General features: G+C 39.4%; 14 protein-coding genes and 1 long non-coding RNA gene across 22 annotated transcripts in view; 6 read left to right on the top strand and 9 right to left on the bottom strand.

Moving 5' to 3' along the window:
* Positions 1-19,341: 19,341 nt before the first annotated feature.
* Positions 19,342-102,327, bottom strand: LOC109041033 (uncharacterized). 2 transcript variants are annotated; one of them, XM_019057190.2, is made up of 9 exons: positions 101,890-102,327; positions 49,357-49,425; positions 29,893-30,025; positions 27,233-27,360; positions 26,097-26,206; positions 25,068-25,216; positions 23,587-23,788; positions 22,014-22,130; positions 19,342-19,999 (listed from the first exon to the last, which is right to left on the bottom strand). In XM_019057190.2, the coding sequence occupies exons 2-9, from the start codon at positions 49,417-49,419 to the stop codon at positions 19,870-19,872; spliced, it is 1,032 nt and encodes a 343-aa protein (XP_018912735.2). In that variant the 5' UTR covers positions 49,420-49,425; positions 101,890-102,327; the 3' UTR covers positions 19,342-19,869. The 2 variants fall into 2 exon arrangements, with proteins under 2 accessions (XP_018912735.2, XP_018912736.2); XM_019057191.2 differs by having other exon boundaries at positions 27,233-27,355; positions 101,890-102,316.
* Positions 102,328-113,145: 10,818 nt separating this feature from the next.
* On the bottom strand, positions 113,146-121,488 carry mip40 (Myb-interacting protein 40). Of its 2 annotated transcripts, none has more exons than XM_072298015.1 (7): positions 121,350-121,488; positions 120,175-120,292; positions 118,775-118,931; positions 117,867-118,034; positions 115,298-115,517; positions 113,875-114,023; positions 113,146-113,416 (listed from the first exon to the last, which is right to left on the bottom strand). In XM_072298015.1, exons 1-7 carry the CDS (start codon positions 121,365-121,367, stop codon positions 113,395-113,397), a joined length of 852 nt encoding a protein of 283 aa, XP_072154116.1. In that variant the 5' UTR covers positions 121,368-121,488; the 3' UTR covers positions 113,146-113,394. The 2 variants fall into 2 exon arrangements, with proteins under 2 accessions (XP_072154116.1, XP_018913115.2); XM_019057570.2 differs by lacking the exon at positions 121,350-121,488 and adding an exon at positions 121,002-121,241.
* A 133-nt stretch (positions 121,489-121,621) lies between these two features.
* Positions 121,622-130,286, top strand: LOC109041280 (pleckstrin homology domain-containing family A member 8). The gene is made up of 5 exons (XM_019057571.2): positions 121,622-121,798; positions 122,426-122,481; positions 123,048-123,166; positions 124,137-124,284; positions 125,202-130,286. The coding sequence occupies exons 1-5, from the start codon at positions 121,657-121,659 to the stop codon at positions 125,373-125,375; spliced, it is 639 nt and encodes a 212-aa protein (XP_018913116.1). The 5' UTR covers positions 121,622-121,656; the 3' UTR covers positions 125,376-130,286.
* A 2,453-nt stretch (positions 130,287-132,739) lies between these two features.
* On the bottom strand, positions 132,740-154,042 carry LOC109041278 (T-box transcription factor TBX6). Its single transcript, XM_019057569.2, has 6 exons — positions 153,875-154,042; positions 149,711-149,865; positions 137,227-137,500; positions 136,456-136,593; positions 135,358-135,475; positions 132,740-133,694 (listed from the first exon to the last, which is right to left on the bottom strand). Exons 2-6 carry the CDS (start codon positions 149,860-149,862, stop codon positions 133,201-133,203), a joined length of 1,176 nt encoding a protein of 391 aa, XP_018913114.1. The 5' UTR covers positions 149,863-149,865; positions 153,875-154,042; the 3' UTR covers positions 132,740-133,200.
* Positions 154,043-169,783: 15,741 nt separating this feature from the next.
* On the bottom strand, positions 169,784-170,808 carry LOC140224224 (uncharacterized). The gene is made up of 2 exons (XR_011899498.1): positions 170,276-170,808; positions 169,784-169,944 (listed from the first exon to the last, which is right to left on the bottom strand). It is a non-coding gene; the product is annotated as an uncharacterized lncRNA (long non-coding RNA).
* A 3,854-nt stretch (positions 170,809-174,662) lies between these two features.
* On the top strand, positions 174,663-181,963 carry LOC109041183 (uncharacterized). The gene is made up of 6 exons (XM_019057418.2): positions 174,663-177,353; positions 177,679-177,790; positions 178,613-178,693; positions 179,622-179,750; positions 180,603-180,716; positions 181,776-181,963. Exons 1-6 carry the CDS (start codon positions 174,891-174,893, stop codon positions 181,961-181,963), a joined length of 3,087 nt encoding a protein of 1,028 aa, XP_018912963.2. The 5' UTR covers positions 174,663-174,890.
* Positions 181,764-194,658, bottom strand: LOC109041188 (intraflagellar transport protein 22 homolog). Of its 2 annotated transcripts, none has more exons than XM_019057424.2 (5): positions 192,988-194,658; positions 190,469-190,632; positions 187,214-187,392; positions 186,208-186,351; positions 181,764-184,237 (listed from the first exon to the last, which is right to left on the bottom strand). In XM_019057424.2, the coding sequence occupies exons 1-4, from the start codon at positions 193,027-193,029 to the stop codon at positions 186,227-186,229; spliced, it is 510 nt and encodes a 169-aa protein (XP_018912969.1). In that variant the 5' UTR covers positions 193,030-194,658; the 3' UTR covers positions 181,764-184,237; positions 186,208-186,226. The 2 variants fall into 2 exon arrangements, with proteins under 2 accessions (XP_018912969.1, XP_072154103.1); XM_072298002.1 differs by lacking the exon at positions 181,764-184,237 and having other exon boundaries at positions 184,568-186,351; positions 192,988-193,132; positions 193,810-194,658.
* Positions 194,659-194,927: 269 nt separating this feature from the next.
* Positions 194,928-199,509, top strand: LOC109041186 (cyclopropane-fatty-acyl-phospholipid synthase). The gene is made up of 2 exons (XM_072297983.1): positions 194,928-195,082; positions 196,986-199,509. Exon 2 carries the CDS (start codon positions 197,018-197,020, stop codon positions 198,221-198,223), a length of 1,206 nt encoding a protein of 401 aa, XP_072154084.1. The 5' UTR covers positions 194,928-195,082; positions 196,986-197,017; the 3' UTR covers positions 198,224-199,509.
* Positions 199,510-199,641: 132 nt separating this feature from the next.
* On the top strand, positions 199,642-202,008 carry LOC109041187 (uncharacterized). The gene is made up of 2 exons (XM_019057423.2): positions 199,642-199,797; positions 201,002-202,008. Exons 1-2 carry the CDS (start codon positions 199,750-199,752, stop codon positions 201,764-201,766), a joined length of 813 nt encoding a protein of 270 aa, XP_018912968.2. The 5' UTR covers positions 199,642-199,749; the 3' UTR covers positions 201,767-202,008.
* A 4,376-nt stretch (positions 202,009-206,384) lies between these two features.
* Positions 206,385-230,694, top strand: LOC109041185 (pancreatic triacylglycerol lipase). The gene is made up of 12 exons (XM_019057421.2): positions 206,385-207,129; positions 217,844-218,167; positions 219,336-219,474; positions 220,353-220,518; positions 221,752-221,855; positions 223,377-223,504; positions 224,370-224,513; positions 224,733-224,846; positions 225,330-225,465; positions 226,032-226,183; positions 226,795-226,933; positions 227,394-230,694. Exons 2-12 carry the CDS (start codon positions 217,993-217,995, stop codon positions 227,446-227,448), a joined length of 1,452 nt encoding a protein of 483 aa, XP_018912966.2. The 5' UTR covers positions 206,385-207,129; positions 217,844-217,992; the 3' UTR covers positions 227,449-230,694.
* Positions 230,437-296,587, bottom strand: LOC109041184 (ATP-binding cassette sub-family G member 4). Its single transcript, XM_019057420.2, has 11 exons — positions 296,041-296,587; positions 263,141-263,264; positions 244,189-244,378; positions 243,099-243,244; positions 241,972-242,210; positions 238,266-238,436; positions 237,152-237,417; positions 236,162-236,330; positions 235,274-235,374; positions 234,181-234,336; positions 230,437-232,493 (listed from the first exon to the last, which is right to left on the bottom strand). Exons 1-11 carry the CDS (start codon positions 296,096-296,098, stop codon positions 232,149-232,151), a joined length of 1,965 nt encoding a protein of 654 aa, XP_018912965.2. The 5' UTR covers positions 296,099-296,587; the 3' UTR covers positions 230,437-232,148.
* A 12,302-nt stretch (positions 296,588-308,889) lies between these two features.
* On the top strand, positions 308,890-319,557 carry LOC109041202 (uncharacterized). Its single transcript, XM_019057456.2, has 3 exons — positions 308,890-309,265; positions 310,003-310,198; positions 318,014-319,557. The coding sequence occupies exons 1-3, from the start codon at positions 309,093-309,095 to the stop codon at positions 318,209-318,211; spliced, it is 567 nt and encodes a 188-aa protein (XP_018913001.1). The 5' UTR covers positions 308,890-309,092; the 3' UTR covers positions 318,212-319,557.
* On the bottom strand, positions 311,999-313,504 carry Cmpk (cytidine/uridine monophosphate kinase Dak1). Its single transcript, XM_019057454.2, has one exon. It carries the CDS (start codon positions 313,369-313,371, stop codon positions 312,736-312,738), a length of 636 nt encoding a protein of 211 aa, XP_018912999.2. The 5' UTR covers positions 313,372-313,504; the 3' UTR covers positions 311,999-312,735.
* A 295-nt stretch (positions 319,558-319,852) lies between the features above and the next one.
* On the bottom strand, positions 319,853-337,114 carry LOC109041200 (uncharacterized). 2 transcript variants are annotated; one of them, XM_019057452.2, is made up of 15 exons: positions 336,921-337,114; positions 335,453-335,822; positions 335,012-335,062; positions 334,027-334,139; positions 332,909-333,061; positions 332,610-332,708; positions 331,505-331,626; positions 330,058-330,166; positions 328,766-329,016; positions 327,717-327,894; positions 326,524-326,691; positions 325,709-325,767; positions 324,532-324,703; positions 323,371-323,658; positions 319,853-322,048 (listed from the first exon to the last, which is right to left on the bottom strand). In XM_019057452.2, exons 2-15 carry the CDS (start codon positions 335,802-335,804, stop codon positions 321,968-321,970), a joined length of 2,196 nt encoding a protein of 731 aa, XP_018912997.2. In that variant the 5' UTR covers positions 335,805-335,822; positions 336,921-337,114; the 3' UTR covers positions 319,853-321,967. The 2 variants fall into 2 exon arrangements, with proteins under 2 accessions (XP_018912997.2, XP_018912998.2); XM_019057453.2 differs by having other exon boundaries at positions 335,453-335,818.
* Positions 337,115-340,461: 3,347 nt separating this feature from the next.
* The window catches only part of LOC140224221 (sal-like protein 3), a 207,660-nt gene continuing 48,515 nt past the window's right edge, over positions 340,462-499,606 (bottom strand). The window contains exons 1-9 of one of the 4 annotated variants that reach the window (XM_072297953.1): positions 398,727-399,299; positions 359,885-361,834; positions 359,006-359,182; positions 354,700-354,833; positions 349,260-349,596; positions 347,431-347,576; positions 346,324-346,491; positions 345,612-345,762; positions 340,462-344,495 (exon numbers count right to left, since the gene is read on the bottom strand). In XM_072297953.1, the coding sequence (XP_072154054.1) occupies positions 344,353-344,495; positions 345,612-345,762; positions 346,324-346,491; positions 347,431-347,576; positions 349,260-349,596; positions 354,700-354,833; positions 359,006-359,182; positions 359,885-361,834; positions 398,727-398,811 (3,291 nt within the window). In that variant the 5' untranslated portion in view covers positions 398,812-399,299 and the 3' untranslated portion in view covers positions 340,462-344,352. Of the gene's footprint in view, positions 344,496-345,611; positions 345,763-346,323; positions 346,492-347,430; positions 347,577-349,259; positions 349,597-354,699; positions 354,834-359,005; positions 359,183-359,884; positions 361,835-398,726; positions 399,300-499,606 lie in introns of those variants that run through there. The other 3 variants (XM_072297951.1, XM_072297955.1, XM_072297958.1) reach the window with 3 other exon arrangements.

The raw sequence follows: 499,606 nt of genomic DNA, 5'->3' as shown, positions 1-499,606 counted from the left end.
GAATGAATAAACAAGAATCACATACAAAAAATAGAAAGGAGGCGTGAAGAGGATCGTGATTAAGTGCTTATCAAGCATCAGAATTTTTTCATCACTCTGATTATAAGTTTCCGAGTAAATCTTTTTACACCCACTGTGTGCCGTAATGTTGCGTGTGGCATATTTTCATTCCCTCAAATAATTGATTGTAACAGCTTCGAGTACATTGAAAGGCCTTGAGATCTCGGGCTTTTCTTCGGCGTGATTTGCCCGTGCATCGCATATTTTGATCTAAAAACATAAGCATTGATGCAGTTTTTAAGTTGATCTCTCTTTTTTTTATTTTGTAGAATTAAATCAATGAGCGACATGAACACGCTTTGTGTTTTACAGATCCTGGAAACGCAAATGGTTGTTGTAATTTACATGTGATAAGTTTGGTGTGAAAATTATTTCGCACTTACATGCATCTAAGGCATATCCTCATCATGTTGATTCATGCATCAATGTACCATAAGGATAACTCTGATCGACTCAAAAAATGAGGATTTAAACACATGCAAAATATTTCATATTTCCGACTTTTTTTCAGCATTATTTATATATATTATATATTTTTTTATTTATTTTTTTTTTTGTATAAATTGAATCGAAAATCGAATAGTGTTTTTGAGATACTATGCATGCTGTCATCGAGAAATTGCGTATTTTTTTCTTTTCCATTTTCATTTCACGTAATTACTAGTTTACATATGCATTTTGATGCACATCAGCATGTCAATGTCTCTTATATTCAAACATAATTTTGCACATGTGCATGAGCTCTAACTATTTTCCAAAAAAGAAATTGGAATATCAAGACACAAAGTAATGGTCTCTAGGTCGGTTTAAGAAACTCATGTATTGAGAAAAAAAACTTAGGTCCCTAAAAGTAGGAATAAGGGCGTAATGTCCCAGCATTTAAAATGAAAAGTAGATCACATCCAAGCCAATAATAATAAACAGAGGCTCGACTTTTTGGATACCTCTTATTATAAGATTTTTCTAATCTAAAATTTTTACCAATTGGAGCGCAATAGTGTGAAACGTGAAATGAACCTATTGCAAGGATAAAAGACAAAATGTTAGCTGTTTTTTTAAGAAGCCTAATAATGATTAACCTATCCAGGAAATCTAGAAGCCAGTATATCTGATCTATATTTCCGCCAGTGTTGACCATACATCTGGTTACTTTAATCCAGTCACGTGACAGGCAATGTCATAAATGTGTTAAGTATACTGATCAGAAAAGCATTGATTATGCTAGAAGAATCCTACATAACCAAGAATCTAGTGACCTCTGAAATTATTATTTTCCTGTGTGTACAGGTTGGCAGCATTGCTCATGCTGTATTCCTCAATTAATTCTCGTTGATAATGGTTCATTTATCCTGAAATCCAATCCGAAAGAAAACAAGGTCCGAGACAAAATTAAGAGCTCTTGACGGTTTCGGCTGGAGCATTCATCTTCCATCAGCGCCAACATGCCGACGGTATGCCGCTTGTCAAAGCAATGTTCGGAACGGATTGCCCAGAAAACTTGTTTTGAAACCGGAGTGGTCAAACATTCTTTTATTTTTACCTTCACTCTCGCATCGTATGGTCGGTACCCATACGCGTCAATGTAACAATGCCTAAAAGAAGATTCATAGTAGAATTGAAGAGAATGGAGGATAAAAAATAAGTAAATTATTTCGATAGGCATTCATACTTCAGAAATAGTAGATTAATTACTAATTACTTTGTGAAGTTAGGAGCGAATTTCAGTTTTTCTCATGCACTTTTCGTGATGTTTGAGCCATTTTCTATAAGAAACAACTCTTTCTTTTTGCTCTAGCTGAAGTTTCCAACAGACCCATTCGCTAATATTTTTCAGGGAGCCGAAGTAAACGCTAATTCTCTCACAAAATACTACATGGAAACGTGGGAACTGACCAAGAAGAGTTCCCAATATCCACCTGTGGATATTCCCAGGACGGTTGCAGCCGATACGTGAGCGGAACTGGAAGATGAGAAACGGAAGACAGTCAGCCATGATCTTGACTGTGGTGCCTTTTGCCTCCTCTCTCCCTCGATGCCTACTCAAAGACCTCCATAAAGTGCTCTGGAATGACTTTATTGTCTTTACACGTCTCTACTCTATTGGCTTAGGCTTATGCTGTGAGGAAGAAAGCAAACACTTCCAGCAAAGCTGCCGTGCCACATTGCTCACTTTATACTCCATGCATAATCACGTTGAATACCTTACAATCTATGTTATTGAATAAGATCATGGAAATTAGCGACGAGAACAATTTGAATGTAGATGGACCAATTGGACTTCATTTTGCAATTAGGAACTATAAATTCTGGCTTATCCGAAAAAACACGTATGTGCATAAAGAAACTAATAGTTCATACGTTGTTTTTACACTGAGTCAGAATTTATAGTTCCTAATTGCAAAATGTAGTCCAATTCATGGTCTCTAACTACGAGACGTCTCCTAAAAAAATTCAAAAATTGTAATTCTGTAGTATAAAACATGAACCTGTAGTGTGAGTTTGCAAAATGAAAGTAGACCATGCATTAGATACCGCAATAGTCACAGATAACTGCGGAAGTACAACTTCTATGAATAACGAAAAGCAACCGAAAAATTCTCACACCGCGTATCTTAATCGCAATACTGGTGAATTTTTCTCCTATTAAATTATTTTAACAGACAACGAATGAACAAGAATTGAAATGTTTGCAGGGGTTTCTTCACATAAAAAAGAAAAATCTAGAAAAATGCCTGCAAAAAGCGATGTTTCCCACTGAAAATAGAGTACAAAAGGAAATCTGTGACACCTCAAACCGAGATAAATGGTGTAAGAATTTACTCAAAAATTCACTGTTGACATTGAAATTTCATACAATTGCAATTTCTACCTGAGGCCGAAACTCTTGGAATCTTTGAATGGGGCCCAAATCATACATTTTCCTGGTGTGCGACAAAATAACTTAAAATGTCGATGATTTTTGGGGAAGATATCTCAAAATTTGGAAATTCTTAAGTGATGAATCGACCATCGAATTGTTCTCGTCATTACTGAGATTGCCTTTAACATTGCCTCGTTGACTCTTATTGTATCGGTATGTTTTTTAAAGAAAACCATTCAAAAAAACTTACAAACCGGCAACTTAACTTTGAAGATGCAGGCACTACTCATAAATATGATGCAAACCCAGATGCACAAACTTGCATACCCCTCCTTGCGTGTGTTCCTATCTATGAGCACAGGAAAGTTGAACGGTTTTAATATCTCACTCAACACGCATGAAGGAATGACATTACATGAAACACAAAAAAGCATGCCTCCTACCCTTCTTTTAATCCTTGAGCCATAAAACAATTAACATTAGATGTCGCATGCTGCGTGTAGAATGGGGCGAGAAGCCATACCGCTACACTGTTTTATTTATTGACGACACTCGTATGTCTGTCAACCGTATGAGTAGCAACAACCTTCTATGAATTTGACTTTAGAAAGTTTACCTCGATTCAAATTACAAGGCTATACGTTTTCTTTTGAGTTATTTTCCTTCTTTTTTGCAGAATTTATTTAAAATATATCAAAAAATAAATTTTAATTTTTAATTTCAGAATTGAAGAACTAAAAAAGCTCGGTAAAATGCACAACTTAGGAAATTGTCTTTAAAGTGTAAAGTAATCTTGTTTTAACAAAAAGTTGTGGAAACAAACATGCTTCAAAATGGTGTTTAATGCTAAAAATCACTTATATCAATTCCATAAATACAATAAAAACTCTGAGATATGGAATTTGCAAAACTAAAAATTATACGTGAAATGTAAGTTACAATTTATCAAAATAAAGTCATTAAAAACGTGTAAAAGCGCAAGGGGGCATTTCAAGCTTTTTCCCGTGTTTTTTTTTTTAACATAAGAGGAGTCTGCGCTATAGTGTCTGCATTATGGTAGAGCCATAAGCCTAGGCTTGCTTACCCCTCTCGGCGGTGCTCCAGGATCCGAACCACCAACTCCCTAATCCGGGTGGGGTGGGGGGGGGGGGGGGTTTACGAAAAAAGAAAGAGACGGTTTTCTAATTCGGATATTTCGACAGTTATTAAAAGTTTTCCTTTTTAAAATTCAGACTCAAGAAGATGCTGTGCTTTTATCGTATGAGAGTCGGTAAATTTTTCCGTAATCTCATGGATTCATATAATATGAGGAAGATCACTGTGAATTTGGTGCGACTTGTAGGCAACGCTGCCATACCAATGAAGAACGCCATAAGCGCCTTCAGGTGTTGTCAAATTTCCTTTGATAAAACACGAATTTCCTTGTAACCTTATGAATATCTCTCTTCCGAGTTTTCACATTTTTTTTGCGCGCAATTCCATCGATTCGTCCTGAAAATTTCAGTGGAAAATATTAATAACTTTCCTCAAAAATGAACATTTCAGCGAAGGAAATTTGGTGACTCTCGAATGTGTATGTGGTGTTCTTCCTTAGGACGGCAGCACGCGGGACCCGAATGGTCGCCCAGCCGCGACCGGGAAGGACAGGATGACTGATGAAGGGAGAGGAGCGCCAGGAATATTGATGCAACGCCGCTGCACTGCCGAGCGCAGTATCAATGACGTGCATTTCCGGTCCCGATGCCTCGGGGCGGGGGGCCCCCGGCCCTCCCCTAACCGTGACCCCTGGCGGGATGCTCAGCCCCAGGCCCTAGGCCCTACCCCCAGCCTCCAACTTCGTGGCTTGGTCATTGAGCACGTTTCGAGGACCGCTTAAGCATCTTCACTCGGAAAGTAAACATTCGTCGCTGTGTTGTCGGGTGGACAATCGCAAAAACTATGTTCCACCTTAAGGGTTCTGATCTTTTTGAATTTCTTCGATTTTTCTAGCCCCCCCCCCCCCCCCTCCCGTCAAAAAATAGTAAATTTATAGCAGCAAAAAATCTGTCAACCCAAAATTAAATCGCTAGATCAGTTTTAAGGATGCACGATGCGATTTGTGAGGGTTCATCAAAATGTTACGTCTCTTGGCTTAGGAGCTTTTCCAAATGCTTAAAACTGCCACAGTTTTTTGAGAGTCCATTTTTGTTGGACTGTTGTAATTGCGGCAGCTGCCTCAAATCAGTCAAAATCGATTTAACTATAACTTTTGTGCATTATTTGTATCTTTGTGGGACTAATAGAAATTCACTTTATTGCACATAAGAGATGATTGTGAATGATAATTCACAACTTTTATGTGCATGAAGATTCCATCAAGAGCCAAAGGGAGAAAGTCTGAAAGTTAAATTTATTTAAGTATTTTAACGTCTTGAAACAGCAAATTGAGCGACCATCTTAAATTGTGAAAAACTAAAAGTTTCATCCAAGGAATTACAACAATTTTTGGTATGTGGCTCAAAACAAGAATGAAAAAAAAAAATATCAACGAAAAATTATAAAAATGTTACTATGCTTCTGCAATTGATCGCATTTGGTGCTATACTCGTACTTCGGTTGCAGAGATGCAGCGCGCAGCGGGTCAGTCTCACCTGTCGCAAAAACAATAAGATTTTATAGATAGAATATTTACAGTCATACACTGAAGTATTTGAAGCTGAGGAGCATTATCTTTTTAGATTTTGTCTTTTTCTTTCTTTCTCTGTCGCCCTCAGCGAGGAGGACTTAGTGCACCACAGATCCAAGTATCACATTAGCGTCTATGAGTGATAGCTCACGCGTGCGCCAAATGTCCATTCTTTGCTGACCCGCGCGACTGGACACGGTGAAATTGCATTGTTGCGAAATTTCGGGGAATGAGCCGTTCGGCCTGCGCCAAAATGATTCGAAGAGAGGACATATTTTCCACGATCTGGTAACGCGGCATGGGTGACAATAATTACTTTTGTCGTGATAAATATATCGACACGACCGGCCATTGTTCAAGCGCAATATTATTTCGGAGTTTACGGGGGCCGAGGTATTATCCGCGTGCAAAATTGAGTCACTTGCGAATTATCGGCCGTATTAAACGTGATTTGTAGAAAAACTCCAGGTGACCCTGGCCACTGCAGCGAGGAAAGAGGGAGATAGAATAAGGAGCTGCTTGATTGCCATATTTCCTATAGACTCCGACCATGAAAAGAAAGTGAAATTCCTTTGAATAAATCAATGAGTCGGGGGGTTACCCGCGTTTTATTATATTGCATTTTCATGGATAAGTCATTCTTGTTAATGAAAATTCATGTAAAGAGTCAAAAATCCAAGTTTCGACGACCAATCTAAGGAGCTTTAAACAACTCAAAGGACGTTTTCAACCACGTTTGTGCATACCGTAATATCTTTTTAGAGTATAAGGACGCTCTTTATCCATTAATTGACATACTACTAAATTAGAAGGAGCTATTTTTATACAATAGGGGCGACGTATCTGTTTATTTTGATTTTAAGGAATTTTCACTTGTAAACTTCAGTATCATACGACGGGAAAGTTCTTACCTCACAGCTTTAAAACTCCACTCGTAAAGAAATCACTTGCACTACTGACGGATCCCTTTATTGTTGCCTCCTAAAAATGCAGGGGCATATATTATTCCAGCCGTATCCCTGGATAAGATACACACATTTTTGGAATGAGGCAAAACTATATCGAATGGACAAAAAACTTTGAAAAAAATCTCTTAACATTTATCTACTACAGACTACTTGAATATTCTGTAATATCCTAAATTTGACCAAAATTTACCATTAGCCTTTCTTAACTGGTACAATGATTTCGTCTGGAGCACCAATATTTCGGTCCAGAGGTAATTGAAGCTTTTGAACTTAGGATCCAAAATTTGGTTCACGTAGCCAAAATTTTTGCTAGTCAAGCTATGGTTTGTTTATTTATCGCGAATTCGGTGATCCGAACCGAATCTCGTATTCTGCGAAGGAAGTTCTCGGTCGCACAGACCGGAAAATTTAGTGTTCCATATGAACCGAGGTTTGGTCCCTCTCATAGAGCTTTTTTTCATCGTCCTTCTGTCAAACTGAGGAATAGAGGAGGAAAGAATAAGGTATTTTTCAATCCCGCACCTTGTTTTTGATCAGGAAATACGAATATCAAATATGTAGCCGAACCTTGATACTCATTAATATTCTAATGGTAAGATATCGATCAGCCAGACGCGTAGGAGAAGTTCGTGAGGAGGGGGGGGGGGGGGGGGGTTCGGACAAGTCGGTGGCCGCACAGTCTGAGCTCTGTCTAGTGGATGATTGATGCGGAGGTCGCGGGCCGTGTTCTGACCGGCCTCAACCAACAGGAAGCTGTGTGCAACCAGGAGTACCCGAGGAAGCGGTCGAAGAATCAACGATGACGGACGATGACGTCTCAGTCCGTGAGTCCGCTTGACTGCTGGACGTTGGGGCTACTCAAGCGTGGATAACGTTCTCTCCATTGCACGAATGCAACTTTGGTTGATGTTGACGCGACTGCGGCAACCCTGCACGGCTCGTGCGAATCGGTCGTTGACGCTTTTTGCATATCAACGGTGAAATTCTCAAACCACGTATCTCGGTTGGCGGCGTTGCATACTTAATCAGTTTTGTGAAGAACTTAAGAAAAACTTGAGTACAGTAGAGTCTCGCTTATCCGCGATAATTGGGACCGGAGATAGCGCGGATAATCGCAAATCGCGGATAATCGAAATCGTGGATAATCGAAAATCGCGGATAATCGAAAGTCCCGGATAATCGAAAATCGCGGATATCAAAAATCGCGGATAATCGAAGATCGCGGATAATCGAAAATCGCGGATAATCCGAATCTATACGCAAGACGGCCGGAAAAAGTCATCGGAAAGACTGTATTTTAAAGGAATCAGTAAAGACAATTTAAACTTCATTTCTTGAAGAAGGTAACAATGGAGGCCTGCACGTGCGCGTACAAATGGAAAGATGGTTTTTCCAAAGAGGAGAGGAATGACCCCGAATCTCTCCGTTCGGTCCCGGTCGCTTTCAAAAGAAATAGAAAAAGTAAAAAAACAGTCCGCTCCACAGACCGCGGATAATCCGAATCGCGGATAACCGAGGCGCGGATAATCGAGACTCTACTGTATTTAGAAATTTGTCTCTTGGAAACTTCCGTGGATTACCTTTTCCTTGCGGAGAGTATTCCGTAAAAATTTTAATTAATAATGTTGATTCGCCTCCTACTAAAAAATGAAACTATGGAGAGGAAATTATGAAAGACTGTAACCGAAATTCGTGGTCCGGAAATTATAAACATCAATTAAATATATCGTCGCGCCTAACACAAAAGACTGTAACTATACATTTTAAAAAGTTGCGAAAGTTTCACTTGAGGATTTGCGCCAGTGCACTGCTGTATAAGCATTTACGTATAACTGAAAATTTTACTGATTTCTCTTCCCCGTACATGCCAAAATGCGAAAAATTTTGGAATTACACAGTTATATCCCCATGAAAAATTAAATTGCTTGTGCCCACTTTGCAACTATACTGTAGAGTAGGAGTTACGTTCCTACTAATGGTAAACGACAATGTATGAAAAATTATCCTTCTCTTGAATGTTCCTGTCGATCAACACTGACTAAATTGGTGTGAAAATAATCGCTTAAAAAACTGATAAACCATAACGATTCTTAAGAATAGTCCAGTGGTTGCATTAATTGTTTAATTACAAAATTTTTCCTCGAAAAAGATTTATGTCTTAACACAGATTCTAACTCAATGATTTAAGATAAACAGTGATGAAATTGGTCACTTTATATGTGCAATCCATCAGTCTTGATACACTTTAAGTCCCTCGGATTCGAATAACAGAATCCTTGGGCACAAACGGCATCCTAGTACAGGAAACGCTAAGATCTCGCACATACGAGCTCGTGTCACTATTCTGTCGGAAAGTACTTTCCGAAGTAATTTTAGGATCATCCTACCCTTGACTCTGAGCTGAATAGCACGATTTCACGTTTGACTCGTTTGACTCAGACATATCGATTTTCAACAATAATATCCTTTTTTAGATGCATTAGTGTCGGGAAGTGGGGACGGGGTAGTTTAAAAGAATCTAAAAATAGAGTACCTTTCAACAACCCTATCGGGTGATTTTTTTCCCGACTCATCCATGGAGGGTCTTGATCTTGAGACAGTGAATTTTATTAGTGTATAGCTGCTTTGGGACCTATACCATCTTCGGATATAACGGAGGATGGGCTGATAATTTTACCAAAAAATTATATTTTTTTGAGCTCTAAATTGGAACTTATAAATAGAAAGATGTTAATGTATTTTGAAAGCCTCGCACTGGCTTCAAGAAATGCATTTTGGTGGATTCACCCGGTCCCGCAGTACTATTTGCCTAGTAAATATCACTTTTGAGTAATTTTTCAAGTTCGTTCCTCATCTTCAATGGGGTGTGCTTGTCAAACAGATTGATCATCTCACTACTATGCAGAACTTATGGTGATCCTTGAATCCCCAACGAGAAACTTGGCTGTTTGTTAGGGGTATTTGGAAAATATGTTGTCTTTGGTAATTACGTTGCGTCGTGTAACCGAAACTCCCGGATATCTGCGGGATTCGAAATTGATTAGCAGTTTGTTTAGGGTGGTTGGCCCACCCCTCGAAACCCGGGAAGGGCGTTGGGGCGAGTCTGTCTGATTCCCATCATCGTGGAGTCTGTTGCCTGTTGCATGTTCGTGTTTCCTGGAGGAATTTCGGTGACAGGCGAGAAGAGGCACCCCTTGACCTTCTCAGGGTGCGAGCTGCGAAAACACGTGCCGAGCTGACATTTTTGAAGAGCCACCGCCTAGTTCCGCTCCACGCACCCCCGCAAGAACCAGCTGCGTTTTACCGGAATTATTTTCAAACCCATCGTTCTAACTTTATGCCACTGTTTTAGGAAAAAAACGCGGTACGCTCAATCGAACGCTGCCGGTGTGTATTCTGATAAAATATGAATTTCTGAAAAACTTTTAAATATTTACTTGAAATTTGTTAGAGAATTCCATTTAAAAATTTATCTGATGTGTCGGGAATTTCAAAGAAAAACGTTGATACCTTCTTTCAAGAATAAATATGTTCAATTAAAATCTACCCGTAATTTATCCCCATGCATGTGACATCAAGAGGGTCTATAATGCGACCAACTATGTGATGGATTCACCTTGGAGCTCCCCTAACTTACAGTCAGCTCAGGAACAAAATGAAAAATCAGGTGTGACATTCGGATTGCGTCACTTCTCTCACGGGTCCTTCCGTGATCTTTATCCGTTAACTCAAATCCACCGAAAATCAGTTTCTCATGTGTAACATCCTCTAGTTAACCTGAAAAAATGCTCACAACGAATTTCCTACCTCGAGAGAAACAGCGTCTCCGACTGTGCTCTTCATTTCCCGATATCCGGGCGCTGTGTTGGTGTTTCCGGTGAGAAGTACCGTCGCTAGAAAATGTAGTGCGCTGTTAGATTCTTGCGTATCAGATCCTGCACTCAAGATCAAACTTATTTTCACTACAGTAACTTAATCTCTACCGCAGTTGTCACGGTGATTGAAGTAGAAGACTGAGAGGTCATTGATGATGCAATGCAGTCTGTGCTCTGTCAATGAGCATTCCAATGCCTCGGCAATTTTGAAAAAAAAGGAACTTGGAAGCTCTAATGGACTGATTCAATGGCTACCTCATTATCGCACTAGCTTGGTACATCGCTGTCTGATGGTTACTTTCCGAACAAAACCCTTAACCTCAGATCCAATTCTGTGTTGAATATTCCAGATGACCCACTAAACACGGAAAATCTCGACTGCGGGTAAACGCATATCAACCTACAATCGCATAATGCCTGTAAATCGACGGTGTATGTATGAATATACGTATGTCCTTTGCTTTCCAAAATGTCTGCTCCCTCTATATTTTTTAAAAGAGTTTTACCTGGTATTTTTGCAAGAAATTCAGGGCGAATAATCTTCAAGGAGCGAGAATAAATCACACCGAACTTTATCCGTTACGATGCTCCTTTATCCTTCAAAACTGAGATTATGTATATGCATGCAGTCTGCAACATTGCAAGGTGAGATACGTGGTTTTGCAGTTTCACCATCGAAGTGCGATGAATTTGTGTTTCTGTTTACATTTGAACCGTCGAGCAGCGATTTCAGTAAAATAGCCGCTAAATCAGTCCATAAGGGGTATTGGTCTCCCCTCCTATCTTAAAAGACTCTTTTTAACCAGTTTTTTACCATGCAGGAAATCACTGTTTTGCCTCTAGTCAGCCAATCAGAGGGAAGCCGCGATAGCAGAGAGAGAGCATCTAATCTAATGGATTCGGGAACCAGTTCACTTTACTCTGAAACAAGACACTTGAGATAGTTCTATCCTATGACATCGATTCTCTGAACAATGATTCGAATCCTATCGTGGGCTCCGTGGGCGTTGGGTTGGGGCAGATTGTGGGGTGAGGGGTGTAGAGCGCATTCAAAGTCCGAAAAGGGCTCAGACTGTGAATAATGATCTTAACTGCATTCTTTAACTTATCTCTTGACCTCTGGTTCACAGTTGCCCGCGGTTGCCTCGTTAGATTGTTTTTTATATTCGAGATGCTCCAGTACAGAAGTTTTCAGGTTCAGATGACAAACCTTAATTTTTAAAATCCTACGTACTATCAAATACTACTTCGAAAACAAATGATTTGGTTTCATGGGCTGATTATTTATTTGAACTGTATTGGTATTTTTTTGATTTTGGTACCTAGCACTACGTATTTGAGCCAAACTAAAGGTTTCATATATATTGATAATTATATTTATTGGCAGTTGAGTATATTTTTAATTCTAATAAAACTAATTTATATACCTCTTTGTATTGAAATTTATGATAAATCCGACCTTTTAAATGATATTACATCAGGGCCGGATTCACCTACTTGCCGCCCATGGGCCGCCTATATTTTGCCGCCCCCTCCTAATTCGTTTTGAAACTCGATAAAAACCATCAAATGAACGTGCCAGCGGGGAAGGGGTGCATAAGACGCATTTACTCGTGTTGAACACATTTTTTGGGAAAGCCCTGTCAACACTACTAGCAAAAGTTCACGAAACTTTGCGCGAAAGTTAAGTTCCGTAAACCTATCTCTGTGTGGACAAAGCCTTCCATTCATAAGAAATGAACGAAAAAATTATGAAAGAACAAACATAAATGTGGATCAATGATTTTAACTTCCGCCGCCGCGCCGCGCAGACCACACCGTGTTTGGCGCAATGCGTGAAGTATTCATGCATTCTTGTAGGCGCTATCCGTTTCACGCTGACCGCAATGACCGCACTGTGTTTGATGCAATGCGTGAAGTATTCGTGCAGTCTTGTAGGCGCTAATATGTGTTACATGCCGATCGCCGCGCCGAGGGCTTCTCCTTTTCATCTCAAGTCCTCGTCATCGTTTCTCTCTAAGTCGCGCCGTTCCAGGCCAAATTGCGTGTTTGGTCTCTCTCTTAACTCGACTTGTTGAAGGTGCTGTCTCTTGTATCACTAAGAGACGACAAAATTAGAAATTACTATACTCTCAGGAAATGAGAGATTTTGTCGCCTTTTCTCGTTTGTAATTTTGTTTTTATAAATCCATTTTTTTTATACCTACACTTTAAAAAATTGCAAATTTTTGCCGCCCCTTAGATTTGCCGCCATGGGCCGCGGCCCATGTGGCCACCCCTTTAATCTGGCCGTATATTACATCATTTATCTTCAACTATTCTCTCCTAAAATACACATATTTCTCACTTCAAAATCCAAATATCCACCTAATATCCGTTTCAAATATCCATCTCCCTGATCATATTTGAAGTCAATTCATTAACCTCACCACACCAATTTATGAAAGCCATACAAAAGTAAGCTTACGATCCATCTTGCGGAGGTACAACCATTTAAGTAACTGAGGTCTACCATTGCCCAGTTTTAAATTTGCAGGCGAGCTAATAAAGCAATACAATCACATCTTCGCCGTCTGTGCGTGCTCTAAGTGAGCATAAAATTTACGGTGATACCATACTATTCGACCACGTGAAAGCTCGTGTTGCCTCCAAAAAATATTGTAGGCGAGCTGCCAATGCGTCAGAATCCCCTTCATGTATTTGGTGTGCGTAAGCGTGACATTTACAGTGATACCACTATTCAACCACGTGGGAGCTTATGTTGCCTACTCTGAAAGTCGAAGGCGAACTGAAATGACGGTAAAATCATATTTTCCTGTTTGGTGAAAATCTTTTTTTTTTTTTTTTTTTTTGTCCAAAAGCCTGCCATTTCACAATGATACCACTATTTGAGAACGGGGGCGCGAAGACCGAAAACAATTGTACGACTCACATCAAAAGACGAGTAAAAATCTAAAATCCATCACTCTGTATTAGTTAAAACCTAATATACTTTTTTCTTCTTTTTTTTTCATTTAAAGCAACCCTCAAACAGTTTATCAAGAAAAAGGTCGTGTGAATTAAAATATGTCAAGAGGTATGAAATTAGTGCGAAAGGAAGAATATTTTTTCTCGAAAAGAGAGAGGGGGAGGGGAGGGAGGGGAGAGGGAGAGAGAGGGGGAGAGAGAGAGAAAACACTGCCCATCAAAATTTGCAAAGAAGAAGCCTTTGTAGACGTATCATCTTACATCAATCACCTCTATTCAATGGTCTGAATGATCCACTCAGAGTTCAGACGCATGATACAACAATATTGCCTTTAATGGGTTCTTTAATTTTACGAGCGGACACAATGGGTTTATAATTTTCTGACTCAATTGCCAAAACGTGCGTGAAAATTTGCCTCTCTCGCGACCCGCGGATGATTTTTTCTCTCTAGAACGGCAGTCATTGACAATGGTGTCAATACTTGATGTGTTCCTCGAAGCTTCAATACCGAACATGGTACACGATAGGGGAACAACACGTACGGGAAAGAGGGGGCGGGGGGTTGATAATACTAATTGCAATAGCAAAAGAGCTCACCCACGGAGTGATTTTAAACTGAGTGATTTATATCTTAATTTTGATTCGGGACGTTTCAAAATTAATGAGTGTTCACGCAGTGACTAAATATTCCCCGAAGATTCGTTACAGCATCCCAGAGCCGCGGGCCACGGGCCGCTGAGCGCCACGCAAGGTTGCCAAATTGTAAGACGAAATTTGTTAAGTTTGAATATAATTATAATGGGAAAACTGGTGGTGTTCAAGCTCAGTTTAGCAGCCATGGCGTCGCGTTTCGCAACCGAGGGCAGAGGGCGGAGGGCCAACCTGTCCGAATTGTCAATCAGGCCGACGCGCGTATGATCCGAATTCATCCTTGCCTCCATCGCTGATCCAGAAATAATCGAACCTCGCTCTGATTCAGATGACGACAACTTTTCGATTTTCGGCAGTGCCCCGGGGTCACCCAACGGAAATTCTTACGCAATCCTCTCTCCGTGCAATTAACCAGAATCGAAGAATTGCGTGATGTGCAGTATCCATTAAGTCAGAAAAATGGAAATCATAGAGCTGCAAGGTAATAAGATAAACTGCAAGATATGCACTTCCGGCGAGGTGTTAAGAGTAATTAATCGGTTGAAATTAAATCGTCGCGCGTAATTGGTGATTAGCAAGAAAATATAATATCGTGGATTAGAGAGGATGTCTCGGTATCCGAATTTTCGTTTGTCGGGGTCAGATGGAATGGCTTATTGCGAAACGATGGCACGTGCTGGTCGATGGCGATTCTCATAAGTTGGCATCACTGGGTCCTGCCCGTTTATCGTTTTTAAATTAAAATTAATATTTGATGAGTGGAGATTCAGGGACCTGGTTAGCGCCATCAGATTTTGCTGTGATTGTAGTGTGAGTGCTCCTCGCGTTCAATGCTTTGCGTGCCTTGAGAGTATATTGAAAAATCGAGTCCATAGTTTTCATCGAGCAGATAATACTCTATATTCATCATTCATGAGACGAAAGTAGGAAGGAAACTATGAACTGTACTAATGCGGTAAATGACGCAACCATTGCGTTTCTCGGGGATGGTATTTTGACGTGATTCGAACGTCGCACGGTGAATCGAGTCGATCAGAGAGGTCGGACATAAAATGTTTGACTAGAACTGCAAATTTTTTTGTTATTTCGCCACATTTTAAATTCTAAGAGGCGCTTCTAGAAGAAAATTTCACGAGGAAACCAATAAAACCCCTTATAGAACCTCAAAATTTTGTATAAACGGAATTGCAAATATATACTTTTAAAGTTTCCAAATTTTAACTGACCTCTCTCATTGACTCGATCCACTGTGCGTCGGGAAAGTAGGACTATTAATTTAAATTTGAATTTAATGGTGAGTAATTTTGGTCCATTTTGATCAGCTTAGCGGACTTTTTTTAAAATTTACAGAGCTCAACTATCTCCTTCTAAGAAAATATTGGCTCGACACTACAACTCATTCCTCCTTTTTACCCTAAAATCAACTGAATTGACGCCTCTGGAAAAACTCGATTTTCGTATAGCTGTCATTGCTATTTGCTAATTTGTGAGATTCGATGATCAAAACACGACATATGCCCCACGCAATTGACCCGCTCGAAGCGTTAAACCGTACGACTGTCTTCATGAGTAACATAGAACGATAATCAATGTGCAACAGGAGCCGTCAAAAACGGCCGAAATGTGGAGTGACGAGACTGTGGACATAGACGCAATGACAGATATACCTAAATTTGTTGATCTTATGATATGAGGGCTTAACCGAATCTGAACGTGAGCCCTGCAAAGCATAGTGATACAAGGACAGTAGGGCTCTTATCAATGTGCACTTACGCCTTTGTGTTCAAGAGAGCGACGAATTGTGCCATACGTGGGATTGCGCAAAACGGGGCAGTAGAGTTGTCGCGCCTAGCTCGGGCAAACTCCCGAACGGTGGAGTGGGGAAGGGGACGACGCCACTCTTAAAGTGAAAAACCGCGTATCTGGTCTAGGGATCTATCGGAGACGTACGCGATTCTTGCTGGGCGGGGTGGGTCGAGTGTCACACCTGCGCGAGCGTGTCAAAAGTGAAACATTAGTCGAATGGAAGCACCGGTTACCTAATTTCCCACGCACTGCCCGCTGGAGTGCCGCTGGACCTGGGGCGGAGCGGATGGAAATAGGCGAAAAAAGTGGAGTTGACGCAAGGTCGGGTGTGTGGTGCTCTGCCCAGTGACAAATAGAAGTCCGCTATTGAAACTTGGTGACAGGTGGAAACTTTTAAATTCGAGGATTCAACATTTTCTCTCGGACCGTATCAGAAGAGCAAGAGCCATGTCACCTTCTTGATGGCTATCTTTGACTGCAATCGAAAAACGCTTATCTCCATTGTGGCGTTTTGGATCTTTCCAATTATTTTTTTATTTCTGTTACATACAATACTACTGACTACAATAATCCTTGAAAATTGCCGGGCATGTCTTTCATAAATGAAGAAAAGTCACAGAAAATGTCAGTATACGCTGTTGGTTCACAATCTTCCAAAAAATAGAGAATTTAAGCAGAGATTTAGAACATCACAATCTGAGGTGTGCAGCTTTTTACTTCAGCCACAGCTACTAAGTTTTTTGAAATGAGCAGAGCATTCAGTATATTTACCGATCATCGATTTGGTTGCTAAGTAGATTGCTCAATACGTTACAAATAACAATTAAACAAGAAAGTACATCATCTGTTGAATGATGGATCCCCAAATATAAAGGTCTCCACTATTGCCGAGATATCAGCGGAGGATCTCTATTTGTAAGTATAGTTCTGCAACTGCTATTGAGGATTCCACCTCAGAGAATTGATAGTTCATTAAATTTCAGTTAGAACAGTCTTTTTAAAACAAGTTAGGTTTTCGGTTCCGTGAACTACAAAAAACTTCGGCAAATATGGAACAATACGGAGCACGTTCCGTAAGATAAAGTGTCATTGTTAATTTATTGGCCCCTTCGATTCGTAGAACCAAACCCCCAGTTCACTGCATTGAAGTTCGGTTTATCATAGAGGAAGTTGGTTTGCAAGACTATATGCACCATCCTCTGAGCCGAAAAATATCTTCCTACCGAACTTGTTGGATCTCATAACCCACGTCCGACGCCGTGCTTAACTTTCCTTTTGAAAAATAAACTGAGGTCAAAGATGTGGAAACTTTCCAAAACAAATGATCATTTTGACTTTAATCCACGAGGAGTCTACTTTTCTGAAAGCTCGATTTAATTCGGCAGGAGTGCATAGCGCGGATTGTGTGGGTGCGCAGGCGTGGAGTGTACGGATCGGATCCGAGGCATTATTCATTGTGAACCGAATGCCACAGCATCGCCGGCCACGGCCCTTCAACTCGAATCAACAGATCAAGAGGCCACCGGTCTGCGCCACCGACCGCCAATCATGAGTGTCACAGTCACACAATCGACCAAACATCGAGCCCACACGGACACTATGTCACCGCCATCGTGTCGCACTGGTTGGCGCAGCGTTGACTGTTTGGCTGTAGCAAACACATTAAAAAAATTCAGCCATCAAAGTCACAGTGTCCCAGAGGCGAAGGTATAGAAGCGAAAAATATAATCTCCACTTTCGTTAACTTTTGGAAAACCGCAAAAAACTGACATTCCCCAAAGCCCATCAGAGATTCGACCCGCCCCTCATTTCGTCTGAGAACCCTTGTCGCCATCCCTCACTGTACGTTTCCTCTCAGGAGGAGCCAAGTCAAGTTTCCTCTTGGGCAACCTTTCTTCAGAGGCTTTTTTTGACTCGAAATTTAAGGGAAGCGGATTTGACACGAATAGGGGACGATAGTTACGAAATTTCCTATTTCGCCTTCAATTTTGGAGATGGGCCACAAAACATTCAGCGTGAGGTTAGTTATAATTTATTCAAGCGTGCACGCGCACATGCCCAGTGGTGTTCAAGAATCTTGTCTCGTGTATAGTTAGGACATATCGCGTTAAATTCTATGCTTGCGATTGACTAACTTTGTTTTTGATTCAAGCTCTCTGTGGCGATAAATGTCAAATATGAAACCTATACTCTAAAATTTCTTTATGGAAGTATGGTGCTTCCCTTGCGCATATGCCCTGGAAACTCTGCTGCCTTTCTTACATCACACTATTATCATGTCGTTACCAGACGAGCTGTAAATCTGAAGATAACAGGATACTATAGAGATTCATTACATATGATAACAAACGGTAAACTGAAACCATAGGTCAGCTGCCGTCATGAGCGCTAGCTTTATTCACGGAGGTTTCGGTGAAGTTCTGATGAATTTTCGGGATTGAAGATCATTCTATATTCTCCCATCTGTGTAGGTGTAGGTACCTTTATATTTTACTTCTGGCAGCGATGCTTGGTGGCGTGTCTCCTGAGGTCGCGACCTCCCTCTCCGCCGAAACAATTAATTTTTTCGGACGGTGACCACAACAGGCCTAATGCGAGTCTGTCACCTATTCATGCGTGTTTATTCCGTTCCGTTTGCTTTCTGTTAGTTCCGCGAGAGACCAAGACGTTCTTCAATGACTTCCTGCGCAGCCGATCGTGGAGGTTTCGGGTCTTGTCAACGTTGAATGCAATCGGCAGCGAGCGCATGCATAGTGGTGATTCAGTGTGATTTACAAAGAAAAATTTCACTCAATGTGCTGAATAATTCTTCACAAAATTACAAGCACCATGCACCAGTAGAAGCATGATCTTTGGAATATAGCTCTTGCCCCTAGCACCGCAATGAGAAAATTTTCCTGCTAATAGTTCCGCGATGAGAATTCTCGTTGACTCAGACAGGGCATTTCTACAGAGTGACGGTGTGGCTCTGAAAAATAACTGAAATAACGTTTGAAACGAGATTCCTTCCAGGCTCAACGAGAATTCTCGCCCAGGAATTAATTATTGGACTTTCTATTGATTAACAAAAAGGTTTCGCACTGTAAGACAATTTTAATATAAAACGACTCCCAACTCATTTATTTTCTAAAATATGACTCAGTGCGCTTTTGTTAAACTTGTTTCGAGAATATTTAGACTTTTATATACGAGATAAATTGTAAAATTTATCAAAGAAAAGTTAATTTTTCCTCCGAAATGTGAAATTTACAGGAGAAATAATATCCGAAAGTCGTTGAGAATTTCTCAAGCGGTGAAAACTATCTATAGAATTGAACAACAGTGTTGCTTTTTCCTCATTAAAATGCATCTTTTGCATAAAATGCATGACTGCCTCAGACTGATGGACAATTAATTAGAGAAAAGCCATCTCCTTTGTAAAAAGATACATGTAGCAAATTCTGTTTAAATGAATGTATACTATAGAGTTCACAATAAAAAATAACACATTTGAATTTCAATTAACTTTATCACAAACTTGTATTAAAACAAAGGAAACATTTTATTTGATCAATTTTTTATGTGTTTGTAATGTTCTCAAAGAATTTTTAGAGTTGCATTCCATACGATACTAAATTATTTGACAAGTTTTGCGCACAACAATTTAAAAGAAAAGTGAGGTGAACGAGCCAAAATGTTTAAGAATCAAAGTTTCATGTAATGTCATTGAGTTTGAACTATATTAAGAGGTATTATGTTACACTGCTTTCCAAGTTTTTTCCGTCCATTTTAAAATTTTGAAGTTCTTCCTACAGAAAAAAATATCGTCAAGTTGACCTTAGATACTAAAACTCATCCAAAATTTTAAAAACTTGATTTTATCAGTCGATCTCAGGGATAATAATGTATTAATAAAAGTCAGTTCAAAAAATGATTTTGAGAGAATCTTGGTCAAGTCGACAATATTTTCTATGCACTGATTTTCATTCGTATTTTTTCTATCGAGATTTTGCATCACGCGAAGTGGTGGTACTCCTTTAATTTGGATTGTAGTAACAGTAACACCTGTCATGCGGACACTCTGATCCGTAAACGAGACATTTGTCTTGGCAATACTCGTCAGCACCTGCCCTCCCTTCATATTCTCCGATGGCAGTGCATTCGTTCCTAGAAAAAAAAATGAATAAATTCGATTAAAATTTGCCAGGTGATCACTGCGTGAAAAAGGGAAAGAATAATATATTTAACAACAAAAAGTGAGGGAAAATGAGACTGATAACTGAATAATATTGTTAAGTACATAATTCTAGTGAAAATGAATCATAAGACAGGGTAAGAAATTTAGCATAACAGCACATGTCATCCCTTCATAATTTCTCACAAAACACGTGAAACATATATCGAGAACTTCTGAAAGTAACTCATAAGTGTTAAACGCAGTTTATATTTGAAACGGAAAATTCAAACTTCTCGCTCACGAAGAACACAGATCCTTACTTCTTCTGACACATTGTACTTTTAATTTTGTCTCAAAGTTATTTGCGCAGAAACATCCCTTCAAAGTTAATTACACAGAAATATTGGTTCAGACTTCAAGTTTTACTCGAGTTATGTGACTCGCCTTGAAGTGTTAGAAGCGCCTTCAAACTTGCATGATACAAAATATCATACAAATACCATGTGACATGTATTTACTCATCCCAGCATTATAATAATTATTTTATTGTGTAATAAGGAACCACTATTTCTGGCTCATTTTAGAAACAGTGTATGTGTCATTAGTTTCCCTACGTAGTCAGCTGTTTTTATGGATGACTCTGGAATAGTAGTTCCTTGACAGAAAATGTAGTCCAATTGATAAACAGTTGGTCCAATTCAACTATGAAGCACGTCAATTGATGCAATATAAAAAGTATGTAATCATTGAGGTTTAAGGAAAGCCTGAAGATTTTGCAAATAAATTATGACTCTGCATTCTCTTGATGTTTCTGTTGAATCAAATTGGCGAAAAAACAGCTCAATTTCATTTTTCAGTTTGTTATGATGCGTATAATAAATCGTCAGTCATCAGAGATTTCAAAAGTTATTCACTTACTTATATTCTTCTTTTTATATTTGATTAATTTTCTCCCGAATATGTCACTCTGGATGTCATATGAGTTTAAGAAAGATAACAAAGAAAAATAAAAGTGTGAATGAATGCATCACTTGCCATCTACCGTCGTAAATATTTAATACTCGTGGGTGCATGCATAATAATTTTCACCAAAGAATTGAGCTCGTTTTAGTAATTTTATTCAATAGCACCATCAAGAAAACACATGCAGTCATCAAATAGTCCAAAAATATGTAAAACACCTTGGATCTCAATGTTTACATACTCTTGAAAGTACATCAATGGACGTGTTTCATAGTTGGAAACAAAATTATTCAAATGAGTGCTGGCCAGAGGGAATAAGTATTATGACATCGCATGTGTATCATATTTTGTATCATACAAGTTTGAAGGCGTTTTTTCATATTGAATTGTATGGTTACTTTTCTCCGTCAAAATGATTAGATTTGTAGAGCTTCGTAAACTATCCTCGCTTAAAACTTTTAGCTTAATATATGTTCAGATTTCGTTGACGTATCACGACTGAGCCTAAAGTTTTCTGACATAGAAAGAAGAGGAAAAATGCAAAGATTTTTAAAGTCACGAGAGTTTTGAAATATCTCTGCACATGCACCTCAAATCATAGATTTTGCCCCTAATTTTCTGTCGGTGAAAATCTGCGCAAATCGCCGTTAGTCGACTTACGTAGTAAAGTTTGTATTGGCTATGGTGCACGATCAGGAGAAAAAAATGAATAATCAGTCATGGTACAGCAGATGTAAGGATGATTATTAATCGCTTCAAAAAAACTTATGTTCGTGCTAACAATAGTTACTTTTCAACACGATGGGCACTCCCTCTTCCCTTTCGAGGGAAAACTGATCGTAATCATCCTAACCACATTTCGTGTTGCGTAATTTTTCCTTTCATAATTTATTTTTTACCAAAAAACTAAGCAACGTGATACCTCGGTCAGGTTCGACTCTTACTTCAGGTTCCAATTTATTTTTTTTATTTTATCGTGACACCGTGTTATTTGTGACTCTTTTTGGAATTCATGTATTAAGATATAAAAAGCGAACTCACGGGCAATGGCATATTTGTTCAGGACAGTTCGTTGGGTATCTAAGGCAGTTTTCTGTACACCATTTGTCTACGCCAGGCACAGCTCTGTACAGTCTATTTCCTATACAGAACTGATTCCTAAAAGCAAAATAAATCAAAAAGAAAGAAAATGAGAAACACACGAGAACAATATTTAAGATGCGGTATTGAATACGTTTTAAATTTGAAGCGGTTGTTAGAACTAGAGTAAAGTGTGGAAAAGCTTCGGTAATAACTATGAAATTTCGACAGACTTTACTCAGTGAACGTTCAGTTAGGACTATTTTATGAATAAAATAAAAAAATGAAACGGAAAAGAATGTAGATTGAAATAATGGCCGTGCCAAGAGGTTTTCCGGTTTTTTAACCCAAGTTCAGGTAAAAATTACCCATTAACTTGTGATAAAACTTATTTTAAAAGTCAGGACTGGCATTTTTCTGAGGCCTACCCTAAAGCAAAATTTGAATTGATAGATTAAAATACATGTTTCATTTTATTGAGCCCACTCTTTGTTACGTAATAGATATTTTCCGTCCCACTTCTACGGCTTTTTACTTAAATTTTACATATTCATCGCGGTTCATATACCCTCTAAGGATGCAGATTTTCTTGTAGAATTTTGGTAACAGGTATGGAATGATAGTTTCATCTATGCTGAATTTGAGCTCAGAAAAATAAACTTTATTGCCAGGGAGATTTTTTGCCACGCAAAAAATTAGTAAACACAAATCAAACAATTGCGTCATAGTCAGGAACATGTCTTTACAGTTACGCATTCGCCATCACAACTGAAGCGTTAAAATAGGTGAAATGAGTGAATTCCTCGAGGCAAGAAGTATACTTTCCTCAGCGCAACAAATAATCCCATACATACTGTTTCCTTCCGATGAATAATGGACCACTAGACAAGGTACGAATTTCAGCATTCTGATACGTGTTTCTTAACCAAAATTTCACGTAGAACACGATGCGCACAACAAAAATTACCGAAATTAACTCCGTACAAAGATATTTAATGATTCTTGATGCGTGAATTCAAACCACCCGCTCATGAAAACTCAATGCTCTACGTAATTCACATCGCGCGCTAAACATTATCATGACAGTCTTTGCGATATAAAAATCTGGCAACCTCAATCTTGACACTTTGGCTCAGCTGTAGCAAATTGCTTATAGTTTGAACAACACATGGTGGGAAATGAACATTGCTCGATTGAAAAGCTTGCTGAAACCGTTGTAGTGCGCGATTTGACTCACGTAGAGCTTTGAGTTTCTTGTGAGCGGGCAGTTCAAATTCCTCGTAACCAATGTGAAATAAAAACGTTAATATCTTCGTTAGGAGTTGGTTTCAGTGATTTTCGTTGTGCAAATCGTGTTCTACGTAAAATTTTGGTCAAGAAACATGTATCAGAATGCTTAAAGTCGTACCTTGTCTAGTAGTCCATTGGATTTTTCCCATATAAACCCAATATTGAAATATTGAAACTTGAAAATTTCTTTGAATTTTGGTTATCTAATATAATGATCCTATCCATAATTTCAATTCCTAGCTACCTGACAACCAAAGGATAAGATAGTTCAGGTGCTTTGAAATCCCGGAGGTAGACGGCGAAAGGATTCTGGAATTGGCTGACGAATTGCGGGGGCAGACCCGATGTTCCTGTCACAATCCTCACGTCCGCACAGTTCCTAAACGTCTCGGCTTTTCCGCATCCTACCGCCTCTGTTCCGTTCGGACATCGACCCCACATGTTACCTGAAAACATAATATTTGTCTCATTATATTGTATTGAAAACGTGTAGAAGGAACTGGTCAAGATCAAAATTGAAATTGTAATCTTCCTCCCTAGCAGGGCCGGGTTAAGGGGGTGGCCATATGGGCCGCGGCCCATGGCGGCAAATTCAGGGGGCGGCAAATTTTGCAATTTTTTTGAATGTAGGTATACAAAAAATCGGATTCAGAAAAAAAATTACCAATGAGAAAAGGGGACAAAATCTCTCTTTCCTGAGAGTATAGTAATTTCGAATTGTTTAGTTTTTCGGTGATACAAGAGACAGCATCTTTAATTAGTCGAGTTAAGAGAGGAACTGAACACGCAATTTGGCCTGGAGCCCTGCGTAGAAAGGATTGATGACGAGGACTTGAAACGAAAAGGACAAGCTCTCGGCGCGGCACGGTGGTCGGTATGTAACACATATTAGCGCCTACAAGACTGCATGAATACTTCACCCATTGCGTCAAACACAGTGCGGTCAGGAGCGGTTGGCGTGAAACGCATAGCGCCTACAAGACTGCAGGAATACTTCACACATTGCGCCAAACACAGTTCTATCAGCGCGGCAAGGCGGCGGAATAAGTTAAAATTATTCAACCACATTTATGTTTGTTTTTTCATAATTTTTTGGTTCATTTCTTGTAAATGGAGGACCTTGTCCACACAGAGATAGGTTTACGGAACTTAACTTTCGCGCAAAGTTCCGTGAAATTTTACTAATAGTGTTGACACTACTGTGTGTGACACTAACTGTGTTGTGTGCCTTTCGCAAAAAATGTATCCAACATGAGTAGGTAAACGCGTCTTATGCACCCCTCCCCCTCCGGCATGTTTACTTGATGGTTTTTATTGATGTTTCAAAACGAATGAGAAGGGGGCGGCAAAATACAGGCGGCCCATGGGCGGCAAGTAGGTAAATCCGACCCTGCTCCCTAATCAAGATTCTTTTCTTATGTTTGGGTAACAAAACTCATCGGCCAAAATATGTTTTTGGCCGCATTAACCACACTCTAAACCAGCCTTGATTTAATGTTGCCTAATTTTCTCTCAAGTTTTATTGTCTACAGATATCTAGACTCAAAATTAGTTCCTGATGCGTAATATACGGTCAAATCAAATGTGTGACCTGGTACAATGTTCTGTTTGAAGATAGCGCAATTTTCGAGTTTTCGAAAACCATATAGGACTTCTCAGAGATAAACGTATAGAATTATGAGCTCCAAACGAGGGAAATTTTTTAGTTTCAATGAGAGACATTACCCGTATAGTAAGTCCATTGCAGCACGCACTGAGAGCATGTAACGTACGGTGGTAACCGAACTTTATAGTGGAAGATGTCCTTCTTTTTAGCGTCCGTCGGTATCAGATACCGATTTTCCCTCCTCGTTCCTGATAGAAAGAGAGGAAACCTGACAAATAATACAGAAGAGATTATGAGAAATCAAAGAGACTATCAACTTTTGCTGATTAAAAAAAAAATTAATGAAAATTATTATTTTAAATTCGTTTTACTCATCCTCTTTTTACAACTAGAATACATTACCATCGGTTTTATAGTGAGGGAATATGTTACAATCAGTTGCGAGGCGTGACTGATCGATTATCGACATTTTCCTATTTGAAACTATGGTAAAGAATCGATTGTTGAGGTGTCCGTTGCGAACACCCTGTTTATCGACACTTTTCCATACGTTAAAATGACAGATCAATCGATCGATCGCAAAGGACGCCACGCCACTGGTTACAGTGGTACACGCCCACATTTCACGTCTTAATTTTTTCCCTCAGTATCGCTTTAAGAGATTACAGCTTGAATGTATGTCTTAATATGAGTCTTGCCTTCCTGTTAAGCGGCGGCTCATGCATTGTGTGGTTTTTAATTTTTAATTTTTTGTTTTGTTTTATCGGCGGTAGAAAAAGGGCATGTTAATTCTGGAATATTCTGTCAAATTGTTTTTATTCACGGCCTGTACCCCGTTTTAGTGATTTTATTTCATATGAATAGAGCGAAAAATACTGTCTTGTTGAGGATAAACGTTGGGTGAGCATTCGAATGCTTCATAATATCCCTAGATAATCTTCTTCATTTTCGCGGATAGCTATTGATATTCATTCCCGATATTTTTAGACCCTTTGGACTGAATTGTAAATAAAGTGCTTTGAAAAATTCAAAAAGGAACCATCATAGGTTTCCAAGAAAATTCGTAATTCATCGGTGGAAATTTGGCAACAATCGGATGCTGGGATGCTTATTAACACAGCAGAAAAGCTCTTAAAACCAATACTCACCTATCGAAGCAAGCTTGCGTCGCCTCGTAGCGCGGGTTGTTGTTCGGGCACAAGGCCATCTCAAAACGACCCCAGTGATTTGATGTTAGCTCTACTTCCACATCAATTTCCTATAAATTCAAATTGAACAATGATTCAGTATGAACTAAAGTCATCTAAAAAGTTATAAAAATGATGATTCGGTCGAAACAATGGTATGTAAAAATACAATGTATGCACCAAAGAAAAAAACAAAATGGTGTGCTGCGCTGCAGGCGCTGCACCAACAACGACTGATCTTGAACCATTGTAAATTCTAAATATCGTGGTGGTGACTGAAGCACCGAGTTCAGTCGATTGTATGACAATTAATGTGCCGTTTGGTACAAAAATGATATTGGTGCACATCAACACATGGGCAGTTGTATTGGCAAGCATAAATTCTTCGTATTTTCTTTTTATTCTTTTCTTTTCTTTTTGGTAGACTTTGAAGATTAAGGGAGATTATCATAAAATCATTTTTCCAGAATTGAAGATTTTTTTAACGCGGAAAAACTTGATCATTTTAAGGTCATATCGATCTTCAAAATACTGTTATTGATATTTAAAATTTTAGTTGCTGTCATTTTCTAGAATGTAGTCTAGAATATTGTAATAAACTTATTAAGTTTTCGCTTTCTGGTCTCTCAAACATGCCTGGGTGTGTAGCTTCAATGTAGAAATGCATCACTCCTTGCGTCCGTTCAAATTGAAGGGGCAAAATCTGTTCGGCTATTTGATATTATTTTTCAGCAACTAGACGACGCACTGACGCCTTGAATCGAATTGCTTGCGAGGCATCGCCACGTTGCTTTAGTTTGACTTATATACTTACTCCCGTCCGTGCGACAGGCTGTTAATATGTATTTGGAAATATTTGAAGAACTTGTTCGCTCATTTAGATTTAAAAAAAAGAAGAAGAAAAAGAAAAAAGAGAATGTCTTTTTGCCATTTTTTGAGAATTTTTATGAAAAAAAAACCTACTCGCAGAAATGCCAAGGTATGAACTCTAGAAAGTGAGGGAAATAAGTAACTACAAGTCTAAATGGTACGTATGACAATTAAAATAGAGCATGACTTAACATTGCTTAAAAGTAATACAACTTTAGTTTTAGTACCTGTCCAGCAGTATAAGTGCGACCAATAATTCCTTTGGCATAGATCCCTCCTGCTTCATGTGCTCTGATCTGGGAGTTGTACGCGTCCCCGCAAACTCCGCACTTGCCCCCATTTTGCTCCCACTGTACTGCAACATAACAAAATATTTTCACAGTGCCTGATACTAAATACATTATGAACCTCGTTCGTTTGGTCAAAATGTTTTATAACAAAATTAAACATGTACAAGTTGCAACAATTAACAGTTGGGGTCCGTTGCCCTCCAAGGGGGCCCCCTGAAAATTTTAGGGGGCCAAAAAGTAGCTCCCTTTGACCTTGGAACATCCCCCAAGTTTCAAATCTTTAGCTCAATTAGGTAAAAAATTAGAGGGGGTGGAAGGGACTTTTGGATCACCCTGTATCTCCGTTTGACTGTCATATCTCAGCTGATATTTTTGCAATTTGGCGATATTCTGAAAAGACAATTCAGTACCGTTCAATCGCGCTAAAATCAAAGAAAGATCCCGACGAGAGGAGGAACGAATTGCGATTAGACATTGACAAATGGGCAGTGAGAGTTTTTTTTTGTTCAGATTCACCAAAGTCCCACGGCTGAAATTCACAACCAATTTCGGAAGGTTTCTGATCATTTGGAGAGAAAAATTGCTCGAGGAAAGAACGAGGTTTTCACCGAAAATTCAGCAAAAAAAAATCAGAAAGAATTGCTTTAAAATTATTTACGACTTGTATTAATTTCCCTTATTTGTGGCTGGCTGCTGAATCCGGATAGCACTGGTACGAGAAATACTACGAGTTCCCACACGTTGCCGTTTAGAACGCAAACAAGAAAATTTTCGAAAAGTAGAATTTGATTCGTATTGATGGAATCATGGTCTTCGTTCCTCCATGTTTGGCAATTTCATAATTGGCTCGTTCGAGTTAGGTATTGTAGCAGATTATTTTTTATACTCACTTTTGGAGAATGAATTTCCCTTAAAGCCTTCGGAATAAGGCTTAAGAAATATTTTGGGGAATAAATACACATAGTTGAAAGCGACTCACATAATAGTTGGGGAAAAGTTGGTGTGATTAAATCTGCGGACTATTTTTTCTATAGGTGATTGCTTCTTTGGCCATAATACATTATCTCACAATACCTTCATTGGTAGCGTAAGAACAATCTCACTCATGTGTCATTGCGAGCACATATACATTTTGAGGGTTAATTTTGCAATTACAAACCAACCATAATATTAAAAAAAAATTAAAGAAAATAAGTATTTTCTCATGTAAAAGAATTCAACAACTATGAAAAAATGCAATCTCTGAAAGCCTTAATTCTGGACTGTGCAAACACTCATACCCATACAAATTTGCTGGAATCCAGAAGGCGCGCATCGGTCAATGAACCCTTATCAGTCAAAACTACTGCTCCTAAACCCGTACTAACGGCCTCTGAGCCCGGAACGGCTGACAAGTTAACATAGCCCATAAGTGTAACTGTCAGCCCCGAGGATTCTTGAATACGTACACGCTAATTAAAGTCAGAGAAAAAAATGATAGAAGGACTTCAAAAAAGTCAGTTTGACTAGACTTTGCCGTGAGAAACCGATATTCCTAACTCATGCGCCCAATTAGTCCCCCAATGCAAATATATGTTTTTATGGATAATCCAAAATTAGTGGTCCCATATCACAAAATGTGGTCCAATTTTCCTAAGGCAAATGCCATCTCAAACTTTCGTCGCGCTTTCACGGTTTGTTGACATAATTAAGCGGACGGGTAATAAAACGCGCCTCGGCGCGCAGTTTTATGGGCGATTACGGATCTTTAGCACGAGAAGGTGATTTACAAGGTTCCAAAGAAATCGAGTCTCGTCCGAAGAAAGACGTTACCGAGCAGCAGAATTCTCGACGGCGGTTTTTTTGACGGTCTTGCCGCCGCCGCGCCATCAGCACAGCAAAAAAAGCGGATTTACGTAAGGTTTGCGTGGCAGTTAAGCTGTTTTTGCTCAGCGAGGCAGAACTCTAATGAGACGGACACCGCCTCACAGCCTCGACGATCCGATCAAATTGAGCAGACGCGGGCACATGTGAATACTACGTGATCTTCTTGTCGGGCGACTTCGGGCGAAAAGGGGGGCGGAGGGCGACAGGCTGGAGGAGGGGAGGGGGATGGTCTTTAAACGAAATAAAAACGTCGCGTGAATTTGCTTTGTCAGATTAATATGGGGTTTTTGGTCATTAGAAACTAAACTGGATCGTCCAAAGAGATAAAGGCCATTGAAGAGCCCTCCGCCACACATTTCAGGCCCGAAGGTTCCTTGTGTTTTTCGCAGTCTTCGAATTCAGAAATGTCACCTCAATTCCCTCTTAAAATTTTACCCAGGATTTAAATTGAATTTCTCATATTGATCCATATTCATTTGTTAATTTACTGTTAGCAACTCAGTTGCTTAATCTTGAGAACGCTGCAAGCTTTTAAGTGGTCATTGCAAAATTCAATCGATGATATTAGATATTTCGAGCACTGCTGAACAATCGCACGCTAGGAAGTAGAATATGTATCTAATTTCTTGCTTTACATAAAACAATGCATACTGATGTTCTGCGATTCGCTCTAAAAACTTTCAGTCAAACAGAGAACTACAGATTCCAGAAAAACAGGAAGAATATCTCACCAGCGTATCCTCCGCAATACAGCTCATTGTCGTTATAGTTGACAGGATTTGGAAAGCCGAACCTCCACATAGAATTTCGGGCGGGCGGGTCCATCAGCCTTCCGTGTGCATCGACCCCAGCCTCCCGAAGCAACTGAAACACAGGATTTATAACCTATAATTGCATGCATAGTGTACATGTTTGTAAGAGATATATAGACAGCGGTGGCAAAGCGAGAATGATCGATTATTGATAATCCCCATTTGGAGCTATAGTAAAGAATCGGTTATTAAGGTGTTCGTTGCAAACATCCTGTTCATCGATCCTTTTCCATAGTTTAAATGGTAGACCAATCGATATATCGCAAAACTCGCCACGCCACTGATATTGACGAGCACAGATAAAACACTAGAGAAAAAACACTATAATACGGCCCGAGCACTATAAGGTAATGGGGTGGGATGAGAATAGTGCTGGATCTATACTATTTTGAGGGAAAAAGCAAAGCCAGAGAACCCAAAAATTAGTATTAGAGTTAAATTGAAGTATAATAAGTTTAAATGTAAGGCTGAGCTTATTGAGTGATTTTAATTTTTTGCTTTTCTAAACTTCAATTCCTTTTGGATAATAGTGTGAATGTGACCACTACACTACTCTACGAGCCATTGATACTTAAATGTGATATGCGATGGAAGCCATAAAAAACGGACTTTAGGGCGAATGAAAGTACTCGAAGTAACACAGCTTATGTACAATTTTGCACATTCGACCTAGAAACACTCATTCAAACATCCAAAAATTCCAGGAGCATTTTTAGGTTGCAGAACGATAATCGCGAATTCCACACAAACGTAATCAAAGTTGGCGTTGTTTTCAACTCTGGAAATGTAGTTTATTCCAGAGACTTCAATATAATCAACAATGCAAATTATGATCCAAAGGAAGTGTGTTTGTCGATTGATCCGAATTAAGGCATCATATGCTCGAGGTCAAGATCTCCTGACTTAAATGAGAAACAGCGGGTTGTCCGCCTTCATTTCATCGGGTAGGCAAAAACAGATCCTACAAGTTAGCACAGTCGCATCATTAGAGATTGTTCCACACGCCTGAAAGACTTGAAATTTTGAATGGATGACTATCGTCTCCCGTGTAAAAGGTGAGAGAACCTTTCATGCATGATTTTGTAGATGTAAGAAAGTTTCCTCTCTTCCCTGAACAACTTTGAAGTATTTGAAAACAAGAGGGACTAACCATTGAAACGCTGCGCCATGTGGTTGACTAAATGAGTTTCTCGGTAAAAAGCAACAAAAGCCATCAGGAGACATTAAGCATTATATTTTTAAGTTGAACTGGCATGAAATAATCAAAACTGAGCTATCAAGTATGTAGTTGTAAAACTGGCTAACCTCTTTTAATGGTCCTTTGATTTCAACATTTGCTCATGAATCAAATGCCACTTGCTCTCCATTATCTTTTTTCCGGGACGTTTAAATCCTGGTTCTGCATCATCAGCAGAGGAGCAAACGATGAAAATCATCTATCTTAACGAAACGAGCGGAAAATCGAGGAAAAATTCCGAAATGTCAACAAGAGTTAGAACCATGAACTCGCACAGTCGACAAATTTCCGGTTAACGGGTATGAAAATATAGAGCTCTCAGGAAATTTAATGTCCAAAAGGCAAGCACACCCTCCTATATCCAGTCGCAGAATTTCGGAAATTTATCAGCGGACCATAAAGCAGCCAAAAATATCGTTTTACGAGCAGCGGATCTCAGTAAGTGCCTAGTCTAGTTATGCAGTCGCCATTTTTTTGGGGAGAGGCATTTTTATTACTTGTGCCAATGCACAGCGGCTGATACGCGGAGAAATGTCAAGCAAGAGGAGCCAACAGGTTCAATATTCCAAAAAATGATTCCGGAACCATCGCTCAATATATGTTGAAAATTGGAGCCCAATTTTGTGCGACGAGAGAGACGTATTCTGTTAATGCGGCGTTCGATGATCAACATATCTAATTGTTTCTCAGAAAACAAAGATTCTTGTGCATATAGATTATATAGAAGTGCGTCTAACAATAAGATATTGGACTCAATGACCATCGCTCGATGTTTATACTTTTTTAATTGAGCATAAAATGCAATGACTGATTTGAGGAGTCACACTGATTTTACTTTTATTTTTGTTCTAAATCATGATAGAAAACAGCCTGATCCACTCATTTTATCAATTGATCTAATATGACCCGACATCACGTGGGCTTACGTATGCCTTTATAAAAATATATTTATTTTTTGCCTAGTTTTGAACCAAGTTACCCTGACTTAAACCTTATTTCCTAACCTTTCTACCGTTGTCACAAGACAATTCGTTCTTGTCTGCACGGTGAAAGTAACCAATATTTTACACTAATATAGGAAGTAAACCGTAAAGTAACCACAAACAATGCCATTTTTGACGGTGTGTAGTATGCAAATCCACACTCATAGTTTGGTAATTCAACCTTGTAAAAACAATCCCGAAATTATGCTTCTTCACTCGCAATTACTACGAATTTCACAACCATGAGCGATATTACCAATGAGTTGACTTCGCAGTAAAATTACCTGAACCGACATGTTACCAGCTTTGTCAATGTGCTGCTCCAAAATTTCTCCGAATCTTCATGGTGACGGATGCTGTGTTTGCTGAATTTCATCTGTTCACAAGAAACCGAATCGTATTCACGAAAAAAGGCAATTAAAATACTTGTTGCCAAAATGTCAGAGTTGAGAGCCGTAAAATCTTCAAGTTTGAATTGGCAACCGCCATTGACCTATCGTAATTATTGACCATTAAAATAACTCGACGGCTTTTGAGACTCTTTTCGGCTGTGGTGAATTCAGCTTAAACTTTTTGGGTGGAGCTTGAATGTATTTTTTTTTTTATTTTCGCACGTTCAGAGATTGACGAAAAAAAAGGGAAGAGTCTCGAACTAGGCCTGGGTGAATGAAGTAGAGGAAAATGGCAAGCTTGACTTCACTCAAATTGGGAGCTTCATGCGTTATGCAAGATGTAAGGCGGTGCCAATTGTCTAATAAAATTCAACCAATGACATTCCAAACTGAATTATATAGCCCTCTTTTTCCATCTCTGATGTTTTGCAAACATTTTACCACAAAAAAACTTCGGAAATGTTAAAAGAAAGCGGTGTTTTGTTGAAATAAAATCTGTTGCTCAAAAAGTGTAGAGTTTTGAATTGAAGGCTTCTTCGATGGTCTTATGGGGCTCAAAGTTTTCTAACTGAAATGTAACTCTCTCTGGCCTAATTTTCACCGCCTAAAAATATTGTGTAAAATTGGTGGTCAATATCGACTGCAAGACAAAGTTTTATTTCTTTCTTTATTTTAGGAAATTTAATTTTCATCTCGTTTTTTTCTGTTGTTTAAACAGACACGAATCCGAAAGTTATTGCTCTAAGTAAACATGAGGAAAAGAGAAAAATATCTGAAATTGTAGTTACAGGAAGTGAAAAATTGCCGTCCGAGGAAAAAAGCGACGAAATTGGAGACTTGAAATAACAAATGGGTCACGAGAAATCGTGCGTACTTAAGCAACCATTTCCCTCAATTTTTCCCGGTAAATACTTGTTTTGCCCACGCAAAGTCGGCTGAGTGAAATCGAGAGTAAATGAAGTTCCGAACTTGATCTTTGTCGGTTCATATTGTGACAGACGGCGTGCATTTTGTGACACTTGCGACAAGTTGACAGCAGTGACATTTTGTTGCAGGAACCCTCCAGACGATTTATGTCAGCACTGCTGGATCCAGCCCCTCCTTGGGTGATATCTCTTCATTGGCGGTTCAGTTCTACTGATCGTGACTGCGCTCCTCTAAGTGACGCTTTTTTGTCATCATTTTCCGTAATCGCATCACTCACGGGTGTTGATCGGTATGGACAATCTTAACAGCACAGGAATGCACGTGATTTTTGGATTACGGACCTGCTCACCTTCACTAAACTTTGGAAATTGCTTAAAAATCAGTGGCGTGGAGTGCTCTGCGATTTATCGATTGATCTGTCTTTTAAACCTGTGAAAAAGAATTGATTAACAGGGTGTTCGCAGCAAATCCATAATAATCGATACTTTACGATGGTTTCAAATGGGGAAATACCGATAATCGATCATTCACGCCTCGCCACTAAAAATAATGTATAACTCTACAATAACAGGGGTGGAGGGTGTGGCTGTTACCCCAATATAGATCCGCCCCCATATAAGTCTTAAAATTTGAATTCTTTAGACCATTTTTCTCAATACTTGAATATTGGACGTTCAATACGAGTGCCGTAGGTTACCTTGCATTCTACGACAGTAAAGTCAATGAATGCAAAAATCTGTATACAATTAACACGGGTGTATTCTATCTTAAAAACTTTAAATGACGCTTAAAAACAATTGATTGAGTGTGACTTTCCGCTCCCCTTTGATGATTTTCCCTTTTTTTTTATTTTTACCGAACTTTCCTTTAAATAAAATTCACTTGCCTGATGTTGCCCTACCGGTGTGCTTCTGTCATACCCGAATTAATATAGAGAATAATTAATAATAAAAAAAAAAGTCGAGCAGCCAATACTTGAAAAGAAGCCGGGCTCTATAAATCTATTTACATTTTTTCAGCAATGTTCAATTGTGCTCCATAAATACTCTAATGAATGGCCCTTTTTTAACCGAGTCCAGTGGAATAAAGTAAATCCTTCACAAAATTAATTTATAAAGGCCACCCTGTGTGGCTTTTTTAATTTTTTTTTTCGTTAATGTAAGATCTACAAAAAATTGTAGTGTTCGAACTTTAAATTAAGCATTTATATTGACTATGGAAAACAAAATCTTCAATTATTTTGTTCTGTTAAGACTTAATCCGACATGGTTTCTTTCTACTGAAGTAAGGCCATTTGGCTCCTATGGTGCATTAGATACGTTGGAGTTTTTGCAATATATTACATAACTTCCATTTATGAGAAACGAGCAATCGGAAATGTCGTTTGAGGGATTTTTTATTTACTCAGTCAATAAAATCTGATTTTTTTCTAAATTAAGTGTTTCATTCTGCTCTTTTGATCACGTTCTTGCAATGAACCATCAAAAATAAAACGTTTGTAGACAATGAACAATTTAAAGCATTGCAGTCTGCAGTCACCCTCTTTCTTAAGTGTAGGTACATTTACCCACTTATTCCTCGGCATTTCAACATCGATCATTTTCTGCTTCATTCAACTATTTCAGTGATGTTAATGGACATTACTCGAAAAATTTTCCCCTTTACTCGAAAACAAATTCAATTACTCTCTTGTTTTTTCAAGTCGTGAGCGTTAAAAATACACACCCGTTTTAGCCCAGGAACCGCGTCTGGGGATAAACTATTTTAGTCATCACTGATGCGATAAAAGCACAACTGCCAATAATTATACATGCAGGAGCTCCATTTAAGTGCATCAAACAAACTCGTTTAGCGATCAGTGTTCACACGTAAAGTCCGAACTTATTTATTTCAAAGCGGGAGAGAAAAGACATGAATTGGGTTAAACCATTGTAAAAACATATTCTTACAATGCGTTTTTTGGGAAGTTAAGACAGGAATAAATACTTTCATGGTAAGGATATATATTTTCAAGGTAGACATATCATCATGCATTTAAATTTTTAATTTCCTCACTAAGTACCATTAAAGAAAGTCAACATGGTTTTAATGAAATGTTTTCAAAAATATTACCCAACAGGTTCAGTCATTGGACTATCGAAAACATTTCTCAGAAAATTGAATTTCAGCAGAAAATTAGCGGTATGTAAAGTTCCGTTAAAGATTTAACCTCAACTCTTCTTGAATTGAAAAGATGATGCACAAGCTAAACCGCAGAACATACAACCTGTTAATTTTTAGGTTGATTTTGATAATCATCTTGTGATTTCTAAACACAAATGATGTAGGTATGTTAAAATGCATTTCATTGTATTTTTAAAAACGCAAAGGCTAGATTCATTGATAGTTAATACGATAATTGTCTCTGAAAAATTTCATTGAAGAAATGACCCCATTCAAGTTAAAAAATACCTCTATCATTCGAAAAATTCAAAAGGCGATTACTGTGCACCTCAAAGTACGCCCATGTCAAAATTGTGCGTTTCCTCAACAGGCAACGTCAAGTTCTGCAACTTGGAGTGCGGCTTCTTGATCACGGAAGGATTCCGATTTATATTTAGCCAAAAACGCATTCTGAAAAATAAACGACCGCTTGAAGCACTTCTAATTACTCTTAAATCGGATTCTCATATGATCTGAATGCAAATCAAATCAGAGATTGCCAAATCGCACCGATAACAACGATTATTTAAAGTCTTTCGAAGGAGCTGAGGATGCATTTCAATGCAGTTTGCTCTCAGTGCACTGTTTAATCTCTCTGCTTGTGGAATCGTCCGGCGCAATAAATTGTATACTTTTGCCCTCTTTTTCTGTAACAAAAACGTCAATTAGGGATACTGCGGTGACAGCGAGTCTGAAAAAGGGCGTGGATCAGGGAAGATAAAAAATATATTTGAAAGAATGGAGGAAAAAACGCGCGGTTTGCACTCTGATTGCTCGGGAGTGAGCCAATCCAGTAATGTAACTAAAGTCGCTACCAGTTTTCGTCTGCTGGCGAATAGCAAGGACTCACAACCAATAGCGATTTGATAGAAAAATATATCATCATATCGATGGTGAAACTACCAAACCACGTATCTCGGTTTGCGACGTCGCAGACTTCCTGTCATACTTTATTTTTTAAATGAAAAACTACTTAATGTCCAGTCTTGAGAATTTCTGTGAATTTTCCTCTTTGTGCGAAGAAAATTCTGTGAAAATTTCAAGGAATGATATTGATTTGGTCTATTTCAAAAAAATAAAATGTGAGCGTAGATTTTTAAACACCGCAAACGAGATACGTGATTTGGTAATTTCACCGTCGATATGTGAAGTAAACTTAGCTTTTTGAGAATATTGCTAAATTGATTAAAATATGGCTCTTATTGAAAAAAATCAAAAATCATTTCTCGGAGTTAAAGTGCAAGTTTTAAAAAGATGTGAGCCAAAATCAGAGAGAGAGAGAAAGCATTTTAGATACCTAAATCATCTTATTTCTCTCGTTTCCCGACATCGTGTCGCAAAAATGGCAGGATTACTTTAGATTCAGCTTTTTGTAATCCTCTTCAATGTGAGGCAATAAAATCTTTAGACTGGAACTGATTGTGATGTGCAATATCCTTCCTCAGTTGTTTTTTTATTTTTTATTTTCAACCCTCATGTACTGCCGTGCAACGAAAAAACAACGTTGAGGCCATTTTAATTTTTTTGGAAAAATGTATCGTAGCATAAAAACTTATGTACTTTGAGACAATGTTTTTAAAGAATTCTTTCTCAAAAACTATCAAGAATTTCACATTAAAATTTGAGGTGCATAGGTAAAACAGTATTTATTTTATAAAGTGCTAAGTTCCAAAAAACGCGGGAAAATCTTAATGGAACTACCGCGTTTTTGCTTAGCTTGGCAGTGTAGGGCTCAGCACTACTGCCTTCAGGTAGTGCTATTTACCTAATGTGTCAGGGCTCAGCGCTAAGTTGTTCTTTTCGTGTCGTGAAGAGAAAAAATAAAATATCTTCATTCTTTTTTTTATACTTATTTAATTCATTATGTATGCTTTTATAGACTTCCGGTATCTATAGACGAGATGATCTATCTAATACAAATTGGCGCTACGCTTCTAATCCAATGCATTCCGTCCCCAAAAGAGGGATACGATTTCGGACTTTCTGGATTGAAAAGACGTCAACGTCTTCTGTGATCACACTCACTAGAGAAAGTAGTCACTATAGAAATTTGAGGGTTGAGGGCGTTGTCACCAATTTTGGAACCTTCGATAAACCTAGATTTCATGCATAGGGCTCCCTGCTTTGATTGCAAAATCATGTTACCCAACGTACTCAGACAAAAAAGGAAGCCTTTTTAAACCACCGTGCGAAAAATTTGAGTCAGTCTCGACGAGTTATTACAGTTCGAGGTATTTTTGACAAGATTATGCAGCGGTACAACCTCTCTCTGAGAACCTAATTTGTCCCAAAGCGAAGTAGAGAGCTGTGAGAGAAGTAAAAAAATTGGTAGGTGACACTTACTGAAATCATTCGGAACAAGTTAAGCGCCGCGCCGGCGCTGCTGCAAAGAGTCTGACGCGTTGGAAAGGAGGGGAGAGGTATGTGGGGGGAGATAAAAAGGCAGAGGAAGGAGGGACCGGACCTTTTTGAAAAATTGACCGATTTCAAGAAACCAATGTCCAAGCAGGACACCTTAAGCGTCACTGTTTGGCCCGAATGCAAATTCCATCGAATCAATTTCATCTTAATACGTGCGGGACTTGTGTGGAAAAAAATCCCGCTACTTTCACGACTACTTGTTTTGGGCACATCCTGATTATGCTGGAGACAAATTATGGGATTCCCGCGGGAATATCATATTCTGCTAGACTATCTTGGAAACTTCAGTAAAAATTTCCCCTACGAACACTGCGAATATCTGACGAAAGTCTAACATTTAAGACGAGACCCAGGTCAGCTAATCCTAGGTCCCGAGGCCCCCAAATTTCGTCGCTTGATGTCCCTTCAGCTCTTCAGCTGTCCTGGAAGTTAAACGGGAAATGAAGTCGAGCAAGGTTTCCACTCAAAGTTTGAAAATTGGATTCATTGAGGTCAATTCTGTATTCAACCCTTCTTTTGAAAAAGTCTCCTCGAGAAAAAGTCTTTCAACTCCTATCAGAACAAAAAGACAAACAAAGGCGATGGAAAGATAATGATTAGATCTTTTCCTCGAATTCAACACTTGAACGGGTGATTTGCATGCAACAATGTTATCAGTGTCAGTTATAAGTTGATAATGTTGTCACATCTCAGGTGTTCCTCACAAGTTTCACGTATCATGAGCTCTTTGCGGACTACCTTACAAAACAGTTCAAAATTTTCAAATGTAGGTTTTCTGCACCTTTTCATTAATGAATTTAAGCTGATACTTTTGGCAGCGTGAATTATGAGCAGCAAATACCTCTAATTAAAAATTAAACATTAAATGCTTGCAAAATGAAGGTTTAAAAGTGTAGCCTTTGCAAATGTGAAGTACGACTCACGCACTTCACGTCGTGCGTAAACGTCCTTATCCGAAAATACAAAATAGCAACTGCGAACAGACTTTTCAACCGATTGGTTGGTAAGTTCATAAATGACAAACTCAGAAGTTTATGTCGTTAATCTCTGTCGGTACTTTTTGCAGTTTCTCGAAAGGCTTTACTTAATTTCAAAGAAAATTTCAAATATTACTACACTGAAAAAAAATTATCGGCGTTTTTACCAAGGTCCGTTGGTACCTTTACCATCTCACTTTTTTTTCAAATTATTGGTAATTTTACCAAGACAGACTAGTAAGCTTACCTAAAAACCGGTATTTTTACTATTTTTTCTGGTAAGAATACCACTTTTATTGATAATCAAATCCCGGTAACTTTGCTATTTTATCTCGGTAATTCTACCACAGTCGGTAAAAAATATTGGCGTTTTTACCAAGGTCCAGTAAAATTACCGAGAAAGTTCAATAATTTTACCGAGATTTCACGGTAAAATTACCAATTCCGTAAATGGTAATTTTACCAAGAAAAACCTGGGATCAAATAGAACCCTGAATTCTTGGTAATTTTACCCTTTTCTTAGTAAATACACCGATATTTTTTTTTCAGTGTATAACCGCGTCACAGATAAAATGTCCTTCATCAATAATTTTTTGGGTTTCATAAACGTATCATCATCCTCTTTTTGTGCTCAATCTCAAAACTTACGGCAACACTGAAACGGCTACGCCTCTTTCCTGAATCGAGGCAATAAAATTTCGTCGAGGCACGCGAGTGCACTTTTTATGAGCTTGTTGAGATGCAGGTTGCATAAGGCCGGGTTCGTAAACGGTGCGAAAATTACGGATCTGCTCGAGTTCCCCCTTCCGATCCACCGCCACTCTTGCATACCTCCTACGTTCGAACAAGAATATCAATTAAGCGAGAAAAAAACGCTAATCCAGAAACAACCTGGATTCCGTTCATTGTCCGCGCAGGTAAGTTCTTTTTCATTCAACGTCAATCAACCGCGACGCTCCATTGCACTTAAACCTAAACGGCAGAAAAAATTGAGGGAAAGAGACAAAGGCAAAGCAAAATAAATAAAAAAAAAACCAGCGAAAGTGTGAAGTCATATTTAAAAAGGCATCGAATGATTACAGCTAATTCTGATTTTTTGGGCAAAATCAACTGCAATGGAAATTACGCACTTAACGCAATTCGTGTAACGATGAGAAGCATTGTCGAGCAAAACAAGTGTTCTGAGAGCATATTAGACACAAAGACACAACCACAACCAAGGGCGAAAGAGCAGAACATAATTTAATTTTCAATGATATATTAACCATACTTAATTTTTCTAATGTTTCACCATTACACTTAGAGAATAATATACGTATATCTGGGATTGTACGTTAGATTTCCTGTCGCACTTCATTTTTGAAGACAAATGGTCATCCTTCTCGTTCCAAATTCCGGGTGATCTATCATGATTGCTCTCTTAAAATTTTGCACTTAAACGTCAAAATTATTTTTCCGAAAGGAAGGAAAACAAACAAAAAAATCCAAGCAATATACTATTCCTTTAAGTATAGGTTTAAAGAAACTCTACTTCGCGCTAATACCTTTTTTTTTTTTTTTTTTTTTTTTTTTTTTTTTTTTTTTTTTTTTTTTTTTTTTTTTTTGCAATTTCGAGAGCCGGTAACGTCGCAATAGATTTTAAAGATGAATTTCTCAAAAAATTGACAACTTAGTGATAAAAATCAGTAAAAATCTTATTATATATCTGATAATCCGGCTGCCCGAGGCGTTTGTCGTGATGGATATCACCGTGGATGATGGATTTACTGCGGAAGCTTACTTAAAAATTTAATGTACATTAAAGTACATTCACACAATTTGATTAGTGTAGGGTTTTGTTTTTCTTGTGACCGGCCAATTCAAAGTTCCTGTAACCAATGGACAATAAAAACGTTAATAGCTTTGCTAGAAAATGATTACAGTAGTTTTCGTTGCGAGAATCTTGTTCTACGTGAAATTTTGGTGAAGAATCATGTATCAGATTGATCCAATTCGTACTCATGGAATAGTCCATTCAATTTAAAAAAGCGAGTACAGAGAACTTTCCTAACTTTTCTCAGGAAAAATGTTTTATCGGGAGAAACGCGGCAACGTTGGACTGCTCATACGGCGTGGCGTCGAAACACAACATGGGCCTTTTAAGCCCCATTATTCAATGCCGCGAATATCCTAACGCGAGCTTGAATAATCGCGCCAAACACGGTGCGGTCGGCGTCCAACTCACATCAACGCCTGCAAGGCTGCAGGGATACTTCATGCATTGCGCAAAGTAGTGCGGTCGGCGTCGAGCGCATGTTAGCGCCTACAAGACTGCATGAATACTTCTCGCATTACACCAAACGCAATGCGAGAGTTATTTGCGATGACTATTCGACTACGTGTACAGGCACATTGCCGCTAGCTGGATTGAAGGCGCATCACACTTTGAAGATGACTCAACACTCGATCGTGCTCATTCATGGCAGGCGTAACGAGATGGGCGCTGTAGGGTATTCATATTATGATCAGGGGAGATGCGTTACGCGTTACCCATACCATTACACATTATTGAGTAGGCTAGAGTATGATCTAAAAAAAATCTTCACAGTTAGTGCTTTCTAGATTCATTATTCAACAAAGAAAAAAGCTATTCGTCGAAGAAAATAAGCTACATCACAACATTTCTGCGTGGGAGAAAATCTACTTCCAGGTCCGAAAATAATAAATGACCGGCAAGTTTATATCGGTTTTTACTTGAGCATTACACTTCACAAGCCATCGTCAGAGTTGTTTCGCATTATTTAAGGAATTTTTCTGCACATTTTTATCAAGCTTGAAAAATTGAATTTCGGTATGCGGTACGACGCAAACGCAACGAGTGTCAAAAATTATTCGCGGCAAAACCTGTTGTGGAACTTTGGACAAATCCAGTTAGGTGCAATTCATCAAAAAGATAGTGTTACTCGCTTGATTCGGAAGATTCATCGCTGAGAATTTGCTTTGATTTGCGTACAAATTAATTTTTACCGAAAATTTTAACCGTACGTTATGGACAGTCTGTGGCACACATCCTCGTCAGTCACTGATGCTTGCGGAGTGTCACTGCGTGGTGCCTTTCTACCAGAAAAACTGGAAAGGAGTTCCACGGTAGAAAAAGTCTTTCGGAAACACATAAACTCATATTCTTTATTGCATTTTGCGACAGCAGAACAAGAATAGTTGTCAAATTTAGCCAAGGATTTCATCGATTAATCGACCTGTATACAAGGTTTAATGACATCGGTTTTTTTTCTTTTGCAATTTATGAGGTTTTGAGTATCAAAACAAAATTCCGCGGCACGCGCAACTTGTGTTAGCTGTGGTGTTACTGTGCGGTCTGATCGGTTTCCATCATGTGCAACATTTTGAACAAAATAAATGAAAAAAACCGGGATGTTTAGGAAAATTCGTGAGGAAAAATAATATATTTCTTTTTTGAACGTTGTGCGGAACGAGAAGCGAGTTTTTTGCGTTACCTCTAAGGTAAATTAAGATTATTTTTGCAAAATTCAAGTAATCTTGAATGACTATATATATCTTTCGCAGTGTGGACGCTCGATAAATTCCGTAAAAAAAACTGGCGAGCATCAAAATACAATGCTTTTGAAAGTGCGTATGAAAACTGTATGAAATGTGAAATACATGTAGAAAAGTACGAATTTAAGTATATGTCAGACAGATGCGAACCTGAAATATTTTTTCAAATACTCACTAGGAGGTGCCCCTTCTGACCATTTTGAGGTCGAATTCTCCATGATGTTTCGCGCCTCAATGTCGCGCCCTTAACATACCGACAAGAATTTAAATTGTTAACAATCTGATTGATTCTTTTACTTGAATAAGGAAATACCTCGATAGGATTATACAGAGGAATCAAGCCATCGCACCATACCGATTCAAAGTTTTGAATCGACTAGAGACTGCATGCAGTTGTTGCACTACCTTAATTATTTCTGGATCAGTAGATTTCCTGAAATCGGTGGCATACCTTTACTACCCACGTGCCCTAAACCCTCCTCTGAACTATTGAACTTTATTGATCTCTTGAAAGACATTTCTGACCTGCTTTTAAAGAATTCCTTTAAAAAGGCAAATTCTTCTGCGGATTTTTACCTCGAATTAAATGGGATTATCTTTTCTTATTGCTTTTGTAGCCTTTAAGGCAAAGAGACTCTTTCTAATTTTCCGGCCTCTCAGCTAGGAAGTTTTCGATCTTACCTCTGGCACACTATCAGACCAGTTGGACACTTTTCTAGAGTAGATGGTTACATATTGGTCAAAAAGACTACATAACTGCGCGATAATAAAATAAATTAATTAACTTTGGACTAAAAAGAAAAATATTTAAAGATATATATCAGTTCAAAAGTTAAAATACTCAAGTAATAAATATGTGTTTTACAGGTACAACTCAATGAGCGCATTTTTTGAACGTGCCATTGCAATTTTTTGTTCAGGAAACATGTTTAGCAACAAGCCGATCACTAGTAATCATTGCGTGAAATTGTGTAGTGGCAATTACGAGTAAACTTTTCTATCATAAGACAGTAAGGGATCTTAAAAATACTTTGCCTTCAGTGGCTTCCCCACATACGTCCGAGCTAAAAAACGTGTTCGATATTCAGTTATATTTTCCCGCTTTGATAAGTATATTCTTGATTTTAACATTTCAAACTATTTGAAGTCGGAATTCTAGGCACTACAGAGAGAGCCTTCGTTGTGCATTCATAGCGTTGACACAATTAATAATTTTAGCAGTCTGTTCCTTTGAATGAGGCGCTGTTGCCAAATCATGCTGCGTCCAACCATTTTTAGTAAAAATCAAATACTTGTACAGGGTTTCTAATCAGAGGTACGTCGTTCTTTCCTAGGCCGACCGGCAGTATAGATGAAGAAATAAATGCGAGTTGTGCTTGAGGAGTGGAGGCCTCGGTATGTCGCTCAAATTAATCATTCGCCCATTTCAGAACGGATAAGGATTACGGTCTCGATTCAGTCGAAAGCTGAACAACACCTCTTAGAATGTCAAAATATACCTATTTGGAGAGAGGAACGGAACGAATCAATGTCCCAATATTTGCCGCTCCCTTGAATATTTTGAGCCTGACTTTGTCTCATACTATCATCGAAAAGCATAAATTGAGAAAGAGCGTGAGTATCAATCTGATACATCAAACAATGCGAAATGCAGACTCACTTTTTAACAGTCAACGCCTGTTTGAAACATTAATGAGTAGAATAAAAGATGTCTCTAGAGGTAAAAGCTCAGGCCTCACGATGAAGGAATGAGAAAATTTTAAATAATACTTACTCCAATGCTTTGCATGAAACTATCACTAGTCTATCGCGCCGCTCTCTTTGAATGTTTTCACAAGCTTTAGCGGATGATTGGAAGAAAATGGGCGAATTGTGCTTCAAATATAACATTTTCATGATTTTCAAGGTTTTCGTATACTCTCTTGTTCCATCTCTGGAAGATTTTTCATTAAACTTTTTTCAGTTCAAACTTTAACGTATATATTTACGCAAAGAAAGAACAAGCAGCACTTCAGGATTCTTTAGAAACAAGGACACAATTAAATGTATTTACTATTTATTCATGGAGTGAGAAAGAAAAGAAAAAAGAGCATCTCTGGTTACATAAGTTGACACCAACCCTCGGCACGCCTTTTTCGAAGGCGGACTGAATCCACTTGCCTCAGGAAAGTTTTGATTTTAAAAATAAAACACCTATTTGGAGGCATTTTTCTTCATCACGTTTCGTGACTGAAGTCATTTTGTGTGACAAAAAATAAAAAAACTTATTCTTGTTTCTTTTCAAGAAAAGAAAAAGAAAATCACATAGGAGGATCATTGGTTCTTTTGAGACTGTTGTTTCAACAGAACCTGCGAAAGGAAAATGCGGGTTTTTCTGTGATGACGTAGAGATTGGCTCATTGAATATTAAATGCTTTAAAATCTTGAAAATTTTCCGGAGGAAACACTCTCAAACCCTCTTTTCGCCCCCTTCGTTTGAAGTGTCTGGGTCCGCCTATGCTTTCTCGTAACTCCCTGTTTCCTCCTTTTAAAATTAGGACGAATTTCTCTATTTTTTAAGAACCAGTCGGTTAAATTGGTGGTTTTTTTATCGAGTTGGTTGTTGAACTTACTTTTTCCTTTGTTTTCCCGATTTTCCGAGAACCAATCAGTTCACCTGCATTAGATCAGTCATAATAGGAACTTGATTTAAAACATATCGGTTGTATTACTGTTTGCGCTCTATAATGACTCAGCAGCATTGATGTACCCAGTTATTAGCTTTCGGCTCTGTTTTGTCAATTTTGCGGCAAGGGGTACCTGATCTAGAGGGCCAATCAGATTAAAGCAGCGAGGAAATCTCCCCTTGATTCGCTCCCTGGGAGATCGGCATAGGTGAGCCCATTCGAATCACCGCGTTTTTGCCCTAATTTGAATCCAAATGTGCGAAATTAAGAGCCCAGGTGCCGAATTCGCTCCGCCCACTCTCATCCAACTTTGAGGAAAACGATGAGCAAATGCCATCGGCATAATTATGTGTCCGCGAATTATTTGGGCTCCTTTGATTAGTTATCAGAACCTGCACCGCAGCAAAAAGAGTCACTCGTTTTCTTTTAGAAAAAATGACCAAGGCACATATTTTCGTGCCAAAAAATTCGAAATATTTCACGTCGATCAGCATAAGTATAGGATTGTCGTCACGTGGAAGTTTGCTCCGTTTTTTCACCGTCAAGTATTTTAAAGAGGCAAATTTCTGCTTGTAAACTACGGTTGTTACGATAATCGTCCATTGTGTGCATATTTAATTGTGCGGGACGATTAAGGTCGGCTGAGAACTGTACTTTGTAGAGCTTATGTTTTTTAAAGGTTGGAATCATGACTTTTATATCAATACGATCAATGGTATTAGAACGATCTAAAGCAATGCCATATGTACAAAATTGGCATAGAGAGACTGAGAGCAAAAATTTAATGTAACTATCCTTTAAATTTGACATTTACAGTAGCAATTAAAATTAATTGAAAATTGTGCGTTATGGAGCTAATTTTGCCTTCACGATTATCTCTTGTTGCAGATATTTCCCCGCACAAACTCTGGTTTCATTGGAGTAAAAACATTTCAGAAGTTCAGCACTATTTATGACGGGTTTTCCAAGTATAAACTATTTTTTAAAGGAGTTTATGATAGTTTTAATTAAGTTAAGATAGATGGGGTAACCATTTTTTTTTTCTAGAAAAAAGCATGAGGTCGGTCTAAGTTTCTAAGCGCTCAATGGAGCATTCAAAAATCACCGCATCGTCGAGGGAAAAAATCGCTAATACGATGTTGAAATATTTCACAGATACAATGGTTTTGACGGATGATGTAATACATTCTTCTTGGGAAACATTTTCATCAAAGTGATATTCACAGAGAAATCATCAAACAAAATATTTCCCAAATAACACAAATTGAAGTTAAAATCTGGGACCAAATTATGAAAGATTTGATCGTCATGGAGATTTTTTAACTTTGAATGAAGCTAGCAAAATTGTCCACAGGATAGAAATGGCGAGAAATTTTGTAAAAATACTCAATCGAACTATAGTATAAAAATCAGCTTGCTCCTCATTTTTGTTGCATAACATTATCAATACCCTATTGGTCTATTGCACTTAATATGGTGGATATTCTTGTATGCTGATTGAGGTGTATGAGAGTAAAATTTGAGTATGATTAAACAATTTTATGACATTGACTCATGGATTCTATGCATATGTAATAGGAGGCTTATGAGTATCGCGTCGTCAGCATCAAACTGTCGCGAAAGAACCTTATTCTTTTATAGGAAAAAAAATAGTAGCAAAAAAAACTTTCATCAGTGAGTGCATCCTGTTTTGACGTGATTGATTCCTTGCTCACGATTTGCGCAACGTTCACGCGTCGAAGAGACTAATCGCCTCGGCGGCTGAATTTCAGTTCAGCACACACAAATTGGCGCGGCAACACGACTGGTTGCTCGGCACTGAACTTGCGACTGTCGATATTGATAAATGGCGATCGATTTTACCTCATTATTGGATATCGAGTCCATTCCGGTGGCCATTTCGCCGCTGTAAAAACTCTGATATCGAGGGTGTGGTTTCGATCCAACCGCCAGTAGTGTAACAAGAAAAATGTTCCGCGTTACTTTTTTATCGAATCGTTGCGCGACAGGTGGTGAAAATAAACTCGTAAATTCTTCAGCTTATTTTTTCCGTTGTTGAAGCGGATGTCTAGGAGTTTGATGTAGATGTGTGCCTCGTGCAAGTGTTAGCTAGGAGACCGGTGCAATAAAAAGATAGGATTTTAAAATCATATTGATACTTTTAAATGACACATTTTGCTCTTTGAATGGCGCCACTGCAGATGGATGGATATGAGGATGCATAAAAACAACCTGATCATCAATGAAATGTTATGTTATTTTATCCCTGTGAAAGAAAAGTCTTAAAATGCTTATTCATCTATTCATAAACTAGGGAAAATGCCCCCTGGTCGCAGCGAGGCCCAAACCTCAGAAAACCCTTCGTGAATTGTTCTAAATAGAGCGGGTTCATCTAGGGACTATCTCCTATCGATAGCCACAAGAATCATAAAAATCGATCCAGTAGATCTTCTGGAGACAATTAATGTCTGACGACAGCGGCAAAATTCATGGAGAGCAGCCTATTAGAATGGTAGAACGGACTATGACAAAATACGAGATTCAGGTGGTCAGAGAGCTCATTATAAATGAGAAAATGAGATTATTTCATAAGGTAAAAATGCATTTTTCAGCTACTGACTTTCTTTGGTCAAGTTGATAACCGTAATCATGAAGCAAGATTAATATGTGTACGACTTGATCAATTAATTTACTTTAATTTGTTATATTTTAGTATTATAATTTTGCTTTTATATATCAGCTATTTTCTTGCCCGAGCGTTTAACTCTCCATAAATTTTCACTCCTTTTTCCTGACCTAAGCTACACTACTCTTCTACAGTAAGTTAATTCTTGAATCGTTGATTAGCATTAATAGTACCGGGGATTTTTGTAGGGGCACTTCATCAAAGTAGTTTGGAGGTCAAAGAAAAGCACCCCAACGAGGGGGTTTTGGGGGCACAATTCAAGCTTTGAGAGGGATCTGGGGGGCCTAAGAAAATTGAGACGCCTCCGAGAAAAATGGAGATTTTCTCACCGGTAAATCTAGTTAAATATAATTGCCAAGATGATAGGAAATGCAACGCTTTTTTAAAAAAAAAAATAAGTGGCTATTTAGAATCATGGGGTTAAGCTCCCCCTCCAGCTACACCCTAGCTCTGCTCGTGAGGATATTTCTGTTACACCCAAAGATTTACTCTTCTCTCATTATATGAGAACTCATTCACGCAATACGTTCAGTCACACTTTATATTAGGTCAAAAATTCGAATCGTATTACATGGCGATCAAGACTGATTAATCAGGTGGCAAACGTGCGACTCCCTGCTGTGAACCTGACCTTTTTCCTCTTGGATATAATTCCATATTTCGTCCACTTGTTCCGCGATTGACGCAAGTTTTTGAAGTAATACACGTGCACGGCAAAATATCGCTAAATATTCGGTAATTGGATTATTACAAATTCTTGATCGATTTGAGTCCTTTAACGTCAAATCACGTCGATTCGGCTCTCGCTCTTTTGATGCTCAGAACTGAAACAAAAGTAATTTGTTAACACGACGATTTACGTCGTTGTAAGTTTGTACAAGGCCGAGGGACTCATCTTGCCCTCGGTTATGATGGTATTGTTTTTCTGAACAAAAGTGTAATTTATCATTTTCCTGCGAGAAAAAAAATCATGGACGGCACCATTGGACTAAACTATCTTTAATGAATTGTTTGGCATTTTCAAACTTAAACATTTTTTTGTTTTGTTCGGCAGCAAAAAAAAATTATCGATTAATAATTGATTTAAGCAACTTCTACAATGCATCCTTTGGTTACCTTAATTCGCCATATTTTGGTCAACAAATTAGCATCAATGAAACATATGATTACCGTGTTATCTCTTTGGCCTATCTGATCCTTTACTGAATTTTGTAGTTTGAATACAGTATGAAAAACAAGTGTTCATACACTTAGAGCATCCTGTATGGGTAACGAAAAAAATAAAACAAAAACAAAAAACAAGAGGCTTAGAGTAGAGTACACATGCAGTAGCATACCTGAATATATAGGATCCATAAACATGTTATAGACGACTTAATCCACTTATCACAGATAATCATTTTGAACTGAAACAGAAAGAAGAACGTTGATGTTAGAAACTTACATATTAGTAAATTGAGCAACTTGGAAGATTCAGCACGATGCAAACTTTATTTCATCTTAAGAACACTAAATTTAGCTAGGTCGTAATTGATTGAAAATGAATAAACTTCCATTTTCCGACAAATGGGAAATTCGAATTCTACCGATCACGAAAACGCTGATTTCTCATTATTTTGTGACTTGAGTTTTGAGTTGTGACTTTTGTTGACTGATCATTTTTCAATTATTATGTTCTAAGGGGAAATTTTTTTGTGGAGATATATCGATGGCCATGGTGCGAAACTACGTATCTCCGTTGCAGACTTCCTGTCTTACTTTATTTTTCCTTCGGAAAACTAGGCGAAGTAATTTCTTGAAAACTCCCTTGATTTTTCCTCCATCAGCAGAATATATTCCATACACATTTCAGGCCATAAAGTTGGCTTCAACCTCTTCAAAAAAAAAAAAAAAAATAAAACAGGAACGGAAATGTTGTGACATCGCAATGGAGATACGTGTTTTCGCACTTTGGCCATCGTTATGTTACGGTGTTTAGTTCCGTATCCTGTTTGACTGTCGGTTCTGTTTTATTGATAAGTTGAGAGAGACATGGAGATAGAAAACTAAAAGACGACAAAAAACAATTCAAATCTGTTAGGAATCAGCCATGTCTTGTCACCTCAACTAATCCCTTAATGGGACTTGTTCTTAACGAGGATTTTCGGGGAAGTTCTCCCAGCTCCAGTAAGTGCTCGTGCGGAAAATCAGCGAATTATTTACAGCAGCCTGATTATACATTTTGAATTCGGTTGACGGAACAAGCTAGGAAAAACGCCGTATACAAATTTGGACTTTGCCAAATTTAATCCGATAAAATACTAATTTCTGGGACATCCGTGAATATTTGTCTTTAATTATTTCAGGGAATTTTATTCGCTCATCAATTAATCGTACCTCAAAATTTCAAGGAAATTTATCCCAATCTTTTCTCAAAATAAATAAATAATCGGAAGAAATTTTTGATGATTCAAATTTTGAAACGGCATTTTTCTTCAGCGTGATGGAGTGGTTGCCTGTTCAAGAAAATAAATGTTGCGTTTTCGCATTTTTTTTTTTTTATTTTTTTTTTTTTTTTTTTTTTTTATTTTTTTTTTTTTTATGGAAAGAAACTTCATAATTCCATCAGCTGTCCATTCTCGACTTTAAGTGCTCTCTTTGTCAATTTGATTTTTTTTCTAATAAATTTAAAAAAAAAAAATATTAATTCGGTAATACCTACTGTATAGAGAAATAGTTATTTTGTCAGTGTGCATATCAAACTACTGTAACAGTGCACAATGGCAAAAAAAAAAAAAAAACCAAAAACTTCATGCATTAATTGTTGGGTTTTTCTAGTCAGTCCTTACCTATAGCCGTTCCCAAGAGTCGGTGACATGAGATTCTCTTCTACTTTCAAAAGCCTCTAATAAAATATTCTGAACAATGTTCATAAAGGCAGAGAGTTGTACTGAAGGAGATAAGCTGAGTTCAATTGCGTTTGGCCAACATAGTATTACTGTTATTCTTTCAAACAGATGTCGATCATATCGAATCGAATCGGATCCAAAAATGACGTTGATGTACCCTTTTTAAAGGACTTTAATGGGAATATATCGATATTAATATCTTTAAAAATGATTGATATCTGTCTCCGTCTGCCCGGGGAGACAGAAAAGCACAGTGGACGGATAGAAAAAGAAGACATTAATTATAGCTAAATCAATTCAAAAGAACTCCCACCAAAACAGGTCACCACCAACCTCCCGCTAGCGTAGCTGATCGCGCTTTAGCAAAAAATTATCATAGATCAATAGACGAATCTGAGGAAGAGGAGGGACTTCTTTATAAATATGTCAGGCGTAACCCAATATTGAATCTCAAACTAGTTAACTTGTTCCGAGATTTGGCACTGTAAAGTATCAGTGAACTCATTTGCAAGCCGGTTTACGGACACAGGTGAAATAATAGGACAGAATTAAAAATAAATCAATAATTCCTTCAAAAATTTGATTACAGTTTTGCGAATCGCCGAGATCTATGAGATTTTTATGCACCTCTTTGAACTGTACCGAAACTTTTTGAAAAATATAAATCCCGGACCTAATGGTAAAAACCCGCGCTCTGAATATATCTCGTCGTTTAATATTTTTTGTGGAAATGAAGTCAATGCTTCGTTTGATGTTTCAAAAATATTTTTCACAAATGCCAAAGGAGAAGCTATAAAAAAATCTTCAAACTACATTCCTGTAATGCTTTACGTTAAATTTTGTGAGAAAAAATTAACACTAAGAACTGACTCTATAGCTGTGCTTGAAGAAATTCAATATCTACGATCTTTTTTAGTGAGGAGCTATAAAAAATTATAGCTTTGCTCATTTTGCAATAAAAAGCGGAATGTAAGTTTTTCCCACGTAATCCAATACAATACTGGGTGAGCGCATGAAATGTACGCAAAATGCATTTTGCTTGAAATTCATTGTTTTTAATACAGTAACGGAGCTGCGTTTATTGATACGTCGCGACCAATTCCAAAGCATTTAGCAGAATTTGAAAAATCTGAATGCTAGCGGTTCCGTGGCGCTTAAGTATGCAAAATATGCAAAAAAGGGGAGGAGAGAGGGATCGTAAAGTGCCAGATTCAGTGTGACAGGCGGGTTGATTTCAGCGGGCAATCTTGACGAGCAAGGCAATTAACACAGCATGGCGCAGGCACAGGACCTTGTGAGGTCACGACCGCAGACAAAAGCATTTGGGGAAGTCGATTTCATCAATATGCGGAACCATATGAAAATAAACCGTCACGATCAAGAAACTAGTGGAACATGTACCTCAGTTTGCGACGTTGCAGATTCACCGTGCACAATTTTACCCGAATAAGACGCGCGCATGATCGGGGTACTTTCAAGTGTTCGTAACGACGGTGTAAGTCGGTAATCACATAACAGATACAAATTTTTATAGAGCTGCCCGATACAATGGTAACAGTAAAAAAACAAGAGGAGAAAACGGGAAAGAAGGCTAAAATACACAATGAAAAGAAACCGAGACGTTTCGACTCAAAACTGAGATCATTTTCAGTCGGAAATTACAATAAAAATTTCAATCAATCAGAATCAATTATCAATTTTCTCAGATCCCGGCCACCACCATGTGGGGCTCAGGTTTTTCATCGTTTTTTTTAAATATTTATTGTAATTTCCAACCGAAAATGACTCAGTTTAAAGTCGAAAACTACAAAAAATGTTTATAATTACAAAACGGAGAAGTTCAAAAGTGGCTCCATTGAGTATCTCGTAAGGCCTCTTTAAGAACACTCCTTGCAATTAATTATGTGACAAAAGGAACAACAAAATTTGTAGTTTGAGTTGATATTTCAAATCCGACTCCTCTCAAGACTCATTCAACTGCCTGTCGATGTCACATGTCCAACTTAAGCTTCCATGTAGAGGTATCTTCAGTTTAAAACCAGTGTTTTTGGGTTTGATATAATATTTGATTGGATCGCGCCAGCATCCTATCCCCGGCATGCCGCCAAGATAGATTATAGCTTCGATTGACTTCCGTATTTGGTCAAAAACGTTTGGCTTGTCCAATTCCCCCTTTTATCAAAAAATATGCGGCTGGGTTCTTAGATGCGCGGTTCTCCGAAAGGTGACAGTTCCGCGGTGTTCCACCTGCCCGCAAATTAGCTTTCTGGACGTGAAATGGCTTAAATTATTTATTAAGTCCGAAAAATGCTGTAATCTGAGATTAATGCCCATATTTATGTCCACAGACGACAATGACACCGGAGCCTGAAGCTCTCTCGGCCTTCTTTTGCGCCGAGGGACCCAATTATGTTTAAAGTATTATAAATTTTCCCAACACAATTTCCCACGGAGAGTCCTAACCTTAATATTTATTTACGCTTCTTTAACAGCTCATAAACATATTGGGATGTTACACTATCATTTTGAAGAGGATTGATCGGTAATTCTGAAAGATGTATGGGTCAAATTCAACAGAGATGAATGGACACATCACAAATTGGATCGGACGAAAAAAAAAGTAAGGTTTTATTCCTTTCTCAGATTTATTGCATTAAATAAACTTCAACCCCTAATTCTAACATACTAAATATTACCATTTGACTTTGAATTTTTGACGCGAAAAAAAAATTCGACTGGTTGAGCTCAAAACTTATTCTACAGTTCAATTTTTGCGCTCAGATTTCTTACGTAAATTATAGTTGCTATGATTGCGTATGTTCTCTCTGAAAAAATACAATATTGAGTTAAAGTAAATTAGAGAAAACGTTTTGCTATACTTTCTTAATTACAGATCCTATCATGTATAAACACAGAAGGCAATCTGCGGACCTAACAAGACGAAACCTCTCACTATTGCGCGTATATATATGTCGAACTATCACTAGAATAGGGTTATTGATCCTTCGAGTTAGTTCAGAATTCACATTAAAAAGAATTACCGACGCTTTTTAATATAAGGTCATAATTTGACTTGATATTATTAGAAGATGGGCTTTTAAAGAAATTTCCAATTTACATAGTATCACAACGTATCTACACCTTTTTAATGAGAATTGATAAATGTCACGATTAAGAAGCAGGTTAGTGTGGGCTCAAGTGGACACTTAGTCTCCCGGCTGGCAAAAGAGCGTATCTACACCGAGAGATGGGCCCGGGAAATCATTGAGTTATATGGGCGACAGGGTTCATTGCAGAATGTTGTTACGCCCCTATGTCAGGAGGGCAACGACTTCAAGAAAAATTCCTCTCTCTTGCAATGATCATTAGCGTCAGAAGTATGGTTTTCGATTTGAAAAAATGCAAATAGTTGGGATCAATCTTTGCAATCCGTGTTGTCAAATGTTTGAAATAATCAATGTCGCAAAACGAAGACCCAGAATGCAAGAAAATTGCAATGCTAATTCTGGTTGCAACTCAATCACTCATTTACTTTTTTTACGTGCGGAACCGGACATTAATATACCTGTGCAGTTTTTATTCAGTTTCATTGTCGAAATCGTTCGTGATGTCATAAAAAAATGAAAAACTTTGACGCGCGGTGGCATGACAATGTTGCTGCCATTATTTTATATACAAAAAATTAAAGCGTCAAAAGTGTTCTGATGATGCCATCGAAAAACGTGACCAATCGTGACCTTGTATAGGGATATCATAATTTCCTTATTTTTCAATTTTACGTATTATACTTTTCACTATACGTTTACGTTTACAGCTATTAGAGGAAGAAATTATGATTTAAACCACCATTTTCGTTGATTTTGGTGCTGACTAGGAATTATGGTCGTATTGCCTGCTTGTCTGATGCAGCCTGCTTTGAGCCATTCGTTTCTGAAAATTGATGGATTCAACTTCATTTTTAGTTGGTTCTAAATTCAGCTGAATAAATTATTTTAATATTAAAAGTTTTCTGAAAGGAAAGTATTTTAGACCTTTTCTCTCCAGATGTCTCACCTCTGGAACTTACCTACACGTGATTTAAATCCCCAATAAGACTCTAGGAGACACGTGGAACTTATGATATTCATCCGTTGCTTCTTAGCACAATCTCACAACTGAGAGATTCCAAATTTGGCGATGGCACTTTCATACGGTTCGGAAAAACACACTGGTACCATGGTCAATGCCACCTTGTAAATGAGACGAGTTTTTCGATACTGACGTAAATAGCAACAGCTCTCCCAATCAGCCGACAGATTATTTATTGGTGACAAAAGCGGGACATAGTTGCCAATCGATGATTTTTCATCGGTCAACAGCCCACGACTCTCTGTCTAATGGTTTTTATCTATCTAATTATGTTTATCAAATATATTCAGCCGCTAGGCATGGGTGGATTTTCTCACAGATATCTTGAGAAAACCGAACGGCCTACTGTTTTTATGTCCTCTCTTCCGATTAAATTTCTCGCTGACTTCAAAAAATTTGTCGAAACTTGCTGAAATTCTGATACGATTTTTAATTCAAAGAGATTTATTTTGTGCATAAGCTAGAATACTGAATCTTAAAAGTCAAAATGAAAAGGCCCTCTCTTTATCAAAAGTAATCTCGCTCGAGAAAGAAAAAAAATTCTATTTTAACCGCTCTTTTAATGGTGAGATTTCCATTCTCACTTTACAAAATATTTCTCAAAATTCAGGCAGGTGTGATGTTCTTTCAAATAATAAAAAAAAGTATTGATTTACAGTCTTTATTTATTTCCATTTCTTTTTTATTTAGGAGTTACTCGCACTGTAAAAAGGTGTTGAAAATGGGGCCTAACGGTCAGACTTCAGAATGAAAATTATGCTTACATTCAATTTCATACTTCTTTGATTTCCTAGGGGAATAATTTCGTTCTCGGGCACTGGGAACTGCGAATGAATTACAGCTCTCTTGATAATTTTGTCCACAAGTGTTTACTTTAGACGTTCAATAATTTTTATGGGTGAGAAAATATAGAAATATCTATGATTTTGTTGGGAATACAGCTTTTCAAGGCCGGATTAAGGGGGTGGCCACATTGGCCGCGGCCCATGGCGGCAAATCTAAGGGGCGGCAAAAATTTGCAATTTTTTAAAGTGTAGATATAAAAAAATCGGATTCATAAAAACAAAATTACAAACGAGAAAAGGCGACAACATCTGTCATTTCCTTAGGGTGTAGTAATTTCTAATTTTGTCGTCTCTTAGTGATACAAGAGACAGCACCCTCAATAAGTCGAGTTACGAGAGAAATCAAACACGCAATTTGGCCTAGAACGGCGCGACTTAGAGAGAAATGATAACGAGGACTTGAGATGAAAAGGAGAAGCCCTCGGCGCGGCGATCGGCATGTAACACATATTAGCGCCTACAAGACTGCACGAATACTTCACGCATTGCGCCAAACACAGTGCGGTAAGCGTGAAACGCATAGCGCCTACAAGACTGCGTGAATACTTCACGCGTTGCGTCAAACACGTGCGTTCAGCAGCGGTCGTCGGCGTGAAACTCATAGCGCCTACAAAACTGTCGGAATACTTCACGCATTGCGCCAAACACGGTGCGGTCGGCGCGGCTTGGCGGCGGAAGTTAAAATCATTGAACCACATTTATGTTTGTTCTTTCATAATTTTTTCGATAAATTCTTATGAATGGAAGGCCTTGTCCACACAGAGATAGGTTTACGGAACTTAACTTTCGCGCAAAGTTCCGTGAACTTTTGCTAGTAGTGTTGACAGGGCTTTCCCAAAAAATATGTTCAACACGAATAAATGCGTCTTATGCACCCCTCACCCGCAAGCGCGTTCATTTGATGGTTTTTATCGAGTTTCAAAACGAATGAGAAGGGGGCGGCAAAATATAGGCGGCCCATGGGCGGCAAGAAGGTGAATCTGGCCCTGCAGCTTTTAAAAATATTTCAGCAATATAGTAAAATTTGTTTGATATCTCTAATTTTTGGGGTGAAACTTAAATTCGTTAACTTTAAAGTGGTCGGCAGGTCGAATTGAACTTAGTTCATGTTTTAAAATTACAATTTTTAATTAATAATTTTCATAATGAATACTATAAAGGTATATAAAAACAGGTGAGTTTTTTCATTTTTTTTTTTTTTAAGACTCAATTGTAATTGCTTTCATCAATTATTTTAATAGGGCCTATAATATAGGGTTACAAAAACATGAGTTTTCGTTTGTTCTTTTCTGTGAGATAAAAACAACTTCCACTTAATTCAACTGGGCGGCAGACTGACTGAGCCTTATCTAGCTTTCCTGAGTCCTTTGGTTCAGTGAAAAGTCTAGTCATTGACAAATAAACCGTTTGGATGAAAGGTAGATCGAGAACGCAAAGAAAAACGTATCACGAAAATTCTTGTACGTGGTTAAATAGAAAACTGGATCGGCTCGAGTGGACAGGAAATTTTAAGAAGCAAACTAGACAACGGACCGTAAAAATGTAATTCACGCCTGAGATAAAACAGCTAGCAGGTCTTTTTGAAAGAAACAATATCCGTCTTCATCCACTGATCATTGAACACTAGGGAAATTGAAAGAGCATTCCTTTTATCAAATTCCATGCCTGGTTTTTGATTTGCCATTTTTTCTCTTTTTTATTTCCCGTCTTGATCGTTAGGGGCTTCATCTATCTGATTATGCAAATTTGTGTGGATATAGGAGAGATGATTAATAGAGGAATCTGCTTTCAACACCGATGATTTAATTTTCTCTCTTGCCGGCATTCATAAGATAAGTCCATGCTTGACCAGGTTGGTTCCGAAATCTGTCATCTTTTTTTTTTTAGACATGCTCCTATTAGCCTTACAAATTATTATGTCACTCACGGAAAGAATTGGAAATAGTGCTATAGGCTCATACTGTGACTGTGGCATTATTAGAAGACAAGCCTATTTTTACATTGCGTTTGCGTGGACTTTTGAAAGTCTAAATAATTCTTCAGTTCGTTAAGTTATTGTCGTACTCACAAAAATGACTCGTGGTCCTATTAAAACCATTGTATGACACAAAATTTGCCTAGAAATAAACCGAATTTGAAAAGTGAACACTTTGAACTGGCGCGATGAGCTCGATCGCTCATAATTAGCGTAAGTTACCATGCTTCTAAATGTCTCATTTAAGAAACAATTTTGTGAAGGAATACCTTTTAGTGGTACATTTTATCATACAAGAAGTTTCACGCAATTGGATTAACATGGTAATGATAGACAAAAATGTAGATTGAGCCACTCTAAACTCGTAATGAGTGATTGATAATGTGTCACCCAGCTATTACGTAAATTCTGAATCTTAATGATAATGCATATTGAAAGTTGGTCTCCTGAAAATTTTCGTATGAGGGACACGACCCTTATTACGTGGGTCAAATCTGATCCAAAACTCAAACAAAGGATCGAATGAATTTGCATGGCATGCCAAAAATAAAAAAAGTAAACGGCACTGATTATAAATGATTGATTATTTTTTAAAATATAAAGCAGCATTTGATTATGCTCAAATTTTAAAATAAAAACTCGCGGGTGTAAAATTGGTTCACACCGTGCACAGCTTGATATCCGATTGAAGAAGCCCCAATGAGGACTTGATTAAGGACCCTGCAAAAACTTTAATTTAATATAACAGCTTGGTGTCGGGAATGACGGAAATTCGTGTCAATTAATTTATTTTTTACTGTCAAAACGAGTGTTCAACATTTTGTCGGACATTCCGCCGGGCACTATGTTGGGCTGCTGGGCCGATGCGATGGGCCCTCTGCCCTCTGGTTATTTTTTGCCGCCGTTTCGCGCCGCAAGCCGACTCCTCTACGCTCCTCTGTCACGTGGAGTCAATGCTGCCGGATTCTCCATCTTAATATTGATTTTTTTTTTTTTTTTTTTAAAAAAATAATGAATAGAAACACTCAAATGAAATGAAAGTTCATAACACTGAAACGTAGTAGATGGATCAAGACAAACGTATCGCTTAATACAGGAGAACTTAATACGTACAGTAGAGCGGAGGGGGATCCACACCCCCTGGAAACCCTTCATGATGGGAAAATTTTACCCCCCCCCCCCCAAAAAAAAAAAAAAACATTTTTTTCTTTATTTGCAGGAATTGCTTACATCTGGACCCTTCCATAAGAAACGCCTGCCAGTAGAAGCACCTCTCTTCTCCCGATGGAACATTTCCGACTGTACGTTACCGTACAAGTGCACACCGACAAATATTAAATTATTATTACACGAGAGCCTTATTTTTTCTGGTCATCGTTGTGCCCAGAAAAGTGCTTATTGCATCAAACAACACGTGCACTACACTGGGTAAAATTGAAGTTCTGACTACTTTACATCCCGCGTCTCTATGCAATTTTTCTGGTTGTGGTGAATTTTTTTTGCTTTCATCGTGCATTTTCACTTCGATAAAGAACAGTTTTCATGAAGGTAATCTCAGTTTATTTTTCGGAACCTTGAGAGTTTTCAAGTAACATCGCTAGATTATGTAAAATCAGTCTAGACACAACTTCCAATATCTGGGATGTCAGAAATATTCATAGAGAAAAAGGGTTTTAAAGCTTCACACACTTATAGCCTCCGGTTTCTTTATTCCCAGCTCGATTCTCTTTCACGCATATCACATTTGTCTAAAGAGACGATACACTGATCTGGGACGCGGAGCTAATAATATGGGCTGTAGAACGCATGCTCTCCTCGTACCGGGTTTAGTCTCCGGATCTCACAGTTTTAAATCGAGAACTTCGGCGGCGTCTAAACCCGGAGCTCTTGTTAATCATAGTGCTGATAAGTTAATTTCGTACAAGATTTTTCAGACATGGTTGATAATTAAGGATGATTTATTATGGAACAAATTATTACGAAAAAACACATCCTAAAAATAATTATGTTATATTTATTAATCTGAAATTTTAACGGCCCTATGACCGCCTGAATCGAGCGTTTCTCAGTTGGTCGATTTTGTCCGCGTTTTGGCAACTCTGAATAGCTTGCCAAAATTCAGTCATTACTTTCCTTGTCGCGACATTGTCATCCGTCTGGACAGCGTTAAACCACGACCTCACCTCTTCAACGTAGAAAAAACGGATGTGCTAGTTTTCGTTGACTTGTCGTAGTCCTGCTCTGACCCTCCGCAGACATTTGGGTAGACCCGTTCATGGTGAAACTCAAATACGAGCTTTTAACCCAAACCGTTACGCTCATATCAATTATACTAACTCTGATCGAGAATCTCCGGTCACAGATAAATGACACCTATTAGCGCTCACATTAAAAACAGTGGCACGATGATCTCGTTTAAATGGCTTTTTAAGCCCATCGGTCGCTACTCAACATAGTTTCCCTCGCGGTTTCTGTGTAACTGTTTTCCTCGTAGCGAGTAGATGTCCCCACAGATTTATTCTTCACCCTAAATCGGACTTTTCCTTCGCCTTGACGTGAAAGAAAGAAACCGTTAAAACAAATACACGTGAAAATACGTTAAGAATCGCGTATTTCCGTGATCTTTACACACAGAGGGTCATCGGAATTGACGGTTGCGGGTTGCATAACCACGCAGGAACAAGAGTTATATATTGGCCGCTGATCTAATTCTTCATGACGCAGAGGTAGATTGTTCTTGAAAAAGGAAATGACCGATAAGTGCGCGACACATGAAAATAACTAAATGAGAAATGGTAGAGGGTGGGGAAAAAAGAAATAGAAGAGGCAAGAGATAGAGGATAAAAGAAAGTTAATTCACTAATTCTATCCCGATTTATAGGCTAAATGATTATATAAAAGTACTTAGCACTCAAACTTGTCGTTACCTTTACTCAGAGCTTAAAACTATGAGTCTTGCGGGCTATTAAGCCGGTTGACGGCTCATTTTTAATTTTTTTTTTCTTACTTAACTTCAGCAAAGTTATAAGGTTACGCTAGTCAGCTCGTACATAATGATTCAGGAAAAAGAAAAAGGCACGAAAAAAAATTACACTACAAAACCCTAGGACTCAAATCCACGTAAGTCACTTCCCAGAATATTTTCTCCAGAAAAAGCAAATAATCATGAAGAAGTTCCGGGAGTTAATGCACCTAACTATCATCAAAATCCACGTTCAACACCTTCAAGATTCTCATCTCTCGAGAAGAAAAGGGAAGCATCTTAGAAGAGGTTCAAAATAAACCTCTGTTTGTCCTAAGTTGGTTTTGGTTTGACCAGGCAACTAAGCTAGCTGCGAAACAAAGCGTAATGTATCAACTCAAACTGTAGGATTTTCACGCTGAAATTTTGTTTTTCCAATAACAACCAGAATTTCAAAGATTAATGACATAATACTATGAAAGAGCTAAATTATTCAACTCAACCTGGCCGTCTAGTGGAATTCAACCATTATCTGCGCTTTTTCGGATGATAACCCTCAGCAATGTTTTCATTTAATAAAGTGCAATGGCCCTCCTCCTCGTTATTCATTTAAGATCATAATTATCGATATTCGGTTTGAACTCCGGGCAGGGTTACGAACGCTTGCCCATTCATTTACTCACGGAGAGTTGTGACACTCCGATTCTGGGGCCCTGCCAAACGTCAGCTGCCAAACAACGCGCCACTGTAAAGTTGACACCTGAACTCGAATTCCCATCATATTAATCAGGCAAATAAATCATTCTATTCACTCACCGAATTTCATTACCCACGACTGAGAGACGTCACTCTCAAAATGGGGGATTCCTCAAGCCCATGACTTTAAAGAACAAATGGACGGAGTTAAACAGAAAGAAACCAAGCCACATCGGGATCGAACCGAGAAAAAGAGGTTTAAAGTTTAGCTCCTGCATAAGACTCAATGTAAAAGATAAACTTCAAGTTCAATTTCTGCAAAATTTGTTCCGACAAAAACTTTGAATTTTTGGCGATAGATAGTAGAGCAGTGGTTGAGTTCAAAACCACTCCTAGCTCAATTTTTTCCAAAATGTGGGTTGGTTCCTTTCTGCTTAACTCAGTCCAAATATGAGTTACAATAATTTTAGGATCAAGCATGACATTTGTACACTATGGCCAATGAGCAATAATCACTCGTTTTAAAACCTATTTCTGGAGGATAAATTTGAATGAATAGGTAAAAACTGTGTGATTTGTATTGAGATCAAGTCATCTTTATGGAAGTAAACTTTTGTGAACCACTGCATGTGTATGAGGAAGATCTGCACGCCATGTTTTCATACACCTTTGTCCCATAAATTACGTCCGTGGTGGAATTGGGCTTGATGCATCTTTGATTGACGAATCTGAGGTAGGAAACATTGAGGCAATCATCACTGCCGCGCGCGACGTCAATAACCTTCGTGTATTTTGAGGGGTGGTATATTTCATCTGCCTGTATCGGGTCTGTAACTATTGCACAGGGACCCATCAAAAGTTATAAAGTTCAAAACCATAGCTATTTAATTTTGGATGTTTTTGCCTCAAGATACGTCTTGTACATTTGCGTCATTGACTAACTCAATATCTTAACAGTAAACTAAAAAATAGTTTTACGCGAAAGCTAACACGGAAATTATAGGCATCAAAACATCAAAAACTTATATATTTTTACTCTGACATGTTTAAAAACTGACCGAGCAGTGAAATTTGAATTCCCGTGACGCGCAATGGAGTGAAGCTACAGTCATCCGCCTCTATAATACTTTTTCAATCTGGTTTTCTTTTTAATCACAAATTATAGGCTCTGAAAGTGTATATGTATCCATGTTTCAATTAAAATGAAATGTACTGTAATTCCAACCATAGGTTAAAGATATAATCAGCCTCAATCCGGAGAAATGTCTGCCATTTTTTAAAAGTTATTTCAGTATTTAATTTGTTTCTACTTTTTCTTTGAAGAGATATAGTGAAAGATAAAAGAGTAAAATCGACGTGAAATTTGATTCTTTGATTTATCACAGGTTTTTGTGCATGAATCTGTGGCGCTTCCGTAGATTGCAAAAAATGAACATTATAATACAATTAAATATTCAGCATAAGAGACTGATACAGGTATTTGGCAGCCTATCATTCGCTTCTTATGGATTTATAGATTCAATTAACGAATCAGCTGTTCATTCACCTTAGTGCCTCTATATTGCCACGATGCCACTGAAAATTGAAACACCTCGACATTTTATAGCTTTTTTTCTGTCACCTCGCGATACGGTTGCTAATCTGCTCTTTCAAAAACAGCGCGGTCGAGAGCACAAGTTGATGTTGAGCCGCAAAACATTTTTTGGAGCAATAAACCCGTTGTTTTGGCTTCCATTTTTGAAATTTACGAGCGGAGCCCCTGTTTTGAGCATGATCACTTTTACGTGTTCAGTTTGGACCTCCGAGTAAAATCGTGATAGCATTATATTCAGACTTTCTGGTCGCTTATAACGGGGTTCCGATATCATCATTGCTTTTGAAATTTACGACCTGTGTCTCGGGATTACCTCGGCAAATTTCAAATAAACTCAATTCTTTTGGACGGCACGCTTTGCCGAACATCCAGTTTTTTCAAACATGTCTGAAGGTTTGCAGATTTTTCTTCCGCAGCCTCCCTTGTTATCACGATCCGAAGGATCGTCGAAAATCTCCATTTATTTTTGAATTAACGAGTGAGTATTGACCTCAAAATTTCATCGAATTTTTAGATTCTTTTGAGCTGACATGACCTAATCCAAGGACCTCTTCAATTATGAAACGCTAAATTTGAGAGTTGTTTTTTTTACAGCCCTTCCCCTCCCCTCATGACGCTCCTTACACCAATGTGCCGAATTTTGTATCCTAAAAAATCCCCCCCCCCCCCAAAAAAAAAAACAAACTTACAGAAACCGCTCTTATACAATAGAATAGATCATTTGATGAGGCAAAATCAAATATTGCGAATAATTCAAAGTCTACGGATTAGTCAAGGTTTTTTCACTTAAGATTGTCCCCGTTTCTACTTTACAAATATTATCATTAATTATTTTATGAAATTTTAGTCTCAGCGATCAGTTCTCGAATAAAGAGTAGTTTGAATTTGAGCGTTTATTCACGTCAATAGTATCAAATATGACCATGGAACTGACTCTAATTTAACATTTAGCTTGTATTTTACTCTTCAATCATCCTCGCCTACACACTCTTTAAACGTATAAATGTCATTGTTTTACTAGGATGGAAGCAGCATGAGCTAAAATGTCATCAGTGAATAAAAAATGAATTACATTTAAAGACCGTTACCTGACATTACGGATTACGTGCATATACGCATGCTAACATTTCTTTCTTCGGGTTGCTCTCTAAAAATGGAACATGTTGCAGATGCTTGGAGCAAGGCGGAGAAAATATGCTTAAGGGACGGCAATATTAATGAGTATTGTCCATTTTTCGAAACCGTTTTAATTTATCACGGATAAATGTCAAAAAAGTCAAATTGCATCGTAGCCCATAAACGAACTCTTGAAACGCGAAAAATGTATGATTTCTGACGCAATTTAGCAACCTAGCACTTAGTGTATTAATTTGTCCCGTGCTGCGCCGGGGATTAAAGTTTTGGGCGTAGAATATTGGCTTCTACACTGTGCGGAAATGGCGTATCTGCTGAGGGTATTCGTATCTGGAAACGAGGTTCTTCGTTACTAAAATCGTTTTGATCTCAGACTACATTAAAAATTTCATACGAATCCGACCTGTGCTGATCAGTACATTACGAACGACTGATGCAAACTTGACAAAGCTGTTACAAAGTCTCAAAGAAAACCGCAGATCCTGCGGCTCGAGGAATTTTCGTTTGGAAATTATTCGGGATCTCAATTTTAATTTTATTGCCATTCTACATGTTCCTTAAAGAAAAGGAGCTAATTTTACTGAATGGGAAAGAGGCATCTGATAAAAAACAACCTTATGAAACTTGTCTCGACTTAAAAGCACTTCTATCCATTTGAAAGAAAAAAGATTTGCAATTGTTCGTCTAAAAAAGACAGAGCTACACGTTGATGTGATAAAATGTTGGCAGATCTTATATTAATTTGAAGAAATTGTGCCTAATTCTTCATCACATCATTTTCAGAGAGTTTTCTAGATAGAGAAAAAAGTACAAAATATTGGTCACATTTAGAAAAAGTTCCTAATTCATGATCGTATACATGGTACCTCAGCATCAAGAAGAACGCAAAATTGATAGATAAAGTGTTTCACGAACATTCTCGAATAAATCTGCTGAAAACTAAAACCAAACCAGAATTAGAACAGTCTGAATACTTTCGTTTCAGAAAGTTTGGTTTCAAAAAAAAAAAAAAAAAAAAAAAAAAAAAAAAAAAAAAAAGATTCAGAATTTTCATGTACCATATTACGGTTATCAATTCGCCAAATTGTATGAAACGTCTCCATCTTCCACATGGCCGGATTTACCTAATTGCCGCCCTGGCCGCCTTGATTTTGCGTCTCTTTCATTCATTTTGAAAACATCACAATAAAAAAAGTCAAGTGAATTTGCCGGAGGAGAAATGGGGGGGTGCATAGAGCGTTTTTTACCGTCTCGTGTTGGATACATTTTTTGCGAAAGCCTGTCAACACTACTGCAAAATTTCACGGAATTGAAGCGAAAGTTAATTTCATAAACCTATTATCCTGTGTGGACAAGGTCCTCATTTGTAAGAAATGAACCAAAAATATTATGAAAGAAAGCATAAATGTGGTTTAATATTTTAACTGCAGGCACTGCCAAAAGTTAACGGAACTTCGCGCGAAAGTTCAGTTCCGTAATCTGCGGGGACACGGGCTTTCATTTGTACGAAATGAACTATAATGTTAAGAAAGAAAAAATATAAATGTGGTTTAATAATTTTAACTTCCGGCCGCGGTGCGCGCTGACCAACTGTGTTTGGCACAATGCGTGAAGTATTCAAGTAGTCTTGTAGGGCACTGTTCGTTTTTTCGCCGCGCCGTCCGTGTTGACCGTTTACTGGTTGACGAATGCGTGAAGTATTATGCAGTCTCGTAGGCGAACTATTATGATGTTCATGCGGCACGCCGCGTCGAGGGTCTTCCTTTTCATCTCAAGTCCTCGTCATCATTTCTTTTGCGCCGCGCGCTCCAGGCCAAAATACGGTGTTTGGTTTCTCTCTTAACTCAACTAATTAATGGTGCGCAGTCTTCTTGTAATCACCGAATTCGACCAAAATTAGAAATCAATGAACTCTAGGAAATGAGAGATTTTTGCACTTTTCTGTTTGTAATTTTAGTCTGAATCCGATTCTTTTGTACCTGCATTAAAAAAATTGCAAATTTGCCCGCCCCTAATTTGCCGTAATGGGCCGCGGCCCATGTGGCCACCCCCTTAATCCGGCCATGATCTTCCATAGGAACATAATTGAACTAAACCATTCGCAACTTTATATTATTTACCGAAATTTCAAAATGCGATTCCTTGACCCAATGTCGAACAAAAAAAAATTGCTCCGCAGGAAATTTTCCCTCCGAAGATAAAGGTATTCTCCCAATATTAAAGGAAACGTGCAACTCTCAGTTAGTTTTTAAAATACTTCTGATTAGACGTGCATTGAATAATTCGGAAATTTCGTCGAAGGACCCTGTTCCAGAGTGCCGGAAAGAACCAAAATCAACACCTGTTAGACTTGAACTTTGGTCAGGCGTGACAAGATGAGTCTTTCGACAGGTGCCGATTTTTGGGATGTGATATCTCAGGTCAGGTCAGCCACCCGCCGGAACGCGCCGCGCGCGCTGAAGCTCATCGATAGCGTTGCGTCATGACCAGTGGTGTGGCGTGAATTGCGATGTATCGATTTTTCTGTCATTTAAACCTATGGTAAAAAATAGATCATTAAGGTGTTCGCTGCGAACACCCTGTTTATCGATCCTTTTTCATAGGTTTAAATGGCATAACAATCGATATATCGCAAACCACTCCACGCCATTGGTCGTGACTCGTGGTGCAGCGGCAATTTGCAAGTTGGCAACACTGTTTCCCTCCATTTAAATCCATTGAAAATATCGATTTTATGCGAGGCAAGCTGCGTCGATTATCGTCGATCGATTGTTTTACATACATCTAAAAAGAGAAAAATCAATGTTGCCAACTTTCAAGAATCGCCACTGACGTCGTGCCGTTCAGCCATACTTTACGATCAAAATGAGCCGATTAAGACAAGACATCGATGCGACTGTTAAGAGGTTTCGAGCGGCACGAATCTCAAACATACTACCGGATAAATGTCTTTTGGTACTCAGTTGGTGATTTATGTTGATCCAAGAGTAGAGGAGCCTCTTAATTAGGACGGACAACACTCAACAGTTGTATTGTTGTCCCATTTAGATCGGCTCATTTTGATTGAGGAAACATAGCTTATCAATAATCAGAAACTCGGATGGCGTTCTATCGGAACATTCATTAATGCCAGAACCGAACCGTATAAAGAGTTTGGTAGCATGGATCAAACTGTGAAAGCAGTTTCGTTGCAGAAGCCTTGGGAAGAGTTCACGTCAAATAAGTTCACGCACTTTTAGACTGCGACAGAAGATCCGTCATCTTGCTTCTTGCATTTACTTTACATGTGAAAGCGATGTCAGACGATCTTCTGTCGCAGTCTAAAAGTGCGTGAACTCATCTGGCGAAGACTCTATACGGTTATTATGATAGTAAGTAGGATTGTAGGAACCAAATGTTACGATCTTTGTGATGCTACTACGGTCTTTGTGATGGATATTTTTTCTTAGTGTACCATGACTAATTTTCTCTTAATTAAAATCAATCAGTTTTTTTATTTTTTTTTTAAAAAAAAAAAAAAAAAAAAAAAAAAAAAACCTTTTAGGTCTGCCAAGGAGATTGCCGCACGCCTATGGTTAGAACTTTAACCCCCTTTTCGCCTCTACTTAACAATCAGTCCCAGAAGAAGTTTGTTTGGGACGATCAAACGCTAGCCTGGTCGGGAATCGAACCCGGGGCCTCCTGGTGATGGAGGTAACGCTACGATCACTGCCCCACAGGAGGCAGGATGTGAGAAAAAATGCGGGGGAAAACCCCGTAAAGTGTATCTTCTCTTATACCTGTTCATTTGTATATTTATTTTCACCTCACCTGATTAAAATATGCAATAATGCCGCAAAATTTTCTGAGATTTTAGCGGTAGAGGACCAAAATTTTAATCAAAGAATTGCTGGTATAATTTGACGGCTGTGAGAAAAAAAAATCGTGCTGACTTCGTCCAAGAAACAAAAGATGAGCTTCCAAGAATCGTTTCAATAAGAGTGGATTAATTACCAACGTTGTATGCAAAAACGACCAATTCACCAGTTGTTCGTTTGATGGTTAGGTGGTTTTAGCTTAGCAGGCCGGGTTAGAAGAGATTTTCAATAGCCACTGAAGCGAGTGCTAAGATTCCTCGTATAGATGTCACTGCGCCGCGCCGGTCCTCGACTTGGGGACTTGCTCTGCCGTACTGTGTAAAAACACTATATATGCATTCGAATGTTGCCAAATTTCTTCTTGGATTCTTTTTTTATTTTTTATTTTTTTTTAAGAAAGTTATGAATGTTTTTCCTGAAAACTTTCAGACTTTTTAGATCCAATTACGAACGGAATCCTGTCAAAAATCGGAGGAGAAATTTTAACAAATTTTTCTGAAAATCCGCAATTTTTCGAGGGAAACTTGGCAACGTTCGATAGCTCATACGCCGTTCTTACTGAACACAGCAGAGCTGGGGGGTGCCCGTGTCCACCTTTTCGACACGCAGCGTTTGAATTCACTAAGATCGCGAGTCTGTCTATTTTAGATTTCGGAGGTGTATCTATTTTTTATGGATCAATAAACTACAATTTTGACAAACACAATCCGAGCGTCCCGCAATTTTATCGCGGGCAGTGTTCTTTGCTCGTCACAAAAGGAATTCGAAATTTCGCGTCCAGCCTGCTTATGGTTCACAGTTAAGGAGGTAGCTCACAATTAATATTCATAGAATAGTTGTTCCTCTTTTTGTTTTGATTGGATTTTGTTATTTTTGATAGGTTTACGATAGCATGTGTGGCGAATTTCAATAGTTTTCTCATCTTCCACGACTAAGACGAACGAAACTGAATATATTATTCAAGGTAGAAAAAAAGGAATCTCAGCGCATATTGTAGAGTATACAGGTTATTGGTAGGTTAGCTATTCTTTTGGAGAAAAGATAAATCATCTCGAGACATTTCGTAAAGTTCAAATGCTGTGGTATTCTTACAGCTTTAAAGACCATGCGAAGAACTATTGATTGTGAATGTTTCACACATTCAATTCAGTGTTAAAGCGAAGTAATTAGGGCTCATAAAATTGCAGATAACATTTTCTTCCTTGTATACCAAAAATCTCAATTTATTTGGGGAAAAAATCGTTCAACCATCAGAACCACAATCTTTGATAAAAATATAGCAATGACTATGTAGTTTCATGTAGATTTTGTTAGGATACCATTCAAAGTAATGATTACATACTTATGCAGCAAATAGCTTATAGGTACCGCTAATCTATGGTGCACGAAATTTTACAACAATAGACTATGCTTAACACGGTAGGATACTTTGGCCTCAGGGTAAACTGCTATGAAGAACTTCTACTGTTATTAAAGAATCGATAGTCAAGTCACCCCTCGAAGCGAGATTATAAAATATCTAAAGACAGTTCCTCCCTTCCGCTCAACAGTTTTACTCACTCGACCATTCAGCTATCACTTTTGAACATTTTTGGATTTATGACAATTTTAATTCGTTTCAACATTGCCTTTTTCCGTCGAAAAGTCAATTAACAAATTTATGCGCGTTGAACTACTAATTTACCTCAAGTTTTTTTTTTTTTTTTTTTTTTTTTTTCAAAATTGATTTTCCGCACCTGTTTACAAAATGTTTCAAGGGTGTGCGTAGGTGATTAATCACTTACAAGTGGTTTTATGTAGTCCATGAGCAAGTTTTGATTGTTTTTATCTTCATCCTCTCGCAATGATATGGGACATTCTAGTCATTTTCAATGGCAGATACCATCGTGACTACTGATGGTCATAATTTATCCCCTTTTTATATGATGAACTTTCCAACCTGATTTGCATATATTTCGAATTATCCAGAACGTGCAGGTAAATTTAGGTGTTGAAGGTACAAAAATACTTCAAAGCGAGGATTTATGGGGTTTGAAAGTAGTGTATAAAATGTTGGCTCGCGTGTCGTTTCTGGGCCAGTCACCTTACGGTGCCCGTTCCTTACACCGTTACTACCACGTGAAAATATTCCAAAATTTTTAAATGTTCGTTGAATGTAAATACAGGATTTTCGATCATCGTGAATAGTGTCAAATATTTTATTGATCCAGGATTAATGACCGATAAGATTTCAAAAGAAACACGTTTCATGTGGTGTTAATTCGATTTTATTCATGCCCTCTCTTTCCCTCTTTTCCCCCTCCTACCTCCTCCTTCTTTTTTTCTTCATTTTTTAACGAGAATCAAGCTTATATATTTCAAATGAATTCAATTGATAAGTTAAATATTTAAAATGTGTCCGGAAGATACGTACCGAAGATGAAATGCTTTATTGCACACTTCTTCATTCTCCTTGGGGACTTAAACGCTCGTTTAGAAAAGACAAATATATGTTTTTGGTACATTCAAATTTTGCCGCTTACAAGCTTTATTCATTCTCAACATTAAAAGTTTGCAGAAAATCTAGATGATAAATCCCTAGAGACTTAAACGCATGTTCAGAAAAGTAGCCGTTATTTCCAAGTTTTGCCCGTTTTGAGCTTTATTCATTGAAAGAAGTGAAAGAAGGATTTCCTATAGCTGAAATAGGACATTTATATAAAGGTCCTGTTTCCGTTGCAGTGAAGAACCTACTTTATTTAAAGGTCCTATTTCTGCTTTAGAAGTCCTAAAGTGAGGAAGTGAACGGAGACAAAAAGTGAGGGACCCAATGGTTTCTTGTAGCAATTCCAACCGAAATTTTTGTGAACTTTATTTGTTGCAACTCAAGTGTAGACTTAGCAAGAGACCACATCATGTGAAACATGACAAATGTGTTTCCATATATGTATAAATTGGTTCTGACGAACGTGCAAATGTTATAACTCTAAGTTTATTTTTAAACAATTTCTAAATACATTTATTATATCGAGGGACCTGTTGCAGTCCTATTCCGGATGTTATGCCTGCATGATTGTATAATATACTCTTCGAGACTACTAACTTTACTACTCGTAAATTATTCCAAAGGAGTAAATAGTGCCCATTTGCGTTCCTTCATATTGCAGATAAACTATTTATGATATCTTGAATTAAGTGAGGATAGACATAGTGTTCAAAAATAAGCTAAAACTGTCGTGAAACTCATCCCATTGGGTATTAGGCAAGGAGGAAAAAATGAATTTCATAAAATGCTGATGCCTTTCATCTTTAATTGAGTATTCTTATTTCACATGAGTTCAATTTCAAAAAAAGAAATAGCGTATTTCTTTAAACATTTCTAACTGACGCCAACCGAACATTCTTTGATCTTTTTCTTTTTGCCTAATTTTTCTTTTCACACAAACGGTATTACATTTCTCGGCGACATTAGCATAAAATGATGAATGTGAGTAATTTCAATAATTTTGAATGATGAATAACAATAAATTCTTATATCAACCTTTGAAATCTAAAGATTTGCACTTACAAAAAATCTCGAGAATGTTGACTGTACACGATTCACCTTGCGTGAAGCTACTCGGGAGAAAAGTGCGGGAAAGTAATAAAGCCAACTTTTGAGTGAATTTAAAAGCGGATTTACAACACTTCGGTACAATCCAAGTTTGGTCTTCAGATGTTTTTTATATATTTTTTTATTTTTCTTCTTGCTGAGGCGTCACTACTTAATGTTACGTAATTTTAGGACACATGATTGACTATACGGGGTGATTAACTTCTGACTGCAGGGAAACACCCGATTGTTTGACATCAAATATTCGTTGATGAATTATTGTTACTACTGCACAAATAAAAACTAAAAATTTAGAATATCTATAAAAATTTTGAATACAAGTAAACATATTTAAATTTAGATGCGTCAGAAATATCCATTTCAATTTCGATTCTATTTCATTATCGATTCAAGAGGTATTCCATCTAATTACAGCCACTAGGTAGTAATTTTCAGGATAAAATTAATTAATTGAAGGGAAATAAACACAACGATAAACCATCGCATTCGCCTTCTTCCATTTAGTGGTTTGTTTTAACTGCACAAATCTGTTCCTACACCTGAAATGCCGATTGTATTGACGGGAAAAGTTGAAATTCAACTGAAATTAAAACCTTTTTCCTTTCACTCTCTATGCTATGGATATCAGTCCGCGTGGTTATTTTGACCATTGAACCGACACCCTGTGTATAATATCATGCAGAAGATGAAGTTGAAGAAAAGAAATAAAAGAGGCGAAATATTGGTGAGAGAGAGGAAACGCTGTAACCAGAGAAAAGTCGATAGTAAGATCCAGCGGGCGGAACGAGTTTTCTGAAGAATTTTCTATACATGGAAGAGCCTGGATGTTATCTTGAATGGTTTTCCAGGCATTTTCTTGTCTCATTCAACTCGTCTGATGCTCTTTGCCTTGGAGATTTTTTACGCGATTGCCTCTTTTCGGGGTGGAAACCTTCAGATTCCGAGACGCTGGACAATGTTACCAAGACTACGATGGGCATGGGAATGAAATCTTCGGAGTCTTTTTCAATGTTGTCAATTGGATATATCACTCAGTTCTATTTCTCCACTTTAGGAATGGAAACTTCCGTTATCTATTCTGGAGGCTTTTGAAGACCATATGGATCTGCCGTTACTAAAATACCGATATCCAAGAGGATTAAAAGGAACTGGTTCAAAGACTGAATGCATAAAATTGACGCAAGTCTGATTGATTGAGTGACCCCGATGTATGAACCCGGAGCGTAGTTCAATTATATTGACATTTTGTCGCACCTCTGATGTAAGGACATATTTTAATTTCCACGTAAGCCCTGTTTTACATACAAATCCGTGCTTTTTGGGGCTCATGCAAAAACTAAGAAACGCTCTTATGCCAGAGGAGCGCCGATTTATCAGATACTGTTTTTGTCGGCTTTGCCGGTTGAGTTCTAGCTAAAAAAAATTAAGCATTTACATCTGTAATTGAATTATTGTTTCTTCACTTTAAATAATTTACCATGTGGGTCAACATCTGCACCGAAAACAATTTATCGGAGTTCCTTCATAACCACCCTTTTATATTTTCCTTGCAGAGGCGGATCCAGCAATTTGGCAACACCGGATTTCCCCCCCCCCCAGTTAAACCTATGTTAAATAATCGATTCTCTTCAAAGCTCTGGCCCCTCTAATAATCAATATACTTCCATCGGTTTAAATGGAGAAAAACAACGTTGTCAATTTGCTGTATCCGCCAATGTTTCCTTGTAGAAATGATTTTCAAGAAATTATTTTTAAGACAACCAGAATGCGTTGTCCCAGTGAGATTTTGGTTGTCGTGGTATGAATCCCATGAGGTCAACGGGCATTCCGGTAGGCTCAAAAATAATTCCGGATAGTAAAATTTTAACAGGCCGTCCGGGGGAAACCCTCAGAAGTTTTTCTCCGTGTGATGTTTCCGTTTCACGCTCATGGCTCCCTCGCTTAGAGCGTTACTTAGTAAAAGCTGTCTCGCCTCTAAAGTGTGAAACAAGTTTTTCAAAACATTCTAACGTTACACAATGCCGGCAATTCATAGCAGCTCTAATCAAATTCCCTCCGGTAGGAAGGACTGACTCTTGACTAAATGCATTCAAAGCATTTTCATACGTGAAAACCCTCGCCAGCACATTTTTCCCTCAATGCGTCAAATTTCCGGAGACACGTAAAGGTTTTCTTTTAATCCCTCTAATGGCATTTTTTTGCTTTACTTTCTCGACCTCTTTTTACTGTTCACAGCTGCCAAGTTTAAGTACGTAATTTGTCCTAATGTTTAACATTCGGTTTTAAAAGTTTAATGGGGTTTTACCCCAAAATCTGGCAATCCGTCACGACTTCTCAACGTGACCATCTACTTTGATTGAAAGGTAAACAAATATAACTGGACACTTTATTGTCCTGATATGTTAATTTTTATGACAGCAGGAGATATAAGTGACTTGAATGACAAAGTGAGGGGAAAAAATCCTGCCAATGCATCTGCGGTGCAGCAAAGTTTCGAGTTTGATATTGTATTTACAATTTAGATTGAAACTGTACCTAGATGAGTGAGGGAATATAAAACGAAATTTCCAAAATGTTGCCTTTCCTTTGGCGTTATAACAATTAGATATACTTTCTCAGCATATATCAAGGCAATTTATTTGGAGACGTGGGTTGAAATACCTCTGCATCTGAAAGTCGGATTTTTTTCCAGATAAATGAGAGCTTAAAGTTAGGTTCTCTTTAAAATAAGATTATAAATTTTAATCATAGATGATTTTTAAATTATTTGTAGATTAATATACCGAAAAGTAATTTGAAATTTTTGAGACAAATTATGAGAGATATGGATCTCGAGCCATTATATTATTTTTCGCGATGGACTTCGCTCCTGGTGAGGTAATGAAAGTTGTAAGAAAATCTATAACATGATGTTGTCATGTTGATGACAAATCGTTGAAAAAGTAGAAGAATGTATTCCATCGTCGATGATTTTTCCATGCGGTAGTACACCGATACTATATTTTACACATCTGTTCTCTTAGTTTAAAGGGATAATAGGGAAATATTAAACTCAGGACGTATATTAAAACTGGGCCTGCTACTAGGTAAAATGTATAAAACTACTAAAAAAGATTGATAATCGGCTTAGCTCCGGCAATATTTAGTGCAATTTCGCATCATTTTATGGCCGGTTTTGTTTTACGACTTTTTAATCGCTGAGTAATTCTTGCGCCACATGGTTACCAGACTGCAGCAAATTTTCAGCATTTATTTATCAGGCTCTTAGTCCTTTGCCCTCTAATAGCTAAAAAAAAAGCGCGAAAAAGCTAATGCAGGTTTTCTGAAACTTAAATTTCGAGAATATATGCAAACGATGGTTGTAAATCACTAGATCCATTTAGTAAAACTTAATTTATTTTATGACAATCATAGAATACTCCACGGACAAATCTCACTTAATCTATCTCACTTATATTCTATCTCACTTATTCTATGTATCAGCATCACGAGTCTTTTACTTTCACCCAATTTGGCGTTAATGTGGCAACGCTGTGGCTCATCCTTCGCCTACACCGTTGTAACAGGAAGGTAGTTAAAGCATCATTTAGGGTGCTTTAATCTATTACGTGTAATAAAATCATTCACTTGCTGTGCAGTCAGATTTGAAGTCGTGGAATTCCGGAACTTTAAAAAAACCTTACTAATTTTAATGGATCACATCCGAACCACGTGTTTGCTTTTTCTGAGCGCCAGATAGGAACTTTTTTAAGTAGGTGATAAATCATAATGAAGCAGGGTGGTTCGCCATTAATAAATTTTATTTGTGGAGAAGACTTGCTCGGTTATTGAACCATAAAAACATTGTTAGTAGTAACCAACGCAGATACTCAAGAGCAGTACATATGCACAGGAGACGATAAAATATTCCACAAATCTGGCACAGAGGAGAAAAATTCACAGACCTCTCGTAGGCTATCCGGACAATGTAAATAGGTTATGCCGTAAGTTGTTATCGGGAATTCAACATTTTTCTGCAGTACACTTATTATCGACTGATATTGACAGACGGCGAGCAACATTCCAATGAAGTTTGTCAAACTTGGTTCTGTTTGTTTACATCTGTTAAATAACTCTGAATGGAACCCTTACAAGACTGAAAAGGTTGTTGATCCTTTATGGTAATGTTCTTGAGAAATTTCGCGCGAGACTTCTGAAGTGGGTTCATTTCTTCAGCTCTAGACCAATGTACTTAAGATAATGCAATATTTGTCAACTATCTAATTTTAATAACTTTAGAATAACAGCTAATGATTGTCAGGGTTACACTCTTAGCTTCTTGTGCTCCGATTGATGTACTATGTTTTGATTTGCTCTGAGAATTGGACTGCTTCAACGTGAACACTCCAAGAAAACTCTAGGAAAAAAGTATTCTCCACGTAACCAATTTGCGAAGAGCATTCATGATGAGGGCTTTGCGTCTTAATGGGCGTTGCACCAACCTAACAACGATCCAATTTCAGCAAGCAAAATCATATTTAATTCCACCATTAATAATTTTTGTAGACAGTGCCAGTTTTTAGCAGTGGAGAAATATGAATACATCTGTTTCAAAACGTAAGTCGTTGTAGATTAACAGTTAAACTGCAGAAGAGTGTATCATGGTTTGCGGCGCAGTGATCTTGTTATGCTTTATTTTTTCAATGAAAAATTACTCGACGTCAGTTCTTGGAAACTCTGATGCTTTTTCCTCTCTGTATGAAGAATATTCTATGCAAATCTCCAGCAATGACGTAAGTGCGGTCTCCTCTTAAAAAATAAAGTAAAAGCGGAGATTTTACAACCGCGATCAAGATATGCGATTGTGCAGTTCTCCGTTGAGGTGCATGTGCTTTAGACAAATGCCGGCTACACACAGAATAGGTCAACGATAAGAGTGAGTATTATTTTTTAATAAACAATTTACCTTTAATGATGATAATGCACCGATAGTTTGTGACCTTTATTTCATCCAAAAAAACGACACCGACTCATGGCGGTGGTGGTTCCCTCGGCGGGCTGATTATTGAAATTGATAGACGAAGCGATAAATAAAGATGACAAAGGGAAAATTGAGCGATCTTCTTACGTGAAAAGGGTGATTCTTATTGACTAAAAGGGAAAGATGATGCACTAACTAAAGGGTTGGGCTGATTGTTGAAATTGGTAGACAAAGCAATAGACAAACTGGACAAAAAGGATACAGAGGGATCCTATTGGGTGGAAACGCGAAAAATGGACAACAAGGCCACAATGGCAACAGGAAGTAGGTAGGTAATAGACTAACTAACGGCAGCCTACGAGATAACCTATAATCAGTCCATCATTTTCTCCCGTAGTCTATAAAAACCTCTCATTTCAGCCAATAGGATCGCTTTATACTCCTTATGTCTTCTTTGTCTATAGCTTTGTCTATAAATTTCAACAATCAGAACTCTGCGTGAATTACCGTTCGTTAGTCTATGTTACTCAACTCCTTTGTCTATTGCAACCACTCGTTTCCACCAATAAGATTGCCATACTTTATCTTTGTCCTCGCTGTCTATAGCTTTCTCAATCAATGTTAAAGATCAGCCCGCTAGCCTGGTGACCCCGTCTCACCCGAGACGAAAAAATGCAGCTTGACGTGACCGCTTATGCAGGCATGTGACCCGAATAAGTTTCCGGCCTCCTCCTCCACAACCAAGCGCCAGGCCGCGTTAAAAAAGGACGCTACTTCCGAAATATATATGCAGCACATGACTCCGAGATCCAATGCGGTGCCTCACGCAATTGATTTAACGGAGTTTACGCCCCAGAATTCAATCCGTTCGATTTATGCCGCACAGTGTGACAAGTCGATATAAGAAGTTGGACACAATTTGAAATTTTTAAAGGCTTATATCTTCGTTACTGTGAAACGTAGAACTTTAAAATTGGCCTTTTCTTAAATTTCCTATACGGGGCTTTCCTTAAACTTTGACGGAATAAACATCAAAATTTCCCGTTTTAGTCAAGACTTTTATATCCGACCTCTTCAAATGGCTTTTTTCACTGTGTGCCGCTCGAGTCTTTCGCGCCTCCTTGAATAACACCGCAGTTCTTTGCCCTCTTGACATAAAGACGTACCCGCGCTCTGCAATGAGACCTGTCGTCCGTATAATTCAATGTTTTACGAGGCTCATCTCTATGGGTATTTACGGCTTTTTGTCAGCAGAGAGACGAGTTGACAATATCATCGTGAAAGGAATATTTTGAAGACTCTCCTGATGAGCTTTGAGGAGAGTTGAAGCAATACAGGGAGGAATACCGTCACTTCTTTGCAACAATAATCATTATCTACGAATTTACGTGAAATACCGAGCCATTATGTGTGGCCGTGTGGCTGGCGGCATAAATACTGAATAATATGACATCGCATTTGTAAGAATCAAGTGAAAATCAGAGAAGTAAAGGTTACCGTTTTACTCGGTGTTTGGAGGGGAAAAATTAAATGTCATCACTTCCTTATTCAATGCGATTTCCGACGAAAATTCCATTACGTCTCAAATTATTTCTTCAGAACCTTAGAAAACACTAAAAACTGAACATTTCTATTTGGTCATGGTTAAAATACAGTTATATGTTTTTCAGCAAAAATTTTCTAGAATGAAAAGAAAAATGCATTTATACCTATAGTGCCTCATGAATGGTTAATTTGGTATTGTCGCACGGATCAAGTGAATTTTAAGTTAAATCAGTGCAAGATTGGTCTTAGGCAACTTCCATAAATGTAACCTGCTCTTTAGGAGTTTGTCTGACGTTATTTTGCGTCAAATTCATGAGCTGAACTTACAGTATTGCTGTAACAAATGCACTTACTCGGAAATCGAGCTTGGAAATTCATGTGGGGATTACACTAAATTCACTCAGTGATGATGCGCTCAGAGACTGTGTTTGGAATCTGTATAGGCATGCAAACGCCAGACCGTTGCTAAACATATCAATGGAAAAAAATTGCAGTTAGGGTAATATTTCATCACCTGTCGAGTCGGATGTCTCCAGATTTTGATGGATAAGAAGCCTCGATCCGTCTCAATTAGCGACTTACTGTCACAAAAATCGACTGGCTGTGGCGTTGCCGAATATCAATGATAAGTTTTTTCTTCCTCCAAAACATCAGTTCTATGTCTTTATATTTTCCTCGGTGATGAGCACGATATGAGTTGAAAAAAAATCAAATGCGGTAGCTCCCTTATTTCTGATGGAAAAAAAAAAAAAAATTGTAGCCTTGCTTGATGTACCATCCTTTTTACCTTTGAATCCTGAACAGATCTTTTATTAGTCTCCATTTTTGTTTTTTATAAAATTTTCTGAGCTGTAAACAAAACGTTCATTTTGAACTTTCGTCTATGGATTATGATTATCTTAAAATCGTAGATCGAAGAAATCAGAAAACAAACAAATACAGATTACCTTAAGATAAAAAATGAGGTACATTTTTCCCTCCAGCCATCTCTTGTCGTTTGTCAAACTTTGGAAAAAAGGATTTGGAATATGAAGAAAGAGGGGGGAAAAAACAAGACAAAAAATGGGAAAAATAAAGATACACTTATTCTACTGTAAAAATGTGCGAGGATCCTTTCAGGTTATAATGCATGGTTGGACCCCAAAATGAAAATCCAACGGTAGGGTTAGTCATGAACGAGGGTTTAAACTTCTAAGAAAATTTGATATTACAAAGAAGAGTGCAAGACTGTTTTTTTGTGGAAATAATGAAGACAAAACTTCAAGGTGAAATAACTACGCTTCGACTTCAGTTTCATGTGCACTTCGGTTTGAGGCTATGAAAATACCTGGAAAAGCGTCTGTCTGAAAGTACTTATGTTGGTGCCAAAATGTGAAATTATTTAATTCATTACCAGTTGCAAAACAATGAGCGAAAGGTGGCATTCGAATTTTAAAATAACTTTTCTTCGAAGAAGAGAAATAATTTATATGCGTAAGTTAGCCCTTAAAAAAATTGAAACAAATAAGTAAAATATTTATGGTTCTAACGCGAGTTGAAATTTTTTCTTTTCCATCTTCAGTCTTTCATAATGGCGTAATAATATTTTAGTGAATTGGAATCTAAAGCAGAAAAATTAGTGGTACTTTTGGGTGGATCTTTTTTTTAAATATACAGGAATAAATCAGAATTATATTAAAAATTGCTGACTTCTAATTTTAGACTCCGTTCTACCCAGGGAATACCAAGTTAGCCCGCAGAGCACTTGACAGGACGATGATTTGTAACGAATTTTAGAACCGGAAGGAGAGGAAATAAATCAAAGTCAAAAATATATTTGCTCAGAGTGGCAGAGTCATGAATATTGCGATCAAGTTCGAACGACTTTCGCGCCGTCCTTGACCTGAAATATTGGCTTAAGAGGATCACCCCGGAGGAGGACTATCCAGACACCGAAATTCACCTTAAATTTGTTGTATCTATTGTCTCACGTGACTCAACATTTTTACCTCAAGGGCATGGATGGCTCAGTGATGATTTGTGTTGTATTGCTAAGATTTCACGCCCTAAAATATCATCGAAAAAATAAAATTTTAAGAACAAACCGAAGAAGAAATAAACTCTTAATTGTACTGGAACACATTCGGTTGAAAAGTATTTCTAAGTTATTTTCATTTCATTTCTTATGTAAGCATGCGTCAACACTTATATTGACTTCAACATGGGAACAACCAATCAGATTACTATTTTATCGATAGAGTAACGACGACCTTTTTTGAGTTAGGCAACATTGACTTAGTCATTGGCATGATCCATTCAATTCATAGATCTACAATTTAAAATTGGATTCTGCCGCAACTCAAATTATATCGTCCTCTACGAGATTCAGGGCTCAGATGAAATCTTGTGACGTGAAGTGAGAGTGCTAGAATATAGCTACGACTTGCCCACATCTTGCGGGTGATGCATACACGTGCACTGTATAAATGTTTAGTAAAACCATCTGTACATTGTAGCTTAATAACATTTGTATTCTTTGGTTTACTTTTCTATCTCTGCGTTTAAGTCTCTGAACGTTTTCACATGCACTTGCTAAATTGGCACACGGTGCCATCGCGATTAATTTTTACACGTGAAGTAAACTTGCCGTTATAGGTGTTTTTTGTGACTACTTTCACAGAAAGGTAGGACCACAAAAAGGTAAAAATGCCTCATACAGGAGTTGTGAGGAGTCGAGAATGAATTTTTAAATTTTGAGTTTAAAATGGAGAGATTTCATGGCATTTTCAAACAGGAAAGTACGCATTCCAAAAATCATTTTGTTGTTAAGAGTGTGCAAATCCGTGCGTAAAAGTGTCGTCCTGCTCAAACAATTTCGGGAGGCATCTTTCCATTCTATGAAAACTCCGAATAAAATAATTATTTTATGAAACTAGAATCGCCCTCCTGCTGTGTCAGTTTCATCTTCTTAAAAAAGAGAGCGCTCATTGAGAGCGCAATTTTGTTGAAAATAGCTACCGTCACGCTGCAAAGTATCCTTCAACAATGAAGACGTTTCTTACTCATCGAATCTCTGTATAATGCAAAGAATGATCTGAAGCGACCGCATTACTCGCTAATCTACGCTAGCACAGTGTTGATTGGGTTTTTAAATGATACAACTATTCGGCCTCCACGGCCATGCTAGGAAGTATCATTTCCTAATGAAGGCGTTTTTAATACGTCGACACGTTTTATCAACGAATTATCTGGAGAAACCGCATTACTCACTAATCTACGCTGCTACGTTGTCGATTACATTTTCAAATGATACAACTATTCGGCATTTGCGGCCATGCTTGAAAGTATCATTTCCTAGTGAAGGCGTTTTTAAGCTTTGAAACGCCTCATCAACGCATTATCTGAAGCAACCTACTCATAAACCTACGCTGCCACGCTGTTGAATGGATTTTTAAATGATGCAACGATTCGGCCTTCGCGGCCACGCTGGGAAGTGTCTGTTCACGAAGCAGGCGTTTCTTACACATCGCCACTCTTCATCAAAATATGATGTGAAGCAACAAAATTTTGTGATGTGAATTGAAGATAAACATCTGATTATTATGTTATAACTTAATAATAATATTGGTATTCTTTGCTTTACTTTCCTGTCTCCGCGTTTAAGTCGCTGAGCGTTTTCGCAGAAACATTTTATTGGCACACGATAGTGGTGTCACGAGAGATTTATATGCACTTACAATTAGATTAAACTCGTCTTTGGGTGTCTTTTGTGTCTCAGTCCACAGAAAGATCGACTTTCCTCCGGAGGGGAGGGGTAGGGGGTTTTCAACCGGGAAATTTTGGGATTTTATGTTCAAAATAATGAGATTTTCAAACAGAACATTATGCATCTGTCACTTTATTTTGTCATCTCTCCACGATCAAAAATAACTAGAGCCTGCAAATTCTGATTAATAGCCCTCGCGAGTAGGTATTTATTTCTCCCGGGGGAAACAGCTAGCATTTGGCGTGGTCATTTGGTGGATACGATGGACAACGCTGAGAAAAGAGAAATAAATTATGCAATCAATGGAGCATTGAAGATAATAGAACACCGAAAAGCAAGAGCAGACAGTTATGAAATATGAACGTGAAAACGGGACTCAATTTTAAAGTGATATTTCACACCAAAGGTTGTGATGAAGGCTCGACTGCCATGCCCTGCCTCAATATCCGACCGCTGATTAGTCGTATGGGCGTCGGTCACTTCTATCCTTCCAAAACTCGAGGAAAAAAACTATTTGTCCGGCAGACTGCCCATCGGATTATGTTTAGTTTCGCAGCCTTAGTGGGAGTGATAACTTTTAGAAAAGGAAAATAACTAGTCATTTCTAACCGCTGCCTAGACTCATTTAAACAAGGACATGACATGTCTTGCGACGTTGCGTCACGTTCTTTTAAATTTTATTTTTTTAAAACGAAAACGGACAAATATTAATTTTTTTTCTCTTTGACTATCGAAACTTTGTGAGATAATTTCTTTCAAACTTCTCTGAAAAAATATTTGATTTTCCACCTCTAAACTAGCCATCAAATGTAAAGTATATGTGTATGTACTTAAATGAGAAGCGTTGACATTGTAGGGTAATGTAAAAAGGTGTAGTGTACTTTTACACATGTATTTTTTTAAAAAAATGTGCACAAATACAATAAACGAAGGAAGCGACTTGCACCGCACATAAGTTACTTCTCGGTCCCTTTTGAATTTTACTATAATTCTTCTTTGCTTTCACAATTTCAATCAAATGACGCATTGGTGACGATTTTTTGCTCTTTTTACAGCGCCAGCGCTCAAATTAATTTGATGATTTGATGATCCGGACTAAATCCAAGGACTAGTGGTGATAGTTGGATGATAAATTAACGCCAACAAATTTAGACAACCGCCATCTATAATATCATCATTTCCACATTAATACTATCCACTCTCACAACGAGAAACACTCGATTGCCACATTTCGATATAAAACTAAAATATTCACAATCAGATTGTTGAGATTTGAACTAGACTAAAAGATTCACAATAGGTCTGAACGCCTAAAAACGCCAACCATTGTCTCCAAGTTTATTGGGCCTTTTTTTAAGAATTATTTTCGCTAAACAAGATGTATGTTTATTCAAGGAATTTTCTTCCTTCCTATGAGAGATACATTTCATGGAATGTTTTATGACATAAACCCAGTTGCAGCTAATGGAGATTTTCTCCCCACGCTATAAGTACGCAAAGTTCAAATTTCTCGCCATAAGAAATCGACGAGCATCACAGATAATAACGAAAGTTTCAGCGAAACGAGTAAAGCATTACGGCATTAGTGGAAAATTATTCTTTTCTTCCCACCCAAGACGAAAAAAGAAGAACACAGATAATAAGATAGAGAAGCTTAGTGTCCTTCTCTGTCTTAGAATCAGACGCAAGTTTCAGGACTTGAAATTTAAAAATACTCGCTCTTCCTTGTGACATTACCACCCGATGGCCTTGTGAAATCCAGGGTGTTACCTGTTACAGACTAGCATAGAACCGAGTGGGATAAACTCGCATTGACTAAATCTTAAGAAGAGTCCAAGAGGAGAATTCGCGTTTGAGAGATTAGCCTTGTGTCTGTAAACATCTGAATAATTTTAATTACCACATTGGACGTAAGGGCTAGGATTGGCGTGGTGATTGAAAGGGCTTAAGTATGGTTGGGTCGAAAGACGCAAATGAGGAGGAATTTTTGGTCTCAGCCCGGGTGACGATGCGAACTTTGTGAGGATTAAATGACATACCTTACACCCTTCCATTTGTCATATTCGATGGGAGTTTTAAAATTTAGCTTTACGTAATCATCATCAGCCATATTATTGAAAATAAATGGATACTTAATTCAGGGTGTACAAATTGTGTTCCTCTTTGGAGGTGGAGGGACTTTTTTCGTCCCATGGGAGTTGAATGCGTGGGAGTGAAAAGGAGGCTTGGATAATGTTTGTGAAAAAATATACCTCCGGAAAAGAGTGCTAGTGTTACGTAATACATTTAGAGAGGGGGAAGAGTTGAATGAATACTACACCCACACGGTGCAATTCAAGGGGGAAAGGTGGCATTCATCATGATCTTAATTTCGAAAACAACCCGCATTTTAAGTGGAAAAAGTATTCCTGCATTGCATTTTCATTAGACACTGAGATAAATAGGGACTTTCTGGGAATTTAATTTATTAAATAAGAGTCAAGCGATCGTTAGTAGAAGTAAGGGGGCGGAGGGGAAGAGGGGTAAAAGCGATAACAAATTGCTATCGAATTTTTATGTACTTCAAATAATCGCGATGTAAGTCTTACGATAAGTGAATGTGTTACGTTAGGCAGTGCGGCGATTCATACATTTGACGTCACAATAAGTTCATTGCCTCTGGAGTGTTTGAAACAATCAATATCTATTTTATGTTATAACAGTGTTTCCAACATTCAAAAATGGCCACTGTTTTGGGGATCGTTTCATGTATTGCGTGGAAAACTTTCTCCAATCTTTACATCAACCCCCCCCCCCATCTCGAGGTCCCTAATAACGCAATGTTTCATGTATCTATACAATTGAAAATGAGTGTTCCTGACGGGGGCGTTCCATGTAAGATTCTGGCAGGGCGTCGACGAAGAATTTACGATGTCAGTTTCCCAATAACATCGCGGAACGATTGACATATGTGGCGTTTGGGTGTCGCAAAGCGTCAGAGTGCGCGATATGGGCAACCTTTTTGTAAACACCCTCCTAGAGACAAATTATGACCTAGAGACGCATGAAATTATGACCTAACAGCTTGTCTGGTATGGTCATGTTCAACGAATGGCAGATGATAGGTTGCCTAAGAAGGTACTAGATTGGGTTCCTCCTGGGAGAAGACGTAGGGGACGTCCGGCAAAATCGTGGATAGGTGGCATTCAAGATGAAATCACATGATGCCATTTACCAGATGACCTCTGGATCGATAGGCAAGGATGGCGATTAGGTGTCGCAGAGCGCCCGGGCGCGCTTTAAACTGACTCGAATGTATGTGCTCCTTGAGACCTCCCTAATTTTTAGAGGCGTTACGTAACACTCGAATGACCCGGTTTCCCAACAGAGTAAGATTAAGCGCGGATTCCCGCGAACTTCGATGAGCAACGCGGGATTTCCGTGCCCCGCGGATCTCCCTCCATTTCCGGCGTTAGTCGGAGGCATCCGAAAGACGATCGAATTCGGCGGTTTCGAAACTCGGGCACGAGCTCGCGGTGGAGTGGGCGCGACGGAGCGAAAGACCCGCGGATCCAAGGATCAGCGCGCGGTCAATGCCACCGATGCCGTGAGTCGGGCGCCTCCGTGATGAGCGATGAATGTTGAGTGTTGACTGTCGATGACGCGAATCAACCACTTTCTCGACGGCAGTTTTCGCGGTCAATGTCGGCGCTACGCCCCCTACGCCCCCGGCCCCCCGGCTGCTCCCCCTCCGTCGCCCATATTATGACCCCCTCCCCCGCCGCTGCATTGTTTGCCGCCCGTCCTGATGTAATGTCGCGCCAATTACATCTGTCTCACTTTTTTACCGTTCCCTCGAGTGCAGACGAAAGTGCTACGTTTCGTTATGACTTAATGCGGAGATGCGACCCACAGGGTGTTCCCAACGTCATCGGCGAGGATCGTAACAGAAATATCCGAATCGACTTGTTGCGTGAGTTGGAGCAAGTATAAAACGTTTCAAAATAGCCACGGACGGCTCGTTTTTGCGAGGATGAGTTTGCAAGGATTAGTCTATAGAAATTTTGCTGAATTTACTTGATTGAAAGGGAACACAGGGTCATTTGAACTAGCCACAGAATCCCCTACCAAAAGATAATCGCATCTGTCCAAGCATTAATTTTCCACGTCAAATAGTAACGAAGATGTCGCCCCTCAAAGATCATGGCGTATGACGTAATTAACTGAGTCGCGTTAGTGGTGCATACCGTTGTTTTTTTGATTAGTCTAATGGGAAAGAAACCATGGAATGTACCAATTCCATGGATGACGTCGTATGCTGTATTTTTCGATGGGCGATACCTCAGTCAATATTGTACGTAAAAACTACGCGTTTAAACAGATTTTATGACGTTCCACTGATTTTAAGTTCAATTTATCAAGATAGGACTCTGTGACTCACGAAACTGACCCTTTCTCTATTCATCCCCAGAAAATTTTCCGAGTTCATTCAATGACTATCCTCATCATTTACAGGTGTGCGATTTAAACCCACAACTGGAATAATCCCCTTTTTCCTCCTCCCCCCCCCCCCACAAAAAAGTCCATTTAGCAAATTTTGTCTATGAAATTTTTCATTCCGCTCATTACAAAATAAGTTAAAAGTTGCAGAATCCTAGCAGCACTGAAAAACTCATTCGACCGCGTTCGAGGACCATTTTCACTAGTCATCGGCACTCAGGTTTGCCTAAAGAGGAATGTAAGAAAACCTGATGTAAGAACACCTAACCTGAATAGGTACACGAACAATCTCGCAAACTCTTTTCGATCTGTCTTACATAAATTCAATCATTTTCATTTCCATTCATTTGCTCGAAACGGACGAAAAAAAATCGTAGCTGCAGTTTGCAAGATTTTTTGTTGATTTAAACAACATTTTTGTACATTCCTGTTTGAGCAAAGAGTGTTCACCGACGCGGCAGATCCTCCGTTCTCATAGGAGGTATTTTATTTTACAGGCACCGTGTATTGCCAAAATTTCAAGTGGCGACGAGACCTGTCCACGTTTATTAGCGCTTAATCATCGATAAAGAGTCACGCGCCTCCTCACGTCAAAAAGTTCAATATCGGAGTTACGGGTGGCCACTGAACGGTTGAGCATCGCAACGGGACCTGAGAATGGGCACGATTGACTTTGGTCACAATTCGACAAATCGATTCAAAAATATATGGAGCTACTGTCAACTGGACTACATTTTGCAATTTGGAACCACACTATCTGGCTCAGTTTAGAAACGACGTATGTACTATAAGCTTTCCTTCACACAAGAGTGTTTTACGGATGGGCCAGAAATTGTAGTTCTGCATTGCAAATTGCAGTCCAACTATGTCGTGTTTTTGTGATTTGACCGCCTTGACTTTTTTGAAGCCAGTTCAACAGTCTGTTACCTATTTGGATTCCATGGCCGGATTAAGGGGGTGGCCACATGGGCCGCGGCCCGTGGCGGCAAAATGTAGGGGGCGGCAAAATTTGCAATCTTTTTGAAAGTAGGTATCAAAAAAAGAAAAGAAAAAATCGGATTTAGAAAATAAATTACAAGCGAGAAAATGCGACAATATCTCTCATTTCCTGAGAGTAAAAGTATATTAAACATCTAATGTTGTCGTCTTTCGGTGATACCAAAGACAACACCTTTAATTAGTCGAGTTAAGAGAGAAACCAAACACGCAACTCGACCTTGAGCGAAGCGGCGCAGAGAGCAATGATGACGAGGACTGAGATGAAAAGGAGAAGCCTTCGGCGCGGCGGTCGGCATGAAACGCATAGCGCCTACAAGACTGTATGGATACTTCATGCATTGCGTCAAACACACTGCGGTCAACAGCAGTCGCTCGGCGTGAAACGCATAGCGCCTACAAGACTTCATGAATACTTCACGCATTGCGCCAAACACAGGGCGGTCGGCGTGGCCCAGCGGCAGGAGTTAAAATTATTAAACCACATTTATGTTTGTTCTTTCATAATTTTTTCGTTCGTTTGTTATGAATGGAAGGCCTTGTCCAAACAGGGGTGGGTTTACGGAACTTAACTTTCGGGTAAAGTTCCGTGAACTTTCGTTAGTGTTGACAGGGCTTTTACAAAAAATGTGCCCAACACGAGTGAACACGTCTCATACACCTCTCCTCTACCGGCACGTTCACTTAACGAATTAGAAGGGGGCGGAGAATTACAAGCGGCCCATGGGCGGCAAGTAGGTAAATCCGGCCCTGTTGGATTCATTTATAATATCGAAGCTATGAGCGAAAAAATTGAATCAAAATGAACTATATACAGAGCGTTCTCCTCATTTTCTTTTTTTGATGGAGGAGGGGGGGTATACACTATCAATAATGTGTAAGTTCCAGTATGTTTAGGAAATACAAAATAATGTCATAATTTGCACTCCATCATAGACGGCATTAACCAGAATTAGACTAACTACATCAGATGTTGCCCAATTTCATCTTGAGATCTATGTAACACGCAGACTAGAAATAATTTTTTCGTTTATGAGTTTATTCCTTATAATTTAAAAAAAATCACAGAGAGTTATGTTGCATATGTATTTTAAGGCTTACTTTTCCTGTATATAAATAACATACGAGAGGAAATCTTAGGGATGGGAAATTGCAATTGGCTGATTCTGATTGAATGAGTCCATCTATTAAATGGTTTAACACGTCTGAATTTTACGGAGTCGATTTGACGGTTTAAAAGGAAAATTATTCTGATTGAATCCACTGCATTGAAATTCAATAATTATCATCAGGAGGGGCACAGTCCTATTAAGTCTGCGTTTGAAGTTGAACATAGTTGACAAATCAGATAATAAAGATGTGTTTTTTTTCACCTAAAATAATTCGTGAATTACTGTTGAAGGGAATACTTGTTAAAGCCGTCAGAAATTTTCACTCTGATAATACCAAAGTCAAACGAAGTCTGTCTAATTTTACTTGTCCTCTGCTTGTAAATTCTTCGTTTCAATAAAAAATATTTTATGTTCAAGAATTTTTTACAGATTTCAAAATATAGGTACCTATTCAATCTATTTTTCGTCTTCCGATACTCACACTAATTTGAATGTAACGTCAATGAAATATTATAATCTTCGAAGGAAACAGTCCTGGCAACATGGTGATGTGCAAAACACCAGAGCATCAATTAAATATCCATTAGTGCCAGAGGTGACGCGCACACTTCACAGACGCACAGTTGCTAAATTTTTCATGAATAAACAAATTTCGAAAGAACCAGTCCGAAGGGAACCAAAAAACTATCGTCTCAGATCAGGATGAAGTGAGTATATATTGATGCCAAAATTAAACAGGCCATGAAAATGTTTAACCCGAAATTAGTATTTTATCAGGAAAAATTCGGCAATGTTCGTTCTTCCTTAGCACAAGCACTCCCCCGGTCAGTCTGGGATTTACAACCTTGAATGAAGTCTGCTCTACTTAGTCGCAATGATAAGACTACCCAAATTTAAAATTAATTCTCAGAATTCCGGATCTAAGAGCATGCAAAATTGGTAATTTCCATATCAACGTGGCAACGACGAATATCCCTGTCACCGACGTCACTTTTGCGAGCAATTCGACCCACACATCAGAGTGCAAAATAAAATAGAAACAAGATCAATCATCGCATGAACTTGAATTTCCTCGCAAGGGGTCCGATAATCTCTTTCTTCCTCTTCTTCTTCGATCAATTTTCGTTTGAAAGAAATAACACAGCCAGACAGTCATAGAACTACCACTTCAGTGGAAGAAAAACATTCGAGGAAGCCTTTGACGATTATAAATCGAAAAGGAAATGAGAAGCAATGGCCTACAAAATAAAATGCAAAACTAAAAATGTGATGATTGCCCAATGCCATGCATCCTTTAGCAACTTATCGCGAAAAAATTCCTCCAAAGCTCTTCTGACAATTTTCGAAAGTCTGATACCAAACAACCTAACTGAAAAGTTAATCAGGATGTTTGAAATATTTTACCTTCCACTTCTTTTTCTCTTCCTCTGTCCGAATTCAAAATATGATTTTACGATAATTGACTCGTCACAATTTAAGGTATTCACATCTGACTTTACTGTACATTGTGAAAGTGGTAACAATATTTACTGGAATGTTCATCTTGCGGTTTTCTTTTTCGTTATATACAGCCGTGCGAAAGAGGGACACCGTGTAAGCTTCCGAAAGTTGCCGAATCCTCTTTGATAAAATGCAAATTTTCTAGGAAATTTGTGGATATTTTTCCTTTAATTTTTCGGATGCTTTCATTTATAAAGGATCTAAAAAATTCGAGAAAAAATATTCATAACTTTTGTGTGCGGTAAATATTGCATCAGGACAAATTTGACAGCATTCAAATGTTCATACGGCGTTTTTTCTTAGCTCGATAGTACGTCAGAATGCCTTATGAGATGCATTCTCTGCGAATCTGGCAGGTCTCGTGCGCTGGATTCTTCAGTTTCACTTGTCACGGGCGCAGTCCGAATAGGCTGTTTACCGCACGTTTGCCCCGGTGAACACGTTTAAACTCATCATCCGAGAGCTATGTCATTAAGGATCGAAAAAATCAATCGGATCTCACCACCACCGCAACCAGTAGATGCAAATCAGTACTAGTATTTAGGGAAAACTTGTTTGGATTGGAATTCAACGGAATGCAAAAATCTTTCGCTGAGCGCTTGTTTTTATACCTCAGCGTTCAAGTCTCTGTCATTGCACATCTGTCCCGTAAGTTTCAGGTCGTATTTTTGAACTTTCAAGCTACATTATGTCGAATTACTAAACTCTTGGAAAGAATTTGAAAATAATTGACTCGAATAAGGCAAAAGTATTCTTAATTTATAAGTTTTAATGTACATTCTTTGAGGAGATTCATAGTAAGTTGAGCTAGATTAAATGTATCACTTCCTTCCTAACTTCACGCTGTGATAAAAATTCTAAACTAATTAGGAAAATTGTGATATTTTTTTGTTAAATTCCCTTCAACTTACAGATAATGGTTGCAAAAGATACATGAACATTTTACGGCAAGTGCTCACAATTTTTTCCGTTCTGTGGTAAAAGAATTATTACGTAACACTGCTTAGAAAAGTTTATTAGAGTTAATATGTATTGTGGAATGGCAATTCTCCTTGAGACTCTAATTTTTATTCTTTTACAGAATCCTCGCAAAAGTTGAGGAATTCCGGGCACATGTTTGACCCTCACTCTCGTAGGGTCAACGGATTCTTAACGTCCAATATGAGTACTACGGTATAACGCTTTGAATGGCAATACTTTGAATGGCTGGAAAAATTGCAAAGTCTCTAGCAGCTAGATTTCCCGTTCCCTGTTCTCAGAAGAAATTATCGCGTGCCTGTTGAATGAGACAGGCTGTGTTTTACGCACTTACAACCTGTCAAAAGGTCTAACATCTTAACGAGGAGCTCTGAAAATGTCAGATTTGAATACCTTCCTTATACCTCTGACAACTGGGGTATGCAATGCAAGTACTCGCTTGAAGACATGATGAAACTTTATGCCGTGAAGTCGATATATTCAACAGCCCATCACTTCCAGGAGAACAGGGTTGCAAGATGAGAGTTTTCCATGGATTTAGAATTTTTAGAAAAACATTCTCTCCTCGCCACTTTTGTTGAATGGTGGAATTTGAAGAGGGATGACTTATCAATGCCTGACTATAGCGGCAAAAAATCACTTGAGTCTTGTTTACCAAGACATCACCATTCCTTACGGTTAAATATGATTTACATTTTTCCCTAACTCTTTAAAACGTCCTCTTTAATAAGATCAGCCTTTTTCTCGAATGTTTACAATTAATGATCATCTTAAAGCAACCAAAAATCAGTTTTTGGTGGTCGAAGTGTTTTCTTTCTTTTCGAAAATTTTATTTTTTTCCAAGCGTATTTTAGGTCAATAGTAAAAAAAAGGTTCAGTTTTTTAAAAATTAGAACTCTTTCCAAAGGCCACAGAGATTCAAATGCATGCATGTCAATGATTTGACCTTACAGCGGGTTTAGTGGTCAGTCACCTCTCTCGCTGTCACGATTCTGCAAAGTTTGCTACTGATTTATATTTGAAGCTCAACTTTAAGAACTACCTCTAATCTTGTGAGAGACTTTGGGAAGAATTCAGCGTATTCATCGCAATACTCATGTAAAAGGAGCGAATTCAATCGTTGTTCTAGGAATGGTGAAGAATGAAATAGGAATAAAAAAATATAATCATAAACCGAGCAAATAAATAAAATTTGAGTTCCCCATCGCAGACTTTTTTTCTAGATCACAAAAAAATAGTTGCCCATATCATAAATAAGTCCTGGATCTCATTCTGGAGAAAAAAACTCAAATGGTTGTTCGGCCTTTACCGGAATTTCTTTGAGCAATCGCACGAGTTTCATTGCTGCCCTGTCCTATTAGAATATTTAGAATACTGTGATATTTTTCAAACTCACACCAAGTCTAATTCATTACCAAGCTGTCCAGCTACTTGCCATCAGGCCAAAACGCTTATAAAAAATTTAACTCTGAGCCAATGAATACATCTGGAGACAATTTCAAGCTTGCGTCGCCGCGAAGCGGGTGTGCTATAGGTATGATGTGTCGGTTTTAAAGAATGTCAACAGAATGGCTTGGATAGAGCTGTTCGTAGAGCAATAGAGAAACTATTCACCTCTCACAATAGTAACAAAATACCGTGTCGAATCAGAAGCTGCCAGCATAATTTACAAATATATATAGGTATTAAGTCAGCTAAAAACACATGCTTGCGTTTTGTGTGAAATATATGCTTAGCTGTTTTTATGTTTTCAATTAAATGGAGTAGATGGATAAAATTAATTTCTATCATTACTTGGATTGTCCGAGTTTTTTTTTTTTTTTTTTTTTTTTTTTTCATGAAACCTAGAATCCGACGCTGAAGAAGTATAGCTAGAACTGTCGCTGGTTCGTTTAAAGAGACGTGATGTCTCTAAACATAATGGCATAGTGTTCAGACTGAACAAATAATTCACGTTATTCATTAATCTCCCCTCACCCCTCCTCTTTTTTCTTAAAGGTGATGCAGTGCTTTTCTGCCATAATGGTCAGCTGTATTTTTTAGTTTAAAAAAAGAAACTGCCTGTAACTTATTCATCTAAGCTACTTTTCCTTCTAGGAAAAAAATAATTTTATTCTGCTTAAAAAGGAAGCAACTGAGCCAGTTCCGAGTTTATCAGTAAAGACTGATCTCTTCGTATAAGCTTCCTTGATAAATGCCGAGATGTATACGTATTTCTAAATTCGTGCATTTTCAGGTGCTTTTTACCTCAGTTGTATCAGGCGGTTTTTTTTGGGGAAGGGGGGGGGGCATCAAAATGATAAAGCAGCAGTTTTGTGAAATAGGGACGGTTCATGGTCATGGTTCAATTCTCTCGCGTGGCAGCTAAAATGCGCAACTGTCAATTAGATCAGGGGCTGATTCGATTGAGATGCTAACAGAAAACCAGTAGCCTCGGCGTTCAAATCAGGCCTGTTGTAACCTTCTGGCAAACCACTCAATCTCTTCATTGATATTCGATAATTTTTCGACTGCGCCCTTCTTCTCAGCTATATGTGTATCAGGTTGCCTCGTGTATTTTTGTTAGAATTTGAAGGTTAAACGAACTGGTTCGATTGGACTATAATTGTAGGTTTGGCTCCCGATTCATTTAAGAAGTAATATCCTAATTTTGACTTATGCGTATATTTTGATTTAAATTCGCACCTCGATCCACGTAATGGAAAGTTTGGAATTCAACTCCTAAGTGAGGTATGAACATGTATATACAACTGTCGATAAAATGGAACGCAAATTGGGTCATTTACGTTTTTGTTATTTAAATGACTAATTATGATTAAAAAGATTATATTCAAAACCTAGTAAGCGCCATCAGGTTTTTCTAAGACTATGCATGATAATTCTCTTTGGATAAGAACCTAAATACCCTTCGCTCAGTAATTTATTTATTGGAAAACTAGGGGAAAACTCTTGGCCGCCACGTCGCCATATGGCCACGTTTGCGCCAGTGGCGCATCCTCTAAGACCCGTTTACAAACCCCTATAAATTAATCTTAAGGAAGTTAGCCTAGGAACGATCTATCAACAGCTGCAAAAATGACGAAAATCGACTCAGTAGATCTTCATAGTGAACTCTCACAAAAAAAAATGAACATTTATATTGTTTAGATGAGGTCATTTGCAACTTGTTGACTTAATATACAACAACCTGGATTACATTTTTAAAATCTGAATGGAGTGGGCTCACTCAGGGTCTATCACCTACGTCAATAGTCGCAAAAGTCGTGGAAACTGTCCCGGTAGAACGGATAGTGACCGAAAATTAAATTTAGGGGGTCAGAGAGCTTACTGTGGTGATTAATGCTCTAAATTTTGATCTTTCTTTTTTTGACAAGAATGTCATTCTTGGGCCACTAGATTCCTATTAAATGAGAGAAAAAGTTGCACACACAATTAATGATGGTGTTTTCCACGTATTGATTTTTCACTCTTCAATAATTAGAAATACTTGTATGTTTTTTCCAGGAGTTGACTCTTAAAAGTTTTATAAAAAATATTCCACGTAAAATTTTGAAATGAAAGCGTACAATAAAAAGCTTCAGTTCGTATATTGTCTACTTATTCTGCCAACAACTTTAACAACGAGTAGATCTTTTCAATCTCAGATGAAAGTTGGTTTTCCTGCCTGCTATACTCAAATCATTGTCGTTTGCTTTTACTGACTTGAGCTACGACGAGGTGGGTGACATCCAGGACCGATTGAAATGCAAATGATCAGTATTTACACATTATCACGCTGCTTGGAGTGGTCAAAACGACCAAGAGGACCTGTTCGAGTCAAGAAGGACGTAGGACTTGTCGCAAATCTCATTCGAGATGAACCAATTCTTTAAGGAAAACATGAGTGCAACCGACAAATTATCAACGTCACCTGCTTTCGGATCAGAAAATTTTTACTTACCCATGTTTTTGATGTTCATTTATAGATTTGTTTTCAAAGTTTAAAAAATTGTATTTATTGACACAATGATGTAATATTAATTAACCTTCAATACTACACTTCATTTGTGTTTTAAGCAGAATTTTTAACTCACAAGATGACACCTTTGTTTAAGAAATCTATTCACTGAACGAGTAAATTACTCTTATAACACAAAAAAGGTAAAACAGAAGTGTATCATCTCTATTCGACTATTTGTTATGAAATTTTCTATGACGTTTCATTCAGTTTACTACCATTTGCATACCGAGTGAATTCAAAAATATCTGTGTTTTACTAGTATCAGGACCAAAAATTCATGACATTTTTGGGAAAGTTTGTCTGACAGTATATGGGCAACAAATCAACAATTTTCATACTGCCAATTTTCAAAAAATGCAATTGATGAGAATGTATAAAATCGACTGAAATAAAAATACAATCTGGCTTTTCTATGGACTAAGGAGTAGGGGGATATAAAAATAGTGAAAATCAGGATTGATTTCTTGAACTTTTACTGATTAAACGTCAATAATAGACTATCTAGACCATTTTCAATGTCCTCTAATCTGAGTCTGCCCGCACGATCGAAAAATGAACCCATATACACTTAGCCACTTCAAGCGGAGAAACCTCATTTTTTCGCACATAAAGAGTAGAGGCAGATAAGAATTAGAATGAAAAATGAGGGTTTTTTCCTAACCGGAGGATTCTCATAAGATTTTCTTTGACACACGTCAAACTGACCAGTCGTGGCGATTTTATATATTCATCCGAAAAACGTAAACAAAGCACGAGCGCACATCTGGAAATGGGGGAAAATGTAGGAATGGAGGAAATTCTTCGCAGTAAAAACATCAGAAAATCTTGCGAGCTATTCAACTGATCCTGATTAGTCCGTGACTTCAGGAAACCAGTCGACTCCAGGCCAGGAATAGTCATCTGCATGACGTCTGCCAACACATTACCCCTGATTACCGTCTGTTTGGGGAGATCTCCGTACCTGCCTTTTTCACGGCGGAGGAATCCGAATCATTTCAATTTGTCGATTGTCATCTCGGACTGGTTAACAATGCAATGGGCGGCCAAGTGCAACAGCTAGTCACGCGACTCGTCACTTAATCTTCACGCTGCCGTGCTAAAGAATAACGCCGTATGAACCTTCAAGCGTTGCCAAATTTCCATTTATAAACAACGAATTTTCTGGTATATAACTTGTGAATATTTTTCTTCCAATTTTTCAGATAATTTTGTTTGCAATTTCACCTTGAATTCCTGAGAATTTCAAGGAAAAATATTCGTAACTTTCCTGAAAAATAAACATTTTATTGAAGAAAATTTGGCAACTCCTCAATGTTCATACGGCGTTCTTCCTTGGCACGGCAGAGTTCACCACTGTCATCGGTTCATCATGGATGATACACGACAGGGATTAGTTATCCAGAGCATCTGAGATGGATTTGTTTTGGAATCCACCCGCAGAAGGAATATTGGGAAAACGCGTATCCTCTCGAGTTTTATATAGAACAAAAAATACGTCGTTTTTTTTTAAAATGATCTCTCTTTATAGGTAACAAATATAAATAACACCAGAAAAGGGGCATGATTGCTTATGACTGAACCTTATTATTGTATGTCCGGAAACTTAATTAGCATCATTTTTTATTCTAGCCTCCGTTCTTGCGCCCAATCCGTATTTTTTTAACAAAAGGGCCGGATAGGGCTAAATGAGTTGAATTTAATAGGAGTTGGACGCAAAAAAAATCTGATAAAAACAATCTATGTCATTTTTGGACACAGCTACCCAAAATAAAAAAAAAAAAACTCATCGATTAGATCTGAAAGAGATCGCGTCCCTGTTTCAACAGCAGGGATGCCAACTGGAGACGGATTAAGGAGTTAATTGCTTTTACCTCCAGCATTTAGAATGTGCCCTCCTTTGGAGCAATGCCACAGAGTTGATAGACCTTTTGATGCTTTGCCCCTTGAATTCAGCCGAAATGTCATGCTTATCGAACAGATCTTAATTGTTTAAACTGCAAGAATCATTTTCAAAAAGAATTACCTATCTTACAGGGGAATTGAGTTTCCTCGGGGTGTCAGACTATTTGAAAGACAGAATTTTCCAAACAAGTCAGGTATTATACATTTAGTTTGGCAGCACTTCAGACACGATTTCGACGAAAATAAAAATTGAAAAATTGAAAAGCTCGTATTAGCCCGATAGGGTCATTTTAAATTAAAGCATTTGTCTCTCTGTGTGTCCCTGATATCACATTTCCTAATCACGATGGAGGATAAACTCAGGCAAAAAACTTTTTGCAGCTTTTCACTTACCCGGAAATTATACTAAACTCTAAATTGCGAGAAAACTTATTGAATCCATCAGAATGCAAAGAAAACCGAGTGCTTAAATTTTCCATTTTCTTGATCTCTGTGTCTGGAATTTAGAAACGGTTTCTATTGTCGACGGATACCATACCTATCGACTCATCGGATGGAGAGCGCTTGGATTTATTTCGCACACCGGCACACCGCGCATATCTCCGGATTGTTTTCTTAATTGGAACTGGGGCCTTTATCCCCCCTTTTGTAATGGCCGCTCTCATGTTATTGTCCGATTTGTGTGTGCTTTATCGCGATCATAAACATTTCCCAGCGTCTAGGAATCTATTAAAGTAGCATGTAGTCGCCACCCGGTATTTTTATTTATCTACCTTTTCCGATGAAAAATAAAGAAAGAAAAACAGCAACTACAAGAAACGCACCCTCAGACGAAACAATGAGCTCTTAAAAACTGCAAGCACCAAAATCAGAGTAATGTATGCACTTTTCACTTACGACAGGACAACCTTGCAAAAGGACATACTACATCTCGGATCTTCTTGGTGGTTTTATTTATCGACTAGAGTCGAGAGAGTCAACAACGCTGAAGAGCACTCCCAAGAACCAAGGAATAAATGCATTTCCCAATCTGCGATGCATTCTTCGGAACTCTGTTTTTTTTTCAAATGGGTGGCCAAGTTTAAAAACTTATTCAGAATATTATGATTTTCATTTCAGTAGAATTTAATATGCTAAGGCTGTAAAATACATTAAAGTGCACGAAAAATCTAGATAGTTGCTTAGTTCATGTCAAAAAAATAAATAGTAAGAGGATACGAAACAACGCGTAATGCAGTTTAGTAGTGCTTTCCCAAGATATATGCAAAAAAATTATGGGTAAAGTTGAAAGATACGTATCTACAAGCGGAGCATTGCGAATCTCCGCTTAGGATTTTTTTTTATTATTTATTTATCCATATATCTATCAATCTATTAATTTATCTATCTGTTTATTTATTTATCTATCTGTTAATTTACTTTTTTTTTACTTTTTTTTAAAAAGAAATACTCGAGAGAGTGTATTGACGTTCTCTGTGACAGTGGCGAGACGTAAATGATCGATTAAGTCGATATTTTCCCATTTGGAAGCTATGGTAAAAAATTGACCATTTAAGATGTTCGTTTCGAACACTCCGTTTATCCTTTATCCACTCCGATCCTTTTCCATAGGTTTAAATGGCAGATCAGTCGATGCATCGCAAAAAACGTTACGCCACGCACGCCGCTATCTGTTAATCTTTCCAATCATCCAAGAAAGAAAATGTAATTGGATAAAAGTTTGCGATAGGGATAAATTTTTCGACTTTGACCATGCATATGCCACTGAAAAAACACAATTTCGAGGTTTAAAGTCATCCAAATAGATGTTGACAGAAAGGGCACGTGTCATGTGAGCAAATCTCCCGAGGGAGAAAAAGAGAGAGTAAGAACTTTCGGGCGAGGGCCATATACACGTTAGGAGGACGGCAACGCGACAATGGGAGCTAGCGGTATGGTGCCATGCTAAGGAAGAACGCCGTAAGAGTAGTTGGATGATGCCAGATATTCCCCATGAAGTTTTCAACATTATGAAAAAATAAAGAATATTCTCCCTTAAAAATTTCAGGAAAACATCATTAAGTTGTGAGTATGATATTTTAAATTTTTTTTAAAAAATTCTTTAGTTTCCCGAAAAAATCGTGCTGTAGCAGAGGAAATTCGGCAACTTGCGGGTGTTCATACTGTGTTTCCTCAGCACGGCGGTATGGCAGTACAGATTTGAAACAATGAAATCGAACTGATATGCGATTCAATTTGCATCCATTGAGAGCGGAACCGAGTGTGCCCGACTGCGGCTACCGAAAAGACCTACTAACGCACTTGATTTCGGCCCGGCCGTCCCCCGGGGGTCAAGGCCCCGCGTGTGCATGCTCCTCATGATTAAACCGCTGCATTGACCGTCGTCCATCAGGAACTCGTATTGGCGGGTGATTTTATTTGAGCGGGAAAATCAGTGGTGTTTTATGCATACGCCAGGAAGGCACGGCTGCTCGCTAAAAACCAGCGGGCTGATTATTGAAATTGATAGACAAAGCGATAGACAAAGAAGACATCTTGAACATAGAGCGATCCTATCGGTTGAAACGAATGGTTGTTACAGACGAAGGGGGAAATTAATGGACTAACTGTAGAGTTTCTCGTGGGTTGCCGTTAGTGTGTCTATTACTTACCTCCTTTGTCCATTGCAACCATCCGCTTTTACCAATAAGATCCCTCCATATTTCTTTCGTCTTCTTTGTCTATAGCTTCGTCTATCAATTCCAATAATCGGCACCCAGGACGTCGTTTCGGGCACCAAGATGTGTGGATAACGCAAGATATAAGTCTTTTTGTACGTGCTGTATGGAGGATGTTTTTTAGCCCACCTCAAGAATTGAAGGCTAAAAAACAATATACGTTGCCACTTGCCACCATTCCCTTCTTCAATCGATTCTGTTTCCTCTGAATTTTCCATGCAAAAACGCCCCTGGCGGAAAGTAGGTGAGTTTTTAATGAGGAAAAAGTGGTTCGTCAAATTCCTCAGAGTCAAAGGGCAATTGATCAATTTTGGCATAAAGAAAGATTCAAAATCAATTTAAAATGAGGAGCAGTTACTGCTCAGAGAAATTGCTGGTGGTGAAGACGTGATGATAATAAAACAGATGCACTAAAAAATCTGAACAGTTAGATGAAATTTTGCCAACATGAAACTTTGAAACTCCCTTCGATTTGACAGTCATAATCTTTTACTTTGCCCATTTGGAGTACTTAGATTCTGTTGAAACGATTAGTTTTTACGGCACCCAAGCGCAGGGTTCCAACGCTCCTTTCTTAAGAAATTGGCGATAAATATATGAAAAAAAGCCCTCATTCCTAAACTTATATCAAGATTAAATACGAAATTTCTGAAATTAACCAGAAAATTCGATTCTTTTGAAGAACAAAATACTTTGTTACCGAGCGTTAAAGTCCCCGTAAGAATAAAAAAGCAAGGTTCGCGATCAGAACGAGCTTCAATTCGCACTGTTACAAGGACCGATTGGTGATCGATTAATGCCTTTAATCCATTTTATTGGCCAACATTTAAAGAAACAAAAGCAAAAATAAATAAATCGAGAGATTAGAGAGAGATCCGAGAGAGAGAATGCCTTGGTGACGGCGAAGTCGTCAAAATAAAGGCAAGAAAAATGCCGCAGGATGGAAAGTTTTTGAGCCATTAAATGTAACTGCATTCTGGTGATTAAGGTACTAAAAGTAAAGGCGGGGTTCGAAGATAGCTCCAAAAAAAACCAAGGGCAGGAGGAGAGCAATGTCTAAATATTTGAAATTTTGGGACTCATGATCTTCCGAAGTATTGTACTTATTTATTAATTTTTGACGGCTTAGAGTTAACATATTTTAGAAGTGAGTTCTAAATTAGGCATCGGGGGAACATTACATATTTTTTTCAATTTATTAAAAAACGGCGAGAAGCATTTTATCGCAAGTGTATGTTTTCTTTAAAAGTTGATATTGCATGTCGGAGCCATTTCACTCATTACTGAAGACTTAAAAATGGTCATAATATAGAGGCTGAAATTGCGAAACAAGGATTCCATCCTGGACTCTCATACTAAAAAATTGCTTAAAGACCAAGTTTTACGCAAACCAACTTATTGTCTTGCAAGGTCATAAGCGAGGAAAGGGGTGCTGGGTCCATCAGGCTCACGTAAAGCTCCCCATTAAAAATAAATAATATTTGCCAGAAGAAATAATTTGTTCCTGGAATTTTCCAAGGTTTCCTACGATATTTTTTGGAGAAATTTGGTGAGGAGAGAAGGGAGAAGGGCCAAGCAAGGCTTCAAAGGGAAGGGGTGAGAAGTTGGCTATTACAGGTGGGCGAGAGGGTAAACAAGACGACTAAAATGGCTTACGTAATACTTGACCGGTCCCTTACGGTTACGTTTTCAAAAACTTTTTCTCAACTGACGATGAATATTAGCAGCGTAATTCACTCATTTAACCACACGCGCCAATGATGGGGCAGAATTGAGAGAAAATCTCATGGCAAATCTTATTTCCTGAAATTTCAAGAGATGATATGCACAAAATGTCCGTTTTGAGGAAATTAAGGGGAGTCATTCAGTTATGTAAAGTAAAAAATAACAACTGCGACCAAAGAAATCTCCTTACTTTAATGTCTGCGAACCGTCAAAGTTGCAAAATGTTTTTATTTATTGTTATTTATTCATTCATATTGGTCTTAAGAAGAAACAATCACAGTTTTCATCACATTTTGTTCCTCTTGTGGGAGAAGAGGCTAAATTTCATTATTGTTTTAATCTCCCTTGCAACAGCAATATGTAAGAAATGATTGAGGACCTACCAATATTTTAAAAATATTGTTGGTACTAATCGGATTGATTGAGTCTCCATTTACTCTTGCGTAATCAATATCCGTTGAAATAAAGCACAAAACCGGGGGGAAAATAGAACAAAAATCGATGAAATAAAAAAGAAAATTGTTAAAAATTTGACCTCACCTTAAGTTGAGAGGCATAAAATTCACAGAAGCGCAAAAAATCACATGAGCACAACACAAAGGCACGTTATCACAAGGCGGTCGCGTGGTCTTAACTGGGGGGCAAATCGAAATCCGAAATCAGAGAGCCTCGAATTTTGCGAAGTGCCGAAAAACGGCGGGCCGAAGGAGACGACGGGAGTTGGGGCGGGCGGGAAGGAGGTGCGACTGTGCGAGGTAGCTCGTCGGGTACACTGGACGGCGAGAAATTTGTCGGGAAATTTTGTAGGAAAATTCGCCCTGGGAATCGGGCCCGGAGTGACGCGCGACGCGCTTCATTGGCGAATGTTTGGGACGGGCGTTGACGGTTCCGCCGCGGTCGTCCGCTGCCGCCGCGAGGGGTGCAGGGTGGGACCGCCCGCCGCACAGTCAACTCAATTCGCTCCATTCCAAAACAACCCAACTCAAGGGAAATATAAAGCTTAGAAACGGAAAAAAGAGTCATCTAAACGTTCGGCTCTACACTGGGAAAAAAAAAAAAAAAACACATTGGATCTAGAGTCCAGACTCTTAGAAACATCGACAAGAAAAAATACTCTTGATTCGATCAGATTTAAGCTTAAATCAAGAACCAAGCCTCTTAATTTGAGCGGATTTCCTTTTGATTTAAGCTTAAATCTGATTGAATCAAGAGTCCTTTTTCTTGTCTATGTTTTCAAGAGTCTGAACTCTAGATCCAATGTGTTTTTTTTTCCAGTGTATTTTCTGGTTAGTTTTCTGTAGGCTCCTCTTCTCCCTATTCAGTATCGAGCACATTCAAAAAGAAAAGATAAATAAAAAAAAATCGGAATTTTAAATGACTCGCCAAACCTATCAAACTGCAATGAAGCACTCAATCATTCTCGGGAGAAGAGAGCCAGCTTTGTGCTCATCCCTTAGGCGGGTCGTCCAGGTAATCTTTCCCCTGAGAGTTGTCCGGTCATACAAATTCTGGCTAGTCTCTCTTCATCAATTCGGTCAACGTGTTCCTACCACATTCTCCTCCTCACACTGATCCACTTGGGAATATCTCGTACGCCACAAGCATCACTGATGGACTCGCTGGTCTTCGGGTTACTTTGACCAGATCTTCGGGTCACATTGACCAAATTTTTTCGTTAAAAATTAGCAACCTTCACCGAAAAAAAGTGAAGTTGATTTAACATTTTGGATGTAAAAAAAGTGTGCGAGAACTTATCGAATGCTGAATTACCCGCCACAGCAGTTACTTTAGCAATGCCAAGATGTAAATCTAACTGCTGTAGCGGGTAATTCAACATTTTACAAGTTCTCGCACACTTTTTTTACATCCATGATGTTAAATCAACTTCACTTTTTTTCCGGTGTTGTTAATAATCAGACACGATGCAACTATTCGGTCTCCATGGGTGTCCATGCTGCATACGCACGAAATTGAAGGCGTTTTGACGCCCTTCACCCTCAAACTGCCTCACCAGTTGCCAGGATCGAGTTCGGATCGCATGGGTAATAGCCACTCAAGAGTCGCAACGTTTGAGTAATATCGAGAGAAAGAAGAGTGCACTAGTTCAGTAGGACATCTTCTTCATCCCTAGATGTTTTAGAGCGGCCTACGGTCTCGGTCAATTTAGCCAAAAATTTGGTTGATCGACAAGGTCCTTTTACTTGATCTGGCCATTAAAAAGTTGCCAAAAAAAAGTTTTTTAACTGTGTAACGTTGACTCCTCACTTGGATGAAACTTGAAGTCATTCCCTTCGAAAATGACGCGACTCAAGGAAAAATCGGTCCAACAAACGCAAAGAAAATGATCGAAGCCAATAGCTGTCAATGATCTGAGATTTTTTTTTCACTGGGAAAAAAAAAAACATTGGATCTAGAGTCTAGACTCTTAAAAACATCGACAAGAAAAAATTCTCTTGATTCAATCAGAATCTAGCTTAAATCAAGAACCAAGCCTCTTAATTTGAGCGGACTCCCTCTAGATTTAAGCTTAAATCTGATTGAATGAAGAGTCCTTTTTCTTGTCAATGTTTTCAAGAGTCTGATGGACTCTAGATCCAATGTGTTTTTTTTCCAGTGTTTGAGGGGGAGTGAGGCATATGTTTCGCTCACAGAGAAACAATTAACCGGCAAAAAATAATTTCAGCCCCTCCCCATCTCGAAGCGGTTTCCAGTGTACTTCCGTCGTCACTGAACGCGATTAAAAATTTTCGTTTTCGGGCCAACAGTGCGGCGTACCGCAAACCAGCGACGAAGAGCGGCCGCAAAATCTTGGCCAGAACGCGCGTTGCGGGGGGAGGGAGGGGGCAGGGGATTAGCCGGTGATCCGCGGCGCACCAATTTGTAGGAGTGACAAACGACGACCCGAGGACCCGCCCGGGAAAATGAGGAGATCTCGCGTGAATGAATTATCAAATCGCTCAAACATCGGCCTCGTCGAATTTTGGCAGCTAGTTGATCCGGCTCCGAGCCCGGTCGAGCTTCCAGGCAGGATCCGTGGCAGAGACAATGAATTTTAGAGAACCCACACTGTTCTGCCGTGATACCGAGGAGAGCATTAAGTGCAAAAATGAAGTTTCGGGAAAACGGGCTCGGAGTACTCAGACCGGAAACTTTTATTGAAAGAAGCCTCTGTTCTTTCTCAAATCATCACTATTCGTCCGAAAGACGCTTAGAAATCGTTTAGATGATCAAAAATCGACTGATTTTATTTCAATTACACTGGGGAAAAAACACATTGGATCTAGAGTCCAGACTCTTAAAAAAATCGACAAGAAAAAGTACTCTTGATTCAATCAAATTTTTGCTTAAATCAAAAGGAAATCCACTCAAATTAAGAGGCTTGGTTCTTGATTTAAGCAAAAATCCGATTGAATCAAGAGTACTTTTTCTTGTCGATGTTTTTAAGAGTCTGGACTCTAAATCCAATGTATTTTTGTTTCCAGTGTACATAGAAAGGGTATTTTCATTTTCATGCTAGGTTATTGTCAGGCAAGGCAGCCGTAAGTGCTGTCTACTGCATGCTTTCGTGGTTGCGTTTTGGACACACAACAAATACATTCTCAAGTTAGCAATTGGCAAAGGAGGGCGGCACTTTACTTGAAAGCACTGTTTTAATTGGCTCTCTGGAGGAATACTGTCACTTACTGCTGTTTTGCCTGGAACTGAGTCATTTTTTGCGCACTCACGGCTATCTCATGAGTCTCGTTTTCATGCAAATAAGATGAATTTTTCTGTTTTAGCTATTTCAGTGAGATCACCTAAAAGAGATTAGTCTAATTTAGAAGGAAACTCGATTTCGAAAATTTGATCCTTAGTGCTCTCTTCGCTATCACGGTAGCGCTATCCTTGCGTTAGGTTAGTAGTCACGTTAGGTATAGAGGAGCTCCTCTGGAGTGCATAGGGAGGGTATGGCCACTAAGGCTCATGGGAATCCCTGAGTCTCCAAAAATGTCAGGGATTCTTGGCGAGAGAAGGTAAGAGCTGGTAAGAAGGGCAGTGGCGTGGCGTGAATTGCGATATATCGATTGATATGCCATTTAAACCTATGAAAAAAGATCGATTATCAGGGTTTTCGCAGCGAACAGCTTAGTAATCGATTCTTTACCATAGCTTCAAATGGCGAGATATCGATAATCGATTATTCACGCCACGCCACTGAAGAAGGGTTTGTTGCCGACCTTCGACATTTAGATAGGGTGTTGAATCCTACGCAGACTGAGCGCTTGGGAGTGGATTCTAGACATTTTTGATGTGCATATCGTGATTTTTGTACAACTTTACCAATGGCACATTGATTCATTTGACTGTGTATCATCTCTTACGTGCAACAAACCCATTTGCTCCATTTTAGGAAGTTTTTGGAGATGTTATGACATTTCACCCTGACCTTCATACTAAGGCCGAGTTAGAATGAGGGGCTTGGAGGACAAGACGGACAAGTGCAGTTTTTGAAAAAATTGAGATAGTAACGATTTCCAATGAAACTAATCTTAATGCATATTCTGTGAAAAATTCGCTCTCAAATTCAGATTTTTAAGCATCAAAAAGTCGGTTTGAACTTTCTCTCCGCCATAAGGGTCCATGTAATTTTGAAACTTCAAACTCGTATTTCTCGAAATAGCAAAAACTGCACTTATGCGCCTTGTCTTCCAAGCCCCACAAATATCGTCATCGTGTTCCATGTGATTAACTCAAAATATGAGCTTTTCAGTTCAAGGTCTTGCTTTTAAGAGAACCAAAAAAGATGTAACTCATATAGACCTCCTCTAACAGCAAAATGTTGTTTACATTTATTAGTATTTTTCTCCTTACTTGATCAATTTTTTATGCTTTATTTTTTCAGAAAATCCTCCACTAGCTAGGTACGGACGGTGAATTCGATGCCACATCGGACCTCTTCTGAAATCGGCCTGATAAGATCATCAGTAACCATGAAATCCAGCATCTGGAGACATAAATAGAATCTGCTGGTTGTCAGCTCATTGCTTTAGGCTGTCTCAACGTCACATCGATTATTACGTATCTGTGTGTCGACAGCGATTACATAGTCTCTGTTTGATCCAGTAAAATGAAGAAATGTTTAAGGAGAAGATTGGAAGACTGTACAAAATGCAAATAATTTAAAATAGAAAAAAAAAAATAAAAAAAAAAAAAATTGATCGAGTTTCGGAAAAAAGAAACGAGTGACAGTGCTTATTAGGGTATTGTGAGGAGTAAAAGTGACACATCGATGGCTACAGTTAAAAAGTGTGCATATCCGATTGCGACGTTGCAAATCTCCGCTCTTGTTCCGTTTTCTAGCAGAAAAAACCCGAAGATTTTTTTCTTTTTTCGGCGCGAAACATTGCTGAAAATTCCTAACAATATTTCACGCAATTTCAAGAGATTGTGTTCATGAAAAAATAAAATATTCAGTCTGAGCGAGCTATATATAAATACAACCTTTACTCAAAAACACCAAACAATAAAAAAATGTAATTTTTTTACAATTAATTTTGAAATTAAACGGGAAATTGAAACCCATTTCCATTATACTTCTAGAATCTTGTAAAGTTCCGGGAAATACTTCATTTTGATTTCGTATTTTTAAATTGCGTAAAATTTCAGATACAATGTTTCAGCATTAAGTTCAATAGAACTAAGCAGCCCCAACCCCCTCCTTCCTCGATAGAAGAAGACGAAAAAATACATTAATTGAGTATCGGCAGAGATTCACTGGTTAAACAAAGACAACTTATGAAAAATCTCTAATTAATTACAGACATATCCTCAATACATATGTTGTCAAACTGAGCAAATCAAACAGCCTGAGTGGTCGAAAGTAGGATATTTTTGTTTAAAAGACATGAAAGAGGTTAATTCAAATGGACGTATTCCTATCAAACGGAACTATGTGCATTATGGCGTGAGCCCTGTTACGCACAAATTCTTATGGGTCTCAGGGCCCATGTCTTAATGCACATAGTTCCATTTGATAGAAATAAAATCTGTCTGAGTTTCACATCGATCTGGATTCAGGAGGTTTCGAGGTCATCTACATGAACAGAAATTTAAATACTGCCAAAATGATGATATCTAGTGATAACGGCTGACGCTCCGAGGTAATTTCATTTAGATTACTGTTGCACGACTGACTGCTAGTGGAAAAATCCATTCATGCATTTGTACCGGAAAAAGTGCCCAGTGAAAACTCCAGGCTAGCCACATCCCATCTCGGGCCCTGGTACCAGTTTGAAGGTCCGGGCCCCAAGCACGGAGGGGAGGGGTCCGAGGGGCACCCCCCGAGAAATTTGAGAATTTATACGACGAATCGGACGCATTTTGAAGCTTCCATAAAGAATTTTTCCATCAATTTCTGGGGAATAATTATGTTTTTTTTTTTTTTATATATATATACTTTCAGCACAAAATACTTGCGAATTGTTACATTCAAAACAAAAGTGCGCTTCAGCTAGAATTGTATTTAGCAAATGGGTGGTTTTTATAGGAGGATTATAATTAAACAAGTGGTTAGAAATGGAAACAAAATAATATGAACTATGCAAAACGATTATTCCGATAACGGAACTTGGCTGTTTTGAAAACGCCTTCAAATGCGGCGTGATACCTCACGCATTCCGGAGAGTTCAAATAGTTGTATCATTGCGCCGTAAGAATGTGACGGAAGATTTAAATAGAAATAGCCTCCATGCACGCTGGGCTTGTCGATTTCCTCTAACATTTTTGCAGTGGTGAATGCATAGCTGAAGTGCGCTTCAGCTAGAATTGTATTTACAAATGGGTGGTTTTTCTACGAGGATTAAAAATAAACAAGTGGTACGGAATATAACAAAAGAATATGAACTATGCAAAACGATAATCCGGCGTTATCGGAACTAGGCTGTTTGAAAACGCCTTCAAATGCGGCGTGATACCTCACGCATTCCGGAGAGTTCAAATAGTTGTATCATTGCGCCGTATGAATGTGACGGAAGATTTAAATGGAAATAGCCTTCATGCAGGATCGCCACATCCCATCTCGGGCCCTGGTACCAGTTTTAAGGTCCGGGCCCCAAGCACGGAGGGGGGGGGGGGGTCCGAGGGGCATCCCCCGAGAAATTTGAGAATTTATACGACTAATCGGACGCATTTTGAAGCTTCCATATAGAATATTTCCATCAATTTCTGCGGAATGTTTTATTTTTTTTTTTTTTTTTTGTTTTTTTTTTTTTTTTAATACTTTCAGCACAAAATACATGCGAATTGTTGCATTCAAAACATCTGGAAAATTTTTATTTTTTTTTTTTGGGGGGGGGGGCATATGATATTATTTTCAGTTATTTGAGGGGCAGGGCCCCCTTGGACTCCCCCTTCGTTTGTCTATGGCAAGGGAGTTGAGCCATGAGCCATTGAAGTCGAGGATGCCCAGACTGGAGACTCTTAGCATCTGACGACGGAAGAAAATGAAACGCAGTTACTAAAAATATCCCTCTGGACTGAAAATCTTGAAAATAGATAGAAATTTTCCAAGAAGTATACTTCTTTGAAAATTTATGAAGAATTCTACAGTGCACCAGCGTGTTTCTGAAAATCTTTTCACCTTTTGCGAAACTTTTAGGGTAAATTTTTCACTTTTTCTAACGAAATTAGGGTTGCATGTGAATTCGTAGTGGTTTTTCACGGGTAACACGGGCCCCCTCTGGGACCCGGGCCATTTTGTTGCTCACTTGAAACCGAGAAAAACGGTAAGATGAAATTGAGTTTTGAGACTCCGAAGAAAAAATATACTTATTTTGTGTTGGAACTCAAGCATCATTTTCAAGTTCATGGTAATTTTTTGCGGGTTAATAGGCGCTCAACCCTTGAAAATTGTTCGGAATTGTAAAACTCTCTTAGTACCTAAATAGTTTCATTATCTTTGCTTACACTCAGCTAGGACGCCGTGACCAGAGAGAGAAAAAACATGCTCGAGCTGTACCTATGGTTTACACGCTCACCATCTCATAATTTAATTTCTCGACATTTAGACTCAGCTTAAAGGTGACTTATGTGAGACTTAACATTACGGGTGTTGGGCACGGAAATGTCCTTCATCATGGGCTATCATCATGACCGCAACTGGACTTGGCGAACTGGGAGTTGTAATGTCATAAAATGGTTTACTTTTCTACGCAGCGTTTAAGTTTCCAAGCTGGTCTATGTGTTTCCTAACTAATTAACGTGCTAGAGAAGACAATATTTTTCACAATAGCTAGGTATTTTGACCTCTTGGATTGAAAGTATAGGGAATTGTCGCGCCACAAAATGGTCTAATTTTCTAAGCAGCGTTTAAGTCTCCAAGCTTTCCATTTCCCACTCATTTATGTGCTAGAAGAGAATAATATATTTTTCACGATGGCTAGGTATTTTGGCCAGCAAGACTGAACGAATGGGGAACAATGCACAGTAGGAATTGGTTTACTTTTCTACGTAGCGTTTAAGTCTCCAAGCTTTCCTTTGTGTTTCCCGAATCATTAATAAAGCACAATGAAATGCCAAATTACCATAAAATTTGTTCGGAAATTTCCAAAATCTTAGATAACTTCTCTGTACCAGGTAGTGCCCGCCACAAATAGATTGCCTCGAAGTGTTTTCTGTGCCGGAGAGTCACGAATATGTTACACAATATAAATTTCCCGAGAAGTGCATGTTTAAACACTATAAAAATATGCACCCTTACGTAATGCGCCCTTTACGTAATACGAATGGTAAAGCCTCTAAGCTAAAGAACCCTCCAAATACACTCAAAATCGTGATTTCATTTTTAAGGATTCATTCCTGAAAGTTTTTCGAATGAAACTGAATGTACAAACTGCGCGAGTTATTAATAAATTCTGAATAGCGCTAAGAAACCTTGCTTTTTCCTTATCTTTGCATTGAAGGGATGGTTGATTTTATCACAATGGTACCAATTTTTTTTTCTTTTTTTCGTTTTTCACCCTTCTTTTTTTCATTCTTCTCCATGACCGGGTTTATTTGTGATCAATTTTTGTGACCTTTAAAAGTTGTAAAACACAAATTGATAGTAAAACTCTAACAGCGCGAGTTTCAAATGCGGCGTTTGAAAATGTATGCTCATATATTTTATTCCCTTTTTTTTTCGGACAAATATACTTCTCAACTTTTCAGCGAAAATTTTCAGAGAGCATCCTCAACGAAAGAAGAACGCAAAAAAATCACATATAATTTTTTATGGCAAAAATGATGATCAGAGACCCTCTTTGAGAAAGTATAGGTATGACAGGAGATTTGCAACGTCGCCTACGTCCTGCTATGCAATCGGATCTCAATTAAACTGATGGGCCTTGAATTTTCTTCAAACTTTCCGTGCATTAGTGTCGATCGCATGTCGACGGTGAAACTACCAAACCACGTATCTCGTTTGCGGTGTTTAAAAATCTCCGCTCACATTTTATTTTTTTGAAGTAGACCAAATCAGTATCATTCCTTGAAATTTTCACAGAATTTTCTCCGCACGAAGAGGAAAAATCACGGAAATTTTCAAGACTGGACGTTAAGTAGCTTTTCATTTAAAAAATAAAGTATAACAGGAAGTCTGCGACGTCGCAAACCGAGATACGTGGTTTGGTAGTTTCACCGTCGATGTGCAATCGTTCATAAGGATTTAAACGTCCTCTGATTAATGCTTTTAAAGTGGGAAATTTTTTGCTATCATTTCGCTAATGTAGGTACTTACTTATCGTTGTTTTAATCCATATGGAAAAATTACACTCAAATGCACTCATTGCACTCGCCTCACCGCGAGAGTAATATTAATTGCCAATATGCCCATTTTTAGGTTTTTAACACGTGACTACTTTCTGTATTTTTCTCTTCTATCTCAGTTAATCCAGGGATTAGCTGCAGTTTCATCAAGTCTAATTTTCGAAAATTGTATCAGTTTTGACTCAGGCATTTGTAATACTTTTTTTTCTCGACTTTTTTCATCACAGAATTTATCCTAGGAGGGGAAACCTCCTCAAGTAGGAGATCCTTTCCGCCGTGAATATTGAGATATCCAGAAACATGCACGTAGTCGTCGCTCAAACAACACCCAGAAATTTTTAATTTTGTCATAGAGACTTCAATTCCCCCAAAGACCTTACCTAATTTAGGTACCTTCGATATGGATTTAAAAGTTGGATGGCGATCAAAGGATGTTAAAAGACATCCGTTAAGATTGTAAAACTCGTTGGCAGTGCGAGTGCTCCATGCAGCCGTGCGCTTCGTGTTTTCACTCGTCAGCGCGATGAAAACGCCTTCATTTTCGACAGAGGGCAATTTCTCATACTGAGAATGTAGGATACTTTGCCTATCTTACAAGATGAAGGCGTCTGAATAACGATGCAGAGGCGAAACAATCGTTGGCTAAGGCCGAAAAACACGTATGTATTTCCGATCATTTTAATTTTCTAAGAGAAAATCAACATAATGTTTTTAGAATTTTCCGCCGTTACCATCACACACTCAGGAGTACTCAGAAAGAATTTCGAGTTATTGCAGTTAGCATTCTTTTTAAAAAATATGTCATCAAAGACTTTGAAAAATTGCACTAAAGATTATTATGCATTTGTAAATACTATTATAACTAACTATCACAATGTGAATTTGTCGATTACTTAATAAATCATCTTCTCGCCCAAGCCCTCTTATAAAAGAATTCCACATAATATTTTGATACCTTGAGTTTTGGTACATAAAAGATCTGTACAATAATACACTTTGCATACGAAAAATAATTATTTGAGAGCCTCAATGGTTCATAATGGTTGCTTACATGGGGTATAATACAATTTTAGTGAAAAGGTTAAAAAGGTTGAAGACCTTTGGACTTCCATCAAGATTTACTTTTTAAGTAGTCTGAAAGATATGAATGAGAGTGTGAATGGAGTGCAAAAGGAAGAATGTTAAACAGTTAAACTAAAAACCTATACCTATGTTTTAATATCCCGAAAAAAGAAGATAGAGAATTTTATAATTCCTGTTCTTTTAGATAATCGTTGAGTTATCTAACGTTACTCTGAAAATTTTAATGCAAGTAGTTCAGTTTTAAATCATGTAGATAAATACAAGGAAACACTTGTAGTAGTTACGTTGTAATTAAATAAAATTCCCTCCAAAAAAAAAAAAAAAAAAAACATGGGGTAATTACATTTTACCACAGGGGAAATGTCATTCTGCAAAGCCAAAGTTATTGCCAACCTCATTTCATCTTTCATTCTGGGTTTGTTTGGGTAGTGAGGTAATAGGTTTGAGGTGGTGATTTGTTAATAACACTACTTAAAATATATTTTCCTATTTTCACATTATATTTCAAGTTTAATGAAACAAGAAAATAGCGAAAAGCCAATTAAAAACTTGACACAGAAACTTTAATTTTGTTTCGCTGGACTACCTACTTCTAGAGCAATTTTCAACTGATTTCTGTTTTTACTGGTGTAATTCCTGGTGTAATGATGCATTCAAAGACAAAAGGAAAAACAAAGGAGTTGAATTTTTTAAATGACAATTTCTGCCTCTGCTACAAATTTTTGTACTATAGTAAAAAAAATTAATGATCAGTTAATAAATTGATCACATCACACTTATGAGCTGGTGATCAATAATTGCTTCTAATTTTCCCTTCAACACCCATGTTTTCTAATGGCCACACCTCTTGACGTTCGACCCCATTGCTAGTCTCTTACACTGGTTTTTTAATTTGAAGGGTGATATCTAAGATGAAGAGAAAAAAAAGGATAATTTTGTACTTATCTTTATTCTAAAGCTAATCTATATATATACATTAAAAAGTACAAACACCTGGCACAAATTGCGAAAGAATGTTCACATGTATGCAACAAAATAACTGTACTTATCAATTACATTTATTTTCATTATGAATGCTGCATTTTACTCGTAGAGAATTAACTACGTTTCAGAGGACCCTTGGCGGTCAAGTTTTCATCTAAACGCTTTTATCTCCTGATTGAAAATTCCTCCCCATGATTATTGATAGTGTTTTTGTGCTCTGAAACAAAACGAATATTATTACGGTGAACAACTTGCAGAAGCCAAACATTATAAAATCTTACTAAGAAAAAAAATCTTCAGTCTTGAAAGATAAATGATCCACACAAAAAAATTAGGTAAAATTTTAAATGCATCCCCTGCCAAATGAAAAAAATTAAAAAAATAAATATTATGCAAATACTTTATGCATGGTTGTCAACTATGATTTCACTCCATGTTAATTTCAAATTCTGAATTTTAAAATTGCAAAGACTTGATTTCCCTTCATGGTGTGCGACAATAAAGGCACCTAAAGTAATAGGTAACGACAAAAGGTAAAAAGTTTACATCAACATAACACATGCGGTATGCACTATAACACTATTTCTTTGATTGAAAAAAAAAAAAATTTCATTCAAAGAGAATACAACCCATCAGATGGAATAGTTGAAAACAGAAAAGAAAATAGTGACTCACTTGTTATAGATGGCATCCAAAATGAGCCGACTGTCTTTATACCTCTCTTCATTTTTACGTTCAGCTTCATGCCAGCTTTTCCGAACGGCCACCCATTTTTCACGGTGTTCACTCAAAAGGGAGTCTCTGGTCGGTAGAGATTCTTTATCCTGTCGGCAAAGAAGAGGAAAATGGATCAAAGGATACCATCAACAGGATTTGACTGAAATCTTCAAGATTTGGAACAAAATTTTTAAATTCCTCTGAAAAAATTTCCTGCAAAACATTGGATTATTATCATTGGATTATCATTGGACAGTAAGTACATTAAGACTTTTGCAAAGATCAATTTTCTAGAGAGTTTCTCTAATTTTACCTATGGTATTGAGAGAGTTTACTTATTCATTCTCCTATAATTTAAACTTAAAAAGTGATCTGGGTCAAATCGTGGCTTATTTTGGAAAATTGATTGCTGCACTAAATACCATGACAGTTCCAGGTAAAAAACTGTTGGGAAATTCCTTGACTTTCCCCTAACACTGCGGGCATTTTACTTGATCATCCCTGGCCCAGCAGCTAGGGACATGCATCTTTCCATCAAAATTTGGAGCAACAAATTCTTTTTCAAACTAGAGATACTTCTGAAAGGATTCTCTAATTTCACTGAATTGTTCTAGGTCTTTAAAACTATCATAATATTTGCCAGTTTTTTTTTTTTTTTTTGGTAGATTGCAATCAATCTGGTTGGTATGATTAAATTAATCAAGGTGTCTACAGACTAGACAAAAAGAATTCCCTGATTTTTCCAGGCTTTCCCCAACCACAAAAGTCAAAATTTCCCATGATTTTAAATGCTAACAAATCACAAACCTAGAACTGAAATTAAAAAATGTCTGGTATTAATTTATTTGCGAAGGATAGAAACAAATGAAACTTTTTTCTGCAGATATTCATCATTCAATTAACTACTTAAAATTGCAATTTCTTATTGAAAATTATTCCCCTATTCGTTTCTTAAAGTATGACTGGTGGTATTGGCCCCTGAACCAGAATGAGACTCAGTTTAATTGTGCGGACAATGCTGACATTTTTCAGATTTTGCAAAATTCTATCTGATGAAGTTCCCTAACGATTCCCTGTTTTTGAGATTTTGCAGACTTGTAGACACACTGTAACACTTGAGAACTTTTCTGACGTTATCAAACTTTTACAGGGACCACACTTGATATTTATTCATTTTTTTTTTCTTTTTACTCTTTACAGCCTGGCAAACAGGGCATTGACTGTGTAATCCTTCTATTATACCGTCCATTTACAAAAAGTTGAATTCAATTACCTGGCAGGAACTTCCAACCTAATAAGAATTCATTCAGTTAAAAATACAGAGAGAGAATCGAATGATTTTAGTAAAACTTCTGTAAACCTGCTTGTCAGAAAAACATACCTGATCTCTATTAATGAAGTCATCCAGGGTGCTCTTCTCAACCGAAATTGGAGACGGGATGCGATCATTAGGTTCCAGCAATGGCTTTGGTTTGGGCAATTTATTCAGTTCAATTTCCTCAGAACTATTCAAAGTGTTTAAGACTTCATCAATGTCATAGTCAGCATCAGTATCTTCATCTGCCTTCTCAGCAATCGCTGCTTTCTTCTTTTTGTGTTTCCTGCAGAAAAGAGTCAAAATAGTTTTAAATGTTAGAACATCACATCAGGCTTGCTGTCTTTGATCTTGTATATGTATATACTTTACAGTTTGTTGAAATGTAAAGTCCTCTTCACAAAAATTTTTTATATATGCCTCCTTAAATAATAGGAGATGGAGTCTTAAGTATTTCAAACAAGATATCTGCTAAACGCAAAGCTGTAAAAGTAATGGATCCATTCTCATTCTTATTGAGCTCACTTGTTGATGGCTTCGTAAGCAGTATGTGTTTAACGAGTGAGCTCACCATGACATTTGGCTTTACTACTGCCATCATTACAGTAATTTTCTGCTGATTACATTGATCGCCAATCATCATATGAAAAAAGTGACCGAGCTGATGAGAAATTTTATGGTGGCATGTTTCTGGCTAATTTTACTCTTCTTGTGAGATTTTAAAAAGAAGCAACTGAAACTAAAACAAAAGCAATTTTGTGCTATTATGTAGCAGTATCCTTTCAGTATATGGATGACTAAATGCGAAACATGTGTACCTCAACATTGACACTTCAAAATCTCACATTACTTATGTTTTATATTCTTCCAAAAAACTGATCAAACTTTTCCTCAATATTTTATTTGATTTTTTTTAAATGAGTGAGGAAGTTCCACGAACAAATTTAGTGGAAACTATAGGTAAGTTTTTGTTTAAGGAAAACATGAGTGAAGACTTACAACGTCACAATCTGAGGGATGCATTTTGCGACTTTAGCCATGGATATAATAAATGATAAGTGTTTAAATCTCCAGCATAATTAGATGAGTTTTACTTACTGTCAACAATTTTCAATTTTTTTCTAATATTCATTTTTCCAGTTTATAAAAGTCCATTTTTTGATCTCAAATCTTCTTTGCATCCTGTCATTCAGTTCATCTCCATTACTTTTATTACTAGACTTGCAACTGATAGCTACATGGATTATAGCCAGCCAATCACGCATAGACTTGCTGTCTCGCCACCCGTGACGTCAGCAAGTCAATATAAACGTGGACCTAAATCGAGGTCCTTTACCATCCTAGACCCGTGTGTCAACACGTTACGCCTTTTCAGCCCTTCAGGCGTATTTTCATCAAGTATCAACCAATGATAGTGCATCATAGTGTGGAAATTCGACAAACTTCTCATTCACTCTCATTCTCAATATTTTGTGCAAAATTTCTGTCAAATTTCGGATTAATACAGTGATAAACTTTATTTCAAATCTCGCCTCTTTAACTCTCACTCCATTTCTTGTAGTTTGTTGATCCTACATTAACCCTAGTCTGCCTGAGTGGGGTCAGATTGATCCCACAGGAGTTTCAACTTTTTGCCATTTCTCGTGGTATGCACGAAATTTTATGTCCTTCACAAATAGCTCTACAAAAACATCTAGGAACACGATTTTGAAGGGGAAAAAAAAAATGTGCATGAGAGATCAAAAAATTCACGAGTACCCTTAGAAAGCCTGAGCGGGGTCAGATATCCTTATAATATATATTTTACCATTTAGCATCACAAAAGCTTACTTTGAAGGCGTATTCATTTTTCTCTTTTTAATTTTTTTCAGAAACTTATGAAACAAGCAAAATTTTTCAGATTTTTTTCGTTTTCAGTATGTAGTAGCCCTATGATTTTTTTTTCTCATGCTGAGAACAACATGGCAACATGTGAATGATAAAATGGTTGCATACCCTACGCCGTGTTTTTTAAAACTTAGATATGCTTTATGGTTAAGGCCTGTAAGGTTAGTGCACTGATATTAACTAAAAACATGAAAAAAACATAGCTAACTAATTGATTTTCAGCTGGGTTCAAATTGACCCCGCTCAGGCTTTCTCGTTGGTTCAGAGGCTCAGGCAGACTAGGGTTAACAAAGATCAGCTGGTGCCGAACAGTTTTTTTTAAACTAACTATTAATCCTATCACTTACATTTTGAGAGGTCAAAAATTTATTGATTAAGTAAATGGTAGTGCTATGTGGTATCAGCAGAAAAGAAAAATTAGAAGTCTGATAATGAATAAAAACAAAATTCATGCTGAAAATATGCATTTTCACTTGTTCTTGGATGTAATGCATCTAATCAATGCTAATTTTAAACATTGATTTTATTAACCATACTGTTTCAATGGACAGCAATAAGAGAAGAAGCTGATGCTTAAAAGTTAATTTTAAACTCCTAATGCATAAAATTTTGAATTGAAGTTGAACAAACAAATGCTCTGAATTTGATTCTGCCTGAGGACCTACATACTCTTACTCAACAATGATATGATAATCTTATAAATGAGTCAATTGTTGTATAATTTAGGGATACCATGACTTTCTCTTACCCTGTTACAAGTTGCGAGGGAGTGTTCTGGATCCATGCTCGACAAATAGGATATAAAGAAGTGGCATCATCAAAAGGAGCCAGATCAACGCTGCGATCAAAGAGTTTCATAATGAAAGATTGCTTGTCCGATAATCCTTTCCGTTTCCTTTTCAGGAGAGCTGGTTCCCTGAAATTTAATAAAGATTATCTTAATTGCTCACACTCTGATTAATTAAAATTTTAAACGTAAAAATTAAACGTTTTATTACGGTGAATTTCTGGAAAAAAACCCTTTAAAAGTGGATTAAAACAACCAAAAAAGGTTCCTAAATTCCCAGAAAAGTTGTAGAACTTGAAGTGTGATTCATGCCAGCTATTACAAAGTAGAATCATGGACTTTGCAGGTCTTTTTAAATAGATTAAATTAGAAAATAATGGACTTTTAACGACCTCTTGACCACTTTCACAAGTTTTTTTTAAGTATATTCGAGGATGTACCAGAAAGTTTTAAAAACCTCCTTAAGGTGCCTTCACAATACGAGTTTTCCTCTCATACTTAATTCTCTATAGAATTGTTAAAGAGGTAAATATATGCAAGGATGAGGTAACACTATTAAAATTTTAGAAGTTTCTAAAAAAAAGAGAAAAATAACAATTTTTTTCAAGTTGATGAATAAATACTTCTAGAAAAAGATCCCTCTAACAAACATGTTTCAAAAATTGTTTTAAGGGTTGTCAACAAGATAACCCCAGGGGTGCAGAATCTTCCAACCTTCCACGTTTTCACTCGCCCGCCCGGGTGCGTGATTGGGCATTTTCTGCACCCCTAGATAACCCAATAATGAAATAACTCAGAAGTGGTTTATAATGAAACTGTTAAAAAAATCAAACCTATAACTAAAAAACTATTTAAGAAAAAGTCTTTACGTTTTCTGGGCCAGCTCCGGTTTGGAGGATTCAGGAGACCCTTCATCCACCTCCTCCTCCTTGTCTTCAATAAACTGAACAGGTTTTGTGATGGTGGAGCCATGAGCCAGAGTGTTGAAAAATCTTGCCCTTGCTGCATCCACAAGTCTGCCACTTGCTGATGGAACAAAGAAGTAAATGAGAATCAAGGGTGAATTTGAAGAACAATTTAATGAGTTCCCATGGACGCACACATACATACAAGCAGTGTTTGGGACACAAACCGGCCAAACAGCAATTTGCCAGTAAGAAATCGCCTTTGGCCGCTAAGAAATGAAACTAGCAGCCAAGCCTTGGCTGCTGAGAAAATCGTTATTATACTTACTCCGTTTTTGAGATTTTTCTGCGTATTCCTGACTCGAGACATTTCGAAAAGGGAATATTTCATTTTGGCCCCTAAGAATAAAAGTTGCAGGCCAGATGGCTGCTAAGACTTCATGCCCAGTTTCAAACACTGCACACAAGAATAATATTAATGGTGAAACTGCATAGATGCGGATCTTGGTTGCAGTTTTTGCAATTTTATTTTTAAAAGGAGATCAAACCAACATCATAGCGTCAAATTTTCACAGAATATTCTTTATATACAGAGGAAAAATCTATGAAGTTTTCAACAAATGGCGTTAAGTGGTGATGCATGTAAAAATAAAGTATGACAGGAAGTCTGCAATGCTGCAAACCGATATACTCATTTTGCCAGTTCCACTATCGTAATGCTGAACAAGTGCATAATTTTTCCCCCGAATTTCATGCACTGCACTTGAGAGAAATTGCTTCAGGGGCAAAAAATTTTGCAGGGTTGCAGTAAGTACAGTTTTTCTTCCATAAAATTCTATGAAAAAATTAAAAAGTTCAAAAAATCATTTTGAATCATTTCATTTGGAGAAGAAGCTAATTGAAATCCGACCAATCAAAAGCCCATGGAGAAAAACGTCCCTATTCAACTCCTTTGCTTCTGGCAACATTATCAAATCAAATCCATGTATCTAGCCAGCATCAAATCGGACTGACAAGTAATGAGGATAAAAGTGGCTTTACACTGCAGATGGATTTTTTGTCACTAATTTATTAACAATGTTACTTACTATATTGACGGTGTAAGTTGGCAATCACATAACTTGGTTTGCAACGTCGCAGACTTCCTGTCATACTTTATTTTTTAAACAGAAAATTACTAAACGGCAATTCTTTAAAACTGCCGTGATTTTTCTTCTCTGTGCAAAGAAAAGTCTGCACAAACTTCATGGAATGATGTCAACTTGTTCTCCTTTAAAAACTTAACACAGAGGCGGAGATTTTCAAACACCGCAAAAGAGATATGTGATTGAGGACTTACGCCGTCAATATATAGAATTACTTACGATCAACATTAGGATCTTTGGCAAGTATTTTCATAGGGCTGACAGGCAAAGGGTCAACAGGAGACTTCCTTTTCTTTACGGTAAGAGGCATTGCTTCCAGGAGAAAGACCAGAACAACCTGAAAAGACAATAAAATCAGCACATTAAGATAAAGAGTAGTGGGGAGAAGTGACTCACATGAACAAAACAGGAACAGGAGTGCAAAAGGTTTGCAGCCTCTGTAATTTTCGGAGGGGCCTCAGGAATTAATTTGAACTTGCAGTGTTGTTGCAGAATGGTTTAAACAACAAGCTGATATGAATTTTGATGCATATACAGACCTTGCTGTAATAATAAATGGGTAAAGGCCAAAAAAGAGCACCGAATTAAACTATGCTAAACTTTAGAATGTCGCTTGCGGGCTGATTGTTGAAATTGATAGACAAAGAAGAGAAACAGAGTATGAAGCAATCCTATGGGCTGAAATGGGTGGTCCTCATCAACCAAGGGGGTAAATAATGGACTAACTAAAGGATCTCTCGTTGATTGCCGTTAGTTGGTCTATTACCTAGCTCCTTTGTTCATTGCAACCACCCACTTCCACCGATAGGATCCCTCCGTATCCCTTTTGTCTTCTTTGTCTATAGCTTTGTCCATCAATTTCAAAAAAAACCTGCTGATTCCACTCGTGGACAATACAGGCCGCCTGCGCCATTGATGAAGTGGTCCCTCTGGCGTGATTCGCTTTAATTCGACAAATGTATAATTTTATGCCATTTGGTAAGAATTTATATTCGTAGAGTTTTAGATGTCGAAATGAATGCAGAAGTTAAAGATTAATTACTTACAAGCCTCAGTTATCCACTAAATTCTTGTTCTTATTCAACGCTCTCAGTGAGCATTGATCACTTACAAAATCAAACGATTGATTGTATTTTAGAGATGAAAAGCGCAAACTTTGCACACACTTAGAAATTAAGATAATACAGCCAATAACTTGCGAATGAATGAATTTTAAAGCTCAAAGTTAGAAAGTTTCAAGGAACAGGGAACACTCTTGCCGTGAATGAAAACAAAACAAACATTTGAGATTTGAGATTTGAAATTTGAACTTGGTTATGTTTGAGGTTAAGCAACGTTGCCTAATTGACCGATACAACCGTCGTAGAAGTTATGGAAGTTACTTTTGTCTCTACCTTTTCAGTAATTTTCATTATTTCTTCGGGTCTGTGTGCTAACTTTAATAAAATAATGTAAAGCCGTTACTTCTTGCCGTCTAAAAGTAGTCTTTATTCTACATTTTCATCAGAAGAGTGCACTAAAAATTGATAACACAACTACCTATCAATGAAAGAGATCGCAGGTTCGGGATTTGCTGTTGTTTGTTTTGTTTTTTTTTTCGTTTGATCAAGATAAGATCTGTTTACATATTATTTTTCTTTCTGCAAAAGCTGTCATTATCATGTGCTCATTGCGCTGGTGATTACCTTAAAAATCAGGATCATGGAATCATTGGAGAGTGAAACCATCACTGAGGAAATAGTTACATTCTTCACTACTCAACCTGTCTTCCCACAAGTCATTGATGGCACCATCGACACTAAGAATTTTTTAGATGCCTCAAGGAGTGTCGTAGAGCTAATAGGTAAAAACTTCCATCAACATCCTCTCGAAAATATTCATGTAATTACGCTCTAACATTCTGGATAATGCGTCGATTGATAAGGATGTACCTCAACATGCTTAAGAGTGCTATTGAGGGAAACGAATGTGAAAAGATCTTGTGACTAGGAACCTAGCGTTAAGCATCCGTTCACATTTGTGGACTATTTACATGTGGCAGGAATTTAAATCTCTGTCTACTCTAACATAGAAATCTTGTGTTTCAATCAGTGACGAGGCGTGAATGATTGATTACCAAATTTCCCCATTTGAGGCTACGGTAAAGAATCGATAATTACTCAAGGTGTTCATTGCAAACATCCTGTCTGTCGACCCTTCTCCATAGGTTCAAACGGCAGATCAATCAATCTATAGCAAAGCATGCCACGCCTCTGGTTTCAATGTGCAAGTTTTCCTAGTGTGCTGTATCTCACTTGAAGATTGTGTGTCATTGAAGAAATAAATGTGATTAAAGTGAAAGTATTTGACTGGCATGATAACCACAATTCAATTAGTTTTTCGAATTACGCATGTTTTTACCTATCTAGATCATTGTAGGTAATAATTTGGTTAATATCTCAAGTTTTTGTGTTTTCTTATTTATTTTCAGAACGATTAGGCAAGGGATTTGCCTTCGTCAAGCACGATGTTCAGGGAAACATAGAGGTTCGTATTTTTTCAAATTTATCTTCTGTTTTTGATGAGCATTGGTATTGACAGCTTTGTTTTAGATCTCTTCTTACCACCATCTTGGGAAAAATATGTCCTTACTGAAATAAACCTTAGACTCAGCTTCAAATATCCATTGTGCATTTCTGCATTTTAATTTCAAAGTTTAAGTACTTAATACCCACACATCATTTTTTTCAAATCCAATGCTCAAGGGAGAGCAGTATTAGTGATGTGCATTAAAAAATGGATTATGTAATCAAAGGAGAAGCAAAATGGTTCAGTAAAATCACTGAATTTTCGCGACTTTTTTTTTAAATTTGGTTACATGTTTTGTAAAATTGGTAAGTAGCAATAATTTACATGTGTATAGACACATACATGTGTATGTACACATACATATATATACATGTGTATAGACACATGGATACCTTTAAAACTCTTCAAGAAACTAAATTTAAAAATTGCCTAGTCCCCGACGTAAATAGCCTAGATGCTGATCGTCGTTAAATAAAATTAACTAACTAACTATTTATACATGTGTATTTTTTTCTTCCTTACAGAAATTGAACAAAAAGTATTTAATGGACCCTAAAAATTTCCAAAGCCTAACTGAAATGATCAACCTGGAGCATGCTGACGGTGGCAAAGTATCCCGCGATGCCCTTTTATGGCTGAAAAGGTGATGACAATTGTGTTTCTAAATAAAATGTCTTTACATAAACTAACGATTGAAATATAAGCAAAGGGTAGATAATTTACCAAGGTTGCAGAGACATCTGGATCCTGTGAACTTCTCATCCAGACCATTTCATGTAAACTGCCTCTAAGTATTAACTTTTTTGCAATAAAACAGATTTCACCTCCTCCTGGAATTTAAAAAAAAAAAAATCTGAGGAAACAAAGAGTTTTATAAAATTGGATGCCAAGAATGATGTATTTCAAATGATTTGCTTCATAACTCGTCCTCCCACATCTCCCTTCCAATAGGAATCTTATTCCAGCTACTTTTCTTTCCAAAATTATACTTTTGGAGCAAAAAAAATCGAAATAATGGTCAAGAAATTATGTACTTATTCTTAAATGAGTTGGATGTAATCGATGTTCACACCAATTTTCTATTTGCAATTTGCTTAGAAATACCCTTTCATTTATGAAGGGAAACTTTCCTTATAGAACTGCTGTCAGAAGATCATGAACAAAATAAGAACAGCTATTTTCCCCTTTACAATTAAGTATCTTATCGTATTGCATTGCTTCACTTATGAAGTGACTTCTTATTTGATGGTTTTCCGATTACATGGAATGAAAGGACTACATCTCAAACCCATGTCCGAGTAAGGTATTGACTGTGCAATAGTTATCACTTGATTTAATGATATTCACCTGTTTCCACTGAAAATCCCAAAGCTTAATTTCTATGATCAGTAAGGACCCATCATTTTTACCATCCCTGTGGTGTTTGGGCAACATTTTCAGTACCTCTTTTTCATTTTCTTTTTAGTTTTTCTTTAGTTGTCTTTAGTGTTCTTTTTTTCTTAGAATCCATGTCTAATGTATGGGTTGCTCTATAATCTCTTTCATCAAAATTCCCCTCTCTATCTCTTTCTCTATGAACGATCATTACTTATCAATTTTTCATTGATTTTCAGGGCGCTCAACTTTGTCGAAGTTTTTTTGGGATTTTTAATTGAAGACTTCCATAAGAACAACAATGAAGATATCATAGTAATTTTAAAAAAAGCCTACAATACCACCTTACGTCAGCATCATGGCTGGATCACCCAAAAATTGTTTCTGGTTAGTAATTGATAAATTATTTCACTCGCACCTCTAACCGATACAAACTTTTCTGTAATACTTCATGTTTGATCCCTAAGGAATAAAATACTGATTCATAATTTTGGGCCTCCATATTGTAAGAAAAACAAGGAGGATACAGAGAGTCAGTGAGTGGATAGAGACAAAATCATGACTTCTTTTTTGCGCCTAAATGATGAGAATCATGTATCAAATATTTTGATCGCTACTTTTTTCCGTTGCGTTGGTCTTCCTATGTATTTTGTCTTTGGTTGAAGGGCAAAAACACAAAAGCATTTTGAAAATTGTTTGAACAATCTGGTATCGTGTGTCAGAAGGAGCATTGAATGTGCATTTATCTGTTGATAAAGTAAGTGAAATTGAATTACTGAACAACACAGCAGTGCATGAAATGTTGGAAACTCTCACTTCTAGTAATTATATGACTCCTAATAACAAGGTCAGACTAGAACTTGCTGGCTTCATTTATAGGAGGAGTAATTGACCCTCAAAAATTTCATTAGGGAAAAACAAATTTCTGAGGAAAGGGCCTTTACCCCTATTCTCTATTTTTTTAATTTGCATTCAATGACAGAATTAATGCTACAACAAGTTGTTTCTTTATATTTTGTCAATAGGACACAAACAGACTTAGCTGAAATAAAGGGATGTGACTGGTAGATTCTACCGCTCAATTTACATATTGTGACGTATAATTGACTAGTTATAGAGATGCTCCTTTGCGATTGACTACTGATTGAGCATTCAATAGAAAAATTGATCAACCAATCAATCACAAAAATTAATTTTAGTTTAATATTATTGTTTCCTTTTTTCTGTGAATAAGTTTTAACAATTGACCAGTTTTTGCTGCTCAACTCTCACTTTGGAATCTAACAACTCTCATCATTTTTCAGGTTGTAGTACGGACATGTCCCACCAAAAATCAAATGTATTCGCTACTAGCACTTGGAAATGATAAGGTGGACCCTAAATGCATCATCCAAGGAATGGAAGCTTTTGTCAACAGCCTCAGTCTCAATTTGACGGTAATCAATCAGTTTTACTCAGATAATAATTTTGAATCGTGATAACCTTTCGTGCTCCTTCATTGGTAGGTTGGCTCTTATGCATTAATTTTTTTCAAAAAAAATATAAAAAGAATGTCCATCATTTTTTCTGCATTATGTGGACAATGAATTGAAAAATCTTGATTGCGGTGCTTAAAAAGTCTAAAACTACTCTCCCAAGCTCGAATGTATATCACAAATTTCAAGTACCCAGCTTAAATGTCGATTCTGAAATCTATCAGTCCTTTCCTAATTAAATGAAATGTCAATGAGGACCTGAAAATCGGAAAGTAAGTGAGAAAGCCAATCCCTCTCACAAAGGAGTGGATGGTCTTTAGAAGCCCACCTATTCTTAACTTTAGGCAGAGGAATTTATAAAATATCCACTGTAATACTTTTGAATAACAATCTTGGTTGCATCTCAAATACTATTTTGCATTGAAGAACAAACCATTATTTTAAATCATGACTCAAGAAATGTACTCTCTCATACTGGGTGAGTTTTGCAGACTGTGTTCTGCTGAATTTTCCTCTTGTTTTTTCAATGAACCATGTGCTCTCTGTCACTATTATTTCCCCATTGAAAAATGTTGATATCATGATTTACCTTATCTGTTCTTGAACTAGATTTTATCTTCAATTGCAATTTTTATTTTAGCCTCTGACCAGCTAAAGCTGCAATTATTGCTTAGTTGTAATTTCTCGGGAAAAAATGAGCGACTTTAGAAAATGTGCTGACCATTACTTAAGATGCTTCTTCAGTACTTTGGAGACTTAACCAATCGTTCATTTTTGGATTTTAGAACATTTTTCAGGAATTTCCAAGCATCACATACTGCTGAGGTATATCGAGTGTTTGTACAAAAAATTTGACCAAGAAGCACTTTGGAACAACTCTGAAAGTAAGGTCCGAGTGAATATCGCAAATTGAAAGGTAAAACAATTCGCACTTATGTTTGGAGTTATTTGGAATTGTTTCACGGTCAAATTTTGACTCACTGCAGTGTTACGTAATGCTCAGAACTTCTGCAAAAATTTCCTAAAATCCTGAAATTATTAATCGATCGATCAACAATTGAATTATTCTCCATATTGCTGATGAGCCACCTTAAAGACAGTGCGAATCAAAACTTTGTGCTAAGCGAAAAAAAGAAGAAAAGAAAGATAAGATGAACATAAGGGTTATGATATGTAGTGTGGCATTCCTGTCAATAAAAAAAGAAGTCTGATTCAGGAGAGAAACTTATTTTACTTACTGTTTAATTTTATTCTTTTACTAAGAGCTCAAATATTATATTAAGCAGCATGTGCCAAAGTACTTACACGTTTGATTTATTGTCTTGGCAAAATGAGAATCAAGTCTTTGAGAAACTCATGCAAATACGGCTTCCTGTTTTCCCTGACTAAAGGGGTACATTGTATACTTGAAAGGGTGCTCGAACGAGCTTAGCTATTCATACTTTTGCTGGATTGGTTGTAAATGTTTCTTGAATCAAAAGTTAAGAGCATTCTTCAGAAAAGAAATTTGGAGGATTGTTTGTTAGGAATATTTTTATTTTGGCCTTATTTTTTTTTCTTGTAATTTAATCTCCCTCCTCTTCATTATATTTTTAAGGACAGTCAAAGCTACTGCATGAAAGATTTTTTTTTTTTTTTTTTTTTTTTTTTTTTTTTTTAATTACAACCAAGTAGAATTTCTAAAATTCGCCACCTGACAAATAAAAAAAAAAATCCAATTTATTTCTATACCATAATTTGTACCTCTGCCCTGATTCTCTAGCTTTTATCTCATGTATCTTTCTTTTGGCACTTTGGTCATTTTTAACTGTACATGTCACTGCCTACTTCATTTGAAAAACTGAAGTCACAGGATGAGCATATAAATTTGTGGGCGTCGTAAAAGTCTTGCCACCAATCCTCTTATGAGCCAAAAAATGAACTTAGAGAGGTGTGAGTTGTATGAGTTTTAAGAGTAATTAGTTAACTTTCTAACCTGACTATTTCCTCTAAGAATGTCCGAGATTTAGCAAATTCTTGACTAAATAAGCTTAAAAAGGTTGTATTAGAATGTTGTCAACATGATACATAAGCTTACAAAACTTGCAAGTGCGAACCTCTTTTTAGGCAAGTTGTTATTGTTGCAAACCAATTATTACCTCAGAAGTCTTCAAAATCTTGCGTTCAAAAATAATTCCCGCTCCAACAACATGCATAACATAATTTTAAACAAAATACAACTGTTCCTTTGAAACAAAATAAGTCTCCTATCTTTTCGCTCCTATAATAGTTGGTAACAAGGCTTTTGGGACACCTAACATAGATTGTTAATCGAATTATTCTTGATCTTGTTTGATTTCCCTTTTCTTTTCCACTGGTGCCTAGTTGAATTGTTTTTGTTTTGATGAGCTTAAGTTTTTCCTCTGTTTATTGTTATTCTTTTTTTTTTTTTTTTTGTTTTTTGTCATCTCTGAAAAATTGTCTGTTGAGTTATCAAATCAAACAATAGGTGGATAATGTTACAAGCATATGATGGCAATAAATTAGACAAATTCGAGGTGTGAGGGACTCAGAGCCGTATAAATTTATAATTAAAACCGCTGAAAAATTCTTAACTTTTATTTTTTTTTACTCCAATGAATTTCTCAGGTTTTAGTATGTTTTGCTCATCAACCAATCACTCCATCCATTTATTTTAATTTTTCTTACATCCTAAAATATTGCAATCTAGATTATTCATATTCTTTTGAATTCCAAATGTAACTGAATGTGGGAAACCCGGTGGTATAAGTAGGTTTTTGGGCCACTTCCCCAATCCCCATTCTATCTGAGGCGCTACGCCTTTTTTCTACTCTTTATTCAATCACTGCGCCCTTTGCAACACCACATCTTCCCGTATGGCTGAGGCAACAGGAGTGAAAGTTATACCACCAGGAATACTTTATATTAATATTTCTGGTTTCATCCCTTGACATTACAGCACCTACATATTTATGCGTGATCTACATATAATAATCTTACAGAGAATTTTTCAAGTATAACACATTATACCTTTAAATTTCCTCACATTCAGTTCATAATTATAAGCTGTAGATATATGTGTATATATAGTTTCCGTCCTTTTGGGTAGTGACCACTCTCTAAAAAATATTTTCATTTAGTTAAATTCCTTTCAAAGAAACAGAATGACCTTTCTTTGTACTGTTGTTGTCAACAGTAATTTTTAAAATGAAAATATTTGTTCTTCAAATCGAAATTAGAGGTTTGGATGGATTATTCTTTTTGAAATTAAGGCCTCTTGTCTCTATTGATGCTTCAACTCTAAAATATATACCCAAATGAAGGATAAAAATCGTTCTGCTCCAAAAATTAAATAAATATTTCACAAGCTCGTGTTATTTTGAAATCACTTATTTAACTTGGGATGCATTTTCATGGTTAAAGTTAAAAATGTTTCTCCTGAAATACTGAACTCAGTACTACTCTCCTGAAACTGAGTTGTGTCATGATACGAAAGGACCACCGACTGCAAAAAAAAAAAAAAAAACCTCTGCACCTATAATTTATCATGATTGTCTTGCAACTTGAAGTACCTTTCGCAGTTTTATTGTCTTTTTTTATCAGTTTTCTTCTTTTGCCCTCTTTTTGTTATATGTACTTACTAGTCAAAACTAAGTTTCATGGAGCAGAAGAAAGAGTCCTTAATTTTTAATTCCCGTCTTCCTCTCTAAGTGACTTTGCCTTCTTGTGGTCTTAATCTAAAGAGTCTATTTTTCTGATCACTTGAGTGATAATTTGTTATGAATGGAATGAAATTGTAAGAATTGTTAATTTACAAATTTCCTTGTTCTATTAAATTTTATGATTCTACTTGAAGTCGAATCTTATTTTTTTAGCAGCTGCATAGCTAAGAAGAACTTAGTTATCCGAAGCCAAGCACTGCAAATCATTTTTAAAATCCTGTTAGTTAGGATAGTCTTGAAACGTGCACTAAACTTGGCTTAAAACGAGGCGAAGTTTCTTCCCTACTTCTAGATTGATATGGGAGAACGCATCGTGAACTTCAGAAATTTTCCGGGAAAAATTGACTCATGAAGTATTTATGCCGAAGATACTTGTGTAGATTTATCCTATTTTAAGATACGCTCAAAGGCGAATCTTGGGCGCTCAAAAAAGTTGATTGCTCCTCTTAAGCGTAAAAGGTGAGTGGTGGAGAAGAGATAAAAAAAGGCTGATTTTAGGTTTTTTAAGAAAGATTTGCTTTTCCCTGAATCGGCCTATGAATATTTCTAGTAAAGTTGAGAAGAAATTAAATAAAACCTATGGCATCTTTGAATAAAAACACTTCATAGGAGTAAGGGCTTAAAACAATATAATGTTTCTTCTTTCACCCAGTAGTAGTATCACCAAGAAAATTAAATGGTGTGAAAACAGCTCTCTTTTTCTGACTGTAGATATTGTGTTTAGGCATGACTGTAACAAGTACCGCTTTCAGTATTAAATCTTCTCCCCTGATAAGAACTGAAGATATTTATACAGAAACTATGTTTCACACAAACATAACTCTATTTTCAAATCATATCTCAGTAAAAAGAACCTTGGCATTCGTACTTTTCGTAGTTTCAAATCTTCTCTTCAATTTGCTGTACGTCTAACCACATACTTGATCCTCTCAAGTAAAATGAATTTCAGGTTTCTAATTGTAATTAATCCTAGTAAAACTGTGATGTAATTAGTGAATTTACCCACTCCAAGATGAAATGTTGCATCGTTTATCAACTATATTATGATAAGATTCTTCTATATGTTAAATGAAAAGTCTCATCTTTTGCTCATTAATGTGCACTGTTTTTCGTTCTCTCTTGTTACTTGTTCTATTTTACTTATTTACACAGGCAGTTAATTAAAGTTGCGTTATGTATATTGTGCAAACCCTAGTTTTTGCTTTTTTGAATTCTGAGACAAAATCAGAGGAAATTGATGTCGATTCCTCCTCCTGGAATTAAATATGATTTTTTTAAAGGCATCTTGTTTTAGAATCAGAACTGTACTTAACAAGAAACACCAATGCAAATTGAATCATTGGGTGCAGAAAGGGCACCTCTTGGTTGCGGTGTCTTAGAATCCCTGCTAACGTTTCATTCATTATGATTGGAGCAAATTTAGGTAATTCGTGGAAACGTCACTAAACATTCTATTTGACTTTATAATGCTCTAGGCGAAACATTTTTCAATCAAAAGTTTCCTCTCAAACATAAATTATTGTTGAAGATTCTGAAACACTGCATCCAAGGAGTGTTGTTTCTGCACTCGACCATAATGCCAGATTGGACTATTTGGTGTTAAGCTGTTTCTTAGCAATGTCCAATTGCAAACATCTTTAATACAAATATTGGGAAGATTTTCAAATAAAGTATGCTGCAGTCTTTTGGTAACCTGCCTGTCGTCAATTCTGAATTTGAATATTATACAACAATGAATCTAAAATAAGTAAAATAAAGAAGACACCAGTTCTATCAATGAAGAATTTAGAAGACACATATTTTAGGTAACTTTTTAATCTTTTACTTTCTCAACAACAGAAGTCAACACTTTTTACAAGAAAATATGTACAAAGCTTTTAAAACAACACATATTTTACAAAATAAATACCTTCAAAAATTAACTGTACTTATAGAAGCATTCATTGTAAATTTTTAATTTTCAAAAAGAACGTAAAAATACAAATCGCACACTTAGCAGTTGAATTATTCCACAATTATCTGCCAGAAGACACCATCTCAATAAAAAATTTTATGCTTTAAGATTTTTGGTCTTTCAAGATTTGCAAGACTGAGAATTATGTTGGTATCCTGCAGAGACAAATAGCTAATATAATAAAATAGATTATCCAAACCTCCATTTAAAAAGTATCATAATCTTCATTGCATTATAAAATAAATTGTCCAAATCATTGAAATTGCGCAGAAAAATGTGCATAGACAGATTAAGTTAAAGTAAAAAAAAATATATTTTTTGAGGTCCAGAAATTCAGAGTGAGCGATTGTATTAAAAAAAAACTTAAAACTCCGATTTCGACAGGTTCTGAGCAATGACCAGGAAAGATGGCTGTAAAACGCTAGGTCTAAAATGCAATAAAGTTTAATGTTACAGGAAGGCAGGAATCCACTGAGTCTTAAAATTCTACGTTGCATTAAATTAGTATTTGTGAACTACCATTTGAACATCTCTCAAAATAACAGTGATTAAAGTAGCTGTAAAAACCTTTGTAAGCATGTCCTTAATGCAAGTGCCAAGTTACTTTCAAGGTTGTACAAAGTTACTTAGGTAAGACTTGAAAAATTAAAACATGCTGTCACTGCAGTCACTGCCATGGCACAGGGATGTAAAGTTTTTTAGTTAAAAGTTTACTAAAAAACTTATTTTATTATGTAACCCTTAGTATAAAAGTTATATAACCAAATTCAAAGAGTGTATAAAATGAATTTTCATTATTCTTCCTGGCTGGTAGCGCACTCTAGTTATGAAGTGTGCAAGTTTTCATATGCGTTACTACCAGGTGGTGGATCATCGTAGAGTTGTAACTTACCTTAAATCCGCGCCGTCCTAGTCGGGATTAGAACCCACGCTTCGGGATGGAGTTGCAATCCGAAGTCAAGTACTTTACCACCAGACCAGCCAGGCTTGATATGAATGGGCCCCGAAATTCAATCTCTTAACTATCGCAGGCCTCTGAGTCCGTAATATGTTTGTTTATTGACGGATTCTTATGATATTTTACCAGACTTTATTATTTATTATTTATTTATTTATTGTTTTTTATTTCATGATGTAATTTTTTCATTTTCATTTTTTTTAACTCTCTCTCATTTTTTTAGCTCTCTCTTTTTTTTAACCATCATGATTTTTAACTATCATTTTTTCTAACTCTCTCTATTTTTTTTAACTCTCATTTTTTTAACTCTCTCTCTCTCTCTATTTTTTAACTTTATAATTGCGTCTTTTTCCAGTTTTAATTATTTGGGCCTTTTTCTAGTTTGAATTTATGTCGATGTATTTATGTTATTTATTTATTATTATTATCATTTCCTTTTTTCTTTTAAATTTTTATAATATTAATTTAAACATTTTAAAAAAAATCAAAATTTTTAAAATAATATTTAATAATATTTTTAAAATATTAACAAAAATAATTATGATATACTTAAAAATATTATAAAATATTATTTTAAAAATTTTAATTTTTTATATTTTTAATATATTTTTAAAATGTTTTAAAAATATTCATTGATTGTATTTCAAAAGTACTTTTGAAAATATTTTAAAAATACATGAAAAACATTTTAAAAATATATTAAATTTCAATATTTTTAAAATATTGCAAAATCTTACGACTAAGTTAGTCTCAGAGGAGGTACTAAAAATTGCACGTCATGATCTATAAAAAATTTAATATGGCTGCAGCCTTAAATACATTTATCTCTGAATACTCAAATTTAAGTGAAAGACTGAACTGAGAAAAGGAAAACATTTTGCAGAGATTTTGTAATTGATAATGCATGTTATTTATGAATGTCAAGCCGAGAATCATTGTAGATATCATTCTTAATGAAGGGGAAGATGAGGTATTTAGGAAAAATTCACTTTCTGCGAAAAGTTACAGTTTTTGGATCAGTATTACGAAGTTCAAATTAAAAAATCCTTTAGTCTTAAAAAAATGTCATTCAACGATCAGAAGGTGAAAAAAAATCACTAAGGCACACCCATATACAAACAAATTTCACAGGAAAGATAGAGAGCATCAGAAGAGATCAAAAGGGACTATTAAACTTCAAAAATCAAAAACTGCTCAGGAACAATCTGAGACATTTTTTACATTTGTCCGTAAGTCAATCAGATTCTGGTTTAAGTAGGAAGGCGAGTACCGATGACTTTCTTGAGGTGTAGGGACCAAAGTATTGAAAGGCCTGTCATAAGTTGGATAAGGCAGACTGGGATAAACAGGTGGTATGTTTGGGATTGGAGGTAGATAGCTGAACCTACTGAAACAGTTTTGACTTAGAGGGTTATACGTGGGGGGGCAGGGGTAATATGGGAGAGAGTAAGGGTAGGGTACGTAAGGGTAAGGGGAGGGGAGGATATGCCTCTGAGCATTTGGGTATTGAATTGACTCATTATTTTGGCATAGTGGCTCGCCTTTGTCCGTGCTGTCATCAGTTCCAATCACATCAATATATTCATCTTCATCATCAATTTGGGGAGGTGGTGTTGAGCTGATGGAGGAGATTCCGCTGTCATCCTGAGCTGGGGAGATTGTGCGGTCTGAGTCTCTTCTTTTAGGTTCTGTAAGAAAGAATTAAAAATTTACTCAATAATTCAGAGCCTTTATGACACTCCAAAGTGGAGTTCTTCACGACATTAAATCATCACAGTTTTATTTATTATTGATGTAGGTAATAAAAAACAACTTAATCGGCCTGAAAAGATAATAAAAAATAAACAATTTAAAATGGGACTAAAGCCGCAAAAATTAATAAAATATAAGAAACCAGGACATTTCGCAGCTAATACCAGCACATTTTAAACCAGAGAATGAAAATAAAAAAAAATTTCATAGTGTTCTTAAACACTCCCTCATTCTAATACAAACTCCTTCATTACAATTAAAACAAAGGAAGAAGAGTTCCACAAAATACTATCATACCTAGATAACCCTTGTAAAAATTGGCGATAAGAGCTGCGTTTCAAAATACCATAGGAATTCTTATAGCCGGCTAAAGAAGGCTACAGAAAATCATACAGCTGGCTGTAGAATGCGGAGAAAATCATACGGCCGGGCTGTACGAAGCGATAAAAAATTATGCAGCCGGGCTATAGTTCCTATAGCCGGGCTTTACACTTTATCGCCTGGCTGTTGCTTTTCAGTTTCGCCATCGATTATAAAAGGCTATAAGAAATTGTGTAGAAATTCGTGTGCTTTGGAAATCATTAAGTTTGATGCGGAACCACCTTAATATTTACAAAACACACGTTATATTTTCCTTTAATACATATTTTTTTTTTTATCAATTAAAACGAGAATAATCCATACAGGATGTGCAAACATTTCAAAATCATGAGTTGAATAACGCTGACTCCGCCAGATAAAATATTAGAGCCTAACACAAAGCGGAGCGGCGACGCACTGGCGCCTACAAACCTAACAGGGATACTTCACGCCTTGCGCAACGCGTGAAGTATCCCTGTTAGGTTTGTAGGCGCCAATGCGCGTTTGGCGCTGGCTGCCCGCCTGCCGCACCGCAGCGTGCCACGGCGCTTGAAGCAACTATTTCACACCAGAGGTATTGCACAGTATTATACGAAACTGAAAGCGCTCTATCCATCAAAAGTACGGAGCTTTCCTCGCAAAATAAATCAAGATACTACGGCCCAAAAAGAGAGCAGTGGTCCAAAAACTCACTAAGTCCTAGCATCCGTATAATTAAAGACGTTTAGCATACACTTTGTCGCCTGGCTGTGAGTTGCTTAGTCGCCATCGGCTATAAAAGGCTATAATAAATTGTGTAGGCTATAGAAGCTATTGGAAATCTTACAGCCGGCCGTAGGTCTATGGTATTTTGGAACACAGATTCTACTGCCAATTTTTACCAGGGTATTGAGGTCCATACCTAATGCTAATAGCTTCAATTTCCTCTACATTAATACAATGCATTTGCATGGCTTCTGCATAAGAGTGTCGTATATGTTGCCTATCTATTGATAGAAGGGCACTTTCTACTGACATGTACAGCCCACCTTCCCCACACAAGACACTCATATTGTTGATTAATTGAAATCGGCATTGATTGACCAACTGGTTTGAAAGTATTGAAATTTTTTTGTACCTAAGTAAATTTCAATTTGATTGCATTGAATTCCACTTTAATTTCAATATTTTCATTCCATTAAAATAAATCAGTTAAATGAAAAGTAAACCAGAATAAGCATACAGGTGATTAGTATTTACCTGGTTCATCAAAATCTGATGGAAGCTTGATTTTCCGTTTTGTTTTCGATTGACCGGTTTCTCGAAAGCCTTTGGCAAATGGATTGTTATCGATTTTAAGTTTGGTGATAGCATCATTCTGGAACACAAATGAAGATATGCAAATTATTAAACATCGACTAGGTATGGTGAAGTTGGGAAAACTTTTAGCTCACCGCCATCTCGGGAATATCTCTTCGTCACTCGTAGTTATACGATTTGAGTTTATGTGAATGAGTTGGGAATAGTAGTTCCCTATAACAAAAGTAGTCCCATTAAAATCCCTGCACTGTATTACTTCCCTCCGACAACTATTCGAAAATTATTAAACTCATTCTGCCTATCCTAAAAATTGAAAGAAATTTTCATACCCTCGCGTGCATCACTATGTAGAAAAGAATTCCACTGTGAAGCTCGCAAATTCCAATAATTGAATAGTAACTTTTAAAAGAGAGAAGTATTTAAAGGTGCACTATCCATTTTGGAAAAGGCTAAAAAAAATGGAGTCCCCATGCCTGATAGGAGGACTCAATTTTTATATTTTAAAATATGGAAGGAAAGATAATAATATACATTCAAAATGATAGTCCCCGAGCAATTTTCCCTCAGCAACTATTCAAACGCTGCTGCGAGCATTTTGCCTATACTAAAAATTGAAGGCGATTTTACTGCGTTCCTAACTCTGCGCCGCATGCAAACAAAAATTTCACTCTGAAGTACCTGCATTGATTTAAAAAAATGGAGCTGAAGCTTCAGAGGAGAAAAGGGTTGAACTCAAAGAGGAGACACCCATTTCACATTTTAGAAAGTAGTTCTAGAAGATAGTTCTTTGGAACTATCGTTGGAAAACGAGATATTACCTCAACAAATTCGTTTACAAAAACTTATTGAATTCCAGAGATTTTTTCTTGAAAAATGGGTGGAAAGTGAAAAGGAAATCATGAAAGCTTGCGAGTGTTTTCCGTCCTATTCTTTTGGTTTAAGGGGCGGGGACGATAGAATGAAATTTCTGCTGAAATTTTGATGTATTGATGGTATCCGAGCATGTTCTATCCACATGATTTGGATCATATGTCTCACCTGATAAGCAGTGACGGCGGTGAACTCTGTCTCCTTAAATGAGAAAACGGCAGTCGGACTCCACGGAATAGCCAAAAGATTCGATGCCTTTACAATGTGGATGCAAGGCAGATATTTATGCATTGACGTGAGAATTATCTGCAAAAAAAAAATACACAAAAAAATTACGGTAAGTATAGAAATAAATTTTTACCCTGATAAATAGAGTGCGATCTTGAACAAATCAAGTTTATAGGTACAAGCAGAAATGGTTCTGAATAGGTATGATTCATTTTCAACACAAAACCGTCACTTCTCAAAATTGCATTTTAACTTCCTCAAAATATGGAAAATTGGGAATTTGTTTCAAAAAAAAAAAAAATCAGAAAATTTAGATTTGATTTTAAGTGAAATTATCGAGAAAAAAATAAAAAAAATATTCTTCCTAGAAAGGTCGGTTGGTATCATAGAAATTCGGCAACGTATAGATGCCATCGAGCCGGTCATCGCCGCTGACGTCACTGACGATTTATAAATCCCATTCATTCTGACGGCCCGAGAACTAACGAGCACACCCCTTCTTTCCCACCTGTCTCTGGTTCCGTTTAGAGGGAATACGTCCAACTGGTCTTGGAGTCAGTTTCGGATTCTTGGACGATCAAATTGCAAAACCATTAAACTGCAGGCGAAGTTGCGATTTCGTTTACAAGACGATTTATTTGAAGATCAAATAGCATAACCATTAAACTGCAGGCGAAATTGCGATTTCGTATACAAGACGACGGAACTTACGTTTCCAGCCTGGTCCATGGTGTTGTTTGTGAGGCGGATCTTGTTGAAGAGGATGGGCTGGCTGGTCCAGTAGGAACCGCGGGCGGGGGAGTCTGGGTGGAGGGCGATCCTCGTTTGCGGCGAAAGCTGTGGCTCGGCGTTGCCCACGGGTAGCCACTCCGACTTGGAGTACTTGAAACGGCTCCCGCTGGAGAGCGACATCTCCAGCATGACGAAGTACCGCGCTTCCGGGTCCAGACCTGACACCTCCAGCTGCAGCGATGGGAACATCCGCCTGAAATCAAACAAAATCACCATACTCAGTATTTTACTCGAATAGTTAGCACACAGCATAGCATATAGCATAGCATAGGGGGTGCATCCCCTGGCCGCTACGCGGCCGAACCCCAGGAGGTGCTTCGCACGCTTTAATCAAAGGCGGATATCCAGAAATTTCGCGATACCTGATTTCCTCCATTTAAACCTATGCTAAATAATTGATTCTTGTCGGAGCACTTGGTCCCTCCAAGAGTCGATACATTTCCATAGGTTTAAATGGAGAAAAGACAATGTTGCCAATTTGCTGGATCCGCCAATGGCTTTAATACCCGCCTAGTGGTCACCCGTGGGCTAATCTGAACGGAGCGGGTATATCTAGGGGATGTCTACTATCGATAGCGGCAAAAATCATGTAAATCGGCGCGGTAGATCTTTAAGAATGAACTGTGACAAAAAATGAAAAATTGCATTATTTAAACGAGAAAATTCAAAACTTTTCAGGTAGTAGGATAAGATAATGTAATTACAAAAAAATACCTGAGTTGCATTTCCAATATCTGAATAGAACGAGCTCATCGAGAGACCATTACCTGCCGATAGCCGCAAAAAACATGATAATCATCCCGGAACGAACTTTGTTTAGAAGCTCAGAGAGCTTATGGTATGATCTCTCTAAAAATTAAACTTTTTATTTTGGAAACGATCTAAACCATAGAAACTAGGAGGTGGGGGGGGGGGGGGGGGGGGGGTTTAACTCAAAAGCGGGTGATTCAACCCGGCTTTCACTCGGAGATTTTCAAAGATGTAGTCTCGCCGTTACCTATATGATGCACGATTCATTGATGATTCGAATCGCTGCACCTTGATGATGATTCCAGCTATAGGACGGTGAACAGCAATTCACGGGCTCCAGAGCAGACCAGACCAGTCGCTATGATTTATCACTCGCCACACACCAGACAAATCTTGGACCAGAATTAAGTCATAGCATAGCGCCCGGGCCCCCGACCTGACCGGCGCTGGAAGAGGGCGCAATAGCCAGGCTACTTAACTCCACAGGCTCATCATTGGGCTCCCCGGTCCATCCACCCGAACACGGATGCCGGCTCGTGCTTTGAATTAACATTAATAACATGGATCAAGACGTTGCCACCGTGCAGCGCGGCAAGGGTGTCGGGACTGCGCAGGCGCCGCTGCCCGTCTTAAAACAAACAGAACACGCCCCCTGCCACCCTCCCGCCCCCGCCGGGCCCGGAGCCGGACCACCCCCGAAAATTGATTACACCATCCGAATAAATTGTTTCAGCGTCGGGCCCGGCCATTAGTCGCCTGTTTGCCCGGGTGTTTTTGTTTGTTTCTGGGCTGTCAGCGCCCTGAAAAAATGATTTTTAACAAGGATCCAATTTGAGCCGAGTGCCTGGTTTTTAATATCAGTCTGGTTACCTACCGATTACGGCGACGAATCGAACGGCGTTGCCTCTCTGCACCCTGGACCCCGTCGGTTTCCCGTGGGATTCCGTAATTTTGGCAACCGCGCTGGGACCCGTTCGCTCGCCCAAGTCGCTGTGTGTTTTGGGGAGCGTTTGATCACAATCATTATCATTTCCTTGTTATCTTGTTTTCGGGACGGATGATGAAGAAATTATGACGTGGGCGGAGGTGAAGACTGCCACACAAGCGGGTATAGCCCGGCCGTGATTGGCCGGTTGTGTGGCGGATCGTGGATCGTGTCACTGTGGTGCAGCGCACCTACTCGTCTAAGTGCATTTACACCGCTGCGCCTGCGGTTGGCCACCCACAATCCTCCGATTCGGGCTCTTATCATGATAACAAGGTGAACAGCCTCCGCGCTTACCTTGTTCTCCACAAGTTCTCCCCTTCCTACTAGTTTAAAGAGCAACATAATTTCAGGAGCGGCTCTCTTGGTCTGTCGGAAGATCTAACGAGGTGTGTGGGGAAGATTTTTCGGTGATAATTCCTTGCGAAGCAGCGGAAGTCATTTCAGTTCAAAGTTCAACGCCGAGTTACGGAGCATACGACTATTCGTGCTTTCGTGTAGGCCCTCGGTATCAAGCGTAATTGAAGGCGAATCTTAAGCGGCCTTGCGTTTCGTAGGAAATAAGATATTGAAGCGAGGTAGCGCTAGTGTAGGAATCATTTATTCCGAGTTCCAACACCAAAAAGCATGCGAGGAGACGTAACAGCTGGTGACAATGCTGGCTCATGTGTATACTTGATTCTCCTGGTAAAAATGAAATTTGCGGGGGAAAATTTGGCAATTCTCTATCCGATTTTCTTTCTAATCTCAAGAAAAGTTCAGACAAATTTTCAACAGCAATTGTACAGTTACCTCTCGTAAAAAATTAAATTGTTTGAGTCAAATTGGCAACCTTGGATTGGAGTTACGTTTCTTGATTCGGGAAACGACAAGTTGCCAATCACTCGGTTTCCGTGGAAGTGTCCTTGCACCATGACCTATAAAAACCAGATCTGTGAGGGGTGCTGTGCTTTCTCAACCGGGCGCGATCAGAACGTGCGATCTCGGCAGATTGACAAGGGCGCGGAGGTTGCGAGCTCTGGTGGTGCTAAGTGGCGTCTGGTGCCGGTGGGTCCGACAAGCCGGGGAAGCGGGTCATTTCCCGGGTGGGAACACATGTCGGGAGGCGCTACCGAAACAATTAAGGAGATAGGGGACAGCAAGGCGCGGCGGAGACGAGGAGGATGACTCCAGAAAAGTCGTCTCGGACGCCAGATCCCACATCCCCGGGATCGTCGACGCCGCACTACCCCATGCCGACGACACTTGTCCCCGTAATAGCTTGTAATGCTCATGTCCCGTCGGAAGGACACGCCAGGAGGAGACAGCATTGCCAAATTCTCTTTCCACCACCGCTATCGTATGAGAACTTCGGAATACTGGGAAATTTCGTCGATACAGCGGGCTGATTATTGAAATTGATAGACAAAGCTATAGACGCAGAAGACAAAAAAAAATAAGGAGGGATCCTATTGGTGGAAGCGGGTGGTTGAAATGGACAAAGGAGGTAGGTAATAAACTTAGTAACGGCGACCCACCAGAGACCCGAAAGTTAGTCCATCATTTCTCCCTCAGTCTATAGGAACCACCCATTTCAACCAATAAGATCACCCTATACTCCTTATGTTTTCTTTGTCTATCGCTTTGTCTGTCAATTTCAACGATCAGCCCACAGGCGAGCTACGTTTTCATGTTTCAACCGATTGCAATAAGTTGCGAATAGGCACGAGGTAAAATTATCACTGCTGCAACGTAGTGGTATGTATGTTGCCTATCCACTGATTGAAGGGGCACCTCTTATTGAAATTCATTGAAATAAAATTGAAACAAATGACAATGTTTTATTGTATTGCCAATTGCCCTTTATTTTTGATACTGGGCTCATGTTGTTGATTGTTCAAAATTAGCATTTGTTAACCAAATGGATTACATTTAGCATAAGGATCCACTGTCTCTGACTCCTCTTTGAAGCACTTTTCTGCATTGTGAAACCAATGTCATATATCTTTTTTCTCTAATGAGCCAGAAATAGAAGTTCCTCATTGCAAAATATGATCCAAATCATTCTCTATAATATAGGAGGATGAGAGGGACACGAAACGAATAACACCCGAGGCGCGAAGCGGTCACGAGGTTTACATCCGCCTTCCTCCCCAGTGATGTAAATAAATGGGCCTTGGGCCTGTTGCATGCAAGAGATACAGCCGTGCGAATAGACTTTTTAGAGGTTAAATGACATGAAAATTACGATGGTCACATTAAAAAAGTCTGAAATACACTCCTTACTGCGCAATTTGCGTTGTTAGGAGCGCGCTTTTTCAAATTTCCCGCGTCGGGGGGCAGTTTTCTTACGGAAACAATTAACGGCAACTCGCGGCTATTTCCGGTCAACTAAAACTGACAACATAACCTAAAAATCGGAGCTCGTGATATCGTGAAATGAAATGTAGAAGGATTGCGTTGGATATTTAAAAGTTGATCGATTTGGTGACCGCATAAAGCGTATATGGACCACTATAAGAGATCACGTTGGGTTTGTGAACAAACTGAAGGAAAAAATAACAACAACAACAACAACAACAACGACTCGGCATCTTCCGGAAATCACCGAGCCCACCGTTTGCTCGTTTCCGGTGATTAGAAAACTGCCCCCAGACGCGGGAAATTTGAAAAAGCGCGTTCCTAACAACGCAAATTGCGCAGTAAGGAGTGTATTTTAGACTTTTTTTAATGTGACCATCGTAATTTTCGTGTCATTTTACCTCTATAAAGTCTATTCGCGCGGCTGTATCTCTTGCATGCAACAGGCCCATTGAATTTAATCGCGATGTTATATTTCAAAATGAGTTCAATGCAATGTACATGAAAAGTTAAGATTTTGAAATTTTTCCACTGGGATTCATTAAAAATGGAATAAGCAGCCGCATTATGCATGAAAGTTCCGCAATTGCACCCCTAAAATTAAGGTTCTCTTTCAAAATGATCGGTGGTCCATGAAACACAGCGAAGTCCATAAGACGACGAAACTCCCCTCTCAAAGACTTCAGGAAGTTCCAGGACGTGCAGGCACCAGGCACCACAGTCGTTTGCGTAAAATAATACCATCGGAAGTCGGAAATCCGACGATGCGATGGAAAAAAGAAAAGGAAAAAAAATCCTTAAAAGTAGTATTTTTGATAGCAAACTCTGAGTGCAGAAGTGCCCGAGACCACTTGAGGAACGACGTGTTGACAAACCTTTTTCACTTGTCTTTCGCCGGCCCCCGCCGAGGCGCCAAAAACATCAGACACTTCAAACAGAACAACAGTGCGCCTTGTCTTTTCAGGCCCACTGCTGGGCACCACCCGCCCCGCCGAGTCAATCGGGGCCCCTCCCCCTTGTCTCACAACTCAAGGCATGTATACAGGGTCATCATTCAGGGACAGACATCCAGTGCCATGAGTTTTTTTACGCAATGAAATGAATGAGTGTCCATAACATAAAAAAATATAATTACCACAGGCGTGCAATAAAAATGAACATTTGAGGGGTTTGAAGGACGAGGGGCATATAAGTGCAGTTTTTGAACAAAATGAAATAATACTGATTTCATTCAAAACGAGTATTGATGCATATTCTGTGAAAAATTGTCTCCCAAATTCCAATTTTTAAGCATCAAAAAGTCAGACTGAACTTCCTTCCCGCCCCAAGTAATTCCATACGAAACTTCAAAAACGTATTTCTTGAAATAGCATAAACTGCACTTGAGCGCCTTGTCCTCTAAGCCCCTCATTTTATCGTCGAGTTTTACGATTCGTGCGATCGCCCCGAATGTCGGGCAGATAAAATTCTGGAAGTAGACGAAAAAACCATCGAGTGACCGAAAATACGTCAACCGTAGTGGTGTGGACGTACCTACCACTACAGTCGACGTAATATCGTCTCTTCGGCGGTTTTTTCGTCTCTTTGGTGGTTTTTTGGGCTTCGTTTGAAGTTCCAGCTCTCGACTTGTAAAGCGATCTCATGCCAGCGTATGGAACTATACGATATATGTTACAAATGAGGATGTTACTTTTTACCGTGAAAAATACGTATCCCCTCTGGGACACACATAGGTACCCCTACCATTAGGGATGTATGATATTTGAACACAACACAGATTTAATATATATAGATAGATATTTGATATTTGATTTGCACAGTTTAATTTTTGGTCACTGAAACCAACTGAATAAAATCAACTAATTAAAAAAATCATTTTCTCAAGCTTTGAAATTCTATTTGTGGCAAACTAAAGTTGATCGCCTCACCCGGGTCTCCTTTAAAAAAAATACCGAAAAAAACCCGCAGCATAAATTTTTCGCGAGTTTTCATCTTACTTGACTCCAATGAGAAGAGCCAGGATTTGTTATCTGTGGGTAGGATCTCGATCTCGACCCACAGTTCTTAAGAAAACCCGCAAGGCAAGCGGGGATTGGGCAGAGCAAACACCCTGTATGCAGCTAATTACTCCTGGGCATTGTTTTACTCCCAGCTGTGTCCAGCGCCAGCCTTTCGTCTGACCCCGGCCCCGGCGCTAGCCCGTCATCAACCTTTTTTAGGCTCTGGCCCAAGAGGGGGGCGGGGGGCCACCCGCTGCCTTACGGATAGCTCGGAATGCGGGTCAGACTCACTCCTTCCGTACTTGGCTCCATTTTTCCGTCTGCTCCCGGCATTCCGATCCCATCGTATTGCTCCGCTATTTTAATTAGTCGCAAAGACCCTTAAATCGTGTATCGTCTATGCTCATTCTAAGCCTTTTATTCCTTCCAAACAAATATTCCACTTAAATATGTACTTAAAATCGTATGGATAATAGGCAGGTTCCGGTACATTTGACTTTCCCTTCGAAAAGTGGATGAATGTTAATAATTACTGATATATATTCGTCTTGGCAACCATGTAAAGTTGATGAATCACATCAGGTGTTATATTCCTGCAGATAAGGAAATATGCTCCCACGGCTCTGCTGGCGCCTGAAGTTGATCCTCGATCCCCGGGTAAGCGGTCGTCATTATGACGTATTTATGCTAAAAGGAACTATATGCATAGGGTTTGCGTGAGACTTAGTTCCTTTTGGCATAAATATGTTCATAAAACTCCTATCCGGTGTGACCACTTGTTGTAATAGAATCATGTCGTGTCTTGACAATTAATACGTTTTTGACTCTGATCTCGTTGGACGCGTTTCGGAAAAATCGCAGAATTTCTCAATAGGCTCGAAATCTTACAGGCAGGACCCATTGCGATTTCTCAGTAAACAAATTATTCAAGAAACCACCGATTCCTGAAACAAATTTTCGAAATCAACAGTTGGACGCGGATTTAGCCAAAATCAGGCTAACCATATCAGACGCTCTATAATTTCTTGTGGTGTTTTATCATTTCACAAGTAAATTCAGCAATTTTTTGCTCATCGTGCATGTGTAAGTTGAGAGAAATTCCCAGGAAAATTGAAGGTATTTTATTTTTTCGAGTTCAGTCAAAAAACTAAAATATATAAGAAATCAAGCAATTAACATTAAATGCAATCAGGCTGATTTTGGATAAATCCGACTAGTAATTATTTGCCCCCAAATTTTTCTCAGGATCGGATGCAGCCCACCGCGTCGCGAAGAACCACTTATTAGTCACAAGCACAAGTGGTCAAAATTTCACGATTCAAACTTACGGCACGTGCGTTACTTTCTGAAGCGAGTCAGAAATAAGTACTTCCTCATCGTAATCGCGAGGTGTAGCCTAAATAACTTAACTTCAAATCCAATAGCCAGAGAATTATCTACGACCCTCCAGGCTGTCAGCACCTGCAACGAATCCCGTTCGCTCTCCTGTTTTAACATTCACGAAAAAAAAAGAATTGCTGATTCAGCAATTCAATTGCTAAAAACAGTGAGTGCAATGTTTCAACGCAGATTTTACAACAAAAAAATGCTACTTTAACCACCCCCGTGGTTTAATCAGTTTACAATGTGGTTAAAGTAGCTTTAAAAATGCTACTTTAACCACCCCCGTGGTTAAATTAGTTTACAATGTGGTTAAAGTAGCATTTTTTTGTTGTAAAATCTGCGTCGAAACATTGCACTCACTGTTTTTAGCAATTGAATTGTTGAATCAGCATTTTTTTTTTTTCCGTGTTGAATCGGATTTAGATGGTAAACAAGACAAATTACACGTGTTTCTCGCCTGTGCAACGAGGGGTAACGGAGTGTCATCACGTGGGAGCCGGCGCCCCCGGGGTCCAGAATAAGGGGAAGGGGGGTCACGAGGGGAGGGATGTCGCAGGATCTCCGTGCGGACTGCTCTCAAATCAGCTGGATCTTTATTCGGTCTCTTTGATGCGGGCGGCAGCGACGGCGTCTCAAAGCGGCCCGCTGGCGCCACCCCGCGCGCGGTTTGTCACCAAATGGACCGTCGCATCCCCACCGCCCCCAGGGTTGCCGCCTCGACCCGGGGCCGCACCTGGATTCATTCCGTGAGGGTTAAGTGGCACTGCAATTTAGCAACAGAGCGCTCTTCGGTCGCGTTCGGAGGCGGTTGGATAAAACAGGGAGCATCATCACGGAATGCTTCCTCGTTAAAGGCCGAGGTAAATACTAATTGAGGCGCCCTGCATTTACGTACGGAGAGTGGGAGAGCCCGCTAGAAAATAGGTGCGCTGACAATGAGTCTCCGAGGCTACCAATATTCGATTTGGATTAATCTCCTCAGGCAAAATGATGAATATTTACATTCTTGCGTAAAGTGCTTTAACGAGGATTGCTTTTAATAAAAAAAATTTATCCTTGAATTTTTATCCTCAAGTCCTTTACGAGCGTCTCCCATAAAATAAATTAAAAAGAGTTCTTCAATCAATCATCTTAAAAAATGTTTGAACATGCGTTACCATGAAATTTAAAACCATCCTGCTTCGCGCGTCGTGATATCATACGAGAGGGAAGTGTTTTTTTAAAAATCAGGGGTTAGACCAACTCCATAATTTATAAATTTATTTTGAGTCATGTCTGGTCCCCCCCCCCTTCTTGCACAGTTTCGCTGTATTTTCTCATCTTCTGGGCTCAATCGACATGAATAACACGACCGATTGATAAGCGAATAAGCAATACCGAAAATTACTGCGATTCCGTCACCTACAACGAAAATCATTGTTACTTTGTTAAGTAAAGAAAGGGCCTACAGAAGCACCAAATTACAGTATAAAATCCGAGTATGATCATCAATGTTTCCGTGGCAAATTATTTTCGATAGTGTGCTAGGACTGAGACTGGCTGGACCATTGGATTGAACATTGTCTCAAGCTGCAAATCTGATTGAAAAACATCAGCCTCAATAATCGGTTCTGTGGATTGATTAATTATCGATAATCATTTCACCGGCTGCAGCTGATTGTGTTTCGCAGGACAAACCGCGCGACGGCACCCTAAAGTTCGGCGAATCCTGACGCGACTACTGGCGGCTCGGCGCGCCAGCACGGAGACCGACCCAAAACTTCCAACGGGGGTCCCGAAGACTATTCGCGCTGGTCGTAATGTGGCGAGTCACTTGGCGTCGCCATCCAAAAATGAGCCGCGCTACCGGGAAAACGTTGAGGAGGCTTTGCGGAATTCATAAACGAGACAGTTCCACAGTTTAAGCGCGATTAATTCCAGACGATATTCTATTAGTCGTGACGTCTCCACAAGGATTCTTAGTTTTATCGAATTGGATCGAAATAAAAATGCAGATATGACCCCATCAAACGCAATCAAAGAGAATAAACCAGTAAATATTTTGACGTGGCGTAAAATTAATAGCGGTGATCTTCACTGAAAAAAAAACCTTATTGGTTAAAATTCTCGCGTTACAGCTGGCGTTCCGCATGAACTATCCATAAGGAATAACCATAACCGATAATTTTGATAATCTTACTAGCATAATGTTAAAAATGCAATTATAAGTTACGACTAACAGTTAGTAAGAGCTCATAAGGGACGTCACGAATTTGGTAATTCTAATCAAGTGATTTCATCGGTGTATACGAAGTGGTGCCCTGTGGACGGGTCATGTTCACTTTCTTCATCGTGTTTTCATACCTAGTTATGAAGCTCATAGCCGAGTCGAAAATTAATTTTCCCGCAGTGTAATATGAGGCTTAAGCCTTCTACAAGAATTTCAATGTATCAATTGACGTATTCATACTACAAAGAGCTTCATGCAAATACGTTAAATTGAAAATAGCCATGCGTATAGAATTTGGGTGCTTCGTAGTTAATTTTGATTCATTTACCTTGTGCAATTCTCTTGATTTTAATTATATTAAAATAGTTCCGTACAGCGTAAACATGTTCAAATTGGACGTATTTCTATCAAACGGAATTATCTGCATTATGACGCGACCCCGGTTAAACACATATTCTTACGGGTCTCAGGGCTGACGTCTCAATGCACACAGTTTCGTTTGATAGAAATACACCCAATTACACTAGGTGAACATGCAGGGAAAAGGAATTTAGGAACAGGGTGACTAGGATGAAGAATATACTGTGAAAGCCCCCAAGTTGATTCCTCTCTTGTCATCAAAAGGCAAATCTTTCCCGATACCCCTTTTTCTCTAGAATGAATTGATGGAAAATCCGGCCCCTCCCAGTCGGAGTCCAGCCTGGAGATTCACACCCTGAACAATACGGCGAGACACACGTCTCCGTTCACGGTGCACCATATCCGTGTGAGGTATCCATCGAATATCGAGAGGATCAAAAATCGACTATTTCAGCCTGGGAGACAGGGCCGCAGTATGAGGCTATCTCGATATCTCGCAGCCCTGCTTCCACTGTGGAAGCGGAACGGTAAAGGGGAAATTGTGTATTGTGAGCGGCAGCCAGATCAAACCCGAAGATAGTGAGCAATTGTGAAATTGAGACAAGGCGCCAACATTATGCACTTTAAGTGTCACATTCGGACGATGTCCACTGCTCATCAGGGTGCCAATGCTGCCAGACTGCCAAATTATACAGGACAGCACGTGTAGAAACATAGTCAACAGGAAATTTTGAAACTTCATTCATTATTGGTATACCTACGTAGGCTTACGGATAGTTACTGTAAACCGGAAATTAATAAAGATGCTCAAATGAGCCGTTAGAACACTGTTATATAGCCACAGCCATACATGCTTCTCGGTGTCCTCGATAATTAAGAATACTACAAATTTACAAAACTGTAATTTACGCAAAAACAAAATATGTAAAAAGGTGCGACAACGCTGAAATTGGAATAAGTAAAAAACAATTTGAACATTTTTAATTTTATCCCACGCAGACTACGGTCCGTCCCATCCTTTTTATGTCTTGTTACAGGAATCAGTCTCTTTTAAACTTATGTATCCTCCCGCCTTTACGTACAAATAATGATACAACTATTCGAACATTAGAGCACGCTTGCTGCATAACCGAAAAATTGAAGGAAAAATGGATGAGGCATCTTCAGAATTTTCTTCATATGAATTCCGAGTTTTCCTTTTTTTTTCTTTAATTTCAAACCTTCAAATCGATTCTTTTGACTATTTACAAGTCACCTATTTCATGAGAGCGGCAGCTGGACAATAACTCATAATCGTTTCATGACGCTTACAAGATTTTGTATATTTCCAATTCTCGAGAAAATTGGCAACATGGGTGCCATAAACAATAACGAGTCGGCGGCGGGTGGCGCGGCACCTGAGTCACCTTAGCCCGTTAATATTTCTTTCACACCTCAAAGTGCGTTCGCGGCGCCTTCACGGAAACAGAGAAACGACTGGATTCCGGCGACGATTGCTAATGACGACGACAGAATGACACAGAATGCATTTCCAACTCGTATGATTGATCGTCACTCCTAGTATTGGTCAACTTACCATTACTTTCGGTGCCTCTTCACAATTCAATCACCTCTCTCTTGGCGTCAATCCGGTGAAGGGGTTGAAATGCGGGCATAGCCGTTGTAAAATAGGTCCCAAGCAGCATTTTTTCACGGAAAAATTGCGATGGTTTGACATTAAGTTGCGAATTTTTTACGATTATTTGGCGAAAAAATCGTTAGGATCATTAACACCTGAGCCATTGCCCTTCACCTCGTGGCAATTTTATCTCTATAAAATCGCATTAGATAATATCAAAATTTTATCTCAATTTATCACGTTTTTTGTTCGATGATATTGCGATAATTCGTCGTCGATGAAATCGCGATTTTATTGCAAATTTACGCGATGAGGTTGAAACGTATCGCAATTTTTCATCCTATAATATTGCAATAAATCGATGTCGATAGAATCGCGGTAGATTCTCCAATCAAATTGCAACTTATCGCGACCACTGCCACTTGGACAATGGGCATCGCTACAGGTAAAGTCGAAACATGCGTTCATCCTATTACGACTTAGTGCATCTGGCTTTAAAATTAATGTTTAAAGAGAAAGGAGAAAAAACTAACAGATCTTCTTGAATTTTTTGTGATTTTTTTTATTCACTAAAATATAAAATGATCACCGCGAAAATGTCAAGAAATTCTCCCAAACTTAGTTGTTCTCCTATGGGAGAGGGATGATTTGCGAGATGGATCACAGATTTGAGGATTGTATTGTGCTTGAATCAAAGTAATAAAAGTGGATCGCTGGCAAAGTAAAAATGAGGCTAGCAAATGGAAGTAAAGACTCACCGGCCAGTTTTGGTGATGATCATTTCGTTGTGATGCTGATGGAACTGGTCCCAGAGCGGTTTGTTGGACAGTGAAACTTTGACATTTTTCATCTCTCTGGAGCAACCCTCGGGTGCCCCATGGATCGTCACAGGGCCCGACATTGGACTCATTCTCTGCAACAAAAAAAACTATCAATCGTTAATTTTCATTTACAACAAATATGCGCATAATAATTACAGTAGACACAAGTCTACAATCATTCATTCGTTCATGTTCAGCGAAAAGGTAAATAGCATAAGAAAAACAGAGCAGAACAAAACAAAGAAAATAAAAATGAAGCAAAGGTCTAAAATGTGACCAAGTTAAATTTTTTATGCACGACTTGACAATATGAAAGTACTTTGCTGTCTAGATAAAAATGCCCTGCAGTTTCGTATCGCCGGTCTTGTAAACAATCCCTTCACGAAATATAGATGACTGGCACTGGAAGATTGATTGTCAGTCAATGTAAACAAAATGAAATTGCACCCTCCGGCGATGGTCTTAATTTAAATAAAAAGCTGGTCTTAATTTAAATAAAAAGTTGGTCTTAATTTAAATAAAAAGTTGGTCTTAATTTAAATAAAAAGTTGGTCTTAATTTAAATAAAAAGTTGGTACCCAACCTTTAAATTTTGAGTTGGGGTTAATTGGTAAAGATAGGGTGTTTAGATCGTCGAAAGTGGTCGCTTATAAAAAGAAACATGCTTGTGTTTTTATCCCTCATTACCGTAAATAGCTGCAACGAAACCGCAAAAACGGGCTATAGTTCCACAAAAGATGATCCGAATAGCATAACCATGCAACTAACCCATCTCAAATTTCTCTTGAACACTCCTCATTTATTGCCTTGGCCTCAGCGGGTATCTAAAAGTGATTCGCGGACAATGACCGTTTTACAACGTGCCGCATTTACAGGGCTGTCCTTCTCGGGTCTGTTCTATCAGCGGAAGGAAATCCTCTCATTTATCTGTGACATTCTCGAGAGACGAAAAAAAAAACAACCTTTGTCCTGCAATTTCATGCTCCAAATTCCTTTTGGAAATATCCTATCCGTCGCGCCTGCGATATGACCTTGTCGAGTTAAGGGTATAGCCAGAGGGAGGGGGAGGCATTTCACACCAAACGTCGATCGGGCCTAATTGTTTCTTGCCTTTCGGCATGGCAAAGACCAAGGACCGAGGGCCTTATTTTCAACAAGTCTCGGGAACTGTGAAATCGCCGCGGAGGAGGATAAATCACGGACATGTTTCAACACGTGGTTTCTGGTTCGGATCGAGAAAATAGAGAAATGAAGTGAGCATGTCAGTCTGTGTCTACAGCTGAAAAAATCAATTTGCAACAGATTTTACTTTAAAAAAAAAAAAAAAAAAAAACCGTTTCATTACTATCAGTTTGTTGGGTATTGAATCTGTGTTTTACTTCCGAGACCTTTTTTGCTCTAATGATAGATGTTGGCAGATGTGATTTTGACTCGTGCTTGTTTCTAACCCAGCGTTGAAGTCTCCAAAAATGTGTAAGTTTGAAACCAAACCTGTACTGTACTGTACTATACTTGAAAGCACTTTTTTGCTCCGATTTTATATGTTGGCAGACGTGATTTTAACTCGCTTTCTTTTCTAACCCAGCGTTGAAGTCTCCTAGAAAGTGTTTTTTTTTAAACCGAACCTGTACTATACTTGAGAGAAATATTTTGTTCTGATTTTATATGTTGGCAGCGTGATTTTGACTCGCCTTTTTTTCTAACCCAGCGTTGAAGTCTCCACAAATTGTCCGTCCAATTCATACTACTGGAATATCCAAAGACATAAAGACGGAGCACTAAAAGCAAAAAATGAAGCTTCTAGAGCTTCTTTTCAATCACCTCTACTATTGGCTAGAGGATTGGCGGCGAAATCGGGACAAGTTTGAATTCAAATGTAGGGCGGGAACTAATAAATAAAATTGCGGAAACAAAGTATTTTAGGTTGATTTTTGCCCAAATTCAGGTACACACTCATATTTTTTTAACTTTAGGTTAGTTTCAGTCCGTCGTCGACCGATTAATTTCATTTGGGAGTAACGTAGATCTAGAACTGTAACGGCCTGTTTGAACCTGCAGAACCACCATGAGCAGAAGAAAAACTAACTTTATGTGAGATTACTGCCTGTTACCGAGCAAAAGTAGGTGTATTATATTAGGACGCAGACCGAACTTTCTTAGTATATTCGTTTTAGGAATTTAAAATACGTTTCAAAGAAGAAATGTGCAAAAATCAAGAGGACAAGTTCAAATCAAATTTCCGTTTGCCGCCATGGATTCCCGCGCTCATTTACACACTCACACAAGCGCGCAGCGCCGAACCTAGCTTCACTTTTTCCCCGTGCTTTTAGATACGAGCGCTCCGTCTTTATGTCTTTGGGAATATCGAAACCCACTCGGATACTTTTCAAGACCGATGACGGAGTTTGGTTACTTCCAACAGTCGATGTCAAAGTCTAACAAATAGGAGAAAAACGTGCGCGTTTTTGCGAAGAACTCTTAACTTTTCGATCAGAGGTTTTCCACAATCAGTGTAAAACATATGCAGAAGTCCAGAAAACTGAATGTATTTATGAACAAGAATCGCCTTAAAATCCTTCTCTTCTTAGTAAATTTTTCCGCGTCTCTCATGACTCATTCCGCTTAATCTCAAGAAAAATCTTGAATCATTACATGAAAAAATTTAACATGTCTCGCTTTAAATTAGATCCACAGTTCAATAAAAACGAAGCAGGATCGTCAAAAGTGGTTATGACTTCTTACTTAAACTTGTTGGTAACATCAAATGACCCCGAAATTCATCTCTTTGTCGCATCATAAGAACTTTTTTTCTCTTTCCCATTGAACTCGATTTTTCGTCATGTTTGATTTTGAAATTGCCGGTGCATCTCATAATCTTTCGAAGCAAATCTTTTTTGAGCTGAATTACAAGTTTCTTTGAGGCAAAACTTTGTCCGATGAGCTTAGCCCCCTGAAATGAGATTTTCAGTTTCACGCTGAATTTTATTTAACGCACGTTGCCTAAATCACCAGCATAAAAACATTTTTGTTGAGCAATTGGACGAAACAAAACGCATCAGTAAGATTCAGCTATGTTGCACGACTTGCATAGCTGTAAAATCGCGAGTGATATTGCCGACTTTCTCGGTTTTTCACAGTGAATACGTTAAAACCGGGGTTTACTCATAATAACGCAAACATTTTTACCTGGAATTAAATGGCTAGAGGTTCCAAATAAGAGAAAATTCAAATTTTACGGATACCTCCTTCATGCTACAGATACATGAGCGAAACAGCAGAACCCTCTGAACATTAATGCATGGAAGTAGGGGGAAACTCCACACGTTTGAATGAATAAAAGATATGAAAGAAGGGATGCGCATTGTAGGGAAAAAGTGTGCGGTATTTTTCCTTTGCCCAGCAAAAGAAATTTAGCTGAAAACGGTCACATCAGATCTAAACATCAATTCATGGCTAAGATGCGTAGGCACCTCAATCTCAACATTTCAGAGGAAAAACTTATCAAGATCTAATTGTAGAATTGTGATTTTTTTAGAGCAAATGCAAAAAAGCACAGAAAACCTCAATAAAAACTGTTGGTTGGTTGATTTTCCTTTTGAAAAAAATGAGCGAAGGCTAACAACGCCGCTGTCTGAGGTATACACATTTTTCATTATTATTTCTCCTTCTGAAAATTATGATGCTAAATTTTCTGCCAGGCTTGAATTATCAACCGAGGTGAATTGTAGTGAGAAAATGTCTCAGAAGGAATGTCCGTCAGTGAACACATTAGATTGACCCTTCATGGGCAAAAATCTATATATGGTGAAAATTTTGTTCCCAAATTACTGAAACTAAAGACCCTCAGACCACCCTAAGATACTTAAATTGAAAGACTCCCATTGACTGACACTGCCTCTGTGTTTTCTATCCACGGGTCAATTGACTCGACTTACCTCCAAAATGGACAAATATTAGTGGGAACTAAGTAATGCACGTATGAAGAATCAACTCATTTAATTTTTTACATACTATGAGGCTTAAAGGGATAGATACAAGAAGTAATGATATTCACGGCTCAAGCAAAAGTGACAATAGGAAGAAAAGAGGGAGTTTACTCACATTCGAAAAACTGGGTACAAATCGGGAATCAGCACCTTTTAAAATCCAAAGTTGGGGAGACTCTCAAACACAATCACGGAAACACGATTCACTTGGCGATCTCGTCGCGATTTCGTCAGGGTCGTGATGGCACGGAAACGTACTTGAGACTGATTCCCTTCGCCCAGTGTGACCCGCAGCGTAACTGGGCCAGGCGAGGGCGGGAGGGGAAGGGGGAGGGGTTTATGCAGCATCGCCGGCCGTGACCACTTGGGATGGGTGGCGCTGATTGGCTCCCCGCCCGAGTTCGCACCATCAGCTCCATTCTGGACTCATTCCCGGCACCGCGGGGGTGTTTGACTGTTTCTGTCGCCCCCAAACCAGCGCACACGAGGCAAAATCCTAGACGTGGTTCCCTGGCCCCCTTCGTAAATTTTTTCTGGGGCCCAATCCTCCAATCCGACCAAATTCCAAAAACAACCCTTCACGGTCTGTTCTACTCCAGAGGTCGACGGCCCTGCACTGCCGTCCTGAGGCAGAACACCGTATGAACATTCGAGAGTTGCCAGATTTCCTTCGATAAAATGTTAATTATTGAGAAAATTTATGAACATTTTTTCCTTGAAATTTTCAGGATGTTGACTTGAAATCGCGAGCAAAATTATCTGCAAAATTAGAGGAAATATATTCGTAGGTTTAGCAGGGAATTCGTGATTTATCAAAGGAAAATTGGCAACGCATGAGGGTTCATTCGGCGTTTTTCCTTAGCACGGCAGTACAGCAAACGATGAGTTAAAAAATCAAAAATAAATCAAGAAATCGGAGAGGGCACTATATGGGACCGTTTATAATTCATAAAATACGTGACGCTCTTGGGGGTCGGGGAAAGCGTTACGCATTTGTTCGGATATGGACCCGTGTCTATAGAGGATTACAGGAGAGAGGGAGAGGGGGGTCAAAATTTGGGGCGAAGACCCGCGCGTTTCTCATGGAGGTAAATTAATGGTATATTCTTTGATATTATATTATTGCCACTATTTTGATTTTTAATTAATCGTCGGTTTTATAAACTTTTATAAAGATTGAATCCCCAAGAGGTAGAAAAAACATCTCAAGGATCAAATTTTGAAGCAAAACAAATCAAAAATAAAAGCCCAAGTCTGCAGCGAAAAAATCGAGTTGATCGGTAATGATTGTGGGTAACAGAAGTTTCGCCTTTAACCCTCATCTAACGGTTCTGGGAAAGGGAGCGGGGGGGGGGGAGAGGAGGGAGTATTAAACAGAAAAGAACAATAAGAAAAAAAGGACAAATGTTCAGATATGTAACTAATTCTTGTGGATTCAAGTCATTTTTTCAGTTCAGTCGTTTTTACGGAACTGCATTGCTGGATTCGCTTTAAGTAATTCATCCTTTTCTCCTATCCCTTCTGATTCTTTTTCCGAGTGGCGGGCATACGAGTGGTATGAGGGGTGGGGGGGGGAAGCCTTAGCCATAAAATCGCTTTTGTAGAAAATAGTTTCTAACCTTTTGAATTTGTTTTTCATTCAGATCACTGTGCGCTGCGTCACTGCTGTTCATTTTGACCGCATTGTGTTTTCATTACCGGCTACTGCACTTCAGCGCATCGCGTCAAAGAACTGGCTTGCGATCCGTTGATTACGAGTTTCAGCGGCGACAGGATTTAACAAATTATGAATTGTGGCATTCTAGCTTGCAAAGTAAGCGATAAGCGGTGCTGTATTGAACGAGTTATTCGTAGTAAATCCTGTATCAACAATTCAGCCGAAAATCAACATGCGGTACGACATTTACCACATTTCCTTAAAATTTTCTGTTAAAACTTACGATGGAAAAATTCAATCAATTTAATAGCGTAAGCGAAAAGAAACCAACTTTTTGCATGTATTTCCGGAGTGTTACATAAATGGTGAAAAGAAAAAATCACCTCACCTCTGTTTTCGATTTCGCTCATTATTTTTTTTCTTTTTCTTTTTTTTTGATACTGACCAATGTGCCTAACATCTTGACAATTTCTATAAAAAAAAAAGGTTCTCGCTGTTTGAAGGAAATTCTGTAAAAACATGCTGAGCAATGACTTTGGTTAATTTGTACTCCATCAAATAAATGAAAGACATTATAGTGGTATTTCGGAACATGAGGCATGTGTCTTTATTTTTCAAATCAGACCATTGTGGGAAGGGTTATGAATTGATTGCCTAATCTGCTTACATGCACGTATTAAAATAGAAGACAAATATCTCCAAGACACCATAGAGCGATGAATGTCTCCCTTTCAAATCTACTTTCCCCGCTTTCTCGCGGGAATGAAAAATTATGAAAAAATATTTTGAGCTCAGGATCGGCACCATAACTACTATCATCTGACTGCAATTTGCAAATTGTTTATTATAAACAGTGTGTACCCCCCAACATTAATTATGAAAATTTGTATGAGGAGAAATTGATATCAGAAATCCCAAAACTTGATGACAACCATTCAGCTCAGCCACTGAAGAAAACATCCCTGGTAAATCAAGTAGAATTCTTGTTAAAATGCCATCACTGGATTTCCCATTGAAACAACAAAAAGTCTCCTCGCGCGCTTAAACAGTATCTTTCTTAATCGAAGTGACATACTGTCACTTCAAAGAGATTTCTGATTGATTCAACGAGAATTCTTGTCGCGACTTGTATTCCAGGGACGATTTTCTGGTTGAAAAGGACCTCTATTTTTACTGTTGGCATAGGTACCAAGTAAGCGCTCATTTTCGCCTAACGCCGGAATCACACGCTGAATGTGGGAGCTGAATGAGGCTTGAATGTGAAAGTCATCGGCCCGATGCCTAAATTTTGCGCTTGTCGCTCAAAATTCAGCAACGGTTCTCAGCGACCATTGGATAAAGTCGGATTCGTCTGCACTATTCGAATAGAATTGATACACATCTGGATGAAAATAATGCCGAAATCACACGCTGAATATGGCTTGAATGGAAGTCATCGGTCTGATGCCTGAATTTTGCGTGTGTCGCACAAAATTCAGCAACAATTCTCAGCGACCATCGGATAATGTCGGATTTTTCTGAACTATTCGAATAGATTTAATACAAATCTGGATGAAAATAACTCGAATTTGCGAAATTTCAGCCGTTGAGCGATGACTGTTGACATCCATATTCAGTGTGTGATTCCGGCATTTATCTTCGCCCGATCGTGTCGTAGGTAAGGCACCTTATGTACCGATGAGTAGCACGAAGCTTCTCACGTGCGGTTATCATTGTGACAGGTCATGCGCCTATCGCTAAAACCGCTACCGTGCCGTGGCAAGCGTGTTTCCCGATCGGGTTGCACTTTGCACCACGCGCAAATCAATCAACGCTGACCTGCGGCAGGGAGATAATACAAACCTTTCCCCAGCCGTTTTGCCACCCTCGCTGCAGTCAGCAAACTCTGGTCGTTGGTCAAGGAACCAACCACCACAACGTGGGAATAGCGGCGAAAACCGCAAATCGATAAGAGTGGAAAAATGACACGTGAGGCAAAACATCACCGGTGCTGCATCTTGTTGCCAATTTCTACTCATTAACTCAAGAGGCCGCATCGTTCTTGCCATAGTTTTATGTATTCAATCTTAAAGGATCAACTGCAAAAAAAAAGAGAAAAATTGATATCAGCAATCATTTTAATAATATAGTAGATATTAATTGTGACAATGAATTGTGCAAATTGTGACATTTGAAAATTGTATCAGCGTATTTTGAGAACAGTGATTAAATCCAATTGTGTGAATTTTACTCATTTAACCTTTAAACAGCCATAATATATCGTATGACACATCCTTTACAGCAGGTTACTGAAAAAGCGTCCCATGTTGAATATTCCGCAGAGGAAAAAGTTCGTGCGAGAACCTGAAGTTGGGGTCATTATGAATCTCAAGATTTTTTCAGATCGTAGATCCGAAAACTTTTGAGTTCCAGCTACCGAAGTTTGGGTTACACGTCTAAAGTTCGGTTGACTCTCTGAAGAAGTTCCGACCGAAAAATCACCGAAGTACCTCAGATGAGTAACCGGAACTTCGGCAGCTAGACGTCAGTTTCCGTAGATTTTCCTGAGGTTTCCAGATGTACGACCCCAAAAACTTTAGAGATCTCTATGACCCAAACGTCGAGTTTCACCGTACGCACATTTAAGTGGCGCAGTAAGTGGGTATACATTTAATTTCGTGAAAAAAGAGGTAGATGAATGAACATCCTTCCCCCTCTCTTCCTGTGTGGTCTTCGAGTATGAAACTTCTACTATCATTCATGTAGACGAGTTTGCAAAAAAATAAACAGAGCTCGAAATTACATAAAAAGAGTATAATCACGGGTGTTTTGATTTGCGTTTTTGCCAATCTCTCGCTACTCGCTACTTACAACCTTTTTTGATAGGGAACGATTATTACCAGTCTAGTTCGGTAGATATTGCGCAGATTTATTTTTAAAAAAAAAATAATGTTTTTTCCTGAAAATATTTGATTCCTTTCATAATTGCTTCTTTGCGCGCAAATCTACCTCCTCAAGTCTAAAAAAGCAATGGGGATGCCATCCGAGATATCACCAAATACCTGTTATTTCCGCTAAAGGTGTCAAGTGTCGGTCTGTATCTACAATTTGGTGCCTGTAAATTTACAGACACCGTACAATACTAGACTTCGGTGTCTGTCAGCATCTCCGATTCCTTCCTAGCAGTGCTAGAAAGGAATCGGAAGATTTCTGTACTAGGCTAGCGCAGAATCGCAAAATTGAAAATCTTCTCCAAGTAGCGTCAACCCTTGGTACGACGACATGATGCCCCAATATTGATCGTATGATGATGGATTTCTGCCTGTGATTATAACCTTTGTCACCGCGACGCGGCGCTGCATAATAGAGATGAGCGGCCTTTTGTTTTTGCGTGAAAAGGACATGAATATGAGGGACGGCAGCTGGCGGCTGATGAGCCGTGCCTTTGGACCTTCCACGGTCATACCCTTTCGTTCAATTCACACTTTCTGTCGCGGGGATTCCGCGAAAATACAGAATCCCGAGTTTATTCAACCGCGCTTGCCGGATTTCTTGTCCCAATATTGAACCGAGAGAATTCAGAGCAAGTTCAGCTACTTTCTATTAAACAAGGATTACATAACGTTTCAAACTTCACAAGATTCTTTGAGGTACAAGCAAGTCTCCAAAAATTCATGTTACCGTTTTGAGAACCATTGACACCATTCAGAAGAAGGGAAGGGAAAGGAATAGGGCAGAGCTGGGAATTCCTTTTCCCTGGGCCGCTAAAAAGTACAAAGCGGATGTACGAAAAAGCAACTTCGTACGTTTTCCTGCGAAAAAATGTAAAAAAGCAAAAATGAGTTCTTTAATCAATTTACACAAATAAGTTGCTCTACTTAATGCAGTAAAATTAAAATTAAATGTTTTGCCTTCCCCCGACTTTTCAGGATTTTTAAAAAAATTATTAAACGTTGATCCTGAATATTAAAATGCGTTTAACACCAAAATGCACGTTACTGGACCCAAAATTTGAAATTAACTGATACATCGTATGAATAGATTCAATGCACGCAAAAATTTAAATATACATTTTCTCCACCTCAGCCTTATTTCGATACCCCCTATTCTGCCGCTCTAAGAATGAATGCCGTATAAGCCATCAGGCTTCGCCAAATTTCTTTCGAAAAATCACGAATCTCAGGAGAATTCGTGAACATTTCTTCTCCGATTTTTAAGAGGATTTCGTTCTTAATTTGATTTAAAAGGTCTGAAAATTTCAAGGGAAAATGTATATAAATTTCTTCAATAATAAATATTTTCTAAGAGGAAATTTGGCAACATTCGAATGCTCATACGGCGTTCTTTCTTAGCACGGCAGTAATGCAGGCTTAGATAGGGTTCCGGGGTGGCTGTGGTTATTTTCTGGGCCGAATTTCGTCGGTCCTTCCACTGGCACTAAAATATTCTTAGGATGAGTCTTCGACTGCACTGTAGTCTATCTTATTGCCTCTGATTGGCCAGTGGTGCGTTTTGGGCTCGTAGACGGATACTGCATCTCCGTGTAAAAGTGCCGACGAAATTCGGGCCCTATCAAGCCTGGGACATTAAAAGCGCGCGTCTCTTATCAACGAAAGCGAGTAAAATTACAACAGCGGCGTAATGGCTTATCGTTGTCTTAACCAAACAGTTATAAGACTTTGAGAATAGCACCCTAACTAACGGGTTTCTGCCACGCGGTGAAAAACAAACTGATAAACCCTCGATAGGGTTGTTTGAGTATAGTGGAACTTGTTAGATCTACAGAATTGGGCAAAACCCGTTGGAATTCATTGAGCGAAAAAATCCACGGAAATTATCTGCGTGTTTGTGAGCAAACACCACTGATCAACTTGCAAGTAATTTCCAGCTTATGTAATAGAGTTCGAACTACCTTTTAAAATTAATTGACCCTATTACACAATTTCGTGCTACACGCTTTTAAAATTTTCCAAGCATTCAGTTTTGAGATAGGAATAAAAATATGGAGTGCCAGGGGTAAAAGAATCAAAAAAGATTAAAATTAGGGTGGGAAAAATTATCAATGCGCAATTCTTTACCACGAACACAGATTGAAGATGAAATACGGGAAATTAAATCTCTGATTTACACTAGAGGCCCTCAGTGCACCTCATGGATAACCTCAGCTATATGATCCGATGTATCAAAAGAAATAAATTTTTTCATTTTTCCTCATGTGTTTAATGCTGTCATTCAGGAACTTTATTTTTTACAACTTTTTGAGACGGTTCTTTTACACAAGAAACCGGGAAAATTGAACTATTTCTCTCTTGTCCATATTACAACTATATTCCCCACTAACGAGATAATTCAAAATGGATTCTTTTAACAAAGTACCATATTTCCTCCATAAAATTGTCGTGCACCTGTAATACATATCGACGATGTGAATCCACAACCACGTCATTTGCGGCATTTGAAAATCTTCGCTCCTATTTTATTTTCTCAAAGGAAAACAAATCGAAATTTTCCCTTAAAGTTTTCGCAGAATTTTCTTCGCTAAGAGAAGGAAAATCGCGGCAGCTGTTAAAAATTGCCGTTGAGTAGTTTCCCACTTGAAAACTAAAGTATGACAGGAAGTCTGCAACGTCGCAAACCGAGATACGTGGTTGCGAACTTCACCACCGATATATACAGCATGTACATAACCATTATATTTTGCCAAGAGCGTGGCGTGCTTTGCGATGAATCGATGAATCTGACATTCGAGCCAATGGAAAAGGATCGATTATGAGGGCGTTCGCAACGATCGCCATAATGATCGATTCATTATTATATCTTCGAATGGAATAATACCAATACATAGAGTACTATAGTCGCATCCATACAATCGTATATAGTCGATCATCACGCCTCGCTACTGATAATACTTTCTCTACAATTGAGGCACTGGATGCGAAAAGAGTACTTCTTGATTGCAGTGTTTCAGAATCTCTGTTGCTAATTAATCCCTTGAAGAAAAATTTAATGGGTGATTTTGCCAGAATTCTTTCCATAGAAAATTGTAGAATCATAAGGAATACCCAGTGAAATTTTTATAGTGAAATAGATGCATCCACTTTCCTTACACCGAATGAAATTTTGGATGAGACTTTGAAACACTGCAACCGAGAAGTGCCCTTTTCGCATCCGGTGCCTCAGTTTTTTTTTATTTATAAAAATTGAGCTCTGCTGCTAGGGTTGCCACTGCTTTCCTCAAGACTTTGTTGTTTTTCCTTAAAATGTCGGTGATTTTTGCGCGTGATCAAAAGAAAAATAATTGACTTTTTATTTGGAAATGCTCAAGATTTCGCAAGCGTTGAAACGAAGATACTTTTTTCTCCCGGGAAATGACAAAAATGGCAAAAAGTCGGCTCTGGTCTGGCGTGAACCGCGCGGCGAAAATCAGATCCTGATTCCCGATGTGGCGCGCGGCACCGGCTCCGGGAGTAATCGAGGAGGCGCCCTTGGAGGAGCACTCAAAGGTCGGTGGCGTCGCCGGTCGAGCCGCCGCAGACCCGCGTCTCGGCCGAGTGGACCCACCCCGAGAGATTTCACATGTTCCCTTTCATAAATGGCTTTTGCTTGTTCCTTCCGAAAACCGACCCCGTCGCCCGCACCAGACAGGGGAACTCCTCGCTCCTTCCCCGCGCTCTTGCGTCAGTCATCGTGCAATGGTTTAAGGATGCGGATTTTTTTTTTTTTTTTTTTTTTTTTTTTTTTTTTTTGTTAGAAAAAATTATAACGGTTTCAAAATCGATGAAGATCAAATCGATAGAAGTGAAAAAATCTTCTCCCCCCCCCCCCCCCAAAAAAAAAAAAAAAAATTGTAAATATTTTGACTCCAGGGACCTTAAAACGTCTAGAAATGATGAAATTTCAACTCCCTCACCCTTGGAGGATGACAATACTTCCTCTACCCTGGGATAGCGAGAATGTAACAAGCGGGAAAGCTCTGATAAGTTCGTAGAGAAGCGCGCACCGATTTCTTTGCAGGCGCGTTTTAATAGGTTCATCGAAGGGAATAAGCACCGTTGAGATGAAAGAACTCTCCCATCAGAATTTCAACTCTTAATTTTGAGAAAACTACACTGTCGCTAAAATAATGAATTATAGAAAAACGAGTGTCGTCCTGCTCCAAGCTTTGACATCAGAGGCATTAAAAAAAATGTATCAAAGATTTAATCTAATCTAAATATGTTAGGCCCCTCCCCGTCATCTCGTTGTTGAACTGGTCCGCCATTTGAACGCATTGTCACAAGTATATACAAGAATTGTAGAGGCAGGTTGACATCAAAAAGCGCTCCCTGACAGCTGAGTTCTTCGTATTAAAGTTACGTGACTAAAGTCGCCACCTAATTTCCACCTCGAGCAACTATTTTAACTCTCCGGAGATCAGATTGCACACTCGGCGAGATGAAGGAACTTTCAACGGATCCGGTGATTTGTGCCTCCCTTAGCGGTGCAAATGCGCGTGCTTCGCCGTTAAGCAAGTTCGCTATCACCTCAAGCAACTATTTTAACTCTCCGGAGAGCAAATTGCATATCTGACGAAATGAAGGAAATTTCAACGGATCCGGAGATTCGTGCCTCAGCTGTTCAAATGCGCTCACTTCCCCGCGCACTACCGCGCCGTTATGAGAATTCGGGGGAGCAAGTAATGGGAATTTAATAGAGCCCGTGATTTGTATCTTAACGATTTATTTGAAAATTTTTCGTCACTCACTGCCGTTGCCGAAAGTTTGATTCGAGCTGGAGGGAAAAGTAAGAGATAAAAAGGGCAATTTCCGAAAGAGTAGGGAAGAATTGCCACGGAAGTGATGAATTGTAACGTTTCGCGTCACCTTAGAGTGATTCAGAAAGAAACTTTTGGTCTCAGATTTTGGTAATTCTGGATGATAAGTGACAAAAATAGATCTACGGAAAATTTCGGGTTAGTCTCTTAATTTATGGAAAGTGCGCTTAGGTGCCCTCCTTTTTTCGTTGAAAAAAAAAATTATAAGGTTAAGACATTCATTGTTATTTGAGGAAATAAATGTTTGAGTGTATTTAAAGATTGTGAAGATTGTGTAAGATGAGTGTAATTTAAAGAAATGTAACTTTGACATCAGTGATTAATTTTACTTTTTATTTTTAAAAAAAATCTTTCACCTAAAAAAATGTTGACCCAAAAAAGAAACCTCAACCAAAGAGAATTTTGTTTTAATTTAAAAATTAAGTCCTTTAACCATTTCTTTTTGTATGTAATATAGAACTCTACGTATTATAATGACACCTTTTTCCGCGCACTGAGGAGCTAAATGTATCGTAACATACTTCAAGCAAATAATCAATTATCTGGTATTAAAATGAGGAATCATGAAGCATAACTGGATGGACATATTTGTGCTAAAAGGAACTATGTAGCACGCAATCCCTATGCACATAGTTCCTTTTAGCATAAATATGTTCGACTGGCTGACATCAAGAGGCGCCAACGATCCGCCGCTGCGGTACGCTGGTTGCATCGAATGCGCTGAGGCGTAAATTCACCCTCGAATCGCGTTGCCAAATTGGGGTCAAAATCAAAACTTAGCAACTTACCAGAGGAAATGTCTTCGAAAAATCCGGCATCGTTGCTCGAACGGTGGCACCAGAGGCTGGCTCAGACCCGCCAATCCGAGTCATTTGCCTAATTAAAACGACACAAGAAAGGGCCGTTGTTCCCAACAAAGATCAGATTGTTTTAGCGGGGCCGTCCCAAATTGCCCGGGTGGCTGCGATAAAATCAAGATTGCACTACGGAGACCGTTTTTCGTCTGCAACTGCAATGATTCATATACTAGATAAAATGTGTGGAGGAGCTCCTTTGTCGGTATCAATTCATTCTCACGCTGCGGAAATCGGGGAGCAAAAATAATAAATAAAGTATACTTGAAATGAAACAAAATTTTCATTTACCAATCACACAAAATATAATCATCCTAGACCCATTCTTTTAGCACAGTATACATAGATTTAAAAATTTAACGGACCCATCTTTCGTAATGTTTGTCTATAGTACATTATAACTCAAAATTGAGGTTATTGTGACGGACGAGTTCCAATCATGCGTTAGGTGAGCTTAAATTTCTCTTGGTGAATCATTGGCAATTTTCAGGATTTTTAAACCAAAAGGATGAAACAAGATTTAAAGATTTCCATTCACGTTTATTTTTACAGTGGAACACCCCGCACCTTTGGCTAAGGCTTACAAAAACGTAATATAGTTTTCCAAATGAATGTGCAGCTTCACGATGATACTATCATTCCACTTCTTTCTCTTTTCTTGTTTCTTTTTCCTTCTTCCTCTTCCTCTTATCTTCTTTTACTTTATCATTTCTACTTTCTTTTTCCTCCTTGTCCTTCCTCCTCTTTTCTTCATCATTCCTTTTTCCTTCTCTTCTTATTAATTTCTTCTTTTTTCTTTTTTCTTCGTTCTCTTTTCTTCTTCTTTCTTCGTTCTCTTTTCTTCTCCTCCTCCTCCATTCTACTTCTATCCTCTTCTTATTTTCAATTCTCCATGACGAATTTGCTGACAGACGCTGTCCGAGTAGTGTATGAAGGACGATACCACTATTCGACCACGTGGGAACCTGTGTTGCCTACACACAAAATTGAAGGCAAACTGACATGATGTTCAATTGACCTCTTCCCGTTTGGTATAAAGCTCTTAGTTGTGTGTCCCGAGCGAGTTGTAACGTGGTCATGTCGTGTGATGGCGCCATCACACGACATGACCACTATTTGACCACGTGGGAGCTAATGTTGCATACAACAAAAATTGAAGGCAAACTGAATGGCGTCACTACAATCTAACTCCTTTTTGTCAAAAGCTATTTTTTATTGAGGGTGACCCCAAAGACCTGGAACATTTCTGTGACTCTTAAACGAATTGAGATAAATACCTGACAGTTTTACAATGCACCTATATGTTAATGTGCAGCACTTCTTGGACCCTCCTTATTTTTGGTTTCCCCTTATTTTTGGAGGGGGCTCCGTGTCCAAACTTTTTTTTTAAATAGCAACCCCTCCCCTCCCTTGTGGCACGTTGTTGGATAGGTAATAAAAAAAAAAACTCTGGGGAAATTCGGGGTTTATATCTCAATTTTTGAGAAAATGCAAGCCGATAAACGATAGAAACCCGTAACAAAGGGGCTCGGGGGTGTTTACCGATGGATATAAAAGATACTTAATTTTTGAGGGTTTTTTAAATCTACCTAAGCTTTATGGCAAAACCTCATTTTTTTATCATCTATCCAGCAATGTGTCAAAACGTAGGAGTTGTCATTTGAAAAAAAAAGTTGAGGTCCGCTTGGGAGGCCCCAATTTTTTATTTGGAGAGAGGGAGGTCTAGAAAATACTTCACTTTGACATAGAAGCAAGCAGAAGCACTGTAAAAATTTCAAATCTCGATTTGCTCAAAAGTTACTGATTCCTAAGACTTTTGAGTCACCCTGTTAAAAGACTCGTGATGAGGAGAACTAGAAATTTTTGAAAAATAAAAGTTGCTCTTAGACTCTTTCAGATCAGTTAAATCTTTTCCGAGGGCCGATGGTAATGACTTGACAATTGCTGTTTTCAATATAGTTCGAGTCAGTCACAGGGGCTCCATCTCAGTTGGGTCTTTTTTGAACGGGGGAGAGGGCTGGCAAACTTCAAGACATCTCTAAAAATTTCATTAATATACTTAAATTATTGTCTCCAATAAAGTTGGGAGGGGGGGGGGGTCTGTTTCCTTTTCGATTGGCGCCTCTGGTCGTTCACATCAGAATGATTCGTAATGGAGGAATTTGAGTGGAACGCTTGGCAGTTCTGTCGGGGAGCAGGTTGCGGGTTGCGGGTAGGGATTATCCTCATCCCAATCAGTATTCACGCGGTGGGGGCAAGGCAGCCGCAGCGGTAGATCCTGATGTACATGCTGCCGTTCTTAGCAAAAAAGGCATATCTCCGATGGAATCCCCATGCACATATGTGCCCTTTTGCCCGGCACGGCAGCGAGCCTGAGCTGGGGTATCATGTGATGGGGTGGCCGCGGTGCTATAACCCACTCGTATCTTGTATCTCTAAAGTGCCGCTACCGCGCTTACGGATCATCGACTGTCGCCGTATTTTCACATCTATTCTTCGTCTTTTCTTCCTCTTCTTCTATCAATTCACTTTCTTCTTCTTCCTCTTGGATCCTCGCGCCTGGCGCGCCGCGCTATTGGCGCTTCTGGCTCCGCGTAGGCGCCGCCACAGAGCAGCTCAGAGGCTAGCATGGATAGGTCACATTGTCACGACGTAAGGGCGTATCTTAATCTCCACGTGAGCTCTGTTTTCCGTAAAACGCTATGCCTTTCGAGGCTCATTAGGGAAAAAGAGGTACGCTCTTACGTCAGAGGAGTGACAATATGGGTGTCTCATGCCGTAATGTCCCGAGTATATCGCACAGTTTCCTGCCTCCGCATCCGCATCTTCTCCTCATAACCAGAGCGGATCTAGCAATGTGCAACACGAATTTCTCCATTTAAACCTATGTTGAATAAGTCGATTCGTGTCGGAGCACACCCTAGAAATCGATCATTTTCATAGGTTTAAATGGGAGAAAATCGATATCGATTGCCAATTCTGCTGCATCGCCACTGCTCATAACTACTACTCCTCCTAATCCCACCCCCGCACTAAAACTTAATTTAAAAAAGAGAACACTCTTTACGTACATTAACACGTTTAATTTTTTCTTTTTCAAGTTGTTAAGTCTCCAATTTTCAAGGATTTTTTTTATTATTATTTTTAACAGAGCCGCGTTAATGGCCTCATATGTTGAGACACCTTTAAAATAAACGCATCGTACTACTACCTACTCTCTTATAATCTGTTTTCTGCTTATTTTCCTTTCTCCCTCTCTCTTCTTCTTCTTCTTTTCCTTAACTTTTAACTGTTAACTTTTTTCTTGAATTTGTTTAGTTTCAACGACCGCGATCCATATATTATATTCTTTTATTCTTTTTTTCCATGCTTGCTTTGGCTATTTTGCATTGGTATTCTAAATATTTCACGTAAATTCAATGAAAGTGTGCCTATTTACGGGAATGGAGACATAAATCCACAAAAACGCGAAGTTCAATTAATGAACTTAGGTCTCAACTTTTTTAGCGAACAAGAAGGTCATTTCTTACAGGAGTTATGACGGTACTCTATTTGGCGGTTGAAAGTTTTCAGTTCAAAAAATGTTGTTTTGAGCAAGAGTTTTTTAAAATTCTTCCTGACCACTTCAGGGGGGCGCCAAAATGGCAATGACTTTTTTTAGAAAGGAGGTGAGAGGGAGGAAGGGTGAGAAGGGGGAAGAGGAGAGGGAGGTTACGAACATCGAAACAGGAATACATACATATGAGTCGCTTTTATAGCGATCTTTGGCGCTTTACCACGCCTAATCGCCACAAAGCTCGAAACAGGAATAACATTAGAAAAAAGGGACGAAATTTGTCAGTTTTCATATCTTCTGAAGAGCACCTGAAAGCTGAAGTCAAAGTCAGCACTGAGCATAAGGCGTCAAAATTAAAGGTATGGATTGAAAATTCCAATATTTTTAATGCACACGGAATCGTTAAATGCATTCCGATGGGTTAACGAGGCTAACTTCCCCCATTAGATTTGGCCCCCTATCAGATATGATCCATCTTTTCAGGAGTGATACAGTAGCATGCGAGACGTTCAAATATGGCGGTCATTTTGACTTAGGCCCCCCCAGAGAGGGGGGGCGGGGGGTCAAAGTCAAAACCTTCAACTGCCTATAACTTTTGAGCGAAAAATCGGATTGAGTTGAACTTTTTTTTAAATGAAAGATCTCAAAAAGATCTATCTGCTGATACCAGAAAAATTGAAAAAAAGTTAAATTTAATGCAAATTTTTAGCAATTTTTCAATTTTTTAGGGGACAAAATTTTCAATTTTGTCGTGTTTCGGCACCGCGCAATGACTCTACTAAAACAAAAACCAGTTTTTTAGATTCTACACTTAATTTCCTACAAGATGCAAAAAACCGCATCTTGGGGAAACGTTTAGATCGCGAGCTATGGCTCGTCAAAGTTAGCCCCGCGCTGAGCGCGCGCGCCCTACGCTGTTCGCATATCCTCTGCGCGTCTGCCACCGATCCTGTTGCCCCTCCTCCCCCTTCCTAAATGCAAATTAACATTCTACTACCCAGCTTTCGTATATATCTGCGTTATAGGTACGTGAAAATTTCAGCAAGTTCGTGATTTCCAGTGGAATTGATGCTTTATTTCGCTCCCCCCCCCCCCCCCAACCCGGCCACTGTGCTCCAAATATTGTGCAAAAAAGAAATATATAAATTTTCTTGTTTCATGTTTTTGCTGATGTAGCACCCTGTGACTACGAGATCGAATTGAGGTAATTTTTTATCCCACCTCCCAACCACTTTTCGGTGTATTGAGCGTTTACCATTCATGAGAGGCCGACATTATTATGGGTATTCATAATAGGCTGCTGAGGAATTAAAAAATATTTCGCACGATTTTTCTCCACATAGCTTTGAGAAATATAAAATGATTTCGTTGTTGGCAGGGGCACACTTCAGTGCCAGTGGCCGGGTTGGGGGGGGGGGGGGGGGAGCGAAATAAAGCATCAATTCCACTGGAAATCACGAACTTGCTGAAATTTTCACGTACCTATAACGCAGATATATACGAAAGCTGGGTAGTAGAATGTTAATTTGCATTTAGGAAGGGGGAGGAGGGGCAACAGGATCGGTGGCAGACGCGCAGAGGATATGCGAACAGCGTAGGGCGCGCGCGCTCAGCGCGGGGCTAACTTTGACGAGCCATAGCTCGCGATCTAAACGTTTCCCCAAGATGCGGTTTTTTGCATCTTGTAGGAAATTAAGTGTAGAATCTAAAAAACTGGTTTTTGTTTTAGTAGAGTCATTGCGCGGTGCCGAAACACGACAAAATTGAAAATTTTGTCCCCTAAAAAATTGAAAAATTGCTAAAAATTTGCATTAAATTTAACTTTTTTTCAATTTTTCTGGTATCAGCAGATAGATCTTTTTGAGATCTTTCATTTAAAAAAAAGTTCAACTCAATCCGATTTTTCGCTCAAAAGTTATAGGCAGTTGAAGGTTTTGACTTTGACCCCCCGCCCCCCCTCTCTGGGGGGGCCTAAGTCAAAATGACCGCCATATTTGAACGTCTCGCATGCTACTGTATCACTCCTGAAAAGATGGATCATATCTGATAGGGGGCCAAATCTAATGGGGGATGGAACAACCTCTTTGTCATAACCTATTGCAAGATTCCAGCGTTTAAAATTTTAGAATTTCTTTCGTGTAAGATTGACGGGAAAATTGAATCTATTTTTGGGAAAAGGGCTTTTTAAACGGCGAAGAGATGAATAAGTTGAATGATGACGATTTAAAAAGCATGCGAAAGATTTCGCCATGAAGTACGCGATGGACGTAGATCCCTATGAATTTGTCGAGGAAACAGAAGTCTTTCGGGTACAAGCCAGAGAGCTCTCTGGCAATCTTCAAAAATTAAGCCCTCTTAACCTTCTGAATTTAATTGCGAAAAATGACCAGAAAGATACGTTCCCAAATGTCGCGATCGCTTTGCGCATGTATTGCACTTTGCCGACAACCTCCGCTAGCTGTGAACGCAGTTTTAGTAAGTTAAAGCTCATCAAAAATTATTTGCGGTCGACCATGTCGCGAGAAAGATTGACAAATCTGGCCATTTCTCAATCGAAAGTGTGGTTGCCTACACGGTTAATTTTGATTCCTTAATTGACATTTTTTCAGAAAAAAACCCTGGTAAAAATTGGCGATAGGAGCTGCGTTTCAAAATACCATAGGAGTTCTTATAGCCGACTAGAGAAGGCTATTGAAAATTATATAGCTGGCTGTAGAAAGCGGAGCAAATCATATAGCCGGGCAATACGAAGCTATAAAAAAGTATACAGTTGGGCTATAGTTCCTATCACCGGGCTTTACACTTTATCGCCTGGCTGTTGCTTCTTCGCCATCGATTATAAAAGGCTATAAGAAATTGTGTAGAAATTCGTGTGCTTTGGAAATCATTAAGTTTGATACTCAAGTACCTTTATATTTACGAAACACATACACATTATATATTATTTTCCTTTAAAACATATTTTTTTTTCATCAATTAAAATGAGAATAGTCCATACAGAGTGTGCAAACATTTCAAAATCATGAGTTGAAAAACGCTGACTCCGCCAGATTAAATATTAGAGCCTAACACAAAGCGGAGCAGCGGCGACGCACTGGCGCCTACAAACCTAATAGGGATATTTCACGCATTGCGCAATGCGTGAGGTATCCCTGTTAGGTTTGTAGGCGCCAATGCGCGGTTTGCGCTCTCTGCCCGGCCGCCGCGCCGCAGCGTGCCACGGCGTCTGAAGCAACTATTTCACACCAGAGGTATTGCCCAGTATCACAGGAAATTGAAGGTTCTCCAACATATTAAGAATGACGGGCATCCTTCAAAAGTACGAAGCTTTCCTCGCAAAATAAATCAAGATACTACGGCACAAAAAGAGAGCGGTAGTCCAAAAACTAACTAAGTCCTATAGTATCCGTATTTAGTAACGTTTAGCATAAACTTTATCGTCTGGCTGTTGCTTAATCGCCATCGGCTATAAAAGGCTATAAGAAATTGTACAGCCGGCTACAGAAGCTATTGGAAATCTTACAGCCGGCTTTAGGTCTATAGTATTTTGGAACACACATTCTACTGCCAATATTTACCAGGGAAGGCACGAAAAGTACAATTTTAAAACATGTTATTGGCACGTTCCACTAATGGGATTGATTAAAACCTACTTATCCTTTTCTTTCTCTTGTTTTTGTTGTACTCTGTTTAACAACTAACCCTCAAAAAAGCCTTTCCCGACGATACAATTTCACAGTTGAAAAAGCTTCCAGTGAATGAAGGGAGTAAGTGAGATTACTGAAAAATCAAAATACCTGTAGCGGTGATTTTGAACAAATCTCATCTCAAAATACCATTTTAAATATTTTTTTTTGCTGCAAGACCCCACGTAACTTTTCAACATTAAAATCGTCTTTCTAAAAATCACAAAAATGTTACTTACACTTACCTCCTTCATTCGCTGGAGCTTCAACCTACCCTTTGGTACACCCAATATTCATTCATAAAATGTGAAGTGTAAGTACGTATCTGTCAGTGCTTTATAGAAAGCACACATAAAGAATGTATTGAGGAATGCGACTTCGAGTATTTTTACATGCGCGTATACCGCTCTTTGAGACCTCAAAAATCAAACTTAAAAAAATCAATTTTTCGCAAAAAACTACGGAAAACGGCCTTCTGATACGCTGTAATTTTCAAAAATTTTCCGGGGGGGACCCCCGAACCCCCCGCCTTCCTGGGGGGTATTCCATACCCCCCAGACCCCCCGGCGTGGGGGGCGCCAAAATCTGGGTTTGCACCCCCCTACGTGAAACGTAGATCCGGCCCTGCCTGACCATACTCGGGGACGAAATTACTGGATTGTGATGCAATATTTAAATTAAAGGGGATTCTACTCAATCTTCTACATACTCACTCTCATACCTCTGCACTATATGTGAAAATCTCAAAATCTGATTATTCGACTTGATCATTAAAATTCCTCTACTGGAAATCCTGTCTTCGTATAGTAAGTTTTCTTTTGTATTAAACGTTCACAAACAATGCAATGACAAATAATAAACTCAGATTTTCCTCAATGTAGAAACTAGGTCGAGAGTTAATTCAGGCTGGATTTACTTTTTTTATCTAGCCGACTCAGGTTTGGAGTCACAGTAGGCAAGAAGATTTCTCTTGAATAAAAAAAAATTAACGCAAGTTTCTGCTTGATAAAGGCATCTTCTCTTATTATTTTAAGGGAAAGCTCTACTTCACATCAAACTTAAGAATATATCTGTTCAAATTAAGTTCCTTCTTTTTTGCACCGTAGTTCCCGAATTGAAGCTAACGAGAGAAGAATAGTTGCAAATTCCATGATTGCCCCACTGAGCGCCGCCGCGCCGTCGTGGCTGGTGAGGCGGTTAGTGTCTGCAAAACGCCTTCACTCCCGTGGGTATGCAACACGGACATCCATAGAGCCCGAATAGTTGCATCCGGGTGGTATGATGGAATTCGTTTTATGTCCGTCGCGTGCGACACTCACCGGAGATTTCATTGTTTCTCTTACTTAATTACACATTAACTTAATTCCGGCGCTTTCTATTGTGCTGATAGAGAAAATTGTTACTTACTTTTCATCGCGAAATTGTCAACTCTCTGAGAAATGCATTACTTAAGTGTATTACGACGTTGCCGGCCCTCGAAATCCCAAACAAATTAGGTATCTAGGCATGATATGTACCTAGAGTTTCTTTTCACCCATACTTCAATGTGTCCAAGAGAAAAAGAAAAAAATCCCTCTTTATTTGTTATTTTTTCATTTTGGGAAACTAATTTTGACGTTTAAGTGCGACATTTTTTATGAACAATCCTGATGAATCGCGCGAAATTTGCGGAACAAAAACGACGACCATTTGTCTTTCGATAAAATGAGATGCATGTGACAGGAAAATATCTGCAACAAGCCTTAAACTATGTACCTACCGCGGGAAACGCTCGATATCTACGTTATACTTCTGGCTTGGACTGTTGTCCTCGTCATCGAGGGGGGGGGGGGGGGGGGGCTTGTTGGGGATTACTTTTCCTCAAATACCAACAATTTCAAATAGGGACCCCTATCTACTTGTGACACATCAAATTATGGCGTGCCTATCAATCGTTTCTTTTAAGCCAGTTCCGGTTTATGATTTCCCAGGTGTAATATTGAAACTGACACAATTATAGCTGCGATACCTATATATCAGTGAAAATTATCATCATTAATATAAACTTCGAAGGATTCAGACTTTCAGCGAGTCTACCTTTTTCTATTTCACTCGAGAGGTTGCCAGATTGTGCGATAAATGTGAATATTTTACATGGATTTGAATTGAGAAAAGTGCTAAAAAAGCAACTTATCTGGCAACAATAGAGTCCAGGAGGGACGAGAGACTGCCTTCCTGGGAAAACCCATGATTTAGCCGGAAATGTCATTAAAACAACTGATTCCGTTTGAAGCATCAATTGTATACTAGGGGAAAGCTATTGTAAAATAATAATTGTAAATGGATACAGGTGCTACAGAAAGGGAAAAAGGAAAGGGAAAGGAAATGAAATGAGGATATGATTATACTAATATGTAATCAGAGAGAATAAAACAAAAACATCTGAGAAATTTATATGCGATGAAAGTATAAAAAAAACACAAGTGGGCTAATTGCGATTCGGAACTTAAACTTTACTATCGTTGAGCAGTTTTTGGACCCTTACGCCACCGATAATCTTCTTAAGCGGTCAAGATGAACTTTTGCTACTTTAGCAAGTCAAATCGCGGAAGGAGATCCATGGATTGTCTTTTTCCGCCACCCGATGGGATGACGTCCCAGTCAAATGCGTTTTTGAAGAAATGATCGATCCCCATCATCGCTTCATCTCCACACATCAATTCATGTGCAAATGATGGCACGCACCGGCAACAAGGTTCTGTGACGAAATCATTTTTGTCTCCAGAATCTCCAAAATGTATACATCTTAGTGATTAAATGTACAATCACTGAGAAAAATGGCTCGCGGAGCGAGCCGACTGCCGAATGTCACTCGCGTAGCGAGTGATCGGGGGTCCAGGGGGCGCAGCCCCTTGGCTGGCCGTGACGGACGCGCAAAGCGCGTCCAGAGCGGCTAGTATTATATTCTGCTCTTTCCCCCCTAAAATATGGGGTGCTTCTGGTTGTATATTACTTTATACCTACTGGAAGAAAATCGTAGGTACTACGTTTTCGTTGGTGAGTTCCTTGTGTCTTTTCACATGAATTTATACTCTTTTAAGGCAACATCTCTTACCTGAGACCTATCAGAGTATCTCGTACCGAGTCGGTAGGAAGAAGTAACCTTCAGTACTTTTACTTCGAGTCCCTGCTTTTACTTACCTACCTAGGTATCTGTATAATAAAACTGCGGGGGAAAATATAATGTAGAGACTTGAACGATCGACCAAAAAAAACAACCACTCGCAGCAGCGCAGCACGCGGCTAATCGAAGAACTATTATGAGGAAGACGTCTTGCTTGCATCCTCGTTCATGCATCGTTCATGCATGCTGACGTTGTTGATAAACAAACTCATGTCATCATCATTTTTGCTTTAAGGTTATTCCCAGTTATTACGGCAGCAGAAGCACTTCGAATTCATTTTAATTACGAAAATTCGGTCTAATTGGTATTTAATTTATATTTTTGCCGTGCGGAACGTGCCTACCCTTATTATATGAGTGTTTTAAGACTGCTATTAGTTCGTGACTCAACTGTTGCATCCGAAGATCATCAGTGAAGTGATTATGAAAAAGAGGCGCTGTAAACAAACTTCTACGAATCGTACATTCACTCTTAAGTCGAAGGATTCTAGTCATCTAGCATCGCAACAATGTTACGACTCTTCAGTTGCTCCAGAGTTGAATCCGCAAGTTAATGTAGGTAGGATCACAGATTCTGCTCAGTCTAGTAACTCACCAGCCACCTGTTCAACTTATCAGTCTCCCCATCTATCTGGTTTTTTTGTCTCCAGCTCTCCCCTTGAGACACTTTCATCGAAAGAATCATGTCATGTTCCTGAGTGCAGTCAAGTCCCACTCTCTCTTTCCTCGGAATCCTTCTCTGTACAGAATGGAATCAACAGACAGGATACTTACACGATTAACTATAATGGTGATAAAACACGTACAAAAGAGAAAGAAGGTCCCGAATCAAAAGTTGCGCAGTTGGATAGTAAATGTGTGGCAAACTCAAGGAAGAGGAAATTCCCTCGTTCTTTATCTGATACCATCCTAACAATTAAGCATCAGTGCTGCGTACATGGTAATATCATTCCACTAGAGTTTTTACCTTGTCAAAAGCCTCTGATTGAGGGTAATTCAAATTTTAAAGTAGTCCAACATAATGAATCCGATAGGAATTCACTAGTTGACGAATCGCCTGAAGCAAATGAAAGACACTTTGAACGAAGTTCAGGTGCCAGTTCAAGCCAAGTGTCTTTTATCAAATCCTCATTGGTGGCTGAACCCACTTATAAACACAATACTGAGGCCATTTCTAGAGCGAGTAGCACATGCCGGAAAGTTTCTGTCAAGGTTACCAAACTTTCCTCTCGAGACATTTCTGCATATACCACCAGCCTATCAACGCATTCTAGTTCACCAGCAGTTTCACACAAGACTGAAGCAACTTCTCCAAAATCAAAGGTAAACTCTAATATATGCACTTCACTTTCAAATTCCTCAGCCTTAGATCCCTCTGGTAGTCATGACTGTAATAGAAATACCAGGTCAGACAAACTGTCTCCTTATCTTAGTGAGGACTCTCTTTTTCGCATTGCCAGCCAAGGCAAAGCGTGTAATCATTTCATTTCAAAGCTCAAAGAGAATAACAATGTCCAAACTAGCACTCAAAATTCTCCATGGAAGAAACTGCAAAGCTCTCAATCGTTTTGCCACTGCTCAGCAACGCCTTTCACTTCCACACTCAATTCAGTCAAAAAAAGTCTTCGTTCCTTCCACAGCAAATCATTGCATCAAGAATCTCATCATAATGGATTCATTTTAAGTGAAACTTCAACTGGTAAACTTCATCCTAATCTTCCTCCTACAGCCAATGTATCAAATGTTCTTAATCAAGCTTATCTCACTGATAGTCTTAAAGAGGTCAAAGATGCTTCAGGTTCTCGCTTTTGCGAATCAGTTCAAGAACTGAGAAAGCAAAGCCTAAGTAATTCTGATCGTGTAGCAAGTCTCTGTTCAGACGAGGGTTCTAAATCAATGCATAAAACCTCAAGCAATATTCGTAATTCATCAACAAATAGCAGCAGCTGTATAATTGAAAGTTCTGTGGTTCTTGGTGAAGCCATTCCCTTAAGAGGAATGAACTCAGCCCCCTCAAATATCCAAGATACCGAAAATTTATTGACTAAAAAAAGTGGACAGCAAAACAAGCCTCTAATTAATGTCGATGGAGAATTGAAGCTAGCATCAAACAAGCCAAGTATTTCCTCTCCTAAAACTATCTCCCCTTTAAGAAGAAAGGGCAATCTTTCAACTGAGCTTGGAAGTAAGAAGAAAATATCCAGGCGCAAAAAAAGGAAACTTTATTTAAGACAGAAAATTAGACATCGAAGGGAAATCAAGAAAAAAAAAGAATTTGAAAGACTGGCAACCATATCTTGTACAAGGAACTTAAGGAAGTCTTTCAGGCTTAAGGACTGCTCTGTTATTTTGGATGCTTCATCAACGAAAAACTGCCCTAATTTAACATCAACTTCAAAGGAAAATCTTTCTCCCAACAATATGACGTCCAGTCGTTCTCCTCCTCATCGTGCACCAACCCCATCTAAAGACCATTCAAAGGGGAAATCAATGCTTTTGCTACGGGACTTAAAATATTTTTGCGTTAATGTCCATCAAGTCGATGAAAATTTTTTAGATTTTCATGGCCTGTTACCAACTCTGTGTGTGAAACCGTGTGCCCCTCAGAAACGGAAAAGGGAATCAAATCTCCCTGATTGTTCTGATTTCATGGTTAATTGCAAACGACAAAAGATGGGGCCCTCATCTGAGTGTAAAAGAGATGATTCTCCAAATAAGCAGCTCATTACCACTTCATTGAAAGACTTTGAGAATTCAGTGCCTTCGGAGGGTTTTTTTCTCAGAACTACCACTCCCAACAATGCTAAAAAGAGCTTATGCCTATCTGCTACAAAGAAGTTCCAGCGCACTGAGGCAACGACTCTACAAAGCAAAGAAGAAAGAGGGGTAAGTACTTGGAGAATGTCTCCTTTTTTATCATGCTATCTTGAGATTATGCTATTTTCCAGAAGAAGTTTTGCTGCAAAGAATAAGCTGCACAGTTTGCTCCAGCAGCATGACGCAGTTAGTGAGCTCTCTGCAGCTAGCTTTCCAGGAGGGCCAATAAAACCTGGAAAAAGTGTTAGTGAGCAAAGGAAATTATGGTGCCAAATGATTTTCGGGTGCTTGAGTAACTTTATTTTGGAGTTAACAATTGGGAAAATATGGCACTGTGCAAAAATAAAAACTTACCTTTAAGGTTTACCTAAAATCCTGTCCATTTTCTTTCTAGGCATCAACAAATACAAGTTCTCCTGTTGGTGGTGAAAATTCTATGCACACCTCCAGTAGTCCTGATGTGAAGCAGGAAGTTGAAACGCAACTTACAGAAGATTCCTCATCAGGTATTAAGTCTCTTTTCCTACCTGCGTTAATCAGTGTTTTTTTTTTTAGGTATTATATGAACAGTTGAACATGCTAGATTCCAAGAGTGCTTTGCTCTTTACCCTAGTAGTATAGTTTAAATTTTGGAAATCAATCACAAACTGGTAAAATATGGCAACCTGCCATAGTAAAATCTGAATTTCAAGTTGTAAAATCCTTTGAGGTTTTTCCCGTAGGCGTCAATCAAGACAAGTTGCTGCATTGGTTGATGAAAATTCTGTGCTTACTTACCTATCAAATACTTAAGAGCCTAGCTTAAGCTTAGTACTTAACTCAATGAGATTTCAATTTTATTTTTTTTTTCTTTCTTTTTTTTAAAATTATAATCAGACTGAGTTAACAAAACCGCACCAAGTCGCATCGAGTTTGAACCCAGAAAAAAAAAATTTGAAGTTTTATTCCTCTATGAGACTCGATGGCAAGTGCAAAATCTTTGAACAACTATTTTCTTGTTCAAGATGTTTTTCTTCAACTTACAATTCTTGACGGGAGAAAATATTTTCAAATTACCCCTAAATTCTTTTTACATTAAGTTCAAAAATGATTTATCTCTTTCAATGCGCTTTATCTTTCTCTTATGTAGTATTATAATTGTTCATGGTTTTTTTCTTCTCCAAGAAAGTAATTTTAAGAAGAAACAGATATTTTTATCTTTTTGTTTTCGATTTGAAAGCAGACATTTTTTGTTCAAGCCTGAACTATAGTTTGGCTTTGATCTTAATTGTGCATTGTATGATAAGGTTAATATTTCCATGTCTCATGTTGTATGTTTTATTTTTCAGATGAAAGGGAAAAATCATATTCCACAGAGACGATCGAGTGTGTTGAAGCTGGTTTAATGCACATATCTCCACCAATTTCAGGTAGATACCTCCTTTTTTTTCTAATGACAAGAATTTTAAATTATTACTGAGATCCCAGTTTGATATCAGTTTAAAGCATTTGGATGAAGTTTAACAGATACCCTGAAGTCGTTATTCGAGAAAAATTTAAGGAATTACTATGAATACAACCCTCCTTGTCAACACATATATCTAATTTTGTTTTTCTCTGGTCTTGTCCATTGATCATAATCAAAAGTCAAAATCGTGCCAAGTTTCTATAAGCCATGGTTTTTTGCAAAATTTGGGGTTGAAGTTTAGATAATTTTCCTAATAAATGAAGACAGCATGGCAATTTGAGTCAAAGAGATAACTCCTTCTCTTAGCACTCAAGAACTAATGGAGTGTAATTCACGAAAGAACCCAATACAGAACAAAGAAAGACAGGCTAGCGGGCATTCTTATTCACCTCTATGAAAATGGTAAAAAATACAAGAGTAGAAGAGAGATAGATAAGACAGCCGACACGCGCAGGGTTTTTCCATGAATGATACCCAGCCTGTTCTCAAATGTTGAGAGGAACAGGGATCTTTTTGAATCATTCTTGCCTGTTGGTTTCAGTTTACTGAGCAAATTATTGTAACTTTAACTGTTAATTATGCATAAAAGGTGGCTTGTAGAAACCTGATGCAATAATTAATTTGAATTAAGATCAATAGACAAGTTCAATGCAATAAAAAATTGTAAATTGTTGTGGGCATTAATTTCCATAAGCAGTGTGCAGGGTCCTATGTAATTTTATACAAAGTACGAACTAGTGCACTGAACCTTTTCCAGGTTCTCCAATTCAACTTCAAGAATAAAAAGTTTGAGAGTACTTTGCTATCCAAGTCAAGTAAGTCGTTGATAAACTGTGAATCTAATTTTCTATTTCTTTTAATTGTTGTTTTTTTTCTCTCTTGTTTTGCAGAGAACCTAATAAGTGCTATCTGTGGACGTTGCAATAAATTGATCCCGTATGGAACAGCAGAAACGATGGTAGTGTCTGAAGAAACTATGTGGCCAAATAATAAAGTACCTCTCTGTGCCACCAAGAGTTGTAAGTCCATATTTTTATTTTCATCTTCATCTCACAAAATGTATGTACTTAAAATGTTTTAACCTCTTGGGAAAAAATTGCCAGGCACATAAATTTGACAATTTCACCGGTTAGAATAACTAATAGCTGTAAAACTTTAAAAAACAAGACAAATTAAGAGAAAGAGCGTAATTGAAGCGCGGCGTGGGAGCAGCGCATTTCTCGGTTGCAGTGTCCAAATATTCCTGCTAATAATTGATTCAATGTAAAGAAAATGAGTGCATACTTACATTTCTTTGAAATTTTTTTGAATATTTTTCATGATTCTACAATTGCTCATTAGATTTTTCTCCAAAATATAAATTAGCAACGGAGACTCTAAAACATTGCGAAGAAGAAAGGCTCCTCTCACACCAGCCCCTCAATTGTAATATGTAGAACTTTTTTACCTTAAACAATCATTTGTGATCTCTATCCTGTTTTTTTGCGAGGGTATGTTTTGAAATTTGAAGACATCAGCCAGTCATGTGTAACATCTCATTGGTTCCATTTTTTTGGTCATGATTTTTATATTTTCCTTCACTCTCGGTATTTCCTCCTTTTTTTTCAAAAGGCGCTTGGTTTTGAAAATTCTTGCCTTCAAGGGTCCATCAGCAGTATAAAGGGCTCTGACTCTCAAAATCTGCAAAAATTGTTTTAGTAGTTCATATATTTTCTAGCATTTTTCTTTGGCAAGATGAAGGAAACATGATCTTCTGTGAATTTTTGTTCAAGTAGGGTTTGCTTTCTCAAGTAAGTAGTTGCCTAATGGAATGATTTCACTTTTTTTTATTTCTGTTTTATCTGATGAAAATTGCTTTTTGTGCCAAATAGGTAACGGAAGACTACTTTACTGGGGCATTTTTAAAGCGCAGCTGATGTTGAAAACAACTAAAGGAGAGTACCTCATCGCTCAGATTAATGACCCAAATGCGGAGAAATTTTTTGGTATGACTTGCTGTTTAATTGAAATTTTTTTTACAGAAGTACATGTTCTGTAATCGGTTTTTTTCAATGTTTCAAAAATCGAATTAAACAGTGTGATTATAAGCCAAGTCCAAAAGTAAATAAAAATTGTATTGGAAGTACAAAAGAACTGCATTGTGTTGAAGTGTAAGTAGGGAAAAACTTTTTAGTGTCAAGATGTAGTATCTAAAGACGTGGCATAATTGTTGGAAGAAGGCAAACGCACTCTTTGACTGAGATTTGAGCAATTTAAAGTTGCATGTATGGTGTGTTTCCCTCTCATATGAGAATTTGATGGGTAGTATAGACATATTGGACCGCGTCAAGCAGAAAGGAACCAATCCACATCAGCTATTGCCAAATTTAATTAACCAATTTGATTTTTTATAAGAGAACGTTTGTTTGGATTCCTTTGAAATTTTCGAGAAATTTGCTTTGTACTGGAAATAATTCACTGGAATTGGCACAGAAATCCGCACAAGAACCCTTTTCATGTAAAAAATTAATTTTCTCAATTAAATTTGGTGGTAGCTGATGTGGCTTGGTTCCTTTCTGCTTAACGCAGTCCAATTATGAAAGAAATCAAAGCATAAGTTTCCACCACATTTATTTTTTCAATACAAAACAACAAAAATTTTACAAAATATTGAAACAAAAATGTACATTAGTTGTAAAATGGATTGAATTAGGCGAAACTATTAGTATCAAAGAAAAGAAATAATACTTCCTGCCTAAGATTTTACAACGTATACTATTAAATTAAAGGTAGTCATGATGAATCTGATCAGTAGTTCACCGTACCTGAATGTTTGACAGAGGAAGATAAGAAATGAATGAATGTCAAAGAATGGCAGAGGCCTGAAAAGGAGTAATGCGTTTTTCGGAGAAAGGAGGGCGTTCAACTTGTGTAACGGCCTTCAACTTCCTGTCCTCCCTCCATATTATTTTTATTGGCTCATGACGTGAGACAACTTCAGAGAGGTGGATATTGTATGTTGTTTTTTTCACCATTGTATCTATTAATGTCCTTCTCTTTTTCAGGCTGTTCTGCGGCGCAGTTTTTCAAAGATCCAGCTCATAAGAAGCGAATACAAAAACGAATCTCCGAATTGCTCTTGCTTAATAAAAGAGCTGAAGACATTATCATGAAAAAGTACACCCTGATTAAGATCAGAAACGGAAATGAATTGAGGATTCGTATCCTGCACACCAGTTTATTTGAACCGTAAAAATCATCACCTTCATTTAAGATTAAGGCTGCTGGGGAATCAAGTAGTCGGAAGTTGATCAACTTTTTTGTTACCATTTAAATTTGTGTTTGATATTGTTTTTTGTTATTTTTTTGGTGTTGATGGTTCAAAATCTGAGCTAATCGCTACCAAATCAGCAGTAGTTGGTTGAATAACTCAATAATGTTTAGTTTTGCTTTTCTTGCTGTTGAAAGTCCTAAAATCTGCATTTGAAGCCTTTTATGTAATACTGATGGATAGTGCATTTGAAATCCATTATTTTTACTTAAATGGATTCATTTATGTTGCTCCCTTAGTTTTTTATGAAACAAAAATGCAAGTCAAAAATTAATGTTCAAAGGTAATCACTTAAATGGATTGAATCTAGTAGGAAGGAACCAACGCAGTCACAATATTGTTAAAATTGTGCAAATTTATTTTCTTCTCAAAAAGACCCAAGAGCTCTAATCCTTTCGGTTTTCTGCCAAAAAATTGTCAATTTTAAAAGAATACAACCCTGAAAATATCGCCCAAAGAACATGCACTCGACTTTCTGAAAGTGTAGAAAATTTGTCTCGATTTTTACAACACTCTATATGTGTTGGTTCTTTTCCTCTAAAGTCGGTCCAAATCAAGTGTCCCATGTCATACATTTTTGCAGCTTCTGTGATATCAATATGAACTAGTGATTTTAATTTTTAAGAAACTGAGACTTATTTTTTATTGTTAAATGTTCTATTATTATTTTTTTGCCAAATACTGAATGTTCTTGTTACAAATGTAATGAGGAAAAACAATTTCTCATGCGAAAGACTCCCAAAAATTGTAAACACCCAAAAACACCAATTCAATCCTTGTTGACAGCAGTTGTATGTAAGCAAGTAGGTAGAAAAATAGCTGTAAATGAAGACGAGGCAATTGCATTATTTGTCATTTCAGTACAGGCTTGCCACTGGCAGCTATGAGGTCAGTTAAAAAAATATGCTTCGAAAATTCTATGAAAAGAGGGAGTACGAGTAAGGGGTGTGTTTTGTTACTGGGCATGAAAGAATATGGACCTAAATCGCAGAAACGCGTGTGGGAGGGGGAGGGGGGGGTCGAAAAATTGGAAATTTAGCTTTACGTATTTTATGAATGGCCTCTTATATGTAGGTATTTACTTACCTACAGTTGTGTAACTTAGAAAGCTGAATGTTCATGTATTACAAGTTTGTCTTTTTCCCTTAGTTCCATTTTTTGTCAGTCATGCCTAACTCATACCACAGTGTGCCTTATCGTCATAAGAAAGAAAAGCACCTGAATTCCCCCAAGGGTAGAATTAATAGGAAATGGCTGCCTTCACAATGGGAATGGATTTTGCAGTTACGAACTAAATCTTTTGGCTCTGATAAAAACAACATATTTTCCATTAGTTTCCCTACAGACATACGTGGTTTTACGGATGAGCCAGAAATTTTAGTTCTTAATTGCAAAATGTAGTCCAATTAACTGTCATGTAGACCGATTAAAACGGAATCAGCTTAACTACCAGTAGGGTTTTTGCAAGTCAGCAATACTGTTGTTTTTTCCTCCCTTTAAATCTATTAAAAGTATAGATTTCAGGAGAGACCTCACCAAGAATCGGTCGCTTCACTTATTTTTAAATAGAGGAAAAACAGTCTTGCCAACTTTCAAGAATCGCATTGTTGTCTTATTTCCTTTGATGTTCCATCATTTAAACAGAAAATTAAGCAACACAAAGATTTGAAATTTTGTGAGAATACTCTTCATAATCTGGGGTGAATATTCAGAAAGTTGAATGGTGTTAATTAGATTCCTTTTCAGTTAAAAAAGGAATACATGAGAGTACCTATTAGGACAATGTAAAATGTAGTTAGATTGATTATGGTTAAATCCTGCAGTATGGAACTTGATATTGTGCCTTAAATAGAAAGCATACCTGAACTGTTTTTTCTAAATCTTCTTAGTTTTTAAAATCGTGGGTTTGCTTACTTCTAGACTACACCTGTATGATTTGAAAACTTCAAAGATTTTCATCCCCAACCAAACATTTCATTTCTATCATTCATGTGATTCAGTTTTTTTTTTTTGTAAATCTTTGCATGGACTATCGAAATTCTTAGGAAGACCAGACATTTTTTTTTTTTTTTAATTTCACTCAATTATATGCAATATATTTTTAAGCATGATTTACCCAGGCTATAAAATGCTTTTTATTGAAAAGTTCAGTCAATCATTGTGGAATTGGATTGGATTTGTGTCATTCATCACTGTCTGGAACAAAAGAAAGAGAATAAAAGAAAAGGTCATTTTCATATTGTTAAAGATAAGCCAAGAAGTTTTTTTTTCTTTTTCTTTTTTTTAAAAATAGATGCACATATTACAAGAGTGAATATGAACAATTTTCAAATTTAAATATACCAGGGAAATTTCAGTTGACTGTCTAATCAATGAATACCACTTTTCCATGAGTTTTGTACTTTTTCATCAATCATATTATCCTCAAAGATCTTTTATTTTAATGTTAATGGTAAATTTTTCTTTGTAAGTCTACTACCTGATAGTGGATCTGGTGTTTTGGTTACTTTTGGTTTTAATATTGGAAACAATTGATAGAGTTCTACAGTTCGGAACTATTCATTGTCATTAAAACACCCTTAACAATAAGAAATGACATCTCCAAAACCTTAATGAGAGGTAAAATTGGATGAAAAATCATGTAATGTATTTTCATGTCAGGTTTTTTTTTAAAAAAGAAAAATTTCATCGAGTCCTTTGTAATGAAAGGAACAGTAAATTTTTCCTGAGCATTCTGTGTGAATTTAGTTCAGTAGGAGGTAGAAGAATCATTGATATTCAGTTATTTTGTTTTTTTCTCTTCTCTGAGAAGATCATTTCTCAGGTTTTTTCACTCTTCTCTTCAGATCTTCAGATACTGTTAACTTATCAGTGGAATACTGGTGAAATGGAAACTCGTGGGAAGGCGACTCTCCAAGAAATAATTTGTCTTGAGCTTCGTTTAGGCTTTGCAATATTATCAAATATTTATTCATCTTTTAATTGAAGGAGTATATTCAATTTGCATTCTTAACTATCATGTTGGTACTGCTTAGTGTATTTCCTTGTCATGCTGACTGAACACTAGGTAACTAGCAGTTTTTATGGCCTTCTATTTAAGGTCAAAATTGAATTTTCAAGACAATACCTATCGTCAGTTTTCTTGAGTTATTGTTGAATCTAAAACAAAGATGTTTTCAAGGTCATTGCTCGAAAACATAGGTAACTCTATTGCTGGACCCTTTGCCTGCTAGCTGAAGGTTACCATTCAATATCATAGTGCAGAATTGCTGTCTGAAGTCGAAGTAGACTTTTCAAAGCAATGTTCCAGCTGTCTTAATGAAACAACAATGAGTCATCTCTCATTGAATACTTTTGTCTGAAGTATCCAATAAGGGGCAAAAATGTTTTATTCCCATGAATGATTTTTGCCTTTTAATTTGTGAAAAATTCGTTTGAATCATCAGTGTCCATTCCAATGGATTCTATTAAGAAAACTCCATAAGTAACGATGTGATTTTTTTTTTTTTTACTTTTCTCTCTTTTTTCCCAGCTTTATCCCTCAAAATAATTATAGTTTTCGAAAGTATCATAAATAAAGCTATATCTTCTCTCTACTTTAATTATTCTACAAGAATTAATGCTATTTGAATGCTCGTTTACCCAAATGTGTTCAGAATGGTTTATGAACCCATCTTTTGTGAAATTTCAACTGATCCTGACTGAATCAGTGGTGCTGGCACCTACCAGTGTGACAATTTTCTAAGATTCATTTTTCTTATGTATTTTCTTTTTTGTGCTAAGACTTAAATGAGCCTCTCATAAGCCTCTCATTGTTTAGCTTCAAGGTCTCTGATCTCGTTTGTTTTAAAAGTGTAGATATTTTATGTTTTTTCATTGATGTCTTCCCTCTCATTGTTCTCTTCAGACATTTTCTCTTTCCTTTCCGACCAGGTTTTTTTCCTATGAATTTTTTGTTTTTTATCTCCTTACTTTGAAACGAAATTTTCAGGTCTAGGATAATATTCCAGACACAAACTAGTTAAGGAAAAATGCAAGGGAGGTTTTTTTTTTGTTTTTTTCAATTGAAATGTACTTAAACTTTCCAAAAACCTCAGCCTAGAATGAGTAAGCTCTATCTTAAATAATTTCTTTGCTTTTGAATTGTTTCTTATCGTGTTACCTACCCATATTTTGAATGCAAATCTATTCCTCTGAAATTGTAGCAAAACGTATTATTTCATCAATAAATTTGAAAAATTCTGACTTCAGCTGATCTCCATTTTTTTCAATGTTTCCGTTAATCTGGCAAATTTTTCCGAGGATGTTTGCTGAAATGGAAAACGAAGAGTAAATTATTCATGCACGCAGTTCACTTAGGTACTAATTTTTAGTAAAAAAACGGATGAGATCCAGTAATAAAGGAACCGTCTCTCCATTTGTATTTGTTTTGCCACCCACCATCAATGAATGTCTGAGTGAAATCTGTCAACTCTAGAATTTTTTTGATTTTATTATAAAAATTATGTACCCACTTATTGTCAGCCCAACTCAATGGTAATGAGACTCAGTATCATGATGCAAGCTACTAGTTTAGGGGAAAGTCTGAATAGTACAGTAGTAGGTACACCTCATCAGCATAGGCGGATCCATGGTGGCAAAGCGCCCCCCCCCCCCCCACCCCAATTCGTCCGGAATAAGAAGGACGGAAAAAATTATTTAATTGCATTTTGGAAGCCTCAAATTTTTGAAAATATTCAAGGGGAAGCCTTTACATTTGAACAAGAGGATGCCGGGGGACTCATGTCTCATCGTTGCCGATTTTTGGGATTTTTCTTTTGGAATTGATTTAAACTCCCCCCCCCCCCCCCCCCCACTCCTCGTGTTCTGGATCTGCCTCTATAGATACTAAAAAGGAGAAAAATTTTATTTTTAAAAACAGGACCACATCTTTGCCATGCATCCTACGATCTTTTTCGACTCTAAATAATCAGAACTTCTTTTCAGAAATTTTAGGTTTAGGTTCTTGTATATAATCATGGTGAGTGAAAACATTTCGTATCTAATTTTTACCCTCACATATGCACTCACAAGGCTCACCTCCCAGCCAACTGAACTAACCTATCTCAGTGCACTGTTGTTTAAATATATTTTTCCAGAAGAAAAGTCAGCAAGTTCCTCTCCAATACTTACGCAAATTTACAGTTTGATTTTGAGTAATGATCAAACATTGTCTAGGACTGAGGTTCAGCTGAGCGACAAACGCCTGGTAGAAAAATAGCAGCTCAGACTTGTGGTTGTCAATTTTAGGGTCAAACATTAATATCACACCATGGGCCCTGTATTGTATTGCCGGCCAACACACTGCATACCTGCTCAAATTATTGAAAAAGTATTAATCGAACAGACAGAACAGGTATCAGGGTTGTCAGATCGAAAGAGAAAATGACGGTAAAAGCTTCCTAGCCTGTGAAACATGATTATATACCTGATATTTCAGTGCGAATATTGTAATCTTCCGTCACATTCTTACGGCGCAATGATACATCTTTTTGAGCTCTCCGGAATGCGTGAGGTATCACGCCGCATTTGAAGGCGTTTTCAAAACAGCCAAGTTCCGATACCCGGATTATCGTTTTGCAAAGTTCTTATTATTACATTTGAATCGGCTCATGCGAAAACCGCTAATGTCCATTTTCTCTTATTTTGAGTAAACTGCAAAAAACTGTAAAAGCCTTTTAAATGCGGGATTAAAAAATTTTCAGAAGTTGATGAATACAAGAGTGGATCGTAGAAAAGGATCCCTAACAGTTTCCAGCTCCTCTTCTGTCTGAACGGAGTAATTAAAAAGAAATGGCTCTGGACATTAGCGGTTTTCGCATGATACGTAAAAATCGCCGAGTTTTGGAGCCGTTTGATATTTTCAAAATTCATTCTAAAGATGCTAAAGCGGTAGATCATCATTCACATAAAGTTAAAAAAATGAAATTCCGGACAGTTGCGGTACTTAAAATAAGTCTCATCACAAAACTCTCAGCAATAAACTGGACATTAGCGGTTTTCGCATGATTTGCGCGTGGACGCGGTTCTAAAACATCGAAAACGCATGTTTTTCAGTATGCCTTTCGGGCCAAATATGGATGTCCTAACGTATTTTGAGGCGCTAAATTCGAATATGACCTCCGTTTTTTCCCATTACCCTCCAATTTAACGGTCGGGATGACAGTCGGAAAAACACCGAAAATGCCCAAAAATGGTCATTTTTCCGAGTAAAATCGGCTTTTCCGGAAAATTGGAGGGTGATGGAAAAAAACGGAGGTCATATTCGGTTTCAGCGCCTTAAAATGCACAAAGTTTACCTGGTGTCGTCCAGGAGACATTTTTTTATTTTGGTTTGCGTTGTACAGTATAATGAGGCACATAACGAAAGATGGACATTAGCGGTTTTCGCATGATTCGGACCATGGCCTCCCCCTGAAAAGGGTTTCAAACCTAAGGAACAAACATTTTCACTACATTAATGAGTGTGTCTGACCTCCGAGAGTATTTTAACCCAAAAATCTCAAAATTGAAAAAATGGACATTAGCGGTTTTCGCACGAGCCGATTCATTTTATTTCCTACTTACCACTTGTTTATTTTTAACCCTCGTATAAAAACCACCCATTTGCTAAATACAATTCTAGCTGGAACGCACTTCAGCTATGTATTCACCACTGCAAAAATGTCAAAGGAAATCGACAAGCCGAGCGTGTATGGATGCTTTTTCAATTGTAATCTGCCGTCGGATTTCTAAGGCGCAATGATACAACTATTTGAACTCTCCGGAATGCGTGAGGTATCACGCCGCATTTGAAGGCGTTTTCAAAACAGCCAAGTTCCGATACCCGGATTATCGTTTTGCAAAGTTCTTATTATTATGTTTTATTTCCCACCACTTGTTTATTTTTAATCTTCGTATAAAAACCACCCATTTGCTAAATAAAATTCTAGCTGAAGCGCACTTCAGCTATTCATTCGCCCCTGCAAAAATGTCAAGGGAAATCGACAAGCCCAGGGTGTATGGAGGCAATTTCAATAATTGTGCAACTGCTCATCTTACGAGCAAATCTATTCTTACTGTAAGTATCCTACCTGTAACAGGTACACATAAGAGGCTTGGAGGACAAGGCGTATAAAAACAGTTTTTGCTATTTCGAGAAATACGTGTTTGAAGTTTCGATATAACATGGATCCTTATATGGCGGAAAAAAAGTTCAAACTGACTTTTTGATGCTTAAAAATTTGAATTTGGGAGCGAATTTTTCACAGAATATGCATCAAGGCTAGTTTTACTTGAGATTAGTATTACCTCAATTTTTCAAAAACTGGTTTTTTTTTGGCCTTGTACTCCAAGCCCCTCATATTATAGAGCGTTTTCCATCGAAAGAAGACGTAGGTACTCTTAAGGGCCAATTTTGGGCTCACCGTGATGAATTTCCTCAACCTCACAATTTCTCGCTCATCGAAGGACTACATTTTGCAGAATGCATCATGATTTGGCCATTTCTGGTATCTTTTGAGGTCTAATGCTGCCCCCAGTATTCATGGGTCTGAGGGCCGATTTTGGTTGAGAATATGGGTTTTTTTGACATTCGACGCGCTGTTTCATAACTATACCATCGGAGGAGCAAAAAGTCTTTCAATTATGTTCATTAAGAAAGTAAGAGAGGTACTAATTAGGAGAGGAGAACTTTAGAGGAAGTTTTAGTCAATATCAAACCCTCCGCTTATAGTTTAAAAAAAAAACTAAAGAATTGATTTCTCTAGTTTTTCACCATTAGGTATCTAAAATTGCTTAGGAAGGGCGAGACCGACACCAGAATTGAACCCTATCCGAAGAAAGTGTAGGTAGGTGGTTAAAAACCTTATCGAACAACTTTTTTTGAATACGGAATACGAAGATTCCCAAAAATTGCAACGTGTTGCCGTATTTTAATGCCTGAAAGCGCACAGAGAACCGAGTATTTAAGTATTTCGAGGCTGTTTCAAGTCGAATTCATTCGGCAAAGCTCAAATATTTTTCTTATGTTTTGGCCCCATCACTAATTATGAACATGTATTTATCTGTAGAGCCTCCCGCTGCGGCGCGGCGTTGTCGCGTATCGTTGGTTAAAAATCAAGAAAAATTCGAGCTCTCCAGGATTTGCGTCATTTTTTTCAGATCATGCGCATGGAATGAATATGTAGGACCAACATTGTAGTACGTGGAAAGGACAGCTTCATTATAGCCTAAAGAGCAAACTACCAGCTTGTCTAGTATGTTCAATCTCTTCAGATCTCAAGTTGAAAAAATATTAATGATTGAACATGTTATTCGATGCCACTAAAAAACGCCTTCAAACAAAATGAACGCAAGAGAACATACGCATACGATGAACATCACTCAGAGATGATTATGACGCCTCACCCGTGATCTCCACTGGTATCCCATAGTTCAATTTCGATTGTTCCACTTCCAACGACGTCCTTCTTCTCAAATTCCAGAATCCTCACGCCTTTGGTGGGTCGATATTCGGGGAACGAATTTTCTGAATTGCTTGACAGGAAATTCGCCACCGTGGACTTCCCGGCCTGGAAGTTTCCATAGAACAGTTTAGAAACAACAAATATGCCATGATTGTTACAATGAAGACAGGTACTTCTGTGGATGGGTCATGGGTCAGGAACAGTAGTTTCTTATGTCAAAATTTTATCAATTTTTTCTTTAATTATATGCATGTCAGCTGTCATAGAGACTCGACTGGTTCCGACATTCAATCACAACACAACAGCTTATTGCTATTTAGAATTAGTTGGACTATAAATTGCGATGAAGTTCTATTATTCCCGACTCGTTTTAGGAACAACACATGTGATATTAAATCCATGTGCCTTTATAATTTGAGCTAGTAATATAAAATTCTTATCGCAGAATGAAACCATCGGTGTCTCGAGCTGGTCTCGATACTTCGATTAATGTAAAAACAATTATGGTACATCTCGACTGTTAAACTTTGGAAACACAAGCACCCATCTTGATTACGATAATCTAAATTTTTCGCACAATTTCAGTCATTCACAGAGAAACGAACCATAACTTGACTGCATGAAATCCGCGAGAACTCAAAATTCGTCGGTTCCTGGTCGAGAGAACGTAACCTCATTCCAGGGTTGCAGAATTGACTCAAACAATTCAGTTTTTTACAAAAAAGTGCCGGTGCAATTTTCGTCCAAAATTTCTCAAATTTTTACAAGAGATCTAAAAAATAATCCGTGAAATTCTAAGTTAGAAATGCCCAAGATTCTCTTCGTAGAAATGCAATTTGCGAGGGAAAATTTGGCAACATTGGAATATAGTTACGTTCTTTTGTGGAGAAAACGACGAATTGACTGGATGCCTTAACACCAAAGCATAGCGGAATTTCAAACAAATATTTTGGAGCATAAAACGCCCGTAAAGGTAAAGCCAAGCATTAGCTTTGTGGGTAAGTATGCAGTTTGCAGTTCTAAAAACGCAGTTTTGAGAGAAAACTACCTCTAATCTGCAATTTCCAAAGCACGAGATCACTAGGATATAATTCAGTTTTACGATTTTTTTGGCATGAACAGGGCCGGATTTACCTTCTTGCCCCCATGGGCCGCCTGTATTTTGCCACCCCCTTCTCATTCGTTTTGAAACATCGATACAAACACCATCAAGTGAACGTGCCGGAGGCGGAGGGGTGCATATGCATAAGACGCGTTTACTCGTGTTGGGCGCATTTTTTGTGGAAGCCCTGTCAACACTAGCAGAAGTTCACGGAACCTTGCGCGAAAGTTAAGTTCCGTAAACCTATCCCTATGATGGACAAGGCCTTTCATTTATAAGAAATGAACGAAACAATTATGGAAAGAATTCGTAAACATGGTTTAATAAGTTTAATTTCCGCCACCGCGCCGACCGCACTGTGCGTGGCGCATTGCGTGAAGTATCCGGAGTGAAGTGTCAGTCTTGTAGGCGCTATGCGTTTCATGCCGACCGCTGCTGACCGCACTACGTTTGGCGCAATGCGTGGAGTATTCATGCAGTCTTGTAGGCGCTATGCGTTTCACGCCAACCTCTCCTGACCGCGCTACGTTTGACGCAATGCGTGAAGTATTCATGGAGTCTTGTAGGGGCTAATGTGTGTTTCATGCTGACCGGCGCGCGCCTAGGGCTTCTCCTTTTCATCTCAAGTCCTCATCATCATTGCTCTCTACGCCGTGCCACTCCAGGCCAAAATTCGTGATTGGTGTCTCTCTCAGCCAGACTATTGAAAGGTGATGTCTCTTGTTTCGCCGAAAGACTAACAAATTGGAAATTACTTTACTTTAACTCTCAGGAAATGAGAGATTTTGTCGCCTTTTCTCGTTTGTATTTTTTTTCTGAATCCGATTTTTTTTATTACCTACATTTGAAAAAATTGCATAATTTGCCGCCCCCCTAAATTTGCCGCCATGGGCCGCGCCCCAAAATCCGGCCCTGGGCATGAAACTGAACCTAGACGATCACAGCTTGTCATAGATCTTCTGCCATCTTTGAGTTTTGGAGTGGAGGCCGTAACAAGTCATTTTCTCAAAACTCCGTGATTTTTCCTCCATAAGAAATATTTTGTAGAAATTGGGAGAGGCAATTTTGGTTTGTTTCTTTTTTTCATAGAAAAAAAAGTTAAAGGAGTAGGAATTATGAGATATCGTATTTCAAATCCGTGCTTTTTTTTTTTTTTTTTTTTTTTTTTTTTTGGAAAGTAAATCTTCCATCATAATATTGGGAGGAGATAGCTCCTTCAGATGATAGAAATTCGTGCTGTAGATGTACCGATGTATGTACGCGAATAATAATCATTTTGAGAGACTCTATGCCCTCCTCCCACTATCTACCTCAACATAAAAAAAAACAGTCAATACAGCCACAAATACTTTACAAACCTTGCAAGGGCCAACCAGGACGATTTTCAACTTGTGCACCATTGTATTGCTTCTCTTAACATGATTATTACATCAAATCGCGATCATGTCGCTTCAAATGAGACTATGAACAGCTCAAACATTTTCACGTAAATTCTTGATCGCACTGAAAAAAAATTCTCGGCGTTTTTACCAAGCTCCGTTGATACCTTTACCATCTCACTTTTTTTTACCAATTATTGGTAATTTTACCAAGACAGACTGGTAAGCTTACCTAAAAACCGGTATTTTTACTGTTTTTTCCAGGTAAGAAAACCACTTTTATTGGTAATCAATTTCCGGTAACTTTGCCATTTTATCTCGGTAATTCTACCACAGTCGCTAAAAAATATTGGCATTTTTACCAAGGTCCAGTAAAATTATCGAGAAAGTTCAATAATTTTACCGAGATTTCGCGGTAAAATTACCAATTCCATAAATGGTAATTTTACCAAGAAAAAACTGGGATCAAATAGAACCCAGAATTCTTGGTAATTTTACCCTTTTCTTAGTAAATACACCGAGATTTTTTTTCAGTGCGCTAATTTTCCACTCTCCGTTTTCAATGTTCATATTGTTTGTCTCGGCTGGACAAGAGATCATTATTCAGGTTACAAATTTACTACACTTAGGAAAAAAGAAAATTATTTTAAAAGATTGGAAAATGTCGATCAATATTTTCCATTTGCTGATTATCACTTTAGCGGCATGGCTCCACCCCCGCACAAACACGATTCTTAGCATCACATCATATGTAGGGGAGTTAAATTCTCCATTTACGTCACACCTCGTTTAGTTACTTACAGCCAGCAGGATAAAAAAGGACTATAGTTTATTGTAAACACACGTAGTCAATATTTGACTCAGAAAAAGTTAGGTATTTTAAAGGCTAACCATTTGTTGCAAATCATTGGCTCTGTAATCAATTGAGCGATAAGTAAGTAACTTGGATGGTTTAAGGTTTACAGCATTTTTTCATGTGTTTATGCTGATAGAGTGCGGTTGCCGTGACAACGCGCGCACACCCGGCGCCTTGTGCTTTCGCCCAAACTCGCATCGCATCGCACCGCACCGTGACGGACATGGTCACACAACTTTGAATTCTCTGTAAAAGTGACGGGTCGCTCTTTATCTCGTTTTAGTAAAAATGCACATAATCTGTACCAATCATTTACGGAAAACATAGATTGTCTTTGGATTAGACTATAGTTTTGAAATGAACTAAAGAGGCTTACTATCTAGCATGCATGATGATAACTTTACCAATCACACAGACGAACATCATTTCATGCACTTCATGAAGTATGGAAAAACACATTATTCTTGGAGCGTTATTTTTTCTCTAATTTTTTAAAAGGAAAATGAAGTCCGGGATCATGCGCAAGTATTTCTGCAGGACTGCAAATATCCCCTAAAAAAGTTACGCGACAAAATCCCAACCTCCGACGAATCAAGATGATAGGTCATGCTTGCGTCACGATCGGTCAGAGGGCTCCTATAATAGTCACGATTAAAGGAACAGGATGAAGTAGAGTTAAAAGTTAAAAGACCTGGATAGTTTGAAAGACCCATATTTTTTCCTTCCTTTTCTTATGCAAATAAGAGAAGGAGAGAGCAACTCTCCCTATACGCACATGGGAATTAATTTTTCATTGAAAATGTGTTCGACCTTGTTTTTTTTTTCATCTCTTGTGGATGAATTCTAAAAAATCGATTTTCCTCATAGCGATGTCCCTATTGTAGAATTTTTCTGTGACGAACTCGAGTAAAACCGGATTGATGCTTCGGCTTTGACATTTGCATTACAAATGTATCAGCTGCGGAAATACATTCTGTCCAAAAAAAAGGCCGCTCATTGCATCAAAAATAGTCTTAGCTTGTGCTCATTCTCAAAAATTGAGAGACCGAGGAAAAGTGAAAACTCGGAGTGAAAATGATTTCACTCGTAGTCTCAAGTTTTTAAACGAGTTCCATAGTCGTACAATCATACGTGTTCCTTTAGGGGAGATACTTCACTGTTCATCTACATCACACGGCGTGGAAGTTTTTACTCACTGAAAGATATCACGTGACGAAGGTAATAAAATCTTGCAATTATCCCAACAGCATCTTCTACCAACTTGAGATAGATAAAATTGAACATGACGGTTTTAATACTTTCAAAATGAGAAAAAAACTTACCCAACTTTTATACGCTTACCATAACAAATAATTTATAGGGTAACTAGAAAAACATATACGTATGTAAACCTGCATATTTACTTTGCAACTTTAATTTTAAAAAGTTAATTGAATTTGACTTAATCACTTTAATTATTCCATTTTCTATAATTTAATTTAAAGTTAAGACCCGATCTTTTGAAAAACCACAAATGAGGTTCGTGCCACCTATTCTAGTTTTGCTACTGCCTTGTTTCCTTTTCTACTTCATCCTCTATTTCTATCCCTTCCTTGGATCAATTTTAAATGTTGGCAATATTGGTGAAAATAACTGAAATGGAAATTGATAAATATATGAATGATAACAAATTTTAAGTGGAAAAGAAAAATCTATTTATGTATTCTATTTGTGCCACAGAATCTTTAACTCAGATAAATCTGTTGTTTTTTCTGGGTCCATAATATATTCTCAAATTTAGTAAGCAACAGGTATCCCTCGAAACCCCCTAATTGTTTTAATGTATATATTTCTTCGGGGTTGAGCTAGGAGAAACAACTTAAGATGGAATTGGGCAGGAGATCCGATAATTTCGATTTGTGTAGAACTTTTTTCATTTGGTTATTTCCTTGTTTCGTCTAGAACAATTTTAAGAAAATTGCACTCGCAGGAAATGATGATTTTTCAACGATTTGCCACCATATTTTGAGGTTTGATACCCAAAATAAGCTCAGAAGCATAGTAGCTTCTATAGAAAAAAGCTCCGTCCCGTTTGATTGATGAAGCTGATTCTTAAAATTATATCTGCTGTATTTTTGTTATTCACTTTGGACAATTGAGACCAAAGAAGTTATGCTAAAAATGATTTTAAGTCATAAATAAACATACTTTCAAAGGGATTAAATTTTTGACAATCGTCCATCAGTTCATAAGAAGAGTATTCGTAAAGATTTGAAAATTTGACAAAATACTTAGGCTCAGATTAATTAAGTTAATTAATTCAATTTCGCCCAGCGTCATTCCGCCACATCCGTTACTCCAGTAAACTTTCAAACCGTTTTTTGCCACAGTGTGCTGAAAATTAGCACTTTTACCCATTTAGACCCATCTACTTATAAAATATCCACACGTAACAGCACAACTTGGCACACCACTCGCAATCGGCACTCGTTTCGAACACCAGAATGATACATAGGTATGCGAGGAGTTTGCAGTATAATTTGAATGAATAATTAACGTGACATTGAAAGCTAACACGCCAATTCAGATCCAGAGTGAACTAGAGCCGTCAAAAGAGAGTATATGCCAACAGTTATGCACGTAGAGCCAACGGTGCAAATATGGTTTAACATTGATTGATTGAACTATTATGTAGAAGAATCCAGGAAGCAGATTTTTTTTCTTTTTGAGGAACGAATTTCAATTCGTGTTAGACGATGAAAATTCGACGTTTGGACTCATCTCATGTAGGTGTACAGATAGCCAAAGTGCGAAACCACTTATCTCCGTTCACGACGCGGCAGACTTCCTATTACACTTTATTTTTTCTTTAAAAAACTAATCAATATATGTAATTTATTTATAACTTCCTTAATTTTCCCTCTATTTCACAAGAATATTCCGGATCAATTAAAGCCATGCATGAGGTTCACTTGCCTCTCTTCCAAAAAAATTAAATAGGAACGGAAATTTTGAAATACCGCAATGAAAATACGCGGTTTTGTACTTTTACCATCAGTATGCATCTGATCAAAATTTATTTTTGCTCTATCTTCATTTTATTTTATTTTGTCACCAATTATTGGAATTTCCTATGTTTCAGACGATATATATTGAGCACCATATTTGACGAATATGGGAATGATCGATGCTTCCTTGTTCTCAATCGTTGAAGATTTGCTAGCCGAGGCCGACACTAAACTCAATGGAACCCGCCCATGGGACCCTAAGATACTCAACCCTGCCATATATGAGCGAATCATCAGAGATGGCTCTCTGGGGTTCGGCGAAAGTTACATGGACGGCTGGTGGGAATGTGAGCAACTGGACGGCTTCCTTTACCGATTCTTGAAGACTCGTATAGATGAATTACAACCACACAGCATACGTGATGTATTTCAAATGATCTACGATCGGTTTTTCAATCCCCGAGCGAAAACAATCATCAAACATTTACCTATAAGGTTAAACGACATCCTCAAGTTATTGTCTGTAAAATTCTTCGACCTGCAGACGAAAACTCTGGCGTGGAAAGTGAACGAGGTGCACTACAATCTCGGGAACGACCTCTTCGTCCGGATGCTGGGTCCGCACATGCAGTACTCGTGCGGTTATTGGCGGAACGCGACGACCTTCGAGGAGTCCGAGGAGAACAAGATTCGTCTCATCTGCGAGAAGCTCCACCTGAAACCGGGGATGCGCGTCCTGGACGTCGGCTGCGGTTTCGGGGGGTTGGCCGCCTACATGGCCCGCAATTACGACGTCAGCGTCACCGGGGTCACCCTCTCCAGGGAACAGGAGAGGTTCGCCCGGGAGCACTGCAAGGGCCTCGACGTGAGCATCCTCCTCAAGGACTACCGGGATCTGGAGGGACAGTTCGACCGCGTCGTCTCCGTCGAGATGATCGAGCACGTGGGCCCCAAGAACTACGCCAACTTCTTCGACGTCGTCGACCGCTGCCTCGGCCCGGACGGGATCTTCGTCTTGCACGTCATCTCGTCCAACAAAACCGTCGAGCGACACGACGACTGGTTCGACAAGTACCTCTTCCCCAACGGGTGTTTCCCGTCGCTCAAGCAAATCGCCGAGGCCAGCGAACCCTTCTTCGTGGTGGAGGACTTGCACAACATGGGTGCCGACTTCGACAAAACTATGATGGCATGGTACGAGCGCTTCGTCGACGCTTGGCCGCAGCTGTCGCAAAATCACAATGAGCGTTTCAAACGTATGTTCACGTATTATCTAAATTGTGCTGCAGGTGCATTCCGTGTTCGAAGATATCAACTTTGGCATATTGTCTTCAGTCGTGGTAGAGTGGGTGGATTGTGCGTTCCTCGTTGATGGATTGTCTTAGAATTTACAAAGCTCTTTTTCAGTAAATACAATAACCATTTCAATGATATTGGCATCCACCATCCACTGTTGATTATTTTGAATATGTGTATGTACAGTGGTGGCACGTGTATGAAATATGTATAATAAATAAGAAATGGATGCCTCTACGATTGAGTGCATACACGATTCCAACGATGATTTAAATCCAAAGACAGAATACTTTAAATTTTGAAAATGATCTCCGCAGTATTTGTGAATATTTTATATTGTAATTAAGAAAATTGTTGAATAAATAAGAAGTTTAGTCACTTGCTCAAAAGTACATTCTTTTTATTTTTTCCTCGTAATCCATTTTAAACAATTGAGTAATTTTGGAACGTACGATTTTTCGATTTAATAGCCTGCATGCAAGTTTCATATAAATTCTTCAATTTTAATGTCTTAACAAGTTTTAAGATTTGTTAAAATGAGGAGAAAATCATCTTCCCTCTATTTTTCTTCATATTTTAATTCCTTTCCTTTTTTTATTTCAATAAGTTATAGTGCAAACTTTTTCAATTGAAAACTACAGACTTTCCTCTTTTCTCAGCGGAGTAAATTCACATATCCACAGAAAGTCTACATTAATAATTACTTGTTTAAGGACATCAGGAAGAAAAACATGTAAAACAAAATTGTTGTAAAATTTTTTTTTGGAAAATGTACTACATGCTTCATTGTGCAAAATAAATTCCCAAATACTCCTTAATAATAGGGACGTCTTTACGCGTATGTAACCAAAATAAGGTGGAAAAATGAATGGTCAGTATTCAAGAGATAAAAACAGGAGACCTGATTTAACAACATTATATCCTTTTAAAATAAGGTCAATGAAGGATGTGGGAGAAATATTTTTGTTTTGCTTCTCGATGAAATTTCGAGAATTGTTCATTTCACCAGCAAAAAAGTACTAAAAAGTACTGGCACATATTATGTAAATATTTATGTCTTGATTTTCAGGTCATTTAAAAAAAATGTCCCAAAGCAACCGGGCACTAGGTACTTTTCTGTCTGAAAAGTCTTAAAAGTTTCGTATTCTGAACGCAAATATGAAATGCGCATCAAAAGAGGAACTAATGATTTATTTCGAACAAACTCGAAGGTAAAAAACAGCCAAAAGTATTACTGAAAACTTACTCCCTTCCGTAGGATGCTTGCTCTAGTCAAAACATCTGTGTAAAATGAAAAACGTCGCGCAGAACTCAAAAATAGTCAAGCGCATCCCACCTATCGTTCTTAGAACATCGTGGAAGTAAAGTTTTATCCTTACACCTTGTTTATTTCCGACTGCACTGTTTACAAGCACTTTGTTAACACGCATCTGAGGCTAAAGCGACATGATGCACAAGTTAACACAATGCCGCACGCAATATGCATATCGCGTGTCTCATAGCATGCGTTGATGCGCAAGTCAAGCCTTTGATGTTGCAACTTTGTTTAGCTCCTCTTTAAAACCACAAGGTGCGAGCAGATGCAGAATCGCATGAATAAGCATGAGAAATCGTCCGTGGATTCATCTCAGCATAGCAGTTTTTCTGCAGGCAAGTATTTTCATTTTTTTCCCTCCTTTGTTTTTCTCGAAAAACTCAGAACATGCATAAAAATATAATCAATTTTGAAAGTATTCTACGCGGTTCTATGTCCGGATTCCTTTAGTTTGTAAATTTTAAAATAATTAGGGGACTACGCCTCCTAATTGGCCCCCTTGAGGCACTTCACGCCTCGGGAGCTATACATTACGCGTTACTCATATGGTTTTACATAACATAGTACCTATATGATAAGTCTTGTAAAACGATAAGGTACATTATCGTTCCGTAATCGTTTTCTGATAGTGAATGACAGTCGATTGGGGAAACAAAATGATGTATGTCAAGACTTTAAATCTTCTCCGCAAATACAAAAACTGCCCCCCCCCCCCCCATCCTAAAAATGTAAGTTTGCTTCTTCTGGAAAAATCATTAAAAATATCGAATAACAGTTTATAAAAGCAATAACTCATATCGAGGTTTCTGAAGAACGCTTGTTGGACTAATGTGGTAAAAAACTTTTCTATCGAGTTCGTTCATAACGTTTAGAGAAAAAGGAATTCTCCTGATTTTCCAGTAATTTTTTACTCTCCAACTGCTACAATCCATGGGGGCATTGTAACCCTGGAAATAAAGTGTGTAACTTTCAGACGAAAGGTACGGCTATTCTAATGAAGGTACCATAAAAGACTAAACATTTTTCATTGAAAGTCCCGTGAATCCAGAATCTTCAACAAATTGACAGCTTCAGCCTAATTTTTCAGTCTCAAAGATGCTGACTTGCTGACTCAATGAACCTCCTTGAAGTCTATAGCTCTTCTAAACGGTGTTTCAATTTCTTTAATGGGTTTCTCACTTTTGACTTCGACCAATTCTCACTTTTTTTGATATGGCCTTCATAACATCTTGTCATTCTGCAAATAAAATGGAGCTCAGTAGATCACAAATAGTTCCTGAATTACAGCGAAACTCACAGAGCTCTTCGGATGATCCTCATATAGTGTCAATTTTTTGTCATTATTGTACAGTAAAAACTGTAACTGCTCTCAGGAAATTTCTTAATTTTGAAAGTAAACACTGCCTCATTCTTTTACATTACATACCTACGTATCCATTCGGGATATATTAAATTGCATGTCTCCTCTTAAACTATTTGTTTATTATGATTTTTACTTGCAATTTTTTTATTATTATTGTGACGAATTTTTTCCTCCAGATTGTTTTACAAGTAGAACTTTCACCAGCCCCCCAAAATGACATCGGCACTGCCGACTACGGCCCGCCTCACGACTTCGGGACCCCCGAAACAACAGGCTATCGCCCACCTCCTCCGCCTCAGTTCATGGTTTCACAAGATATGGTCAACGAATCACTACCACCTCCCCCTCCAGACATGAGACCTCCAGACGATCCATCAACGGATTCAACGATGGGCCCTCCGCCGGACGCTATGATGGCACAATCCATGGGACCTCCGATCAATGTCATGCCAGGTCAATCAATGGGAGCTCCGTTTGCTGCCACGATGGGCCAATCAATGGGACCACCGCGGGGCCCGCCAAGAGGTCCACCACGAGGTCCACCTGGAGGTCCGCCTCCAGGAGGTTTTCGCCCTGGGCGTGGCCCTCCACCCCCGCCCGGTATGCAATTTACTGGAGGTTTCCAGGACTCCTCTGAGTTCTCAGGGGAAGAGGCGAACGGGGGTTTTCCGGGACCTCCACCACCGATGGACTTTCAAGGAGGCCAGTTTCGTGGTGGGTTTCCCGGAGACCAACCCAACGGCCAAATACATCATGGACCTGGTGGGAAAATGTTCATGGGCCCCCCAGGACCCGGACCCGGTCCTTTTGGGGGCAACAGAATGGGGTCCGCTTTTCGCGGTAGAAACCGATACAGGCCAATGGGTCCCCCACCGATCACAGATCGTCCCGGGGGGCGTAGATTTGGGGGTGGTGGAAGAGGAAGGTTTCGGGGCTTTTGAAGTTAGTTAGCCAGAATAAATATAGAATATTTTTCTGAAAATTGATTTTGAGTTGTGAACTGCCTCCTGTCATGAGTTTTGAAGTATCTGCCGAGTTCTTGTCAGTCATCACTGGAGACCACTAGAGTTTGGCAGAGAAGCCCTCCGACAAGAATTTCTTACTGTTAGTAATAGAAATTTGAATATTTCCTGTTCTCTTAATACTTCACTTCAAGATTATACTTGCTTAAACAATCACCTTATATTTTATCTAACGTTTTATTTTCCCAGTTATTTCCCTTGGCATGGCAACGACTGTGAAAAAGCTATCCTCAAAAACCTTAAGGAAGGTGTAAAAAGCAAAGAGGAAAATCTATTTAGGAAAAGAAATTTTCCGAATAAAATTAAATACTCATATTTAAGTAATACTTGACATTTTTTCCACAAAAAAATCAAAATATATTTAAGCGTTGAAAACTACAATTAACTTCTTTAAATTTTTATAAGACTTTCTTTAATATTCTCCTGTATACACGGTAGAAAATTTGCGGCGATATCCACATCCCGCAATTTTTAGCAGCTGGAGCCAAGGTAGATTTACACAGGTATGGAAAAGTTGAAAATTTCCCATGAGCCTCAGTACGTGTCACATGACTACGTGACGTAGGTTAAGGGGCCCGTTTTTTAATTAAATTACAATCAAATTAGCATTCAAACGTTTGTGCGTTTAAACGTTAAAATTAATATCGCATTATCAAAATTGTGCAAAAAATCCCACAAAATTTTGACAAACGATAAACCGAACATAATAAATCAAAATAATCAAAACATTCAAAATGGCTGACGTTAAGGGGCCGCTGGAGAGCCAATCAGAGGCCAGTTGTTAAGTTCTGTCCATACCTGTGTAAATCTACCTTGAGCTGGAGCCGAGATTTGCGGTCCTGGCTGCCGAATATTTGCAGAATTATTGAATGCCCGTATGGGGGACTGATGTCACAGGTTTAGCAATCCTGCGGACCCCAGCTGGTAACCCCTGCCTCATGGGGTAGTGGAGATGGTCACCGGCTTCAAGGCGTATGAACCACCCATTGGAAGGGCAGACAGGGCTCTCAGCTGTAGTGGAAGCAACCTGTCTAGGAGAGGAAACTCCGAAATCAAACCCCGGTCCTCCAGGTTGGGGGTTGAGTCATCGGGCTAACTCCCCGATACTCGGAAAAAGGAATACTGTTAAAAGACCCAATAACAATTGCCTCGGTACAAATGGAAATAAACGGATTTATCGGAAAAAATTACGTAAACGGATGATGGTTTTTGGAACATGGAACGTACAAGGAATTTCTACGAAAATGACGGAAGTGGTATCGGAGATAGGGAGTCGCGGATTTGATGTCACGGTATTAACAGAAACGAAGAAGAAAGGACAAGGCTCTGTAAGTGTAAAGGAATACGATTTGTTTTATAGTGGCGTGGAAAAAGATCAGCGAGCTCAACAGGGTGTTGCAATTCTTATTCGCAAGAGCCTACGGAAGTGCATCACTACATGGGAAGCTGTTAACCCCCGAATGATAAAGATGAATATGACAGTGTTTGGCCATAAAATCACCATTTTGGGAGTGTATGGAGTCAACGATGATTCCACTGTCGCAGTGAAGGACCAATTTTTCGAAGAATTGAACGAGGAAATTGGTAAGATTGGATCCAGGAGGGAAATCATTGTGTTGGGAGATCTCAATGGTAGAATAGGACGTCAAATTAAAAGTAAGATCGTCGGCCCTTTCGGAGAGGCGGCACTAAATGATAACGGAGCCCGTATCATTGACGTATGTGAGCAAAGGGACATGAAGGTGCTCAATGGGTTCTACCAACACAAGGATATCCATAAATTTACTTGGGTTCAGTCTACTCGCGGATTGAAATCAATCATTGATTATGTGGTTGTCAGACAAGACACGGGAATGAAGATTCAGCAAGTTAGAGTGTGGAGAGGTCTTTCCTGCGGCAGTGATCATTATTTCCTCGGGGCGAAAATAGCTTTCCCAGTGAAAGGGAGCCAGGAGACCAGGCAAGCACAGGAAGAAGTTCACCAACAAAAAGATCGTGTCAAGCTTGTAAACTATAACATTGACAGCTTGCAGCATCCAAGTGTAAGGGCTTTATATGGAAAGCGCTTGGATGAGAAGTTGGGCGAATCAAGGGACGGTGATACCGAACAGCAGTATCAGTTCCTGAAGGATTGCATTCACTCGGCAGCAATGGAAGCTCTTGGTGTCGCTGATGATAGGAAAGTTAGCGAAAAACCTTACTGGTGGGACGAAGAAATTGAGAAGGAGATTCAGGAGAAACGGAAAAAATATCATCAGTTCCTTTCCTCTAAAAAAACAGAAGACAAAGAGGCGTATAAAAAAGCTCAGACGCAGGTACGAAGGCTCATAACCAAGAAAAAGAACGAATCTTGGGAGAGGAGCTGTAACAAAATAGACACGTACATAGGAGGAAGGAAAAGCACTGAGAGCTGGAAGTTGCTGAAAGGGCTGCGAAGGGACATGAAGCGTGACTTAATATCTCCGATATCCATTGATAAACTGGAGGGGTATTTTAAAAATTTACTGACAGAAAGGCGACCTGAATTTCAAGATGGAGGCGTAAGCTTGGAGTATACTAACGATAATCATAACTTGGAGATCCATATGGAGGACGTGGTAAAGGCCGTACGAGAGCTGAAGAACGATAAAGCTCCAGGTCCGGGAAATATCCCTGCTGAGTTGATCAAGTGTGGAACCTGCAAGCTGTTTCAACGGTTGAGATACCTGATGCAAGATTGCTTGGACGGTGGAAAGGTACCGACAGAATGGAAAGAGTCTTGGGTGTCACCTATATACAAGAAGAAGGGTAGAAAAGATGAGTGTGATAACTATAGAGGACTGTCGGTTGCAGGTACCCTGAGCAAAGTGTATGGAAAAATCTTGAAAGCAAAAATTGAAGAGGAGTGGAAAGAACATGAAGCGGAAGAGCAAGCAGGTTTCAGAGCCGGTCGGTCAACGATTGATCACTTATTTACCATCATCCACGTCATAGAGAAAAAGAAGGGAGTTGGCCAGGAATTACATCTAGTGTTTGTGGATCTCCAGAAAGCTTACGATAGTGTGCCATTGATGAAACTTTGGGAAGCCTTGAACAAAAGGGGTTTTAGTGGGGGACTAATTAGTGCTATTAAGGAATTTTATGGTGGGGCTTTCTCTAGGGTTAAATCGCATGGGGAGTTATCGTTGGGGTTTTTAATTACTAAAGGACTGAAACAAGGGTGTTGTTTGTCGCCAACCTTATTTAAAGTGTACCTGGAAGAAGTTTTAAAGGAATGGAAAAGATGCTGTTCGGGAATGGGCGTCCCGCTACGTGAAGATGGCACCCTTTATACTCTGTGCTTTGCTGATGATCAGGTGGTAATAGCTCAGGACGAAGAAGATGCGAATTACATGACGCGGAAGCTAGTGGAAGTATACCGAAAGTGGGGAATGGAAGTAAATGTGGTTAAGACGGAGAAGTTGGTTATCGGTGGTGATCAGCAAAGCATTGAACTGGAGGATGGCCGGAAGATCCTGGACTGTGAAGAGTATAAATATCTCGGAGTTCGGTTAACTAAGGACGGAAATTTGGATCGGGCCATTAAAGATCGGAATGTGCAAGGCAGGAAAGCTATCGCGATGCTAAATGGGGTTCTCTGGGACCAGAGTATCTCCAAGGAGACCAAAAGGAAAATTTACAACGTCATCGTGAAGAGTATCGTAACTTACGGGAGTGAGGTCTGGCAACTTAAGAAAAGAACTGAAGACATGCTTAGGGCAACCGAGATGGACTTTTGGCGAAGGTCTGCTGGGATATCGAGAAGAGAGCGTATCCGCAATGAAAGGGTACGCGAGATAATGGGTGTGGAAAAGGACATCGTGCACGATATCAGGTCCAAGCAGTTGGTCTGGTATGGACATGTGCGAAGGATGGCAGATGATCGGTTGCCCAAGCAGGTCTTCGATTGGGTTCCTCCCGGAAGGCGACGGCGTGGACGTCCTGTGAAAGGTTGGCGACAAGGGGTGGAGGAGGAGATCAGAAGGTGCCAATTGCCTGATGATCTCTGGGAGGATAGGGGGCAATGGCGATTGGGCGTCGCAGAGCGCGAGGCGGCGCTATAATCGCGACTTTATGTGTGTGTGTGTATTGAATGCTCGGTAGTACTATGCTGGACTTCCGGCAATTCTGACGGATTTCGGTAGCCGGGACGCAAATCTTGGCTCCGGCTGCCGAAAATTTCGAGTTGCGGAAATCGCCGCAAATTTGTTTACCGTGGATACGTCTTAAAATATTTTCCCACCTCGATTATGAATATTTCTCTTTTTACCTATCTACAGAGGTTTAGGTAGCTGAAGAGATACGTTCCGTTTAGCGTGCACAACGCATATACAAGTACTTCGCATAAACTGCTCTCGTTCTTGATACGGCAGAGCTTTGGGGAATATTATAGCTGAAGCCAGACGGTCGAGCTGATTACGACGACTAGACTTTATAATGCAGAGAGGAAATATTTGCATTGCAATATTGCTATACTTTGAAAATACTTACTATAAAATCTTTGTCAGGAATAAATGAATCTAAAGTAGATCAATGAATAGAATAAATTAATGCGTTGCTTTCTCAATTTACTCACATTTTTATATAGCGTACGAAACTGGTTAAATTTTTAGGTTTTTCTTGCAAGATACGACAGTTGGCACTATCTTAGTGGCATTGCAGTGCTATTGGTTCTTTTTAGTTAAATGCAGTTTCATTAACAGCATCCATTATTCTACCATCAACAATAAATTGATCAGCAACTACCTAATGAGAATCAGGGCGAAGAAGGCTGTCAGTGTGGCTGGCCTGATGCCTGCTGTCACAGCTCCGCACAATGGAACGTGTCAAAGCAAAAAGTTAGACATGATGTGAAAATTTTAAAAGCGTATACTTTCATGAACACAAAACTTAGAAGCTTGGAGGTAATTCTATTGGTTTTCTTGAGGATTTTCCTCAAGATGCTATATTTAAAATTTATATTGTGATAAAATACACATCAAAATATACAGTTTTTATCGAAATTGTATGTCCGACCTCTCTTGATGACTTGTTTACTGTGCGCCGCTGCGATTTCTGCCTTAGCAACGATGAGTCGTGGCCATTTAAATTCAAGGTAGGCGATACACCACCCCTCCTCTTCCTAAACCACTCATGTTCGCCGGTGTCCACTCCGGTATAGAGGCGAATTTTCTCACAAGTTTCTCACGCCTGTCACACCGACACCAGTGATTTCCTCCCGCTGCCAATGAATCCACGGAAATGATCCGGTAACTACTCAAAAGGTGCGTCGTAAAATTAGCTATACAGTTATTTTGCAAACATTTTCTCAATTTTTGTATACTTTTTCGTCTAAACGTTTTTGAAAATTGTCTTAATGTTTTTCTCAAATTCCAGAAAGGAAACTTTGCACGCAAAAGTGTTACCTACTGCTATGTATCAAAATGCTCCATGAGCTGAGCTCGTAATATGTTCTCTAATGTTTTTCTCGCACGAGAAATCCGAGAAGGAAATATTAAAAAAGGGGAAAAAGGATAGCCTATTGCCATCATTTCCCATTTAAGACTTGTACTTCTGTCATATTTCACCTACTAATTGTTGAATGTAGAAACTGAGAATATTTGTGGGCTTAATTTAGCCAATAATTTTTATATGTAAACGAAATCCATCAAATTTTAAACATCTGCAAATTCTCAATCGCATTTTACAGCGTATTTAAGAAGCTGAGTTTTGAAAGAACCCTCAGACACAAGCAACAGAAACGTGATATAATAACCTAGGAGCTTAAAATCCTGTAAAAATCTGAGTATTTTCTCATTAAAAGATGGTGCATGGAATGAGTCAAACACCCTGTGAGTCTCAGTTCTTTTCCCTTCATCGTATGATAATTCCTACACAACGTTATTTTAGATGAGTTATTTGGGGTTAGGAAAAAATATTATTCGGTCATCGGACCTGAGAACTTTTTGAACATTTTTATTGCATAATTACAGAATGTGATCGAAAAATTTAAAACACAATTTTCGATACAGACAGCTGGGACATGAAATTAGTATAACCTGGTATATATTTAATGTCGCAAGTTCTTGATATCCCCCCCCCCCCCCTGCTGCAGAAAACGTAGACGACGCCACCAAATCGTGAATTGGTGGAAAAAGGTAGGAAATGAGGAGTTGCAATTTGCCGGAGGAGCTCTGGCAGAATCGCTATCAGTGGCGGTTAGGTGTCACAGAGCGCACTAAAGTACTATAAAAGCGACCTGTTAGATATACCATTTAATTTTTGATTCTTGCTATTTATTTCAATATTTTTGGAGTCAGAAATAAAGGGAGAGTAAAATATAACCAGCAGAGGAAACCAAACAAATATACCGTTTGAAATAAGTGTTAAAACTCAGGTATTTGCATGAGAATAGTCACAAGATGCGTGATCAGTTCTTCTGAAGTTTCCAAAATTATAGCCCATTAAAGCAAAATAATTTACACGTGTTTTTGAAGCTAAATCTTCCAGTACCATCATAATGTAAATGTTTTTCAATTACCTTTAATTCTCATTTTAAATTTTAAATTACTGTGAGAAATATCCTGCCAAAGCACGAAAATGAAGGGGAAAAACCCCAGTCCACCGTCTGTACCTAAAAAGCTAGGAAAATAGTGTACAATTAGGATAGGGATTAAAAATAATTTTACCGATTTTCAATGAGAGTATTTGTAATCTCCCAGACTGAAATAAAAATCATAAAATGTTTTACGTTTGCAATGATACTATACACATAGTTAAATGTATCGATTTGCCGTACATGGGTAGGGAGAAAAGAGGAATGTCTCTATCCGGAAATTAGTGAGCGAAAATGTTGAATCAGCAAGTAATCAGCAATGCAGCCGAGAGGAAGTTCTCTCTATAGTCATTAGACGCTATAGTACTTAACATTCGACCTTTTAATCTCCCGCAGAGCCCCATAGTGCGCCCAATTGAGAATCAGTCAATGAACAAAACAATTTTTATAATCTAACCGAGGACTCTGTAGAGAGCACGCTAGGAAACTCCAACATCCTGATGGGCTAATTATTGATTTTCTTTGTTATTAAGCGATTTGTCAAGTAGGTACCCCTTCATAGTTCATGGTCGATCACAAAAATGATCTCTGGTAGAGGAGATGATTCAATTCTTTCTAGGAATTTGATTATGTTAAGCGGCTACTTAGGTTCACAATATTTTAGGGAAGGTAGGGACATTTTAAGTACCAGTTCTACCCGTGGACTCCTCTCCTACTACTATGCAAAATAAATTTAAAAGTGAGAGACACAATAACGTAAAGTCAAAATTACCTCCTTAAAAAATTCGAGAATTCTATTTGACCTATCCGCAAACCGAATCTTTCAGAAAATTAAAAAAATCGTTGAAAACATATGCGCTTCAAGTTATTGATGTAAATACATATTCTTCGGATAGGCAGTCCATGTATTTTTCTATGCGAACATTGCCATAGTGTGCGAATAACTGTATTTTCTAAGTATGCATGGTCCTGCCTGTTCGAAATTTGTGATGGACAAGAATATAAAGAAAAAAACAATTTCCTGTGGATTATTCATGCGAAGATGAGTTCATTCAGGAAAGGTTCACGATAAGTTAATTCATCTGAATTACGGTGCATTGGAATTCACATTTACCGCAATCCCTAATTCCCTACTTTCGATTTATTTGGTCAAATGACGCTTTGACCATTCACACCGCAAAGGCATTAATATCGTCTGAATCATTCCTTTTGGATTTAAATTGAATGTGATTATCCGGAAAAACGTGCATAGTGACATGTTTTCGATAAAAACTGTACCAAAAATAACACTGGAAAATTAATGATAGTTCGAATACTTAGTAATTTTAGTAATTGGACGAAGACTATTAAAGATAATTTATTAAGTTCCATCATATACAGGATTTATATAATGTTGATCTAATTTTATGAAATTAGAATATGTTGTCTATGCATCGTATCAGACAGTTTTTATTGACATTCAGACTCCCAGAGCAGATGTTTTTCTTATATAGGAGAGACGGAATGGGAACAAAAAGTATTAGTCCGGACTTCCGTAAACATGCAGCTAAATACTTTTTTAGACGCATTTGATATTTAATTAGTATGGAGCAAAAAATAGATAAATAAAAATATCAATAAAATAGACTCAAGAAAAATTAAGAAAAGAAATCATGAAAGTGTGAGCTTTTTTTGCGATATAGTATCATTATTTCTGTCATAGTTATAGACTGAGGATTAAATCATTCTCTTTTTTGTAAATGACGAATTAAAAATAGCCAAGTTGTCACCGATAATTAAAATTATAAATAACTCTACGCTTAGGCGCCTGATTGTAATTAGCACGAGAGGAGAGTCTAGTGTTCCGCATTCACTCACTCTGTTGTAAGGACAAATCTAAATTAATACTATGTAAACTCAGAGTGATATTGAGAGAAGCAGGAGTACAATAGTTCAGCAGGACCCATTCTTCATCCTCAGATGTCTCATAAAAACCTACTGTTCCAGTCGATTTAACCAAAATTTTGATCAAGTCCTCTTAGTTGATCCGTCAAAAGAAAAAGTAACTTAAAGTAACCCTGATCACGAAAATTTTCAATTGTGTAGTTGAAACATTCATTAGATGAAAACTGCGGGCAGTTTTGTCTAACTTCGAAATATCGATGGCCAAAGTGTGAAACCGCGTATCTCTATTTACGACGTCGCAACGATCCTGTCATTCTTAATTTTTCCATTGGTAAACTAATCGACTTGATTTTTGAAAACATCCTTGATTTATTCTATGTGTTAGCAGAAAGTTCTAGAAAAATTCAAAAGCCACACAGTTGACTTTTTTCCTTTCGAAAAAATAAAATATGACCAGAGATTATGATATACCACGATGGGAATACGTGGTTTTGCACTTTAGCCATCGATATTTGAATCATTATGGACGTATTTATTCTAAAAGGAACCAGAAACGGGTAGAAAAGAAGGAGTGTGCTCATTAGTTGAGGGCCGTGCGAATGAATGGGAATTATGAAGCGCCAGTGACGTCAGTGGCGACGACGCAAACGACCTTCCGTGGATCTGAGTCGCTTTTAACTCATGAGCCCCGTCGACAACGCTCTTGTCATATGCCTATGGCTCATGAGTTAGTATATTTTGGCGCTTAGTTCCTTTTGATTTAATGAAAAATCCAACTTTTCCATTTTCCCAAGAGGAATCACGCCCTTTTTTACACTATTTTAAATGCAGCTTGCACGAGCTCACCCCATCTTTCCCACACGTCTCAAGTTTCTTTTGGCATGTTACGACCAAGTCATTTAAGATCAATATTAAATGAATCAAAATCATATGAACAATACCGGTATCTCTAGTAATTTGAGCAATATGGCGGCAGTGAAATCGGTGCGGAACTCCATTCCACATCAGTGTCGGTTCGAGATGATCCAAGTCATGACGGACTGATGACAGCCATTCTTGTCAATCCGGAGGCCAATGCTGCAATGAAGACCTGGCTTTGGTTGAAAAGCTGGTGACCTACAGGTGGCACCGCTCAAGTTCAGCGAAAAAACCCACCTGCGGCGAATTCGCAGATTCCGTCCAAGTTCAAGGCTTGGAAATCGAGAAAGGGCAAAGTTGAGTCATCAAATACTTCTTCTGATTGGCAATTAGGGTTTTTTTCATAGTATATTCCTAAAATCATTTCCGTGAAAAAAAAAAAAAGGATGGACCAAGATATGCTACTCAATATTTCCGGTTCGCTCAGTTTTTCCATATTTTTGTCTTAATTATGATTTTTCCTACTATCTATTAGTATCTATCATTTCACCTCGTGTTCTACCTATTCCTAGACAAAATATCGATAGCAGCTATTTTTTACCAGGTAGAAAAGACGAGCCACTCTGATGTCAGGTAAGAGATCATTCTCCCTAAGACAAAGCTCGTGTGAAAGATAGACAGACCCTCTTTTCTTGGGCGAGAATAGGAATTTTTTGTGAGGGGATGGGGGGGGGGGCAGCGGAATGAGAGCACTTCATTAAGAGACGTCTGAGGGTGTAAATATCGACGGTGTAAGTCGGCAATCACATAACTCGGTTTGCGACGTCGCAGACTTCCTATCATACTTTATTTTTTAAACGGAAAACTACACAACGGCAATTCTTTAAAACTGCCGTGATTTTTCCTCTCTATGCGAAAAAAATTCTGCCAAAACTTCAAGGGCTGATGTCAATTTGTTAGCCTTTAAAAAAATAACATAGAGTCGGAGATTTTTAGACACTGCAAACGAGTTATCGACGGTGAAACTACCAAACCACGTATCTCGGTTTGCGGCGTCGCAGACTTTCTGTCATACTTTATTTTTCAAATGAAAAACTACTTAACATCCAGTCTTGAAAATTTCTGTGATTTTTCCTCTTTGTGCGGAGAAAATTCCGTGAAAATTTCAAGGAATGATATGGATTTGGTCTACTTCAAAAAAATAAAATGTGAGCGTAGATTTGTAAACACCGCAAACGAGATACGTGGTTTGGTAGTTTCACCGTCGTTATGTGATTGCCGACTTACACCGTCGATATACGAGTACACTCTACCAAGGGGGTGCGTTAAATGGGAAGCAGGTGGACCCCACCGGAAAAATGTTGCAATTTGAGAAGTTTCAAGAGCAAATATTTGGAGCTGTTCTTAAACAAAAAAATATAGAGTGAATTACAAGTCCGAAGATGGCAAACATACTTTGCACTTGTTTTGCAATATTCCTCGCATTTTCTGCACGGAGGAGATAGAATATGAATCGGAGGGTTCAGGTCCACCTGCTCCCCCTCCTGATCTCGTCAAGGCCTTATTCTTTAAAAATCTTTATTGCGAGGGTGGGTGTGTGTGTGTGTGTTAACCACTCAGCAATCTTAATTGAAAGAACAACAACCATGTCAAATTATCATGTAAGAGAAAGAAAGAGATCTAAACGATTAATATAAACACACGTTATAAACAGATGAGATTTCGTGGAAATCCTTGATCCTAAATGAAGTCTTATGAGACTATTAGGATTTGGTCAAGAGAGGAATATCTTTCTATATAAACAACGAGCAAAACGACAAAAACAACGCGAGACACCACAAGATGCTCACCTCTATGTCTGTACAGGCGCATACTTATATGGCGGGCAGGGTGGGGTGTGGCGTATAGGAGCATGCTAGTATCTATATCGATTAGAAATACGGGCCAAGATAGAACCATGCATCTATAGCTGCTTCGTCACATGAACGGTATGAGAGTAAAATGACGTGATATATCTAAACGAGCACGCTCTCATTGCGAGACTGCACTTATGCGGCGCAACACTTCATAGTCAAGCAGTACAACATCAGGCCCATCTCTAACTTCAGCATTCATAGTCTCTTCCAGACAAGTACTACTGCATGGTTAAGTCTCTCACTAGACAGACATTCTGATATGCAAAAGTTTGAGTCGATAAAGTACGTATCTCTCTTCTAGTTGAATTACATAGCTGAGATCCGCTCAGACTAACATCAGTGCCAGTTCATTCTCTCACGAGGATGTGTGAAATTTTCCTCGACCTCAAGAAGTCGCTCTATTTGTTCAACCCTCTGGGCCGATGTGTTTCAATCAGGTCCACGTGTCCCAACTCGGGACTCTCTCTCTCGCACTGTGAAATAATGACTAGATAACAGTTCCCAAGAGCGAATTCAAATCAGACAATGTTGCATCTCTTCAACTTATCAGCACTGAACTAAATAAATAAAATCTTCACTTAGCAAATACAAGGAGGAAAATTTATCGTTCACAAAGTATTGACTAGCAAACCTACAAAACCATGGCGGAAAAAGCTGCTAATCACATGATCCACACCATACTTTTGTACTCATCCACATAACTATCCATGAACCTTAATAATCAACTTATCTTATTAACTAGAGATTAATCGCAGTATTGAGGTACATACATACAATGGCGTTCTCCCCGAGATACGAAGACTAGTTGATGCCATACTTTTAAAACTGACAACAGTGAGAACTCAACTATCTTATCTATGTGGAGATCGTCTGTCGTACATGCCCTTTGTGTAGTTAAGGTCATCATGGACACCTATGCAAACAGCCGAAAGTAATTTCAAGCAGAGCGCACAATGGCGCGGAGGCACCGAGTATAAACACAACCGGCGAGCACATCCTGGACAGTACTTCTAGACTTTAGTGGATATATTGACATAGGATGTAGTGCGAGAGAAGACTAATGAGCACACAATGACTAATCGATGATCTGAGACATCAAGCGATTCACGTGAGACTGCGCGAGGTGGGGGTGTAGGGGGTGGGGGATGGTGTGCGCCCTAAAGCTTTGATCACTTTTCAATTCAGAGAGGTTCAAATCGCAAAATGCGCTTACAGTAGACGAGTACAAATTCTCACACAGACACTAACATATATTTTTTACAAACTCACAATGAGACCAGGTCACACAGATATAAACACAACAAACAGAGATACACTAGCGAACGCCCAGTTCGTCTGGTTGCATTTTTTGTCCTCTCGCATAAAGACCCTGTTTACCTTCATGTGTATATCTCTAAGTGTTCATGGAAATGATACTAGACCATTGAGTCTCAACAGTGGAAGCTAGGGAAATCACTACACTGAGTAGAAACTTCATACACGTAAAGAATTGGACGTAGCACTTCTCACATTTATCATTACAAAACTCTATCTGTGGACTCGATATTTAGACATTGGTATCGATGATGCGAGAGCTCAGACAGTCACGAGCATCGCTACACATCATCGAGCAAAGGACGTCATATAGCGAATTAGCATGTTCTTTCCTGAACCTCATGCATATTTGTACACGCGAAATTTATACATTTTAGTATATTTGAACTGCATTTCAGAGTGACAAAGATTGGCACGGAGCTCGAGTGAGAGTTTAGAATTTGCGCATGGGTATTTTGCCATATGAATCGCGCTAGATACACAGGAAATAGTTGTTGAGAATGCGCAAAGTTGTTGTTGTATCTGCGAATCAAGGTCTCATAGTCTCTTAGTGATCAATTCTACTTGTGCTACCGATCTGTCGACCTCCGTCTGCTATGCGTCTTTTCACTTATAGAATGCTGCTAGTAAGAGCTCTCCTCTAACAATACCTGTCGAACATCTCTAGGGGTGCGCAGAGACGACCTAGATGAGTGTGCTCTATTTCGAGGGGAGCGTAAAGGAAAGATTCTGCGCGTACTCTATTATGACAGTCGTCTTCTACGATGTACAGTACGGGACCTACTACTCACTATAAGGTGCTCTCACGAAGGCATCGGTGTAGAGTAATAGGAGTCAGAGAGCGTAGGTTTTTGCTGACCCCTTGTACCGTCGTCCCGCCTCAATACTCTCATGATACTTGAAATAAAACTCTGCATTCTCTTACTCCTCACCAGCTGCCAAGACGTGGAGCCTTATTGATACATGTGCGTTGAATACAGGCTCCATCATGAATACATCTAAAATAAAGGCGGCGCGATGAGTAGAGAGTGAGATATGTGGGAGAACAACTATAGACACGTCAAGAAGTATGCTGCGTACTAGGTCTAGGAAACCTAGATGCTACAAATAGTTTCAGATCATAATAGATTTGATATCTGAATTGCTTAGCCCACTTATCACATCTATCTCTAGAACAAGATGGTTTTAGCATGACTACTAGCATGTCTCATCTATTCAGTCTAGCATGTGTGACCAAGCCATATATACTTGTATGCGTTCACGTCTCGCCAGCTAAGAACACGGATTAGAAGTAAGATCACGAGACATCATAGGACCACTTCAGCGTAAGAATATACAGAGTTATCTACGGATAGAGATTTGGCCGTCACAATACGTGGAGGAGGTGGTTGGTCCTGTCCCCCCCGACTCTCACCATATGAGTATGTACTTTTTTGTATAAATTTTACGTGAAGCCCCCGAGACTTGTGCGAAGTTGGTAAGCGACTTGTCTATTCCATATTGTTTGCGATGTGCACACTGGCGACATATTGCACGTATGCGTGGCATATCTTCTGGGACACCTACACAGCTACGTCAACACGGACTAACCATCTCGGTGCGTGGGCATGAAACTCTTAACTGAGCGCTAGATTCGACATGCTCTTATCTATATCGTCAGGGAATGGCTGTAAACATATATCTTCTCTACACGCGCTTTACACATATGCGGTATACAGCAGGCCTGTTCAAAACCTGCAATATCGAGAGCGTTTCGGGCTCCTCGTAACCTCTCAGAACAGAGAATAGCAGACCCTTCCCGGGATACAGACGAGTCTGAGACGGATAATCTCTATTAGCAACACATTTGCACGCAGTCTGATGAACGCACCTCGCGAGCTTAAGCTAGGGACATGGGATGAGTTCGGGCGCGTTGACTCCCTCGGTTGCCCTATGCTCCGCTAGCTTACCTGCGCCTCTATGCTCATTCCAAGAGCAGTACGAGCTACAGCAATTGTGTGTCAAGTAGAGTCTGATTTGGCTGTGACACATGCGCAGAGTGCCCACGATAACTAGAGGTCAGGGCATATGCAGCACATGGCTCATCTATCTTGTTATTCGCGACTCACAAAGTTCGACCCTATTTACAACTACTAGCAAAGGTAAACCAGATCCACACGAGGTCATATTTAACATTTTGAGTTCTTCAAGGGCCAGCTCTCATACTGTGAGTCAGCACTCCTCTAAAACTGAGACCTGAGGCAATCTACACACCTCGTGGCAGGCACTCAATGATTAACGTCTCATGATGCTCACAAAGCATGACCCTAAAACATGTGCAACTGGAGCGGTTCATGTGCACGAGTTGAGTGCACATAGAATCCTCGCGTACGCAAGACAACTATTCTATCTTATCTCCTACGTCAGCAGGCGCAGTGTTAGAGAATTCTCTCGAGCTTTGGGCACATGACTGACCTCGTGTGAATTGGTCTTGTTTCTCGGGACGGCGACCTCGCCGACCCCACCACCGTATACTGCAAGCAAGCGAACTCTGCCTAGTGAGCAGAACAATACCGAACACAATAGGCGGAATTGGCGGCAAATCTACTTAGCACTCGGTTACTAACAGAGGAGACTCGCGCGACGACCGGGTATACATTCGCATCGTGAAGGATGATTCTTTTTTCTAAGCTAATATAATAGATAACTACAAGAAAACACATAGACAAACGATAAATGGAGAGGGAAGAGTGGTGGATGGGGCGGAATGGCACTAGAGGTGAGTGCGGGAAACTTTGTTAAAAGCGAGTCGTTAATATCTCTCTGGGCTGAAGGGGGTCTGGTGGGGAGGGTTGTGTATTAAGTAGATAGGGTGGGGTACGGTGGGGTGTTGGGGGGATGGAGGGAGGAGGGGGGGTGGGGGGGGGGGGGTGGGGGGGTGGGGGGGGTGGGGGGGGGGGGGGGGGGTGGTGGGGGTGGGGTGGTGGGGGGGAGGGGGGGGGGGGGTGGGGGGTGGGGGGGTGGGGGGGGGGGGGGGGGGGGGGGGGTGGGGGGTTGGGTGGGTGGGTGATGGGGGTTGGGGTGTGGGGGGATGGGGGGGTGGGGGTGGGGGGGTGTTGGGGGGGGGGGTGGTGGGGTGGTGGGTGGGGGGGGGGGGGGGGGGGGGGGGGGGGGGTGTGGGGGTGGGGGGGTGGTGGGGGGGGGGGGGGGGGGGGGGTGGGGGGGGGGTGGTTTGGGGGGTGTGGGGGTTGGGGGGGGGGTTGGGTGTGGGGAGGATGGTGAGAGAAAGAGATGGGGGGATGGGGGGGTTTATTGTGTTGGGGTGGGGTAGGAAGGAGGTTTTAGAGTTTATGGGTGGGGGGATGGGTGGTTGGGGGGGGGTGTGAAGGGGGGAATGGGTGGTGAGGGAGTGGGGGAGGTGGGTATTGTGGTTGGTAGTTGATTGGGGATGAGATTGTGGATGTAGGGGTCTAATTGAACTTTGTTTGGCAGATTTTGCCCGATCGGCTGTCGACCGTCCGTTGCGTAAAGTTGAGACTTTAAAAACTTTGGAACTAGGCAACCCACTTGCACGTCAGAGGCATTCAAAGACCGTTCCAGGGAAATTTCCAGCATTCAGCAAAATTTTTTGAAAAAAAAAAATGTACCCTCTTCTCTTGTTTTTCTTCATATCCGGTATAAAGGGTTTATCAGTGGTCTCAACCGGAAATGTTCTATTTGATAAAGTGGTTGTGCCTGCGGGTTGCGTGATTCCTCGGGATGTGGACAATATCGCCAGGGCAGCGCTCCTCCAACAATGTATCTCCCCTTCCAAAGGTAAGAATATTTCAAAATTGCACCTTAAAAAAAATGCCTCCATTTACACCATTTTGAAGCTTGCTTTATATCTCGTAGGCCTATTTAAATCGTATTCTATCTAAAATTCTGCGCCTCACATTGCTCTTACCTGACTTCATCCTTCGCAGTATATAAAGTTAAGCGATGGTTATAGACACTTCCCTGTCAAAACGGTATAATTGGATGAGCTTTTCCTTCTTAATGAGAATTTCAGTTGTGCACTGAATTAATCGTACATGGAAAAATCACAAACTCTACTTAAGCAACGCGTGCGTCGAACCACAATCATGCTCGGTTTCATTATATTTGTTTAAAAAAATATGAATAAATAAACTATAAAGCCGATTCAGAGAAATGAGAATTTGGTCAATTCGAAACTATAAATCGGCAAACCCTCAGTTTCTGAAATTAAAATCTGTTATCAAAATTAAGGAAAATAATACTAGATGGCACGGAAAAAATGTAATGTGCTTCTCACACACCGTGGCGCGAACAAGTATTGATATTTTGTTCAACTAAACTGACTTCACTTGTCTAAGTCACCATCTGATTTGCAAGAAAGTACATGATTATTTTGCATTTGCAAGTAAATATGGTGTAACAGCAGCAAAGCCCATTTTTTCTGGATATAAGTAGAGAAAAATATCAAAGGGTTTTTATTTATTTTGTGAGTTCTGTTCAGAATTAAAATGTGTCCTTCTTTGTTGAAAAAAAGAAAGAGAAAAAATTGAAACAAAAAGTATTCATAATAGATTGTTGATATAAGGCTCGAATGTCAACACTGCTGCTAATGAACATCAAACACGACGGTAAATTATCTCGTCCTGGTATAATAAGTCGATCAGTGGCGTTAACTCGCTGACCTTGAGTCAATATGCTGTCACATCGGCTGGAACATCCGAGGTGCTTACACGGAACATTACCGGGCTGAGAAGCAATAAATAAATAAAAGCACTTGACAGCGTTGTTTCAAATATTGTAAGAGTAAATCGTTTGAGCTATCTTTGCCTCCTTACTTTTTTTCATTTTTCAATTTCTGCGGAGATGGTGACACCTGCCTCACGTGATAATAGTCGGATAACCATTCTTCAATATTTTTCATGTATTCATTCGTTGATTATTTATTCAACTCCATAACTTTGCACAGGAAAAAAGCTTGATGAGGAAAGATGCTTTGGAGAGCTGGGATGTTTTCCGATGAAATCGCCGTGGACCAGCAACCTACGACCTTTCCCTCAACCGATGACTCCTGACGAGATACAGCCACAATTGATCTTCTACTCCAGGCAAGAATATAGTACCTAGTTAATATACTTAAAGACATTCAGCTTCACAGGCTATTAACATTCATTCCTACTATCTAGGGTATATGTTTGCCTAATCGCTTAGATGCATGCAAAGCATGCGCAGACACCGTCTTTTTCGCCTCCATTCTTGGTGGTTAGGCAAACACAGTTCCTGCTGAGTGTCGAGGGACTCCCCTTTTAAGAAGTGTGTATCATGGTCTTATTAGGGATTGCTGGCACTCGTCGGTTAAGACGACTAATTCATATTGAAAAGGCTTGAGAGGAGGGCCAAATTTTCTTCAGGAATAGGTATTTAATCAGCCCCTCTGCTTGGCTCAAATGTTTTTTACACCAATATCTGTTTTATTCAGTTACAAGCTTAAATTATTTGTTTATGACGAGGTTCACTGAATCTAAACTTTATGTTTCATCATCATGATAGATCAAGCATTATTGCGCCTAGCGAAAGGAAAAGATCATTTTGTAAAGCTGTTCAATGCGTTACAAAGATTGTTTGTAGATACTTTATACTTAGCAACTGAAAAAAACGATCCGAGTATACGACCTGTAGCTAAGGGCTACACTGACTGTAAACATACCTTCCTCGTTCTGAGTTAAGAAACCTTAAATTACAGGTTTCAGCCCTGTAGACCTTCGGCCTTTAAACACAAGTTCCAAACGGTTTATAGCTCGGTATAGGTGTTGCTAAAACATTCTTATTGTTTTCCTGGAAGAAATACTCTTACTGTTTAGTCACTGTTCGGTTCCTGGGCTCATTGAGGCTGATTTTATTTCGTTTAAGTCAAAATTGCTGAAAATATTAATGTCATCTGGTATATGTATACTTCTTGACGTATGGAGTTTTTGTATCTTTCTAGAGATAACCCTGAGGTGGGCCAAGTTGTTCAAGTATGGCCGAACATCTCAACAAATGGATTGAAATTCGATCCCAAACGGCCTTACACCACTTTCATGACCCATGGATTCGCCAGTAACTGTAATACAACATGGATCCAACATTTGAAAGATAACTATTTAAAACAGGTATGTATGCACGACTTAACAATTTGAAATATTTGCCTTGCTCTGTTTAAAATATCTGCTCAATGCATTTTTTCACTGTGCAGATGCGAGAAATTTACTACGGATTTGCTCTATGTATTCTCGTGGGTCTCAATCAGCATTATTTCTCTATGCCAGTAAATCAGCACAGAATAACCATCAATGAGATAAAGAGAAGACATTCGTCATTTCTACAGGGAGGACTTTAAGCTCCTTTAATGAGGAATTTTACCACCCTCATCCTTCCATTCATCATGTCATAACTGTGCTATTAGAAATTCAGTCAGAAACAGCTACAAAAATTACGTCCGTTAGGAAAAACGTCAAGAATTGCACTCGCCCTGACGTTGTCAAAAGCACGAACGAGGGCATGTTGCTGTGGAGTACATATGAACAAAGCAAGAAAACGCAAGAGGACAGGCTTGCCTACTTAAAAGCTGTTGGATATCGGTATGCTGGTAAAAAAATTCGATAAACTTAAATTTTGTGCTAATAATATTCCTCTATTTAATTCTACTTTTTAATATTACTTTTGACGACCGTCCGGTTCGGCTGTGATAATTCTCAGTGAAGTTTCCATGAACCCTTCTTTTATCGTTTTTTTTACCATGCTTCCCCTGCCGATCGTCTAAATTTGCCGCAATGGAGATAAGCTATTTAAGTATTCTCCTGTATAACTTTGTTCTATGTTGCCACGTCGTGTTAAATAATTTTATGAACCTCATTTTACCACTGGCCCAAAAGTCATATGCATACTCAAACAATCGCCCAAAAGTACTCGCCCAATAGCACTACTGATTTTCGCCCAAAACGGCTCTTTTTCACATGTTCCCGCCCTAAACACCCCCGCCCTTAAATTGCTATCTAATGACGCAACGAACCCTATTGAAAGCGATAGACTGTATTTACAGCAGAATTTACAAATGAAAATAAAGTGCGCAATTATAAAATCTCAACAAAAACAGAGAAAAAGAATACCTACATACTCTAAAGCATATTATTGAAACATCGTAAAATTTAAAACATTCAAAAGAAACCTACAAAATTCGACGGAATATGGTTGTTCTAGGCGCTATGAAAAAATAAATTATAAAGATACTGAGAAAGGAAAAGATATTGAGGAAAACAGTTCAAACAACTATGACCATTGCATTAGCTCATGTACTTACTTGTGCGCACGCACGTGTTTTATCGGTACTTTACTTGCTTTTGCAGCGCGACGCAAATGTTTTCCTTGTTGACTGGAACAAAGGTGCCAACTTACTCAACTATCTTCAAGTAGCATCGAACACCCGCGTAGTTGGTGCTGCTGTGAGCCGGTAAGCAAAACTCAACGATTTTTTCGAAGAATGCCGATTTTACGCCAGGGTCACCATCTAAAAAAAAATTGACTTTTGGAAAACTGATATCAATATCGTACTTAGCGCTCTGCGTCTTCTCAGCGGTTCTATTGGAACACATTCATTCGTTCGCTGTTAAGATGCTTTTTTCGACAATTCTGCGCTTTACCATAGGTCGTTCTATCATCGGTTAAACTTTTTAAAACGGTGATAGATAGAAACCAAAATTTTGCGCAAACTTTTTTTTTCCAACTGTATATCTTAAAAAAGTTGCCACTTGAAAACAAGTTATTTCCATGCCTTTCTTACGGAGGTCTCCCTGAAATTTTTAGGGAGCCAAAGAGTAGTTTACTTTGACTTAGAAGGATCCCTAAAGTTTCAACTCGACAATGGGCCTGTTGCAAACTTTTGCTAGAGCAGAATGAAGAGTTGTTTCCTATAGATAATGCCTCAAAAATCACGATGAGCGCATCGGCAAAGTCTGAAATGCACTCATAAATTCACAATCTGCGTAAGAAATTTGCGTTATTTTGAGCTTCCCGCTTCAAAAACGATACTACTGCACAGGTGAACTATTTGTTAGAGGAGTCGCTCCATCGTCGGCAATAATCATCATGGCCGACGCTTGCGCAGTTCCTCACGTAATTCGAGGAGAGTTCAAGGTCAATTAAGGCGGGCGAGGAAAATATGAACGTAAACACGCCGATTGTTATGGTTTAATCCTGTTCAGGTGTTATCTCGTCCCATCACACGTGTTTTGGCGGACTGGCGTCGGCCATGATGAGTATTGTCGCCAATGGAACGACTCCTCTAACAAAATGTTCACCTGTACCGTAGTATCGTTTCCGAAGCGGGAAGCTCAAAAAACCGCAAATATCTTACGCAGATTGTGAAGTTATGAGTGCATTTCAGACTTTGCCGATGCGCTCATCGTGATTTTTGGGGCATTATCTGCAGGAAACAACTCTTAGTTTTTCTCTAGCAAAAGTTTGCAACAGGCCCATTGTATTAGCAAAAAAGTTACAAGGGTGGTCGGTGGTGCAGGACTTGTGGATCACCTATATGAATTAAAAACAAATAATTCTGCATACTATTTCATCTCTGAGACGCTTTAGTCACAGTCTCTTTTCTTCCTTATTCACCCGATGACTTGAGAATCTCGACTGTCAAAAACGGAATACACTGCCTACGGCAATTTCAGCTAATTTTATCAAGTGCAAAAACGAAAACTAAAAGGATTGATTTTTGTTTGTAAACCTAATGAAAGCTAATGAAATTAGCTGAAATGGCCGCATATATTTAGTTTTTGACAATCGTGATTCTCAACTCTCCAAGTGAGCAAGGAGTCAACTTGATGTCCACATTCTACCTGATGACGAAAACCATAATTTAACAAAGTTTGCCTCAGTTACAGTTATTAAATATTGACAAGAAGCCAAATCTGAACCCCCAGATCTCAAATATATGGAAATTTAGCAAAGAAAATCGCTCCTTTTTCAGGTTTGTTAAATATCTGAGGGAAGAGAAAGGTGTAAAACCAGGCCAGATTCATTTGATCGGCCACAGTCTTGGATCTCATATTTCTTCCTATGTGGCCAAATCCAACCCAAAAATCAGCGTTTTGACAGGTATGTTTTGCCTCTGTTTTTTTTGTTTTCCTATTTTAAGCTGGTGCCGTACCAGGAACAGAAAACTACCAAAAAGTTTACGTTTTTCAAAGCGCCTTCGAAATTATAGAATGTGAATGACCATTCACTCACGTCCTGCTCTCAAGATTGTGACAATCGAAATACACTGGGCCTCAAGTGCAGGCCTCAGATTTTTGCAGCTTTATGATTTTGATTCCACCATGTATCATTTAATGTTTTGTTTTCATTTTTTTAACCCTTTGACGGTCAAACCGCAGGTCAAATTGACTCGAAGCTTCCTTAAAACACGTGACCCATGGGTTGCACGGAAACGAGCATTAGATATAGGTCTTTAAATACATAGTAGGAAAAGAATCAGACATCAGATTAGAAAAAAGAAAAAATCGAACATTCTTTGTAATAACCACCTTCAGAGATTCCGAGCCCGGTCAAATTGATCTGGCTATTTCTCATGGGGGAGTTACGGTGCTTGTACATACGAGATTGAGATATAAGTCTACAAAATACATACCAAAATGAGGATCTGACGTCATATCACAATTATTATAGAAAATAACAAGCAGAGTGATCTGTGCGACACATTATTGATAGCAGAGCGGAGCAGTGCAAGTTCACGCTTCGAGCCATCGCGCCTTCAATTTTTAAGACGCAACACGGACATCCATCAAGTACGAATAGTTGTATGTCTGCGCCGTCATCAACACGCATCCTTTCCCTCGCTCAGTTTACAAGTCGTTTTGGTTCTGTTTGTCTTTTTATACAATAGTATGGGTAGAGCTTGCCGTCATATTGTTGAACCAATTCCGTAGTTATTAGCTCACTCTTATTTACCTATTTTTTTCAGCGCTTGACCCCGCTCAACCCGGATTTGAAGGGTCGCCCGCTGCGGTGCGACTGGACAAGAGCGACGCAGAGTTTGTGGAAGTAGTTCACACCAGTGGCCGACCATTTATTCCACTCCTTGGGTTCGGATTCATTACCACCGTTGGTAAGTAGCTCGAAGTTCATATACAGATTAGTGACCGGTCTCGAGACAGTTACACCAACTACTCTTGTATCAAATCACTTATAAACAAAGTTTCATATTTTAAGGAAACGCAATAATCCCATACTTACTTAGAAGCCATTGCCTGACATTGTATGAAACTAGTAATTTATTCCATCAATTTGAACGTGCGGTTGACTCTTGGAACTTTTTCATCCGCAGGACATGTTGATTTCTACTTCAATGGAGGCGCTCTGCAACCGAAATGCAAAATACCACCCTTCGACTCAGTGAACATTACTTCTATCTCTGATTTAGTTTTAGTCCCTGTGGAAGGTAAGATTTATTTTTCTCCTCACTACTATGCTTATTACATGCAAAACGAAATTCAACTACAACTAAGTTGAAATCCTCTCATATGCCATCGGTCTTTGGTCGAAAAGAGGGCATTTTACGTTCTCGTAGCTTATTTTTACAACCCACTGAGCAAGGTTTTGTAAATGTGGCCTTCAATACCGATGATTTTCTTCCTCGAATTTTGAATCAAATCATGCCAGAAGAACAAATAGATGATTAAAAATTCTCAATTTTTTGAAAATCCAAACTCAGCCCTATTGAGCCGCACACAAATTTTGATTGAAAATGTTTTCTGATCATTAATTTTTGTTCATTAATTGAAATTTTGGTGCCTCCGTATGAGACTACAATCGTTATACTAAAATTCATTGAACATGGACCTGCCACTGTAATATTATTATAAATGTACGAAGTGTTTCATAGAATCAAACTGACATTTGTATAATATTCTTTATTATTTAGTTTTATCGGAGTGGGTTGGATGCTCTCATAACTTGGCACATGAGTATTACAGCGAGGCAATTTTGACCGGAAACAATAACTGCTCGTTTGTAGCCAGGAAAACTGGCGCTGTTGAACACCTGTCGAACACTTTCAGGTAAGTCAATTAAATTTTAGAGCCAGATAATTATTACCCATTTACATAATTCATGTCATCTCGGTGATATAATGTAGAAATGTTTACAGTAGGTAATAACATTCACTTTAATTTTTGTAAAAAAATATATGATAGAAAAGGTATTTTTTACATGTATAGGTACCTAAATATAAGATATTTAGATACACTGGGCTAAGTACAGCTATAGCCTGAAACGCCTCTCTCTCATTGATGAAACTTTTATTGCCGTAGACATTAGAAATGTTTCCCTAATTTCAAAATATAATTTTCTCCGAAATTGCATGCATCAATTTCCAAATAAATAGTTTAGTTGCAAATTATTTTTTCACCACAGGACACAAAAATGTAATTTCAAGAACTGATGAGGAACAAACGCATGCAGTGACATAAATTTATACTATTAAATAGGGTCCAATTAAGGTTTTGTCCCGTAAATAATTGATGCAATCTGCGAATAATATTTCATAAAAATTACGATTTTGTTCATTATTTGTGGTAAATATGTGAGACTGATTATCTTATTGCATCCTATCCCATTTTTGCAGTGCTGGGTACGCTAACAAGTTGACGAACCCAATTTTATCAAGGATTGGAGATTGCGACGCCGAAAAATGTTCCATTTTCGGGCTGGACATCTATCGATACCCAACCATTGGCAAATTCACCATCAACACTAACTCAGATCCTCCTTTCTGCCGTGAGTCTACTTAAAATTACGAATATATTATATTGTATTTTAAATAATCTCAAAGAAAGTCAGTCCTGTGGTCACAGAATTGTACTTTAATTCATGAATATCATAGGCCAGAAAATAATGTTAGGATTGAACCGTTGTCTAACCGATTAATATTACACCATAAACGCAAAAAACCTCTTTGTGTTGGTCTTTTTAAAGTCTTTACAAAGAAACTATAAATTTAAATGCCTTGACTTATTCCTGATTTAATAAAAGTTGAGCCAAACTGGATATAATCATTCGTCTAGAGTTTAAACAGATGAAGAAGAATCTTAGTGGATACTATACATTCCTGATTATGCATGAACCCCAGATTTGGTTACCAACTTAGATTTCCATTAGCATTATTAATCATGCGAGTAATTACGTTGATCAGCCGCGTGATAAACATTGTCAGAAATGTAGCATGGGTCATTAGATTTTCCGAGGATCAAGTAGAATGAGGAATCTAGTAACAGCATATGCACTGAAATTCTCTTTCATTCCGTATACTTCGAAGGAGGAGAAAAAATGTCGGTGAAGTACGAAGATAACTCATTAATGTTATAAGGAAACACTATTATTGTTTTCAGTACTTGAAGTTGACCGACAGAAGTCTCTGGCGAAAGCAGTTAGTGAAAGAGAGCAAAACAAAGCATCCCAGACGGATTCAAAATCAGTCAACCTTACAGAGACCTCAACAGGAGCACCGAATGCAACCACCACAGTGAAGTAAGGACTTAATAAAGCAAAAACTCAATTCAAATTCGTCAGTAATTAAAAATTTCACCATATCCTTCCCTCCTCCTTTCTTCAGGAAGGAGGTGTTGGGGGGGGGGGGGTTATTGTTTCGAAAGATATTTCGAAAGATATTCTGAGAGTAAAATACGTGGACACGTTTATGAGCGAGCCAAAGTAATGTCAAACCGTTGTCTCAATATTTTGGAGAACATTTTTTTTACATAAAATGTAAATTTTAGTCATTACATCAACTTATTTTGGGCTCATTCTGTCGTTAATTAAATCTACTGAGACACTTAGGATAAATGATAAGACGCCATTTTTATTGATTTGAATGTATAACTGTAGCGTTGCTTTTAATTTTATTAAGTATTTTTAAAAAGAACCCTGCTGTAATATGCATGATATATTTGTTCGAATTGTCTAATAATTAGAAAATTTGCTTTTACAGGTCTATATTATCACCAGTGAAGAATGTCTTCAGTAAAGTCAAGTCATTTATTTAAACCGGTTTATACTTCCAACTCTTCGAGATGAACATGCAGCCAACTTTCGGTTGAGATCATCAAATTCTGGAAAACAAATCAAGCGTGTTGTTCAAGAATGAAAGCATCTTCAATTAATCATGTATAATATCAGATTGAGTTGGTTTTTCAACCCTAAGGCAACATTCAGTTGCTCTTTCATGTTGAAGATTTCAATACTCAAAATTTGGCAGTTTCATGCTCAACTTATTGAATAGAATCCGCAGGTGGTCAATTTTGAGCTCAGCATCTATTTATGCTGGCCAAGTTATGATTTTCATATTCAAGGGAAAATTTTGATTTCACTGCATTGGATCACAGTTGATGTCAGTATCAGCCTTTTTAGGTTGTGTAAAGTTTCATTTCTAATTGATAGAAACTTAATTTCTCCAAGCTGTGAGAATTTCTACACTCTCTTGTCATTCATCTACAGATACTCAAAACTATGTTATTACATGTTGCCATTTAAAAATGTATTTATGTATTTATCAATTAATTTATGAATTTTTAGCACGTATTTGATTTAATTTTGCTATTCTTGTTATTTCGAGGGTGAAGGGGAGGGGGAGAGGGGCGTGAAATGAGCGAAGTTCATGTATGCAACAATGCTACATTGTAAGCAAAAGCGGTGTTCTTAGCTAGGAGTCTTGATATACCTCTCTATCACTAGGTGTATTAAACTTTTCAATTATATCAAAAGTGGCAACGCTTTATTTTCGGAAGTGTATGCAAAATTAAGGAACAAGCGGAGAAAAAGAGACATTCGCAAGAGATCATTTTGTGACGAATGAAACGTGACAAAGAAAAACTCAAAATGTTTGGCAGAGTGTATATCAAAAGTATACGATTTCGGACAAAATTCAGTGAATATGAAGGATCTAGTGCATAAACTGTTATACATTAAGAAAATAAAGTAATTACAGCCATTTTTGGCAACCTTGTAAGGCACTGAATGATAATACGAGTACAACGAAGTCAAGGGCAAAATGATGAGGATCTGACTGCTAAAAGCCACCCATGAATATATTTTCGTAAAATAGTACAACATGTTAACTTTATTCTCGATGATCTCAAAATTACAGAAAGGCACTTAAAAAAATCATGGATCAGATCCATCATATGTACATGCTCTAGAAAAGGACTTAGTTAATATTTTTTATGTAACTCAGTAGATATATAATGATTTCAGTAATTCAGATAATTCGGCAGATAGTTTTCTCACTCGATTTTTCTAAAACTTAATACGTAAAATCCGTACTTCATCCAAACTCTCAAATTTTGAATAACGCCAGAATACACAATCAAAAGCATCGGAACATTCTTGAGGAATTATGCCCAAATTGTGACCTTCTCTCCTCACAAGAATTTTATTCTTCCGAATGACCTTCGGTTTTAGATTTTTATGTTATATTTAAGTACAAATCAGCCTGAAGTGACAATTGTGTTTTTTATTCATCATGTTTTAAATGTTAACAATTAATGAGATGTGTTGTAGGTGTTTTGAAACAAAAAAAAAATTAAACCTTTAAATTAAGATCAAAAGAGAAATATACATATCTTTTTCAACTATGTGGCTCTAAACTTTCTTTTGCTTAAAACGTTCGTTGCCTACTTGACCCCAAAAGTTTTAATATGACTCGAGGATTTTGTAAATTTGTATCAAAAATTTCTGATCGTCGATAGTATCTGAACCCCTAGATGCTCAAGTCGGGTCAAATTGACCCGAGGCTTGATAAACGCGCGTGGCCCACGGGTTCTACAGGACCAGTACATTCGAGCTTTAGAAATAGGTCTGCTAATAAATCGTAAAAAAAAGAATCAGACATTAAATTGGGAAAAAAATCAAGGGTCCAAGTATTTTTTTGACAACTTTACCCCTAAAAATCCCAGGCAGGGATTAATTGTCTCGACTTTCTCTTGTGGGGAAAGTTATGAGGCCGCTACATACAAGTTTCAGATATGAAACTCGTATGAAATTGAAAAGAAAAATAAGAGGAAAATCAAGTGTTGAAAGCCAAAAATAGAAAAATCGTATTCGAGCCTCGATTTTGAAATTTGTCTCCCAAATCATGAGAGCCACTCATTGGCAGCTTAGAGCGGAGCATTGAGATTCGAGTTCACGCTTGGCGAAGGCGCGCCTTCAATTTTGCAGATGCAACACGGACATCCATCAAGCACGAATAGTTGTATCACTGCGCCGTCATCAATGCGCAACTTTTCCCTTGGTATTTCGTGATGCTCTTGTCGTGTCAGGGATTTGTTTTTGACGACTGCCCTTAGAAATCCCAAGTCAGGTCAAATTAATCCGACTCTCTCTTCTGGAGAAGTTACGTATGCAGGATGAAGAGGTGAGAAAGTGTCAGTACGATACCAAAGAGGTGAACATTTATGGAAAAGGATTTCTTCTAAAACATACATTAAATGTAAATAATATACTTTGAAAACTATCAAAATCAATGATCTTAATTTCGGGTCAGTTTGATTCGATTGGGATTTTGCGTATAAAAAAAGTCATAGGCATCTAAGGGTTATAATGAATCGCTTTTTGTAGAGGGAAAAAAAATATTTTATGGGAATGCCTGGTAAAATTAAGTTACTTTCACTGTTGAATAATTACGAGAGTATAATGTGTGTGTGTTTTTAAAAGATGAAACTTACTGACAAATTAGAGGGGATAATTTTTGTTTTGACTCTAGGAGTACGTGTTTCCTGTTTTTCATCAGTGAGGATGCTGTGTTATCATAAAATAAAAACAACTGACAAGTAAGGATATAAAAGAATAAAAAATATGTATTTACAACAGTTCGCACGAAATTGAATGGCTTACCTACATAAAATTAAAATCGAGTCTATTTTGGTAACAATTAAAGGCTTTAGCCTTTGAACAATCGTTTCTGTACATTTTTTCATGGGCACACAGTTCTCTCAAATTATATTTGATCGAAAACAATTTCTTTTGTTCTGGAATCATCTGGAATCATTAAAATCAAAACATGAATGCATTAGTCTCCAACAAAACGTGAGCAATGCAAAATTTAAATTATCTTATTTTCAAAATTCATGTGTTCATTCGCATTACAATTGCTTTTCAGTCAGCATCTAAAAAGTATGTTGAGTTTTTGTCAAATCTTTTTCACAAATAAAGAAAAAAATTGGAATGGATACGATTTAAAAAAAAAAAAAAAAAAAAAAAAAAAAAAAAAAAAAAAAAAAAAAAAAATAAGAGAAGGTACATCAGAAAATTAATCAGTCGCACATTCATTCCTTAAATACCTCTAGAGAAACAACAGGAATATAGTTTACGTGCATGATGTGTGCAACTTTACATGTGAGCCCTTTTTGAACTAAATTCTCCTGGAATAATACTTTTTAAAAGGCTTAACCTTTGAATCACGATTGCAAATCGGACCGAACATGAGTGATGCTGAAACAACTGTACGATGAAGTGTAAATCATGCGTATAACAGGTGACTGAATGAACCATATCAGTGGTATTGAATGTGCTTAATGACAGCTTACCTTAACCAAATATTATTGGCAGTCATTGTCTCGAAAATCTAACATTTATGGTTTCATAGGTAAAAGTGTTCAATTTCTCGGTAGGGTTAAGTAGAAATTCGAATTCTACGCCAGAAACTAGACTGCATTCAAATAGTCACTTGTGTCAACTCGTCCGTTAAGAATGACCTACGGACTATACGAACCTATCGTCATACTAATTAACAATTACCCCAGAAGCTTGGACGATCCAATGTGTAGGGGGCTGTTTAAATCAATTTTTTCTTAGGACACCTCACGAAAATCATTCCTCAGGAACTTGCGCGCTTATGAGATGCCCTTAGATTCAGTGGAAAGTGTTTTTTTAAGAAATCGGAACACCGAAAAGAAACAACCGGTTTTTTATACAAAAAGGACAATATGCACCAGATTATAAGAAGTACTCTATAAAATAAATTCAGACGGATTAATTACAGTGTAAGTTTCTTTCCTTCCCTCTCTCTTCTGAAAGAAAAAATTATTTTCCTTGATGTTTTTAAAAGACACAATATTTGAATTTTTTTAGTTCAACGTACTGGGAGAGACGGAGTGGGGCTAGAAAGTAAAGTGATGGCTGGCAACCGGAGGAATACATTTTTCAACGTCACAGCAAGCATCTTGATTGAAGATCGTTGCGAAGTTCGTTGTTTCCCGGATGGAAGAACATGACTACAATTCAACGTTGCAAAATTTTCACTTGCAAATTTTATTTTTATCATAAAATATACTGCATTTTTGTCTAAAATTTCACTAATATCTTCTCTGGCCTTGGGCAACAGGAAGGAAAATTGTGAACATAAATTACGCAGTCACATCTTTCATAAAAGAAGCTAAATTTTTTAAAATCAATTTTGCAACCTGAAATTAAGTTACGTTCCTTCGTCTGTGAAGTAACAAAGAGGTCAGCTACTGCGAAAAGCAGTATCTCCAAAAATCGCGACCGAATCTCAATATGGCAACCTCACCACCACCTTCTGAATTTTTGACGTATGGATGACGGACGTACGTCTATCAACTTTGTGTTTCAAAAAATAAGTGACATGTTTTCGAGAATGGGCAAATCGCACTTCGATACATCAATCGACCCTCGATAAATTTCGATTCATCGCGGACTTAGAGACTTCTTGTCGTAGGGCTGGAAGAACTCAAGTGTCGAGGCGCTGTTTGAGGCCGACGTAGACGAGGATGCGGAAGATGCAGAGCATCATGGTGAGGTAGAAGACCTGCTCCCACGGCGAGGTGTTCTCGAGGTCCAGGTAGTAGATCATGGTGCGGGGGTTGCGGAAGTGGCAGTACATCTCGCGGTCGCACTGGAGGGGCTGCCGGCCCATGCCGAAGACGACGATGACCAGCCCGACGACCCCGCACCGGAGGAAGCTCAGTTTCATCACAGCGTTCATCGCCCAGTGGATCTCCTTCGCGAAGTCGAACCCGTAAATCGCCAACCCCAGGAACGGCGCGATCGTCAGCGGACCCACCGCGCTCCCGTTCTGAAACACACAATCAGACCATGGCTTAGCTCATCCCGACGAATTCCGCAACGTGCCGAATAGAATAAGGAGAGTATGGACAAGTTGGAAATTTTGGAGGTTGGGTTTGACGAGGTCATGGAGCTCTTAGGTCCTAGAAAAACAGCCATTCTACGGACTCACGGTGTCAAGAATGGAGATGTTGCATGTGCGAGGAATTAGCGATTTGACTGTTGATTCTTATGTAAAAGTTCGCGAGAAACACGATGGTGCCACTGGTTTTCTCCGAAATCAACTCCCAAGCTCAAAAAAAGCTCTCAAGTTGAGGCCAAAATGAAGGAGATATCCCACGCTACACATTAGTAGGTACCACGCACTACATCAAGACGAACTCTCCATGCAAAGATAGGGAGCAAATACATTGACAGGGCTGCCACTTTATTTGGGGACTCTAAAACTGAAAACACGGCAACCCTGTCAATGTATTTGCTCCCTATCTTTGCATGGAGAGTTTGTCTTGACGTAGAGGTGGACTCTCAGGATAGCGTGGGATATCTCCTCCATTTTGGCCTCAACTTGACAGCTTTTTTTGAGCTTGGGAGTTGATTTCAGAGAAAACCAGTGGCACCATCGTGTTTCTCGCGAACTTTTACGTAAGAATCAACAGTCAAATCGCAAATTCCTCACACATGCAACATCTCCATTGTCGAGAGACGCCAAAAAATGGGAGATAATATTACTCTACTGAAGTTGCAGTAAGTGCAAAAATTGTCATCCCTCTGGCGCAAGGGCGTATCTTCATTTCCGCATGCAGCCCGAGAAAGCATACAATGTATATGTGAAACAGGACCCACGTTGAGATTGAGATACGCCCTTACGCCGTAGGGGCGACGAAGTGATGTTTTGATAGTGGGACCCTGTGGTGTACGAGTAGGAATCTATACTACTGTACTAAAGAAAAACGCCATATTATGAACATTCGGAAGTTGCCAGATATCCTCTGATTAAGTGTCTATTTTTTAGGTTAGTCATGACTATTTTCTCTTGAAATTTTCAGCTAACATATATCTGATCGCGAATAAAATTCTCTTAGAAAAGTGTAGGAAAATATTCACCGATTTTCTTGTAAATTTATATTTTAACGAGGGAAATTTGACAACGTCTGAATTTTTACACGGCGTTCTTCCGTTGCGCAATAGTACGTTGTACGCATACCTTCTGCTGTCGTAAAATCTGCAAAGGGCACATTGATCATCATCCTGAAAAAGCTCTGTTGAAATGAAAATTGGGTCTGTTTCCTTGTTTCCCAGATAACCATCACAAATACGAAAAATTAGACTTATTTATCTAAAGTGGAACTTCTTGTATAGGGTAGGGTGTCCATGTTACACGGTTCAATTTAATTTAATTTAGTTCTTTTTAGCATCCGTAAGCTCAATCGACGAATGATCGGGTGAACGTAAAGAATGTCAAGGATTCTCGTCGGAGATCTTAGTGCACCTACCACTACCCCTTAGAAAATGATGATATCAAAAAAGTTAAAATAAATATCGGTTTTCTTTCACTTTTGTCCTGCACTACTTACCCCATGAAACTTTCTCTCCTAAACCTTAAACACGAAGAAAAAGAAAGAAAACTGATCACTTTTGCGTCAAAAGCTAATTTAAAAACACAAAAAATTACAACAGCAAATCGTTTAGGAACTTACAGTGACATTGAATACGGAGCCAATGAATAGTCCCATTCCTTCAGCCACCAGAGATACCTCTATTCCAATCAAAGCGAAGAAGAAAAATCGGTACATCTCCACCGGTAACCCCGACATAAAGTATACCAATGATAAGAATATCATACTGAACATTATCTATTGAGAAAAAAACAGAAAAGAATAAAACTGATTATAATCTCAATATTTGTTAAATCAACGAGCCACCTCATTTTGCCCCTCAGACATTTTATCTTAGTCAAAGAGGCTTTTGAGTAAGTTATTCAAACGTAGTTTTTTAGTCATATTTTAATATGTTTGCAGGGATTTAGCCACAACGAGCCCAACCTGATTCTTAGGTTGTCTTATTTCCTCTCAGGTTTTATTTTTTTCACCAAAAAAAAAAAAAAAAAAAAAAAAAAACTATGCGACACAACTAGTAAAATTTTGTGATTTTCCCCCTCATGCCGAATACGAATATACTCATTGAATTTCTAAACCCAAACAGAAGAAGGGACCAGGCAACACCTGAGGCTGATTCTTGATCACTTTGCCTTAGATACTTAAGTAGAGCTGATTCTTTTTCAGTTACAGCAGCATTATTTTATCGTGAAACCCGAGACCGTTTTTCTAGAAATTAGTAAAAATCAATAAAATGGAACCAACATTTTACTATTTTGACTAAAATTTCGAACACTTTTAATAGTCTTTTTCGGATAGGTTAAATACATTTTAAACCCCATAAACAAGTATTGGCATTCTTAAATCAGATTTACATTCTACTCGCTTTGAGTTTAAAAGGAGCCTTCTTACACTGGATTTATTTTGAGAAAAAGAGGCTTAAAGGTTTAATCCCGTATTAGGGTGGAAGGCAGATTCAGTTTCACATTTCCCGTTTTCCGTGTTGTATGCTATCGGATAAATTTCATGTAGTTTTAAACCGCTAACTCAATTTTATGATAGATGTGAGTCATTTTATTGTGAGCTTAATTTGACCCAATTAATGGCATGCTCAAAAATAATTTTCTATAGTTCGAAGAGGGAGAAAAAAACAGGACATTGTATTCATTTTCTCCAAATTTTCAAAGTCACTTACTATCGTAGGTATCCTTGCCATGGACAGTGCAAAGTAATATGGCTTAAAACTGTACCAGCGGTTGAAGTACTCTCGTTTTAATAACTTAACTTCAAACGGAACTGAAACGAAGAAGAAAAATAACATTGAAATGTTGTTTCTTGTTTCTGCAGCTCATATTAAACATTTATGAAAAAAAGGAAAGACACAGAACTGAAATAATGTGCTTTTAACTACGACTTGACCGCCTGAACGCGACGAATGTATTTATCAGAAGACGGCGTCAATGTAGCCCTTGGAAGCACCTATCCCTGCTTTGACGTAGTATGAATTGCATACATGAATAATTGAAGGCGTTTATGTTTTTCTGGCGCCATCATTGATACGCGTTGAGCCACTCCGAGCTGTTTGTATGAGAGTGTGCACCTCCGGCGTATGAATGAGTAAAATCAAGCAACTCGTCAAACACTTTGATTTTTATTTCCCTGGCTTGAAAATATAAGAGTTTTTTTACTAACTCTCGCTACGAAAAAATATTGTGAATATTTAGATACAAATTTTACATATATGTTAAATGTTTGTTTACTATTAGATACTTTTATGAGGAATCATCCGTGTTTGAAAAAAACATTTACCTCAATATTTCTCCTATTTTACACGATATTTACGAAGTAAGTGGAGACTATAGATTAACGTTCCACAATTTCAATAATACGAGCTAAAGTTGGGAAATAGGGTCTTTCATTGAAAACAGACAGAACTTGGTGGGTGGTCAAAATTTTGACTAAAACTTATCCGATATTTGATCAAATGAAATGCCTGATGCTCCATTTGTCTGAGATATTATGATAGTAGGTCAAAGGTCCTCGAAACTCTTCAAACAGAATATAAGACAACCAGTGTACTCACAAGCTAAAACTGGAACCATACACTGAGTGAACGTGTGAAAAAGGATGACACCCATACAAAACTTCATGTGGTTGAAAAACTCTGCGCCGTCATTGGCTTTGTTCCAGAATACTATGCCTACAGCCAGCCCACACATGAGATGGTGGTAAAACTGAATTTTAAGACCAACCTGTGTGGTAAAGGAAAAAAATACGTCAAGAAAAGAAAAACGCTATATTTATTTAAACATCGAAAATGCACGTTAATATTTAAAATTAAAATTAAAAATATTATAACTTCGAACCACAATAAACATTTACACGAGGGCCCTTGGAGCCTCACAAAAGGCCTAAAACTGGGGAACCAATCAGAAAACGGTACAGATATAAGGAAGAACCCTCTCACTTTGGTTACTCTAGTCCTTTTGAGCCTTCTTCGGTGGAGCACATGAATGAAGAAATGGCTTTCAGAGAAACTTTTGTCTTTAACTTTGGCTCGATTACATGAGTCTCATGCACAACTTGCTTTTCAACAGGTTTTTATCTGAATTTGTGTATAATTTGACAAAATACTGTACCTCCCAATGCTTAGTAAACATTGTTAATAAAACTACACACAGTAAAAATCGATTTTTCCTCTGCGTGTTGTGCTCTTTTTTGGCAAGGCAGTGTGCCAGGGTTGTCACAGAATTAAGAAAATAAAAGTACCTGACATTTCCCTGATTTCCCTGACACATTTTGGTAAAATTCCCTGACAATTGAATAAATCCCACATGGATAAAAAGACATAATTATATATAACTCTCTGGCAAGAATTTTTTGTTTGAAACGTCAAACCCATTCTAAAAAGCAAATTAAGGTGACTTAACAATTTTTTCCTGACATTTCCAGATTTTCCCTGACTTTACAATTTCCTGACATTTCACGGGTTTGCCGGTATTCTCTGACTATGGTAACCCTGTGTGTTGGGTGCAGCAGACACTATGAAAACAAAGACTTGAGTATAACGTACCTTATTCCTAAACGTCTGAAGCATCATTCGTTTCCAAATGGTGCAGAACTGAGACCAAGAAGAAGTCGGGAAGTCAACGCACCAACTCGAGTGCATCTCCGACTCAGCGTGCTTCTCGCTGATCTTCCGATAGCTGAGTATCGAAGTCGCTAGAATCCCGTTGACTAATTTGTTGTTGTTGTTATTGTTGTTGTTATTGTTATTGATACAGTTACTGTCGGTGCTCGAGAAGCTCGTCTCGCTTTGTGCCGGTGATGGAGGTTTCCCTGTAGAAAAAACAAAATTAGTTCAACGTGAGGAATTTTAAATAGTTTTAAGCGTGCAACTTCTTGAAAAACCAAAAATTAAAAAATAAATAAATAAATAAAATAATAGCCTTACAGCGAATAAAATATGCGTAGGTATAAAGCTGAATATTTGATTAAAAAATGGGGCGAACAGTTTGTCCTGAACTCGAAAAATGCGATCAGAGGGAGGAGCTTGAACTGGAGCATCAATGAGTTTTGAGATCAATTTACATTGCTGTAGAGACAAATGAATGAGTGTCTAATAGAGGAATGTAATTTCATAAAAGCAAATTTTACAGGAGAGCCAAACATTAATTTTCTGTTTAGTTAGTCCAGGAGGTAGCTTTCGTTATGGTGCTCCTTTTCAAAATGGACATTTTTTTAAAAAAGAGACAAAACTTTTTTCCCCTGATCTCAAAATCGCTGTTGGCCTTACCGTACCTGGGAAATTTTATTGACCTAAACCCCTATAAAGGTAGCAAGAGTGCAGGAAAAATGACTAATTTCGAATTGAGGCAGGCGAAGCTCTTCCAAATCAATAATATTAGCTAATCCCAAAACACATTGTCTGAAAAAAGTACCGTGTAAGGAGCATTTATCGAAAATACTCGATTTACTTTTGAGATCAGGAAAAAAGTTCTGTCAATTTTTAAAAATCTGTTCGTTTTGAATTGAGACACCAAATTGACAGTGACCTCCCGGACTAAGGAGAATGTCTAAAAACGAAAATATATAGACTATTTTAAGAAATTTTCAATGCATGGACGTTGACTTCCATTTTAGAAGGAGAAACGTGTTCAAGAAAGGTAAAGATGGCCTTGACTCACAATTCGGTAACTGTGTGTGGATAGGGGGCACTGGTAATGGTAACGCTATGGAGCTGTCCAGATCAGGAATATCGGGTTTTGATTTCGCAAAACAGCTGAGTTTGCCATTGTTGGTTGCTGCCGCCAAGATCGTGATGTGGTCCTCTTCTTCACCGTCCGTCATCTCGATTACTGTTCCAAGTAAATAAAAAATACAATTTGTAGTTAGAAAAAAAAATCTAAAAGGAAGGAAATTTCAGTTCTTAACACAACAAATAAATGACTGTCAATTTAACGCTTTGGCCGTTGTTCGGCCGGCACTTATCGTAGTGGTCTGTGCTACTTTATTTACTAGGGGCCTCAAGCCGCTACGCGGCCACCGACCACTGAAAATAACTACACGTAAAAATTCGTAGAACAATCGTGTTCACATTATTTAAGAGATAAATGGACTCAGAAGCCGACGGGTGCAACGAAAGAAAGTGAATTTATCTCTGATTTACCACTTTTTTTAATTCGTTGTTTTTAAAAAACTACACCCAGTTTCCTGAAAAGTTTTCTCGTATTTTCTTACATGATTTTAATGCATCGAAAATTTTGACGTGATATTTTCGTTTGTTCTATTTTGTTTTATCTAACAACAGGAAATTATATACCGTCCAAGTTTCTGAATCGTTACAATGAGGATACATATTTTCCCTTTAATTGTGGTAAAAACCGGAACAGAGAGACAAGAATGATGACACGTAATCCTAGTTTAACGGCGGCTTCAGCGTCTCGCGAGCCAGGGAAGGGAACATCGTGGAGTCATCTTTGCAGTGTGACGCGCCGTTCATCCGGCCGGCACGGCGGAAATACAACTCTAGCATTGCGTTTGGTGCAATGCGAGAAGTATTCACGCAGTCTTGTAGGCGCTAATACGCACTCGACACCGACCGCACTCTTTGGTGCAATGCATGCAGTATTCTTGCAGTCTTGCAGGCGCTGATATGAGTTCGACGCCGACTGCACCGTGCATTGCGCGATGATTCGAACTCGCGTTAGGATATTCGCGGCATCAAATAATGGGGCTCAAAAGACCCACGTTGTGTTTCGACGCCATATGAGCATTCCAACGTTGCCTCGTTTCTCCCAATAATTTTTTTTTTTTGGAGAAAAGTTAGGAAAGTTCTCTGTGTTCGCTTTTTTAAATTGAATAAACTATTAAACAAGGCACGAATTTAAGCACTCTGACACATGATTCTTCACCAAAATTTCACGTAGAACACGATTTGCGCAACGGAAACTACTGAAATAAATTCCTAGCAAAGATATTAACATTTTTATTGAACATTGACTGCGGAAACTTTAAATAGAGTATTTGCTAGTGTCTGAAATTTGATGAATTTCGTGTTTAAGTGGAAACTACTAAGTGAACTGAACACGAGGATACCCTTCGTTCATGAATTGAAAAATTATTGGAGAAGATATGACAAAATGATCTAATCTGCTACAATACATATGTTAAAGTGGGAAATGCCGCCAGATGACGTCTCTAGGTGGTGCATTTTTTTACTTTTAAATCTATTTATATACTAATTTCCATATCAGAAAAAATTATGAAAAATACTGTGAAATCAGCTCTTTAAGCGCTTTCAGATAAACAATAAAAAATTTGCATGCAAATTCTCCTTTGCCCGGTCACAAAAAAAAACAAAACCCTACACGAGTGAAATTGCGCACTACAACGACTTCAGCAAACTACTCAATCGAGCATTGTTTTTTCCCCACACTGTGCTGTTCAAAGTGTGTACAGCTTGAGCTGAGCTTCAAAATTGGGGCTGCCATATTTTCATATTCAAAGTGACGTGTGGCGTGCAATTTAACCCAAGTAAATTATTCTTTCTTCCATGAGCGGAAAGGTTGAATTTATGCATAAAAAACATAATTACCACGGTTAGGTGTTAATCTAGGGTTAGGATTTCGATTCCTCGAGCTCGACGTCGAGCGATCGATATCCTCGTTGCCTATTGGTGTTCGCACCGCTAGCCTAAAATCCTGGGATCGAAGGATTGTGGAAATTTTTCTGACTTTTGTTTACTCATTTTTTCAATTTTTGTAAATGAGAAAGCAGCTAACTTCATAGCTTGAAATATGTGTAGAAGGTCCATATGGATCCAGCTGAGGCAGGAAAAAAGAAGAAGAAAACGGGTTAAACGGCCATAGTTCCAGTTCATTAGGACTCACTAAACTTGGGTCGGGTCACGACTTGTTTGAGGACCTCGCGGGACTCTTGATGCAGTAAGGCATATACAAAACAAATTCTGGGTTGAGAGGACAAGGAGGGGCATTAAAAATGGCAACATTCCGAGAATGGTTGTTTGGAGTAGAGTGAGTGCTCGGTAAATTAAGGGTGTCGAAATGCCTATTTTACATTCCGTTGCTCCGGTGAGTACAAATTCCGCCGTTGTTTCGAGTGGTCATTGACCAACCCAATCACTATTTCACTCTTAAGAGGACCAAAGAATCAGGTTTACCTTGTATTCAGCAGGGTCATTAAACTGATGATTGATGTGAGAGCTTTGGTTGCCGATTCGATACTGACATGTACGTGTACATGTGCATATTCGTAAATGTTTCGAAGTCATGACGTTCATTCCATCGAATTTAAAATTTAATAAAAACTAAAAGAAAAACTTCAAAAGAGAGGAACATATTCATTTTTGAATATAGAGGGGGCGTCTTAAATTTTGAGGAAGCGTGAAAAGGATATGTCAATTTTGATAATTCTTCGCTTGTGTTGCCCAAGAAAGTGTTCGTGATTTCCGTGAAAGTTTGGAACGTCTGATTTATTTGAGTTTCACTACATTTGATTTTTTTAGTTTTTTTTTAGTTTTTACTTTTTGCCCTGTAACGGTGCTTTGGCCTTAGTGCATAGGCACAAACAGCCACTAACAATACATTTGATTAAAAAAAATTCCCACGTGGAATAAAAGAGTCGGCATTTGTGCAAATGATGCCTTTTTAGGGCATGGCGATATTGTTCTCACCACAACTCACACTAACATGTAATTCCTATACTCTCTTGCAACGTATTTTAATCTTCGAACGTAGCATGTTATTGCTGCATGACATGGCACATTTCAATTCTGTTTTCATTGCAATGATCAAAATTATAATAGGAGAGAAGGCAATAAAAAAGAAAAGAAAAAAATGTTGAAAAGTTGAAGGCTAAACATTTGTTGAGATATTGAAACCGGTCAAAATGGAGAGATTGTTCGAAAGTATTCTTTCATTTTTGTAGGATCCACCTGGAAGAAAAAGAAAACCAACTACCTATCTTGCGTTTACGTTATGCAAAATATGGTTTGATGACTTTCAGTTTTCACATGACTTTTCGCGGAAACCACTTGCGATCATCTCAAGGCCGTGAACAAGATGCTAAAAAATCACCGTGAAATCACCGAGAAGGTTCACCTTAGACTTTATGTCTCTTTCATCGCAAGTAAGCATTAAAGAAAACGCCATCAGTCTCAGAATAATTATCGGCAGGGACAAGTTCGGTCCTGTTGCGGTGTGCATAAATTACAGCAAACAGTTATAATTATGTCAATCTTGCAACAAACGTAGGCAATTAATTGGCAATGGAATTAATTTGTACGCATTTGTTCATTCACTTGGTCCTCTCTTCCGAGGCGTCACATTCATGCATTTATTAATCATCGTTTGCCAATTTGCGTGTACTCACCAAAATCGGCGGGGTTGTAATGTGTGGGACAGTGGAGCCCAGCGGAAGCCAAGAAAGGGACTAGCTCGGTAGTGGCGCCCTGGTAGACACACAGACCCTGGGCAAGAACGTAGACGTGGTCGAAAAGCTGGAAGAGGGACGCGCTCGGCTGGTGGATCGTGCAGACGATGGTCCGCCCTTGGTGCGCTAGGAGCCTCAATAACTTCAATGTCTGTGACGTCGATACATTGTCTAAACCACTGAAAACATAAAATAAAAATGAGCACTAGTTTCATATGGACATATCTCTGTTAAACGGAACTACGCGCCAAATTGAGTTCCTTTTGAAGATTTTAGAATCCCAGATAGCGCGTTCTGTCAAACGGACCTAAGCGCCACGGAAAAGCATTGCGAGTATAGGAAGAGCGAGCATCGCGTTCCGCAAGACCCGCCAATCCAAGCCCCCCTCTCCTTTCCTCCCCCTATGGCGCTTAGGTCCGTTTGATAGAAATACGTCCATATCATCTTGAATGTCAGTGTAATTTGCGCGAATCCGCCAAGAAGATGCCCAACGTGAGGAACACAGAATTTGAGCGAATCTGAGTCTTCTTAACGCATCGTTTCAAACAATGCGATTTAAGTATAAAAATTATTTTAAAATTAAAAAGATGATGAATCCGTATTTTCTTTTTTTTTGGGGGGGGGGGGAGGGGGAGAAAAACATTATCAGACCGAATTCATCGGAACATACACGAAAATAGAGGGTAGTTTCCGTCTGGTGTTTTTATAACGGGTTGCAAGAGAGGGGGTGGGAGAAAAAAGTTGTTAAAACGCGCGTTGCGTAGTATTCAAACGCCTCCCGACGTGTGGAAATAGAATTCTTCTTTCATTTTCTATTCAGAAATCAGTATCTGGATTTTGCGCAGTTCAACCTCCCCGTATGAAAACATCAATCAATCCTTAGTAATGTGAAAAATAACTGATTTGGATTTTCGGCCTTGTTTTGCCGTTGGTGCGAAAACGAAAATGTTTTTTGGACAGGTTACGACACTAGCTGAAACTCGAAAAGGGCAGGCAATGTCTTCTCTAGAAGACATTGCCTTCATTTATATGAATATACTTGCATGAATATAAATTGAGGTACATACCTAGTTGGTTCGTCTAAAAATATAACTGGAGGGTTGTTAATAAGTTCCAAAGCTACGACAAGTCTTTTTTTCTGACCACCAGAGAGGTATTCTGTTCTCGTCCTCCGGCATTCTCGGAGTCCCAGCATGGATTGGATTTCGTGCACCTACAATTAAAAAATCAAGTAAAAATTGGATATACTCACTCTAAGTGGAAGTATGTACAAATTAATTTAATAAAAGGATGGAATCGGTGCCTGCTTTAATAAGGGTTTTCCATAGCAACGGCAAGTATTTCGCATATATTAGGAGACTCAAACGCCCGGATAGAAAAACTTGCTAAGCTTATTATTAAGCTATGCATTACCGCACCGTCTAAGAAGTCTCTGTATTTTTTTTCCGAGTTCTCAGGATCCCTTGCTCATTTTTTTGTGATGATACTTTTTCCTTGCATTGATGGCAACGAAAGTTGATGTTGCCGTCATCGTTCATTAAAACGGAGTGGAGATTAAAAAATTAAAAATTAAAATAGCATACCAAAACATTTCGGCAAAACATTGAGACAAGTCTTGCAATTCTCGAGCGGCAAAAACACGTTGATCACGTAGGAGACCAACGTTTTCGTTACTTTTAAAAACCCTTTAAGTCGGAAGAATGTTCATGTTTTCTTTACTAGTGATCCTCTTCTAAAATCCAAGTTGTAGTACTCAATTGATCAGTTAAGAGTGTCATATCGTGCACAATGGTTGGAATTTATGAACTGACGAGGAAAAATAATTCTGCTTTGCTCTATAAATCTCACATTGAAAGTTGTTTAACTACCACCCTTTGAGAAAAACAGGTCAACGATATCCATAGCTATGGTGAAATACGTAGTTCTTCCCCACTCAGTCTTATCCGTAATTCACAGAGGGAAGCGAATACGAATGCATGCAAAACAAGTTTGTTTAACGAATAGCATAGTAGTCATAATGAACATGAACAACGTAAGAAATGTACTGAGATATGTGGAAAAGCATAATACTTGTTCACAGTACGATTCATTGCCACGAGAGGGTTATTTTTCTGTCAAAGCCGCAATGATACAATTTTAAACGATAATGAAACTCACCAATTGCAGTTTGTGTTTTAGAGTCGTTTCCCCTGAGAGTTTCAATTCAGCGGCGAACATCATCACCTCCTGCAACGTGAGCATAGGTTGGATCATGTCCTCTTGCGTGATGTAGCATGATAATTTCCGGAAAAGTTTCTCGTCCCTTTGTTGTCCATTTACCAATAGTGAACCGGAAATACCTTTTGATCTAGAATCAAAAACAAATATAAACTTAGTAAATGAATTTTCTCAATGTATTAAGAGGAGTAAAACAGCTGTTGATAAAGGTAAAGGGCGAAACAATTCTATTGCACCAGATTTGACGATTAAATCTGACAAACTTCAAACTGAAGGTTAAGACCTAGCTGTTAAGGAAGAAAAGCTCCAAATTATCAGTGATTGAAAGTGTAACACTGGAAAAAAAACACATTGGATCTAGAGCCCAGACTCTTAAAAACATCGACAAGAAAAAATACTCATGATTCGATCGGATTTGTTTGCTTAACTCAAGAACCAAGCCTCTTATTTTGAGCGGATTTCGTTTTGATTAAAGCTTAAATCTGATTGAATCAAGAGTATTTTTTCTTGTCAGTGTTTTCAAGAGTCTGGACTCTAGATCCAATGTTTTTTTTTTTTCCCAGTGAACTTTTCATAGATTCATCACGCTCAAAATCAGATAAAATCTAAGCCTCTGAAAGCTGTTCGTGAACAGTAACATCACGGTCTTAAGTTATACAAGTTGAGAAAGGAAATTACGATTTTCCACCGGCGCTCACGTGTAGCCCTCATGATTAAAAATACTGCGGCATAAACTCATCGAGTAAACCGCTCAATTTTCAAAGAATTCGCATCTAATGGATCGGAACACCTTGATCTAATAACAATTTTCAAGCCGGTTGTTGTCGGTCGACAAGGACGATACTCCATCGACAAGCAGGGATCAGCGGAATTGCAACCGAGTACGTTCAACCTGCATCGGCGGAGCTCGCGGTTTTCGAGCATGACGTTTAAACGTATTTATGCCAAAAGGACCTACGTGCATAGGAATCGCGTGCGACATGGTACCTTTTGGTATGGATACGTCCGTTTGACGTCACGCGTCATCGAAAATCCGCTCTCAATGTCGCGCCACCTCATCATCGATAATAAATCGTCAGCTCATCGAATATTAATCACCGATTTGCGGCTTGATGAGGCTCGGCCCTCGGCGAATTGACCGGTTGCATCCGGTGTCATGGTGTCACCTGAGTGCATTTTAAAGGTGAGGCTCCCTCGCTCGCCCGGGGATAATTGAAGAGGGGTCGAGTTATCGAGGAATTTTCATGTGATGGATGTTTCGACCTCAAACATGACAGTTCAAACTTGTTGCGAACGAAGGAAACCTCAAGGAATGAATTGAAAATTATGATTTATCTGACCCAAAGACTCAACAATTGCCTAGAGTTATGAGGAAGCGCTTAAAAAAGCGAGTATGGCAATTTCGGTTTCCGCGATGTTGATTGGTTTTAAGCCCTCATGGACCTCCTGCGGCTATGAGTAGGCAAATTCTATGACGTCAAATAATTTACAAGTTTTGACGGCTAGTTTCATTAATCCATCATTTATTTCACCTTTTCATTCAATAATACAATTTTGTATTAGTCCTAGTTGTGTGAATTTTATGGTTTAAAACTGTTTATCACCTTAGATGCCAGTATGGAAGAATCGTTGTTTATTTTAATAGTTACGGCCGAGAATTCCATGTGGACTTATAGCTATAGTGAAACTTATTAGATAGTGTGGTAAAAGTATCCTGCATTAGACGTACAGAGGTATGACCATACTCCTCATCTAGGTATTGGGCGGTAACCGATGATGCACACAGATTCGTCTTGATACGTATCTAAACAAAGTGTTTCGACTAATAGATGGCATAAACTTCAAGGATTTGTCTCACTCATTGAAACCGACAAATTAAGTCCGCTGGACAATACTGAACATAGTAAAAAGGATACGTTCTTTTTGCGGTATGGCCTGTTAACGCACAAGATATGCGGCATGTGAAGAGGGAGGGAGAAGTACTTGCTTCATTGATTCATAGCAGCGGGCCAAATTTCAGTGATGTTTATTGGTACTGAATTACTGATAAAAATAATACGCTTTTTTGTAATTTCCAGTTTTCCTGGTGCACACCTTGAAAGATGCATTTTAGAGAACATGTCTTCAGGGAACTTTTTTGCTCGTCTGTATCAATTACTTGGCGCCTGACCATTTTTTTCACAAAATCCATCGCATGAGATCTCGAGGAGCCAAAAACATGTTTTGCGATACGTCGTTTTGTGAAAAATAGAGTATCTGAACAATTTGCACTTGGTCGAGACACTCAGCAGGTAAGTTCAAATGAAGGATTTCTCGAATCGCGGTTCAGTATCCACTTAATTTTTTCTCTCTCTCTTTTTACACGGATCTATGAAATAATCGTAACAAAATGCTGTTCTGCCGTGCTAAGGAAAAGCGCCTTATGAACATTCGAGAGTTGCCGGATTTCCCTCGATAAAATGTTTATTCTTGAGGAAAGGTATGAATATTGTTCCTTGAAATTGTCAGGTGCTTAAGGTGAAATGGCGAACAAGATATTTTGAAACATTTGTAGGAAAATATTCATAGGTTTACCAGGAAATTCGTGATTTATCAAGGGAAATTCGGCAGCGTCTAAAGGCTCATACGACGTTCTTCCTCAGCACAGCAGTGTTCGTGAAGCACATGCTGGTAGCTCGGAATCAAACTCGCGGTCTGCGTCGGAGGTTCGCGGCTACTCGTGTGAAACACACACTCACGGGATGTTGCAAAACTACGAAAGTGGGTAACCGAGGCCGGCATAATGAGCTATTCCGAGATTTTAAAATATTCCCTGCAAAAAATGTAGAGTAGCAAGATACCGCACCATTGCCGCGAATCCCTCGTCGTCGGCGGTTGTGGCTGCGAGCTTGCAAAAAAGTGAGGCAACTCGGAGAGTTCTGCGTGAGATTTGGTTCGCCGAGTGGCAAGAGTCGATTGCCGCACTGGTCACCCACATCGCTGCCATGTTGTCTTTTGGCCCTAGCATCTTTAGGAAATTACCCTCTGACGCCCTCGCCCTTCAAAAGGGTTTCGCCACTAGAAGAACTCAATTGTGTCATCTCCCGATGAACCCGAGTTTTTGTTCCGTCTGTTTTTCAAAACTGTTAATTTTTGGGTTTTTCCCCCCTTCCGACTCACCCTCGACTTTGGACCATCCCCTCCCCAGCCCCCCACCCGATTTACCTCCCTCCTCAACCTCGCGGTGAGGTCCTAAACAAATAAAAGTTTAATTATTGATACTTCAGCACGAAGAAAGGTTTTACGGACATTTGGGGACCAATAACACCCAAAAATTTCAAGAAGTTTGCTGTAAAAAAATATCGTCCGAAGAATACGTTACCGAAAATTGTAATCTGTTTTGTTCTTAATGTCGATTAGATAATGCAAGTTTGATCCCTTCAGTGTCACAAAAATGAACTGAAAGTCTCGCGACTTATTCGTTGGGATCTCTCGCCATAACTCGGAAAAATAACACTACTGAAAATTTTTCAATCGTCATTTTTGGTCTAATTCCAGCCTTCAGATATGGATATTTTCATCTTGTATCAGAATATTCTCTAGGAAAATACGCGTCATTTGGGAGAACCTACCTCGAAGTTCCTTTTATCAGAGTTCAGCCACGGATATGTGTGCTTTTTGTGCACGGAGAAAAACACGTGCTTTTCAGTTCGGAGGTCTGCAGAGCCCTTGGGCACGCTCACCAACCTCTTCGATAAAGAGAGCGAAATTCCGGCTCTAAGAACCGAAGATCCAGCACAACGAGCTGAAGGCTCGATTTAATAAACAGAAAAACCGCGATCACCAGATAAAATGCTCTAGAATTGAGTGATCGATTCATAGATCTTAATTCTCGGCTCGCGGAAGTGAAATTCGCACTAGTAAAAAAAACTTCAACCGTGGAAGCCGAACTTACAGTCCATACAGACATACCGTCCGCGTTCTGGGCTCAGAGAATGGAAGTGCTGGGCCCCGAACAGTATGCATCGCCCGTGTAGCACCCGAAGCAGTCGAAACTACGGCTCCAGCACCCGGCCTTTGAGATCGTAACGGACGGTATGTCTACATAGCTCGTAACTTTTTTTTAGTGAAGTTCTGTAACCAAAAAGATCGGTTCACATAACCAAAGGCTCAGTCATTAGAACCGAAAAACGCCAATCGAAATTTTCGGTTTGTACAACCGAGTTTTTTAGTCGTTGGGAGCGCAGCTGCTCGGCAACGACGCGAATATTAATTACTTTCGAGATTCCCAATTATGTAAGTTTTCGGGTTGGCGGAGCTGCATTTCTCAGCGGCGAATCCAACGGAGTGACAGGAGCGCGCAGATGTGTAATGTGGCGAGCCCACTTCCTTGATAGGTCGGAGTCAGCGCGGTGCCCTCCACCAACCGCACCGGTGCACAATGGATCGAGCAATAGGTGAGGTCGAACCAAATCTTGAAACTTTAAACCCTTATAACTCCGCTTACACAAAATGTTGAGGTCCTAAAAGTGGTTCCGTTGGTTTTCTCGTGAAATTTCCTTCTTGAACTACCCCTTGAAATTTAAAATGTGATGAAATAAACATCCAAATTGACAGTTTAAGTCAAAAATTTCATGTCCGACTTCGCTAATTGACTCGATTCACTGTGCGGTGGCCGGCCACCGAACGCACCGCCTAATTAAACGAGATTTAACGAGGTGGCAACTCGTACGACTTTAATCGATTGCCCGCTCAACGGAGTTAACCGAGTCAACGGACCAGTGGCATGAGTTGCCGGATCTTGCGCCGGGGCGGTAATCAAGGGAAGTAAGAGGTGGTCCTGATAAGCGAAGACATGCAACTGTGGAGGCCACCCGGCAAAACTGAGGCAACTGAAAGTTGCAAAAATTAGGAGTGGAGATTTTGTGCGGGAAAATTTAATTAGATTTATATTAAAGCGCTTGATGAGCTGAATTCACAGTAATTTTTACGATTTTTTCTGGTAGATGATTTCAGAAAATTAAAGCAGGATAAGAGAAAATTTACTGCCTTGTTTCTTGATATGGCGGCATTCCTCATTTAAACGCATCCGCGTCATGCATGTTGGTAGGTTAGATCATTCCGCCATAACTCCTCCACTAATTGTTCAATTAAGGATACACTCATGTGTTTGTTTTGTTTTGTTTTGTTTTTTTTTTTTTTTTTTGAAAAATGAGTTTCTGCGTTTTGGAGATCTCCCAAAAAACTCATGTGCGTGCAAAATAGCTGAAAAAATGTGCACACGTGGAAAAATTGTTTGATTTTTAGTTTCAGCTAATTTTGAAGTGAAACGTTACAAAAATATCGCGTATCAGTGGCGAAGCGTGAATAATTTACTATCGATATTTTCCAATTTGGAGCTAAGGTAGAAAATCGATTTTAAAAGTGATCGTTGCGTACTCCTGAGAATTGATTCTTTTCCATAGAATTGAATGGCAGTTGAATCGATTCGTAGCAAAGCACGACATGTCACTGGTTTGATATCCACGCAACGGGCTATTTGATTTCCCCTGATAAACGTGGTTTAAAACAAAGTTAGATATTTTTTTACAATAGAGTGGTGTTTTAATGTGCTGGAAAAGAAAATGTTTCTCAGCATGGGTACCATAGCCAACTGGACTGGACGAATAAGGTGTAAGGGTGTCATCGCCGCGTTATGAGATAATTTACTTTTCCTCCCCTGCGTTCAAGTCTCCAAGCTTTTCTGTGTGTTCCCAACTCATTAAGAGTTTGAAAATGAAAATGTTTTTCACCACGGCTATCATGGCTAACCGGACTGAACGAATGAGGAGTTGTCACGTCATAAAATGGTTTACTTTTCTACACTGCGTTATTAAGTCTCCGAGCTTCCCTGTTTTGTTTCTCGACCCATGAATGCTGGATTGAGAGGTGCAAAGACTAGGGAATTCAAAAACATTTAAACGGTATATCAGACGTTGCGATTTAGTTTATTTAACGGGAACTTAATGGGGGGAAAATAACGATTTTTCCGGAGATTGAAATTTACATTTGAAGAAAAATTTCACAATGAAAACATTTGAATGCGAAGGCACTGAAGAGATACGGAATCTAATGATGGAGCTATTGAACCCTCTCCGTTTTCCCCGAGATATTTTCAGTACATACTTGTACTTTCAGTTTACTTATTTTCAGTGCATTTTATGTATAACTGTTATCATATTAGGTTCCTCCATTGCTGCATGGGATTTGACACAGGATAAGTTGAGGTAGGTCGTGTCGTTAGCTCGCTCAAAGGCGGTCCCCTGAGGTTTGGTTCGCGTAAGCACTTTACGTGGATGCAAGTGGGTGTCGTGTCACTATTAACACACGATCGGGCCAATAATAATTGCTTTCTTTCGCAAGGTAGAACGACATAAATTTGTTGTAGAGGACACACGTTCTCCAATATCACCGTTGCAACGATAGGCGTTGAAAGGTAAATCTTCATGCACGTGAGGTGTCCTCCGACGATTAAAATCATTTTGTGAAGATCCTGTTGGGAAAGGGATAACGTTGCGGTTATTGTGTGGGGCACCTAGGGGAGGGAAGCTGGAACTACATATGGTGCATTATGAAGGGGTATACATGGGCGAAAGTAAGCATTTGTGCATAAAATGCACTTCATTCTGGATGTTTAAGAGGCATGGGGGCGCTAAATGGGCCTAAATTACGGAAATTCCTCTGGGATAAGGGCCTTAAATGTACTCTCTGGGTGTATTCCATCAGCACTGAGAGGAAATATTTTTTGAGGAGATCCAAATGGAGTGGGGGGGGGGATAGTAGACCCTCCCCCTTCCGGTTCCTGTCCTGTCTTGGTTCGACCAATGAGGATAAGGTATCAAGCTCCACTCACGTCACCAAGTTCAAAAAGAAGAAAGTTTTTACAATCACCAGAAGCCAATTTTTAATACTGTGGTATAGTAATCTGAGTTTCGTTTAATGGCGCATTATCAGGCTCAAAACTGACGTAACGTCCATGCAGCAAAAAAAATTGGCTTTATGAGTCAATATCTGAGAGGGCAACTATTTTGGCGCGTATATAGGACCAGTTTTTGCTTACTCGTTGAAATGAAAGCAAAACTGTCTGCTTTCACATTTTGAAATAAGGAGTCTATCAACAAAAAAAAAATCTCTATGGTCCCGTTTTTGAGGATCTTAGAAATTCATCGGCATGTGGCTAAAATAACACCTTAAAATGAAACAAGCCATTCGTAAACATTTCAGCCTTACTTCAAAGCTGGTTTTAGTGGCACAGCATTGCAAATTTCACATTGCTCAGCATTTAAATGTGAACGTGTAGGTGCGTGCTGAAAATGTAATATTAGCATATCTGCATCGCCGAAACCGGCTTTGAACTCAAGCTATAAATTACAGAAGTTTTTCTCATTGCGAGGTTCCATTTCAACCACATCTCGTTCAATGACTCGGGTTCCCAAAAAAAGGCAACTTTTTAAGAGACTCTTTTTTGTATTAGAACCGTTTGCCTTGGTCTTGACGGATACACAATCAATCATGAATTTTTTGTTTTAGAGGGACCTCAACTTCCGTATGTCCTTGAGTCTTCTTTTCTTGGTCGTTTTGGCAACATACCGAGGGGGCCAGGGGGCCTGAGACTGTAAATCAAAAGGTGGCCGCTGAATAATTTACACGGTTGTTTAGAGCGTCAAAAGTCTGAAACACGAGAGCGACCTCGCTGTTACATAAAAAAAAATTGCATCATATTACAGAAGAGAGCGGTCGCATAGGACTCTAGTTTTGAACGGGTCTCTGCCAAAAAGGACAACTTTTACACTAAAAAATGATCTCTTTAGTCATTAGTTAAAAAGTAAGTCATTAGGATGCGCGACGTTTTTAATCATATTCCCTCGGCAATGTGATCAAGGTGTAGTTTGAGTAAGCACTTGCTGAGCAATAACACGATATTACAGTTTGAGACCATTCGATGCGAATTTGAAAATCCTTCTTTGTCTAGCAAAAGCCGAACATAAAAAAAAAAAAACCCGTGAAAGAAACTAAACGAAACATTCTCTAATAAGTGATCAGAATTTGCCGAATGATGTCTGATAGCTCATATAGCTGCGCCAATATTGAGAATTTGGAGATTTTTTTATGTATCTTGACTAGGTATATAAATTATAATTTGACTTTGTCTGTAAATCCAGTCCTCAAGAATTAATGTTCTGTATTTAAAGTAAAATCATTTTTAGATTCACCAAACAGGAGCGGCAAATATGGCGAACGTAATTAATTATCAGATCAAAACTATCGATCGAAAAAGTTTACTATTTCCTAAACATCGCATTTTTAAATCCTTCGACCTAAATACTTTACAATAGAACTTCAAGACAAATCATGGATAAAAGAGTTCGATGTAATTTTTGAAAAAAAGAAGAAGAAAATAATTAAGATTATTTTTGTAATTTTAAGTATATTTCAGATGATAGTTTATGCAGAGATTGAATTCTAAAGCTTATTTTCTTTGCTTCAATTTTCTCATTTAAACCTTTTTTGAGCTGTTTTCTCCGACGTAATTTTCAACATTATATATATCATTCGAAAACACAAACATTTCACCTCACCCCTTTATCCATGGTATGACCCCTTCAAAAATTGGAGCTGATGTTCTGAAATTACCTCGAGTAAAATTCAATATTCATCATCAATTGAACAAGATCGCTGCATTTTTCTGAGAAATGTCTTGCCTCATCCTGAGGTGAAAACGCAGTGCAGATAAAGATCAATGTAGCATTGTCAGATACTCAACTAGAACAGATGGAATCAATGCAAACGTTACTCAAAAGAATCCGAGAGTATCGCGTTTAAGTTTGTAACTTACTCCGACTCAGATCTGTACGGCTGATTTTGTAAAAGATGGGAGCGAGGCAAAGAGGTCACGGGAATCCCCCCTCCCCCCACGTGGGGGGGAGGATGCCCCCACTGGTCTGCTTCCTGACTTCCTTCCTAAGAGCGACGATGAACGACGCAAGAGGGGGCCGATACCCATGTATCAATGAAGAGGAGGGATTGAGCACTCGTTTGCCAGATATATTATTTTTTTTCTTTTTTTTGTAGCTCTGTACTGCAAAAAACTGCAAAATGAACATTATTTGTGAGGTATCACTTGGGTTAGATTCGACGTACTTCCACGTCGGTTGGAAGATTAGATCTTTCGCAATCGTTGCAATATCGAAAACAACAGCGATATTGGGTCACGAAATGGTATTGCAGTGGTATTCCAAAAATTTAAAAAAAAAAAAAAAAAAAAAAAAAAAAAAAAAAAAAAAAAATCAAGCCTGCCCGGATGGGTATCGGACTAAAAAAAATAAAATGCCTAGTAATAGATGCATTCTTGATGTCAAAAATATGTCTATTGCTCCTTAGATGCTAGCTCGGCTGTTCTCGCGGTTAACTTTACCTTCTGGGAATGTAAACTGGCAAGCATTCAGAGATCATAAGACATATTTTTGAAATCTTAGATGCTACAGCAGCAACTTTTTTTTTTGGGGGGGGGGGATACAAGTTTTGGTGCCAAAATTTAGCAGAAACATTGTCTGTGGTAAAAAATTGTGGATGACGTCACCCATCGAAATTCTCTGGGTGTGTAATGAACAAAGAATGATCTTGTCGCTTTTTCGGCTAGCCGTAGCCGTAACGAACAAGGGTTTTCTGTGACCGGCGTGACTGACCCATTTCTGCCAAACTTAAAAAGATTTTCGAATTTTCGCGCCAACTAATTTCTCGGGCGACGACGCGGCAACGACGGTCGGCTATTACTTTCTATGCAGCTTTCTCTCAACCTTCCGCACGCATCACTTGCGCAATCCTGGCGCGGTGGCTGCTGCTGCTGTGCCAATACGGTGCTCCCGCGCAGACAGATTGGCGAAGTGGTCCAGCGCGCCAGACGCTCAGGCCTTGCCATCAATAATGATTACTGATTCTATAGTTTTCAAAAATAAAAAATAAAGAAAAACTGATTTGCTCTAACTATACGGTTCTCCTTACTTTTGTTTGCTTATCATACCACCAGGACTTTATTTTCATTTTTTATTAAATATTAATTATAATACAAAGAGGTTGTTCCAAAAACGCCGATTTTGGCCCCCCCCTGGATTTGGCCCAAACTTTGCTCAGATGTTGTACTAAGTGTCCCCGATGCTTGGGCAAAATTTCAGCCCCCTCGGATAATTAGGGGGGAGGGGGCAGGGGGGCAAAGTTGCAATTTTTTTAAAACTTTAAAAATCGATATCTCGCGAACGGTTTGAGTGTAAGTGTTGCGGTTTGCGCTAAAAAACGTCAAAAAATATTCTCTACAAGAATATTAATGCTGTTTGCAAGGTTGCGTAATTTATCGCGGTCATAAATCGATTTTTTCGATTTTGAAGGTTCGACTTTTTTTCGTTTTTCGTCTCTCCTCTCTTTGGAATCGTTGCTACGTGAATAAAAACCTGTTGAGGTGATTCTCCATGAAATTCTGCATCTACCACACTTTGTTTGATCTTGGGGAAACGATTCGTTCGTGAGTTATAGCGATTTTTCTGCGCGTTATCGGTTACGCGCGGGCGGCTTATCGGCGGCGCTCCATCCCGCGCGGGCAAGGCAGAGGTTGTTTCACCGCTAGGGCCTTATATTCATGCTGTAGGCTGTAATTATCGATATTTTCTCCTCCCCCCACCCTTCCCCTGCAATACATATTTGTTTAATACTTCGTTATACAGGGTATCCCAGACCACCCGTAACAGGTCTTTTTCTCGGTTGGTTTAGGTAGTACGAAGTGGGGGGCCGCGGGATTGAATAGGGAATTGACCCCAAGGAATCCGAATTTCATGGTCCCGATGCCCCCCTAGCCACCCTCGGGGGGTAAAAGGGGGAGGCACAATGTCTCCCGACTTTGGGGATCGTGACCCCCTCTTTACCTCACAAGGGGGGCATGGGGGGTTTCGGGACCGTGAAATTCGGATTCCTTGGGGTCAATTCCCTATTCAATCCCGCGGCCCCCCACTTCGTACTACCTAAACCAACCGAGAAAAAGACCTGTTACGGGTGGTCTGGGATACCCTGTATAACGAAGTATTAAACAAATATGTATTGCAGGGGAAGGGTGGGGGGAGGAGAAAATATCGATAATTACAGCCTACAGCATGAATATAAGGCCCTAGCGGTGAAACAACCTCTGCCTTGCCCGCGCGGGATGGAGCGCCGCCGATAAGCCGCCCGCGCGTAACCGATAACGCGCAGAAAAATCGCTATAACTCACGAACGAATCGTTTCCCCAAGATCAAACAAAGTGTGGTAGATGCAGAATTTCATGGAGAATCACCTCAACAGGTTTTTATTCACGTAGCAACGATTCCAAAGAGAGGAGAGACGAAAAACGAAAAAAAGTCGAACCTTCAAAATCGAAAAAATCGATTTATGACCGCGATAAATTACGCAACCTTGCAAACAGCATTAATATTCTTGTAGAGAATATTTTTTGACGTTTTTTAGCGCAAACCGCAACACTTACACTCAAACCGTTCGCGAGATATCGATTTTTAAAGTTTTAAAAAAATTGCAACTTTGCCCCCCTGCCCCCTCCCCCCTAATTATCCGAGGGGGCTGAAATTTTGCCCAAGCATCGGGGACACTTAGTACAACATCTGAGCAAAGTTTGGGCCAAATCCAGGGGGGGGCCAAAATCGGCTTTAAATTTAATAATTTTGAATTTTAAAATAATAAATAATTAAATTCAATAATTTTAATATTTTTAAACTTTAATTTAAATTTTAATTATCATAGCTGTAATTGAAGATAGTAATAAAAACATAACTCTGAAAAATAATGAAATAAAGCAAACGATAATATACATAAATGTGATTTATAAATAATTTAAACTAATTAACTATTATAATGAAGTAATACATGGCGACTGGGACGTAAAAATAGCGTAAATTTGCGGACGTGCGAAAAGTTCAATCGTGGTAGTTCATGACCTAAGAAACACGCATAAAATTCTTAACATCGATGTATATAAAATTAAGAAAAATAAATGTCAACAGAGAATTTTAAGGAAATATTTTCGTTGGCTTTTTTCACAAAAATAAAAAATGACCAGGGGTTCTGAAATATATTTCAATGTACATTTTCCGAGTTTAATCATCGATGCATTCACGATAAGATTGCTATAAAAACTAAAGATAAAAATTAAATGCAAATTTAAAGTAGATGCAAATAGAAAAGGCCTCCTTTTCGGTGGACAGAAATACTTTAAAAATAATTCAACGATGCATTGCGACTGTAATCCATGAGCTTTACCGACGCTTAATCTTCATCACATCAATTTTTCTCTCTCGTTTTACTCGCTGATAAGTAGGGTTGCATATTCTTAAAATTTCCTTCATACTTATCAGGCAGCACAATTTCCCACAAAGGCATTTGAATTTTGTCACGTGCATGTACGTGTGCATGCAAATTTTTACTTTCCTTTCTTTTTTCCATATAAAATGAACGGAAGGGCATGGGTAAGGTCAATATTATAACCGCTGATTCAATTATCGCAGACAGTTATCCAACAGCTGCCAAAATTACCCGTTGTATCAATGGCTAGAACCGAAAAATGCGCATTTCCAATCGCAACTGTGGGAGTTGCCAATCATGTTCCATTATTTTCAAAAGAACTCAACGGACATATTGTACGCTTGAAATTTTCTGTAAATTTTCTTCACTCCCTAAGAAGTATTCACCAAAAATTCAAGGAGCCAGGTATTTTCATAACTTTTCTCCCAAATTAAAAAAATATGGAATAAAAATAAAAAAGAAGTCAAAGATTTTGAAAAAATTGAACTAAATCTACGCATGTTTAACTATATCCATCGATATGTATGTAATGAGGCATTCGCTCAAGGAAAAATGGGGTTGTTCTTTTGAATAAAAAGGTATAGTGATTCAAATGCAGCCAAGATTGGGCATCCTAATTTATCAATCTTAGGGAGCAAATTGAGAGTCTTAGCTACGATTTTTTTCATGAATATCCTCTGTAATTTTGCTAAAATTTCTGTGAAAAATTACGTATGGATGTGTTTTTGATTCAGTGCAAAATCTAAATAAATATTTGGAAAAAATTAGCATCGGTGTAAAGGCTATGCACGTAGTTATTCAAAAAAGAAGAAAAAACTTATCAATTCTATGCCCTCACTAATTTTATGAGCTTCACTACAGTGATCAATCAAACCTGTGCCATAAATTAATAACCCATAAATGAAACCGAATGTCCTATTTAACAATAACACAGCCCGCGAAAACTACACGTTACGGGGTGATGGCCGTATGATGTCATTTGAAATGGGTCCATGGACCCGTAATTCATCCTGCGGAAGAATAATGAGTAAGTAGACGTTCAAACTGCTTATTTAACGACAGGTTGAGGGTTAAGCTACCGATGACTCAAGTTCAATCGTGAGAAATGAGTTGTAATAATTATCCACCGTTGCTTTCTCTTCCGATCGCTCCCAGTTCCTGTCTCGCTGCCTTCAGAGCTTCGGGCTTTGATTGATGGCGGCTTGTACTGCCGTGCTAAGGAAAAACGTCGTATGAACATTCGAGAGTTGCCAAATTTCCCCAAATAAAACACGTATTTTCGAGAAAAGTTGCGCATATTTTTCCTTGAAATTTTCAGCTATTTTAGATTAAATTGTGAACAAAATTGACTGAAAAATTTGAGGAAACACATTCACAATTTTCTCAGTAAATTAAATTTTTCTTGAAGGAAATATGGCAACGTCTGAAGGCTCATACGGCGTTCTTCCTTAGCACGGCAGTGTACTTGAGTCGTTCAATGTAAATACCCAACATGCCTATTTACTGACGAGCCTTAAGCTCCGTAAAAACGCTTAAATTCTAGAGCTCATCAGACAGTCGACATGTCCGGTTTCGAAATCAACCAATTATTCACTGGAGTTCGCTGAATCGGCGACTTTTGCCCCCATGAAGTTCCTTGACTCATGCAGATGGACCTGACACGCTTAAAGCTTTTCTTGATGCAAAAAATGAACCTCCAGAGTCATTCTGCAGATATGTTTATGGCAGCAGGAGTCAGAGCCGATAGACGCGCAGTGGTGACGTCATTATAAAGGCTTGTCCTTATGACGAATGGACCACTAGACATGGTGCGCAATTAAGAACCACAATATACATGTCTCTTCATCTAAATTTTGCGTACAATACGATGGACGCATTAAATCTCCAAATCCAATTCACAAGTTAAAAAATTACAATTTTGCATCCATTAATTTACATTCTCGCTGACAGAAAACGCAGAGTTAACTCGGGTTGAATCCAGGACTAAAGTATAATTTTGGTGTACTTTACGACAAGGCCGGATTTACCTACTTGCCGCCCATGGGCCGCTAGTATTTTGCCGCCCCCTTCTCATTCGTTTTGAAACATCAATGAAAACCATCAAATGAACGTGCCAGCGGGGGAGGGGTGTATAAGACGCCTTTACTGGTGTTGAACACATTTTTTGGGAAAGCCCTGTCAACACTACTAGCAAAAGTTCACGGAATTTTGCGCTGAAGTTAAGTTTCGTAAACCTATCTCTGTGTGGACAAGGCCTTCCATTCATAAGATATAAACGAAAAAATTATGAAAGAACAAACATAAATGTGGATTAATGATTTTAGCTTCCGCCGCCGCGCCTCGCAGACCGCACTGTGTTTGACGCAATGCGTGAAGTATTCACGTAGTCTTGTAGGCGCTATGCGTCTCACGCTGATCGCACTATGTTTGCCGCAATGCGTGAGGTATTCATGGATTCTTGTAGGCGCTATCCGTTTCACGCTGTCCGCAATGGCCGCACTGTGTTTGATGCAATGCGTGAAGTATTCGTGCAGTCTTGTAGGCGCTAATATGTGTTACATGCCGATCGCCGCGCCGAGGGCTTCTCCTTTTCATCTCAAGTCCTCGTCATCATTTCTCTCCAGGCCAAATTCCGTGTTTGGTTTCTCTCTTAATTCGACTAATTAAAGGTGCTGTCTCTTGTATCGCTGAAAGACGACAAAAGTAGAAATTACTATACTCTCAGAAAATTAGAGATTTTGTTGCCGTTTCTCGTTTGTAATTTTTTTTCTAAATCCGATTTTTTTTCATACCTACATTTAAAAAAATTGCAAAATTTGCCGCCCCATATAGATTTGCCGCCATTAGCCGCGGCCCATGTGGCCACCCCCTTAAAACAACCGTGCTTTACGATGGAAGAAACTCCCTGTGCACTAACTTCTCTTGACAAAATTAGAGATACCTTTCTATTGGAATGGGAAGGTATTTGTGCAAATCCAAGATCTAATTATTATTTGCGTTATTCGGGTTTATTTCAATGCCTAACAGTGTGGATCCAGAATGAGTAGGAGGGGGGGAGGATTTGCTGGCGTCATGATCAGGGGGATTTCCCCCCAAAAATTTTCAAAAAAATATCCCCTCCTAGATGGATCTCCCTTTCATTTGACCCGGGGGGGGGGGGGGCACGCCACCACTAAAAGGAAGGAGAGGGGTTAGGCACAAAAATACAACTTTTATCAAATACTTTCTTTTGCATATGTACTTTTTCCCTCACTACTCCGGTTGGAAAATATTCACTGAAACACCAACACGTACGAATTCATTTGTTTCCTTTACTGTGACCTAAATTATTTTTAGTCATCGATACCCAACCACACAGTTGTCTTTAAAACTTTCCGTGGAGCGAATTGTTTTTCACTCAGAATGTTGAACGAAGAAGGTGTGCAGTAACGAGCCACAATTTAGTGTTTGTGCACGTGTTGTTTGCTCTGGTTGAGAGCTCTTTCATTGTTCTCGTTGAAGATATTTACCGGCGAATAAGTCATCATGGCTAGTTTGTCTACGCATTTGAGTAAACTAATCGGCAAAGTTTGAGCGCTGTGCACATATAATGTTGAATCACTCTAGGTCAAGTTGAACCTCGGTCATGAGTCAAGTTACCGCACGAGCAAGCGCTCACTCAGATTCTGACAATTGGTACCTACCTTCAGTACTTAAAAAGTGGAAATATTGGCAAGCAGGTTTACCATTTCAACATTTAAGAACGAAGGGGCTTGATTTAGATAGAGGAGTCTCGACGATTATTGTCACCGCCATACTTCACTGGCAAAAAAATCGGTCGTGTGAACCGAACTTTCGGTGTTCCATACCATCCCAAATATTCGGTTTGTCAAACTGAGCTTTCGGTTCGTATAACCGAACGTGCGGCATATATGACCGAACTTCGTTCGTCAGTTCACTTTACCACACAAGTTCGGCTACACGAACCGAATTATTTGGGATGATATGGAACACCGAACTTCAGTACGTACGACCGAACTTTTTTTCCAGTGTACATTTTCAATGTATCGAAGTTAAGTGTTTGTAAAGCTTTCAGCCTGAATTCTGGAAATCCACCTTAACTTGCACTATATACTCGCACTGACACATACGGAATGCTTCAGAAAAGTATATACTTATTCGTCAATTGTAACGGAACATTGCAACAACTCAAACCGAATTGCGTAGGCACTATTTGCAAACGCGATACACTTTCGATGGATCTTTCAAACGCCTCCATTTCGATGCGTGGTACGCATTGGACTTTACGATTGGCGTTGCGGAATACCGCCATGTGCTGAACGAACTTTCAGTGCAATTAAAATAATGAAATCGGGTTTATGGCACGGCAATGAGCGACCAGATCTTTTCGCTTGAATTATTACGGTCTAAACGCTTCGTGTCTTCGCCTTGTCAATCGGCAGGATCTCGGAGAAAAGATGAGCGACGATCCCGCGCGTATAGTATGCAAAAAACCGCAGATCTATAAGTAGGATTTTTCCTGAGGTTACGGGATTCTATCCTAACTCAAAAATCATGAGTGTGTCCGGCCACGACAAGCAAAAACAACATATTTACATAAGGGTTTCAACGAAATTACGTCGTTTTCATTCGACGGACCGTGACCTAATCCTTGATTTAATGCATATCTTTGCTTCTTATCGTCATGCACCGACAAATAGAATATTATAGAGGAGGTTTTCTTTCGCAAATTCGATCTTCAGCCGTTTAAATAATGTGTGCTGACTCCTCAGTCTCATTTCCTCCTCTTACGTTGAAATAACGCCTCTTACTCAAACATGTGAGCGTATGACGGAGTCTAACAAATGTGATGTATTTAGGGGGGGGGGGGAGATAATTAAATACCAGTTTCGTCCTTTAGGCTCATTATTCTCATAGAGAAAAAAAAGGAGGTGTTTGCATTTCGGGCATCTTGGAATTTTTTGATGACTTGATGACGTAGGTGGGTACAGCTGGGTACATCGACGTCCCCTTCACGCTGTACCCACCTACGTCATCAAGTCATCAAAAAATTCCAAGATGCCCGAAATGCAAACACCTCCTTTTTTTTTCTCTATGCATTATTCTCGATCATTTGACGTGAAAAACAATTTTGGAACAGCGCGATCGAGATAAGAGGTTTCCGAGTAGCAACCGATAATTTTTTACTGATTCGACCCTTTTAAATTACGCTTCTAGTACATAACAGAATCTGGTTTTCATGCATAGCGTCCTAAGATCGCCGAAATACGAAATAAGTGACGACCAAGTATATTTTAAGTTTATGACACTCTGGAAATGCTTGGAAAAGACGAAAGACATAAGCAATAGATTCCCGTAAAATATGGTGCCTTCGGCATACTATTATTCATCATATTTTAAGATTCCGATTCATAAAACCATCTCAATCTTATATCATTTAATCCTTCCTAGTTCAATTAACCTTCATACTAATTGTGCTATGAATTTTGTCAACTTCACGATAGTTCCACATAGAGACGTATGGGAATTTTTGTACCATCGCAACCGCTGAGGTAACGGGATAACAAAACATCAGTGTTGCGGAAGTTCCGCTAATCACGATACATTAAAATCATCGCATTCTACCGTAAACTCAGCATCACTGCTACAAAGAACACGCTTTAACCAAACCGGGACTCTGATTGGTGGGCTAGAGCCAAGCGATGCCATTTCTCACGATTTAAATTCATATTTTCGAGCAGTCCCAGTGAAATGGGGGATTTGCGTCTACTCCCAGAGGAAGGTTGTCAAGTCGTGCGATAAAATTCGGATATTTTACGCGGGGTTAAATGAAAAAATTGCTAATTTTACAGCTTCGTATAGCAACAATGTCGCCGACCACGGCCGGGGGACGAGTGCAGCAACGAGAAAGTGAAAGTGATGATGGCAATGCCAATGACGCGCGGGGACGCCGCACGGTGGATCGAGTCAATGACACAGTTCAGACATGACATTTTTTACTAGAACTGCAAAATTTTAATGTTTATTTCGTCACATTTTAAATTTCAAGGGAAGCCCGTTGTAGACAATTTCACGAGGAATCCAATGGAACTACCTTTCAAGCCTCAAAGATTTGTATAGACGGAGTTATAATCGTTTGAAGTTTCCAAAATTTGTCCGACCTCTCCTACTGACTCGACTCACAGTGCGGCGTGTGGCTCCAGCAGTGGAGACAGCGCGAGGTTTGATCCAGAATCGCTCACAGACGGACAGTTGCCGCCGCACTTACGGCGCTTGGGTTTTTTCATCCCAAACTGTTTAAAACGGGATTTATGTAGGCCAAGAAGCCAAAATTTAGCAGTGACAAAATGAACCGAATTTTACAGAGGTACACTAGGCCGCATTTTGGTAAAAAAGAAAAATCAGTAGTTTTGAATGTAACCGGTTACACACTTTCTCCTGTCAAAACGTCAAAGTCGAAGATCTGCAATTCCGCAAATCGTAGACCAGTATACAATTTTGACTTTAGATATCGATACATAAAGTTGATCTGACTTACGTAAAGCCGGAGATTGCGTTGAGAAGACTGCTTTTGCCGGCTCCGGAAGGCCCCAAGATGGCGGACAGCTCACCAGCTCGAAACTTGCCACTCACTGATTTCAAAATAGTCCTATCCACACTATCTGCAAACACAAGATACATATAAAGTGAGAGGATGAGATGAAATTATTTGAAATAGTTCTAATGTATTATGAGCTTATAAGTTAAGATACCCTATTATGACAGCTGCTTTTCGAATTCTACAATAATTCAGTGTAATTGATATACATATGTTTCCTTGCGTAACAAATATGAATTGTATCTCGAAAATTGTGTTACTTATCTTGCTGAAAAAACCACGCTCTTAAAAAAGGAACCCTATCGAAAATCACATCAGGGCCGGATTTACCTACTTGCCGCCCATGGGCCGCCTGTATTTTTGCCGCCCCTTCACATTCGTTTTGAAACATCAATACAAACCATCCAGCGAACGTGCCGGAGGAGGAGGGGTGCATAAGACGTGTTTACTCGTGTTGGGCAAATTTTTTGTAAAAGCCCTGTCAACACTAGCAAAAGTTCAAGGAACTTTGCACGAAAATTAAGTTCCGTAAACCTATCTCTGTGTGGACGAGGCCTTTCATTTATAAGAAAAGAACGAAAAAATTATGAAAGAATAAACATGAATGTGGTTTAATGATTTTAATTTCCGCCACCATGCCAACCGCACTGTGTTTGGCGCAATGCTTGAAGTATCTCTACAGTCTTGTAGGCGCTATGCGTTTCACGCCGACCGCTGCTGACCGCACTGATTTTGGCGCAATGCGTGAAGTATTCATGCAGTCTTGTAGGCACTAGGAGTTTTACGCCAACCGCTGCTGACGGCACTACGTTTGACGCAATGCCTGAAGTATTCATGGAGTATTGTAGGCGCTAATATGTGTTACATGCTGACCGGCGCGCCGAGAGCTTCTCATTTCCATCTCAAGTCCTCGCCATCATTGCTCTCTGCGCCGCGCCGCTCCAGGCCAAATCGCGTGTTTTGTTTCTCTCTCAACTAGACTACGAATGGCGCTGTCTCTTGTATTACCGAAAGACGAATAAATTAGAAATTACTACACCTTAACTCTCGGGAAATGCGAGATTTTTTCGCTTATTCTCGTTTTTAATTTTTTTTTTCTGAATCAGATTTTTTTCTTGATACTTACTTTTGAAAAAATTACACCATTTGCCGCCTCCTAAATTTGCCGCCATGGGCCGCGGCCCATGTGGCCACCCCTTTAATTCGGCCCTGTGTTTTTGATGAACGAAGCATTCCAGCGAATGGTTTTATGTCACCAAACAAATTCAAGTTCAAAAATGTGATTATTTTGAACCGGAGGAACGAGATCAATTTGACTAAATCTTGCAATTAGGAAATACTATTTCTAGCTCATCTGTAAAATCTCTTATCGGCATTGTCAAACTAAAGACAATAGCCTACATGTTATTTTTAAAATGAACTATAAATATTAGTTTTTCACAGCAAAATGTGATCCAGTTATCCTTGATTGCCCTTTTGTATTCTAGATCCTCTGGCTGAGAACACGCAGTGAGCACAGCGAATTCAGATCAGAACTCAAGAAAGTTATGCACTTTCAATTCACGTCTCTTGGAGGGCGGAAGGCATTGGTATACCTCGAAGAAGAATGCCCCGCCATGGGTCGTGGAAAAATGCTGTGGACAGATGCAAGAGCGCAAAGGCAGTTCCAACTCTGTACCAAGCGGCGCCGTGCCGCGCCGCAAGAAGTCACGAGCTGAAGACGAGCTCAAGTCGGAAGTGCACAGACCTCGGCCCTCGACTCGGGCTCCCGCGTCTTTCCTCCAGTTCCTGCAGAGCGGAACAAACAGCTAATCACTATTAACATAGTTCCAGTCCCGGGTAACGCGGAACCATACCGATACGTTGCCGCACTGAAAAAAAAAAAACTTCGGCCGTGGAAGCAGTACTTACGACTTACGGGCTATATAGACATGTTCCGGGCTCAGAGACCGAAAGCTCCTGGCGTAGCAGCCGCAGCAGTCGAAGCTACGGCTCCAGCACCCGGAACTTTCGGCCTCTGAACCCGGAGCGTACGGTATGTCTGCACAGCCCGTAACTTTTTTCAGTGCGATTTTCCGGATAAAATACACAGCAGGGCAGTGGTGATGGATGAGCTCCCAGCATTCTGTCAAAGTATGGTTCTTTTTCGTAGATTCATAAATCAGTGCTCCAGAGTCAAAAGGCACCGAACTCAAATTAAGTCATTTCGAGGTATCTGAGGAAAACGCGGGTCCGATCTGTCCCGCATAGATTCCATTGTAAATCGTAATTCTTGAAACTCCGTTGCAACAGATGTCAACCTCAATCTTGGCGCTTCAGCTTAGGTATTGCTTATTCTTTACATTTAGAATAACCGATAACGTGAACATTTCTTTATGAAATGCGTGCTAACACCGCTGCAGTGAGGGATTTAATTCAGGTGCTCTTTTTTTCTTGTAAATGGGAAATTCAAGTTTCTCAAGACCTATGCCGAAAAACAGCTATATCGTTGTTGCGCAAATCGTGTCCTACAAAAAATGTTGAAGAGGAAACATACCTATAAAAAAATGTTTAAAATTGCACCTTGTCCGGCTTTTGATACTAATCGAACAGCAAAATATCAGGTCATACGATCGAACTTTTTTTCAGGGTAGCAATCGATTCATGCTCGAGAAACAAAACGGCAATGCGGCAAGTCGGTGGTGAATATGAAATGCACGTGATCGTAGCATCAAGCCGTTGCACACGCTTGATAGTAGCATTGAACACGCTTTGAAGTGCCGAGTACTGTAAATCATGGGTTTGATTTCCATTTATTTATCAGTGTGTTCGGGAGCGAGAGCAATAGGATCCTGACCTGACCTCGCGGTAGAAGATCCTCAACAGGGCGTGCATCAAGAGTCAAGAGACCCGTCATTACCGTACATCATCACCCAGGGACGAGACACATCTGCAGACTGGGATCCTCAAGACTGGATTAATAAACGCTTTGCCGCGGTCAAAATCGTCGCTCATGTTGTGGGTCATGGAAATGGTAATGAGGAAAAATAAAATGGATGGATTTATGCTGAAAAGAACTATGCGAAAACGAATAGAATCAATAGGAACTATGAGGTGTGCAAATCCTATGCACATAGTTCCTTTTGATGTAATTCATTTGCACATAGGTCAGTTTAGCACAGTTACGTTCAAATGCGCGTGATTAGTCCAGAGCGCCAATACTACCGTGTTGAAGGAATAACGCCGCATGAGCATTCTAATGTTATTGTCAGATTGTTCTCAGTAAAATATCGATTTTTTTTAAAAGCTATTCAATTCATTTCTTAAAATTTTCAGATGCACTGGATCAAATAGAGCGTGAAATTGTCCGAAAAATTGGATTAAAAAATCTGCGAGATTTTCAGAAAATTTGTATTTTATCATGAGAAATTTGGCAACATCCGGAGGTTCATACGGTGTATTTCCTTAGTACGGCAGAAAAAAACCGATGCGTGCATGGCGCAGCCTCATATTTCGATGCCCAGGGCGAATAATCGTTTAATAATCAGCCACATTAATAAAATTATAGATTTTATTTTCACTTGCTTTGCTGTAATTGATGTTAATAGTTTCCTGCTCAAATTTAGTACCTTCGCACTATGAATTGGAAGTGTCGTCGCTTCTCAAACGTAAAGGCGCCTCTCAGTTTCTACGTGAGCTCACAATCAGTGCCCAGTATAACTCTATACTTTCGAAGACTTATGTGGAAACAAAGATACGCTCTTACGTCAGAGGAGCGACGATACGTAACCAGAATCAGTCTTACTACACCAGATATTGTTTAATTTCTGTCATGCTGTATTTGCATTTTTGGATAAAAAAAAACCAAGCAACGTTCCGATCACGTGAACTTTTGCTGGTACATCATTTAGGATTCAGCAGAAATTCGCAGAAAGATTCAAAGCGTCATCTTTATCAGTTCTCTACTAAAAAAAACGAAGAAATTAGTGATGTGAAATGTAACTACTTACATGATTGTTAGGTTGATTCTGATTAAATCCGTCAAATTGTCTATTGTGAATTAGGTATATTTATATGTTAGGAAATCTATTGCTCGCAAATCCTATGCACATACTTCCTTTTAACTTCACTCGCACAATTTAAAATCTCCTCATTAATTTGATTTTGCAACAGTCTGCATTTTCACAAAATTCTCTTGGTAAATTGGATGTATTTATGCTAAAAAGGACGATGTAGCATGCAATTCCTAAGCAAATTTTTTTTATCTATGTTTATACATTTTTACGCGTTTTTTTTAAGCATAAATACGTCGAATTTATGTAAAACTATGCTGATATAGGTGGCTGAATACTCATTTCGTTGTTAGTGCTACTGGCCGCTGGTTTAAGAGACAAATCCACACGAGTGCAATAAAATTTTAAAAAAAGGATGAATAATTAAACGGAATCAATATTATGTGTGGAGTTTTCAGGCGGGTCGATAATGCGGGTATACATGGATATTTTAACATAAGTATTCAATCAGTTGAGAAGAATTGATGGCGTTTTTTACTCTTAGCTGTGTTTTTTAGATAAATATTTGTCACTACGCGAAAATGGAGGTATACATATACCTACGTTACCTGTTTGGTAACTGAAAATAAACATAATCTCAACAGGAAAGCAATTTGGAAGCTTCGGCATATTTGCCTTGACCCAGACATTAGAAAGTAGGATTAAGCTCGCATTCCGGTCGTGAATGTATAATCTCGGACTTATGAACCGTTGATAATGGAAAGTGAAGGGGATAAGAAATTAATGATCTGCAAATGAAATCAGTAGCGTAATGCCAAGATCAAGGATTTTTCCGGCAAGAATAGTTCATAATATGGAACCGCGATCTAGTTACCGTCTTATCTCAGAGGGGTCAAAGATAGCCCGCTTTTATTTTTCCACCGACTGAGGTCAACAAAGTTTCCCCGAACTTTTATATCAAAGTTTTTAAGTTTGCATAATGTACTTGAACTCGTTTGTTTGTGCGCTCTAGGAATCGAGATAGGACTTCGATTCGGATTGTTTTGGACTAGGAAGTGTACAAAAATAAAATGTGTGTCTTCACACATTCGACCATTGATCCTAATTTTTCATCAATCAGTAGCCAGTATAGATATCAAGAAGTATAGTTCTGATGCTTTGGTCTTCCTGAACCCCAAAAATAGAGGCGTCATTTGGGAGTGGAGGGAAGGGGGAGTAAGTCACTAGAGTTTTATCACTCAGGTAATTATTCACAATGTCTAGATGTCTACACAGAGATGGGTCAAACTTTTAAATATTGAGTGTAGTGAGGTCTTAAGCCAGAGCTCAGATTTTTAAATTGACTTTTAAGGCTATGTTTGCTTGTTGAACCAATCGATATCGATACAATCTCACCTGTTTGATATATCGAATACGATCTATTATTTCGCCTTCAGAATCACACATCATACACAGTGCGGCCGGCGCGGAACGTCTAGTAGCGCCTTACAAGTCTGCAGGATACTTCATGCATTGCGCGTACACCACGGTGCACCATTGCTGCACCATTTTTTTTTTTTTTTTTTTTTTTTTTTTTTTTTTTTTTTTTTGCAAAGTAATCTTTGGGCTAAAAATAATTCATCACTAATGACGATAAATTGGGGGATGGATATGAACAGAGGTTTCGAAATTTCCCTATAAAAGGGCTTTAGGGAGCGTCATTTCGAGGGAGCAAGGGGTATTACCACCCCATATGAATCTTGGAATCAATCTTCCACTGGGTCAATATTTTTGTACATCTAAGGAACGTCTTTTGAGTAGGAAACGCGGAATTGCCTATGAATCGTTTCAATATAATATACGGAGTCACTCCTACAACGCACTCCGGCGTTCTGCGACACCCAAACGCCACATTTATCCTCCCAGAGGTTTTCGAGCAATTGACACCGGGATCGTTTCAATAATTTTTAAATTCAGTGTGTCGATCTTGGTAAATATTGATCAAATATTGATTAAATATTGATCAAATATTGATTGAGTATTGATCAAATTGATTACATATTTATCACTTTTCAGGCATTTAGGGTGATTTTTTTCAATGCTCTCTTCTCTTCCCTCCAACACAAATGTTGCCTTCTATAAATAACTACTGTCTCCGCCAAAATTTGGCTGAAATAACATCCCCACGGGCACTGATTACACAGAACTCTGGTGATAGGTCAAAATGTCCAAAAAAAAATATCCAAAAGTCAAAATGTCCAAACCCTGGATGCTCAAAAATCTAAAAAGGCCAAATATCAGTAATGTCCAGCAGACAAATAAGTCCAAAAGTAGGCAAACGTCCAAATGTGAGATTAGGCATTGGTTGAGTTGTCATTGGAGTTTTGGGTGCAGCTTTGCAAGCTGTTCGTGAATGCAGCCATAGAAACAGATGCGTCGGATAATGGAGAGATGCAGGTGAGGAAAAAATGGTGATACAATTTTTCATGAGCGCAGGCCAATTCTTACTTTTAAAAATGCATTAATGATTTATTTTCCAAATTTTAAGTGGAATTGACAAACATAACAAACATGGCTAATATTACCCCGTTTGGCATGAAAAGCAAAAAATAAAAAATAATAATAAAAAAAAAGTTATTCTTGTCTATAACAACAAATAGTTAGTACCTATATAATTACTCTTTCCATATTTGAACATTCGCCTACTTTTGGACTTATTTGTCTGCTGGACATTACTGATATTTGGCCTTTTTAAATTTTTGGGCATTCAGGGTTTGGACATTTTGACTTTTGGACATTTTTTTTTGGACATTTTGACCTATTACCCAGAACTCTCCCCCATGGTGATACCACGGAACCGAGGCCCCTCGAACCAATGGCTCGCGCGGATATCAATCTCGTTTCATCACTGGATGAAGTTTTATGCATGCACTTTATCCACGCCTATCTGATTGTGAGAGCCGAGTAATGTCATTCCTCCAGGTGTTGCGTTATTCCCTCACATAATGAACCCGCTGGTTCAATCACCTCGCGTCGAATGGCGGTCAAGGTTAACTGCCCCCCTCCCCCCTCCCGTTCAGTCTGCTCCGGCGTCCTCACTGAACGAACGGCCAAGCTAATTGAAATAAAACGAGGAAGGAGGATAAAATGGTAAAAAGTGAGTGAGTATATCGGGAGAAATTCATTGCCGCCGGTTATTCCGTGTGATGTGAGCAGCGCAATGGACTCGAGTAGTCGTGACGTCACCTCGGGGATTCTCTATTTTATCGACTTGGATCCAAACAATAATTGTGAAATATTGTAATTTTTCAGGAGAAAAAAACGGAACTCCATTTCAACGTTTGCAGAATGTTCACTTACAAATGAGAGACACTGGGAAGTGCTGAGCATTTCCGACTAAAAACTCGACTAATTTTTCTTCTGATCACGCGCAACAAATCAGCGACATTTTAAGGAATAATAAAAAAGTCTCGATAATTTTTGTCATAAATTTAATTTTTTGAGTTGATTTGGCACTCTTAGAATGTAGTTACGTTCCTTTTGTCTATATCGTCACCTTCCAGGCAAAGTATCACAAGCGCCATGCGACGTTTAAAAATTTCCGCCGCCATTTTATTTCTTTACTGAGAAATTGTTGGTTGAATCTGTTTGGAAATTTCACTAAATTTTATCGGCAGCACAAAGAGAATTCAGTGAAATTTTCGGACAGCTTCGTTGTACAATTTCTCTGTAAAAAAATATAATGGCGGCGGAAATTTTTAAACGTCGCATGGCGCTTGTGATACTTTGCCTGGAAGGTGACGATATAACGACGATATAACACTTCCCAATGATCTCATCGACCTACAAAAACTCAAAATTGAGATTATTTTAATGCCAAAATTACGACGGTTCGTATTTTCCATTTCAGTGAATGTAATCTCGAGGCAAACTGTTTATAAATTTAATCCAGGGCACGGAAGTATGAGATTATAAAGAAATTTCACCAGTGGCGAAGCGTGAACATAGGCTATTGATACCCTCCCATTTGAGGCTTTAAAAACATCGATCAGTACAAAGTGTTATTTCGGACACCCTGGGAATCGATCTCTTTTGATAGGATTGAATGGTACATCAATCGATTCATCGCCAAGCGCCTCACACAGCACGCCACCGAACTTCTTACACCCTTTTTTTGCATGAAAATTGATCGAGCCGTTTGTAAATTTCTTCATGACGCCTGATCAAATTTTTCCGTCGAAATCTCAAAAACCGATTTCTTGTCCCTACTCGACCATAATCGGCCTCTTTTCTAATGGACATTCACGTATGTTGTAATTTTGTGATGTGACATGTGGTACAAGTGGACTATATTTTGCAATAAGGAGGTACTATCTCTGGCTCATTTCAGAAACAGCACATAAGCCATGATTTTCACGTATAGATATGGGCTCCTATGGATGAGCTATAGATGCCTCTTCATAATCGCAAAGTTTGGTCCATATGGAGAGTTACAGTGGTGATTAACGCACGAATTCACCCGATTTTCAAACGAATAACAAGACTAGCCATCGGGGCAAAGTTTATTTCTTAGGATCAAGGATTTAAAGTTTACGACATACAATCTCGACAGGTTCTCATTAGATATGCGTTACTGCGCGTAAGATTGCTTTATCAAATGGACGGTGTGAAAGCAGCTACACCCCCCCCCCCCGCAACGTCACGTTTGGGTCTCTAGGGACCTTGATCCCACAGTGGTACCTCATGCGATAATCGATGTATTCGATGGTTCCAACCCGGAACAAATCGACTGTTTTGATCTACATGTGATTCCCTAGACTAAGGTGTGCGATTGATGGATCTCAGCCTACGGAGGCAAAATTTCAGGAGGAGCGACTTTTGCTGAGATAAAGGTGGAAAATCTACTTTTTTAGTTTTCTTTGGGGAAATCTCTCTAGTATACCGGAAATAAATTGCAAACTGCTGAGTACAATTTTGTGCCAGCAGAAAGTGTGAGGTTGTTACATCCTTAACAAGGTGATAGAATAGTGCTTAGTCCACACTATTTTGAGAGGAAATCAAGACAAAAAAAAAGGTTTTTAGTATTTTTTAAATTTCTTGTTGCATTTTCATTTGAGTAGTTTGAGCCCCGAACATGACAAAGTAGAAAAGTAGCAACCTTTTCTCCAAACTAAATTTTGGAACTACCTACAACTTTCATTAACTTATGACGCTGATTTGATGCGACATTTTAGCCCCCTCCCCCGAATGTTTCTTATATACACTCTTCACAGGGATGGTGGATCTTCTTTCCTATTAACAGTCACAAATGTAATAAAACGGACGCGCAATGCATTTGAAACGGTACATCCGTCATTTTTGCTCTGACACATGATGTGTCCATAACGCGAGGCGAGATGCACATCGCCGAGTGAAGAAACTCGTCCTCTACACCCTGTTAGACCTCCGCTAATATTATCTAATTACTCTGCAACTAATTAGTTGACAATATTGCGAGAATATCGTCAAATTGGTTCGTTTCGGTTGCTTTTGACGCAACTGCACGGCCGAGGAATAACTTTCAGCAGAGCTCTTGCACTCGATTAAGATTTGCGGTTTATGCACCAGCAACTGCATTACAAAGTCCCGGGAAACAAATAGTCTTGCAGCCACAACTGAGCGAAGGATTTTATCTGAAAATAGAGAAAAACCTAATTGAATATCAGACGCATGTAATAATTCTCTCTGTAAACGCATTTTGAACTCTAATGAGCGACGATTACACCCAAAGTTACAAAGAAACACGGATATTTCAAACTGCGAGTATGGAATTTTTCATCCAATTTTCAAGCCTTTCTTTAAGGCCTAAGCTTCCAAAGTATATGAATAAGCGAGGATAGAATATCTATACTGGAAGAGTATGGACAGGTCGGCAATTTTGAGGTTAGATTATGCAGCTTTTGGGGCTTAGAAGAGCAGCCAACTTATGAATTACGCCCCCTGGCCGCTACGCGGCCCAACCCCCTGAAGGCGCTCCGCGCCATCAATGGGCCGCTTCGCGGCCCTATTTTTACCCTCCTATCAGTGTTAGTTTTATTTTTCCCCTAAAAAAATACGATATGAGGTATACTTTAATTTTAAACTTTACTTAAAATTACTTTAAAATTAAAAGGACGCGTTTTGGAATGACTGCTTGATGAAATATTGCAGTAAAACAATGCACAGTGATAGTCACAGGTAATCATTAAGACATCGTGGGTCGGGGATCGAACCCACACCGAGTTCAAAATGGACGCATCCGACGTCTTAGACGACTCGACCACCGCTCGACGTGTGGACACTGGCGCGAATCTTGTGTAGATAAGTGTAGAGCTGATGCGCAGGCTACACAGCTACTGCGCAACCTCCTTGACCACTGCGCATCCTCCCGCGCATAGCGGTAGCAGTACCGGAGCATTCTGTAAACTCACTCACTTTTATAACGTGATTTTAAAAAAACCTGGGTCCTTTTTCCAAAATCTGATTACAGCGGGCTCATCTAGGGCCTATTACCTGTCGATTTACGCAAAAATCATGGAAATCGGCCCGGTAGAACGCTCAAACGAACTATGACAAAAAGTATAAATTTACATTGTTTAAATGGGAGAATTCGCAACTTTACCACGTAATATAAAAAAACCTGGGCCATATTTTGAAAATCTTAAAAGAGTCGGCTTATCTAGAGACAATTGCCCGTCGATTGCCGCAAAAATCATGAAAATCGGCCCGGTAGAACGCTGGAACTAAGCGTCACCAGTTTCGCAAAATTAGGAGGTCTCGGAGCTTATAGTATAGATAACAAATGCTCCGTCATTTGAAAACTATTTGACTTAGTGTTTGCATAAATTTACTCATTTTGAGAAAAAACACTCATTTTTGAACATTCTTGGCCATTTTGGTTTGATAATGAAATCTGAGGATTGGTTGTGACATTTTTGTGTTAGGAGGTTCGCTGCCCTTTTGAGCCCGAGCTCCATACTTCGACATGTCCACACAATCCCTATAAAGACACTATGTAAGTGAGGAGCAGCATCTTCACCTAGATTTTCGAGAGGAGCAGATCCATGGGGGACGGACGTAGTCTTAAAAGATCTATTCGAGGACTCTGAGTCATCCACGCGTACCAGAGGAGTTCGATTAATCGAATTACGATTCCTGGGCGAAGATGAGGAGTATGTATGGATGTATCTGGGTAGTGCGTGGTGGAAAGGCTGCGGCATGCGCGATGCGCGGCGTGGATTTGGCCCTGGCTCGCAGGGGGCGACGAACCCACGGCGGCGGCGACGCCACGCCACGCCACGCGACGACCGACGCGACGCGACGCTCCGATCAATTGAAAGCGAAAGGAATCCCGACCCAGTGATGTAACTGTGTTAGGAGGGCCTCTGCAGCCACGGCTTGCTTACCTTGCTCTTTTACGCGTCCATCTTTTCCACGATGTGGCCAACAGCCAGCGCGTGTCTGGGTCTGGGGTTTTCGAGGCTTTGGTCCTCTTTTTTTGGTCGAACCAACTTCTCAAGGCGGTATGAAGTGTTTACTGGAAGGGTAAGGAAATCAGGAGGAAAGAAGGAGAAAAAGGAAAAGAAGGAGAATAAGGAGAAAAAGCAGAAAGAAGAGAGAAAAAGGAGAAGGAAGGAGAAGGAGGAGAAGTAGGAGAAGGAGGAGAAGGAGGAGAAGTATAGGAGAAGGAGGAGAAGGCGGAGAAGGCGGAGAAGAAGGAGATGAAGGAGAAGAAGGAGAAGGAAGAGAATATGGAGAATAAGAAGAGAAAGAGAAGAAGGTGAATAAGAAAAAGATGATGATGGTGGTAGTGTTGAGGAAGAAGATGAAGATGAAGAAGAAGAAGATGAAGTAGAAGAAGAAGTTGGAGATGTAGAAAAATAAAGGGATCAAGACAATTTTGTTTTCATTTCATTTGGTTATTCGTATTTACTCACACCCTCCTTCATCTCATCATTTTCTTCCATCTACTTTATTTTGCATTTTTCCTATCTTTCAGTCGAATTGGAGCTCGAGCAGAATTATTCCCTTGAATTTTTATTTGTGTTATAATTTATTTTAATTCTTTTTCGATGTTTTTTTTATTCGAAGACTAAATTGCCATACAAATTAAGGCACCTGGCAAAATAAAATTATCTTACTACCGTTTCTATATCTATTACTACGACCACTCCTACCACAAGAACTACTTCTGCTGATGCTGCTCCTACAAATACTATTATATCTGCTATCATTACAGCTACTTCTCAAATTAATACTGCTATTCCTCCCACTACTACGACTCCATGTTTAATTATTCAAATACAGATTCGAATAATCAGATTAACTGCGAAAATTAATTAGTTGTTTTTTCAACGCAGCGTTAAAGTCTCCAAGAAGGCAGATTTTAATAAAGGAGCTGCCGGCTTTCAGGGGCGCTCTGACATTTTTTCTTTACTCAATCCATGATCGGAGATAGATTGGTTGATGGAATACAAGAGTGAAAGCGGGGGAACTACCTAGCCCCTTTCGAAAAATCCTTTCCAAGATATTTTGTAAGATAAATGTGTGGCATTTCTGTGAGATGGATTTCCATTGATATTTCCGCAGGGACAGCTTAAAATGTCTTATAGTTCAATGCTCAAGAGACTGCCAAGAGTGTAAGCCTCCAGGTTGCCCCCTTTGAACTCCCTCCAAGATCTCTTTCAATTAGGTGCCGGTGCCTTTCTGGGCTCTTCACAAGGAATTCTTAGTTCCGCACATGCTGCAACTATTACTATACCACTGTACCATTGTTATTTCACTGTAGAGGTGTAAGTAGCTAAAAAAAAAACAGTACTGGTAGTAGAGGGAACCTCTTTAACATGCATACGTTTTACCTCTACCGTATCCTTTCTCTACCTCCCTCTCTCCCCCCTCTCCGCCCTCTCCCCCTTCCTCCCTCCCCCCTTCCTCCCTCCCCCCTTCCTCCCTCCCCCCTTCCTCCCTCCCCCCTTCCTCCCTCCCCCCTTCCTCCCTCCCCCCTTCCTCCCTCCCCCCTTCCTCCCTCCCCCCTTCCTCCCTCCCCCCTTCCTCCCTCCCCTTCTCTCTTTCTCTCCTTCCCAATGCGCTTTCTCCTAATGATCAATCGAAAACGAAACTGAGTCGCGTAAGTCGAATGGACCACAGAAATTGATCGATCAATTGGGGCTACTTGAGGAGATAATAAATTGCACGAACGGCAAGATTTTGCGGGGAAAAAGAAATGAAAATTGGTGTAAATTATCATTTCTAGCGGGTGCAAGCGCTGGCTTGGAACTGTTGAACAGCGACTCTAATAATCTTCAGTGCAATTGATCTTCCGATGTTGCGAATTCTCAGCGATTTACATGGTTTTAAGTTTTCATTGATTGGTTCGATCCATTGATTATTTTCTTGATTTAAACTTTTAGGCGGGTTTTATTTGTATTTTTGTAGATTAAACACCTTTTTTTAAATTTTCCAGTAGTTTTGACGTATCTTTTAGTTTTAATATTGTATTTTAATCATCTTTAAGATAAAAGCAGCTCAAAATTGTTCATGGGATGACTCTCTTTTTGAGTTTTCTTGGAGAGGTTCCCACGCCCCTTTTCAAGGTGGAGAAAGTCCCTTCGAAGGCCTTTTTGGAACTGATGAAGTTCTCCAGACCCATCTTGATGGTGTCATATGATCCCATATACATCATCAGGCAATTAACACCTGCTGATCTGCTCCTCCACTTCTTGCCGCCGAACTTTTACAGGACGTCCACGTCGTATCCTCCCGGAGGGAACACCAGAATGAAAACCTCATAAAAAAAGTGATGCTGATTAAACATTCTGCATGTAAAAAAAGTGTGCGAGAATGTATAAAATGCTGAATTACCCACAACAGCAGTTACTTTAGCAATGCTAATATATAGAACTAACTGCGTGGCAAGTAATTCAGCATTTTATAAGTTCTCGCACACTTCTCTTTACATCTAGAATGTAGAAACAACTTCGCTTCTTTTAAAAAAAATTTACAACTTTCTCTATAAAGTCGAAATGTATAAAAGAAATTTTGGCCGTGCCTGAGAGTATGTACAGCGATTTTCCTTGGTCTTCCCTAAAGTTTTTGTGATTTAAAAATAAATTTTCCCTTAAATTTCTAAGAAAGATGACAGTATGCTGGACTGAGCCACAGTCAGCAAGACTGACCCATATTCCGAGGATACGTTACGCGTTACGGTGGTGCGAGCGTGGACTGTCACACAGTGGATCGAGTCAATCAGAGTTGGACATGACATTTTCGACAAAAACTGCACACGGAGAAAAAAACTTCCCATGCATGGAACCCGCAGTTGAGGTCATATGGATCTCTGAAGTTTTTTGACCACGCATTCGAAAACTTGAGGTCAAGCGGCCGAAGTTCGGGTCAGACATCGAGGCACTTCGGTATGTACCGGAGTACTGTGGATGTGTGACCCGAACCCTTCGGTATATATCGAAGTACTTTAGATGTCTGACCCGAACCTCTGCAGCTGGACCTCAAGTTTTTAGATAGGTGATCCGAATACTTCAGAGATCCATATGACCTCAACTTCGGGTCCCACGCACGGAGTTTTTCTCTCCGTGGCAAATTTTGACGTTTCATTCGTCCTATTTTAAATTTTAAAGGGTGGCTCTGAAAGAAAATTTCACGATAAAACCAATGGAACCACTTTTAAAATCTCAGAGTTTTGTATAAATGGTGTTTTAAGCTTTTGAAGTTTTCAAATTTTGTCCGACCTCTCCCATGGACTCGATCCATTGTGCGTCATCTCGGCGGGAACTGAAATGCAGGAGCGAGAGCGAGGGCGTTGCAGCATGACGGTTTAATTGTGATCCGACACGAGAGTGGCTCATTATTACGGCACCGGAGCCGGCAGCAGCGTCGCGGCGTCGGGCGTCGGGCATCGGGGCCGGGGACGATTAGCGTCGAAACTCATTCCGCGATTCCGGAGTCGGCTCATTTTTGCCCATTAACAGATGCAGCCAAATGCAGTTGAAGCAATGAAAATGTCGGATATAAGTGCAGCACGACCAGCGTTGCCACTCTAGCCAGGCGCCACCGAGCTGAAACGGACCGGGATCAGGACGTTGCATCCACCTGCGATGCATCCACCCAGCCGTTGGGTTAGGTTGGGTTAGGTGGGTTAGGGTGGGTTAGGGTGGGTTAGGGTGGGTTAGGTTAGGTTAGGTCAAGTTGGATTAGGTTAGGTTGGGGAAGTTACATAAGGGTGGATGCATTGCAGGTGGATGCAAAGTCATGCACTCAAGCGGACCCAGAGCCTCGTATCCATAGTCATTCCTGAAGGTGATTTGATGGCTGCTATATTTTGTGCCAGAGCGACATGCGATATATCGCATCAATTAGTTCTATGTTTCAGCTATTTTTCATTTTTATCGAATTTTGATATAGCATTCTGTTGTCACAAAACCAAGACTTTTTTTCAGAGAAGAAATATCGCATCTCTCTCAAACCACAAGAAGCGGTTGTGGTTTGAAAGAGAGCAGTGGAGGTTAGGAGTCGTAGAGCGCGAGGGAGTGCTGTAAAGCGACTTATATGTATGTATGTAAATATCGCATACCTGGAAATGGGCATGGAATGGGTCGGCTGGAATTTCTAGAAGAGATCGGGTCCGCAATGATATAGAGTGCGTCAGATCATGAGAGTTGAAAGTGACATCGTATTGGACGTCATGACCGAATAGCTTGTCTGGTATGGTCATGATAACAGGAGAACGGAAGAAAGGCTGCCGAAGAAGATGCTTGGTTTAGATTCGCCAAAGAGAAGACGAAGGGGACGCCCAGTGAAAAGGTGGGAACAGGGGATTTTAGAGGAACTAAGGGTGTGCCAACTCCCCGAAGGGCTTTGGGAGGATACATGGGACTTTGGTGGCTGAGTGTCGCAGAACGCTGAAGAGCGCTATAAAAGCGGATTTTATGTATGTAATATCACATTCGATACTGACATCGAAACTGCACTCGAATGCGATATTTTCTCTTAAAAAAATCCTGCCCTCATTGCGTTAAACTCATTTTGCAAACGGTATAGGTGAATTTTTTAGTCTCATGGCTTCAGAGATGCGATATCAAAATTCGATAAAAATCACAGGTAGCTGAAAACATGGAACTAATCAATGTGATACATCGCATGTCGTTCTGACACAAATTATGGCGGCCATTGAATCAGCTGAAACAGCACCTTTCCTTTGGAAGACCCCATTTGATTTAAATTGCAATTGAGAAAAGTTCAAGGTGAATTCTTAGCATAGCTTTATGAAAAGGATAATTTTGCAAACTTCCAATATGATTCAGCAGTATTACTATAGAAATGGATCCTTTGAAAGAATAGCAATGATTACCACTACAAAAATTCAAAGTACGAAAGAAAATGTAACGTGAGCTTCGTAAATAGGGTAGGTTCGCTTCTTGATCTCAAGTCAAAGCGCCCTCATTTTGCCGTGATACTCTGCGCTTTGACACACAGTTGATTTAGTTGCCCAGTCGATCCGAACCCAACGAGCGTTATTGATATCGTTACACGCACCGGATGACATCTTCAGCATGGAGGTCATCGCATCCCCATGACGGGATTATCTCCACAAATTGCTCTCTACGTAGTGGTACCCTCCTCTCGCAGAGAAATGCCCCCTCAGAATATTTCCCCGTCTTGGTTTAGATTTAATTTGTCAGGACCTCCGTGCTTATTTGTGGCCAAGCTTGGCAACTTCTTTTATAGATTCAATGAGATTGACTGCATCGCGACTCCTCCTTAAAATCATGCGTGATTGCAGTCACTTCAATTTGATGTCGCTAATTACGTCGCATGAGTCGCCAAAATCAATTCACAATTCACGCGACACCCTTACAAACACCAAAACAGCTCGTAACGTAAAAACAAATATGAAAATTGGTGGTGATTCTGGCAACACAGTTTTCTATGCATTTAAATTCACCATAAACAATCGATTTTTAGTTAAAGTGGCTTACCTCGATAGATATCGATTGATTTATATTCATTCAAAAGGACATGGCTCGGTGTTGTCCGATTGTGAGCATCGCCTGCTGCAGAAAACACCGGGATACGCGAGAGAATCTGTCTACGCAGTACAATACAAAACACCCATAGAATCGATGATATACGAGCATTTTGAGAACTAGAGGGTAAAATCGTAAAATGACTGTCCTTATGTTGTCCTACCACAGCCCAAGGCGCGTGTGTGCTAAAATCAACGTTAAAGGATATGAGTTGTTCTGATAGCGCTGAGCTCCATCGACAATAATTATCCTCCTGATCATAGTGCGATGTATTTTATGAGTATTTCAAAGAGGTTTCAGGAAGGGTTTTTTTCTTTTTTTTACGAGCAGGTAAATTAGAGAATTAGGATTAGCGCAGTCATAGGTCGAAACTTTTGGATTATGTGTTCTGAATTAAACAAGAAGAAATAAGTCACATATTCGGAAAAACGAGTTAAGAATAAAAACTCTAGGCTTTTAATTTAAGAACTTTTAAGCTTAAGAGAATAAGCAACTATCAGAATATTGGACACGTTTCGCTAGTAGTTTCGCTTTGGATGTTTGGAAGAAAACGGATGTGTCTTGCCTAGAGGCATAATTACGTCCCCGAAAAATCTTGCTTGTAAAACCTGAAAATACATACAAGCATATGAAGAGTGTCGTTTGGTTTGACTCATCGGATGCGACACTCCGCATTTGGTACCTACTTCAAGCTTTATTTTAAGGGCCGCAAATTAGATTTTTCGGAAGAATGATCAGCTGAAATGTACCGATCGTAATGGTTCCGTTTTCTTACCAAAAATTACAAGCGAAACCAGGAATTCAGCAAAATTTTCGGCATCTCAATGTCTTTTGTCTCCAGTGTAGATTCATTTTATTTTCTCCTCATAAATACAGCAATTCAATGTCGTAAAGAAATATTTCAAATAACGTTGCTTAATTTGCCATCATTAGGCAATTAAAATGGCGATCCTCGATAGAACGTTTACACAATGAGGAGTCATCAGTGTGGGGTCTTTAATGTAAAGAACTTCGTCCGCGGTTACATCCGTCCACTGATTCTTTTTCCATTTGCTCCATTGGACGTATTAAGATCGGAGGGAAATATCTTCATTGTGATATTGACCCTTTCACACATGTATTTTCTTAGGTACCAGGGCCCAGGTTACAATGGAAATAATTCCCTTTCATTTAAATACATCCGATTAAGAGTTGGTATCGGCGCGTATTTCAAAGTCAGAATCCTCCAAATGATGCAAACGCTGTACCTAACCATTACTGGACAACCACACGCACCATTATATTCCAAAAGTCAATGTCATAAAGCCCCCCCACCCCTTTTTTGGTGCTGAGAAATGTCATAATTACTGTCGAGACTTCTTTTGTTCCACAATGAGCATTGAAGTCCATTCGGAAGTGGCAGGAGAACAATAAATCAACAATTCAGTCAGGCCACTGTTCAGGATTACATTCGAAGGATGAGCACACCATGATGGTCAAAAACGATAACACAACGTGCGGTCCATAATTCTCTCAATTTTGCCGGCGGAAATGGAACTTGCACTCGGTCACAAACCTGGACGGAACTAGTATGGAAGGGAGGGGTGGAGGGGGACTGGATTCACTCTCCCCCCCCCCCCAAAAAAAAATCTACTTTGTACTTTGCAAGAAATGTGAGAGATTCAGCGAAATAAGTGAGTGATTATTTGCTACTCCGAAGTTTTAATGCTGTACGTTTGTTGGTAAGAACAGCTCAAAATTGCGCTTGAGACAACTCAATTTATAAAAAAAAATTCCAGGAGAGGCCCCCCAGGCCCCTTCTAGGATGGGAAACTTCCCAAAACCCGTTTTTGGAGCTTTGGGTGTCCCAAAAATCCTCCTTGACGAAGTTTGTTTTAATGCCTCTTAGACCTCCCTTGATGAGATGTCCTGCTCCCTGACAAACAGTTCCTAGTTCGGCTCATGATTACAAAGTTTGCCAACCGCGAATCCATTTTCTCCTTCGAGAGAATCTCACTTGTTTCAAAAATTCAAAATTAATCGTTCACGTCTGTTGTCGGTGCAATAAAATCGCGATTTGATCGATGACGATTTTTTGCAGTATTATCGAGCAAAAAATAGTGATAAACTGAGACAAAATTTTGATTTTATGGAACGCGATTCTGCAGAGATAAAATTGCGACTAGCCGTTGACGATCCTAGCAATTTAGTCTCCAAAAAAATTCAAAACATCCCGATATTCCCGTCGAAAAATGCTACTTGGGAAGTGGCCAAAAAAAGCAGAGCGACAAAAGTGGTGATGGAGTTGCCATTTTGATCGTAAAGCGAGGACCAGCCCAACGGGCGATCCCCGTTCTGGACTTGCGTCAAACGGCGGGCTTCTCGTGAAAGTGGCTGTTTGAGCAACGAGGGGGCAGCATCTCCGTGAATGGCCTGACGACTGACACGAGGAGGAAGTGAATCGCATAATCTGATACCTTCATCGCTGATTATGATGCTGCTCGCTCTGTTGTTACACCCGAGCTAAAATCCACTTCTTCACCTGGTTCTCACGATGATTGCCGCAATCGACCCCACGGTATAGTTCGTTATGGACCCCGCGCCATTTTATGCGGTCATTTTTGGGGAGTAACATCGTTTTTCAGACGTAAAGGCAAGCAACTCCACTATTGAATTATTTACAAGATTTTGACGATGAGTGTCGAGGCTTGAATGATCGATTATTGATATTTCCCCATTTGAAGTTGTGGTGAAGAATCGATTATTAAGGTGTCCATTGTGAACACCCTATATATCGGTCCTCCTCCATAGGTTTCAATAGCAGATCAATCGGTATATCGCAAAACACGCCACGTAATTGTTGACGATTCAATTTTGTCCAAAACTTTTACTAGTAAAATCAAAAGGGAAATCAATTAAATTTTTTTAGAAGAAATTCCGAGAAGTATCAGAATAGGATACAATTTGCGAACGCAAATTTTATAACATTGAAATGTAATGACGTTCTTTTGTCTGAAGGACTATGTAAGATAAGAAAAAAAATCTAAAAGAAATCTAAAAATGTGTACTTTTTGAGGAAGAGTGCATGTTATGCAGGGGAATTTTATTATTTTTAGAAGAAAATTACGTAATTTTTTAATGTACGCAATAATTTCATACCATTTAACTAAAAACTATGATAGGTATTCTTTTAAATTACTTTAAAAGTTAGGTGAAATTTAAGTTGATTCTTGCGTAGAATTTATTGCTTTGATTAACATCGAACTTAATTGAGTTTTGAAGAAAAAAAAAGAAAAAAAAATATCGAAGTTCCTGGAAACTATTTGAATACATGGAAAAAATATTCGTTATTATCCATGTAATCCTTCGCGAAAAATGCGTTGAGGAATATTACACCCCACCAAGAATAAGAGTTTTCACTCTCCACCCTCACCCTCTCCTCCTCTTTTCTTCTTTATTCAAAACTTCTATCTCTTTTGAAAAATGTCATTTTAAACTCGACCAGTTCTTACAGTCAATGTTAGTTAGGTCCTTGCATATTTTCTTCCAGAATTCAAGATTCTTCCTGAGGATCGGATTGAAAATTAAGTGAACTGATTTTATAGTATACTTGATAGGTATGTAGATATAAGAGGTATTGCATTCATTTTATCATTAAATTCTGCTTAGCTCCTTAAAAAGATTTTTGAACCATGCAGAATTGCAGATTTCCCGCAACTTGCCCATGTTCTACCACCTCTCACCTTGTAGGCCAAGTCTTTCTCTTGCGATCTTTTTTTCAGGAGAGCCTGATTTCTTGATTTCAATATTATTGAAAATGCGAAAAATCATGAGTTGACTCATTGAGGTCACATATGTATAATAAAGTTGCTGTCAAGAAAATGTGATAAAATTTCGATGAGGTGTGTCCTGATTTCCTGGGCATAAATTTTCCATGCATGGCTGAGGATTTTCAGTTCATATCGGGTAAATTTCTTCAGCTTCCTTGGTTTTTCTTCGAGACCTTGCCATACGGCATTGTCCTCAACCTTCCGATTGAAATACGCATCGTCATGCTCCGTGCGTAAGGTCACTGAGCATGACCTCCTGGCGGTCATATATCGAAAAAATGCGCCCAAATTTGCCCCCCTGGAGCACGCTCCAAACAATTACTCGGTCGTGAGGTGATTCCCTACGGTACTAAATTGCTCGGGTTGTATCGCTATCCATTAAGTATCCGGAAGAGTTCCCAGGAAGAACCCCGTAGCTTCTAATCTGGCGATGCGTGTGGAGAGTTATTTATAGTTATATAGTATGCGTTTATACTGAAGAGTATCATCACCGAGTCTCATGGAAACTCCTCCTAAGTCGCAAGAAAAAAAAAATATGAAGATAAGAAATGGCGGCGACTTCAGGTGAGAGTGGGTGAGAAAGGGTTGTTCTTAACCTCACCGGTTACCTTTTTTGTTTTAAGGTCTCGATACACGATCAAATTCCCGAGCCAATTACCATCAAAGTGTCAGGAGTCATCAGTCTGAAAATCGTTACTTCGCCTAATTTTCAAATGAAAACCTTGCAGAAATGTTTCGTGTGGCAAAAAATGATGAATAGTGGCTCTCCACTCTGATCAAAAGACGGCCAGTCCAATTTTGATCAAAGAGGACTATTGTATGGTGAGCATCAGTCAGCAACTGCTCTGTTTTGATCGGAATTGGTTCGGAATTTGATCGTGTATCGAGACCTACAGAAAAAGTTCAAGTCGACATTAGTGAGGAAGATGAGAGAGAGAGAGAGAAAAAGGAGGAAAATAATAAGAGAAAGAATAAAAGGAAAATCAGATAACGATGACAAAGAAAAAGGTAAGAGGAAGGAGAAGGAGATGAAGAAGCAAAGTATGAGAAAGGAGAGAAAAACAAGAGCAGGGGGAAGAAGAGATCAAATAATACGATAGCTTTTCTCAAAACGGGAACGATTACATTAACACCATGCAAGATCGCCTTCAATCCCGGTATAGACAACGCGAGCTCCCACGTGGTCAAATAGTGGTATCATCGTTAAATGGCAGGCGCACTCGAAACAAACACAAATGAAATCTTTTTGCCAAACGAGTGGATCGACATTGTGTCAGATCGACAAGATTCGGTGGAACGTGAACATATCGACATCAATTAGATCCAGAAATACTGGGGAAAAAAGTTTCTAGTCAAATTTTGTCGATCGGAACCATGCAGGGCCGGATTAAGGGGGTGGCCACTTGGCGGCAAATTTTGCAATTCGTTTAAATGTAGGTATAAAAAAATCGGATTCAGAAAAAAAAAATTATCAATGAGAAAAGGGGACAAAATATCTCTCTTTCCTGAGAATATAGTAATTTCTAATTTTGTCGTTTTTCGGTGATACATGAGACAGCATCTTTAATTAGTCGAGTTAAGAGAGGAGCTAAACACACAATTCGGCCTGGAGCTCAGCGCAGAGAGAAATGATGACGAGGACTTGAGATGAAAAGGACAAGCCCTCGGCACGGCGCGCGGTCGACATGTAACACATATTAGCGCCTACAAGACTGCATGAATACTTCACCCATTGCGCCAAACACAGTGCGGTCAGGAGCGGTTGGCGTGAAACGCACAGCGCCTACAAGACTGCAGGAATACTTCACGCATTGCGCCAAACACAGTGCGATCACGGCGATCAGCCCGGCGCAGCGGCGGAAGTTAAAATTATTGAACCACATTTTTGTTTTTTCATAATTTTTTGGTTCATTTCTTATAAATGGAGGACCTTGTCCACACATAGATGGGTGATTTCACGATAACAGGAATAGTTTAAATGTGAAATACCTTAAAAATAAAAGTGCACCAATTTTAACAGGATTTCATTACCTCATTTTAAAGGTATTAAACTTCCTGTTTCCAGCTTTGGCACGCTTTATTTTGATTCAGTGCAAAGTTAAAGTGATTGATAAACAAGCCATTGAATCAGGTATCAGCGCTTCCCGCGGGACTGCTGCGGAGGTCCACGCAAACATGGCGGCCCTGCCAAATTGTGTCGGTTACGTAACAGACGCAGCGTAACCGACACTTGAAAATGTGAGATAAAAGATGATACAAAAGATGAAACTTGGCAATTCTTGAGTTATGAGGTGGAATTAATGCTGCCTTAAAAGTTTTCTAAAATTTGGAGACTTCCTTTTAGTTTAATAATATTAAATTGAGGTTTTTGCGTAGTGAGGAATTAGTGCTACACACCTTAAAATCACTGGTTTTCTTAATAATTAAAGTTTTCATTGTAAAAAAAACTGACTTATCAGTAATGGTTTTGTCGAGAAGACTTCAGCGAACAATTTGATGGCAGTTTTGAAACTCCTGACTCCATCTGGCGAGATAAACACTGCACTTAATACAACTGCAAAAATTTGTCGCCAAATGTGGCGACACCTCTTTCTAATGACTTTTCTCGCTCAATAATAAACATTTCAGTTCAAACTGGCAATTTTCTTGAACATTAGAGTCTCTTTTCAGCAAATATTGCCAAAGAGTTCATGATCAGTACTGATTTGTTACCGCAAATTGCTCTTTTGCTTCAAAATCGGGGTTGGCGACGCGTAACCGACCGGACATTTTCGGCCTTTAAAGTCTCATATTATTAAATATAATGATAATTTATCATATTTTTTAGCATGGATAGGTTCAAAGACATCATACCTATTGATTAATTCATTTGGTTTTCAATCGTTTTGCCCTATGTCGTTCATAACCCACGGCGACACGACTATTCCTCTTATCGTGAAATCACCCAGATATGTTTACGGAACTGAACTTTCGCGCTAAGTTCCGTGAAATTTTGCTGGTAGTGTTGACACGGCTTTCGCAAACAATGTATCCAACACGAGTAGGTAAACGCGTCTTATGCACCCCTCTCCCTCCGGCACGTTCACTTGATGGTTTTTATTGATGATCCAAAACGAATGAGAAGGGGGCTGCAAAATACAGGTGGCTCATGGGCGGCAAGCAGGTAAATCCGGCCCTGATCGGAACCCTATATTGCCCCGGTATATTCCAGAAAATTACTCAATTAACAAAGAGATCCAGTATTGAAATTATATATAATGGTGAAGCATCTAGTTTTCGCTAGTTTTATCATAAACATCATAATTTAATCTAATTTTTTGGGGAAAGCGCAGCTACTTTCGTGCACATTCAGAACATGTATTTAGTTTGTTCCAAAAATCTTATTCTAATACCTCAGGTAACATCGAAAATACAGTTTTTGTTTAAAAAATATAAAATGAGTATGTAAATGTAAATGGTGTGTAATATTGTGTTGTGTTGTGTATGTATGTAAATGTTGGTCCTCATACTAGAGGAATGTGTTTGTCCCTGGTCAGAATTCTAAATTTCGGACTATCAATGCCCGTGTGAAAAAAAAGAAAAATATTCGAATGATCTGCACTCTAGGTCTCTAGCCCAAGGATTTCGGGTTCTCTGTGACGTGTCCCTCCTGTCGCAACTTATCCGAAGCGAGCAAGACTGGCGGGGGCTCCCAGGAAAAGACGACGCAGAAGCGTGGCGCGACACGTTCGAAAACCAATTATTTCTCATGGGTTCGTCTCCGGTGTGGAGACAATGTCTCAGATCGGCTGCAGGTGCCAAACGACGAATTTAAACAAAAGCACGCCGCGTGGTCCGATCGCGCGACCCAAGGACGGCACGACGCGACGTCGACGCACGCTGCCGGCCGTCCACTTGCCACGCGCGCCGCGTAAACCCCTATCCCGAACACCGCGGATGCCTCCTCCAGTCACGACCGGTGCGGTGGCAGCTGAAATCCGTGATTCCAAAGGCCCAATTTCGGCCGGGACTCGGACTGGAATATCAATCGAACTTGCAAGGTTTTCTGCACGATTTGGAATGGGTACTTCCTCGCCAATTTTATGCAAGGCGTTGTCGCGAAACATATGTCACGCGGAGGGATTCACTTCGGGGTTACTGCACAAGTATCCGGAAAAAAAAGCTTATTTTTAGTGGTGGCCACGGGACTGCCTACATATGTGAGATTCTCAGAAAATCTAGTGGCCCACACTAAACTTCTTGTGATGTTAACCAAGTATTCAGTAGATTTGTCATAGTCGTATGGCTGAATGGTCTGGCGCCTGACTCCGCAAGCCTGATTGTTGAAATCGTGTGTATGCCGACGAGATAAGACAAGATTAAGGAGGATCGAGTAAAGTGATTGGTCGATGCTCTAAGTTTTGCGTCTTGTCGTACTGATAAAGGGTGTGATAAACAAGAAGCCAAAGGCACCTCTTAAATTGCCAATCCTTTATCCATCCTTTCAAATCGTGTCCTATACTCAAATCCATCCTTTAACGGCACGGCAAGACCCATGACCAAGAGCACCGACCAATTACATGATTTCATTCTCCTTAAGATTGTCTTAACCGGCCGACAAGTACACAAAACTTCAACAATCAGGTCTTAATCAGAATCTTATCGAATTTCCAGAGGATCATCTAGTAGACACAATTCCAAGCGGAGACTGAGACTGGAATATCAATCTTGTACATGCAACGTTCGTCATTCCATCAGTTCCTAAAAGCTGTATAAAGCCTAAGATGACTGATCCAAGCAGAATCGGATCTTCCACGATTCAGATTCTTTCCATGAAGGTTCTCCATCCCAGTACAGGTACTTTATTCGAGGGTCTTCATGTGTCTCCGTTCGGGCCCAAAATTTTCTCCTCGATCTGCAACAGGGTACTCACCTGCCTTGCATCATTTTCCCCGTCAAGTTTCTCGTCACCTCGGTCAAATTCCATTTTCGTGGGCAACTGATCCATTATGAAACGTCGAGGTGCGATAGGCGGCACCTCGACGGGTCGAACTTCGATACATCGAGACTCGATACTTGATGCGAGTCGGATGCGGGATATCGATCGACCCCTCGCCGAGCCGGGCCGGCGCTGCGGATGACCACCGGCTCTGGTCGCGCGTCGCCTCGCGTATCGAATCACCATTCCACACACAGGGCAGCAGCGGCGCACGCGCGCGAGTGTGTGTGTGGGGGCGCTTGCGCAATTTTATTATTCAACGGGTGTGCGCGGACTTCTTCGGTGTCTCGTGGCCGGCCTGGCTGGAACGAGAGACGCTGAGTGGTCGACTGCCACTAGGATCGCCCCGGTTCGAGTTCGGAACAATTCAGGCCCGGTTCATCCATCTTGCTTGTTTCTGTGTGGGTCACAGTGTCACAGACGCCAGAACGGAACTTCTTTTTGGATGATAGCCGAACTGGCCTGCACAGGAAATACAACAGGCGGTGGCGAGCGATGAAATGTAGGTATATTTCTACGTCATAGCACGCAATCTATGGGCAAACTGACCGGGGAGTCCCGGGTTTCTTCCCCCTGAATTTTGATTGGAAGAACCCCCAGAGTAGCCCCGTCTGAAGAAATCTGGAGGTTTCATTTAGCACTCTCTACATAATAATCAATCTCATAGAGTCTCCCATGGTCTCTTTTAAGCGTTGTTTCGCCCTTACTAGAAAAGATCCGTAATCCTGGAGTCCAAAATGTGTGACCAGTTTGTTCCTGAAGCAACCGCATATTTTATGAGGATCGCGAAAAAAAATTGGGTCATATGATCGAATGAAACGGCCTCTACGTCTAGCTGCAGGGCCGGATTTAGGGGGTAGCAACATGGGCCCCGGCCCATGGCGGCAAATATTGTAATTTTTTCAAATGTAGGTATCTAGAAAAAAATCTGATTCAGAAAACAAATTTACAAAGAAGAAAATGCGAAAAAATCTCTCATTTCCTGAGAGTTAAAGTATAGTAATTTCTGATTTGTCCGTCTTTCGGTGATACAAGAGACAGCGCCTTTCATTAGTCTAGTTGAGAGAGAAACCAAATACGCAATTTGGAGCGGCGCGGCGCGGCGCAGAGCGCAATGATGACGCGGACTTGAGATGGAAAAGAGAAGCCCTCGGCCTCGGCGCGCCAGTCAGCATGAAATACATATTAGCGCCTACAAGACTCCATGTATACTTCACGCTTTGCGTCAAACGTAGTGCGGTCAGCGTGAAATGCATGGCGCCTACAAAACTGTAGGGATACTTCTCGCATTGCGCCAAACACAGTGCGGTTGGCGCGGTGGCGGAAATTAAAATCATTAAACCGCATTCATGTTTATTCTTTCATAATTTCTTGTTCTGTAAAATTGTCTGCGTTCAGAATCAACAAAGCCATGGATTTTCCGAAAGCTCAGTTGATACCACGTTAATGCGAGGCTTGGTTTTTTCTGCGAAGGTCGCACCAATGGTGCCCGTGGAAGGAAAGTACAAATGTGTGCGCACATTCTTAATCTGCAATAGAAACAACTGGGGAACGGTATAACGCAATGGACTGTGTTATACGCTTATTTTTTGAACGGGCGATATCTCCGTCGATACATATCTGTCTCAGAAATTATAGAATCTCATCAAATCTGATACACTCTGTTAATCTATGAGATACAACCATTAAAATGCAATGCCGTAACACGGAGCACTAATCGGTTTGCCGTTGCGAGTTTCACGTCAAAGTCTAATGATAACGACCGGGGTTACACCATCTCAACGAATCCCGTAGGTTTGAATCAATTGGGAATGAACATCAGAAGCAGCAGTCCCCGTTACGTTGATTGTGGATCCATTATTGAACCTCGGGTCAACATTGATATATATACATACTAATTCCCAAACGTTCCCGATACATCCAAATTGAATCAATAACGATTCAACATTGACCGAGAATGTACATACTTATCGAGTCAGTATGGAAACATTGATCAGCATCTTTCTCGACCAAATCCATACGCAGGCAAATAGCAGGACATTAATTTTAAACCTCGGGGATATTCGCTCAGCGTTCACTAATAGAATCGCCTAACTATCGTTCACATTGCCTGATTACTTCTTATATTCGTTTTTTTTCCGCAAAGAGTTAAACAACATCACATCTTCACACTTTCTGCGAATTTCAACCAAATCATGAACAACATACACTCACAAAACAAGTCAGAATTTTGTTTGGTTAAGTATCTGTGACAAGAATAAACTATGAGAGAAAATTGGGAAGTGTCTGATGTGATAAAATTGATTTTGGTCAAATCCGTCCATTTTTTTACCAGATGCTATTTTAAGTTGGAGTTTACGGTAATATGGCAACAGAATGCGCGCACCTCGAGTCGACGACCCGAGAGTCGGTGAAGGCGCGAGGTCGCCGTTGCAGTTGCAGCTCTCTGAAACTTGAAGACAAGCGAACGTTTCACAACGGCACTAGTGCAATTTTACGAGCCTAAACCCGAGGTCTTATAAGGCGCAGTCACACACTATTTTGTGATTAAATCACTCCGACATGGCACTGCGAAGTGGTAAATTTCAGCACTCCAGTTAGCCTTAAACAGCCGACGACAGCTGAGAGAGGGAGGGGGGAGGGATATGAAATATTTATCCCCGGCCAGTTATTACAATTTTAACAACGGTTTCAGGGTTCAACGCACGAACTTGCGTTTGTTTTGTGTCAAAATTGGAGTAATCGGGAGCATAGGCAAAATTCTGTATACTTTTTAGCGAAAATGCACTCTAAATGTTTCATGATTATAGTTCGTGACAGTCTGTTAAAGTCTCGTGTTTTTGCATTTGACTTTGTGCTCTCACCAAAGACTGCAAAATAACGACTTGAGACTCTATTTCTTCGAATATGTCACATCAGGTTCAGCGAAATTTTGAATGGAGAAACTTTCCAAAGAAATGTTTCGAATTTGTTAATTACTCCATCGCTGCGGAATTTCGATAATAGTGTCTTAGGTATTCCGACTTATTTTGACCCATTCTTTGGCAAAGTAACTTTAATGAGCGTCAATGACAGACTGGAGGCTGCAGCATAGAGGCGAAATCCTTGATTGCCATACCGTTAATCAGCATCTTAAGATGTCATGCTTACTTATAGAGCCAAATCAAACGATTGGTAATCGATAAATGATTCTGCAAATAATATCTGAAACAAACGGAATGATGACTGAGAGCAAACTGTAAGAAAATATACGCGTTGTCGCGCGGTTTTCTCACTGTTGTTCAGAGACGGCATTGATGATAAAACGCCTTCATTTTTGAAGTCACGCAAGACGGGCATCTTGAGAGTAAAAATAGTGGTATTCAAGCGCTAGTAAAGAACTATATTGCCTTATTAACTAACACTTCGATTTCCAATCGTAGGGAAGCTCAATCAGAGGAAGGTTCCGATAGTGTATCTATAGGGTGCTGGAGACACCTCCGCAAAGAAACCGTGGAGGAAGCCTGGAGACTTTCCCCCAAAAAATATTTAAATCCATTTATGATGCATTTCGAACTTATCCTAACGTAGCTGTTAAAACTCGGATTCCTTGGTGAGGCCATGAAAATGTTTAGTCTTCTCAAAGAGGCTAAACTTTATTTTTTGCTCCTGTTGGAAATTCGGCAGTGTGCCATTTGACAACTCGCGATGCCGACAGTGCGCGATGCATCGCAAGTGAGTTGTATCATCTGTGACTGCAACGCGACAGCGATGCCAACTACTGCACAAAAAAATTCCAATTTCACGATTGTTGGGGCGTGAGAATTCGGAGATTTGGCAGCACGGAGGTATGAGGTGTTCTATGTCGCTCGACGATGATTTGAATTTTAGGACGAGCCGCTAGCTGCTGCGGGTCACTGATGAGGTCAACCAGGCATCGGCGAATCAATGCAATTGATCGATCGATAGGTCGATTGGATGTCGATTTTTTGCAAGCTGTTGAAGGCGCGCCATAAGAATCGAGCCATTGCTTCGATTATTGCAGTGAGCGTCTTAACCTAACTGCCGTGAGTTTTGAGTGATTTGCGATTGAAATTAGACGCCGGGACGTCACCGCCAAACGCAAGTTGCATCGCGCGTCTTGCGAGTTGGCTAATAAGTCTCCGATGCATATGCACATATGCAGTTATGCACCGGTACTCATACTATGTTATGTCACACCAGCGCAGCACGCACTAAATACACGATTTTATTCTTCTTCGAACTGAAATTTGATTAATTTGAAGAGATGACCCTCGGACTCTGAATGTATCTGATTGTATACCCTGATTTACCCCCAGAAGCGAGTCTGATCAGAAATCGATAATGGATCTACCCCACACTGGAAAAAAAGTAGCTTAATTGGATCTAGAGTCCAGACTCTTAAAAACATCGACAAGATAAAGCACTCTTGATTCAATCGGATTTTTGCTTAAATCGAGAACCAAGTCTTTTAGTTTGAGCGGATTTCCTTTTGATTCAAGCGAAAAGCCGATTGAATCAAGAGTTTTTTTTTCTTGTCATTGTTTTCAAGAGTCTGAAATCTAGATCCAAGCGACTTTTTTTCCAATGCCATTATTTTTACGAGGATTCATTGGCACCTTGTCTATTTTTTTTTGGCTGTTGAATTTCAGTGAATTTAAAGCCAACACCTTATCCCAGGATCGGACTCTCTCCAAATTTCCCAGGAGGCGGGCCATGCCAAAAAGATGATTGCAGGTCCTTCAGTGTGAAAAAGGCTCTAAGAAGCCCTCCGAGAAAATTGCCAAAAAGGGCCCTTAAATATTGTCAGAAGGGGCCCTTGATCAAGGTGCAAAGGGCCATCATCCCCTAATCCTGTGAGCTTTTCATCGCGTGTGAATCGCCACTAATGAGCAAATCAACGGAACCATTCAAGGGCCAGTTTAATGGAATGCTCACTCTTGAATTAGGAGAGGATTAAATCGACAATAAGATAGTACAGGAATGTTACGTATCGACTCACTCGAACGGCTTAAACCCAAAACAAAATCTGACAAAAAAAACCAGTAGCGCCGAGAGATTAAGTATAATTATACGAATAAAGAGTACAGTACGCATCAATATACAAATCAGAACGATAGCTTATCACTTTTGTTTACCAATACGCGGCGTAACGCAAAGTTCTCCTTTGCAATACAACGTATATTCGAGGGCCTTTAAAAATCTCCCTCGCGTTATATCGCCAATGTCGAATACGCCCGATATCTAATTGTGCCGTGAGTATGACCTGAATTAGGTGGCAATGAAATTGAACCGATTCTTAACCGCCGACAAAACATGAACTGCAGACCGTGACCCCGCAGCGGAAACACACCGAATCTCCGCGCAAAATCAGGCGCATCATGACAACAAAAGTGTTCACGAATGAAAACATACCGAAAATGGGACTTATAACAGCGTTGACTGTTGAACCGCCAAAAGTTGATATGCTATTTCTGTTATTTACACCTGAGTATTGAAAGGTGCACCCGAGTATCAAAACCAGCCGGGTTTACATTTTTAGCACTCCTAGGCTGAATTTTGTTCGGCGCCCTTAAAGTAGATACTATCGTGGGGAAAAGGAGGTTTTTGGACCAGCAGGAGGGTGTTAGGTATAGGAATTAGTTCAAATTCACCTCTAAGAAAGTACGATTTCAAACGATTTTGAGATGCTTAGTTGCGAATGGTTTGACACTGGAAAAAATCTAATTTTAAAAAGTAAGAAGTGATCAAAGACTCGAAAATTATGAACATAGTTCAGAATTCTGAACAATGGTGCGGTCCCAGAGTGTTGCACCCCTAAGCTATAGCCTATACAGTCTAATGGCAAATTCGACCCTACGCAATAGATAGTAGATTTCCGAGGAGCAGCCCCCCCCCCTAATTCCGTCCATGATTGCCCGCAAGGAAGCATCCGTCGTGTTCAGTCACGTTAAGATTTTTTTTGCTTGAGGAGAAATACAAAGTGAAACAGAATATTTTTTCACTCAAAAAGCTATCCTCCATGGAGCATGGATTTCATTTAAAAACAATTGTAACTTTATATCAGAAGGGGGAAAAACGCAAAATCAAAATGATGTGACACAAAAAGTGTAGAAAATATCCAACACACCCTCGGTTGACGTTTTTGTGCACTGGAAACGATGAATTACAAAAAAAAATTCACAGTCCCATATGTTTGACAGAGAGGGGAAAAACTCTTACGGACTTTGCAAAGGTATCGCTTTTCCCTCTGACCGCTCACGTTCATCCAATTCAGCATTAAATCAGGGGGATATATTACAAAGAGATTCAGAATAGGTATCTGTACAATTTTGCCGCCACAGCACTGAACCTATCTCGTTTCAGGAACGCTCTTCAAAAATATTGAATAAAAGACGAAGTTTCACCGAGCATCCGCATGCAAACCTCCGTATAAAAACGCATTCAGCCAGTCATGACTACAAAATAATGACACGATGGTTTCAAGTATCTTTATGCCTTCTTTGACGACCAGCGTCTCATGAATGTACCGCCAGTATTGGGAAAATCTTCTAGGCATGCGCATTTTTAGAAACCTGCATTTTTTTAAAACGAAGACTAATCGTCTGAGGATTTGGCACCAGAACCAAAATTTAATGAAATTCTACAGTTGATAAAAATCCCTTTTCTTCTTGTCTCTTATTTCTTTTTTTTTCTCTCTCTTTTTTAGTTTGTTTTTTACTAAAAAAATACAGTGCAATACGAGAAAATTGCTCAGAGACAAAAAAAAAAAAAAAAAAAAAAAAAAAAAAAAAAATTCATAAAGGGAAATTTCAATAGGAAAGAAAAGAACGGATGTATAAATAAATAAAAAAAAACCCAAAAACTAAGAATTTACATAAGTGCCTAGCATTCTTGATGGAATTGCTTCGATGTAATATCGTTCATGGCATGAATTTTTATCGTCCACTGGCGCAACGAAATTACTTAGACACAATCATTAAACGTGAAAAAGAGGACAAATTTCGTAATGAACGTCTCTTACCTCTTTTGTACCATTTTTTGTGAATCTTAAAAGTCAGGTCTCTGAACTCTACATCCATTTTGACGAGCGTTCCACTTCACTTCACAGATCACACCGGAATACTGATTCGCGTGCAATGCGCGGATGGGCGGGGGAGGAATCAGGAACGTCGGAGACCGCACATCTCGGAAAAAAGATACAAAAAAAGTGGGTCACTAGCCACAAGACGCTTTCAAAAATCCTCAGAAAAAAAAACAAAAAAACCTTGTCAGGTCAAAATTAACACCTCGTTCGGGCTTTGAGAGTTTAAATTTTAAGGTTCCACTACGGGGAGTATGGATGGTTTACTGATTTGCGAGAGTACAGCGATTATTTGGGTTGAGTATACGATGATGCTGCGGACTGGGGTTGGAGGAAGACGCGGGAAGAACGGAGTTGACTGGCGCGGCTGGAGGGACACATTACTCGATGTTACGGGTGACTGGGTCTGGCGTGCGCGCGGTGCGGACTGTGCGAGGTCCGCGGGTCGTTTGGAGATCGCCGCGACTACTCCGGACAGACGCCGGCACCAGCGGGAGAAAGAGTGAGAGTGGGCGCGACCATACAAAAAATGAGAGAGGGTGATTCAGAGCTAAGGAGTTGTACCCACTGACGTCACTCGCGAAGCAAGAACTCTTAAATTTTAGCCAGAGACAAGAGACCCTTCACTGGCCTCTTGGCGACGGGTGCGTGACTTTGCATCCCCCTGCGATGCATCTACCCTTATCTAACCTCTCTAACCTAACCTAACCTAACCTAACCTAACCTAACCTAACCTAACCTAACCTAACCTAACCTAACCTAAACTAACCTAACCTAACCTAACCTACTTAAACTAATCTAACCTAACCTAACCTAACCTAACCAAACCTAATCTAACCTAACCTACTAACTAACTAAACCTAACCTGACCTGACCTAACCAAACCTAACCTAACCTAACCAGGGCCGGATTTACCTTCTTGCCGCCCATGGGCATTTTTAAACAAAAAACATTTTTTAAACCAAAAACTGTATTTTCGATGTTACCTGAGGTTTTAGAATATGATTTTTGGAACAAACTAAATACATTTTCTGGATGTGCACGAAGGAAGCTGCGCTTTCCCAAAAAATTAGATTAAATTATGATGTTTATGATAAAATTAGCGAAAACTAGATGCTTCACCATGATATATAATTTCAATACAGGATCTCTTTGTTAATTGAGTAATTTTCTGGAATATACTGGGGCAATATAGGGTTCCGATCAGGGCTGGATTTACCCGCTCATGATGTTATTCGCATAAGTTGCCGCTCATGAGTCACCTGTATTTTGCCGCCCCTTCTCATTCGTTTTGAAACATCCATACAAACCATCAAGTGAACGTGCCGGAGGAGGAGGGGGGGTACATAAGACGCGTTTACTTGCGTTGGGCACATTTTTTGTGAAAGCCCTGTCATCACTAGCTAATGTTCACGGAACGTTGCGCGAAAATTAAGTTCCGTAGACATAGCTCTGTGTAGACGATACCTTTCATTTATATGGAAAGAACGAAAAAATTATGAATAAGAATAAACATGAGTGTGGTCTAATGATTTTAATTTCCGCCGCCGCGCGAACCGCACTGTGTTTGGCGCAATGCGCGAAGTATCCTTACAGTCTTGTAGGCGCTATGCGTTTCACGCTGACCGCTGCTGACCGAGTGACCGCACTGTTTTTGACGCAATGCGTGAAGTATTCATGCAGTCTTGAAGGCACTAAGAGTTTCACGCCAACCGCTGCTGACCGCACTACGTTTGAGGCAATGCGGGAAGTGATCATGGAGTCTTGTAGGCGCTAGTATGTGTTTAATGCTGACCGGTGCGCCGATAGGGCTTCTCCTTTCCATCTCAAGTTCTCGTCATCATTGCTCTCGGCGCCGCGCCGCGCCGCTCCAGGCCAAATTGCTTGTTTGGTTTCTCTCTCAACTAGACTAATGAAAGGCGCTGTCTCTTGTATCACCGAAAGACGAACAAATTAGAAATTACTATACTTTAACTCTCAGGAAATGAGAGATTTTTTCGCCTTTTCTCATTTGTAATTTTTTTTCTGAATAAGATTTTTTTCTTGATACCTACATTTGAAAAAATTACAACATTTGCCGCCCCCCAAATTTGCCGCCATGGGCCACGGCCCATGTGGCCACCCCCTAAATCCGGCCTTGAACCTAACCTAACCTAACGGCTGGGTGGAAACATCGCAGGTGGATGCAACGTCCTGAGCCCCTTGGGGACAAGCGGAGGCTGTTACTTTCGGGGACTCAACAACTCCTTACGGACAATTATAAGGGAGCAACAGTCACCACCCTTTTTTCGGTTGTTGACCTACCTACATGGTGGATGATGAGCTATGGGGGACGTCATGAGCCAAACAAGTATCTATCCCAAACTTCGGCTTGTCTGCAAAAAGAAAATGTCAATACGTTGTTAAACATTAACCATTTAGGTAACAGTCAACACTTTAATGTTGAAGTCCCGAGAGTAAAATCTTCCGCCATTGCCGAGATGCGAGTGGATGGTCTCTTGTCTCTGGGTGCGAATGTTGCCGGACGTGTGAGCGAAGTGAGAGCGCCTTCATTTTTTGAGTTGGCAACTCGGACATCCGCGAGACACGAATAATTGCATCCGAGGGTTTGTCAGTAACGTTGTCAACCGAGATGTGTCCATTGCAATCCGCGCATCTTATATTTCGCGGTGAGCGAAGCACGAGTATACTTCATCATCTCCCGACCAAAGTATCACAAGCGCCATACAAGGTTTAGAAATTTCCGCCGCCATTTTATTTTTTTACAGATAAATTGTTCGACGGAGCTGTCCGAAAATTTCACTAAATTTTCTTCGTGCTACCGATGAAATTCAGTGAAATTTTCGAACAGATTCAACCAACAATGTTTCTGTAAAAAAAAAATAAAATAAAAAGGCACCGGAAATTTTGAAACGTCGCAAGGCACCTGTGGCGCTCTGGCCGAAAGGTGACGATTGAAGGTTTTTATGAGATAAAGTGGGGTGACAGGATAGAAGTTGTTTAGAAATTTCTAAAATTCGCGGCTCGGGGATTTTATTCCTAGCGATAAGTATGCTTTCGTCAATCATCAACTTAGACTCAGCCATCGAATTAATGAGATTTGGTAATCATCGACATATGTGCGCAACTACAGGATCTTTTCGGGGAAGGGGAGTAGAGGAGCACAGCATCAAAAGGAGTATGGAGGGGACACAAAAAGACACCTCATTTAAGAGGATCCACAGACTCTCGCATAGCTACGAGGAAGAGTTCAGGGAAAATACCCGAGTACCACGGTCGAAACGTTGAAAAATGTTTATCAACGACCGAGTGTGATAGACTAGAAACTAAAATTTGTTGAAGTGTCATCGGTATCTTTGGAGCCTCAAAAGCAACGAAGGGGTCCCAAGGTATCCAGGCCTGCCAAAAGGGGGGGATACTGGGTCCCTGGTACCGGGGCCCGGGCCCCGGAGGGGGCCCGTGTTACCCGTGAAAAACCACTACGTTCACATGCAACCCTTGTTTCGTAAGACAAAGTGAAAAATTTACCCTAAAAATTTCGCAAAAGGTGAATAGATTTTCAGAAATACGCTGGGACACTGTAGAATTCTTCTTAAATTTTCAAACAAGTATACTTCTTGGAAAATTTCTATCTATTGACAAGATTTTCAGTACAGAGGGATATTTTTAGTAACTGCGTTTCATTTTCTTCCGTCGTCAGATGCTAAGAGTCTCCAGTCTGGGCATCCTCGACTTCAATGGCTCGTGGCTCAACTCCCTTTCGATAGACAAACGAAGGGGGAGTCCCGGGGGGCCTGGCCCTCATAGAACTGAAAATAGTATCATATGCCCCCCCCCCCCAAAAAAAATAAAAATTTTCCAGATGTTTTGAATGCAACAATTCGCAAGTATTTTGTGCTGAAAGTATAAAAAAAAACATAATTATTCCGCAGAAATTGATGGAAAAATTCTTTATGGAAGCTTCAAAATGCGTCCGATTATTAGTCGTATAAATTCTAAAATGTCTCGGGAGATGCCCCTCGGCCCCCCCCCCCCTCCGTGCTTTGGGCTCGGAACTTAAAACTGGTACCAGGGCTCGAGATGGGATGTGGCGAGCCTGCATAAAGGCTATCTCCATTTAAATCTTCCGTCACATTCTTACGGCGCAATGATACAACTATTTGAACAGAAAAACAGAAATCAGAACACTGTTAACAGAAATCGAAATGGCCAGTGTGCATGAAGGCCATTTCAATTGCAATCTTCCGTCGCATTTCTAAGGCGCAATAATACAACTATTTGAACTCTCCGGAATGTGTGAGGTATCACGCCGCATTTGAAGGCGTTTTCAAATAAGCCAAGTTCCGATACCCGGATTATCGTTTTGCATAGTTCATATTCTTTTGTTTCATTCCGTGCCACTCGTTTATTTTTAATCCTCGTAGAAAAACCACCCATTTGTAAATACAATTCTAGCTGAAGCGCACTTCAGCTGTGCATTCACCACTGCAAAAATTTCTGAGGAAATCGACACGCCCAGCGTGCATGGAGGCTATTTCCATTTAAATCTTCCGTCACATTCTTACGGCGCAATGATACAACTATTTGAACTCTCCGGAATGCGTGAGGTATCACGCCCCATTTGAAGGCGTTTTCAAAACAGCCAAGTTCCGTTATCGGAATAATCATTTTGCATAGTTCATATTATTTTGTTTCCATTTCTAACCACTTATTTCGATATAATCCTCCTATAAAAACCGCTCATTTGCTAAATACAATTCTAGCTGAAGCGCACTTAAGCGCATTCATGACTGCAAAAATGTTAACAGAAATCGAAATGGCCAGCGTGCATGAAGGCCATTTGAATTGTAGGTAATCTTCCGTCGCATTTCTTTAGTTCATATTATTTTGTTTCCATTTCTAACCACTTGTTCAATTATAATCCTCCAATAAAAACCACCCATTTGCTAAATACAATTCAAGCTGAAGCGCACTTAAGCGCATTCATGACTGCAAAAATGTTAACGGAAATCGAAAAGGCCAGCGTGCATGAAGGCTATTTCAATTGTAATCTTCCGTCGCATTTCTAAGGCGCAATGATACAACTATTTGAACTCTCTGGAATGTGTGAGGTATCACGCCGCATTTGAAGGCGTTTTCAAATCAGCCAAGTTCCGACACCCGGATTATCGTTTTGCATAGTTCATATTCTTTTGTTATATTCCGTGCCTTTTGTTTATTTTTATTCCTCGTAGAAAAACCACCCTTTTGTAAATACAATTCTAGCTGAAGCGCACTTCAGCTATGCATTCACAACTGCAAAAATGTCAAAGGAAATCGACAAGCCCAGCGTGCATGAAGGCAGGCCCGCCACAAAGGAAAGGGGGGACACTGGGTCCCTGGTACCGGGGCTCGGGCCCCAAAGGGGGCCCATGTTACTCGTGAAAAACCACTACGTTCACATGCAACCCTTGTTTCGTAAGACAAAGTGAAAAATTTACCCTAAAAATTTCGCAAAAGGTGAATAGATTTTCAGAAACACGCTGGGACACTGTAGAATTCTTCTTAAATTTTCAAACAAGTATACTTCTTGGAAAATTTCTATCTATTGACAAGATTTTCAGTACAGAGGGATATTTTTAGTAACTGCGTTTCATTTTCTTCCGTCGTCAGATGCTAAGAGTCTCCAGTCTGGGCATCCTCGACTTCAATGGCTCGTGGCTCAACTCCCTTTCGATAGACAAACGAAGGGGGAGTCCCGGGGGGCCTGGCCCTCATAGAACTGAAAATAGTATCATATGCCCCCCCCCCCAAAAAAAAAAAAAAAAAATTTCCAGATTTTTTGAATGCAACAATTCGCAAGTATTTTGTGCTGAAAGTATAAAAAAAAACATAATTACTCCGCAGAAATTGATGGAAAAATTCTTTATGGAAGCTTCAAAATGCGTCCGATTATTAGTCGTATAAATTCTAAAATGTCTCGGGAGATGCCCTTCGGACCCCCCCCCCCCTCCGTGCTTGGGGCCCGGACCTTAAAACTGGTACCAGGGCCCGAGGTGGGATGTGGCGGGCCTGAAGGTATCTAACAGTAACATTCAGATCTATATAAACACGTTCTGCGAAACATCAGGGCGAATGAAAGGACCCCCACGGTCTTAAAATGGGAAGCTGCAATCAGCGGTATGTGCGAGTCCCCTAAGGAAGATTCAAATTTAAAACATTCAGTGTTGCCAGAGGGGCCCCTAAATTCTCAAAATCGACGCGATGGAAGGGCCTCACCCCTCCTCAGGCATCAAAACTCCCATGTACGTAAATGGAGGTATTATCAGGACCTCAGGTCCTGCAGGTCCTGGACCTGCATGACATTAAAAGGACACAATTTTGCAATAAGAAACTACAATTTTTGGCTTATTTAAGAAAAACTACATGTACCATTAGTATCTCTGCGCAGATAGTTGCTTTTACGGATTGATCAGAAATTTTAGTTCCTTTTCGTAAAATGACATCCAAAAGAGATGAACGGAATCCCATGGTTTCAAATGTAATGGCAATTTATTGCAATTTCTACTGCTTTAGTGGCAGGTAAAGCAAGAAAATTGCAATTGAGCAAGGAGAGGACAGATAATAACGGAAAGTAACATTATTAAACCATCCCAGCCAAGAATAAACCGAGTGAACATGGCCAAAATGCTGCGAGCAACTAATACTGCTCCCAGGCCGCTCACATTGCCTAGCGAGATATTGACGGCGAACTGATCGAGTCAATTTAAGTGAGAAAGATTGTGAGAGTGGCATAAACCCGCTGAAGCCACGAATGTTGCAAGGCTCGCTAATTTGAATTGGAATCATCGGGTCCCCAAGGCTCCAAACCAAAAGACGGGGGGCCCTACAATCTAAGAATGGAGGAAATTCAGCGATATATGCGGGATGCCAGGTCTTTGACGACGCGACAGTGGCGCGGTGCGTGTAAGAAGAGGAAGGTGGCGGCCACGCCCCAAAGTTTGTCTTTCAGGGCCGGATTAAAGGGATGGCCACATGGGCCGCGGCCCATGGCGGCAAATTTAGGGGGCGGCAAATTTTGCAATTTTTTTAAATGCAGGTATGAAGAAAAATCGGATTCAGAAAAAAAAATTACAAACGGGACAAGATTACAAAATCACTCATTTCCTGATAGTATATCTCTAATTTTGTCGTCTTTCTGTGATACAATAGACAACACCTTTAATTAGTCAAGTTGAGACTTATTGTAAGAGAGAAACCTAACATGGAAATTTTTTAGGAGTTTAAAACACTACACAAGAGTAAAATTTAAGATTCTAAAAAATTTAAAAAACTTTTAAGACAATTTTTGAACCACTCACTTGCATAAAATCTTCTTTTCACGGAAGCGGACGCGTTTCGGAGGTTACCTGCCCTCCATCATCGGCGCGACTGGTCAATTCCAATCAGCTGATTTCGGTCCCGGATTATTTCCCGTCCCTCCATCGTTGTCACATCTCGAGTGTATTGTTGTAAACAGTCTGTTATTTACTCCCGTTAGATCCGTATTAAAAATGTTGTTCTTATTTTGGTACATGTAAATACTTTCCCATATGTCTAGTTTATTTTTCTCAGTGACTTTTCTTAGCAGTTTCGGTTCAAACGATATTTCGTGTCCTTCTTCCCAGTAGTGTAGAGCTACTGCTGATTTCTCTGTTTGTCTATTTCTAACACATCTTTTATGTTCTTGGGCTCTTACTTTCAGTGAACGGCTGGTCTGTCCTATGTAGAATTTATTGCATTCTGTACAGTTAATTTGGTAAATACCTTTCTCCTCGTTGTCAGGTCTTCTGTTTTCAATCTTCCTGCTAAATTGTTGGGCAACATTGAACCTATTGGTGAAGCTTAGTTTTATGTTGAACTTCTCAAAAATCCTACGAAAAGCTGGGGCATATTTCGGATGGTATGAGAATTTCTTAAACCTCATCTCGGCTTTCTCTATATTTAGCTTTGATGTTTCCTTATTTAGGGTTCTCTGCTTCACTTTTTCATTCAATTTCTTGATTTCTCCTTTGTTAAAACTATTCTTTTCTGCTATCTCTAAAATTTTCTCTATTTCTATTTTGTAATCAGTTTCGTTCAAAGGAATGCTGTTTGTTCTGTGTAGCATGAAGTTGAAAGCTGCGAGTTTGTGTGGTCTGTGGTTGAACGCTCTGTTGTTGATATATGTTTCCGTGCTCGTAGGTTTCCGATATATTCCGAATTTGAGATTATCTTTGTCCCTATGTACGATTAGGTCTAAAAAGGGAAGTTTTTGTTCTTCTTCTACTTCAAGTGTGAATTGAATTTTCTCGTGGTATGAGTTAAGAATTGTAAGGGCTTCGTTAATATGGTGTTTTTTTAGTATCTCTAAGACATCATCTACGAACCGAGACCAATGTTGGAAAATTTTCGGGTATTCTTTAATAGCTCTGCATTCAAATTCACTCATGACCAGCTCAGCTGTCAACGAGGAGATCGGGTTGCCCATCATTAGGCCGTCTAATTGTTCGTAAAGTTCATTGTTGAAGTAAAATGCGTTTTGAGTTAGACATAAATTTACTAGTCCCGCATATTCTTTAATTTTCATCGAGCTTATTCCATTTTTGTGTAGCCAATTTCTTAAGGTGTCTAGTGCCAAGTTTACTGGTATGCTAGGGTATAAAGATTTTACGTCAAAGGAAACAATCCTGTCATCTATTTCCAGTTTTATATTCTTAAGTTTTTCTACTAACTCAATCGAATTCCTTACACTCTTCGATTCAAAAATTTCAAACAACTTGAATCTCTTGATTAACCATTTTGCCAATTTGTATGTGGTGGCTTCTCTACAATTTACAATTGGTCTCATCTCTTTTCCCGGTTTATGGATTTTCGGGTAAGCATATAAATAAGGTAGCTCAGCTGTTGTGTTGGTTAACCATTTCTTCTCAGTTTCAGGGATTACACTTACTCTGTCCAGGTTATACTTGAGTTCCTTCTTATAAGCGCTCAGCGGATTCTTCTTTACTTTCTTAAAATTACCATTTTCTAGTAGTAAGTTGCAGCGTTGTATGTAATCAGTCTTCTCCATTATCACGGTGTTGTTCCCCTTATCTGATTTGGTGATATACAAGCCTTTCTTCTTCAGGTTACTAATCACTCGCCTCCTGTCGTTATGAACTTTTTTCTCTTTTTCTGACTGTTTGCCTATGCTCTCTAGGATGGGTATACATTTCTGGTGTATTAAGAACTTTTCATTTTCATTAAGACCTCTAGTTGCGTTGTCAATGTCAGCTATATATTCAGTTATTTCTGTGGGGTAGCTGTAACAACTTTTTAGTCCTTGTCCTAAAATTTCTAATTCTTTCCCTGTTAATTTTTGACGTGAAAGGTTAATGACGTTGTCTGGAGCTGGTTGTTTACATTTCGGGCGATATATCTTATTACATAAAACCGCATTTATACACCCGATTAAGTAAAGAAAAGCACAACAAGAAGAATACATTAAAAAAGAAGCTAGCGGTTTTATGTAATAAGATATATCGCCCGAAATGTAAACAACCAGCTCCAGACAACGTCATTAACCTTTCACGTCAAAAATTAACAGGGAAAGAATTAGAAATTTTAGGACAAGGACTAAAAAGTTGTTACAGCTACCCCACAGAAATAACTGAATATATAGCTGACATTGACAACGCAACTAGAGGTCTTAATGAAAATGAAAAGTTCTTAATACACCAGAAATGTATACCCATCCTAGAGAGCATAGGCAAACAGTCAGAAAAAGAGAAAAAAGTTCATAACGACAGGAGGCGAGTGATTAGTAACCTGAAGAAGAAAGGCTTGTATATCACCAAATCAGATAAGGGGAACAACACCGTGATAATGGAGAAGACTGATTACATACAACGCTGCAACTTACTACTAGAAAATGGTAATTTTAAGAAAGTAAAGAAGAATCCGCTGAGCGCTTATAAGAAGGAACTCAAGTATAACCTGGACAGAGTAAGTGTAATCCCTGAAACTGAGAAGAAATGGTTAACCAACACAACAGCTGAGCTACCTTATTTATATGCTTACCCGAAAATCCATAAACCGGGAAAAGAGATGAGACCAATTGTAAATTGTAGAGAAGCCACCACATACAAATTGGCAAAATGGTTAATCAAGAGATTCAAGTTGTTTGAAATTTTTGAATCGAAGAGTGTAAGGAATTCGATTGAGTTAGTAGAAAAACTTAAGAATATAAAACTGGAAATAGATGACAGGATTGTTTCCTTTGACGTAAAATCTTTATACCCTAGCATACCAGTAAACTTGGCACTAGACACCTTAAGAAATTGGCTACACAAAAATGGAATAAGCTCGATGAAAATTAAAGAATATGCGGGACTAGTAAATTTATGTCTAACTCAAAACGCATTTTACTTCAACAATGAACTTTACGAACAATTAGACGGCCTAATGATGGGCAACCCGATCTCCTCGTTGACAGCTGAGCTGGTCATGAGTGAATTTGAATGCAGAGCTATTAAAGAATACCCGAAAATTTTCCAACATTGGTCTCGGTTCGTAGATGATGTCTTAGAGATACTAAAAAAACACCATATTAACGAAGCCCTTACAATTCTTAACTCATACCACGAGAAAATTCAATTCACACTTGAAGTAGAAGAAGAACAAAAACTTCCCTTTTTAGACCTAATCGTACATAGGGACAAAGATAATCTCAAATTCGGAATATATCGGAAACCTACGAGCACGGAAACATATATCAACAACAGAGCGTTCAACCACAGACCACACAAACTCGCAGCTTTCAACTTCATGCTACACAGAACAAACAGCATTCCTTTGAACGAAACTGATTACAAAATAGAAATAGAGAAAATTTTAGAGATAGCAGAAAAGAATAGTTTTAACAAAGGAGAAATCAAGAAATTGAATGAAAAAGTGAAGCAGAGAACCCTAAATAAGGAAACATCAAAGCTAAATATAGAGAAAGCCGAGATGAGGTTTAAGAAATTCTCATACCATCCGAAATATGCCCCAGCTTTTCGTAGGATTTTTGAGAAGTTCAACATAAAACTAAGCTTCACCAATAGGTTCAATGTTGCCCAACAATTTAGCAGGAAGATTGAAAACAGAAGACCTGACAACGAGGAGAAAGGTATTTACCAAATTAACTGTACAGAATGCAATAAATTCTACATAGGACAGACCAGCCGTTCACTGAAAGTAAGAGCCCAAGAACATAAAAGATGTGTTAGAAATAGACAAACAGAGAAATCAGCAGTAGCTCTACACTACTGGGAAGAAGGACACGAAATATCGTTTGAACCGAAACTGCTAAGAAAAGTCACTGAGAAAAATAAACTAGACATATGGGAAAGTATTTACATGTACCAAAATAAGAACAACATTTTTAATACGGATCTAACGGGAGTAAATAACAGACTGTTTACAACAATACACTCGAGATGTGACAACGATGGAGGGACGGGAAATAATCCGGGACCGAAATCAGCTGATTGGAATTGACCAGTCGCGCCGATGATGGAGGGCAGGTAACCTCCGAAACGCGTCCGCTTCCGTGAAAAGAAGATTTTATGCAAGTGAGTGGTTCAAAAATTGTCTTAAAAGTTTTTTAAATTTTTTAGAATGATTTGGCCTGGAACGGCACGGCGCAGACAGAAATGATGACGAGAACTTGAGATGGAAAAGAGAAACCCTCGGTGCGGTGTACACATGTAACACATAATAGCGCCTACAAGACTGCATGAATACTTCACGCATTGCGCCAAAGACACTGCGGTCGCTGCGGGCAGCAGTGGGTGGCGTGAAACGCATAGTGCCTACAAGACTGCATGAATACTTCACGCATATACAGTGTCTTATGTACCCCTCCTCCTTCGGCATGTTCACTTGATGGTTTTTATTGATGTTTCAAAACGAATGAGAAGGAGGCGGCAAAATACAGGCGGCCCATGGGCGGCACGTAAGTAAATCCGGTCCTGTTGTCTTTAATTTTTTTTTTGAACAATTATTAGATGCTGGAAGAAATTTAAGGGCAACGTCTTGTATGTAACCTTTTTTGACTGTCTGAGGCAGTCTGACAGAGGAAATAAACCTCTCCCTTTTATGAGGGGCTAACCCAACGATAATAACGAGTTACCTACCTTCCCCTTGGAATACCAAAGTAACAGGAGAAAAAGGCGATACTTAAGGTATTATAGAAGCAACAAAAAATTGAGCCATTGCGGCACATAATTTTCGAAAATTATCCAGGGGAGGACACCGGGAGCCCCCCCCCCCCTTCCTTTTGAGGGAAATCCCTTAGACCCCCATTGAGGGGTCCCGAAATCATGATCGCCTCTCGTATTTTTCGGTGCCAGTCCATCCAAGTTATTTTTGGCATGGGTGAAGTAAGGGGTCCTTTGAGTTCATACAGGGTAACATTAATTTTTTGTGAGAGAAATGCCATAAAATAAATAAATTGTGTGTTATTTATTGTAAGTAGTTCGTCATTTTCGTTGAAAGATCGCAGCACTGCACTGGTTCAAAACGTTACCGTCCAGTTTGCAACTTGACAAATATTCTTTTATATTGCAGCAAGTATTCAGCTTCGTAACTTCCATCTTAAACTATATTTTTCTAATTTCAACAACTACTCATGTTTTTAAAAAAAAAATCTGAAAAACCATTATATCAAATCACCATTAAAATCCTATTAAATCGTTCAAAAAGTTCTGCTCAACACTGTATAGAGGGAAATTTTTCATTCATAAGTTTTCTAACCTACCCTACATTTGTTTTTGTTTGCAGTGAGAATTTTTTTTTGACCTAGCACTGCAAAAAATTTCGATTCACACTCAAAATCCTCGTTAAAATAGTGATTTTTTGTTTTTTTTAAAGTGTTCCTTCATTAGCGAGAAAATTTACGCTCCGTGAACTAATTAACGCTGACTAATATTTGGAAATCATTAACTGCCAAGTTTCACAGATCACGAAAAATGTCGTCATCCAGTGTAAGGAATCGATCTGGAGCTTCCTCAGCAGATAGTGATGAAACTTTAAATATAGATGATGTCTCTGCTGAAGCCAAAAATCTCATCGATAAAGTGATCAAAGATGTAGGTAAATCCTCTGCCTCGAAACAACTCTTGATCGGCGGTGCATCAGGATGGTAAGTTGTGTGGAATCACAGCCCTTGTTCACCTTCTCTTTTCGCACTACCTTTGATTAGTCGATTCTTTGTGCTCTCAGTGTCTCTTAAAACCAAGTCAAGCCAAAACTTAGCCCAAAAGCAGGGCCTTTGTATCGCCGTAGACAAAGACTTGATGACAACTAAACCCTTTAATGCTGAAGATTGCCCATTTTGGCGAAATAAGTGATCCCAAGTTCATATTAAAGTTAAAATAGGTTTTAATCAAGCATGACGTAATCCCAAGAATATTACTGCCACCCTTCATATTTGACTGTCATAAAGGCTTTTGCTGTGTTCGTCTGCAAATATGTTCGCATGAGTACTGAACTCTAGTCGTGAATGCATACAAGGATCAACCTCAAGAGTAACAGTAGCGATAAATGTTTGATCAAATATGCGTTCTCAGGACTTACGTAAATGCCGAGCTTCTAAGGTTTGTTTGATTTATAAGAAACTTATACTTATCCTTTTGTGGGCAATTGTGCAGGGATCTCAATCCATGTGCGCTTTTGCTGAACCTTCATATCCTCCTTTTGCTTACCACAGAACAGTCAAAACCAATATTTTTCATTACCCTGTTTCTTTATAACGGTGAAGATGCATTTTCCTATCAGGGAAATTTCTTGACTGTAGAATTTTGGAATGAAAATGTTACATGAATCTTTGAACAATATTTAGTTTACCTAATTTTATCCGGTGCAAAACTGTGATCATAGGATGACTGGCTACCTGATGATGAAAGTTGGAAAGGTTGCTGCGCTGGCAGTTGGTGGTGGAATAATTCTCTTACAAGTGGCCAACCATAGTGGCTATGTCAAAATCAACTGGGACAAAGTTTTCAAACAAGCAGAAGAAGTAGGCAGCAGGATTGAACAACAATCCACTTCCAAAGGACCCAAATTTTTAGATAAGGTGAGTAGATTCCTTCAGTTTTTTATTCATCGCAGCCTGCATGCATGTTTTGCCACTAGTATTTTATGGAATTTTACTCAAGTTTTAACCTAAACTTGGGTAAAATTCCTCATTCTTCACCTGCCATTCAAATGCCTAAATGTGGAAACTATATCTATTTTGGGCTTTGAAGTTCCAAGTTTCCCAGTGAGTTTACTTTTTATCAGAAATTATAATCACAGCAATTAAGTAACATACATTTTTTGTGATTTTCCTCTCTGTTTCAAGAATATTTCGTGAAAATTTCAGTCAATGAAAACAAGTGAAAATTCAGTTGGCTTGCCTCTCTTGTAAATAACCATGCAACCTCTGGCACACAGTACTTACACCTCTGAGACATTCCTTTCTTCAAACCAACTTGGTTTAAGAGGAACTCGGGTAATTTTTCAAAATAATCGCATTCTTCAGTGTAATGCACATTACCCAGTCAGCTTTACCCACCTTTACTTATGTTTTCCACATTTTTTTAGAAAAAGTTAAGGAAAATTACTTTTCTTCATCCTAAAGGATTTTATGCTCCTTAAGTTTTTATACCTACTTAGTTCATTTGCTCAATCCTCCTTCTCAACAGAAATTCAGAATAATAAAATCTGTTGCAATATGATTTCTCAGTGGGCAGAGGATTAATAATAATATCTCTCATTGTAAAAATGCAATAAAAGTATGATTCTGAAGTAAAATCAACGCTCAAACTTTAGAGGAGGAATCAAGAGTAATCGGGCTTTTGAATAATTCAAGTCTCCAGATGAGTAGAACTCCTAACTCTTCAAATTTATTTTTCAATCAGAAAATAACTTGTATAAGAATAAGACATCTCAATAGTCTTTACACTAGCAGATAAATCTGAGCGTATGAGTTAGTATGAGTGAAAAAACGGTGGGGTAAGAGTCTAAAGATCATTTAAAAAGCTTACTGGTGCAACTTTGCTGAGCTCATTTTGTTAAGAATTCCCTGATACACACTGGTTTTTAGGTAAAGAGTTTTTATCAAACTTTGTGCTATGGAACCATACTAATTTTTTAGCACTGAAGATAATGGGTAGTATTTTCCAATTTTGCTGACTGAGAATAAGCTTACATGTCTTTTGAAAATTCTTAAAATTGCCGTTTTACTTTTTAATAAAGATTTCTGGAAAATTTTCCTCTCTCTGTAGTCCCCATGTAAGCCCTGACAAATATGACAAGTAATAAAGTTTTGAACTGCCACTTATTAGTTTTACTTTTCACAGATGTCAGTAAAGACTCCATATCGGCTAAGATCTGTAGAAAGTGCAACTGCTTAACTGACATTTTGACATCGTTCTACTGGTAATTCTTATCAGGGTCTTAAAACTTTAAATTTTTATTTATGATCACAAAGTTGCAAAGTACCTATGATAGGTTACTGACTGTATTCGGAAATTTCATAATCCACTCAACAGTTTGATTTTTTAACAAAATACCAATTAAAATATTGATCATCTGAGAATATATTTTGTAATTTTTTTAAAAAAAATTTTAATGCAATTTCTATGAAGTCTTAGGTACTTAGATTTGTTTGTCTATTTTTCTCATTAAATACTACCTAGTGAATGATCAAAGAATATAACTATGCATCATACTTTTAAGCTTTAATTCCCAAAGATGGTAAAATAATTGCCTTTGATGGTTTCCCTGGTTGCCTTACATTTTTCATGGTAAGCCATTTTGGAGTCAAGTTATGTTACGTAATATTTTATGCCCATTGGTCGATGTCAAATCATTCTGGATGAAAAACGAAATCTTAAAAGTTTACGCAGTTTAGATGTATTTATAAAATTACAATAATTATCACAATTAATTTAAACTTACGTCTACTTTCGAATTATTATTATGACAAACCTCATATTTTAATAATGAAAACCTTCAAAAAATAATTTTGGGTCAACAAAGAGTTGAAAACTTAGCTCTCTCTCTTAAATCTGGTATTCTGAGTCTTTTAACACACTCTTCTTAACAATGACAAAATTACTGCCGAAAAAAAAAGAAGAAATAAAAAAGCAAATCAGCAATAAACGGAAAGAACTGTAAATTAGCCTTTGCTTAGTCTAAAAGGAGCTCTCTGCTTCTATCATATCAATCTAAAAACTAAACAATCCCAACCCTATACGTGAGAAGGAAACAAACAATGATCCTCTTGCACTTAAATTACTTAGGTATAAATGCCACACAAATATTCATTCATGAATAGATTACAGATCTAATCAACGGTAGGTATTAACAACTTCAGTTTCAATGAAAACTAGGTTCCTTTTCATTTGCAAAGAAAACTTTAGGATTTGAAAAATTCCATTTTTACTGCAAATCAACCCAGCTTTAAATGAGCTAAAGTTTGTACCTCTAGGAGATACGTATGCATCTAATCATTAGCCATTGTTCACTCTTGGAGTTCATTTCAGTATTTACATAAAATTGTTAAAGTCTAACAGTACAACAAAAAGTTCATGTCTTAAGTAGGAAAATATAACACGCTTAGGAAGGTCATACGTTTTGGAACAAAGTTTTAACTTCCGCGAAAACATCATCTGGAGACTTATCAGCCTCAATCCTACGAACCAAATTCTGAGCCTCAAAATGTTTAATAATGGGCAGAGAATCATTGTTGTAGGTATTTATTCGTTTTTTCAAACTTTCCTCATTGTCGTCAGTGCGCCCGCTTCCTGCAGCTCCACGCTTGAGGCACCGCTGAATACATACGTCAAGCGGACAGTCAAAAAATAACACGAACAATAGCTCCACTTTTTCACCCATTTCCTTGTTCCATCCATCCAAGTTATCCTTATTCCTGGGGAACCCGTCGATCAGGAACTTATTCTTGCCAGACTTCTCCATGGCTGTGACCAAGAGTTTGCACGTAATCTCAACAGGGACAATGAGGCCATCCTTGATTCGCTGGTCTATTAGCTCACCGTACTGGGATCCGGGAGTATTTCTCTCTTCACGGAGCAGGTCTCCTGCCGATAGATGAACGAAGCCGAACTCCCGTACAATATTATCACATTGCGTTCCTTTTCCTGCTCCTGGGCCTCCAAGGACGAACACAACTTTTGGCCTCTCTGCGTTAGCCATTGTCCTAATAAACCTCTGACAGATATCAGTAACGAAACGGAACCGCATTAAATTTCAAATTTGACCGTTCACGGACCGCTAGATTCTAATTAACACAAGTTTTTTTCACAACATTGCCACCGCTCAAGATTTGTTGTCAAGTGGTTTGTATTCAAAATAGGTTATGATGTCATTTGACACTTTTCAGCTGTTTGGGTGTAGTGCCAACCCCATTTCCAATTGCATGTAAAATCGTGAGCTTTTGTGTTCTTCCAAGATTCCTTATATTTCATTGTTATCCCTTCTTTCCTTTTGTATTACTTTGAGACCGCTCCAAATCTATTTTCAACTAAATAGGCGCAATTTATCTGCTTTCGAAGCATATTTAAAACAGATCGCTTTCTCGCAAAGGTGCTATTAGGTTACACACCTGAAGACTGAAGATTAGTATCCAACCAATGACAGTGTCAGATTTGTCTCTCAACTGTTGGCGGGCTATTCAAATTTAACCCGAGACTGCTGCGCTGGCTGGCGCTACCTCCATTGGTTAACTCCCGTTTCGTTGCGTGACTTCGTATTTTTGCTTTATTTTTAAGATTAATCCCCCTATATCGAGGGATATTCGCTCTTTTATCAATCGCCTCCTCTGGGCTCGATTTTTGCGAAATATATCAATCCTCAAAGAGAGCGAAATACGAATTATTCTCTAAAAGCTGCTGAGCATTTGGAATGTCGGCATTGCTGAATACTGGAATACCATTGAATGACGAGAATTAGGTGTACTATTGAGGAACTACTCCTTTCAGTGAATTACCCAGCACCCTTGGATTAAGCTGAATTTTCCCTGTCTTCTGACTTAGTCTCTCGACGAAAAAACCGTAAGATGCTGTTTTTGAAAAATTCAAGGCTTTTTTATGGAAGACTTCATCGTCTGACAGCATCTTCAATTCCAATGAGACGTCTTAAAGCTAAAAATCTTGTTCGATGGTCATTTAAATGGTAGGTACTCATAGTATCCAGTCGGGAAGTTATACTGTATTAAGAGGAAGAGAACCTTACCTAAGTCCTTGCGGGTAAGGACTTGTCTCTAAATATTCTCTAAAGATTCATTCAAATTTTAAAATGCATAATTGCTTAAAAAAAAAAAAAAAACTCTGTTTCCTTTATATTTTTACTTACTTTATTATTTTATTTTGTTTTTTTGTTTGCAGGTGAGTCGCTTTGCCCAGAATAACTCTTATGCTGCAACAGGTTATGTTTCAGGCTTCTTAATCGGTATTGCCCTGTCATAGATAATGCTATTCATGGTTCTTATCTGTTGGTCACATCGTTAGCAAGTAGCTTCCATACGGCGCAAAAAAAGTTCCTTGCCTTGCAGACCTATATCATATTATCATTAAGTTTCATTTTTAAAATTTGTTTCCACCCTAAACTTAAAAAAGAGGCTTTCGAATCTTTTTCAGTCTTGGCTAGGGTGGAAGTTATGTGATTATCAAATTCTCTCCTGTTGCTGCAAGCACGTTCTCTGCCAACTGCTTTTTTCGCTCCCATAAATTCATCATAATGATTTATCTCGATTGGCGCAGTTAAACGACAAGCTAGGGGTCATAAGAGCTGCCTATTAGTAGCTTGGCTGAAAAAAATGAATCTTGGCTAGAACCAAGAGCTCCTCCAAAAAATATTGATCAATATGATTCCATATGATCAGCATGCAACTTTGGAGGCACACAGACAAATCATGGTTTCTGTGTCTTGGCAGAGCACGTCAGACCAAGCATTATTTTAAATATTTCAAATTCTAAAATTTTGATTTATGATTTACCCCATTCTTCAGAAAACTCTTCTGCTCTATAAAGATTTCTTCTTATGAAACCAGTGAATAATATTTTCGTCTATTTAAGTTTGTTCTCCTTAAGATTGGAAAAATGGAAGCTCTTAATCCTAATAGGAGTTCCACTGATGAATTAATGGATTGTTTTGCTAAATATTGATAACATTGAAGCGGAGTTTAACCGAAGTGCACCAATTTTTTCCGGAAACAAGAAGTTTACCCGTTAAAATTGTTTGGCAGAATGACATGGAAATCTTATAAAAAACATTTTCATCCAGAAATGTTTGATTCAAATCAACCCCATCATGTTTATTTGTTTCTTTCCAAGCAACTGTCCGCTATATTTGCTGTAAGAGGTATTTTATTAGTGTTTTTGATAGCATGGTTCCGTGGTTACTTCATCTGCAAATTCATCGATGTCAGAACCTGAATTCATAGAGAGGAATCAAGTGCATCACTCTGATAGAGAATTCTGCTCACTAGCCAACGAGCATACTTCTCGCTCCCAAAAAAACTTGGTGCATTTTCATTAAACTCAGACCATTTTAAGTGTAGGTCTTAGAATAGTTAAAAAAAGTGTGGTTTTGTCTGAGACACAAGACGGGTAGGTTAGTTGGCGTTACCTAAACTTTTTGGTTTGCATACCTGCCAGTCTAGGGCTGAGGTACAAACAGGGTATGTTGCAGCTCTGAACCAGCCAGTGTGGGGACAAAAATACTTACGCAGCTTTAATTGGCGTTCCCATCTTGTGTCTCTGATGCAAACCTTTTTTCTTTGTATGCTTTAAGACAGAGCTCTAATGCACAAAAGCTACAACTTTGTAGTCCATCTCGTAAAACAAGAGAACTTTTTTACTAATTTTATACTGCTTATTATTTGCAGTCCTTTAATAATGTTTTGTTACCTTTATTCTTTTCTGTACATTGTCTTTTATTTATTAATGCTATATATTTGTGTAAAAAAAAAGCTATCTACAGTAGTCATTTTATAAGTATACCTGAGTGTCAATTAGGAATCATGAACCCCTCACATCACTAGAGATATTTTGACTTGAAAGTTTGATACTAATTTTAAAAAAACCAAACATTTAATAGCAACAGGAACGGAGCTATGTTCTGTGATTTTTTATTCTTTTTTTTTTCTTCCCGTTTCAATAATAAGTCCAAAATGTACCTTGATCGCAGTCAGCGACAGGAAAATTTGTGTGCAGGTTTTTTTTGCAGAAACATTTTCATTTTTCTTCCTCATAATCTTGTAATGATATCCTTTCATTCTGCAACCTAGAAGTTTCCGATTTTTTTTACCAAAGCTATTATTCAGTCGAGAATATACATATTTAGTCGAATAAGACTTTTTTTTTTCGTTTTTAATAATTATTTAACTGCTCTAAAATTTATGTGTGATGATGTACTTGCACTTCCTAAGTTGTTTTGGATACTCAGAAATAAATTTAGTTGTCTGGTAATACAATCGTGTTTTTGTATGCATTGAAGGGTCTGCTCTGTCACTCCTCTCTTCCAAGGTTTTCTTGTCAAAGTGCAAAAGCCTGAAATAAAAATCAAAACATGAAAACATATTTTATGATTTGTATTCTCGCTAATCATCACATTTGCGAATGATTTGTAAAAGACTGCTATGAAAAAGATTCCTTCTTCGAACAGGAACTTCTTTTGACACGGTTTTCCAACTGTTTTAAGAATTATCTGCATCCTTTTTCAATTGATTGCTGATAGAAGACATGATAAACCTTTCACTCATTAATGGTGTAGTTCAATTGATGGTGAAACGAACGTTCAAAGACGTCAAAGAACGTTTAAAGATTTTAGTTTCTTGGCTTCGAAAAATTTTTTGGGATCACCTCATAATTTAAATGGAATAAGTGGTAACACTGAGAAAGGTCATTGGATTTTAGGATAATCATTTCGTATTTTAGGCACTAATTGGAATAAATCAGCAGGAAGGCACTAATGGACGTTAAAAACAAAAGGCTGAATTTTGAGTCCACTCCCAAATTTCGTTGGCTGCCAATAATTAGCCAGTAACAGATACTAAAAATTGGATGATGTTAAGTAGAAAGGAATCACGTTCCATCTTGGACAAAGAATTAAGACAAGAGTATCATTATTATGGGTTCTAAAATTCCTCTTTTATTTTGAGTCCCAACAAAAACTTTAAACACATTTTCCCAAGTTGTCCACGGTTTTTACAGGTAGAAGGGAAAGAAAATATTATTGGACATATTATCGGAAATATTATTGGAACATTAAATGGCCTTCCCCAGTTTTGTCTTTATTTAACTTGATTCCTTTTTACTCTACACTGTCCAGTCCATCTTCCTTGCCTTGACTCATTGAGCTAGAAAAGTTCGAACCTCTTTCCTACGGTTTCTGTCAAAATTACAATGAGTATTGTAATTCAATCCGATTTCAAAGTAAAAATCTCTTATACCTTTTTTCTTCAATTTGCAATGATACAGGTACTTATCGAAGTCTTTTACCTGTATTAAAATTTCATAGTGAGAAAAACACATTCAAGAGTTAAACTTCAAACTAAAGCCTTAAATTTTAAATTTTAAATAAAACATTTTTAATAGAGATGCACAAAATTGTATTTCAACGGAGATCTCCATTTCAAAGAAAGGCAACAATATTCTTATGGAGAAGAGATCTGCTCTTGAATTTGCATTTGACAGAATTTTACAATACTTGTGATGAAGAATTCTGCTCATCACCGACTAATTAGCAGACTATCCGATTTGAGCTCTTGATTCCTTTCCATTAAAACCAGATAAAATGTTCCATAAGCAGAATCTTTATTGCTTTGTTTTCTCCTAGCTCAGAGAAACTATAATCTGGAATTTTTCGTTCTTCTGTTTTTCAGGTTGAGAGATTAGTTGATCGAAAGCTGGATAAGGCAGAGGAACTTCTGAAGAAAAAGGAGCGGAAAGCAAAAAAATGGTTCTACAGAACAGTGCTAGATGAGGAGGAGCCATTCATGTTTGATGAAATTCATGTATTCCTTGCTTCTTTCATGGCTGGCTTTGCCCTTGGCATGGCCTTTGGTCTTGTCCTCCGTTAGTTACTACTAATCATGCTTCACATTTTACGATCTTATGGCAGGAAACTTTCCTCACTAATTTAACATTATGTATTTCTTTGATGCGTATTTTCAGAGTTTTTTCTTTTCACAAACTCCTACCAACTACAAAGTAAGCAGGTATCATTTAAGTCATCAAATTAACAAGTTTTCAACGTCACCTTATTATTAAGCATCAAAAGCAATTAGGTCTAAATACTAGTTATACTAGTGCTGTTATAATGTGACACAGCTTTTTAACACACCATTATGTTACTATCATTTATTATTCTTATTCTTCCCGTTACCTAAAGTTTATTCAATTTCTGAGTCCAACACCTCGGCTTTCAAACGGTGTTAAGCGCAAGGATCTTCCATCCTTGTTCTCTCTCTCCTTTAGTAGGTCCTCAAACACCAAAATAAAGCAATGAATGCCCACAGTATTTTAGATTATAGGTCATTTATTCTAGTTTTTTCAAGTGTTATGAAGCATGACATATACAGGTGGAAATCAAAATCCTTTTCAAATTGAACCAAAGACTAGAACTTGTATCCGACAAGTTGGCAGTTGTTCACTTTTAACTTTCTTTGCTCATGATCGATCCTCAATTGCTATTAGACGACTGGAGCCTAGTTACCCGCAAATAAAAAGTAAATGACCGCCAACTTACCTACTTGACAGATATTCAAGATACGATGAGGAGCAATTTACACCAAAGCAGTACTCTACTAACGAATATCTAGATATAGTTTGTGGTGATCAGTGCAATGTAAATACTCTACCACAAATTGAATGTACTTAAGTTCATCGCTTGACTTTTTCCTTTCTACTTCCCTCAAAAAATAGCTTGTCTATTGGATATTCTTTGTTAATTTAGTCATGCGTGAAAAATGCGCTCTCTCTCTGTTAGGTTGCAAATTTTACATTAATTTTTTTAGGATACACAATGAAAAATCATGTAAACGTTTGCTTATATGTTACCTATGCTTTTCCAGAGATAATAACCACAGCTAAAATCAACTCGAAGAAAAAAAGATGCAGCTGGTTTAAGGTTTCTCAGAATTGGTAAATGTAAATCGTTTCCTATTCTTCGATTGAATGATGTTGTTGAAAATTGAAAACTTCAGCAATGAATTTCATACCCTACATCAAGTTACAGATGTAAAATTCAATAGAATAACTAGCTTAGTCAAATACAGTTGCATTATTCTACCTGCATCAATTTGAAAAAGCACAAGAGACCCATTGCATATTTAAGCAGTCAAATCAACTCCATCTGTATAGTGTATTTATGTAATGTAAAGTATCATGTTTGTTGAGAATAAAATATGTTTTTAGATTTTCAGAAGTCAAATCATTTTCACTGACTAATATAACCAAACCTGCTGGGCAATGATTGCTGAGCAAAAAGCAGAAACTTTACAAAACAGTAAAAGAGCTGTGGTCATAAATAAGTAACGTTGCAGCAGTTTTTCCGCAATAATCACACTAAATGTTTCACCAACCATTGCCAAGTGACAACTTGATGGATAAATAAAAAATACCCATGATTTTTTAATTTCTATATTATTGTATTGTTTTAGAGTGATACTGCAGCATGATGTGCTTGAATTTAGTTTCAGATAAAGAAAGAAATAGAAAAATTGAAAAATCACAAATCCAAGAACATTTATTGAGTGTCGTATAAAAATAAGATTTGTCAATATTTACAGTGGTAAATGAGACCTGAGCACAAAATAAATGGCCGGGATGGTTCTTATAGACCTACTTGACTATGCTAAGTACTTAAACTAGGTACTTCGAGCAGAATAAAATTTCTTTCTGAAAACAGAAACTTAAATGAAACATACAACAAGTAACACGACAAAGATTATAGCAAAAATATGTGTCCTTTGTGGGGACTTCCTGGGCTCTTGAGAAGATTGTTCACTCCTAGATCTGTTGCTCATATAAGGGCGAGCGATAACATGTACTACTTTTCCATCGAAAAATAAGAAATGGAAATTTCTGTTAATAAGAAATGGACCACTGGAATAGGTCCGAATTTAAGCATTCTGATGAAAGTTACCTCTTCAAAATTTTATGTAGAACAAATTTGCGTATCGTGAATTACTAGAAATGACAGACTTCTAACCCTGATATTTAATGTTTTCAAATAGAACTGATTACAAAATATCTTAAGTTTCTACTCGCAAGATAATTCAAAGCCTGCGTAAATCTTGCACTACAACGGTTTTGGCAGGCTCCTCAATTGAACAGTGCTCTTTCCCCTCTCAGAGTTATTCACAATGCAGACAACGTGCAACAGCTGAGCTGACGTTCTAGGATTGAAGTTACTAGGTTCGCATACCTCACAGAGTTACTGTGATGTTCAGTGTGCAATTTAACTCAAGTAGATTATGGTTTTTTAAAGAATGGAAAGTTTCATTTACGCATCAAAGAACGTAAATATCTAGGTTTGGCATTACCTCCAAAAAGTTTCTTTTAACAAATTGGTTTCTACGTGAAATTTTGAGTGGATAACATTAAACATAATTCTTAAATTCGCCTCTTGTCTAGTGTTTCATATAATAAAAGAAACTGGAGCAATCAAAAAAGAAAAGCTTACAAATTAGAGGTAAGGAACCATGTATCACACTTCAGGAAATATTACTTCTCCTGAATAACAGGCTCAATTGATTTCAAATATGGCTTGATTTTTCTGCTCCTGACTCGCATTATGATTTTAAATTCGATTAAATAAGTAATTTGATAAAAAAAAAGGGAGAATGTTGATTTTATTTTTATATCAGATTAAAAAACTTTCATTTTCTTGAACAGTTACGTCTGAACCAGAAATCAATTTACGAAAGAAAAAAAAAAAAAAAAAAAAAAAAAAAAAAAAACCGTACATGGTTAGTCTTCAAGGCATATACCTGCTAAAGCCTTTAGACATAAAAGACCAAAAATAAAAATTATAATGAGATCCTTAAAAAAATAAATTTTACAAATATTTTGATCACTATCAAATTTTTCGTTCCTGTGAGAATTCCTGAGGTTCATACATCATTCGATTTCACATGGAATGTAGTTTAAAAATTAAGGATGACACTCACAAGATTATTAAACCTTCATACATCTTTTTTTAAATACAAGTTCTACATGAAAAATGAAGTTCTATCAAATTTTAAAATGAAAAATAAAAGAGTGAAGTTTTCATTTTAGTTTATGACTTTCATTCATGGTTTTTAAAAGCAAATACCTTTTAGAGTAGACAAGTGAAATGTTAGATTGCACATGGGTGATCTGTTTTCTACCAAACTATGGTGACAGAACAGGCGATTTTCTACTGGAAACACAGGTAGTGCACTCACAGATTCTCGCATCTGCTGGATTTATCTCAACCCACATATTACCAACTTTGCATCAAGAAACAGACTACATAACATTTGAAAGAGCCACTAGGAGACTTTCTACCAAAATTCTCAATTTATCCAGCGAATTTATAAACTTTCTCCTATTTCTCAAAAAACATGTTTTGCACATTGCTTGAATCTGACGTCATAAAACTAGGACCTTCAGAGTCTTTCAGAAAATTCTAGTATTTTTACACTTAAAAACTTCTAGCACTAGCTTCAGCCAAAGGAGTCAATTTTTATGGTTGAACACATAAAAGATGTTTCTGAACAAGACCGTCATCAAGATCTGGCTTGATCATCATCTTCAGAGAGCATTTGTATACTAGTCGTCAAACATAAAATGTAATATCCCTTGAACAATTAACTATCATCAGAATCTGAACTTGATTCTGAATCTGATGTACCTGAGTCGGACAATTTTTTTATCAGCTGCGTTGATACCTGAAACAGTGAGAAAATAAAAATAAAACCAATTGAATCGAACTACAAGTCTTCTAAGATTATGTAAGAAGCTGATAAACTGAAAATGCTGATGAATGAGCGGATAATTTATTTGGTACGCAAATGCCCAAAATGTATTGCTATGGGACCAAAATTATGGATAGGCTTGGTTCTAAAGGAAGGGTATTGTTAGGAACCGTTTTTGGACTCACCTCAGCAGAGTTTCCTCAACTCTTTGAATTTTTGGGCATTGAAGGTCTATATACTTCACAAAATACATCAAGATTTGACCGTTTTCTGCTTTTGTAGGTCTAATACTAGCCTAAGCAATGCATGGGTCTGAGGGACAATTTGGACAAAATAAGCGGATTTTCCGGCATTCGGCCTCAAACCCACAAATGCCAGCATTTTTTCGAAAAAATCGGGCTCCCAACTCCCATATGACCAAATCATGAAGGATTCCGTAGAAAATGGACCTCCAATATGCAAAAAATCGTTGGGTTAAGGGAATTCAGCTAGAGTGGGCCCAAAAACGGCCCTAATTAACCTTCAAATTTTCAAGTGGTTCATAAAAATCATGAAAGGTTACTCAATTTTCAACTCAATATCGTGAAAAATACGCGATTTATAAATCTATGCAAACATTATATTCATGAACAGCGGTAACTTAGGCTAGGCGAAAAGCTATGATTTTCCTTCAATTTCGTGTGATACCACATACCTACTCCGGAGTTAAAATAGTTGCACACTTGATTTTTGCAATTGAAAATGCAAGAAATACGTTATTTTTCCAGCGGATTCGATGAATGAAAAGAAATTAACCGCTTTCTATCTTGGTATCGCGGGAAATGCGCAAATTTTCCAGCAATTTTGGTAAAGTAAATGAGAAATTACACAAAAATCATTGCAATATTGCAGCATATACGCAACTATCCCACAGTTCTGTAAATTCATTAAGATGTACTTATCATTCACTTTTATACGCGGCATAAGCACAAATTTTCCATTAGTTGATAATGGGCACACAATTCTCACTTCAATATCGCGCAAAATAAGCGATTTTTCGAAAGCTGCAAGTATGATATTCGTATAGGTACATCAGAAACTTAAGACTTTCAATCAAAATTCCCTGACATTCCCTGATTTTACCTATTATTAGTAATAACAGGTAAAATCATTGTAAGTCATTGTAATGACATATCAATACCCCTGACAATTTCTGGTTTCCCAGACTTTTGGCCACCCTGATTCCTCCGAGCTTGTTTCCAAACTGGCAATCGACACAAAAAAGAATTTTTCCATTCAAAGAGAACCCAACTAACCTGCTTTGTGCTTTGACTTTCATCATCGCTGCTTTCATCAGAACTAGACTCTTTTGTCGCCTTATTATTTTTCTTCGCGGGACTTAGAACTTGCCCCGCTGATTTCTTGGGTTCTTCCTCCTTTTCATCGCTACTTTCGTCAGAATCCTCATTATTGGTTTTGGCAAGTGATGCGATCTCTTCTTCCACTTCCTCTTCTTCTTCATCTTCATCATCACTTTTCTTTGTGGAGAGATCCGGGTTCACTTTCTGGCGTGTGTACAACAATAGCTGCTGCGGTTCGAAACTCTGATTAATCAGAAAACACAGTTCAGAGTTGATTAAATAAAGGTGTACATCGAATGAGGTATGAATATCTTGACTCGCACATACCAAATTTGGCAAGCACGGCAGATAGAAATTTTAGTGAAGCTTTCAGTTGAAGAAAGCACTGTAAAGGTGTCTGAACACTCGGTAGGATAAAATTCCACAGGCATGCGTAGAAATTAAAATGAAAAATATTTGCAATTTATTTCACTGCGAACGATATGAGCATAAGAACATTTTTTGAAAGTATGAATCATTTTTCTCAGTGCATCACATTAATTAAAGTTGCAATTCCTAGAAAAAAATTATTTCTCTATCAACTGCTCAGGATCAAACTCAGGAGTACTTAACGCCGAACCAGACTGAGACTCATTTCGGCGCTGCTGATGTCCCCCCCCCCCCCCCCCCCCATTGGATTAGTTAGATTTCAAGATTTCAGAATTCAGGATTTTTCAAAATTCCAGTTTTTTGCATAAAGTTCGCTGACATTTTTCTTTACTTTTTTAACCTGACTCTTTTAATCCATTCATTACCAATGAGGGATTTCCTGTCCTGACCTCCATAACCGGGTTATGAAAAAGGAAGCAAAATCAGTACCAGCACTTTCAGTTTCTTCTCAAGGCAGCAAAAACTCTTCACTGTGTCGTATATATGCTGGAGTTGTGTAACTCATATTGTTACTGGCTTATTAAGTATATTTAAAGTCTCATTTTATCAATAGGAGTAGGTTTCAGAGTAGGTACTGCGATAAGACAAGCTACATCCTTTGTGCCAAGAAGCCCTAACCCCGTGAACAAGTTAGCTGGTCCATGGCAGTGGTAATAAAAAGAAAAACTGGAGAGGTTTAAAACTTACGTTCAAAAACTTCTCATAGTCATCCATATACTGTTTTCTGCACTTTTCATACGCTGCTTTAAGTGCGGCCCTATCAACATCCGACAATTTCTTATAACTTCCTATGATTTCTTTCTGAGAAATCTGGGGATTTTCTTTTCGTTGCTGCAGGGAGAAAAATTCCAACTCATTCCTGAAACAAATTAACCAATATTAGAGAGAAAAAAAAAATTATACACACATAAAGTGACCTTCCACAGGACAGGAAACCTTGATCCACAAAGCCCTCAGTCTGACACCGGATTATGAAGTAGGAACAGTCCAAAAAGTTCCAAAATACTGACTTTTTCTTGCGATACGGTGTTTCTGCCTGATGCACGAATTTTCGAATTGAGTCTTGTGGAACCAAAAAACAAAATACCCAATTTGAAGGAAAAAAGTAATACCTGCTTTTTTTAATGCCTTATTTTCAAAAAGACAACCAATAGGAAAAAGAACAGCTTTTTTAAAAACTTGTTTTCAGAGCAATGTTTACCTTACACCTGTTTAGATCCCAGGATTGCACCATAGGGCATGTTTTGCCTCCCTGAAGAAAGGAGAGTGTCTTGCAAACAATATGGGACAAATAATACCCCAAAAAATTAAACTAGGCCATTGCGTTGACAGGTTGAAGTTAGTAACTCGGAAAAATGTTGGTTAAATTGGAGAAAAAGCCATTTAGAATTCTAATCTGCTATGTTCAGGGAACAAAATATTGATGAAAACAAAAGTTGAGCTATTAGCCGACTTTACAAATATATGCAAAAATTGCGACTTAGGCCATGCTTTAATAAAAAATCAATGTGCAAGAGGATGTTAATATATTTACAATTTTACCTTAACATGGTGGACACGTAAACGTTTCGACCGACACTTTGGTCTTCATCAGTGTAAAGGAAAGCATAAAATAGAATAAAAGAACACTGGCAAGATGCACAATAACAAGAATTTTATTTTTTATTCTTGTCTGTGCTTTCCTTTGCACTGAAGAAAGATAACTTTGAATTTAGGCACGTTTAGACGTCTTCTGGATTTTTTTCTCTTTTTTTTCAGAATTATTTTTTTAATATTATTATTACTGAGCACAATGTAGCGCAGTTTCTCCCCCTGAGGAAATACCCACGGCTTTGACTTTGATCGAAACCTTTGGTTTACTTACCCTGGAGGAGGCTCTGGTTCTCCCATGATTAATTGCGGTTTTGGGACAGTCGGTTTACTCTGAAAAAAGGAAAAAAAATAAGGAAAAAAAACAAAATTAAAATTTTTACCCCCAGGATAGTTATCAACAGCACTAAAAGTAATGTAAAATCAAACGCACAATCAATCTCTGGAGTATAGATACCGCTCACTTTAGTCCTACGAATGGCATTGCAAGCAAAACAGGTCCAAATCTAGCCACAGCAATTTTAAACGTCTGTTACAATCAAGTATTGCCAAGTCGTTTCCTAGGATTTGGAATCTCACAAAATTTTCAGGAGGGACATAACAGGGGTTAATAGTCTGGTTACAGAAATTTTTGCAAATTCATTGCTAGAGGACAAATCATCATGGCAGAATGCAGTGTGTACATGAGCTGAGCAATTTAAACAATATGACTTAAAAAATTGATGATACTTCTGCAATTATTAACTTCAAAAACTATTTGTAGGAAGGCGAATACAGCTCTGTGGCTTTGGATGCCATCTACACAGATGAATTAAGATACAACCTAACTCCATCAGATGTTGGCAAGTTTTGTTATTTTTATTTTTTCAACAGAAAACAAAGGAATGCCGATACTTAAAATTTTGTGAGGACATTCATTGTAATTAAAGGTATATCCACAGAGGGTTTAAAGGCGTTAAGTACATGGTTTGTTTTCTGTTGAAAAAATAAATCATGAGAGAAAATTAGGCAACAGGGAATGCAGTCAGGCTGATACTGATAAAACCCTACATTTTTGCCTGCTTATGTGTACATATACTCATAACTTACCGAAACCACAATGTTGTCTAATGTCATTTGGATGGCCTTCTTATTGGGGCTTTTCTTTGGCGAGGCCCTTTTGCCAGCAGGTTTGTACCTTTCCATCTCATAATCTTTTTCTTCTGGGGACAACCTCTCTAGAAAAGCTTCAAAATCTTTTTCAAAATTTTTCTGCAACTGTGAGAGAGATAGCAGTCATGAGAAAATGAGAAATAATGCAATGTACATATATAAAAATGTAATAATAATACATGAATAAGTGGGGCAGACTATTCGAAGATCTTGGCAGGGCAAAAAAAACTAGGTTTATGTAGCTTCATGTTTTTTTTTTTTTTTTTTTTTTTTTTTTTTTTTTTTACTGTACACAGAAAAACAGTATGCCGAACGAAGATATGGATATACATTTTTTCGGGTATGTTTTTTTTTTCCCTCGAAACACCTTTAAACGCCTAGAAATGCTGAAATTTCAAATTTTTTTTTTGGATGACAATACTTCCTCTACCCACAAGGGGGGCAAGAGAGTAAAAATATAGTCACTTACATAAACCAAGTTTTAAAATGCTATGCTCAAGAGTTCAAATTGGTACACTAATAATGTCCTGATTTTAAATAATTTGAATTGATGATAGGAACTGCTAGTGTCTAATACAAAGAGACGTTTTTGAATCAGAATATTCCATTTGCCATGAAAAACGGCAACCTTGCTGTCCATGGGAAGAGACCTTGGTCTAAAGAAATTTATAATAGAGTAACTGAAATTCACCAAAATATAGAGGAATATTTCCAGAACAATGTACTTGGGGCAAAAAGGCACTAGAACATCAGATAAAACTTTGTAGCGTTTCGAATAATGCAAGATATATAGTTTCCAGTAAAAGCGATTTAAAAGTCCTATCAACATTGTTCAGAATGAGAAATTGTCAAATCATGATGCAACTTCTTGCTCTCTATTGACATGAAAATGAGCTAGGCCGCTAGGAGACACAGGAGAGTTTTCCGTCAAAATCTAAAACTACCATTGCTTGACTCGACTCGACTCAACAAGATTCATTTTGTACTGAAGGTCTTGCCTAAACAAAATTAAGGCTCTTTTTTTCCAGAAAGCTAAAAAACGTCAAATTTTCAACCGGAGACTGTTGCCGAGTGAAATTTTGCTACCAGAACGCATTTAATTAATATTTGGTAAGAATAGTAAGTTTTACCTCTTTTACTTCAGTTTTGTATCTGTGCTGCAGGACACTTCCCATGTCTTTCCATATGCCTGCTATTTTCTGCAACTTCTCAGAGTTGGATTTTCCTGCCATTTCCGGACTTGTCATTTTCTGCGAGAAGAACAGAGCATAGGCGCTTGTTGGAGGTTTCACAGGTTTGCCTCGCGATCTGCATCATAAAGCAGACATGATCAAAATTTTATACATGAAAAATTAATTACAGACTTTGATCAGTATCCTGATTCTAGGCGGTAATCTGATCGTTAGAGGAACAGTGTAAAGCCAAAATATTAAAGCCATGACCAGGATTCAAGACAGAAAAATTTAGCTACAGGAAAAAAATTCAACACATTTCATAAAACTGCTTTTCTTGACATTTTAAGGTGAAGTTGAAAGCGTAATTTTCACAAATGATTTCCTGATTTTTCCTTTACATTTTTATTCAAGCTGAAAGAGAAATTTTTACAGATGATTTTCACATTAAATTCTCTCAGTTTTCTTCCAGAAGTTTGTTCCAACAACATGACATGTTCATTCAAAATTTTTCATTTTTTCTTTCATTTCACATTCCTTGACATTCTTAGCCTATCCTAGACTCCAAAAGTTTCACATTTTCTGACTGTTCTGGATCTCCAAACATAACTTCACCTTGAGATTTGTATGATGGAAATAGGCACTCAAAAATTGATCGGACTTTCTCAAATAGTGCCGACTGAGGTTGCCTAGCTGATTTTTTAGTTGCAAAGTTCCCTGATTTTTACCATTAATACTGTAATTTCCTTGATTTTTAGATCGTTAGAAACCCAGATTAGTTACAAGATCAAAAACTCAAACAATGGAAACCATTCCTGGATTTTCTATGATGTTTTTAGACATTATTAATTAATTCTTTTCTTCAGCTACTACTATTTTTCTGCTTTTTCAATAGCTGAATACTCTTTTTACAAGGCAATAAGTCTTTTGAATTCAACTGACTCTTGTGCCACGAATAAAATATAGTTTTGCAGACATTAACATACAATACATGCCAGTAAACATACTTGTCTAATATTATGAACTCCTCCTTCGAAATAACAGAATTCTTCGGTAGAGGAATACTGTTCTCATGTTCAGCATTATAGTCTTTCACTGCTTTCCTGTACTTCACTTCAGCTTCGTATGCTGCAACAATATATTTAAGTTTCTTCTTGTCTGAGAGTTTTTTCCACTTTTCTTTGTATTTATCTGTTAACTCAGTCTTTTCCAGATTGGGATCTAATGATGAATTCACCAATTTTTCTGCCAAGTAGAGCTGAAAACACAATAAAATAAGATTGACTTCAAATTAGTTGGGATACAAAGGAATGATACATCTATTAAAAGTAGTTCCTTGCCAGCAATCGATATTTGAGCTTGAGCTCCGGCCCAGCGCCAAGCTCAAGCTCAGCTCTAAGGTTAGGTTCAAGCTCAAAGTTGAGTGGGAAGTTCGAATGAAAGACAGTAAACAAGCCTTAATTGAGTTTGAGAAATACCTACAAAAATTGAAGGGAAAACTGGATTAGAGTTTTCGAAATAAATTTTATTTCTCAGAAAATTCTCCGACCATTCGTGATTTTTGCAAGATGTGATGATCTCCGCCTCCACAATTGAGCGACTAAAGAATTGGAGGTTATGTTATTTAGTTGTTTATAACACAGCTGAGTAAAAACAATACACACCCAATCTTGCCCATTCATGTCATAGAGGCATTTTTTTGGGGGATTCAACGGGAACAACAATCATCAAGCTCTTGATTTTGCATGATGTTGACTGATGACTGCCGAATGTAAGTAGCTCCCGTTTCAAATCTTTGCCTGTTCTCTTCAAGATGAAGATGCGGAGCATGATGTGCTAATTTTTGGATGTGCTCTACTTTGTTTTTCACAATTTCCAATATTTTAATTGAGTAGAAAACAGTAGGAAGACCTTGGAACCATTTTCAGGAAAATAGACGGATACCAAGTCATCCAGGGGCGCAAAAGGTTCCAAATAGCTGACCATACGCTGCGACCTTACATTCTAGCCTCACAGCCGAATTTTCCATTCGCCTCTTAGAATGATGCCCAATCTCATGGTAAAATAAGTGATTGGCCTCACTTGAGCAAAGAGAAGAGAATGCAGAAAAAAGTCAACACTATTGGAAATTTCCTCATGTCCTTAAACATGCCTTGTGTTTGCTGTAATCTATGGTTTGTGGATCTTGAGATTGGGCATTTTTGCATCTCTGAAGCTATAAGTGTGGCCTGATGATTAAAGGAGCTGATATTAATTAAAAAAAAACATTCTCCATACGCAAAAAATATGATCTGCTTACTGTGATTGGTTTCCTTGGTTTTTCCCCTTCAGGCCCGGCTACTTTTACAGCTTTTGGCTGGGTGGGTTTTTTCTGTGGCTCTTCTGGTTTTGCTTCTGGATGCTCTTCACTGGGAGGAAAAAATGCAAATTAGTACACACATACTACATCTTAATGAAAAAAAAATATGAAGAGGTACAAATACAGGGACTTTTTGAAAGGTTCAAAGCACTAAGGCTGAAATTTTGATCGAAAAAATCAAAGTATGTTAATTGGACTTCATTTATAAATCAGAAACTACTACTTCTATTTCATTATAAAAACAGCCTATGTGCCATCAGTTTTCTTGTACACATAGGTAATAAGTAGGACAGATTTTTAGCACCCCTGAGCTTAGTATTCACCGGTTTTAAAAGTTCGAACAATAAACCAACATTCCTCACTATGCTCCCATCGGACACAGTTGAACAAGGTACCTAAGGACTCAGAACTCACTGCTGTCTTTGTCTTGAAGCTAATAGAAAAAATTCAAAACAAAAAGGAAATTTAAACTCTGAAGTAAGTGATTTGTCTGAAGTTTTTTGTACAGTTTTTCTGAAATATTATTAATGCAATCTTTAATGGAGTTTTAACTTTATAATTTTTTTTCTTTTTTGTACATACCCATTAACTTTTCATCTTAGTTCTTCTGTTTTTTTTATCAACGTTTATCAACTTTTGTACTACGTTTCAGTTTCTCTAATTTTCTTTTATTGATATTGTTATTCAAATTAAATGTAGTTGTTGTGGGTTAAATGGCATAATTCCACGTTAATTTGAGATTATGAGGAATAACGAATTATGATTATGATATTGTGATTACTAACAAGTGGTGTTTAGTGTATTAGTTATTACTGTACAGTTTTTCAATCAAGTTTATCAGTAGGTTTTTAAAAGATTATGTATGTATAAAGCCACTTTTATAGCGCTCTCTGGTGCTCTGCTACATCTAGGCGCCACAGTTCCCTGTCCTCCCAAACTCCTTCAGAGAGTTGGGGAACCCTCATTTCTTCTAAAACCCCCTGTCGCCACCCTTTCACTGGGCATCCCCTTTGTCTCCTCCCAGGAGGAACCCAATCAAGCATCTTCTTCAGCAGCCTTTCGTCCGTCATTCTATTGACATGACCAGACCAGACAAGCTGTCTGGTCATGACGTCGAATATTCATTTTCGACGTCATTTTCGACTCCCATGATCTGACGTGCTCTTTCGTTGCAGACCTAATCTCCTCTAGAAATTCCTGCAGACCTCTTTCAAAAATCTATCTTCGTTATGAAATTATTCTTGAAAATAAAAGAAGATGTTCAAGAAATATTTACAGTGGCTGAAAGTGTGATCAAGTAAAGATTGCCTAGTACTAAATAATAGGTAATAACTTAATAAGAAAAGGTCCATGAATTATTACACTAAAAAAAATTGGGAAAACTTACTAAAACTTTAATAGATTTTCTTTGTACGCCTCCTTCAACTTTGCTGCTTTTTTCTCGTACTTCTTTTTCTTTTTTTCTTTCAAGTTCTTGTACTCTTCAGCGACTACTTTACTGAAGTCTTTCTGCAAATGTACAAAAAAATATGTTGACTTTGAATTCTTACGGTACACACCATTTGGAGTCTTACAATAATGCGTGAAAATTTTAGCACTCGGTTGAGATTCGAGGTAGTGCAATTTGAAATTGATAATACAAATGGCAAAATTAACAAAACGGCTGATTACCTACAACTTCAACAAGATGCAGCAATTTTACCAAAAATTACAATAGAAACAGCTTACATCAAAACAAATTTGCATCATCAATGTCCTCTAATGTAAGCAGTTTTCAGTCGGAGCAGTTTTTGCTGATTTTACCTGAATCTCCACAAGTAATAGGCTTTAACCGTTTATTTTGTAATGTTCGCCCTTAAATACGCCTTTCCTCATTGAACATGGCAACTGAGTCTATCAGATGCTGCTCAATGTCACACACTAATTTCGGGGTAGCAAATATTTGCTCATACTGAAAGACCTTTATTTACCTGAAATATGACAAAAACTTTGTAGCTTTAAGATTATTTTTTGGACTCATATCAGCAGTGAAAAAGTAGCATTGAGGAAGCTTTCATGAGATTTAGAAACTTACTTTCAACTCACTCAATTTCCCTCCGAAATTCCCTTCTTCTTTCGAGATGCTTCAGCAAAGATGCATGATATTTTTAGATTTTCACACCGCATCTTAATGCTTGCCAACCTTAAGTAGCAAGGCTTAAGTAGTGTTTTAGTGCTCTTTTAAAAACTAAACTCGGATTTGAATCCCTCCTTCTTTAAGATTTGCATTATAATTTTGTGATGGAAAACTGTACTGACAATTGACCTTGGGTAATTTTTCACAGAAAGTCAATTGTAAACAAGTTTTCAAAATCTTTTAGATTACCTATAGAGAAAATGTATTAATAGACTCCTTTTTTGATTAAGGTAAATTTTCTTTAAAGTAAAATACGGGACCATTTGAAAAAGAAACACACTAATAAAGTAGGTTGATTTTTAGAAATTGTACTCACAAAAGATAAATCTGGATATTTTTGCCGCAGGTCATCTTTTTTTTCTTGAGAAAAAATGAAAAAGGCTGACATTGGTTGCTTTGGCATGTCTGGAAAGATCTGAAATAAACATGAAAATTCCAAAAAGATTAACTAGAGAAAAATGGGAAACTTGAGAAGATATTAGTTGTAGCTACTTAAAATAGTTACCCTCAGTCTCCTTGCAAACAGACTGGGTCAGAGAAAATTGAAAACACAAAATGCGAAATATAGGTACAATCAAGAGTAAAATTGTTTTTAAAATGAAAAATTTGACGTACCCTCCTGAAATTATTCATACTGTAGTGGGGTTTCTCTACCCACTTTGCAGCGTCTTCCAGAATTTCAGCTAATGTCCTGAACTTTCTTTGATTGCTATCAACATGGAGCCACATGTTAAGACATTCATCAGCGCTATACTTGTCAAATTTGACCTGGAAAAGAGAAAGAGGTTTGAAACCGATTAGCTCATAAGATAAGAAATTAAGGGGTAAAATAAAAAAAAATAAGGGGAGGTTTGATTCTAAGAAAAGTATATGCTAGGTTTGCACATTTTACAGGTGACCTCATTCATCTGACCCTGGATGAACTCAAGTGGCATTTGGGGCTGTTCAGAAAATAGATAATGCTCTTGGGGGGGATGTTATGTCTTAACCTTTTTTTTCCATAAACTTTTCATTGGTATTTTACAAATTGAAATCGGACGGACAGCCATCACGCCTTAGGAAGGCGATAGGAGCGTACATCACAAGAACTTTGCAAAGTGGGGACAGGTCGAAAAATCTGAGATATAGCAATACGCATTTTAAGAACGGCAGCAATGGTAGTGAAAGAAATCTTTAATAAGAAAGTCTTCACACATTCAAGACACTTTGGAGCGCTTTTATGCAAGTATACTGACAGAGATGAGATAGTATTTTAGACGATCAGGTAAAAGCTGGACCCACTCAGCTAGAGAAAATTTCTACTTACCAAACTAGGAGGTGAACGATCATAATGACTATGATTATTTCCTCTTAATACGGTACTTTGTAATAAATTCAAGGTTGAAGTTGAAAAACGTGTATCTTTGATTGTGATATTACGAAAGTTGACTTGTGTCTTAATTTCTTTTCAGGGAAACTAAGTAGAACTTTTACTTAAAATTTCTGTGCATTTTTTACACTCATTCAAAAATACGAACTGAACATTTTGAGAAGGTATTTTAGATAGTTTTCTCTAAGAGAAACAAAACATTTTCAGAGATTTTTAAACATGGCAATGGAGATACACATTTTTTTACTTCTGACATCAACATGTAATACATGAGATACACGACACGTTATTCTGCTGGAAGGAGCTTATTCTAAACTCTAACCAATTTTGGGTTCTCAACCTTGTTTTCTATCTAGGTACAAACCTTGTCCCAATTTATTTTCTGAGGTGCATTTGTTGATTTAGTAGACTTGATATTATTGCTGGTCTCTAGGATGAGTCGTTCGATAAGCTTCTTGACATCTTTCTGTGGCCAACCTGGTGGGGAAAAAAGTGAAAATTCATATCATTCTTTAAACATTTTGCTCATTTTTTGATACAGGCAAAGACAAGGTGAGTACAAACTCAGGGGGAACAAATTCCCTGACTTTTCCTGGTTTTTCTTGACCTAGGTAAAGAACAAACATTTCCTGAGTTTTCACATTGACAAAAAACGGTGTTTCTCTGCCATTTAGCATTAGAGAAATCAGAAAAATCCCTAGAAGCTGAAGTCACTCCATACTTTCAAGAAATAAGTTAAAAGAAAAGGATGCCACTAGAGTGACCTGCAATTTTAAGTGGCCTCGAGGAGGTGATCCTGCACTTATAGTTGAAGCCCCATCATCCTCAGTCTCAAATTAGAAGCCAGCCTCACGCAACTGTTTTTGGAGACCATTCAACATGGGTTTTCTGGCAGAGAATGAAACCCAATGCTTTCTGGGTGTTGCTAGAGGTGTTGTCAGATAGGTTGACCATTGTTTACTTTCAGTTTGCAAGCGCAGACGGCGAATTTAGGCTTCTGCACAAAATGGCGTTCGCTCCTTTCCACTTCCGTTTCATGATCGCATCATAAAAAACTTACTTAGCGGATAGGATTGGCGACTTTTATGTGGTTGTGATCTCTGTGTGGCTAAAAACTAAAGTGTTACAAGGTTTGAAAGTATTAAAAAACTAATCTGAGCTTGTGTTCTTGCTTCTGCGAGTGTCGGATGTTTTCATGTGGATAGTAGTGATGCCAAAACGCTTACAAACCGAAAGTAAACAATGGTCAACTTATCTGACGACACCTCTAGCAAAACAATGCTGGGAGTGATAAGATTAAACTTCGAGCCAGATTACATTTAACAGTTCTTGCAAAGGCTTCAACTTACCAAATATGTCATTCTTCCTTGGTTCTGCAGATGTATCTGAGGTCTCTGCTCCTGCAATATAAGAAATACGATAAGAATTCATAACTACAGTATGGCTCCTTTAAAGAAAGCAACCTCTCCCGCACAAAGGAAAGTATCTTGTCTCTTACAAATATTATATTTTTTCATAGGTGAACCATTGCCCTAAACAGTACCCTTTCTTTAGAGAAAATACACAAGACGGTTTTCCTATGGCCAAATAAAATGCAAATAAGAAATACTGAGACAGCGTAATTGAGATACATTCTCTCGTGAGAAGACAACAAAATACTGTTCATTTTTAAAAATAAAAGGATCGTAAGCGAGTCACTATGCTGGATAAAACATTTCTGGGAAAATTTTCATTATACTTCATTTGAGAGGTGTCTATTTTCTAAGTAAGAACACCACTATAAACTTTACCTTTATTATTACAATTCTGCAACGGCTTCTGCTTGCTTTCAGCGGCTGAGTTTTCAGATCCAACTGTAATGCTTTCATCAAATTTGATCTTCTTCTTCGGGGAGGCCGTAGAAGCGTCCAGGGCTACTTTTTGTTTTGGAGAGGCTGTGAAGAAATCTGAGACGTGTTTCTTCTTCTTTGAGGGGCTTTCGGGTAGAGGACTTTCTCTCGCAGGAGATGCATGCTTCCGTTTTTTCGGACTCTTCGGTGGATGTTTTTCTTCCTCCGTAACATTTGGTTTGAGATTTAGTTCACTCTTGGCATTCTGCTTCTCTTTTTTATGTTTTTTCGACTTTTTCTCGGGAGGACCCATTTGTCCAGCTGCAGCTAACTTAAACAGAAAAATATTCCTTGAATTCAAACCGATTTTGACAACACATTTTTACTGAGAGATCTGACAAAAACAAAGATACTCTATAATTGAAACACTGGGTGCAGGGAGGGCACTTCACAATTACAATACCTTGAAATCTCTGCTCCTGCAATAATAACAAATCAGAGCTTGCGCATTGTATGTTGAGTCAAATGTTGAGGAATTGTTAGACGTCTGACTGCATGTATTAACCTGTTGAGTGGTGCTTATTCAGAGCTAGTCAGAGATTGGCGTTAGTCTCGACATACTGTACAAGCTCTACTTAAGAGTAGAAATTAATAATAATAATAAATGTTTCAAGTGCCAAACTGACAAATTTATATACAACTTGAGGATGTACGTTACTTCATTAAGAAAAATTTGGCAATTCATTTCAAGCTAAGGCATTTGAAACTGGAAGGAAATACAAATCTTAACTTTCAATTTTATAAATAGAAGTTCGCTCTAATTTGGATACCCATTTAGGGCATAAAAGTAAGTACCTCTCAAGAGGAGAGAGGATTTCCAGATTTCAAGTACAAAGCGTAGACTTATTCATCAGTGCCAGGGATGAGCAAAACTATCTCCAACCCTGAGCTAAACAAGTTTTGGGTGGATGAACTTCACTAAGGCAATGATAGCCAGGAGTTAGCATTCCCTTCTTCCAGCTGCCTATCGCTACTTAGATCTATTTTATGTTAAATGCATCTATCTAAAACTCCATTTGAATGCAACAAATGACCTCTGTTTGATAAGACAGTGCTGAAAAAAATCAAATTTCCCATCGACTCCTAAACTTGTTGCACCGAACAGAATACTTTGCGTAACTAAGTTCGCTGAGGCTGGTTGCTCGCCTACATAGATAAAGCCCAACAGAATGGAAAGTACAGACATGATTTATTGATAATAGACTTATTGTTTAAAGAGAAATATGCTCTGAATTTAAGGAGCACTAGATTGTACATCGATAGCTCGTGGAATAGAAAGTACTTAACGGAAAACAGAGTTGGAGTAACATAACCAAAAAATCCTGCTGGCTGGCCAAAGTTCTCAACATGGTGAATTAATGTTACTTACGGCTTAAAAAGGTTTCTTGGTGTCAATTGAACGATAGCTGGATCTTACTCGAGATAAATGAAAAGAAATTCGGTGAAATCAAGGGATATACGGGTATTTCGCCGGTTGATAAACAGGCATGGGCATGAGGCGCACGCAAACTTGAACATTCAAACGGACAGCACTAAGAAATGGCGCGAATCACGAATGGCGGTATTTTGCAAGAGAGATGAACGGTTTGTTTACAATGGGGCATAGGCAAAACGCACGACACCAATGGCATGGTGCCTAACCTCTAGGAGTTCTCGCAAGTTTTCATGATTAGGTGTTGAAGAATTACTTTAACATTCTCATCTTTTGACATTTTTCAATGGCTTTTGAAAAAAATTTGTATCGTTGCAAAGCTTAAGATCTTTCAAATACACAGATCTGCAAAGAAAGAAAGAGAGAAAAAAAAAAACAAGCTGTCAGCACAGAACTCTTGAAATAATTATCCTGCCAGTATAAACATTTTAATTATCAAAGTGTCGGGGAGAAAAAAAAAAAAAAAAAAAAAAAAAAAAAAAAAAAAAAAAAATTAGTAAGCACCAGGGGCCTGTGGTCGCTACGCGGTCGCCAACCACTGAAAAAAACGTAAAAAATCGTAATTCAATATTCGTGATCAATATTTTTTAAAAGATACGTACAGATTCTCTGAAAAATTAACAATAATTTTACGAACGAATATAATTAAAATCACGAGAAATTTCATCGTGATATTTAATTCAGTCCTATTTTCCTTATTTTCTTTTTACCGAAAAAAAACACGGTCCCTGATTCTAAATCGTAGGTATTAGGATAGTTACTTTTGTTTTTTTATGGTGAAAATTAGAAGGGAGTCGTAAATAATGACGCGATGTCTAAGTGTCGCAGCGATTTTAGCGTTCGTCCCGCTCGCGAGGGTCGGCAGGCCAGTGAAGAGTCAAGACATCTTCGTAGTTTGAAACGCCTTCAATCCGGCGGAGCTGCAACTTGCGCACCCACGTGGTCAAATAGTCGTATGTTACGCCTGCCGTAAACGAACTCAAATATCGATGGTTCATTCCATGCGAAATGGAGCTTATTTACCTCGATTGCAACGTTGCAAACCACATTTAATGCTTCAATTTCGATCAGTATTTTTTGAAAGATACGCACAGATTTGAAAAATTAACAATAATTTTACGAACGATTATGATTAAAATCACGGGAAATTTCGTCACGATATTTTATTTAGTCCTATTTTCCTTATTTTCTTTTTACCGAAAAAAAACCACGGTCCCTGATTCTAAATCGAAGGTATTAGGATAGTTTTTTTTTTTTTGTTTTTAATGGTGAAAATTAGAAGGGAGTCATAAATAATGACGCGTTGTCTTAGTGTCGCAGCGATTTTAGCGTACGTCCCGCTCGCGAGGGTCGGCAGGGCGGTGAAGAGTCAAGACATCTTCGCAGTTTGAAACGCCTGCAATCCGGCGGGGCTGCAACATGCGTACGAACGAACGAATTCAAATATCGATGGTTCATTATACGCGAAACGTAGCTTCTTTACCTCGATTGCAACGTTGCAAACCATATTTATTGCGTCAATTTCGATCAATATTTTTCGAAGGATGTGCACAGATTCTCTTAAAAATTAACAATAATTTTACGAACGATTAAAATTAAAATCCCGAGAAATTTCGTCGCGTATTTTATTTAGTCCTATTTTCCCTATTTTATTTTTCCCGAAAAAAACCACGGTCCCTGATTCTAAATCGTAGGTAATAGCATCTTTCAAAAAATATTGATCGAAATTGACGCATAAAATGTGGTTTGCAACGTTGCAATCGAGGTAAATAAGCTCCATTTAGCGTGGAATGAACCATCGATATTTGAGTTCGTTTACGCGCAGGCGTAACATACAACTATTCGACCACGGGTGTACGCATGTTGCAGCTCCGCCGGATTGAAGGAGTTTCATACTGCGAAGATGTCTTGACTCTTCACTGCCCTGCCGACCCTCGCGAGCGGGACGAACGCTAAAATCGCTGCGACACTTAGACAACATTTTCACCATAAAAAAACAAAAGTAACTATTTTAATACCTACGATTTAGAATCAGGGACCGTGGTTTTTTTCGGTAAAAAGAAGATAAGGAAAATAGGACTAAATAAAATATTGCGACGAAATTTCCCGTGATTTTAATTATAATCGTTCGTAAAATTATTGTTAATTTTTCGGAGAATCTGTGCGTATCTTTCAAAAAATACTGATCGAAATTGAAGCATAAAATGTGGTTTGCAACGTTGCAATCGAGGTAAATAAGCTTCATTTCGCGTGGAACGACGAATGTGGCAACGTCGTTCCATGGTCTCTTAATACAGAGGAGATTATGGTGCGCGTCTCAACATAGTCACCCTCCGGCCAAAGTATCACAAGCGGCATGCGACGTTTAAATATTTTCCCGCCACTATATTTCTAAACAGAAAAATATACTGTTGGTCGAATCTGTTCGAAAATTTCACTGAATTTTATCGGCAGAACACAAAAAATTCAGTGAAATTTTCGGACAGCTTCGTTGAACAATTTCTATCTAAAAAAATAAAATTGCGGCAAAAATTTGTAAACAACGCATGGCGCTTGTGATACTTTGGCCAGAATTTTGTATTTTTCCTAGCTTAGGAGTTGGAAAAAAGTCCAGCCAGAAATGTGCATCAACCGACGGCTGATTGAGCGTTCGGTGCGGCAGGACCTGAAGCTTGCAGAGAATTTATCTTGCGTTACTGATTGCTTCAGGACCGTCGAATCGGAGCACTGGTGGACTGATCGTGAGTTCATAAAGAAACAAATCAACGATGAAGCATTTCAAGGAAGCTGACCTAAAGGTCTCGCATAAAATCCTGGGTAAGGCGTTGGCAAAAATCAAGTACACGTTTCCTCGCAAGTTGTTCTTTTTTAAGTATTTGTGTTTTCAAACAACCCTTACAAATATTTGCACTAAAATTTTGTATAGCCAAGCCTGAGGAGTCTCTCACTCTCTTCTTGGAAAATAGGATCGTTGGAGAACGTGAACCACTTATTGAAGCCGCAAGTGAATTTCATGAGGCCTCAAAAAATTGGAAGGCGACTCATAAATTTATGCGACTGCTTCGATGGGAGAGGTGGCGGGAGCTGTGGGTGAAAGACCGCGCAAAACAACAAATAGAAAACCGAACTGCAGCTACTATAGACCTTTCTAATTTTTCTTAAAAAAATGGGAATTACAAAGGATAGAATCTGATCGAATTCAGCAAATTCTCAGACGCATCACTACACTCAAAAAAAAAAAAAAAAAATCTTGTGAATCGGCCTGGTAGATCTCCATATCTCACTGACACAAGAAATTTCTTCATTTTTCAATGTTTAGATGTTATCCTTATGAATGTTGCATTGTCAGTTTTTCTAGTTCTACCAAAAATGCAGACTTTTGTTTAGTCTTCTCTGAGGAGGACATCAATTTAGGGGGTGGGCAATAAAGTCGGAAATAGAAATAATGGGTGAATTGAAAAAAAAAAACTCGAGAGGATAGAATTTACATTTCCATTTTATTAGATTTCTATTAAATCTTATGCTGTACATTACAAATCTGACTATGAACATCCCTCATTTGGATGGATGTTAATACAGTACAAAAGGAAATACCTAAAATAAAATGAAGGAGGAAGAAATAATAAATATTTTCAATAATAATACAAATTATAATTATCAAGTATCACAGGTGATAAATATTTTTGGAGGAACTTATTAGACCTTTTACAGTTATGAGAGCCTATTTCAGCTTGAAGTTCGAGTAGCCAATCTTTCGTTCCCTGATAATTTTGTTTTGAAGGTTCTATCAATTTATCTTTTTTCACAAAATATAATCATATAGGCATTAATGGATCGAAATTAACAGAAAGGAACCATGCAACATTAAATAGAACGAAGAAAAGAGTTCTGAAGTTTCACTCCTCTCGGATAAAACTCCATGTTAGAGGTAAAGTAGAATGCTAGCTTCACATTTGAAATATTTTTTATGAACTTAAAATTTTTGACAGGAGAAAATGTGCGGCTAATGAAGCTCAAAACTGCACCTACCTAACTCATTTTTTTAAAAATGATTCTTAGTTCCTTTGCGTTCAAATCAACTGAGTTGGATGTCTGTTCAAAGAGAAGCTGCATAGCACGAGCCCTCTTAAATATACTTGAGCCAAGATTACTTTTCCTCTTAATGTCACTATTGTGCAAAAAAGTAACTAATAATAGAAACAGATACATATAGGTAATAAATAATTGGACGAACAGAAATCTGAAGGGAAAATAGGAAGGAAAAAGGTATTCACATGGGTCGTCTCACAATTATGAGTACTATTAAAAACATCTCCCACAGTTGGAAGTTCTCTCTATACACAGGTTTTCAAACCTAGTGGGTAGGCATGCCTTAAAGATTACCACGTGCAAAATTAGACCGTAGAAAAGTTAGCGATCTCAAGCTGACAACTATCTAATCATTCGTGTGTTTCTTCAAATAAAGGGTGAGAAAATTGGCATTTCCGTCATTGAAGAGGAATGAAAGTAGTGATTAAAAGATGAAAATATTTGATTAGAACCTGCTGATTGCCCCAATGCCCAAACTAACAAAGAGGAAGAATAGAATTTGTAATTGGTCTTATTATTCAATGAAGAAAAGGAAGTTAAGTATCTACAAAAGAATTTGAATAACTAAAAGGAGAAAATGACATATTTAAAATATTTTTACAGAAAATAAATAGTTACCTATAACAATTGATAGGTAGAAAGTAAACAAAAGTTAACACAAATATTTTTTCTTACAATTTCAACAAAGTTCCATTTAGAAAATTAAAGGAAATAAAAATTCAAAAATACTAATGATACACTAATCAAACTGAAGAAAATAAAATCGAGCTTGCCAAATTTAAGACTGTGGGTACATGGGCCTTAGAGATTTTTTACAACTTCCCCAGAATCACTTCATCAAATTAAGCTTGCAAAAAAACAAAAGCATATTCACCTAATTAGGTAGTTCATCGTCTTTTTTTAATTTTCAGAATGTGTTTAGACGGAATTAAACGAAAGTTAACTGAAAAATGCCTAAAGAAAAGAGTGACTTTGCCTCTCGTTGCAAGTTTATTGGATGATCGTGGTGAAATAGAATACCAGGATTTTTAAATGACATCCAGATTAAAATTAAATCTAGAGGCAAATAAGACTTTTTTTCTTCATATTTGATAACTAAACATGCGAATAGTAAAAAATACAATAGACTGTACTTATTTTTCATTTTTCCGATCAATGCTCACGAAGCACGATTTTTTTACAAGACAGGGAAAAGTATTTAAAAGATAAGAACGAGAAATGAGCGCATGATGAAAAAAAAAGAAAAAAATAGCAGTACAGAACGATGAAAGTTTTGAATCAAATTCAACATGAGTTATAAATATATTTGAACAGAAACCTGGTTGTTTGCCTTTGTCAGTTCCATTTTCGTATCTATTTGCCAGTGTGCGTTTTAAAGCTCAATAAACCATCTATATAGCCGCTGAGTCGAGAAAATGTGTACCAAGACGCATTCTTTGCATTAGCTCGAAACAAAATGGGTTTGCAAAACAGACTAACAACTAGATACCAATCAATTTCATACTCGATTGAAATTCAGCTTGCTCAAATTAAACAAATAGAGATATGTGACACTTACAACTACAGACTGATGAGACCGATTATGATGATGAATACCTATACACAAATATACAAATGCTATATTTTTTTTAGAGATTCTCTTTAAATAGAGAACACGACTCATTCATTTAAAACAGATTGAGGGAATCGGGGTATTTACTTTTCAACAACTCATAAAGAATATTACGACAGCTTACATTGCATATGAACAGCTTTTGAATAATTAATACCTACTACCTAAATAGGTATCAGTAAGTTAAATTATTTCCCCTTGTAATCAGATTTACGTTGGAAGTTGCTTAGTTTCTATGTTGAGTAGAATCAAATGATAACGTAACTTGCAAAAATTGAGGCAATTTTCTTTTGAAAAGGGGCATTTAACAAGGTGATTGCAATAGTCATTAAAACATAATTCTCTGACATGTGCTCATAATTCACCTGCATGAAACATATGTAAATTATTCAACTTGAACGTTGATGTTCGAAGATATTAGAAGAGGAACTCTAATGAGAAAAAAATCCTCCGTCTGACATTGAAGTAATAGGTACTAATGTATCTATAGATCGTTGGAATATGAAATTACGATCAAGACTCCCCTTAGTTGTGGAAGTGTAAAAAAAAAAAGAAGAAAAAGTTTTCCTTTCGATTTTAGAAAAAGATAATTTTGTCCTTCCACTCCTAATTTTTGTCCTGATACTCCTATTAATGAGTAAGTACGGAAAGATGAAATCTGTTGTGACAGGAAATTAAAATCAGATTTTATTATACTGTACTTGTAGATGCTGAAATGAGTATGCATCTTCATAGTTATTCTCACGGTCTTTCTGTTCATAATTTAAGGTATTATCTATTGACGCTTATGTACAATTTCCGAAAATTTAACATAAAGTAAATGATTCCTCTCACAAATAAACATATAATTACCTAGATATTTACAAAAAAAACCTGTCTCCAGAAATTTAATACACAATTGTCAAACACAAAAAAAGCTTTGATAAATCTAGCTGCTTTTTCCTCCTTTTTTTAAAAATTATCTTTGCTACCCCATCATTAAAACCATCTTGGTGAAATGCTTCGAAATCTTGCAAAACATGATAAGCAATTATGCAAAATTTGAAGGGATAGAGTTCATATTTGCTCAATATGATGATTGCCTTACAGATTATCTATACAATTTAATACATTTTTCAAGTTCGAGCGAAAATATGCAACTTTTATAATGTTCCGTACAAAATCTTACCTCCTACATTCATCTGACTTGGTCTTCATAACCAACGAATGTTCTCTTCTCTTTTAAACAAACACTTAAGTAACTCAGAGAAAATCTAAAACTCAGGTTAATAAAGCACCCATAAGGTAATATTAATGTTAAATTCTAAAAAATGCTTTTAAAACTAAGCGGGAATAAGATACCTAGGATCAGCATGTGCATCCTGAAACTTTGGATGAAGCTTGTTCCAAATATTTCAACCGTTCACTTAAACGTGAAAAGTGCTGAGCGATAGGGCATAATGGTACAGTTTCTTCAATTTCTGGGACCTCTAAGTGAGAGAACAAAATCAATGAAATCAAAGTGATGCATTATTGACTGGGGATTGAAAAACGAATTTACCAGTTTTTTTTTTTTTTAAATTGCACGATAAATTTGGTACTTATTTACAAAACTCTTTTTTGACCATTTTATTTAGTTGATTCAACAGGCCTTAGATGTAAGTCCCAATTGAACAACGAAGGCTGCCATCAAGCTGCCAAACCCTCTCCTCGTGGCGGTGGTGGAACATGACCAGGAGGTGGCGGGGAAGGTGGGCAGTCCATTTGATCTTCACTATTTTCATTTGGAGATTTTCTATTAAAATGCAGATCCCACAGTCCAGGTGGGGTTCCTGATAACAAAACAAAAAATCATACTATATTTTACTGTTGCACTACCAATTTTAAACTCCAAAAAGATGATTTGACAAATTCAAGATAGAAGGAGAGAAATATGAAATCTTATAATATTTTTTCCCCCTCAAAATACAACAGCCAACTCAAACATTCCCAAGATATTTTTAGAATACATTGTCTTTTCCCAGACGGAGAGACACGACTCTCTTCTTTGGTTTCACAGATAACTCGAACAATTCAATTTTTTCAGGTACATCACTGAAAAAAAGAATCTAAAATTTGCCGCCAAGAAGTATTTTTTCTTATATCAAGAATTTTGCTGCTTAATATAAACTACTTTTTTGCTTAACCCGAGCATTCTTTTTCTTACATCAAGAAAAATTCAGCTTAAATCAAGGTGAAAAAATTCTTGGGGGCAAATTCAAGAGTCATCATGCTTGAGCCAAGCACCTTCTTTTCAGTGTATGACGGTGCAATTTTCGTCCAACTTTGACTGATTCTTCCGTGGAGTCACAAGAAAAACCAGTGAAACTTTCTGGTAGAAATTCGCAACAGTCTTGGTATAGAAATATAATTTGCAAGAGGAAATTTCGTAAAGCTGGACGTTTTTAAAACGACGATATCTTGCCAAAATTGAAAAATTATAGTATGCTAGAAGTCTGAAAACCATTTTGAATAGGGTATTTTGTGGATTCGCAGGACATTGTGACGAAATGTTGTGAAAAATACAAGTAAAAGAATGAATACTGAGAAAAATCAATAGTAGTCCACCTAAACAAAATCCGCAGCGTGTCTGTCCGTCCATCGAAGCGCATTGACAAGTTCGCCTACAATTTACGGTTTAGGCAACACGAGCTCCCCCGTGGTTGAATGGTGGTATCATCGTAAAATGTCCCGCTCGCCCGGAATACACACAACAAATTTTGCATACCATCAAATAGAAAGATGTAACTTTAACGCCATGGCAGTTCGCCTTCAATGTTTACTATAGGCAACACAATGATCCCAAGTATGATCGAAAGTGCAAACTGATGCTATCAAAATAAAGGATGGTGTAATCTCTGTTTTTTAGGATATCGCTCAACACAATATTTAAGTACTGTGGTACTCACCAAGGTGCTGTAAGGGAGAATGTGCCGGCTTTTCAGATAGAGGCGATGGAGGGGTTTTCATTCCTGAATGTAGGCCACCATATGCTCCAAATCCAAGTAAACCATTAGTTACGTTGCTGCCAACATTCTGAATGACTGATATTTCATTTAACTGTAATTTGGAGACATGAACACCGGAGATTAGAATCAATCACTTTTCTAATAGGACCTACAAAACCGTACCATGAAAATTGAATGAGCAACAAAATAAAATAGGGAAACGATCAATATAAGTGGGTGTGCATGAGTTAGGTAAATCAACTACATTACATGTGTAAAAAGACAAAATCAATTATTTAAGTCGGAACCCTTGTATCTTAGTCTGTGACATTGTTTATACTTCCGTCCCGCTAAACCTGACTAAAAAGGAATCAAAATATTTAGAAAATTTCCATAATTTTTTCCTCTGCGTTTGAGGGAAAAATGCAAAAGCCTGCAAAAGTGGAGGTGGGTGAGAAATTTCTGTAGGCCAGCCGTCAACGAATTTAAGTGCTCAGGCTCATACTCCTATCAGAAGTCGCTTCATTTTTACTAAAAGGGAGCGAATTATTCCAAATGTGTGTCTAAACACAAAAGTAATGTTTTTACTCAAAAGAAAAACTCAATAAATTTTCTGGATTAAGTGCTCAAAATAGTCTACAATATTGTTGGGTGATAAAGTTGAAAGTAGTACCTTTTGCTGCATTCCATTGAGGAATGGTGCCGGAAGGTATGGATAAAAGAGATCAGGACGCCGCTGGAGAAATTCTGGCGAATCCTTGGGCAGGGGAGGTAAATCCAAGGACATTCTCCGTCCACGCCGGGACGCTCCGTTTGTCCACATATGAGTACCCATATGTACCTGATGACATAAAAAATAGTAAAGATAACAATGAAATAATACTTGAGTACTGATTATGATTCCTGTTGAAAATTAGGACGGAAATGGGATGACAATTGACCCTGGCGCGCTGAAGAGAACAAAGTTAGAAAAATGAACGTTCGAACGTTGCCAATTATGCGTTTTCAGTTGAGATACAAAGTTTGAGGGAAAAATGGTAAATGATTAATAAATCGAGCTAAAAGCCAAAGTAAGCAGGCAATATTTCAAACTACCTGTAGATGAGAAATAATATAAAACTTACAAAAAAAATAAAACATTTGTTTTGGCTTTTAGCTCAATTTTTGAATCATTTACCATGTTCCATACTGCTTAGCCAGCCATATTTTGCAAAAAAATGTGTTTAAGGGAAACTTATGGTTTTTTTCTCTTGCATTTTTTAAACTCAAAATTTAATTAAGTGTATTTATAGATTTGGACGGGAAATAAGCATGAATTTGTTTCAAAAATAAATGTTATTAGAAGCAATTTGGCAACCAATGAGTGCGCATAAGGTGCTATTCGCCAGCGTGGTAATATTAAACAAATTGAAATTAATAACACGTACATTACGAGTCGGGCAATCAATAAAACAGAAATAAAGAGAGTAGAATAAAAATTTGTTTGGAACAACCATGAAACAAAATTTATATTTTAATGATGGACAGTGTTGGCTACCTCTTCTGACTCTTAACTTTTTCACCTTATTACAGTATACCTTCGATCAATGCCAGAAGCAAACGGAAGATGGCAAATTTACTTGTTTTCAATTGAAGGGATGAATAAATCTTTCATCCCTTGTTCGTCAAATAAAGCTATGCCAAATAGAGGGCTTACACAATATTCCTCTGCTGATTGGTTTAAAACTGAAAAGCAGTTATAAGAGTAAGAGTTATGTAACATCAATTAGTTATTACATACCTTTAAATTGCCTTTGGTAGTGAAAGCTTTCTGACAAACAGTGCATCGGAAAGGTTTGTCTCCTGTATGCGTGCGCATGTGAATTTGAAGTGCAGATGAGGATGAAAAGTTCTTATTGCAAACATGGCACAAATGTTTTGGTATACCTGAAAAGAGGACGAATTTGATCATGAGAAAGAGCAAAAACATTGCAGCGAAGAAAATGGTACCTGATTCAAACTTTCCAACGACAATTTCTCAGTCAAGTATTAGGCGATTTCACGCACTCGTAAACGCATAACACGAGTGACGAGTTCTTGACAATGAAAAACAAGAAATTAATATTCCTTTTTATTCGACGTATGTTGCGCATAAATATCTCACAATGCTTAAAGATAAAAATCGTAGATAGGGAACTAAACTGAACAGATTAAGTGTTTGAGAAAGCTTGATATAATAATAAAAAATAAAATCGCCTTCATTTATAAACGATACGACAAACGGTACACCACAGTTTCATGTATGGTTAGGAATTGAGAGTGCGACTCACTTCTGTCATGTTAGAAAATCGACATTCTCAGGGTGAAAACCGATTCTATGCACAGAGAGAACAAGATATCTGACATTTACCTAAGCAAATTTTAAGTCTTTTTGGATAAGGCTCGAAGTGACAGTAATCATTCACCTATCACAACACCTTAGTAAAAAAGTACACACTATACAGTCATTATGGTGCTGTTAAACCAAACATTTATAGAGGAAATAATTATTTTTTATCATATGAAGAATGATCCTAAGCTGATTGACAGCATCTAATTTTTTGCTAAACCCAAGCATGTTTTCCTGCTCCCAGAGAAATTCAGCTTGAAGGAAGCTAAAACAAACTCATGACGTCAAATTTAAAAATCATCATGGAAGCAAAGACGATTCTTGGAAGTTGACAGTACTAATCTTTCTCCATTTAAGGCGGAGAAGCTCGCCTCGCCTATAATCGATATATCTAATGACTTTAAATCAACGAACTACACCTCTAGAATGGCTGACCAGTATTAGAGACCCGGAACGTTTTGAAGTTGATATAGGTTAGGTTTACTTGGGCTCACACAGCAGGCTGCCATCTAAACCCATGTCAGACGTGCCCACATTTTTGCCGAATATTGTTGATAGCAATGAAAAGATTGCTGAACAATCGCACCTCGAAAAGGGTTTTCTTTACTCAAAAAATAGGAAACTTTGAAAGAGAAAACCTCAAAAAAATGAAGTTTTACAAAGGTTGAAATTTTCACATGTATCCTTATGGGCAAGATGCAGCAGAAATGGAGATTGAGGTTAGCTATACTTGGGCTCCCACCCCCCTCCTGCCTTCAAAAACCGGCCCATGCGCGTTACGCAGGTTTGCTATCTCGTGGCCATTCTAGAGGTGTAGTTCGTTGCTTTAAATGGAGTATTAACAGTGTTGCCAAATTTCAAGAAATCGCCACTGGACGCAAGCATGAGCCAAGTAGAATCCCTTTATACTGAGAGTCAAGACAATGTGAATCCATTTCTGATTGGTTCCCGTATTTTAAGCCTTCACAGTGTCACAAACGGGAATAAAGATTACAGTTTACCGATTGCAAAGATTACAATCTGGAATGGACCGGGGAATTACGGGTTCGGCCAGGAACAAACGGAATGAGGGAAGGAACGAAGAAAGGAATTCGAGAATGGGCCGATCAAAGATTACGAAAAACGTTCAATTTGTGTAATCTTTATTCCCGTTTGTGACTCCATGAGGGATGTGTGTCTTGACTCTCAGTATAAAGGGACTCTAGAGCCAAGGATTTATTTTTTGAGAATGTGATTCTTACTTGGTTGTCGCTTGGGGTGCGGGGCACCGGCAGGGTCCTCGGGGGGCGAGCGCTTGATGGCGGCGAGGGGTTGCTGCGGGGGCGGCGGCGGTGGCGGGGGCGGCGGGGTGGGCTCCATCTTGAGGGGCGCCGGCGGGGCGGGCGTCGGGGGCTCCACGGAGACGGGGTGCTCCCGCTCGCTCCGGCTCGTGTTCATGCTCTCCGTCGAGGCGTTGGAGGTCTCGTCGTGCAGCGAGGAGGTCGTCGAGAGTGGCGTCTTCGGATCGTAGTGGCCGTGGTTGTTCGGCGCCCCCACGTCGCGGATCTTGTGCGTCAGCATATGCTGCTTCATGTTTCCCTGCAACAGGTGCAGATGGACAGTTAGTGGCCTGCAGATGCAGAGATCCCCTAATCTCAGAGACAAGAGACCCTCCACTGGCCTCCTAGCGACAGGTGGAAGATTTTACTTTCGGGGATTCAACAGTTCCTTATGGACAATTATTAGGGAGCAACAGTCATCACCTCAATTTCGGCTGTTGACCTACCTACATGGTCAATGATGAGCTTCGGGTGACGTCATGAGCCAAACGAGTTTCGTAAACTTCGGCCATTTTCGACTTGTTTGCAAAACGAAACTGCCAACACGTTGTTAAACATCAACCATGTAGGTAAGTCAACAGTAGAATGCTGAAGTCCCGAAAGTAAAAGCAACGCCGGAAGGTTCATACGGCGTTTTCCCTTGGCACGGCAGAATGGTTAGCGGTAAGCAGAAGAGAACCAAGCCACATCAGCTATTGCTAAATTTAATTGGGCAATTTAATTTTTTACATGGAACGATTGCGCGAATTTTTCGGCAAATTTCAGTGAATTTTCTGCTTGCTGCGAAGCAGGATCCTCTCAAAGGAATCCGCATAATCGTTCTCTTGTAAGAAATTAAATTGCCCAGTTGAATTTGGCACTATCTGATGTGGCTTGGTTCCTTCCTGCTGAACAAGGTCCAGTTAGTGCCCTGCACATGCAGAAATCGCCTAGTCTGAGGACACATTAGTGGCCTTCAGCCCCATGTATCCAAATCCAATTACATTCTTTCATTATTGAGAAAAAGTTGATTAGGATACGAATAGGAGGATTCAAATCGAACCAGCGATACGAATCGTTTTATTGGGTGCTTCAAACTTAGATTTTACCATTTCGTACAAATGAATCAGTGAGAGCGAAAACACACCAACTCGGTACCTCAAAAATGCTCAAATTTCATGTATGAGAGTCAGTTTTCAAAAGGGTCATTGAAGTTAACGCATCTGTTCCAACTTGACCCTTTAAAGTGTCTTAAAGTACAACTTGTCTTTCGGTACCAAAGATCTTTTTCTTCCACTAACCTTTTTAACTACTGTGTAGTTTTGCGTGTGTCTTGATTATTTTCATTTTTTCGAGTTTGTGTGTTTTCGTTCTCACTGATTCAATTTTTAACAGGGGAAAATTTAACACGGCTCGGGGAAGGATTCAGAGGGAGAAGAAAGAGAACGATGGCATTAAAATTTAGTTGCCCCGCGATAAATTACGAACGTTTCCTGTGGAAACACCGGATTATAAAAATGAGCTCTGGGTAGAACAATAGAGTCGCGTAGCTAACGAGGCTCCGTATGGAGATCCAGAAGAAAGGAAAATATAATCGTCATTACTTGAACTTGATCCAGAATTAGAATGCTACCAGCGGCGAGCGGGTGGGAGGCAGGGGATTATTAGTCTCGCGTGCCCCCCCCCCCCCCCCTCAATCTTTCTCTCGCCGGGATTTTTTTCCCATTTATTGTAAATTTTCGGTTTATTAATCACCGTGTTCTTTGTTACACGCATTCATTTGTAAGTTGGTTTAAGTTCTTTTCGGCTGTGCTTGTGTGCGAGTTGTGACCCGAGCCGGATTGCCCGATTTCCCGGTAGCATTTGCCAACTTTTGGGAGGAGGTGAATATTTCGCCCGGCATAACGTCTTCGTAACGTTGCCATCGCGTTATTTTTAAAAATAACTTCGTGATAAGGTTCTCGCACCCGTTTTGCCAGGCGGGAATTAATGATGCGCGAGTTAAAACTCGTAAGCTCCGTGCCTCAGAATGATGTCAATCCCTTCATACTTTCATTTTCAACTATATTGAATGAATCTGAACGATTCGGCAATATCACCGCAATCTTGCACGCATGTTCACAATATTGGCAAGTCTACTGCACAGGGCCCCTTGTGACTGATGATGGTTAAATTGTTTTTCAGGCACTGATAGTAGTCCTCGTTTCTGGAGAAATCAGATTTTGTCAGAGACATAGCATTTACCTCAAATTACCTACCCACGTAAGAAATTACATTGACTAGTCTTCCAAAGAAAAAACACTGAATGACAGGAAGTCTGCAACGTCGCAAACGAAGATACGTGTTTTTGCACTTCGGCCATCGATATTTAAAATGCCACTAAAGAAAAATGCATTGGCGGATCCAGCAATTTGGCAACACTGGATTTCCTCCATTTAAACCTACGGATATATATATCGATTCTTGGAGGGGCCAGGTGCTCCGTCAAGAATCGATTATTTAGCATAGGTTTAAATGGAGGAAATTCGGTGTTGCCAAATTTCTGGATCCGCCACTGGAAACATGATGAATCGGAGCCTAAAAATTTGGAATCCTTGTCAATTCAAAATGCAGCATTCAAGCAAAGATGTGTTTTCTCGGAACTCAATTTCGGCAGTTAAGCACAATACGATGCGTGGACGACTTCAAACTCAAAAACTCTCTCCATCGCTCGAATGCGGAACGGCGTAAAACAGGAGGTTCCAGCATTGTTTGGAACAACAGTGAAAAACGATTGTAAGGGAGCCGGGGAGGGAGGGGGCATAAAGATAGATAGATGATATAAAACCGTGAACTATAAATAAAGACGAGGAGCGGACAGCGTTTGAAGCGCTACACGCATTTATCAATAGCGAAGACGAGCCATATATCCACTGTTATTCATCTTGTATTGTTTTCATTCCAACTAATTTGTTAAAATCATCACGTTTTGTTTAATTAAGGCGCGTTCCGCTCTGCCCCCTCTTTTTTATGCTCGTGAGGTGGAGAGGCGAGGGAGGGGGGTCCCAAAATAGACCCACATTCGAGAGAGAGAGAGAGAGAGAGAGTTGCGACGCCTTTGAAAAGAATTAGCGCCAGGCGAAAAATCGAAGTGGGCGACGGTAATGTCTGCGAATCAATATCGCCGCAATGAAGAGCGCTTTGACGTTACCAGCCGAGGCCAATTTCTCAATTTTCCGACCGAGTGTCGCACCGAAACAAAGGTAGATCAATCTTGACGTCATATCGTCGCCTCTCTGACGTAAGGGCGTAGCTAAGTTTCCACGTGAGCCCCATTTTACGTATGAATTCATGCATTCTAGGACTCATACGGAAATCAAGATACCAGTGGCGTGGCGTGGATTGCGACGTATCGATTGTTCTGCCATTTAAACCTATGGTAAAGAATCGATTATTAAGGTGTTCGCTGCGAACACCCTGTTTATCGATCCTTTTCCATAGTTTTAAATGGCATAACAATCGATCTATCGCAATTAACGCCACGCCACTGCAAGATACGCCCCAATGCCGGAGGAGCGACGATGTGCGTACACTACCGTGCTAAGGAAGATCGCCACACGAACCACCAGACGTTGTCATATCTCCTTCAATAAAAAACGGATCTACTGTACAAATTGTGAATGCTTATCTTCAAGATTTTCAAACGATTGTGTTCGCAGTTTAATCGAAAGGATCTGAAAACTTCAAGGAGAAATGTGCGAGACTTTTGTCGTAAATATATGTTTCATCCGGTGAAATTTGGCAACTCTTGAATGTTTATACTGCGTTTTTCCTCAGCATGTCACACTGTTAAAAATCGTTGATTCCGTCCGACGGAAAATCCGGAGTGAGAATGAACACGGGAGTGCGGTTCAGCGCGTAGGTGCTGAGACGGGCTGCATGTGAAGTCAAAGCACTCCGCACCGGAGCTGCAGTACGGCCGGCCCGGAGTCACGCGCACCTTCTCTCCCTCGCACTAGCGCTATATACTGTCTCTCCTCCCCTTTAAGCCTACCACTCTCAGAATGAAAATGAAAAATTTAAAGAGAAAAAAATAGAAAAAATAATAGAATAGTGGAAATAATAGAATAGTCGAAATTATGGTATAACAGAGACAAAAGAAAAGAAATAAAATAAAGTAAATCAAATATATGATAAAATGAAGTCAAAGACTAAATTGAAGTAAATAATTAGAGGGAGCAAGGAGATGAAGAAAAAAATAAAAAAGGGAAACAACTAAATGATGTTAAAGAATAGAATGAATTTTAAGAGTAAAGTGAAGTCCAAAAATTATGATGAAGTATTAAAAGAAATCGCAGTAAATATAAAACAAAGTAAAGGAATGAGAAGTAAATAATTAAAGAAAAAAAAATGAAGTGCTTGAAAAAATAAAATAGAGTGAAGAAAAAATAGAGACAACAAGGAAATAAAACAAAGTAAAACGATAAAATATAGTTAAAAAATATAGTAAAGTAAACTAAATACACGACAAATCCAGGTAGATTGAAAATATTTTAGCGGTCCGTTCAAATCGACGTTAAATACCGTTTTTGTGTCACTTTCATGCATCGTTCGCTATAGCTCAATCGGTAGGGTCGTCGGTTAGTGTTAGATAGGTCCCGGGTTCAATTCCCAATGTAGGTAGAAAATTTCTAACCTTATCGGTTAAATCACGTACCAATGGTTTCATTATTTTTATTTTTCATGGTTTCAAAAATTATTTCCACAATTAACCCCTTTCCACCATCCCCTAGCTGCAAACCCCTAAATTTGCGGCTCCCGCGAATCCGTCCGGCGTCGGAGTGATTTCTATGCGTACGGCACCCAAAATCCGTCCAGCCGATTCTCCGTCGGAGTGACTCCTCGGTCCGGCGAAGTGAGGGCCCGTTCTTACTCGCGCTTGTGCTGAGTCTCACTCCGTTTTTTTTAACAGTGCAGTACGGACTGATAGTGAGATCAGATGGACATCGATGTCCAAAATGCAATACCGCGTACCTCCGTATGCAACAATGCAGACTTTCGTCATAGTTTATTTTTTCTTTGGGAAACCACAGTGACCGTATTTTCTTGAAACCTTTCAAATTTTTTTTTTGTTTGTCAGCAAAATATTCATTTCAGGCTGTACAGTTGGCTTATCTCTTACGAAAAAATAAAATTGAAACGTAACTTTTGAAACATCGCAATGAAAATACGTGGTTTCGCACTTTGGCCATCGACATGCTTTATTTCTAGAAGTTGCAGGTTTTCGATCACATTAAAGACGACGATATCAGAAACGTCATGAAACGAGGATAAGTTTCCAGTCCTTCTTCAACCCTTAATTTATGATAAGTGATAAAAACAGAGGAGGAGGTAAATACGTTACCTTGGTAGAGAATCCTCGATCACAGACGGTGCATTTGAAAGGCCTTTCTTTAGTGTGACTCCTATAGTGAATTTCTAACGCTGAATTGCACGCAAAAGTCTTGTAACATATATTGCAAGTCGTATTGCCCCTCACTGTAAAAAAATAAACATACAAATCAGATATTGTGAAATAGTTTTGTACGGCCAATCCTCAAGAAATGGAATCGCCTGCGACGCGTGTACTTCCGAAACATTTTTAAAAAATAGAGCATGCTAAAAATGTTCTGGGAGAAAAGAAAGAGCTCGTCTCTCTCGAAGGAATAGAGATATAATCTATAGACATATCTAGATATATCTAGGAGATATAGCAGTGGAACAACAAAGATGAAAAAAACGGGAAACAAGGCTAAAAATACACAATTATGAAACCCGAGACGTTTCGACTCAACACTGAGTCATTTTCAGTCGGAAACAATAAAAAATTTTTTAAAAGAAAAACGCTAAAAACCTGAGCTCTACATGGTGGGGCCGGGATCTGAGAGAAAAAAAGAAAATTGATAACACACAAGACACATCGATGCCATCAGATCCCGGCCCCACCATGTAGAGCTCAGGTTTTTAGCGTTTTTCTTTTAAAAAATTTTTTATTGTTTCCGACTGAAAATGACTCAGTGTTGAGTCGAAACGTCTCGGGTTTCATAATTGTGTATTTTTAGCCTTGTTTCCCGTTTTTTTCATCTTTGTTGTTCCACTGTTATCATCGTCTTGGGCTGCTCCTAAAAATTTGTATCTAGGAGATATATCTAGGTGATAGCTAAATACAGAGATGTCTGAGTGAAGATTGTCTCTGAGGAATTTCTGTATATAACTGTTAATAATACTCAACAATTGAAAACTAACCTATTATTGTTGTAAATTTTATTGGTACATGTGTTTAAATTAAGTGTTTTTGAGGACAACACCTGACACGTACCATAAGCAGTCTCAACAGCTTTGTATGTACTTAATTGAATAAATAAATAAATAAAATAATATTTGCGGATGATAATAATTTAAAATAAAACAGTTCATAGCGGTGCTAGCTAATAAAACAGCGTGCAAAACTGAGTGCGAGAGAAGTTCACGCTTCCTCCCCATTCCTGCGCGGAGCGATCTGTGCGGAAACACTTTTAATTTTAATTCAGGATGTGGAAGTTGTTTTCTTTCTCTCATAAAAAGAGAGAGGTGAGCTGGCCTGGAAAGCGCTTCCCGTCCCGTCTCGGCCGAAATACACACAAATTATCACCTCCCATACAATCTTACACTCTTTAGAATCTCCACTCATTGTTCTGATGTACTTTCAAGAGAGAGAACTGCGATGGTGCCACAGCTCAAGTATACGGGACACTCAAAACATGTTCAACAAGAAACTTTTCAGAATTACTCGTGCTATGTCTCATGCATTTAAAAATCTTTTTACAAGATTGTTTTGCTACTTATCCCCCGTAAATATACATATCACATACACGCATTCAATAATTTCAAATTTGGAGAGAATCATCAATGAATTAATCCTTCCTAATTATATCCTAAAGAAATTTAAATAGATTCATGCATACATTAGTGCCGCTTTTACAGCGCTCTCTGGAGCTCTGCGACGCACCTTTAGCCGCCTCAGTACCGTATCCTCCCATAGTCTCTCTGGGAGCTGGCACTCTCTCACTCCTTCTAAAACTCCTCATCCCTATACCCTTTTACAAGAAATGTCTTCAAGCCGCAAAAAATAGTAATAAGTTAAATAGGAGGTAAATATATAAATAAATACAAATACAAGGGCATGAGGTCCATCAATAGTATCATTTGAATCAGCAGGTTTTTCGAAAAGATTAGTATAGCCTGGAATCCTGGATGCTATTCAAGGATTACTGGTATCTTATGTGATTACCTATTTAATCATCGAATACTAGTGAGCGCTAAATATGAGGAGGACTTCCGGGATGAAATAAAAGTTCCTATCTATAATTCCGACGGAATGGGGCATGCACGGATCGACTGGAATAAATGGATGAACGACACAATTTATTACCACGAAAACATGCAAAAACGTAATAAATCATGGCTACTAGAGGATGTTTAGGACTTCCGACCATTCGTATCTCATCCGTTCCTCAACGAAGAAATTTCTCGTGACGAAATTTTAACCTCTCAAAAATTAGTTCATCAAATAATTTCAGGCCATGAGATGTTACATGGATGACAAGATGGTTGGCAAGAGAAAAGAGATTTAAATGGAGTCTTCAGGTAAATTATAAAGAAATAAATGGATAAAAAAATACATTAAAAGGAAAATAATCGAAACCTACTTCCGACCATCAGAAAAATACAACTTGCTATTTTGTCACTCATAATTAAATTGGACAGGTCAGAGGGTTTCATAACTACTGAAGGAAGCCTCAAGTTAGAAGATATTCTAGAGGTGAAGTTTGCCTGGTCACGCGTCGAACACATTGGAAGAGGACAGGAATTGTCTAGAAGAGATTTGACAACGATGTGTTCATTACTTTACAGAGTGCTAATTATACTGTTTCCTTTAATCTTGGGCAGAAATTTTTCTCGGTGAGTGTTGAGCGTTGGCGCGACAGATAACTCGCCGCATCGCACCGGTGGTGGTGTCCTGTCTTGCTGATTGTGAGTAAAATTCAGAAAGACCGTCCTGAGGTTTTTGACGAGCATAGCATGTAATTATTTCCCTTCTGCTGTTTCCTCATCCTCTCTTCCCTATCCTTCTTATTTTTTTCTTTTTTTTCTTAATCACACTATAATGGGCGAAAAGTGATTGACTTAGACAGACAATAACACGTTCGCCAAATAGGAAGGTGATAGCGAGAACTGCAAGGAACGAGCGATAGAGGCAGGGCCGGATTTACCTACTTGCCGCCCATGGGCCGCCTGTATTTTTCCGCCTCCTTCTCATTCGTTTTGAAACATCGATACAAACCATCAAGAGAACGCGCCGGAAGAGGAGGGGTGCGTAAGACGCGTTAACTCGTATTGGGCACATTTTTTGTGAAAGCCCTGTCAACACTAACAAAAGTTCACGAAACTTGGAGCGAAAGTTAAGTTCCGCAAACCCATCCCTGTTTGGCCGAGGCATAACAGGTACGAGGTTTGGCTTCATAACAAACGAACGAAAAAATTATGAAAGAACCAACATAAAACTTCCGCCGCCGCGCCTGCCGCACTGTGTTCGGCGCAATGCGTGAAGTATTCATGGGCTATGCGTCTCTCGCCGCGCCGACCGCTGCGCTCCGCACTGTTTGACGCAATGCGTGAAGTATTCATGCAGTCTTGTAGGCGCTATGCATTTCAAGCCGACGCGACTGCTGCTAACTGCAGCGTGCTTGACGCAATGCGTGAAGTATTCGTGCAGTCTTGTAGGCGCTATGCGTTTCATGTCGACCGCTACGCCGAGGGCTTCTCTTTTTCATCTCAGTCCTCGTCATCATTGGTCTCTGCGCCGCTCCGCTTCAGGTCAAATTGCGTATTTGGTTTCTCTCTTAACTCGACTAATGTCCCTGTACTGTCCGGGTGCTGTCCCTTGTATCATCAAAAGACGACAAAATTAGAAATTACTATACTTTTACTCTTAGGAAATGAGATATTTCGTCGCCTTTTCTCGTTTGTAGTTTATTTTCTGAATCATATTTTTTTCTCTCTCTTTTTTCGATACCTACATTCTAAAAGATTGCAAAATTTGCCGCCCCCTACATTTTGCCACCATGGGCCGCGGCCCATGTGGCCACCCCCTTAATCCGGCCCTGGATAGAGGGTAATATCCCATGAATACTGGGTGCCAAATTCCATAAATTGCAAGTTCAGGAACGGTGATACTAGAATTAGCGTAGCTAGAAAAAGTTTGTGGGGGAAGGAGGCAAATGCCTATTGACTCTTCACGGGAGTCTGATGATGTTGAACGGTTACCATGCTACATAGAGGGTCACAACTTTTCGGGTGAAGGGAAACAGATTTGTACAATCGTTACGATGAAAATGCGATAACTTTCAGCAACATCGATTCAAAAACAACCAAAGAGAGAAAATACATTTTGGGTGGGTAAAGCAGACGCCACAAAACAGTGTGCTTGATGTCATGCTAGAGGTCGGTGTGATGCATGCGTGGGTGCAGTGAGGGAGCGAAAGTGAGATTGGAGGACGTGACCACAACATCAAAGCAGGAGATGTTACCAAGGCTCTTGGGAAACAGAACAGCAATCGGAAAACTGGTGCAGATGTAAGCAACACAGACACGATGCACAGGTCCCAAGGTATCAGGAGATCGACGCATACCTGTGGAGAATCCCACTGGACTGAACGAGGCAGGCAGACCTGGCGGCATGGCGGCGGGCGACGATTTTGACGGAGGCTGCAGGTTGAACCCGGCGAAGATCCCTGCTGGAGGGCGCGGCGTCAGGTCCAGAGCCTCCAACTCCGCCGCGGAAGGGCTCACCGGTTGGTGTGACGAGGCTGAGAAAGGACCAAACGCATTATTAGGACACTAAAGACGCAATGCCTTAAACTCAGTTGCAATCTCGTCACTATCGACTCTTAAGTTTTAAATGCAATCAAGTCATCTGTTAAAGAACACCTCTTGATTACCTCATGACTGCACTTGTTTCCTGCTTTGATGATGGGTGACACGATAGAAAATAGACCCGAAATAGATGGGCCCCAAAGCTCGTCTTTAAGCCCTACGTTTCGTGATAAGTAGGCGGGTCTAGTAGTGTCCAAATAAAAATGCTCCTAAACAAGCAACCTGCTTAGATTATGCACGTCGACGCGAATTTTCGGGCTACTATTAATTTGTTGTGATCTAATTCATATTTTAAAACGGAACGATCGCTCACCAGTATATCTTTGGGAAATAAGCTTTAAAGTGCATTTACACACCAGTACCTATTATAGCCAACAATATCAAGTAAGTCTTGGAGTTGTGTCGTCCCTGAAGTTTCATTCACTTCAATGAGACTCTTCCTCGTGATATCCCTACTACTTAATTGAGGCAGGAGGTTTCAGTAAAATGAGAGGCCGGAAAGAGGATCTTGGAGAAAAGAAAAGGTTGAACTACGGGAGATGGCAAAGAAACGCTACTGAAGGAAGAGAGACAGAGAGAGGTTCGAAAAAGCGATGACTGTTTTTTAGATAAATGATGTGTTATTTTGGACGTACTTTTATTGGAAAGGTTCTCGGGCTGGTCCTGAAGACTATCCATGCCAGGGCTGTTTACATCTCGCATTGCATCCTCGTCGCTGTGCTTGCTGTCTATGCTCCAGTTGTCGTAGGGCGAGGGAGAAGTATACCTTTCCGGCTCGTGATCCGAGTCATTTTCCATGTCTAATCTTGAAATGCTGCGACAGTTCAGATCATTGTTAGCGGGCTCACTTGACTCCGACAAGTCTTGTGGATCCTCGTCACACGATTCCCTCTTGCACCGGTCACTGTGTTCTGATGGTGGAGGAGGCGACGACTGGATAGATGAAACGGGTTTACTAAGATTTTCCGGCATTTCTTGCTCGACTGGTCTTGGACCGAATAGAGGTAAAGGTAACAAGGGTTTCATTAAATTTTCTTGGGGCCTCAGGGCTGGATGATGGGGAGGCAGGATGAGATCGTGCGGAGAGGATGGCGGTGGCCGGTAGAGTGGTAGACCAGAGTGTGGGAATGGAGGACTGGACGGGAACGAAGGATGAGGAGGGACTGGGTGATGAGACGGAACTCCTGGTGGATGCTGCCCAATCTGAGCCAACAGTGGGGGATGATATTTGTCTAAATGTTCTGGAACAGGGTTCGGATTCATTTTGATATGCGGGAATTTGGAAGTATGCCTCTGGAAATGGACTTTCAGGTTTCCTTTGGTCGTAAATCGACTACCACACACGTTACACTTGAAAGGTCGCTCACCTGTGTGCGACCTGATGTGGATCTGCAGAGCTGAATCACTTCCGAAGACTTTTCCACAGTAGCGGCACCTATGCTTGAAGAATGGTTCATTTCTACCGCCTGTCTTGGAGTCGTAAGGCGATATTGAGCCTCCTTTGCCATTTTTGCGGAAGGCTAGCTCGTCGGCTAGGTTATTGGCGAGGAGACCTTGACTAGCATTATCTAAAACTTCCTGCGCTCGTCGTTGCAACATCTCTAACGTGTTGGGTTCGCTCGGCGACGGCGGAGGATCGTAATTTGTGATGATGGAGGAAGCAAACGAAGAGGATATCGAACAAGGAGGTAGAGATGGGGTTGGAATGCTAATGGGGGACGAGGAGGCAGCCGGTTTATGAGGTGCTGGTGGAGTTGTCGACTGAGGACGCGTGGCCGGTAGGGACTGTGACGTAGGAGGCGTCGAAGGAACTTCGTGTTTGACCGGGGTGGGGGTTCTGCTAGGACGTGGTGGTGCAGCTGGAGGTGGTAGAGGCGGCTTTGGAACACAGATAGGAATACCGGCAGGCAGTTGCGTAGGAGGAGGTGACGGACCATCCTTTGGACGTGTGATTTGAAGCTGCCTCTGCAACTGCTGGATAAGTGACAGTTGCATCATCTGCTGCGTCTGGAGGGTGTAAAGGGTTGACTGGAGAACAGCAAGCTCCTGGAGGGCGGCCGCGTTGTCCGTGTTGTTAGCCATTGCAGTGGCGGCGAATTGGGCCACGGCTACTTTGGTATTTTGAAGAGCCTCCAAGGTCACGTGGCCGGGCAGTGGAAAAGGAAACCCAAGGGGCAACTCGTTCTCTTCTCCTTCCGTTTCGCCCTCTTCCACGCTGTTGTTGTTTTCAGCATCCTGGCGTTGACGACGCACCTCTTCTCGCCGTTTTCCCTCTTCGTTGATGCTGTCTACCTCCTCGTCATCATTTTCTTGAGGATTTTCAGTCTCCTGCTCGGGATCGTCCAGGGCCTCGTGGTCTTCGGCGTCATTCTCGTTTTCGAGACCCTCATCACCGGACCTCGAGCTATTCGTCATCGGTGTCCTCAGCGAGACACAATCTTTCTTATGATCTAAGAGCTCGGACAAGCCCGGGAACTCTGCCTGGCAAGACTCGCAGTTGTACATAGGGTCAAGTTTTTCACCCGTGGTTTCACCTTCTCGTCCGCTTTCGGTCTCGTCCTCAGAGCCAGATACTGATTCCTCATCTGAAACAAACAAAATCAAATAGTGATTAACCATTCGAGTAAGGGAAATTGCAGGGAATATTGTTGCAGGGAATATTATGACAAAACGTTGACATGAAAAGACGTGCTACTGAGTTGAGAAATCCACAATACACACGATTGAAATGGGAGAATGTATGATATAGATTGCGGATGTATCTCAAAGATACAGTACTAAATTTTCAAATTCACGATCCTAAAAATTGAAATTTACGTGTGGAAATTACCAACCTTCCAATGCTGGATCAAAGTAAAGAAGAATCTTAAAAAATAAGAATAAATGAAAGCGTAATTGAGAGGCTTGGAGGACAAGGCGCACAAGTGCAGTTTTTGAGAAAATTGAGATATTAATTATTTCAAGTAAAACTAATATTAATGCATATCTGGCGAAAAAGTCGTTCCAAAATTCCAATTTTTTAGCATCAAGTAATCAGTTTGAACTTTTTTTCTGCCAGTCAATGTAATTTCCAATTTTAAATACGTATTTCTCGAAATAGCAAAAATTGTACTTATGCGACTTATCCTCCAAGCCCCTCAATTCTTCCAACAGCGTCAAACCGACAAACTTAACTTAAAATATTAAAAAGCTGTACATGCATACGCTGTATGTGTCATCATTGGTACGGAAGATATGATTTTAAACCGAAGGTCGCATCAATTATCTCACGGTTTGATGCGAGGATATGACAATATAAGTAATAGATAACGCTCGGGATCCCGACAAATACCACCCCCACTCCATCTTAAACAACCGCAACAAAGAAGAGAGTATAGTCGGCGTGTGCATTAAACTCGAACCGTACGAAATTCCGGGTACGGACTCAATTTTTCGGTGTATGCGTCGCAAGCGGAAACTTTTAAAACGGCGAACGGAAACCCACCTCGCGATGCTCATTTCCGAATCCCGGCAGTCATCCCACGAGCCGCAGGTAAACGTCCTGGTCTTGAGAGGAGAGAAAAAAAATTAATAAAAAGAATAAAAAAGCCTCCACATGAGCTGTCTCATTTCCTCCGGTGATAAACACGAACATTCAAATACGAACTCATAGAGAACTCCGTTTCCGATCGCCTCCGTTTCATTCACCGGTGGGGAAAAGTGACGAGGCTATTTCGGTCGCCCGATCCAGCGAGGCGGAGAAAAAGCGTTTCTCGTCCGTATTTGTTTTATTTCGGTGATATGATGCACCGATTTTCCCTGATTTCCACCTATCGATACGGGAGTATGCGCTCGACTCGAAGGCAGCGTAGGAGAGCGAGGTGCGCGAGAGAGAGAGAGAGACACAAAGCACCGGAAACGTAGAAATTAAACCATGGCGTGCGGATCAGATCACGCATGAATAAGTTATTTCCAGGGTGCGATCGATAGTAGATGTGTATCATCGGGACCGAGAATATCATCGATATCTATATTTCATTGTCCCCGTCACGCCGTTGCGATTTTCGTTTTTTTTTTCGATTGTGCCCGCCGAGAGGTACTTGGAAACTACGTCAAATCGGATCGATTGTTCTTGCTTCCTCTTTGTCCGGTCGGCGAGTCCTTTTGTTTCTATTTTGAATGATCGCAGGAAATAGATCGGAGGAAAGCGCTGTGACGGAGCATTTCAGCAATTCGGCGCGTCTGCGAAAACGGGGAGCGGTAACTATTTTTAAGGCTGAACTTGAAATGCAAATCTCCAGACAGGCTCTTTGCGATCGCCCGTTTTCGGAAATTCCTGGCAAGGCTCAAGCCGGAAAAGTGGAATAAAATGACCGAGAAACGTCCTTTCGGAGAGATTATCTCTCCGTTGAATGTGGCGCGAAACATCTGAATCCGGGGATTGCGTTCTTCAGGATATGCTGATCAGAGGAAAGACTTGGTTTTTGAGAGGTTATTGAATCCCTCGAACTAATTTTGACTCTCCTTAATTCATCACCAAAAAGTATGGGAGGGAGGAAATGAAAGTGATATCATTGAACGCAAGTAGGTATTCAACATTTTCATATTCGTAAACTTAGCATTTTACTTGTTTTTTCACCCTTTTTTTACAAAAAAAAAAAAAAAAAGTATTTATATCACGTTTTTAATGAACTTGTTGCGATAGGAGCATAAGTGACCGAGAAAAGCTGACAGGGAAAGTTGTAAATAAAGAGCAATTAAGGAAATTCTGAAGGGAGGCTAATTATCGAAATTAATAGACAAAGCGTTAGAATGGAGGACAAAAGGTTCATGGAGCGCTCTCATCGGTGGAAACGGATTGTTGCAATGGACCACAGAGGTAGTTGTGAGTAGACTAACGAGCTAACGGCAACAAACGAGAGATGATCTAAAGAGTCCATTATTTTTCCCTTCGTCTGTAACAACCACCCATTTCAACCAAACAGATGCCTCCATTTTACTTTTGTCTCTTGTCTATCACTATCAATAATCAGTCCGCAGCAATCGCTCTTCGTTGAAGGCACGTCAAAAGCCGAGCGAGTAGAGAAAGGAGCCCGGATCACGAGCGAGGAGAGAGTCAAAATAAAAAGTTGGTGTATGATGTGTGAAAGTGGTCGGGTCGATATGTGGATTGGCGAGCATTTTCTGGCTCGGAGCAATATTAACTATTCAAGATGGATGAGGCCCCCCGGAACCCCCGCCCGGCTCCCGGGTCCCCGGGCCCGAATATAATATGACACGGCGCTGGTATGATGCTGCCAAACAATAAAACAGTTTAGAGGCGTTTTTATGAGAATACCAATTAGCTGCGACGGAGCCGAAGCCTATAGGCCATAAACAATGAGTCGATATTAATAGTTCAAAAGAGTTCATTGTATCGCCCATTAATTTTGGCATTCGGACCTTACTTTCCTCTTTTTTCACCCCCCCCCCTCCACCCCCTGAACCGCGCTATGCCCCGCGCCTTTTTCATTTTTGTCGGCCGCAGTGACGGACAGCTTCGTTCTATTTTCCAATCGACAGCAACTTATCATTCTAGCCACCCGGTTGCCATATTTATTTGATCGGAATTCGGTTTTTCTCAGAATCATCGAGTCGTGTTTTATTGATTGTCCGAGCGCTAATTCGGGTAATGGACCACTAGACAAGGTGCGAGTTTAAGCAATCTGATACATGTTTCTTGACCAGAATTTCACGTAGAACACGATTCACACAACGATAATTACTGAAACCAACTCCCAATGAAGATATTAACGTTTTTATTTCACATTGGTTACGAGGAATTTGAACTGCCCGCTCCCAAGAAACTCAAAGCTCCACGTGAGTCAAATTGCGCACTAAAACGGTTTCAGCAAGCTTCTCAACTGAGCAATGTTCATTTCCCGCCATGTATTTTTCAAACTATAAGCAATTTGCTATAGCTGAGCCAAAGTGTCAAGATTGAGGTTGCCAGATTTTTATATCGCACAGACTGTCAAGATAATGTTTAGCGCTCGATGTGAATTACGTAGAGCATTGAGTTTTAATGAGCGGGTGGTTTGAATTCACGCATCAAGAATCATTGAATATGTTCGTAAGGAGTTAATTTCGGTAATTTTCGTTATGCGCATCGTGTTCTACGTAAAATTTTAGTTACGGAACATGTATCAGAATGCTGAAATTCGTTCCTTGTCTAGTGGTCCATTCCAGTTTGCACTATTGTAGACGCCTGTCTTCCTTAGATTAATTCCGAAGAAACCGTTCGATGTTGTGTTGTGTATGATTTTTGCTGGATTTATCACGCTCATCCACGGATGGGAGCCAACTTAAAAAGTTAGGCCTACTGTCATTCCACATGAAGCAAAGGGAGAAATGAAATTCATGTTTGAATTCATTCAATTTTCCAATAAGAGCAATCAATTTAATTTCCTAGAAGAAATTCCGTCCTCCGATTCAGACAGAAGATAATTTGTTGTGTCGACTGAAGAGGAAAATATTTCGACGAAAGGCACAGCTTGACAACAGCCAATTTATACGGAATTGATTTGTGACGGTGGTTTGGAGTTCAAATTAATCTTCTCATTTGAGCCATGGTTTTTTTTTTTTTTTTTTTTTTTTTTTTTTTTTTTTTTCCAATCTGCCACTGTTCTGACGAACTGGCGATCTAAGCGATCGATTTTAACGAAGAGGTAGACCAATACCACACCGCCGCAACATTGCAATGAAAAGTATGAGTTCAGTAATTCACGGCTAATAAAAACGGAGAACAAATTAATTAAATAAATTGTCGTCCGTATATTACTCGTTTTATTCTGTTAGTCAACGACAAGCAAGGTAAAATTTTCATTAAAATTTCATTATTCTGTTGCGACTGCCCAAAATGTCTATTTTCCCCCGAATTTTTGGGTTTTCTTCCAAAATAATATTCATCGAACTTTTTACAGAACATTCTATTTTTGCAATGTAGAATAGAATAATGAAAGTAAGCGTTGGAGTATATTTGATGAAACACACATGAAAAAATTTGAGCGTTTTGAGATTGCACATCACAAATATTAAATCATGGAGCCAACCGAAGATATAAATCCCGTAAAGTGTGTGACAAAAAAGATGAGAGGTGAAAGAGGGGGAGAACATAAGTAAGCTAAAGACAACTGCAAGGCAGGGGAATCCAGAAAGAGTAGTTAAGTCATTAGTTTTTGTCGTATGGGCATAGGCAGCGTCTATTCTTAGGCTTATATTAAAATAAATGAGGGAGTGTGTTCGGGGAAACAAAAGGTTTTAACAACTGTCTAATGTCTCATTTCTTACGCTGAGCAATAATAAAACATAGCTCCCATTCACTTTTTCCAGCGTCTATTTCTGGGGCTTTATATTATGGCATAACTCTATTTACACGCTCACACAGGACACAGGGCGTTCAGTAAGTTAGGGATCATGAATAATCCGTATTTTAATTGCGACTAAAATGTTCACTCACCGCGATTTGTCATTCGCTGGCTCCTTTTTATACCGAAAGCATCTTAACCGCAGGCAAATGGTAAAATATTGGGCATCTTTTTAATACATTGGAAAATTAAGAAATCAGTTTTGGTTGGCACCGTTTAATTAGATCGTATAGTGATGGACAACTAACCTGACAGGGGGAGCGATTTGAGGTGTTTTTCTGTTAGTAGGAACAAAATTAGACTAAATTTTGCAATAGTGTCAAACTAGAGCGTACCAGACTTATTTTTCTTCTTTTCTTGAATGTGAAATTAGCTTCTTTTGGTTCAATTGATCATAAAGGAATATTTTGCCTTATTATTTAAAGCTACAACTGACATAGGGATTAAATTTCTTGTTTTGACAAAAACCAATACAAAGGATGTTTTCTTTCAATAAATAATAACCATTAGCGAGATATGAATTAAAAATATAAATTGAAATTAGTTGTCTTTCGAAAAATAATTCATCGACAAATCTGCGAATTCATGTTTAATAAATGTATCAAAACCAAAAATAACTTGAGCAGATGATAAGTCCGTCACAGTGAAATTTTAGTTTCTTAATAAAATAATGAGTTGAATAATATTTTCGATCTAAGTATAATGAAACCTCACATAGAAATTGTCAGGAATTTTCTCATTTTCAGCTATTCTAAATTAAATCCTAAAATTTTTGTTTGAGGTTATGTTCTATTGTTTTGAACCAAACGATACATCGAACCACTGTCGAATACGATCTATTGATGTTTCAAAACAAATGAGAAGGGGCGGAAAAATGCAGGCGGCCCATGGGCGGCAGGTAGGTAAATCCGGCCCTGGTCACTTTCGTAGAAAAGAAGCTTTCGTGTTACGAAAGTTTAGAGAACGATATTGTAGTTGTTAAAAGCCATAATATGTTATAAGGTGATGCATGTTGCCCCAAAAATCACCGGACCAAATGACGAACAATCTATGATGCGAACTACACGAAGGAGTGGAAACTTTCAGAACAGGCTGTGCGCACTCGTAACAGTTAGCAAGCTGCTCTTGAGCGCGCACAACCCCTGTCCGATTTTCTCCGTGTATCCATAGAATAAATTACACGTTTGAACCATAAAATGCTTTGCTAATGACAATTAATTCTGCTATGAGGAACCCAACATTCGCCTCCAGTGACATCTAGGACTATTCCTTATTATTTTCAAATCAACTGAGAGGACTAATTGCTTCATATTTTAATTTTGGAAATGAAATCTATTTTGTTCTGTTGATAGTTTTTTGGCCTCCGTCCTCGGTATGCTCCAGGACTTGGAGAAAATAGAACAATACAGTAAGTGTACCTCGCAAACCTTGACGCTTGAATTGAAGAATCATTTAGTCTTAAGCCTCAAGTAAGGTTCGCCTCAGATTTTATTTCTTTCGTGGTATATGCTCCAGCATTCGTGACTCTTTGCAATTCTTGGCTAATTCTTTAGCTCGTTTGCAATTAAAAATCTTTTACATTTTCAAGAATACATCTCTTATGAAACGTCCCTCCTAACAAAAAATCTTCAAAACATTTCTGGCTAGATCACTGATCGGTGAATCAAATTGTTGTTTTTCAGACGAAGGGACATAATTGCATTCCAATATTGCAAAATTGACTCGAATATTTCATTTTTTCACGGTAACACAACTAAAGACTTCCGAACAAGAATATTGCTGATTTTTGCGTATAATTTAAAGAACAATCAGTGGAATTTATAATTTAAAAGGCCCAATAGTTTTCTGGTAAAAATACAGTAAGCAAGTGGAAATGTTGCAACACTGAAATGCAGTTATGTTCCTCCTCGATAGGGTTCCAGCTCAATGAGTTGGGGGTTTACACTCTGGGAGTCCAGGCAAGAGGGATGGGTGACAGTGGCGTGGCGTGCTTTGCGATATATCGGTTGATCTGCCATTTAAACCTATGGAAAATGATCGATAATCAGGGTGTTCGCAACGAACTCCTTAATAATCGATTCTCAACAATAGCTTCAAATGGGGAAATATCGATAATCGATCATTTACGCCTCGTCACTGGGGTGGTCGATACAATCTAGGACCGTAGAGATTGACTGGGGGTCATCGAAAAGCGGTTGATGACGGCAACACGACGACGCGACGCGAGGATGGCAGCGCATTGCGGGAAGTATCAACCGAACGAGTCCATTTCCAGATGAGCCGCGAGTCTCATAAGAATGCCTTCATTCTAGGGTTCATCAGATAGTAGACGTGATCGGTTTCAACATCCACCGATTGAATGAAGAACGCAATAAATAAACTCATATCGGCACCGCTGTCGCGATTGACGGTCCGCGATGTGCTGATGCCGCGAATGGTGATGTCTCGGAGGCGATGCGATCCTGTGATGCCGCCATCCCTTGAGTGATGATAATGACTGCCTGCGCCTCGACCGATGTTGCCGGATGTATCCAGAGAGCATATTTTTTTCTTGCCATATACTTTTCCTTGAAAAGCAAAAGGACACTCTTTTTTCAAAGAAAGAAAGAAAGAAACAAAAAAAAAAAACAGGGTTCTTTTTTGAATGGTTTGTCGAACGGATGAAACAAGAAGAAGTAAGATAAAATGGAGTTATGTGATTGGTCCTCTCGTCATGCTGATACAAGTATTGGCGTGTAGTAGCCGAGCAAGTATCGGCAGCTCAAAAGGTGCCTTTGCTCCACGTTGATTCCACCCTTGGTTGGCACTCCAAAGAGAACGCTTGACGACTGCGACCAATCGCGTAGCTCCATGTCTCCTTTATCGTTTCATATCCAGTCGACAGAGAAAAAATTTAGAGTGATAGAGCAACTGGTTGCGTTAAATTTGCCTTGTTTTACCCGTGGTTTAGTGTATTTTTCCGTATTTTATTTGGAGATATATCTGGCAAGAGTGGCGGGTTCCTCCTACGCGCAGCGTGTCGCGTGAGACACGAGTCGGACACGCAACGCGCTGCCCATAAACCACGTGGTAACCGCGATCATCTCCGTCCATCCGGGGCTCCGGGGGGTGGAGGGGGTGCCGGGGTTCGCCCTTGGGCCGAGGTTTTCCAGACTGCCAGACACCGTGGCTCCGAGCGTGCCGTGCCGTGCGGTGCGTCGCGCCGTCGAATCTGGACCGGAGCCTCGGACTCCAGTCCCACGCCCACGAGCCCCCCCCCCCCCCCCCCCCCCCCCCCCCGGTGGACCAGATCCAGATCGACGGGCAAGATCAAGGAAAAGCGACCCTGACCCCCAACGAGAGGTCCAGATCTCGGGTTGCCAATAACGCATCGCGGCCGGGATCGCCGTGGGCTGAGATCGAAATATCGATGGCCGAGGGGCTAAACCACGTAACTCAATTGCGGTGTTTCAAAATTTTCGCTCCTATTTTTTTTTTTTCGAAGAGGAGTGAGCCACCTATACTGCCGTGCTAAGGAAGAACGCCGTATGAACATTCGAGAGTTGCCAAATCTCCTTTGATAAAATGTTAATTTTTGAGGAAAATTTTGAATATTTTTCCTTAGTTTTCAGAAGTTTTGGATCAAATTACAAACAAAATAATCTGAGAAATTGGTAGACAAATATTCAAAAATTTTCCTGAAAATTAGTGATTTGCCAGGGGAAATTTGGCAACGCCTGAAAGCTCATACGGCGTTTTTCCTTAGCACGGCAGTATATAGATTCAAACTTATATAGAATATATTCTGCGTACAGAGAAGAAAAATCAAGGAATTTTTCAAGGTACGACTGACGTTGACCGGACACGTCGAAATATGGAGCTGAGAGGGACCAAAGGGGTAGCCAACCGTCTAACACGAAAAATGTCTCTACCGATCTTCCGATTCCAATATCAAACCAAGATGGTCAAGAATCTTCATCACAAAAAAGAGTAAATTTGTGCAGAAACTATGTCAAAATACACCCTTTACACACGATCTTAATTTTTTCAAATAATTTAGATCTGATCGCGAATAAAATTCTCTAAAAAATTCAAAGAAAAATACTCAAAAATTTCCCTGAAAATTCATAATTTATCAAAATAATTTTGACAACGTCTGAAGGCTTATACGACCAAGAAGCGAAGAAGGGTAGTTGTGGGGGGGGGGGGGGTGAAATTCAATTTTCTTGAAAAACTTCCCAGTTTTCTGATCATTTTTGACGAGGTAAAAAATTAAACACGGGAGAGTTGGTAGCCTCGAGGAGATGGAAGGAGAAGGGGCGAGGAAGGAGGAGAGAGAGAAAAAAAAACAGAACAGAGAACAGTGAGTATGCGGTTATAGAATGACCTGTAAAATAAAAAACGCTGATTGGACCAAGAGTGCTGAGCAAAATGAAATTAAATAGCGAACGGAATGGGAAAAAATTATAGAGAGAAAAAAAAAATAAATGAATAAACTACGTTGGCATGGCGTGGACTTCATAAACTATAGAGCGAGCTGTTTCATGACTCGAACTAATTAATTTCATTTCCAGCGGAGGACTTCAAAACAATGGTGCCAAGCCTACATGTTATTCTTGGGAATTGTTGGCTTTGAGGGGACTAAGTCCGGTTTTACCACCGGTTGATAAAATACACCTTTAAATGGTGTGTTCGAAAATTTTTGAGATTAAATGTGAACTCCATGATTCGGATGACATTTTTATTATACATATGAAAATTCGTATTTCATTGCAGTGAAAATAAAATTAGGATTCGGATGAAAGAGATGACTAACCATGTTTTAATGTTGGTTTGCGTATTTTGAGCGAAATTTTATACTTTTTAGGTGCTCGGAAGTAAACTGTAAGCCTCCATGGGACTGCTCCAAGAAGTTGTTTCATAAGCCTTTAATGCTTTTTTTTAAACAAACTTTGCTGTTCTCAGTGAGCTAAGGGAAAGGTAACATTACTTGACATTTCTTTTTCACTGAAAAAATTTACAGTACTGAATAACAAGAATAGAAGATTCTTCTACTCATTTTAGTGAGTGCGTAAGAATGTATCGCAAGATGGCCACACCATCGTTACAGTAGCGGTTTTTCATCGAATTTATAGAAAAGGCAACAATGAACAGGATATGTAGGTTACACAATTTATATCTTCCGTGCAGCAATAGTTATCCATTCACATGACCGGATTAAGAGTGGTGCATGAGGAGCGACTGCACCAAGCACCATCTCAACAAAGGCGCTAAAATGCGGAAAAAGAAAAATGACGAGGCAAGATATAGGAGAGAAAAAATGAAGAACAACAAAAATCTCCCTTCATGAACCGGGGTAAAACCGATAGACAAATGCGTAAATCTGGCGGCAAGTATCGTTCTCTTGAGACGCGCCTTCGATTTCACCACATAGGCAACAAACATACCGAAGAGCGCGAATAGTTATCTATTCGAAGAACACACTTGTGCCGCTCCGTTATCTTCATTGAGAGAAAAAAGTATGGTTTGAGGCACAGTGATGTAAGTATGGTAATAAACAACAAACTGTATGGTTCCTTAGCCTAACAGAGAGGAAAAATACCCTTTAAATATATTTTTGAAATAAAATTCGTCGTTTTTTTTAAACGTTTATACGATTTCTGATAGTCATTTTGATGATTGGTTGCAATTTGACAAAGAGTGACCTTTTTTCGGTGTAGTTACCTACTTAATTTTAATCTTAAACTTAATCTTACCTAACCTAACCCAACCCAACCTACCTAACCTAACTTAATCTTACCTAACCCAACCCAACCTAACCTAACCCGATCAGATGCTATACCTGAGCCCATTTTCTCAAAACTTAATTTTTACTCTTCGCTATTACGGCTATTAGTAGTCGCCGTTTTTCTAAATCCTAGGGCTCTTGGCGGGAGTGTCCATGTCCATACTCTCCGTAAATGGGAAATTCAGCCTGCAGAGTTGGTTATGCCTCTTTATAGGAGCCCGCGGCAACGACGCGGCGAAGTGAAAATCCGCTGGTTGGTCGGTGCGTCCTCGGAGAGCGTCGATTCATTCCGCTCGGCGATTTATGGCGTATTAGGTTAATGAGTTTCGTTTTAATTAAGAAATAAATCCGCGGCGGCGAACGGCACACGGAACGAGCCGCGCGGCCCGGCCGGGAGGCGGAACAAAATGGCAAGCGGCGGAACGCCATTGGCCGCCCGGCCGCTATCAAATATGAAATTATTATCTCCAGCCCGCCCGCCCGCCCGCCCGTGCCGAGTCGCGAGCGCAGATATTTCATAACTCGCGGGGCGGGGGGCGGCTCGTCTTGTGGGGGGTGTTGCATACATGCGCGGCGCGGCGCCCAACGAGCGCGGCCCATCCGTCATAACCTGACTCGGCCTCCTTACCCGCCCCACGCGCTCCAACTTAAACCCCTCTCTTCCTTTCCGTGGACGGATCCGAGGGGAGGGCGCAATTCGCCCCCCGTTCGCCCGAAAAAAGGAGGAGGATAATAAAAGAAAATAAGAAGTAAGGAATGAAGGAAAGAAAGAGGCACGGTTATACTCGGAGATTATCCATGACGAAATTGACTCAACTACATATTAGATGCTTTAAAACTTCGAAAAATGTTGCGAATCGATTTGCTTTATATGAAAGCATAATGTTTCAGATTTGACTACAGTTGGCTAATCGATGTACTCCGTAAAAAAAGGAAAGATCGGTATAAGAATTACTCGGTTACATAAATTGGGTCCATTCGTGATTAAATCCTGATGGAACCCTCTTTTGAGGGGGATGGGGTGGATCAAGATCCACTCAGGGTTCAATATGAAAGGGCTGGTCATCGAACAATTTCTGCTTAGGGGCGCATCCTTGAAATTATTACCGCTGAATATTCAGATATTGATACGAGAGGACCTGAGTATGAGCTTCGTGTAACAACGCTCGGGTAAAAATAATCGATCAGATGAATGAAATGTGTCTGTCACGAACTCACCGAAGTGGTCTTTCCTTCTCCCTCCATCCCTTACCAATGTAATAGTCAGCTAGCGTTAAAAAAAAAACCATGCTTAGTTTGTCACTACTTAAATACTCCTGCATTTTCGAGCGGCCAACGGATGTTGGCTCAATAATCGTTCGAACTGCTGCGCCAGCCACTACCCTCGGTTTCTCACCGGAAAATCAGGGTCGTGGGACCGTACTAACCGATCGTACAAGGGTGGAACACGAGTTAAACTCATACATTTAGCATCCAAAACGTGACTGAGACGGGGTGAGATTCTTAGCGCTCGAGGCCGCGAGATGCCTCCAGACTTTGACCCTCCACCCCCTCTCCTCCTTGGGCCACCGACCCTCCCGGGAAATCAATCAAAATCAATTTGTAAGGTGCAGCGACGCGGCGGCGGCCGGGCCGCTCCAAGAGCATGAATGAATATCAGATTAATAGGCTTCCGCGGCGTGGAAATGGGTAATTGATCTGATTCAATGATTCCTATCATTTTCCACCCCCGCTCCCTTTTTCACCCACCCTCACCGCCCGTCCCCGAACGAGAATCGCGGCACCTTGTTGGCATGGTTGACAAAATCGATCGAACGTTCGGAAATCCGGGGGGAGGAGGGGCCCGCGGGGGGACGGGGGGGGGGTGTTCATTCTTTTGTTTTCAAATATTATTTATCGGACACGATTATTTCGTCGCTTTGTCTCAGTCCCGTCTTCCGCCGTCTCTTCGTCACGAGTGAGAAGTCACCTCGGCGTATTTTCTCAGAGTCTCTTTGGGTTCTTAGTCTTCTACTCGAGGACGGACGGTTCTCTCGTCGTTATTATCGCTCTTCGAATTTCCATTGAAAGTTGGCTATGATAATTGCTGACTGCGAGCGGAGAACCAAGTGCGTTGGGGTGGAGATGATGGATTTATTCGCTCCGGGTTTGTACTTATGGAGGGTGAGGGGGGGGGGAGAACGTATGAAATAAAAAATCGATGGTTTTAAAAAGGTGGCCCTGGAGATGAGAAATCCATATTATAGGAGGATTTCATAGGAGTAGCTGGAATGATGTTCTTGGGGTGGCCTGACCTTCTATTCTCCAGGAGGGATTGCTCCTCTACAAAGGTATGTTTAAGGGGGGTCTTCCCTAGAAAATTTTAGAAAATTGATCCCTACTCGATACATTTGAAGCTATCCCTTCGCAAAATTCGGCCGATGCAAGGCTCATCTTTACCGATGATCTTTGAACCGAGAGATATTTGAAATTTGTCCTTTTGTGCAATAAAACGAGTAGCAGCGTACAGGTTTTATAGGGCTATCCTCTGTCGTGCAGATTGTTTACGGGAGGGGGAGGGGGAACAATTGGACGGTTAATTTCTGACGGCCACAGTGATTTCTTTAAAGCTACGTCCGTGGTGAATGTTGATATTCTAAGCACGGTACCGTGGAATTAGGGTATAGGAACGGAGATTTTAAGAAACAGGGGAGTTTTACGGAATCCACGGAAGTCAGGGATCGAAGATCAGGCAGTTTCGGCTTTTTGGCTACGCATAATTAAATTTTCTATATTTAATAACGCAGCTCCGAAAGAAGGGAGGAAAGATACCTAAAAAGGAGGGAAAAAACTCTTCCGCACAATCACTCACTCGGAGAGGTTGCTGATGGAACTTAAGAAACTCAATGAGCTGAGCGGGGTTGTAACGAGCAAATGGAGGGTTGAAGGTTGCACGGGAGGGGTGCCACATTACATACGTAATTATGAATTCTGACGTTAGAAAACTCCGAATGAGCAAACAGTTCTTTTACATCTAGTTGATGTGTCATCTTTTACGTTGACTCCGAAAGAAAGTTTTACATTTAAGGGAAAATATAGCTGCGCCGGGTCTTAAAATTTAAAGTCTCCGGTGAAAAAGTTGCGGAAATGTGCGGTACAGTATGTACAATGCGGCCGTACTAAATGGATTTAGTGGCTACGTCATTCGGTATATCGTCGTCGATTCGCCGCTCTACAAAAGCGCGGGAAAACGCTCGGTTTCAAAACATTCCATTTGCACTGAGAAAAAACTATGGTTATATTTACCATATTAGTGGTGTTCAATATGCACTCTTAATTAGTAGTGGCCATAACCAATAATAGTGATATTTTTATTGGAGCAATCGTAATTTTACAAGTGTGCGGTAGTATAAAATCACCATTTAATGGTAAAAATATCTCTATTATTGGTTATGGCAAATACTGAATAGGAGTTCATATTGATCACCACTAATATGGTAATTATAATCATAATTTTTTCTCAGTGTGGTCATGGGTGGAATCACCGAATGCATCGCAAAACAACGGTGTAAGTCGGCAACCACATAACTCGGTTTGCGACGTCGCAGACTTCCTATCATACTTTATTTTTTAAAAGGAAAACTACTTAACGGCAATTCCGTAAAACTGCCGTGATTTTTCTACTCTGTGCGAAGAAAATTCTGCGTAAACTTCAAGGAGTGATGTCAATTTGTTCTCCTGTAAAAAAATAACAGAGTCGGAGATTTTCAGACACCGCAAACGAGATAAGTGAATGCGGACTTACGCCGTCGATATCGAATGACGTAGTTCCTAAACTTGCCGTTTCCTCGTTCTCGCAGAGCAAGTTCCGGGGTAAATTTAGAAACGGGGCATTTAAGCACACCTTTCCGCACATAGTGACACATCACACTCGAGGCACGTGACCTCCGCCAGCTGCTCGGCTTCCCGCGAGGAGTTGGGATAGCCTGAGGACTAAACGAGCCATTTATAGCTCACAATACCAACAAATATTAATATTTCAGCCCTAAAAATCACGGGACAACCCCTCGTGAGGCCCGGGGCGTCGGGCGCGGGCGGCTATATTTTGAAAAAACAAAAAAGGACGCGTGCCGTAATTCAGGGCCTCGTTCAAGAATTCACCTCGATGTCGTCCAATATATCACTATACCTCACTTCCGGAACCGGAGACCGTCGTTGTCGGATTGAGGAGTTCCCCGTGGAAGATTGCGTAGACAATTTCAAGATTTTAGGAAAATTCGGCAACGTTCCAGGACCCTGCACCCTCGCGAACTTGTGATTTCTAAATAAGCTGTTTCTCCGGGTTTACGCCCAAAAATACCTCGGCGCACTTCGGATATTCGGATAATAATGCGCCCTTCCTCCGACAGAGCTCGTGCTGTTTTGCAATAAATTATACCTCGCTCCGCTTCGATCTTATCACCGGTAACTTGTGATTTGTGGGACGGCCAGACGTTGTTCGGCTAAATGCCTCACCAGCCTATCTCACAGATCCAAATCCTTGCCCAATAATGATGAGTCGTGGGGGGTTGTCGATCTTATCGATTTTTGTTCTAGTTTGTTCATTCTGACTTGTTGCATTTATTATTCAGCGTCGAGTATACTGCATGTTTATTGTTATGAGTAATAATTAGTAGGTGCAAAGGCATTTTTTAACTCGCCATTTTTTGGCGGTATGCATTAAAATTCTTCATCGGTGGAAACGCGGTCAGTGCAATGCTTTCAAGCATACATAGGTTATAACGAAATAAATTAATCGAATTATTATTCACATGAAGTAGTTAATTTACTTTATCAATTATTATTTTAAAAATAGAAGCATATATTACCGCGTGTGATATACACACGGCTTTGGTGTAATTTTTCTTCATTTGCAAAGATACTTTTGGTGTTAAAAAAGGTTGTTTTCTTCTTCAATTGTGCAAATTTCAATTTTTTTTAAATGTATGCATTCATGTTTGATGTTCTTATTTATTCAGTTTTTTTTTGTTTTTAGAATTATTTTTAAAATTTTAGATGTATGTATTTGATACATACATACATACATATAAGTCGCTTTATAGCACTCCCTCGCGCTCTACAACACCTGACCTCCACTGCTTTCTGTCGAACCACAGCCCTTGGGGCATTGAGCACCTTAACATTTGATTTTAAAAAATGCATTTTATACTTTCTCATTTTTATTTTAATCTGATACAATCATTACCGTAAACAAGGTACAGAAAAACGGGAATTGAAATATTTTCTGACTCAGTCTTCATCTTTCTTCACTGTAGAGGAATCTCAATTCTTCAAAGAAGATAGGCTTTAATACAAAACCCTCCACCAAACTCAGCCGCACAAATTATTTGTGAACTTTTCAAGTTCAAGTTGGATGAATTTTCTTTCGTGCATACAAGTATGAGGCAATCGGTAGTCGTTCCTCTAATTTTTCCTTTTTTCCTGTCAATTGAACAAGATGATTAGTTCACAAGCAAGAGGAAGAGCCAAAGAGGGTAGGCCAAAGAGGGAGGGTTCTTAAAATCCCTTTCGTAAATTGCGGAGCAAAGATGAGAATACGTTGGAAATTAAATATAACATAGCTGCGGAGAGTGGGAGAATGTCAACCCGCAAGGAGCAGAAAAAGCAAGAAAAAATCGGGGATGGATTGTTCCTGCGGAAAAAAAGGATGAAAAAAGAACGGAGGAAAGATTGTTTGTCAAACGGAACTCCCTCAAGAACCGAGATATAAGCCGTTTTAGTTCACCTCCCTTCCGGATTTTGATAGAATGCAGATGCTTCTTACCCCTCTTATCAAATCTGGTGGAAAGACTCCTCTTTTCCCGCCGCAGCCGGTAATTACGATTAGAACGTAATACTCCTTCTGCCTCTTCCGCAATTGATTTAACTCTTAAAACATTCCTAATTCCTGTGTATTTTTTTCCCGCGACGCCCCGCTCCACCCCTGCATAGCTCTATATTTAGTGCTCACTCGAAATCTTCGTTTGAATATTATCCATTTCTTGTCTGTATTATAAATTACCCGTGAGGCCCTTGAGTTCTGTTGCCACATGCGCAAGACTTCTCATGAGGGACTGGATCAAAAACTGAATTTTTCGGGTCTCTCTGACGACGGTGCGCGGCTCGTGGCGTTAGGGGCAGCTGAAATATCGCCGCTTTCGGTGCTGTCGCCTCGTCACTTTCAGCTCTTTCATCTTGTTGTCATTGTTTCCCTCTCCCGAAAACATATGTCTCCGCTTTTTCTGTGACTCCTTTTTAATATATGCACTAATAGGGTAAAAAAGCGGTATGGGCTCATCAAAAGTGAATAAAAATTTTGGTTTTTTCAATACTCCATTAAAATAAAATTTGCTTCGGTTTCTTCTCTCCCTTCTTTTCAGGGGATTTAATTCTATATTTATTTTTGCAAGACATGAGTCCATGCGATGTTTCCAAAAATTATAATTTTTTAGGATGTAAAAAAACCGACATTCATCCTCTTGAAATCGTGATGCGATACTTAGTGCCTCTGCACGAACTTTTGAAATATAAAGAAGAATTTTAGATGCAATATCTCTGCATCTGCATTCCTATATATATTGAAGGATTTTTTTCTCTAAATTTTCCGACGAGAGACAGAAATACCTACTGAGAAATTTTTGGAAGTCTGAGAGAATTTCGGAAATTTTTTACCCCTTCCCACAGTCCCTCTAGAGTGGTACGTATTTTATGAACAGCTCCTAACATTCATGGATACACTAAAAAAAAAAAAAAAAAAAAAAAAACTCCGACCGTGGAGGCCGTACTAACCGCGGGCTGTATAGACATGCCGTCCGTTCCGGGCTCAGAGGCCGAAATTTCCGAGCGTAGGACTCGGAGCGGTCGACCTTACGGCTGCAGCACCCGGAACTTTCGGCTTCTAAGCCCGGAACGGACGATACGTCTATACAGCCCAAAACTTTTTTCAGTGTAGATAAAACTTCGATTCGATTTTGACGTGACACGTTTCCTTTCTGTTAAACTCGCTCGAGACTAGAAACAACTTGCTTGCACTCAATCTTGAGAGTAAATAAGTTTCTTTCACCTGAGGATCTTCAATTCGTCGCGGGAGCCTAATTACGCCGCGCGGTCGAACGACAGCGGCGCAGTCTGGCGGACGCGGCCCGAGTCATGAGGTTGGCGGTAATTAAGCGGAGCCATAGAATCAGCAGGATCGGAGATGGAATTGCATTTCGGGTACGGGGAGGACTGGCGGAGGCTCTAAAAATAAAAACAGGACTAAGCTAGGAGATTCCGAATTTATGTAAAATGAGAGCACGTCAACCTCGACGGCACAAGCTGCATGTCATCGGGGGTGCGCACTAATGCTCCCTTGTTGCCAACTTTCTCAGGTTTTCGACCAAAAAATACGCGATTTTGTAATTGTGCGGGTGAGGGCGCTGTATTGCTGGAACTTCTTGGGAAGTAGAATAATGAACCACTAAGAATGAGTACAAAGCGTAGAGACAAAATGGGCTTTTACCATAGGTCGCTTTATTTCTAATTCTTACTCTGCATGTTTCGAGGAACAATACCATGCCGAAATTGTATAAAAAAATGGAAATGTAGGTATCCTTGTGGGAAAATGCTGTTTGAGAGTGTTTCTGTTGGTAATAGACCCTCAAAATGTATAATGGGTAGGCTGAACTATTTGAAAGTTTGGAATAAACTGAGCTTCTAGGATTTTTTTCGGATTTTTTTTTAAACCCTGGATGGCAAAGGAGCCTCGTTTCAAAAATGCCAAAAATGTGACCAGTTTAAAACGACTTTATTGGCGGGCTCCGATGAAGTAGACCGACGACGGAAACAGCGTCTGCTGATTGGCTGAACTAAACCTCGGGCTTCGTTTTGTGACGTGAACTCGACCGACAGCTTTTGTATAGTCGGATTTTGGTAACGCTCAGAAATACTTCTTTGTACTTTTCAGTGAGATTTTCTTTTTTCACATAATGCTTCGTAGTAAAGAACATACTGCGTAGCCCTGTAAAATTTCCTCGTCTTTGCCTCACTCAGCTGTTATACTCAGAAGTGAAAACCAGCGTTTTGCTCAATTTGGGCTAGTGACGGCAACGCAGCCGGAAAGGGATGAGGACGGCGGATAGAAGATAGCGGATAGCGCGTGCCACCCCAACCATTATTCTGACACCGCTATGATTTAATGCAAACAAGGGGCGCTTTTTCCGCGTTTTGAGAAACCGAGCCGGAAAAAATAACTCGGAATCAGATGATGGGCTCCTTATCTATAAATATGTCAAAATACGCTGAGGCTTTCGTCTCTGCGCGTCTAATTACGCTAATGACTGTTATTATTCTCCGCGCTTTTTTATCCACCCTCACTTTCGCCGACTTGCCTCCCTTCAGACATTAACCGAAGTGTTCTTATTTTCTACTTTTCCACCCGTCTTACAGACGCACGGCGTAGGAAACTGACAGAGAGTTAAAAATTTCATAATCCGCGGCAGTATGCGACCTACTACAATACTAGCATACTACAATACTGCCATGCTAAGGAAGAACACCGTGTAAGCCTTCAGATGTTTCTATAATTCCTTCAAGAAAAATCAGATTTACCGAAAAAAATTGTGGACATTTTTATACAAATTTCTCAGAAAATTTTGCTCATGATTTAATATAAAAGTTTGAAAATTTCAAGGAAATCTATGCAACATTTTCCTCACAAATGCATTTTTTATTCGAGGAAATTTGGCAACTCTCGAATGTTCATACGGTGTTATTCCTTAGCACGGCAGAATAGTGATTACAGGGCACAGAGATGGCCTCAACGAATTCATGCCCTGACCGATGGTGAAGGGTAGGGTTCGAAATGAGCTGTGTTCTCCACAAAACTCCATTTTTCCCAGAGCTCACGTGAAACTGGAAGTGCGCCCTTTTCTGAGGAGAGCGACGAATTGAGCCCTGACAGAATCGGATCTGGAAAAGAGCCGCCGTACAATTTTCAATTTTCTAGTCGAGCGCACCCGCTTGACGCGTCAGGGGCAAAATCTGTCTCGAGGGATGATAATCAGACCCTGGGACGGGAGCCGGCTATGTGACAAGGAAGCTGGGGCGCGCCGCCTCTCTATGAGTAATTAGTCGAGCCTCAAACAAACCTGTCTCTATTTTCCCTGCAAACAATATTTCCTCGTCGTTTATCCATTTGCTCCGGGGTCGATCGAAATTATAAAGCAAACACCACGCAGGCACAGAAGTGACAGGGGCTGCGAACGCGTTTTTAGCTCAGTCAGGAAAAACTTTTTTTTCGAGTTGAGCAGGGGGATGCCGACCCACATCAAGTTGAAATTGAGAAAAGACTACGAGTTACATTCCTCTGTGGGACTCGGACACATTAAACAAAAAATTGCATGTAATCATGATTTCCTTAGGTATAAAGGGTGACCCAAAAGTCCTGCACCACCCCTATAACCCCTCGGGCTCTTGTCCTTTTTCAGAGGGATCCCCTCAAAGTTTTGGGGGTCCTAAAAGTCCTTCCCTTTGACCTGGGAGCAGCACTCGGAAAATTTCAAGTCTCTATCTTAACTTATTCCGGGTGATGCTTGCCGCTGGATGGTGGGAAACTTTCGGATCATACTTTATAATTATGTTTTCTTGAGCTTAAATTTTTGACAGGAGAGAATGAATGACGTGTCAAATACATTTCAATTTTTTTTTTTTTTTTTGAATCTTTTGTTCCTTTAGCTTTATATTTATTCTTTTAACTTTTTGTAACTTTTTAGCAATGGGGTTGGTCGCAAAAGTAAGAATTTTGTGAACAGCCTCAATTTTTCAAGTAAGATAATTGCTCGTAGAAACAAAAATACAATCGATCTTTGTTATATCATTTTGTTTTTCAGGTGCAGACAATTACTGATGAGTGCGGTCAAAAAATGCGCAACTCATAAGTATTATTTCAAAATATCTCCTTATATTTTATGCTTTTAAAAATACTAACATATCTCCCAAAAACTTTTAGTGGCTATTTCTGAATACGTCAAGAAGAGCGGTCAATTTAAAAAAAAACTGTCGGAGTGTTTTTTTGAAAATAACTAAATAATATAGCAAATAAAACATGAGCGAAAATTTGGAGATGTGCTCGAATATGTCAGTGATATTCATGGAATCAGATACTAAGCATATTTAGATATTTTTTCCACCCTCGGTGGCAGTTTGTCCCGACGCAGAGAAGCGCCGAATTGAAACATCGAGACGGAAATCGGAGGCGGAAACGAGGGAAATTGGGCATGGATCGATTATAATAGCAATAGCCGATGCAGACTTCCGTAATGAGCCGTTATCGGGCTTCCGAAACTCGAGCCCCCCTCCCCCCTCCCGCGAATGATAGCTTCACCATACATACATCCATACATGCACGTATCATATACGTATACATTGCTGCACAAGTGGGAAGAAAATTAGTGAAACCTTTCATTGAGCCCCCTCGCCCCTCGTCTAAACCGCCGGGTCTCGTCGACAGCGCCCTCTGGAGCCCCTCTGGAACATCCGATCCTGCGAGTGATGAAAGGGGGAGGGGGTATCGCATGGGAGTTATCAATATGATACATCGTTGGGAGAAATCATCGCTATCTTATGACTCGATGCTCGTTGGGTTGTGCTGCGATCAGATGACCAGTCACCCCCTCCGTCGCCGCCCTCGGTGGATCGATAGGTCAACGATTCGACCGGCCGTCGCTTCCCATTCCCTTCCTTTTCCGAGCTCGTGAGAAATGTTTCCGTCGTGGAAACCGGCTTAGTTGCCAATGGGAAGAGAAAAAAAATTGAGTGAAAAATTCGAGTGAAAAATTACCCTTGATGGGAAAAGGAAAGGCCTCTTTAAAATATTTATCGGTGGAAGTTATGAGAAAGAATACTTTAGTGTAAAGATGGACGAACCTTCCTTTTTAAAAAAAGAGAAAAAAAACCTCAAATGCAATCAATGATGCCTCATGTGGAAAGGAATGTTTGAAGTTCCAAGCATTCTGCTGCTTGGTTTACTGTCGAAAGATAAAAGCTGGTGGGTGATTACCATAATCATATCTTTGTACACCAAATCATCATTTTTTCTAATTTTGAGAAAACGCAAAAAACTGCACAAGCTTTTAATGGGAGGACTAAATGGACTACATTTTGCAATTTGGAACTATAAAGTCTAGCCCGGTTTAAAAACAACGCATGTGCCATTAGTTTCGCTATATGCACATAAGCGTTTTTCCAGAGGAGCCAGAATTTATAGGTCCAAATTGCAAAATGTAGTCAAATGGTGTTCGATGTTCGAATGTCAACCTCCAAACCCTCTAAACCTAAATCTTCAAACCTCTAGGAGGAGTCTTGGAAACCGAAAATCATAAAAGATGAGAAGATCAACATAGGCGGTTTCTGCACGAACAGATTCAATAATACTCCGCAAAAACCGAAAACCTACCGAGGGAACACGAACTGTTCACTCTGCGGCTCCGCGCGCGACACGTGGAAATCCGAGTGGAATACGCGCGGTGCGGAATTAAATTCCTATTCCAACATCCAAGAAAGTAAAATTCAGTTACGAAAATAATCATTTCTCTCAACGAAAAAAAGGAGCCGGAGCCCCGCCTCCGCGAGATTTACAAAGCATATTTGTTCTCGATCAACTTGACGTGCCCCCCTGACATTACCCCGCCCCCTCCACGCCCCCCTGCCCCCTCCGGTTGCTCGTCTCTGTTTGTGCAGGCTCGACGGCATGGCATGGCGTTCGACGAGCGATTCCGGGGGAATATGTTGCCTTATCTTATCTCCTTGAGTGGGAAATGAAACAATGTCGCCCTTTGTTTTCGAATAAATAAAGCATCCTACAATGTCGTAATTAAATTTTTCGACGCACGCTCATACTCGCTCACGAGCGACGTGTTCCGCGCGGCGGCAACGGCGACGCGGGTACATTTGCGCCTCTCTTCCTACACCTTTCTCCCGAGTCCGGCCGTTTTGCATTGTGTCGGAGATTTCCGTCAAAATGAACAGCGTCGAAGCCAAATCTTAAAATGCATGGAATTTGTTGGCAGATTTGTTCGACGGACGCGGTCGTGGCCCTTGAAAAATAAAGGCAAAGAGGAGAGAAAACGGAGGAATCAGAGAAAAATGGGAAAAAGAGAAAAGAGGGAAAAATAGAAAAAAGGTGTAAAAGAAAGAGAGATAAAAGAGATAAAAAGAAAAAGAGAAGTGGAAGAAGAGATAAAAGAGAAAGACGAGAGGGTAATAACCTGACACTCTTTATTGTGATGTGTGCATAAAATAAGTTGTATTAATGTGTGATATCTAAGTAAAGATAGTAAATATGATGAATTTTATGCTTTTTTTTTTAAATTATTGTAAATACGATCATGCAGGCGATTCAATAGGAATTCCACGGTAGAATCCGTGCACATTATGAAGGAGCGGTGCGTGCGAAATGGATGTTCGACTTTTAGGTACCTGACGCTGCATAACCAATGAATTGAAGGCGCCCTTATCCGACTGACTAGCCGTTGAGAGAGAGGCGCGGTACCGGCGGAACTCCTCTTTTAGCTCTGACGTCAAGCCGGCCGCTCTGAATCTATGGGAACGGGTTTTTTTTTGATAGATTTGTTATTCTTATGAGCACTACATGGCAATTTATAGTAAAATTGAGAATTGTCTCATTTCCAGCTTTTTCAACTGGAATCTTAAAATCTTTGTTTAAGGTTATGTTCTTTGGTTTTGAATCAAACGATACATCGAACTACTATCGAATGCGATCCAGTATCGGCTTGGACCGCCCGTCTTATCGCACGGAGCCTGAGAGTTAACTCTGAGGGCTGGCAGCATCGGAGGATTTTGCAGCCGATTTCAATTTATTCAATTAAATCTAATTTATACGGCGAAAAGATGCAACAACTCTTCGATTCGCGGCCGTTCGATGTTCTCCGATCGCTTTCGTCCCCCCCCCCCTCCCCCGATACTCGCGAGCCCTCCCCAACGGGGCAGACCTCACGCGGAACACTCGCGACAAGATATTTTGACAGAATTTACGTTCGATCGATCGCCCACCGCCGTTGTCGCTTCGGGCCAAAATTTACGCATTTCAAGGAAAAAATTTTTTTTGCACTGTCGGGAGTTGACTCAAATAGTTTTTGTTGCGCGAATCGTATATTCTATACGTGAAATTTTGGTCAGGGAACATGCTCGCACTTTGCACCTTCTCTACCCTAGTGGAAGTGAACCTCATGCGGCGGGAGGTTCGCAGGTGGTTAACTGTCCGCAGCGGGGACTAACCTCATGCAACCTCAAGCAAGCACCCGTCGCATGGAGTCGCATGGAGTTCACACCCTGTTCCAGGAAAAGCTGCATGAGGTGACGGGTACTACCTCCCGCGAAACCCAGGAACCTCCCGCCAAGCTCCCGCCAAGCTCCCGCAAGCCCTAATCACCTCAAGCAAGGGCCAGCAACCCCATGCAGCCCACTAATTACACTGCCCCTGCACACAGTGGGCAGTTCCAGGTCAAAGGAAGGAGGAGTTGAACTTAAAAATCAAATTTCTTTCTCAAAGAAGAGGAATTTCCTAAAAAATTGAGTCAAAATTACTCTAAAAATTAATGTGGCACTTGAATCATGTTAATCCAAGGATTTCACCCTAAAGCTGGTCTCATTTCTGCGTTTCACACAGCCAGAAGTCAAGAAAATAAACTTCTAAGGCATAAATACATGTAATATACTTATGTCAAAAATCTGATGAGCCGTGAGATGCATGCCATCTTATGGGATCCAGGGCTCATCTGAAAATGGGCATGTGCTTTGGGCTGTTTTTTTTTTTTTTATTATTATTTTTTAAAGTCCTATTTAATTCTCTTTTGACAGTATTTGTCCACTCATAAATCCATATTTTAATTGAGCAAGGAAGTTAAAATTTCTGATGAGTCTTGAAATAAATGTGTTCATATGGAGCCCAGGGCTCATCTTAAAATGAACACGATGCCTTCATAAGAATATGGATCCGTGAGTCAACAAATGATCTCCAAAAGAAGAATAAACAGAATTATTCAATTGTATAAATAACATCATTCCAGCCTTGCGAGTCTGAAATGAGTTTCCTGAGTAAAAAATAAGAAACTTGATTTTTGGCTAGTTCCTCCTTCCAAATCGATCATGTGTTTTCAGTTGTGGGGAGAAAATTGGATAATAACTCAAATGAAAAGCTCCAACAATCTTGTTTTCAATGAGTAAACGTGGGCTCTCCTTTAAAATCAAGTGACCCAAGGCTTACTTCCCTCTCTTCACACAATTAGGCACCAGAGTTCAACATCTTTCATAAAGGTACCTACTCACTGATCATGTGAGTTGATGGAGCTTTGAAAGAAAGTCACGGTCCAAAATTCCCATCACAAATTTCCCTATCTCTTTCAGCATGCCAAGAAATAAATATTACCTGTACCTTTTCCACCCATGAACTTCCAGAAAATTCCAAGTCAAAGCAGTAGTTTTCACTTGCTTTCACAGTGAGCAGAAAAATTCCAGGTTCCAGGCACATACTTAATGATCAGCTGGCGATTTTCACAAAATCTGCACCATCACTGGAACTAAAAAATTTACAAATGAAATTTTCACAGTCTACCAGGGTTATACTCATTCACAATCGGTTTTACAAAATTTTTGAATTTTGAAAGATGATGCAATAATTCAAGTTAAACTGAGACTTTTTTTTAGATGCAAGCACTTAATTTAGCTTAGTTAACAATCACAGATAATGCGCTGTTAAGTTATTTTCTCCTCGTGAAATACCCATGAATATGCATGAGGAAACCAGATAAGGACCACATATTCTCATTGATTTTAATTTTCAGCACCTGTTTATTTAGTTGAATTTTTTTCTATGTATTTTGTGGGTCTAATTTGAGCTCAAAAACAAATCAAAACCAAGAGTTGAAAACATGAGAGTCCAAGTCACTTTGAACGGTTCCTTTGTTTTCTCATCAACTCTTCCTTCATTCATGTGACGGCAGACGGAAAAGGCTCCAGGTTGATATGATTCGACTTAGCCTCTCGTAAGATTTTTGATCGCATTGAAAAAACTCTCAGATCCCTCCGCAGCTCACTAGCAGTGCCTGAAGAAGAAACTTTAAAGTGACCAAACTTCTAAAAATGCATAAGTAAGTAATCTCTCATTCTCTCTGTAATTTCATAACATACTGGTAGGTATCAAATCAGTGCACATCATTCTAAATTGCCTCACTTTGAAAGTGCATTACTTCAATGTAATTGAACTGACTTTTGCATGCAAGTAGATTGAGATCAAAGGCTCAGAAAATTCAAAGGGATCCCTCATTGCCATACTCCCTCGATCAGAGCGGATGTTTTTCATTAAAACTGGAGATAATACAATTCATACCTCACACTTCACTCAGCAACAGGGCTTTCCTACTGCGTACCACAAGACCGATCGGCGTCGAAAAATAATACGAACTGAATCTCAAGTCCAATATCACATAGTTAGCACTCATTTTCATCAATTCACGAATAAATCCCTCTAGTTTTTATGAAAGTATTCACATGATGCAACTGTATAAAACTGTACCTACTCTGGTAAACCATAGGGTAAACATTGCGAAGATGTGAGGAATCATAGGTTAGAATACAGAGCTGCCACATCGTTAGAAAAAACATACGAAATTCCATTCGCTTAGCATCTCGTATCGCGATCATTTCGAACGGCAAGGCAACTGCGAGCCAGTGACGTATGATTTGACAGACTCCAGGTTTTTCGCGTATTTGCCAAGTTGAGGAGAAAAAAATGCAAATTTCGCCGTTCATAGGGATTGGTGAAAGTCGATTATTTATTAATCTTGATTATAATTATTGATTATGATCATCATACTTGTGCGAAGAACGCATTTTTCCTCTGAATTTGACGTCGGACGTATTTTTCTTATCGTATAAATGATTAGGAGGGTAAATCTTGAAACATCGCATCGATGATGCGGGATTATGAATTTCGGCCATCGAATTATTATACTTTTCCTTTACCATCGCATTTATTAATTTTTTCCTCTCCCTCTTCTTCTCGAACATGAAAGCAAGTAAAATTTTTTACACTTGTAAATACTTCTCTAAGAAAAAATTCTCGTATCGGTCAATGACTTATCATCTTAATGGGTCGAGGTTTTCGGTTTCCTCCTCAGTAACTTGAGCGACTGGTACTGCAACCTTCTTCCAAACCGCTACAGCGATCCGTATAACCGGAACCAGGAGGTTTTTCCCATCCGGTAGGGCAATATACGATGACTAATGAGTCTGAAGCTGCAGGGGTGTCGAACATTGTTCTTTTCAGGTGTCCTTTGGAGTTATTCCAAAATCACGTAATGCTTCGGGGAATGGATACGGCTAAGGTACTTCTGATATTCCCAGCGCACGGGGACTTTCATCAAAACGTTTCGTAACGATTTTGAGTCATTGAATGTTAAACAACGGAAGTCCCCGTGCTGAAAATTAGGGCTAGGGGTTGCGACGGGGAGGAGGGTGGAGAGGAAAAAATCCTCCAGTTTCATTTCTTGAAGCCTTTGGAACATTGACCGACTGTTGAGTGGCTCAGTAAATTAAACGAAAATAAAGTAAGACATTAAATTGATTTCTCACAGGTTCCTCAAGATATTACTCAAAAGCGTTCTAGAGTTTGGGTGGGGGGGGGGGGCTATTGGGGGCTAAATGATTTTTCAAATGTTCGTGGCTTTGTTGCGCGGTTTGCAATTTGGACTCGTCACCTTTGGCAAACTAGCACAAGCGCCATGCGACGTCTAAAAAATTTCCGCCGTCATTTTATTTCTTTACAGGCAAATTTTTGTTCCACGACGCTGTGCTAAAATTTCGTTGAATTTTCTTTGTGGTGCCGATATAATTCAGTGAAATTTTCAAACAGATTCAACCAACAATTTTTCTGTAAAAATATAAAATGACGGCGGAAATTTTTCAACGTCGCTTGACTGATTTATCGCACAAGTATGATGATCATAATCAATAATTATAATCAAGATTAATAAATAATCGACTTTCACCAATCCCTATGAACGGCGAAATTTGCATTTTTTTCTCCTCAACTTGGCAAATACGCGAAAAACCTGGAGTCTGTCAAATCATACGTCACTGGCTCGCAGTTGCCTTGCCGTTCGAAATGATCGCGATACGAGATGCTAAGCGAATGGAATTTCGTATGTTTTTTCTAACGATGTGGCAGCTCTGTATTCTAACCTATGATTCCTCACATCTTCGCAATGTTTACCCTATGGTTTACCAGAGTAGGTACAGTTTTATACAGTTGCATCATGTGAATACTTTCATAAAAACTAGAGGGATTTATTCGTGAATTGATGAAAATGAGTGCTAACTATGTGATATTGGACTTGAGATTCAGTTCGTATTATTTTTCGACGCCGATCGGTCTTGTGGTACGCAGTAGGAAAGCCCTGTTGCTGAGTGAAGTGTGAGGTATGAATTGTATTATCTCCAGTTTTAATGAAAAACATCCGCTCTGATCGAGGGAGTATGGCAATGAGGGATCCCTTTGAATTTTCTGAGCCTTTGATCTCAATCTACTTGCATGCAAAAGTCAGTTCAATTACATTGAAGTAATGCACTTTCAAAGTGAGGCAATTTAGAATGATGTGCACTGATTTGATACCTACCAGTATGTTATGAAATTACAGAGAGAATGAGAGATTACTTACTTATGCATTTTTAGAAGTTTGGTCACTTTAAAGTTTCTTCTTCAGGCACTGCTAGTGAGCTGCGGAGGGATCTGAGAGTTTTTTCAATGCGATCAAAAATCTTACGAGAGGCTAAGTCGAATCATATCAACCTGGAGCCTTTTCCGTCTGCCGTCACATGAATGAAGGAAGAGTTGATGAGAAAACAAAGGAACCGTTCAAAGTGACTTGGACTCTCATGTTTTCAACTCTTGGTTTTGATTTGTTTTTGAGCTCAAATTAGACCCACAAAATACATAGAAAAAAATTCAACTAAATAAACAGGTGCTGAAAATTAAAATCAATGAGAATATGTGGTCCTTATCTGGTTTCCTCATGCATATTCATGGGTATTTCACGAGGAGAAAATAACTTAACAGCGCATTATCTGTGATTGTTAACTAAGCTAAATTAAGTGCTTGCATCTAAAAAAAAGTCTCAGTTTAACTTGAATTATTGCATCATCTTTCAAAATTCAAAAATTTTGTAAAACCGATTGTGAATGAGTATAACCCTGGTAGACTGTGAAAATTTCATTTGTAAATTTTTTAGTTCCAGTGATGGTGCAGATTTTGTGAAAATCGCCAGCTGATCATTAAGTATGTGCCTGGAACCTGGAATTTTTCTGCTCACTGTGAAAGCAAGTGAAAACTACTGCTTTGACTTGGAATTTTCTGGAAGTTCATGGGTGGAAAAGGTACAGGTAATATTTATTTCTTGGCATGCTGAAAGAGATAGGGAAATTTGTGATGGGAATTTTGGACCGTGACTTTCTTTCAAAGCTCCATCAACTCACATGATCAGTGAGTAGGTACCTTTATGAAAGATGTTGAACTCTGGTGCCTAATTGTGTGAAGAGAGGGAAGTAAGCCTTGGGTCACTTGATTTTAAAGGAGAGCCCACGTTTACTCATTGAAAACAAGATTGTTGGAGCTTTTCATTTGAGTTATTATCCAATTTTCTCCCCACAACTGAAAACACATGATCGATTTGGAAGGAGGAACTAGCCAAAAATCAAGTTTCTTATTTTTTACTCAGGAAACTCATTTCAGACTCGCAAGGCTGGAATGATGTTATTTATACAATTGAATAATTCTGTTTATTCTTCTTTTGGAGATCATTTGTTGACTCACGGATCCATATTCTTATGAAGGCATCGTGTTCATTTTAAGATGAGCCCTGGGCTCCATATGAACACATTTATTTCAAGACTCATCAGAAATTTTAACTTCCTTGCTCAATTAAAATATGGATTTATGAGTGGACAAATACTGTCAAAAGAGAATTAAATAGGACTTTAAAAAATAATAATAAAAAAAAAAAAAACAGCCCAAAGCACATGCCCATTTTCAGATGAGCCCTGGATCCCATAAGATGGCATGCATCTCACGGCTCATCAGATTTTTGACATAAGTATATTACATGTATTTATGCCTTAGAAGTTTATTTTCTTGACTTCTGGCTGTGTGAAACGCAGAAATGAGACCAGCTTTAGGGTGAAATCCTTGGATTAACATGATTCAAGTGCCACATTAATTTTTAGAGTAATTTTGACTCAATTTTTTAGGAAATTCCTCTTCTTTGAGAAAGAAATTTGATTTTTAAGTTCAACTCCTCCTTCCTTTGACCTGGAACTGCCCACTGTGTGCAGGGGCAGTGTAATTAGTGGGCTGCATGGGGTTGCTGGCCCTTGCTTGAGGTGATTAGGGCTTGCGGGAGCTTGGCGGGAGCTTGGCGGGAGGTTCCTGGGTTTCGCGGGAGGTAGTACCCGTCACCTCATGCAGCTTTTCCTGGAACAGGGTGTGAACTCCATGCGACTCCATGCGACGGGTGCTTGCTTGAGGTTGCATGAGGTTAGTCCCCGCTGCGGACAGTTAACCACCTGCGAACCTCCCGCCGCATGAGGTTCACTTCCACTAGGGTAACGACTCCATTATTGTCGTTTCCTATGAAAGGAAGACTGCAACTTCACGATAACGTTGCAATATTTTCACTCGCAATTTGTGCGTATTTTTAGTGGGAAATTGTTGAGTATTTCTATCTGAAAATTGAACTAGTTTGTCTTTGACATTCAAAGATTATCGAAACTGTAGACAGAAATCGGCAAGTCATTATGAATTCTAGTATCTGCGAGAATTATCTGAAAAAACCTTAACCCATTGGGATGGAGTTTTATTTATTCGTCTAGGAAACGACATATCCAACTTATAAGTTGCCCGTAGAGAGTATCGTAAATGGTTAAATATTTGCCAGAAATAATATGCTGGGCGACCGATACTTATATGGGAGACGTGGTGCATTCGATCAGGCTGAATCGATATTTTATAATGACCTCTCATAGATTCTCATACTTCCATACATTACATTTACTACTTTTGTCGCGAATTATCTGATAAGTAAATCGATTCTGGCCCGGCTAAATGTTGATTTGACACCTCGTTGCCTCTCAGTTAGTTTCCAATGTAGGTCCTCGCTTTATTTTATATTCTTTAATCGGAATATTTCGTTTCTTTTAAATGCTGGTGCATTAATTGACACTCAAAGAGGCACAATAATTCTGTCAAGTCGGTTAGCGAAGCCACCTCTTAATCACTCAGGATGGAATTATTTTAAAACCGCTCTAAATGAACCTGTTTATTGGGCCCGTGTCTTCTTTTGGTCGATTCCAAATGTTTCTACAGTCCCTCCAAACTCGTTGTACCAAAAGTATGGGATTTTGAAAAGCGCGAGCATTTCGATTCATCATGTCATCTCACGAAAAGACTTGAAAAAGCTACCACCGATTAGCACTTATTGAATCAAACCGTTGTTTTTTTAACACAATCCTTTCAATCCCAATGAAACAAAAGATCCCAGTGAAAATTATAAAAAATCAAAGGGGTGTGAGAAAGAGTTGTGGGACAAATCCGGGAAAACCGGATAATAAAACACAGGCATAATAAAGAAGGAACAAGAGGCTCTTACATTGAGGCCAGAAAGATTGCATTGCCGCCGAATTTCTCGAAATAAATTGATATGTCTACGGTTTCAAATGCCCCTCCCTTGGACCGAATGGCTCCACTGTTGTCCGGACGTGCGCAAGGTGTACGTAAGAAAGAACTGATACCGTGAAAAGGAGAAAAAATGACGATAAATAACCAACCATTGACCGTTCGATTGAAGAAAGACAGGCATGGTTGCGCGATTGAGGTCAAATTAAAATAATCAGCGAAACGTTAATTCATTTAGACCAATGGAATTTAGATGCTCTTGCCAGCCAATTTAAATGGATCTTACGAGGAATCATGTTTTTTGCGTGTAGGTAACAGTATTTTTCTTCCTGCAGTTTTCTTAATTTTAATGTTGTTGAAGATTTCAAAAATAATTTAGCGGGTATTTCTGGGGTTTCATTCATTTGTCTGTTCATTGGTATTTAGTGAATTCTCTAAAAACTGTTTTCCAAAAAATTTACAAGGCGTATTATAGTTGTTTTCTCTGCTTCGTGCGAATGAAAATTAAAATAAAAAATAAGGAGTTGTGAAGAAATCTCGTTTGGCTATTAAACGCAAAAGCCAGTCATTTCGTTAAGAAATAGAAGGGACTCGAATGGACGACTGTTAATCTAAAAATGAGTTTAATACACAGCAAAATTTTCAAGCTTGCGCGTTAGCATTTTCTAAACCAAAAAATACAATAAACAAAGTTAAGGTTATACGAATAAAGATCATTGAGGTCACTTGCTCTGCAAAAAATCACTGCCCGGTTGTCTTCTAATTTTGGAAATTAATTCGAAAAAAAAAGTTTCTGTGCACATTCTAGCAACATCGAAAAAGGTCGGCACCACCAGGGTCGCCGGTGAACATTAAAATTTCATCTAAAAAAGAGAAAAATAGCTGACTGCGTTTTCTGGGAATTTTCCGGCGGCCGAAACAAGAGGATGAGGTCAGGCCGGATCGAAAGGAAAGGAAATGATTTCATACATCACCGTGGCTCCTCGGGTGGAGGTCCGGCCCACGCGACCCTCACAAAGGCAACATACGCGACCTTTCGAGATGCGCCTTTTGTTGTAAACTATAACACTGGCCTCATTGTTGTACACATTATGGCGTGGTCCTTTCGTCTGTTTGCGTTCGTGCCTCTCGGCCTCATCACGCTTATTTCTCACCTTATTTATTTACTCCCTCTTTTATCTTTCCTCTTGTTTGGCATTCTTTTGAGGTGCCTTTTGAACGATAAGAAAAAATCCTACTGTGAAAGTTACAGCGATACGAAATTAGGTACGCACAATTTCGAGCTCAACAATCCAACTTCATGCGGAATTCGATCCTTCGTTTATACGTGGGCGAAGAAACGATATCACCCAAATTGTCGAAGAAATCAAAATTGGAGGGATTATGGAAAAATTTATGTCAGCAAAATTTTCAGACGAGCGCCCAAGTTTATGTATACATTACGCTTTGTCAATCGAAAAAACTGCCTAAAGGACATTTGGAAGACATAAAATAAAGAGGAAGAAAAAAAAAACGTTTCCTTAATAATTTTGAAACATCCCGTACACGAAAACATCCTACTATCTAGGTAGTAAATCTTATCGAAAATACATGAAAAAGGAGGTGGAATAAAGTAAATTTGATTTAATTTCAATCATCGTTTTACGGATTCCTTTCAGAGGAAAAATTCCAGGAGAAGCAATGACGAGGAAATTTGCATCAACAGAAGTAGGTAGCTTAGTGGAGAAAAAAAGCTCAGAAACTGTTTAAAAACGGATTTAAATTAGTCAATTTCATCATAAATGGGCGTTTCCGAGGAGCGAGTCTCTTTTCAAAGCGCTTTAAATCAACTTGTAAAGGACAGGGATATTCTGACATTTTATCCATCTGAGATTCTTGCGTAATGCTGGACGGGAGTCCGCTTCTAAAATTAAAGAATCAAAGATAGCACGCCGACCATATAATTCATCGGCCTGATTTATGTTTCTTTTCCAAAAATATATCTACTTAAAAATATTTACGTGGATAGAAAAAGCGTGTTTGGTTTTTCTCCTGGCCGAAGTGGCTACTCGTTTTTAATTACAGATGAGAGGAACGGGTTTCAGGATCCACTCTGCGACGTGTATTGATGTGGTACAAGGAACTGACATTTGCGTTTGACGCTCATAAATTACTTAATTATTGAATTTTGGTGCCGCGATGAAGAAAACTTTTAAAGTAGCATATTATGAGAAAATAAGTCTACAGCTTATAAATTAAAAGAAAAAAACCCTCTAACGATGGCTTAGAAGATTCTGAATCGATGCAACTGGGAATTTTTGACATGGATCATTTGATTAAAACAATCGACCTCCCTCTAGACACTGGCAGTGATCATTCACGGTACTTACGTACAGTTGGTATACCATTTCATCATTTGCTTCGCTGCAAAATTACTGATAAGCTAGTATGGGCTCAGTACATGAGCTGCTCTAATTTTAGATGCTCCTTACCTGCAACAAAACAACGAAGAAAGGTTAATGACATTTTCAAAGTGATTACGATAAAAAAGAACAAACAATATCTCAGTTTGACAATTATTTAGTAGGTTAAAAAAAGGAGATAAAAGTATGTGCTAGTATATGAGGACTAGCTGCATGGTTCGAGATGATACTGAAGACGATGAAAGGTAATTTACTTTTAAATATAATACAAAAATAGAATTTTGATTGAGGACACATGCATAGGCACTTTCTACTTTCACGCCTTACTGACAATAAGTAATGTAAGTATACACGCCTTCACAAATAGCTACTGATAACGCCACACGAAAATGGCCATTGTGTAAGAAGATATTTTTTATTAATTATTTTTTTTTCTATATTTTTTTAACCATTAATTTTCCAAGATATTGGACGAATAAGACGGTCGGTGTTATTTGACTCTCCGGTCGACCGTTTATTTCGTTGTGATAGGTAATTGCGATAAAATAAATGAGGGAGGGAGGTAGACCAATACATGAATTCACATCGTATCTTATCGTATTATTAATTTCAAAATTCTCCTACAATTTTAAAATAAACTATACCTCGAGGCATAGCAAGAAAATGCGACGTACTTTTAAAATAAACACTTGAACAAATAGTTCTATTCACAGGGCTCCTGCACTTCTTTTGTAACAGTCACAGAAGCATCCGTTATGAGGACAGAGTACTCTGTTCCCACGACCGAAGCTCTGTTCTCACAACAGAAAAATTCTGTAAGTGCAACAAAGAAACTGCAGGAGCCCTGTGAAGAGGAGGTTCTGTCGTCAGCACCATCTATTTTTCTCTGTGAAGATTAAACTCTGTGTCAACAAATACATTTTGCGATTATTAAGGTCGGATTTTCTTACGATTTTACATCGAATCTAAAGCTCAGAAGCTAAGGCCCTAAATTTCGCAAATCTGCTCGCTGAAACTGTAAAATTTAACATTTCACAAGAACTGGCAACGTGGTAAAGGACAACCAAACGCAAGTGGCTCTTTCCCGCCATTGGTCTAAGACCGAGCGCCCATAAAATTTAATTATGCAAATCCACTGGGATCATTGTTGCCCGAATGTGCCCACAAATCTCATTCCCTTCTAACACGTGGAACGACATGCAGCGAAGGAACATTTCACTTCAGTCCTTATCACAATGGGGAAAAGGTGGGGACGCATCTTGGGTTTTCCAGTTTGTTGTGGTATAGCACTCTTCTCCATGATCAAGATGCAGTCTCTATTCCCTCGACATAAAGCAGGATTTTGTCGTAGGGATTTGGCTACTTTCGAAAGCCGTGGGTGTATAAGAAAAAATTGCAATGGAATTAAGAACCTGCAACATGCCCTCGCGCAAAACATAATGTCCCCCAAGGAAGTAACGAGTAAATTAACATTATTGTCGACAAAGGCGAGGCGTGAATGATCAATTATCGACAAATCCCCATTTGAAGATATGGCAAAGAATCGATTATTAAAGTGTTCGTTGCGAGCACCCTGTAAATCGACCCTTTTCCATGGGGTTAAATGGCAAATCAATCGATATATCGCAAAGCATGCCACGCCACTGATTGTCAGGCATAGAAGGAATGAGTCCAATTAAAGGTGGCACTTAAATACACAGAAAATAAAAAATAATGATAATGAAATAAAGAACGTTTACGTTGCTAGCAAACGTTTACTCCGGAGGCATGAACTACCACTGGAAAACACACTACAGCCCTAGACGGAAAATACCATAGGCCTGTAAGGTGTGGATCAAAGATATTACTAAAAATAAAAATAATAAAGGAACATGGAAATTTTGCAAACACGCCAACAATTAATGAAAGGCTTGCAGGGTAATCAAATGCCATCTCTACTTCTTGCGCCCGTGTAAACGATGAATGAGCTTGAATGGCGAGCAACATCACTCTGATTCCAAGTCAGATTTAATTGTAGCCGTGCAGCTTGCGTGGAAAGATGGGAGGCCTCAAGATGAGGCGAGGCAGAAATAAACGCGAGGAGCAGTGGAGAGGAAACGAAGGGAGGGTGGAGGGGAAAGGCGAACGAGGAGAGAAGAGAAGCAATGTAAGAAATTAAACAAAACAAGTAGAAATCATAATGTATTTTATTGACATGTTGGCTTTGTTTCGACCGTAATTTATATTATGCTTTGCCGTTGTTGCCACAGCATGGTCCGATTTAAATTGGAGTGCGAGAAAAAGCTTCGTGGAGTAAAAGATTTGTACCCCGAAATATGCATTTTTGAAATGTTGAGGGAGAAAAGAATTCATTACAGTGACGAGTGAAAAGTCAGAATTTTCGAGCGGACTTCAAAAATTGTAAACTCATTGTCGTCGTAGTTCGTTACTTTACATATTTTTGGAGAGTATTTTCTTTTTAAAGTAATAGAAAAAGCAATCGTCTTATGTATGCAAATGGCCGCTTTGTCCAAAGCTACAGGGTTAAAGGGTGAGGTCTTGCAAGTGAGAATTCATGCACGATCAGTCTGAACCGCTAGAATTTTAGGAGCTGGTGAGATAACTATTCGAACATCAGAGTAGGTTTTTGGCCGCTATCTAAGTTTGAAGGCGCATCATACAGCCACGTTTCCTGCCGTCCAGTCTTGTGATCGGTCCTATCCTGTTCCCAGTGCTAATCTCGAAAATACACGAACAAGCTTTTGAAGTTCTGAATTAGGATTTTTTCTCTTCCTCTTCCTGATTTTGCAACTTTAAATTATTTAAATTAAGGATATAGTCTCAAACCAATGCTTGAACAAAGCATCTTCAAGCTCTAAATGCTTATAGAAAAAGTTTGTCTAATTTTCAAGATTTGCTTCAGCAAATCGACATATTCAATTACTGAAATGTAAGATATTCGCTATTGAAACTATATTTAAAACAAAAATTGCCGCAAAAAGCAATATGAAACGACACTATAACCATGCAATTGCAATGATTCATTCATCCTCAATTGAAAAAAGAATCGTCAAATATCCTACGATAAGTCCCACTGCGCCTTCAAAAACCGGCAGTATTCATGGTTAAGACTCTGATTAGAAAATGGCAAACCAATAAAAGGACGAAATGATAAAAAAGAGAGAGAAAAAAAACTTAGGATACCTAGGTACGATGATTCCTTCAAGTATGGAGCGGTCATGGCCGCCATGTTCCATAAGTACCGTATCAAATCGATATTGGTGTACATCGCGCGTGGACGTGATTTCACAAACACATATGCATCACAAATAATGTCACAATCAGAGCCCGGTTGACGTTTTCTCCAAAAACTAAGAGCCAACACGAGAATTTCGGAAAGTCGCACTTCTCAGAGGGTATAACTTGAATGAGCAATTTATTTTAGAGGTTATGTTTTATTGCGCACGTAATCGATGACCCGCACAACTAAAAAACGATGATTCGAGCACGAATCGGCGGCAGCGTTCTTACCTCATGCCCGGTCGCGACTGACTTATTCAAAAATTACGAGCCCATTAACAATATAATAACATTCTCCGCTCTCGTCCTTTAATAGGCGGAATTTATTCACTCCCGATCGGAGAAGGGGTTCGCGGAAAAATTGTAATGAATATAAATAAAGGAGCCAGGTTCACGTATGAAGTCCTCGCGTCGCGTAGCAGAGCGGGCAGGAGCGCACCTCCCGAGTCCCGCCTGATCGAGATTTGATAGCCGACTGGTTTCTGGTTTTCCATTTTGTGATTTTGGAGCCACCAACCTTCCTCGCAGCCCCCTGCGTCCGCCTCCAACGGCCCGGCGGCCGTCCATGAAGTGGCCTTGTGGGGGGGAGTAAGGGGCGAGGAGCCCTATGCGCGTGGGTTCCCGTGCGTTTGAGGACTCATCTAGGAGGGGTAACCTTTTGATCGGGAAGAAAATCTTCTTCAGATAAAGGTGCTTCGCGCCTGCTGTTGCGCATACATCACACTATGTAAACTCCTCTGGTGACTGAAACGAGTATGGTATACTCAATCTCGTGAATGGTATACTCAACCTATACCGTCAACGCAGGTATTTTGTATCGTACATTTTATTTACACAAATTTTCCATACAAATGAAAAAAAAACGCCTTTTAAAACAAGAAGGTTTGAATTTCTGTGATTTCGGGCGAAAATTTATCAGGGTGGTAAGTCCTACAACGTTGTGCGTCAACCTTATCTGAGGCTTTTCTGATGATTTTTAGATGCAAATGAGACGGTAGATAGACTGTTTCAACACAAGAGAGAGAAAGAAAAGAAGAATTGCTTCAATGTGTGACTGAAATGTGTTGTTTACCGACATGCACTCACTTGAAACTGCATGAAACATCTGATTGGGGTGAAAAGAAAAAAAGTAGAAAATGTAAACAAGAAGAGAAAAAGCAAAAGGATAGAAAACGCTTTAGTGGATGAAAAAGAGAACATTTATGAATTTAATTTTGATCTTACCTACGAAATAAAATCAGAAAAAAATAGTTCTTGACATTTGTGTTGGGTTCTCTGATTTGCAGATTCAAAAATTGTCCAACTCGGAAAAAATAGTATGGCAATCTCAACATTCCTAGCTGATTCTGGGACCAGCCATGAGAGTAGCTCCACCAGCCAGAGGTACAGTTGAGTCAGCCAAAATTACGGTTGAATCAACCATATCCCTGGCTGTCCCCATAATCAGCCAGATATACAGTTGAGATCGTTATACTTTTTCTCCTTGAAGTTTCTTAAGCGTCTCGTTTCTTCATCAAATTGGGTATAGGGTTCCGTGATATAACTTACAAATTTCATTCACTTGAAAAACTGATCCACGAATGCACAGTTTGCTTCAAGAAACATCTAAAAAATCGTACAAAAAATGAGGGAGTGAGCGAACTTCCCACGCGATAACCTCTATACGCTTCAACGAAGCTTTGGAGAGGCCCTCCCAACCGAACTCATATTGTCACTCAGCCAGTGGCGTGGCGTGAATTGCGATGTATCGATTGTTATGCCATTTAAAACTATGGAAAAAGATCGATTGTCAGGGTGTTCGCAGCGAACACCTTAGTAATCGATTCTTTACTATAGCTTCAAATGGCGATACATCGATAATCGATCCTTCACGCCACGCCACTGCACTCAGCTTGACAAACGAATATTTCCACAATACAAATATTAGCCGCCGAGGGCATAAAGCGGGAGGATGAAAGGACCGTAAAGCGCCGCCCAAACAGTGCTTAAAAACTCCGATATTCGTGCTGATAAAATAGGGAATAATCCCAATTTCCCCTTTAAACTGGCACTGGCTCCCGGGCGCCAATCATAACACATGTCAAAAGGAATCACGGATCAGCGAGGTTCGAGGGGTGAAACCATGCAGAAGAGGGAATTCGTGCGACATTCGTGGATGATAAATATAATATTTCACAGATCGATCGCCATCGACCGGGCTCGGAATCACAACCTGATTTTGGAGCCGGCTTACAGGCCCGTATTACAGGTATAATTATGTCCGCGAGGGTACGCGGTGACAGTAATCCTGCACCGCAAGAGCAACCTGCCGAGCCCCTGGACCTGGTTGACAAATACTCCCGAAATTGGGGACTGCTTTTGCTTTTGCGAGTGTGAGAGGAGGATGATCATGCGGTTTGACAGCTCTGCCCTGATGAGCGATTTCATCCCCCGCTGGAACATGATATGATATTTAAGTCACTTCGAACAAGTGTCCTTTGAAACGGAGAAAAATAGGAGTGAAAGGCTGGGGGTTGGGTTATGCTGGTCGAGGGAGTGCTATCGCTTATCAAAATCAGTGGGAGGAAATATAACAGTGCTTCCGCAGTAAAATAACAGGGTGAACTACTGGGAGGAAAAAGGAGTGGTGTTGTTCTTCTTTCTACTGACAGTGATTAGAATTGTGTATCATTAAATAAAAGCAGGCGCATCTCATGTCGTCTCTATAGGGCAGAATCTTGGTTCTATCATAAAAAAAAAATTAAAAAAATATTTCGGCAAACACAAATAAAATTAATAATTTAAAGTGATCATAAAAATATAAAATATAATGATAGTTTGGACTATTATAAAAGAGGAAGAAGGCGATGGAACATAAAATCGCAAATTTTCATTTTTTTTTCTTTTACGACTTCCTTTCCCCGTGAAAAAACCGAAATTATTACGCTTGTAAGAATATACTTATCAGAAAGATTACACTGCTAACTTAATTGTATTATCCTTAATATTATCCAATTCAGCACTTTCAACAATGATCAAAACTTACTTATATTTTGCTTTACGAGCGTTCGGATAAACTCATTGTTTGTACTTACAATTAGTTTAATTTTCTTTACGGAAAAGGAACCAAAATACAATTCGGGTCATTAAAATTCCGCTGATTAAAATTGTCCTTACAGTAATTGATGTGTCATTTTCGTGTGCCGACTACTTTTTGCGAGCGCACCAGCCGTTTTAGTTCTTCTGAAAACACTGGTGTTATTCCTTTCTGATAAAATTGTAAATTGCCCTTTATTTTCGATAATATAGAAATAAATGACCAATGAAAGTTTGAATATTTATTTTCAAACCGTTCGCAAAATCTTTAGTAAAGGGTCGTCGGGTCAAGAGTGGGCACTACGCAGTATCCATACATCGTCCTCGCCGATTTGCGGACTTAAAGCCCTGAAGCAACTTTGAAATGAGCCATACTGTCCCTGAAACTCCACACTTTTGTCGGCTCTTCTGAAAATAGAGCTGCAACCTTTCGTCAACTTTTCGATGCTATGAAAGACGCGGCTCTGCGACGTCAACGCAACCTCAAAAGAGTAGCGACCAAAAGGATATTGAGACGCATTCGCACACACTTATCAGATCAATCCCACCGCGGATTGTCAACCCTTGGCGACACAACACAACCCACTCACCTTTGCCCCTTTGAGCGGTGGATTAAACCTTTTCAACCATGTCTGTGGGTGTATTACGGCTCTTTTGGCCCGGGATACCGCAAGATCACTGGGCCGATTTTGATCTTCCTTTCATCGCGAAGAATAGGGCCTCCGAGATTTGCGGCGGCCGCCGATGGGCGGGAAGGTGTTGTCGACGGTTAGTAATCAAAAGTAAGTCTGCGGAATGTAGGCGGATGGGGAAACAAGAGCTTTATTCATACATACCCCCCTAGCGTTCAGAAAATCTTGAAAGGTATCATGATTACTCATAAACGGTATAATAGGTCAAGTTGATCACGGATTTCTACTGTAAACATCAGCGGTGTATCCTTGTTTTAGATTTTCATCATGCACCGCAAGAATTTGGTTATGCGCCGAACCTACCTTGTATACCCCTTTATTTCGTTCGTGGCAGATTAGCAAAACAGGAAAGTGAATGTGTCATCTACTGGGATCTGAATTCTACTAATTTCTCTCAAAATCTAATCAACATATTGTACTGCGTTGTATTTTGAGGCAGGTCTCGCAATCAACGGTTTCCCAATGTTGTCTATAAAATCATGAGCTGTAGGTTTAAATTAAACTCAAAATTGACAATTGGTAAAACTTAGTACAAATATAGAAAAACATAAACATACAACTTAGTAAAAATATAGAAAATTTCAGTGCATGTACTATATGACTAAGCGAATATATTGATTGAGTTCACCTCAGCAAGCATGCTCAGCGTCCAGTGTCCAATTTGGCGAAGCCTCCACTCCAATTTTGCATCGCAGGCTGACTTCTTTTTAGCGACCTGTTATCCTTTTATCTTTACGACCCTTATCTCGATACGTTTATTACCTATCTTTCTCGTCCTGGGTGATTATTGTTGAATTAATTGATTTGCTCGAGAGGCAGAAATATCAGCAACGTACTGCGCATGCGCGAACAATTAGTTTTAAGCGGAGCAAGCGATCGGCGTCTATTAACCTAGTCCCGCTTGCTCGGGCCAAACGCGAAATTCCATTTTTATTCTCGTTTATGACCGCTTCGACCCACTCTCAAACGGCCACAATTAGCTCTTACTGGCGATCAATAGCCAATGAGTGAGATACATAAAATGGATCTAGGAGTTGGCAAATTGATCTGGAATGGCCTGTTTCCTGACTAGGTTCGTTTCGAAAATTTTGGGTTTCCGGCACAAAATGAGTTCGGGATCTAATGGTGGAAACTTATCAGATAAATTTAGCCATATATTCAATGACGTAGTCATTGACTATGATTACCCACCAAGTTAAAATAAAATGATCATGCAAATCATAAATCAAAAGCAATGAGAGAATCGCACCGCCTGGTGTAATTTAGTAAGCCAGTGTAATTATAACAAATATTAAAATGTAAATTATTCGAAACATATTTACAATAATAAGAAGTTTCGTAAAAAATTAATAATTATAGGGGGCCCTTCTCTTTCAAAACTGTTACAGAATCATAAGGCACCGCACAGCGGTTATAATTTGAAAAAAAAAAAAAAAAAAAAAAAAAAAACTACTAAGCGTGAAAAGAACCTCATAAAATTGTCATAAAACTAGAAAAAAAAAACAAAAATTACATTCCTAACATCAATTACAGTGTCAAAAATTATCCTCAGCCTTCGGCTTTTTAAAGAAAATCACCTCACATCATCTTTCAAGTGACTATTTGTTGACGCAGGAATAGCATTACATTATGATTCTTTGATTCTTAGATCATATTTTACGCCAACATAATTCTTCAATTTTTCGTATGTTGCACTCGCAAAAAGAGACTTTTGAGCATTTCTAACTAGAAAATTCGATGATTTTTCCTCTGAATGTGCGAAAAAATAGCAAAATTTTAAAGAACAATTGCGCAGTTATGTTCTCGTAAAGAATTCAATTATTTTACTTAATTTCGCAAACCTTGAGACTGAGGAACGCTCCCTCATCTCGAAAACGATGTACACTGGAAAAAAAACCACATTGGATCTAGAGTCCAGACTCTTAAAAACATCGACAAGAAAAAGTACTCTTGATTCAATCAGACTTTAGCTTAAATCAAGAACCAAGCCTCTTAATTTAAGCGGATTCCGTTTTGATTCAAGCAAAAATCCGATTGAATCAAGAGTATTTTTTCTTGTCAATGTTTTCAAGAGTCTGGACTCTAGATCCAATGTCTTTTTTCCCATGTACTTTACAGAGGAAGATCTTGAAAATCTGCGAAGATGCCGGCAGCGCTTCCAGTGCATTTGACGAGACATTTTTACGATCTCCCCCTCCCCCTCTGCCCGCCGCGATGAAGATGTGCTCGTGGAGCGAATGAGGAAAAATTGGATTTGCGGTGATCGCCATCGGAAGAGCGAGGGGAGGAGGGAGCTCGTGGGGGATGGGCAGATGTTCGTAGCTCCCCGCTCGCGCTCGTGCGCGGTGGATGGGCTATTGAAAATTGGTGCCCTCCCATTAATATAAATGACCCTTGTCCAGTGTCCGCTCACAATTGAGGACTGTCCACCTACGCACGACTTCGGTTCGGGGTGAGAGCGACGATGTCTCGTCGGACGGGAATTCGACATTTTGAACCGGATGGGGACAATTGCGGAGTCAAAGGTTCATATGAATAGCAGTGGCGAGGCGAAAAGTGATCGATTTTCGATATTTTCCCGTTTGAAGCTGTGATTAAGAATCGATTGTCGCAAACACCCTGTTTATCGATCCTTTTCCATGGTTTTGAATGGTAGATCAATCGATAGATCGCAAAGCACGCTACGCCACTGATGAATGGTGTTAGGCACGTACGCACAAGATTGGATTTCAAAAAGTGTAAGCTAGTGAAGCTGTCACGATTTTGAATTTTTTCGTGCTGCTCACAAATCTAGGCAACTCACCTCTCTCTCTCATAGGTATTTTAGCATTTTCATCATCCTTTTCGTAAATAAAATTTGAGGGTGAAAATTTTAATGGCTTTCTACCTTCTTAGTCTCTAATTTCTTGGGAGACTTCTTCTTCACCCAGCGGAGAGTTTTTCTCACTCTTTTTTCAAATCAACAAGTCATTTAGATTTTGTTGCGTTTCAACACTGCAACTTCATCAGTGTTGACTAGCGGTGGAATTCAAAGTTCGTTGAGTTTCACATTCCGCCCAAAGGTGTCCCCATTTTAAGATCTCGCTTGGCAACAGCGCATAATTTCTTAAAAACATCATCTGTTCATTCCCGGCACCCTATCTGTCTCTACTGCGGCCTCCTCCCAAGTTCTTGTAGGTCGATTGGAAATTGAATCAAATCCAAATTGATGACAACTTAACACCCTCCGCGACTGGACGGAGGAAGTGAACAGCCGATGGTCAGGCTCTAATTCATGTGATTGTCATACAAATTGCGGCTCATCCACGACTAATTGTCGTAAATTCAATCGTTGCTTCCGAAAAATTGAACAGATTCCAAATTTATACTCGACATGTTTGTCTCGACGATAAAACCTTCAAAAATTTTGTCATGGTCGTTATTAAAAATTGCCGATAAAATACGTATGTAATGCTCTGAGAGGAAAGATAGGAGGGTAAGGAGAGCGTTACACCATCATGTTCTGCCGTGTTAAAGGGCAGGGACCTACGTTACGAAAGCGTTACGAGGAAGGTATAGGGGGGGGGGGGGTTGATAAATCAGATTTTAAGCGTTATGCAATTTATGAACGGCCCCTAAAGATTATAAACACTTAGAGTAAGTAATAGGTTTCGTATATGATATAAGCCTTTATTCTGAATTCCGATCACTTTTTCAACTAGAACTTGAAATAGGCAAAGAATAAATTACATCGAGGGGTAAAATTTGTTCTACAGGTTTTGGACGCTGATTTTTGTACCCAGGTGATAAAGTCGGAAGAACAGTTGTTTTTAATAAATAAATAATTTCCGCGTGATGGATACATAAATTATCTTCGGCACCCTGTATACCCCGAGCCGGATGTTGGTAAGATTTCCCACGGTCGGTTCCTCGGTTTCCATGCAGATTGTTTATACGTCAATATTTAATTCAAAACAATAGAACCCAAACGCCAAGGAAGGTGACTCGGGGATGGAGGAACGGGACCCGTGTGTCGTTTTACGGCGCCAGGAACGAATAAAAAAGTTTGACGATCGGGAATTAAACGCGATCGAAAACCGAATAAAGGCGAACATGACCTAAAACAAAGCAATGCCCTATCCGAGTCCGTAATTTACGACATTATTTAGTCGAACGAAGGAAATGAGCGAGGACCGAGATAATCCACTCAGGATCTGAATATCGTCGATCCCCGTATCGACTTTGATCGGGCAGGGACGAGTGGAATAAAACGAAAAAAGGAAGGAAAAAACACCAGGAATTAGGAGTTGGAAACGATAAAAAAAGACGGAAAAATTATCTTCACTCGGCCCCGGACGAGATGAAAGGTCGAGATATGATACGCACCTCTGGGTCGTTTCATTCATAGAAATGTGGGATGGTCGGCAGGCGGGAAGTGTGACGTAAGCAAGAGCCGGAGAAAAATCTTAATAAAAAATAAACAAATAAATAATGGGGGAAAACAGAGGGCTTAAGTCGGGCGGAAGGCAAGATGATGTTTATTTTATTTTAATGACGCCAGATAAAAAGCTTCACCCTCATTAATAATTTCACCCTTAAACCCTCCCCGCCCTCCCGTCCCTCTGGCCCATTCATTCGGTTTTAAGATTTGCCCTCTCCAGGATAGAGCTCTTAGCCCCCCCCCCCCCCATCGACCTCAGCCGCGTCACTTCTTAATTAGGGTCATTCTAACAGACGCTGAGGAGAGGTACGATTCCTTTTTGAATAATTTACTGTTTGATCGGACGATGGTGTCAAATGTAATAACATTTATTCTTATGCTATTGTTTTTCAAAGCTGGGGTTTTTCACTAGAATAGACAGAGAAGGTAAGTAATAGACTAACTAACGCCAACCCACGAAAGACCCTATACTTACTCCATCATCTCCTCCCTAGGCAATAGCAACCACCCGTTCCGTCCAATAGGATCGCTCCTTTCCCTTTGTCATTCTCGTCTATAATTTTGTCTATCGCTTTCAATAATCAGCTCGCAGGTCATAAAAGATACTGACCGCATCGACAAAACTTGATGCCCGGAGCCAGGCATGACCATCACCGCTGGATGCATGACTCATTTTCTCATGGACCACGAAATGGTAACTGGAGACTCGGATCTCATTGGCGGAGCCTGATCGGTGCCATTGCGATGCATCGGTCGCAATTTGTATAACAGCGAACCCCCCCCCCCCCTTCCCCCTCGCTCCTGCGTCCCGCCCTGCTGTCGCTCTTACTCGGACGTGCACCTAATTGTAGGAATCACCGCTCGGCCCGGAGTCCGTGTCTCAAAAGTTGGACGCGCATGCATTCGAAGATCCTAGATCCAAGGCAACCGTGAGAATGGGAAAAGCTCGATGCTAGCGCCGCTCCCAGAGTGTGCAAAAAATATACAATTTCCGCAGGTTTAATGGAGATGTTGCATGTGTGAGGGATTTGCGATTTCACTGATGATTCTAATGTAAAAATTCGTGAGAAACACGATGGTGCCACTGGTTTTCTCTGAAATCATCTCCTAAGCTCAAAAAAAGCTCTCAAAGTGAGGCCAAAATGGAGGGGATATCCCACCCTACCCTGAGAGTCCACCCCTACATCAAAACAAACTCTCCATGCAAAGATAGGGAGCAAATACATTGACAGGGCTGCCACTTCATTTGGGGACTCCAAAACTGAAAACACGGCAACCCTGCTAATGTATTTGCTCCCTATCTTTGCATAGAGAGTTAGTTTTGATGTAGAGGTGGACTCTCAGGGTAGGGTGGGATATCCCCTCCATTTTGGCCTCACTTGAGAGCTTTTTTTGAGCTTGGGAGATGATTTCAGAGAAAACCAGTGGCACCATCGTGTTTCTCGCGAACTTTTACATAGATAATCAATGGTCAAATCGCAAATCCCTCACACATGCAACATCTCCATTGAAGAAGACGCACTCGTGGGAGAAAGCGCAGAGGGCGCGCAGAAATGTTAAGGTGCTCGATGTCTAAGGGGTTGTGGTTCGACAGGGGGAAACGGAGGTTAGGTGCGACTTATGTATGTTATTAAAGAAAATTACGAAACAAGACGGATAAGGTAAAAATATATGAGGCATCGAGGTTCCTCATGCAGTATTTACAATTAGTGTCGTAAACGGGAATTGACTGTCCTCAAAAGTGTGTTATGCAAAGTTAACTAGTTTTCAAAGATAAAAATGGACTACTTTACAGGTCACGACAGTATACAGAAATCCTTATTGAAATTTTACGTAGAATACGACGGACGCATTAAATCTTTTCAAATACAATTCTAAGGGGAGAAAAAGGCGTTTTTGTGAGCGTTGACTCCCACTTAAACGCGCTCGATCACAAAGGAATGTAAGACCGCTTAAGTCTAATTTTGTGCTGTACTATTACGGTATCCTTTACGCTGGATGATTTTTCCTGTCGACTTTTTTTTTTTTACAAGATTAGAAATGCCTTGTATCAAAAGAAGAAGGAAACACGAGTCAGGTCGATTTCTCGAAAGGCATTTTCATTTGTCTAAAGGTACAAGTTGTTTTCAACGACCGATTTTATTTACGGCGGTTTGGTTTTCTCGCAAGAGGAAACTTTGAAGGTTCTTTCTTTAATGTGAAAACCTTGCGGAGGTCAATTCCTCTCTTATATGAAATAATTTTAAAAGTCTTCGAAATTTTCAACATCCTCTGCTTGAAACGTTGATGAAAGGACACGCTTTTTAGCTGAACGATTCTTACCACATCATATAATGGTTAATTAGACAAACTTAAACGAAAGCAGTCGATTCGCAACTGGGGGTTTTGAAAAAAAGACGAATGTGAAGAAATTCAGAACTGCTGACTTTTGTTCCCGTACTCCAATCCCAAAATCGTTAGATTATTTCAAAACTTTCGATGTAGATAGACTTTTGTTCCGATAAGTCCAAATCTGTCCAATCCCAGTTATTTTTACCGTTTGATTATTTTAAAACTACCGATGTAGATAAACTTCCGCTCGGATAAGTTCAAATCTGTCCAATCTCAGTTATCATTATCGTTAGATTCTTTTGAAACTTCCGATGTAGATAGACTTTTGTTCCGATAAGTCCAAATCCGTCCAATCCCAGTTATTTTTACCGTTTGATTATTTTAAAACTACCGATGTAGATGAACTTCTGCTCAGATAAGTTCAAATCTGTCCAATCTCAGTTGTCATTATCGTCAGATTCTTTTGAAACTTCCGATGTAGATAGACTTTTGTTCAGATAAGTCCAAATCTGTCCAATCCCAGTTATCGTTATCGTTAGATTCTTTAAAACTTCCGATGTACATAGACTTTTGTTCCGATCGGTCCAAATCTGGTCGAATCCGATTTCCAGGGAGAGTCTTGGACGGCGAGAGAGGTCTCGAGGAAGCGACATTAGACAAGAGCGGCTCATCGTGGCCGAAGCGGGGGGGGGGGGGGGGGGCGAAGAGAGACAATTGAAAATGTTAATGAGTAATGAGGCTGAAGAGTCGACTGCACGGGCACGGAGTAAGCTCCAGTTTTCAGGGCGTGGCCTCTTCTGGCCGTCGCTCGAGTCGAGATGAGGCCACGGCCGGGCCGTAATCCATGGACGCCACGTCCGTGACGCGACATGCCTTCCGAGGTGAAAACGCCGTAACTCCATTGGATATTTTTGAATGGCCCCTTTAAAAAACACCGAGTGATTTAAATTTAAATTTTATTCAGGGTTTTCATTTTGAGACCGTGGGCCTCGTGACGCCCCTTTGATTCCCTCTGTTGTCTTGCATACGTCGTGCACACATTTCACTGAAAAAAAAAAATCTCGCTGTATTTATTAGGGAAAGGGTAAAATTACCAAGAATTCAGGGTTCTATTTGATCCCAGTTTTTTCTTGGTAAAATTACCATTTATGGTATTGGTTCTCGGTAAAATCTCGGAATCTCGGTAAAATTATTGAACTTTCTCGGTAATTTTACTGGACCTTGGTAAAAACGCCAATATTTTTAATCGACTGTGGTAGAATTACCGAGATAAAATGGCAAAGTTACCGGGAATTGATTACCAATAAAAGTGGTTTACCTGAAAAAAAAAAAAAAAAAACAGTAAAAATACCGGTTTTTAGGTAAGCTCACCAGTCTGTCTTGGAAAAATTACCAATAATTGGTAAAAAAAAGTGAGATGGTAAAGGTACCAACGGACCTTAGTAAAAACGCCGAGAATTTTTTTTTCAGTGTTGAATGTTGCAGTTTTGATTTCTCGGCGCCCTTCCGTCGCTTTTGCGGCCTCAAGGATGTTGCTGATGCTTCTAAACATTTTAATTTACAGTCTGTGGAGGCTCCTTTATCGCCTTGAAGGTCCCAGGAACTCCCTGTGCACTCTGATGTAAGGTTTCATTGGTCCTTTTAGGTCTCTTAGGTATACGTTTTAGGAATGTTGGGGTCTTAAAGAGATTACAAAGAATTCAAAAGTAATGCAATTACAGAAAAATAAGTAGTAATCTGAGGGAGGAATCGCCACGGGGGCCCCTTAGAGACATCTTAGCAGATCGTGGGGATCGCCTAATAGCCTCCCTTAACCGAGGTCACCCCTATAAGAATAAAATTGCTCCTAATTTATTGTGCTTAACGATAAATCCCAGCGATTGAATAAAGCTCCAGCCATAAGTTGAATTACACGTATTTCGAGAGGACAAATCTTAATGAACAGTAGAAGAAGTAAAAATCAGACCTCCGCGGTGCATTATCAAATATCATAATCTCCCCGCCACCCTTCCCACCGATGCAAAACCTCGATCGCCTTAATTCAATTCCAACATCAAAGTAATTACCGCTTAAAAAGCAAAGCAGTCGGACTTGAAAACAGTAGTATAATTTATTGGAGCGTTAATTACCCGACATGCTCGGCGTAAGATTAGCGCGGCGTACAGTAGTCCGATGGGTAGCCAACACATAGATATTCCATCATTGCGGGTCCGATATAACCCCCTCTCGACCTGAGACGGGGTGCCGAAGGGGGGCAGTCCAGCTGAAAGTATCCATAAATCTGACGGATAGAGTTATCACACATATTTCTACTCGTTTTGCGCTTGTATAAATAATTCAACAGGAGGTATAACCTTCCTTGCCGGATTTTAAAACTAATTCCCAGGATTTTTTTATTCCTTCGATTCGTCCCGATGAATGAGCGAGGGTGCTTTGGGCATCACCGCGTTTATTTCTATAAACTTTAAATTCCTGGGTGACGTGACTTTTTGAGCTAATCAGACATTTTGGGGCTTTTTTTGGTGATATAATGATTATAACCGCCCGCGAGTGGAAATGGATGATTCGCAATTTAAAGAAGACATAGGCTGGGGTTGCAAATTGAAAAGCTTTTATTTAGTCTAAAGAATTTTCAGTGAATAACAACGAGTGAAAGAGAGGTATGTTTTTGAAATTATTGCTGATAATAAGCACATAATTTTAACAGATTAAAAGATAATAGCGGATCAAAATTGAGCATAGTCTGTACCGTTACAGTCATGCTCAATTTCCGCTCACTAATTAATTTGTGCTGCCCATTTATCCGTCTTCGCAATAATTTCCTAAACTCCCAACGCAATAATAATATTTCTGAGAGGATATACAGAAAATTTGCTCCAATGCCTCTGAAATAAGTACCTAATCTAAAAAGAGAAACGAAGAGCTAATTATTTCTTGGATGTAACGAAATTTTCATGAGGAGAAGGTGAAATTTTAAAAAATACATCGGAATTTATCTCATATCCAAATGCGGTCGGACTATTCAGTCAGGTTTTCAAATGCGATTACCCTGCTTATTATCAACCAATTAGTGGTTCAATATTTTTTTTAAAAAGAAAGCGAGTTTTTACAATCATGAGACGTGTCATATAACAAGATTTTTTTCTTTTCAAATATAACCTGGCAATCAAGGCAAACGTATAAGTATATCTCCATTGAATACATCAAGACTGCCAGGAATATTTCAGACTCTCGGCTAGAAGTTAGCTAAAAATCGTAATTGATTTTCGCACGTCCTTTTTCCTGCCGCCGCGGCGCGGTGGTTGCAGACGCGAAAACCTTTTTAGAAAATGGCTCGGCTTTATCTTAAACATATGCGCAGGCCGGGAAATGTATTGTGCGCAGGTTCCTCGACGACGAACCGGCCTTGCACTATCGGCAGCCGCTCGTAAACCAAACTCTATCGATGATCCGATGAGAGAAACGCACCTATCGTCGCCCTTTAGACAAAAGAGCGTAATTCACTCTGCAGTGAACCCCGACGTCCATACAATACGATGCTTTCCCGGGCTCATCCCCATATGTAGTTACGCCTTTTTGTCAGCAAGGCGACGCTATATACCTACATGCACCTGATTTACAGATGGTTTTACGGATTTCCTCCGCAGCGTTCACACCTTGTCGCGTCGTGCATGCCAGTAGACTGCCGAGTTTTTCTTGCACACTTGCGGGTTTAGCATGACGTCATTCATTGAAAGCAGTTGAACGATAGCAGAATCGATAGACTCTCCAATAACGGACTCTATAGTTATTACACGGTTTTGGAAAGCCTCGGAAAAATTGTTACTTTTTCTTTTTTTTAATTTGAAGAAATTATTGTACAGTCGTCTCGTGCAGCATAGAATTACGCAAAAAAAATTATAACATAAATGTCAATCGCGCAGCAAAAGATTAACGGCGACGTTACTGTAACCGTATTCCACGAAACAGTGTACTTACATTTCCGTGCGTGAAATGAATTTTGAACCATCGATTGATCCGAGCGATGCCGTACAGATTTACTCCGACAAGCCGAAAATTGGCAAAAAAAACCCTACTTATCGTTCATGTTTTCGTATGTTTCTATTTGAATCATTACGCTCGAATAAAGACGGATTAAAAAAAAAAAAAAAAAAAAAAAAAAGCGAGGATCGCGACAGAAAGCAGCTGCACTGACCGGAGCCGGGGCTGCCAGTAGGACAAACGTAGCCAATAATCTTCACTTAATATTTACACGCTTTGAGAGTGAACCACTGTCATTTTGATCCCAATCGGGTATAATGTGATCTCGGGGATGATAATCCACTGTTGCCAACTAGAACGATTAAAACTGAATAAACTGGGGAAAATTTGTTTCATCGATTTCAGAGGCTGCTCGGCTGAAAGAGCAAACTATGTCGAGTATAGAGTGCATGCATTTTTGGTGACATGTCTTAACAGGAACATGCAAGGGTGAAAACTGCAGCATATTTGATGGATTCCTTTATATTTGTAAAGATATGTGGCAACTGAGCAATAATCTCAGGGATCGATGGGTGCAAGGACATCTAATTTCCGAGATGAATCGATAGAGCCCCATCCCCGATGTCAATATGAAATCCTTCCCGTGGGCTCACTTCAGGAGCAGCGGGGCCGCGACAGGAGACAGGAGAGCTTGGTCTTCCAGTGTAACAGTCTATTGTATCCTATTCTTTTTCATGCGGAAATAACGACCGGATTTTAATAACTCGGCCACTGCTCATGATTTCTCGCATGTGTATGGTGCCTCTGGGATTTGCGGCCGACAATTTCTCTGAGCACGTCCTACGATCCTCAAGATGACCCATGCCCGTAATCTCTTTCGGTGGATGCAAATAAAAATTCTTTCAAGTCCGTTTGAGGGGGAAAATCGAAATATTTTCGTTTATTCTTACATCTGATGCGGTGAATCTTAGACTATGATATCGCCGCTCCTCTGACGTAAGGGTGTATCATTATTTCTACATGAGCCCCGAAGAGGCTAGAGTTATATAAAGCATGGGGCTCACGAGGAAATCCAAATGCGTCTCTACGTCAGAGGAGTGATAATAATATGTCGCAGGCAGTCCACAATTTTCGGCGATTTGCAAGTGTTATGCATACTAACTCGCCAAATTACAATGATTCGCGTGGACAAAATGAAGATTTCATGGATGAAAAGCCTCAGAAGCCTAGGGCGCCTTCAAATCCGGGTGATACTCTCCGCTTTGCCGGGCAGTTAATTTAGTTGCCTATCCGAACCTGACCCAACTAAGGTATCTGCTTTCATTTCACGCACTCATGAGTGTGCCAGCTCGTACCATGCGTTTGAGAAGAAGAAAACCATATGTTTGAATTCCTAGCTTGATAATCTTTTACTACATAGTTCACGAAACGACAAGAACTTTACTAATGTACCTTGTCTTCCAAGCGTTTTAATTCTCCTCCGCACATTCTATACAGGGTGACATATTTTTCTGTGCTCCACCACAGTCACATAGGAGGCAAAGTACAGTAGATTTCACTCTTTTTATGACTGGTGAAGGTCTTTCGGGCACGTGGACTTAGCCTCCATGAGTGCAGGAGAAATCACGGCTCCCTGCGCCGAAACCCTCTCAAAAAATGTCCACGGAGAGATTGACAGCTAACAAGGCTCATGGCCCACGAACGGAACTTCCAAGGCGGCTAATCGGACCGCGGTTGACCGCTCAACTTATGAGCGCGGCGCAATAATAGCGGTCGGCTACCGCTGCGATGCGGTGTCGGCGGCGGTTGGAAACGGGAGTCAATTACGGCGTGTTCCTGTGTCCGACCCGGCCCTCGGCGAAGTTAAGTGTCCGTCGGGTGCTAACTGCACCGCCGCGGATACTCCCGCATATCTCCGCGCATCCACTGCCAAGCCCCCCTCGCCGCCCCACGACCCCCCTTTCGGCTCGGAGAAATTATGCGAATAATAATCGCGGGCAGCTAATGCATTTTATTAGTACACCGCCCCGCGCGGGTGTTCGCCGAAAGGCCTTCTCAGAAAACGCAGTGCTCCGGTTTCTCGCTCGAGGGTGTTGTGCTATCGGGAAATATGCATTTTCGCTCGGGAAGGGAAGTTTCGTGGGGTGAATTCGACAGATTTTGAAAATAACTATAAAATCTGGGAGTAAATCTCACTACTACTCCCAGATCATACTGTACATCCCATTCAATGAGAGTCAAAATGACATGAAGCTCAAATGGACTGCATTTTGCAATTTGGACCTATAAATTCCGGCCCGGTTTAAAAACAACGTATGTGCCATTAGTTTCCCTATGCACATAAGTGTTTTTTTAGATGAGCCAGAATTTATAGGTCCAAATTGCAAAATTCAGTCCAAATCATTCGGAGTTAAATAGTGAGATCACTCCATTGGTCAAGAGGGTCACCCACCCCTTTCCCTCTAGCGATCCACTCTTCTCATATGTTCATCGATCCTTCAAATGCAGTGTTTTTCACTACTGTTCGAAGTCATTCACTTGGTCCTGTAGTTGTACGTACGCCACTGCTTTTTTAATAACCCAAACCGGGATGGGCGAAAGAAATATGCCATGATGTATCACAGACACTATTCAACTTGAGGAGGGAGGGGGTGTCCCCACTTAAAAAATGCTGATATTTGGGAGGTTTGCTCCCCTTCCTATAGCCTTTGGAAGGTCAAGGGGTCGTGAGCCCCCAAAAAGTTTTCTCATCGATGATTAGGACAACGACGATATACCAGAGCTTTTTCAACTCATTAATTGAAAAAGTTATGGCGCATGAGCGTTTCTTTTGCCCATCCTGCGGCTCGATTGTTGAATCGATATCGAACGACCTCGATCGATAAAAATCATTGCTAAGATAGGTATTTATCGATCGGGTCATTCGATAACGATTCAATAATCGAGCCGCATGGTGTAACTCCGAGTATAAACGTCATATTTCTAACAGTGTGAGTGCGCGGTGGAGCTAATAGAATGGAAGTCGTCATCCGTCTCAAAGAGGCTAGGCGCTGGAGGAGGTATACTTTAATTGTTTTTGACTACGAGAGGCAGAGTCTATAAGTGTACCGGTAACGAAGCAAATGAAAGAAAAACGGCTTTCTGTGGATCGGCGCTTTTCCGAGAAGGAGAAGGCTCTCGGTCCAGGAATCGGAAACGATCTCTTCGCGGCGGCGGATGTGATCTGCCTGGAAACTGGAAACGAGATTCGCGTTTCTTGGAGTTCATCTCCGGCGAAACGACAACGGCACTAACCACTCACCTCTCGTTGGCAGCCAACGATGTTGCTCATCGATGACCGTGAGGTTACCGCCGAACGCCCGACCCGACGTTAGCGTATTGTTAACAATGTCCGTTCGCAATTCGCACTGAAGGAGGCCGCGAAAAAGGATGCAGTAAAACTGATTTAATGATTGATCAGTATACATGAATTCAATAACTCAGGACTCTGGAATGTTGTTCTTCAAATCGAAAGAAAAATTAGGGATATTTAGTAACGACAATTTTAAATCTACTGGAGGAGTCGAAAGTTTGAAAACTAAAAACCTCCAGAAACGGACACCGTATGCCAGAATATTTCCATCCAAGTATTGAACGATTATACAGGGTAATCCAAAAGTCCCACACCAGCAGTACCAGACATCACTCATGTCAATTTTGAACAAATTGCGATAGAGACACAAAATTCTATGAGTGCCCCCAAATCATAAAAAAAAACTATTTTTGAGAGCTTCCAAATTTTGAAAGGGACCATCCCGAACCTTAGAGGTTCCAGGGATGGTGCAGGACTTTTGGATCACCTTTTATCGAGACAATTGACTTGTTGGTATTCATATGAAAAAATTGCTTTTTGACTTACGACAGTTCATGGGCGCTTTTGAAAAATTAGCTTGACATGTCAACATCATCTTACCTGAAACAAACGTAAAAAATATTTATTAGTAAAAATAGTAAAAAAAAGAAGCCGTGTAAAAAGACCACACCTCGCAATGAGCCCATATACATCAATACTCTCCTGGACACATCTCATAGGCAGCTACGCCCTTTTGTCAACCGAGCGACGAATTGAGCATGAAACAGCCGAATCCTGGACCCAACCCCGCAGGCTAACAAGCTGGCGCAACATGTCAAAATCCCATTTAACGCATCGGAGTCCCGTCCAGTTTTAGCTTTTAACCACGCTGAATAGTAACGAGGACACCCTCCGAGGTAGAGAAAGGTGGCGTGGGGCTAAAAATACGCCCCAACCCCTTTACTAAACACCCCGAAACGTCGCGTTATCTCATTCATGCTGCGGTCTCCGAATCCGGGGAAAGTGCCTAACGAGACTCCGGGTTGTGACATATTTATGGGTTTCCGCGCGGCGCCACCTTTTGATTTTATTTCTCGGCTGCGAATAAAATATTCTCTCGGCGGCGACACCTTCGGTGGCCCAAGATTCGGGCGCCCTGGATATGGGCAACCTTCGACGGCTGTCGGCCGGGCAGTGGACCAATAGCAAGATAACCCGAGAAAAAATCGATAGCAAGGGATCGAGTCAATAGAAGAGGTCTTGGAAACTTCAAGAGCTCATATTTTCGAAAATATGAAACAAAAAAATGTAAAGGCGGTTCCATCGGGTTTTTTCGTAAAATTTCCTTTCAGAAACACCCCTCGAAATTGAATTTGTGACGAAGTAAACATCATAATTTGAAATTTCAGTCAAAAGTTTCATGTCCGCCGTCTTCCATTATCTCGTGCTACTGTGCGGCCTAGCTTTATCCCATCGGGCTAGTTAGTCGAACTGATGGACATAGCTATAGACAAAGACTTCAAAGGGAAAATGAGCAATTCCATCGGTTGAATCGCGTGGTTGTTACAGACTAAAGATGTACTATAGAATTTTGTGAGGGAAACCGCGATATGTCCAACATTGAGGAAAATACCACCACTGTGCGTGGCAACCCCTCGCTTTTAATGTGTCCGGTATCGATGATGCATCAGCGACTCAGCGATTGGCCCGGCGAGACTGGCTGGATTCGGATGACGGAAAGATGATATTGCGTGACCGCAATAAATCCATCCCGGGGTTTTGCCGTCCGCTGCGATAGTGCGAAGTGTCTCCTAGCTGGGGAATTTATTGTTCTTGAATCACTCGTTAATGTATTTATCACACCAATCTTTCGTTATTTGTCTAAAACCTGAGGTTTCTACTCGGTTGGTCCGAATCAGAGGATAAACCAAAAAATTTAAGACAGTAAAAAGCGGTTACGCTCTCGCACTGTTGGAAGAGCTCTCCTCTTGGGTATTAGCATTATGGTACTGTTTCAACCTTGTCTTCATTAAAGCTGGAATCAGACTGACTCTCGGAGAGAAAACTTTATATCACCCCAAAAAAGATTTGGGAGAATGTAGGGGCTATAGGAGGAACATGAGCAATTAATTTGAGGTAAGATGAGAAACAAAAAAAAAGAAAAGGCGAGATAATGGATAGTTAATCAAAGAAATGTTGCAAAAACAAAATCAAAAAGAAAACTAATGAGAATACACTAATAAATGATAGGGAAAAAATGCGAAAATAAAGTAAAAAGGGATAAATTGAGGATTTAAGGCTAATCTCAGTTCAATGATGTTTGCGCTTTTTTGAAAAAATTGTTCAAAATTTGATTTGGAAGCTTTATTACGGGTATCCATGATTCTGACATAACTATGCAAGCCATTGTGTTCCCGAGTCAACGTTATCCTTCACGAATAACGACCGAATAATAAGGTACAAGAGGCAGAGATGGCTACATGGTCGTGGCCATTTTTCGGTCCTTAAGGGTCCTCAGCTTCCCATTGGCTCAGGACCTGCGCCGTGCAACGTCGAAAGAAAGGAGTGGGGAGGGGGAGGCGGGGGTAAAAACTGCAAATAAGAGAGAAAAAAAAATATGAAACAGCGATTCCAGCAATAAATTGCATATTGTAATTGTTGAGCGCAGAGTGTTATGGTGCGAATAAAGCGGCGGTTGGGGGGGATGGGGGGGAGTGCGGCCTGGCATGTTAGGGGGCGCGCGGGGGGATAAAAAGCAGAAGACAGTGCTCATAAACTGTCTGCTCGCTGTCCGCGCGGCCCGATAAACATGCATCTTTCAATATGAGCCCGGGATCGTCGCCCATGTATCACGGCTATATTATGTGTAAATATACCTACAGTGGATGTTGTTCATAAATATTGACGGCGTTGATGCCGGATCTCTGCGAAATTTGGCACTTTGAAGGACAAAAAGTTTTATAGGGTTGCTTTTGTTGGTGATTCTACATGTTGCATTTGCAGCGTGGACAATCGGCGACTCGAAACATTTCCTCTGTCCGCACCTCCCATGTATCGAATCACCTTTTCTCACCGTTTTTCTCTCTACCTTTTTCCCCGTCGATGTTGATGTACGGTCTATAGATTTCATTTTGTTTATTATATGTATATATGATGATAGTTACCTAACAAGCCATCTTACATCCTTTGTGAGAAATAACCAGAGATCAATAGTGGGGGAAAAGAAAAAACAGGCACCTTACCACAGTATCGCTCTGATCAACTTCGAACTTCACTTCTTCGCTGAACATTGCCTTTTACTCTCTCATTGCTTTTACTTTTTGATCAATGCGTTCCGCCAAGAGTGGCACTATTTTTTTCCTCTTCTTTTCTGAATTTTGGATATCTAAAAAGGTACCTTATTAATGGCATAAATTTACATTTTTTAGACCTCTGATCTAGTATGACTCGCGTTAGGCGCTCTCTAGTCCTTCTCGTGGGATCAAAAATGTTCTGGTTAAGGAGCTCTTACTAAAATCAAAAAAATGTAAGTCGATGAATTAAACACGCGAAGGACGCGCTCAAAACATGCTTCAATGTAGGTGTAGAAAGCCAGTTTGCAACATTTTATGTGCTGAAAAAATCTAAAAATTTGAGCTAAACTTCACACGTCGTGTGGTGAGGAATTTTCAGTAAAGTTGCAAGAATCAAAAATTCAACTCGCTCGGCGTAAACCACGCCGGCACGCAAAGCTGGTGAGTTAAGACCGCCACGAGATCTTGCCAACTCCAGGACTCTGGAATCGGTCTTGGCACTTATTTTTCCGCACATCTGTCAAAAATGCAGGAAAAGAAATCCGCGTCATCCCACCGCGAAAGTTCGCGGGAAAAAATTAGACCGGTATTTTTATCGACGTTTTCTTGCATAAACGATCCCGATTGGACGGATGAATCGACGGGGGAGGGTGCATGAGAGCCATGGGGAGGGGGGAGTGATCCTGGGCGGCGAGTCAAAGGTCACCAGAAGGTCAAACCGGTCGTTCGACAAGGCGTTATTACCGCGCGCAATTATGTTGCTCCGACGAAAAATTCGACTTGGCGAGAGGAGAAAAATTGCGCATAGCGCACGATTTATGTGTTTATATCGCGTCGCTCGCCGGGCGGGGGATTAAATTACGGAAAAGGGAGTTTTGAAAGGATTCTCGATTTCAGCTTTTCCGTTATGCAATTGCACGTTCGACCTGGGTCAACCCCCCGCCCCTCCTCGATGATCCCTCCCGCCCTCGCTCCGTCTATCACGCTCCAATTGGCCTATCGCGAGCTTAATCAAGAGATGCACGAGAAGTTAGGGCTTGATAGGGAGTCGTGCCCATAGACGGATGAGATTGTAGAGGTGGTGTTTTAGTAAAAATAATTGCGGGTTCCCGTCGGTTTGATGTACTAACTTTCATTCTTGGTTTAAGGTTAATTTTCTTTTTTTAACTGCTCCTTTGTAGAACCAAACATGCCGGTTTAACTCGGAGGGTCCCGGTAGTGGGAACCTCATTCTCCCCCAACAGCGAGTTTCGAAAGTTGGTAATATTATGGGTGCTTTACAGGTGGAGGGTCAAAAAGTTGGCAAAAATGCCTTACGTAATACTTGAACGGCCCTTCGTTATGTAAAAAAAAAAAAAAATAATAATTATGAGGAGGAATTCTCATCTAAAAATGATGAATTAAAGTGTTTTTCAAAATTTTCGGTGTGGGATTCCAAAGTATCACGGTAAAATTTATTTCGCAACTACGCTGACGCTGTAGCGGAATTATTTTCGTGAGATTCATGGCCTAAGCTACGCGAGAGCATAATTCACAATTATAAAATACAACTCGACGCGGACGGTGACACGGGCTGGATCAGGGTGGAGATCAGAGGATATTTCTTCCCCCACCAGACCAAGAATATTATGATTTCTCTCACATTTCCCTTGCTTCCTTCTCTTGGGAGCGAACCGCGAGCCCCCTCCTCCCTACCAGTCTGGTGGAGCCCCCACGCCCCCAGCTCATTATTCATTGCGAATTATTTGTCACGAATTTCGCGGGGTTTGAAAATAGAAATGGATGCGGAGCAACTGCTTCACTTGTCATAACTGCTCGACATGATCCAACACCATCCAACTTTTATACTTTCAGCGAAGAGTGAGGTTATAGGGTCCGGCGGTAAAAACAGAAATACATGGCATCTTATGGAGAGCCGCTGAAGCGGTAGAATCTTCGAAACAAAAATTTAAAAAAAAAGAGTTATCCTTTTGAATGGAAAGGCAGATAATCGTTCGCGTGAAATTCGTTCTTATCGCGTTAAATCATACGCCACTCATGTTTTGCCACCATTCCAATTCATGTAAATTGCAGCAGATAGATTTACGGATTTCATTAGTTACGATTACTAAAATGCAACTTTGCAAGTAAAAGAAACGTAATGTCAACTCCGAAACGTATACCTAAAACTAAGGTTAAAATCATCAGTGGCACCGGGGAAAATACCCTTATCCGTTTTCCTTGAAATGAATTTAAATTAATGTATTTACAAGCTCTTCCTTCCAGCAATTATTTCAGCAACAAGCGAAATCATCGAAAAGATCAGTTCCCTCGTACAAAAAATAATATATGTTGAGGAAGGGGGCTGGGGGGGGGGGGCACGAATGATTAAAAAAAATTATGCATCCTCTCGAGAGCTTTGCTATCATGGCGTTCTATCTGAGAGGCGGGAGGAGGGTCCAGGGTCCTCATGGAGACGCCGATGTATTCTGCGATGATGCATCTGAGATTCCCGTCTGGCCGTGTGCTCCGAGGGTGGGTCCTGGCCGGCAGTTTCGCATAAATAAAAATAATGCTCGCGCGAATATCTGCAAATAGATTCTCATACACTTTTGAATTGTTAGTTATTCGTGAGAAAAAGCAGAAACGGGAGAGGGGGCGGCCTTGGGATATCTCTTTGATTTATTCTCACCCGCTTCTCGAGAGGGTTGTCAAGTTCATTCGAGAAATTCGTCCATTTTCATCTGGGTGCAACTATGATAGACCTTTGCACTAAAATAGATGACAGAAAATCATCTGTAATATTTCAATTTCCTTATTTTTAGCGTATGTTAAATCTTCTGATTTATCCGTATTACATCTTATTTCAATGAGAATCAGTTTCTGATTTAGACTAACTTACACTATACTCATTTGAATATTTTTGATGGCTTGACAACATTGGACCACGGGTACCATTTCACGAGCGTTTATTCAAATCTGCATGCGTATTCTTTTCTCAAATTTATTTTTCCACGTTTTCCAGCAACACCGGAGCGGGTATTACCAGTAAAACACCTCATTAATTTCAGCGCAAGCAGCGTTCATTATAGGCTGCACGCGAGATTTATACTCATTTTTTCGTTTCTTAATTGGCTCCTATAAATAGGTTGTCAAGATTTTCTTTATTTCCCGTGGCACAGCACCTGCAGCGTTGCCATACCTCGTCATTTTCCAAGCGTCTGACCAATCCTGTGACGCGAATCAAAGAATATCCCGGTGTTAGTCTTTCTTTCTTGACGAGACTTTTTTATTATTTTGGTTCTGACAAACAAAACCGAGAGGGGAAAAGTCCTGAGTGTATTTTGGGAGAAAAATTTATAACTGTGTGATCTGGCAACATTGTCTGCGGGTCCAATTTTTTTCTCTGCAAACAAATATATATATGCAAATTTTTTTTTTTTTGTACCTGTCGAATTTCTTATTTTTTATTTATTCTCTAAAATTTCATTTTCAAAGCAGAAGTATAACAAGAGGAGACTGAGCCAAATCGGCATGTTTGATCCCGGAAAGAAATGATTGATGGCAAAAAAACGAAAAATACAAAAAGCGGAGAAGTAAATGCGCAATTAAATAAAAGTATTTATTCGAAAGAAGAATGCAATATTGAACTATATTTTACAAATCTTTGACAACTTTTCCATCTTCATCTGCTTGTGTAGATAAAAGTTACTTTATCAGCGCAAGCAAGAAAAAAGCAGACTCAATGAAACGAGGTTTTGTTTTCTCAAAATTCGAGAAGGCAACTAAACTTGCACGGGTGTCGTGAATTGGTATGCACGGGCAATTGAAGGCGTTTTGCATGCGACAACGAGGAGACAACTTTTCGCACGAGGAGAAGGAGAAACTTAATGGTATTGATAGCTTTTCTAATCATCTTCAAACATTTTATGTTCATCCAAATCATTTTCGATTAAAACTTATTGTATGGATAATAGTTTTTTCTGTGAACCTTGATTTTTACTGCACTGATATGGGTCTGAATATTTTGTCACATATCCGTATCGCTTTTGCAATTAGCAGCGGTTAGTGAGATTTTTGGTTTAACTTTTCTTTACTGGTTCGGAATGATTGCCTATTATTTTAAAAGGTCCCAGATTTTTCATATATTTATTTTTTGCAGTCTTCCTCCACGAGTTTAAGTAGTATTTTATTTAGACAACAAACTTATATCAAGGGGCTTAATTTCATATGCCTATCTGGTGGCAATAGCGAGTGTTGAGAATCGGTTACTCTGTTTTTCCTGACTTTAAATGCATGTATGACCATCAATTTTTGTGAGACAGCGTGCCTCACCTAGGATTGATATTTTTAATGGATGTAAATTGATAAAAACAGTGTTGTTGACTTGCAAAATCACAGGAAACGTGTCATTGAATAATTTTCCTAGTTTTACTAATAATTTCTTCTGAATTTTCCTTGTGCAGTATTGTTGTTAGGCAAAATTTTTCTACGGATCTGGGTGTTTCCTTGGTGTGACACACACACACACACACACACACACACACACACACACAAAAAAAAAAAAAAAAAAAAAAAAATGGAAAAAAAAAAAGAAAAAAATTGCAGAATCGTCACTGACCAGTGGTCATATACAAATAATCAGCTACATCTCTGTGGTTATACTATCCTCTGAGAATGAGAACCCAGTGATGAGCCTCTGGAATGACGTCATGGACCTGCAGCAGAGATCCAATCGGGATGCAAATGAACGCGGCTAGCGAACCGAACACCCAGTAGTCGCCCAACTCGGGCTCCCTGGAGCCGCGACGGAGCCATACCCATATTAGCATAGCCCGATATATGAAAAATGGCGGTATTAATCGCATAATCGCGATGGAGGGGGGCGGGGAGGGGGGGCGCTCAACGATGGACGGTTATTGGAAAACACGATCCTAACCCAGCGTCCCATAATTACCAGATTCTGAATTCCAATCGAGCGGTGACATCTTCCCCGTGCATGTACCTTTAATTATTCTTGTTTATGTTTACGTCCCAGCTCATTACCACCGGCGACCCCCTTCCCCCACTCATGTACCCCTTACCCGTCTGTATAGGATCTCCCCCGCGTGTGCCAGATCTACTGGAGTTACGGTGGGTTATGAATTTTTAAAGTAGACCATACGCTGATTTTGTGGATTAAGTACATGAGAAAAGAAACCCTCAGAGGCTCTGCGTTCAGTTGACCTTACAGTTACTAACACTCCGAGAGCTGCATGCTATGAACTTTCATAATCAGACATATTCTAAAATCTGCATACTCGACATTAGTGTTTAAGTAATTTAACCCAAAAGACGTAAGTAAAAAAAAAAAATAGAATCACGAACATTCGAGGAAGAATCTGTTGAGATTCTCTGAATCTTATTCCTATATTTTCCGGTAGAAAAATGATACGTTTTCAGGCAAGATGAAATTAAGTAGTTTCTCACAATCTTGTCATGACTTCTAGCCAAGTTTCAGTCATTAAATTTTCCCAATTTGTCTCGCAACAAATCTTTCAAAACCTGATTTTTTGGTCCAAAACAAGTTATGGCCTAAACTCAAGAAGAAACTTTGGCGCTTGAACTTCCACGATTGAAAATATTTTCCATTTTTGGATTCAATTTAGCAACAAAGCTTGTCTGAGTCGAGATTGGAGCGTGTTTGTAGCGCACGCTCTTTCGCTAGAGTCATTACACTCATATTTTGCAAAAACATGATACCGAGTTTCCTTTTTTTACAGGGCTACAGCCTGACCCTTAAAGTTTCCTCGTCCGATCACTATCTTTATTAATTGCTTTTTTCCAGTAAAGTTCAACGGAGACTGGTTACCAACAGCATAGTCGAAAAGTAGTTTGCATCGAGTAGGAACGCGCCTCATGTTATGGGTGATCAATATGTCTGCTCTCCCGTAAGGAATTCCGGCCTGAAATGCAAGATTCATGCCGTTTGACATCAGATATCGAGGTTAAACACTCTAAAAATTTGCGATCTGTGCGAACAAAAAACCAAGTCTTGCGACGAGCATCCAACTCTCTTGCGGAAATTTTACTCTATGCGAAATTTTCCGTCTGGAGTGAAAAAAGTTACGTAACTTTAGGCTGATCATACGATCAACCAACTTGTGTCTATTTTTGTTTGAGAGCATAGAATGATTCACTGATAAGTAAGGTATGCAATCATGTAAATGATAGTAGTATTAACAAAAATGACCGTTCTCTTTAATGTAATAATAGAATATTAGTAAATGAAAAATGCCCGAGGATTTGATTCAATTAGGTTGAATATGTTTTCTAATCGACCCAACTTTAATGATGTTCTGTTTTCCCCGCGTTTAAAGTGAAAAATAACATGACGAAGATACCGCAATTGACTTCCCCACCAAGATAACATAGCACACTTCCGTATTTTAAAATTGGGTAAAGCCGATTTGCTCCTTATTCACTGATAAGACATTGCCTCTAATTAGCGAGATCGGATGTGTCTTTAAAAGTTTGCAAAATGTCGCTACGAGTGAGTCGCTGAACGAACGTATCGCACTGTGTCTGCGCGTGCGTATTTATATGCAAGTGTGTATTTCAGGCGGGTTGCATACAATTTTGCTGTCGGAGTGTCGCTGTCTAATTCATTACTCGGATGGTGAACAATTTATTAACGTTAGACAAGGGCTACACGTGTTATTAGGATATAATGATGACAGAAGACCGGGTACTGTTACAGTGATAGTCCTTAATTAATAATTGTGCTGCCTCTCAGATAATTTTCTCGATCTGGGAATCCGAGGTTTAACCTGCGTCCAATGACCGCTTTCTCAGTCGAACGCTGAGTTGAGTTGCTTAGCGTTCTCTCCTATTATTTTGGATCTGGTCTCAGGATCAAATTGGACTCTTCTTCATTTTGCACGTAATATGTATCGACAGTTGACTTACGAAGCAAGTCAAATGAGACTCCATCTCATCAAAGTATCATTTAGAATCAAATCATAAGTCTTTTTAAAGTCACTTGTTGTGCATTAAAGTCAAATGAAGTGAAAATAGTCAGACTCAGCATCAAAGTTGAGTCAAAGTTGACTCGATGTTATCTTTGCCACTAAACTCGAAATATTCCACTAAAAAATTAAATTTGCCGCCAAGAAATATTTTTTCTTGCTGCTTAATGTGATAGCTGGTTTTTTGCTGTGTCCAAGAATTTTTTTCCTATTCCTAGAGAAATTCAGCTTGAATCAAGATAATAAATACTCGTAACCGCACATTCAAGAATCATAATGCTTGAGTCGAACAATTTTTTTTTTCCAGTGTGATCGAGGAAAGAAAACTACTGTTTTGATTCAACCATGTAAGAATAAGCGCATGTTATTGCGACGATAATGATAAGTGTACACATTTCATTTTAAGGCGAGGAGACGACAGTCAATTACTATGATCATGGGAAGGTTATGTAAACGGGCTGCGCTACACCTGCCGTCGCAGTTGTCTTAATCATCGAGCGGATTTCGAATTACACCCTCCCGGGGGCGTTCAGGCTATCAACCATAGCTGAATATGGACAAAAGTGAATATGCATATCGCTCGCTGACGACCCGCCATGAATACTCAAGCGAATTTCATAGGAAACGCTGCGATTTTTGCTCGATTTACCTTCAATCAGCGCTCAAGACGCAATGATCGATCGGCCGCCCTTGATTTTTAAAAAGACCCAAGCTCGACTCGCCATGAAAGCTGACTTTCCTTATTGGGCAAAAAATGAGGCATGCAGCTTAGCATGCATTAGTATGATTCGTCGGTTGCCATTTACCTTCGCGAACCGAATGGAAAGCTCCACGCTCCGTCGTTGAAGCAGCGTTGCAATTTTTGCGAGAAAACTCGCGAAATTTTAACTTCTTCAAATGATCCAATTAGTCCTTAGGATACATGGCAACAATGATTCAAGAGAGACTCTGTTCCAACGATTCTCATAAGTTTTGCTATGGGAAAAAGCTCTCTCCTCCAAATAATGAAGTGTTGAGTGGGTGCTCGTAATTATGTTGCGTTTCCCAGAGCTGAGTCCTATAGGTGATTATGTTCATTGTATTTTGAGGATTCGCTGAAGAAGGACTGAGAAACAAGCAGCAGCTAATTGAAAGTTTTGGTCAGCTATGAATAGACAAAGAGTTAAACATATTTTAAGGATTAAATAAATTGATTTTGAAACTTTTTCAACAAGTGAAATTGTGAATTTGTTTATAATAACGATACAATCGAGTCCTCTTTAAGACTAGATATCAATGGTTTGAGTCAAAAAATCTCAGTTTGCGACGTTGAAAATCTCCAATTAGGTCTTATTTCTTTTTTTAAAAAAACCATATTACGGTTCTTTTTGAAATTGTCCTCGAATTTTCCTCACACACTCAAACATATTCCCCAAAAACTTTAGAGATCTATCCAGGTCAGATATCTTCTAAAAAATAAATTATACTCCACATTCCAAGGGAGATACACATTTTTCAAATTTATAGATATATCTGATCCGAAGGATATGCTTTAAGACTTTCTGCGGGACTGAGAGCTGACCAAAGTCGATCATGCACGAGCCATTTATCAAGTACGTACGCTTCATTTTCGAAATTTCGATCCCCTTCCCCCCTCATAACATTTTGAAAATGCAGGGCTCAATCTTCTAACGCGTAAAAACAAAATGGCGCTCATCTCGACCTCCTACACTGCAAAAAAAACCACATTGGATCTAGCGTCCAGACTCTTGAAAACATTGACGAGAAAAAATACTCTTGATTCAATCGGATTTTTGCTTGAATCAAAACGAAATCCGCTTAAATTAAGAGGCTTGGTCCTTGATTTAAGCTAGATTCTGATTGAATCAAGAGTACTTTTTCCTGTCGATGTTTTTATGAGTCTGGACTCTAGATCCAATGTGTTTTTTTTCCAGTGTAGAGAGTAATCTGTTTTATGAACGGCCCCTTAGGCTACGGTAAACGAATCAGTGCAGAGTGTCAGGAGCATTCTGTCCCTATTTCCATAGAAGCAGCACTAATTTGATGGGAATTTGATAGTGCAATAACGATACAACGTCTCACCGACGACTCTGTCCGTCGGCGTCCACCAGAACCCCCCGCCCCCGCCCCGCCACCGATCAAAACACAATAATTACGGACTGCGCCCAGGGCGGGTCGGCTTCATACGGACAATAATTACAAAATGCAGGAAATATTTGTGGAATTAAAAAGAATAATTCGTTTCAGGGGCTTCGCGATTTCGATCCGCTTCCCATCATCCGAGAGGGCGGGGGGTCGGAGGGGGTGGCGGTGGAACTGCGGAGCCCGTAAACTATTTTCATGCTCCGTTGACCGCGTGTTATGTGACTGGCAACTAAATTGTTAAGGTTGTAAGCGAGGGCGCGTCCTTGCCACGAGTATGAATGATATAAGTCATTATCGGATCGCCCGATGGTGAATTAAATCACCCAGAGGTTATGATTCTCACTCCCCCGCCATGATCGTTTACACGGAACCAAACTTAAAACGCATCGTCCGTACTGCTGAGCTAAGGAAAAACGTCGTATGAACTTTCGTCAGTTGCCAAATATTAACCGATTATACACTGGAAAAAAAACACTTTGGATCTAGAGTCCAGACTCTTGAAAACATTGACAAGAAAAAATTCTCTTGATTCAATCGGATTTTTGCTTGAATCAAAACGAAATCCGCTCAAATTAAGAGGCTTGGTTCTTGATTTAAGTTTCAATCTGATGGAATCAAGAGTATTTTTTCTTGTCGATGTTTTTGAGAGTCCGGACTCTAGATCCAATGTGTTTTTTTACCAGTGCGTACTGCTGAGCTAAGGATAAACGTCGTATGAACTTTCGTCATAGTTGTCAAATATTAAGCGATTACACATCGAATTTTTACCTGCGAGAGTGGTTCAATAATGAAAAACCTCAATCTTATGCTGAGTTCACCAGTTCACGCACTGCAAGTTGGTACCGTCATCGGCGCGTTGTTGAATGGTACCCTGATTTTATAAAATTTTTAGCGACTAGTGAGAATCAGGAACGCAAAATGTCCATTTTTCTAAAATATAAACTTTCATGTATTTTGTCCCGCTGCGAGAAAAAAAGTTACAATTTTGACGAAATTACGACCATTCAAGAACGATCGATATCAGTCCATTCGGAGCTTTTACCCGCGTACTTGGCACGAACAAAAATTAAGAAGCAAGTCGATGAATGAGACGGAAACTAATCTCATGACACTGCCTACATCACCAAAATCCTGACGAGATATCACCTGGAATCATAGCGGGTAAAACAGCGGACGAAAGCAGGACGGTCGATTCGATCAAAAAGAACCACGAGCATAGGGTTTGCGCGCGATATAGTTCCTTTCGACTCGAAATCGTCCAATTAAAATCAGGAGTTGAGGTCTGTCTCACGAGAGAGGGGCCACTTCGCCACTCATTTGAATGAAAAAGGGGCAGCTTGTCACGGAGACGAGCGGCGAGACAGCTACGGATAGTATTACCGAAATCACCGTTGTGAACAACGGGCTCCAAGCTCCGGGAGCTGGTACACCGGGAGCATTGACGGAGGGGAAGGGTTCCCTGTCGAGTTATGATATGAGCGCGATATGATTGGCCGAGGCTCCCCTCCTAGACGCCTTCCACGCCTCCCTGATACATATTTAGTTGATATTCCCGCCACGGCGAGAGCTCGTTCGTCATCTCTCGAGTTGCAACTCCCGCCAGCCGCTCCCCGTTCCCTACCCGCACCATTTTTCAACCCGTTGTCCGTGCTCCGGCTGCGCTGCAGCTTTAGCATCGCCAATGCCATCTTATCTACTGCTCGCAGCGGTTACGTATGGAGTGCCTATAAGGATCGCGCACGGACAGTACTGGAAAAAAAAACACATTGGATCTTACTCTCTTGGGGAAATTTTACTCTATGCGAAATTTTCCGTCTGGAGTGAACAAAATTACGTCACTTAGGCTGATATTCGATCAACCAACTTGTGTCTATTTTTGTTTGAGAGCACAGAATGATTCAATAATAAGTAAGGTATGTATCATGTAAATGCACTGGAAAAAAAACACATTGGATCTAGAGTCCATACTCTTGAAAACATTGACAAGAAAAAGGACTATTGATTCAATCAGATTTAAGCCTAAATCAAAAGGAAATCCACTCAAATTAAGAGGCTTGGTTCTTGATTTAAGCTGAAATCTGATTGAATCAAGAGTATTTTTTCTTATCCATGTTTTTAAAAGTCTGGACTCTAGATCCAATGTGTGTTTTTTTTTTTTTTTTTTTTTTTTTTTTTTTTTTTTTTCTAGTGCATATTTCGACGTATCCTCTCCCGTCTCCCCGCATACACTAACGCTACTTTCGTATACTGTCGTGCTTAGGAAAAACATCATTTGAGTCTTTAGACATTGCCAAAGCTTGCTTTATTACCATGCTCATGTTATGTTAGTTTGCGCCATACTTTGCTGAATGAATCAATTTTGCATAAAATTTGCGATAAGCGCAGAAATGATTTTTACAACACGTATCCGAAATTCCCTTGTGCTTGCTCAGATGAGGTCTCGGAATGAATTATTTCCATAGCCCACAAAATGAGCAATACTCGCCCGAAGTAGTGACGGCCGACCGACAAGCCATGTTCTCCGAATGAGTTTTTTACACTCCTTAGGATCGGCTTACCAATTCTATCCCAGGCTGCCGGTTTTTCGGACGCCTCTCGATTTCGAAAATTCACATCGATTCTAAAAATTTTTGAGAGCCACTCGACAGCAATGGTTTTTTTCTCGCGGGAAAGTTCCGCTGCCGGATCGCATGAGTCATAACTCATGGCCGCGTTTAAAAGGCCGTGCATTTCATGCTCGAAAAATAAAATAAAAAAGCGAAACAATAAAATATACAAAATGTATAAACTTGTTCTCGGAAGGATGCTCGCCGATTGTCTCTCAAAAAGCTCACGATGCGTCCGAGCAAGAGCAGAATCGTGAGCAATAAAAGAATAGTTCTCTGACTCGCGTCGGGGAATAAATCATAATAAATGCGTCGAGCCCCCCCCCCCCCCCACCCTCTTGAAAATGGCCACTCCTTTTAGCCCCGTATACTGCCCTGCATCGGCCTTCTTTCGTTCATTATACAAGCTTAGAGAAGCCCGATCATTTTTGAAGTTGGATGCTGCCAATAAAAAAAAATAAATAGATAAATAAAATGGAAAAAGTTTAAAAATTAAAGAAAAAATTAAATGAATAAAAAAATAAAAAAAATTAATAAATGAAAACATAAGAAAGAAAATATATAAAAAATAAGAAAAAAGTACGTGTAAAAATATTAAGAAAAAAACACATTTAAAAAAATTAAGAAAAAAATACATTTACAAAAATTAGGAAAAAAACACATTTAAAAAAATTAAGAAAAAAATACATTTAAAAAAAGTAAGAAAAAAATACATTTAAAAAAATTAAGAAAAATAAGAAAGATAAAATACATAAAAATAATAAATTTAAAGAAAGTTAAAAAATTAAATAAAAGTGGCGCAACAAAAAAAGAGCGTTAAATCTAAAGGATGAGAATAAAATAAATGAAAGAGAAATAAAGAAAAGAAGGAGATTTAAGAGTAAACTGGGCAACCGAAACCGCATGAGAAATGGGACCATAACGAGACGGCGATACATCCAACGGATATCAAGCGAACAGGCAGTAAACATGATGGCTCACGCTAGAGAGCGCTCGAGTAGCGTTTAATAAAACCCCCTCGCACATCGCACCTGGGCGCGAGGGAGAAAAAATCCCCGCGTTCCATTTGCTAATGAGATTATGATGAATTTATGAAATTGATAAGAACCTCTCCATTTCATTTGAGACGTCTCTTTTCATTTATAAGATTACTCCCCGCCACGGGTCGGCGTCAGACTGGGCCATGAGGCCATCTTTAAAAGGAGGAATTTCGGCTATTTCCGGGAGGATTTTTCAACGCCGCCTAGGAATTTTCTTCCCTGTTCACCCTCGATTTATTACGCTCGAGCTTTCTGGCACATATTTCACTTTTTTTCGCCTCCTTCCCCTCCTCTCCTGCCAAGAGGTTGCTATTTCCGTTGATGGCTTATTTTTTCTCCCAATCGTTAGCAATGCTTATCGTTTATTTCTGAGGTGATGAATGGTATTCGATATTTGAGATATATTCAAAGGAAACGGATGATTGAAAGCTTCAAGCTGTATGACTTCACTTTTGAACGAGAATTTCTCAATGGTAACTTTACGATTAAAAGATGGCATGAAAAATATTGACAGCAGAATTTCCGTAAGATCTTATCAACACAAGCTGTACTCACAAAGTTGTCATGATTATTATTTTATTAAGTTAATTTGAATTTTTAATTTTGTCACGAAGCTGTTTAAATTTTTCAAATAAAAATAAATACAAGATTTCGATTCATTTCATTTTTTGTGATTGAAACATGTTTGTTGACTCTCAAAATCATGCTGCTTCAGGACAAAAAAATTCCAGTCATTGCGTTTTAACGAGACCTTGAAACTTTCAGGCCGGAATGTAAGTTGAAAATTAATTCATACGGTTTTTAAACGTTTTTGTTGGACTAAACGAGACAGGATAGCCATAAAAGAAACAAAGGATAATCTAAAATCAATTCAAAAAGTTAAAATACATTTTTACACTTAGGTTGATCGGTGAAGTAATAATGAGCTGTATGACACGCGGGAACTGTATGCTCCACAGTGATTGAACAGTTTCTGTACGATCACAAAAAACTATAATACCTATATCGGGATTCGGGATGGCGAAGATTATTTTTTTCCATTCATTTTTTTTGTGGCAATGACAATGACAATGACTTCTGCAACCAGGGCAGTTTAAGGAAAAACTTGAGCCAGAACGATGCTAAAGACACCGGAATAAACTTTTCCCGATCGTGTTGTCAAACGTGAGCAAAAAATAACCGTTTGCTCCCTACAGTAAATGAGTGAGAAACAAAGTGGGGGCAAAAAATTATAGATTTTTTATTTCATATTCGACCCAAGTATGTGCTAAGCACTTTAGATTTTCAACTACACCTAATATAAGGGGATTGAGTTATTATACAAAAAACTGAAATTAAAACAAGGAATTAGATGGAACATTTTTTCAAGAAATGTGACGTACATTAGAAACGTTTGCAGTGACAATTTTTGGAAGTTGGCAACACTGTTTCGCCTCCATTTAGCTGTATGTAAAACAATCGATTCTTCGAGAGACACCTGCCTCATTTAAAATCGATATTTTTAATGGATTTAAATGTAGCAAAAACAGCGTTGCCAACTTGCAGAAATGCCACTAAACGTTTTTCAGTATGAACCGTGCGAGAGAGGAGAGCACAGAGAGCTGTACTCTTTTGTAAATCTACTTAATCAACTTCTCTTCAAAGTTAGAGGCTAAAATCTTGGTACTTGTAATAATAATTACGATTATTGAATGATAACAATTATAATTTTTACAAACCGCTGGACAGCGGTTATAGGCGAAATTTTCAAGAGTCACGTGAAAATGGTCTCCTCGTATATGAATGAAAATGCTACATCTATACTTTCCCTTTTATTACATTTACCGAGAGGCAATGTAAATGCAAGAGATGATTCCGACATAGATTTGATGCTCCACGCACGAATTTGAGATCAGTTTACAAAAATGTGTGAAAAATTCGATGGGGGTGGAGCTCTGAATGAGCAATAGACCTACATAATTTGTCAGGATTTAGGAATAGTGTGCGCGTTGGTCGTCAAGCTCATGCAGTAATCGAGCATATTTTGATTCCATTAAAAACACAGCATGATAAATAAAGAGTAAAGTTACGGGACAAGCATCAGAGCTCTAATTCGTCTCCGCCCGCATCGATACGGGAGGGAAGCCTTACTGAAGACGAGAAACCACCCGCTATCAGTTAAACTCATCCGTAAAACGAGCGGAGAGGTGTAAAAATGGGAAGCGGATCGATGCCGCGGATTCGAACGCAATCGTCCTGCGGGTCGATTATTGAAATCAATAGACAAAGCTATAGACAAAGGAGACAAAAGAGATATGGAGAGACCCTATTGGTGGAAGCGAGTGGTTGCAATGTATAAAAGCGGTAAGTAAATAGACTAACTAACGGCAACCCACGAGAGACCCGACAGTTAGTCTATAATTTTCTCCCTTAGTCTATAAGAACCACTCATTTCAACCAAAAGGATCGCTCCATACTCCCTATGTCTTCTTTGTCTATAGCTTTGTCCGTCAATTTCAATAATCAGTCCACTGTCGGCCGGCCAACAAATGCCGAGCCATTAAGTCGAGTCTGAAGGACCGTTGAAAATATTAATATTCCGGATCAAATTTGAATCTGTGTAAATTGCCCCTCCGGCACGTGGGAAGAGACACAAAGGAGTCGACTCGGGCTAAATGACACATGAATCAATTTTCGGCCTCACCTGAGTCCGCCCGCGAGACTTGGTCCTCCAGGTTGAATAGTCCAATGCTTTCTCGGGCTCACCCGGGTCCGCCCGTGAAATTTGGTCCTCCAGGACGGATGGTTTAATGGTCCTTCGGGGCATGGTCTTCGAGGGGGCTGGTCGTGTATTTGGGGCTTGAATGGAGCCCCGTGGCCGCGGAGGGGCCATCGGCGCACGCGCAACATTTTCGAGCACAATTGGACGTATTTATGCTAAAAGGGACTATGTGCATATGGTTTGCGTGAGATATAGTTCCTTTTGGCATAAAGACGTTCAATTAAGAGTGCCTCCTTGTGTCCCGGGTCTCGGGGCGCACCCCACATAGCCTCGTTCGTCTTTGACAAATCGTCGCTCCTCCGACGCGAGGGGGTAACTTAATCTCCACGTGAGCCCTACGGTCCATATAACTCCATACTTCCCGGAGGTCATGAGGAAACAGAGATACGCCCTTTCAGTAAAGGGACGATGGAATACGCCCGCTGCCACGCTGTCCCGTCGGTCTTTTGGCAACATTCGCATACCCTAATTCTATTGTGGGCCCAACAGGGAGGTGCCTTCTTGAGGTTTCGCCTCTTGTTTACGCTGCATAATTAGGGTGTCGAAAAGCGTGCGGAATGCCTGTTGTAAATGCTTATTTCTTGGTCTTTTGAACTGATCCCTTGATTCTTACATGATTTCTCAATCTTTGATTTGAGTCAGAAAATGATAAAATAGACGCTCGTTGATTTTCCAGAATCAATTTAATGAAGTCAGGCGAAGGAGCTTTTAAGGTGAAAACTCAAGTTCTTCAGTCAACGGGGAAAAAAACAGATTTTCGGTGAAAATGATGAGTTTTCCGGTGATGCAACACACTTTTCAATGCGCTCTAGAAATGTTAATGTATAATATGCATTATTTATAATATTAACAGCGTTTCGGTATCTTATTTTTATAGAATTCGCAGTTTGTCATGCTCTGACCTCGAAACATCGCAATCAAAGGGTCAGTGTGCGTTTTTGGCATTAAATTATGTGCAGTTACCCCAAGCTGGTAAAGTTACCGCATTTTAGTTTTTTCAAACATATTTGTCAGACTTCATCACATTTTATGCTTCATACCCCAACCTCTGCATATTTTTGTGATAAACGAGTCTACGACTGAAATAGCACTATGTTTACTGTCTTACACTGCCAATTAAAAGCAAGCAAATTTCCTTTAAATCGGAGCCGTCCTTTTCGATTGAAACCCGAGAAGAGACGGATGGAGTATAAAATCACAGGTGGAAGAAAGGTAACCGCGGTACATAGGCAATTACAGTCCCTAATAGCCGAAATATCGGAACTTTCCCTCCTTGATTCGGAGTGCGGAAACGGAATCCAAAAGATTTCCTTCGAATTAAATCTTATTAAGCTCACCGCACAAAGGATAAAAACCGCTGCGTGGACGGAAACAAAGGGGAAATGTCAACGAGGGTAGTTGGCGATCGAAAAAGCCGGAATAAGTAAAAATTATGGATGAAAAAAGGAGGAATCAAGGGGTTAGGCCTAATCTACGCCCCTCTGCGGTGCCTCTTTCTTTTGTGGGCTCCTCCTTGATTTTATAAGAATGGGGAGTCCTCACAGCTTTAACCCTTGATATCCACCATTAGGAATCACCCCCAGACGAAGATGGTGAGTGATTCCGAGACGAAAAAGGGAGATCTTTTTTTTTCTCTCTTTCGTGCCTCTTATTATATCTGGCCTTTTTTATATACAAAAGCGGATTTTTTTTGTCGTCGGCTGCATGGCTGCGGAGGATAGCGCATGTGGGTTGCCAAAACTCTATCCTCAACACCAAGGCCAACTTCCCTCGCGTATCTGACAGTGGCGTGGCGTGAATTGCGATGTATCGATTGTTATGCTATTTAAACATATGGTAAAGAATCGATCATTAAGGTGTTCGCTGCGAACACCCTGCTTATCGATCCTTTTACATAGGTTTAAATGACAGAACAATCGATATATCGCAAAGCACGCCACGCCACTGGTATCTGACCATGTTGCCGTCAGTTCTTAAGAACTTTTCTTCTGGGTAATGATGTACAAATTCATTCGACTCGATTCAAAATGTGACAATGCTGTTTCTGGCGTGGATCCTGGCGAGGAGGCCCCGAAGAAAGAGATCCCTTTCCAGTTTTGATCCGGGGCTTTGTTCTACCAGATTTGTCCTTGTCATCATTGTCATACACCTCATGTTATTTGTGGTAAAGATTGAGGGTTTTTATTATTTTTCATTCATACAACCTATGAAGAGATTATGTTAGGCGAGTAGTGAAGATAATGAAGGCTTAAAGCTCAATTCTGTTCTCAGTTTGTGTTCATTCCGTTCTTGAAACTAAGTGTAATTGATAGTGTAGAAATCATGTAATAAATATGACGAATTTTATTCATGAAATAAAAATTACAGAGGACTGATATTGAGAAAAATACCTTATTATTACAGTTTAGTGGATTTAATTATACCTAGTGTCTCCAAGATCGACGAAAAGACGAGGATGGCCTGTAATTTATTTTACAGAAAAAACCAAGAGCATTGATAGAAATGTTGCCAAAACTATGCAAATAATTACGTCTCGCATAAACATTCAACATTTGAACATCTTCTACATTCTGTTTACCCGAAATACATGTGTATTAATAATTTTTCAGGACAATTGTATTACGCAAATCCAAGGATTACCAAACGCATATTACTGTAGCCAAATGAGGCGAACAATTGAGGGGAAATACCGATTTTATCCCTCATTTGGTTACAGTAATATGCGTTTGGTAATCCTCTCGGCTTAAATTAGTCTCCGATATATGGCACATAAACTCTGAGGGATTGGCTAAATCAATCGGATAGTTTTTTCGCCCAGCGTCTTGGAAAAAAGCAGTGGGGCGACAAATGATGGGTCTACCAATTTGTTCTAGCATTGGCCAACATATTAATGGCCGAGAGGCGGAATGCACGCACGGCCAATTCGAGATCAAAAGTCAGTGGCGCAACACACTTTTGTTTGATTTCTGGAGCAGCGCAGCCGCGTGCCGTTGTGCCATGTCCACCCTCGAACGGGGAGGTGTGATGCGCGAAAGAGTGAGAGCCTTAAATAGTGGGCTTCACGCTTCCGAAACCGGGGGTAAACTTGAGGGTAACTGACCGAATGGATGACTTACGCGGTCAGTCGTGAAGAGGGCAGCACTGTTCCCGGGTCTAATGGCGCGTCGTTTTTGAAAAGATTAACGGATTTAAATTTAATGATCTTGGCGGCGGAGGTGGCCGCCACGCTGCCGCGTTGTGAGCGGAATCAAGATTATTTGAAAAGTTAGGGTATGAATCATTTTACGGCACTCCTGCAAGATTCCATATCTACCTAATTATCTACGTATATATTTCGAGGACAAGCGTTATCCGAAACTTCGCCTTCAATTGTGGGGTAGGCAGCATACTGCACGCTCACGCTGAAATAGTTATCTACTCGACGCCTTGTCCCAAATCTCTCAGGTAACTATGATTCTCCGTTATGTTTCTGAAATTTGGAAAAAAATTACTGCCAAAAATGGCCGTGCCTTCCCCTTCTATCTTCCTTTGGACAAAAGACGAGATTGATCAAGATATGTGTTTAGATTTTGATGATTCCACTAATTTTAAAGTCCGCGCAATGAAAGTAAACAAAAAGAAAGAAAGAAAGAGAGAGAGAGAGGGGAAAAAAACATGAAGACACCGATTACCACTCTAAAAATTTTCACCTTACGAAGGAATATATGACGACTTGTATGTAACAATGGCGGATGTGAAAAATTACCTTTTTGAAACACGCTCAAAAAACTGTTTCGGCATCAAGAAAATCTGGAGAAAATACTTGTGATGTGATCTTCGAGATCTGTACATTACGCCAGAGGCAAACATATTAAATTTTTGTGTGACCAAAACAGTTTTTTAAGCGTGTTTCGAAGAGGTAATTTTTTACATCCGCCATTGTTGCAGATAAGGCCTCATACATTGATTGAATTAAATTGCAACGTTGCAGAGATAATAAATATATCGGTGAACGGCAACAAAAGTGGGAATCATTGGGTCAGCGGCCGTGAAGGGGCATAATTTAGGCCCTAAGCGTGGACAAAGGGCCTAAACACCTTTGGGCCGGCCGCGGCCGGACCCGGCACGGGACAGATGTCCACCCCCGCGCAACGGTGTTCGGTGCATCAACAGTGACCACATGGCGCTATTTAACGCCGCTTTGTCGTCCGCCCCGCACACACACACACACGCGCGCGTCCGATGAAGAGGCCGTGAATACACAGTCACCGCATTGACGAAAGTCTAGTGATCCATCTTCGGATCACCCTCGCGAATCAGAGCGTCCTCGAACGATGTCAAATGAGGCGAACAAGAAACAATTCTAATTCGACAAAATTATGAACAAAATCTGCGTTGGAAATTTTGAAATTTGTCAAAATTTGGCCATTAGCCTGTTCTGAACTGCATTCAAAGATGTTGGATAGAATTTTTTCACTTGCAAGATTAACCTCGGTTCAAAAACTAAAGTCCTAACTTTCCAAACCGACTATCAAGCACCATCAACCAATCATCAAAACTCCAAACCTACCACATTTCCAAGCCTCTGGTGGTCTTAAAAACGAGAAACCCCAAAAGGCAAAAAAAAAAAAAAAAAACGCACATTACCAAACGAACAGATTCAATTATGCACTTCATTTTGGGTTTTTGTGAAGCTTTTAAGTCCGTTGGAGCTGTCATTATTGGAAATGCATGGTTAAATATTTTGGTGGGAACACTTTGTGTCCTCGTTGGGCATAAACATGCACTTTAAAGAATTCATCTTAACTTTCTAAACAAGCTTGCGTCCTTTTCAAAGCTTTCGAGATTTTTATTACCTGCAGATTTCAAGTTACTGAACTCTTGAAAAAAAAAAATAAATAAATAAACTCTTCAAAAATTTGACAAATCTCACTTAAAGACATCTGTAGAGATTCATGCAGACGTAACTTTGAAGAAATCTAAATTTTACGTTAATGTTAACTTATGACAGATGTCGATAAATTCCAATTCAGTATGATGAAAATATTGCAGTGCGATCTGACATCACTGCTCGGAAATCGCTAAATTTGATTACGAGGATCCGGAACTAAATCGAATTTAAGCGGAGCGGGAGGACCACTGGTCAGCGCTGGGGTAGGAGAGGGTGTACCCGGCGCCTCTGTTTTCAGACGTTACCGATAACGTATCCGATCACAATCGCCCATTGTCGGCAACCGAATTTAGTGCAGGATCCTAATTGTCTGTATTAAGGCATAGGCCTCGTCTTCGAAATTGAATTAAGGGGTTGAGCACCGGGACGCGCACTTCTCATGATGTTTCAATCCAACCTCACGCATTGTTCAAGGTTGCAGCCAACGCAGAAGTCTACGCTTAGGATGATTGGTTCATTCGCAAATCGCCGACTCGGGCTGATTATTAAAATTTATAGACAAAGCCAGAGACAAAAAGGACAGAGGGATGATAGGCATGATTCCTTTTGGTTGGAGCGGGTGGTTGTGAACCCTAGACTAAGAAGGAAAATGATGGACCAACTATAGGGTCTCTCGTGGGTTGTCGCACAGAGAGCAATTTCAACACAAAAGTTTGGTTAATACGAGAAGTAAAACACAAAAGAACCCTAGCTTTTGGTTGACAATTTCAAGAGAAAATGCCAGCTAGTTTTCTTAAAGATATTTAATAAAAAAAAAAACTTGTGGTGAATACCAGCGTCGTTAAATGAGAAATGCATTTTTCCAGTCTCTCCATTTTTTTCTGCGTTAGATTCACCGCAACCTGTACCAAAATCAACACAAAAGTTGTGTGGGTTTGTATTTCACTCCTCATATTACACAAAAGGAACAGGAGAATGGAAATATTTTAATCAGTGCGTTCGTTAGTTCATTACTTACCTCCTTTGAATATCGCGACCACCCGCTTCCACCAATATCGCTTCATTTTCCCGTTGTCCTCTATCTCTATCGTTTTGTCTATCAAAATCAATGATCAGCCGCTGCCCAAGGTAATAACATGAGGGAATTCGAGAACGAAAGCGCGGTAAGAAGGGAAAAAGGAGGGAAGGGAAGAAAATATTTTATTCCACCCGTCGATAAAATCCGCTTTAATTCCGTTGTACGGCTTCATAAGTTGTGATTACAACAATATTTGCAACGCTTCCAGGTTTTCCTTTAGGGAGGAGCGCCCCTCGTCCTCGTTTGCACTGAAATACGAATCACGCACGCAATCGTGGCTATTTTCATACCTGCAAGCGCAGGCAGCCAAGCGTATCAGTGGCCAAGCTTCAATCACCGGATCTCGATGTTCTCTTATTTGAAACTATGATACAAAATCGATTATTGAGGTTTATTATCCTAATCGATCCTTTTCCATAGTTTCAGATGGCAGATCAACCGATTCGTTGCAAAGCACGGCACGCCACCGAAGTGTAACCACAGATATAAATAAGAGAGCGAGGTAAGAAGATTAAAAAAGCTTGCATTCCGACATCCGCGCCCTTTGTTTTCAGTTCTTTGACTCGCGAAATCACCGAATTTGCTGAAGTGAAGAGGACGAGTGTTGGAATTGAAAGTGAGCTGGACCTGGAGGACCTTCATAGAAAAAGTATGGATACTGGGTCCCATGAGGACCTTCAGGACTCAGACAACTAGTAGCGTCTATACGATGTCATCATAGAGGTAAACAGGTCGTTTCGCATCCTCCGGAAAAACGCTTTTTTCGGGTCAAAGCTTCCGGATCCACCTTTGAGACCATCGCAGCCCCCCCCCCCCCTTTCCCACCTTGATCCCAAGCATCACCACTCATTTGCGCGGCTCTCGGCCAGGAGTTTCCATCAGACAACGTTGACCATTGAGCTCTGCTGAGTGTTGGCAGTCCGGCTGATGGACGCGGAATTATAAGCATGGTTGTCGGCCCGCCGAGAACTCCCTTTTGAAATTGGCGAATTTGACACGGGAGACGGAGGGATCGCTCAAAATATGGACACCTAAGACCATCGTCGTCGCGGCTGCGCATGCGCGGAACCCCGGATCAAGCCGCGGGTTCGCCAGATCGTGCGGAAAATGGACGTATTTATGCAAAAAGGAACTATATCTCGCGCAAACCCTATGTACATAGTTCCTTTTAGCATAAACACGTCCGAATAAGCCTTTGGCCGGGTGGATCCGGCGACTAGGATCGAGTGCGCTTATTTATTACCGTAATGGCTATTACTATTAAAATTATTTTGTTAACAGAACCGGTCGGGCCGCATTTTTTGCGCCCCGATGGACGGATGCTCATTGCTCAGTCCCGAGCCCTCCGTTTCAGTCTTCACTGCCAGCGTTTAATTGGTCCTTGTCAATTGCTCCCATGCACATATTTCAAATGATATTTATTAGACCCCCCTTCCCTCCCCCCTCCCCCCACCGTTCGCTCACCTGTTCCCTCTCCGATGGTTTTATTTACGAGCTCTCGTCCCGGGCTCCGTCCGCGAGGACTCGTCGCTTTGGTGTGAAAAGAATTTGCCTCGCTAAGGCAAAAAACCCCGTATCAGCATTCGAAACTTGCCCGACTTCCTCCTATGAAATATTTCATTTCGAGGAACTTTAAAGATTGATTTTTCGATCGATTTTCAGGAGTACGAGATCAGATCGCGAAGGGAACACCCCGATTAATTCCAAGCGAAATCATCAAAAGCTCTGCAGACTATTCGTGTTTTAGGGGAGGAAATTTTGCAACACTTGAATTTTCATACAATGTTTTTCCGTATCACGGTCGGGTTTGCCTTCTTTTTGCGCTTACCTACATGGTTAGCTGCTTTCTTCAATGATTAAGATGATATATACTCGTGGGGACTCTTGTTGGACATCCTCAACTCTACGATTTTTCACTTATTCAAGATCTACATTTAACGAATTACACCATCAGTTGGTCCTTTCCGGTCTTTTTATGGGCCTAATACTGGCCTAAACATGAGTCTATAGGCCAACATGGCGGCAAATGCGGATTTTTCGGCATTTGATTGCAAACCTACAAAACCCGCATGTTTTACCATAGTCCGCCTACAGACCTATGTTTAGGCCAGTAGGTATCACGCCTGAAAAGAGACCGAGAATGATAATATCATGATACATTGTAAATTATAGGCCTCTAAGTAAGGAGCAAAAAATTTTTGAGTGAAAGAAATACAGGGGTGGCAAAAATGGCCATAATCGATACCGCTCATTTGTAGTAAATGTAGAACAACTTCATGCACCTAATAGTTGTATAAATTCAGTTGCAGTCAATTATCTACATCGCATTCACTGATCTTCCTGTTGGTAATATGTTATTCGAGAGCTGGACGGAGGGATGAAACTAGAGATGGATGAAAGCTGAAATCGAGCTGGCTCGAAGTTCCTCAGATTCATCTACGCATCGAAGTTTGACAGCACGATTCTGATCGATCGGTGGAACTTCGGCGTGCGCGAACACCCGTGACAAGCCTGAAAGTTATCCGATTTTATGAGTCGCCCCCACCCCTCTCTTCCTTAACCATACGGCCCCGGAGAAGCTTTAAACTTTTATATTGCGTGATAAAAAAAAAGCGGGAAAAGATACGCCTCCGAAAAAACGAAAAATGATTTCCTGCGGGCTCGCTTCAGCGCTGAGTCGCCAAATTTTCCTGCAGGAAATCTAAATGTATTATTTATGTCCTTTTTAATTATTTATTTCTTAACTTTTATTTACTTTTTTTCAGAATTAAATCTACAATTTGAATGCTACTCTACATTATTGTACAAAATGACAAAGCAGCTATTGACGGAGGGAGTAAGTTACTACAAATATTAGTTATTTATTTAAATATTATATGTTCAGCGGTACTTATATTTAATGGTTAATTTTTGTATTTTTTGATAAAGTAAATAACAGTGGGGTACATTATATTTTTATGTCCCACTTAGATCTTCAAAATCCCCATTATGTCACTTATCACCTCTTATACGTATTATTTTAGCTCTAACACGACCGAAATGAAATTAAAGGGGGAATGTAAAACATAAGTGGTGAATACAGTAAAATAAGCAAGGAATTTCCACCTCAACCTTAGGTTAAGATGTGAAAAATTCGGTGTTCACCATGCTTTTAAAAAATAGAGATTATAAATAAAAGTGACATTTACTCGGAAAATAATCCAATATCTTGTTTAAGTTCATTGCTTATTTGTCATTTCTTCTAACAGATCTCCAAATACACCCGGTTTCTCCTTAGATGTAGCATCTCCGACGGCATGTGAGTATCATCCAATTTTCCGCCATTGCTGTCTCACCAGTTCATGAGCCTCGATTTTCTATGACGGGTTCAACGAATCCCACACTGCTCGAATCAATAAAATACAATCGAATGACTCGAGAGGAAAGAACAGGCACCCGTCTCTCGATGGGAGGGAGGGGGGAGCAGAAAAGAACAATGATAATAGGAAAACGTGAGTTGAGCATACCGCATCTTTCACGCAGATTTTTCTCGCACTTTCATGCGTATCGACGCTCAATGTATTCAAAGCACCATGACCTGTAATTATGAATAACTCCAACATATTCTGTCAGGCTTCTCTCCGATTGAGATAGACCGATCGTAAAAGACGTCAGAAAATTTCCCAGATTTTTTTACCCCTATTCACCTCATGTGAGCACTCCCTCCCCTTCCATCGTTCCGGGTGAAAGGAGGGGTATCGATAGGGGGCGTTTTGGGGCTCGAGCTGAATTTCCTCGACTCCAAAATTTTTTGCTCATTAATTGAAGGTTTATATTTTTCGGAATACATCATGATTTTGACATTATCGGTCTCTTTTCGGTCTCTTTTCGGTCTCTTATTGGGTGTGGTGCAGCCTAAACACGAGTCTGAATGCCCGTCATGACGGAAAATGCGGGTTTGCTGAATAATGCCAAAATGCCAGCTTTTCCGCCAAAATCAGGCTTCAGACTCATGTTTCGGCCAGTAAAGAGATCAGAAATGACCAAATAATGATGCATCTGTTGAATATGGACCTTCAAGGAGCAAAAAATTGTAGAGATTTAGGGTGGATTCGATTATCGATACACTTTTTTTTTTTTTTTTTTATCAGGAAACATGTGCTGTATAGCTTCATTTCTTATCCATTTCAATAGTCCATCATAGAACTCATCTTTACTTGAAATCGGCACAAATCATAGACGTAACGTCGGTGGGAGAGGATCATAAAAATCATTTCGGTTTCATTGAGGATCGTTTCAAGCGAGTAATTAGACTAGCGGAAAAGAGGAATGACGCAATTACTGGTTAGTTCACCGTTTTGACGGTCATGAGCAACAGTCATCTGCCAGGTCCGGAAGCGATTGATTGATGACATTATTCTTGCTTTACAGTTGCAGTTTTCGCGCCGATATTGATTTCCCTACCGCGACGAGACGCTTCATTAGAATCAATTTGATGCTTTACGGGCTGTGACATGGTTATTATGATAGATATTCGCACTACATTTTGCGACGAGGAACTGTTTTTTCTGGATCATTTTAGAAAAAAACACAAGCTCCATTGAGTTCCCTGTGTAGATAAGTGATTTTTTGAATGAGTCGAAAATAGTAAGAATCAAAAGTAAATTAGTGGTATAGTAAAAATATAGAATTAATACGAATGAAGTCAGACTTACGACGGATGAACAAGCCATTTATAATATAATAATCCAGTCGAACAAGGAAGTATTGAATCAAAAATTACCTGAAACAGATAGGGCAGAAACAGACATATTAAACAGTGATACTTTCTTGCGGAAACTGAACATTATAAAAAAGGGGATCAATGAGTTGACATTTTGAATTTATGTTTGTAACTTAGTAGGACTGATGTATTCCAGTAAATAATGCTAGTTCTTCAGTTTGTGCCAATATTTTTAATTTGCAAGAGGCTTCAATTAAAAGTAATAAAGTGATAATGTCATCTGCGCCACGTAGCGAACAACATAGGGATTAGTCGATTTTACTTCTCAAGACGACATTTGAATACAATTAAACATGCTCAACGGATGTCCGTGTTGCATGAGCGAAAAATTGAAGGCGCGCCGGTTTTCCTAGGACTGCGGGATTGCGGGGTCATATCAATGCTTCGGCAATTTGACGGCGTTTTCAAGTTTTTCCGACAGAATTTTTACCAAAAATTATAAAAATCAGTGACGGAACCCCCCCTACGATCAATCCCGCCAGTCATATACCATCATTTTTTTTGGGGGGGGGGGGGGGAACTCCCTTTACCGGAAAAGAACCCGCTCTTCCCACCTGCCAGTTTGAGGTTAAGTGGTTGAGTCGCAGTTAACGGATGCTCCATCGGATTTGCGAGCTAGCGGACGGGGGGTGGGGGGGGGGGGCGAGCATGCATCTTTGTCGTGAGTCTCCGTTTCCCCATTCGTGAGTGATCCGAATAAATTTCTCTCTTTCTAATCATCACCTACTTAGCTCGCAGCAAATGAAGAAATTATTCATCGCCCGAGAGCCGTGCAGCCAAATTTCCCAGAAAAAACATAGATTTTAGGATGCATCGGGAAAACCTTGTCACCGCTTGTTTTGACGGTACAACGGAGAAACAACTATTTGCTAATGTTTTCATCTCACCCTTGCTCTCCTTTGTCCGGGACACGATGAAATGTTAGAATTGGATCTCAAAAATTAACAAGTCATTCTTACAGCATCACAAAGTTCATTATTTACTTTTAAACATGCCCTCGATTCACACACCTGTGGCTTCGCAGGAGAGCCCAATTGAAACTCTCCTCGGCGCGTTTTAATCAACGTAATTAAAAAATCAAAACAACGATCGCACTGCAGTAACGGGCGCTTCGTCACGGACGCAGGATTAATTTGGGATCAGCGCGACCGGCTCACTTTTCACCGTGGCTCTTTGGAGCGGATCAACGGAGAGGCCACCGCGGAAAATAAGAAGAAGAAGAAATCAAATGAAACCGAAACCGAAACCAAATTGGGCTTGCGTAACATGCGCTGGATAAAATGAATAATCATCCCATCAAAAATGATGCAATTAAACCAGGAAGCGAGGGAGGATTACCCGATTGAGAGAACGAGCGTTATGCTGAGTGCTTTCACAATTTAATGAAAAAACGTCAAAATAATACTGTTAGAAAAAAAAATCCACACTTTTATGATCCACCTAGCATGATGTTAACTTCATTACTCTGCGATGTCATTAAAATAAAAACATTATGACATTTTTTTTTTTTTTTTTTTTTTTTTTTTTTTTTTTTTTTTTCAATGCAAAAAAAGATGCACAATGGAAAAAAAACACATCGGATCTAGAGTCCAGACTATTGAAAACATTGACAAGAAAAAATACTCTTGATTCAATCGGATTTTTGCTTAAATCAAAACGAAATCCGCTTAAATTAAGAAGCTTAGTTCTTAATTTAAGCTAGATTCTGATTGAATCAAGAGCACTTTTTCTTGTCGATGTTTTTAAGAGTCTGGACTCTAGATACAATGTGTTTTTTTTCCAGTGCACGATTTTGAAATCACTGTAATCGCGTTGGTTCCCTTTTACTAAATGCGATCCAATTGATCGACCCGCAAACCTAGCATGTACCTTCTCGGAAGATAGCCCTCAGCTAAATAAGACTGCCTTTACTTTCGGGCTCATCAGACAATGGGCATGCTCGGTTTCAATATAAACCGTCTTGCTTTCTGAAAGGAGAGTATTCGATGGGGGCATAATAATTAGTTCACTTTCCGTGTGGGGTGCCTATCTGAAAATGTAAGGGGACTCTGCTAATCATCCAATTTTTCAACCATTTCAAGTTGCTTTTTTTTTTTTTTTTTTTTTTTTAGTTAACAGTACAAAAAGTTCCGCCTCCAAGGATCCTCTTCTTTAGCCACTACTCGTTCAATGCGGTAGTGCGGTTTAGCCTGTACTAAAATTTGAAGGGGCTTTGTCCCATCATTCACGAATCAAGTTGATGCTTCAATTATTGGGCCCTGTAGTATAGGGAGTGCAGCGCTTTTACTTTTACCGGTAGGTCTCTTGATTTTATATCTAGACAGGTGCTTTCAAATATAATACCCTACAAACCTGCGATTCCGAATTACGCCATTATGTAGCGTGTGGTGCGGTGGTGTTAAAATATGCATATATAAGCAGAATCAAGCGAACTGATTCGAGGATGGCTGAGCAGGTCGGCACTCTCGGAATGAGAATTTAACTCCTCCGTTTTGTTCAAAACGTTGCTTTGACAGATCTCCACACCTCTGTTATACTTTTCAAAAGTTGGTACCCGTGCTCTGATAGAGCTGTTCATCTGACAACAATGTCAGTGTCAGCTGATAATAATATTTTTATCGCTCGCCGTCATGGCTTTTCATTCGTGAACCACCGCTAGCGCTATCTGCTGGAGAATTTAGAATGCTAAGTTCCTCCCCACCCGTTTTAATATGCCAGTGATCATATTGTGAGGCGTCCTATCCAAAGTCAACTGAATACATATATTGTAGATTGTTGTTAAAATACCAATAAAAAAAAAAAAAAAAAAAAAAAAAAAAAAATGAGGTTAATAAAAAGTTTTCAGTCAGTCTTTGACATCCTGAATAATTGTCTTGGTATTTATTTACTAATTTTACAGAATTTTTGTTATTATGCGTGTTCTCATAACCCGAGAGGCTCTACCTCTTGCACTTCTGTTTTCGAGCCTCTTTGGAATATTAATGATGAGACGCGGGCGTTTGGGTTTGTAGCAAATGTCTCCATGCGTTTCCATGGATCGCATTCGATACATCAAACGGGTGAGATTGTATCGATATCGAATGGTTCAAAACATAAACATAGCCTCAAAAGTAAATTTAGTAATCTGAGAGAACGGGTCTTTTGTAACAGATTTTTTATTTTTTTGAGTACCAAATGCCAATGCAAAGTGAAATTGTCAGGAAATTTCTCATTTTCAGCTTTTCCAACTTAAATCCTTACAGTTTGGTTTGAGGTTATGTTCTATTGTTTTGAAGCAAACGATACATCGAACCGTTATCGAATACGGTCTATTCCGGATGGAATGACCGTTTCCGCGGTCGGGAGCGACGGCGACGGGTGGTGGCTCGGCTCGGAGGACGGGGGGTTTTCCTGGAATAAACAGCGCGGGGCACCGTAGCAGGCTGAGGTTTACGAGAGCAAGTCATAATTGGGCGCTGTTATAAACCGCCGTTCGATTATTTTCGGCCCGGCCGAGCTGTTTATAACCATAGGAATTATGTAAACATAACTGAACGAGCGAGATTACGCGCTTCATTATCCCTGTCAACATTTATTATGATACGATGCAGGCCCGCGCCGTGGCAAGCCGCGGCCCCTTCATATCGCGGGGCCCTTTGCAGCCATGTTTCTTAATTTAACCCTTCTGTCTTACCCGCGTTCGCACCTATCAATGGTTGTCATTGATCGCAGACGCTTTGAGAGAGCGCTTTCGGCGCGCCTGTTTACACTTCGGCCAAAATTGATGAGCTCTGATAGCAGTTGCCGGCCACTTTATAGCTTGAACCTTTGCTCCCAAAGCTTAGGACCGTATCCACGTAAGTAAATCCTAATTGCGGTTATGTGTTAATATTCAGATGTTATTTGTCCAGTGGCGTGGCGTGCTTTGCGATGCATCGATCGATCTGCTATTTAAACCTATGGAAAAGCGTCGATAAACAGGATGTTAACAGTGAACACACGATTTTTTACCACAGCTTCAAATGGGGATACATCGATAATTGATCATTCACGCCTCGCCACTGAATTTGTCTTGAAGCCACGAAAACAGCTAAATCTACGGCAGGAAATTCATATAATGCAGGAGGATCAGTGGCGTGGCGTGGATGGTCGATTATCGATATTTCTCCATTTGAAGCTATAATGAAGAATCGATAATTCAGGTGTTCGTTGCGAAAACTTTGATAAGCGATCCTTCTCAGATTCAAATGAGAAATCAATGGATAAATCGTAAAGCACGCCACGCCACTGCGGAGGATCCATGATTAAATGCAGATATTTCTGGAGTGCTTAAAGCACCTAAACTAATGGATGATTTTCTGAATTCGCTAGTTCAGAACACTGTAAAATCATAGGTAGTGTATTCGGTGCATGGAATAATTAAATTGCTGATTTAACAATGCAATCGTACTAAAAAAAGTGACTGCAATGCTTCAATGCAGATTTTACAACCAAAAAATGCCACTTTAACCACCCCTGCGTGGTTAAATTAGCTTTCCGCTATTGTAAAATGTACATTTGAAACATTGCAGTCACTTTTTTTTAGCAATTGAATCGTTGAATCAGAAATCCATTTTTTTCCGCGTGAAAGTCTCCACAAAATATTTATAATTCATTCTCTTAGACTCAGTGAGACGTCAGCAGAATTTCTGAGACACGCAATCGAGTGGTGGGAAATGAGCCTGAGTTATCCCACCAAAACATACCACGCTTTGAGTTAATGCAACAATGCATGTTTCCGTTTTTCCGACGACTCTTCATTTTTCATCTGCGGCAAAAAATATGCACGAACAAAATGCTTCTCGATTCAAACCGAAAAACACACTGTTGGCGATATAATACGCCTAGCATCTAGATCGCATGACTAAAGAGCCTCGATTACCGAATATCAGTCACAGAAGAAGCGAATTCTGAATGCAACTCGACATCGATTGTGGGCATGGTGGACGGCCCGAAATATTGACGATTCACCGTCGCGTATTTCCGATCACGTTTGCCGCGATCACCGGCAATGCGTTCGCCTTATCCACGGGAGTGTTAGGGAATATACACCGGCAGATTTTCCGCAGGGCGGCAGCGTCGTATTCGATTTCCCGGTGAGGGAGAATTTCCCGCCGATGATTCGAGGAAAATGAGGAAAATCCTGTCCAACAAACGGCCGCATTGTCCGGCGAGCATTGTGCGCTGCTGAATAGGAGATGGGAAACTGGTAGAGAGAGGGGGAGGGTTCCCCATATCTACATGTATCGGATACATGCAATGCACGCGGGGGCCATAAAAAATACACTTTAATACCTACATTCGCCCATTCATCATCGAGTGCTCATTTTCAAGCCTATTCAGGATGCACAATAATTGTGGAAAAATTGCCGAAACGAGCGGGAAAACCTGATTTTTTGAAGGAGTTGGGATTATCCGGAGGAGATTTGGCAAGGATGGCGTCCCAATAACGGGACAGAACGGGGTGGAATCAGTCTCCAAATAAAATTTATTGCTCGTCAACGGATGCAGGTTTGCCGTCGTCCGCGCGGAGATGTTTCGCGTCCCGGTGCGCGGCGAGAGTTCGAGTGATTTTTTTGAAAGGTTGGCAACACAAAGCAAATCGTATTTGAGAGAGGATCGATTGACTGTTTTTATTCGAACTGATTGCAGCGAGTGCAAGCTCGCTCGGATGATATGAAATTCAAGCGATGTGAGACCATCATGTAGCCAGATTTTTTTTAAAGTAAAAAAAGTAATGACTTTTTTGTGGGTATTGCACTCACAAATCATGCACCACTTATAATAAATTTAAAATTTTTTTAGGTCGCTCATCGGTTCCGTTTTTGACTACTTGCATTGGAAAAGTCAACGTGTTTATTGAAAGAGTATTACCATATTATAGACTGCCATCTATTCGGTTTCGCTCTTTTTAAAGGTACTGCAGCTTGCATCACTGTGTGTACAAGTGATTTAATTTTTGACTAACATAACTTATCAAGTTTATGTTGCATCAGAAAAACCCTTTGCAAAAATAAATTAAGTTCGCTCACACTTAAAAACTATTTGGAACCTATTTTTGGGCAATATCAAAGCTCCATAGATGGGTTCCCATTCATTTTTTCAAGGAAAACATAAACCAAAAAGGGTAGAGGAAAAACTTCGTCATCATGTTCTTTATTTAAAGTCCTTATCTCAAAATTAGCCTAAGACTGGTGAAGCCAAACAGATAGCAATTCAAAATTGCCAAACAAAAATGATTCAAAAGAGGATAACTTCCCCTCGAATTTACTTTAACGTTGTTAAAACTATAAAAATTCAGAACTCCTGGCAACAAGGCAGGCATGCACAGTTACGGCATTTATGAGGAAACAATGTTCGCTGTACTCGGTTTGAATGCGCCTGACAGCCTACAATCCCACAACTGATTACAATGGATCCCTACGATCTGGATTGATACATGGTGGAATCTCTGAGTTATTTTTGAGAAATCGACTGTTTAAACCGCGGCCAGAGCCTCATGCGCTTTTGTTGTCTCGTCCAACTCGATTTGCTTGCATTTCAACCAAGAGAAGATCATAATGATGGTTTGTCCTCGAATTTGTGCGAGCATTCGTCCGATTAAATACAACGGCGTATGGAGCGTTTTATGGATTGTATATCATAATCGTGATCGATGTCAAAATATTCCTCGTTCTGAGAAATATTTGGCACGATTTCAGATTTTAATTTCTTCGGAAATGAGAAATCACTAAAGTAAAGCAAAGAAAGAAATAACAAAACAAAACGCCGTGTGTCGTTGGCATAAATTCATGACTTCATGCAGGCATTCATGTTTACAGATTGACACTAAAATGCTACTTGGTAAAATCCAGAGCATGGAATTTCCTGTGAATAATAAAGAAGAGACAAGGATAAGGAAACGTGACGTTGAACATCGATTTAAGCGCTCGTGAATGAGGCATTCAGTTCCAAATGGTCCTAGCACATCCAGTGAAGAGCATTTGAGGGACCCAGTGCGTGATCGTGTCATTTTTAGTGTATCATTTATAATTTTGATTCGTCTCCCTGCCATGTCTTCATTTATGTCTGAAACTTTGCTTTGGTCAGGATGCACAGTCAGAACTTCGAAGAGATTGCTCTTGCTACTATATTCTCAATTCTAGAATCGTAACACAATGATTGTGACTACAGATGTAATAAATCAAGAGAAATGACTTAACAGTGATTCAATTTTTTACCCAGCCCATACTCAATCCAATTTCAATCCATCTTTGAGGTCAGCATTTTTGACCCCCCCCCCCCCCTTGTAACGCTTTTGTGACGTAGGATCCTATCCTTTAACACGTAAAAACTAAGTAGCGTGACGGTCTCCTCGACCCCCCTCTCCAAAGAGCGTTACGTAATTTAGGGACGACCCTTGAGTCCAGGAAGCTAAAAACTCGAGATTGAAAAAACAAACAACCAGCCATGCAAAGTTTCCCATCACCTATGCATGTCTTAGTTGTCGTACCCTGGATTTTCATAATGTGCCGGGGTCTAATCTTCCATACTAAGGAGAAACGCTGAATGAACTTCAGGCGTTGCCAAATTTCCTTCGATACAACAAAAACCTCCTGGTAAACTTATGAATATTTTTCTTCCAATTTTTCAGATACTTTTGTTCGTAATTCCACCTAAAGTTCCTGAAAATTTCAAGGAAAAATATTCATAACTTTTCTCAAAAATAAACATTTTATCGAAGGAAATTTGGCACCTCTCGAATGTTCATAGGGCGTTCTTCCTTAGCACGGCAGTAATGCCCGATGCCGGTGCCCGGTGGTTGGTGCACGGTCATAAACGCGTGAAAATTCGCAAGTTACAAGTTGAGAGGACGGCCGCGGGAAGCGCCACCGTCACCAGGGGGCAATTACAAGGCGGGCGGCACTCGGCGAGGGTGGGGCGGGGTGAGGGTGGGTTCACACCGACGAATCGACGATGCTCCCGATCCCCGCTCAGCATGCAGATTAGGTTGCGACGTGTAACCAAGCTTTTACTCACACCTGGGCACTGCGCTGCCATGTTGGCCGTAAAGAGTCAAATGTGACGTCGCGGTCCTGCGGGAACTAGAAATTGACCGAGTTCATCAGAGAGGAACCAACCCACATTTTCGAGAAAATTGAGTTAAGAATGTTTTTGAGTTCCACTAATATACTTTCTCCTGCCAAAAAAAAAAAACTTCAAACCTCTTTTTCTCAGTTTCAACCTTACGTGGGTTAGTTCCTCTCTGTTAGACTCGGTCCAAATTAGAGGTCCCTGGTCGAAATAGGCTAGTGCCTGTCGTATCATCCACAGGACAAAGAGGTGACCTCTTAATTTATTTTCGCAGTTTTCGCACGATGAAATGTTCGAATACAAGAAAATCAAGGAGCTCTCATCCCAGGGGCAGAACTAAAAACTTGTTATGGGGGAGAGGGGCTAAAAGGGAGTGGGGGACACCAAAAATAGTTGACTAACGGGAGGGGGGGGGGGCTGACTGCGTTTGCGGTAACCTAACCAGCTCCATGGGAGGGTTCGAGGAATTTTCTTCGCTTTAAATGAGGGTCCGGCGGATCTCCTCCGGCAAATATTGAAAAACCGATTCGTCCCAGGAGAAATTTTGAGCTGTCAAACAGAGGCAGGAGTATGTTCATCGAATTTGACTAAAACATAAAGTCGAGCTTATCTTCAATGTAGAAACGGAATATCGTTACTTTGAGCAGTGGACATTCTTAATACTTGACATTTTCTCGGCGGAAATTAAAAGTACGAAAGTTCGAGCTAGAGTAGGTTGACTTTCCGGCAGGATCTTGGCATCATGGCGGATCACGATTTCTCACTGTTGCGCGCGGAGCTGTTGGTTACAATGTCGTCACTGCCGAAACCGCTCGTAGTCGCACCGACACCAGCAACACGACTCGCATCATTTGAATACAATGTATTCATATTATTATTACGAGTATTTCATAAATTATTCCTTGAAAATTATAAGCGCACGCTCACGGCGCCGCGCGCCACGTCGAGTTGCAGCTGTACCTAGTATTACCCGGATCCTGTGCGATCCCCCCCCCCCCCTCCACCCATCCTCTATCCACGGGAACTTCGGATTCGGTGACCCATTAACACTTTTGTTCTTCTCTCCCACACTCGAGTTTAGACTGGGAACGTATCCTCTGGTCCTTGATCGTACCCAGGTACACTGGGAGAATAAAGAGCCGTCATACGGACCGTAAGTATACTTGGATTGCATTTTGCAAAAAGAAACCAGGAGCTTTGCAATGGTGCTAAGATTGTGCAACTTCTTTTGTCTTGGAGGAAAACCTGCTTTTCCATTATCACTCTCTATTTTACTCGCTAAAAACTGTAAATTTTAGACAAAAATTACCGTGTAAATTTCGTAATTTTTTTCACTATTCCAGTCATTTTAGTGCAAAGGATGATGTTGCGCAATCTTAGCATCATTGCAATGCTTCTGGTTCCTTCTTGCAAAATGCAATCCCCTTGAAAAAAACTCCGGCTGTGGAAGCCGTACTTACGTGCTATATAGACATACCGCCCGCGTTCCGGGCTTAGAGGACGAAAGTTCCGGGCGTAGCACCGGGAACAATCGAAGCTCGGCTCCAGCGCCCGGAACTTTCAGTCTCTAAGCCCGGAACGGGCGGTTATGTCTAACCCTAACTTTTTTTTCAGTGTGCAGTGATCAAGATTGGCCGAAATCAACGGCATAGTGATTTTTAGAAGTTCATCCTATATCAACTAACGATTACACCCCTCCTCCTTTTGTATCATTCTTCCTTATATTGGGCTGAAGTTCAATTTTTAGTATTGAGAAACGTTTAGAAATTGGTCACATCAAAGTTGCTATGATTCAAATGAAATAAGGACATCTGTTAGTGTCACAACAACCTTAAATTAATATCAACGATAAATCACAAACCGCAATGCTTTCATCAAAATAGTGGACTGATTATCCTTGCCAGCGTGCATTGAGTGACGTGCGTGTACATGTTAACATGAACTTTGGTGACGCTGAACCGTTATAAGAATGAAAGGTCATGCCGAAGTATGGATACGTCGTTTTTAGATGAAAGCTCCTCATCTGTCCTGTCCTCACCTCCATCATCTCAAAGAATGACTCGACCCAAAAAGAGAGCGAACTGTTTCGAAAAAGCGTGACATGGCGCACCCGCAGCATCAAAATGCATTTGAATAAAATTGATTGAGGTCATTCATGGAGGCTATAGTCGGTGGTTTCGCAGCTGGGAGTCTTAGATAGAGATATTAAACGCCGACTTAAGTATCATGTTTGGATAGGTACACTTACTTTTCACTATCACTCTTGGTATTTTCAGAACATATTTGTCTTGGATCCAAGCTTTTAAAAATGTATCACATTGTTGCTAACTTTCAAATTATTTGAAAACGCCACTGCAACAGCCTGAGATATCCTATTTTCAAAACTTAAATTTCTTTGCGTAGAAATACTGAGAGTTCTTGCTTAGGCTCTTAGTGTATGCTGATTTCTGATTATCTAACTGATACTTTTTGAAGCTGTTTCTGAAACATTTTATTCTTTCGAATATAAAGACATCAGGACCGCAATAAGTATCAGGAGGTTTGTTCATCAATTGAAAAATCACCACACAACCAAAATTGGCCACATTCCTGTTACATGTTTTCTGAATGTTTCCGATAGGCATGAAATTGAGCCAAGACGAAAATGAATGGTTTGGTCTTGAGCACGTAGAAAAAACAATGGACCCTTCGACTGGTAAGCAGATAGACGATATAACAAAACGGACACTCACATTTTTCAGAAGAAAACTGGAGCATTATGTGAAATCAGAAAGAAAATTCAACGTTGACAGGCGCATTATCATCCCCGGAATAAAAGGATACAAACGGGCAGAAAAAAGGTCAAGAGAAGAGACAACGAGAATCAACCAAAAAAGAGAGAGCCACTCTGGACAGTCGCGAAAACAAAAGGGACTACTAGACGATCCTGGACGCTTTCCCTTCCAACAAAATGTTGACGTGAGAAATGGAGAGTGTGCAAAGCGGAACAGGACTGTCATAATATTTCCCCTGGAATCACAAAGGGACTCAAGTCCACGCTTGTCTTGAATAACCGCTTAGTCTTCACTTGTATTGTTTAAGAACATGCGTGATATTCTCTGCTTCGCTAAGATGATCAGAGTGATAAATCAGCCATCGGTGGATTTCAGCGATGAAATTACGACACATTCTAAGTCCTACCTCTGAGGGGGCTAAAATGATTGTAAGACCAAATGTTGATGAGAAAACTCTTAATTTTGCGGATAATAAGTGATTTTTCATCGAGATCAAAGTATTACGCTAAAATATGAATTCAAATAAACAAATCCGAGAAAGGAGGTTTGCGAACATTTTACGGAGGAAACTTTACAAGGCGTTTGACACGGTTTGCAACGGCTAAAATGGATTCTCGATTAATGTTAAGCACAAATCGGCGTCAGCTAAAAAAACAGCAGCGGATGAACTGGTGAGGAATGCAGCTGCCTGACGAGTAGTGGTGAGAATTAAAAAGGAAGTAATACTGTAAAACCCGGCGAACGCTTGAGGGACGAGTTTGAATAGGCATTACTAGATCTCAGCGAGAGGCCGTGACCTATAAACTGAAAATGCTGAAAACCGGAAGCAATACGCATTCAAACCGGTAAAGACTCATAGATTCTGCTTTTTGCATGATTTATGGGGATAGGATAAGCAGTAGCTCGTCACGTGCACTGACTGATGAATATTGTCAATGCTGGCAAATCTGTGTTTTTTCATTTCAGCAATTTGCATTTTTTTTTTTTTTTTTTTTTTTTTAACCCCAATTCTCTACAAAATATCTAACAGTCCTCTGCGCATTATTTTTGCTTTTTCCCCAGATACCATACTTGTTTCAATAATTCATTTATTTCTACTCTTGTGACATGCGAATTTCACAAAAGTGCTAAAGAACCGTTTAATTTGACTTATTTGCTATAATTGCGTAACCATCATGGAAAAAACTGGAAAAAGGCTATTTGGCGCCATGTACCGTGAATTATCACTGGCATTATTATTGCGAAATGTACGAACATCTTGAGAGAGCTGAAATAGACATATTTTTCTAAGGCTAGGATTAGATTTCCCAGAATTTCTTTCCAGAGTTGTGTAACTGATTCAAACCGTTCAATTTTGTGCAAAAATAAGACTGCGATGGAAATTTCGCTGAAATTTGCGTGACATCAAATAGAAATTGTTGACATTTTCAGGTATAGAGATCCCCATGTTATGATCATACAGTGTGAAAGAGGGAAGATTTTTCAAACGTTGGCATGTATTTAAACTCTTTAGTATGGGGAACGCCGAATGTGAGGCTGTAAGATTTTATGAAAACCTCCATTAATTTGCAAGGATTTCAAGTCATCCCCTCCAAATCGTCCCATATTGTCTCTCTCAAAATGTATACACTGGCTCGGATTCCCTCGATTGAATTTCATGCGTCATTTTCCTGGCGAGGTAGAATTCGATCATTAGTGAGCCATAACCATAAATTTCGCAAGAACCGCGGATTATATCGGTATTCAGCGTGTTGCATTAGCGATTTTCGAGGCAGGCTTCATTAGGTAACGATGCTCACCTCGCCAGACCCCTTGATTTATCGCTATTACATTTCGTGAATAAGCGTTTAAATAATTTTTCGCTTTTTCTCAGTCGGGCTATGCCGTAAAAAAGAGAGGGAAGAGTTGGCATGCTTGAAATAAGACTGAACATGCGATGATATAAGTATTCGAGGCATCGATGAGCGCAAGAGAACACCTAGTTTCAACTGTTAGAATCCGAAATATGTTTGGCGTAACTGTACGTAGATTGAGTTTCTCAGAACACTGGAAAAAAAACACATTGGATCTAGAGTCCAGACTCTTAAAAATATCGAGAAGAAAAAGTACTCTTGATTCAATCAGATTCTAGCTTAAATCAAATACCAAGCCTCTTAATTTAAGCGGATTTTGTTTTGATTCAAGCGAAAATCCGATTGAATCAAGAGTATTTTTTCTTGTCAATGTTTTCAAGAGTCTGGACTCTAGATCCAATGTGTTTTTTTTCCAGTGAATAAAACTTTTTTTCGTGGCGTTTCCAGTGCGTATTTGTGCTTTAACCGAATCTTACGGTTCATGTACCGTATGAATACATCCGCTCGAACGGGCCTCTTTTATCTCAAAAACTTTTTGACGTCAAAACTGAGAATCAAATCAGAATCCCTCGAACAACGAGGGTAAATGTTTCAGTGACCATCGCTCCAAATTAAATTTACCATAAAAAATAACACTTCATAATACAAATAATTACAGTGACGAGTAACGCACAATACCTAAGGCGCAAGGCGCTTAGGAGGGTTGGGCTGCGAAGCGTTCAGGGGACGTGACCCCCTAGTCAGAAAAAATTGATAGTATAATATAGTTAAAACAGGATATCGATATAAAGCCGTCTACACAAAGGCGAGCGTAAAATCGACTATCGATGTTTCCCCATTTGAAGCTATAGTAAGTAATCGATTATTAGGGTGTTTGTTGAGTTAAATCACGACATACCACTGCTACTCCAATCATTAATTCAGATGTGCGCCGACGGTGAGAGACAAAACTAACAAAGATGATTACATTCTTTTTGACTATTCATAACAGGAAAACAAAAGCAGAATGTGACCATCCCTTCTTGAGCGGGCTAAAATGTATTTAAAAGATAGAATGTTTACAATACTTCCTCCTTATGTGAGCACCAGCCCAAAAGAGGTCATTCCGCCCCGGTTTATTTCTGAATTCCTAGAACGAGGTGCAGTTTTCAAGAAACTTTCTCATCCCTTTGCGCACAGCCATGTGCGGCTGATTGATTTATTGAGCAACAGAAAAATATTCAAATGAGACTACGGCAAAGGGCTCTAAATCAGGCGAACGAAGTTTTGGTCTGATTGCCCTACCGGTTGAGTCAAAAATATTATTGCCAGGATACCTTTTATTTTATTGTATTTTTGTATTTTCCTTTGAGACTGCACACTGCACAATGCAACACAAAACTGCACATTTGGCTGGTAATATGAATTTAATTAACAGCCAAAACAAGCCGTTCACAAATGAAAGGGGGTACAAATAGTTTTTTTATATTTTTTTTATCGCGACAAAATGCTACTAAAAAAAAATCAATGAACATAATGTATCGCAACTTTTCTTACATCGTCCCCAGATTATAGGGCTCAAGAAGAAAAATCGCAATCTGTTCTTAGACAAAATCACTTGAATCTTTCTGCCAGCTAAACATATTCCCGTTGAGGTAAATTAGAATTTTCAATGATCCACACGCAAAGCAAATTATTAAACAGACAGGTTTGAACCTTTTAAGCTGGTGTATTTACCCTCAGTCGGATACTTTTCGTCGAACAAAGAAAAACATAGAATTCTAAACAGACCCTAATGCGTGCGAGCGTTGTGTCTGAATTCCTGTTACCATGTAAAGTAACCTCAAAAATTAAGAGAGAAACGTCAGAGGTTTTACGGGGGGGGGGGGGGGGGACACATCACGGCCAAAGCAGTGAGGAAAGTTGCGCACAGGATCTCCGCGCTGACTAACATTTTTATACCTGGTTTTATAACAGGTGAGGTTCGGACAGCGCAAGAACAATAAACGTAAAATATTTCTCAAGTTTCTATATTTCTCCTTTTCGAGAGAGCACTTTTTTTTATGAAAATATTTTATGATCATACAACATTGAGTGATATTGTTAGTTTTAACAAGCTGTAAACTTTCCCTCGTCCGCGCGTAGAGGGGAATGTGTGAGCTGTAAACAAATTGAGAGAAAAAAGGTAAAAATCTCGAGGCCAACGTTGTAAATCCTTTATTACACGTACTTAAGCGTACGTCCCGGCTACAGTTTTAATGTGCCCCGGCACACATCTAGCGGTCATTTACATTTACATAAATTAATATTCTTGACGAAACGTCGAGCGGAAAATTAGGCGCGGACTCGATGAGCCGTAATGAGAGGTTCTCAATCCTCAGCCGAGTAAATTATTTCCCGAGTTCGGTGCCTTTTAGGAAAGGCAATCGAGGTTATCGTAGGGAATTCGTGCTATGGCTTTGCACCATGAAGTTATGATGGAATTTCAGGGAAGTAGAAAAAGGAGGACTTATACCAGCGCGTACATAATTTTCTCGAATTTGAATTTTCGGCGCGAGAAAATGTGCGGCTTAAGCTTTTTAGCTCACTTATGATTTATTTTTTTTAAAATTTTGATTTGTTTCCTTTTTGTTCAGGTCAGAACATTTTCACAACAAGCGCCGGAAATGCAACTCATTAATTTTGCGTGTCCAGGTGTGCATTTGTGCAATACTCTGAATATTCTTGATTTAAAAAATTTCACAATCATGGATGGAAATAAAAGGTTTTTTTTTTCAAAATTTTTTTTTAATCACATGATTTTTTCTAGAGATATTGGCATTATGTATAAAATACGTAAAACACAAACACAAATAAGCACAAGAGAGCACAAAAATGCATTTGATCCGAATGGAGAATGGATTAAGAATAAGATTATAATCGCACTTTTTATGTCTTTGTGTATTTATATTCAGCCACAAAGGAACCGCGCCGCCCCCCCCCCCCCAAAAAAAAAGCGTTACAGTTAACATGAGTTTAATTGTTTTACAGCAGGATCCGTTATTTATTTTGCCTGCAAACCTGTTCTATTTCGTGTACAGATGGAAAAAAAATATTGACAGGAAAAAATCGAAGAGCATGAAATCGTTTGGACACGTACTTCCAGGCGATCGGCGGGACGTCCCGATATCCCTTCAATATCCCGTCGGCAATGAGCGGAGAGGAGGGGGACACCTGTTGCGCACATATCGTATCAAGGGCGCTGAAACGCACTCACACACGCATAAAATTACACGGAAAACGCGCACTCACACCTGCGATTGCCCTCATTGTTCCCCGGTTAACAAGCATGGAGACGAGTCACAATGCCACGATACGAACACCTATGATCAGTTATCAATGTCACTTCATTTTCAGGAGAAATGGGTGACTCGACTCCCATGGTCATTGCCTTCTCCGCCTCAACCCACTCTCGAACTGTGAATCAAAAAGTATATTTTCACCATTCGAAGGTTTGCTTTTTTCAGCTGCTCTCCGTCAATTATTGTTCTGGCACGTGTTGGATTCAATGGCTTCTCCACTTTTCAGAATTTCAAGATCCAGGAACTCTTTTGTCTTTGCTTGGAGCCTTTTTTTTGTGAGTACAGTTGCTTTTGGGTCCATTTCTGTTTGTTTCCCTTTGCGTTATTCTACCCTCCCTCTTACTATGAAATGAGGCCCATTTGAGAAATAGCTGCTAGATAAATAAGCTAATATTTGCAATCACCATGTAATGGATAGTTATGATTGAAAGTGAGCGTGCAGTTTGACACGTGTTGTAATAAAACTCTACGTTCATACGAAGTGGAGCTCATGGCTTAATCTAGATAACTTTATTTCACATGATGCTGTCTATCAGTGCTCAGGAAATCATTTGCGTAGGGGCTGTTAAGTACGCTAACGTCTATGTTTAATGGTACAAATGTGACATATTATACATACCTATATGTGTTGAAAAAACACTTGCTTTTATTTGTGGAACAGTCAGAACCAACTCATGTTTAAAAGCAGTCAAAGGTTAAACTCACCTGAAACATACAAAGATACATAACGTTAGCAACAATCTAAAAAAGCAGATTATTATAAAATCACCTCATACGAAAAGTGTGTTATCTCCTTATAGGATGAAAACTATTCACATGCTTCACGGTTTATATAAAGGGGGGGGGGGCAGCGTTTCCCTAAATTTAATTCAGGTTTTTGGTTGAGCCGAGTATGATTAAAGTAATCACATTGGGTTTTCGACTTGCATTCTCACTGAAAGACAGACATACCCAAGTGGCTCATACTTTTCCTCTGGGAGACTTAAATGCAGGATAGGAAAGTCGACTCGTCATTTGATCAGAGATTCACTTTTGACTTGCATTCTTACCGAACAAAAGACAAATCCAAGTGTCTCATATTTGGCTTCTAAAGAGACTTAAACGCCAGGATAGAAAAGTCAACTCGTCATTCGGGCAGAGATTCACTGATGATTTGCATCCTCACTTGGACATATTTATGTTAAAAGGAACTATGTTACGTAATATAGTTCCTTTTAGCATAAATACGTCCATTTAGCGTTGCTCCAACATTGCAGTAAGTAAAACGCCACAAGTTAATACTGCACGCGCAGTTGTACATTTTTGAGACTTGAATTAATTGGCTACCGTTTTCCCTCGAAAATTGTGAGCCCTAAAAGCTTTAACTGGAGAGGACACGAATAGCAAATTTACGAATTCGCTCCGCACGGATTTAAATGAGGTAGAGTGATAATTTTTCTAACGCTATCGCATAAATTTATATTAAAGGCTGAGTTCTGACAAAATTAGTGGCTTTTTATGCAAATACGACGACGGTGTCTGAGTGTTTCAATTATTGAGGTAACACTGGATATGTTTAAAAAGTCGATGGGATCAGAATCCTAATAACTCAAAGAAAATGAGCAAGGCGATTTGATGTAGTTCCCATTATTGTGAGAGACACGTTATGTTTAAATTGTATGATATTTTTTTTTTTTTTTTGGTGCGAGTGAGTAAATAATCTGTTTTGTAGTCAAGTCAATGATGAGCCTCTAGTGTTAATCTTGGCGTCTTTGAAAGGGAAAACTTATCGTAAAAATGGATGGTAGAATGTTTTAAAAATTAAGTTATATTTAGGAATGGTCATATACATTTAAAGAAATTTTTACGGAATAATCTGGACATGGTCATGGAAAATCACAAAAAAATTTTATGAGAAAACTTTTTTTTTTTTTTAAAATGAACACGAGAGGAAGTTTTTATTGTCATATTTTGAAATACGCGTTGTAATAGTTTAGCCATGGCTAATGTGTAAATCTGGGAGTGCGACCAATGAGAGAGACACAGGTATTCAGCCGTGCTGAGGAAGAACGCCGTATAAGCCTTCAGACGTTGCCTTATTTCCTTCTAGAAAAACCGAATTTTCTGAGAAAATTGTGAATATCTTTCTCAAAGTTTTTCGATAAATTTTGTTTGCGATTTAATCTAAAATATCTGAAAATTTCAAGGGAAAATATGCACAACTTTCCTCAAAAATACATGTTTTATTCGGAGAAATTTGACAGCTCTCGAATGTTCATACGGCGTTTCTCCTTAGCATGGCAGTATTAAGGAGGAATGGAGAGAGGAGGCGAACAAAGGTGAAGAATTACTGGACGGGTGAGCTGAAGGGGAATACGAGGGGAACGGAGTGAGGAAACCTGGAGAGTGATTGGCAAAGCGGAGCCGAGGAACAGTCCGGTATTTAAAAATGTATTTTCATACTCATGCGCGGGGAATATCCACGTATGCATATTTATATAAGCATATTCGTGGACGAATAAAAAATCGCTGGAGTGGCCGCCACCCAGGCATGAAGATGGGCCCGCGGAGATAGCCAGCGCCGACCAATAGCGTGCGAGATGAAGAACTTGCCTCGGCCCTGGCTCGTCGTTATAATTTTTGCCTGCATGACCTGGCTTTATGCATATAAATCTTGTCATTTGCCGTCATGCCTCCGTCGCAGCGCTGAGCCGCGATATATCGAAGTTCGATAGTTTACACGAGGCGCATGATGCCGATCTCTCGCATCAAGAGTCTCGATTCAAGGTACTCTGCGTTGTTGCCTTCTGTCCGTCGCCATTCGTCCATTTGTAATGCTGAGCTGCTTCAGAGTTCAGATGAACGGGTGCGGCTGGCGGTTGATGCAGGTGATCGAAGACAGGCTATCGAATTATGTTGCCGGTATCCTCACTAATCATTCACACTATTACACCCAAATAAATTCTGCAAGCCCTTCAGTCGAGTATTTACTTCGATGCAGATGTTTTCGTAAGTTTGTGCACTGTGTAGGCAGTTTTAACACCACTATCAGTAAATATCTGGTTGCGAAGTGCCATATCCGGTGGAAAAATAAAATCTCGAGAAAGAAAAAAATGAGTACAGCCGCAACGTTCAAAGAATGAAAAATATTTTCGGCGCTTAATATTGAGTTCCCAAAGCGAGCTCTGAGGCCAAAAATATGAGCCTCTTCGGTTCTCTATTAGTGCTACATGCACGTGCTGATGTTATCGCGCCTCATGGCATTATACGTTACGCGTTACTTTTATGAGTTTTTACGATGGAGTATGATTGCATGATGGCGAGTAAGTACTCAAAATCCAACCTCAGTACAGACTTGTAGATTCAGTTCGCCATTGATTTCGATGAGGCGAATAAAAATGAAAAATTTGAACCTCTTTTTTGGAGCTGAATTCAGTTTCGGCTGTCATTTTCCTGAAACTGTACTCCTTCTACGTAGCTTAATTCAGTTTTGGACTTACCAAAACGCAGAATCATCTATGAATTTCCTCAGGTTTTCAATGAATGGGGGAAGGAATTGGCTATTTTTTTTTTTTTTTACATTTCATCCTCACCACGAAACTGAAGATTGGCATGAGGAAAATAAATAAACTCATATCTTAACTTTGATGCAAATAATCTGGGCAGAAAAGAGAAAACCTCAAAAATGGCACGATTGATAGCCAGAAAAATTTGCCACAAGACGTGGCTCATCCTGATTCTGTAACGGATCAACTTCCAACTTCCTTCACCTCCCTCTCCCTTTCCCCTGTGCCCGGCATTGACTCCCTTTCCGACAGATTATGAAAGGCCATCAACGTCTTGGCCCTAATACCCAGCGCACCCATCTGTTAGCCGAAATTAATAATTTGTATTCAAATCAGCCTACTTATCATGGAAATATTTTTTTTCTTTCTTTTAAGTAGTTTACTTGTTTATTCGCTTCTTGCCCATGCCGGACGCCGAACTATTTTTCGAATTTTTTGTCGCTTCCTTTTTGACACTCCGAGTCATTTTAATCACCTGAGACTCAGAGATTGGCCGGAAAGGGCATCTGTCATTCCTGAAGATGAGAGAGGAGTCTGAATAATTCATCGCTATCGGAGCGTTAATATTCGCTTTTGGTAGAGTTTACCAATTTAATTGGAATTCCATCATCCTCACCTCGGGTTACATTTTATCTCATATCTTTCTAAGAACACTATATGTAAGCAGTTTCATGCGAAACTTAGATGACTCGTCCTAATGTTCACCTGGTGGGAAGTGGAAACACCAATAATGGAAACCGTCACATCGTGCCCGTTACTTCCTCTTCTTCGTTTAGAAATGTTCCTCCTTGCAAATATTTTTTTCAACTTACTATTCCGGTAATTGTTCAACGATACTTGATATCTTTAGAAGATAAAAATAAAGAATTGACTGATACAATATTTTAGGTAATATACCTTCAATGAGAGCTATGTCTTTTCAGCGCCGTATCAGGCTTCTGGGAGCTATTAGGACCCAAAAAATACGGAGGTAGCATACTGGTGATTCAAAATGACAGAAAATGAGGTTCAATATGATTATATCACCTGAGACTTTACTCAGAGTATACATCGAATAAAAAAACTAACTTTCTAAGTTCTGAAATCATTTAATTTCTGACCGAAAGGGTACAGAAGATAGGGAATTTTGCCTCTGATCGCAACACCACCGTTTTTGAGCCTCAAAGGGTAAAGAGCTGCGCTGCTGAGTTAAAAAAAACGCTGTAAGCAAATTCAAATGTTGTCAAATTTCATTGTATGAAACATAACTCCAGGGAAAAATCAAGAGTAATATTTCGTGAAATTTTCAGAAACGCTCCATTAAAGCGAGAAAACAATTCTGTAAAAAATTCCGCGAGAGAAACTCTCGATTTCCCAGGAAAAGCGGATTTTATCGAGAGCAATGGGGCAACGTTGGGGCGATGATACTACGTTTTCCTCTAGACGGCAGTGCTGCCCTGCTACCGCGCTAAAGAAAAACGCCGTATGAGCCTTTAGGCATTGCCAAGTTCCATTCGATAAATCACGACTTCTCGGGAATATTGATCAACATTTTTCTTCCGATTTTCAAGAGAATTTCGTTCATAATTTGATCTAAATAATCTAAAAATTTTAAGAAAAAATATTAATGACTTTCCTTAAAAATATCCATTTTATCTGAGGAAATTTGGCAACTCTCGAATGTTTATACGGCGTTTTTCCTCAACACGGCAGAGTGCGAGGGTGTTGCGGGCGTGATAATTATCAGATTCCACTCAAATGCGCGGTTGTCAAGTCGTAGTAAAACACGAGCGCAACATATGGACGCGAAATCGGACAAGGTAGATATTGGGCAACGCGAGGGTGGCAGAGTTACAATGCAAGTGCAAGTGCGAGTGCGGGGCAGCACGAAACACGAGTGTCTAACATCGAGTTACATATCAGTCATAATAGATGGTTTCCTGTTCGGGGGAAGGTTGACGCCTGCCTGTATCCTGTGCATTATATCGCGATGATACTTCTAATAATCCTCGCCTCGCCCGTTCAATTGCCCTCGTCTTAATTACTCCGGTTGGCAAGCCTTTCGACACCTGGACCCAGGCCGCACAGTGGATCGAGTCAATTAGAGAGGTTGCACATGAAATTTTTGACTAAAACTGCAAATTTTGGTGTTTTTTCGTTACATTTAACATTTCAAGCGGTGCTTCAGGAAGACAATTTCACGAGAAAACCAATGAAACCGCTTTTAGAACCTCAAAATTGTGTATGAACGGAGTTATAAGCGTTTAAAGTTCCCAAATTTTGTTCAACCTCTCCTATCGACTCGACCCACTGTGGGCCGAAGTGCGGGCTGCGCAGTGCGCCCGTAGGAGCGTACGCACTGCGTCACTGTTCGATACCGCGTTTCGTTTCGTGCGCTTGCGTGGTACATCTGATCCCCGACGCATCATTACTTACGAAATCTCGACCGCTTTCGTCACGTATAATTGCGGGAAAAAATTACCTTGCTTCAGCTCATGTCGTCTGACTCCTACCATTTGCGGATCCAGGGGAGGGGTTTTGCCCCCTCTACGGAGAGGAAAAGGAGATAGGAGTAATATCCGTTTATTTTAAAGTGGTGCCTCGACAACTATGGTCATTCGCATCCCTGCTGGAATGAAGTTACAAATTCGAACGGAATAACTCCAAAATTACCGTAGATCAAGTAGAATAACACAAATAGGGATAGTAACAAGTGCATAAACTGTGGAAACTATGGGTTCGTGTCAAGTATGGGTCAAGTTTGTCGCCAGGCTTACGACAGAGGAAATAATAAAGGCAAGGATCAATTTAAGGGGCGAAATATAGTCCGCCTTGTTATGAACAAGGTAGTTAATATATGCTATTAGTTTTGATGTCATCATAGGGTTTCTTCACCATAGGTAATGTCCAAATACTAATCTTGGTGGATTCTATTGGCAGGTCAAGAAGCTTTCCAGCCATAGCAATCATTTGTCTCGTTGTCGTGAACTGAAAATGAAGTCTGACCGTAAATATGAGGATAAGAATCCATGATTTTCAGCTGCCCTGGCGAAAGAGTGTAAATTCGTTTGCGCGTTAGGATTGGGAAGCACGGAGTTATGTTTTTCATACTACCATGCTATGGAAAAACACCGTATAATCATTCAAGAGTTGCCGAATTCTCTCCAAAAAACGTTTATTTTTGAGAAGAGATGAGAACTTTTTCTCTTAAAATTTTCAGATAATTTAGATCTAATAGCGAATAGAATTCTCTGGAAAAATCGAGGGGAAAGTATTCACAGATTTTAGTGAAAATTGATGTTTTACTAGCGTAAATTTGGCAACGTCTGAAGGCTCACAAGGCGTTCTACCTTCGCACAGCAGCATAAGACTCAACACGAAAAGAAGTTTTGTCTTTACATCCTATGCAAGCCCATTATTCAGAGATAGAATAAACACTGATTTATCGGTCATAAATCATGATTTCCGCGAAAGTTCGCTGGCACACGCGTTTCGGTGACTCCGAGGACCCCTAGCCAAAAAGGAGTCTCCGACCGGGGGAGGGGGGGGATTTTGGCGCGAAGCTGAGTTATTGGTGAGAGGAGTTCCGTAGCAATTATGACGGGACCTCATCCGTCATATCCTAGGAGCAGAGAGGAGAGTTTTCAACCAATAAATTACGGTGCACTGCTGTTTAGTGTTCGTGCTTCTAACAGGAGCATCCCCGCGCGCTAGCCTGAATTAAACCACATATGCTTCTTATCGCTTCGGATTGTTGCCGCCTTACCGAGAAAGTTTGCCCCCATTGTATATTTTTTCTATCGTTATTTTCTGCGAGTAATTTTTCGCCCCCCCCCCCCTCTCGCCCCCCTGGAAGTACACTATGGAAGATACATTTAAAGGTTTTATTCTTCCGAGAGACTCGATGTTAGAAAGAAAATTTTCGTCGCTTATTTTTGTTACATTTAATCAATTTTTGTTTCAAACAAAGTCAGTGCCATTTGTTTTCCAATAAAAATTAAATAAGATTCTACCAAAATTTCCCTCCGAAATTTTCCAGTTTATAATTTCCCGACGACAGTCCTCGTTGAGTCAACCGGAAATCCCTTAAAAAGTTAGAGAACGTCTCTTTGAAATAACATAAATACCGTTTGAAACCAGGAAGTTTCCCGTCAGCTCAACAGGAATTCCGATTCGGGAAATGTTAATTTGAAGTTCTATTTCCTCAACAGAAAATTTTTCTCCGTGACAGGCAAAGATTACTCTATCATAAAAATATTCAGTTGGGATGGCATGAGCCCTAAGGGTTGGCGCGCGGGAGAAGCGAAAACGGAAACGCCTGAGAGGTCGGCGAGTGGCTGAAACATGTGTAGCGGGAAAATTGGAATTAATTACTCGGTGAGCAGAAGTCACGGACAGTTGCTGCGGCCTCCCTCTCCTCCCACGAAGCTCATAATCGGGGTACAAATTATTATCGCGATGGTGTGTAAATAAATCCTCGAAAAGATTGTGCTTGCAGCGCAGCGAGATGACACGCCGAGATAGGATGATAAGTTATTGTTGACGCGCGATGGTTATCGCCGCGAGCATGCGAAAAACGTAACCAAGACCTAATTAATACCGTTACTAATGGTTTGATTAATTTACTAATTCCTGGCCGGCCCTCCGTAAGGTTATGTAAATGGAAGGAAAATGAAAACCGTCCGATGGATTGACCCTTCCGGACTCCCCCGCCCTACCCCGTCCCGCCTCATCCCACTCTCCCTTTTCTCTCGAGTGCTCTGACGTCAGAGCAGGGGTCGGGGGTGTAAGGTGCATATTTCTGTAGGTAATTGCTGCCTCGAGCCACCAGGAAGAGTATTTTCACGAGCACCGTTTTAGGGAGTCCAGTTTCAATTACTGTTAGTTGTTTGAGCTTCAAGGTAAATCGGTTACGTTATAATATATTTACTTTTCAAGGGTCTATTATCCGAAATTCGTCATTTCCTAGACGAGAGTATGCAACTTCATTTCAACTTTGCAAACTTTCCGCGTGAAAATTGTATTTTTACTAGGTTAGCAAGCGGATCCTGATTTTTGCATTTCTAAAAGTTAACGTTGTAAATTGACAGATTTTATACCTTTTTCAGAATATTTATTGGCAATATCGCGCTGAAAAGATGATTATAAGTAAATTTCTAAGGGCACATTTAACTGAGCAACATTTTTACACAATAAAAAAAATTATATTATTTATATGGTCACATTAGTTTAATCGTTGTAATTTTACTATACTCCCAGTGTAGTGTTCTAAAATGTATTACTCATCAACCACAATTCGTGGTGCCGACCGGAATGAGCTCAAGAGCGAGACTTAAACCAGTGTCGAGTGCAAACTTGGGAGAATGGCGTTGCGTGCGATGATAAGTGGGACTGACGAGCGATGCGCGCGCCGATTTGCGATTAGCCACCTCGTCTACAGGGGAGGAATAATTAGCGGCAAACACCCACCCCTCAACCCCCCGCGAGTCGTTTTTTCAGCCCCGCGACCGCAATTGCAACCACTCACCACCCGCGAAGCACCCCTACGGTCGGCGCCCGCTCAATCGCACGCAATTTGAGGGCTTTGTCTCGCGGCTGGGCCCGATGCGTGCTGAGGGCGACTATATCTTGTACACCTTGTTTGGTGGGCGGTGTCGATGATGATGTGTTTTACTCCTCATAAACTGCGCGTGGTGCCCAATGAGGCAGGTGATTACACCTAAAAATGGGGGAAAAAGGAAACAAAATTTACTTGATTAAATTGAGATCCGGGAGCATGACTGCACGGTGGTACTGAAGGCTTTTCTGAGACCCTGGACATTTAAGGGAAGTTGTGAAAATGAACACAAATTATCAATGGATTCAATTGGGGTAAAAGGACTCAAAGTTTTAATATTTTATACCATTTGTAGTGATACCATTCTCGGTCAACAACTCCATTCGGTGACAACTCCAAAACTGAAACGCGAGCGAGGAAGTGAATGAACACTTTTTGAAGCAATTTTATTGGAAATGACTGTACTAACCGGAAAACGCGAATTGGTTTTTTCCCACTACATTATGCTCAATTTATATTGTTCATGGACTTTTGAGTGTGATTGGTGTATGAAGATCTGGGTAACAGCTTAAACAATTAAAAGAAAAAATTAAAAACGGACACTTTTTTCTAGCCATCTTTATACAAATTTATGATGGAGACTCTTCAAAAATATTTGAGGACTTATTAAAGCTCGCTACTGTACCGATCCGGATGAGAATTGTATTTGCGTATAGTTACAGGCCAAGCTTGCAAACAAAAGGAATGAAACCAAATTCCGAACGGAAAAAATCGAAGGATATCAGGGAGGAGAGGGCGGGGGAGGAAGGAGACTGGATCAGAGTTCAGAATTGGATGGTGAGAAATGGCAAGCTTTCAGAATTCTGTATCAAGCCCACATTGAATACTAATTGGAAACTTAAAGGATAAATGAGGCAGACGATCCTCGCAAGAGCGAGATAGAGGAGGGAGCAAGAAAGAGAAACAAATTTCAAGACGAGTAAGAGCGAGAGAGACGGACAGCATTCAGTCATATTTATGATATTAGATAGTGTCGTTAGCTAATTTATTTCCCCTCTTTTCCGCAATAATATATTCATTATTTATCTCTAATCTTGATCTGGCCGGCTGACAATATGGCGACGTGCTTTTATATTGTATGCATACAAAATGAGATTATTAATACGTCCACATAACCGAATTTATAAGACGAATAAATACTCGCATACTTACATTTTTCTCTGCTCAGGTTTTTTCACCGTGTAATGACGTGCGTCGAGAGGCGGGGGGCTTGATTGGTTTTACTTTGAATAGGAAAAAAAAACTGGTTTCTTTCATTTCTCTGGTGCGACCCCCTCCCTCCCTTTCAGGAACATGATGCAGTCGTCGGGAATAAATATGCAAAAATAAGGAAGGTACTTGTCCGCGAGATGACTGCGAGATGCAAATATACCTGATGTTGATGTTGAGAAGAAATTAAACGGTATGAAAATTATGCTTGGGGGTTTTGCAGATGCAGGGAGAAACAAACGGAACGGTGTCTCCAGTCGGTAGTTGCAAATCTAATTTGCAAGTCATCATGGAGTATGTAGGCTAATAAGCGTTTGACAGAAAGATGGATAACGGTTCTTAGGAGCTTCGCTGGCCAGAGATCCCACGGCAAGTCTTATACATGTGCCTCATAAACCCAATTTGAGAATCTCTGACAAAGTATCGAAGACTGAGTGCAAAAACAGCCAGTAATCACATTATTACAAGATAATTTCTTTCAGGTATAACAATAGCCGTGAAACCATCTTGACTACGTGGAAAAAATTAAACTCCTGATTTAACAATTCAATTGCTAAAAAAGTTACTGCAACGTTTCAACGTAGATTTTACAACCAAAAAATGCTACTTCAACCACTATTGTAAGCTATTTTAACCACGGGGGTGGTTAAAGTATATAGCATTTTTTTGTTGTAAAATCAACATTGAAACATTGCAGTCACTTTGTTTTAGCAATTGAATGATTAAATCGGCAATTTAATTTTTTCTGTGTAGGAAAGTACACGTCTTTAGTAAAATCTTGTCCATGAGTAGGTCACAGGATAGGCATTATAAATTAGTAATATTCCACTCATCATTCATTTCCTTACGACTTTATTTTTGTCGACGAAAATTCACAAGATCCGTTTGTTGAAACCGTTAAATTTTTTAAACATACCGAGAAGCCAACATAACGTTGGTTGGTCAAGTTGACAGGATGAGGGAAGAGACACTGCCCAAACAGATTGGATTTCTCCTGGGAGGAACGAGGAAGACGCCCTGTAAAAGGTTTGCAATAGGAAGGAGGTTTCACAAGAAATGAGAGATCGCTAAGTCTCTTAGAAGCCTCAAGATATTAAGGAACTGTGGCCTCAAGGCGTCGCAGAACGCCAGAGAGCACAGCGTACTGTGAAAGCAGATTTTACATACATGTATGTAAATTCACGAGATCGCATTATCAGACGACGGCGATTGGTGATCGATGCTCGTTGATATCCACGCGAATGAAGCGAACATTAGGCAGATTCTCGACGTAATGGCTTGCCGTTGGCCCAACGCAACGGCGCGCGGCATCGAGGAAGGGAAGATCATCGGTGCAATATCTCCGATGCAATCGAACATTACCGATGTTGCGAATAAAATAGGCTCGTAGAACGGGCGTTCGGATCGGGTATGCCTCGTCGGAACATGCAAAATTAGCCAGAAACCGCGACTTTAAACAAGTCGGAGAGTAACAACGGCGCAAGCTCGCTACATTGTCGGATGATTTACACGGGTTCAAACGGGAGCCTCCAATTGGCCAGGCTCCAAGCGCTCGCGCCAGGTTGTGCTGAAAAACGCCCATTATCGCGAGGGGAACGTAGCGCCTCCGAGAGACGATCTGGTGACTTGTTTCCTAACAGAGTCTGTTTTGTCTCCAAATTCTAGGCTGAGTTATTGCTCAAACTTACCGGACTGAGTGTCAGATTGAAAGAAAAATCTCGGTTTTTGGCTACGCGACTTCATCGGTTGAATATTAACTAAGTACCTTTCCAAAGTCCCTCAAAACTCAACCCGAAAAGTCGCAGTTTCGCTGTTTAACTGATTGCTAATACCAAAGACAAAGAAAGACTCACTTTCACTGCACTCAAAAAACAAGTATGGGAAGAGTGACTTACCGGCCGAGTTATATATGGATCATGGAGCCATAAAATATAGTTCGTGGAGCCATGCTTATAGGTTCACGACCAATAAGGTATGGCTCAGAAAGCCATACTGTGGACGGTAAGTCACTTTGGTTAGAAATTATGGATCTCCAAGCCATTTTTTATGGGTCTCAAAGGCCTACCTTTTTTTGAGTGTGGTATTCAATCAATGAGGGAAGCTTTTCTCTTCAGGACACCGACATTTAACTGTTGTCCCACTTCCTTCTTGGTTTTTGGACGAGGTGTCAAGCGTTTCGCTCAGGGAGCTCGGTAAACTCGTTTGGCACACTGGATCATTAAAGGCTCATCGGCTGCAACAAAGATGTCAACAGCCGAAAACCAAATTGACTGTTTCTCTCTGATAACAACCTTTAAAGCTATGTTTCCCCAATCACAGTAGATTTTCAAATTGTGTAAGATATGAATCCGTAGCTGCGGGGCGAGGCACCAACTTGCACATCACTACTGCACCAACATTTTAATCTGTAGGGGTGACAGTTCTTCGATATTAAAACAGCACTTGTTGATCAGAGAAAGAGAGGCATCTCTCTTTTTTGGGCTGCAACACTCAAAAATCGTGAAAATTCGTTGAGTTGAGCTACTGGATCCAAATCTATAGTCAAGCTACAATCTAGCATAAGTTGCCAACCCTGTCCTAAACGATTCATAGCGTACTGCCGTGCTGCAGGTCAAACGGTAGTTAACCCACATTTTGCCTGAGTCCAAGTCCACTAATTGCAAAATATAATTTTGCAGGTTTTAAAGGATATGGCACACTTTCCATGAAAGCCAAAATTGAAACATTTAAGCTGATAAGTGTGGATACATTTGAGACCTTTCCATAAGATTTCTTGTCTTAAATATACTAAATTTGCGTTTCACTGAAAGTAGATACTCTTGAACTTACTGTACTACGATAGTTACTACTGACTGACTGACTTAGTGTGGCAGCACACTCATTTTGAGCATTTGTTTTGTTGCTTCGTGGATATATAAATTAAAGAAAATCTCCGAGGGTAAAAATTTCCACAAATATCACTAAGAATTTGGTGTACAGGGTCTTCAATGATCTTTGCTTTACACCCATTACATGGACGTATTTATGTTAATTGGAATTATGTGCAAGTGGAGTGTGCTCGTTAGTGCAGGGCCATAAAAATGAATGGGAATTTAAAAGCGCCAGTGACGTCAGCGGTGACGACCGGGCTCGATGCCGAACGACGACGCCTAGGTCGTCAGTCTTTAACTCATGAGCCCTGTCCACAAAGCTCTTGTCACATGCCCAGCTCAGTTCCTTTTGATTTAATGTCAAATCCCGCTTTTCCATTTTCTCAAAAGGAACTATATCCACTTTTACATTGTTTCTTATGCAGCTTGCTCGAGCACACCCCATCTTTCCACTTGCACATAGTTCCATTTACCCAGGGTGGCTAGTAAAACAGGCTTGCCAAAAACCAGTACTTTATCAGTACATTCCCAAGAAATTCAGTACCTTCCTCCACAGAAAAATCCAGTACTTTTTCAGTACCTAAAATTGACGAAATTCGAGAAATTTCAAAAATTTGAGTTCTCCCTCAAACTGCGACAAAAATGACAAAAAAAATAAAAAATTCAGGACCTTCTTGCGGAATTTCCGCACTTTTTCGATACTACCGGACCGCCCTAAAAATCCAGTGCTATTTCCGGACTTTCCGGCAATTCCGGACTTGTAGACACCCTGTTAGCATAAATACACCCTCATGTTCTTGAGATATCGACGAACATTTGACGAGAGCTATATGACGTCATAACGTACCGGAGGACCAAAAGCGACAACAGCGCCATCAAGCGGCGACGGCGCGGCCAGGAACACGCGCCCGGGACATCATAATCGTCGGCTCCTGTCATTGTGTTGCTTGTCATCTGGTTCGCGCCCCCGTCGCGTTGCGTCGCGTCGCCGCCGATGATTTATCGGGCCCATTAGACCCCTCGTTGCGCCTCGCGCGACTTTTGACGGTCGCGGGACCGATGCGATGCGCTCGGGCGCTAGCCTATGATGTCTCAATTAAGGTGTACACGCCCCAAATGGGCCCGAATTAATCTTGAGGCTTTGATTTGAATTTAATAGTTTCCCGCGCCCGACTTGCTTATCCTGGAGAATGACAAAATTAGGTGGTTGTAGGTGAGTGTGCGTCTATGCACGGTGCCTTCTTATAGAGTGTGCGGACACAGGATACTATGAGAACTTTTAGATCCCAAAAAAATGGCCGCGATTCTGAATGGGAGGGGGTTGTCACTAACCTTTCTGGGTGTCCATGAAATGTGCAATGCTCCGGAGGGAGGGGGATTGGTGTTGTTTATACCTTTTAAAGGGATCTACGTCACAAAAGTCTTACGATGGGCGACGCACAGTGGATCGAGTCAATTAGAAAAGTCGGACATGAAATGTTTGACTAAAACTGCAAATTTTGATGTTTATTTCGTCACATTTGAAATTTTAAAGAGTGTTTCTGGGAAAAACATTTTAAGTTTCCAAATTTTGTCCGAAATCTCTCATTGACTCGATGCACAGTGCGACGGGAGTCGGAAAATCCGAAATTTAGGGATATGTGTTTTATTAATGACACCAGGATGGTTATGATCAACTGTACCTGTTGCCAACCATGTCATATCGGAGGGTCCAAGTTGAAAAGATTTTTTCGTAGGTATTAAGTGCCGATTGATATGACTGAAGGCCCGTGGTGTCGTTATTACGCAAGGAAAACTTTCCTGTTGGACCAATGGGACTTCCTGTTGAAATATGCCGCGACAGGAACCTCTTACTAAAACAACAGGGGATATCCTTGTTGCAAGCGGTATGCTGTTGACGTCTTGTTGCTTTCAAGAGATTTCCAGCTGACCTAACAAGAATTCTCGTCCGGAAATTATCAACGGGGCAATTTTTCTCAGGGTAAAGATTGGTGGCAGCTGTGTTGGCCCCTAGTAGTCCACATTCTGATAATGCTCACAATTCAACGGTCAGTGATGCGGCGCCCAGCGGATTTGGAAGATCACATGCAATGATTGGTTACGTAACCCACTCAAGTGACAAATCCTCCCCCTCCTCCTATTCCCTTACCGTGCAGTGATCAGCTTCGTGGATAATCATAATCGAAGTGATCAGTGTCGCCTAATTGTAAGCTAGAAACAAATATCAGCCAGGCAAAGTAAATCGACTGAATTCAGTGTCAGTTGAGCGTTGTGTGCTAAAAATGAGTGTTACCCAAGCTGAAGAGACCAAATTCACGATGGCATCGAAGAATCATTCATTTTTCAATTTGTTCATAATCCATGAAGAGGAGAAAAAAAGGGAAATGATCATGCAGAAATCATCCGATTTCGTGCGCAGAAGGCAACGCGGTTGGGGACACAAATGCGCCGTCTTGCGGCGGCGATTGTAAATTTATGATCAATGTTTGCCGTCATGAGTGCGCGATTGTCGTGTCGTTTACGCGAAAGACGCCACATCGTGCACGAATCGTCCATCATTCAACCATCTCGAAAAAAACCTCATTCCAGACACAAACCGGCAGCGCAAGGAGGATCTTTTTTCCTGCTATCATAATTATGTTTAATTGCGAAAAACCTTGCATGGTGTATGTAAATGGCGCGAGTATGATTCGGTTACGTAACGAGTCCTGATTCCGTTGAATTATCGTCGAAAACAATCGTAATTTCAATACATGTTTACGTTGAGGAGCAGCGAATGGTGGAGATGCATGCAACTGTGCAATACAGTCACTGCAGTCTCAGGGTCGGGCTTAATCATACGTGCAGTGTCCTTTGAACATGTCTGCAATCTCACGAGATATTGACTAAGGGAAGTGATTGAGATCTTTCTGTTATTAATAGAGATTTTGAGAAGGCGGTAACGCAAGAACACAAAATGATGGAGAAAACTAAAAAAATATTTTAGAATTTTACAGAGAGAAATGGTGATTTGTTAATTCATACTTTGTTCAAAATGACTTACTGGCCTGAATAATGACTGGGAGGAATATTTAAAGCTTACCTGAAACAGAGAAAATATAACCAATAAATAAAGTAAATTGAAAATATGAAGGAAGCATGTAAATAAAAATGAAGACAAGAATAAACGATTAATCTGGATCGTTTGATAACATGATTATTTACAAAGACAGGGTTGCAAATTTAATCCGATTACAAATTTCTGACTTTCCCCCGACTTTTTGGTAAAATGCCTTGATCACTGGCGCTGAAGGTCCCAAAAAGGTTAAGTTGAAAACAGCCTAGCAAACTTAGAAGCCCCGCAATTGTATGTATGAATTTGAGACTTGCACGGCCCGAATACAGACATGAACGCGAGAGCTGCGCTGAATTCTAACTTTTGCAACTTATCTTGGTGTCAATATCCAAATATTTTTCTGCGCGGGAAAATTGAGTAAAAGTTACTGGCCGTGTCACTAAAAAGGTCATTAAAACCAATAGGATTACAATTAATAGAAGTCAGTCGCCTCTCAAACACCGCGCTAAACCGAAATGCGCGGTACGACTATATCAACAGCTGAGCCGCTCAAATTGCGTATCCATCGAGTTGAAGGAAAACTTGATTGCTCGCTCCCGTTTCCAGTTATTCAGACATGAACGCTAGAGGGAAGGGGGGCGGGCTACATTCCATATTTTGCAACGTATCTCAATTTCATTCTCAAAATTGTTTTCTACGGGAGAATAAAGTGAAAGTAATTTAACGGTTTGCTGCGATGGTCGTAGAAAACACGAAGATTACGATTGAAATCACTCCTTTCCGACGTTCTCGAATTTCCATAGAGGTCCTTGAAGATGGGGTATCCATTTTAACTTGAGCCTTTAAAGTGACTTTCAATTACTTATCCCTCGGCACCAAAAAACTTTTTCTGCAACTAACTTCTTCACCTAATATGCAGTTTTTGGTATGTTTTGGACACATTTATTTCTCCGAGCCGTTGTGGTTTTATTCTTAAAGATTCAAGAAAAGAGTCTGGAAGACAAGCCACGTAAATGCAGTTGCAAAAAAATGAGATTAATTCTTTACAACTAAAACTAGTCTTAAAATATATTCCCGGAAAAATCAACTACCAAAATCCAATTTTAAAGCAATAAAAAGTGAGTGTGAACTTTTTCTCGGCCATGAGGCTTCGTGCGTAACTTTACTTTAAACACGTATTTCATGAAATGGCAAAATCCACTTGTGCGCCTTATCCTTCAAGCCCTTCAATATTGTGGATAGAGGGTAATAGTGTCCTCCCGATAACGAATACGTTGAATTTGCGTGACCCAAATTACCCTGCGCCTTCAATCAAGGTCCGATAAATTCTCGACATGCCTCACCACCCTTACCGCTGGACCCGGAGCACCCATACGCGCGGCTCCTCTATCAGCGTCTAGATCTGAACATCTAATACCGGAGGAGCTAGCCGGCGCGGTTTTCGCGATCCGCGTATGAAAAATACCTCAAATATTTCTCATGACGATAGACCGCGCGGCTCTAATATGCATACAATGTGAATATGTCTCCCCCCGTTTCACGTATGCTCGCTTTTTATACACCAAGTGTTTATTATACATTATCAACTGCACTTTTAGAGCGGTGATATAATATATTGCGAGGCGGCTCCGTGTGTATGACTCCGCCGCGGTCGCCGAAACGCCCGGCAAAACCCGAGATCCTCGCCAAGTCACCCTACCCGTGTTGAAACCCCGCAAGTGCATTTCTTGATGAGCCCTCAACTGTGTAAGAATGTTTACATTCTAAGGCTCACACTCCGGGGCTTTTGTTCGATTTTAGCATCGACGGATTCAACTCGCGGGCAGTTTTGCCGCTTTCATGGGCCGACTTGGCGAAGCGGTGTATCCTCTACTGCAACGAGTAACAGGGTGTTGCGAAAGGATGAGCGACTGAGTTGGCAGAGTTTTACTTGGATGCGGGAGATTTTATCTGCGATGGAAATCGGTTATTTTGATGCATGTGACTAAGTATGAGAGGTAACGACGACTGAAATTGCACATTTTGGCTACTGATTGTTTCTCTAAGGAAAGGAAACACATCCTTAAGTCGTGTGACGAAAGGCTTGTCCGAGTTTTTGTGCTTATCAAATCACGTAGCTGGCAATGTCCGAGGAAAGTTTCGTTTCAAACGAGCTTTTCAATTAGTAACTGGTTGTGAGCCCCAAAGCGGATGTAGAGACCCAAAACTTTGGCACTTGAACACACTTCAAAATCGCTTTGGCATCTTTCAAAGAAGAAATAAAGCAATAGTGTAGGAAAGGATTTTATAGTACTCCTCGGAGGAGAAAGAAAAAAAAAACTGGATCCCAAACATACCTAATCGTAGTAAAGATTTATTTTCGGGAAATGGCGCATATCCTCTGTAAGTAAAGTTTTATAATACTTGAAAAAGAAAAACTATCTTGGTTTGCCGAGAGGGGTCAAACCGAGGTTGTAACCATTGAAGTCGTGTTAGGCCGTTTTTTATATCCCTGAGAGGTAACAGACTTTGTTGACAAACCGGTAAGTTTTAAAAAGGATCATATAAGTGCTTTTGTCATTGGTCTGCATTTTAAGTCTCGTTTGTGCCTTTTAATTTGTCTTTGACGTGATATACGGCCTTTTAAAAAATCCATAAAATTAATTTTTCAATTTTTTTTGGAAATTGAGGGATTACATAAAAAGGGATGGAAAACCAAAGCGACTGATGCTAAAAATGAGCTGCCTGGCTGATATGTTTCAAAACAGAAAATTTACGGAAATGCCATGCATTTTGCGTGGTTTGCAAAGATACTTCCCTTTTTCCGAGTTCAATTTTGTGATGTTGTAGGTTCTTTGATAACTCATTGGTCGCCTTGGCACGTTTTGTGGACCGCACTGTGAGCTGGCATCTTCATAAAAATAATACGTTGCTGATGCAGAAACTGCATAAAAATATGTAGCTATAACTTCATCGGTTGTTGCTCAAATGCTCACGTACAGAGCCAGGCAAAGAGCTTGTGCGGTTTCTCGTGTGAACAATGACACACCTCTCCCCTCCTTTGCACCCTATAACGCGCCGCGCCACCACGCCTGCTATAAGCACATCCAATCGCACAAATACATTGACATTGCACTGAGGAACCGTCCATAAATTACGTCATGTGCTCCCCCCATCTTTATCCCATCCTTCCACCCCAATCCCCCCTACTTACTTGTTACACCCCTAGAAAGTACGTCAGGTTGAATTTACTCCCCCTCATTATTGGGGGACAAAATGAAACAGCTAAAATTTTACGGTTCTTGTATTCTAAAATTTTCCAACTACGGCCTGGCGCAGAACCCCAGGCCGCGCTTCATTTCTCATTGTAGGGTGTAAATGCAATTTGACAGTCGATTTTATTTCATCGTTTCCAAAAAAAAAAAAAAAAACGTAAGTACATTTCCACGTTGCAAAAATTACACTCGCAAACCGCCACCTTTTTGGTGACACAAGTGACGAAAGAATACGCAAAATCCAAAATGGATCATCTTCATTTCTTGGACGTTATTTTTCACACATTCACTATAAATACTTTACATTTTATTTAGGCACGTATTCAACAGTTTCCCACACTTTTTGGGATCTTATATGGGGGTGAAGGAAGGTCCGTCAGCCGTTATTTAGTTATTGAGAGGGGGTGCAGGGCAGGGTTTCGTTGCGGATCGATACAAGGGGGAAGGGGCGTTACAAATTCCGAAAAATTGCGTTTAAGTTAGGTAGAAAGGCTCCTGAAGGCTATCCTGCCGTGCTAAAGAAGAACGCCGAATGAACATTCGAGAGTTGCCAAATTCCCCTCGATAAAACATGTATTTTTGACAACATTCATGCACGTTTTTCTTTGAAATTTTCAGATACTATAGATTGAATTACGTAAAAAATTGTCCGAAAATTTTGGGAAAAAATATTCACAATTTTCCCATTAAATTCGGTTTTTATCAAAGGAAACTTGGCAACGTCTGAAGGCTCATACGGCGTTTTTCCTTGGCACGACAGTATCGATGCACGAAGCGGATAGTGCGGGGGCAGGAGAGGCGAGGGTAGCGAAGAGGGGATTGTGGGGCATTGAGTGATGATCGAATGTGTGACGGAGTGACTTGTGAGCTTCTGTATCGGGCGCGTAAAAATGAAAATGGCGGCTGCGGATCAGAGGTGGAGGCGGCCGAGGTTAAAGGCAGAGGCAAAGGCAGAGTCAAGGCGCGCGCTCCGATCGCGATAAATCTAATTATGCGGAAAACTTGAACAATCATATATCTTGTAGGCCCGTTGTCAATCACTGCTGAATTTATTAAACACGAGCTCATAAAATATTGTCCTATGACGGCGTCATGGCAGGGTTGCAACGCCATCGGGCAAATTGAAACCTACCGGCTTTTGATTTTATTAAAAAAAAGGGTTGAAGAACGTTTCTTTCCTATTAAAAAATATGGTCTTTACTTTGAAAGATATCGCGTCGGCCGGATCCGTTCCATTCTTCCTGCGCCTTCCAATTTCGTCTATGCCACTATGTAATATATGTTAGGGGTCGTTCATACAATACGTAACGCTTTAGGTGAGAAGAAGGGTCTAATATAGTATTACGCCATTTTGTTTTCATACATGTTAAACTACGTCCCAAAAGCGTTATGAGGTAGGAGGGGGTCGAAAAATCCGGAATTTAACTACAGTATTGCTAATGCATGGTATTTTTTCAAAACTTCAATTGTATATATACATTAGACGCTTTTCTGTCATCACTCCAAAATGTCCAAAAATTACACAGTGAATGTACCAAATGAAAGAAAAACACACTCGTTGTAGCTGAACGGTTACGCTCTCGTGCTAAGAAAAAACGCCGTATGAACCTTCAGGAGCTGCCAAATTTCCTTTCATAAAATAGACGTTTTCGGGATCAAGATGTAAATATTTTCCTCTCAAATTTTAACACAATTTTGTTCCCAATCCGTTCGAAAATATCCGAAAATTTCAATGAAAAATATGCATACATTTCTTCCAAAATACATTTTCATCGGGATAGATTTGGCAACGTTCGAATGTTCATAAGACGTTTTTCCTTGGCATGGCAGCACTGATGAATGCAGAAATTTCCTCACGTGTACTGTTCGTGTACACTTATGAGTGCGTTGGGGGATTTCGATTGGACTTGACAACGCCTGACATCGCAGCGTCGCGACTCGCTCACCCATTCGCCATTCTTCGATTTTGATCGGGCATCAAAGATGACGGAGCCCGATAGCACTTTTCTCCCCGAGGATTTCACAAAAGCGAAAAATCCACCCCTCCCCCTCCTGTCCTTCCGTCCCCCCGCCGACCCCCCCCCCTTCGGCGCCCTTTGCTGCGCCGCTTTTAATAAGCTCCGCGCAAGTCGGACCGAGTCGGGGGCCGATCGACGTCTTGTCTCGGCGACCATAATTCTGCGTCGGGTCGTGACGCGACTCCCGGGGAAATTTCGCGCTGCTCTCGGTGCACGCCTGCGCCAAACTGGGAGTGTTTATTGCCGCAATTTGACGCAGGGCGAACACATCTAACAGTGCGAAACTCCCCGTGACCTGTTTCGGCTTTGGCCTTTTTTGTTTCCCGCAATTTACGCTTTTCCCTGGCTCGCACGCATGAGGAGAAAATTATTTCTGGCAAACGGAGAAAAATAAACCACTATCACAGGAAAAATTATCTTTTTATTGAAAGAGTGAAAAGAAAAATCTACCCTCATAAAATTTCATCACCCTAACAACGCACTTTTTTACACATTAATACTTTTTTGTTGTGACAAAGAATGAAACTATATATAAAAAAAAATAAATAAAAAAAAACCCTATTGTGACAAAATATTATCAGTATGAGAGGAAATATTATTGTTAAGGTGATAAAATTGCATTATGACTGTATGCTTCGTACTTTTTTGTAATAACGAATTTGTTTTTTCGTGTACCCTATGGACCTTATATTTGATTCATGTAATCGTGCTTTCAGTGACCTTATTTTCGGTTCATACATGATTGGATGATCGTCTGGAGAAATTCCTTTACCTTCATACAGTTCCCTGATTTTACTCTTGTGCGTTTTCTCCTTGAATATCACCCCCAGGGAAACTCCACGCAGAGATAAGCGACATTCATCTCATTATATTGAGAACGAGCTTGGGCAGAGAACGAATTCTGCGGAGCTCTGACGTACGACTTTCATGGACAATCGAAGGATGAAGGGCGCCATATTTACATTTATACAGGAGCAAAGTGGGCCGAGAAAAACCTCACAGTTGTATGAATACGAACTGTCGTATTTCAACCGTAAACGGAGATTGAATGCCAACTCGAGCACTGTTGCCGATTTTCTCTAGATTTCTTAGCCGCCATCGTTGCCCGGTCCGGTCAAGGAACTTTCGACGTGCACTGTTTCCATTCCGATAGAATACCTCTCTGTAAGTCCTCTGTTGGGGCTAGAGCTTAGGTTAGAGTAGCAATTGGCGTTAAAGCAATGGGTGTGCGGTCACATGATGACGGTGTTTTCAAGCGTTGTTCGATATAAAATTATTTTGACCGTTTCAAACAAAATTTGCAAAAGAGGATGGAAACTTTGTTCAGCAAAGGGACATAGTTTTTCGACTTAGAAAACTGAAGAAAGAAATATCAACGAATTAAGTTATGAAAATTCAAATTTGGAATAAGTTCAAAAATACAAACATCTAGCAATGGTGATATAATATATATCATCTCTTTTTTGGGGGTAACATTCGGGCCACCATCAAGTGCATTCGTCAAAATTCCCGTTGCTTCTTTAAAAGAATTTTAAGGACCCAACACTTGAATATGAACATTTTCAAAAGCTATAACAGCCACCATAATATGTAAGAATACATATTTTTAGACCTTATGCTTTTAATATATTATTTTGCGCTGAATACTTGAAACTAGGAGGATTTGAATTATGTAAGCATGAAAAGTTAAAAAAAGGTTATTTTCGTGTATAATTTGGCTCCTGAGCAAACGTAATAAGTCAATACGGCTTGACATGGTCGCGTAGTTCACAAAACGCAATATTCCAGAAAGAGAGGCTAGACCAAAAGAGTGAAGTCCATACATCGCAAATTTCCCGCAAAATCCGATGTATCTCATTTGAAACTGCCGGAGGATATGTCCACTTAATAGCTCAACGTGGCAGCGTCGCATAGGAGGAGGGGCACTCTTATCAAAACTCAGCAAATAAAATCCCGGAAAAATATCGGGGAATCCCCAGGGAGATGCCCGGTGACCATAAACATGCTGCGGACTCGCGCGGAGCGGATGACATAACCTAAAAATGGAAAGTTTAGAGGATGGTTTATACGCTCCTCCTGGGAGCCTCACCCTCCCGCGGTTCACAGTTTCGGCGCAAGCAAATCGGGGACTGATAATTTCCGCGCCGGACATAGATGATGACAAGTTTACAGCGACTCGACGCCGATTGATCCTTGAATCCTTCATTCGCTCGGGTCAATCTCCAGATGTATCGCATTGACCTCACTTTGTATTCCTCTGATTTTGTCCCAAGTTTCAAGGGTGAATCGTTTCCCAAGTGTTATTCATTTCGCCCGCTTTGCTTGAATACAACTTATTCGATATTCTTTTGGAAAAGACACTAGTTTCTTAATCCTCCGTGGCATAGCGTTACGAATTCGTAACAACGTATTTTGGGGTTTTTTAAAAGTTGAATCTTTCCTCTGCGTGTGGCATGATTTTGCAAATCATTAGTCATTTTATTTTTTCGAATAACTGGTTCCCTAGAATTTAAATTTTGAAAACGGTAGGTACTCTATGATTTTTTATGCAAGCTACAAAAAAGTTTAGTGTCCCCAGAATCTAAGATCTAAAATTAATTCACGCCATAGAGTAATAATAACAGGGCCGGATTAAGGGGGTGGCCACATGGGCCGCGGCCATGGCGGCAAATCTAAGGGGCGGCAAAAATTTGCAATTTTTTAAAGTGTAGGTATAAAAAAAATCGGATTTATAAAAACAAAATTACAAACGAGAAAAGGCGACAAAATCTCTCATTTCCTGAGAGTATAGTAATTTCTAATTTTGTCGTCTCTTAGTGATACAAGAGACAGCACCCTCAATAAGTCGAGTTATGAGAGAAACCAAACATGCAATTTGGCCTAGAACGGCGCGACTTAGAGAGAAATGATGACGAGGATTTGAGATGAAAAGGAGAAGCCCTCGGCGCGGCGATCGGCATGTAACACAATTAGCGCCTACAAGACTGCACGAATACTTCACGCATTGCATTAAACACAGTGCGGTCGTTGCGGCCAACGTGAAACGGATAGCGCCTACAAGAATGCATGAATACTTCACGCATTGCGTCCTACACGATGCGGTCTGCGCGGCTCGGCGGCGGAAGTTAAAATCATTGAACCACATTTATGTTTGTTCTTTCATAATTTTTTCGTTCATTTCTTATGAATGGAAGGCCTTGTCCACACAGAGATAAGTTTACGGAACTTAACTTTCGCGCAAAGTTTCGTGAACCTTTGCTAATAGTGTTGGCAGGGCTTACCCAAAAAATGTGTTCAACACGAGTAAATGCGTCTTATGCACCCCTACCCCGCTGGCACGTTCATTTGATGGTTTTTATCGAGTTTCAAAACGAATGAGAAGGGGCGGCAAATATAGGCGGCCCATGGGCGGCAAGTAGGTGAATCCGGCCCTGAATAATAATGGATACAAGAGGGTTTTTTTTATGGAAAAAGCAAAACTGAAAGTAAGAGTGTACTTGTCGCAGGCATTCAGCAATCAACGCGATTTGCAAGCGATATGACATACTTGTTAAATCGTTAGATTTAAATAATTTGCATTGTCAAAGGAGAGGTTTCTCCGGTAAATCAAAGCACGGTCTCGGCTTGGTGCGCCTTCAGGCTCCCGTGATACTCTCCGCCTTGCAAAGGAGTTAGTTTAGTTTCCTATTCGAGCCGAATCTATCATGAGATCTCTGAGTCCAAGAGTTCTTCTTTTAAATGGTAAGTTCCATTTCAATTTTTCGTTCAGCTCAAAGATTGAATTTGGAAAATAGAAATTGATTTTATTATATTGCAACTGAAGTTTAATGAACACTCGCTTGTGCACAACGTTCTATTATCAGAGACTGGTATGATACATTAAACGAGAGTCGACTATCAAATGCAAGGATGGAATCTCAACAGGCTGCTGTAACAGCAAAGCTAGGCTTGAGTAGACAGCTTATTACAGCCTCCCAAAATCATATCTGGTTACGGAACATTTTTAAGCCACACGAAAACCATGGCTCGTTACAGTTTATGACCTTTCCGTGGGCGCGTTTTTATAACCTTTTCACGTGCGCACTAACTACCGGCATGCATCAAGCATCAGCATCGAGCATCGCTGAGCTCCATCGAGTGATGCTCGACCTTTCTGCACCGCGAGCATTAAACCACTGTCAACGCGGGCTTTTAATGGCCGCATTAATTTCAATTCCAGCCTTCGTTGTCGAAATGACCGGAAACCGCCAAATTTTTCGACAAAACTTTAAAAATTCCTTGGCATAATTTTTGCGTCGACTATGAGACGTTAAAAAGGATTCTCGCCAAAAATCTGCAAATTTTAAAAACTCACTTTCAGAAAAACTGCCTCCCCTCTTCTACACTTGCTGTGCTTATGGATGAAAGTGTCTCAAAAATTTTATTACAGGAATAATTAATTTTTTAAATTAACACTCTATTGATTTTAGTAATTTTGGACACACTAGAAGAATGTAGTGTTCTGACGATATAGGATAATTGAGTGATCGAGACATAATATGTGAGTACAAGATATAAAAAACCGATGCTGCAGATAGGGCTTATGCCTTATGATGCGTCTTGCCTTGACTGACTGACACCGTGAGAAACAAGACATTTCCTTGACTAGGAGGCTACACCCTGTGATCACTTTGCGATCCAACCCCCTGAGGCGCTTAGCGCCACAATCGTTATGCGATACTTTAAGATTTTTATCATAGAGTACGATTAGAGTCATAGTCATAGTCATAATCAAGAATCGATCCGCTGATCAGCTGTGAGCGCGTTGGCAACAGCTTTTAAGATTCGATTGAGTAGAAGACGTTTAAATAGAACCGCGATAATTATGCTGGATTCCCGGAATCCCGGTAAAAAGCGGGACCCGGTCATCGGGGACTGCTGCAGTGCCGCGGTGGTGGACGGTGGACGTTGGACGGTGAAACACGGTGGATCCGAGGGTATAAATCGTCGTCGCCATTCCGTAAACTCGCCGGGAATGTCATATCCCCCGTGTAATTACTTATCGTGTCATAAGTCAAAGCTTGTTTCGCCCGCTTTTTATCGTTTTCTTCCACCCCTCCACCCTCCCGCCTCGGAATGAATCATTTTTTTATGTTCCGAATAAAATCGTGGTTCTCGTGAGTAAACCGACCTTGAGCGCTCGAATTTCCACGTGAGTGAATGGCATTTGCTGGAGGGAAACAATTCTCGGGATGAGTGTTCATCAGATAGCTCGTTTCTTGTGCGCGTTAACAGTGGAAGGATAGTAAGTTAACTATCATGACGTACGTGAAACATAAAAATTCGATCAGTTTTCACTATGAATATTTTATTTAATATATTTCACTCCCGTTTGAAACCAATGCTCCTTTCGGTGGGAAAAGTGAGTTTTCTCACATTTTAAATTCAATGTTACAACATCTTGTACACACTTCAGACAATTCGTACAAGAGCTTATCGTGCGTGAACTGTTTTTTTCCAACTCTCTATACTCTTTAACTATAGGGGAAAAAAATAAAAAAAATAGGGGGAAGGAGGTATGCAATACGACATCAAAGGATTAAATACACTGGTAAACTTCATTTCTTGCATTGAGAGGAAACACTTTTCAGACAAGTGTAATACTTTTTTAAATCATGTGACAGGGATATCTTATATCTAAGGTAATATGAAAAGTTTATAATGGCTGATGGTGGTGAAAGAATGGCGATATTTCCTAAACTTGTCAACCAGTGACGTGGCGTGCTTTGCGATAAGTCGATCGATCTGCCATTTAAACCTATGATAAAGGGTCGATAGACAGGGTGTTCACTACGAACACCTTAATAATCGATTCTTTACCATAGCTTCAAATGTGGAAAAATCGATGATCGATCATTCACACATCGCCACTGTTGTCAACTCAGCGGTTTCTGGACTTAGAGCAAGAGGGAGTTGAACGCACGTAACAATTGCGATTTATCGCCTTCCGATGCATCGCAGTATCGATACTTATGCCTAGGCATGAGGGAGTGGAGGGATTTAATTCATCTCGAATCACTGTTTTTCATTTCGCGAGTAATTAAGCGCGGACCAAATTGAGTGGGCACCGTGCCAGGCAGAAATATTATTTGACGCAATTTTAATGCAACGAAATAATAATGCACAGCTCGGCACACAATGTAGAGTCGACGAACAGAGAATCGATTTTTCAAACGGTTGATATTGGCTCGTATCGATATTTGGACACGAGTGGATTTGTCGTAAATCCCATTCGAAATATCGATCGGTGTGGTTGTTTCCCGTTATTGACTCCTTTCCAAATAAATTGATTTGCTCGCCCGCGCATGAATATGATACTTATTTTTTCCGCCCGCGCCCAACTTTGAAATAGCTTTGCAGTTGACCTTCGTGTCCTTCACCCGCTTACAATAAAAAACACTTTTACAACGTGACTAATAATCGAACTGGAAGTCCTCAGACGCGTTTCACACGAAATCAAAATGATTTTTTACTACCAACATAATCGCCTTGCTGGCATATTAGGTGCAAAAATACTTTTCTTCGCCACATAGAGGTCGTAATAAATTCTGCTGACAAGGAATAGCTATGAAATGCAGAGTAAATTCTTGTTTTTCTGCGGAGGTTACGAATTCGCACTTAAGTGATCAGTATTCGAAAGATGCAACAAAGAACAATTTCCAGATAATAATTTCCGGGCAAAATTTCTCTTTGAGACAACTAGGAATCTCTCTGAATACCTCTTTGAATTTGAAATAACTTATAAACCGTTTAAAACAAAGAGATTTCCATGTTTAGTTGACGAGAATTCCTGTCCGAAAATTATGAGCTGGAATTACTATATGTAGATCCAATAGAGAAGTTTTCACCGCGTCTGAGTAATTAGGGTAAATTTCCAGCATAATATCTGATACATAAGATAATGTAGTATGCATTTATTCTAAAATTACTCTGTTTCATTGATTATAAAACAAAATTAAAAAAGAAGTGAATAAATAAATATTTCACAAAATATAAATAAATGAATTACTGCCTGGTTTTGCATATTTGGTAACTGCATATACTTCACTCGAACTAAATAAACTTGTTTCACTTAAAATGGGAGAGATATGCAGAGACTTTATGGCTTTATGACGGAGCTGAAATATCCGAGTTGTAATCGTTTTAGGCATGGCGCGCTGCGTGGCATCTCAGCTTTCCGGCTGAATGATCCATCATTAACGAGAGAAAAAAAATCGTGGAATTGTCATAAAACCGTTTGCCAGGCGCTACACCTTGGCTGACACAGGGAAACTGATCATTTCAACAGTACTCCAGCGTTGCGATACAATTTATGGGCGGACTTATAATTGCACATACTAAAGAGAAAATGAGTCGAGGAGAAATGAATTCTCAGGAATTCACCATTCAGATCTTATGAGATCACGCGCTCAAACGAAGGAATCAATGGAGAAGTTTGGGTTTCACAACTGCTCTACACGTCAAAACTAGCTTCATCTTCATCCCCACAGATCAGAGTGTTCACAAGATGGTTAGGTTATTGCATCTGGATTTAAAGAAATATGAACGATTTTATTTGATAATCCTGTTTGAGATATCCTCATCATTTAGGTATTGAAATATTATTTCACAACCACATGACAAGTTCAGCCCTGAAACCTGACACTCTTTCTGGCAAATCATTGAAAGGAGCGTTCTACACAAATTGACTTACATAGGTTCCCGGGAGGATTTGTCATGGTTTTATAGGGTCAGATCCTTGCCTTTTTCAAACACATCGGGTTTATTTGCCTTACGTGAAAGATAGCGCAGTATCATTTACTCACCTGAAAAAGAAAGAGAAAAAATACTCATTAAAAACTTTACTTCAAATAAGGAGCATTGATGTAAAATAAATGATTGAAACTTTAAAGTGACAGTAATAAGAGTAACGTGATTTATCCAGAAACATGCTGAATTTGCCGCCAAAAGAAATTCCTCTTCATTCCAACAAAAACTACGCATACACCAAAAGAGAGGTCTCTTATTTCAAGAGGTAACCCGCTTCATTCGATCAGCAATCTCACTAGCGGGAAATTCAAGAATATTTCAGCTCGAATTAAGTCACTTTTTTCCGAAAGAAAACTTTTAATTTGGAAAAGTTGCAAAAAATTCACGCAAGTATTTGAAATATACTTAAACCCTTCAACCTCAGACACACATATATCCTTCAATTCTGTATACCTAGTGAGTACACTCTCTGACCGATTCGCGGTCCAACATCCCCTACCCCGATGTGTTTTACGCCTTAGGCGTTATATATAGGTCTTACTCTTATGATTTTATATTATGGAGTATGATTGGTGCGTACAAAAGTGGTCGAAGTCCCATTCTGCGCGGAGACTGGGACAGATAAAGGATGGAGAAGAGGGTTTGAGGAATATCCTTTTGAGGCATATCCTCTTACGTGAAGGGGCTGTGAAGGGCGTATCATGTCACCGAGAGACGAAGCCCCGGAAAAAATTAGTAAGGAGGAGAAATATTGATATAATATTGCTTTGTTTGTGAGCCCCCGGGTGGGGAAGCCCCGGCAATCAAGACGACAAAAGCGACATCAATAGAATAACAGTGATATCGAGACTAATAAAGAAGACATAGTGGCCTCTCAGATACGCTCGGTGCTCTGTGTAAACACAGCACAATGGGGGCGAATCGGATAAGCCCTGGTCCAAATAATCGTCGTCGGCCCCCAAGCACGACCCAATGTGCTTCGAGTGTCCTCTCCTTGATCGCTTATGAAAAGATCGCATGTCCCCGGGACAGTTAGATGGCTTTCCTAGAGCGGGGTGTCTACAGACGCGGTGGTAAAAATTCACTGACTTTTCCACGGTTTCCCGGACCAAAATTATCAAAATTCCCTGACTTTTCACGCCAAATGCTCTTATCATCAGTACTGTCTTGCTAAGGAAGAACGCCGTATGAGCCTTTAGAGGCTGCCAAGTTTCCTCCGATAAAAAACGAATTTATTGAGAAAATTGCGAATGTTATTCTCCAAAATGTTCAGACAGTTTTGTACGCAATTTAATTTAAAATATCTGAAAATTTCGAGGAAAAATATGCTTGAATGTTGTCAAAAACATCGTTCTTCCTTAGCACGGCAGAGTAGCGGGCAGCTTTCTCCGCGGAGAAGAGGGGAAAGTAGTTTAGCACAGATATTATTATGAGGGGAGGATTTTGGGTGTAACTAGGGGGTCCCTAGGGGCCTGCCTCTCTAGAAAGTCGTGATCGGAGGCAGCAGCCCAAACCGATAGACCCTCGTTGAGAGTGAATGTTTATAACCAGGGGAAGAGGGGGGCGCATCCCGAGGGGGGCGACATCCCGAGGGGGGCGCAACTCAGAGGCAAATTTCAGAAATTATTTACCAGGATGGCAACAGTAGTGTGTGGCCGTATCATCACGTTAACTTGTAAGTTTTCCCCCAGCTTGTGGCGGTCCAGCGGCCTCAGACTGAAGGATGGGGCGGGTGGGGAGGGGGTGGTATAAGGAGCTGCGTCATTCCACGCAGTGCGTCCCTGTGGCCCCAGACGCACCCGCGGAGAAGGGGGGTGTTGGGATCCATTCATCGATTTCATCAGCTTCCTGTGTTTACTGATCGCCTCAAATACGTCACAGTTGCCAACTTGAGAGCCAGATCATGATCTGGTTGATATATTTCAATTTTTTAATTAACGTAAAGTACACCACCTTCCTTAGATAAATTACTACTCAGCGCTTTTATTTTGAATAATCAAAATGCGGATACACTATGGTATGTCTCTGGACCTTTATGCGTACTATTTAGTTGGTGTAACAATTTGCGCAAACTAATAATAATTCTGAATTCTGGTGGGGGGTGAAACGAAGTAAACAGAATAGGAGACTTCTTGGAGTCGTTACTAGGTCTGAAGTTGCTAGGCCTGGATTTTCGAATTAGTCGAAATAAATCCAAAATTTTTCCTCGCGATTAATAGCAGCAATGTAACGAACCAAAAATTAAAAATTAATTCAAATTTGATTATTTAAAAATTAAATTTTTAAACAAGAAGTAAAAGTAAAAAATAAATTAATTATAAGTAGATATTATAATCTTTTACCTATTGTATCAGGGTTAGTTAAAAATAAAAAATAAATTTAAAATCTCGAAATTATTACTGCGAAATAATGCCTCGTGAGGACGAGATCAAAGATAAGAAAGTTTTATTTTAATATAATTCGGTACTTTTAATTTTTCCTGATTCTTCTAATAGTATTCCTTTTTAATATTCCTCAATTGATCGATTGGTAACTCTTGATCTCTCTGGAAAAATGAGGCTTTTCCAAAAGTATGACTACACGGCCGGATGCCGATCTTCGTCTTCTTCACCCGAGTAGCGTAACGGCTTAACGCTGCAACGCCACGTTATCATTTATACTCGCTTCGTTACCAAGCGCGGCGGTCTCTTTTTGTGGTTCCGGTCGTCTTTTCCAGATTCTGGTCCGACCACTGGTTTTTTTTCCGAAGGAGGAAGGCACGAGTGTGCTCCGTTTCCGGTCAAAACTTCTCCAAGTTCTGATCCGTAGAAAGACAGGCTTCTTGGCCATTCACCGTGATAACTTCAAATTTTAATTCATATCAACAACTACCAGACCTTGACACAAAAAGCATCTTATATGTCGATCTGAGCACAATCTCAACTCATGACTCAAGAGTAAATAACTGCAAGTACAATGAGAAAATTCAGTTTTTAACTATTTAGAATACCCACTTGCCAATTTTACAAAACATCCATGAGAAAATGGGTGAATAAAAGAACGGATTTCGTGACATCACGACGAGCACCCTGCTAAGATAATCAGGCCGCGTGCGGTGAGCTTAAACATGAATAATGGTGACGTAAGTATCCGATCAATGCTGGCAAGGACGCATAAATATGAAGATTAAAGGGGGAATTATTTTATTACAACAAAAAAAAGAGCACAGTGATGCATACGGGTGGAAGTGCTTCCGCGCCGCTCATTGTCCGCAGCCCAAAAGCCAGCCTTGCTCCGATGTTAATTAATGCGGAAAGTACTCCGTAAATAATATAATTTATCTTGGATTTTCTGTTTTGCCGGGACACTCATGAGGCGAATAATAATTATACCGGCCGAATTGGAAGCCGTTGCGACAGTTTGGCTTGGAAACATTTTAATCGGAAGGAATAGACGGCGTTGTCATGTTTGGGAATTCGGGTTTGGTTTTGTGCCTAAATTTTGGCGGGAAGGTTAAAGAGACTATTAGGCTAAAAGCTGAATCATTCATAGAGATCAAGAGATTTGGAAATAAAATCAAAAGCGTGGCCAGTAAGAAGGTCTATTGATGGTGACTAGATTTAATATGAGATAGATCAATATCAATATAGATTGATTGATGATAATGTTTGTGGATTCACCCAATTGCCATTAGGAGTAGTACCATTACATTTCTGGCTCATCCATAAAGGCACCTTTTTGCACAAGAAAACCAATGGCCTTTATATTGCTAAATGAGTCATGAATTATGGGGAAAAAATATCACAATCCCAATTATACTTCTAGCTGACTTTGACGCCAGGTAAGTGTAGTTGCACCAGTGAAAGGTACGGTTGAGTCTGCCGAAAGTGTGGTTGGATCAACTATACCTCTGGCTAGTGCAACTACTATTATAACTGGCACCAAAATCAGCCAGGAGCATAGTTGAGATTGTGATCCTTTTTTTTTTTTTTTTTTTTTGATGATAGTTTTTTGTTGCAAAAACAGTCTTAATTTTAATTTGGATCAGTTTTTAGTTGGATCTTTTTAAGCATATTTCAAATTATAATTCAATTCTATTCGACCATAGTTTCAAGATCCTCTCCATAAACGTGATGATCTTTTTTCCTCTCCGTTCTACATTTTATTTACGTAGGGAGACAAAAATCACTGGGAAAGTGGGATCTCATCCTGTTAAGTTGTTGGAGTTCCCGGATCAAATTTCTCCCTCATCTTGGGTCGGAGAGACCAGCAACGGTAAATGCACGACAATCGCGCGGGGTGGCGGTGGGGGGTGGAAGGGGGTTGGGGGTATGATGTGACATTTCGGCGACAGCATGTCACGAATCCGCCGGACACCGTGACGCGGCTGATGCAAATACAACCTTAATTAAAATCCAGCAGCCAGCAACATCCCCGAAAAGAGGGAAGAGATGGAGGCTCGAATAAAAGTAGTTAGATTTGCGTCGCAGATATTATGAGTTTCCTCGCCGGAACGGACAAAAAACGCCGAGCAAGTTGGTAGCTTTTTTATTTATCTTTCCGATGACAAACGTACAATGCGCCCCTCGCTTAGAGCAAATTAGCATCTTGGATATAATGTATATTTTTATTAATGGAGGGATGATTCCGGGATCAATGCGGCTCTCTGACAGCGTTGCCAGTGTCGCGAACATTTAATTTTTCGGATGTGTGTTCGTACTCAAGACCGCATCCAACGAATAATGAATGTCCACTAGGTCTGTGCGCGCTCGAAAATTTTGATATTCACTTTGTTTTCTTTGGGAAAGTCGGAATATTTGGGGGTGAAAAAGAGTGAAAAAACGGTAAAACAAGGATGACAACTCTTGCCGGAACCTCTTTTTTTAACCAGACGATTGAATTCTATATTTCTTTAAAACATTTTCATACCTGATGGGAAATCATATGCAACCTGTTGCATTTTCCACGGCAAGATGCACTTCTCTCATTTAGATGCACTACTTTACTTGTTATACATATCCCAAATGATATCGATATATTCATCGCGTTATGCACAAAATATGCCTCTTTTTGGCGAGCTGATTATTGAAATTGATAGACAAAGCTATGGACAAAGAAGACGGAAGGGACATAGATGGATTCTATTAGTAGAGGCGTGTGATCGCAATGAACAAAGAAGGTGTAATATTTGTAACAACCCACGAGAGATCATTAAGTTAGTACATAATTTTACTTGTTAGTCTGCAACGACCACCCGGTTCAACCTATAGGATTGCTCCTTTTTCCCGCCGTATTCTTCGTCTACCGCTTTGTCGAACAATATCAATTAAAACAGTACAAAATATGTACGTTCCACGTGTTCTGCACTAAATTTTAATACAATGAGGAAAAAACACATTGGATCTAGAGTCCAGGCTCTCGAAAACATTGACAAGAAAAAATACCCTTTTTTCAATCAGATTTTTGCTTAAATCAAAAGGAAATCCGCTCAAATTAAGAGGCTTGGTTCTTGATTTAGGCAAACATCCGATTGAATCAAGAGTATTTTTTCTTGTCGATGTTTTTAAGAGTCTGGACTCTAGATCCAATGTGTTTTTTTTCCAGTGTGTCTCGGGGATGATGAATTCCTACCCTGTCCACTGGCCCATTTTTTGAGAAGGCGGCAACAGCGCCCCCCGATCCCTGGGTCTCGGAGGGCTCCAGGCGAGCCGGTGGGGCCATTGTGCGCGTTCGGTGTTGCGGAAAATCGTCGCGCCGAATGTGCATGTGCTCGGCCTCTGTTTACGTTCGCCCCATTATCGGGGCTTAATGGCATTTTTATAAACCCCCGATCGCGCTGGCTCACCTTTGATCCTCCGCTGACTGGATCATAACATATCTGTCGCGCTTTTTAAAATGGCCGCCGCGCCGCAACCCGATCTTCGCGCCTTTGATTGGTGCCTAACCTCCTGGAGCGTTGCTGATAATCTGCTCCCGCTTATTGTCACAGTGGGTAAGTTTGCCCCTACAGTTGCGATTTGATTTTTTTCTTTTTTCAAATAATAGCTTGGGAAAAAAGCAATAGTAAATTAGGTTCATGCTGATTGGACATATTCCGTCGTTTCTCAACACGAAAGAACGTAACTCTCCTCCTGCGGACCGATTATTGAAACTGATAGATAAAGCGATAGACAAAGACGACAAAAGGGATTTGGAGGGATCCTATTGGTGGAAACGGGTTGTTGCAATGGACAAAGGAGGTAGGTAATCGACTAAGTAACGGCAACCCACGAGAAACCCGACAGTTAGTTTATCATTTTCCCCCTTAGTCGATGAGAACCACCCATTTCAACCAATAGAATTGCTTTATACCCCCTATGTCATCTTTGTCTATCGCTTTGTCCATCGATTTCAATAATCAGTCCGCTGGGTTGAAAAATTGACTCGAAAATATAGATTAATTACAAACATTTGGGAGCTACGCCCCGTGACCGTTGCGCAGTCCAACCCTTGAGAAGCGATTCGCACTTTAAGTGGTATGGGTCATGCGTTACTCTCATTATATTATAGAGAATAATATGGACTACATCTCGCAATAAATAACTACGATTTCTGGCTAATCTGTGAAAGAACGTATATCTCCATGGGAAAACCTGTGGATGAACCTACCTAAACGCGTTGTCTTTAAAGTGAGCCTGAAATTGGACGTACCCATGCTAAAAGGAACTAAGTGCCCAGATTTTGCGTGGAACAGATTTCTTTTCAGCAGAAATACGTCCAATTGTAGTTCCGTATAGTGCAAAAGTAACCCTCACGACTGTACATGATTTTTTCCCCTGATTTCATTTAAGTGCATATCGACGGTGAAACTACCAAACCACGTGTCTCGGTTTGCGACGTCGCAGACTTCCTGTCATACTTTATTTTTTAAATGAAAAACTACTTAACATCCAGTCTTGAAAATTTCTGTGATTTTTTCTCTTTGTGCGGAGGAAATTCCGTGAAAATTTCAAGGAATGATATTGATTTGGTCTACTTCAAAAAATAAAATGTGAGCGTAGATTTTTAAACACCGCAAACGAGATACGTGGTTTGGTAGTTTCACCGTCGATATCTACGAATTACTGAAGTTTATCAACCGCACGGAGTCGCTTAAAACAAGGGAAAAAGAAGGCAAGGCAGAGTGAGAGAATCCCTGACTTCTTCTTGGACTCCGGTTGGGACTTTCTTCTGCTAGCGCCGCCCCAGTAAGGCGCTGCAATCGCCCCTCGAAATGATAAATACGGCCACTTATTCTTGGATTCATAGGAGAGCGCGGCACAATTTAGACGCCCCCCAACCCCAGGGCGTCCCGAAACAGTGGCGTGGCGTGAATTGCGATAAATCGATTGTTATGCCGTTTAAACCTATGGAAAAGGATCGATAAACAGGGTGTTCGCAGCGAACACCTTCATAATCGATTCTTTACCATAGCTTTAAAATGGCATAACAATCGATACATCGCAATTCACGCCACGCCACTGTCCCGAAAACGTGAGCCGTGGCATAACTACACCGCGGCATGTAGCGGCTCGTTAAACTGCAAAAAAGCAGTTAATACATAATGAGCATTTTTGCGAGCACCACCGAGGAAAACGCGGCTCCCTCGCAGGGCGCGCCGCGGCGCTGCCAACCCCCTGGGTTTCCAACCTCATTTATTTATTTTTATTTCACTCCGTGTATTCTTACGCCTCTCCTCGGCCGTCATTAAAATAGCCTCCTTATTCATACCATCAGAACAAGAGGAACCTTTCCACGCGTAACAATTCGTCGCTTGGCTGACATAAGGGCGTAACTACACATTGAGATGAGCCCGAAAAAACATTGAAACGTATGGAAAACAGGGTTCATTCCATAGTGCAGTTACGCCCTTATGTCAGGTAGGCGACGAATTAACCCTAGTCTGACAGACTCATAGACCGTACGACTCCTTACATGTTGGATGAGGCTGCATTAGAAATTGGAAGCAGGAAAGGAAGAAATCAAAGAGAAGAAAAATAAAAAGGAGAGGAATAAACAGAGAAGAAAGAAGAACAAAACTAG

The sequence above is a fragment of the Bemisia tabaci genome, chromosome 1 (assembly GCF_918797505.1).
Source record: "Bemisia tabaci chromosome 1, PGI_BMITA_v3".
NCBI lineage: Eukaryota > Metazoa > Arthropoda > Insecta > Hemiptera > Aleyrodidae > Bemisia > Bemisia tabaci.
This window is presented reverse-complemented; position numbering and strand designations above follow the sequence as displayed.

Excerpts from the sequence above, each read along its gene's own strand:
- LOC109041033 (XM_019057190.2), bottom strand. The coding sequence starts at position 49,419 with ATGATTATCTGTGATAAGTGGATTAAGTCGTCTATAACATGTTTATGG. Across the intron at positions 27,361-29,892 it reads GTATTGCGGAGGATACGCTG|TACAGTGGGAGCAAAATGGG; the intron begins GTGAGATATTCT and ends GTTATGTTGCAG. Across the intron at positions 26,207-27,232 it reads GCACTTATACTGCTGGACAG|GAAATTGATGTGGAAGTAGA; the intron begins GTACTAAAACTA and ends TTGAATTTATAG.
- mip40 (XM_072298015.1), bottom strand. Across the intron at positions 115,518-117,866 it reads CCCTCGCAACTTGTAACAGG|GAAACACAAAAAGAAGAAAG; the intron begins GTAAGAGAAAGT and ends TCTTTTCTGCAG. Across the intron at positions 113,417-113,874 it reads TTGGATGCCATCTATAACAA|AGCACAAAAACACTATCAAT; the intron begins GTGAGTCACTAT and ends GTTTTGTTTCAG.
- LOC109041280 (XM_019057571.2), top strand. The coding sequence starts at position 121,657 with ATGGAATCATTGGAGAGTGAAACCATCACTGAGGAAATAGTTACATTC. Across the intron at positions 121,799-122,425 it reads GAGTGTCGTAGAGCTAATAG|AACGATTAGGCAAGGGATTT; the intron begins GTAAAAACTTCC and ends ATTTATTTTCAG. Across the intron at positions 124,285-125,201 it reads TCACCCAAAAATTGTTTCTG|GTTGTAGTACGGACATGTCC; the intron begins GTTAGTAATTGA and ends ATCATTTTTCAG.
- LOC109041278 (XM_019057569.2), bottom strand. The coding sequence starts at position 149,862 with ATGAGTCCAATGTCGGGCCCTGTGACGATCCATGGGGCACCCGAGGGT. Across the intron at positions 137,501-149,710 it reads ATCATCACCAAAACTGGCCG|GCGGATGTTCCCATCGCTGC; the intron begins GTGAGTCTTTAC and ends GTTTGATTTCAG. Across the intron at positions 136,594-137,226 it reads CCATGGACCAGGCTGGAAAC|ATAATTCTCACGTCAATGCA; the intron begins GTAAGTTCCGTC and ends TTTTTTTTGCAG.
- LOC109041183 (XM_019057418.2), top strand. The coding sequence starts at position 174,891 with ATGAAAAAGAGGCGCTGTAAACAAACTTCTACGAATCGTACATTCACT. Across the intron at positions 177,354-177,678 it reads AAAGCAAAGAAGAAAGAGGG|GCATCAACAAATACAAGTTC; the intron begins GTAAGTACTTGG and ends TTTTCTTTCTAG. Across the intron at positions 177,791-178,612 it reads TACAGAAGATTCCTCATCAG|ATGAAAGGGAAAAATCATAT; the intron begins GTATTAAGTCTC and ends TTTATTTTTCAG.
- LOC109041188 (XM_019057424.2), bottom strand. The coding sequence starts at position 193,029 with ATGGTGCACAAGTTGAAAATCGTCCTGGTTGGCCCTTGCAAG. Across the intron at positions 190,633-192,987 it reads TCCTGGTTGGCCCTTGCAAG|GCCGGGAAGTCCACGGTGGC; the intron begins GTTTGTAAAGTA and ends GGAAACTTCCAG. Across the intron at positions 187,393-190,468 it reads GATACCAGTGGAGATCACGG|GTATGCAGTGTGTTGGCCGG; the intron begins GTGAGGCGTCAT and ends TAATTTGAGCAG.
- LOC109041186 (XM_072297983.1), top strand. The coding sequence starts at position 197,018 with ATGGGAATGATCGATGCTTCCTTGTTCTCAATCGTTGAAGATTTGCTA.
- LOC109041187 (XM_019057423.2), top strand. The coding sequence starts at position 199,750 with ATGAGAAATCGTCCGTGGATTCATCTCAGCATAGCAGTTTTTCTGCAG. Across the intron at positions 199,798-201,001 it reads GCATAGCAGTTTTTCTGCAG|ATTGTTTTACAAGTAGAACT; the intron begins GCAAGTATTTTC and ends TTTTTCCTCCAG.
- LOC109041185 (XM_019057421.2), top strand. The coding sequence starts at position 217,993 with ATGTACCCTCTTCTCTTGTTTTTCTTCATATCCGGTATAAAGGGTTTA. Across the intron at positions 221,856-223,376 it reads GTTGGTGCTGCTGTGAGCCG|GTTTGTTAAATATCTGAGGG; the intron begins GTAAGCAAAACT and ends CTCCTTTTTCAG. Across the intron at positions 224,847-225,329 it reads AGTTTTAGTCCCTGTGGAAG|TTTTATCGGAGTGGGTTGGA; the intron begins GTAAGATTTATT and ends TTTATTATTTAG.
- LOC109041184 (XM_019057420.2), bottom strand. The coding sequence starts at position 296,098 with ATGGATGTAGAGTTCAGAGACCTGACTTTTAAGATTCACAAAAAATGG. Across the intron at positions 243,245-244,188 it reads TAAAACACAAACTGCAATTG|GTGCACGAAATCCAATCCAT; the intron begins GTGAGTTTCATT and ends TTTTAATTGTAG. Across the intron at positions 232,494-234,180 it reads GCTCCGTATTCAATGTCACT|AACGGGAGCGCGGTGGGTCC; the intron begins GTAAGTTCCTAA and ends TGTGTGTTTCAG.
- LOC109041202 (XM_019057456.2), top strand. The coding sequence starts at position 309,093 with ATGTCGTCATCCAGTGTAAGGAATCGATCTGGAGCTTCCTCAGCAGAT. Across the intron at positions 309,266-310,002 it reads ATCGGCGGTGCATCAGGATG|GATGACTGGCTACCTGATGA; the intron begins GTAAGTTGTGTG and ends CTGTGATCATAG. Across the intron at positions 310,199-318,013 it reads GACCCAAATTTTTAGATAAG|GTTGAGAGATTAGTTGATCG; the intron begins GTGAGTAGATTC and ends TCTGTTTTTCAG.
- Cmpk (XM_019057454.2), bottom strand. The coding sequence starts at position 313,371 with ATGCGGTTCCGTTTCGTTACTGATATCTGTCAGAGGTTTATTAGGACA.
- LOC109041200 (XM_019057452.2), bottom strand. The coding sequence starts at position 335,804 with ATGGGTCCTCCCGAGAAAAAGTCGAAAAAACATAAAAAAGAGAAGCAG. Across the intron at positions 334,140-335,011 it reads AAGGAAGAATGACATATTTG|GTTGGCCACAGAAAGATGTC; the intron begins GTAAGTTGAAGC and ends TTTCCCCACCAG. Across the intron at positions 331,627-332,609 it reads AATATCCAGATTTATCTTTT|AAAGACTTCAGTAAAGTAGT; the intron begins GTGAGTACAATT and ends GTACATTTGCAG.